This window comes from Mus musculus, chromosome 10, assembly GCF_000001635.26.
Source record: "Mus musculus strain C57BL/6J chromosome 10, GRCm38.p6 C57BL/6J".
NCBI lineage: Eukaryota > Metazoa > Chordata > Mammalia > Rodentia > Muridae > Mus > Mus musculus.
The window spans coordinates 76690504-77267219 of NC_000076.6; the positions used below are offsets into that span (position 1 = coordinate 76690504).

The 576716-nt window shown below is 47.9% G+C and overlaps 5 protein-coding genes, 8 long non-coding RNA genes and 1 pseudogene across 76 annotated transcripts in view; 7 read left to right on the plus strand and 7 right to left on the minus strand.

Annotated features, from left to right (window-relative positions):
* Positions 1-18288: 18288 nt before the first annotated feature.
* Col6a1 (collagen, type VI, alpha 1) lies at positions 18289-35541 on the minus strand. Its single transcript, NM_009933.4, has 35 exons — positions 35317-35541; positions 34436-34565; positions 32873-33073; positions 31313-31472; positions 30900-31028; positions 30760-30780; positions 30585-30605; positions 30458-30502; positions 29120-29173; positions 28622-28666; positions 28476-28502; positions 28014-28040; positions 27870-27914; positions 27556-27609; positions 27292-27354; positions 26897-26959; positions 26759-26812; positions 26626-26661; positions 26216-26278; positions 25758-25820; positions 24768-24830; positions 24492-24554; positions 24155-24205; positions 23911-23946; positions 23611-23673; positions 23370-23435; positions 23123-23158; positions 22682-22718; positions 22362-22370; positions 21765-21898; positions 21072-21181; positions 20780-20963; positions 20459-20636; positions 19843-19872; positions 18289-19678 (listed from the first exon to the last, which is right to left on the minus strand). Exons 1-35 carry the CDS (start codon positions 35408-35410, stop codon positions 19056-19058), a joined length of 3078 nt encoding a protein of 1025 aa, NP_034063.1. The 5' UTR covers positions 35411-35541; the 3' UTR covers positions 18289-19055.
* Positions 35542-71350: 35809 nt separating this feature from the next.
* Pcbp3 (poly(rC) binding protein 3) lies at positions 71351-271614 on the minus strand. Of its 40 annotated transcripts, none has more exons than XM_030245191.1 (19): positions 271245-271448; positions 202054-202153; positions 159719-159845; positions 158874-159107; positions 157233-157309; positions 135357-135489; positions 110257-110411; positions 109026-109049; positions 108124-108156; positions 107292-107408; positions 99235-99366; positions 97888-98016; positions 94568-94711; positions 91329-91370; positions 80458-80533; positions 79757-79816; positions 77361-77413; positions 72719-72888; positions 71351-72023 (listed from the first exon to the last, which is right to left on the minus strand). In XM_030245191.1, the coding sequence occupies exons 6-19, from the start codon at positions 135364-135366 to the stop codon at positions 71987-71989; spliced, it is 1182 nt and encodes a 393-aa protein (XP_030101051.1). In that variant the 5' UTR covers positions 135367-135489; positions 157233-157309; positions 158874-159107; positions 159719-159845; positions 202054-202153; positions 271245-271448; the 3' UTR covers positions 71351-71986. The 40 variants fall into 40 exon arrangements, 26 of the variants coding, with proteins under 26 accessions (XP_030101051.1, XP_011241818.1, XP_030101057.1 ...); XM_011243516.3 differs by having other exon boundaries at positions 80458-80536; XM_030245197.1 differs by lacking the exon at positions 79757-79816 and having other exon boundaries at positions 80458-80536; positions 94637-94711; positions 271245-271447.
* Positions 271615-271637: 23 nt separating this feature from the next.
* On the plus strand, positions 271638-272099 carry Gm35664. The gene is made up of 2 exons (XR_380584.1): positions 271638-271672; positions 271873-272099. It is a non-coding gene; the product is annotated as a predicted gene, 35664 (long non-coding RNA).
* A 2489-nt stretch (positions 272100-274588) lies between these two features.
* Positions 274589-318120, minus strand: Gm35721 (predicted gene, 35721). Of its 2 annotated transcripts, NR_168652.1 has the most exons (5): positions 317693-318120; positions 302330-302537; positions 300774-300841; positions 275857-275947; positions 274589-275478 (listed from the first exon to the last, which is right to left on the minus strand). It is a non-coding gene; the product is annotated as a predicted gene, 35721 (long non-coding RNA). The 2 variants fall into 2 exon arrangements; NR_168651.1 differs by lacking the exons at positions 274589-275478; positions 275857-275947; positions 300774-300841; positions 302330-302537 and adding an exon at positions 314254-315131 and having other exon boundaries at positions 316990-318120.
* A 2326-nt stretch (positions 318121-320446) lies between these two features.
* Positions 320447-339072, minus strand: Gm3137 (predicted gene, 3137). Its single transcript, NR_152191.1, has 4 exons — positions 339034-339072; positions 327595-327741; positions 321574-321679; positions 320447-321151 (listed from the first exon to the last, which is right to left on the minus strand). It is a non-coding gene; the product is annotated as a predicted gene, 3137 (long non-coding RNA).
* Positions 321492-331711, plus strand: Gm10787 (predicted gene 10787). Its single transcript, NR_045882.1, has 3 exons — positions 321492-321885; positions 326148-326321; positions 330732-331711. It is a non-coding gene; the product is annotated as a predicted gene 10787 (long non-coding RNA).
* Positions 339073-341765: 2693 nt separating the features above from the next.
* On the plus strand, positions 341766-359929 carry Slc19a1 (solute carrier family 19 (folate transporter), member 1). Of its 14 annotated transcripts, none has more exons than XM_006513416.3 (6): positions 341766-341787; positions 347847-348076; positions 351313-352066; positions 352279-352471; positions 354258-354399; positions 359037-359923. In XM_006513416.3, exons 2-6 carry the CDS (start codon positions 347894-347896, stop codon positions 359301-359303), a joined length of 1539 nt encoding a protein of 512 aa, XP_006513479.1. In that variant the 5' UTR covers positions 341766-341787; positions 347847-347893; the 3' UTR covers positions 359304-359923. The 14 variants fall into 14 exon arrangements, 8 of the variants coding, with proteins under 8 accessions (XP_006513479.1, XP_006513480.1, XP_030100831.1 ...); XM_006513417.3 differs by having other exon boundaries at positions 341773-341896; XM_030244971.1 differs by lacking the exons at positions 341766-341787; positions 354258-354399 and adding exons at positions 341903-342277; positions 354120-354217 and having other exon boundaries at positions 351313-351947; positions 359037-359924.
* A 1745-nt stretch (positions 359930-361674) lies between these two features.
* Col18a1 (collagen, type XVIII, alpha 1) lies at positions 361675-476027 on the minus strand. Of its 7 annotated transcripts, none has more exons than XM_011243346.3 (42): positions 421990-422442; positions 421715-421935; positions 405488-406032; positions 398367-398453; positions 396873-396926; positions 394764-394893; positions 390646-390722; positions 390176-390361; positions 388758-388784; positions 387954-388016; positions 387773-387850; positions 387496-387549; positions 387181-387339; positions 386656-386718; positions 385645-385671; positions 383847-383978; positions 383237-383299; positions 382439-382465; positions 381524-381559; positions 381101-381172; positions 380808-380843; positions 380458-380547; positions 379447-379476; positions 379317-379343; positions 378933-378995; positions 377887-377961; positions 377129-377155; positions 376876-376929; positions 376447-376521; positions 374732-374800; positions 374034-374076; positions 373476-373538; positions 369866-369909; positions 369392-369520; positions 368755-368899; positions 368602-368675; positions 368196-368327; positions 366866-366898; positions 365076-365324; positions 364281-364478; positions 363652-363767; positions 361675-362904 (listed from the first exon to the last, which is right to left on the minus strand). In XM_011243346.3, exons 1-42 carry the CDS (start codon positions 422352-422354, stop codon positions 362691-362693), a joined length of 4452 nt encoding a protein of 1483 aa, XP_011241648.1. In that variant the 5' UTR covers positions 422355-422442; the 3' UTR covers positions 361675-362690. The 7 variants fall into 7 exon arrangements, with proteins under 7 accessions (XP_011241648.1, XP_006513237.1, XP_006513236.1 ...); NM_009929.3 differs by lacking the exons at positions 421715-421935; positions 421990-422442 and adding exons at positions 475787-475857; positions 475936-476027 and having other exon boundaries at positions 361676-362904; XM_006513174.3 differs by having other exon boundaries at positions 368196-368324; positions 421715-423482.
* Positions 446556-447738, plus strand: Gm7775 (predicted gene 7775; annotated as a pseudogene).
* A 39856-nt stretch (positions 476028-515883) lies between the features above and the next one.
* Gm35837 lies at positions 515884-552538 on the plus strand. Of its 3 annotated transcripts, XR_871846.2 has the most exons (4): positions 535084-535723; positions 536468-536637; positions 544009-544120; positions 552240-552538. It is a non-coding gene; the product is annotated as a predicted gene, 35837 (long non-coding RNA). The 3 variants fall into 3 exon arrangements; XR_871847.2 differs by lacking the exons at positions 535084-535723; positions 552240-552538 and adding an exon at positions 515884-516093 and having other exon boundaries at positions 544009-545057; XR_003949011.1 differs by lacking the exon at positions 552240-552538 and having other exon boundaries at positions 544009-545057.
* Gm40704 lies at positions 520517-521432 on the plus strand. The gene is made up of 2 exons (XR_871848.1): positions 520517-521021; positions 521124-521432. It is a non-coding gene; the product is annotated as a predicted gene, 40704 (long non-coding RNA).
* Positions 552539-560352: 7814 nt separating the features above from the next.
* On the minus strand, positions 560353-562721 carry Gm40703. The gene is made up of 2 exons (XR_871845.2): positions 561285-562721; positions 560353-561110 (listed from the first exon to the last, which is right to left on the minus strand). It is a non-coding gene; the product is annotated as a predicted gene, 40703 (long non-coding RNA).
* A 4540-nt stretch (positions 562722-567261) lies between these two features.
* Positions 567262-568720, minus strand: Gm10941 (predicted gene 10941). Its single transcript, NR_026944.1, has 2 exons — positions 568224-568720; positions 567262-567483 (listed from the first exon to the last, which is right to left on the minus strand). It is a non-coding gene; the product is annotated as a predicted gene 10941 (long non-coding RNA).
* The window catches only part of Pofut2 (protein O-fucosyltransferase 2), a 10506-nt gene continuing 2367 nt past the window's right edge, over positions 568578-576716 (plus strand). Inside the window, exons 1-8 of one of the 3 annotated variants that reach the window (XR_380457.4) lie at positions 568578-568950; positions 570071-570321; positions 571934-572078; positions 572762-572872; positions 574453-574519; positions 575333-575529; positions 576410-576590; positions 576681-576716. The exon at positions 576681-576716 is cut by the window's right edge and continues 88 nt beyond it. Coding sequence is in view for 1 of the 3 variants with exons in the window: in NM_030262.3 (NP_084538.2) it covers positions 568820-568950; positions 570071-570321; positions 571934-572078; positions 572762-572872; positions 574453-574519; positions 575333-575458; positions 576410-576590; positions 576681-576716 (1048 nt within the window). In the remaining 2 variants the exon portion in view is untranslated. Of the gene's footprint in view, positions 568951-570070; positions 570322-571933; positions 572079-572761; positions 572873-574452; positions 574520-575332; positions 575530-576409; positions 576591-576661 lie in introns of all 3 variants that reach the window. The other 2 variants (XR_001779639.2, NM_030262.3) reach the window with 2 other exon arrangements.

Sequence of the window (576716 nt, forward strand, 5' to 3'; positions counted from 1 at the left end):
GAAGAAGCAGAAGAAACAGTTATCATTAATGCTGTGTTTGTACACAAACATGTTTTGCTGTTGGCCATTTGCTTGTTTTTCACATAGGATTAAACAGCTGTGTCTTAATGTTGTTCAGGACTGTATTCTGAACCTCACTGATGTATTTTCAGGATTTTAAACCATAGGGGCAAAGGAAGAAGAAGGGAGACAACAGAAAGGAGGAGGAGGAGGAGGAGGAGGAGGAGGAGGAGGAGGAGGCAGTATCCAGCCATCCCTCCCAAACAGTGGTGTAAAGTCCCACCCTAATTGCATGTGGCTACAGTACATCAGTACATAGGTGGGGAAGTCCTAGCAGAAGAAGTGATGTCTATACAGTCGTGGAGAAGTTATCCATGCTGACCTTCCAGTGTGGCTGTGTTAGCATCATCTATGCTCCTTCCCATAGCCTCTCATCCATTGCTCTGTTAGTAAGCCTAATAAAATCATTGGTTTCCCCAGAGCGAATTCTAGTGGAGTCCTACCTTGGTCTGAGATGATTGGAGGAAGACATGGCCTTCTTTACTTCTTCCCCTGAGAAGGAGGGGTGGAGCTTTGCATCTATAGTCATAGCAGAAGCCCCCAGTCTCCCCTGTAGAGCCATTCTTCTGAGCATGGGCGAGATTCCAGCTGTTTGACATCCCCACTGACGTTTGCTGTTGTGGATCTGTTTAGATTTCTGCGGGTCTGCTGCTGGGTGACAGTTTCCTGGAGTCTGTCTTGTGCCCCCCAGTTCCATGGCTGAGTGGCATTCTCCAGCATGAATGTGCTAGAACTCACCTAGACATTTCTGGGTTGATGGATGGCATTGTACTTGAAAAATATTGTCTTATTTTAGACCACTTGCCCTTCCTGAGTGCCAGCATGCAGGAGATTTCTGGTCATGTCTGGGGGCCATTTGCTCTGCAGAGCAAAGCTCCAGTGGACTGGTTGTCAGAGCTGACACAACCTTTCCAGCTCTCCTGTGGCAGCCACTCTGAGACATCACAGAGATACAGGGCTTCTCTTGTGTGGAGCTCAGGCCCTGTCCTATGCTACTTGTTCACGTTCCTGTCTCTGCAATGTGGAGCCCAGGACCCCACCCCCACACTGCCTGTTCACGCTCCTGGATCCATTGTTCCTTTGATGCCAGCATGGACACAATGTATCTCCTGGTGCTCCTTCTTAGTTGCCTCTTAGACAGTACATCCTAAGGCAGTGGGTCATGATGGTCTCCTAAGACCATTGGAAAGCACAGATATTTACATTATAGTTTATAACAGTAGCAAAATTACAGTTATGAAGTAGCAATTGTTGGGGGTCACAACAACACTAGGAACTGTATCAAAGGGTCACTGCATTAGGCAGGGTGAGAACCTAATTGTGTTTTCCTCTCTTATTACCTCAACAACAGACCAACAGCAGAAGCCCACCCAGGAAACCGCTCAGCGCTTGAGATCTTGGTGACTCCAGGTCTTGCTCTGTTCTCTGCTGTTGAAATGGAGTTGGCAGCTTCTTATTCTCCTTTTCTCGTCTTACTGGGAAGTTGTCCCTCACTGAGGCCTTCTGAAAGCTTCCCTTTTAGAGTCCCTGATGTTGAAGAAGCTGATTGCTTCCATCTAAACCCAGGACTCGAGAGGATGAAGATGAAGGGGAAGCCTAGAACCATCCTGAAATCTCACCCTGGCCAAGGGGATGATGCAGAGGGTGTGAGACACAGTCCACTAGGATTTGCCTAGGCATCCACATGGGACATCTTTCCTGCCATTGAAATGAAAGGACAGGATATCTGGGGGGGGAAGCCCTGGGAAAGGTGATCCTTCCAGACAAAAGAAACAGGGCAGTATAGCATTTCAGAACCCTCAGCCTGAGGCATACAGAGTATGACCCATGTCTTCATGTGGTATGAACAATGACCCTACTAATTCAAGCTTCTTCCATGGGGTATGAGCCTTGTGATTTGAGTGGTGGGGACAATGTCCTTGTGTGGTATCCCCAATCAGTAATGTCATTAAGACTTTGGGCAACATGGCTGAATGAGGGATTAAGCTATGGTGATGGTGGTGTTGGTCTCAGGTCACATTCATCCTGGCCTCTCATTTCTTCGATGTTGAAGGCCCCTCCCATAGGGTGAGTGCCAGTGATTTGGCTGTCACTGCTTTTGCTGCTCATATTTCCAGCAAGTCCTCCAATAGCCATCCAGGAGGCTCGCCATCTCACTGAAGATGCTCCTTGCATGAAGAGGGAGTGGCTCAGTGATGCCTGGACACAGAGCCATATCTGGTGGTTTCTGGGTTTTGGGAACAGATGAGGAATGCAGCTATGCAGATCTGAGGTCCTAGACTTGTCTCCAAGACTGTAGCTGTTGTAGAGATGGCTGGTCCTAAGAGCTCCAAGGGTCAAGGACTGGATTGAGCCTGGCATCAGAATCTTTGTAAGCTCCTTCACACACAAGCACCACCCTCTACAAAGAGCCTCTACTCCACATCCTGACTGGGCTGCCTGAGCCCTCTCTATGTGTGTCCTTGGTCTGAGCAGCCATCTCTGTAGGGCAGGGGACAGCTAGACACATGTCTGGAGCCTCCTGTTTAATTGTCTGCTGGGGCATCTCACCCCAACTGCCCTATCTTTGCCATTCCCACCTCAGAAGACCATCTTCAGTGTGATTGTGACCTCTACCACATTTGGGGGCCATCTTGGGGAAGAGGTCAAAGACAAGCCCGTGGGCAAACCTCATTATCCCCAACTATCAGAAAGATCTGTAGAGCAGGAGACAGAGTCCTTGGTAAAGCACAGAACTGTCATGGTACTATGATGGGCATCTGCCCAAGGGCGGGCGGGCAGGCAGGCAAGATGGGGCACTTCAGGAGCTTGAGGTGAGGGTTGCTCTTGGCTTGCTTCATCTCACAGTTGTGGGCAGACCAACTCTGGGTTGGTTTACTTCCTGTGGTATTTTCTTTTCTGAGGGGTGCCTCCATGCAAAGGTATCTCTATGGGTGTGTCCATCACCTCCACATCAGGGGGACTCAGCCCTGGATTGAAGAGGTGGCCTCAGACGGGTGCTGTCTTCCACAACACCACCCTGCTTCACATGGTGGCCAGGCTGAGCCTGGAAGATGACTCATTTCAGTGATTCAGACATGGAGGGCTATCTCTTAATTCCTAGGACTAAAGCCAATCCTGCCCTGTGTTCCCATGATGGGAATTGAGTATGTCAGGACTCCTCAGAAGTGTCTGTAGAACTACCCAGGGAAGGGAACAGGAAGAACCAGGTATCTCCCCAGACGTTCACTCCCTACCAACTCCATACTTCTCTCTCCTAAGTGGCCTCCTTCCCCTGAAGCTCAGGGGCCTTATGGGTCACAGAGAAGGGAGCAGATGAATCCCTGATTGCAGTCTATCTCAGTCTATCAGGAGTTTCATCAAGCTTTATCCCGCAGCTGAGACTCTCCATTCTGAGTCCCACCCTGGATCTCAGTTAGGACCCTGTCCTACAGAGAAGTTATAACAACAGGGCTGGCTACCATGTGGCAGGTGGCTCATCACTCACAACCTGAGGAGCTGAGGGACTCTGGCATCTCTTCAACAAGCCTGGGAACCTCTGCTGCTGCTTCCCGCCCCTGCCCAGGACAGAATCCCATTCTACTTCATAGCTGCACAACCATCAGTTAACTTAGACACACTTGCAATTTCCTTTTTGGTTAAGCTTGCAAAAACCCACCAAGGCTCCAAAACACACACACACACATACACACACACATACACACACACACACACACACACACACACACACACACACACACACACGCATCCACCCATGTATATAAGCATGCTCACACATATGCAAGCATGCACACACACAGGTCATTTTTGGGTTGGGCTAGGATCAAATGAATTTATAAATCAATGTCTTGAAAATGAAGTTTGTTTCTGCTCCTCAGATCCTGGGTATGGATTAGATAACTAACCTTGGCTTCCAAATACGGATTCTTCTGCAAAGCCTCGGCTGGAAAGACTTAGGGGACCCATCTTAGCCAGCCTCCAGCTCCCAAAGACCAGAGGATTTTATATCCTACTCCAGTTATGACATGATGCTCCTCTCTTGGGAAATAACATTGCAATGGACATGTATTTTGTGGATCTGAGCAATATGGCTGAGGGGTGCCCTTAGCTTATGGTCTATAAGAAGAGGAAAGTTGCAAGTTAAATGTGGATATGACTAGTTAATTTTAGAAACTGTCAAGTCTGTGTCTGGGCTCCCTAGGAAAGCCACATGACTTTAGTTAAAGTGGCCTACCATGTTGTTGTTGGGCTCAGGGCTAAGGCTGCAATACTAGCCAGCCTTGTCCCCCTCCAGTGACCCCACAGTCCTGTCTGCGATTCCACATGACAAGCCCCCTGTTGGAGTCACATAAAGGTGCCCGGGGCGGGAAGGAGATAACATTCCTCTGGGTCTGGGAGGAGCACGTAGTCCCTTGTCCTTGGCAGAGAGTCACAGCTGGATTGTCTCGAGGGCCAATCACGATTTCCAAAGAAGCTGCTGGCTGTAGACAAAGACATCTGCTTTATGTAAGAGGCATCGTTCAGCCTTGGCTAAAAGAACTCTGTTTCTTCAGAGCATGGCTTTTGGATATCATTTGTTTTCAGAAAGTGCTTTTTCAAGATAAAGAAGGGATAATCTGTTTGGGGGTATGATGTCCACTCCCCTGCACCTGAACTCTGAACAGTCCCCCCACTTATCTTCACAGGCCAGCCCATGTTTTATCTGAGTCAAATTCCTTTCTTTTCTTCCTTCTTACAATTATCGACTGCATTTTCATGCATGAATCTTTGAAACTACAAAGACGAGCAAATCGTCCCTGACCATTGGCACGTCTCTCCAGGCCACCACTTGTTCACTGGGCTGCACTTCTGTGATTTTTGTGGCACTGTATGGGGGTGAATCAGAGGTATATCGGCACTTCACAGCTAGTACCTGGCGTTCATCACCACAACATCCACGGTCACTCTGGACCAGGGTAACATCCAACACCCAACCCACCTTAAGCCAGCTCTAGAACTCTCTCTAGCATCCAGGCCGAATCTCAACTGCTGTGCATCTGTTTTTTATAGGATTTTTTTTTCTTCTAAGTTTTATGAAGGCTTTGGATTTCCTCCAGACAGCTCTGTTTCCGTTGCCCTTGGAGAATCCTGAGATTTGGGACTTGTGGGGTTTATGTGAACCACAGATTTCAATTGACGCATTGCAACTTGTTCTTACAGCAGGACATCTCCTCCTATAAATTTCATTTAAATGTTCAAGTACATAAAACTTGACCTGACCCAAAAGATCAGAATTAAAGAGTCCCCCTGCCCACTCCTTGTCTCAAAAGGAACTTATCAGTTTCTGGGAAACTTTTTAAAAAACAGCAACAATATTTTTATTAATTCTTTGGAAATGTCTTCATATATTTTGATCATATACCCCTCCCCCCCACCAATGCTCTACCTAACTCTTTCTTGACCCACACTCAGCCACTCCTAACTTGGCCCTTTAAAAAACAACAAACAAACAAACAAACAAACAAACAAACAAACAAACAAAGTGCAGTCTGCGCTTCTCATATACTTGTGGGTGCAGAGTCATCCATCAGAGCGTAGTTGATCTACTGAGCCGTATACTTAAAGAAAATTGACTCTCTGGTCCTCAGAAGGACCCACAACTATCAATAGCTCCTTAGTAGCAGTAAGGGTTCATGAACCCTTCCTTTGAAATTATTTTTGTGATACTGTGGTAGCTATGTTTATGTTGATTTAATACAAGCTGGAGCCATTTTGAAAGAGGGAACCTCAATTAAGAAAACAACCCCATCAGAGTGGCCTGTGGCCAAGCCTGTGGCCATTCCCTTCATTGATAACTTATTTGGGAGGGCCAAGATCACTGAGGACAGTGCCATGTCTATGCTGGTGATTCTGGCTGCTGTGAGACGGCGGGCTGAGCAAGCCATGAGGAGCAATCCAGTAAGCAGCACCCCTCCAGGTTCCTCTACTGCTTTAGTTCCTGTCCCAGCTTCCTTTGATGGTGGCCTGTGGTGTGGAAATATAAACTGGAATCACTCATTTCTACCTTAGGATGCTTATGGTCCTAGTGTTTTAACACCAGCAATAGAAAACCCTATTGAAGACCAAATATTAGTGCCAGGAGTGAGGTATTGCTGTGTCAGACTTGACCAGGCTGGTTTTGGAAGGATTGTGGGAGGACTTTGGAGCTTTGGTCTGGAAAGGCGAGTAAGCGTTGAGTCCCTGGTGAGTGTGGCGGGAACTTGGGGGCTAAGGAGGCTGACAATGGAGCAAATCATGGAGGCCTGGCTTGTGAATGTGCAGAGGCAAGCAAAGATTGTATCGGAGCCTGTATTCCTGTGATATTTTGGATTAAACATTTGCAGAAATGAAGTCTTTGCTTTACCAAGACAATTGATGCTGGTTAGCTGGAGCTGAAAACGTACCAATGATAAGGAAGACTCCGGCATCCATGGGGACAGTAAATTTGGGAGTATTTGCGCAGAGCTGGCATCCATGCTGGCAACGGAACTTGGTAGTCTAAGTCATCCAGATGGTACTGGTTTTGAAGGCATGTAATGGTCATGGAGAGAAGCTGAGGCTTGGTACCAGGTGGCAGGGTAGAGTCCCTGAAGAGAGGCCAGAAGAGGCCATTGGTGAAGGTATAAATTAAGTTGTAGTAGACAGCCTGTGACTGAAGGCGTCATGGAGAGGAGCTGAGAATGTCCTGCAGATGTGGATATGATATGATACGGTCATCTGCATCACAAAAAGAACTTCAAAGGAAGGGTTCGTGAACCATTACCTCTACCAAGTAGCTATTGATAGTTGTGGGTCCTTCTGAGGATCTGTGCATTTTAGATGTCAGTAGACTACTACCAAGGTCAGCAGCAGATGAGGCATAGAGCCAGTCTGAGTCTATGGAACAAGCTGTATGTGCTATGAACGGTAGAGCCAGAAAAGTACAACTGTCCAAGCCACTGGAGCCCAGAAGATTGTGCACGAATCTCAGACATTGGATGCTGGGTTATTTAACACTGTTGGAGCTTGGCTTTGCTTGGTTCAGATCATGACTGTGCCCTGACTCTTTCCTATTAGAGTAAGAAAGTATATAGTCTAATTTTTTTTAAACAGGAGGCTACAGTTGAGAGATTTGGGAGTTTTAGGGAGATTTTTGAATATTTTTAAAAAGACTTTGGATATTGTAAAGAGATTAAATTCTTAAAGCGTTTGAATTTGTAAAGATGGTGGGACTTTTTAAAAGTTGAAATGTTTCATATTGTGATCTCGGGGATAAGCAAGAAAGAAAAGGTTGTAGCTGAACAATGATGTGTCTGTGTGTCAAGTTGATAAGGAGCCCATTGCGCTGGCTGGTTTTACGTTAACTTGACGCAAGCTAGAGTCAGTTTAGAAGAAGGAACCTCAATTGAGAAAATGTCCCCACCGGATCTGCCTGCATTTTCTTAATTGGTTATTGGTGCTGGAGGGCCACGCTCACTCACTGTGGGCAGTGCCATCCCTGGGCTAGCGGTACTGGGGTACTATGAGAAAACAGGCTGAGCCAGCTCTAAGGAGCAAGCCGGAAAGCAGCACTCACCTGTGGCTTCTACATCAGCTCCGGTAACCAGGTTCCTGCCATGTTTGATTTCCATCTATGATGGACTGTGATGTGGAAGTGTAAGCAAAATTCATCTCCTCCTCGCCAAGTTGCTTGTGTCTAGGGTGTTTTATCACCAGCAACTGCAACCCTAACTAAGGCAAGCTCCTTCTGACACAAGATGAACTCAGTGATATTTTTGGAGACTTTTGTTTTATAATGCTTTATTTGGGCTTTTTTTTCTGCCTTGTCTTTTGATTAACTAGTGTGTTTTCCATTTTTATGTTTTGTGGATTTTGTGTGTGTGTGTTTCCATGTGTGTGTATATGTGTGTGGGCATGCATGTGTTTCCATGTGTGTGTGTATATGTGTGTGTGCATATGTGTGTATATGTGTTTCTGCATGTGTGTATGTTTTCATGTGTGTGTGTATTTGTTCATGCATGTGTTTCTGTGTGTGTGTGTTTGTGTGAGTGGTATGTGTATGTATTCATGTATGTGTGTATATGTGTGTGCATATGTGTGCCTGTGTGTGTGGTGTGTGTTTATGTTTACATGTGTGTGTGTATTTGTGTATATGTGTGTGCATGTATCTGTGTCTGTGTGTGCATGTGCCTGTGTCTGTGTTTCCACATGTGTGTTTCCGTGTGTGTGTGTGTGTGTGTGTTTCTCATTCTGTTTTTTTCTGTTTCCTTTGTTTTATTTGGTTTGTTTTATTGCCTTGTTCATTTTCTAAAGAACGAGAGACAGAAGTGACAGGGTTGGACAGGCAGAGGGAGGTGGGGAGGGTCTGGGAGGAACCAAGGAAGGGGAATTTGCGACTTGAAAGGGGAAACAGTGATCTGAATATATAGTATGGAAAAAATCATTTTCAATTAGAAACAAGAAAGAAATGAATCTGGGGTCATAAGAAAATCACCACCCAATTCAAACTATCTTGTCAAGGCAAAAAGGTTTCCCCTCTGCAGAAGGATATGCAGCTTTAGTAAACTGATGAGGAAGCAGGCACACCCAGCGGGGGCCCTGCTATGATTTTACTCCCACAGAGGAGTCCTGTGCCTCATTCCGCCTGATATTCTTATACTAATGCTAATTTAAAGCACCACACTTGATAAACAGAATACAATTTTGAGTGCCCAGTTGCAACTTTGAACCTACACCCTGATTTCAGGAAACAGAAACCCTGGAGGAATTTGAATTTCTTCAAGGCAGTTTCCTTACAGATTTTTAGGTGGTGTTTTGTCTTATTTAACCTTTCTCATAGAAAAGACAAGGCATTTTATTTATGTTTCCCACAAGGGGAACAGTCTGAGTTTGTGAGGACAAGTGGTGCCCCTTACTGGGGCCTTGTCACTTCTCAGTGGCCAGTGGTATCTAGACAGGGCTCCCCAAATCCTTACAGCAATGTAAACTATTGGGGCTTCATCAACCCGAAGGGTGAGAATGAGTTTGCATCTACCCAAGTCCAAGCAACGGCACTGCATTTGCTTGGGTGCCAAGGGTCCCGGCAGCCATGTTCCTGAAAGGCTTGTTTGTGGCTTGCCCTACTCCATCTTTATTTTTTTCACTCAGTGTTTCTGAAGACTCTTCTTACCAAATGGATTAGTCTCTGTGACAACTCTCAGGGGGTCCTAACTCACTGCCCTGACATTTCCTCTAGTCATATAGAACCTTACAGAGTATCGGGAAGGGTTTCCTGTGCCCTGGTTATGAGGCAACTCTCAAGCCGTTCCATGCTCATATGGCCCATAGTTTATTTCTGGTCTCTGATCCACTTGGAACTTGTCCTACAGTGACCATGGAGAAGCTCGTGTGGCCCTGGCTGGAAGCACTGCCTGCTCTTACATAAACCATCTTCTTGCCGTGGGTATGTGGCTAATCTGGCTCTTTCTGCCTCTGTCTTACTTACACACCAGTGCTTTGGCTGTGGATGGTCTAGAGTATTTATAACATCTGTTGCGGCATCCCCACACCCCCGCCATTGCCTAATTGTTTCCAGGGTTCTCTGGACTCTTCCTGCTTATTTTTCGTATGAGTTTTAGAGTAAACATGTCTGGAGGCTCCTGTTACCTTCATGTTTGTCTGTTGTCTCTTTGAGGACTGTGGACTCCCATCCGTTTTCTGTTTTGTGCCCTTATAATTCTCCTTAGTCATTTGCCTTGTGTTTATAAGAGACACGGTTTACACTGGAGACAGCCTGCTTCTTCCTCTCTCATCCCCACTTGTGTAACCACCTCAGCATGTCTCTCTGAGGGTGTTAAATGTATGGGTACCTGGTCTCATCTCCAGTATTGATGGGAACACCACACTGTGCCCATAGGATGTCATCCTGGCTGTTTACTCTGTGGGTGAATCCCCTCTGTGTAAGGTGGTAATGACATCTATTTTGAAGGTTCCGAAGGGCAGCCGAGTGGAGCTTGGGGTGTGAGGAGGGGCGGTTACAGTTTTACTGAGTAAATCTGCAGAGACTTCCCGTATGACATGGGCTCTTGTCTTTCAGGCAAGTTTTCCCGTGTTTTGTCCTGAGTTGCTGCCATCTCCCACCTACCTCTCCCCCCTCATCACCTAGCCCCTCTTTTCAGATTTGTGTTACATCATAGGTGATAGTTTTATATGTGTCATGGCTTTGCTTTGGATGGGTGCCTGGGAGGGAGGGGATCTGGATTAAACTATTTGGTGACATTTTGTTGTGGCCCGGCTTATGACTAGCTCTCACATCTGCTCTGCATGTCCTGTAAGAACAAACCCTCGTGTCTGTCTCTAGGGCTGGACCTGGGGAGAGCCAGGGCAGTTGGTGTTACACCCCTGTCCAAGCTTATCTAGGGGTCTCTGTTGGCTGCCAGTGTGTGCTGTTTCCTGTCCTCTCATGTCTCTGCTCAGCAGCTGCTGCCATGTCCCTCAGTGTACCACCTGCATGGCCAGAATTCTGTCACCGAGAAGAAAGGCTACAGTCTACCATTTTGCACTTTTGTAGTGCTTCTTGATCCAGTGTTTGTCCTGAGCAATAGAAGTTCATGATCAAGTTTTATTCAAACCAACACTGTCAAGACAAAGCTTACATGTAATGAAGTCACGAGCCCATTTAAGGTATATAATCAGATGCATCTTGACAAGGCAGGAATGCTTGTGTCCTACTGGAAGAAGCTGCCCCCTCCCCAGGGACCCTCAATGCCAGACAGTGAGGACTTTCTATGCTCTGGGTCAGACCAGCCTGTTCTGGGAAGCTGCATTGCATCTTAGAGGGGACAGTGTATGTTTCCCACTTTCTGGTGTCTGCCATTTGATATTAGGATTTCTAGCTGTCTGCTGTCACAGGCGAAAGATCCTGCTCCTCTTATTACTAAGTGGCATGTCCCTGGCATGGTGGCCCATCTTGAACATACAGAAGGCACATGGACTTGCCTCTAGGTCTGGGCTTTTACTGGTGAAGCTGCCACAAGCTTTTCTAAGCAGGGCTTGGCTTAGACTACTGTTTTTATTTCTTTGAAAACAAAACAAAACTGAGAGAAAACTGCTGGTTTGTAGCAGGGAGACAAGCTGCTGCCAAACACATTAAGAAGCCATTTTTCAAAATGTGTATGAGGCAGGAGCTAGCTCACGGTAAGGGAAATGAGCCATTGGTGAGAATTACAAATTGCTCAAAAATGTTACAGCAGAAACTGATTCTGGGTAAAGGAGTACTAGGACCAAACCTGTGAAGTCAGGTTGGGATGAAACACGAGAGCAAGCCAAGCTGACTTGCTAGGAGGGCAGACAGGGCTCTAAGAGGCAAGGCCAGTGTGGACAGGTTGGCTGGCTGGATTCATGGGGACTCCCTGGTGGGGGCAAGGAGCATATATATTGATCACTGTTGTCTTTTTGATGTAGGAGAAACTTGCAGTGGTAAAGTTAAAAGGATTTACTAATAAACCTGCTTAAGAAAATTAAGTGACCCAAGAAGAATTAATTTAGCTAAAGAAGGGTAGCCTCTACCATAATGGGAAGATTGGGAAGAGCCGTAGGGTGCTAACTGGTCTTGTTAGATACAATGAGAAAGACAGGTTTCTGTCATCACTGAAAATAGAGGTTGCTGAGAAAACGTGCCTGCGAGCGTTTATTCGCAAGGTTAGGCTCCTGTTAGGCTCTATTCCCTAACAAGAGGAGGTAACCCTGACTTAGAGCAAGCCATCAGGCCCATCCCTATAGCAGAGAACACCCCCTAATGAGCAGCTCAGCTTGGAAATTCTCAGTGTTCTTGGGAAAGCATCGTTCTGCTAGGTGGGCGAGATGATCCAAGGTAATGACTCTTCCAAAATAAATATATCTCTTAAGCACTGGTGTACTTTAGAAATAGTTCTGGCAATGTCTTTTGCTGTGTAAACCTCCCGTCTGCCCAAGTGGTCAGACTTGTAGTCTCCTGTCTCTGTTGAAACTGTTCAAAGTGTAACCTGGGCCTGGGACCTGAAAGATTTAAGGATGCCATTGTGTGTGGAATGTGTAAGCCTAAAACCTATACAAACGCTGGGCAGTGGCGGCCCACGCCTTTAATCCCAGCACTTGGGAAGCAGAGGTAGGTGGATTTCTGAGTTCGAGGGCAGCCTGGTCTACAGATTGAGTTCCAGGACAGCCAAGGCTATACAGAGAAACCCTGTCTCAAACAAACAAACAAACCCTATAGAAACTGGCAAAATTTTTCTTATAAGCTTAAAGACTATGGTAAAATTTTTCTGTTTAAGGCTGCTTCCTCTTGTGCATTAGCCAGAACCTGTCATCATGTGATATCATTTAAGGAGTTTCTCCCTCATTAATCTTTACACGAAAGGAGTGATTGCTCACTTGGAAAGCATATTAGTTCTGAAACATCTTCACACATGTCTGCTGCTGGTGTAGCTAATCCTCGCAGACAACCTTGTAAGGGCTTCAAAAAAAAATCACCTGCAGTATGGATGCTGGAGGGCATCTGAGGGCTCACCAAGCTTGTTCTATGGAACAGATAAAGAATTGAATGTTTGGAAAAGACAGATCACAATGCAGAGAAAGCCAAGGTAACTCCTTTATGGAAGCAAGGGAGCAGTTTCCTTTGGGATGGAGGAAGCTGAAAGTCTACCAATCAGACTCTGAGATGGGTGTTATACAAGGTCTCTAGGTCATCCCCTTTACCCTGTGGGTCTTGTTGAGATAGTAGCCCCATGTGTTCTTGACATCTCTTCTTGCAAAGTTTTCAGGGACTAAGCAGCTGCCATTTGAGGGGGCACTGTCACTTTCCTGGTCTACCTATGACCCTCTTTCCCTCCCTCACATCTATGCCATGAAAGAGACCCTTAGATTGTTCAATGGAAATCCTGAATATAAGATAATGAAAGAAAATTGAAACTATATCTTGGTAGCTGTGATAGGAAATCTACAAGCTGACCCCATACCAGAGAGAAGAAACAATAGATTGACTAATAGCCAGAGAGATACCCACCAGATTGGCACTGGCCCAGGCTAACACCTAGCACAGGAACCACAGTCAAGAGTTAGCAAAGCAACTCAAATATTGGGGCTTCAAAACATGGCCACCCCTGGAAGGTGTGAACAGCATGTGATTAGTCCCCTGATTGGACCAGGAATACATGCGGGGCCCACTTACTGACCAACCAATGTCAGGTGTTTGATACAAGTCCCATAAAAACTTCTACACAAAAGAAATGTAACGTCTGTTTCCTCCCACCCTCAAGAGTTTCTCTCACAGTCCCTTAATTTCTCCTAATAAAGTTTTCATCCATCTTTCTCGTGCCCATGAGTGTCCGAATCTTTAACCTTCACTGGCATGAGACAACGACTATCTTAGGTTGACTTTGGGGGTATTATTTTGTTTGGAGAGATGGAGTCTCATTACGTGTCTTAGTTACTTTTCTGTTGGTGTGATAAAACATAGTGACCGAGGCAACTTATAATAGTGTATAATTGAGCTTACAGTTTTGTAGGATTAAATTCCACAATGGCAGAGGGAAGGTATGACTGCAGGACTAGCTAAGTGCTCACAGCTCAAAATTCCTCTCAGGAGGCAGAGAGAGAACACTGGGGGCAGCAAGAGACTTTAACGCCTCAAAGCCTGCCCCCAAGGCCACACCCCCTATTTCTTCCCAAACAGTTCCACCAACACATGAGCCTATGGCTGTTATGCTCATTCAAACCACACACTATATAACTATAGCTGGCCTGGATATCTCTATGTAGACCAGGCTGACCTTGAACTCACAAGACCCTCCTGCCTCTGTCTCTCAAGAGCTGGGATTAAAGGAACATTCCACACTTGGTGTTGCAAGTTGATTTTTAACAGCCACCGAGTGTTCAGGATCTAAAGTCTCTAGGTCAAGTAAAACTGGAATGAGAAAAGTTCCTTGGCACTTTCAAAATGATGTCATTACTTGACATCACCACCCTAGGGATGCACAGTAGTTACAGCCAACTCCTCCCCATGGCTTCTTGATGCTAGGCTTGTTCATCACAGCCCATGAGTAGGCCTGCACTTTGGTTTTTATTTGCTTGCACTTGCTGACTTTGTGCCGTCCACTGTGATATGCCTGCAGCTTTCTCTGTTGCATCCTGTGCTCTCTATAGTTCTTCCAAACGTGAACTTACAAATTACTCACTGTCTCCAAACTCCCGAACCATCTCAGGGATCGGGCAGCCCAGAGAACAGCAGCCTCTGCTTGAGAAGAGCTGAAGGCGGGGACAAGACCTCTAATTCCCCCAATCTTGGAGGGTCAAATTATGGGATCAGATAACAGAGATAGATTTCTCAGACCCTGTGTCCCCAGCATTGGTAGATCCCAGTGATCTGAGCCCAGAAACATGGTAAGAGATCTAGTTTGCTAGGACACACAGTTGTAGTAGTTGGTCTGCTGCTGCTATGTATCCAAATCCTAAATACTGTATCACAAACCTGCTTCAAGATAATCAGATCCTCATGTATACCAACCTTGCCCTCCCTCACCATGTTATCCATTATGGGTTGTAGTGGTTATTCTTGGTTGTCAACTTGATTATATTTGGAATGAACTACAATCCAGAATTGGAAGGCTCACCAGTGGCCCTTATCTGGAGGCTTGGAGATAGAATCTGATCTCTTGGTATGGAGATCTTGAGGCATAGTGGCTATGGATTCCAGAAGATTAAATCTCCAAGTTCAAGGTCATCTGGGATTAAAGGTGTGGTGGAACACACCTTTAATCTGGGCTACGCCTTCTGCTGGAGACAATATAAGGACATTGGAAGAAGGGAGTCTCACTCTTGCTCCTTCGCCTGCTTGCTGTGTGAGACTGAGTAACTGCTAGATCCTTGGGCTTCCATTCACAGCTACTACTGAACCATTGTTGGGAATTAGGCTGACGACTGTAAGTCATCAATAAATTCTTTTACTATATAGAGACTATCCATAAGTTCTGTGACTCTAGAGAACCCTGACTAATACATTGGTTAATAAAGATACCTGCAGCTTGGGTTGGGCAGAAGAGAGGGGGCAGAACAAAGGTTCCTGGGTTTGGGGTCTCAGGCAGGGACCATGAGGAAGAGAGAGAGGAGGAAGAAGAAGTCACCATGGGGCAGATAGATTGTGAGCACATGGCCATGAGGGCCAGCCTGTTGGAGTAGGAGCGGCCCAGGTGGACCATGGCAAGTGATATATCTGGGTTATTGACATGGAAGTAGACAAAACAGCATAGATGGTCGATATCTGCCTAGCTCTCTTAAGGCCTTTAAGGCTTATTATGAATATAAAGGTTTTGTGTCTTTTATTTGGGAACTAAATGCCTAAGGTAGGATAGAAACCAAAAAAAAAAAAAAAATACACAACACATGGTCCCTCAGAAACCCTGATGGGCCTCATTCTCTTTGAGGCTACCTCTTATGAATAGGAGGATTCATAGTAGCCACATGCTCCTATAGGGAGAACCAGGTCCAGGTGCTGTCCTCTCAACTCTGGTGAGGGTGGTAAAGCCTTCTGACAATGCCAGCTTTCTCACTAGCCCTGACTTTTCCATGTAAGCCAGAGAAAGGAGGGAACATGGTAGAAAAACCCCTGGGATCCCCGTATCACACACACAGACAGGCAGTGTGGTCTGTGGACAACTCTATGGGTTCCCTGCAAGTATTTCCAGGAGTTAAGGACCCTATCTTCTTAGGGAAAACCCATGTATCTGGTCCCCACTATCTGGGAGAATTTTGGGCTGGTTTGGGTGACGCCACACATAGCAGCAGAGATTTTTGTCCTGGGTCCTGGGGGGCGGGAAGAAATGGGAGATGAGTATGTGGATACAGTAAGAGCCTCCAGATGTTCAAGAGGACAGCTCAAAAGATCTCAACAGAAAAGGGTGTGGGAAGTTAGACTCAGTCATCCACTAACCTGAAGCCTCTATTATAGGCACCTCAGGCTGTCCTAAGTATGCAGAAGAGGTGATTAAAGAGTCATTGTATAAGGCAGGGCATATCCAGGCTTGTGAAAAGCTACTCATTGCTGTCTGGTCACTTGTATAGATGAAACTTCTAAGAAAGAGGTTCATATAGATAAAACACAAGGGATAAGAGATTCAGGCAGACTCAGGCTTGGGCAGAAATGGACAAGAGTCCTGGCTTGAGAACAGTCAGCAGTTGGTGTGGCAGCAACCATGGACTTATTGTGGCTATGGGGAAATCCCTCGCTGTCTCTCAGGTTCTGGAGTTAATTCTAACTATGAGAGTAGAGGTTTCTGCTGGGCTCCAACAAGGATCTGTGATGACTGGGCCCAATAGACCCATTGTCCCTCCTACCTGGGGTCTCTGGTGACCACACTAAGTGGCTGGGACAAGGGAACTTGTGGTAAAGAGCCACAGAATGTGTCAAGACCTGGATGATCAAGTCCCACTTGGATCTGGGATGTGGACCTGGAGTGATTAGGCAGGCGAGGTCCAGTCTGGGCAATAGGGAAAGGGGTCTGCAGAAAATACCTTCTGTGTTTCCTCTCCACTCAGGATGGTTACCATGCCCAAAACTAGCTTTTGGTCCTCCTCCAAGCTCCCAGGCACAGGGATGAAGGATGTGATTGGTTCTTCCAGGTGGCCGGGTGCCAAGTGTTACTAAGCTAGTTTGTGGTACAGAAACTAAGGAAACAGTCAGGCATCTGAATGGAGATATATGGTGGCCAAGGCCAGCAGCCTCTCTGGGTTCCCCACTGTGTGCCCCTCCCTGGCTCCTTCCCCCCTTTTCTCTTTCCAGTTCTGCTTGAATGCCTACCCTCTGTCAGCAGAAAGACTCTAAGTGCACTGGTTCCCAACCATCCTAACACTGCTGCCTCTTAATACAATTTCTCATGTCGTGATGACCCCCCAATCATAAAATTATTTCCATTGCTACTTTGTAACTGTAATTTTGCTACTGTTGTAATGTAAATATCTGTGTTTTCCTATGGTCTTAGGTCACTCCTGTGAACCCACAGGTTTAGAATCATTGATCCAGTGAGTTTGTTGTTGCCGTTGCTTTCTCTGTGCATTTTTTTATTCCCTGAAGTAGGCTTTTATGACTGTGTGTAATGGACTCTACTGTGGATGTCTCCACACCCTAGGTCCACACCATTGCCTCTGGGCCAACCATTCTGCTTCCTCTCCTCACAAGGCAGTGGGGACTCTAATGGATGTATGCCACTTGGCCAGATCTGCATCTGTAGCCCCTACCCTGCAGGAAGGCTTTGCAGAAGCCATTAGCCACCTCCTGGCCAAGACCACAGCCAGCACCATGGTAGACTCCCACCTCATTCTGAATATCTAGGTACCTTCTTCAGCTTCCCTTATGGACTTTTGGGGGAGTGATCTTAGAACCAGATCTAGTAGACCCTTGTCTATTTGGTCTTCATCCAGTTGGATCTGATTTAATCTGGTTGGAGCTGGTTTTATCTATTTGGACATAGATTGGGCTAGTGAAATATGGTTGGATCTAGTTGGTTCTGGATCTGAGTTGGTCTGTTATTAACTAGTATACTCTAATCTGGTTAGATCTGGTTTGGTCTGATTGGGTATGGTTTGAACTTGTGTAATCTGTTTGGACTGGCATATTCTAGTTAGGTTTAGTTTATTCCAGTTTAATCTGGTTAGATCCCATTTGTTCTAAGTTACTCTAGTTGGGTCTGGTGCTGTTTATTTTAATCTGGTTGGATATGGTTTAGTCTGATTTAATCTGGCAGAGTGCAGTTCGGTCTAGTGTATCTAGTTGAATCTGATTTATATCTGGCTTGTATTTGTTTGGGCCTGGTGTCAGATCTCACTGGGATATGGTCTAATCAGGTTATATTTGGTTAGGTCTGGTGTAATCTCATCAGACATCATTTGGTCTGGTTATTCTGGTTGGATCTGGTTTAATTTGGTTGAATTTTGTTGGAACTAGGATAAAACTGATTGGATCTAGTTGGGTCTCGAGTTATCTTTTTGGGCAAGCCATCAACCCTAAGTGTCTCTCCATTGTGTGCTGCAGGGTGCTGTGTTCCTCAGTGCTACAGCTTCCTGATATGGGAAGGCCTGTAGGCCTCTGTGTTCTTCCTCTTAGAAACAGATGGGCAGTGTCTATGGGCCAGGGCAGCTTCTCCTCTGCCCTGTGGTATGTCTGGCATTGACTTCTCTTTCCAAGTGTGTTGGGTAATGTGTTTGTAGATAAAGAGGCACGGAGAAAAATGGAAACCTTTATTAGCAGAGATAGCTGGCTTGGATCAGATTACGGGGAATGTGGGGGAGCCATGAAGAAACTAACTAAAGGGGAGCCTTTGGGGACCAGGGGGAGACAAGTCACTATTTTGAGGGAGAAAGCTCTGGATTGATTCTGACAGGACACTTGAGTGTGAACTGTCCAAGCTAAGCCTCTGGGTGTGTAGAGAGAGCCCTTACAGATAGATAGCACCTTTGCTTTCAGAGTGGAAGGACTAGCCACTAAGGACCAGACCAAGATGCATGTAGGTCACTGACAAGCACCTGATGAAGAGGAGGGGTCTCCTCCAAGTTTGTGTTTGGAACTCCTCCTGTGTTCAATTTCCTAAAAGCCATAATCCAGCAAGCTGAACTCATGAGAAGGTCTGCTTCATGTTGAGCATGGAAGACAGAACACAGACGGAAACTGCAGTGATGGTGTGAAGACACCACGGATAGGTTAGGGGCAGTGAGGAGGAAGACGAGATGGCTGGATCCAGCCCAGATGGGGGAGGGGTCAGCAAGATGGCCACCATGATGTACAAACCAAGGGCGGGATCTAGATAGGAGCTCAGGTGAGCCACAGGGGACATTACACAAAGCAAAGAGTGTGCATCTCAGCGTTCCCTTTAAGACAGTTGAGTTGACCAGTTGGGTCACATTTCCTATTCCTGTTTTGTCAGTGGGAAGGGCGGGAAGGCCTGTTGAAATGTGTCTCCATGCCATGTGTGTCCAGCCACGTGTGTGGCCCTCTAGCCCAGTGCCACCTTCCTGGAGACTGTCTGGTAGAGTACGCCACGTAGCAGGGCCTGGTAGTTTGGTACACGGAATAGGTGGCGCTCGCCAAAGGCCACGTCGTACTCTGCAGTCTTGCCAGTGACAAGCACACGGATGTGGGGCTCGTTCACCTGGGGTCCCACCACCACCACAAAGATCTCAATGCCTGCACGCTGGGCCTCCTGCACAGCCTTCTCAATGGCCTCTGCTGTGGCCCCCTGAGAGTTGCCGTCTGAAAACAACAGCACTCTCTTCTTGGTGGCACCTGACGAGGCTTCCCGGTAGAAACGAGTCACGTAGCTCAGAGCATCGTTGACGTCTGTGGCGTCGTTGATGAAATCCATGCTGTCCACAGAGCTGGCCAGCACTGTGTAATTCTGTAAGAACTGAAGAGCCGCCCGACCTGGCTGTTGCTGCCCCTGGCCACTATACTGTACCACGGCCACCCGCACATCCTGGGAAGGATCCGCCCTGCCTGCTGACAGGAATCGCTCAGCTAGGCGCTTGGCGAAGACCTTGGTGGTTTCGAAGTTGTGGCTGCCGACACTGGCTGAGCTGTCTAGCAGGATGGTGATGTCAGCCGGGGAGGAGAATGTGACTGTGGGGCAGAGAGGGTGGCCTGAGACTAGGCAGACTGCACAGGCCAGAGGGCACCCAGATTTTCAGAGCTGCCAAGCCCCCGAGAAGAGTGCCCAGAGCCCTGAGGGACCCTTAATCAGGTCCTGCCTTCCCTACCCTGTCTCAGCACATCCTTGTACTCACTTGGACAGGTATAATCCGGACACTTCTTATCTGTAAAGAAAAAAATACAAAATAACCTGAATAAGTCCACTATCATGTGAGCCATCTGAGTTCTGCTTTGGTCGGCTGCCTATGACGATGGACAGACAGACAGACAAGCGGTGACCTAGCATCATTTCCTGGTCCTGGCTCCAAAATACTGAAAGGAGGAGTCGGGCCCTTGGCCTTCTCTTAAAAGGGGGAAACTGAGTCTCAGAGGGGAAGAGGTAGTTTGCTGTTCCATGCCACTAATCAACTGCCCGTCATGAATCTGGCACAAAGTACATCCCTTGACCAAGTTGTCCACAGCATGGAGTCAGACCAGTCATAAGGCTGACAAACAGTGTGTCCATGGTGTTGGGGGCAAGGGCTTTTTCCCATGCGTGTAGCATGAGAACAGCTGTCCTCATGTTGCTCTGCTAGGCCAGGGGTCACCCTGGACAGTGCCATACAGCCAGGACACAATCTTTCTCGAGGTAAAAAGTGCCAGGCACATTGTGAGGACTGTTTCTAGCCCTACAGTCCCTGAAAGCAGAGGAGGCATGTCTAAGACAGATGTAGGCACTGCCCATTCAGCCTGTTGACCACCAGCACCCACCTATACAGATCTGGGCTGTTATGTTCTTCAGAAAGCCGTCATCGAGAAGCTCTGCATAGTTCTCCTTCACCAGGGAGATACCTGGCCGACCTTGCGATAAGCCTTGGCAGGAAATGACATTGAGCTGGTCGGAGCCCGCCACAAAGCCAAACACATCCTTGATTCCCACAGAAACTACCTGTAGAGGACAGGGTTGCATGGATCAGCTGATCCTGGACTTCCCCTCCCCTGGAGAGCAGCCCCCACCTCCACCCCGTGCTTGCAGGAGCACCCTGCTACCCTTCCCCGTTCAGCCACCGCTGGGGTTATGCAACTGCCCACCTGAATGTCTGCACCACAGAGCACACTGAGAGGTGTCGTGTCCCGTTGAGTGTCAGAACGTCCATCCGTAATGACCAGGGCAATTCGGTTGTTCTGTGTGGGTGGGAGTAGCCGGTCCCGGGTGTACTGCAGCGCTTCTCCGGTGAATGTGCCACCAGCCATCCATTGTAGCTTCTTGACAGCTCTACACAAGCAGATAGGCAGGCCAGGGTCAGAGCCATGGTCAGGGTCCTGGCTAGGCCAGCCTGCTAGAGGCCTGGGAATGGGGCGGAGATCTTGGGGATGCTCTTACTCTTTGAAGTCCTGGGCGTTGCGGACGTTGGGGCTCCGCATGTCCACGTGCTCTTGCATCTGGTTGTGGCTGTACTGTACCACGCCCGCGTGAGACTGCCCTGGCTCAAACTGTGGGAATGACACCATTGGGTCTGGAGTCCAACACCACTATGTCTTAGAGTCCCAGCCTTCCAAGGACCTCTACCCCGAGGCCCAAGACCCCTGCTCATTCACCCAGAGCCCTCCATAACTACTCCCCAGATCCACAAGCCTCTGTACATGGCCCTCCAAGGTTCTGTCCTTAAAGGATAAGCTCTGGACCCACTATCAGGATTCTCTGTGTGGTGAGAATACATATTGTGTGTGTGTGTGTGTGTGTGTGTGTGTACATACATACATATGTATGTACATATATGTGTGTATATGTAGATATACATATATATACACATATATGCATCTTCCATATATATCTCTACCATACATACATATATATCTTCCATATATATGTGTGTGTGTGTGTGTGTGTGTGTGTGTGTATACACTATATATATTTCCATGGACATTAAGGATGAACTGTTTGACTTTGTTGAAGGGTCCGGCCAGCTCAATGTATACGTCAATCAATGTTTACAGTGGTGAGCCTAGAAGCTTTGGTGGAGGGGACCAGCTCTCTGTTGGCCCTACCTGTGGTCCCAGGTTGGCTTGTACTCACTTTGACCAGCTCATCCTTGCTCAACCGGTCAATGACCTTGATGATGAAGTCCTTGGCAATCTCAAAGTTCTGTAGGCCAATGCTCTCCGAGCTGTCCAGCACGAAGAGGATGTCAATGGGTCCACATGTGCACTCTAGGGAGGGGGATGGGCAGCCCTTAGTGCCCTTCTATGGGCTTCCCTCCGTATTCCACGGTCCCACCCCTGTGTCCTGGGATCTGCATGGTGGATCATGACTCCTCTCCCATGTCTCCTTGGGAGCTAGGCTTGTCAGGCTGGCCTCCTCTTGACCAGACCCGACAGTTGCTACCCTTGCTCCTTCATCCCAGCTCTGAGCCTGTGGATAAGACAGGCCTAGAGGTCTGCTTCCTGCTTCAGCCTGTTGATGGTTACTTGAAACATTAGGGAGAAAGGCCAGGGATCAGCAGCTTCCTAGGAGGCCTGACCCCAGGGCACTGCTCACTGGGAAGGGAAACAGCAGAGCAAGCGTGTGGTTGAGTGCCTTGCAGGGCTGCAGCATGGCTGGCCAACTGCAGAGCCAGGATGAGTCTACTTATCATTGCACAGGGACTCCCAAGATCGAAGAGACATCACTCACCACAGCAGGCTGAGGAGAGAGGAGAAAAGGCACTAAATAGGACAGCTCTGGCATACAAGGTGCCCTGTCCTGCTCTGCCTGGCTTCACCTAGCTCTGGCCAGGTCCTCAGCATATTAGTCTCTGAAATCTCAGAGGGTGTGTAGCCCAGCTCTGGTTCTGGAGTAGGAGACCTGCCAATTTCAGTAGAGCCTAGGCCCTGCCCATCTATATCTCCCAATTTCTGAGACCCTTCTGGAGCAGAAGCCTGGGCCTTGTAGCTGGTAGGAACTTGCTGGCTCTTTAAAAAAAAAAAAAGGCAACCTGTGATCCAAATACTCACAGCACATTTTCATGATGATATCCAGGATCTCACACTCCTAGGGAAAGAGGTGAGATTGTTAACAAGGCTTGGGCTGAGGCCATTCCTGCTGGTCCCTGGGCACCCCTGGGGATTGGATCTATCCAGGGACTCCTCCCAGCCTAGAATGTTCCTGACTTTACCCCCTAAGAACATAAGCTATGGTGCAGTTACCAACACATAGCTGCCATGTGTTCCCCCATGGCCAGATGTCTCCCACAGTTGTTACCTGTGTCCCCTGAAGTCATCACAAGCCTCAACTATAGTTGTGTATGTCTGTAGCCTGGGTACAAGGCTTCAAGCCTCTCTCTCCAGCTGCCCCCCAACTGCCCCCAGCTGGGAACAGTTTTCATTAATGTTCTCATTCAGATCCATGGTCATAACGGTCAGCCCCAAGATCTTATTTACAGACGCTGTACTTACATCTGGCCCAGGTGGTCCCACATGTCCTGGAGGTCCCTGTCAGAGCAACAGCAGATCAAGACTTTAAATGGGGAGCTTGGATCAACGGAGCCCATGGATTCTTAAACTATATGTCCTCTGGGGACCTCAGTGTCCCTAATTGCCCTTGGGGCAAGTCTGGTCCCCTTGGTCTTTTGGTTCCTGCCTCTAGTTACTTTATCTTTTCTTTGCTTCTAAAGAAGCCAAGCCCTCCAGCTATATCACCTACCTGGGGTCCTTCTGGGCCTCGGTATCCCTTTGCCCCTTTGACCCCACGGGGTGAAATGTCGTTGTTCTGGAAGGAAATGGAATGGGATTAGCAGGAACAGCCATGTATATCAGTTGCCCAGACTCCAGCCCAGCTGCTCTGGTCCCTCATCTCCAGCCTGCCCTTTGCCACTGTTCCAGTGAGCAAAGCCTGCAGGGTTGGAATGCTAGAGAGAGTCTTCCCCTCACCCCGCCCCACTTACATCCTCTCCTGGGTCTCCCACTTCACCCTCATCCCCCTTGAGGCCAGGGTAGCCTTTTGTGCCCTGCAGGAGACAACATATATTGGTTAGTGGGATCTTGGGAGTAAAGGAGGCAGAGAAGGTAGATGTGATATGGTGGGGGTGTTTCTGAATTCAGTGGTGCAACCTCAGGGTCACATGTAAGTGAATGTGCATGATGCCTGGTATCATGTGGGAAGGTGCTCACGGAGTGTTGATTGTGCATGTGAGCAGTGTGGGCCTACATACATGGCCTGTCAGAGGCACGGTAGAGATACTCACATTTAGCCCAGGAGGGCCTCTGTTGCCTGGATACCCCTGTGAAGAAGGATAGGATGGTTATACTAAGCTCCACTGGGGAGAGCAGCCAAGTGAAAACAACAGGTGGATGTGCCCAGGGTTGGCAGAATCCCAGGTCCAAATGCCGGGACTAACTGATAGCTCTGGTCTATCCCAACCATCCAGATGTCCAGCTTGGCCCGAGGGATACCAAAGGAGGCTTGATAAACATGTCTCTGATACTCACAGGGAAGCCGGGGAAACCTTCCGTGCCGTTTCCTGGTGGTCCATCCTCACCCTGAAAGAAGGTAGAGTTGCTGTCATCATGCCAGATGGCAGCGAAATGGCTGGGGACAGCTGTGTCCCCAGAGCTGCTCCTGTCATTCAAGGAGCAGCCCCCTCCCCGGGTCTACCCCGAGCTGAACCTTAAAGCAAGAGAGTCTTGAATGAGGCATCCTTACTCTTGAGACCCAGCTGTGGATGCCCCTCAACACCTCTCTCAGGGGCAAGTATGGCAAGTCTCAGCTGCCAGAGTCTCTGATGAACAGCAGTAGCCCAGCAGGGTTGTTCTCCCAAATACTTACTCTCTCACCCATCAGTCCGGGGTCTCCAGGAGGACCAACAGGTCCTGGGGCTCCTCTGAGGCCCTATAGGAGAGGAACAGGTAATTGCTAGGTCATAAAGAATGTAAGTTTGGGCTGCACTATCCTTCTCTGGGACCCTCTTAGGGCAAGAGAGAGAAGACTGGGTGTAAAGAAACGGGGTGGGGGTAGGGAGATACTGCAAGCCTAGGGGACTCCTCAGGGTGACACTCAGGGGTAGCCTAGGTGAATAGCAGAGAAGAGAGGACAAGTTCTTACCTCAGGACCTGGAGGACCCTCATCACCTCGGTATCCTTTAGGTCCAATGGGGCCAGCCTCACCCTAGAAGATTAAGAACTATGAGAGTTCAGCTCACCACCCCTGGGCCACATCTGTTTGTCTTCCCTGAGAACTGAGAGTCCCAGGCCATGGGCTCCGTCGTTGTCATCTAGGGCCCTGGGCACAGGGGCATAGGACCCTTGGGGCCTCAGGACAGGTGTGGCCAGTGGCCAGTGGCTAGTATGGGGTACGGTCAGGCCGGGCTCCCTGCATGTCTTTCTAGTATCCATGTGGGAGCCTTTACTTTAGGTGTCAGGGTGTGTGGATGTCCCTTTTGTTCAGGGGACCTTAATGGCTGTACTTTCCTGGGAAGTACCTCTAGCCCTGTAGAACCTCCATATGAAGTGGGTTCTCTCACCAAGACTTCCACCCCTTCCCTACTAGACACAAGCAAGGTCAACTCCAGACTCAAGCTATGTCTGTCCCTGCCTCGTTCCTTCCAGATGGCTCTGAGGGGTGCTGGTGACCTGAGGACCCCAGTGTCTCCAGAATGAGCCTGACTGCCTTCCAGGGATGCAAAGAGCTCACCTCCATTCATCCTGTAGCCTAGGAACTCATATCAGTCCTCACCAACCTAGTCTCCCTCCCTGTTGTAGCCAGGTCTCTATTACCCATCACTACCCCCCCGCCCCCCCCCACACGCACTACCAGGCCCTGTGAACATAACAGCTCAAGGTCAGAGATCTAAGGTTATGGCATGGAGCCTACAAGTGCCTGCATCGCATGACCTCCACTACATTTCTTGGCCTCATGCTAAGCACTGACACACATTCATGCCCAGCCAAACCAGGCTAGCATGGACACATATCTATGGGAGGACCCCCCTCCCCCACCATGCTGAGCCACTGGGAACATTTCCTTTGAAGACCCGAGTGAAACTCTTGGCGTAGTTCGGCGTCATGGCTCCCTATAATGTATCAGGCTTCCTACCGAGTCTCCAGGGATGCCGACGGGCCCCTCTCTTCCTTGGTCACCCTGTGGTCCAGCTTCACCCTAGGGAGAAATAAGCCAATGAGTGTAGAGGTAGAAGCCATGTGGCCACCAGTAGTTTGCTCTAAGAAGAGCCACTGTCTTGGTGGCGAGTAATTGGGGCACTCTAGTGAGGGTTGCCTGGGTCTGTTGAACTCAAAACTGGAGGCCAAGGCTGGCCCTACCTGCAGCTTCTCCTTCTCCAGATGCGCCCACTAATGAGCAAGCCTCTGACAGGATTTGGATTGATGCCCTACCTTGGATGCCCTGGCAGAGCCCTGGCAGTTCCAGCCCTCCATCGGAAAGCAGGAGAGCTGAGGCATAGACACCTATGAGGTGGCATGGCTGGCCCTGCGGATCTATGCTCAACTCTGTCCAGCCTCAGTGTTCCCCCTAGACAGTCCCAAGGCACGACTCACCGGGTCTCCCCTTGGTCCTCTCACACCAGGGGTCCCCCGAGGTCCTCTTTCACCAGGGCCACCCTGTGTGAAGAGAAACAGATGTGAGGGTGCCTACGTTCCACTGTTAGGAAGGGTGGGTGGAAGAAGCTTGAGAGCTAGGCCTTATGATCTCAGCAGCTGACTCTGTGGTCATGTGAGACCAGCCCATGGGTAGGCCTCTGTGTTCCTCAGGCCACCTATCTCCAGAGATGCCCCAAGTGACCCAAAGGCCAGCACACAAGGTGAAATCTACAATGCCTGGTGTCTGGCTTCCCACCTAGCCAAGGCATGTACTAAGGACCTCCTAAGACCAGGCCCAGGCCAAGCTCACACAAGCCTCTCCTGGCAATGGGGAAGACAGCAGCGACAGTACTATCCAGCCGACTCACCCTCTCTCCAGGGGCACCGTCTGGGCCAGCATTTCCCTGGGACAAGGAGGAATAGCTCACGTTAGTTTGTGCACTAGCCTGCACTCAGTCTGTATGTGGGGATGGAAGCTGGGGAAGAATAGAGACAACTCACTTCATCACCGGCCTCTCCTTTTTCTCCGGGGGGACCAGGCTCTCCAGGATCACCCTGGGGGAGGACAAGTTGAGAATGACCACAATCCCCAGTGTCCATGAGGCTGATCCCATCCCGCCTCATGCCACTCCCTCTCACCTCATCTCCAGGTGACCCTGAGTTCCCTGGTCTCCCAGCCTCACCGTCTGCTCCAGCTTCACCCTGGGGAAGGTCAGGGGTCAGGGGTCATGGGTCCATACAGTGAAAGCCACACCACAGCTTAGTGACTATGCTCTATTACCCTAACCTCGGGCCACCGCAACCAACTCTGGAAGAGTTCTGACCTCCCAGGATCCTCCAAGTCACCCACACAGCTGCAGAGCACAGTCTTGACCATCACAGCCTCAAACCTTCTCAGGTTCAGACCTGAGATGTTGGGTAGTGAACGGCAAACTCCAGGCTGCCATTCAAGGCTTTATGGCTTTGCTGCTCTGAGCCAGGCTTGGTCCTCACACTGTGGGTCTCAGGAGGAATGCTTGACACCTGTCTCTTACCTTTTCTCCCTTCATCCCAAAGGCACCAGCATCACCCTTGGGACCCGGGGGTCCTTGAATGCCCTGGTGGGAAGATGGAGAAGCAAATTGGAGCTAGCCAAGACTCTCATGGGCCCCAGACAAGTGGCCACCCTCAGACTGAGCAAATGAATCAAATGACTCCACGTAGTGCTCTCTCATTGGGAGGAGTCAATACAGCAAGGGCTGGACCAAGTTCCTAAGAACCCACAATTCCGAGACATAGGGGTAGAGGAGGTAACTTACATCAAATCCTGGGGAGCCCTTGCAGCCCGGTAGTCCTGGGTACCCCGTCTCTCCCTGGAAGGAGAAGAAAACGTCAAGATTGGAATGGTTGAGTGGAGGCTAGAGTTCTGTTCATCCAACCCCCCCCCCCCGCACCCGAACATCAGGAGCCCTCTGAGATCAAGTGGCTCGCTTGGGGTTTACTAGGACCTGGGTCTTGGCAGGAAACATCACCCAGCTCACACCTCCAGGTTTCCCAGGAAAGCCTGCTATGGGAACTGCACCCATCCTAGATAGCACACCCCACCCTCCCAGCCCTCCCGCCTCAGCATTACCTTCATGCCGTCGACCCCGTCGATTCCGCGCTTGCCTTTCTCGCCCTGTGAGGCACGGAGACGCAAGAAGGTTAGATGGAGGCCAGATGTCACTAGCACTGGCCCCATGGACAGCATCTATGTCCTTGGTCCGTCCACACTCACCTTGTAACCTTTCGGTCCTCTGGAACCCTGTGGAAACAGGAAGAAGAGGGTCAGAGGGCGGCACCCACTGCACCTCCATTCTCCCATTAGGTGGGAGGGCGACACCACCCCCACCAACCCAAGAAAGCGGGGGGAATTGGAGATCAGGGACACAGGGTAGAATAGGTAGAAAAGACAACAGGGTCTGTGTTCTGAGAGTCTCCAGGAACTGTCCACTGAGGTAACATGACACTCCCCACCCCCATCCTCTCTGACCCAGGTGGCCTGAGGCTGCAGCAGAACTCACCTGGTCTGTCTCTAAAGACCACCCACATTCCCCCAGAGGCATAGAGAAGGCAAGGAGGGTCTTCCATTTCCCATGCTCCCCTCTGACAGGAACACCAGCTGCCTCCCCCTGATGCTGTCACTCAAGATAACGCTCTGTACTCGGAGGGACACACCCGAAAGCTGGCCCTCACTCACCTTCTCTCCACGGCTCCCCTTTTCTCCCTATGAGACAAACAGAAAAGGAAGGGATCTGTTATTGTTGCACACGGCAGCTTGGGCTTTGCTTCCAAAGCCTGATCCACCCCACCCAAGAGAGGCCATTGGACATTAAGGACACGTACCTTCATACCCTGGTACCCGACTGGTCCAAGATCCCCAGGTCGTCCCTGGAACACAACAAGAGATAGTCAGACATCCCTGGATAGCACTGGAAGGTCCTTCTCAGCCCACCTTACCCCTTGCTACAGCTAGACCCACACAGAATCCTTAAGGGAGCTGCTGTGGGGCCCCTGAAGGTCAGGAGGGAGCCCGGCACACCCAGGATGGAGGAGAGGTTATGCACCACACCCCAGAGGAAAGGGAGGGGGAGCCAGGACACCCGGGGGGGGGGGCGCTAGAAGGGAGAGAGATTTGCCAGGAGACTTATCATGGCTGAAAGCAGAGGCCCTCAGACTTGGTCAGCCTGAACCCTGGGGTACCTTTCTTCCCCCAACAAAAGACAGGCTGTGTGGTCTCTGTGCTCAGAATTATGCTTCTGGAAGTTTTTACAGCTCTGATGTCCAGCCTCAGGCTTGTCTGCCTTTGTCCCCACCCTCATGCAGACAGTAACCAATACTTACAGGGTCTCCAGCTTCTCCCTTCTCTCCCGGAAGACCTGGCTTTCCTCGCTCCCCCTGGAAGGCAGAGGAAATCAGCTCAGGGGAGACCAGGTCAGGAGCCACAGCCATCTGCTCTGGAAAGCTGGGCAAGACCCCTTGTGCATGAAAAGTTTCTTCAGAGCGATTCCATCCAGGCTCCAGAGTCGTCCTGGCCTTGGCTTCTGGACCTGCCTGGCATCTGGGAGTCTTACCCACCAGGGTCCTTATGCTGTGTCATCATGGCTGGATTTGGGCTTAGAGTTGTGCCTTTGCATCAAGGCTGAACTGATGATACGTTGCTCCAGGCCCAGAGGAACAGGGAGACCCAGCAGAGAGACTCCCCAAAGGGCCATAGAAGCTCTGTGGATGATGGCCATGTGGTAGGAAAACCATCCTAGACCTGACCTTCTGTAGGAACCAACACCGAGTGTCTCCCTCAGTGTTCAAATTTGTGCCACGTGAGTCACACCCAAGAGTCCCAGTTTCATTCCCAACTCCACCGGGAATGTCAAACAGATGCTGAGCTGACACTTAAGTCTGCAGGCAACCTTCTGGACCACAAGGAGCAGGCTTTTGCAACCCCAGTTCCCATACCCCAAACCCACATGAAGCCTGGACTTTCTCCCTGGATAAGGGCAACTGACAGCCAGTGTTGCATGTACCAGATGCCCAGGTAGGTAGGCACAGAGCTATGGCGTCCACTGTGGCCTGTCCCAATAAGAGTTATTTCAGACACCCAGTGTATGCATAATGATTATGTGTACAGTGTTCAGGTTATCCATCCTTGGCTTATTCCAATGCTGATTTCTCTGTCCCTAAATCTTGTTTCAATGTGGACTCGGCATTATAGCTTAGGTCAAGAATCTCCTATCTCACGTTTGTATAAACAGTTCTTACCATTTCCTCTCTGCCTTGTCAATAAATGCTGAACACCCAATGGCTGGCCAGAAGAGAGAACAGGGCAGGATTTCCACCAGCCAGGGGAAGGAGATGGGGTAAGAGAGTCAGATCAGTCAAGAGGATGATAAGAGGTTAGAACTACGAGGGAGGGGGCCAGAGAGAGGTCATAGAAACACACCTGAAGCTCAAAGAGCCAGACCAATAAGAAGAAGCAAGTATATTGGGATCACGGCTGGGAAATCGCCAGGTCAGCTTAAGAGGTTAATATACATCACTTAACTGCCCAGGTATTGAGACGCAGCTTGAAAGAAATCTTGGTTTCTCTGTGAGGTTATGGGGATTAGTATAAGGTGAAGAAATAAAGCCATGGATGAATTCACTGCTTCCACCTATATTAAAATAATTCCATTGACAATTTACCTCATACCCAGGGTCGCCTCGGGGCCCTGGAGGTCCTCTGGCAGCCTGAGGGAAACAAGAGAGACATTATTAACCCCAGATCCTAGACAGAGGTCCCAGGCCAGCAGAGAGGATGGACCACACTTACCTGGCACTCAAAAGAACAACACTGTGGAAGAGAAAGATAGGAGAGCAGTCAGAGACCAAACATGGAGAGGGAAGAGCCTGGACACCGTCCCCCCCACCAATAGCGGGCTCACAGCTAGAGCTAGGACCTGTGTAAGACCCAGGCCCTGACTCAGGTCTCAGAGGGAAGCACTTACCACTTGTTCCACGTTATTTTTCTGAAATGAAAATGAAAGAAAGAGTTACTCTCTCCAATGGGCATAGCCCTCCTTCCCCCTACTCCTGACCCCTGACCTCTGACCCCCTGACCCCTGACCGGGAAGATGTCCATGCTCACAATCATGTCCACAATGGTGTCAATGGTCTGGCTGATGACCTCTTCTGCATCGCGGCTATGCCCCCAGTCAGCTGCCGTGAAATTGCGCCGGTATGTGTGGTCTGTGGCAATGATACTTAGACGTGGCTCCTGAGAACGCAGGGAAGGAGAGATGAGTGAGTCACCTCCACAAAGCGATGCGCCACTGTGAACTGGGTAGTAGTTGTGGAACCCACACAGGGATACCCACGCTCCTCCCTTTGAAGGGCTAGGACTGTCTACTGGGGAGTCTTCACCCCAAGGGTCACACCAGGGACCCAGCAGACTATATGTACTCAAACAGTGACAGAAGAGAGGATGCCAGTGCTCTGGGGCCCAGGAGGCCAGAGGCCCTCCATCTGTGAGTTTGGTATAAGGGGAGGAGGGACTCTTACCAGGTGGTCAGGTGTGATGGCCACAGAAAAGACCTTGATGCCCAGGTGTTTGGCCTCATTTACTGCATCTTCCAGACCCCCGCATGGTTCCTTGTAGCCCTCTAGAGGATGCCCGTCGGTCACCACGATCAAGTACTTGTTCTCCTTCAGGTGGGAGCCCCTGGAGAGGCGAGCATGGTGAGGAGCTTCTCTAGGCTCAGAGCCTGGGAACCAGAGCTGAGGCCCAGGAGAAGAACCCAAGGCAGCTCTGGGCATGCTGTCTGTCCCCTGTCACCCAGGGACCAGGTTTTACCACTGATCACAATTATAAAGTATCCGGTCTCATGGGGTTACATGTCTGCAAGTATCACTTCAAGATACACACTTTCAGGAAAGACACTGGCCCTCAGCTTGCAACCCCTAAATGGGCATCATCTCAAGATGCCTTGGACCCCAAATCTCTGAGAACAAGAGGCCCGGGGTGACCCTGGGCTACCTGGGTAGTCCTGTGGAAGGTAATTGGTGTCAGATCTAGAGGGACTCAGACAGCCTTTGATTTTGTTTCACCCTAAAAAATGCAGTGGGCTTCCCCAAGGAAGAGGCCAGAGTGAAACAGGGACCCACACAGACAGACATGAGGTCTTTTCCACATGCTGGGAGCCATACCACGTGTATTCTAGAAAACCTGTCTTCACATTTATTCAGTGGGTTGCATGACGTGGCCAGGCTCTGGATTCCTAGGCCCCCAGCCCAGCCTTGCTTTCTTGCCTCATAAAGTTACACGAGATGAGAGCTAGGACCTGCCATCCCAGGCAGCATCACCACACATGGGTGTTGAGGTGGGTGCGCTAAATGAACCTTGGACTGGCGCTTAGCCTGGCAGCCATTTAAAGCTGGAGAATCTCAGCAAAGCCACAGAAGGGAGGTGTCATGAGGAGGCAGGTATGGCTCCCCTGCGCTGGCTGCACTGGGCAGCTGATGCTGAGGTGGGGTTGGGTAGATATGCAGCCTGTGCCTACCGGACTGGTCATGGGCACCCTGTGAGCACAGAGTTATAGCCACCCCTTGCCCATCAGCTCAACACCTGGGCCATTACAGAAAGGCATCTAGCCGGGTGAGGAGAGATCCTCAGACCCACGCAGGATAGCAAGGGAGACAGAAGCCACGCCCCCTGCTGCTAAAGGACTTCGGCTGGGTGGTCCCAGGGCTGGACTGTCATAGCCGTTCTGCAATAACTGGCTTCTCTCTCTGTATCTCCCATGGTCTCTCTCTGCTTCTCTATCCTTTAGTCACGAGAGACACATGGATGTGTGGTGATCGGGGCATGGCCCCGTGGTCCCTGCTGAGATTTGTGGCTGCAGGTGCATCACTCCCTCAGGCAAATTCTCTAGCCGTCGGCCCAGTGCTTGATGGGTAACAGGCAGCCTGCTGGAAGTTTACCTGGCCATGAAAACGGGCCAAGGAGGCCCTGTAGTACACAGGTTGAAAAGGCCTATGGGTAGAGAGCCACCTTAGACTGTCCCGGTTCACAGACACAATGGGTCCAGATTTGGCCATTGTAATTGGCCCTCCTCCACTCACCCTATGAGCAGCTCCTCCAGCCCCTTCTTAATGGCGCAGTCGGTGTAGGTGCCTTTCCCGAAGTACTTGACCGCATCCACGCTGGCCTTGAGCTCATCGCGGCCACTGGGCATGCGCGTGAGCCCTCGGATGATCTCCACCTCGTCACTGTAGTGCAGCGCACCCGCATTCCAAACCAGGTTGCGGTCACACCGGTAGTACCTGCGAGTTGTAGGTGAAATGAGGTGAGGGGAGCCCAGAGAGACCTCCCCACCCCCACCCCCAAGGACATGCTAACCCTTGACCTTCATGAAAGAACTTGCTGTCCCACCACCCAAGGGTACCACTGTGTCCCCATCTCACAGATAGGCAGGTGACTCGGGGTCCCATGACAGAAAGGGGTGGTCCCCATCCTGGGGCTATACAATGGGTATGGCTGTACAAACCAACTGAGTCTCAACTGAGACTTAAAGGTGACCCCCAGCTGGGGGTCCCAGACCACCACCACACACTGCAGAAGACTGGGTGGGACTAGAGTCAGGCACAAGCCAGATTTAACTAGAGCATGGTGGTTTCTGAAGTTGGTCGAGTTCCCTCTACCCTGCTCTGTAGCATCTGGCCCCACAGCTGTCTAGGATCTGAGATGGGGGCCCACATATGTATTTTCAAGAGACAGAGTGACCAAGGCCCCTATAGTGAAGCTAATAGAATTATATGTAGTTTCACCCCATTTCACAGGTGGGATCCTGAGACACCAGAAGCTAAGTAAAGGAATGGAGGAGACCCACTGTTATCTGTACTTAGATCAACTTTTTCCTCCCTACCAGGCTCAGACATTTTCCCTAAATTCAGGTCCCCGAGGTGGACAGCCTTGGGGGTAGCTGGATCACCCCAGTCTGCTGGAGCTCACTTATCTCCATGGGCAGAGAGCCCCGGGCCCTGGATGGGTAGTTAGCATGATTGAGGCCTAAGATAGCATGTATGGGCTAAGTTCCTGTCCTCACAGTGACTGACTGTGGGGACCCTGCTAGGGGAAGAGACTCACGATCTGCATCCTTCCTCAGGGCCTGCCCTCGGCCACACCCTCTGCTCCCAGTGCCCCGTTGAGGAGGGAGGGAGGAAGAGAGTGAATGAAGCATGCTATGTCCCACAGTCCCCTCCTCCCAGGCCCTGTGATGAAGACACTGGGGATGTTCAGCCCAGGACTTAGGTGAAGGCTCTAGTGCCCATGTGGACAGGTGGGAACTCTGGCCACAAGGCATAGCTACACATCTGGCAGACTCCTCAGACCCTGTCTGTGTGTTTGGAGTATGGAGACCTCACAACTCTATACTCAGAACGGTCTTCTCAGCCCTATTGACAAGGTGACTTCCCTCTCTCCCCGCTGTCCCTTCTCCCACCCACTCATCCTCTCTCCTGTCCCTCTGAGCTGCAGAGACATGGGATGGAGCTCTGGACAGCTTCTGGAATGTGGAGTTAAGGCTCAGCTCTACCTGCAGGTCCAGTCCCCCACCCCCACCCCCACCCCTACCCCCACCCCAGGACCACAGAGCTACAGGACAGGCCAAGGCAAGCTCATTCTACCTGTCTCTCAGGTTGTCAATGAAGCGCTTAGTGAAGGACTTCACCTTGTCCACCAAGGCCCCATAAGGTTTCAGCCTCAAGGCCACACTCTCCGAGGTGTCGAGCACGAAGAATAGATCCACAGGGCAGTCTGAGCCAGAGAAGATCCCATGAGCCATGCTCTGAGCCCCACTGGGGGCACAAGGCCCCATTCACATATCCCCATTCTGGCCAGGGGCTTCCTGGCCAGACACCATCCATTCTCACCAGCAGAGCTCCGAGCAGGTGATCAGTGCAGCCCCAGCCCCTCACCTGCCTGGTGGGTAACACCCAGCAGGGTCTGAGTGAGAGCCAAGTCTCAGGGTGTCCTGTCCTTGGACAGAGCCTTGCTCAGTTACAGTGGCCTTGGCCAGTTACAGAGTGCAGGGGCTGCCTGGGAGAACTGGACTATTTCTCCTTATGGTCTCAACCCAAAGCCACCAGATCTATGACCTCCCCCTGAGTTGTGAAGAGGCAGGTTACCTATGCTGGCTATCAAGCAAAGAGAGATTATCAGTCATTCGCTCAGGACAGAAATGGACCAGGCTCCCCTTGCTGCTCAGTCCCTCTGGAGTTTACCAACCTGTCATCTCCCTAGCATGGCAAGATTCGGGGTGACAGGACTCCAGGGCCTTTTGGCTGGGAGCCGGGTATTATATAGCTGCTTCAAGACAGGAACCAAATAGAATGCAGGCTTGGACAAGGGGAAAGTCCCCTTCTTAGTGGCTCTCCACAAGATTAAGACAAAGGGTGGGGGGGAGGTGGGACACCGGACAGTACCTTGTGGGGTATTGAGCCCCATCAACTTTCAGGCCTTCAGGCAGCTAAACACAGCACACAGGGAGCACAGCCAGTTTACTCACCTTGGAAGGCAATCGCTTTGGAGCCCTGGATGTCCTGTGTGGCCACCCAGCAGGCTTGTAGCAGCAGGGGCAGCAGAGCGTGGGCCAGCCTCATGTTTCTGGCTGGCCTGCGAGTCACCGTCAAATGTGGGCCAGGGTCAGGGTGGGCGCTGGGAAAGGCAGAGTGAGAGGTTGTCTCTGCTTGCTGCAGTCAGAGCCCAGAGCTGAGGAGAGAGCCAGGGAGGGTGGAGGGAGGGAGGGAGGGAGGTGCAAAGAGGGGAGGGATCAGGAGAGGAGGGGGAGAGGAAGGGGAGGGCCTCAAAGCTGAGTGAGTCACAGCATCAGCATCGGGTCTCTGGAACCTTGAAGAGAAAAAGGCCCTCTCCTCTCGGGTACTAGGCACCAGGACACTCCTGGGCTGTGGACTTCCTGTTGCTACGGTGTGTGGGATGTTTACCCACTCAGAGTCAACTGTCCAGTGTAACATAGAAGAAAATATATGGTGAACAAACTCTGTGATTCCCAAAAGAAGTTCCAGGAAATATTTCTGGTTGTTTCATTCCAAATACCGCCTTTGGGACTATGCAGCCCAGCTTTCTGGTGTGAGCCACAAACGTGGCTTTCTCCAGTGCTGGTGATTTCTGCGTAGCCGTCACTTTGGCTTAGTTAAATACTTAACTTGCAAAAGATATTTGATCTTTCGATCTTTATTATGGAAATCCAAGTTGTCAACACTAACCACATGGATGTATTTGTATAAGAGTCTCTTTTTATTTCTGTTTCTCTCTGTGTGTCTCTGTGTGTGTGTTGATAACATCTGGGCTCCAGATAAAGCCAGAACCATCCTTACCCAGAGCAAATTCCAGAAGAGTGGTATAGTCATTATAATACAAAAACTTGGTTACAAATTTCAGCATCATTAATAATAAAAGTCTGTAAAGAAAAGTGACAGTGACTCCTAGGACTCAGTGAGACTGTGTCCTTTGTCCTCCTCATGCCAGCCCTACAGTATATGTCACCATGGTGGACACATGTTCTTCCTGGCAGTAATCTCATGCCCACCCACCGCCCCAACCTGAGCATCAGGCCATTGGCTTTGGGCTGTGGCTTCATGCTGTACATGTGGCTTTTTTTCTTGGCCTTTGGAGCCTCCACAAGCTGAGCTATTTCCTTTATAGGGTGGTTGCACAATAAAGACAGCTTAAGCCCTTCAGGGCAGGGCCTGGTGTGTCCCTGGGTATTGATGGATACCCTGACGGACACAGGAATAGACACACTGGCAGCCATGATTCCCATGCTGGGCTTTCTAGGATGTGCTCTTCTGAGCCAAAGAGCAGGGGCCTGTCATGTAGCAGATGCATGGTATCACACAGCGACAGTCATAGAGGTCTCCCGGTTGGGTTCAGAGCCATGCCCTGTCAGCAGGCCTGGCGGATCTTGAGGTGATGAATAAAGGGTGGTCAGGAAAATACACAGCACCAGCACTCCAGTCTGCTAACCCCAGCAGGCTACATAGCATTGGCTGACTCTGGACCTGTGACCCTGATTTACTTAACCTATATTCCCCAGGATGGGTAGATGATACTGCAGATGCAGCCTCAGGATGGGGGAGGGGGGTGTAGCCCAGGTAGAGCAGTCAGCTGTGGCTTACGGGCGTTCTAACCAAGGAACTTGGGCAGACCCTTCACACAGCTGGCTGTATTCGTCCTTTTCTAGCTGGTCCGGTGCCAGTTCATGAGCTTTATACAGAAGGAGCAGGGTCTAGTGCTCTGGAGGTCTCAGCCCAGGGATACATCCCTACCCAGCAGCCCTTCCACCACCTGCGTTTCTGTGTAGACAAAGAGCCGTGATAGGGAGAACACACGCACTTACCAGAGAATCAATCCCCATCTCTGGCATGTGCCACACACAGCCCTCTCACCTCACAGCACCCGCTGTTCCTTCAATCTCCCCCAGCCTCACCCCATCTCTTTCTTTGCCTCTTTGTGTTTCTCTGTCTCTCTCCTCTCACCCCAGAATCACTTCAGGGTCCCAGTTAAGGCTACTCAGGTTATCTCTGGCCAAGCTCCTTGCTCTTCACTCCCGGTTCAAATCTTGGCCAAGCTGCGGGTCACTTTCGTACAAATCCCTCCTGGACAGAGAGTGCTCCTGAGCCAGCCTGGACTTAGTGCTGAGAGAAAGCTGCCCTACGGTGTAGCCACGGGAAGATTAGGGCTGGAAAAGTGTGGCGTCCCAAGGACCCCGAGAATCTTTCCTGTGTGAGTATAGATGCCTAACTTCTCCTGTGGGCGTGTCCAAAAGGGGCAGAGTAGCAGGGAGCCCACATCTCTCCATGACCCGAAGTTCTCTCTTCCCTTGCAGACTAGTGAACAGTCCTTGGGAGACTTGGGGCCAAGTGACCCCTGGACCTGAAGTTCCAAACCAAGCTCCAGAGGTTTTGCCAGGAACCCAGGGTCAGGGAGTCATGTAGGCAGCAGCGGAGAGACCCACAGGCACAAGGCTGCTAGGCAGGAATGTCAAGCCTGAAGGGGGACAGAAGGGCACAGGCTGGATGCCCGAGGGGTTCTTCCCTATTTCCAGCTCCTCTGTAATGGGGTGGAGGCGGGGCGGGTCAGGCTTCTTATACACCCGAAAAAGTGAGCAGACCCTGTGAAAAAGAATGAAAACCCACAAAGGCCTTGCCTGCCTTTGTCAGCCCCTAGGTAGCCCCGGAGGCTCTGGAGTCTTGGGCGTGGTCGGGAAGAAGGGCAGAGCCTCCGTTCTCCATGGAACAACAGCGCCCCCTCTGGCTGCAGATGACCAACCCCTGAAGCTCATAGCCTTCTTTTAAAAGCATCTCTTCTTCCAGCCCTTTGAGGAAGGGAAAAAAAATGTTTTAAAGCCTGCTTTGGGGAGGTAGGGTCTCATTCAAATCTGCTCCGGGTATGCAACCCCAAGTATCATAAGGCGCCACGATAGGAAAGATTTTTGTGTCTTACTTAGAAACATTTTAGAAAACTCAAAGACAAAAAACCCATAGCTGCTTTTGCTCTAAGAACTGGAGAACTATGGTAAGGCTCGAACTATGGGTGGCAAGTCCCTGCCTCTGTGGTGCCTGCCCGCCCATGCAGGCATACATACATACATACATACATACATACACACACACATACACACATATATACATACATGCATGAGTCCTACCAGGAGGGGACAGGCTGTGACCCAAGGGCTTTATAGGGGGTGGGGGTGGTAATGGAGCCTTCATAGAAGAGGACAACAGATAAGAGAAGCCTAGGCAGACCCCCTTGCACTCTGGCCTTGAGCCTGGGTGCCCTGGTGGCCCCCATTGGTGAGGGTCCACTGTCCCTGAGCCCCACAGGTCTCAGAGAAGGCATACCTGTAAAGAAGACCCCTATAATCTGTGGTCCCAGTAAGTGTCCACCAAGCCAGTCAGGGTTTCCTGTATATATCCTGCTGTCTCTCCGTGTCTACCCACAGTGGTAGACAACAAGGACCCCCACAATATGCCCTGTTGTGCCAAGAACTTACAAATCGGGCTGTAACCCATTTCACCCAGCAGCCAACAGTACAGTACCAGGCTGTGTTAGTTCAGAGTTCAGGCCCGTGGATAAGGGCTTTTGCTGTGAGTCTTGAAGGCTGTGTAGTTCAAATCCCTGGTACTCTATGGTTGGGAGGGCACTGTAGCTTGGGAACAGAGTTCCCTTGTGTAGAGCACTGAGTTTCTGGTTTTAATGGCTCATTCTAACAGTGGTACCAAGGTTTTAGCCCATGTCTCACAGTTATCCATTCTGAAGGAGTCTGGGAGGGCTCATTTGTCTAGCTGAGGTGTGTGGCTGATACGTGGCCCAAGAGATAGATCCAGGCTTGGGATTCTGCTAGTGTTTGGCCCTGTGGGTAGCATCTTGGTCACTTCCCTGCCCTCCCATGGCAGCTCAGACATGGATTTGTGCCCTCTATGGGCTCCACCTGACAGAATTCGTTTGAAAAGGGGCCACAAAGGCTGTAAGCTCCCGGGTAGAAAACAAGTGTAGAATAGTGTTCCCTGACCTGTTTATGTCAGTTTATGTCACTGTCAAGAGGGACTGGCTGTGTGCTACACACAGACTCCAAGGGCTGCCTATTCATAGATGAAGAGACAAGGGGTGCTACACACCTGGCACACAAGCGGCGCTACTGCTTGCTGTTTTTACATGGCCCCGGCAGTTCCCGATGCCTCTATAATTGGAGAAGGAGTCTGTTCATCCCCCGGGGAAGGTCGGAAGTAGAGTGATCTGGGATTTTCCAGACACACAAAAAGGCCACATGCCTTCAGAGAGTGCGGTGACAGAGAGCCCAGTGGGACAGGCGCGGAATCCAAAGGATGGGGTGGCCCAGTGTTCGAAGAACCCACTTTGGGGGTTTTGGGGTTTCCGGAATGTCTTCAGCCTTTCCCAGGGTGTAGCCTCTGGAGAGCTTCCTTTATTGCCGACACCAAAGACCCAAACCCTCTTCACTTCTTTTGCAGATTTGCTGAACAAAGACGGGGCTGTTCTCTTTAGTGCCTCAACTGTCTAGTGAACTTTCCTCCCAACTTAGAACATGATTCATCAAAGAAAATAATGTTTTCCATGAGCTGCACTCTGTTTCCATGGCGCCGAGCTGTGGATGTTGGAACCAGCAGGGGTGCCTGGCAGCCATACGGGCCCCACCCACAGGCCCCACACAGGGGACTCCCCTGTTCCCCTGTTCTGTGCCTCAGCATGGATGGCAATTCTCCTCCATTCTAGGGAGCCCACATCCCTGGAGCACTGGTGCACAGGGCCCTATGGTCTAACTGGGGCCAGGCTGGGCTACATGTCTGAGGTACATCATGGACAGAGTAGCTCCTGTCTCTCAGCTCCAGTTTACCGAATGCCAAGTGAGTCACCTGGGCAGGGATCGTTCATGGTGAGACTCACTTCTCGGGCAGGGCAGTGCTGGGTGTCTGCGTTTCCAGAGCCACTGATCCGAGAGATGTAAACGTCCCACCAGGGATGACCATCGTTTGAGCTGTGGGCCCTCAGCGACTGCTTGGTACCAGTTGACAAAGAACCTCTCACTGGTAACCAGACAGGAAGGGCAGTGCTCTTGGTGAGAGCTTCACAATAATATGTGGAGGGGACATCAATTTGCTCATGATGAGAGGATTAAACCAAGCCCTCCGCATGGCAGGTTGGGGACAATATACAAAGCTGTTAGCCCCATCACTGTCACCAAACAACATTGTCCCTCTCAGGGGATGCTTGTGAGCAGGGTAACTTGGTAGCATCTACCTAAGTGACATACGCATTCACAGCCAAGAATGTCCCCTAGAGATGGGGTGTAAAGTTATATCAGCACATTAGTCTGCATGGGTCCAACAACATTATAACATTATCAACCTCCATCTGTAACACATGGAGGTACAGCAACAGAGGCTGGTGGATAAACCACCAACTGACAATAGCCCTAAGGCCATGAGGCTGAGTTGGGCACGCTCTGGAGTATAGCGTGGTACCAGGATCCCAAAGGGGATACAGAATGGAAAGTTTTGGGGTCCCACTATAGAGTGAGCTAGGTGGGTCCTGTTTTGCACAGGGGTGGTCTCTCATTATGGGGCAGACAGGCAGCTCACTATTATAGGCTGTGCCTGTAATGCCCCCGACTAATTGTTTTGTGAAGGCGGATCCCTCCACTGGTCCCCCACCACCCTCCCTACTCAGCGACTCCAGCTGACGATGTGGCTCCCTGGCTGCATATTAACCTAATTTATTTTTTGTTCTCTTGTCTGAAAACTTGAGAATTTTATTTTCTGGTGAGAAGTGGACATGGGAGCTCTGGTCGCGTGCCGTCCTTTGAAAGAGACACTACAAAGCTGAAAAAAATGAGTTGTGTGCACGATACCCAGAGAGACCAGCGAGGCAGAGCCAAGCAGCCAGTGAGTGGGTAACCCCAGGCCTCCCTGCTCTTCGAGGCTTGGCTGGGAGGCTCAAGGACACCATGACACAGACGCTGGCAACTTGGCCTGAGGGGCTCCAAGGCTGTTTGGAGTTGGCCCAACACCCACAAATCTGAGGCTGGATATTCTGAGAACCCTAGCTAGCAGTGGAGCCAGAAAATTCACATAGCTCTAACTCTTTCCTCTTCTCCGGAGGAAGGGGCGATTTCCCCCCAGAAAAGCAGCTGACCCACGCCGCAGGCTGCAACACATGGGTGTCCCCACGGATCCCCGTGGAAATCTTGTCTCGAGTCTCACTGCCAAAGCCTCGTCCTGGGAGCGTGACCCTGACTCCCGAGGACAAGCAGAAGCTTCCCCAGGGGCAGAAGCAGGAAGCAGACAGACACTTTAGCAGGACACTCTACGCCAGCTGGAGCCACGGCTTAAGCACAGACAAAAGCATTTGGAGAACGGGCATCTTTGGAGCTGTAGGCAGAGGTTTCTGCTCTAATCTGCTTCTCTTACATACACCCCTAAACCCCGGTCCTCACCGCCCAATCTATATAGAGCCTCTGCACGCTGGTCCTTTCTATGGAGGTAGAGGGACCCAAGGGATGCACAGATAGCTGGGGCAGCTGCACAGGTCACCAGAGAGTGCCATAATCATTCTGTGCTTGCTGCTGGTGGTCTCTAGACGAGAAGCCAGTGGGCAGAACGAGTCATATCTCCTTTTCCGCCCCAAGATCCCTTGCAACCTTTTGGTTCCATCAGCTAAGTTTCTAACAGCTCCCCCCGCCCCATACACACACAAGTGCACAATGACTCCCTTCTCTCCGGGAGCTGTGAACCTGACCTTGGGGAGGTAAAGGGCTCTGAAAAGTGGGTACCCTTGACCCTGGGGATAGTTGAGAAATGGCTACATGCAAAGCAGGGATTGAGTACCATGAATAGCAGGCCCATGCTGAGCACAGAGTTATCCACTGAGCCTGCTGAGGGCTGCAGCGCCCCAGGAACACTTTACACAAGGGTCCTTGGGCTCTTATCCTTTCTCAAGGGACCCTCTCCATCGAATTGCCAGCTAGCATGGCTGGCTGTGAACACAGTGACTGGGGGCTCTGGTTCTGGACGGGTTAAACTTTCCTATTACCTCATACTGGCCTCCTGCCTGTAGAGAGAGAGAGAGAGCAACATCTGGCAGAGGTATTTCTCCAGCAGAGCTTGGGCCTCTGGAGGAGCAGCCTGGCTCCTTACCAGAGGCCAGCTGCAGGCTTAGGCGGAACTCAAGGGAGGGGGCTTCCCGGGAAAGGATAGCCACAGTGGTGCCGCACCACCTGGGTCCCCGAAGCCCACCCTCAAGGGCCTGGAGATGACAGCCAAGCATTCCTGTGAACAAGAGTCACTTCCTGTCCTGCTAACCCTGGGAAGATGCTGGAGCTGCGGTGTGGAGGGCTGGGCTAAGCATTACCCCAGACGTTTTGAGGGGCTAATAGGGTTTCAAAATGAGATCTACTACGAGCCCAGGACCGTGTTGGAGACCACCAGGTCTGGGGTATGCCCTCCTTGTCTTTATCCCCCAACAGCCACAAAAGCAGATCCTGCCCCTCCCACCCCCAACCAGAGTCTGTAAGTGATATTCTGGGGATCAGACTGCTGATCAACATGCAAAATTGCTGCCTTTCTCAGCCAGAGGTGGCGCTGGGGAGCTGGGGAGCCGCACCAGGCATGCGTCCTGTCTCTGCAGAGCCCCTGGCACTTGGAGTGTGGGTTCCACTGTATAAGCCTCGCGCTGAACTGTGATTGATATTTCCCAGCTGCTGCCAAGACTCTTCGTGGAAAACTGCTATAGCCTGACCGCCTGAGTTCTAGCGAAGACAAGCCTAGTCAGAGAAGACTTCCTCACCCCACCCTGCTGTGCGCAGGAGAGAACAGGACACTCCCTGCTCTCTGCAGGGAGCCAAGCAGGGGACTCCAGGCCCAGTTCACTCTTCACCTCAGGTAGCCAAGGATTGTCACAGCGGAACAGCAATATATGCAAGGGGTTGCTAAGACCCTTGGTCTCTTCTCAGCCACACTGGGGCTTGGAGACTCTCCAGCCTGCTGCTTCAGGGTGGCCTGGCTGGCAGCCTTGTCCTCTCACCCTGCCTGGCCTCATCCCCCAACCATGGAAGCCCCTCATCCTTGGTACTCTCTGAAGATGTCGAGGAGACCGAGGGACCCAAGATCAGCCAGGGCAGCAAGACAGGCTGCATGCAAGAGGTGGTCAGGGGTCTTTTCTAGCCTCTGTGCTCTAGGCTGGGGACATAAGAACCAGGGACATTCAGATCTGGGCTGGTTCCTGCTCTGTCATCTACCAGTTCTGTGACCTAAGGCCAGAGAAACAAGCCAACATTGTGTTGCCACATCTTCAGGAGATACCCCTCTTAGTATTGGTTAGTGAGAGTTTATGATGGGCTATTAATGGCAGTGTCGGAGTAAGACAGTCTCAATTCCTTATCAGGAGGCCACCATCAACAGGTCCCATGTAGACTCTGTCCAGATGTGCTAGAATAGTGATTCTTAGCCTTCCTAATGCTGTGATGATTTAATATAGCTCTCCATGTCGTGCTGACCCCCGACTATAAAATTATTTCATTACTGCTATTGTTAAGAAGCCGGGCAGTGGTGGCACACACCTATAATCCCAGCACTTGGGAGGCAGAGACAGGTGGATTTCTGAGTTCGAGGCCAGCCTGGTATACAGAGTGAGTTCCAGGACAGCCAAGGCTATACAGAGGAACCCTGTCTTGAAAAAAACAAACAAACAAAAAAGAATCGTAATGTAAATATCTGATATGCAGGATATCTGGTATGTGACCCCTGTGAAAGGGTCGTTGAACACCCCACCCCAAAGGGATCTTGATCCACCGGTTGAGAATCACCATTCTAGGAGGTACCCTAGGACCTTCTATCTGGCATCTGATTCCATAGCCCCGGCTTCTCTAAGGAGGCCTCTTGGCAGTCAGATGTGCACCCTGGGTCACATCTGGGGTTCCTAGGAACGGCTACAAGCCTGCATGATTTTTCTGATCTATCAAACTCTGGAGCAAGAGATGTCTCTCGCTGTTCTGTGGAAAAGGGCCTCGTTCTTGCTCAATGATCTCCAGAGATTGAGGGGCCATTCAAGCACTTCCATGCAGGGGTTAACTTTAAAGAGAAAAAGTATTGTTGACAGTCAAAAGCCAATAAAATCAAGACCCACAAGAGTGAGAGGTAATTAAGCCTGTTCAGTGCCTGTCTAGGATCCCTGGGCTTCAGGTGACTGACTCAGATATCTTCTTCCCTTGTTGGCAAAACTCCCCCAAATCAGCACTAGGACTTGGGGTACACATGTGCCCTGGGTTATTTATGCCAGTTTCTTCCCCAGCACACACCGGAAATCTCACGTTCTGGTGGTTAGTGATTAAGGCCCAGAGAGGCTCTCAGGGGCCAATATGCTGGGCTTGAGCGCCCTCTGCTGTCCATCTGGGCACTTTGCTGGATGTTCACAGACAGAGACAGAGCGGCTGTGGAATGGTAGTCATCATTGCCTACCTCAGGCTTGCTTGAATAGATTGAGTCTAGGAAGCATTGAAGTCAATGAAGCCTCTGGGGAGATTCCATTTTCAGCCTTCCTGAGGCACAGTGTGCCCTGTCTCAACAAAGGTACAGGAAACTATCCTACCAGAGGCTGGCCCCTGTCACTTGGTAGGCCCAGTCCCAGATACAGAACAAGTGAGCAGCCTCAACTCTGTGACTAGCCCAGCTGCTTCCCACCTCTGCTTGCCTGTTTCAGAAGTTTCTAACCTTCCTGAAGCCAGAGCTCTCTGTAAAGAGGGGAAGGCTAACCCTAGGATATCTTAGGCCTAGGTATCCCAGAGCCTGGCACCATAACCCTGTGCCGTAAGAGTGTTTTCTAGGATCTTCATGTATATCTAGACATCAGTAGGACTCCCCATGGTAACTCCTAGCCTCAGAATTAGAGTCACAACCAAGGGGAAGGATCTGGGTTAGGGTTGAGATTAGGTTAGGGTCAGTTCCAATGAGCAACTTGTTCCTATCAGAGACCCCACATGACATAAACTACCACTAAGCATACTCCCACGTTCAGTTCCAGGGGCCAAGTCAGTGAAAGGTGTCCAATACTTCTTAGAGGGTCCCCCAAAAGGTGAGGGCAACTCCTTCAATCTTCCTCCTTGAAGGCAAATGTCTAGTGCCTCAATAAGGTGATCAATGCTTCAGGGACACAGGTTAGGACCTGTCCTTGCCCCTTGTCTGCCCACCTGGTTCTGAGATTCCAGAGAGTAGAGGTCAGCAGGTGGAAACGTAGGCAGGTCAGGCCCTGGGCAGCAGTGGCTATGAGTTCTTTGAGGATTTCCTGAGCAGCAGTTGGGATGGGAGACTCAGCACTCAAAGCAGGCTTGGCAACGCTTGGCTTCTGGTTGTACGCTGGTTCCTGGAGGATGAAGGTTAATAGGGCCTGGATCCCGACTGCCATTCTCCCCAATTAGACAGCCAAAGATCACCGGAGTCAGGACGCCTGACGTCATGGCAACCCTCGACACTCGCCACTGCTGTTACCATTTGTGTGTGTGTGTGTGTGTGTGTGTGTGTGTGTGTGTGTGTGTGTGTGAAATCACAGCAGCTGGAGGTAGAGAAAGCTACCCTGGAACCCAGGTCCAGGAGTCATGTGCTCAGGAATAGAGAGAAGCTGAGGTTCTGACAAACGAAATTCCACTGATAGAAGTAGTGGCACTCTGGGAAGAGGCTGGACACCCAACACGTAGACTGTCTCAGATATCAATAACTTCCTGAATTCTACTATATTATCCATGACCTTACAACCTTAACGGGATTGTGTCCACCATTAATACTCTCTGAATTCTGTTCATTGCCAGATGCTTATTCTTGTTAGCAGCAGTGCTGCCATTGTCGTAATTTCTGTATATTTTTATTGGTTCGGGTTTGTAGTATTATAATGGAGTGGTGTTATATACTTTCCAGTTCTAATCCTCTTAATTTCACTTTCCGATCTAATCCCATTGGCTAGAACCTCCAGCAACGCTAGGAATCCAGAATGCTAGGAAAAAACCCAAAGGGAGCCGTGTCCCACTCTTGGAAGCTTGCACCTGCACTCTGGGGGAGTCTGACCTCACGGAGGCCTGGAAGGCAACATCACCCGGGGCAGCCACAGCTGCGACTGATGGGGGCGTGATTGTGGTGACAAGTCCCCTTGAGTCATGAAACTGGATGCACATTGTCATCCATGCTCCAAAGCTCTCTGAAATCAAACTGAGAAATCTTCAAGCTCTCCTAAAAGCAGGGTGTGCTCCTACCCACGTGTACTGCAGTGATCTGAATGGAAGACTAACAGGCTCAGTCTATTACCCAATCTACATAACATAACCATAGGCTGCCAACTGTCTTACCAATGGTTTTTATGGTAAAAGAGAAAACACGTTTAATCTCAGCGCTGGAGAAGTGGAATCTTTACTACTGAGGTGTAGCATTATTCTTGGAGAGAGATGAATGAATGTCTACTCACCCCAGATAGGGGACTGGTGACAGACCACCAGGAAAGATAACACCAAAGTCCAACTTGGACTTTTTAGCTTTTTGGTTTTTGTTTTTAATTTTTTGGTTTTTAAGGCAGGGTTTTTCTGTGTAGCCCTGGTTGTCCTGGAATCTTGCTAGGACCAGGCTAGCATTGAACTCTTAGGAATGACCTGTCTCTGCCTCCTGATTGCTGGATTAAAGGCATGTGCCACCACTATCCAGTGAAGCAATGAGTTTTAATTATCAGGAATATGAGTGAAGGGTTACTTTACTTATAAGATCATGAATTATCTCAAAGACAGCTTTATCATCAAAGCCTACCCAGCAAGGGCAGTGGCTTATGAAAGCTGGGAACCTAATATTCTTTACAACATAGAGGCAGTTCAGCAGGCTGGAGAGTGCCTTTCAGTAGTCTTTTCTCCTTGGCGTGGGAAGATTTAATTTATCTGGTCAGTTTCAGGGACTTCCTGAAGCCTTTGAGTTGTTGGCTCCTGAGCTTTACAGACTTCTGTGTGGGAACATCCAATATCTTTAGCTTCTCACTCAGACAGGCTATATTTTGATGAAACTGCCACACAAAAGGTATATGGGGAGAATCTGTCTCAGGAAGCACACACATATGCATGTACACACACACACACACACACAGAGAGAGAGAGAGAGAGAGAGAGAGAGAGAGAGAGAGAGAGAGAGAGAGAGAAAGAGAGAGAGAGATCTTTTCAGAATGAAAGGTCTATAATATTTGTATGATACATATGTAATTGACTAGTACGATGCCTTACATTTACATTTGTACATATGTTCCATGCCTGGGTGTACATGGGAGTGTCATAGTTTGTGTGAGTTATAGGACACACAGCCTGAGAGTCAGTTCTCTCCCACCATGTGGGTTCCATGTATTGAACACAGGTGTCAGGCTTGACAACAAATGCCTTTCTTTACCAGCTGAGCCATCTCACTGGCCTCATGAGTTTTAAGTTAAAGATGTTCTCTTTGAGGTTTTGTTTTGAGACAGGCCTTGGCTGGTCTAGAAAGAACTTGCCATGTAGATCAGACTGAGCCTTCAACTTACAGAGATTAGTCTCCTCTGGCTCTTAGTATTAGGATTAAAAGCATGCACTCCTAGAGTCGTTTGCTGTCAAAAACAGTAGCTTTGAGTGGTAAAAAAAAATTTTAAAGGAACAAAGGGAATATTGAAAAAAGTCTTTCCACCTTTGTTTCTTTGTGGCTTAAGTCTGTGGTTCCCAACCCCAAGCAACAAATGTTACCAATTAAAACACTTTTTTAAAATTACATATAAAAAAGAGAGATATAAAAAAAACACATAATGTCTATACACACCTCCTCAATCTCCTCCTGTTTCCACAGAGGCTCTATGTTAGATACACCAATTAAAGAGTCAAAGCTAGAGTCCTCATAGAAGAGAGAACACCTGGCATCCATCTTTGGGGGTTGGGTTACCTTATTCATATTTTTTTGAATTCCGTCTGTGTCCCTACATGATTCCATGATTTGGTTTTTCTTTAAAGCCGATGTCTTAGATAGGGTTTTACTGCTGTGAACAGACACCATGACCAAGGCAAGTCTTATAAAAACAACATTTAATTGGGGCTGGCTTACAGGTTCAGTCAGAAGTTCTGTCCATTGTCATCAAGGCATGGTGCAGGAGGAGCTGAGAGTTCTATGTCTTCATCCAAAGGCTGCTAGTGGAAGACTGACTTCCAGGCAACTAAGGTGAGGATTTTATACCCACACCCACAGTGACACACCCATTCCAACCAGGTCACACCTATTCCAACAAGGCCACACCTTCATATGGTGCCACTCCCTGGTCCAAGGATATACAAACCATCACAGCCGAGTAATATTCCATGGTGGGTATGTGCAACATCTTTACCATTCAATCAGTAGGGCACTAGGTTTCTTCCATATCCTGGCTGTTGTGAATAGGATGTCAACAAACAATCTTTATTCCTGCATCTCCTGCAGGCAGGACAAATTTGCTGGTATTTTATTGTGTGTTTGCGGACAGGTGCCTAGCATAACTGTCATCTCGTCTGCAAATACAGCAGAGCATCATTGTGTCAGGGGTAGGCTCGCTCTCATGGCATGGGTCTCAAGCTGGGCCAGTCATTGGTTAGCCTTTCCCTCAATTTCTGTTCCATCTTTATCCCTGCATCTCTTGTAGACAGGGCAAATTTGCTGGTATTTTATTGAGTATTTTTGCATCAGTGTTCATAGGGGATATTGGTCTGAAATTCTCTTCCTTGGTTGAATCTTTGTATGGTTCAGGTATCAAAGTAACTGTGGCCTCATAAAATTAATTTGGCAATGTTCCTTCTGTTTCTATTTTGTGGAATAATTTTAGGAGTATTAGCATTACTCTTCTTTGAGAGTCTGGTAGAATTGTACACAAAAACCATCTGGTCCTGGGCCATTTTTGGTTGGGAGAATTTTACCAACTGCTTCTATTCTCTTAGAAGTTATGGAACTGTTAAGATAGTTTACCTGCAGAGGCAGGCAGATTTCTGAGTTCCAGGCCAGCCTGGTTTACAAAGTGAGTTCCAGGACAGCCAGAGCTACAGAGCAACCCTGTCTCGAAAAACCAAAAAAAAAAAAAATAAATAAATAAATAAAAGTTTACCTGCTATTGATTTAACTTTGGTAAATGATATCTATTAAGGAAATTGTCCATTTTGTTTAGATTTCCCATTTTGTGGAGTACATGTTTTAGAAGTAACACCTAATAAATCTTTGGATTTCCTCAGTGGCTGTTATGTTTTACTTTATCGTTTCTGATTTTGTTTGACTATTCTCTCTCTGTCTTTTAGTTAGTTTGGCTAAGGGTTTATCTATCTTGTTGATTTCCTCAAAGAACCAACTCTTGGTTTTGTTGAGTCTTTATATTGTTCTCTTATTTCTAATTTATTAATTTCAGCCCTGAGTTTTATTATTTTCTCTTGTCTACTACTCTTGAGTATGTTTGCTTCTTTTTGTTCTACAGCTTTCAGGTGTGCTGTTAAAAAGATCTCTCTTCTTTATGAAGATACTTAGCACTATGAATTTTCCTCTTAACACTGATTTCCTTGTGTCCCCATAAATTTGAGTATGTTGTGCCTTCATTTTCATTGAAGTCCAGAAACTCTTTATTTTTATTTTGACCCAGTGGTCATTGAGTAAGGGGGTATTCAGTTTCAATGAGTTTGTAGGATTTCTGTTGTTTCTGATATTAAAGGTCAGCTTTAATCCATGGTGGTCAGATAAGATACATGGGGTTATTTCATTTTTATTATATGTGTTGAGTTTTGCTTCATGACTAAGTATATGATCAATGTTGGAGAAGGTTTTTATGAGGTGATGAGAAGAAGGTATATTCTTTTGTGTTTGGGTGAAATGTTCTGTACATGTCTGTTAGATCCATTTGTTCATAACATCTATTAGTTTCATTATTTCTCTGTTTACTTTCTGCCTGGATGAACTGAGTAGGTGTTGAAATCCGTCACTATTACTATGTGGGGTTCGATGTGTGATTTAAGCTCTAGTCGTGTTTCTTTTATGAATGTGGGTGCTCTTACATTTGAGGTGTAGATACTCAGAATTAAGACTTCATCTTGCTAGGTTTTTCCTTTGAGTATGAAGTGTTCCTCCCCATCTCTTTTAATTAATTTTGATCGAAAGTCTATTTTAATGGATATTAGAATGGCTACACCAGTTTGCTTCTTGGGTCCATTTCCTTGAAAAATAATTTTCCAGCCTTTACACTGAGGTAGTGCCTACCTTTGTTGCTGAGGTGTATTTTTTTATATGCAGCAGAATGATGGATCCTGTTTAACACAACCACTCTGTGTCTTTTTATTAGGGAATCAAATCCATTGATGTTAAGAGATATTAATGACCAATGATGGTTATTTCCTGTTATCTTGATGGTGGTGGTAGTAGTCGTGTGTGTGTGTGTGTGTGTGTGTGTGTGTGTGTGTGTGTACGTACTTCCCTTCCTTTGGTTTGCTGGTGTTTAGTTATTTTTTTCCCTTTGTCTTCTTGAGTGTAGTTACCCTCCTTGTGTTGGAGTTTTCCTTCTAGTACCTTCTGCAGGATTGAGTTTGTGGATACATATTGCTTAAATTTGGTTCTGTCATGGATTATCTTGGTTTCTCCATCTATGGTGATTGACCATTTTGCTGGGTATAATAGTCTGAGCTGTCATCTGTGGTCTCTTAGGGTCTGCAAGACATCTGCCCAGGCCCTTCTGGATTTTAAAGTCTCTGTTGAAAAGTCAGGTGTAATTCTGATAGACCTGCCTTTATATGTTACTTGGCCCTTTCCCCTTATAGCTTTCACCATCCTTTCTTTGTTCTGTGCATTTAGTGTTTTGATTATTGTGTGATGGGAGAATTTTCTTTTCTGGTGCAACTTATTGGTGTTCTGTAAGCTTCTTGTATGTTTATAGGTATCTCTTTCTTTAGGTTAGGGGAATTTTCTTCTGTGATTTTGTTGAGAATAATTTATGGACCATTGAGTTGGGAATCTTCTCTTTCTATTCCCATTATTCTTAGGTTAGGTTTTTTTCATGGCACATATCCCAGATTTCCTGGATGTTTTGTATCAGGAAAGTTTTAGATTTAACATTTTCTTTGACAGATGTATCAATTTCTTCTCTTGTATCTTCTACACATGAGGGTCTCTCTTTTATCTCTTGTATCCTGTTGGTGATGCTTCTATCTGTTGTTCCTGTTCTCTTACCAAGGTTTTTCATCTCCAGGATTCCCTCAATTTGTGTTTCATTTACTGCTTCTATTTCCATTTTTATGTCTTGAACAGTTTTACTCATTTCTTTCACCTGTTTGATTGTATTGTCCTGTATTTCTTTAACGGATTTATTCAATTCTTCTTTAAAGGCCTCTATCATTTTCATAAGTTTTGATATAAGGTCATTTTCCTGTGCTTCAGCTGTGTTAGGGTACTCAGGGCTTGCTGTAGCAAAAGAGCTAGGCTCTGGTGATAACGTGGCTGATGTTGACTTATGTTCCTACTCTGGCCTTTAGCCTTCTGGGTTTTGATGTTATTATAGGTTTAGATGCTGGTTTCTGAGCTTATCTTTGTTGGATTAGTGGTTTGGGGATTTTTTTCCCCTTTGTTTTCTGTCTCTTCTCAGTCTTCTGGCCTGAGTGGCCTGCAGTTCTGGTGACTAGTGAGTCTTTAGTTATATTGAAGTGTCTCCCTTGGGGTTTTTGTGGCCTGCATGGCCTCTGGGATTTTGGGTGCTAACCTTGCCTCTGCAATTCCTAGTACCAGTGTGGCTTGGCATCCCTGGTAATGGAAGGACTTTTGGAAAACAGGCAGAGTTGTGGGGCATGAAATGGAGCACAGGGTGTGGGGTACAGCTTATCTCTGTTGGATGTGGTTTCAGGAGATGTCATTGGAGTTTTAATACAAAGGTTATACTATCTTGATATCTTCCTCTCCTCTCTGTCTCTCCTCCCCCTTCTCTTCTCCCCCCTTCTCTTATCTGTGTTTTAACTTTAGAAATAGATTATGTGGTATGCTTGATTCAAATTGGTTCATCAGCAAATTCCCGTGTAAAGTTATTTAAAATTAAAATAACTTCCAATGCATAATACTGAACTAAGTAATAATTCAATTTGTTGGTAAGAATAAACATCCATGTTTTCAGGACGGTGGACATGTTTTGCTTTTGTTGTTTCTAGATATTCAAAACATGGTGTCCATATTTGCTATGTTTCCTGGAATTTCATTAAATGTTTTATTAGGATTTTTTTCTAATATCGAGAAAAAAAAGGATCCAAAATATATCCATCAGGAGGAAGAGATGTACAAAGCTGTAGGTATACAATGTAGTTTTGATAAAGAAGGTTAGAGAGAAGGTAAATGTGTTAGCTGAAAAGGGGACTCTGTGGTAAAATAAAATGCTGCCCAGCAGGTGTTCTTCTAAAATTAAAAAAGGGAAATAAGGAAAAAATGGAGATGAATGTATGCAATTGGAAATTACATAGAAGATCATATGTGTGTGATTATGTTGACTATAGTTAGAGGTTATTAAAAGTTCCTTCTGAAACCCAACCTGACGATTAGATTTCATGCAGAGACTTCCCACAGAAGGGTGTAAATGGGTTTTCTGTTCAGTTTATATTTACTTGCTGGCTTGAAGTTTTCTTTTGTCAGAAAGCTACTGCCTAGGGGAGGAAACAGTCCGTGAGGATTATTCCTGTTTTAGAAATTGCTGATGAACTGTGTAAATATTGAGAAATTCATCTTACTAGACAAGGTTTTAAATCCATTTGTAAAACTTGGCCTGTTACATAGGATTTTCATGGTGCCCACAACCTCCAGGCCTCTGGATTGGTTGAATGGGTGAATAACACTGAAAAAAAAAACCAGTTGGCGAATTAGCTGATGTTTCCTGTTTCCTTAGCACTGTCCTCAGTTCTCCTAAGCCTAAATTCACTTTTCTTGAAAACATCAATTATCTACTTACAAGATGACCGCCGAGCATCCCGTGAGAATGGACAAAAAACTGAATGGGGCTCTGCTGAATAGAGATAATATACATGATTGTAAAGAGCTTAAGAAACAGTAACTACATATTCAAAATTAGTTATGGAGTCTTTCCACAGTGAGTGCCTGTCATCAGAGGAGCTCCTGGGGGGGAGGTGGGGCTCTGTCTCCACCACACGGTCTCACTGGGAAGAGTTAAATGAACAAGATAAAAAATGAGTGATTTCACCAACTGGGAATCATAGGATATAAGGAAAGGGGGGGCATGGGAAGAAAAAGGAGGCTTTCACCTTCTTGAGAAGGCATAATTTTTCAAATGTTCTATATATTAAAAATTTATAGCAGATAGCAATTTTTAAAAACATCATAGGAAAAATAATTCTAGACGTGGCTGAAAATATCTGGGACTGCACTTAAATTCCGATTTCTTAAGCTGACATCCTGAGGCAGTAGTCTCTGAGGTTGGGTGGGCGTGTTTCCTGAGGCAGTAGTCTCTGAGGTTGGGTGGGCGTGTTCCCTGAGGCAGTAGTCTCTGAGGTTGGGTGGGCGTGTTTCCTGAGGCAGTAGTCTCTGAGGTTGGGTGGGCGTGTTTCCCGAGGCAGTAGTCTCTGAGGTTGGGTGGGCGTGTTTCCTGAGGCAGTAGTCTCTGAGGTTGGGTGGGCGTGTTCCCTGGAAATGGACTCAGCAGCATCTGTTTGGAAAGTTCTGGAAACCAAACAAGTGAAGCGCCTTTTGCTTACACTCCTCTGTCTACCCTCAGCATCTTATTATCCGTTGCTGAGCCAGACGCTTCTGCAACAGCTTCTGGTCTGGACGTCTTTCCTCAGCTCTTTCTGTAGAGCAATGGCAGGGGGTGCAAGAGGCAGGGCTTGAGGTTGCTTGGAGCCCAGGGCCACTGATTCCCACATATGAGCCAGGTACCATCTTGATGTGAGGGGGGAACTCTAGGAGGTGTTGGCTATGCCCTTAGATTGGCCACTACCCTCCCCCTCCCCTAGACTCCTGTGGATTCACCTTCATTTGCTCTAATGAATTTAGGATAGTTTCTCAATGTTATTATAAATGCTCTTTATTATTTTAAATAATTTTTAATTTAAACATATTTTGATTATGTTTTTCCCTCCCCTGAGTCCTTCCCAGTCCTCTCCCCTTCCCTATTCACCCGACTTTATGTACCTCCCCCCAAAAAACAAAACAACAACAACAACAAAAAACTCAATACAATGATAGAGTCCCCCAAACCAAGGAAATGAAATAAAACCATGCTCCAAAACACACACACACACAGACACACACACACACACAGACACAGACACACACACACATACACACACACACACACACACACACACACTTGTGGAATACATTATATGTTGGTCATCTGCTCTTGTACTTGAGGCTTGTCCTAGAGTGGTTGGCATACCCAGTGTCAGTCCATTGGAGAAAAGTGATTTTCTCTCTCCCAGCAGGTATAAATGACAGTTCAGTTGTCGATCTTTACCCTAGTGGCTAGGTTTTTCATTTATTTATTTATTCATTCATTCATTCATTCATTCATTCATTTTTTTAAATGTAGCAAAACAAAATATAATAAGACAAAACAAAACCCATTACTTCTGAGTGCACAAGACCAACCAACAGAAGGAAAGGAGCCAAAGAGAACACACAAGAATCAGAGACCCCCCTCGTTTGTTCAATCAGGAGTCACATAAAAGCGCTAAACTTGAAGCCGTATTATATACAGAGGACCTGGTGCAGACTGATGCAGGCCCTGTGCATGCTGCTTCAGTCTCAGTGAGCTCACATGGACTTTGCCCATGTTAGGGTCTTTTTCCCCTTTGTGTCCTTCTCTGGCTCTTACACCCTTTCTACCTTTTCTTCCATGTGGTTTTCCTGAGCTCTGACAGAAGGAATTTGATGGAGATAGTTAGGGCTGAGTCTTCCAAGGTCACTCTGCACATTATCTGGCTGTGGATCTCTGCATTTGCTCTCATCTGTTACAGAAGGAAGCTTCTCTGATGATGCCTGAATAAAGGCACTGATCTATGAGGACAGCAGAATGTCACTAAGAGTCATTTTACCACACACTTTTTCTTTCTCTCTTTCTCTCTTTCTTTCTTTCTTTCTTTCTTTCTTTCTTTCTTTCTTCCCAGTCCTCTTCCTCCTCCTCCTCCTCCTTCTTCTTCTATTTGGTTTTCTCCTAGGTCCCCAGGTCACCCAAGAGTGCTGGGCATTGGGTTCCATCTTGTGGAACAAGTCTTAGGTCAAATCAGATATTGGTTGGTTACCTCCACAAGCTTTGTGCCACTATTGCCCTAGAATATTTTGCAAGGAGGATGCCATTGGAGATAAATGGTTTGTGACTGCATTGGTGTTTCTTTTTCTCTTTTAAGGGTATACATTCTTGTTCCCAAGATGCCGGAACACAGAGTAAAGGCTCTATAGAGACACTGGCTTGGCATCTCCATGCTCAATATCGGTACTTTCTTCATCAGTGGGGTCTTTCTGTCAGTTTGTGGAGAGCAACTTATAGTCTTTGCAACAGCCTGAGTTGTTTGGGGACTCCTATGTGGCTTTTTTGGCCAACGACTCAATTAGATGTAACCCAATCCCATATAGAAAGTATTTTGGGTGACAAGAGATGACCAGTTGGGATTCTGTTTCCACCCTTATTTGGTGATTTCCTTTAGATCACCTTCACACACACACATACACACACATACACACACACACACACACACACACACACACACACACACACACACACACACACACACATATATTTCTACTGCATTAAGTTTCCAAACTACTCCACAAGTGCCCCAAATTTCAGTCGTCAGTTCCTGTATTCCCTCCCACAAACCCCTCTTCATTCTCCTTTCTCACTTGATCCTCCCATTCCAGCCCCACTCTATTTCATTCATATTTATCTACTTTATTTCCTCTTCCTAACGTGATCTATCTGTTCCTTCTGGTCCCTTACCCTATACCTTCCCTCTATGATTCTGTGAATTGTAGCTTGGTTATCATCGACTTGACAGCTAACATCCACATATCAGCAAATGCATCGCCATATTAGTCTTTCTGGGTCTGTGCTATCTCACCCTGGATGCATTTTTCCAGTTCCATCCATTTGTCTGCAAATTATATGCCAGTTTTTTAATGGCTGAGAAATATTCCACTGTATAAACTTACCACATTTTCTTTATTCATTCTTCTGTTGAAGGGCAACTAAGTTATTTCCAGGTTCTGGCTATTATGAATAGAGCAGCAGTGAATATGGTTGATCAAGTATCTCTGCAGTAGGATGAAGCATCCTTTGGGCATATGCTCAAGAGTGGTATAGCTGGATCTTGAGGTAGACTGATGGCCAGCTTTCTGAAGAACCACCATGCTGACTTCTAAAGTGGCTGTACAAGTTTGCACTCCCACCAACAATGGAGGAGTGCTCTCTTCCACATCCTTGCCGGCATGAACTTTCCTTTGTTCTGTTCTTGGCCATTCTGACAGGTATAAAAATGAAATCTCAAAGTAGTTTTGATTTGTGTTTCCCTGATGGCTAAGGATGGTGAACAATTATTTAAGTATTTCTCAGCCATTTGAGTTTCCTCTAGTGAGAATTCTCTGTTTAGATTTTCACCCCATTTCCCCCCTCCTCTGGCACTCTATTTTAAATTGTGTTATTTGTTTTTGTTTTTTTTTTTTTTTGATACCTATCTAGTTTCTTGAGTTCTTTATATATTTTAATTATCAACCCTCTATCAAATGTGGCAGCGGTAAAAAACATTTCCCATTCTGTAGTCTGGCATTTTGTCCAGTTGATGATGTTGTTTGCTGTGCAGACATCAGTTTCATGAGGTCTCATTTATTAATCTTTTATTTTAGTGTCTGTGCTGAAAGTCTTTTTCCTATACCAATGCACTCAAGGCTATTCCCCACTCTCTCTTCTATCAGGTTTAGTGTATCTGGTTTTTGTTGAGGTCTTTGATCTATTTTGAGTTGAGTTTTATGGAGGATGATAAGTATGTATCTATTTGCATTCTTCTGTATACAGCCATCCAGCTTAATCAGCAACATTGGTTATAGATGCTGTCTTTTCCCCAGTGTTTATTTCTGGCTTCTTTATCAAAACTCAGTGTAGATTTATGTCTAGATCCTCAATTTGATCCCACTGACCAGTGTTAAGTTGCTAGTATTAGATCTCTAGCTCTTATATAGGCACTTAGTGCTATGACCTTTTCTACTAGAACTACCTTCATTTTGTTCAATAAGTTTGGGTATGTTGTATTTTCATTTTCATTGAATTCTACGAAGTCTTTAATTTCCCTCTTAATTTCTGTCTTGACCTGTTTTTCACTCAGCATAAACTGTTTAGTTTCGATGAGTTTGTAAGCTTTCTTCTTCCTGTTGCTATTCAGCTTTAATCTGTGGTGGCTAGATAGGGTGTAGAGAGTTATTTCTATTTTATTGTATGTGTTGAGACTTCTTTTGTGTCTGGGTAGGTGATCAGCTTTGGAGAAGGTCCCTTGATGTACATACAGAGAAGGAGGTATATTCTTTTGTGTTTGGATGAAATGTTCTGTAAATATGTTAGGTCCATTTGGCTTGTAACATGTTAGCATTTCTGTTTACTTTTTGCCTGGATGATCTGTATATTAGGGCAGTAGGGTAGGAAAGTCTCCCACTATCAGTGTATGAGGATCAGTATGTAATTTAAGACATAGTCTTGTTTTGTACAAATGTGGGTGCCTGCATTTGTGTTTGGCACATAGATGTTAAGAATTGAAATGTCCTCTTGCTGGGTTTTTTCTTTGAGTATCTAGTGTCCCTCTCTATATCTTCTGATTAGTTTTAGTTTAAAATCTATTTTGATAGGTATTAAAATCTCTACCCCAGCTTGCTTGGAGCATCTTTTTCTAACCTTTCACCCTGAGGTAATGCGTATCTTTGATGTTGAGGTGTGTTTCTTAGGTGCAACAGAAGGATAGATCCTGTTTTCACATCCATTCTGTTAGTCTGTGTCTTTTTGTTGGGGAATGGAGACCATTGATGTTGAGATGATATAGACCAATGATTGCTGATTCTGTTATTGTTGTTGTTGTTGGTGGTGGTGGTGTGTGTGTTTTCCTTCTGATTTTGCTGGTCTGAGATTTTTATTCATTGTCTTTTCATGGTTGTAATTAGTGTCTTTAAGTTGAACTTTTCTGTCTAGCACCTTCCATGGGATGTGTTTTTAGACAGATGTTGCTTAGATTTGACTTTTTACCATGGAATCTCTTATTTTCTTCATCTGTGGTAAGTGAAAGTTGTGCTGGGTATAGTAGTCTGAGCTGGAACTTGTAGTCCTTTAAGATCTGCAGCAATCTCTTCAGGCCCTTCTGGCTTTTAGAGCCTCTAATGAGACATTAGGTGTAATTCTAATAGGTCTAAAAGATGTGACTTCATCTTTTTCCCCTTGCAGCTTTTAATATTCTTTCTTTGTTCTGTATGGTTTCATTTTTGTTTGTGTTATCATTTTGTTTTACCAAGAGGAATGTCTTTCCTGGTCTAATCTATTTGGTATTCTGTATGCTTCTTGCACTTTTATAGGCATCTCCTTTAGGTTAGGGAAATTTTCTTCTATGGTTGTACTGAATATATTTTCTGGGCCATTGACCTGTGTTTTTTATCCTTTGTCTATTCCTATTATTCTTAGATTTGGGCTTTTTATAATATCCCAGATTTTGTGTATGCTTTGTGCCAGGAGTTTGTTTGTTTGTTTTAACTGGTATTTTCTTTGACCAGTAATATATCTATTTCTTCTGTTCTGTCTTCAACATGTGATATTCTCTCTTCTATCTCTTGCATTCTGTTGGAGCTTGCCTCCGAGGTTCCTGTTCAAACTCCTAAACTTTTTATTTCCAGAGTTCCCTCAGTTTAGGTTTTCTTTGTTGATTCTATTTCCATTTTCAGGTCTTGATTGGTTTTGTTCATTTCCTTCCACTGTTTTCCTGAATTTCTTTAATGATATATTCATGAGGCTGTTGTAAGTTTTTTCTTATATTTTTTTAAATTTTATGTACATTAGTGTTTTGCCTGCATGTGTGAGGGACTCAGATCCCCTGGAACAGACATTACAGCTGTGAGCTGCCATGTGGCTGCTGGGAATTGAACCTGGGTCCTCTGGAAGAGCAGTCAATGCTCTTAACTGCTGAGTCATCTCTCTGTTGTGTTTTTTTGTTTTTGTTTTTCTTGTGCTTCAGCTATGTTGGGATATTCAAAGTCGGCTGTGGTAGGGTTGCTGTGCTCTAGGGGACACATATTGCCCTGGCTGTTGTTTTCTTACTGGTATCCAGGCATCTGAGATTGAGGAGATTATAGTTCTGGGTGCTGATACTTGGTGTTGTCTTTGTGGAGTGGGGGTGTTTCCTCTCTGGTTTTTATAAGAGTTTGGTGGCTTTATGTTGCCCCAGAGGAACTTTTCTATAGCTTTGATAGTTGCAGCCACTGGGGGGTTCCAGGTAAAAGGTGTTTCTCTGTATTGGGGCCTGACAGTTAGGAGTGGGGATAGGCAAGGGGGTCATAGAAGGAAGGAGCAGATCTGAAAGTGGAACAGAGAGTGCCAAGTGCTCAATCCAGGTCTGCTATGGAGCATGGGATGAGAATGGAGGATTGAATCTGGAGGATCAGTGAAGACCTGCAGTCAGCCAACCTGCTTTTCTGCCAGGAGTGGCCTGTGGGTCAGCAGGGAGTGTCTCCTGGAGTTGGGGGATGCAGATCAAGCAATGGGGTAAGGTCTAAGGAGGAGAAGGTCTGTGGGATCCAGAGGAGATGTGGGCAGGGCAGGGGGAGGGGCTGTGGCCTGCATTCTGCTGCTGAGCTTGGAATGAGGGACAGAGGGGAGAGGTGAAGATCTGCAGACAACCTTCCTCTAGAGTTCTTCTGAAATGTCTTCCCATCAGCTTGTTTGACAATTCAGGGTTAACTTTATTTTTCCCTCTCTAGCCACAAGTAAGTCTTTCATCCATCTTCTTTTTCTTTTCCCTTTTTCTTTTTATTGGATATTTTATTTACATTTCAAATGTTTCCCCCTTTCTAGGTCTCTCCTTTGGAAACCCATCCCCCTTCTCCCTGCCTCTATGAGGGTGCTCCCCCACCCACTCACTCCTGTCCTTCTGCCCTCCATCTTCTGTTTCTTATGCCATGTTTTGTTTGTTTTTTGTTTTTTGTTTTTTACTTAAAAACTCAACACTACCAGGACATTTCAAATCCTTTAATGACGTAAATCATTTCCTTATCTAAACAGACCACAGAGAAGACTTCCAGGAGAATGACTTCCATAAACTAAGCAGCGGCAGGAACGCCGGACACAAACAACTTCGAAGGTTTCTTTTGCTCAGGTCCAAAGCTTCTAGTCCTGCAGAGCAGGGAGGGTGAGGTAGAGCAGAGAGGCTCACAGCATGGCTGCCAGCAAGCCAGAGGGTGTCAGAGTGAGCCTGTGTTGGCTTTGTTTTTCTCTTTTGTGCTCTTTGAGCCCCCAGCCTACGGGATGATGACATCTATATTCAGGCTGTGCTCTGTCCTAGCTACCCCTCTCCTGAAACACAGACATGCCCACAGGTGAATGGCATGCAGCTAAGCACTTCTAAACCCCATCAGGCTGAGCATCAAGACTGACCATTGGAACGTGTGTGTCTAACCTTCAGGTCTCAATTTCACAGGCAAATTCTTTCCTGTGCATCAAAAATTTTTGGTTTATAATTTTAAAAAAATCACTACAGAGATTTTTATCACCACTGATGCCTTTTACTTCTGTCGGAAATTGGGTTCAGGCCTCAAGGTGTGTCTAGTCTAGGGCTATGGGACTCTCCTGGGCTACAGAAACATGACAGAGGCGCTGCCTCTCTGTAACAGCGAGGGAATGAGAAATACACTAGAACTGAGCATATAGCAACATGGTCAAGTACTTTCTCATGAGGACCAGGGCAAACCCTAACTGAAATTCTAAAGAACAAAACAGAAAACACCCCATGATGGTTCTACCACAGAGATTTGCTTTGTTTCATTTTTAGAAAATCTGCCAATAGGCTTTACAGTATTAACACATCTAAGGAGAAAAAGAATATAGTTATAGTTACTAAAAAAAAAAAAAAAACCATGTTCAAGAGCTATTATTGATTACCTGTGAAACAGGAATAAGGTAATACTTTCTTTTTTAAACTTTTAATTTTTTTAAATTTTTATTTCATGTACATTGGTGTTTTGCCTGAATGTATATCTGTGTGAAGGGTCAGATCCTCTGGAACTGGAGTCACAGACAGCTGTGAGCTCCCATGTGGGTGCTGGGAATTGAACCCAGGTCCTCTGGAAGAGCAGTCAGTGCTCCTAACCACTTAGCCTCCCTCTCCCTCTCCCTCTCCCTCTCCCTCTCCCTCTCCCTCTCCCTCTCCCTCTCCCTCTCCCTCTCCCTCTCCCTCTCCCTCTCCCTCTCCCTCTCCCTCTTCCTTCCTCTCTCTCTCTCTCTCTCTCTCTCTCTCTCTCTCTCTCTCTGTGTGTGTGTGTGTGTGGTGTGTGTGTGTCCAACCTCAAAGGCTAGGACCAAACTACCTAGGTAAAAAGGGAAACCTTCTCTGCCAAGTGTCAGGTTGCTAGATTCCCCACGACACCACAAAATATGACTGGGTTTACTCAAGGGAATCTACACAGTGAAGTAATTGAAATATGGAGCCCAAACCACACATCAGGCAAACTGAGGCTGTATGCAGGTTATTTTAGCTAGGTATCATCTTCTATACAACCACATACACATTTGCTACACCAGCCTTCATTCTTAGTGAAATTCTTAGTTTCTTATTTGCTTCAGGAAGCTCCCACGAGGTGCATGCTATAAAACAAACAAACAAACAATCACTAACCCACTGATGAGGAAACTGAGGCACAGAGGTAAAGAGCCTCAAAAACCTGCTGGGATCCTGTTCTGAGCCACAGGCTGTAGGACTGCCCCTGAACCATAGGACCCACCCTGGAAACAATTGCAAATGAACCAAGCCAGGTGTGGGGCACACAAGGATGCACGGGATTTTACATAGATAAACTGCAGCTAGGAAGAAATGGTTCACGGTTGTGAAAAACACAGCTAAAAATGCAATCAGGAAGAAGGATGGATAAGGATAAAGAAAGGGGGAAACCAAGGACAGAAAACAAATGTTATCATTTGGTAAACAAAGGCTCCACCTCATAAAAGCAAGTGTGGGGAGGCTAATTTTGATTGACTTGATTGGATCTGGAATCAACTAAGAGACATGCCTTTGGGTGGGTCTGTGAAAGCGGGACCTGGAGAGATTATGGGAAGAGGAAACACATTTTCCTCCAGGACAGGCAGTAATTTCTAGGAGTGGCCTGGATACAGAGGTCTCAGGAAGAAGCAGAGGTGATTTTGCCTTCCTGCCTTCTCTCCCTGCTGATGAGCACATCTACTCCGTTGTTGGTGCTGCTTCTTTTGTCGTCCCTTGTGACCCTGGACCTGAGCTTCTTTAGCTTTCTGGTATCCACTGAAGACCAGCAGGTCTCCAGGAATCCTCTAGGCCATCACTACCGAATTGGGACTTCTGAGACACCAGCCTTCACGGATTGAGCAGCTGTGTTCTCAGCCTCTGTTGTGCACAAATATAAGCCAATCCAGGAGATCCCCTTTGTAATATACACATTCTCTAGATTCTTGAGAACTCTAAATAATGCAAGATGTTTATTAGCACAATTCGGGGGTGGGGGGGGCAAGGACCATTAGGTTTGAAGACAAACCACGGTAACAGAGGCTAATCTTGAGCGGAGGTGCTGGAGTGGGCAACAGGCCATAAAGGGCTATTAGGCTCAGAGTTCTTAGAACCAGACTTTTGTAGACAGCAGACTCACACATGAGAGTTTCTTACACAGAATCAAGGGTCTTGGTGCGAGCAGAGCTGCCATCTCCAGTCATGGATAGATAGACGTAGCCAACAGATCCACTGGGCAGAACCCAGGCTGGACTCTAGGCCTGCTGGGATGCCATGTGAGGTCCATTTGGAACGTCAGACTTACAGCAGAGCTGATACCACTCTCTGGGCTCCTATGTTCCCCACATAGGCCTCCTCTGTGGGCTTCACTGCCTCATAGGCCATTTCCTCCCTTTGAAGCTTCTCTTCTGCTGTTGATTTCCCAGGGCACTCTTCACAATTTCTCCTTCCCTGGTCCTCTTTTTTCATCATGGCATCTCTACCTCTGTGATGGGCTCTCTCCTCCATGGCTCTGTTCTTCATCCTCTCTCTCCCTTCGCAGCTACTCTTTCCTTCCCAGGATCTCTTCACCATGGCTGTTTCACAGGCATTTTCTTTATGAACTCTATACATTTTTTCAAACGTTATCTCTTATATGCGCACCATGTGGGTTAATTTATTTTAACCCAGGGTCCCCATGTAGGGAGGACACTGCTTTCTGAAGGTCCCTAAGCTGAGGTCTTTTTTTTTTTCACCCCTTGGCTCCTAGAGAAAATCCCAAGGATCACAACAAATTCCAAGTCTTCCACTTGCCTTGGGATCTGCCTTCGTGTGTCTGTCTTGTCAAGAGTGATGGGCTGGGGTGGGTATGGTGCAGAACCATGGTAGAAGTCCTCATAGGAAAGGCTATGGCCAAGCTTGGCAGGAACATGACCTAGGGCTCAGGACCTGGAGCTATTATGCTAAAAATGATGCTAAGAAATACCTGTGAGCTTGTGGCAGAGGCTCAAGGCATCCTCCACAAACCTCCCGAGGGACTTGTGTCCAGGGCCTCAGCTGCTATTGACTTCAGCTGGTGGCATCCAGAACCATCGTAGAGCAGGACATGAAGGCCAGAGGTGATCACACACCTCAACCACCACAGGACCAGCCAGGAGCTGACTTTCACAGACTGTCCTCCAGTAGCCCATGACTGTCCGGATACAGAAGGCTTTTGGGGGCATGAATAAAAAAAGATACCCTCCCATAGAGTTTTTTGTTTGTTTGTTTTGTTTTTTGTTTTTTAAAATTTAAGTATTATTGCATTATGATGAGAAAAGATACATAATTTCAATTTATCTGAATTTGTTAACATTTAAAAACATATTTTGAGTAAATAGACTTACATCACATTCTTCTTTCCCTTTTGTACCCCAACTCCTCCAGGAGAGGGCCCCCTTCAAAACCTGCAATAACTTTCATTTTTATCATATTCTTTAAAATTCATAAAATATTGTAACTAAAAATGAGTACTATAAAAGTTATTTGATAGCCGGGTGGTGGTGGCACGCGCCTTTAATTCCGGTACTTGGGAGGCAGAGGCAGGCAGATTTCTGAGTTCGAGGCCAGCCTGGTCTACAAAGTGAATTCCAGGACAGGCAGGGCTACACAGAGAAACTCTGTCTCGAAACAAAACAAAACAAAACAAAAAGTTGTTTGATATAAAACAACAATCAATTAAACAGTCTTATGTAGATGTTTGTCTACAGCAATACTAAAAATACATACATATCTTTCAATATAAATTTTAAATAACTCCAAATATATTAATTGTATGTTATTTTAAAATAATATCACTATTAGTTTTTTAATGAACATAAACAGATAAAATCTTTTTGTTTGTTTGTTTTGTTTTTAGTAGAGCTTAAAATCTTGGCTCTTACTGTGGTACAAACACAAAATAAGAACAGTCTTTGGACATTGGAGTTCATTGTAATAAGGCTGTACTTGAATGTCCCTCACATCACCAAAGGATTTTACCTCCATAGTAGCTAAGCTAAGAGTTGACAGTTCTGCTGAGCCAAGGAATGAATTGTAGGCACAATTTTTGGATACTTCCTGCTACAGTCAAAGCTATTTGACTTGAGTGATTGTCATCATTCTCAGCCTGCAGGGAACAGGTTACAATCATTTAAGACATGGTGTGTGTATTAAGATGGTCTATCCATGAAGTCATTCATCAACTGTTTCAATGAACAATGGTTCTGCTTGGAGGGAGGCACAGACTTTAGGTGAGGGTAAGATTCTGGTTCATTGGCTGTGATGAATTTGAAAGGCATTTATCTCAGAATAAGAGTAACTTATAAAGTCCTCTTCTTCAAAATTGATACAATAATTATAAATATCAAGCAAAGCCTTCAGTCTCACTCTTTGCTGTTCTCTTACAAGCCACCTTCCAAATTGTCTACCTTTCTGGTGTGTTGGGGGTATCCAGGACTTGTTATGGTGGGAGAATTGGGTTCTGATGATGCCAACTAACCTTGGTTTCTGTTGCTTATGTTCTTATGCTTGCCTCTCGCTATCTGGTTATCGCTAGTGCAAACTTCCCTGGCTTTGTCTGATTGGAGCCTGTCCTTCCTGTGATCTTGGTTGTGTCAGGACTCCTCCAAGTCAAGCTGTCTGTGTGATCCTGAGATCCTGGGAGTCAAGCTACTTTTGGGACCTTGAGATCCTGGTGTGACCAAGCTCCTGGGATCCTGAGATCCTCTGATCCTGGGCATGTTAGAGTGCCTGGGAGTGAAGCTGCCTCTGGGTGTTGGGCTGTGGAGTTTGCGCCCAAGGTCTGCTCAGGGCACTGGCCCAGACAGACTGGAAGGAACCCGTGCCACTGATCTGGCAGAGTTCCTGTGTGCCTGGGTCCTGCTGATCCTAGTTACTCCTGGTGTTGGGGACAGATGTTGTGTCCTCCTCACCTCTGATCCTCGGTGCGTTGGAGTGCCTGGGAGTGGAGCTGCCTCTGGGTGTTCTCCCATAGAGTTTTATAGAGTCTTATAAGTTGAGTCCACATGAGCCCAACTGTCATGTGGTTGTATTCTTGAGGCCATAGGAGGTTAATTCTGTTGCTGCTGCCTGGGAATGCTGCCCTGTTGCCTCCCGGCCTGCCTCCTTAATGTTCATAATTCTCATCATGCTTCAGGATAGACTATGTACTATTTACCACGAGAATGCCTACCTTTCCTTCTGCATATGGTCTATTAGCTCTAGTAGCTAAGACTGCATACAGTCTGTAAACTAATGTCATGAGAGCAGCAAGGCAGAAAGTAAGGTTCAGGAAGGGCACACAGGTGACAGGCCACACCACAGGTGTGCCACTATGGGCCTAGGAACCCATGCTCCTAGAGACAGCAGCCTCTGGCAACACCGCCATCTCCAATATGGTTTTTGTTGTGGATTTCTGTACTAGGTCTCAAGCCTAGAGTATGGCACACGCTAGGAAAGCACTCTATCACGGAGCTGTATTCCCAGCCTCCCATAGGTCTTTGCATCCTGCCTGGGCCAGGAACAGGAAAAGGGTGTTTCCCAGCTCAACAGTCCTCTAGAGCCTAGGCCCTCAAGGCCTTAAACTTGTGTCTCATCAGAGGCAGCGCTCCAAGTGAAGTTCTAAGAGCACAAGGACAAGTTTAGTTCATGTTCCTCTTGACAGTACTGTGCTGAAGGCTGGAAGCAGGCCTGCTCTGAGCTCCCATGGTGCTGGGATGGATGACCTGTGAGGGGACCTTGCTTCTGGGTCCAGAGGCCTCAGTGGCAGGAGGGAAAAAAATTCCCAAGAAACCTAGGGTTTTTGATTTCTCAAAAGTATGAAGCAATATAGAACCACCAAGAAAAACAGCCGTAATGTATGGTCATGAAATCGGTAAAAGCCGAAGAGTTGCTGATGGGCCAAGAGTAAGGAGGATTTCGCTCATGGAAAGGTCTGGTCATAGAGAGGAGACTGCAGGAAACTGGGAGGGAAAACAGTTGAGAATCGGACAATCAGATTTTAAACTTCTAGATAGAAAGGAAAAGGTATATTTCTAACAACCCCAAACTAAAACACTGTTCCAAGGAGAGGGGGGTACTAGAGAGGTCAGTGAATTTTACAAATAGCTACGGATACATATAAGAAACCAATAGGTATAAGTATTGTATTTAGAACAATGTGCTTAATGTGTAGCTGGCAGGAGAATTCTATAATTTCAATGAAAATTGAAAAGAGAAAGTGTGACATGGGAAATATAAGACAAAGAGCTGAAGTTCTAATATTATAGCAAATATATTAAACTTTCAATAGAAATACAGAGAATCTTGACCTTAAAACCAAGATTTCATAATCACTTGGAAGAAAATTGTACCCAAGCCTCAAAAAGTTGAAAATAAAACAGGAGGGGAGTAAGATAGCAGGCAAATATCCTGCAGCATCTAATGTGGTTGGAACAGAATTTAGAATTAACAGTCTATGTAGCAGAGATGTCTGAATATTCCATAGGGGAACAGAGGACAGCCTGAGTTTCTACCCCGTGTCCAAGCTGTAGTGAGGTGACCACTAATACCAATCACCAGCATGAGACACACCTGTGACTACAGGGCCTTCTCTATTTCCTCATGTTTGCCACTCTAGCTTTCTAGGCCCTCATGCATCTGGACAAGACAAATTAAAAACCTGTGTGCCTTCTGCCAAGAGCCTGTGCCCTAGGGTAATGGTACTCAACCTTCTTTTTCTTTTCTTTTCTCTTTTAAAGATTTATTTGTTTTATGTATGTGAGTACACTGTTGGGTGTCTTCAGACACACCAGAAGAGGGCATCCAGAGCCCATTACAGATGGTTGTGAGCCACCATGTGGTTGTTGGGAATTGAGCTCAGGACCTCTGGAAGAGCAGTCAGTGCTCTTAACCGCTGAGCCATCTCTCCAGCCCCAGTGTTCAACTTTCTTAATGCTGCAGCTCTCCAATACAGTTCATGTTGTGGTGACCCCCACATAAAATTATTTTCGTTGCTATGTCATAACTGTAATTTTTGCTACTGTTATGAATCATAATGTAAATATCTGACAGACAGGATATCTTGTATGTGACCCCTGTGAAAGGGTCCTTTGACACCCCCCACCCCTGCCTGGGTCTCAATTCACGGGTTGAGAACCACTGTCACAGTGGTCAAACCTCATGCCACCTCTACCTATCTCATACCCAACAGAGGCCACTTTCCCTTGGTTCATTCTACCCAGCTTCAGAGCAGCCCAAGTCCACCCTCCGTTTCCACCCACGGCTGGGTGTGACCTTCTCAGTCAGCCTCCCTGGTCCCTTTTAATAATCTAATGATTGAACTGGGAAATTCACTCACTTGGGAAATTCAGGGTTATCTCCCTAAAGTCAGCTGAGCAGAGACATTCACACCCCTGGCAGTGGGGTGTATTGTGGGAATCACCCCAAACTCAGGCTCCCAGAGACAAAAATAACCAAGGATGTTCAAGACGAGGCCAAACGAGGTTGACTTTCTCAGCAAGTGTGTAGAATGTCTGTTCCAGCAGACGGGTGATCGAGACCCCAGCGCAGAGCTAGCCACAGGAGATGGTCCCAAAGTGTCAGGGTTAGGAGATGATGGATACATCTTGGGGCACACTCAGTCAGGGAGGCTTGTGCATGAGCAGTTGACGTTTTACTCAAGGGTAAGTGGGACTCTTGAGGGAAATGACCAAAGCCCAAACTAAATGATAACTGCCATGTCTGAATTCACGAGACACAAAGTGGTACCCAGAAACCGACAGACAGCCTTAACAAGCCAGGAGAGGACAGAGTCTTGGATGCCGAGTGATGGAGGGAAGGCCAGTGAAACAAAGCAAGTACCAATTAGAGGAAACATTCCAACAAAAAGTAGTGAAGTGCAGAATCAGTACTGTTAACAGCAAAACCCAAAGGTGATCCTTCGAAAAAGATCCACGAGATGTATTGATTTTTAACAGTACAGAGGAGAGAGAAAGGGGGAAGATTTATATAAAGAGGCTGAAAACGAGAAGCAACTATAGACGGGCAGAATTGGCACCCCTGGGAACCAGAAGTGCAGGGAGCTGACAAAGCGCACGCACTCATGAGATGGGATTGATTTGTTTGTTTTTGCCCTAGCAATGCAGACTTTGAGCAACCCAAAGATCATGTCTTTGATGCTTTTGCTTCTGAAACTTATCCCTATCAAAACGGCTTTGGGTAATGTTTTGTGATTTTTATAGCATTGTGCATTTTAGGATCATTCTAGGATGTGGGTCGCCTGTCTTTATGGCAGTGGCAGTCAGGGCAATGGCAGTCAGCTTGTATCTTGGCAAAACCTGTTGATGTGTGGTGATTATTTGCTATGGCTCCTGACCAAGTCGACTGTGTACCTGGTACCGAGTACTGGGCCTGCAATATGGTTCCTCAGTCTCCCTATCCCACTATCAGGAAGACATCTTGCTTGTCCTTCCAGGTTGAGGTAAAGCCAGGGGGTCAGAGCTGGCAGAAGATGGCTTCAGGGCTCCTAGCAGGCTGCCCGGCTTGTGCACATGTCTCTCTAGTGCTGGGGCCAGCCTGAGGAGGAGTCGTCTGAACTTCAAGTCTTGGGGAGTTGCCTGATGTCCAGGTGACATGGACCATTCCTCAACTACCCCCAAGTCCTGTAGCAGAAAAACTGAAAATCAAAATTATACATCCAGCCAATTCCACACCTGCCAGAGCACCGAACTCCTCTGGGGCTTCCTGGCTCCAGTTCCCCTCTTCCCCCCACACAAACTGCCATAGGACAGACTATGCTCAAGCAGGAGGCACACATCCCCTGTCTGCTTATCCTTGAGGATGTCAGGGGGAGTAGAGATCCCCTTACCATGGCCGCATCTCACTTTTAGCATACATCAGATGCAGAACACGTCTTGGTCCAGAAAGCTCTACAGGCCCATATTCCCCTGTGAGCCATGACACAGATGTTGGGATGTCTCCACAAGAAGGAACGAGGCTCCTGCTCCTGCCTCTGAGGCTTCACCATCCTTGGTTCCCCTGGCCCTTGAGGAGTGGATTGGATTTCTGTTCATAGAGAAGACCCAAGTCTACCTCACCAAGCACACCTACAGCCTGGAAGGTACCAGACCTCCTAGAGTTCTAGAGTTCTTAGAGATGTGGGGGCGATGGTGAGAGCCAGCACCCACACACTCCCTGAAGGACATTGCCACCTTCACCATATAATAAACAAGAAGCCAAGCAATTTTAGCCTAGGGCTGGGTGGAGCTCTCTTACTCCATGGCCTGGCCTACACGAATGCACTCTAGGCATGTGGTCCTTCACCTGACCCTCTCTCTCTAGGTGCATGCCCACCTGACTCCTCACTTGCCCAGTGCCCCATCACCTTTGGGGCCTCCCTTGGGCCCCATTTAATCCTGAACTTTTGATGCCCCTATGTTGTTTGCTTCATTTTTTTTTTAAAAACCTTACACAAAAGCTGTTCTTTCTTACGGTATTCCTGGTTGACAGGCCCAGGGAAAGGCTTGTGTCCTGAGTCCTTGTCATCCCTCAGATCCTGTGTCTGGGTGCAAGTGGGCATGGGATTGAATTCTGGCCCTGACTTACTGAGTGTGAAGAGTGGCCATGGAGGCTAAGCTCCCGTTTGCTGCTTCACTGGGCAGCATCCACAAGGGATGGATCCAGGCAACGGCGTCAGAGACTCCTGGCTAAAACACAGGCCATGTGCCTGGGGGTACAACTGCTCTGTCAGCCTGGCAGACGGAGTTCTTCCTGCCAAGATGGATGCTGCATACCCCAGCATCCTGTCTGAGGTTACTGTACCCAGAGGTGAGGACCAGTTCCGGGGCAGATGGCATATGCTGGACAGCTCTATCCTCTCTCCCAGCACGAGCTGCTCCTAGCCTGCCATACCGTTCTTGCCTGAACCTCCCTCCCCCCAATCAGAGGTTGGGGGTAGGTACCAGGGCCCTTGCAGCTGGGCCACGGGCTACAACAAAGTTGTGCCCTGAGCAACTGCACCTCTGCCCCGGCCCTCTGAGTTAACCACTAAGAGAAGGGAGGAATGGAACTTCAGTGCCGAGGGGTGACAGTGAAGAATGGTCCCTTGGGTGGTGTAAGGCTGTATGGATGGTGCCCTGTCAGACACAGGCAGTCTCCATGCTGGGCAGCTTTACAGGTTGGGACCTGGTGCTCTAGGACCTGGGCAAGAACAGAACCCAGATCTTCTTATTCTCAGGCTGGGTACCAGTGCATCTCACAGGGGGGTATGGGCACTGAGGACAGGGTAGCAGAGAGAAGTCAGAGCCATGGGGGAGGAACACGACATTTATTAAACTCTGATGGGTGCAGATGAACTTTCTGGCAAGTCCTTGTTCTTAGCCATCTTGGAAGACACCTGGAGGGCACAAGTGCCCCCTCCCCGAGATATCCCAGTGAAGTCAGGGTCCCACCCCACCCTCTGGCACTCTACCCTGCTCCTTAGATACACCCCCAAGTCCCTCCTCTTCCAGACACTCCCTGCAGGTTGCAATAAAAGTACCTCTGATCCCTGCATACAACCTAGGGCGGAAATGAGTCAGTAGACTGGGTGAGAGAGGAGGGTCTCTGAGAACAAGGGACAGCAGGACATAGGAAGTGCTGTTAAAGCATCAAACCAACTTTTAAACAGACAGTCACATGGATACTGAGGAATAAATCTCTGAAACATCACATTTGGGAATACGTTGAGCAGTAAAGTAAAGAGCTGCATGCCAATGCGTGGAGGGCTACACTAACACGGAGCGCACAGGGCCTGAGTGGGCAGACACGCACTATCATCTGTTTGTAAAGAAAACGCTCTATTCATATCTGCAAGGAAGGACAGGCAGTCTGTACAGTGTGCCAGCTGGTGAGGCTGCGGGCTGGAGCCATCCGATGTGTGCAGTGGAGGACCTTGGGTAGGTTAGAGTGCACCCATCCCGGTGACCTCAGACGTCAGCCTGGAACAGAAAAAGGCATGGGAGACACGTCACAGACTTCTTCTGCGATGAGATGGGTGTGAGGCAGTAGGGGGAGGGCAATTCTCCATGTCCAGGGGATGAGCTATTACTTAGTGGCCATGAGCTGCAGGATCCACCAAGACAACAGGTGGAAAGCCTGCCCGACCAGCTCTGTAGCACTGAACCTGGCCCTGTGCCTGTCACTCAATCTTGCTCACAGAGTTTGGATCCTTCCAGGGTAGAGCATTGGGCCAAGGGCTAAGCACCCAGTTGGCTAAAGTGGGGGCTCCAGATTTTTAAGCAGGGGCTTCAGGACTGTCATAGAAGGAGCTGTGACATGCATAGGAACCCTGTGCTGTTTCAGGGTTGCTTATACTGGATTTGGGGCAGGCGAGGCAGGAGCCAGGCATTTCCCTACATCCCTACCCCCAGACTTACTACAAGCCTGCCAAACCCCTTGCCTAAGGCAGATGGGCATAGCCTGAGTACAGGCTGGGAAGAGGGAAATAGGAAAATGGGCACGGCTCTCACCGTAGCTTCCTAGCTCCTTGTTGGTGAACGGAGTGGCCCATTTCCCTGTGGAGGCTGGTCCCCATCACACCTCTCCCCACATGCCTGAATTTCTACTGTATCAGTCAGGCTGTGGGGCTGCGAGTCATAGCTAGTGAGGGCCCAGCCACCGAGGAATTGCTCACCTAGCGTTGATGAGATACTGGGCAAGGCTGATGTTGGCTGGGGTCCCTGTGATGGTAATCTGGCGCTCTGACGACCCTTCAGTGGCATTGGCGATTTTGATCTGAGCTCCAGACATCTGTCGGATTTCATTGATTTTGGTGCCTTGGCGTCCAATTATGCAGCCTATAAGCTAGAAGAAATGACGGAGGCATCTCTTAGAGAAAAGTCCAGCCCATCCCTTTTGGGGCATCTGTGGAAGCCCTGTGGGGTCACCTCAGGGGATAGGCTAGGCTGGAAACACTGCCTATGAACTCAGCGCTCTGGAAAGAACTCAGGCACTGCAAAGTCCTGAGCTTGGTCCCTCGGACAATGTGAGAGAGGTTCCAGCTCCAATGTTGACAGTCTTACTGCCTCTGCTGAGTGTCCTTCTGGGGAAAGTCCTCAAAAGGGACATGGCCATTCTCATAGTGGCTTCCTCTACCTGGTCAGATGTGATTCAGGCTGAGTGGGGGAACCCTGTACCAGCTCTGGCCTAGCTGGGTCAGGGCCTTCTGGTGGTACCCTCACAGGGAGGACGGATGTGCCGGAGAGTGAGCACCACATACACCTAGGAGCACCTGAGGTTCACTACTGCTGAAATCTATCCTTTGGGGAACTCAGATAAAGTTGAGGAAAAATCCAAGTGTTTGCATGGTGAGCTCTGTTTAGTGGATGCAGAGACCTGGGGCCAGTGAAGCCATCAGGAGCATGGACCACTTCTAAGGCAGCTTAGGGAGGAGAGGACCCTCCATCCTGGAGGTCAAGATCTTTCCTCTGGCAACAGCTATAGGTGGGTATGTGTCTCTCCCGTCTACCCTGTTCCATGGTGGGGGTATCCTGGACCCCAGAGAAGACTGCAGAGGAGCCAGATGACATCCCTCAACTTTCCTCACCAATGAGTGCTCAGAGGTAGGAAAGGAACACTGGCCAGGCACCTGGCTGGCTGGGCAACAGCCTGAGGTCTAGACACAAGCTGCTCTCATGCACTGAGATGCCAGGCAGAAGGCTGGGCTGGACCTGAGGTACAGGAGGAGAATCTGCTTCCAAACCTGCACGATGGACAACAGGGCACCTGGGTGAGCGGAGGCACCAAGAGACCAGCTCTTGTCCTGAGGGGTATGTGCTCTGCGCTCTGCTTCTCATTATGGCCGTCTGCTGGTTATCTTTATTTCTTATTGAGCTCTGACAACGAGGCTATCTGAACACAGTGAACCTCTCCTCCAGAGCTGTTCAGCATCTTGCTTTCTTATATGTCTCTGGGCCTCACCCGTCTTCATTTCTCAAGTCCTGCCCACTATTCTCCGCTCTGGCTGGGTTCTGCCCATGGCCTGCTTCTCATGCCCATGTCAGTCTGACCCTGTGGCAGAGAGGAGGGCTTCCTAACGTGCACACAGCCATGGCTCAACTGACTTGCCTGCCTGTGCTCCATCCTTCTGGCAGAAAAGCTATGGGGCTCTTCTGTGGTCAAGGCTAGGTGAGGAAGGGTGGCCCCTGAGTGGGAGCAAGGCTCCTGTGCTGAGGGACAATGTGTGGTCACATGTCTTTGAAGATACCATCATTCAGGAGGGTGCACCATAGGTGTGGCCTCTTTCGCTCCTCGAACCCCTCCTGGCAGCTCCAGGATCATCTGGATTCACACGCAGGTTTGGATGGCACTTGCCACCCTCCCAGCACAGACCCTGCCTGGCTGCTGCCATTTCCTCGCCAACAGGCCCTGGAGGAAGCTGACCCTCCATCCCTGTTTCTGTCTAGACTCATATTCTCTTCTTTACACCTGAAGTGTGTCTCTTGAGTGGTCCTCCCTCCTGGGCTCATACCTCAAAGATCCTAAGGTGTTCTGTGGCCTGTACCCCAAACCCTTCTCCTTCCTTCACACTTGGAGGGGTTCAGAGCAGGAGAAATGGCTGGCCCTTGAACGTACCAGGATCCCAACACACACACTGCTGGGCCCTGCTCTTAGAGGTGCTCCTGTGATGACTTAGGCCTATGGTGGGTAGCAGCTCAAAGTGCTCGCCCACGTGGCCTCACTAGGACCCCATTGACATCCAGCCCTGGGCTCATGCTATTCCCACCTATTTGGCTTCACACTGCAAATTTCAAAAAGCTGTAGGAACGTGCAGAAACTGGACAGGTTCTGAAACAACGCCCGCCTGCCAAGCCCACAAGCACTGCGGCAAGACTGACTGGTCCCCTCCTCTCAGAACCATGGGAGATGTATTGGTTTCCTTTCGTACTAAGACTCATGACCAGGGAAAGGACTGAGCTTTCAGGCAGGTGCCCACAGCAGAGCATCGGGGCCTTAAGTGCCCCAGACTGAATGTCCTAGGGCAAGCTCTATAGTGTTAGCCATATAGGAATGGTCTCCGGGTCTCCACCTAGGAAGGCCCATGTATCCTGGCTAGAACAGATACATCATCGCAGATGAGGGAGGAGAGTGATTCCACTGTGAGCAGGAGAGAGATCTGGACCAGTCCCTAGAAAGGGTCAGGATGATCATGTTCTGGTTCCTTCCTTGCGTCCAAGAATGGGAGGCTGTAGGTGTGGACCACTGGCCCTTGGAGGCCTTTAGCTTAGTCCCTTCTATAAAGGTCAGGGTGAAAAAGAGGGAAGCTCTGAGCTGTGAAAGACTTCAGGGTGACAGGACAGGCTAGGTTAGCCAGTGCTCAGCCACCGCACAGCAGCAGAGCAAACAGATCTGCTGCTCCCCACCAGGCCAGCCCTGGGTGTCCTTTAGTCCATTTCAGGTTAAACAGAAGCTTGCGTCCCAGTGCTGGTAAGGTAGGGTTCACGTTAGCAGCCTTTCAAGAAGCCCTGGCTCCATCTGATGGAGCGTGTACTGGTGAACCCCTGTGCCGGAGGAACCATCACACAAGGAGTGGGAAGAGGAATGGACAAAGCAGAGATCCTCTACACCTACAAAGCAGGAGTCTCATCCATACAGACAGCCGCCAAGATGGTCCAACCTCCAATGTTCTCAGAGCTAAAGGCTGCACACCAATGCTACCAGGTCACTGGGGCTGATGCCTATGAAGGCTCCTACAGATTAGGGAAACCTGAGGTTGTCAGGTAACAGGACAGATGCCTGGGGCTGGTGGCAGAGCCCCTTCTGGAGGCCATCTGCAGCCAGACGGGTTGGGTAAGAGTAGTGATAGTATTTCCTTGAAGTTCAGGGGCACTATGCAGATGGCTCATGGTTTCTCTCCTGGCCAGTTTACTCTGCTGCCCAACTGTTTGCCATCTACACTCAAGCCTGGGGGGTCCCCTTAGACTCTTAACCTCTGAGTTTCCTGAAGTTGGTTCAGATGGAGGGGCTGGCCTTCTAAGTCCAAGGTCTGAAGAGAGAAATTAGTAGGTCAAGTGCTTGCCACCCAAGATGAGGCTCTCAACTTAATCTCCAGCACCCAGGTGTGGTGGCACATGCTTGTAATATCACAGGAGTCAGGTGGACCCCCAGGGTACCGTGGCCAGCCAATCTAACCTAATTGGTGAGCCCCAGGACCTGGTGAGAGATTGTATCAACACCAAAGGTTAACCTCTGACCTTCATATGGAAACATATAGAAACACACAGACAGACAGACACACACGCGCACGCGCACACGCACACGCACACGCACACGCACACACACACACACACACACACACACAGGCTCCAGGGCTTGCTGTGTGAGCATGGGGACCCGTGTTTAGATCCTTGGCACCCACATTAAAAGCCAGGCTTGATGGCCACTGTCTGTATCCCCAGGGGCAGGGATGGAGACATGAGAATCTCTCAAGCTTTCTAGCCAGCCAACTAGCTGAAAGAGAGCACTCTAGGCTCAGCAAGATCCTATAACATGGAGAAGCAACTGAGACACACACCCCAGCATCAACCTCTGGCGTCCAGATGCCTATATGGGCAAATGTATCTATATACCCATAAAGTCTCTATACACACAAGCAGGCAGGCACAGACAGACAGGCAGAGAGACAGATGGACGGAATCAGACAAAAACAGAGACAGAGTCTGACTAGCTTTAGGGCAGAGAAAGCCTCAATACTCTAAAGGTTGAAAAGAAGGTAACCCCTGCATGGCCCACACAGACTGACCCTTCTGCTATCCCGGCACCCACTCTCAAAGACATGGGCTCTTCTTGGTTCTCCTGGTGTGGAGCCACTGACTCAGAGACTACCACCACCTCTCGAGACCCCTGTTCAGCCTGAGAGGGCTAAGTGTGCTAACAAGCTCTTGAGACCACAGCTGTGGTTGTCCCCAAGGACTGGACAAATTGGGGGACGCTAGAGTAAAGGATTCAGACACCCTGTGACATACAGGCAACTTCTTGTGCCAGAGAATCTCAAACCTCCAGTATGGGTCACATCACTCCAGAACCTTCCCGGACAACCCTACTCGCAAGGCCCCTAAGCCAGGGTACTGCTGCTGTTGCCAGACTCCCGGCCCAGCTCTGATGCTGACTTCTGATTCACCCTGATGTTCCACTTCTTTCTTGTCTGCATCTTTCATGGGAATGGTATCAGTTGAAGGTGGAAAAGAAAGGAGGCAAAAGATGCAACAGTGGGTCCAGCCTTGCGGGTATCACTGGAACTGTGTGTGTAGACAGGCAGGAGCAGGGGGTATACTCACATCATTGGGAATGGTGAGCTCATGAGTGCTGGCCGGTGGGCTGGCATCCAGACCTGGGCACACGAAGGGAACATGATTAGCTTGGAGGAAAAACAGTTTACCGCCACAGCCAGATCGGGTCCATATTTCCTTGGGCCGGATGAGGTGAAGAACAGCACAGTCTAGGGGCCCAGGTGCTGCCCAGGATAACCCAAACTCTAGAGTTCTAAAAACCCACACCTTGCATATACAGCCTCGAAGGCCCTGAGCTAAAAAGAGGGCAGGCATCACACCTCAGGGGGTTACAAGGCAGCTGGGCCATAGGCCACACTGGTCACATTGACAGTGAGTGCTTGGTCTCCTCTGTTCAGGAAGATTTGAGGGTGCTGTGCCCCACTCCATTCCACACTGAGACCTCATGTGAGTTCCGCTGCAAGAAGCCACAAGTGGCCAAGCACCCACTGATAATTCTACTTCTGACACAATTCTGTCCAGAGGCTGCAGCACATGGCTAGGCCCAGCTTCTCATCTTTGCAAGTCTCAACTATGTCACCAGATAACAGGCCACGTGCGACTTCTCCCTACCTCAGAAACAGTGACAATACCCCCAAGGGACCACCACAGTGGAAGGTACACTGGCTGTGCCCCTGGGATGGTGGCTTTGTACACAGCAGCCTCATTTCAGCAACAGACAGACAGCTCAGGTCTGCAAGTCCTGAAGCTGGTCCTGTTGCCTCCAGACTCAGCAAAGGTCCCTGCACAGGGCTGCTGGGTCCGGACTCCAGGCTCTATATTCTCTAGATGGCCAGCTCTGCACACACCGCTTCAGAATGCCCCAGAACCCAGGTTGTCCCCTCACTTGGCACTCTTACTTACTGGCCCTGCCTCTGCACTGACCCCTTCAGTACCACATCCAAACAGCCACAAAACCTAGGCTGCTCCCTATGACAATCTTGGGGAGTCCCTACTTCTTCTATTTTTTGTTTTTGTTTTTGTTTTGTTTTGTTTGTTTTTTGAGACAGGATTTTTCTGTATAACCCTGGTTGTCCTGGAACTCACTCTCTAGACCAGGCTGGCTTTGAACTCAGAAATCTGCTTGCCTCTGTCTCTCCACTGGTAGGATTAAAGGTGTGTACCACCACTGCCCGGCGAGCCCCTACTTCTCACTGTGACCCTCATCTTCCCAGCTCCCCTTCCAGCCTTGTTCCTTCCCACTAGCTCCCTGGATGGGCCACCTCCTCAAAGTCTCATCTCACATGGCTATTGGCTCTTGCCAGAGGGTGACCCCAAGGGCGGATGTCTAGCCGTCGGCCAGGCACAGGTGCTGAATGAACAAGCCCACCCATCTCTGCCATTTACGCTGAAATCTGCAGTTTCCTACCCCTCACCTCCTTTCAATAATAGTTTTAAAATACAATTATTTGGCTATTTAGGGAATCTATAAACATTACAGACACAGGGACATATAAAATGTCACTTGAAAGTACTACTGGAGTGCTGGACAGGAGTTCCTGGGGCAGCAGGGGACATCTGTCAGATGTTACATTTGACTTCGGGAAGAACAAGAATCCTTTTGTAGGGACACCAAAGTTAAGTGGGTAGTTAAGGGCGTGTTTACTCAGGACAAGGCTTCAGAGCCAGCTGCACTGCCCCACGTAGCTAACTGTTGCCTCAGCACACACCCTTCCTGCCATGTTCACCTGCATATGGACTGTACTCTAGGTTTCTACGGCCATGATCAAGTTGTCACACAAAAGCATGGTGTGACACCATTTCTGAGGCTGCATCAATGACCATGTGTACCCACAGTGGCCTGCAGGTCTGAAGTGTATGCTTTTTCCCTCCTAGAACGCAGAAAACACACTTGGTCCCAGTCTATCTCTTTTCCCAAGGCTGTTTGTTCCCTGAGTCACCGCATCACAGACTCCATACACATCACCCGGCTATGTCCTGGGGGATGACATTTAAATGAAAACCAGAAGGTGCAGACACACCCAGCCCAGAGCTAGCGTCTATCTTCTAAGAGTTAGCGTCTATCTCCTTGGAATCCCATCTTTAAGAAGCACATACAATTCCGTGGTCCCCACAGTCATGTTCTTGCTATGCACCCCAACACACTGCACAGCTGGGGAATTAGTGGCAACTCGAGATAGGCCCTCCTCATGTGGGGGCACAATGCCTTAGGCTACCCAACTGTGCACAGGGTGGCTCTGTAGTTGCTCAGACACACCATTCACTAACAATGGAGCACTTGGCTCCTGGGTGGTCCCCACGGCTCAGTCCACAGCTTATGCCCCCAGAAACTTTCTACTGTCAGCCAAGTTGGGAGCTAGACACTCAGCTGTCATAGGTGTGGGTACCCTCGTCCTCTGTACATGCCCCCTGGCCTGCTCCCCCAGTCCTGTGGTCTGTTTTACCTGACGACTGGCCCATCAGATTTTGAGCTTCTTCGGAGGAGTGTAAAGGCAGCTTTTCTCCTGGAGAGCAAAGAAGAGAGAGGTTTAATGTTTTGCCCTCAAGGAGAGAAGCAAGGTCCCTTCAACTAGGAAAGCTCAAAATATGATTGGTGCATGCACAGCCGACATGCATGGCCAGTGTGTTTTCCACGGGCCATAGGGGCGGCTCTGCTTCAGTGAGGGACATCTGAGGCAGATGCCCGGCCAGGCTGTAGCCAGCCCCTCTGTCTGCTTCACCACTGGCCTGAGTGCAGGCTAGCTCTGTCAGTGCTATCCTAGGAGGGGCTGCAGCAGCCAGACCTGGGGGTCATTTCTGCGGTCAGAATGCTTGATGCAGGAAATTATGTGTTCCAAGCCTGGCCAGGAAAAGCCACCTGGGGATGGACTGTGGGTGACACAGAGCGCTGCTCTGCATGGAAGTCCCTCAAAAGGCAAGAACACGGAAGCCGAGGGGCAGTAAAGTAGCCCACCGTGGGAGGCAGACCGACCCGCCCGGCCTCAGCTGTGTGCAGCCCACTGCGTTAACACTGCAAGATTCAGCATCCAGAGCTCTGGCAGCACCTGCGCTACTCACTGAACCGCAGGGAGCTCAGAGAGAAAGAGAGAGAAAGCGAGTCCCCAGGTGAGAAGAGAAGGTCAGAAAAGGGCAGCTGGGTACGTACCGGGGAAAGCGGGGTTGGTCTGTCCGAGGGGAGGAAAGGGGGTTTGCTGCATGGCCAACTGGTGGAGCTTGGTCAACTGCTGGGGGTAGGAGGGACACGAGAGCTAAGAAGGTTATTGTCATCGAGTACAAGTCACACCAAGTTAAAAATGGCAGTCACAGAACTTTTGCACAGAGAGGTTCAGAGGGGCCATGCGGACACATGGCAGACAGTGCAGCAGGACACAAGGACTTGGCCTGGGTGGAACCAATGGGCCTGGCTGCCAGCAGGCAAGAGACTGAGTGAATTGTGCCTTTTCCTTACAGGTCTAGTGAGGAGGGGAGGGGCCAGCCGCCCTGGGGGCGGGGCTCTGAGAGACACAGAACAGGACCAGCAGGGCTCCTGGGAGACCAGCAGATTAAACCTAGCTTCTCTGGTTCTAGCTTCACGCCAGGCTTCCCCCACCTCCTGGACTGCAGGCCCCATTTTAAGACAAGGCAGTTTGGGGGATAGGGTGGGGAGCGGCTGGCTGGTAGGTCTAGAGCCTGCCCTGCAAGCCCCTTCTTGTCTTATATGGGGTGACAGGGCTTAAGTGAGATGTAGAGGACCCCTGAAGCTTTCCATAGAAGTAGCATTGCTGCTGTCCCACCAGCTACACCTCAGCTCCCACCAGCCACTGAGCTTGCAAAGACAGAGCTTGAATATCTGATTCCATAGTTCATTTTCTCTGAATATAAAGATCAGAGAATAAGAGACTAGGCCTAGCCACACTTTTTGAGCAAAAGAGTAGGGTGGGTAGACGCTCTGAACCACACTACCCTTTTGAGAAGCTAGGGCACTGTGCAGAGGATGGTACAAGGGCATTGCAGAACAGGGGCCCATCAGACCGCACACCCACAGGAAAGGTGTTGACACTTCTTTGCACAGGCTCTGGAGTCTGGCCTGGGTTCCTGCTGTCTTCACAGTTAGGTGACATAGCTGTCAGGGACTGAGACATTGTTATCAGAGGGCACTATGACTAGGGAGTGGGGTGCTCTGAATGTAGAGATGTTGCCTTTGCTGCTGGTGAGCGCACCTCAAACAGAGGAAAAGATGGACTCAGGGTCAAGCGGCTTATCTAGATGCCTCCAGCGGGGCTTTCCTGCACTTAGTCTCTTGGTGCAAGGCACCCTCAAAGCTTATATTAAAGCCCTGCAGACTGGAGATAGGTCCGATGCTGGCCTACAGGATGGCTTTTGGGGTACTTGCTGGCTGGTCAGCTCTCTCCTGCTCCTGTAAGTTGAGTGCCATCTCTGAGACAGAACTCACGAACCCAAGGCTTTAGGGTATTAGCAGATCCAAAAAGCCAGCTTCCTTAGCCTGGTACTGGGTTACTCTGCCTTTCTCACGTCTGACCTCCTCCCCAGGAAGATGGCAGAAGGACCTGGCTGCATCCTGAGCAGGTCAAACTAGGGGATGTGTGACTTGGGATCAGACTCTGCTCAAAAGTCCCATGAAGACGTGGTATGTGACAGGCCATAGCAGGAACTGATACAGTACCCCTAATCTCTACTGTGGTGCACCATATCGGTGACTATGCCAGGCCAGACAAAGCCTAGTTTTCATATGGCCTACATCCATGTCTGCTCTGACTCTGCATCAATGGGCATACTAAGCCACTAGAGTGGACACACTCAGCAAAGGCAGAAGAGCCTTGTCATGTCTGTGGATGTAACAAGCTGTCCTCATCTGCCTGAATCCTCAGAGACTACGAATGGGGCAATGGTTGGTTTGAGATGGCAGGAGAATGGAATATGGAACAGGGGATATGGGCTAAGTGCCAAGGGAATAAGCCCGATGGATTTAATGTGGACCAGATATGCGGGGTCTCGAGGCCTCAGCAATTTCCTCTGTGACTGACAGCAGTTTGTGGGGTGCTGCCTATATACCACCTAGGGTGAACAGTCACCGTGAGCTTTGAAGGGCTTCCAGGCAGCCCATATGCTCTATGGTATTGTCTCCTGCTGGTCTCACAGGTGATACTCATCTGCCCATGCTGGGCTTCAGAATCCACTCACTAGCACGGCAGAGGAAAAACAAATGAAACCTATAAAGTTGGCTCCACTCATATCAGACTCTGATGTTCAGAAGCCCAGTAGTTCCAGAACTCTAACCTCTCCTCTATTCCAATAGGTTTTCTTCTATTAAAAAAAAATTGCCACACTAGCAAATAAATGCAGTGATGTCATAGGGGCAGGACTAGGCCAGTGGATGGGCATGTGCTGAGGTAGTACACAGGAGCGATGGAGAGCAGTCAGTATCCCCTTCTCGGAATGGCTCTGTTCTCATCAGGCTACTCTACCTCTTTGGAACTCAGTCTCCCCAACGGTTAGAGGATTAAATGCTGAGAGGTCTTCTACTTTTGCTTTTGGTAGTTCTGCCATGTTAAGATTAGTTTTAGGGGACAAGCCAATGAATAGCAGAGCTGGAGAGATAAGGCTGCCCAAACCTGTAGGAGCCCAGATGATCACTACTGAGTCCCAGATGCCAGACAGAGTTACAGGATTTAGACTTTTCACTGCTAAGTTTGGGCTTCCTTTGATCTGATTGTTTTTCTAGCCCAGTTCTTCCCTTTTGAATTAAGAAGGCAACTTTTTTTTTTTTTAAATAGAAGCCCACATTTTGACTTGAAAACAAAACAAAACCAAAACCCTTGAACATTTAAATTATTGAAAAATGTAAAGTGTGAGACTTGAAAGTTGTACTATATTCTATGTTATGATATTGACATGAGATCTTGGAGACAAGAAAGGAAAGGTTATGGTTTAACAGTGATATTTTTGTACGTCAAGTTGACAAGAACTAGTTAGTGCTAATTAGATCTTATTGTCAACTTGACGTAACTTGCACTCACTTGGGAAGGGGGAGTCTCAGATGAGAAACTGTCCAGGTTAGACTGGCCTGTGGCCACATCTGTAAGAGACTGTCTTGATTGATGACTGATGCGTGAGGGCCCTGCCCATTGGGCAGCACCTCCTCTAGGGGATGGGACTGGGCTGAGAAAGCTACCTGAACATGAGCCTGAAAGCAGCATTCTTCCATGCTTTCTGCTTCAGTCCCTGCCCTGATTTTCCTCAAGATGGATTATGAGCTGGAAACGTAAGCAAATAAACCCTTTCCCCCAGAGTGAGGAGAGGGATAGAGAGAGAGGAGCAAGAGAGGAAGAGTGTCATCACGCAGACAGGAAAGGGACAAGTTGTCACACTGTACGATCTCCTATGACCCTTTCCACTTCAGGGTGCTCGAGAACACAAAACATAGACAAGTGCTGGTATGTTTGTAGCTCAGTGCATCATGAGGAAGTGAAGGCAGTGAACCCATCCCACAGGGGCAGATGCACGTCATTGCACTGGGGAAACAGTTGTAGGATCTTCTGCCCAATTTTCAAACAGAATCAGTTGCTGCTGATTCACCACTGCACAGACCTAATGGTGCTCTTGAGAGACGATGACACTGTATTGAAGCTCTGAACTCTGGTCTGTGCTTGTGTTTTCCTTATAAACTCCTTCCCTGACCAGAGAACAGATAGACCCTTTCCTATGTAGTTTTCTTTCTAAGCCTGCTTGCCACCTTTCTCCTCTTGTGGAGTTCTTGATACATGAGGATGTTTGTTGTCATGAAGAACAGCCATTGGATACCTCACTGTTGGGCACCATTCACAGATGGTCCCTTCTCTTTTGGGAGTATAGTGAATGCTGGTCACGATAGGCTGCATTACCCTAGTAGCTTTAGACTCTGGACTGTCTAGAGGGCAACAGTCTAGTCAGACTCTCTCAGCTTCTTGGACCCAGATTACACTGTGTCCATTATTGCAACCCTAGAATAAATCTTAGTTTTTAAAAGGGAGTCTTTATAACGAAATCCTTCATCCTCCTCCTTGGTGATACCTTGTAGATTTTAGACCCATGTTCATTCATATAACATTTAAAACAACACAGTTTCCCCCAAAGGCCCATTGGGGTCTGGCTGTACTTGTAAACCAGCGTGGAAAGACCTGGCACCTTTGCAATGCTCAGTGTTTCTATCCATGAATGTGATGTCTCTTCACTCAGTGCATCTTTTAGTTGGAACTTTCAAAAAAGCCAGGGATTTTATTCAGTTTGCTTTGGCTTGATTTTTGAGATAGGGTTTCTCTCTGTCTAGCCTTGGCTTTCCCTGAACTCCCTCTATGGACCAGGCTGGCCACAAACTCAGGGATCTCTCTGTCTCTGCCTCCTGAGTTCTGAGCAACAAAGACAGGTTTTGTTTTGTTTGTTTTAGACGTAGTCTCACTTTGTAGCCACAGCTGGCCTGGAACTGTGTGGACCAGCCTGGCCTTGAAGTCACAGGGACCTGCCTGCTTCTGGATCCTAAAAGCAGGTTTTTCAAAGCTACCCTTCCTCATTAATTTCACACTCGGTTCTCTGTGAGAGGAGAATGGCCTATAATTCCAAATTCTGAAGTCTGCTTCACAGTCGGGTATGTGATCAAACTTTGTGAACCTCCCCAGGAATTCTGCAGTTGTGCCAGGTGTAGCTTACAGCATGGCAATCCTAATTAGGCCCACACATGTGATCTGTCGCTTACTGTCAGGGAAATATGCTGAGACTCCTTGGAGCTGTTTGTCAAACTCTCCAGGTTTTTTTTGGTTGGTATTTCCCTAGCATCTCACATTCTACTCTTCAATTGGGGATGCTCATGTTTCAGGCACGACTCTTGAAAGAAAATAAATAAAACTTCCCCAGAAAAGTTTGCATATCCAGTTAGCTTTAGAATACACACACACACACACACACACACACACACAATCTTATATATGCTTTTCTCCTTGAATCCCTGGTACTGGGGATTGAACCTGGGCCTTGCATGAACTAAGCAAGCACTCTACCACTCTCCTACATCCTGAGTGTATGTGCAATGATATACTTCTATACAGGTAGTTCTATTATGCTAATCCTACCAATTGTAAAGCAGTAATAATGCTAATTTTCTAGATTTGTGTGTTGGGAGTTGGTTCTAGTGCTTTGTCTTAATTTGGCTCCCAAAAGTCACCTTTCCAGACCTGAGGGTCCCTGGCCCCAGTCGGGCTTTGACTGGTAATAAAAAACTGCCGTACAGCCAATGGCTGGGCAGGGAGATGGAGGTGGGACTTTTAGATTGTGCAGGCAAGGGATGGAGGGAGAGAAGGAGAAGGTGAAGGAGTCCATGAAGGGGCAGTAAGGAGAACATAAAGGCCCGTCAACGTGCAAGCTTCCAGGAAAATGGCTCTAGGGGCCAATCCCTGGATTGGGTCTGAGGTAGCAGAGATGAAATGTGGATTTAGCAAATACTAATTCAAGAATACCAGAGGGGAGTGTGTGGTAGCCACGGGGAGGTTTAGGAGTGCCCAGCCACTGAACTAGCCAAGGCATTTCAAAATGAGCTGGTGTGTGTGTGTGTGTGTGTATACGTGTATGTCTTTCACTTGTGAATCCAGAGCTCTTGGCCAGGTACAGTGCTTGAGTGACCCACCAGGAGCCAAAGCAGATTAACTAACTCACCACTACATTTATGTTTCTCCAATGCCGACTGTTTCCTTTGTTTGCCTTCCAGCCTTCCTCCTGGGATAACGTTTCTTTTCCTGAATGCCATATAGGAGGCTGTTAGCTATGGTCCTGTTGGGTCTAGCTGCTTTTCTACAAATGGCTATACTGAAGTCCTTTTGAGGCTCTTCTCGAGGCAGACTTTTAGGACACTAGCATTTCTGTCATTATGCCACCATCTTTGATTGTCAGGTTCTGATGAGAAGTCAACTATATCTCTGATCCTGTCATGATCTTATTCTCTGCAGGTCTGACTTGGCCCTCGATGCTACTGTTTTATTTTGGCGTGTCTACAGTGGAATAATTTTTGTTTATCCTTTTGGAACTTGTTGGGATAGCTAACTGTGACGGTTAATTTCTCTTACTAATTTCAAAGACTTTCCAGGCTATCCCTCTTGGTACCCCTCTCCATCCTGGTGTCTCCTGAGCTGTAATGGCTGCCCTCGATCAGATCTGCTCTCCACCTCCTTAATGGTACTTCAGAGGCTTTTTAATGGAAATAAGTCATGGTCATAATAATAGGGGCTTCTGAGGTCGGGGGTATGCCTCAAACTCAGGGTGTGCCTCAACCACTGGCTGGCTCAGCAGTGGAGGAAAAGAGGGAGAGGAAGAAAAGGCTGGGCTTCAGTCAACAGAAGGCCCATCGAGTACCTGGTTCTGGGGTGAGAACAGAGTCAGAAGGTGTGGTGACAGCTGACAGCCACAGAGTGCTATTAGCTCTCTCCCATCTCACTATCAGAGGGAAGTGTATCCTCACCCATTCCCACAGGGTTCTAGAGGCAGATACTGAACAGGTAGGAGGGGAGGCACCTGAGGGAGCCAGCCATGCAACACTCTGCAATGCCTGGCACCACCTGTGTTCACCACGACAGCCTTCTAGCTCAGAAGGTCTGTCACTTCAAACGCCAGGTTAGAGGGCATTGCCAATGTGGCACCCAGGCTATGCTCCTTCTCACGCCTCTACAGTTTTCAAGATGTACTAACTAAAGAACAAACATCCTACCAGGTCCAGAAGTTCCACATCCCCATGGTCCTTAATGGCTGCTGCAGACACACTGGAATGCCAGCTCTCCCACTGACTCTCAGGGATCCTTGTCAAGGGGACCTCTAAGAGTATCCTCCTCTGGGATGTGAGCGATGGCCCTGAGGTCCACGTCACAGGCTAGTGCAAGGTGAGGTTAGGACACAGGTAGAGTGAGAGCACAGGGCTGAGGAGAGGGGAAATCAGGCTGAGAGAACGGAGACATAGTCTGTCAATATCATCAAGCTGCCGACTCACGTTTACTTGCTTGCAGTCATCCTTTAAATAACAGGGATGCTAAGTAAGGGGGCGACTTGGAAGCTGAAGATGATCTAAGAGATTCATACCCGAGGGTGACTTTGAAGTTCACTGCAGACAGTCCTGACTTAGGATGCTCTTGTGCAGCAACACAAACTGTACTGGGAATTTTGACCCTTTTATGGACTAGGCAGAGATGATCCGTAGTCTCTTATGCTGGGTAGCATCAGTGCTTCAGTCCTGAGGGCAAGCCGCTGACATTTGGTGCAGCAGTGCCCACCTGGAATGCTAGTATGTTAGGGGTAGTCATATTTTTCAACTTAGGATACATCAACTTATTATATCTTCATTGGGACCTTGCTCCATGTAAACTGAGACCATCAGTGATGTCCTCCAGAGGAAACCAATTGTGTCTTGGTTCAATTTCACTGGTGCCAGGAAAGTGACAGAGACATAAGATTCGAGGGACCAAGCAGTCCACCCCATTGCTCAGCTGTATGCCCAGGCTCTGCCTTCTGCATCACTTCTGTGAAGCTCTGCCTTCTGCACCACTCCTGTGTCCCAGGACACAGTACTGTTTCCCTTTCTTATTTACTTCTGACACCAGGCCTGACTGATGCTTACGGGATGCAAAGGTGCCTAGACACTTTCTGAGGAAGGCTTCAGAGCTGAGAACTGGATACAAAGGGACTCCCTGATGGACACTTTCCAGAGCTACTGCATGGCCATTCTAGAGAAATGGGCACGAAGGAGTGCAGATACCTAAGGCATTTGAGAGAACTGGATGGAAAGGATTATGGGCGCTTCACAAGGCTTCTGAGTACAGAGAATATACCAGACTGTGCTGGGCATGGCCCCTCATAGTTTCTGCAGTTCAGGAGTGTGTCCTGATGCCTTGAGAGCTCAGAAAGCCCTAAAATGTTCAGTAAATCTATGGCACATGGCATGCAGTCACGACAGGAGACAGATGCTGACTACAGATCGGCAGATGGGTGGTTTCTAAACAAGAGTCAATCTAAAGCACTGCTTAGCATGGGGCCAGGAAAAGGTGAGTGTTCTCATTCAGATAAGGAATATTCAGATCTTAGGGATGGATCTCCTGATAGCTCCCATGCCTGACTCCTGGACCTGCATATTCAGGTAAGTAATTAAGTAGCTAAACAATGGCTGCCACTGCCCTGAGATAAACTTCATAATCAATTCATATTTTCTAATAGCTATATTTGCATTGTAAGAAATTTAAGCTTAAAAAAAAAATCTCTCTCAAGTCTTCAGCTCAGATAAAAGTCACCCTGGCTCTCATTACCCCTGTCACTCAATAGTCATTTTATTCCTCTTTGATGTGGATTATCCAAAGTCTTTAATTTTGTATGTGAAAGAAAGGCCCTTTCAGAAGTTCCACGTTTTGCTCACAAATCACATCATCTTGCTACAGAAAATAGAAAGGCTGCCATAGGAAAAGCCATCTCATGACAAATGGCCCAGGTACTAGTTCATTCTGGCTCTTCTAGCAAAATGGCTTAGAACAGGCAGCTTGTCAGCAGCATCGATTTGCCGCTCCCAAGCATATAAGCTGGATGTCTGCCATTAAGGTGCTAGAAAGCTTTGTCTGCTAAGGAAGGGCCTGGCTCATTTTCCAACACGGCACCTGCAACACTCACCATGTCCTCACACGATGGAAGGCATAGGAAGAGGGAGGTCAGTCCCCGATGCTTTGTAAGTGCATTAATCCACTCATGAGAAAGAACCCAAAGATTCAACCAGCTCATGGAGACCTTGTCTCCTGATACTAACACCTTTGTGATTGGGTTTGAATATATGAATGTCAAAAGGATCTACACATACAAAGAATAGCACATGTCAAACCTCACAGGACATAGGCGGTAATAACTACAGTTGCTTGTTAGTTTAAATTAAGCTGAAATCATCTATAAACTACCCATTAAGCCATCCAGAGAACTACATGAGGAAGGAGACAATATCACACTGACATAGAAATTGGCCAGAAAAACCAACCGTTATCATTCTCTCTCATGCATGCCTCACTGGCCCGTAAATCAGGAGGACTTGGCTCCATCAACTCTAGTGTCTACATTGCCCAAGGGACACTGAAAGCTACAGGAAACCCACAGGACACCCCTCCAGTTAGTCCTTAAACATCTGGCTTTGGTAGCTTAAGTACTGATAAGCCTTAATCTAGTTCCCCAACAGCCTTCTCCCGGGGTTGTCGGATGCTGCGTTTTGAATTCGGTAGCACCACCGAATCTCAGCAGTCTTCTTTCAGGTCTGCGTCAGGACGTGTGCATTCCTACATGGGTGCAAATGCCTGCCTCAGCATCACGAGAAGACTGGGCCATCCTGGGAGTTATTTCCTGGCCCTCCCTGGCCCCCTTCACTCAGTTCTACCCACAATGGCTGCCCTTGCCTGCCATGAGTACACAGGCTCTGCTCCCCTTAGCAATGGCAGCTGGGGACAGGATGAGAGAGCCATTGCTATATATTCTGATCAGGGTGGCCTACAGCCTGGGTGTCTAAGTAGCCAAGGGCACATGTATCTGCTGTGATGACCGGAGGGTGAGATGCTATGGATTCAGACATAGCACTCCCAGCCAATCTATACCCAGGAACACGGCCTTGTGGGTATGGCCATGCCTGGGCACGGATCTTCCCACCTGTGTTTCTCTATTTGTGTGTTGTTTTATCAAGAGGGGGGGAAAAGCAACACGTATTGTTCACTACTGGAATTTCCAAGCCACAACAGTGAATCCATATTTTAGATACTTATTTAGTGTTAGAATTCTTAAGGCCCCTTCGGCCCTGCCTGCCAATCTTATTCTGAAACACATCTGTTTCCTGTCCCACTCAAAAGCCAAGGTCTGCTTTCCCCCGACACTGCCAGCATGTCTCAGGGCACTGAGTAGTGCATACAGGGGACTGTTCTAGCGGGAGCTGCTGAGCCCAGGAAGAGAAAGCACAGTCTGGAAATACCGCAATGCAGCAGAATATGTGGCCAGCATGCTTGAGGTCCTAGGTTCAATTCCCAGCACTATGAACCCAGAGCCCTTCCCCCTCATGTTTCTTTCTCCCCTCACTCGCATCCTCCCCAGCATCTCCTAGAACAGCCCTACCTACTAGCATCTCTAAAGCCCCTAAAGAATGAGCCGTGCTCACGGCTGCTGCCCACGATCTCTTGGCCCTGACAGGCTTAGCATCACCATTGCTCTGAGTGTCTCCTCCTCTTCCTGTGGTACTCAGCTCTCCACTGGAGGTGAGACAAGAGGCAGTCTGAGACTCTGCCCCTGGTCCCCACAGACTCCCTCAGGAGGTTTTTAATTCTCCAATACAGATCATACATTCATACCATCATGCCACCAGGAGATGTCTGAACAGACCTAGACCAAAGAACAGGTGATGGGTCCAGCTAGGTAGGCTTAGGGCTGAGCCCAGAAGTCCACCCCCACGATCAGCATCCTCCTAACTACAGGAGTTGGAAGCTCCCTATCCGCTTTTGGCTTTCACAGTTAGTCCTGTGAACATGGGTAGAATCCATGCTTTGGTTTGGACTCTTCAAGTTTGACTTCACCAGACACATTGAATGCCCTTTGCAGGACATCTTAAGGGAATAGTTCTGATAATGCCACCTGACTTAAATACACAGAAAGTATCTTGCCCATGCTGGCCACAGGTGTTGAGCCACACTCTGTCAGGCCAGCGTACTGTGGGGGTGGGTAGGACAATATGTGGTCACAGATACAAGGCTAGGCCTGTGTGGGGGAGGGAAGTCCTGGATGGCAGCAGTTTGACATCAGGCCAAGTCCTCAACACAAGCAAGAATTAGTGCTAAGAGGTTAAACGTTATCCAAGGTCAGATGGATACAACAGACGTAGGAGACATGGAGAAAACGGATTAATATTATTGTGTAATATTAATATTAGTAGCAATTAACAGCGGCGTGCAGGAAGGTACACAATAATGAAGAGAGGGAGAGAGGTGGGACAGAGTGAAAACTCACATCTGGGTGGGGGATGGCGTACTGTCCCTGGATTGTGTAGGCCTGGAGCAGAGAGAGAGAGAAAGAGACAGTTAGTCAGCTTGGGATGTGGTGGGACCTCTGCTTGTCAGCCACTAGTGACCCAGCCTAGTATGCCCTAGGATGCTAAGAACCTTCTGGGGAAAGTGTTCTCCATCAGTGCGCATCTCCACCCACTTGGTCCTGTTTGGGGAGTGGGGGGGGGTCTCAACTACAACTGCTGAGTCCTAGGAGACTGCCCTGGCCCTGATCTGTGGCCCACTGCTGTTTCTAACCCTGTTTCTAACTGCTGTTTCTCCTCCAACATTCTTAAAATTGGAAACCTATGTACAGATGACCCACTTAACCCCAGGCCCCACCCCCAGTAAGAGGACCACTGGTTATGATTTAGCCCCCAAATGAAAACAGAGATTTTACAAGTGATCAGTACAAGCTTTTGCCAAAGCTGTTAGGGACAAATGGGTATAAACTGGTCATAGGACTGACCTTGTTTGTTTTACAAAATCTATATGGAATCTCTTGGGGGTGGGGGAGTCCTCTCTGAAGGCTAGTATGGTGTCCACAAGGCTCCTTTCACCACTTCCCTTGCTTCAAATCCATATACCCTGCAGGCTTCTCCTACCCAGCCCCACTCTGAAACCCCAGGGACAGAGCCCTCAACGGTCCCTTCAACTATGATGCCCTTCGGCAATTCAGACAACAGACAAACGACACAGTCAAGGGAGAGCAAGACGACAGACAACTGTCTGGCTTCAGGGCAGTGCCATACCATGCTGGTGGAGGCACAGGAGTAAGGACATGACTTCCACCACCTGTGACCCACCCCTGAGGTCTCTGGATCATGTGTCATTGCCATGGACCCAGAACCTCCCACAATTGTTTTCAAGGTGCTAAGAGGTTGTTGGTTTTTTTTTTTTTTTTTTTTTTTTTAATCATAACCAAATGCAGTAGCTCACAGCCAGGTGACCACCTAACAGGGGCCTGGTTATAGGCCAGCAAGCCTGCTGTGGGATGACCAGGCTGCTAGCAGATGAAGAAAAATAATTCCAGCAGATATGGCAGTTCCATGGAAAAAAAGACAGGTTAACTGCTCTGTGGGTGAGTGGGGGTGGGGTGCAGTCTAGGCTTTTGGAAAACTGCTGTCAGGAATGATCTCTCAGGTCTTAGCTACCCCAGGGAGCACCACCTGAAGAAGGAATGCACGTTATCATTCCTGGCTGGACTACTGGGAACTGAGGCCGGCTGCTCCCTCCCAGTCCTATGTGACTGAGCCAAGCGGCAGAGCGCAGACTGGGCTGATGTCTAACATCTCTCACTCCCTTCCCTGGGTTGTCGCATTTCTCAGTAAGTTCTGCCTGGGGAAGTTGTCAGCTTAGGTAGGCATGTAACAATAGCTGCAGAGTCGGTTACTGAGGATTCTAGGCCTCTTCATTTCCTCCTAAAGCATCAGATACCCAGGCAGGCTCTTCTGGGGCCTCCCCATGTCTTAGACACATGGGGGTGGAACCCTAGGGGTGACCTACCCAGAGTTAAGTTACATCTTTATTATTTTGGCTTACCTATAAGCTCCCTTGCAGGATGACTCTCCTAGGAGTCTGTCCCCTAGGTATAGCCAAGGCAATCAAGGCCAGACCACACTGTTCAAAGGGAAGGGTGATGGTCTCTCAAAAGGCTAATACTGTCAGGGGATAAACATAATAGCAGAGTGACTGTCACTGCTGGGACTGGAGGAGGGGGTATTACTGGCTTTTATATAGGTAGTTGGGACTGGGGGATGCTGGCCATGATCCTTCTCCATAGTGGCTCTGCCTTTGGAATTGGCATGGTGACTCAGAGTCATGTAGTTTTACAGAGTGCACATGCATTTGCATAGAGGCCTTCTAATTCTATTGTGACTTTTATTTTATCGTGGATTTTATCCACACGGGCTATTGTAGAACATAGAGACACTGTTCACACTGGTTCCTGACCTGTCAGCTAGCCATGAATCTGAGGAGAACACTAAAGAGCTTTGATGGGCTTGCCTGTGTGGTCCTATCTCTGACATCAGCGTGGTCCAGAGTGCAGCCCCGAGACTCACTCAGGCTGTGAAGCAGGCAAGATCTGCTGTACCCTGGGATGTGTCACACACTTGGTCTGTATCTCTCTGCCAGCAGTGGGGCAGACCTGAGCCAGGAAACCATGTTGTATGTGAATGCACATGCACACATACATGCATGTGTTAGAGTAGGGGAGGGGATGTGGGTAACGAGTCTAACCCAAACATGCTGTACACATCATTGCTGTTCTCTGTATACTGTGAACAAAGACTGAGGGAGGAGTTTTCTATGCTTTTCTTTTCCTTTTTTTGAACAATACAGTAAAAACCCCATGTCTATTCTGTTAGCTGGGTCACCTATGGGGAGTCTCTGACTTAACTCTCCCTTGAACAAAGACACACATCGCGGCCGACAGGACACAGAGCTCTTCTGGGCGGACCCCAGGCTGTCCATGTTCACGTAATCCATGTGGGTGGGGTCTTGTGGACCTAAGGTGTGCATCTGAGTTTCAGTGAGATTGTGAGGAGACCAGATAGGGGCCCTTCCCCAATCCCTCCACTTCCTGGCCAGTGCTGGTCACAGACACAAGCTCTTCTCTGCTCTATCTCCCACCCCTCTTCTCCAGGAGACAGATGCTGGCCACTAAATCCTCAAGGATGGGGCTTATAACATGAGCTCTCTGCCTGTGAGGATGTCTGCTCAGGCAGGCAAAGGGGTAGCAGGGATGGATCCTGGCCATAGCGGAACATGGGGCTAGCCTTGAGGCCATTCATCTCTTCAAAGGAATGTGCCTGCTGCTATCTGAGGGTATGGTAAGATCTGAGATGTGCTTCAGGGAAAAATAGGACCCTGGTTCTCATAGCTCTAGAGGATCCAAACCCAAGCCATAGCCACCCAGAATGTTTCTGCCCATTAACTACCTAAGCTGCCCAGCAACGTCCACAGAGGTCTGGCAGGTGTTGCAGCACCTATATCTGCATGGGTTTGCAGGTCTCTCCTGCCTCGTACAGGGATCTCATTGGAAAATGTGTCCAAGGGATGTAGCTGTGAGCTCCAGTCCTGTTTTTCACCTCACCCCCCCGCCCCACCGCCCCACCGCCTGGTGTGAGCCAGAGAGCTCTGTGTCCATCGCAGGGTGGGAGACGTGCACGTGAGAAGGCGAGAAAACCTGAGTGCACTAACGGGCAGCGGCGGATGCTGCAGTAAAAGGCTGAGGTTGGCAGTGGAGGCCGCGAGCGGGTCGGCTCTTACCTGACCACCTGCAAAAATGACAGGGGTGGAGGCGGGCTTTGGGCGGTAGGGAATGGTGGCACCTTTCGGTGGGGACTAGGAAAAGGGACAGGAGAGGGAGAGAGTGGTTAGAACAGCTTTGCTGTTGGCCTTGGGCTGCCTTCCCACACCCACCCCTCTGTGGGACCCCACCCCCAGCCCTCCGGAAGTGGCCAGCAAAGGTTCTATAGGCCACAACAGTAAGGGGAGGAGCCGTCCAGTGCCATCAAAGGGAGTTGAGTCTGTCCTCACGGAGGCAGGCTAAATTCTACATCTTCACTGCCTTCTTCACTGGGGTGGCCAGCCTTCTTCCAAGCTTGAACAGTTGGGCACCTATCCGCAACAGACCTGGTGGCCAGCCAGGCAGGAACAGGCAGGATGGAGGTTCCACAGGAGTGCCAAGGCAGGTGGACCACCTGCTTGCTAGTAGCTGATCCCCTGGACATTGCACACCACTGCTGCGAACCCTTTCTTCTTGGTTTAGGAGATGCTAGTATGAAGATCCGAAGGAAGACACAGCAGTGATTTTTGCTAAAAAATACTCTTGGGTCCCTGGGAAAAGCCAACGTTAAGCACAACTCACATTGGGAACATTCTGGGTGGCTATGGCTTGGGTTTGGATCCTCTAGAGTAGCCTATATCAGAGGCTGCTAAAATGGCTTAGAATCATTCCGTTTCACCAGGGAAAACTTCGGTAGCTTGCAGATGCCAAATGAGACTCCATGAGGACGAACTCTGCTGTAATCTTCCTTGACTGCTCTTGGGTCCAGAATGTAGGCTTCTCCTCTCAGATGAGTGCCCACAAGATAAACTCAGATGAGTTCTCAGGTGCCCACAAGTCCCACCTTCTCCGCTCTGGGTTAGTCAGAGGTGCTCAACCGCCCCCAGCTCCCGGCAATATCAGTAGCTGATGCTACCAAGGCAGAAGAGAGAGGCTGGAGCTCTTGGCTATGTGACAGACGTAATATTCTCAACTTGACAGAATAACCCGGGAGACAAGCCTCCGGGCATGTCTGTGGCGACTGTCTAGGTTAGGTTAGTGTCTGGGCATGCCTGGGGAAAACCACTCTATGGGCTGGAGTCCTGCACTGAGTATCAAGGGGGAAAGTGACCTGTGCATTATTATTCATTGACCTCAGCTTCCCGACTGCAGATTCAGCAAGCCTGGGTGCCCTCTCACCTTGCCACCATGCCTTTCCTGACCCCATCCCCATGGTAGATGCTAAAATAAACCATCCCATACTTTAGCTGCTTTTATCAGCTGCTCTGTTACAGAAACAAGTAACTATAGCACAGGCCATCTCTGCCTACCAGAGCCCGCTGAGGGTGTGACCTTGGAACAGTCCTTACTCTGGAGCTGACAGTAATGAGCAAAGGACTCTGTGCAGGCCCTTGGGAATGCCCGTATTCCCCATTGCTGGAGCCCTGCACCACAGAGAGCCTCTGTGCAAACCCTGCTTGCTGAGACATCCCAGACAGACCCGAGGTCTGTGGAACAAGATCATAACCAAGAGCTCCAGTGTCCAGCATCTACAGTAGCTGCTACATCGTTCAGACCAAGTACTTCAGATCCTAAGGCCACTGTCACCTGTGCTCCAGGCTGCTTCCCTCCTAACACGAGGATTCCCTGTGCCCATTCAGAAGGCCCAGTTTCATTTTTACCCACCCATAGATAAGTGATCTTTGGGGCTTACATGATCAACCTTCCCAGGGTAAGCAAGGGCGTGTGAGGCACCAGAGTTGTGGGGCAGGAGGTGGATAATGGCAATACCTGTTTTCTTTGCAGGCCTCACCCAAGTACATCTGCTGAGCACAGTGCTTTTCATCACTGTGGAGGTACAAAGGACACACCCCTTAAGTAAACCTGAAAGGCCTTGATTGACAAGCAGGGTCTTTTGCCTCTTCTTGGCTGCCCTTCAGGTAGAAGGGAGGCTCTTTTCACGTCTGCCCTCTTCCTTCCTGGTGAGGGAGGCCGTGCCCTTCTTGCAAAATGCATCATGTAAATAAGAGCTGGGTGACTGTTAGGTCAGCCAGCACCGCTGACATCCACGATGTGCACCGCCATGGTTTCTGTCATACCATCTAGAGACATGAATTCTGACACACAGCCCTCTGACCCTGGCTCCACTACCATCAGTCTGCTTGGGGCTTCTGACAATGATACATAGTCTGTCCTGAGAAGAGGGCTGCTGGCTCCTGATGTCCACTGCACAACTGCTATCACCATTCTTTGCCACTCCAAGGGTGCCACTGAGTGGACCGTGCGCTTCTCATTGTTTGGAGGTAGATGACAGGACAAGGAGCTGTAGTCTTTAGTGATGACGCTCGGCCTTGGGCTCCTGGGATTGGACCGTGCCATCACCCTGACCAGTGCGTGGGAAAACCCATATGAGAATAACATTTTGAAAAACATCTTTAACGTCACAAGATAGGCTTTAGGAAAAGAAAACTATACAAACACTTAGAAAAGAGTTAGCCGTGAGGTTTGGCTGAAATGTCTCAGAGCTGGTGACACAGAAGGTCCTTAGTGGTGTCACTTTTGTGGCGATGTGGCAGTGGCCTCAGCTTGGCCTGTGGGAGGGCAGAGCTCAGCAGTGCTTGGGAAGGGTCACAGAAGTCGCTTGAGGGAAGGGCACAAGTGTGGAAGCTGAGGTGAATTCTCTCCATCCTTGACCAGAACTTGAGGAGGTTGCTCCTGTCTGGTGGCTCCTTCTCTCATCTCTTACCCCTCTGTTCCCACATCTCTCTTTACATGGTCCGTCTGAGTCTTACCCAGTGCTACCCGGGGATAGTAGTTCCCTTGAAGTCTGCAGACCTATAGGCCTGTTGTGCTGGATGGCCTGACAGACAGGAGATGCCTTCTTATCCTTCACCACACCTGCCTCTAGTCAGAGCAGTTACCACTGCCAAGGTTGAAACCTCATGATGCCCACCCCAACCCCCACTCACATCTAGACAAGACGATGGCCACAGGCTAGCATCAGGAGACACAACCAAGTGTGTCCCTTCAGCCTGCCTGGCTAGTGCTGGAGGCTAGGAAGCCCAAGCCTGAAATTTGCTTGTCCTTGATGTCTGATCTGCCCTCCTCCCTCCCCACCCCCCCATCCCAAATGACTACCCACTTTCTCAGGAGCCTTAGCGATAAGGCTAGCGTATCACAGAGAGTGTAGCCGGCTCTGAGCGAGGCGGGCAGGCGACGGTGGGTGTGTTGGCCCACCGTGTTCATACTGTACCTCCAGCATGACCACACAGATCTGTTTCACACACTGGATGATGGCGTCTGGGGTCCCTGAGATAGTCACTGCCCGCTCTGTGGAGTTGGGCAGCATGTCACCTGCCACCTGGACCTGAGCACCTGTGGACTGCAGAGAAGGGCCGTTGGAAGGACCGCAAACTGGAGGCAGTGACAGGTTAAGAGGAGTGGCACCCCCAACTCCTGGGGACACATTCTGGTTGGTCTGTACCTGAAAACTCTTCACTAGAAACGGGGCCTTAACTGGTCACAGTCCCTTCATCCCTCATCTTACTAAATGTCACTGTCCTGTCACTACCCCTCAATCTTGCCTCTGCACGGCCTCTGAGGAAGCTGTGGCTTCCTGGAATGAATGGCACTGTCCCACCTCATCAAGTTTACTGACTTGGTAGAGCAGTGGTTCTCAACCTTCCTATGCTGCGACCCTTTAATACAGTTTCTTACGTTGTGGTGACCCTCAATCATAAAATTATTTTCGTTGTTACTTCGTAACTGTGATTTTTGCTACTATTATGAATTGTAATGTAACTATCAGAGTTTTCCAATAGTCCTAGGTGACCCCTGTGGAGGGGCCGTTTGACCTCCAAAGGGGTGGCCACTCATAAGTTGAGAACCACTGCTGTAGAGGAAAGTCTACAGGAAAATAGGATCACCCTTTCCTACACCAAGAATAGTTCTTCCTCCACGGAAGTAGGTCACATGGTGGCCAGGAAGCCTGAGCCTGGGACCTGCCTGCTCTTGCTGTCTGGCCACCACATACCTCAGGTGACTACGTGAATCCTCAGGACAAGTGGGCCACATAAACTTTAGTGACAACCTTAGGGGTCACGCAGAGTGAACCAGGCATTGGCCAAGGGTCAGGCTTCTTACTTAGCATCTTCTAAGTCACAGAAGAGGACAGGAAGGGATCAAGGAGGAGTGACTGCTCTCCTGGTTAAGGGAAGGACTTAGCCTTCCTGAAAGTAACCTATTTTCAATGTCAAACCCACATCAGGTTCAGACTCCATTAAAATCATCCCAGGAGGAGGCCCTGAAGGACAAAGTGGCATTTCTCAGGCCCAGAGTATGGCTAAAGCCACGGAACTTGGGTGCTAAAATCTGCCTGTCCAAGGACCTCTAGCCCATCCTTGTTCCTGTGCAGGGCCTCTCCTGGCACAGGCCACTGTGTGTACATGCCAATGTGACAAAGTTTCCCACACCCCACTTCTCACTGGCAAAGCAGATCATCCGTTACATTTGGACAGCAGCTTTGAGCCACTGGGGGGCTGCGGCATCAGCTTGTGCACTTACAGACGGTGTGGGAGACATGTGATAGGATGGGCAGTACCTCCCGGATCTCCTTGATCTTGGAGCCACCTTTGCCGATCAGGGACCCACACTGGCTGGCAGGGACCACTAGTCGCAGTGTCACTGGAGGCTTGCTGGTGGCAGGGCTGTTGCTCATGGAATTAATGATGTCCTAGGGAGGAGAAAACAGGTGTGTTGGACTCCTACTAGTGAGCACAGCTGTGGGGCTTAGGAACACTGTAAGGACATGTATGCAGCATCTCTGCCTCGTTCCTGCTTCACTGCACACTGGGAAGAACTCAAGGCGCCCCATCCCACATATGGAAGGACTCAGAGAGCAGAACCGGCAATCATGGAACCTCAGAGCCAAGCCAGGCTTACAAGGAACTGGGACATGGGCCAGATGGCCACATGCACCAACTCTGCGCATGGATCTACAAGGCTGAGTGGTCAGCAAGTCACAGTGGACTCAGGGCAGGGTATAGGTTAAGAAGATACAAGATCATGTCTGACTGCCTCATGAAAACCTATTAGGTATGAGGACAGACAGACAGATGTGTGGGGCCAATTTGCCTGGGCTCAGTGAAGAGCAGGTAGAAGAGCACTCTCCAGGGGCTTTTATAGCTGCTCAGATGGACCTGCCGAGAGTCCAAGGCCCTGTTTCCATGGAAACATGGAGGTGCCTCTGCATCATGAAGCCTGATTATATTATAGAGGAGCTAGCCCAATTTGGGGAAAAGAAGCTGATACCAATATAGACCACCATCCTAGAGAGCTACACTGGAGCCTGTGGAGTGCCAGGCAAAATGGCCAGACCTTGACTTCATGCCTTTCCCAGGTCTAGCTCCATTTCTAATTCCCAACTGTCCAGAAACAAACGAATCCCTACGTTTCCTGGGTGGTCACCAGGGAGCTTTGCTTCTAGTGAGTCACTGCTCCTGCCCAGACACTTCATCTGTGCACCAGGTAAAGTGGCTACTGCCTTGCCCCATCCAGACCCGCACACTCTGCTTTCAGATGCTTCGACTCCATTCAGGCAGCTTGCTTATGGCTCTCCGTTTCCCCTTGCCCTGGACCCTATCTAGGCAGAGGACACAGAGGCCTCTGTGCTCACTCTGCATCTGGACACACCCTCTCGGTCCTGAGCTCTCCTTCTGGCCATCCCCAGCCTGCTTGCCATTTCTGATGGACTTGGGGCAAGACCTTTCACCCGCTATGGTGGCTTTCATGTGGCTGTCATATGCTATCTTGCCATTGACTGGAAAGGACTAGCTAGTATTTTGAAAACATTGAAGAGAGACAGACAGGACATTTTCAGGCCACTTGACACCTTTTTAAGCAAACAAGGTGGTAGAAGGGAGGAGGTAAGCTTGGCTCAGGCCCTGAAACCACTCCCTATGGGTTTTTATTATGGTTTCCTGTCTCCTTGATGAAGGGTGTTTTAGGGACTATATGTGTGTTTTAGGAGGTAACAAAGCATCTCTTCACAGAGAGCTATATTCCTTAAAGCTGCTAAAAATAGCTTGGTTTTATTTCATTTGGGGGCACCTCAACTTTTATACCAAATGTCGGGACACATGCTTTACAGGAGCCTGTACCCATTACTAACACGGCTTAACACACCACAGTGTTCTGGGAAGCAGGAAGGATTGGTAATAATTAAAATTACTAACACTTTCAGGACTTGGGGTTTAGTTCAGCAACAGCACGTACTTAGACTGTCTGAGGCTCTCAGTCTAATCCTTAGCATAAAACATAAAGTTCCCAGGATACCTTGAGATCCTTAGGCTAAAGTAAACCATAGCCATACTACCCACAACCTGCAGATACTTTTTTCTGCAATGGTCTGTCTGATGCTATGCTCTGTCCTGCTATTGGCAAAGATAGATGTTAAATACCTATCTAGGGGACTCAGGCTGCCCTATTTACCACCACAGGCTGAGGCTGTTTCCCAGGCACTGAGCCATAACCTTCCACTAGGAGGCACTGTTTTCTTAAGAAAAGCAGCTCTGGAGATTCAAGGACAGGACACCAACAGCATTAACACAAAATGCAGTTGTGAAACTCTGGGGAGCTGATGCTTAAATCTTGGTTTCAAGTTTCACAGAGCAAATCACAATCTAGTATTCCACATAGCAGATAAGTCATTCCAGTAATCTCAGAGATCCCGCAGAATCAGCAGCAGAGAGCTCATTTCAGACAATCACAGGAAACTACTGTGAAGGATGGACTGTCTCTTCCTGAGATATCATTTCAACATCCTCATCCAATTCACTGTGATAGTTTCCACCTGGAATGTCCTCCAAGGGTGCGTGTGTTAAAGGCTTGGCTTCTAGCCTGTGTTGCTTTGAGGAGATGGGATATTTAATTTTGTCTGTCAACTTGACAGGATCTAGAATCACCTAGGAGACCAATCTTTGGGTGTGTCTGTGAGGAGGTGTCTAGATGGCTCAACTGAGGTGAGAAGACATACTCTTATAAGAACACTCACCACACCATTGCCTTAAGATGAGCATCACCATAGCACAGCCTAGGGTCTCAGACTGAATAAAAAAGAGAACGTGAATACAATAGCAGCACTCATCTCTTCTTGACTACAGATGGAACGCAAGCAGGTGCCTCGTGCTCCTGCTGCCATGCCTCCCCCGCCGTGATGGATGGTACTCGTGACCTGTAATCCAAAATAAGCCCCCCTCCCTTTAGTTGCTCTTCGTCGGGTATTTTACCACAGCAGCAAGAAAAGTAACTCTAATATAGGAGGTGATGGGAGTTTTAAGAGGTGGGGCTTAGAGGGAGGCCTTGATATCACTGGGGCGTGTCCTTGAAGGGGAGTGTCGGAGTTCAGTCTCATCCTTCTTCCTTTTATTTGCTTCTTGGTTATGGGGTAAATGGTTTGGCTATATCACACATTTCTGCCACCATATGACAAAAACCTGAGTCCTAAGAACAAAGAAGCTGCAGCTACAGTTAACTGTGATGCTAACTCTGGAGAACTATGTGATGCTAACTCTGGAGAACTCTGGGCCAAAATAAGCCTTTCCTTTAGAAGCCCATGCGTCTTAGGTCACTGTTAATGGGAAACTCACCAGAGACCATGGTTCTGAGGAGTGGGGACATTGCTAGATATTACCGTCAAGAGTGCTATGAGGCTTTAGAACGGCTTAAGAGAGCAGTTTGGAGAGCCAATCTAGAAATGGCATGGACTATTCAGGTGGAGCTTGGACATGATTCTTATGAAGCAGCAGTGTGGACGAGGGTGGGGAGGGTGAGGGGCACTGATGAGGTTGCAGTGGAAATGAGGACTCCACTGGGAGGAATAGAGAGCATGAGATTTAAAGACAACACAGCACACACACATGCACATGCACATGCAGAAAGGGAGAGGGGGAGGGAGAGAGAAAGACATGGGTAGCATTGGTTGCTCTTAGCCAAATTTCCCATGAGAATCACAAGTGAAGATGAAGAGCAAGCTAAGTTCAATTCAGTTGTAGAGAGCTTGCTAGGCCAGATCAGGACCCTGCTGCAATTTAAGGGAGGAAAACAAAACAAGCACAAAGCTAGAAATTTTGCATTTTTTCCCAGAGAAGGAACATGTTCACAGGTACAGACAGCAAAGGGTGACACAGTGGCCACAGAGATTTAAGCATCACTGAGTTGAAGCCAAGTTCTTTGGACCAGGGCAATGGCGGACGATGCCTGGAATAGATATATCAATTAGTCTGGCCGCTGTCATTTCAGGCTCAGAGATGTGTAAGTGCATCTTTGTCTCAACCATTTTTCAGAGCAGAGGCTTTAAGAAGAGAGCCTTGCCCATCCAGGATGGCCTAGGCCTACCCCAGGAGGATACTTAGACACCATTAAGTTGTATCCACATGAGAAAGAAGAGATGAATCCATAGCCCTGGATACTGGGCAGGTTTTAAAGCTCTTTCTAAACATTTATTTTAAATTACTGATAGTGTTAATGATACATTCTCCAACTTTACTGTAAATATTCTTTTAAAATATCTATCACTAGGGATATGAAATTTTGGTTCCCTAATTAGAAGCTATTGAACATTCTCTTGCTATCTAAGCTGCCTTGGGTATAAAGGACTATCAACCGAACAGCTGGCTGCCCTTAGACCTGCACCAGCCATCTCAACACAAATGAATACCTTGAGACACATGATGCAAGAGACTACAGCTGACTGTCCTGAAGGAGCAGCCCTGGCCAGGGCTGTCTGAGTAGCTGTCCCAGATCTTTTGTGGTCACAGGCCCTGTGAAACTATTTCTAACTTGGTTGGGGGTGTGTGTGCAATATTCTATTATCACTAGTGGATTAATCCCAAATACAAACCTTAGAGACCGTGATTTGTCCAAAAACTCCTTCTCCTGTCCTTAAGCAGGCAGCTCAGGCTTATTCAAGGATTCAATGGAGTCTTCTGGGGTGCCTCCCCCGGTGTTGCAACATCAGGTCCCCAGTAAAGACCAGTTTTACTAGCTCAGGCTAACACAAAGACAGAAGCAGACTGTAGAACATGGTGGCCGTGGCAAGGCTGGCTTTGGGCACAGCTTGCCCACTGAACAAATGCTGGCCTTCAGCTTTGGCTTTGTGGCTGGGAAAGCATTGGCTGTGATCCTGTGGGCACCACAGGAGCCCAGTCTCACTGACACCATTTCTACCACTCAGCAACCTGGTAACTGAAGATCCAGTGAATGACAGGTAAACCTGACCCAGGGTAGTGCGGCCCACAGACAGGCTGAATCCTCCCCAACCCCACACTCAGACACAATACTCTTTAATACTAAGCTCCCCAACAGCCCTATTAGGGACAGGCACCTGGTCTCTGAGACCCGGGCGCTGGTTTCTCAGAGCAAAGTGCCTGCAACTACTTGCTGGCAGTTGAAGCAGCAGCCACTTGCATAGGCCTGGGACTCCCCCACTGGTGGCACCCCTGGGTTGAATCTGCCCAGTGGCACCAGTGTAGCACCTTGCTACCCGAGGATCCCGATTGCTTACTGGGATTCTGCCCCTAGGAGGAAGAGATGCTTATGATTAAGTGATCCCGACTGCAACTAGAGCCCAGTTCCAGAGCAGCAGCAGATACAGCAGCTGCATCCTGGCTCCCGAACGTGGTCCCAGTGTATCCTAAGTCTAGGCAGCAGCCACTGATAACTGAAGAAGCAGCTGAAGTTTAAGAATGACCAGGGAAGGAAGAAGAAAGGAGGAATAAATAAGGAGACAGAGACAGCAACAGAGCCAGAGTGAAGGGAGAGCAAGCACTGGAAGGGGCAAGAGAAGAGAACCTGCAGGCACTGGTTATCAAAAGAGTTTCCAGAGAACTGTCAAGTCTTCAGGGCCATAGGATCTTAGACCCCAGGCTCAGAACTTTAAGCCAACTGCTGCTGTGGATAGCCAAAGGTCACGTGATACCTAACCCTGACATCAGGACTGTAACGCTTGCAGGGTTAAGTGTCCCAATGCCTGTGGTCTATAGGACGGTAATACTAGCAAGAACCACTTGTTTCTGCTTCTGCCTGACTGCTGCCCCTGGGCACTGCTGTCAAGTGGTGAAGAACACCAAAGCTGCAAGAGGCCAGCACTGGAAGTTTCCATCTACCTATGCTCTCTTTCCAGGTGAAGCTAAAGAACCCCAGGACACTGAATGGCAACACAGGGGGCTACGCATAGCTCAAGCTGGCGGTCTTCACTGGCGTTTGTAGGCAGCAAGCAAGTAAGAACTCGAGGGTCGAAGGAAGGTATGGGAGCTCAGGCAGTATTCAGTAACAGAGTTACGTAACTCAGTAGCAGAGTTATGGTCACCTTAGTTACTTTTCTAATGCTAGGATAAAACACTATGATGGCAAGCAACCTGGGGAAGAAAGTTTATTCCAGCTTGCAACTCCCAGGTCACATTCCATCGCCAAGGGAAGTCAGGGCAGAAACTTAAGGTAGGAACCTGGAGGCAGCAGCTGATGCAGAGGCCATGGAGGGGTGCTGATTACTGGCTTGCTCACCATGGCCTTGCTCAGTCTGCTTTCTTATAGAACACAGACCACCAGGCCAGGGATGGCCCCACCCACAATGGGCTGGGCCCTCCCACATCAATCAAATCAAGAGAAAATCCCCACAGACTTGCCTACAGGCCAATCTGACAGAGCCTTTTTCTTAATTGAGGTTCCCACTTCCCAAATGACTTTAGTTTGACAAAAGCAGACAAGCAAACCAAACAACAACAAAAAACACCACCAAGCAGGACCCAAGTCCTTACAGTCTTTAATTACTCATGCCTTCCTTCCACGGTAAGCTTTGGAAACCAGACATATGACTACAGGAGCTTGCCCTGCAAGGTGGTTTGTTTTGGCTCAGTTCCATCCTATTCCCTTCCCCCAACCCCAGTTCCTTCCTTCTGGAATGATTGGAATGGGAATGTCTACATTATATCTTGAGTATATAACCTGTTTTGGATTTTTGTAAGGGTCCACAGAACTTTGCCTTTTTTCTCTCCGAGACTCAGGCTTCTGATAGATGTCACAACAGTTATGACTTTGGGGGCTTTGGAAGTTTGGACTGAATACGTCTTGTATTATAAGATGAATCTAAGCCTTTAGGGCTAAGGGTAAAACTTCATGGGTAATGTCTTCCAAATATTCATCTGTCAAAGGCTCTCAGTTGACACTACTGAGAGGGAGTCGAAACCTAAGACGGGCCTTGAGGACTTTACCTCCTCTGAGATATGCTAGCAAAGGGCACTGGGGGGATCCTGGCCTCTTTCTTATGTTCATGTCCTGGCCATGAGGTGGATGATTCTTCTATACATGTGCTCCTACCATAACGTATGGCTTGCTCCCACCAGAAGCCTCAAAGCAGCAGTCCTGCCTCACCATAGGCTACAAACTCTAGAACTATGAGGCAATATGAAGCACTTCACTTTGTAAGTGGATAGCTCAGGTCTCTTACACTGACAGGAAGTTGAGCGGTTGTGTCTATTGCTCCTCCTCTCATTTAAACAGCCCTCGCTTGTCATCCACTCAAAATATACCTTCCTCCCTCATCGCTCCTTAATTTATGAAAACTGGGATAGGACATATTATTAGCCCTCCATCTCCCAGAGTACCACTGATTCAGAGAGCTTAGGATAACACTGGGGAATCTGGTTCCATCCACTGAGATGTAGAGAGGTTCAGCAGTAGCGTTCCAATCAGTGACAGATACCTGGCCCTTCATGGGCCCCCAATGCCTTGGCTAGCTTCTCTTCCTTCTAGGAAAGCAGTCATTGCAGTTATCAACCAGGCAACTGTAAAGTTCACAACTTTCACGTAGCAGTGGCTGTTCTCATACCCACAGCCACCCTTAGGGCATCCCTAAAACTTCCCTCTGTCCATTATGTGATGTTCTCCTCCCCCAGTAATAAAAGACCAAGGCTGATCTCTTGCTATATAGCGAGCTCTACGTATATACAGCCTTTCCGTTCTCATTTTGCTTATACTCACAGAGCCAACCTCATGATTGGACGACTTAACCACCCTTATTGATGACAGAAAAACTATGCCAGCTTGGTCATCACCATGTATGAATTAAATGGAAATAGTAAAACCATGAAGAGCACATAGAAGTATTACAGATGTATGTGGATAGATTACAACACATGTATGTGGATATATTATATTACACATGTATGTAGATGTGGATATATTATACATGTATGTGGATATACGTATGTAGATGTGAATGTGTCCCAACATAAAAATGTCCTTCTGTCTCTAGCTAAGACACTCTTGGGGTGGGGGGCACTGCAGCTGAAACCAGAGTTGTGCCAGCCAGGCCCTGAAGGTGTGAACACAGCCTAAGAGACACACCCGCAGCTGTGTTGGGAGGCGGGAGGCCTGTGTTCTGAGGTTACCCATGGTGCCTGGGAAACCACGAGGATGAACTTTAGGAGACAGGGAGGACACTGGTCCTCACAAGCTGGACAGAGGCAGGGTATTGAAGGTGACTAGAACTCTTAAGGCCACCTTATCACAAAGCAAGCCAGTGCCTCAACCAGTGAGGCAAAGTGATGGACAGGCTACGGCTGGGACTGGGTCTCACAAACGTGCCAACCTGTGCCTTACCTCCTCAAACTTGTACGCGATCATAGCAAAGGCCTTGAAGATGGCGTCAGTTGGGCCTGTGATTGTAACGATTCTCTCTGGGCAGTTTCCCTCTGAGATGTTGATCCTGGCGCCACTCTAAGGTGAGAGGAGAGAAAAGGTAGCTGGTGGGAGATGAAAGCTATCTCATGTGGGCCTGGTTTTTCCAAGCTTGCACACAACTTTAGGCACAGACACTAGAAATGAAGCATGCTTTAAAAAAATAAAAAATCTCATTCTAAACAGTGAAATCCTTGCCAGGAATCCTCATCAAATTGGAAATCCTAAGGTTTTGTTTTTGTCTTTTAAGACAGGGTCTCATGCAACCAAGCTGGCCTTAAACTCCCTGTGTAATGGAGAACAGCCTCGAACTTCTGTTCTTCGGCCCCTGTCTCTGTTTCCCTGGTGCTGGGGTTACAAGCATGTATCATCATGCATTCCCAGAGTAGGTTTTTGTTGTTATAACACAGGTTTTCTCTGTGTAGCCCTGGCTCTCCCAGAACTCACTCTGTAGACCAGGCTAGCTTCAAACTCAAGAGATCCGCCTGCCTCTGCCTCCCGAGTGCTGCAATTCCTTACCACCACCTGGCTAGAATTTTAATTAGTATGAGGTCCAGTGGTCCCTAGGAGAGCTTATGGCCTCAACAAGCTGGATGCTGTTTGTGTAGCATGTCAGAGAGGATTGCCCCTCGTTGCCTAGCATCCCTGATACAAGGGCAGGTCCATGAGAGCCACAGCAGTACCATTCTCCACCCCCTAGGGCTGGCCAACCTGACCTGGGGAGGGGATAACATTTAGGGCAGAGCACACTCACCTCTTCACGCATCTTCTTTACTGTTTCTCCTTTCTGGAATGGAGACACATAAGGAAGTCTGTCACTGCCAGGGGCACAGAGGGTCCCTGCGCCTGACACAGCCTAGCCCTGGCTGCTAGTGGGGGGTGCGGGGGCTGCCTACCTCTGGTCTGCTCCCTGTCCTTGCCAGCCCCCGTGAGTTAGCTGGTCTCTTTACTCACTGGGGCCCACAATCCAGGGGCACCACAGATGAATAAGCCGAGGCATGGGAAGGGAGGTACAGTCACCCAGAGGTGGAGCTGGTCACGTGGGTGAGCTTTGATCAGACTCAGGCCCGTTGTTATGACAGCGCTACAGATCCAGTAGCAGGTGTGATGCCTGGCAGGAGCTAGGGTTACGAGATAACCAAAATACAGACAGCATCCAGGAGGGCAGTCTCTCCTCTTTCACACGGCAGTGAGCTTTTGATCCCCCTGCACTCCCCTACTCTGGGAAGCAGCTTTCGCTTTCGTTGTATTGAGAGGAGGACAGTAATGCTTCCTATGTCTGAAACCCAGAGGTACCAGGCACCGAAGTGGGAACAGGAAGCTTCAAAGTGCCCAGCGGGGGCCCTGCCAGGGCCGAGGAAGAACACGTACGTGTGTGTGTGTGTGTGTGTGTGTGTGTGTGTGTGTGTGTGTGTGTGTGTGTGTGTGTGAGATGCACCCAGAGCCAACGGCAAGACTCACAGTACAGTAGGTTCAGGAAGGGAGGGGCATAGACAGAGCTGCCAGGGCAGAGCTTCCTGGGACTCTGACTTCCTCTAGGATAGTGCCAGTGAGGGCCTGTGTAACTGCTGGGGCTAGTCAGCACCAGGGGCTACTGCTGTCTCTGTCTGTCAGCTTCTAGAGAACCAAGAAAGACACAAGTCACTCAATAATTACCTTCCCGATGATGCTTCCAACTTCCTGTAGGGAAAAAAATCACAGAGAGATGATGTCACAAGGCACTCTGGGGCTGGCGTGAGGGAGAAGTAAAGCGTTTACAGTGTGGGGTGGTACCAGGGCCTGTGTGCACCAGGGCACCGACCGAGTCGTCCCCTGCCCCAGGGAGAGCTGAGGCTCTCAGCCAGAACATGTGTCTGTTGGGTTGTCCAGCTTCTCTATGCCTAGCTGACCAGGGGGATCAGAAATGGAGCTGAGCTCAATTAGCCAACTGCCTAGGAGCAAGGCAGACAGTCAGATGCTTTCTAGATAAACAAGGAGAGAGAGTCACCCCTGCACTTAAGGCCTCAAGGAGACCCTGCCACAGATGGACAGGAAGTAATGCCCCTGCCTAAGAACACAGCACTGCCACATTGGTTTATGAGGTAGGACACTTGGAGAAGCCCCTGGCATGGCCTCCACCATTCTGCATTTGGATGTCAATGACTGTGGGGTATATGATCACCTGGATCACTGGCCCCAGCCTGTCCCAGCCCACAGGACAGCTCCAGGAAGCTTCCATCACGGTCTGTTGCTTGGGGCAGGGCCACCTGACTTTCTGCCATGGAAAAATAACCTCTTTCAAAGTCTGACCTGCTTTTCTCACTATTTTAACCAAACTCTCGGAATGCTAGAGCTGCTGTTGATCCCTGTGGAGGCAAAGCATGGGCTCAAGAACCAAGAGGAGAGAATGGTCCTGTGTGGCATTGCCATCATAGGAACTGTGGGCTAATCTGTAGAGAATCCCATGTGGGGACGTGCTACGAGTAAGAAGGATTGGACACTGTCCACCATGGAAAGGGATGTCTGGGTGCAAGGGGACATGCTTTCTGGGGGAGCTGGATATTCCAGAACTGTTGTTCTAGTAGTCAAAATAGTGCACAAAAGCTAGGAGCTAGATCTCTCAGGGTAGAAGGAGAGAGGTCAGGGCACCAGGTTAAGAGCTTCTGTCTTGCTGGGCCAGGTGGGGAGGTGTGACTCCTGGCTATCAGGACAGCACCCACCTATAGCAGTCAGGCACTGGGGTATTAAGGTATATGTGTTAGGTCAACCAGTCTTGAGTAGCTCTAAGGAAAGTGTCATTTGGACTGCACATGCAATAGCTTTGTGGGTTTGAGATTGTGTTGCCTACGGGGAAGCACAGAGCAGATCCCTGGTGGCCCGCTTTCTGCCCGACCTCAGCCCATATCACCTTTCCATGCATCAGTAGGCGGATGGTCAGGGTTACGTTCAGGCCACCTTCCGAGACCTTAGATTCCATCTTCCCTCCAAAATGTAGCTCAGGGTGGTGGCTTAAGGTGCCGAGGGTGCTGTGAGGAAGGATGGGTGGGGCCCAGATGGCGTCACCTGGAACAAAAAGGCACGGTTGTGACCACGGGCACTCTTCTTTGGACCTAGAACCATGCTCTGGCCTCCAGGGACTCAGCCTCCAGGCGAGTGGGGATGCCTGTCACCACCATAGGAGGAGAGGTACAGAATTGGGTCCTAACCATGGGACCCTAGGCAGAGCACTTAAGCCTTTTAGACTCAGTTCCCTCCGTCATAAAGGATGCCCCGCTTAGAAGCCAGACATCTCAAGAAGTTCTAGGGGAAGCCAGTGCTAGGCTACCCAGACTGGTGAGCCTCCTTGCTTCTTGTGTTTCTTATGTCCACTTTGCTGTCACAGCAGGGAGCAGCCTCTAGGTTAGCATGACCTGCCCCCCTTGAGGGCCAGTCTTTGCTGTCAGCCATCTAGAAAGGCTCCTATACCCACGCCCCTCTATGCCCAGTTATTGGCAGCCTTCCCTAACATGACTTCAGTCTCTGGCTGCAGTTCTCCCACTAAAACTAAGATGTTCTCCCTGCACCATGCTGATCTGTGCACAACAGCTAGTGGTTCACTTTATGGGGCTAAATTAGGACATCAGTTTATTATCTGCAGGCAGAGATTACAGCTACAGGAGCGTGCTTGTGGAAAGTGACATGACGACTTTGTACCAACGTGGGCGGCCCAGAATCCAGGATCAGGGCTTCCTGGTGAGCAGCTCCCCTTACTGAGTTCTCCACAGGCTCTGGGCCAGTACCCTATGAAGCAGCAAGCAAGCAAGAGGATGGCTCACTCCCACCAGGGAGATACCAACAATATTAGCCAGGGTAGCATATACACTAGGGAGGCCTAGAAGACAGCAGTGGAGGCTGGGGGAGTGGATGGGGGGAGGGGAAGGAGTGGCTTCAGTACAGTTTCTAAAAGCAAGAGACATAGCTGTCCATTCTCAGGAGATACTCTGGAGCTGGCAAGCATGAAAAGAGAAGACAGACAGGGAATGTGGGAGCTCAGCTCTATGGGTTGGGTTTGGGTAGCTCTCTGGAAGTTGCTGTCTTATGTGGCTGGTTGCTCACTGCTCTGGACAAAAAGCACAGGCAGATGGGAAGTTCTGCTGAGCGTGGCATTTGCATAGGCCCCAAGGACTGCTGGACCCCAGCTTGAGCTCATGGAGAAGAATCTCAGCAGGAGACAAGCATCTGGCTCAGGAGACTCAAGCGACACCAAATAACATGCGATAAACCAAGCCAAGTCCTCCTTACAGGAAGCCCTGCTTCTGCTAGGGTTGATTTGCAAGGGACCATAAGCTGGATCACACTGTGGCTAGTCTGGGGCATCTCCTACCCATCATGGGGACAGGAAGGCCCTGTGGCTGTCTGTTACATAAATGTTTCCAGCCCAGGAAGGAGAAAGTAGGTCAGCGCCTGCCCCTGGTGCTTTGGGCTCCAGGCTGTCAGGAGTGATCAGTCACTTGGGCCAGTGCCTTTCTGCATCAGAGGATAAGACAGACACAGACACAGACACATACAAACCCACACAGAGGCACACACAGAGGGGGTGGCACAAACGTTCTCTGTAGATTGGGAATGAGGAGCTGTCCGGTAGAACAGGTGAGATTGTCTGAGTCTCTCAGACTTGGAGCTAGAAAAGCATCAATCTAGAGTTGCTGATGGGAAGAGATGAGTCAGAGGTCTGTTCTCGCAGTCAAAGGATCTGTAGGAGGTAGTAAATGCGGCTACACCCTGAAGCGGCATCTCCTAGTCCAGCCAAACTCTCCTCAACGTAGGGCTAAGCTTTGGGCACCTCCAAACCCAGGGGCAGTGAGTCCTGGCTCATGGTAGCAGTGCAGGCTGCAGTGAACCACAAGGGACCATGTTGTCTTGCAAAGCCAGAGAGGGACCAAGGTCTGGCTCAGCAGTATAGACCTCTACCCTTTTGCTTCCCACTAGCTGAAAAAGGCTTCAACAAGGTCCAGAGCTTTAAGCCTTTAATGTTTAAATGTCCTGATTTCAGCAGAAAATTGCCTGTCATGCCAAGACCTACAGAGATTTCAAAGTGGATGAACGGCAAGGTGTAGATGCCCAATTCCAAGCTAGCGGAGACATTAATATTAGCTGACATCTGCACGGCAGCCATCTTAAAAATGTTCCTTGGAACAACTAGGAATATTCTTTGTGTGGTAGTGTGTAAATGCACTGTGCATAAAGACTCCAGAAGAGGACATTGGCTATTCTTTCTACCACTCTCGACCTTATTTCCTTGAGGCAGGGTCTCAGGAACTTGTGTTCTTTAGTTAGTCAAGTGGCCAGCAAGCCGTGGAGCACCATCTCTCTCCCCTTCCTGGGCTAGGTTTACAGGGAGCAGGGGCCATGTCCAGCTTCTGCTGGCGCTGACATCTAATCTCAGATCTCCATACTTATGCTGCAAGCACTCTTACCCCCAAGCCCAGGGATATGTTCTGCTCAACGAGAAGACACTGGCTTAGTGGAGAAACAAAACCCTTAGCAAATTAGTAACAGATCTAAAGAACAGGCATGGCAGATGTAAACCATCAATGATGGAATAGGGGTCTAGACCATGGGACAGCAGAGATGGGCAGGTCATGGCCTACCCGTCAGGGACTAGAGCCAGGCAGGGCTGAGATGGAGACGCTGAGAGGGAAAAGGCTGCCAGATAAGAACTGCAGGGTCCAGGAAAGTAGGCTTTTGGGGAGTTAAGGAGAAGAGAGAACTCCAGGGTGAAGAGAAACCAAGAAACCTCTGGAGCTGTGCTCCACTCCAGGAGCACATGAGGGTGGGGGAGTGAGTTTCCTCAAAAAAAGTAGTGGTAGGAGGGGCTGACCAACACAACAGGTAAAATATGTCAATATGCACACACATATGGACTCACTACAGGGAATGTCACACTAGTTTGCATAATTAATATGTGCTGATAATCATAATTTTAAAAGAGCACTTTTAAGTGAGGGTAAATACCATAGGCCTCTGTTCTCTCACTTCTAAAATTATTTCTAACGGCTAAAGTAAAAATGACTGAACTGTCTGATATGAGTCATATCTCTTGGGGCAGGGTACAGGAAGGGAAATTTTCTACCTTCCCTTCAAACTGATAAAATGATGTCCTAAATTATTAACAAATCAAAATGGAATTTTTAAAAAAGCTTAACTCCCAGGAAGGCAGGAGGAAATCTTAAAAGTCACATAAATGAGAAAATAATCAGAAAACTAAAAATGAAATGACAGGCTTGAACCCTAACAGCTCAATAATAAAATGCAAATGGTATCATTTTAAAGGTGACAGTAGACTAAAGCATCCACCCCCATGCTGATGACAGGAGACTGAGCACAGGAATGCAATGGTTGCCTTGATGAGTAGGTCTTGAGAAAACTGAGTATCCATAAGCTGAGGAGTAAAACTGGATTCTTATCTTCTACCTCTGTGTGTATACATATATACACATACACATATACACATTTATACACATATATACACATATACACATGCTATGTTATATATGTATATGTGTGTTATATTATGTACATGTTATACACATATGTTATATGTATACATGTTAGATATGTATGTATAATATATAACACACATACACACATATACATATACACATACATACACACATGTACATATATGACATAGCATATTATGTTATATGCATGCTATATACACATTTTATTTTTATATAACACATAATATGTTGCATACATACAAACATACATACATACATTAAAAAAGACAATGGGTGAAAGATCTGAAACTAGAAAACCACTAGGAAAAACTCTGTAACATTGGCTTCAGCAATGATTTAAAAAAAAATTCCCCAAAGCATAGGAAACAAAAGCAAAACCAGATAACAGGATTCAATCAGAGTAAAAAGCTTCTGCACAGTAAGGGAGACGATCAGCAGCTGGACAAGACTATCTATAAAGCAGACCTCTGATGCAGGCTGATGGCTAAAATAGACAGGACATCTCATCACAAGATAGCGAAGGATAGGCGGCAGGAGCTTCAGTAGACATTTCTCAACAGGGAACATGAGAGCCAGGGTCCTGCAAGAGCAAACCACAGAGAGATGCCACCTCGAGCTGTGTCCTGGTGCTGTCATCAAGAGACTAAATCCTATTAATAAGGAAGAAAGGGACACTCTGTACACAATTGGTAGAACTGTAACTAGTTCTACCATCATGAATACGGAAATTCTTGGAAATGCCATTCTTGGACACAGAACTCAAGGAGATGAAATTAATATGCCAGAGACATCTGCACCTCCATATCCACTGCAGAACTATTCACAACACAAGACATGGAATTGATCTGTGTCCAACAACTTATGATTAACAAGAAAAGGATTGTATATATACACAATAGAATGCTAATCTGTCGTTTAAAAATCATGTTATTCAGTCCAACATGGATGACCTTGCATGGGATTGTGTAAAGTGAAATCAACTGCTCAAAGTCACTTACATGTGAATTTGGGGGGGGATTTCCTTTTTTTTAATATACCTATTACTCTTAAGACTGATAATACTGCTTAATATATATGAATATATACATGTGAAATTTTAAAGTTGAACTCAAAGACGCAGAGAATAGAAGAGTGGAGTGGGGGATTGAAAAATTCCGGTTAAAGCATGTAAAGTGTCAGTTAGAGAGGAGAAATGCCTGCTAAGCGTGCATCTTATGGCATGGTCACTACAGTTCACAATTTTATACTCGTGAAAATGTCTGGCTCGTAGTGAATGAGATCACCACAAAAATGGTAAGTCTACAAGGCGAAGGGTATATTAATTTGCTTGGTTGAGTCGTTTTATACACACAGAACACTGATAAACAGGGCTTGGCAACATATGAACCAGTTATGCATAGTAACCAATCTTCCAGTAATGACGCGATATGGAAATCAACCAGCACAACCCACCAGATTAACAGAAGAAACACAGAGTCGCCCCAATGTAAGAAGAGAAGCCTTTGGCACATTCAGAACCCATAGAAGGTGTTTTAAAATGAAAAAGTCCTATGCAGATATAGGAAACACCCTTAAGGACAACTACCAAAGGCCAAACTCGATCCTGCTGTGGTCGGGCACAGATACTCCCACACTCCCACTACTCTTGCCTTGAAACACAAAGTTGGACGTGTAAAGCTTGATATGCCTGGTACCTGAGGAAAGGCCACACCCTCTTCTTCCTGGAACCCTCTTGTCTTCCCACCTCCATACGACTCAACCTAGACCTGTCCACAGGGTCTTATCTACTCCTGCCCCCTACTCTCTGGCCCAGCTGGCTGGCTTCTCTGGGATGACTAGATTTCTCTATGTATGTCTCAGGGATGGCTGCAGAAGGGTACTCTCAACACCCCCATTTTACCTGGGCCTGTTACCATCACCAGAGCCTACTGTGCTAGCCCCATCATGTGCTCCTCCCCTCTGTGTAAGCAGAGCGCTCATGCTCTCTCTTGTGAGTCTGGCCTGTGTTGCTGTAACACAGTACTGTTACCAGGCTCACCTGGCTCCTGATGCTGATGGCTGAAGTGCCAAACAGCGAAAAAGTTGGCATCCTAGTTTGGCAGGCCTCTGGATGCCTCAAAATACAGCAGGAGGAGGAAATGGCCACAGGCAAAGTTGGCTAAGAACATGGGGTGCCCCCTTCTCAACCTGCTCTCACTGAAAGCACACTCAGACCATAGCAGCCACCTTCATTCACCACCAAGTCCTGCTCAGAGCACACCTAAGGAACAGGGAACACACACCATGAACACTGAACCAATTCAATTTCTATACACATCCAAGATTACATATGGCTCCCCATACTCACAACCTTGGATTTAACCAACTGCTATTTGAAACCTCCCATTCTAGGAAGTTCCCAAAGGGTTCTCCAAGAGAAGATTTGAATTTGCCTAGCAGCATACTATGTCCACATCCTGCAGAGCTTTGCTGCTCAGAATATCTTAGACTCTCTAGTAAACAGTTGGAACATTTGCACATATTAGTTTGCCTGTCTTGAACACATACAGATATGTTTTGCCATTCTTTCCAAGTGTTATGGCATAAAAACTATGTAACATTTGCACTATAATTGTATTGTAAGTCACCCGAGGAAAAATATTTAAAAGGATAAGCATATAGTATATGTGATACTGCACTATTTTATAGAAGGGACTTGTCACTCAACTTTGGTACCCCGAGGTAGTGAGCCAATCATCACAGATGTGTCTCCATGGCTTCCCTGGGTATTCACCGCTTCATCTACCCTCCGAGGATCTGCTGGGGTCAGTCAGAGTACAATGAGGAAGCATAGACTTGAAGTGTTGGGGTTCTGTGGGACAGTCTCAACCACAGCAGGATAAATAAAGCCTGTGGAGTCTGAACTGTGATGTCCCAGCCACACTTCCACGAGAGGCCCACGCAAGTCTTGGCAGAGCATCCAGGCATCTGCCCCATGCCTCCAAGTGACCATTCTCTCAACTCAAGCCACCATTTTCAGAAAGAGGAGACAGCATGCTGCAGAAGAGAAGGGGTCTTCCCAAGGCTAGTACACAGGACCAGGAAAACTGTCATGAACCTAACCCCTAAAATAAAACCTTACGGGAATCTGTCAAGCTCTTGAACACAAAGACTGCTTTTTCTCTCTTGCTTGAACTGCTCTAATGGGAACACCTTGGTTTTGTCCCTGACTTCACTGGCCTCTTGCTCTACTTTATCATTTCCTTCCTTCTGCATGATTGCTCTGGTTTTAAATTTCCACAGCTGGAAACTCAGGACTGTCTGACCTTTCTTCTTTCCCAATGAAGCATTCCACACTCATTCTCAAGGCTGGATTTACTGATATATACACATATACACACACACTCTCTCTCTCTGAAAAAAACTTTAATGCATTACTTTTTTATTGTCCAAACTGTCAATTTCCTTTGATACTTCTTTGACCATTACATCATGTAGAGGTACGTGCTTTGATTTTTCAAGTATCTGGATGCTGACAAAAATTTTAATTCCATTCTCTGGCTAGAAAGCAAATTTCATACGATTTTAATCATTTAAAATTAGGAGGCCTTAAAACATTAGCATATTACACAGACTACAAGCTACTAAGTGAATAACCCGCACACACAGCAAGCTATTCATATCCTTTGTATTGTCCCATCGCCTCAGACTCTGGTCAGTTTCTCCTATCTGTTTTCTATCCATCAGTCTGGTTTACTGGCGTTCATTTGTCTTCATGCCATAGACTGGTCCCTGTTACTTCTATTCTGTTACTGAGTCCACACAATACATGACTTTGGTTATTATATTTTTCAGTTCCAAGACATTTATTTTTTATACCTCCTATTCCCTGTGGGTTGTTTTGCCTTTATATTTATTTCAAAAAGGTGAATTCTGGCTCCTAGTACCTGAAGTCTCTGGTCAGTCTGTTATGAGGCCATCCTTGGCCGGCATCTGTCAATCATTTCTCCCTCCATAGGTCAAGATCATTGGGTTTTGGTATTTTAATGTTACCTGTAGACCCTCCACTCACTATCATATGACTGCAAATGTTGCATAAATCTTAGGGGGAAGTTCCAGGTGGCCAGGTCCAGGGCTTCCTGTGTGCTACAGTTCCAATGTCAGGGCAGCCACAAGAGGTTCTGCAATGGCATGAAGTTGTGCAGTGACATGCTGTTGTACCGACACGTGCTGTCAAGTGTGCAGCACACACTGCACAACAGATTATCACAGCAGGAGGAGGGGAAAGGGAAGGGGGAGGGGGAGGGTCACTCCCTGTGTGTGTGTGTGTGGCTTTTTTTTTTTTTTTTTTTTTTTTTTTGTCAAAGGTTTTGCTGTGCTGCGTGCTATCAGATCCACACATACAGAGCCTCATCCTGGGTGTTACACACAGTAAGTAAGAGATCACTTTCTCTAGCTGATCCTCTGTGAGAGCCCAATACCTCCCGGGAAAAAGCCAGGGTCTTAGCTTGCTGGCCACCAAATGTGTCTCCAGGGCTAGGATGAGACTGAGAGAAGAGGTTGAAGTCCTCACACCCTGGGCCTGGGCCTAGTCCTTCCTCCCTCCTTCCTCTATGTTTAGATGTATGAGTCATCACTGCCTTGGACAACCTATGTAGAACTTTTTTTTTAAAGGAAAGGAAAACAAGTGGTGGAGTCTCTCCACTGAGTCCTAATGGGGCTCCCTCATTGCTGCTCAGATCCAAGTGCAGTACGGCCTCTGATCTCTGGGCAGAGCCGCCTCTGTGCCCAGGCTGAAACCCAGAGGCTGAGTTAGACTTCGATTCCCAGTCTGTCCCTGACATCAGCGTTCCACTGGAGCTGTTCTACACGTTCTTCCCAGAAGGCACAGTGGGTCCGTAGGAAGGAAAAAGCAGCTTGTGCTGCATTTTGACTAGAGCCCAAACCTTCCTTTAATTTTTATACTGATTAAAACAGCAAAAATCAGTTTATAACCAGAAATACTATAGTGAAATTCTGAAAAACCAAATTGCCTCATCACTCTTTCAAATAGCACTCAAGCCAACAAATGCTAGTAAAGGAGATGCTGCTGTAGCAAGAAGTGCTCTGCAACTATACAGCTGGACGGCCGGGTGGCTGGGCGGCTGGGCGGCTATACGGCTGGGCAGTTGTACTGCTGGGCGGCTGTACTGCTGGCTGACTGTACTGCTGAGTGACTGTCCTGCTGGGCAGCTGTCCTGCGGGGCAACTGTTCAGTGGCAGCAGCCAAGTGCGATTGGTGCCCATGAGTGTGAGTGTGTGTATACACGTCTGCCCTCTGTGTAGATACACCTCCTGTCCTCTCTCAACGGCTCACCTTTGCTTTACATGGAGCAAGGAGGTGCTAGGAAGATAATCAGCAGGCAGATTCCAGGCCAGGCTCCTCACCACCAGCAGGCTGATTATGCACTATTTCCACACAGCTCAAAAACGAACCTGTGCTTCAGACTAGAGGAACAAGACCTTAACATTGTAAATGTCCTGATGGCAAGATTTCTTGCAGAAGGGAAGCAGACTTCAGGGGAAACACAGAAATAGTTAACAGGCACCCTGGATCTTGCACCAGCAATCACTTCCTCAGTAGGTGCAACTTCCCAGAGTCCCTCATTATAAGAGCTCTCAGCAAGACAGCGATGCAGAGCACCGGCAGCCACACATCTGTGGCCATGCAACCATGGTGAGTGCTGTCAAGGCCAGTGGCTCTGGCCTGCTCTCATTATCTGTGCTCTGTCCAGGCTGCACTCAGGGCCTCAGCTGTCTAGGAGGGATGCGGGATGGGGGCAAAGCAAACAGACTTGATTTATTCTGTTTAACAGCTCACTGCCCACATCAGGGTGCATGAGGCCATGGCAGCAGAAGCCGACAAAGCTGATTAGCTGCTTCATTCTCCTTGAGAGACTCACAATGTATGTAGGTCCTTGAGGCCATCCAGGCTGAGGGAGATTTCTGCAGTTTAATGCTCTTGCCAGTCACAGTTAGCATTAGAAAGATGTTCGGGACTTATACAACCTTGATTTCAGAGAACATCCTAAATAGCCTGTTCAGCTGTCACTCAAGTGTCAGGACAAAAAGTGACAAGGCTAGGAGCAATGAGCTCAGCCCTTCTGCCTTGCTCCAGGGGCTACTCATGGGCCTGGACTGGAACCTGCGGTGCTCTTTCTCTTCTCTTTCAAGCAATGGGCCAGGTTTCAATGAGCGCTGCTGACAGCTCTAAATCCTACAATAAATAATAATAATACCATCCCAATATGCAACCCACATCAGTATACACATCTTTCTCAAATGTCCTCATTTAAAAAATACTGATATCTTTAATGTGGAGGCTAAGCGTAAGAGTTGAGTCCTCTGACATTACAGACACAGAGTTGTATCTCGCATTCAGGGTGTGGAAAAGCCCTGTCCATCACTGTGTCCTGCACCCCAGATAGCAGAATCTCTGCATGCTCTTTGTCTCTCCCAGACACTCTGGTTAAAGCAGGAACTCAATCATATCAGGGCCTTCCATAGGCCCACAACAAAGAGATTCTGGAACATTCCATATCACTATCTTTCTGTAGTTCTCATCAGGGATCAGGCATGAAGAGTGGGTGAATACAGCCAAAACTATAATTGGGGCACCGTTCAGTGGAGAAATCAGACTTGGGGTTAGGACAGCTTAAAACAATCATGGTTCAAAGTCAACACTGGATCCTTGTCATGTCTTGCAAATCTATGTCCTATATGCTTCCTATAGGCCAAAGCTCTAGTAGAAAAAAGGTCAAAGTCTATACTCTATAGAAAGTAGAAAGAATTTCCTGTGACTCCAGAATCCCTGAGAAAATGAAGAAGAAGATGGGGTGAGACATCCCCTAGGCAGGACTGGTCCTAGAAGATCATCCAGGACAAGCATCTTGAATGGCAAAGGAACAGTTGGACCCCTGCTAGAAGATGTCTATGAACAATGAAGCTGGGAGCAGGAGAGGCCATGCTGGGCTAAGCATTGTGGAACAGAAGTAGCTGAAGTCCATGGAGCCCATTCACCATGCAACAGCAAAGACCTCATGTCTTCTAATCTGATCTGAAGGTTACTGTGCAGCTCAGTACTGCAATCTGGAACATACAATGGCCTAAGGACATAGCCGATGATTTCAGAGAGCAATGAAATGGACCAGGGTCTGCAGAGCAGGGAGGCCAGCCAATCAGAGCCCAAGGACAGCTAAGATTAGATGTAGCCTTCAACAAGGGATCCTGAGACATCTCCAAACCAGGTTGGAAGTTCTAGTTAAGTACTGACCTGGCAACTTGCATGCAATGGGCTACTTTGGAGGTGGCAGAGCTCTCTACCTTGGACTTGGGTGGTCTAAGAACTCCCTCTGAGTGTACTTTCAGCCTTTTAGTAACTTCCTGCTTGAGTGCCACATGTCCCGATATGTAGCATGTGAGGACCTCCAGGGTATTTAGTGGATGCATCTTTCCATTATGGGCATGGCGGGAAACTGCAACAGAGGATAGGTAGGCATAGGAAGGCCCAGGGGCAGTCGTAAGGGATTTTATCACAGTGACTAAACTAACATGTTTATACCCCCCCCCAGGTTAAAATGTAAAATTTTACAAAGATACCATTTGGAAGAATTTTTTTTTTAAAGTTCAGAATTGGGGAATAACCCTAGAAAAGTGATGTATGGAATTTCTACATAGAAAAGCAGACCCAAGAAGATCCAAGAGACTTAAATAATTAGAGCCGAGGACATTACTTCTTTCAAACTCATCTATAGAGATAGAGATATAGAGATATAGAGATAGAGAGTTAATTCTATAGGCAAATTCATTTCACATTTGAAAAATTTATGGGGTCAAGAGCAGTGCCAGAGAACATCCCACGGAGAACATCCACCATGCAACATGAGCCTGTGACTTCAGTCCTGGCCTGCAGCTCACTGTCCAGGGCAGCACTGTGATGCTACCATCTGGGATGGATGCTGGGAAAGAGAAGCTGGGAAGACTTCCTGTTTAGGATTCCACACAAAGCCACAGCTGCATATCTGTGTTAGATGTGAGGAGAGAAGAAGAGATGGAGGACGTAAGAGACAGAAACTGGTGCTTAACATCTGGCAAGCAGGGGATGGACTTTCAGGACGTAGCACTCAGCCAACTGGGCAGGCAAGTAGGAACATGAGGCCTGAGCATTCCCTTAAACAGTCTACCCTCAGGCCCACCCCAGTGGTTCCAACAGTAAGCATCAACTGGAAACCTTGGATAGCATATTGTACAAAGTAAGGAAAAGACTCCTTAGACAAGTGGTTCACAACCTATGGGTCAAGACTCTTTTGGGGGTTGAATGATCCATTCACAAGGGTCATGTACGACCATTAGAAAGCACAGATATTTACAATTCATAACCATGACAAAATTACAGTTATGAAATAACAACAAAATACTTTTATGGTTGGGGGTCACCGCAACAGGAGTAACTGTCTTAAAGTGTTGTAACTTTAGGAAGGTTGAGAACCACTACCTTAGACCTAAAAAGCTATTAGTGGCTAAGACAAAGACTGAGATGATGAACCACATTAGAATTAAGATTCTCTGTGTCCACAGACACTGTCAACAGGGAGAAAGGCAGCCCATATGCAGAGGTTTGCTGCATGGGCTTTCACTACTAAGGCTTCCAAAGCAAGGAACATCTTTATGCTGCACATGGAGAAGGGGCAGGAGCCTTTAAGAAGCACATCATGAAGATGTGTCCATATGACACATATATAGTATATATATATAGTATAGTTGGCCTCTGTGTCTGTGGCTTTCATATTCAACCAACAGATTAAAAAATATTTGGAAAAATATTGGACAGAACTTTTTAAAAAAAAAATAGTATTTCTTCAGTAACACAGTATGACAGCTGTGTTCAGATCCTTTATAGTGCATTAGGTATTCTAAGTTACCTAGATATGATTTAAAGCACATAAAAAGGTATGCGAGAAAAAAAAAAAAAAAGGTATGCGAGAGTCCCATCAAATACTGTACCATCTGACGAGCATCTGGGGAATTCTGGGACATGTGTGAGGAGTTGTGGGGTAGATATGGGACCAATACCCCAGGGGATGTGGAGGGATGGCTGTTTCTCAAAAGTCAGTCAGCCTCAACAGTTAAGAGGAAGCACAATTTAAAGTCACCATGTCAGTCAGCATGTGATGACAGGATGACTATACTACAACAAAATCTTATCAGACAGACTAGAAATTGCTTAGCAGGTTTAAGGCCATGCTGCCCTCATCTCCTGGGGACCCACATGATAGAAAGAGAGAACAGGGACTCCACGTGTGCTAGAGCACATGAGCATTGACATGCACACCACCCATAAATAAACTAAAAAACTAAAATTGTAACGGGGAAGACCTGGGGAGCAGCGGCACAATGAGGAGGCTTCCTTGTTGCATTCCATTGTGTGTTCACTTGGGAAAGGCATTGGAAAAACAATGAAATGAACCATGCATTTCAGCTAAGATCCAATCCCAGATTCTGCCTAGCCCAGGGGTTCTCAACCTCCCTAACGCTGTGACCCTTTAATACAGTTCCTCATGTTTCGGTAACCCCCAACCATAAAATTATTTTCATTGCTACTTCATAACTGTCATTTTGCTACTGTTATGAGTCATAAATATCTGCATTTTTCTGATGGCTTTCTGCGATCCCTGTGAAAAGGTCATTCAACTCCAAAGGGGTCTTGACCCACAGGTTGAGAAACACTGGGCTAGCCAGAAATGGTAATAGTTTAAACTAAATGATAATATGTAGGCTCAGCAGTACATAGGTAGACTAATGCTACATAATACCTTTGTAAGTTTATTCTTTGTGTAGACAGATGTGTGCTAGGTACTGTCTCCACCACACCTGGGTGACGAATGCAGCCAGGGCAGGTAAGAAAGACACATAGACAGAAGATAGGATGTGGGTACTAGGACAGGACACTCATCAGGCACAGCATGTAAGCTCCCACACAGATAATGGAAAAGCACTGAATATAATTCACAGTATCACTGATCAGATCAAACCAGAGGAAATAGCTGGAAGCACATCTAAGTGGGTGGGGTGAAGATAATTCACTAAAGCACAAATGGCTGCACCACACACGTGCCTGGTTTCACATCTGTGTCCATGTTATTATTTTTTACTGGTGGTGGGTAGTAAACACCAAGAACTCCAAATTCTGACTACTATCAAAACGAAGGACCACAGGTAGTGAGAGTGCAGGAATCAAGGAAGCTTTTCAAAATGTATCTTTTGAAGGAGAAGATGCTGCCTGCATGATAAGCAGGAAAGAAGAATTTTCAGGAAATTCAAATCCTAAGCAGCCATGGAAGGAAGGGCTATGGGAAGTGGGGTCTCTGAACTGGGCCCCAGAGGATGAGAGACCCCACCTTATCACCGCCTCTCACTGACTCCTTTAAGACCCAAGCAATGTGCTAAGTTGGACAAGGAGCACATCAGGTGTCATGAAGCCGCCAGGCAGTCTCGCTGCTGCTGCCTGATGGGACAAATGTTTATCGTGCCCACTGCTGTGTGTTCGCTTCCTTAATGTGGTGTCACAGAAAAGAAATCTTGGGCCCTGCTCCCAGAGTGTCACAAGGGCTCTGTTCCAAGATGGCCGCTGGGTCCCTCCCATTTCCAATGAAATGCTGTCCCTGTGGCAGGAAGTATGGTTGCCCCTCCTAAGGAAACAGCTACAAGGGAACCCGTGGGAAAATGAGCCTCTTCCCTTTGTTAAACCCTAGGCATGAGGACCGAAGCCTAAAACCTGGGTGAACTGCTTCCCCTATCACTCCTAGAAGTTAGTCGGGAGGAGCCTCTGTGACCATGGCACACTCTGTGCCCAAGTGTCCCAGCAAGAACTGAGGAACACACATTCTGCTCTGTAGTGGCCTGCTGCTGGCTCTAAGAGGGTCTTCCTCTTAGTTGAGGAGCTTTTGTATACAGGAGGCAAGAAGGGACAGGGCAGCCACATATGGCACAGTACCAAGTCCAGAGATGGGATGTTCTGTCATCCTCAGAACTATGCGCCATGCAATGCAGAGCTTCCTGATCCCTGCCTAGAAAGCTTCTTCAGAGAATGCGAAGAGTCCTGTAGATGCCATGAGGCCGATCCCCCTGTCCTAAGACATAGCTCAGTCTCATGGGAGGGCACAGTGGGAAAAGATATGGACGGATCACTGCTTCTTTAATACATGGATGAGGACAAGGGCAAAGGAAGCTTTCCATGGTTGGCAGTGTGGTGACACAGTGGCCTGGCACAGGGCCATCAGCCCCACGAGGAAGGGAATTAACACTGTAGGCATGGCTTTTAGCAGTCTGGTTCTCCTAAGGCTGCAGGCAGAATGGACAGCAGGCACCAAGATCACAAAGATCTCCATAGAGGTCAGAGTGGGGCAAGGGAAGAACAAAGCCAGTTTCCCCAGGAGGGTGTTCATGGCAAAGCCCCAGGCACGCAGCCATCAATGAGTTTAGAACTCTCATTCATCAACAAAGACAAAAATCATTGATTATGATTAACCCTGACAGAGAAAAAAAAAACAAGCTAAATTAGCTTGATAGGTCACCTCTTTGTGTCACAAGGTCTAGGCAGTAATATCGCACTGTTGTCCTGCAAAATGCATATTACTTCAGATAAATCAGAAAACATATAACTGAGATCATTAAGAATCTTTCTAAATGAATTTTTTTTAAAAAAAGGAGAAGGATGAAAGACTGAAGTGAAAATAAGATTACAGATAGAAGCGACACTGACAAGCAGTGTAAGAATGTAAAGGGAATAGAAATGAGTGACGCACAGAAAAGCTAATGCAAAGTGAAAGAAAAATGCAAGAGAAACACATTGGAGAAATAAAACATAAAAGGAAGTTTAGACAAATCTGAAGCAACATAACAAGTACAAAAAAACTCAAGAGCAAACCGAAGCTTGGAGTGTGACTAATTATACAGGATCAAATTAAGGCTCTAAAACCCTGCGAGCCGATGGCTGGCCTCTCGGCAGCGCTGATCTGGAAATGGCCTCGATGAACCCAGGGGAAAGCAGCCTGCGATCCAGGCCCCTGAGGGTCGCTGAAATCCACAGACTCGAGGCTTGGTGACTAGAGCCAGAGGCTACAGTCAGGAAAGTCCCTAAGACCCCTGCCTCCCACTCACAGAGTCCTGCACCCAAGTCTCATGGTTGCCAAGGATCTGCGTGCACGTGCACAGACATCAGTATCCTGGAGGTGTCACCTGTCCATGTGTGCCTCAGGGCATCTGCTGGGCTCTGGCAATGTCCAGGCTGGGCTGACTCAGTAGGGAGCTGTGCAAAGGCAGCTCAAGTATTCAGCCTCCATGCCTCGTGACAGCACTGAGCTGCCCCACTTCCCGCATGCAGCTCAGGATTAGATTTAATCCCCAGGACAGCAGTGCCCCAGAGGTGCTGCTCTGGCTTCAATCCGCTCATGGCCTAATCCCTAAAGCCTCACTCACTGCTGCTGCTTTAATTTATTTCGGATGCATTTGGCTTTTTTATTTTTTTAAATGTCAGTGTATGTGACAGACAAAGAAATGGATGTGGAGATGAAAATTAAACTCTGTATTCACTTGCCAAAATATGAATGTAGACTTCTGAACTTAAAAATTGCATAAGCAAAAAAAAAAAAAAAAAAAAGTTCAAAGCCCCAAGCTAGGTATCTAGGTCCTTAAAGTTGAAGCTATTGGATTCCACCAGAAGGAGCCAGGTTGTGGAGGCTGCCAAGCAAGAGCATTACTGAGCAAGATCTAAAGGAGACGCCATATGGTCCCCACCAGAAGAGGTGAGGCAGGGAGTTCTGGTATCAACTCCAGTTCACTTCCAGGCCCATCCTTTCTTCCTAATGCCATGGGCCCAGGGTCTTTGGACACTAGAAATTGTTCACTGGATACATTCCCAAGGACCAGTCAGAAACAATTCCCAATCAGTGCAGAGATATTGGGACCCTTGGGGTGTTGCAGGTAAACACCTCTGAGTCCATTGTTGGGCTGATATCATTCCTGGGCTCAGCCAACAACAGTGTCTGAAGCCCAAACATATGTCTCTAGTTGTCCAGAGCAGGGGTTTCTCAAGATGTGGCTGTCACAGTAGAATCTTCTTTAAGAGTGACAGAAATGTCAGCAAAATTATTCTGGAAAATACTCCAGCTAGCCACATTCCGCATGTCCCAGTAACTAGGCTTTGCCGAGGCCTGCCTTGCACAAGTACAGCACTTCATACGTGCCCGGGACTTACACTTTAGGTGCAGACACAATCATGGCACAAATAATAAAGAAGGATAGCTCAAATGTCACACAGCACTTACCATACAAAACTAATTTGAAACCTAGAACACTCACATCCAAAGTGAGGCATTGCCAGGCAGCCATTGATGGCTCTCACACAGCACCGCAGTATTCTGCAGCATCCCCTGTCCCCTCCAGGCCAGCCTTTGTGACACTGAGACTCATCCATGCTGCTGTGTAACAGGTGTGTGTCTCAGTCAGTAGCACAGATCTCATCACAGAACTCCACAGCGTGACCACCTGGTCTCCTACTGATGGTGTCAGCAGTCACTAGTTTGGGCCAGAGAAAGAAGCCACTGTGGCCTGGAATCTGGGTGTCCATGGGGTCATGTCAGAACTCACTTCACCCAAGTTTCACATATCCTGATGGTGAGAATTAAAGGTCTTCCTTATGTTTATTTATTATGCACTTTCTTTTCTTTAAAGATTTACTTTATGTATGTGAGTACACTATTGCTGTCCTCAGAGACAACAGAAGAGGGCATCAGATTCCATTACAGATGGCTGTGAGCCACCATGGGGTTGCTGGGAATTGAACTGAGAACCTCTGGAAGAGCAGCCAGTGCTTGTAACCAATGAGCCATTTCTCTAGCCTCTATCTATCTATCTATCTATCTATCTATCTATCTATCTATCTATCTATCTATCTATTAAATAAACCATAATGTGGCAAACATTTCAGACATGGATATCTTTGCACAATATGGATTAATCAGAGAAAAGACTTGGCTTGCAGCAAAAACTGTAGATTCAAAGGGTATTTACACTAACATGTTGGCAGACTTGACCAGCACTTTCTACAAAGCAGTGCAGATCACACCTGAGCAAGCCTGCAGGGTATGTGGGCAGGCTGCCATCCTGACTCCTGCGCATGAGGCTGTGAGTCCATTCCCACTGTGCACTCCCTAAGACCTGCACATTGTCTGTCCGATTATGGTTCTGTGCTTTGCTGTAGCATTACTGCATTTTGAAAGATGCTACCAAAATGACAAGGTGGCAGAGTTCCTGCACACCATCATGTACTCATGCCTTCTGGGGGCAAGGGGTCACCTACAATGCCTCTTCAAAAGGACATACAGTAAACATAAAATTTCTCTGCCTGTAGTTCATTATTCTGTCCCAAAATGTGTGTAGAGTTTGAAATTTAGTACTTTAAAAGGTAGCTTTCTAATTGACCCAATAGCATTTGTTGACTAGTTTATTCATTCTTACTGAGCTAATAGAGCAAAACTAGACATTCTTACCTGTCTCTGCCCTTTATTCCTACTTGACATGTTGATTATTCTCTTGTATGTCTTTCACACACACACACACATGGACATGCATGTACGCATATATGCTCATAGCCATGCATGCCTGTGGAAACCAGAGGACAACTTCAGATGTTCCTACGTGCAACCCTCTTTGCTTTTTGAGATGAGTCACTTACTGGCCAGCGAGTTCCCAGGGATCCACCTGTCTTTGCCCCTTCACTGCAGGGGTATTTATGCCTGGCTTTTTAATGTGGGTTCTGGGGACTGAATTTAGGTCCCATGAGTACTTTACTGAGCACCCACACACACGTATGCATAGCAGTCCTGATAGCATGTTCTTATACAGGTTTCTTTCTTTCTGTCCCCACAGTGTTAGAACGACTATACCCCACATCAGCAGCTTAGAATGGGTGTACCTGTGCAAAGGAAGAGAGGGAGGCAGGCAGCTTTCAAAGTCCAGCACCATGAAGCAGAAAGAGAGTTCACACCCATGCAGTCCTTAGCTTTGCCCTTGAATCCCAGCCCCAGACAGGTCCTTTGTTCAGTAAGACCATCTGGTTAGAGACCTCACGTGACTACTCCAGTCTCCTCACCTCTCTAGGCTATCCCACTGAGTGGCCTTTGTACCCCCATCCCAAGGGAGGTTCCTGAGTCAGCAGGGGTCACAGTTTCTGCCACATCCTTTCCTGCCCCAGCACTGGCCTTGGGCTTATGCTAGAACTCTTCTTCAGTGCTAGCACTGTACAGGTTCCTGATCTCCACAAGCCTCTGAGCCCCGAGCAGGTGCACACGGGGCAACCTGTGTCCTATCCTACAGAAAGCTCTGGTTGTACAACTGAAGCAGTGTGACTTGGTCCCGCAGGCCCGACAGGGTGGTCTGCTTGCACCTGACCATGTCAACACTGGCAGCATCCTCTGCTCTTCCAGAGCTGGTACTCGGGCAGACACTCTGCACCAACTCCAGCTGCCACACCAGGGTTCTCAGACCCCGAGTGGCTATTATATACATACATAATATATATATTTGGTACCTGGGAGGCCTGTCCTGCCTGGCTCCGGAGGCTCTAACTCCACTGATTTAAGGGGCTAAGGGGGGAATCAGCATCTCCAGAATCATTAGGGGATGGTGGGGATGCAGAGGTCACACCTAGACAACCAGAGTAACCATGATGTAATGCAGAAACCATAATTATGGGGTTGGGGGAGTTGCTGAAAGGGAGGCTGGATTCTATGGAAGAAGACCTACAACCTTGTCATGTGTAAGAAGCATTCTCCCGATCCGTCCCTAAGGGGTCTAAAGCAGCAAGCAGAAATCAGTCAGTGCAGACCTTCAGAGACTGGGCCCAGCTCTGCCCATTTCAGGGGACCTAAACACGATCATGAACCCCAATTAATATGATCAGTGGAACCCTTGCCCCAGGCTGCTTCACAAGGCCATGGTGCTTTCAAATGACAGTTGGGCATGTTTACCAGTTTCTAATCACAAAACTGGGTTGGAGCCACTCAGCAGGTGCCAGAAGCATGTATTTTTTGGGACCTCCTGACCCCAACTCTCAATATGGAGACATTAAACCTCTGAGTTCCCTGCCTTCTGAAGCCTTATTCCATCAGAGTAGACATGTCTCATTAGGTGGCTCTGGCTGGGCAGTGCTCCCCACTCCAGACCCTCCCCAGGTTTCTTTGCCCAGTGGAAGAATGCTTTGTTGAGGCTTCTGGCCTATGATCAGGGCCCAGCTGTCTCCTGGAATAGCGCATCCTTCTCATACACAGAATATGGAATGATGACTTGTTTCAGACACTAGTACACCCAACTCCACAGGGGACCCTTCAAGTCCCACATCGACCACAGCTCAACACCATGAATATGATGAGGATAGTGTGGACAGGAAGGGTCATTCTGTGTGTGTGTGTGTGTGTGTGCAGTGGGGGGGGGGTAAGGACAGGCACATAGGCAGACACTCCAGCCTGTATTAGGGCTCTCCTCTGCACAGTACCATAGGGCATGGACCTATTGCTTCCTCATAGTTATATTTGTAATCTCTTCTAAGAGTCCTCAGGCATATCCAGATCCCACAGCCGGGCTCATCTCCAGAGGCAGCAGGCCTCAGCCCTCACCAGAGGAATGATAGTGAACATTGTAAGTTGAGATGTCACATGAACATGTATGGGTGTCACAGCTGTATGCCTTTGTCTTCACATGCTATAGATGAGTGCTCATTAAAAGCCTGGTTTCTGGGATACATGTTACATAAAGGTACAATGAAAGAGAAGATGTTCAAACTGCATCCGGGTATGGGGCTTTCTCCAGGCATCAGATTAACAGCCACAAATATGGAGAATGTTACAAATTTCTACTCTCTCTTAGTCAAACAAACGAAAACCCCAAACAAACAAACAAAACTCTATGCTTCCTCAACATTGAAAAATAGTTAAATATTCTTTAAAACAACAGTTCTTAGCTTTCCTAATGCTGCGACCCTTTAATACAGTTCCTCATGTGGTGACCCCCGAGCCATAAAATTATTTTGTTGCTACTTCACAACTGCATCCTTGCTCCTGTTGTGAATCCTAGTGTAAATATCTAATATGAAGATCTCTGATATGAGATCCCAGAGGGGCCGCAACCCATACCCTGAGAACTACTGCTTTAGAATGTCAACACGAGACTGCAGATTGATCGTACCAGGAGTCCTTGTGAGCTTTGCACAGCTACTGTACCACACATAGAGATAGACAACAGTGTAAATAAAACCCAAAGTGCTTGTGCATATTCTTACAATGCTGGCCATATATCCCTGTCCCCTGGAGAATTACAATAAGCACAAATTTCATCTGAAAGGAAAAAAATTTTTTCCCGGTGGAACATACTCACATTAAATTGTTACAATTCTTATTTTGGTACACTATTTCTGGAAGTATTTCTCTGTGTCTGAATATGGCAGACATAGCCAGATCTGGCAAACACATACATGCTACAACTTGCTTGTCAAACATACACATCGGAACATCCTGAGTGCACTGAAATTATTTACAAGACAGGCAAAAATGTGAAATGTTATTATTTATAAGCTGTAAATGCATATTAATTTTGCCAAGGTTTATAAACTATTACACACTCTCACACATGCTTAACCATGTGTGGATCACGTTCAATGACGTGCCCTGCAATAATAAGATAAGTAGTAAATGCTCAATATAAATATTAAACTCCAAAATGTACAGATTCCATTTATTAATAATGTGTGCGCATCAGTCTTTTGATATTTGGACTTCATAGTGTTCTTACCCATGGAAGCAAATAACTGTCCGAGTAACTTCCGAGGTGGAAGTCTCCAACAGAGACAAGCCCAAAGGAGCTAGTTGAGCCAGAGAGCATTAGGTCCCTGTTCCTAAGGATACTCATATGGCCAAGGGTAAAGATTATATTCCCTTCTACAGTTGGTATTTATGATAGATAAAATATCTGTAAGATTGTATGCTTATTTTTTTTTTTGGTAAATAATGTCATCTCAATAGCAAAGATCACTAGAATGGCATTTACTCTCCCTAAAAACTGACTTATGAAAGCAGAGGACCTTACCGCCGCTAGCACACACAACCCAGTTCCACTCTTCCCACTGCCCAGCAGCTCTCTGTGTGCCATTATGGCAGTTCCTTTGGTACCTTCTCCCAACGCATCACATACGTGACCTCGGCATGCTCCGCCACACCACCTGAAGATCTGAGCTAGGATTTAGTCAGTCTTAGCCACCTGTCCTGCTCCATTGACCGCTCACCCAGGCCCACAGAATCCCCTTACCTCAGAACAAAGCAGCCCTGTGGGGTCAAGAGGATCAAGTTGGATGTGGGAACCAGACAGATGGTTACTCTTCCCGTTTAGAGAAGATGAAATGCTAACAGAGAAAAATTAGAGTGATGTTTTGTTCTCAACCGAAAGAGGCCACCCATCCCATTGGCCTGGGGTGGGAACCGCGTGACATCGCCCAGGCACATGTGACCTACTTTTCGCCCAGCTCCCCTTGTGCCCTTGGAGGGGCACCCAGCACCCGTGGCTGTCATTTCAATGGCTCCTACCCCCAACAGGACTGAACAAGCCAGTGTGCCTGCAGGACATATGCATAGCAGCTCAGCCTGAAATGGGGAGGGGGGATTGGCTAGCATTAATCCCGACATAGCTTTTCATATCAGCCATTGTCATTGTGCTGACCATCCACATACAGCTTGGGCAGAGGTGGGTCCCCAGCCACTGACTATGGGGTTGCCTCAGATTGACTGGAGACATTTGCAAGTGCATAGAAAATTCCTCACCAGAATTAGTTATCCAAAAGGACCCAGACTGGAAATCCCTGCCTTCCCTATTTTTAATTCACTGTAGTCAGCCCTGAAAAGCAAGTCTATGCACACACTCAAAAGGTGTTCCAGATGTGGGCTGTGATATGCTCATGCAGGATGCAGGGACTGTGTGAGGACCTCTAGGCTCAAATACCTGAGACCTAAATGGAGGGGAATCGTGCATATTGGCCACCATCGAACTGAGCAGTTCTCCTATCAAGCAGGAGAGAGTGGCTATCCCATGCTACTTTGATATTGATATGTTAATTTTACCCCCACCACTTATGTAAGATCAGAGGAGGTAATGACCAAAACACAAGAAAGCACATATAAGGACAAAGCCAGGAAGAGCTATGGGTGTACTAGAAGGCAGACTGCTCAGTGAAAGGAGCTGGTCACTGTGAGCACAGAAATTGCTAGTAACTCTGCAATGTCCACCACAGCACAGAAAAGAAAGGAGTCCTGAAGCCTCACTGTACTGGCTGGTTTTATGGTCAACTTGACACAGCTGGAGTTATCACAGAGAAAGGAGCTTCAGTTAGGGAAATGCATCCACGAGATCCAGCTGTGGGGCATTTTCTTGGTTGGTGATCAAGGTGGGAGGGCCCATTGTGGGTGGTGCCATATCTGGGCTGGTAGTCTTGGGTTCTATAAGAAAGCAGGCTGAGCAAGCCAGGGGAAGCAAGCCAGTAAGTAACATCCCTCCGTGGATCTGCATCAGCTCCTGCTTCCTGACCTGCTTGTGTTCCTGTCCTGACTTCCTTTGGTGATGAACAGCAGTGTAGAATTGTAAACTGAATAAACCCTTTACTCCCCAACTTGCTTTGTCTTGTGATCTCCCTGGCATGTATTATTTATAGTATACAATTTCTGGGTCAAAAACTACATAAATTATGTCAGGGATGCATGCCTGCAATGCTAGCACTCTGATTTGCTGGTCTCTGATCGGCCACTCATTCAGGGAATGTGTGCCTGGGAAGGACCATGGACTTTCACATAGGGCTCAGCAAGTCCTAGAGGGATGTTCTGGGCAGTGCAGGGAGATTACTGGAGGAACTAGGTCCTTCATCTTACCTGGGAATTAAGGCAGACAACAGCAGGAACCTAGCCAACCCAGGACACTGACTCAGCAGAGACTGTGCTGTAAGAACTCTGGCCTGCAGGCATACCAGGGCCCTTAACATCTTGAAATCAGAGTTCCGTGATTACCTCTATGGGACCTTTGCAAGAACCACAAAATCGGCCCCTTTAACATTGCCTCCTGGTTCAGAAGGCCCACCACGTCCCTCTCCTCTCCAAGAGTATAGAAGTATTCTACCCCAATAATTGTGGGGGTGGGGCCGGAGGGTTAGGGAGAAAGCCTTCAATGATGTATGGCTAGCTGCCTGCCCATAATCTTCCCACACTAAGTAAGCTCTTGCCTATGCTGCTCTAAGTAATTCCAGGAAGTCATTAGTGCACTGAGACACAGTTGGATAGACTTATCCCTTTGGTCTGTCATTGCCCTCTCTTTCTGGGATGAATAAAAACAGGCTCTTCAGAAAAAGCCACATGGCATCGGATGAGCTGTGTTTGCTCTCTCTTGACGCACACCCATACCCAGGACCCTGATTCTGCAAACCCTCTCCCACCTTGACCAACGAGTCATAACTGTACTGTCCAGCTTAGCCGGCAAGGGCTGACCCATGAAGTTCCCTAAGGACTGGTAAGGTTCTAAAGTGGGGTGCAGGCCTGGCCAGAGGAACAGAGGGGGTGGCTTAGAGATTGCTCCCCAAAACATTTCTCCCACTCGACCAGAGTGATTCCCCAAGAGCTAACCCTCCAGTCAGTTGCTCTGTGGTTCCACTACTACCTGCATAGAGGGCCTAGGTACATGCTTGTCCCCAGTGTCTGTGCACTGAGGCCCCTTACTGCTGCATGGGCCCTTTCTAACAACTTCTGGGAGTTCTCATGGGGCTTCAATATGCAGGTCTGGGCTGCCATGAGCCTATGGGAGGCACTGAAAGAAGAGAGAGAGTAACCTTGTGGCCTTCTCTCTCCCACTGTCTTCTGCTTTCCAGAACTCATGGTGTTCATTCAAAGTTGCAACGGGTGGTAGAAGTCTTTATTCACTGCCACACACCCAACCAGAAAGCACCTGGCCTTCTTATTACCTATACCGTCAGAAAGCATTATGAATGACGATGAGCAACCGGAATTAAATGATTCTCTCTACCATCGTATCAGCAAGCAGAAAATTGGAATAAAACCCCATGGTGACCAGCAGTGTTTGGGCATAGACTTCCGTTCTCCAGACTCTAAACCTGTGTTTGCCTCGTGATTCCTGGTTGCTCAGGCCAACTGCAGGAGAGGGGTCCAGCCCATGTGGGTAGCCTCTGGGGTGGACTGGGCTTGAGGGTATACACGCATAATTTGCTCACAGCTCCGGGAAAGAGTCCAAAGCATATACAGAATCTCAGGGCCCAGAGGAATAGAGCAGGACAAAACACAGAACAGTGCCACTGCCAACACGAGTGTTCCTTAAAGCTGAGCCTGGCCTTGCTGCCGCCATGCCCGGTGAACGAACAAACAAACAGCAGGGCTTTAGGGTAACTCACCTTCCCCCATAGGCAGGCTCTATGGTTCAAAGCAGGCCCATAGATCCAAATGCTGAAGCGCACTGTGGCTCAGAGCACCAGCCACCGAAACTGAAGGTCTCTGGCAGGGCTGGCTTGGCTGGAGCTCACCTACCTGAAAGAGAAACACAGGTGAGTACTGAGCTCTCAACTCCTGGGCCTTGACCTTAGGACCAGCAGCCTTTCTTTCCCCATTCAGCAGAGCCATTCAGACATTCAAAGGTCTCTGAAGTGGCCAAGGCTAAGGTCTATGTGGGGAGGATATGTAACAACAGGGATGACCACGGGATGGTGCCAGAACAGCACAATAGAGGCAAAGGAACACAAAGAAGTGTCTATTTCACAGCAGGTGTCCCAGAGGAGATGCTGAGGAATTGTATGACTGGTCTGCTTATAATATTTAGCATACCTGCCTTCTACTTACAATGTTTAGCATATATGTCTTCTGCTTATAAGCTTTAGCATATGTATCTGCATAGGCACTAGGTTTGTAATGACAGTTATTAGATACACACTAAGTGCATTGCTGGTTTTCTAGTTCTCAGTCCACACATGCAAGACCACCAGGCTCTTCAACGTCACCTTGCAGGGTTGCTGCCGGATACCTGTCCACCCTGCCTTCTCCTCTCCTGCCTCTCCACAGCCTCAGCCTATGCTTCTGGCCTTTCACTTTGGGAATTCAGATTTGGTGCCAACACCATACGTTTGATTTCTGGTTACACGCATCACTTTGTCATTATGCTCCTTGCTGTCTGTTCTACAGGTAATATCTACAGCACTCACACATGATTCTGTTCTACAGGTAATATCTACAGCACGCACACATGATTCTGTTCTACAGGTAATATCTACAGCACGCACGCATGATTCTGTTCTACAGGTACATATCTACAGCACGCACACATGATTCTGTTCTACAGGTAATATCTACAGCACGCACACATGATTCTGTTCTACAGGTAATATCTACAGCACGCACGCATGATTCTGTTCTACAGGTAATATCTACAGCACGCACACATGATTCTGTTCTACAGGTAATATCTACAGCACGCACACATGATTCTGTTCTACAGGTAATATCTATAGCACGCACGCATGATTCTGTTCTACAGGTAATATCTACAGCACGCACACATGATTCTGTTCTACAGGTAATATCTACAGCATGCACGCATGATTCTGTTCTACAGGTACATATCTACAGCACGCACACATGATTCTGTTCTACAGGTAATATCTACAGCACGCACGCATGATTCTGTTCTACAGGTAATATCTACAGCACACATGCATGATTAATAGCGCACTAAACAGGCTTCCATATACAGGATTTTGTGCTTGGACCTGTGAGATCAGTGCGCCAACGGTAATCACAACCTAGGCTGTGTCTGCCCTTGCCAGAGCTGTCCAGCTGAGCAGCTGAGGGAGGCTGCTTCCTGCAGGTGTGGGCGACTCGCCCACAGCATAAAGTTCCAAGGCAAAGAAGGAGAATACACTGGCATGAAGGGATCCTGTAACAGCCAAGGTAGAAAGGAACCCACCCCCACCCTTCTTCGTGGGTCCCAGAGCTGGGAAAGCTGTTGCACAGATGTGGCACTGAACGCTGAGTGCCAGTGTGTGGGGCACTGAATGTGTATATGGTATATGAACTAAGAAAATATTTAAAAAGTTAAACAAAGGGGTAAAGAGGTTCCTCACTGGTAAAGAGCCTGCTTATAAACATGAAGACATGAGTGAGTTCAGCCCCAAGCAGCTGCATATAAAGCAAAATGCAGCGGCATACACTTATAATCCCAGAGCTGAGAAAGCAGAGGCAGGGGGATTCCTGAGAGTTGCTGGTCAGTTAGCCTAGCCAGATTGGTAAGTTTTGATAAAAGACTCTCTCTCAAAAAAAAATATTGAGGGACATATCTAATAGTAATCTGAATTCTACACAAATATACATGTATGTGTACTTGCACATACCATGAAAATGCATGCACATGCAGGCACACACACACACATTAAACAAAGTAAGAGTCAGATATGGCTTTTTCCACCTGTCATTTCCGCACTAAGAGAGCCAATGCAGGAGGATCATAAGTTCAAGGCTATCCTACAATACATAGCAAGACCTTCATTCACAAAACCCTGGGTCTGCTCTCCAATCCTACACAAAGAGATCCTCTATTAACCATTGCAGCATTAGCTTGTATTCGTCTTCATCCCATCCCCACCCTGAATCACACTGGCACGATGTGGCGATTAAAAGCACACAGCCTACTTGTTCCCACACTGAGAACAGGCGCTGTGGGAGGGGACTGGAACCTTTAAGTGAGTGAGTGAAGTACAGAGAAGGAAGCTGAAGCTGAAGCCACAAGCGGTGAACACCACAGGGCCCTGCTCAGGTGTCCTGCCGGAACTATGCAACATCCCAAGAGTCACAGTGAAACCTCTGAGAGAGAATCCAGCCCAGGGAACCCTTGTCCCCGGCATCACAAGTGCCATTCCCCAGAGGAGGCCTCATCTAGAGACCCCCTCAAAAGTGACTCACTAGTGTTCCAGGTTTAGTGACAAGCATTCTGAAGACAGTGATGTGCCAACACTAAAATGGGTGTCTGGAGGAGAAAGCACCCAAACAGCAGCATCTCCCAGGTCCCTGTCCAAGGCCCTCAGAATTCTAGAAGCAAGGGCAGTTTTTCTCAAATCGGCATTGAGAATTCTCCTGTCAATCAACATGGGGCAAGAAAAAGACCATAAAGATTCTGTCCTGATGTTACAGTGAAGTGGTCAGAGCCATTTGCCATGAAGGAACAATAAAACTTGCAGGGGAAAGAAGGGGAGCACTGTGGGGCTCTTGTAGCAATGGTGGTGGTGGCCACAGCGCAGATGGCAGAAGCGTGGGCAGCCCACACACAACTCCAGAAGCAAGGCCAAGAGTGAGGGCAGACGGCTTCAGGACCAACTCCTGGGCCTCCAGTTGGGAAATGATGGACATGAGAACTAACAGTCATGGACGGAGGTGCTTCAGAGGAGCTGGGGCAATGGAGGATGAAGGCGCTCAGAGCATGTTGGAGAGCTAAATCGAGTGCGAGAGAGCAGAACAGAGTTTACTTCAGAAACAAGGGAGCTAAGACAGTGCAAGGCATCAGGTGTTCATCTCCTTTCCAGGTATCCCACTCAGGGTGTTTGCTTTTTGTTTGTTTGCTTATGATTTATTTTATGTGCATGAGTGTTTTGCCTGTATGTGCGTCACATGCATGCAGTACCTGCAGAGGCCAGAAGAGGGTATCCAATCCCCTGGAACTGAAGTTTCAAATGGTTGTGAGCCACAGTGTGGGTACTGGGAATTTATCGATGTCCTCTGCAAGAGCAACAAGTGCTCTTAACTACCAAGCCACCTAGCCCCTTGCAGTTTTGCTTTTGTTTAAAGCTGCATTTTGCTGTCCAGCAGGAAGGGATATTTTCTATAGCACATGTCTCCATCAGACATTTGGCCTTGTTAGTGCGGACACCATAACCCTTTAGGGTAGATAGGAAACAAGGCACAGAGTATCTCTTGGGGTAAATGACCTTCTCGACGTGACGCTCATTACACTTTGGAGAAGAAACAAAGGTTTCACTCATGGCAAAACTCACACCCACCACAAAGCAGGACACTGGGCTGAAAATACTTGAGAGTGAACCTGAGTCTCTAATGAAACTGTGTGTACTTTTCTCTTCATTTCTCCGTAAACAACACAGTACAACTACTTATAGGGTATTGCACATTTCGAGCGATTCAGAGATGATTTAACATATGTGATAGATGTGACCGTGATATGTAGTATGAAGTTACTCTCTGAACTTCCGTGTCCATGTGGGTAGGGTGAAGGGGTGGGTCTTAGAACCAATGTCCTAGACATGTTGATATAAATATGTCAGATATAAAAATAAATCTTGAGAACTAAAGGATTATAAAAGGAAAGGATATAAAAGATATATAGCAGACTATAAAAGGAGAAACTATAGACAACATACCACATATTAAAAAGATATACAACAAAGAGGACTATGCTAAGTACAGGCTCAGTTCTGAGGGATGGGATATCCCTCAGTTATATCAGAAGACACATGCACAGGCTTCCCTGCCTAGTCAAAGTTCCAGGTTAGGTCTGCAGAGCTATGCTCTCTATGGGAGACCCAAAGACTTTACAAAAATAAAAGCTAAGCACAAGGAGCAGGCAAAAGTCCATCATCGTGATACACAGGAGGGAAGGGACAGGGCCATAATGTGGTCTCCAAGCCTGAGTGAGACCCAGCAGGTACCTCCTCCCCCAGAGACTTCACTCCCAATGAAGTTGTTTGGTGATGAACATATAGCAATTAAGTAGCAGAGAGGCAGTTATATGACACAGAAGCTTCAGCTGCAAGAAAAGGCAGCATAAACACAGAAGATCTGAGCAAGGGTCATGGTCAACCCTTCCGCCAGGCAATGAGGGGTCAATAGTGAATAGGCAGGGACATTGACAGGTCAGAGGAGACAGGGAGGATGGAATACCAACTGGGCCGGAGACTGCAAAGGCATCTTAGCACATTTGAAATGTCCACCCAAAACCCAACTTACTGTAGGTCACAGAGATCAACCCTGGTACGATTTATATGAATAGAAAAGGGAGGTATCGTAGCCGGGTGGTGGTAGCGCACACCTTTAATCCCAGCACTTGGGAGGCAGAGGCAGGCGGATTTTTGAGTTTGAGGCCAGCCTGGTCTACAAAGTGAGTTCCAGGACAGCCAGGGCTATACAGAGAAACCCTGTCTCGGGAAAAAAAAAAAAAAGGAGAGAAAGAAAGAGAGAGAGAGAGAGAGAGAGAGAGAGAGAGAGAGAGAGAGAGAGACAGAGAGACAGAGAGACAGAGAGACAGAGAAAAGAAAAAAGAAGGGAAGGGGAGGGGAGGGGAGGGGAGGGGAGGGGAGGGGAGGGGAGGTATCAGAGGGCAGTGCTATTTTGACACAATGTGCTAAAACGGCTGCATTTGAGTTTATAACTCAAAGTTGCTCGGGCATACTTTGGTCAGTTCTGCCTATCTTTTTACTTAGGATCTTAGAGACTTGTGGCCAGCTTGAATCTTCTTTATGAAGAGCTCCCCACCTTAGGAAGCCCTGTGGTGGAAGAGTGCACGTTTCAGCTTTCTGGTGCCATTGGTGTTCTTAACCAGTTCTAGATTAAAACACAGTAGCGAAATAGTAAGATGTAGTGGCTAAAACTTAAGACGTGGAGCTGAATAGCTTTAACCAAAGGACAGTTTGCATCACATGAAGAGCATTCAGGAAAAGATTCATTAAATTAGCCAGCAAGAAGTAGTAGTGTGAGCCACAGAATCATTCCTCCTATGTTACTCAAAGGCCTGGAGACCCAGCGCTTGTACAGCTGAATAGGAGACAATGAAAGTCCAGGAAGCCAGCTTGGCTGTCCCTTCTCTTCACAATGGGAATGCCAATGGGGAGGGGACAGAGGTCAAATGATAAATTAGCTCCCTTGCTTGTCTCCTTGTCTGCTGCTTTGAGGCCTGCTGGGAACAACAGCAGCAACCATTCTGACTGTCTGGCTGATCAGGCTACCATAGGCAATAATATCAGTCTCAGAGGGTGAAGAGACCAAGTATGTCACACTGTCCTTGGGGGCATGGCAGCCACAGTTAACACCCTCAGGTGCTTTGTGAGTATACAGACTGTGCCATGAGGAATAAACCAATCAGGACGTGGTGCGCGCCCAGATGCCTGAGGTCTGGAAGCATCTAGCCAGGCTCAGGGGCAAGCCAAGTATCCAAGGGAAACAGGAGTACTTCCTGTTGGTCAGTCCTTGTTCCCTGCAGCCCATCCAGGCAATCAGCAAAAAGCAGAGCTGAGGAGCTCATCTGAACACACTAAGAAACCAGGAGAAAGGGGTCCGAGCAGAATGGAGCCACATGGACAAAATGGCCACTCACAACTCTTCACTAATGGGTTAGCGGCCATTACGTCGGCCATCAACATGGCCTCTGCTTGGCCATTACACAGGCCATCAGCTCGATCTTTGCTTGCTTCACTGTACAAAGCCCTACTTTCATTCAGCTTTAAAATTAATGTTTGTATCTTTTGCAGAAAAGTACAAAACAGTAACGGACAATAAAGAAAAATGTTACACACTAACAAAGAAAAATTCCTAATCATTTGGTATCCTTCCTCAAGGGGCATAAGTGGTGGGGGTGGCTGCCTTGCTGGCCATGGCTTGGCATTTTGTCTCCACTTGCTGGATAGAGACAGTCTCTTAGTGCACCACACGTTGGGAGGCTAGCATCTGAGGTGGCCTGCAAGACTGCCCACATGAGCACCAAGTGGCTGTTTTAGTGAAGATCAATTTGGTCACATTAGTTTCTTCTCCTGCTGCTGGATGCCCTTGCTCAATGGCCTGTCACTGAAGAGAATCTCAGAACCGTGGCCCACCTTGGAACATAGTATGGTTGCAAAATTTAAGGTTGGCTTCCTCTTAGCATGATGCTTTTAAAAAAGCCTGTATAACAAAGTACTCAGGGTAAAAAAACAAAACAAAACTGTGATAGTCTTTAGAAAATTCTGCTACTTCTATGCCAATTTGAGGAAGGCTTTCAATGACTAATCCTATCATGTACACATGAATGTGTGTGTGTGTGTGGGTGTGCGTGTGCGTGTAATTTCTCTCACGTACACAGAGTCACTTTTATAAATGGGTAATAACTACACAGTGAAACTTGACAGTGTTGACAAATTTGTTAAAATAGAAAATAAAACCTCTCAAAGAGTTTGCAACTTTCCCCTTATCTCTGCAGAGAACTCTGTTCTCTGTAGCCTTGAGGGCCACAGACTTGAGGACAGGAAACACAGATGGGAGGGGGTAACCTGCATCCTTCCTCATCAGGAAAGTGGAGCTTACACCTCACCATAGTTCTTTTAGCTGTGTGACTGGGGTCCATGGTAGGGTTTGCAGGGCCAAACAAACATCAGGCACCAAAAGTATCTAGGAGCTATGACGTGGATACCAATAGGATGAGACCAGAGGGCTGCAGTGAGCACACCCTTGGTACCATCATTCTGTCATAGTGCCTGTGAAGGCCCCCAGGAATGCTGGAATTATTATACTGGGCAAGGACTCATGAGGCTGGGTTTCTAAACAGTCAATTTGGCAAGCCTTGGGACATGGCCACAGCCTTGGTGAGCCAGGGTTAGGTCATTAGACCAGCCTTGCTACAAAGCCTTCAGAAGACCTTTTTTTAAAATGGGGCCAGGAAGGATGGACATCAAGGAGAGCAGGATGGACTCCAGAGGAAAACAGCTGCTGCTGCTGCAGAGGCTGGGTAGGGATGCCTGCACTGGGGTACTATAGAGAGGCTGCTGCTGAGCTGGGGAGCTGCCTGGGCCAGGAGAGGGGAGAAGGTGAGGGCTGCTTATTTGTATATAACAGGAACAAAGCAGAGGCTGAGTCCATTCCTTTGATTCCTCTCCCATTGGGGAAAAAGCCTAATTCTGAATTATGTTCAGCATCATGTTAGCTGATGCCATTATCTTGATTAATTCCCCAACTACTTACTGGTAAGGATTCTCTCTCATTAAGAGTATGTCTTCCATAAATAACAAAAGACAAGTACTTTATTAGAGAAGAGTCCGCTATTTCACGGTTTGGGCAGAGAGGGACAAACTGAGCAAGCCTTTTGGCTGTCCCAGGATGGCCTGCTCCTCTAACTCGGGAAACTGTTCAGAGAATAGCTCCTCAATCATTAAAAGTCCATTTAAAGGATAGGTGGAGAACACATGAACATACATACATTCATGCATGCATATACATGCATATATACAAGTTTTATACATTACACACACGCACACACACACACACCATGGTGCAGCCTTTCCAGCATCATATTCTCTAAGACTCACTTAGGACTCCTGTCTCCCTGTAAATGAGCTTACTGTTCATAAGTTCAGCTTCTGTCTTTATATATAGTATACCAATACGGCTTGGTGCCATCAGAGGCTTCTGTCAAGCTGTGTGTTCAAGAGCTTTCTAGAGAGGGGCTCTAGAGGCAGAGAAGGGAGCCAGAACTCCTCTAAGGAGTCAGCACGCATGATACTTAGGCCTGCAGGGCCCAGATGTGCAGCCCGGGGTGTGCATCTGCTCAGATGCTGCTGTGCTGCGGCTATGGGTGTGACGGAGTGGTCACTGTCTCAGCACAGACCTCATCTAAATCAGGATACAGGTCATAGGACCTCCGTGGGGGCCCTGGAAACATCAGGTGAAGGTAGCCTCCTGTTGCCCAGGGCTCAGGATGGTACCTGCAGCTACTGGCTCACATTCTTTGAGAAAATCTCTTGAAACACTGGGGTCCAAAGATGCGGGCAGGGCACTGGGCTGTGGCTGTAAGGTTGGCAGGCAAGAGCTAAAGCTGTTGCCAGTTACCATAACCTGGTGAAACAGGGTCTGGACCACCACCTTCCAGTTTGCAGAAAGTTAAAGCAGGCTTCCCCTTTGTTATGTGTGGCAAACAGAGCAGCTTCTAGGACAGGCAGGAGGGTGAATTTCACACTGCAAAGGCCTAGGGCATCTGAGCTGGCAGAGAGGGTCATCAGCAGGCACCAAAGCAACAAGAATTTTCTGGAGTTTCTTTTCGTACATGGGTTTTTAGTGAGGAAGCACTGTAAGACGCACATGTAGCTTCAGGTGGCCTGGCTGCTTACTATGAATGTCTAGCAAACTATCTGATGCTTTCAGCATGCCAGGTTTGACTGTATACTGCAAAAAGCCCAGAGATAATCTCAAGTGTGGAGGAAATGTGGACAGGCTGGTGAGAAAGGGGCTCACGGGGCGAGAGCTATGGTAGGAAGGTCATGGCTGGCCAGAAGCTGAGGTGGTAAATTAGGCACAACTCACAAGCTCTGAGCAAAGATATGTGTGGCCTTCTTTCTCCCTAGGAACCCCGAAATGTTTTCCATCTCAGAATAGAATATGAAGATCCACAACCTCATCCCATGTCCCCTTGCCCCAGAGTCTACCCACAGGCTGGAAGAAAAGGTGGGGCCAAATAAGCACAGGCAGCCATATTCCTTGGATCTGCCTACCACGCATGGCACATTTGGAATCAACACAACTTGGCCATACAGTCTAATGATGAAGCCCTTCCCATCCCAGTTCACGGAGGGGCTCTTCCATTATAAGGGAACCAGCAACCAGCTGGCTTTACCCACTACCTCTGGATTTTCCCAGCCATGCCTGGGTGGGAGTCTCAACAGGACGAGATGCTCAGGGAGTAGAAGTGCTTGTGTGGTTATGGGGGTACCTGCTGGCAGTAATGAGTCCTGAGGGGACTCAGAAAAGGGCAGCAAGCACAGGGCTGCAGACCCCAGCATGTGTGAGACCAGGGACCAATGATGAGCCTGGGCCATGTGGCCATGAGGGTCTTTGTGAGCCAGCCTTGGTAGGAGAATTTCAAGAGCTGCGTCCTATGAGCTATGAATAATGACTGGTCCTTTTACAACAGACGATGATTTCCAGCAGAAGCCATCCAAGGAACGAACTTTAACTGAGCAAACTTTCCTCTTGCTTACTCCAGGGACGAGGTCTAGCTTAGAGCGCAGCAAAGAGAGGAGGAAGCCTGTTCAGGGACACAACTAACGAAGCACACACTGAAGAAGCAATTCTACCTCAGAAACATGAAAAACTCAAGCCGGCAGAGATGTAGCTTCAGGCATGCTAGCTCTGACCATGAGCTGATGGATGAAATATACTAAGGGCTCTCTACACAGCTCACAGCCGTAGGCCCGATCTGTGCCCTGCACGTGAGGGTGCTAACCCCAGATGCAGCCCCAGCCTCCCCAAAGAAGGCTGGCTACTGTAGTCTGGGTGCTGTGGTCAGCAGGACTTCCATACTTAACAACTCCAGAAACACATGCTCATAACCCTTGCTGATGAAGCGCAAACTATAAAAATACCAGGAGTCATTGCGTATGTGGAATCAGTGCCACTAGGTGGCAGCAGAGCACCATGGCCTGCTCACGCACAGCAATCTCCCTTTCCTCAAAGTCAAAACTATGCCCTGGGCTTTGGCTACAGCCCAGCACTGAGCCCTCACAGCACCTGCCTCTATAATTCTAATGTGAACAGGAATCACCCACATTCCCATACTTTATCGCCCACAGCTATTTCTAGCTCCCAGGGCAGAAGTGAACCACGCTACAGAACTGAAACTGTTTCCTTCCAGGCTAGTCTAGAAAGTGTGTGCTGGCCTAATTCATCTCAACAAGGTGTCACAGTGTTTGCGTGACTTCAGTCAGTGCCCATGGCCTGTTACCACTTTCCCGGATCAATGACGCCTTTCTGTGACACCATTCACTTTCACTGTAGGCAGCACCAAGGCCCAGTCTTGCTATTTGGGTGGGGGTGGGGTTCCAAAGCATCAAAGACCGAAGTGGCAAAATGGAATGTGGAATAGTGGGTACAGTTTTCTGATAGTCAGCCCTGCCTGGGTCAGCAGGGTATGTTGTCCCTGTGGCCGTGGTACCCTCAAGGCTTAGACATTTATGACAATGACTGCTGGAAATGTATGGTTCAGGCTGTAGGTCCAAGATGCTTGCTGAGCAAAGCCCACAATTGAAAGGGGAACTGAGAGGGATTCTGGGTTCCATGGAAGAAGATCTTACAATGTGTAAGGAACATTCTCTCAGTCCTTGCCTAAAGGGGCCTAAAGCAGAAAGCAGAAAGCAGTCAATGTTGGTCTGCAGCGACTGCTAGACGCCCATTTCAGGGGACCTAAACACGATCATGAACCCCAACTGATGTGACCAGTGGAACTCTTGCCCCAGGCTGCTTCACAAGGCCATGGTGCTGTCATGTAACAGCTGGACATTTCCACCCACAAATAATCATAACACTGGGGTGGAGACACTTGCCAGGCACCAGAACCACGCACTTTGGTTTCTTCCTTGGTCTTGGACAGGAAAGGTCAGGTAGGATCTCTGAGGACCACACCCACTCCAGACAAATAGCCCCTGGAAGAACCGCAGCGTCAGCCTGCCGTTGGGGACTTAAAGTCACAGAGACAAGGGAACTTAACCCCTTGACAAGCCCACGCTATTTCTACTGTAAATGGATGGACAGGTCAATGACACACCCATCCACCCAGCCAACATCCAAGTGCCGGTGCCATTGGAAGCACTGAGCCAGATGCAGTCTCTGCTGTGTCAGTACGGGTGAGAAAGTGCATGCATGGGTCAGCCTCTTGGCCTCACCAGTGAACAACATCCAGAACAGTCTCTCTTCGTGGGAAAACTAACAAAATCATGGCCTCCCTCGGAGATAAGGGAGCCCTCCTTGCTGTCCCAGTACAGTGTTCAGGAAATATGATTGCTTTTGTTAATTTTGTTGTTGTTGTTTGTTTTTTGTTTTTTTTTTTTTTCCGAGACAGGGTTTCTCTGTGTAGCCCAGGCTGTCCTGGAACTCACTTTGTAGACCAGGCTGTCCTTGAACTCAGAAATCTGCCTGCCTCTGCCTCCCAAGTGCTGGGATTAATGGTGTGTACCACCACTGCCCAGCTGCTTTTGTTAATTTCTGATAGACTCCCCCGTCTCTTTTTCTCCTCCCTCCCTCCCTCCCTCCCTCCCTCCCTCCCTCCCTCCCTCCCTCCCTCCCTCCCTCTCTTCCTTTCTGAGACAGATTTTCTCTGTGTAGTTCTGGCTCCCCAGGAACTCGCTCTGTAGAGCAGGCTAGCTTCAAACTCAGAGATCCACCTGCCACTGCCTCCTGAGTGCTGAGATTAAAGTTGTGCGCCACCACCACTCGCTGTCTTTAACAGACTTTCAAAGATTAGTTTTGGCCTCACAAGAGACTGGTACCCATGTATCCTCTTATACACTCACAGCCCCTCCATTATCAACACCTCCCACCAGAGGACCCTTGCTATCACCAACTATGATATATCGTTCCCTTTGGAAATACATTCTCCATCAGGATTTATGCCTGTTGTATATTATTCAACTTCGGGAGAAGGTATAATGATGTGTACCCACGATTGCAGTACCACATAGACTAATTTCACGGCACTAAAAACATCTCCGTAATCTGCGCACGCATCCTTCCCAACCTCAACCTCTTGGCAATCACTCACATTTGTTCTGTGTCTGTAGCTGTGCTTTTTCTAAAACAGCACGCGGTTGGATCATACAGTTCTTGGCATATTCTTTCACTCGGTACTAAGTATGATTTCTTCATGTCTTTGAATGATTGGCAGCTCAGTTCTCTCTAACACTGAAAAACGAACCATATCGTCTGAATGTACCATAGTTCCCTATGGCTTCACTCATTGAATTCACTCTTGTTGCATTTACACTTTTGGCCGTTATGAGTGAGGCTGCTGCACATCCATGTACAGACTTCTGGACGGGCATAGCTTAGCTCATGTGCAGACTTCTGGATGGGCATACCTTAGCTCATGTACAGATTTCTGGACGGGCATAACTTAGCTCATGTACAGACTTCTGGACGGGCATAGCTTAGCTCATGTACAGACTTCTAGACGGGCATAACTTAGCTCATTTGGGTTGATATCCAGGAGCCTAATGGTAGCGTTGTAAAATACAATTGCCATTTGCAAGAAACTCTTCTTCATAAGTGACAAATAATAAAGTCTTCCTTCATAAATGACTATGAAATTTTGTTTCTCACTGTGGAGAACAGAGGAAGGGAGACAGGAAGAAGGATGGGGAAGGAGAGAGAGAGGAAGAGAGAATGAATGAATGAATGAATGAATGAATGAATGAATATGAATTCTCAGTGCTCCATACTTCTGCCAATGTGTGATATTGTCAATGTTATGTACTTTGGCTATTCTGGTAGCTGTGTAGTGATATCTCATTTTAATTTAATTTAATTTCCCTAATGAGATATAATGTGGGAAATCTCTTTCATATATTGGCTACATAAGTATCCTTTCTGGTGCAGTAACTGAATTGAAGAAGTTTTCCCTGTGTTTTCCGTCATAGTCCTGTAACAGCCATTTTTTTATAAATATTTCAGTCCGGGGCTCAGTTTTTCACTCTCCTAACAGAATCATATTCTATAAAGCAGAAAACTTCTACCAAAATTAACCACTTCTTTCCCCCCATAAATTGATACTTTAACATCCTCTCAGGAAAACTAAAAGCCATCTTGATTTTCTCCTATATGTTCCAGTTTAGTTTTGTGTTTTACATTAGGTCCATTTTGAGTTGCTGTCTTTTGGACGGAGGGGCCTGTAGATGCCAGAGTTTCCCAGCTGCTGTCTTGCCTAAGTGCACCAAAGATCAGCTGACTATATCCATGTGACTTACTGCTGAGATCTTCTCAGTTATGAACTTGTCTATTCTTTTACCAACACAATTATTATCATCATTACTGTAGTTTAAAGTCTTTAATTCCATTTATTGATTAGTGTGTGTGCACACACACGAGTGTGGAAATGTGTACACACTCATATCAAGGCACATATGCATAGGTCAGAAAACTTGTGGGAATTACATCTCTCCTCTCTCCATGTGGGTCCTGGTGATTGAACTCTGGTCATCAGGCTTGGTAGCGACCTCTGTTGAGCCTGGGGGTGGGCGATCTCTCCATTGACCCTGGTGGTGATCTCTTTCTGCTGAGCTCTGTCATCACGTTTTAGAGAATGTTTTGAAGTCAGTAACATCATTTTGCTGTGTTCCTCTTTCCTCCACTGGACTGCTCTGGGTCAGTTCTTTCCCTAAATAAACTTCAGAACCACTTTGTCAGTGTCCAAAATAGAACTACTAAACATATTTATTTTATTGGGGTGACTCTACATCAAGTCATGACAAAGTGACATTATCACAATATTGAATCCAATCCTTGAATATGGAATATCTTTCCATGTAGTTAATTTTTCTTTGATTCAGTTATCAGTTTTTTCTAACAGTTGGCCACATATAGATTTTGTGTGTAGTGTATGCATGTGTGTGTGTTTGCTTAAGTATTGGGGGGTCCTGCTAAAGTGGTATTAGATTCTAATTTCAATTCTGCTTGTTTATTACTAGCATATAGTACTTTGACTTATTTTTGCATATTAATCTTATATCTCAAACTCTTTCTATAATGATCTCTTAGCTTTGTGACTTTTGGGTAGTTTTTGTCTGCTTACAATTTTTAATCTTAAATGTCCGCCTGAGGCCTGGATGCCAAAGGCTAGACTGGCAGCCTGTGGTTCTACTGGGAGGTGTCGGAAGCTTTAGGAAGTGCTTGCTACCTAGTAAAAAGATGTTAGCTCACTGCAAGTGTGCCCTTCAAGATAACTGGAACCTGGTCTGCTCTCCTCTCCCCTCTCTGTCAGACAGCCTAATTTTCTTCTCTAAGAAGTCACCTTGTTTTCAATCTTTCCTTATACTTTACTGATTCATATCACTGTGATTTAATTTTCATCTAGTTCAAAACATTTCTGAATTTCACTTTCTCATTCCCTCTCTCTAAAGACCTTCTAACATCACTTAAAAGGCAGGAGGGAGGGTCGTGTGGTTCGGAACAAGAGCCACTCTGACCCAGTGAGCCCTCTTTGCTGCCAGGCCCTTTCCTCCTCCCTTCCGGCCCACGGTCACTTTGTGGAACAATAATGTGGGCGCAGGGAGTGCTTGCTACTGGAAATGCTTAGAGCAAGAGCTGTTTTCTAGCTTGAGTTCTGAACTGGAGGGTCATCAAAATAAATTCTAGACAGAGATAAAAATGAAAAATAATATGTAACTACAAATGTCATTTGCATTGGCGACTTTGCCGGCTGCTATGATAAATTACCCTGATAAAGAAGAGAGGGCTTAAGGGACAAAGAAGTCTACTTTGGCTAATAATTAAAGGCACAGGCCATCATGCTGGGAAAGTACGGGTGGCTGGCTACACTGAATCCTCAGTCCGGAAGCAGAGAGTGACAGCTGCCAGTGTCCAACTAGCTTTTTTCTTGTCCATGCAGTCTAGACCTAAGTGCAGGGAATGGTCCTGCCAATTTCGGGGTGGGACTTCCCACCTCAATTGACCAAGATAATCTCTCACAAGCAAGGCTGGAGGCTAAGCTAATCCAGCCTGTTCCACGCAGACCTGTCCAAAGGCTTGTCTCCTAGGAGATCCTAGATCCTGTTGGGTTGGTAAGCCTTATTAACTTCCGCAATAGTCAATGTTTCTAGAGCACTACAATGAACAAACCCCCTATATATCTTGATCAAAAGTAAGAACTCATAAATGGAAAGCGCTCCCTGGAAATTACCTTCTAACCTGTGACTTTCTCAAAAAGGAACTGGCTGTGCTCACAAATATAAAACTCTCAAAAGATGAGCAGCAAGGAAATTCAGGGATCCTAGAGCAGGCATCATCTGTATGAGAAGGATGCTGGTTACAGTGGCATCTAAGAAGCAGATGGCAATGCCAACACAGATCCTTGGAGGACAGAGCCTGCCTGAAACCCTGGGTCAACAGACAGGAGTAGAACCTGGCACAGATGCACTCTGGGAGGCAGTGACCAGACCTGGGACCATGGCCATTGGAGGCTTGCTCTGCAGAGAACCTCCCACTCCTCCTCCCACTGCCAATCCTGTGACTCAATTCCTCTCAGTTCGGGCTCTTCATTCTAAATGGGGATCATGAAATATCCACCTTTCAGGGCTGCAGGAAGTACTCTATAATTTGCAAAATGGTACACAAATAGATAAATTTTCCTCACACAATCCTAAAGTAAAAATAGGAGACAAGAGAGGCATGGGAGTGCGTTTACTATCTTAATAGCGAATGATTCCAGGATGCCACTGTCTGCTGGCAGAGGGGAAAAGAACGGAAGGTATTTGTGGTGCACTCTCGATAACACGCCTCACAACCTGACCTCTGTTTCTCTTCTTCAGATTGTGGGGTCCCCATGGCAGCCCAAGCTCTCTTCCTTGCCACAGTTCATAACCACTTGAAGAAGCCCAGATATCAGCGATGAGTCCCTCCCTCATCTATGTGAATCTGTCACACCAGCACTGTGACCATATCTTTACCTGGCCTTCCTTCTCCTGCTGGTTATCAGATGGGTCACACTTACTCTGAACAGGGTTGACACCTATTGAAGAAAAATTATCCCAGGGACATTGTCCCTGAAGACATGAAGGAGGTTTTCTTGATGTCTCTTCATGCCATCTTGCCAGCTCTTCTCTAGGCCTCCTAGTTTCTAAATGCACAGGGAAGGCAGAGGGAGCTGCCCATCCTACATGCAGGCAAGATCAGATGCAGGGATGAGGTACACCCTACCTGGCCAAGGTCATGTCAAGAGCATTGGTGTTTGCTTCAACTGCAGACAAAAGGGGAAACAAGTCACATCCTCTTCAAGCACTCCTAGCTCTACATTGACCGACCTTTAGAGCTGAGAGAACTCACTTCTAATCTTGGCCACACCTTCCGCTAGAAGCCTATCAGAGGACACAGAAGAAGGAAGCCTTTGCTCTGCCTGCTTGCTCTTGCCTTGCTAGCAAGTCCATTCCTTCACTGGCATTATCGCCTACTGGCTCAGGGTTCCAGTGTATATTGAAGACCAGCTGAGGCATCTAGCCTCATGGAGTGAACTACTGGATTCTTGAAGCTTGCACTGATAGACAGCCATTGTTGAACTAGCTAGACCACAGCCTGTAAGACATTCTAATAAATCCCCTTTATCTATATCTATACCTATACCTATACCTATACCTATACCTATACCTATACCTATACCTATACTCTATCTACCTACCTACCTATCTATAGATGATAGGTGGAATAAGACTCATTTTGTAAGTTCTGTGACTCCAGTGTCCACTACTGGCTGGTCTGTCTGAAGTTAAGGGTTAAGGATCTAGGGGATTCAGAAGGAAAGACTCGGACCCCACTGTTATCTTCCTATAGTCCAGTTCCAAATTCTTCTTTGATACTACTACCACCCATCCAGAATGCTCAAATTAGTTTCCTTCCATTGATCTACCTTGGATAGAGGGAGCATTTAGCTTCCCATGCATGCAAATAAAAGGTCACAATTATGCCTTTCTTGATGGGAGCCAAACCCCTAGTAGGGGACACCCTTAGGCTGTGCATTCTCAGATGGGCACAGGCCAAAACTGAGGCAGGTGTCCCAAGACTACAGTATGATGATGTCCCATGTGGCCACCACGGTGCCAGGATAAGGATGACCAAGGCACAGATATATAAGGAATACCTTGGCACAGATACCATTGTGGGAGGGGAGATGCAAACTACTTCCCCACAATAGGGCTGTGTATCACCACAGGGTCAAGACATGACAATCTTTGCTGGCGGTATCTGACATCCTTTGTTAACCTTCACTGGCAATTTGATGGAGTTTAGAATTACTTGGGAGATATTTATCTGGGCATGTTTTTCAGGGTGACTTAAGGAGGTTTAACTAAGAAGGAAGGATCTAGCCTGAAAGTGGGTGGTGTCATCCCATAGGCTAGCGTTCCCAGACAGAAGAAAAGACAAGAAAAAGAAGGGGGGGGGAAAGGGAGGGAGGGAGGGAGAGAGGAAGGAAGAAATAAAGGAAGAAAGGAGAGAGAGAGACAGAGAGAGAGGAAGGAAGGAAGGAAGGAAGGGAGGGAGGGAGGGAGGAAGGGAGGAAGGGAGAGAGGAAGGAAAGAGAGAGAGAGACAGAGAGAGACAGAGACAGAGAGAGAGACAGAGAGAGAGAGAGAAGTCATGAGGAGCAAGCCAACAAGCAAGTTCCTCCATGGCTTCTCCCTCCAGGTTTCTGTCTTGAGCTCCTTTCTGCCCTGACTTGCCTCAGCGATGACTTGTAGATGAAATATACCATTCTCTTCTATTGGAATCTTTTTCTCATGTGTTACACTTAGAAACCTGTTCCTTGAACATCCCTCCTATTGTGTATGCACCTCTTTTCCATGCTTTTGGCTTTCTTCAAGCATGTGACTTGAGCTTGGCTGTATTCACACTCCTGCTGAAGCCTCAATCTGCCCGCCCTCTCCTGGAGCCCATACAGCTTGATTCTGTCCTCAGGGAGTGGCCCCAGCTCCTCTTTGGAGTTACAGGTGGCTGAGCACACTTTTTAACGTCAGGGCACAACCCATCGTCTGCTTTCTCAATGTGACTTGGGGGTGCACATCTCAAGCTTGCTCAAGAGCACTTCAGGGTAGAGAGCTCGTCCTTCTCTCCCACTCGCCTGTGCATCGAGGTCTTGTTCTTTATAGCCTCTCTGCAATGCTCACAAATATTGTTTCAGTCCATTAATCCATATTCCTGGTCCTCTAACTGCAGACATCCCTGCCCCTGCTGTAGCTGCTGCTTAAATATATATGTCTTTTATGAAGGTTTTTTGGATTAAGATGACAGTTCCTAACAATCTTCCTGTTGCAATAAACCACTAGAAGACTCCTGGGCACTCTCTTTAGGCTCAAAACTCCCATTTTAAAGTATTGATGACATTTCAATATTGGAGTGCCACATAAGGCCTGAACCTACTTCCCAGCCTCACCTAAGGAGGGTACCACAAAGGCCAAGTGGGGCTGAAGGCTGCTCGCCTTGAGGTCCAGGCACAGAAAGGAAGCAGGAATCCAGTCAAGTGACAAAGCAAGAAGCTGGGGGCCAGAAGCATGGCTTTGGGCTGGTGATGGACCCAAGGGCCCAGCTCCCACAAGTAGCTCAGGCTCAGAAGTGAACTGCACATTGCTCTTGGGATCAGAGGCTAAACCATGTAGCTGCTCTGAATTTATTTAAGACTTAGCCAGCAATTTTTCCGTTGTCTGTAATTACCCCGTGCCACTACATAGCACTTGCTGTGTAGTTAACCAGCAATAACCATGGAAACCAAGTGCTGTTCTTGAACTGGAAAAAGGGGGGGGGCAGGGGGAGTTGCTTTTTTGTTTTTTGCTTTTTTAATTTCTTGGTTGTTTTCTACTTTGAGAGAAGTTAAGCTACGACCGCCAACAACTGGAACAGAAGCCAGGTGTGACATCCTGCCTTCTGCTATATCATCTCCTCGGGTTCTAGCTGTCCTTGCTCAGATGTCAGCTCTCTTACACCCATTTGTCACGTGTTCTTACATGTGACAAATGGCCCCCTGCTAAGATGCCACTCTGTCAGTTCCACCATGACCATGCAACTGTACAAGCATCACTGGAAAACAAAAGCTACCAAGTACATGGCACAGCTATGCAGGCCACATAACCCAGAGGTCACAAAAGTCTCCTTTCTGGCTTGGCCCCAATCCCAGATTTTCAGTCTTATCCCTGACAGCTGAAACAGACTTTCGATGTGTACACTTGAATTTCACATGGAGTCCTGTCTTCATGCCTCTTGGTTCGCATTTTGGGCTGATGGCCAACAGCATCCTTAGAGAAGGACTTCTTTGCTGGACCCCACTGGTACCCACAGTACCCAGTGCTGGCCTCAGCGGGCTGTCTCCTCTCCCTCCTCCTATGGCACCTCAGATAAATGTTGTTGCTTCTCCCATTTCCAAAAGAATCCTAGCTTCCTCCTCCCCTCTTGCTTTTGCCCTGTGTAATAAACTTCTAAATTACCTGTCCCCATGCCTGCACATATTACTTACGTGGACTCTACCTTCGTTCTTCTTTTAAAGAAACATTTTCCTTACTCCTATGTGTTTGTGGGTGTTTGCCTGCGTGTATATCTGTGCACCACACGGATGCAGTCCCCAAGGATGCTGTAGGAGGACATTGGATTCCCTGGAACTAGAGCTATAGGTGCTTGTGCGCTCCCACTGTGGGTGCTTGGAACTGAACTCTTGTGTTGTTGTGTAATAGCAGCAAGAACTCCTGTCCCTAGAGCCACATCTTCAGCTCCCCTGGGCCCCACACTTTCACTCTTGTACCCTCGAATCTCAAAAGCTCAAGGCAGCTTGTGGCTTCCCAGACTCATCCATTGGTCCTCACTCTCCCCTCAGCAGGTTTGTCAGTGGGGATGGAAATATCCCTGGCCTGTGAGGCTGCTAGCTTATGTGCCTTGTGGCTCCTCCTGTCCCTAGTTCCACTCCAGACAGTCCCTGCCTATTCCCCTACTTCCCCGGTTCTGCAGAGGCTGCAACACCCAGGCCTGACTCTCTCCTCTGCCTACCTGTGCTCCCTCAATAATCCATACTGTTTCTAGCTACACATGGGTTTGTCAGCAAAGCACAAGCCCACATTCCCTTCATTTTCTCTGCATGCCAGATGCTTTTCGCCCTCGAAGTCTCATTTCAGCTTTCAGATCAGTTTTGGTGGCCTTCCTGTTGTTCACTGAGCCTAAAGGTTGCTCACAATCTTTCAGACATCGCTTCTCACTCTTTAGAGGACCTGGCCTTACACTTAGAAGCTGATGAAAAGCCTGAAGCTGCTACCCATAGTCAGCATGTCAACCGAAGCCAAACATGGACTTCATGCCAGGCTCTGATGAGGCTTGGGACAAATTCACCAGTGACCACACTGTTGGTTGGTTGGTGGTCTGTCCCCAGAGGTAGCCATCCAGAGTGGACTTCACACCTGAGGAAAAAGAACAAGCAGATACACTAGGCAGATAAAGGAACAGGACTGTCTGGGGTTCTACCCATGACTGCTTCTCAATTAGTCTCTACTCACCCTGGCTCACCTGAGAGTCTATCCTACCCAGAAGCTACAGTGGTTCTGCAACAATCAGCTCTGTTATCTCCTCTGCGTATATCTTGCAATAGCTCTCACTCGGGCTAAAGGAGGCTGTGGGGACCTATCCTTGCCTCTCAGAGCTAAGCTGCCCCATACTCACTCTCCTCTGGCCACACTGGCCCCTGGCATTCCTCCACCATGAACTTTCATGCCAGCCATTTTTCTGCATGACTGTTCTGCTTACTCTCTCACCTTGGCTAAAGCATCGCCTTCTCAAGTGGGGCAAGATGTGTGCACATCTACACGTACACACACACACACACAAACACACACTCATGCATTCACATAGACACAAATGAGCACACACTCGTGTGCATATCAACAGTCAAACAGACAAAATCACACATGTGTAAACTTCCCCCCCCACACACACATTCCTACACATGCATGCACAAACACAAACATGTATAGACATATATACCCACACCCAAGGGTGAATGTGCTCATTCATATCCATGTAAGCCCACATTCACACACACAGGCATACTTAGATGCACACTTACACACATGTATGTACCCATTAACTCTTCTCCCTCTTCCTGTACCCCCCCTTTTCTCCCCTTCATCTCTGAACCTATCACTAGCGTTCTCAGATATAAAGTCCATGTTCTAAGTCTTAGCAGAGCCTGGCATAGAATCCACTTTGGTTAATGTTGATCTACTGACCCTGTAGCCGCTCAATTCCTCCAGCCTCACTTAGAATCACTCCACAGGTCCACACTACTCTGAAATCGCTCATCACCTCCACTGGTTCTAACCTGATGACAGTGACCATGAAGTGTAGACAGGAAGTGACAGTGTGTGCGGAGAAGTCACAGTCATCACGGAATCCAGGCCACATGACTTGGGAATAAACATGTGCTTGCATTTCACTACAAATTACCCTTTGAACAGAAATGAACAGATGCGAAGCAGGGAGCTCTGAACAGTTCCTTCTTGAGAAGTCCCTGTGACGTGACATGGTAGAACGGGGTTATTGGGAAGTGGGTCAAAGTGGTGAAGCAAGGCAGGAACCGGAAGTCAGGACCAGTCCTGAGTCGGGGGTGGGAAAGGGTGGGAGTTCTGGGCTGAGGTCAGGCACAGGCAGGCACAGATGGGCAAAGCAGGTTAAGGCAGGCAGGGTCACAGGTGGCCATTGTCTGGAACAGGACAGGGCTGGGTGGGCAAGTCACCAGCAGGGGTGGACGAGAGTACCTGGGAGCGCCTCCTTCTCCCGGCCTGGGGACGCCTGTCCTGCCAGCCCACCTGCTCCCCGAGGAGAGACTGTCCATCTACCAAAAAGCAAGGGAGAAGCGTCACATTACCTGAGGAACCTGACAAGGCCAATAACATGAAGGCACACAGGCCATATCCCATCTGACCTCTTTCCATCCCTCTCAGTCTGGGAAGCTCACAGAAACTGGGTTTGGTTATCCACCAGCAAATTGTCCCTATGGTTCATACTACGCCTCAGTAAAGAGACACCATGAATCCTAGCGTAGCTGCCTGCCCACTCCTCACACTAAGTCTTTATTGGCTATCCTTACCCAACCCTTTCTTACAGCACACTGCTACCGTCCTCCAAAGCCTACTTTATCTGACCAGATTCATTGACTTTATCTTCAAAATTGTCTGCAGCTTCAGCGAGCACAGAAATGCAGCTTTCGAAATCCAACCGGAAGGCTTTGAAGGGGCTGTAAGTCCCCAGTGTTTGTGGAACAAAGTGATGAAGAGGAAAAGGCAGCCATTAAGGCCTGCAAGGGAGGCTTCGCTGGTCTGTCTACAGTAAGACCAGGCCCATCAGTCATAGCAGGGTGTCTTATTAGTTGGTGTTATGGAAGGCTGTCTTCTAAGCATAACTGCCATTACAGCTTTTTAAAATGTTTTATTAACATTTATTAGCTATACATACTATTAGGTTTCATTCTGACTTTCCATGTACATGTATAATGTACTTCAATCATATTCATGCCCATTTCCCTCTGCCAATAAACTTCTTCCCGATTGGCTCCCCCTTCTACCTCCATGTCCTCTACCTCTTTCTCTCTCCCTCCCTCCTTCTCTTCCTTTCCACCCTCCTTCTGTCTGTCTGTCTCTCTGTCTTTCTCCTTCCCTCTATCTCCCTCCCCACTCTCCTTCTGTCTGTTCCCTCCTGCTCTGTGCATGTGTGTGCGTGTGCGTGCGTGCCCTGCCTTTCCCTCTCTTATCTTGTGAGTTTCTTTAGGGGTCTTTACAGGAGCACAGGCACCTCATGAGTGGCTACTCTACTGAAGAAAACATCCTTCTTTCTTCCCATCAGCCATTAACTGCATATAAACATCAGGCAGAAGTGGCTCCCACGAGATCCTCTCCTTCCCATGGCAGGATGCTGGCAGGCTCAATACTCTTCATTTTTGTGCCCTAACCCTGAGTGTAGAAGCCATATCATACCCAGACATCAAGTGTTCCATAGTGCTACCCCACCCCAACTTCCTCTGGATCTTATATTCTTTCCATTCCTACTTCTGCAGTGTTCTCTGAGCCTTGGAGGGGTGATGCCAATGCCCCCACTTGCTAGGAATCTGATAGTCATTAACTCTCAGGACTCTGACTGGTTATGAGTCTCTACAATCACTGTGATCTGTGTAAAAAGATCAAGGCTGACATTAGCACTAATCTATGGCCATAAACACAGTGGCTTAGAAGGCGATTTGACAAGCACATCGGGTCCATTTAGGAAACAACTACAGTATCTCCCTCACTCAAGCCTGTCACTTCCCAACCATAGGCTTTGGACTAGATTCAGAATATCAGTCCTGAGGAGGAGGCATCAAATTAAAGAACAAAAAGCACGTAATTAGCTTAAAATAGACCCACCACTATTGTACCAGATGATGCATCTTCCTAGGCCAGACAGAATTGTTGCACACAAGGTCCAAGATGAGTACAGCCGTGGATGGCAATTCTTCCTCACCAGCCTGAATAGCAACTCCCAACACTATGAAGGTAGCAAGCAGGGAGGAAGCATCCAGTCCAGTGGTAGCCTCGTTTCTCCATGTCCTCCGACCAAGGCACGTGGCATCTTCAGCAGTAGGGTCTTACGATCTCCTTCTAATGGTCAACCAATAGGATTTGCCTCTATTGTTTCGTGAGCTCCAGGAGCCGCTCTGATCAACCATTAATAGGACAGCAGCCCACTCACATTAGGGATTTTGTTTACTAGCACATACCTTCTAGGAACAGCTTTCAGTCCCTCCATTCCAAGTCCTTTTTTACTTTTTGCTTAGCTTATATTTATGACCTTTCCATACACCATGGGTTACTATGCCCCTCCCACCTCAATCCCCCACATTTCCCATCTCCCCCACTTCAGTGCCCACTTAGACTTTTCCACTCCCAGAATTCCTCTTCCAACTTTATACTACAAATGTTCTATATAACCCTCCATACCACACAGACAACAGAATCTTTTTACCTGTCTCATAGGCCTCCAGTTTTTCCCTCTAGTTTCCTAAGCTCTACAAATACTCACTTCTACATAAAGGCAGATGTATAAGGTAAAAAGCTGGGTTCCACCCAGGAGAGAGAGTTCACCATCCTCCTGAGCCTGAGTTCTAAGACCTACCGCATTCTCCAGGCCTTATCGATTCTTCCTGTAAGATTCCCACCTTCGTGTTTTCTGACTGAATAAAATCCGCTGTGTTTAGGTACCACCCACTCACCATGGTGGACATCCAGGATGATTTCCACTCCTTGCCGTTGTGAAGATACTGGCAACAAGCTTGGATGTACAGCTATCTCTGTGGTAGGATATAAAGTCCTTTTGGTAAATGGCCAGAAGTGGTGTACCTGGGTCGTAAGCAAGGTCAGTCTTTAGTTTTGTGAGAAGCCCCCACACTGATCTCCACATTGCCTGAAGCAGTCTATGTTCTCAGATTCCGCTTTCTCCACTCCTTCCCCAGCACCCATTTTTTTAACATCATTTTTGCTTTATGTACGCAAGTGTTTGTCTGCTTGGATGTCGTTACTGCATGCATTCCTAATGCCTGCAGAGTCCAGAAGAATGTGCCAGATCTCCATGAAACTACCTCTATGTGGGTGCTGGGAACTGAACCCTAAATATCTGCAAGAGCAGGGGATGCTCTCAAGTGGTAAGCCATCTTTTCTTTCTTTCTTTCTTTCTTTCTTTCTTTCTTTCTTTCTTTCTTTCTTTCTTTCTTTTATTATTATGTATTTTCCTAATTACATTTCCAATGCTATCCCAAAAGTCCCCCACACCCTCCCCGCCCCCAACTCCCCTACCCACCCATTTCCATTTTTTGGCCCTGGCGTTCCCCTGTACTGGGGCATATAAAGTTTGCCTGTCCAATGTGCCTCTCTTTCCAGTGATGGCCGACTAGGCCATCTTTTGATACATATGCAGCTAGAGTCAAGAGCTCTGGGGTACTGGTTAGTTCATAATGTTGCACCTACAGGGTTGCAGATCTCTTTAGCTCCTTGGATACTTTATCTAGCTCCTCCATTGGGGGCCCTGTGATCCATCCAATAGTTGACTATGAGCATCCACTTCTGTGTTTGCTAGGCCCCGGCCTAGTCTCACAAGAGACAGCTACATCTGGGTCCTTTCGATAAAATCTTGCTAGTGTATGCAATGGTGTCATCGTTTGGAGGCTAATTATGGGATGGATCCCTGGATATGGCAGTCTCTAGATGGTCCATCCTTTTGTCTCAGCTCCAAACTTTCTCTCTGTAACTCCTTCCATGGGTGATTGTTTCCAATTCTAAGAAGGGGCAAGTGTCCACACTTTGGTCTTCGTTCTTCTTCAGTTTCATGTGTTTTGCAAATTGTACCTTATATCTGGCTATACTAAGTTTCTGGGCTAATATCCACTTATTAGTGAGTACATATCATTTGAGTTCTTTTGTGATTGGGTTACGTCACTCAGGATGATGCCCTCCAGGTCCAACCATTTGCCTAGGATTTCATAAATTCATTCTTTTTAATAGCTGAGTAGTACTCCATTGTGTAAATGTACCACATTTTTTGTATCCATTCCTCTGTTGAGGGGCATCTGGGTTCTTTCCAGCTTCTGGCTATTATAAATAAGGCTGCTATGAACATAGTGGAGCATGTGTCCTTCTTACCAGTTGGGACATCTTCTGGATATATGCCCAGGAGAGTTATTGTGGGATCCTCCGGTAGTACTATGTCCAATTTTCTGAGGAACTGCCAGACTGATTTCCAGAGTGGTTGTACAAGCTTGCAATCCCACCAACAATGGAGGAGTGTTCTTCTTTCTCCACATTCTCGCCAGCATCTGCTGTCACCTGAATTTTTGATCTTAGCCATTCTGACTGGTGTGAGGTGGAATCTCAGGGTTGTTTTGATTTGCATTTCCCTGATGATTAAGGATGTTGAACATTTTTTCAGGTGCTTCTCTGCCATTCAGTATTCCTCAGGTGAGAATTCTTTGTTTAGCTCTGAGCCCCATTTTGTAATGGGGTTATTTGATTTTCTAGAGTCCACCTTCTTGAGTTCCTTATATATATTGGATATTAGTCCCCTATCTGATTTAGGATAGGTAAAGATCCTTTCTCAATCTGTTGGTGGTCTTTTTGTCTTATTGACGGTGTCTTTTGCCTTGCAGAAGCTTTGCAACTTTATGAGGTCCCATTTATCAATTCTCGATCTTACAGCACAATCCATTGCTGTTCTATTCAGGAATTTTTCCCCTGTACTCATATCTTTGAGGTTTTTCCCTACTTTCTCCTCTATAAGTTTCAGTGTCGCTGGTTTTATGTGGAGTTCCTTAATCCACTTAGATTTGACCTTAGTACAAGGAGATAGGAATGAAGGCAGACAATAGATACACCATATCTTTAGATTGGGAAATTAGGACTATTAATATTCAGAATTCCTACAGAAAAATGTGTATTGATTCTGGTCATTTGATTTTGTAGTATTTTGTGGTTTCATAATACTTGTTTGCTTAACTGCTGATCTAGAATATTTCCCTGCCCTCAGAGCCTCTTCAATATGATTATCATTGTCTTCAAGTGAAGACTTTCTTCCAGTATTGTCTGCAGAGCTGGCTTGCCAGTTAAAAAATCCTTTAGACTGCTTTGATCATGAAATATTTTCCCTATAATTTACAACAGTTTTTTTTTGGGTATAGTCATCTGGGTTGTAGTTTGGATCTTATGGAACTTGAAATATTGTTCAATACTCTTCTACCTTTTCAAGTTTCCATAGAGAAGTCAGATGTTACTCTGATGAGTTTGTCTTTATATGTGACTTGGTGTTTCTCTCTTTTGGCTCCCAATACACTTTTTTCCTGTATATTGAGTGGTCTTTAAAATTGTGTCTGTGTGTGTATAAGCACATGTACAAGTACATGCCAGGGGGTTTTGTGGAGGTCAGTGAACAGTCCGCACAGTAAGTTTCCTCTTTCTACCACATGGGCCAGGGATCAAGCTCAGGGTCATAGGCTTCTCAGAACGCTTTTCCATGATGAGCTGCCAGCTGATGCTCCACTATGGCACTACTGCCGTAGGAGGTCTCTAAGATCTGAATCTTGCCTTGCACTTGGCCTACCCCTACATGCTATCTCACATCTTTTGCTTGTATATTATGGTTTCTGATTGTGTTTTTATGGTGTGTGTGTTTCTTGTGCTTTTTTGTTTTATTTTAATTTTGGTTTGTTTGTTTTGTAAAGAGAAAGAAGATATAGAGTTGGGTGGGTGGGGAAGTAGGGAGGATCTGGGAGCAACCTGGGATTGGAAAAGACTGTGATCAGAGTATATTAGATGGAAAAATATTTTCAATTAAAAAAGCATCATCTTTCACATGTTTATTCATTTTTATTTTATTTAGTGTCCCACAGAGCTTAAGTAGGGCCATCTATGTAACCTTGAGTTTGTGGCTAGTATAGGACAGACACCTGACTTTAACAGATTGACCCTGTATCCGCTAGCCCAGCCAATCTTCTTCTTAGGTACAGTCAGCTCGTTCTGGATGTTATATAGTGACAGCTGGCTGAACATAAAGGCAGGGGTGCTTCTTCTTTCCCAATTCCAAGGCCTTTTAGTTCTGTGTTCACCAGCGTGAACTTTCTAGAATCTCCAGAACAGTAATGAACAGAAAAAGTAAGAGCAGGATCCTGATATTAAAAAGCATCCATAAAATCAGGCAAACAAATCACTTGGCCCTTCAGGCTCTAACCCTGATGGACGGTGAGAGTCTTGAGGGCCCTCTCTAGCAGGCCCTGAAAAGCATATGCCATGTGGCAGTTGACATGGGAGGTGCTAGGGTGACACATGACTGAGAATATTGGTCCCAACAGAACACATGTTCACAGGAGCCAGAGGTCTCACAGCCTCTTCATAACACCCTTTTGTTGCTGCTGATCCCCAGGGTGTGGAGAGCAGTTATGGGACACAGCCCAACTGAACAGCCTGCGTGTCTGAAGTCATATAAGAGAGAGAGCTAGACCAAGTTTGGGAGCACACAAACATTAAGACAAAGCTAAGATCCAAATTGACCCCTCCTTTAGGAAGAAACAACAGAGCATGAGCACATCCTACCACAGAGAAGACAAAACAAAACAAAAACAGAAGAAAAAACAGGAAGTAGAAAAATATGCTCAAAACTATTTATGAAATAGAATGGTTTTAGTCAATAGCCTGAATGTGCTTCAGAAAACAAAACCTCAAGAAACAGATTAAAGCCCACGGGATGTCAGTCTAAAGAGAAGGGGTAGGAACACCAAAGAATAACCTTAACAATTATAATGGGTTAAATAGAAAACAGTTACACACCAATGTCAAATCTCAATAAAGTGTAGGAAAAAATCCCACAATGTTAGTCTTTAGGCTTTGATATATACTATAATCTGAATAACCAATGAGGTTCAGTACCTAGTCATGGACTACAAGGTCAAGGAAAAGGGTCTCCCAAGGAAGTGGAAACAAAATATAATTTTACACAGGAATAAAGAGGAACTAGAATAGAAGGGTTAAACGAGGAAAGGAAGGAAGGGCAGAGGAAAGGAGGGAATATGGGATGGAACAGCTAACCCTAAAGGCTTTCTGAAAAAACTATATAGAGGCCGTCTACTGTAGAAGCCTCCTAAAATGCATACATGAATAACAGGAAGCGAAACAGAGTCACCGTGTAACAGGAGAGACAATGTCCCACCCAGACCTCTTAAACCACCATGTGAAACCTCCAGTGTCAGGATAGGCCACACATCGTGCTTTCCACAGGGTTCCATGGACTTCCCCCACCGCAACATATCAAAGATTATTGACAATGGACTGGTTGTTCTCTACGGAGACCACCAGCCAGATACGGTTAGAAGAACCACCATGGGATCTGAAAATACAACGACTGGTACCTGCATGCTGACCCAGAGTACTGAGAGAAGGTACCCTATAGAATGGTAATGCCCTGTTAATGAAGACAATACTTAAGTCACTGAAGACGGAGAAGTTGAATTTCTTTTAGGAAAAGGTGCCCAACTAGAAATTTCACCTATACTGACTATGGTTCATGGAATACTCTGAATGCTACCAGAGGAGAAAGGCAATCTCTATCACCCAGCTACAAACCCTGCAACCTGCACCAATGACCTGCCTGCAAGATGTTCGGGTGCGATAGTGGCACAGACACTATGGGAGTGACCAAACAATTCTTAAAATTGGATTTAAGGTTCACTCCATGAGATGGAACCCACACCTGACACTGCTAAAGCGGTCATGGGCCCAGAGAAAAACCTACTACTATTTTTCTGATGTAGAAACATAGCAATTAAATGATTCCTGATGACATTCTGCTATATCCATAGATCAGTGCTTCATTCATCCTCCATCCAAGAAGCTTCTTCTTTCAATAAATGGGAATTAACACAGACCCACAGCTGGACAATGTGCCGAGTGAGAGACTTTGGAACACTCAGGCCAGAATAGAATGCCTTCAACAGCCTCCCCCCACCCCCACCCCCACCCAACTCAGTGATCTATGCAGAAGATTAGGTAGGCAGATTGTTAAGAGCCAGAGGTGATGGGTGGCTCCAAGGAAGCAGTGCTTTTCAGACACAACAGGACAGATGCACACAGAAACTCACTTACACTGTGGCCACCCATATAAAACTCACACAGATCCAAGAGGGTCCAGTATTGAGAGGGAAAAGTGAACACAGAGTTCCACCCTTAACCAAGAAGATATTTGCAATTGATGGCTTCTGGAAAAAGGAAGATCAGTTCTCTCCAAAGGAGGTCTCACTGGGTATATTAACCATATTCCAGGGTAGACCCCATGCCCTAGAGTGGTTGGGTCAAAACAAAACAGGTTCTACTATTTTTCTGTTTTTTGGGGGGAGTGGGGGTTGTTTCATTTTGTTTGTTTCAGTGTTTGTTGGCTTATTGAATGGTTGTTTGGATTTTCATTTTGTGGGTTTTTTAAAGAGGGAGAAACATAAAAAATATGATCAAAATATATTTTAATGCAATATTGGATAGGTGGGGTGGAGTTCAGAGAGCTGGAAGAGGGGAGAATACCTAACAAAAATAGACTGCATTTAAAAAATGAGGGAAAACACCATATAGTTCTAAACAATCACCAACCGCTTACTTATTCTCACCCATCTCTTCATCTTTGCTCACTAGACCTGTTAGCAGAGAGCAGAGACCCTGTGCATGGTTTTATCTAATGGAGGATGTACAGGAGGGAAGCTATGTGGTGCTCGTCCCTTGGTGACATCCAGCGTCCACCTGGAGGGCCCTCTTTTGTGCTCAAAGGGTACAGAGGAATAAGCAGCACCCCCAAAGCCATAAGGAGCAACTGCAGGCAGAACCTGGTAAGGCTCTTTTCTTTCTTTCTGATCTTCTCACGGAATTCATTACACGATGTGACTTTCTAATGAGAAAGCTGCAGACTTTACTTGGTTGCACTTTAGACTCAGTCACTGGGCTGTGAGCAGCCTTCCCCAAGAGATGTAACGCCTCACTTTTCTCACTTGTGTGACAGGTTCAGTTCTCCCCGCTTCACTATGACACACATCATAAAGCCCTTCATACGGAGACCACCAGCCAGATACGGTAAGAAGAACCACCATGGGATCTGAAAACACAACAGACTGGTACCTGCATGCTGACCCAGAGTACTGAGAGAAGGTACCCTACAGCATCTAGACGTAAACCACCCTAAAGCCATGGTTCTAGGAATCAGACGAAACAATGCACCAGGAGTCACGTGAGAACAGCAACCGTCATCCCCATCACGTCTCAGGACCAGGGCCCATGGCTGTCCACATTGTGGGCTACAGCAGACCTGTGGGAGCATGCAAAAGCAGCATGAGCTCCTGACCATAACATTCTAGGTACAGTCTTAACGGGACCACTTTCCTTCAAAGTCTAAGTCTTACCTACCAATCTTAACCATTGAAGAGTCTATTTAACTGTAGCCACAGAATGAATGAAGAAAACATTGTGAATGCTGACAAGAGACAGCAAATACCCTGCAGCACTCCTGGAACCCTGGAGCTTAGACCTCTGATGACCGGGTGAGTTAAACACAGTTGAGGGCTGATCCCAGTGGCTCAGTGCATGCAGCGAGGGCTGGCGTCAGACAAAACCCCAATGCCAAGCATACGCACCCTGGCAGAGAAGCAGGGGCATCACCTCTCTGGAGCACTCTGCACCAGCATGCCTCCGTGCTGGGTTCTCATAAACACTGGCAGCATCTTTGCACCCATGGAGCAGCTGGTGAGGAGATGCTCAGCTCCCTGCCCACGGAGAGTGACAGTATGCTCTTCATCCATCTCTTCTACCTACATGCCATGTTCTTGAAGAGGGCTGACTCCCATCCTCACCCCCACCCCCACCCTGTTAGGCAGAGCTGACAGGCCAGTGGGCTAGAACTAGTAACCGAATGCTGATCCACCAGCATCCCACATGATGACTATGCGGAATAGGGTGCAGGAGCCTCTTCCATATTTCCTTTGTTAAACAAGTTGGTCTCCACCACTTAATAAAAGTGATGCTCTTGGTTTACATTAAACACACATGGGGCTCCTAGTGACCATCACCCCATGGACGGATGTGATCAAGATCTCTCAAAACTGTGAATACATTTTCTAGGTAGCATCTGTTTGGCACTCATAGGAAACCGGGATTGCACCACGGGTGCAATCCTAGCTGTGAAGGCCCCGCTAATGATTTCACTGTGTAGCTGAAACGCCCGCAGCCGCATAGCATGTGTAAAGGCGGCATCAAGTTCAACACATTTTTTTAGAAGTGAGTCTGCCAGGGGCAGAAGTCTTCATCTCATCAAGTGTTTGTGCTCAGAACATCAGGGAGGCTTCCTGTCTTAACGCAGGCCTTTGACGACAGTTGGATACACATGGTTAACAGCATGGCTGGCCTCTGCCAGTGCCACTGCAGCCTTTATCTGTGGGTGTTGTCTCAAAAAATGGTAGGGAAGGCAATTCCATGTTGGGTATTAGAGGTCAGGGAAGGGTGCAGACAATAAAGGATGGAAGCTGCTGTACCTGGTAGGGAGAATACTGCTGTCCTGGCGTTGGGCCAACTTTAGCCATAGTACCAGTCCCAAGGCTGTATCTACACCCAGGCAAAAACAAGCCAGCCAACCTTGTTTCAGCTACATGAGAGTGGGTGCCCTAACTCATGGCTTCCTTGCCCTCATCCTGGTCCCTGAGAGAGCTGGAACTGGACAGTGACCTTCCAGCTCCAGCCTCCAGTGTTAGCTGATGCTTGATCCATACAACAAGACAGGACTGGGCCACATGGAGCTGACTAATGGCTCCTAAGTCTTTCTATTCCCACACTCTCAGACCTTCATCTATTAAACTGGGGTGACAATTTACAACTTAGAAAGATAAAACAGCACAGTTCCTATGGAGGACAGGTAGTTCCTCAGTAAGTTAAATGTGGAACTGCCACATCTACATTTAATTCCCATGGAACTGAAAGCTTCCAAACAAAATAATAATAACCATCATCGTCATCCAAGAAGCTTTATGGCCAAGAAAGAAAAAACAAATAGGCAAAAACCAATGTTCATCAACAGAAAAACAGAGTGAAATAAATAATATATCTCTACAACTGTTATTCAGATATAAAAAGTAATAGGGGTCAGGGCTGTAGCTCAATGGTAGTTATTTGCACAACATCTACAAGGCCTGGGGATCAACCTCATGAGCTACAAAATAATAATAATAACAATAATAATAATAAATAAATAATAATAAATGATAAATGATAAAGCAATGAAGGTCAGAGACATGCTATAACATGAATGTACCTTGAGAATGAACATATAGTGAAGGGAGCCCATCAATCAGACTGTGGTATATGATTACACATGTCTGAAATGTCCAAGACAGGCAGATACAGAAAAGGAGACCAGTGACGGTGGGAATGGAGAATGAAGATGGCTGCTTCAGAGGATCAGGGTTTTTCTTTAGAGTGTTAAAATACTCTGCAACTGGACAGATGTGGAAGCTGGGCAAACCACAAATACACACTAGATGCACTGAGCAATGGATTGCCTTAAAAATGGTGAATTCTACAGGATATGACTCATTTCTCAATATACGGGTATATTAAAGTAATCACCACGCAGAGCTGTGTTACATTCAAAAGTTACATTTGGGGGATGTGAGAAGCAGAGAGAAACGGAGGAGAGTGCTGTTAGTCCACATCTGGTTTTTGAAGCTGCTGTTAATTATGTGTTGTTCTTCCCACTTGGGTTAAAAAAAAAATTAACTACTTCTAAATAGTCCACAAGTTAATTAGCCATGAGACCCAAAGTGAGTAGCAACCACTCTCTGGCTAAGCAAAGCCCTGGCAACTACAAGAAATTGGCCTCCAAGTAACTGGACAACATCATTTATCTCTGCAGGGACTACGCGAGTTGTGTAAATGTGGGCTGCTCTCGTGAATGTGTAGCCGGAACTCACATAAGGGGCATTTTAATCTGTGCAGCTGCCATGACAAAATTCTTAAGTAGCTCAAACAGCAAGCCTTTCTTCCTGGCACTCCCGGGGGCTGCAGGATAGGATCAGCGTACCAGTACGATCTGGCTCAGGCAAAAGCTCAATCTCCAGCTTGCCCACTCCATGCACTCTGGGTATCACCTTCCTGCCTCTTGCTAAGGGACACCATGGTCCATCAGTGGCTTCACTCAGGGCTTTAACTTAGCACCATGTCATTATGCCTGCTGGTCTCCACTGCATGTGGTCTCTCTGCCATGCTTGGTCACTTTTTGAACCCTCTCTCTGGCTCAGTCCGCACTGTCCACGCTGGACCAGAAACAGCTGCCCTAACTGTCCCACTCCAAACCTCTGGGGGCCACTGTCACAGTCACTAAGGCTTGATGCATTTCCTCTTTCCAGGAGCAAAGAAGCTCTGGCACAGTCCTGCTGGCTCTCGGGAAGACACATCTGTCTCCATGCTTGTAATTATCACTTAGCAAACACACAGAATGATGACACCACTCTTTCCTTGCCAAAATGTGACAAATAGAAAACACTGTAAAGCTATTTTTGACATTCGATGATTCTATTTAAATTAAAAGCACGAAAACACCCTTGAGGTAGTGACATTGTCCCCTCCATGTACTGTCACAACCACAGTTCTGTGCCCGCCCCCTTCTTCTACAGGAGGTCTGTCTCTGCCTGGTGTACGAGAGGGTCAGGAGAGGAGGGCAGAGCCACAGTGCCTCCCACAGAAGGGGTCAGCATACAACCAGCATGTTTGGGCTGCCAGGACCACACCCGTATTCCTGATCCTGTATCACAAAAGCAGTGACCTTAGTGGAGAAGGAAGGGTGTCTAGCAGCCAGCTTCACATTTCTAAATAATACTACTTTTTCTTCATTTATTTCAGAAACAAAACACATGCTGTATGTAAACACCCCATCAAACTAGAAGCTAAAGGAATTGTTTCATGTAGATGGAATCAAGACTAACCTCTATCAAACAACTCTCAAGCAAGACCAGTGAGCAGACTAACCCTCCCTAAGACCACAGCACCAGCCAATAGAGGATCCTAAAGATGCTAGGTGGGGGAATAAGGTAGCAGAGCCAGCTAGGCCTGGGTCTTCCCTGCATATATGGTGCTGACTGCCACAAAACCCACATCCAGTAACCAACCCTGGCCAGGTTGCCAATCAAATGCTACAGCAATACTAACAATGGGACACAAAGCAGAAGAGTAGCAAACCCATGCTCTGCCTCCCCATCAGGGCTCCCCCATGACTCTCCCCACACTCCTCCTCCTCTCCCTCCTCCTTTCCTCCTCCCCCCTCCTTCTTCCCCTCCCCCTCTTCTAAGCAGGTAATTTTGGCTTCTACACATCTGCATTTTGAATGTTTCTCTACACTCAAGTTAAAAGAATTAAAATTAAAAGGATAAATAACAAACCATCTACACTCAGTTTCTCTCACACAGTGTTTTGACACATATTACATTGTAGTGTGATGCTCTTAGTACCTAGCAGCTGGAATGTCTGCTCCACATACCTCCCAAGTTATCAGTCTATATACGACTTAAACTACAAACAGCAGCTTATCATGGCAATAAAAAGAAAGAATAGAAGCAAATGTTTATAGCAAACACTCAGTTCTACAGGACCTGAGGACAATGGTGGGACACTTATGTGTCCAGCAGGCGGCAGCTTGAGACCCTGGTGTAGTAGTCAACAGACCACATGGTGCCTGGTCCGGGAACAACACAGAAGTGTGTGTCAAAGCAATAACAAGCACACAGCTCTAAAGGAAGTAAAACACAGAGTCTTTTCATATCACCAGGGAGTGGGCTTCAGGGGAGGAGCTTCCAGAAAAATCTATGAAAATAACCACAGAAGTTATGGCACAGAACACCAAGGCTCAATGGCCTCTGGAGTCTCATGGCACCCTACTCTTGTCAGACCACAAGAAAATCTGAGAAATTCCTTTATGAGAGTGAGGTGGCTGGAAAATGCTTCCGCAGATGTTTTATAGCATTTCACCCTTAAAATGGTAGAGACTAGGCTGCACTTTAGGGTGAGCTTAAAGGAGAAGCACTGAGTGATGGAGACAGGGAGGTGGTACGATCCCTCCTTGCCCTCTTAGTTCTTCCTTTTAAGAGCATACAATGGCCATGCATGCGATGCCATGCAGAGAGGAAAGGCACTCACTTAGGCCTGCAGTGGAGCCTGAAGGAACAGAGACCTCTGTCCCACAGCCTGTGAGGAAGCTGCCATAAGGGCAGGCCTCCATCCTGAGTTCAGTCAACATGCACAGCATTACAGTAGACCCAGCAAGAAGCACCTCTCCCCACTCTTCAGCTCCTGCCCCACCCCCATAGTGAGATAATACGGAACCATTGCTTTAAGGAACAGTACACAGCAAGAGAAACTAACATAATAGCATTTCAGCCAACGATGGATCACTTGCATGGCTATGGTCCCAGAAGAACATAAAATACAAGTACAGCACATGCAATTACATATAGAAAACATATTTTATGATAATGTACAACAGTGTTACTGTTTATGTGGTTGGTATATATTCATATATTCACCATACTTTTTATTGCTATTTTAGAGTATCCTGCTACATAGAAAAACAGCTTTCTTTAAGCAGTCAGCTGTGTGACCCCTTGATGACCAAGGGGTCATCTCAGGTGACATAACAAATACCATCCAGGGGGCATGAATGTATTGGATGATATTTGGACAAAGGGGGGGGGGACACCTGATGCAACATTTCTCTAACTATGCTCCCATCATTAAATGACACGAGATTGTCTGGAAAGGAAGCACGTGGATGGAATCTACAGAGATACCTGTCAAGAAGTTCAGATTAGAAAGCACAAGCCTATGTCAGGAACAACAACAGGCTTCACCTAAAAGTTAAGTAGAGAAACCAGGTGCAGTCTAAGGGCAGGTGCAAGAAAATCTACTGGACAAACCACCAAGACTGTGTGGAAAGTAGGGAAGCCCTGTGGTACCCCCTACTTGGGCAATGGTATCTGTGCCATACTATAGCTGACAAAATAAATGTCAAAGTGAATGTATCCTACAAACATGCGGGATCATACATCCCCTGGCACTCCATACCTAGCTGCAAGTCTGTGTCATGGCTCAGAGATAGGCCACAGTGGGCAGTCAGCATCCATGGGACATCAGAGACACTACACTAGGACCCAGTGACAGGCCACAGTGAGCACCTAGCACTCTCAAAATGCTAATTTTACTACATGACAGAGAAACACTTCCTGGGAAGTCAGCATTCTGGTTATCAAACACTGAAATATAATACCAGAAGGAACAGTAAGAAAACAGTAATCAGTGGGTTAAATGGCCCAGGCCTGGCCCTGAGACTGGCTGTACACGAGATAACATAGACTTCTAAGGGTGGGAAATACTGTCAAGATCCAGGCCTACCATCCAACCTTTAGAGAGAACAAGACTGAGCTAGAGGGAAGTAAAAGTGACAGGAAGGACCTAAGTGGTTTGGCAGTGTGTAGGCAAAGGAGAGAGGCAGCAGGGAACACGGAGGGCAAAGCCTGACTTCCATGGGACACAGAATGAGACATGATGAGAAATTTCCTCCCTGTGCAGGCTGTTCAAGAAAGCAATTCAGGAAACTTTCCAAAGCACCTTGATAACTGTTGAGGTTTCCAATACATCTGGATTTGCCTACTATTTTATACTGTATTTTCTCTGTGAGGACCTTTTAAGTCTCTTGTGTTGTTTTGCAATTTCCTCCATGTCTTAGTTACAGTTTTACTGCTGTGAACAGACACCATGACCAAGGCAACTCTTATAAAGGACAATGTGTAATTGGGCTGGCTTACAGGTTCAGAGGTTTAGTCCATTATCATCAAGGCAGGAGCATGGCAGCATCCAGGGCAGGCATGGTGCAGGGGAAGAGTTTTACATCTTCATCTGAAGGCTGCTAGTGGAAGACTGACTTTCAGGCAACTAGGATGAGGGTCTTAAAGTCCATGCCCACAGTGACACACCTACTCCAGCAAGGCCACACCTCCAAATGGTGCCACTCCCTGGGCCGAGCATATTCACACTGTCACGCTCCACTATTTTACATACTTTTTTGTCTTATTATTTTTTTACTCTGGAATTAATTCCTTAAGTCTCTAGATCAGTAGCTCTCAACCTTCCTAATGCTGTGACCTCTTAATATAATCCCTCATGTGAGGTGACCCCCAACCATAAAATTTTCTTTGCTATTTCATAGCTGTAATCTCACTACTGTTATAAATAATCATGTAAATGTTTATGGTTTCCAATAGTCTTAGGGGACTCCAGTGAAAGGGTGGTTTGACCCCCAAAGGGGCCATGACTCACAGGTTCAGAACCACTGCTCTCGATGCTCCAAGTCTGCTGTTCTTACACAGTCCCAGGGCCTGTAACCCTCACCGCTCCAGTCTTGACTCACAGGCTCTCACTGATATATCAGTGTGGCTGTTCTGGGGGGACACTTGCCACATTGTTGGAAGTACAGGCACATAATTCTGCTTCTAACTCCTTAACGTCAGAATGTGCATATACGACAATGTGTGTCCCCCTAAAACTGAACACACAGAAATGCTTTTGCTAAAGGCCTACAGCTATCAAGTTATCTCCAGTTTTATCTGTATTAAATGTGTTTGGCTAGCCTATCTATTCCTGAACGATGTATTCATTAAGAATGAAATGCCAAGCAGGTGTCTTCTTTCCATTTTATAAGGTGCTGTCCAGCCGGGTCACCACCTTCCTGGGACAGGCAAGGCTAATGCTACTCATTTCTTGGAAGGTGGTGGCACTTTCCACCTGTGTTTTACCTGGAGTTTTGCCACCATGAGGCAGGAAGGCAGAGTTGTTTCTGTCTCACCTACTTGGTACTTGTCAGAATGTTTCAAATTGTACCCTGGTGGCTTTTGATCCTGGAAAACAGCTGGATATTATTTTTTCTAATATTACTTCTGCTATATTGTCTCTTCTTTCTAGAAAACCAGTTAATCCTGTGTGAAGTTTTAGGGTCCCCACTCCAATCTGATATCCTCTCTTACACATCTTTTGGCCTCTGCTGTATCCTGGACACTCATGGTAAAAGCTACAGAAAAAAGGTGCGCACCAAAGGAAGCCAAGAAGCACAGAACGTTAGGTAGCTGAGTTTGCTAAAGAGGAGCAATTCAATATGGACAAGAGATAAATCATTAGACAGGACATGGAATCCCCATACCTGTAGTCCTAGCACGTAGAGGCTGAGGAAGATAATAAGTTCCAGGCCAGCCTGGGCTACCATGGCAAGTTCTAAGCCAGAGTACACAGGTTATACAGGGCAGCCATATCAAGAAAGAAGGACAGACAGACACATTGACTGACAAAAAAAAAAAAAAAAAGATAGCCTGGGTTGATTTTAATGTTAACAGAGGCTATTCTCAAAACATCCTGACATCAAACAGAATTGTGGATATATACAAAGTTATTTCTGAAAAACATTTAGGAAATTGCATTTATAGAAGAAAATTCTTCACAAACAAAATTATAAGTCCAAGTGCGTATGATACAAAGTCTAAAAGTCATGGAGGACAGACACTAATTCCCCTAAAACACAGACAAGGAGACTTCGTAAGATCAAGACCACCTTGATGGAAAAACTCTGTCTATTTTGAGGAAGAAAATCACAGGTCAAAATTGTGATTGTGGCTGCCAAAAAAAAAAAAAAAAAAACTATCCCTCTTAGGCAACACATTATAACCAAGTAGGCTTGACTCATCAATGTTAATTCAACAAGCAACAAGCAACATGATTTATCATTTTGTAGATTAAAATTTTTTAAAACATACACTTCAATAAGCATTTGACAAAACAAACTTTTGACAAAACTAACAAAATTATAAGTAACCTATCAAAATTCATGGAATACCCATGGTTCTCAGCAAACTCCTTACCCATAGCTGTCGCTGTATGCAACTAAAACCATACTCCTTAAGAAACACTAAGTAACCCACACCTACCCCCACTCCCACCCTGAGATCAGGAATGGTGCAAGACTAGCCAGCCTCATCACATCTAGTCACCGCCACCCTGACATGATGATAATGACGAAATAAAAGAACATGTGGACTGTGGTCTTGCAAGAAAAAACAAACAAGAGCAAATACAGTAGGACTTCGAGATGCAAGTTTGGTAGTGTAAAGTCAGTTGTATTTATTATATAAGCTAGCAAGAAAAATTCAAAATGAAATCAGTTGCACCTGTGATAGTACAGAATAGAGCAAAATACTTAGAATGAAACTGAACACAGCGCAAGCCTTGCCATGTAAAAACTACAAAGCACTCATTGTTGGAAGATTTAAAAAGACCTAGAGAAACATAAGCCACTCTGTCTTCCTGGATTCAAAGACTTCCTGTTGTTAGCATGGGAATGCCCCTAGATCTATCTGCAGACTGGAGGCAATCCTTGGCAAATCTGCCCTTATTTGCAGGTCTGGGCAAGCTGACCCCCAAACTCACAATGAATTATAGGTGATTCAGAATAGCCTGAGCAACCTTGAGCCACAAGAACAAAGGCAGAATGTTCATCCTGGCCTGTTTCAAAGCATTGCTAGGCTAGGCCTGCAGGTGTAGAGAGAGTATGCTCTGGCACAAGAATATACCTGTGAGTCATGGGTTAGAACTGGGAATCCAAAAATAAACCTCATATCTATAACTAGATCTTTTTTTTTAACTAGAATGCTAAGACCTTTCAAAGGGGGAAGAACAGTCTTTTCAACAAATTGTGTTATGACAAATGGGTCTCCTCATGCAAAAGAGTACTTTTGGACCCCTGATTCACACTATATGCTGAAGGTAACAACAAAACCAGACAAAAGGGCTAAGATTAGCAAGCTCTTAGAAGACATATAGGTGTGAATTTGATTTATATATATTTATTGAAGGCCTGGGAATAGGCAACAATTTTTTTTAAACATGACTTGTAGTATAAGTAGCTAATAGGAAGAAAAATGGATAAATTGGGCCTGATCAGAATTAAAAGCTTTTCTGTGTCAAACGACACTACCAAAGTTAAAAGGGCAAGCCATAGAATGGAAGATATTTTATGATGGTCTTATATTTGATAATAGAATTGCATCCAGAAAAGCCAAAGAACCCTTACGATTCAACAATAAGACAAACAGCTAATTAAAAATAGGCAAGGAATTTGAATGCTATTTCTCCAAAGATACACAAGTGACTAATAAGCAACATTCAACACTGCCAGCACTGTGGAAATGGTCAACAATGCCCCAATAAGGTACTTTCCTACCTACTAGCATAGCACCTGTTCAAAAGCAAAGATAACAAGTGTTGACAAGGATGTGGCAAAAATCAGAATGCATACCCATCTTGTCAAAGGGCAGAGCATCTTTGGAAGACAGTAGAGCATTTCCACAAAGTTAAACACAATGTGTTCTGGAGGCTGTGAGGGAAAAATGTTATCAACAGTCTTAGTCACATACAGACACTGGATGCTGTATTATAACAGTGCCAAGCAAGATGTGCTCACGGGACAACAATGGGCTCAGGAATGGGAGTAACCAACCAGTTTCCTATTGGGTGTGAGCCCCAGTCTGATACTGTAAACCCAGCCCTTCTGTCCATAGAACCTAGTGGGGTTGATACTGAATATGTGTGTATGTGAGTGCATGTGGAAATAGTGTAAAAGCAAGGAGGAGAAGCAGATGCTGATTCGCAGGCACAGCAGCTACTGTATTCTTAAAGATGTGATGACTGCATAAGACCTGCATCAAGGCTGGACCCATCCATGTTCCTTCATGGAGGGGGCAGGGGTTCATAGTCCCTCTTCATGCCATGAGGTTCTATAAGGCAGCAAAGGGCTACTGAGAGGCGATTTCTTTCAGTGGTGTAGCCCGTGCTCCCACAAATAATCCCTCATCTAGATTGATGTAAGTAGCCCTATTAAACTCGCTGATTCATTCACTCACACAAACACACACACACACAAACACACACATTTGTTCATATTTAAAGATAAAAATAGAAAGTTGAATTAAGCTTTTAAAAGAAAGCATAATGGTTAACCTATCAAAGAAAACTTTAAGTACAGTTTGAGAGACACACAGATATGGATATCAAGTTTAACTTACTAAACACGTACAAAATGCTCAGGCCCTCAAACTGCAGGGCAACAGAACTTCCAAACACAAAACCATTTATGAGACAGGACCACAATACGCCATCCTACACATGTGTAAAAGTAATATGGAGACCTTCAAGTCTACAGCCAAGCCCTTGGAAATCAAAACACTTTAAATGCTTTAACACGTAGGGCAGAATGGGCACACATTTTAATCCCATCACTCTGTAGCCTAATCTACAAAGCAAGTTCCAGGCTAGCCAAAACTGTATAGGGAGACACCCTCCCCAGGTCAATTTTACACACACACACACACACACAAACACACACAAACACACACAAACACACACACACACACACACACACACACACACACACACACACATATATATATAGCATTCCATGAAGGCATGCTAAGCAATATATATATCTATGCTAAGCAAACCATGGAGAGCAAGCAGTTAGTACCACTCCTTTATATACATATCTGGGTGTGTGTGTGTGTGTGTGTGTGTGTGTGTAAAACCCAGGACTATCTTATCTACCTAGAAAGAGGGCATTTTCTTGATTGCTATGATATTGCAGGACTGAGCCTACTGTGGACAGTACCATCCCTAGGTAGGTGAGCCTGGGCTCTTTAAGAAAGCTAAACAGAGACCAGAGAAAGAAAGAGAGAAAGAGAAAGAGAGGGAGAGGGAGAGAAAGAGAGAGAGAGAGAGGGAGAGAGGGAGGCGGAGAGGAGAGGGAGAGAGACCCAATCAGTGAGTGGCATTCCTTTATGGTTTCTGTTGCAAACTCTTGTCTTGCTTTCCTTCTTGCCTAGATGATGGAAAGATGAAGTACGTCCTACCTCCCAGTGAAGCGATCATATGACTCCATCAGTGAAGTCCATCCATAACTAAATCACGGCCCTCATAAGGCAATTACCAAGCAAGGGTTAGATCCAGCAGCTGGGGACCAAGCCTTTCAACACAGGAGCTTTGGGGGAGGGGACTGTAATCTAAACCACAGCCCAAAAACTACTTTTGTTTTATTGTATTATATTTTGTTTTGCTATACTTTTAAAATCAATGGATGAATGAAAACCTAGATGCTAGGGTAAAGGCTAATAACAACTGTCATTCATACTTGCTGGGGGAGGGAAAAATCTGTTCGCATCAATAGACTGACAATGGATGTATCAACTACCCCCACAGGACTCATGTTCAGGAGAAGCTGGATGTAGAATTAAACTCCACAGCTTTTGCTTTTTGTTTGTTTTTGTTTTTTCATATCTGTGCTTTTTTATTTGGTTATAGTTTCATGGTCTCTTTTTTTTTTAGAGGTGTATCTTTTGGGGGGCAGTATTTTGTTTTCTTGATATGGGGAAGGGTTTCATTTTTGTATTGGGTTTTTGGTTGGTTGGTTGTTTTTTGTTTTTTGGTTTTTTTTTTTAGAAAAAATTAAAGTTAGGTGAATAAGGAGGAGAGAGGATCTGGAAAGATTTTCAGGGAGGGAAGAATATGATCAAAATATAGTTAAAGTTAAAATTTGTTTAAATGATTAAAATTATTATAAAAATAATATAGCATGAATGAGTTCCTCTAATTCGGGTTTAGAAAAGGCATGAGCCAAGGAGAGTGGTGGTACACACCTTCAGTCCCAGGACTGTAGAGGGAGAGGCAGGCGACGTTAATCAGTTCAAGACCATGCTGATCTACAAGGCAAGTTCCAGGCTACCCAGGGACTCATAGTGAAATTATCTCAAAAACTTGAAATTCAGATGGAAGAATGGATATAGTTTAAAATTAAAGTGATTGACACAGAAGGGAAAAAAGGCAAGGTTAAAAAATAAAGGACAGGGGCTGGAAAAATGGCTCAGTGGTTAAGAACACTGGCTACTCTTCCAGAGGACCCAGGTTCAATTCCCAGTACCCACATGGCAGCTCACAACTGTCTGTAACTCCAGTTTCAGGGGACCCACCATCCTCATACAGACATACATGCAGTCAAATCACCAATGCACATAAAATAAAGATAAATAATTTTTAAAAAGTAAAGTACAAATAATAAATTGCAGAGAATATCTTGAACAGGGCTGGAGAGATAGTTAAGTTATTAACACACTTGCCACACAAGAACGGGGTTCCTGGGGCTCACTGGGGAAAAAAGCTTTAGATCTCAGTGAAAATAATCCTGTCTCAAAAACCAAGGTGGCAGCTGCTGAGAACTGACCTCTACACTCATGTACATGAACATACACACACACAATACACCACAACAAAAGAAATGGTATCTTTAATGTATCTACCAACAATCCATCCATAAAATTTTCCTAAACAGACGGAGGCAAAGATCAAGAAAAATGTATAAAAGTCATGAAAAGAAAATATTGAGATAAAACAGATGCCCATTTCACTGAAAGAAATGCAATTTAAAGCATCCATCACTTTGGGAAAAACTCGAGCATTTCAGAACAGACTCTGTAGGTCCAGCACTGGCTGTGAAGCCACTTAGACATGGTGGGACATGGTGACTGCTCTGGGAAGGGGATCTAGGACTGGCATCAGACCCAAGGGCTACCTTTGCAAAACTTTCCAATAACATGAGAATACAGATGCCCAAGGTCTCCCATCAGAGCACTGCTCAAAATTTCAAAATACGATAAACACTCTAACAGATGATGAAGCAGCCTAGAGAGCAGAGAGGAAAAGAGGGTCTGGCCCTGGTTGACTTGAAGAAGACAGAGACATAGAAAAATCTCAGAAACACAGGCCTGGAAGGCTGCATGACACTCTGGACCAAACTAATTCAGTTCTCGGCTCAAAAAGTTAAAGTAGCAAATGTTGTTCTAATTCTGCTCTCTATATTTTATAATGAAATAGAGAAAAGGGAACATATGTGACAACATATGTCATATATATTCTATGTGAGAAAGTTTGGAAACATGGGTGCGTTTGGTTTTTATAAAACGCAATACAGAAAAGATATTTAACAAATATTTAAAATTAACTCACAGTACTGTATGCTGGTGACCATGTTAGCCCTGGGGGCAGGAAGGAAGGTCTGCCTTCTAGCACTGACCAGGGGGGTTTCTTTCTGAGCACATACCCTCCTGACCCAGGAAAACTACCAAGCAGAACCAGGAAGAGATTCACAGGGACTAACAAGTAAAAGATGGTCTCAGAATATCATTGTCACCTGAGGGGTTGGAGTTGTAGGAAGAGAAAGAATATTGTAGCATTGAGTTGTTGTTTTTTTTTAATTTCTGTATCTATGCATGCATGTTTGTATATATACATTTGGATGCTTAACATGTAAGCACATGTGTGTATACGCATAGTGTCTTACATGGGTATATGTACACAGTGTCTTAAATGTGTATATAAACATAGTGACTCGTGTGTGTGTGTGTGTGTGTGTGTGTGTGTATGCATACATAGTGACTTCCTAGTGCTGACTTCTATAGACCTCGAAGCAGAAATGCACTAGTAAATTATAAAAAGTACCCCTATGCCAGAACTCAGTCTTTAAATATTTCCATACTACAAAGAACCAAGGACTTTGAAGGAAATCCTGGTGGGGCCTGGGCAGACTAGGTACAAGAGAAGCTTAAAACATCAAATAAGAAAATAATGAAATGTTCTTGAGTTTTGTTTTTTAAGGTGTGGAAAAGAAAGCCGAGAGAAGTAATAGTCCTTCCACCCTCATCTCTGTCCTGGTCTGGACATTTGAAATCCCAAACCACAGAGGCACATGAACAACATACATCCAGAAAGTAATGAATTAGAAAACGGGAGCCGGGCAGTGGTGGCACATGCCATTAATCCCAGCACTTGGGAGTCAGAGGCAGGCGGATTTCTGAGTTCGAGGCCAGCCTGGTCTACAGAGTGAGTTCCAGGACAGCCAGGGCTACACAGAGAAACCCTGTCTCAAAAAAAAATAAATAAATAAAAAAGGGGGGAGGGATTTCACAAAGCAAACCCGATAATACCAGATAAGCAAACAGGGAAGAAGGGAAGGCATAGTGGTCCGCATAGTGAACCAACAGCACAGACAAGCATTGCAGGAAAGACTGATCTAGATAGACCATATCAGCAGATGCTGAGCCTAGGTCTCTGCTACAGAACAGGATGGGTAGCTTGTGACTCTAAACAGCCAAGGGCTCCTGACATGTAAAGTAACTCCATGTCCCTAGAACAGGGCAGATAGACATTCTGTACCCCAAAGTGAACTCATGACAAGAGCATCATTCACATAGGTGATATCTAAGGATGCATGCACTAGATCATAAGGACACACCCAAATGCATAGGATTGTTGAGTGTTTTGGCATTTGTTTGGGTTGGATTTTGAAACTGTGCCTTACTCTGAAAGCCCAGTCTGGCCTGAAACTGGTTATGCAACCCAATGCCAGCTTTAAACCAATGACAACCCTCCCACCTCTGCTTCCCACAGTCCGGTACTGGCATTAAAGTGCAAGCTAGCATGCCGGTCTAGTAAGGAACTTTTATTTCATAAAAGAGATTGTATTTGTCAAAATGTCAATAGCACCCAAATGACAGAAGCCTTGTGGGAAACACTCCAAATTAAGAGTGAACACAGCCACATCCAATACTGCACAGTTCCAGGCTCTGGGTCCTGACTGAGGGAGACATTTGGCAACTTGAGACGTGCTCAAGTGCGGGGCTGCCAGGACCACTCAACAGGGAAAGACACTTGCAACGCAAGCCTGACAGCGTAAGTTCCATGGAGAGAACTGACTCCACAAGGGTGTCCTCTGACAATATATGACACCTCATGACATGACCCATACATCTACCCCTGCCCCTCCCTCCCTCCCTCCTTCCCTTCCCCTCCCTCCCTCCCCTCCCCCCAATTTCTATTTCTCTCAGTGTGTTTCTCTGTCTCTCTCTGTTTCCATGTCTCTCTCTGTCTCCATGTCTCTGTTTTGTCTTTCTTTCACATGCACCCACTTTTTTATTATTTTTAGTTATAATTTTTTTCAAGTACCATGCTTCAGTATCCTAAGTTTTCAGTCATAAATTTTTCACTATCACGCATCCATCACCATCAGCCTTCTGCCTTTTCAACAGAAGTGACTCAAAGTTGTCTTATGATGGTGATGACAACCCAAGGACGTCTCTCTGGCCCCATCGCACAGGGTTTCTGCACTTCTTGCTGGAGAGAAGGAAACGTGTCCCTGATCAAGGCCGCAGACACGGATGCTAACCCTAGCCCCAGCACAAGCCACAGTGAGTGCATTCCGGACTTCTCTGAGTTAACAGTGATGTTGAGAAGGGACGAAGCCCAGAGTCTGGACTTGTGCCTGTCCAATGCTGACTCATCTCAGATTTCTGCTACCTTGGTAATAAAATAGGAGAATCAAAGACCTTGAAGTCACAGTGAGGAACTTCTGCCTGGAACATTACACTCATTATGGAAACCATCTGGCCATATATTTATTCCTAGAAAGAAGCTGACCCTGGCCCCCGCACTATCTTATAGCAGTTAAAATAGCCTCTAAGTCCTGCCCATGCAGGACTAGGGCACTGAGCAGGTACATCCTAGAGGTGGGAAAGCAGGGGAAAGGACCTAGCCAAGGTCACAGAGTGATTCCAGGAAAAGTCTGTAATTTCTGGATTCCCAGGCTGAAAACTGACTCCTAGTGCAGCTGGGCTCTGAGCAGAGAGCTCTGATCCCATGCTTTCCCAGACTCAAAGTTTGCTCTTGCACTTCTCGAAACAGCTCTCTAACTACAAAGAACCTACTAGGTCTGGCCTAAGACCCAGACCTTTCACAGAGTGGGTAGGCGTAACAGGCAGTCCCCTCACCAGCTTGTGAAAAAACTAGGCCACAAGCAGGGGTTGGGGTGGGAGGAATCTCAACAAAGTGGGCACAGCTGTAGATAAAGTCTCACACAGTAGAAGAGAAATTAACCAGGAAACCAGGAATCTCTCACCACCCCTCACCACCCTCACACCCTCACCACCCCTCATACATACACTGAAAACCTCCTATGCTAAAGTCTAGAGGTTCTGAGGCCTGTTGCTGTCTGCCCTTCATATGCAAAGCCAAGGCAGCATCTAAGACCAATTAATACAGTATGTATGGTTCTTTCCATGGAATAGGAGAGAGCAACGAATATATACTATTGCTTTGTAGGGAAAAAAAGCAAGACCCAAGGTAAGAGGGGTGATAAAATGAGAAAGTTTGACCAGGAAATTAGCATCCTGGGTCCACCCTGAGTGACATTCCTAAGAGCCAGGGGACATCAGCTGCCCTGAGCTGGAACTTAAGAGTATGATACAATCACCTCATAAACAATGTTCCTCACTCTGCTCCTCACCTCACACCCAGCCCTAGGAGCATGGCAGGAAACTGCGGAGCATCTCTACCAAGCATTTGTCTCAACGTGTCTTAGAGGAAACAGTTCTCCACCCTACGCACCTACGATGGGCTACAGCGATTCTCTGGCTCCAATCATTGTCTCCGTCTTGTGGGCTCGCCAGACAGTCTGGCAGCAGGCAGTAAGGGGTACATGAGTCATCTCATCCTGAAGGAAGGAAGGAAAAAAAAAAAAAAAAAAAAAAACAGCCAGCTCCTCAACGGCAGATGGCAGTCCGAGCCGAGTCTCTGGGAGGAAAACACACTCTAGAATCCTATGACAGGAAAGGCAGAGTGAAGAAGGCCCAGAGGACTAATAAGAGAAAGAAGAAATAAACGATTGCCTGACATCTCACCAGCTGGTGGCTAAGCCTCCTTGGAGCTCCAGGAAACTGCAGGATACCTGCTGGCTAAGGAGGCATCAGTATAGGGAGAGGACTACTTCAGTCAGCCATGGCTGGCTAGTGAGACCCAAAGCCTCCAAGCCATGCGTACCTTACCCTGCTCTTTGAAAGGAGTGACTGACCCTCTTGGTATGTAACAACTACCTATCTTCATATCTCCACTGGTCTAACTGGTCTGAGGCCCTTTCTACACAGAAGATCCAGCATTCTACTCACACACACACACACACACACACACACACACACACACAGAGCTTCCCCTAGATAAGTCTGTTTGCTAGGGCAGATGTCAACAATACTGTACTGATGTTGCATCTGCTAACAGGCTTTCCTTTTGTCTCCCCTACCCCTTTGTTTCTCTAAGACAGATTTCATTATGTAGCCCATGTTGGCCTCCAAACTCATAATCCTCCTGCCTCAGAACTCCCACCCCTGCTCCAATGCTGTTACTATAAGCCATGCATCATTATACCCAGCTATAGATCGCTCTTTCAAACAGTAAGAGCTCTGGTTGGCTCTCCCTGCCTGGGCACATGCTTCCATACCCCCCCTCCCTTTTCAGCTGAGCACTCTCATATATCCTAGGCCTCACCTGTGGCAGACAGTCTTCCCCCAAGACCTTCTGCCCTCTTTCATGGCAACACAGATTTGGCAGAGGTCGGGGCAGTCTGCCAGAGCACACTTGGCCCAATCACCTGCCCCACCATGGAGACTCATCGTCATACTACCCAAACAGGATTCCGCCTCTTTTGAAGATTCTGCAGACTAGCTGATTAGAAACTCCATGTCCGTGGGGAAAAAAGAACATAACAGATCACAGATCAAGAGCCAGTGTTATTTGGGGCTATTTTTACTCTTCTTAGTAGCCATTTAATGCCCAATCCTGCATCTGACCTAACATCACATCTCGACTATCCCAGAAAACCTTTGGAGCTAGTTCTTGGCAGATCACATTCCCACCAACACTAAAGCTAAGAATGTGTTCAGGTAAAATGTAAAACCGACAGCAGCCTCCTCCCTCACCTGCATGGCTGCCTGTAGCTTGCCTCCTCAGTGAAATCAGTGAGTGAGTTGATTCATGACCTTTGTTCTGTTTAGCTCGAGACCAGCCTATTTGAGCTCCCAAGCTAGTGAGAAATTCCACCTCAAAAATGGCAGGGGGGCGGGGAGGGAGGGAGAGGAGAGGGAGAGAATGCACATATTCAGTCCTGTAGTCCAGCTCATTCAGAACTATTTGAAACCTTGTTCCTGTACCACGGCCCCTCACGTTTGGCTCAGAATAAACTAGCTCTTACTCACTTTGGGATGGAGCAATGTTTTGTATCAACAGTATACGGCTGGTTCTGGATACTGACACCTGGGAACATACCTTGGACCCCAAGTTCCTAGAATGACTTTCCCCTCAGTCCCACCTTCCTCCTTGCCCATCTAGAGTCCACTCAGCTCTAAGGTTATGGGGACACAGCAAGAGACAGAAACCACAGAGAATGAGCGGCCAGCAGAGCTGGGCCAGCAGGGGAAAGTCAGTGCTTCCCTACCTAGCACTAATACATCAAAGAAGGAAACCATCATGGGCTGGTGGCATGGCTCCGTTGGTAGAGATGCTGGCTACCAGGCCTGAAGCCAAGAGTTTGGCCCACAGAACACATAAGAGAGAAAAGAAGCAAATCTCTGTCTTCTGACCTCCACACCTGCACTGTGGCATGCACACTTACATACCCCCCACACCCATACAATAAAATGAATGTAAAAGCAATGTTTATGGAGAAAAAAGAAAAAAACTTCATCTGGTTGATACCAGTTGGTTTGGGGACCTCCTTCAGCTGTTTCACCTTCCTATTGTGGTCATCAGAGGGGTTCAAAGTCACACACACCCCTTCCCTGCAGCTTCCTCCCCTAGGACTTCTGATCTGTCAAAGACATTCTCCTGCTCCCCACAAACTCTAGACTCCACCTCTGAGCATGATCTCTCCACCTCTCTGAGGGGTCACATCCCCATTCCTCTTGAGGGTGTATGACTTAGGACAAAGTGAATGGCCCCTATTAGTCCCCAAACCCCACGGCCACCTGCACAGAGCACACCTTGAAAGGACTCCTATCCCTGGTACCTTCTTGATGCACAATGGCCATCTTCTTGACATATACTTTAAAAAAGCATAACTTCAAAATTCTTTAAAAATAAGATGCTCCCGCCGGGCAGTGGTGGCGCACACCTGTAATTCCAGCACTTGGGAGGCAGAGGCAGGTGGATTTCTGAATTCGAGGCCAGCCTGATCTACAGAGTGAGTTTCAGGGCAGCCAGGACTTTACAGAGAAACCCTGTCTCGAAAAACCAAAAAAAAAAAAAAAAAAAATGCTTCCTAGAGAAAGAAAGTAACTCAGGGTTAAACTAAAACATTCCAGATAGTGGACAAAAGGGACAAGGCTATTGATAGCTCTTTTGATAAAATGCTGGCCATACAAGCCTAAGTTTAACCCCAAGAATCCTTTTTTTTAATGGATATAGTGGTCCATGCTTGTAATCCCAGTTCTGAAGAGGTAAAGACAGGCAGATTCTGAGGCATCCTTGGATGGCCTACCCAGCCTACTTGAGGGCTAAGCCAGTGAGGGAGTCTGCCTCCAAAACATAAGGGAAAAGGGAGGGAAAGATGGAGCGGAAGAGGGAGAGAGCATGTTAGAGGAATAACATTCAAGATTGTTCTCTGGTTTCTACTCCTGTGCAATATACATGCAGCTATGTACTCTCATATATAAAAATACTCATACATGTATATCCACATACAGACAAAAAATCAGAGGAAAAGAAACTTTAAACATGCAGCGACACTAGCCTTAATCCTAACCCCTACAGGAGCCTTGCACTGACCTTGATCCTGAGTTTTACAATAGTTATAACATTATGGAACAGCAGCCCTAGCATTGACCTAACTGTAGCTCTAACCTTAGACTAGGCCAAATAAAGTATTGGGAGCTTATTGCAAATGAAGAAATAGTTATGAGAATCGGTAAAATCTAATGCATTTTCCCCTTAAAATCAGCATTTGAAATCATCAGTGGAACTCATTACATTAAGAGATGAAAGGAAGGCATCAACTGAGTGCCTGTAGTTTGTAATGTGTATGTACACATGCGTTGGGGTGCCCATGTGTGGTAGTGCACATGTGTCAGGGTGCACATGTAATGATCAGAAGTGAATGTCAACTGTCTTCTACCAACCTTCACCTTCTTTTCCAGACAAGCCTCTCCCTAAATTTGGAGCATGCAGTTGTAGCTAGACAGGGCAGGCAGCAAGGCACCAGGATTCTCCTGTCTACCTCCCAGCATGGGCATTACAGATGTGCACCACCATGCCTGGTAGGGGCTTCTCATCCCATCTGGGGTCCTCAGGCTTGTGCAATAAGCACTTTGCCCACTGAATCATCTTTCCAGCCCCAGCTGAGAAAAACAGCTGCAACTAACATGTTTAGTAAACTGCAATTTGCAATTTGCAATTTTTAAAAACAAATGAGAAGTAGCAATAGAAAGAAACTCTTAAACGTAGTGAAGAATATTTGGCAGCCAGCTACTGCAAGCAGCATTTGGGCCAAGTAAAGAAGACATCAAAACTCAACTAGAAATCTCATCGCAACTAAAACCATCTTAACACACAGTCACATACACATATGCTATTTTCCTCTATACTATTATGAATCGGACAAAGGCAGCATCAAAATCCCAATTACAGTAACCAGGTGACATGAGTGAGTTGGAAAGGGAGCTGAAGGGGGAGAATTTACAGCAAAGACGACAAACGATGGTGAGACAACATGGCCCCTACGACAGAAACTGAAGAGCCTTCCACTGATCACAGTTTAAACTACAGGTTTGAAGACAGACAAATCTGTAATCCAGACACTCAAAAACACTGAGGCAGGAGGATTTCTATTAGTTCGAAGCCAGGCTGGGCTATATAACAAGTACCAGGCCAGCCAGGAATATATAGCAAGTCACTGTTTCAATCAACCAACCAACCAAACAATCAATCAATCAATCAATACGTGATGCATTTCAAATCACATCTCAATGGGAATAAATTTGTTTGTTGTTTACAGCATCTCCTTATGTAGCCAAAGCAACCTGAAACTCAGGATCCTCTAGGAAGTCCCAGACTACAGGTACACAATTACATTGCTGTCTTTATTTCAGTGTGATTCACTTTGTAACCTAAAAAGTCCTTCTAAAGTTCATCTAGACAGCAGGAGGCCAGAAACGCCAGACGACTATTTAAAAGAGCAGAATTCTTGATCAGATGGTTAATATCCTATAAGATTACAATCATTTCAACAGGAGTGAGGTGCTATGTCAAAGAACAGACTGACCACTGAAGGAACACAATGTACCACGCAGAAATAATCACACAATCACTGGGGAAATGAAGCATTTTCCAATGTGTGAGGTTTTAATATTTAAGAAAGATTTAATATTTTAAAAAATTACTTAGGGTCTTTATGTTTCTAAATCTCAAGTGAATTATACAGTAAATGCATAGATAGATCGGTAGATAGATAGATAGATAGATAGATAGATAGATAGATAGATAGGTAGATAGATAGATAGATAGGTAGGTAGACAGATATAGATAGATGGGTGGGTGAGTGAGTAGGCAGACAGATAGCTAAGCAAGTCAGTACATATAGGTGGTTTCCCTTTGCCTCAGGTTGGGAAGAAGAAGATAGCATTATAAGTGGACTATGAAGTGAGTCACCCAACATGCCACAGAGCAGATGCAAAGGGAACAGCACAACTGGAAAACCTGCCTTCCTCAGATGTCTTCTACAGAGGAGAGTGCTTAGACATGAGAGCAGATGCCCTATTGGGTGTTAAAACTGCCTACTGTGACACTGCTTTCTAAGCCAATGTGCGGTTGTGTGCTGGGTCCATGTCCAGGGACAAAGCTCAAGTTTGGCTGGCCCAAGGCTGGTATGAACTAGCAACCTAGACCCGTCCTGGCAGTTCTATATTATGGCCACCCTCTCCAAATTAGGAAACCTAACAACTGCAGAGACGAGCTGTGCACCAGGATACTTACCTCAGCGCTGCTGGCGAGCAACAGTGTGCAGTGGGGTAATGGTCCAAAACACCATGCTCACACCCATACAGAAGAAACAACACAAGCCTCTGAAAAGGCCTTCATCCTGGACTATAGAATATTCCACAGAATGCTAGGCAATAGAAATCACACCATGATGGTGTCGATCCATTTCCTCCCATCAGGCATAAGACCTCATATGTCCCCTGGGTGCTGGGCAAGAAATGTGCCCAACATCTGGATCAGGAGCACACTAATAAGGACCACGAGGGTCAGGTGACCCCACAAACAAAACCCAGGAAAGGGCAGTCTCAGAGCTCGAGAAAGAAAACCCTGAATGAAGGGTGTGGGGGCCAGACCTGCAGAACCCAAGTGGCCTGAACAGACCCATGTCTCCCATATCCTGCATGACAGAAGCCAGGCCACCTGTGGTGGGGACGAGGGACCCTCCCTGCCGCTGTGGTGACTGGGACTGAGTTCTGCCCTGGCAGGAGAAGCAAGGGAAGAAAACGTTAAAGGACTTTTAATTCCAGGTTTTTTTTCCTAAAACATTTTCTATAACATTTGCCTTTTTAATTTTCATTTTTCGTAAAGTGATAAACATAATTTTTTAAATTAAACAATTATGCAAGGTTTCTTGTGAGCAGCAGCAGCACCCAGTCACTTGCCTTGCTCCTGTGTCACAGTTAACCTCTTTCTGGTTTTGATTTTTTTTTCATTGTATTTTGATAAAATAAAAATGGGTCTGTATTGCTATCCTGAACTTTAACAGATAATTCCATACACTGCAACTTCCTTCCCATGAAGTTGAGTGTTAACTCTCCCTAGCCCCCACCCCAACCTCCCTATCCTCAATGGTGACTATGACTCTCCCCGCCTATTGCTAAGCCCTTCTCATACCTCAAAATATAGCTTGCTTCTTATTCTACATACTTTACATCATTTCTCTCCAAACCCAGGGGCCCAGCTGCCTTCAGATTTGCTCAGACACCAGAGAAGCCCTGGCCCCTGGCATCTTCCTGGGCTGCAGCTCCTGGAGGCAGGACACCCTCCTGGTGGCCCCAGTCCCTCCAGCAGCCCTCTCTCCCTATAGCAATCCTACATTCCCAGAATCAAAAACCCACTAGAGAGCACACCTACTGTCACCCTGGGACAGTCCCCTGCTGCACCCACAGGCTCCTAGGTCACTTCTAGGGCAGGATCCTTACTCTTCTGCCAGCCTGGGAGGGAGCTAAGCAGGCAGCTGCCTCTCAAACAGGCTGTGCCTGTACTCATACACATATGGATATGTATGGATATGTGTGTATATCTGTACATACACATATCTATGGAACACACATGAACTATACATGTGTGTACAATGCATACATAATTCACATGTACTGCTTACACACTCCACCCTGTGCACACCTGTATATGCATGTTTCTGTCATGGGGCTGTTGTGTGTGTCTGTCAAAATTTAGGGATGTTTGTTTGTTTTTGTTTTTGTTTCTCGAGACAGGGTTTCTCTGTGTAGTCCTGGCTGTCCTGGAACTCACTTTGTAGACCAGATTGGCCTCAAACTCAGATATCTGCCTGCCTCTGCCTCCCAAGTGCTGGGATTAAAGGCATGCGCCACCACTACCCAGCCTTTGCAGGGGGAAGAGGGGGGTTTTTAAAAAGATTTCTTTTCATTACTCATTTATGTGTGAGTCTCGGTGCCTGTGTGTGCACATGTGCATGGTGCCCATGGAGGGCAGAAGAGAATGCCTGATCCCTGGAGCTGAAATTGCAGGTGCAGTGAATTGCCTGATATTGGTGCTGGGGACCCCTGAAAGAGCAGCAATTCTCTTGACCGCTGAGCAATCTCTGGTTGATTGGTTGGTTGGTTGATTGGCTGGCTGGCTGGCTGGCTGGCTGGCTGACCTATTCTTGTTTGTGGATGCTGGAGTTGACTTTAGGCCATCACACATGCTAGGCAAGAGCTGTACCACCAAGATATATCTTTAGCTCCATTTAGTGCATCAGTTCTTTCAAAGAATAGACAGTGAAGGCAGTGACGGTGGCAGGACTCATTATAAATCCTGTCTGCCATTTGAGTTTGCCAGGTTTTCTGTTTTATTTTTCAATAAAAATAAAGCTTGAAGGGAGCTTCGAGCCTGGCGAAGTGTTGCATACCTGTAATCCCAGCACTTAGATTGAGGAGGAGGGTAATGAGTTTGAAGCCAATGAATGTGGTGTAACAAGACAAAGTCTCCAAAAGGGGGTAAGAGGAGGAGAGAGGTTGAGCCATCTAGGGTGCTAGTGGAGGTGGTCTGCTAGCCACAGGGCACATGAAACAGGTAGCATCAGGAGTCGCATGACCATATCCCTAAGCAAACTGGAGAGGTGACATTACCCAAGGCCAGAGCACATAGGTCTACAGTGTAGAAATAAGAAAGGCTGAGATATGATTTGAGTCCTTGGCGACTGGGGATAGGGTAGAGAAGTGCCTCTGTTCTTCGCTGTAAATACAGGGTAGCCCTTGGCAGAGCTTAACATCTGATATCTGAATTGATGGCAGTGTGAGGAAGGGAAACAGGAGTGACAGAGGCAGGTCACACTCTGCCAGGAATGCTGCAGGAACTGGCCAGGGTCCAGGGCATAGCCGAACCCTGGCCCAAGAGACTACAGGAGGCAAGTATGCATGGCTATACAGCCTCCCCACAGCCCTGTGCTCTGAATGCGCACAGCAAAGTGAAGGGCTTATATGATGCCTGGAAGCTAAGAAGCTGGGGCAAGTCACCACCAGGATCAGAACAAGAAGGGGCCGCTGAGTAAGCTCTGTGGCAAAACAAACAAACACACACCTACATCTGTCAGGGGAATGAGATGCTCTGAAATTTTTTCCATCATTTCAAATGTTTCCAATTCTGTAAGTTCTCAAAGTAATCTGAATAAAATATAAAAAACAAATAAGCAAACTAATATTAAGAGAGAACAAAAGACCAATCTTTTAACCAGGGATTTGTTCTTTTTCTCACTTCTCTAACGTTAGCATAGGTGGAGAAAAAAGGAGCTCTGAGACGGGTCTAGGAGCAGCTAAGGAGCAATGAGCATTTTAGTCTTTGTCAACAAAATACAGCGGGACTGCAGGCTCACAAGCCAGGAAGGGCCCTCCAGGCCTTCTCCAGGGAGGGCAGTGTTCATCTGGCTCTGGGGGGTTAGGGGGATTCTTAGGGAATATCGAAATGGAAGCCGAGTGTTTCCAGGGCTACGGCTTCTCCTAGAAAGCTTCTGCTCCACCCGAGCTCCGTTCTGGTTTGGCACACGGGCCAGGGATCCCACCGGAAGCAACTGTAGTGCCCAATCAGCGTCACCCATGGCAGCAGAGGCATTCGGTTCCTAGCAGCTCAGTACCCCTAACAGCTCCCCCCTGACTGGCAGTAGAGGCCGCAGGTGCCCACTAAAAAGCTCCTGTCTCGACTTGACTCAGGCCTCTGGGAGCTTCCAGAATCTGCCTGCCTGCCGAAGCCCGCCAGAACCCATTTGCTCACAGCCTTGATGGCGCAGGCTGTGCAGCTCACCCCAGGCCTCAGCCTGGCTGCTTTGTCACTAGGTTTGAGCCCACTGTGCAGAGCAGACGGCTGAGGTAACTGATGGATTCTGGCCCAGCATCCCATTTTATTTCCAGCATGGGAGGCCAGATCAAAACTCAAGGCCTCCATCTGCCAGGACGATGAATTGGCATAAAAAATATGAAGGTGTTTATATGCCAGAGACCCAGAGGCCTTCCCTGGAGATTTCTGTGAAAATTGGAGATGATTGGCACATTTATAAAGGTGCTTTTCAGGCAATGGGGACTTGTTTGGATGTCCTCTCAGAAACACATTAGCAGCACCCATTTACAAATCAGACTATCCAGCCCAGAGAGAACACAGGCTCACAGCCCCTTGTTCCACATTCGTTCCCCATGTTCTATTCTCACCCTGTTCTGCACAGACTCAAAGGATGATGCCACTAGACAGCTACCCTGATAGCTCATTTCTGCTGCATGCCCCTGCAGGTACGGCTCCTGCTGTAACATCTCCTTGCAGCTCTGTGAACACACTGGGCATGCCCCAAAGCCCCTGTGTCAATTCCCATGAGCACAGAACCATTCATCTACCAGCACCGCGGGACTCACCCCAGGACCCTCTGCAAGGCCTTCCTCAGATGCCCACCATCCCAGAGTCTAGTTTAACTACCCCACTGGCATGGAACCAACACTACATTCTCCTTGTCTTGTTTCCTTTATGGCCTGGCATACAATATACAGCATTAGCTGATTGCAGCCATGTTTTGTGGCCTCTACAAGGATGTCAATATGCTGGAGGAGTGCCTGGCCTTTCCCAGGAACATCAGGCACATGAATGAAGGAACAAAGGGAGGCATTTGCCTTAGCAACTTGCTAATAAAAGCTCTCTGCATAATAGTCAGTACTCCAGGACTACACATATCCCAAGTCCCCAGCCTTTCCTGTCATCTCTCATGGGAGGCTTGTGAATATGTGACCACTCTTCTGTTGTAACAGTTCAGGGAGGTCAGTGATCTGTGACTGTTGAACTCTCCACAGCCTCACAGGGCTGCTGTCAGGCCCAGTGGGAGGCTTGCCTGGGAGCTCTCATCTCACTACCATGGAGTCAGATCTGGCCTACCACTTACAACCTCAGTAACAGTAAAGTACCTTTCCTCTCTAAGCCTGGGCTGGGGGTGGGTCATGAAATAGCAATACCCATTTGAAGGAGCACTATAGGGATGGAGCTAATAACTAATGGAGATGTTAGAGATAGCCAGCACAAAGCAGGTGCTTCACTAATATTCACAGCTATTATTCTTACATAGGTTTTCTATGAAAGACTGCTTAAAAAACAAGTCTCCTGCTAAAAACTTTGTAAAATGAAACATAAAGATATAAAGAATCTCTCTCCAAAGTTAGAGACACATTTCAAGTAGAGATGCAAAGAGCAGTATAAGACCAAAAAAAAAAAAAAAAAGAAAAAAGAAAAAAAGAAAAAAGAAAATTCCCAAAGCATTTTAAAGATTTGGCTAAAAATTATGAGCAAATACATAAATGCATAGATCCAAAAAGCATAAAGAAAATTTAACCAATGTACATCATAATCAATTACCTAAAAGAAAAATCTTAACATTTTCCAGAGGGCTAGTTGAGCTGACTTTGCAAGTGGGGGTGCTTGTCACCAAGCCTGATGACCTGAGGCCAATCCCTGGAACCCACACAATGAGAGAGAATCAACTCCCACAATCTGTCCTCTGGCCTCCACATCAACACCATCACACATGTGCACTGATACATATGTGCACATATATGTGCATGTATATACATATACACAAATAAATGTGAACAATGTATTTTTTCAAGCTGCCACAAAAATAAAAGGCATTAAAATCTACTTAAATGTTCTAGCCTAAAAACAAACAAAAAGAATAATTATAATTATAGTAGCCTTTATGCCATTTGTATATATCTCATAATACCACTGTATACTTTAAATATACATAAACAATAAATTTTATTTCAAAATAAAAACATTATATAAAAAGTATGAACACAGACATGGTAGATGGGGGATGTTTTAGACAGAAGGTTGCAACCCAGAAGCAAATAAAATGCTATTCCTGACTAGTGAAGAGAAAAGCCATCAATGGCGGATGAAAAAGACTTTCAAATATCAAAGGATAATTCTGAATTTTTCCAACAAACAAAAACTAAACTAATTCCCAATCCAACATGCCTGAACTACAAATAACATTAAAAGAAGTCCAAAATGCAAAAGGAAAGGAAGGAAGGGACTTCAGACTTAGAGGAAGAAAAAATATTGGAAACAGCAAAGACATTAATATAGAAGGTATGTCTTTTTATCTTCAAAGATAACAGACCATTTAAAGCAAAAATAATACTAATGTCTTATAATAATACAGAAGTAGAGATGTATGATAATTATAACCTAGAGAGCAAGAGCAGTGAACTAGAAATAGATTTCAAATATCAAAGGATAATTCTGAATTTTTCCAACAAACAAAAATTAAACTATGGGCTTATACTATGTGTGGACTAATAGTGCATTCAAATGAATTGTGATGAACTGGAGATAATACCATGAGTGCCATGAATAATCAATCCCTAAGTTGTCTCAAAAAAAAAAAAAAAAAAAAAACAATATAGACGTAGCTAAAAGATAGTAAAGGAGATCAAATTGGCCATAAACTAAAATGAATCTAAAACTGGAAGAGGGATCTAATAAAACTTGAGAATAGAAAACCCATAGCAAAATGACCAATTTATGCACAGTCATATTAAACACAAATGGCCTGACCATCCTGATTAAACTACATAGGTTTAAAAACTCAACTAAGGGGGCTGGAGAGATGGCTCAGAGGTTGGGAGCACCGATTGCTCTTCCAGAGGTCCTGAGTTCAATTCCCAGCAACCACATGGTGGCTCACAACCATCTGTAATGAGATCTGACTTCCTCTTCTGGAGTGTCTGAAGACAGCTACAGTGTACTTACATATATACATATATCGATATATAATAAATAGATCTAAAAAAAAAAACTCAACTAAAAAGTGACCATGGGGACAGGAAGTAGCTCTGTGATAGAGCACTTGCCTAGCATGCACAAAACCCTGAGTTCAGTCAATCCCTAGCACATCCCCCACACACATGCGCGTGCACACACACACACACACACACACACACTCACACTCTCACACAAAGAGACCATACTGAGTGAGTGCTTTTTATAAGAAACATCTTTACATATAAGCATGTACACAGGTTGATAAAATGATGGGGAAAGATATGCCGTAGTAACACCAAGCAAAAGGCAGAATGACAACATCCATGTCAGCGGAAGAAAACAGGTTTTAGAGAAGAACACCTTCTCAGATGTATTTATGAAGGGGTCAGAATTCTCCTGATGCTCCTGGAACACAGGGAGAACTTGAGATGCTCATCCAGCCCTCTCACCCAGCCTCCCTGACTGACCCTCCATGTTGTTCAATCCTTTGCACACACTCTGATACTCCATCTATCAGTATCTTCCCTCCCTTATCGCCTAGGAGTCTCTGTAGACTGGTGCAACCTGGGCACTAAATACGCTCCTCCCTTATCTTCTCTGTAGCCAACAGGGAACGCAGACTCATGCATACGCTCATGCATACATGTACTGGGAGCTGACAGCAGACCTTCTCAGCAATCATCCTGTCCCCCTGCTTGCCTGACCATGTCATATGTCTTCTCTGCATGTTGCTATAGCCCCAGCTGTCCTTTCACTCCAGAGAAGTGTACTCTGGGTGCATGTGCTAGCTAGTTAGAATGCCCCAGTAGGCTCCAAAACTGTGTGCCCAAAGTAAGAAAGTTATAGAGAAGAACCCAAGGAAGATACCATGACTGTGCCATCTTCAAGCGTCCTAAAGGTGTAGCACTTTTACTTTTTCTTTTGCCTCATCATTAGTCTCTGTTAGGAAACATCATCCTGATGAAAACCTGTTGTGGGTGAGTGGCTCCTCCTCGGTGCTGGGGTGTACATGTAACCCACGCCAGTGCGAGAGCCTGGCTCAGCCTGTGCCACCTGGATCCCTCCACTCTAACGATCCCCCATCTCACCTTAGGCTACTTCTGCCCCAGGGCCACACATGTCACCTAACTGAGCCATTAGCTCTTCAGAAAAGTCTCCCATGACCATACTTTAAGCAATGTCCCAATCATTCTCGTATAGCTTTAGTCTATCCAGCATAAGCTACTAACTTTTCTAGTAGCTGTTTTCTCTCTCCTCACCCTAAGAAGAGAGCAGCACGGTACCAAAGACCTCAGCTCTGTCACGAGCAACAGGCAATGAACGGCCCAGGACCTGAGAAACAGCTCCCAGCACATGCTGGGGGGAGCACATACAAAGACGACAGGCAGAAGTGGGGACCAACACACAGGCCAGGGCCCTGTCCCTGGAAGACAGCATACTGAAGAGTATTAGCAGGATGTGGGGAGAAGTTTGTAGGGAGTTCCAGGAAGTGCATGCCTCCACATCTGATGGTGTTCTCTTTCCACCATCTCTCTTTTTTGTTTAAAAATAAAAATCACAGAATAAAGTAGACTTTTCAAATGAAAGGAAGAGCCATTGTATCTAGCACCAGGTAATTCAGTTAAATGGAAGAATTTAAAAACATAATCAGAACACGAGGATCTGATCAGATGCTCTCTGTCCAGAATTCAGGTGCTGCACCTGCAGATACCCAGGTGACAGCAGTGCTAAAGGCATCCAGGTGGCACAAGCCAAGCCAGGCATGGGTTTCCATATAAACTACACATACACATACACATACACATACACATACATATACAGTGCATTTACATATACACCACAGCACTGACTGACGTGAAGCCACTCACCCACAACAGAAATGGTTTTCATTAGGATAATATTTCTAAAACAGGAAGCTATAAGGCAAAAGAAAAAACAAAGTGCTTTTAGAGCACTTGAGGATGGCACACACAGTCATGGTATCTCCCTTGAGTTCTTCTCTATAACTTTCCTACTTTGGAGCACAGAGTTTTATAGCACACTGCAGTATTCTACCCAGGGCTCTGGATATAGCTTGTGTCCTCTATGTCCCACCTGCTAGCAAAGGAGATTCCTTCAAGACCCTTTGAAGTTCCAATCCAACGCCAGATTTCCCCTGCTCTGGTCTCTGGTCCCACACTCTACCACACCACACCACCATACGTCTAATATACCTTTGTTATTAGCGCATTTTCAGTGACCCAGCTAACATCTTCCATGGGCTTTATGCTCATGTCATGGCAGGGTAAAGATTGAGGCTCCCTCTAATGCTGTATGGTCTTCTGGAGCCTTTCCCATTAGGAAGGGATGAGCAAGCAGGAGAGGGAGGGAAGGGAGAAGGGGAGAGGGAGAGAGTGAGAGGGGGAGGAGGAGAGAGGAAGAGAGGGAGAGAGGAAGAGAGAGAGAGGCAGTACTTGTGGCCTGTCCTGTGAGTGGTTTTAGCCCAGCACTCCAAAGGCCACCTTGATAATTTGGGACTAGATGAACTGGTCTATGGAAGGATACATCAGGAAATGTGGTGCTTAGGCACTTCTGGGTGCCATTTTGCTAAATATATCCGCAGCCGCTAAGATCTTCATGGCTTGCAATAAAGAACTCCCCAATCCAAGCAGACGCAGGGAGGGCGACCTTGACTCGTGCAGATCTAGGGGCAGAGTATCTCATTACCATGCCTCCGAAAGCAGAACAGAGTTCTGCAGTGCTGACAAGATTCAGGAGGAGGATGAGCTGGGGCTTAAAAGGGTTCCTACTGGGGGAGGACAGGCGATGGTGTTCCGACTCAATTCCCAGCACAGATTCACTGGTACAATTACCATTTCTAAATAATTAGCACTCAAGGTCTCAGAGGGATGGGAAGGAAATAGTTGGGGATGAGCTTGTTTACTCCTCCAACTCAAAAAATAGCATCCTGAGGACAATGTGTGGCCATGACGCATCTGTGGAGGTGGGAGGATGCAGACCTCAAAGGACTATGGCCCATCCCTCCATGCAGATATCCAGGCAGAGAAATCCCTCCACAGAGAAGTTCAGTGCCTTACCCACATCTAGGGAGGAAGGGTTTTTGCTGTTGTTTTATTTTCCTATTAGAACCAATAGATCATACATTAGGTAAGTATAGTCCTAGGTGTTAGGATCTTACTGCTGTGAAGAGACACCATGACCAAGGCAGCTCTTATAAGGACAACATTTAATTGGGGCTGGCTTACAGGTCTGAGGTTTAGTCCGTTATCATCAAAGTAGGAGCATGGCAGCATCTAGACAGGCGTGGTGCAGGAAGAGCTGAGAGTTCTATATCTTCATCTGAAGGCTGCTAGTGGAAGACTAACTTCCAGGCAGCTAGGATGAGGTTCTTAAGTTCACACCCACAGTGATACATCTACTTCAACAAGGCCACACTTTCTAATAGTGCCACTTCCAAGGCCAAGCATATTCAAACCATTACAGGTGTATATACTCACATTTCAATTTTTTAATTAGATGGGTACATTTTATTTATGATAAGCCTCCAATGGTCTGTTAAGACATTTTTGATTTGGTGTCAGTATGTGTGGACTTATGTTAAAATTTTAAACTTCCTTGCTAGTACTTCCCTAGCTTTCTGAGTGGGTCACTTTCATTGCCAGACTGGCTCTATCTGTCCACTCACCAGCACTGCCTAAAAATGCATCTGCTGGACTTTCCAGACAACCTACCACATGGCAATCAGGGTCATAGAAATCAGCTGTGCCCGGTCTACCACAGACCATACAGTCACAGCAGGCCATACAGTCACACCCTGCTCTCCATAAGCACAGACCATTGTAGGATGTGTGCCTGTCCTATGTGTAGCAACCTTGGGAATTACAGGAAAGCACAAGAAATACCCCCCAGTTCCCACACACAAGTGTTAACGGTGGCTTGTGTTCTCCCAAGAAGCTGTCCATGGTTACACCTATCTTGAAACAAAACAATATTTCTATAAGGACTAAAGGATCGAGTTAATAGTTACATAATTATTCTCTAGCAATAAAAATATATGTTCTTTCTCTTGTAAATATAAAAGTGACATGTGCCCATTGAGGGAAACTTAGAAAATTCAGAAATGTGAGTAGCATTGGTCCAACCTCCCAGAGACGACACAAAGCTTCAGCTGTACCTCCTTGGGCTTTAAAAGCCATACCTTCCTGCGCATGCACCATACAAACAGACAAACAGGGAACTCTATGCTGTATTCACCATTCCTTATACATGCTAATCCCATGTGCCAGTGTACAGGTGTCTATCTTCATGTCATGAGTCACTTCTATGAACACTAATTGCTATCTAATATCCCATTGTGCTACAGAAACACAGTAATTCATCTACTTAATCCTCTTATTATTTGGGGCTATTTGATTGCTTCCAAGTGTTAATTATTTAAGTTAATACTATAATGAGTATTTTCTGTACTTAAATTTAATATTTCTCTGACTACATCCTAAAGGTAAATTCAGAAGTGGGGGGAAATTTTCAAGGTCCATAAATTTTCTTTTTTAAGTTTCTCATACACATGAACAATGAGCCCTCTGAAAAGCTGCTTTCTACAGCCATACCGGGACATAAAATGACACTCTCAGGCTCTGTGTTTCATGGCCAAAGTACAAGTCTTACAAATTCAAGTCAATGGTGAGTGAGACAGTAGGTGAGCCATGCCTGGGCACTGTCTCTGTCTCTGAGTGGTAGGGTCAGCCTCACTCTGAGCTGGCTTGTAGTTGTGTCCTATTGTGAAATATGGGCTCAACATCTGACTAGGATATGCATGGTGGAATGGAACTGACCAGGCCTGTGAGGGGTTAAGAAAAGTTACACCAAAGATCCAACAATTTAGGTGAGTACATTGAAGACAAGAAACTCAGAGATTTTCAACTAGAATTATTTTTTAAATGAATCTAATCGCAGTAACATTGGAGCAGGAATCAACATCACCGTGGCCTCAGTATATAACGGTCTGTGCTCAATTCTCACCAAAGGTAGCCTCCAAAAATACAGACATGCCTGAGCACAAGAGTTTAGACTCTAATACTATGGCTACTCTCCACCAGGTTGAAGGAAAGGGTCACCAGTAAACAAGACACCCTCAAATGTCTGAAGCTACCACAAAGCTTCTACGTAAAGGAAGCTCTGGCTGAGTTGGAGTTATCTCAGCATGCAAGAGTATAAGAATCCTGTTTCAACTCTGAAACATAAATCAGACTAAACTTGAGGTATAAATTCTCTCAAAATATACAACTACATAGTCTAGCTCACCAGCTAGCTGGTCTAACTCATGCATCCCACTCTCTAAAGATCTGAGATACAACTTCCGGGCCAGGGAAGTTAACTTTGTTATCAAAAATACAAAAGGCTACTACTATGGTCCTAGCAAGGTAGCTGCAAGGTGATGTATGCCCGCATCTCCAAAGATCTAAATTCAGCCATCAATTTCATGATCTCTACACTTTTTGCATGCCGACACTGCCAATGTATTAACAGAATGATTCACTAACAGTAAGACATATTTCAGACTAGTGTATATTTAACTTATTAAGTCTCAAAGTACAAATAGTGAGTGTACCAGGACTCTCAGATATTAAAAACCTTTGCCACTCCTCACAACTCTCTTGGCAAACTGTGGGTGAGGTGTCTGCTCATCTGACCCTGACAGGTTACCATTTGCTTTTACTGAATGAACTTTGACATGTGCTACATTTTACCTTACAATGTTGGTCCTCTTTTAACTCCCAGATGTGGTGGCATGGTTAGGGACAAAAGATTTGTCCATATTTTCTGCTTCAAGACTACAGATCTTCTTGGGGTTTCTCAATTCCCTACAGTAACTCTAGCTGTTCCCTCCCTCATCGATGGATGGATACCCGGGAGATTTCCCCTGCAGAGACCCCTTTCTTCAGCATCAACTATAGGCCTGGACCCAAGGGACAAACTAACCTTGCTCAGAGCATTGTGAATGCTCAGCTAGAAATGCTGCAGAGTCTCCACACTCTGAATACGGACGGATACCTATCACACCCTCTCTGATAGCCTACCCCCCCTTAGAGGAACTCGGCTGCAGCCTGTCTAGAAGCTCTGAAAGTCATGGGCTCTCCACTACCTCTCCACAGACTTTACTTCCTCAGTTCTTAGAGCATTTGACATTGGAGTCAGCAGGCCGATACTATGTTCTTTTCCAACATGTACGAGCAAACTATGCAACTCACTTCCTTGTGAGCCATATGATTCATTTCCATAAAACAGCTCATACTAATCATATTTTTAATTCTTAATTCTAGGCAAGTCACTAACACCAGTGGGAATGGAAGAGAATAATCACTTTTAGCACCCTCTCTTCCATATAAACAAAGGAAAATTCTCCCCAATTGCCTGTTTAAGAACTCCGGAAAGAAAAGGTTGGAGGAATCCAAGAGTCCATTTTTCAAGACCAACAACTAGATCGTGGTAAGAACAGCACATGGTAAGAAGGTGTTCAACTTACCCTGTTCTCATCCCCTTCCCAGGTTCACCGAGAGCTCAGAGTTGGGAGCCACGAGCCAGCTACCGGAAGGCAGGGCAGGAGTTCACCGCAGGAAAACCACCTACATTTGACAAGGAAGAATGGCAACTCAGTAAGTGAAGCATCTACCTCTGAAAACTAGAAAGGGAGAGAAACTTCAACCCCATTCAATCATAAGCAACAGTCGATTTTAGGATAAAAAACATACGAAGAGACAGAAAAACAAGACCGAAAGCTGGTGCCTTGCAAAGGCCACGGACAAACCTGTCCCAAAACAAAAACAAAAACAAAACAAAAGTAAACAAAAAAAAAGACAAGATTAAAAATCACTAAAATCAAGAAACAAAGGACATTATTACTACTAAATGTACACAGATAAAAAGAATAAGGGAAGCTGGGCGGTGGTGGCACATGCCTTTAATCCCAGCACTCGGGAGGCAGAGGCAGGCGGATTTCTGAGTTTGAGGCCAGCCTGGTCTACACAGTAAGTTCCAGGACAGCCAGGGCTACACAGAGAAACCCTGTCTTGAAAACAAAAAAAACAAAACAAAACAAAACAAAAAAAGAATAAGGAAACAGAATAATTTCTATCAACAAAATAGAAGAAATTAACAAAACCCTATAAACATAAACAAAAATCAAAGGACAAAACAAGACAAAAAAAAAAAAAACCCTAACCCTAGAAAATATAAACAAACTTGAAACAAGTAAAGAGATTGAATTAGGAAAAGAAAAAAAATTTTTTCAGGAGTTGGAGAGATGGCTCAGCAGTTAAGAGCACCGACTGCTCTTCCAGAGGTCCTGAGTTCAGTTCCCAGCAACCACATGGTGGCTCACAGCCATCTGTAATAGGATCTGATGCTCTCTTCTGGTGTGTCTGAAGACAGCCACAGTGTACTCACAAAATAAATCTTTAAAAACAAAAACAAACAAACTAATAAACCGAAAAACAAAAAAAAAGGAAACAAAACTTTCCCCAAGTAGCTTTTTGGTAAATTCTCCAAAGTGTTGGTTTTTTTTTTTGTTTTGTTTTGTTATTTTAAATGAACGCCAATTATTCCCCAACTCTTCCAAAGAACATAACAATATATCATATGTCATCCTCTTTCATTCTATGACATTTTATGAGGCCAGCAATAGTCTAACACAAAAAACATATTTAAAAAATAACTCACAGAAGCCTGAGACAAACATAAAGACTGTGACAAATCACAACAAAGAACTAACAAGTTAGATACAGAAGTACATGTGAAGGGTTATCCAGCATGACAAAGTGACACTTATCCAAAACTCAAGGCTTAACATCCAAGTTGTAACCAGCATCACAGGAGTGGTAGTGTACACGCCCATGCTTATGCCAGTACTTGGGAGGCAGAGGTAGAAGCAAGAGAATTTCAGCTTCAAGGGCAGCCTGGGGCACAGAACTGAAAACTCGTGCCTATAGCCAAGGGAGAGCTCGGTGATAGAACAAAGCAATAATCACTTATGCTCACCCTGTTGGGATGATGATGTGTACTCCCAGGCATGGTTTCTATTCTTAGCCTTCCTTTTTTTTCTATTTTCTCTTAGCTTTTTGACTTGAAAACATGAACTTTCAACTTTTATCTTTTTAAAATGCATAACTTTAAAGACAACAGTTTTGTTCTGAGTACTACGTTTTCTGTCTTGTTTACCCTGGTCATCATTTGGTACTAGATAACTCCATCGCGACTTATGTAATTTGAATGTTTGGGTTTTTTTTCAAATGTCAAACACATTGGCTTTCCTTCTCTGTGGTTTCATTATTAGCTCTTACTTGACTCTTTTGGTCAAAAAACATGGTCTGAATTTGAGATTTACTTGATGAACAAATAAGGAACAGATTTTTTTAATATTGCACATATTTCAAGGAATTACATATTCTCTATAGGCTACAGGTTGTGTGTATGACCATATAACTGAACCTGCCATGTGTCACTAAAATCTTCAATATTATTTTATGTGTGTGCTTGTGATCTACCAATTATTTTAAAAGGAACACAACAGCTCACATGATTGCATATGCATGATTGCATATCAGTTTTTCCTTCTGAGTCAGCCATTCCTCTCCATGAAGTTTAGTTATTACATATGTATGTAAGCATTCTATATATGCTGAGACTTAGTTATTAAATACAGTGATATAGCACCAAACAATGTTTCACTCAGTGACAGACCACAGCAGTCTCATCAGAGAATAATGGAGCTGAGCCAGGAGAGAATTGCTTGAGCCTATGAGTTCAAGGTCAGCCTGAGAAATACAGTAAAAAATAAATTATGAAGGACCTGAGAAAGTCCTGTTTCCCAGTGGGACAGCAGCCACTGAAATGCCACAGCACACTGCCTTACTGGTGTGTTGTGATGCTGGTATAAGCAAACTCACGGTCTGGCCATTCCCATAAAACTACAGCACCAATAACTATGTACAGTATATAATACTGCATAGTGACAATAGACTATGCTTATTGTGTTATAGTTTTATCATGTTCTTAATGTATACTGTTTCTACTTGGAAAAAAATTAGTTTACTGTAAAGCAGCTTCATATTGGGCTTTCAGGGGGTATTCAAGAAGAAGAAACTGTTATCATAGGAGGGGACATCTCCATGCATGTCTTTTGCCTTGAAGACCTTGCAATGGAACAAGATGCAGAACAGTGGTTCACAACCTGTGGGTCACAACCGCTTTGGGGGTCATATATCAGTTAGCCTACATATCAAATTTTACATTATAATTCATAACAGTAGCAAAATTACAGTTATGAAGTAGCAATGAAATAATTTCATAGCCCAGGGATCACCACAACATGAGGTATTATAGGGTCACAGCATTAGGAAGGTTGAGGACCACTGGTCTAGAAGTAGAAGACAGTAACACTGATGGCCATGACTGTTGAAAGCTAGCCTAACGTGAATGTCTGGGTAGTTTGTTTTAACCACTTTCCCCAAAGATCTAAGAGCTTTCTGAGTGGGAGATAAGCGTACATCTTTTCTTTACTGCTAAAGAAAGAGACACTTTGGGAAAGTACATCAGGGAGTGTATGCACCGACCACCACCCTCACACGGACAAGAAACACTCAGCATCCCCCTAGTCACCAAAACAAAAAAGCAAGCAACTTCTGACCAAATGGCTCTCTGTACATGTGACATTCTTGCCATTCAGACTCCCTCCTAAAGCTGACGAGGAAAATACTGAAATCTGACACTATGCAAGGGAGGTCTAGTTCATTCCAGTCATAGCTTGGAAGTAAAATGTTCCCTGTAGTGAGAACTTTGGTTTCTTTAAAAAAATAAAAAAAGTTATGTTATGTGAATATGTTTATGTTTTAATCCCAGATGTGAGATAAGAGGCTCCTTCACAGCAGGTGATTATGATTTGCCTCATGCACTAGCAGGGGCGTGATTTTTGCCAGCTGCAGATAATTTAATTCTGTGGACTCTGGAGAGGTTATAAATGGGAGAGGCCCAAGAGAGCCACTGATGACTGCTGCTTCCCCCTGCTGCTGTGTTTGCTGGTTTGCTATTGCTGAATTTTCTGATGATGAAGATTGGATTTGCCCCAGAAACCATCCCTAATCAGCAGGAAGTAACCTAAGGAGGTCTACGTCCCCCTTTCCCTCTAATCTTCTTTCTCTCCTACCTAGTGTTGAAGGACTGGAAGGGATCAGAGTGTAATAAAGATTGGAAGGGAGGTAGAGGTATAAGAACCCAATAAAATACCTACACACACACATATATATATCACATGCTAACACTTTCGTACAAGCTTACATGTTTGAACATTTGGTCCCCAGCTGGTAGCATTTGAAGGAAAGGTAGAACTTTTACAAGGTGAGATCTAGCTTTGATGAATAGAACTCTAAGAGAGGTGAACCTTACTAATTACATCCTAGCCCCACTTCCTGCCCTCCTATTTCTTTCTTTTTTGTTTTGTTTGATTGTTTTGTTTTTTGTTTTTCGAGACAGGGTTTCTCTGTGTAGCCCTGGCTGTCCTGGAACTCACTCTGTAGACCAGGCTGGTCTCGAACTCAGAAATCCACCTGCCTCTGCTTCCCAAGTGCTGGGATTAAAGGCATGCGCCAGCACACCCACCCTCCTATTTCTTAATCTGCCTAGATATGAGGAGCCCCAGCAGCATGCTCCCACCACCATGAAGCTGCCTGTGCTACACCCTCCTTGTATGATGGACTATGCTCCACTTTGCTGTTATTGTGATAAGACACTGAACAAAAGCAACTTGGGGAAGGAAAGGATTTATTTGGCTTCCACTTCCAGGTTACAGTCCATCACTGAGGGAAGTTCCAGTGGGAGCTCAAGCAGGAACTGAAGCAGAAACCGCAGAGAAGTGTTGCTGACTGGCTTGCTCCTAGGCTCAGCTGCCGCCTTTAACAGCCCAGGCCTGCCAGCCTGCCAGCCTGCCTGCCGGGGGATGACACTACTCACAGTTGGCTGGGTCATTCTACATCATACCCACAGGTATGCCCATAGGCCAATCTGATAGAAGAAATTCTTGAACTGAAGGCCCCTCTTCCCAGGTGTGTGAAATTGACAAGCAAGACATCACAAACTCCATGCCTCAGACAAACTACTATCCAAAACAGCTCTTCCTGCCACTAAGTTACTTTACTGTGGTGGTGGTGGTGGTGGTGGTGGTGGTGGTGGTGGTTTTAATCACAGCAACTGTAATGGTTGGTGGAGTTTGTCAAGTCTACAGACTCTACAGTCACCTAGGAGACAAACCCCCAGTCATATCTATGAGAGATTATCTTGGATAGGTTAGCCTTTGACCATGACTGTTGGGAGCCAACTCTAAGCAGAAAGCAGCTATCATCTCTGCAGCCATCTCGGGCTATTTACTTTTCCACCCTGACGAGAGACTTGTTTTCCTAGCATGATGTTTTTGCAAGAAGCCCACCACAGCTGAACATACTCTGATAGCATCTTGTTTTTCTCCTCTACATCCTGGACTTGTGGTTAAGGGTCTCCAGCTGCACTCTCCAGCATGTGCATATATACCCATAGTTGCCTTCCAATAAACGAGACTTGAGACTTGATCAGACAGACTGTCTTGTCTCCATTCTTAGCGTCTCTTGCCCCTCAGTCCCCACTTGCTCTCTTGCAGGCCCTGTTGACTGACCTGAGGACCGGGTCACATGTCTAGATTATGCTAACTGGGGTGGGCAGACTCACCTTAAAAATGGGCAGCACCATTCCTGGACACCACCAAAGAGAAGGCTGGCTGAGCATAGTGTGCCTCAACCCGGCTTCCTGACTGCAGCTGTAATGCCCAAGCTCCTGCCACCACGACTACCAAGCTCCCCACCACGGCAGACTGTGGTCTTGAACCGTGAGCCAAAATAAACTCTTTCTTCCTTAAGTTGCTTTGCCAAGTACTTTCTTATGAGTATGTTGTCCATGTGTATGTCTGTGTACCACATATGTGCCTTATGCACCTGGAGGTCAGAAAAGGGTAACAGATCCCCTGGGACAGGAGTGATAGGGAGTTGGAGTTGCCATGCGGGTGGCTGCAACTCCAGCTCTTGTTCTCTAGAAGGGCAGCCAGAGCTCTTATTACTACTGAGCTATCTCTCCAGCCCTATTGTCAGAGTTCTTTATCATGGCAACAGGAAAAGTAACTACGACAGCATTACAAAACAGAGCTAACAGAGATCCCATCAGAAAAGTCCTGAGAGGAGCTATTGGAGCAGATTTACAGATAGGATCCCTCCCCAGCACAGGGATCTGCTTGTGACAAAAGGGATCAGGCATGTGTCCTCAGAGAATCCCAGTGAAGGCGACAGTCACATGCTACTGTGCTTTACACCTGCCAGCATGCTTCTTGGTGCTGCTGTTGAAATAAGGCCCCCCGGGGCCATGCAGGCGGGACACTCCTGAAAGGTGGCAGAGCAAGCAAGGAGTCAGGGCTGCAGACACATTTTCAGGGAGTCACACACTGCAAAGAGAGAAGCCAGGCTCATGGATGGCTTTGATAAGTGGTTGAATGGAAGCCTCCACCCTTGTAAGGTGCAAAAGCAAGCATGGCCTCCTCCAAGGTAAAGCAGAGCTATGCAAAAGATAAGGTACTGTTGACATGTGGACAGAACTAGACATATAGTCTTCTGAAGGGCAAACTTGGCAGGAGAAAAACCACATACAAGGTCAGAGGCTCGGCACAGCTTGGATGGAGCACCAACCACACTATAGGGACCCACGGTCAGCAAGCTGTAGAGGCAGGCTGCAAGCCAATGCCAGAGATATGGAAAGAAAGGCCAAGGTACTAGCCAACTGGGATTTGCTGTGAAAGATCAAAGGAGACCAAGTTCAATGTCAGAGCAATAGTAGCATGCTACAAGCTAGGACAACAGAACAATTGGTAGTCTAGACATTCATCCCCCCAAATTCTCCTGACCTATATGGATACTTCATTGCAAAGGCTCAATAGCATGCAAATAAAGTATGCATTAGAAGCAACCCCACTAGAAATGTGTAGTCATAATTATTATAGGTATGTAGACATCAGGAGAAAATCAAGCTAACTAACCACAGCACTGTTTACACTGTCAGTAGGAGACTCAAAAGGCAAGCCATCTGAGGGAAGAGAGGCCCAGAGAATCAGCTTTCAAAACTGGCCAACCAGATAAAAACCCAGCAAAGTCAGGGAGCAACACATTAAAATAATGAACTATAACCTTATACCTACAAGAACTAAAATACAAAGAACCAACAATACCTGACAAACACTGACAGAGAGGTAGGGACTCTCACAGGCATGTGGTAGAGCAGGAAGTGTGAAAGAGTTAGGACCACTCAAAGGCAGCTGGACAGTTCCCTACAAACTACACACACTCTGACCATAGCACCCCACCATTTTGCTACCTGGAATATCCCCCAAATGAGATACATTCACACAAAGGCCTATACACAAATGTTAATGCTGGCTTAATTTAAACCATCAAAAAAGTAAGCAGCCAAGATATCTCTTGATGGATGAATGGATAAGCAGGCGGGGTCCATTCATAGAATCTTATTTACAATAAAAAGACATGAGCTGACTGACTTCAAAGACACAGATGATTCATAAATAAATGGGTGCCACAGTGAAAGAAGCCACTTTGGAAAAGTTATGTTTTGTGTGACTCCCGTAATAAAGTATTCTGGAACAAGCAAAATAAGCCAGAAAATAGCTCAGTAGTTATCAGTGACTGGGAAGGGGAGGTGGACTGGTAGAGCATAAAGAATTTTTAGAGCAGTAAAACTGTATATGATACTGTAATGACAGTTATAAAGATATAAAGCAATTAACCAGAATTTATAAAATTTTACAGCATTAAATGTAAACCTGATGGTGTGAAATGTTTACAGGAATAATTCAGAACCTTGGAGCATTATCCTAAGATAGGCTGTGGAATTTGACAATACAGCCTTCACTACCATAAAAAGAGTAAAACTTCTCACTAAAGAGGTGGGTCAACAGTGCTCATCTAAGCCATTCTGGAGATGACGCGTCTGGTAGGCAAGAGGTGAAACATAGTCCACTCAAGCCTATGTTCTGGCTGAGCAATGCAGGAATGGTGGCCAGTGGGAACCAGCTGCTTCCCTTTAGATAGAGGGTTTACTCACAAGCAAGAGAAGTGACCCACTGACACGGGGCAAGAGTTGGAGGCTGGGAGACAGATATAGCACCATGGATCAGTCAAGTAAGAGGACCCAAAAGCAACCAAACCCAGTAGAGCAATCAGATTCAGCACTCTCACATTGGCTTCTTTTACTATTTGCTGATAAGAAGAAACAAGGATTCCTTAGAGATGTGGATGAACCCGGGACAGGAGCAGTGAGCCTAGACCATAAAACCTAGGAAGGAAAAAGTCCTTAATAACACACACACACATAGACATGCTCACACACACATTCACATACACATACTTTTTCTCTCTCATACACACACACACACACACACACACACACACACACACTGATGAAGGTATAGTAAAAAGATACAGAAGTCAACTGAAAGAACTCCCAAAGTCTAAAGTTGGAATAATTTAGAAAATAAAGTAGTATAAAACAACTATAAACCAAAGTATAAAATAAATGACTTCCTACCAATAAACAGGAAAGAATACCCAAATCTCCAAGGCTATTATTTCCAAAGTGTGCATAAAGAGACTCTGGGCTCACTGAAGTGAAGCACACCTCCCTAGAAGTATTCCCTGAACACAGTGACTTTTTCCCCAAATACTATGGAGCGCTCTCTCTCTCTCTCTCTCTCTCTCTCTCTCTCTCTCTCACACACACACACACACACACACACACACACACACACACACACAGAGTGCAACAGTCACCATGCTGGAGAACCTAGAAGCACATCCCCAGCATGTGTTCAGGTCCACGTGTCAGTGCAAAGTTGGGCTGACTGTGTGCTTCCTTATGTGAGACAAATGATGCTCCCATGTTGCCTTTTCCCCAACCCCCAGGACCCTGAACCACCTGCAATGGACCCCAGCAGAGGTCAGTAAAGAATATTCTGAAAAAAAGTCAAGGGCATCAAAAATAAGAGTGAGGGCTAGAGAGAGAGCTCGCACTTAGGGACACTGCTGCTCTTCCAGAGGACCTAGGTTTAATTCCAAGAAGCCAAATGGTGGCTCACCATAGTCTTAGGGACCCCACTTATGGCCACTGCAGACACTGCACTCATATGGTGCTCAGGCATATATGCTGGCAAAACATCCATACACATAAAGCTGGGGAGGGAGGGTTGTGTGTGTGTGTGTGTGTGGTGTATGTGGTGTGTGTGTGTGTGTGGTGTATGTGGTGTGTGTGTGTGTGTAGTGTGTATGTGTATTTTGTGTATATGTGAATGTATGTGTATGTTATGTGTTTGTGGTGTGTATGTGTATATGTTGTGTGTGTAGTTTGTGTGTATGTATATGTATAGGTGAATGTTGTGTGTATATGTGCATGGTGTGTGTATGTGTGCAAGGTGTGTGTATGTGTGTATGGTATGTGTGAGTGTGTGTGTGTGTGTGTGTGTGTGTGTGTGTGTGTGTGTACCTTTCAAGAACAACAAAAAAGGGGAGTGTGAGAAGCCATTACCTTCAGGAAGGTCTCTAAGCAGATGGGGATGACCTGTAATGTGCCCCCTGAATGGGACCTTGGAAGAAGGAAGAACAAAAGAAGGAAACTGAGGAACCCTCAAGAACAGATCTTAGTAGCAGTGCCTCTGTGGTGGTGGTAACCAGGACAAGTGTGCTTTGCCGATGTCAAATAACAACCTGGATGTGGGGTATGTAGATTTTTCTCTATAATCTTTGCAATGGGTCTAAGAAGCCTACAACTCTAAAATAAAACATTTAAAAAAAAAAACAACAACAAAACAAAACAGGATCAAAGAAAAAGAGGCAGGTCCCTGTCTACTCCTAGAGGGAGAAATGCAACTTTTTCACAGCAGCATCAAATCCTGAAAACCTGTCACAGATGACAGGGCAAAGGTGTGTCCACGGGGGAGGTGTGTCCAAGAGGCAGCACAGCTCAGAGCTGTTATATGGGGCACTGGGTTACTCGTAGTATATTTAAGAAGTTGTATTTTCTCTGCCATAGTATGGGATGTGCTTAGTCCTAAAAGAAGCAAAGAATACAACCACTGACTCAAAAATATTGCTTAATTCCAATGATGAATATTCAGCTTAGGACACTGAACATGAGAGACAGAGAGAGAGACAGAGACAGACAGACAGACACAGAGACAGGTTGATCAATTTTGGACACATGAAAACTCTTGACATTAGTGGGTCACAACCTCATGAAGTGCCTCTTGGTGAGTACCTGCCACATGTGGTGTCTTCCTGTATACTGCTATACCCCTCACACCAATTCACCGGATCTGAGACCACTCTTTCCTCTTCACAGATTCACAAACTAAGGTACAAGACTGCTAAGCAGTTTGCACAAAAGTCTTCTATCTAGCAAGCAAGGGAGCCAGCCCATCTTTGCAACCATACTTCCCAGGTTGAGGCTCCACGGTTCACCCTCAGGGTTCCTCCCTCTGCCTGTAGCTACAGTGCTGAAGATGTGCCCAGCGGATCTGCCACACAGCCACGCCCATCCACAAGCAGAGCTCTCTAGACAATGAACATTTCCTTGAGTGGTGCAAAGGCCCCTACAGGGACAAAGGGTTCTTCCTACCAGAGAAAGATCAGGCAGTGGCGTCTGGAGTCCGTCTTGAAACAGGGCCAGGGCCTAAAAGCTTCCAGAGCCATATGAGTCACACCCATCAATATGCATTAGCTCCCGGATGGTACCCTTCAGGGGTGTTTCTGAGCCAGGCAGGGATTAACCCTTTTCTCTACCAAACTCTCCCTTCCACATGCTGTGCTGACTGGCTTTTCTGGCTCTACTTAAATGAGACTGACCTTTTCACTAGCAATAATAAGTTACATTACAGTTTACAGATGGTCCCTTCACTCTATGTCCTAAACATGTAAGCTTCTGAAAAACAATTCCAAAAGTCGTATAATGTCCAAACCTCAGGTGCTGTCCTCCCTGACTGATTGGCTAAAACTGTGTCACAAATACATCCCACAAGCAATGTAATCTGGGCTAGACTTTGAAAAGCCCTCAGATTTCCCCCACCAGATAGCCACAAGCCTGAGGACACCTTCAGGGTGGCCAGAACATGACTCATCTCCTCAGTGAGGCAGGCTGCTGTTGCAATCCACCCGGATACACACACACACACACACACACACTATAACCCTAAATATGTTCCTTTCCCACAGGGCTAGACTAAAACTCTTTCCAAACACCAGGCCTGTAAATAGTGTTGCTCATGGAGCCATAGGAAGAAGCATGGAGGACGAGCAGGGTTCAGGCTTCCCTGAGCCAGGCTCACCTTCTCAGTCCTGTCATTTCCAGTAAACAGGGACTTTGAAGTCAGAGAAGCCTGTGGAAAAACTTGGCCCAGAGGGACCCACACATCTCGGCCATTCTAAGCCTCGGTGTCCATCTCCCCTGTGAGCAGCCAGCTAACTGCCCAGGGATGCAGAAGCAGTGTTGGGATGATGCTGGGATGAGGATAGGATGAGGATAGGATGAGGATGGGGCTCTGGACCTAAGCAGATAATTAAGCACAGAGGCTCCTGGCACTTCCCTTCCTACACTCTCACAGGAGCCTAATAACAGCAAGCAGACAGTACACAGGAAAGCAGGACCCTCCCCTCCTTCAGAACCTCCACTGCACTCGAATATCATGACCCTAATAACCTAAACTGTACTTGGCAGCCACCCTCTGGAGCAAATCTGATTACATCTGCAGAGCATCATGTGTCTGAGCCAGAGCCTCTCATAGCATGGACATAAAAAGTACAGACTCCCCATCCCCATATCTACTGGATCTAGATCTCGATTTTTAAAATTCAGGAGACAGGCTGGAGTGATGGCTCAGATATTAAAAGCACTGAGTGCTCTACCAGAGGACTTGAGTTCGATTTTCAGCACCAACACAAAGACTGACAACCATCTGTAACTCCAGTTCCAGGGGATCCAACACCTTCTTGTGAACTCCACAGACAATGTGGGCACATGGGCACAGAAACACATGCAGAAAAACACTCACACACAAAACTCAGTAGGGATTTGTACACGTTAGAGTTTGAGACGCTCTGGCCTCTGAAGACAAAGCAACATTCCTTTCTGGGGCTTCTATTGGACTCAGTGCCCTGCTCTTTGGATGGGTGCTCCTTCCTTCTTCCCCTTCCTTCCTTCCTTCCTTCCTTCCTTCCTTCCTTCCTTCCTTCCTTCCTTCCTTCCTTCCCCTTTCTTTACTCCCTCCTCCTTCTCCCTTTCCTTTCCACTTTTTCCTTCCCTTCCTTTCTTTCCCCTTCCCTGTGATAGCTGGGAATGTGCACATTCAGGTACCAAAGTGAGCCAGGGTGAGCCTCAGGGCTAGCACCAAAGCTTCAGAGATCAGATAAGCCACCTGGGCCTCACAGCCATAAGCGCCTCCAACCATCTCTTACCTGCCCCTTCTGCTGATGTACTAAAAGGCTTCCTCATGTCACTGTTCGTGCCCCCTGGACCAGAGTTTGCTCATGAAGTCAAAAGCATCCTCATTCTACAGCACTGACAGGTCCCGGGGGAGGGACAGGAGGAATTATAAGAGGGGTAATTAGTTAGAAAGAGACAGGAACAGAAAGTGTCGGTAAAGAGCTGGGAGCACAGAGAAGCAGGGAAAGGAAAGCCTGCACTGTCAGGGGAGTGACCACGTTTAGGACTCCGCCCTGCAGATCAGTGGCTTGAAGACAGGCAGGTCAGACAGTCACCAACACTTCCAGATGCTAAAGTTATGGGGTCATACCAGTGGGTATGAGCCTCCCACCCCCTAGAAATTCTAACTTTCCAGGCTAGAGGGTATGGCAAAACTCTCCACTCCCAGGAACTTTCCTGTTCCAAGAAAAGGAAAGACTTGCTTAGGCCCACTGAGTCCAGTGTTCTGCAGTCATGGGATGGTGGATCTATAAATATAAATAGACCGTACTGGCAACTCAATGTCTGCATGGTGGTAGTCTATAACACATACAAGTAATGGTCATTTCTGATACCGAAGTCCACAAATGCCCAGCTCACTGGGCATGCTCTGTGCTCTCACTCCAGGGTGGACTCAGTAAATGACACTGTGGCCAGCTCAACATCTTACTTCTGCCTCCTGGGCTAATGGCAACGAAGAAGGTCAGTCAAGGATGGCTGACATGCTGTTTTTGTGTGGCATGTAATTAAGAATGGTTTCTAGGCTTTTAAAAAGCTGAAGGGGAGAGAAATAGATGAGCCTACACATGACCACACAAAAGCATATGCAGATCCCTGGTCCTTGGTAGTCCCAGACAGCTGACATCTCCAGTAAAGGTCCACTTTGGCAGCCACTTCCCCTACAAACCAGTTCTAGAAACCCCTGCAATGCCTCAAAAAGTAAAGTTAAGTGGAAGTGGGATGTCAGTTTTCCCAGGAATCTCCAAACAAAACAAAAATAGCCATTAACTATTGGTCCCTAAGGAACAGCTAGAGTTCATTGTCTCCATGCCCACTGAGGATGGTCCAGCCAAGTGAGGACCCAAAGAAGCTATATAGTCCAGTATCTATGTATCTATGTAGTCCAGTATCTTAACTGGTAAGAAGAGCAATGTCTCACCTTCAAAGCCACCTGCTGGAACCAAGAATCCAGTCTGGGTCCAGCATCGACCTGACTAGGAGACCTCTGCTTCTAAGGATAAAGCCCTGAGCTCCAAGGCATTTCCAGGTTTGGTATAAACAGCAACATTATAGAAACACAGGAAGGAGCCAGGCTTTCAGGAAGCAGCCTAAGAGCATCCGCACCCCAAGCCCACGCTACACAAAACAGCAGCTGAGTGCTCCTAAGGAGGACTGGCCGACCGGAGAGCTTTCCTCACGCCCAGTGGAGTGGCCCTCGGGACTCCAATCAGTGCTCCAAAGCAAACAGACACCCGCCCCGACAGCTTGTGGGAAGTTAGCTAGAGACCAGGTTCCAGAAACCAAAGAAGGCAGCATTTGGTTATCTTCAGCCCCAATTGCTGTAATGTATTCCGCAGACAGCGCTCTCTGTGCCGTACACCTGCACTATATCACACCGCTCTGTAGGTCATTTGGCTCACAAAATTGATTTAGGAGAGATTATTCAATTCCATTTTACATTTCATGTTTTGGAGCCGTGCCAGCAGCAACTTCGGTTCTTGCAGAGGTCAGGAAGCCATGGACGAGGCGATCCCTTACCATCGTAAATGGAACTCCATATTCTCTTATGAATTTCCTGTCAATCTTCAAATTACTTCAAATACAATTGCCCTTCACTTAGACAGTGTTTTATGTCTCCAATCCTGCCTGCATCTGTCCGCTATCCCATTACCTCCTCCATGGCACCCAGCACTCTCTCAGATCTCCTTGAGGCGCCTGTCTTGGGGACAGCGATAGGGATGGGAGGGGCACTTCCGGCAGCCTCTCCTCTGCAGCTAGCTAGATCCTTAATCGCACCAAACAAAGGCTCATATATCTTGCACTTTTAAAAATGTCTGCTTCAAGGGGGCCAGCAAGATGACTCAGCAACAAAAAGCACTTGCGACTCAACTGACGAGCTGAGCTCAGTCCTCTTAGCCGACATGATGAACGGAGAGAAAGCATTTTTCCACAAGTTGTCTTCTAATCACACAGCGAACACTGGGCCAATGAACACAAATTCTGAGTGTCATGAGGAGGCCTCTTAGAACTCAGGTTAAATATCATGTGTGTCATGACATGGACACACACACATGCAGGAGCACACAAATATGGACATGCCCCACACACGTGTACATGTGGCCCACACATATGCCATAAGTAAATGTAAAAAAAGGATTTTCAATTTTATATAAAATTGCTCTTTCAGAGACTCAGATGCAGAGAAGACAGACAGACAAATAAGAAGAGAACTATGTAGAGAAAAATGAGATCTTCATGAAGGGGGATGGAGATGAGAAAAGGCGATGGCAGGTTCAATAATAAACATTAAAAATCACTACAGCAGCCATCGTTATGTATTCTGTATATAAAGAAAATTAATATGAAATTGCCTTAGTGGGGAAAAAACTCCTGCCAGTCCTACTTTCGTCCTGAGCACCACCCACTTCCTTCCTTCCTGTGGTGGATCCATATTGTGTGATGTGCTTCTCAATGTGAATGTGGGTGGCCAGGGGTCAAGGCTGAGATGTCATCCTCAGTTGCTTCTCCACCTCAGATGTGCATGCCGCCACTCATGGCTTTCATGTGGGTGCTGGAGAACCAAACTCAGGTCTCATATTTGCCTACTAATCACTTTACCCAAGCCGGGAGTTGTGGCACATGCCTTTTAATCCCAGCATTTGGGTGGTAGAAGCAGGTGGATCTCTGAGTTCAAGGACCCATAGAATCAGTTCTAGGACAGCCAGGGCTACACAAAGAAACCTGTCTTGAAATTAAAACAAAAAACAAAACAAAACAAAAAAACAAAAAAAAAACATACACAAAACCACTTTCCCCAGTGCGCCACTTCCCCAGCCTTCCTTAACCTTCTCTGCAGCTGCAGGAAAGCTATGAGCTACCTCAACAACCAACACTGTCAGCTGTCAGTCAGTCATCAGCACTGTCACCAGGACCCTCCCTCCAGCCAGACGTTGCTTCCCTTAGGCAAAGCCTGCCTTTACCTCCAGAAACTCCACACTTCCAAGGCCAGTGCCTCCTGACGCCACCTGCAAACTTTGATCTAGCCTTGCCCTGGGCATTGGAGTCTGTATGCCCTGTCCATCCACCAAGTGTTAAGTCAGTCCTAAACTGATTTACCGCATCCTAACCCTCTGCTAAAACCAAACTCAAAACAGCACTCACTGCTGGCTCCCCCCTGACATGTTCAAGCTGCAACCTTGGGCCTCCTGCCTCTCCATCCTATGGCTCTGCATAGCCAAGGGATTTGGGGATTTGTTTTTGGTTTTGTTGTTGTTTAGTTGTTTGGTTGCTTGATTGATTGGTTTGGTTTGGTTTAGTTTAGTTTTGGGTTGTTTAGTTTTGTTTTTGAGAGCTATGGTTTTTTTTATCAACTTTATTTAGTATCTCTACACCACCACTCCACACTTAAAATATTTATTTCTTTTTATTTTTTATTCTTCTCTCACACATTACGTCCTGACCAGTTTCCTCTCCCTCTACTCTTCCCAGTCCCACACATACACACCTCCCCTCCTCCCCAACATCTATTCCTCTTCCATTTCCCTTAATTTAAAAAAAAAAAAAAAGAGTAGGTCTCCCAGGGATATCAAACAAATATGGCCAACAAATTACAGTAAGAGCAGGCACAAAGCCTCATATCAAGGCTAAACAAAGCCACCCAGTAAGAGAATAAGGATCCCAAGTTCAGGCAAGAGAGTCAGGGACACCCTGATTCCTAATGATATTCTCTTATACGCTTGGATTTGTGTCTAGCCCAGTTGTCATTAGAGAGGCACCATCCAGCAACTGATGGGAGCAGATGCAGACCTACAGCCAAACACTAGGCAAAGCCAGGGGAACCCTGTGGAAGAGGGGGAGGAAGGATTGTAAGAGCCAGAGGGGTCAAGGACACCATAAGAACACAGCCCACAGAATCAACTAAGCCAGGCTCACAGAGACTGTATAAGTCTGAGCTAGGCTCTCTGCATACATGTTATGGTTGTGAGTGTTCTTCTTAGAGATATATCCGAGGTTTTAAGCAGGCCCTGAAACCCCTGCTTCAGACCACACCTAGAACCCACCCCCCTCCCATCTCTACCGCTGTTACCCTAGAAATCATCGCCATCACGCCTTCCCTGAGCTAATGGAAAGACCACCTAATAATAGGTTCCACCTTCTCTCCCAGTCCCCTGGAATAGCAGGCAAAGTCATCCAGTGAGGGACGAGTCCATTCATAATCTCTAAATAATCCTGCAATGGTTTCCTAGTATATCCAAAGAAAAGCTGAATTCTCCCATTGGCCTTCTCTTCCTGTCCTCAGACGCCATGGCCTCTCAGTCACGTGACCTGCCTCTACTTTGCATTTCTCTTTTATACCATCAGTATGATGCAGCTCCCATTTTGTAACTATGCTTTGGATTTTGAGGTAGCCATAAATCCACATGCTTTACATACCCTTACCTGAGTTTCCTCCTAAGACAACGTTAATATCAAAGCCACGGTATTAACACTGGCAGTTACAACTCAAAACCATCCTTCAAGGAAATGTCATGATGCTCTCAGAGCTATAACCACATCCCTCCAAAAGCTGTTCCATAGTCCTTCACAACCTCTCATTGGCTCTCTGTGTCCAGAACGTTAATTTCAATGACACTGAAGTAGGACGTTCAGTATAAATCCTTGGAAATCAATTTTTCCCCAGTTTACGTTCCTGGGATTCACTCTATTTGTGTTCAGTCCTTTTCACTGCTGGCTGGGCACAATGTCACAGGTGTGTTTATCTGTTGATTTATTTGTCCCTCCAAGAAACAACACCTACCCAGGCCTTCCCCAGTTTCTGGCTACTTCAATGAACATACTGTCGATAGTGTGTGAATAGGTTTTCAATAAAGAGAGCTTTCATTTCTCTGGGACAAATGCCCAAGAGTTTATATAACTAGCTTATGTGGCGGTAGCTGCTGTTAGGGTTTTAAGCACTAGCTGTCCCATGTCACAAACCAGACAGCAATGTATGAGGGATCTACTTCTATCATGTGCTATCGTTTGCTGTTATCACATTTTTTTTATTTTATCCATTCTGGTGTGTGTGTGTGTGTGTGTGTGTGTGTGTCTGCATTTCCTAAAGAGTGGATTATCTGGAAGATGTTCTCACTTGCCATGTGCCATCTGTAATATCACTTGATAAAATGTCTCAAATCTTATATTCTATTTCTATTAAATCCTTTATTTTGCTGCTGATTTTGAGAGTTCCATACATTATAGAACCTGTTTCCTCTGGTATATGATTTTTAAATATTTTCCCTACATAAAATTATCTTCTCATTCTTTGAACATAATCCTTTTTAATTCTGAAGGGATTCAGTTTATTTTTCTCCTCCAGGTAAAGTTTGAGTCAAATATAGAATTCCCTTATTCTTTTCCTTGAGTTTTAAACGTTGGTATTTTAGATTGAGTCTGACATCTAATTTGAGTTAACTCTGTAATGAAGTGAGAAACAGACTGAGGGACAAATTTTCAACCTGTGAAGGATTGTTCTAACACCATTTGCTGGTATGGTCATCCTGCCTCCATTCACTTGCTTTTGAACTTGAGAAACTTATATGCAGAAAACAGTATCTGCAGGATCTGCTATTCTGCCCCACAGATGTATATATGTCTATCTTTTGAGCAGTACCACAAAATCTTCACCACAGAGCTATAAAGTAAGTCTTGGAGGGGAATGGTGGTGCATGCCTTTAATCCCAGCACTTGGGAAACAGGCAGGTGGATTTCTTGTGTGTCCCAAATCATCTGGTAATAATACATAGTGAGACCATGTCTAGGAAGAAAAAAGTTCATCTTTAGGGTAGACAGAATTGTCTACACTTCCTTTTCAGTTTTACCTCAGCTATCCCTGCTACTCTGCTTTTTATATAATAATTTTTTCATTCCATGAATATTGTATGTCTCTCCATTAATTCAGATCTGCCATAACTGTATCAGCATTTTGAAGTTTTCAGCCTGCAAGTCCTATGCTTTTATGCTAGATCTGTAGCTAGCTATGTCCTCATTTTCCAATGATTGTACACTATTTTAAATTTGGTGTCCAGATGTTGATGATGCACAAGAATAAAATTAATTTTGAGTTTATCTTTTATTGTAAAAATTAATGGATCACTAAGTAGAGTAGGTTGTGTTGTAGATCCTGGGGATTTTCTACATAATCACACATCTGCAGATAACACATCTGTTTCTGCGTGTGCCCTGCCATCCTTGTGATTATTAAGTACATCTTTTAAAGTTTACAAACAGATCCCTCACTTCCACTAACTCAAAAGCAAAAATATCATCATGGTAGCATCCATGACCTATTAACAAGAATCCCCCACTTTGCTGTTTCCCACCTATCTGATATGCCAACCATATTTAAAAAGTGTATTTACAATTTTATTTGTTCTGCTACTATACAGAATTCATGGAATTCTTACCACACTGGGACATGGAATATGAAATAAACTAAGTCTGTGTGACCAAGCAATGATCCTTCATATTTGATTCAGGAATAAACTTTCTCTTGTCCCCTTTGAGGTCAGAGCTGTATCTTTTTACTTTAACAGTAGTCTCAATATAGGAGTCCAGAATCCATTTTTCACTAAAGGAGACACCAGGATGAGAGCCAGGTACCAGCATGGGCCCGTTGGGCCCAACCATCCAGGGTTCCTACCTTGAGTGGATATTGTGAGTGGACCTCTCTTGGCTTAAATGATGATCTATTTGTTTATTCCATGATGATTTTTACATTCTACTTGTTAGGTACCTTTTTTTGGCTGCTTTAAAAGCATTTGGTTTGAAGTATCAGTGTGGTCTGTTTGCTTTGAAAGCATTTTGGGGTCTCACCGTTGACTGTTAATCCGCTAACATTCTGTCCTTTTTCTCTAGCTCCTCATCCAATATCTGGGAAAGGATCTGTGAAGAAAAGCTGGTACTCCTATTCCAGCTAATTTTATGTTTGGTAAGTGTATCTATTCAACTTACAAGTGTTTTGTTTCGTTTTGTTTTTTGAAAGGTAGCTGAACATCTGCTCTGCAGTGGTTTGCATGAGGACATCATTGGTACCACTGTTTAGGGGGCTTACAGAGTGTGTCCTTAATGAAGGAAGTATGTCACCAGAGATCAACGTCAAGACTTTAAAGACCCACACCACTTCTATTTCCCCTCTGCTTCTCTCTTGAGGATGAGATGCAAACTCTTGACTTCCTGCTACCGCCACCATGCCTGCTGCTAGCCTCCATGCCTGCCGCTAGCTGCCACACTTCTCCAGTGTGATGGCCTGGAAGCTCAAATAAGCTCTTCCTCCTCTATGTTGCTTCATGTCATGCTGTTTTCTCATAGTGACAGAAAAGTAACAAATACAGGATCTAACTTAAGAGAACTTGCCTTTATAGCTTGATTCACTCAATAGGGAACATTATTTAATATCTCTAAACTGTTGTTGCTGTTGCTGTTGTTTGTACGCTTTACTGAACATCGTAATAGAATTTTTTAAGACATAATGAGCACCCTCTTTAACTGGGATTTTAAAACATCTAAAGACAACAAACAATAAATTTAGCAACTTACAAATTAAAAAAAAAAACTAGGAACTACATCTAAATTAAAAGTTGTTAAAAATAGGAAATTATTTTTTAAAATTTAGGGTTATATCATAACTAAAGGTAAATTTTGAAAACTCTCTCCTTAATTCTCTAATCTCATTTGGTCTGCTGAGCCCTTGCCCCTTCCATCCTTGCCTCCTAATAGAGCAAAATTCATATAAAAGGAAAAACTGTTATGGTGTTAAGTAGCAACTGGCCTGGAAATGCTCGCCTTACTAGCTGGCCTCTGTAGAGCCGGAAGTTGCTGTGTAGGCAGCCAGAAAGAAACTCTCATCAACATTCCTGATCAGCCATGAATGCTAAATGTCATGGTGGCAAAATACCAGGCAACACACTCCTGCTGGTATAAACTGTGGCAAAACTTTCATACAAGTAAGAAGGGAGATGCCTTGAATTGAGGTAAACAACTCAAGTCTCAAGAAGTTCCTAAAACTAATAAGATATACAAGACCCCCTCTACATGGTTATGGAAGCAGTAAACACCTTCTGAACAAGGAGACTCTCCAACCAAGCTACCCAAAGGATACTCCAACCTCCTGAGCTGCCCGAATGTCATGCAGCACACACCACAGTTGCAGCTTTTGTTGTAACTCAAGCTTGGGTGGGCTTTTTGTTGTAACTCAAGCTGTGGTGACACAGTTGGCTTTGAGTTGTCCATTCTTCTGTTGGAACCCCTCACCTATACTCTGATAAGTAACCTCAATAAATTCACTGGCTTGATGAAGCAGACAAACAGTAAAATCATTACTTTGGTCTGCCACTGGTTCCTTATCTGGTAGCTCCCCAGTAAAAAGCTCACATGATATATGATCTATTTTAAGATAGAAGCTACAGAAGGGAGCTGGAGAGATGGATCTGCAGTTGACATCAACAGCTGCTCTTCCAGGGGAACTGGTTTGATTCCCAGCCCCACATGATGGTGCAACAATCTATAACTCCAGTTCCAGGGGTTCTGACACCTTATTCTGACCTTAGCAGGCACCAGTCACATAGGAAGTGTACATAAATACAGGCAGCCTAAACACCCATAAACACAAAATAAAACCTTAGATCAAACAAAAAAGTTCCATAGCTATAGAAAAAGAGATCCCATGCTATATTTGAAATCCTCATTTGTAAAGACCTTTTCCCTTGGGAAACCCAGACTCATACTCAGAAGTATTTATATCTATTTATAAAATCTGGTTTCTTAAATACATGAATGAAAATTATAGAAAGGGAAAAACACACAAATGATACTAGTAAATTGTAAAATCAACTAAAGCTTTAGTTTTTATATGAAATCTATTCCTTTTGGAAAAGTCCATTCTCTCCCTATAAATTACACACTCAGAATCATATTTTTTATGGAATCATATTTTTTAAAAAGTAAAAACTAGCTCTGCCTTTCCTACTCCCTCAACTCCCTTCCCCATGCCCTAAATAAACTCTATTCTATACTAGAAAAAAAATAAATAAAAATAAAAAGTAAAGACTATAAGATCCATCTTTATTAAAGAAAAGCATACACTATTATAAGGGACTTTTAAACATGAAGACTTAAAAATTCAGAAGCGATTATACAGTGAGCCCCTGGGAAACAAAAGACACCTTGATAGTTTTATCAATTGTGAAGACACACAGCAGCCAAGACTGCCGTCGGCCTGAAGGAAAAGACTCTATTTATCATCAGAACTTGTAACCAGTTCCCATACTGCAAAGTTTAAAAAGAAATAAGAAAAAAAAATCCCAAGAAAACACAAACATCTGTCTGATGGAAATAGCTATGACAATCCAAGACTGGAACAGAATCCAAAGGGGAAATACAAACATTGAAGAAGAGGACTCAAGCTGAAATGAAGAATATTAAAATTTAACAACAGCAACAACAAAATCTACAAGACAGGAACATCCAGGAAATATGCACCAGAAAAACCCCAGACCTTTGAAATTATAGGCATATAAGAGAGAAGATTCCTAAGTCAATGGCATAGACCAGATATTCCACAAGCTCTTGCCCAAACTAAGGGAAGACACACATACAGCTCTAAGAAGCACATAAACAAGCAACTAGACCAGCCCAGAAGAGAAAATCCCCACAGCATATCATAATTAAAACACTAAGTAAGTATACAGAACAAAGAAAGTGTATTTAAAGCTGCGAGAGAGAAAACATAAGTCACATAAAGTCACATACAAAGGAAAACCCATCAGACGAACACCTGATTTCTCAACGGAAACTTTGAAAGCCGGAAGAGCCTGGAGCAATGTGAGCCAAAACCTAAGAGACTGTGATGCCCGCCTAAACGAATATCTCAGCCAAACGATTCATAATTAAAGAAGAAAAGAAGAAAAACTTTCACAACATAAACAGCCTAAAAAGTTTATATCCAATAAACCAAACTTCAAGAAGATACTGGAAGCAATATTTTGGGTTGAAGAGAGAAATGAGCATTGCCAAGAGACTGTGGAAAGGAATACACATCCATTATTATTAAAACACAAAGCACCACTTAGAATGACACATCAAGAGCCCAATGACGGAAATTAGCACACACATTTCAATAACTTTAAATACCAATGGTCTCAATTCTCAATCAAAAGACTCGGGTTCACTGAATAGATTAAAAAACAAAATCTATCTATCAATCTGTTGTCTATAAGAAACACATTTTACCTTTAAAGCTAGGTGTCACCTAAGAATAAAGGGATGGATAAAAGTACTTCAGTCAAATGGGATCAGGAAGCAGGCAGGCACCACTCTCCTAAAATCTGACAAAATAGACTCCGTTTTAAACCAATCAGAAGACATAAAGAGAGGCACTTCATCCTAATCAAGGGAAGAGTTAACCAAGAACTATCCTAAACATAGATCCCCAAAGTCTGATGCGCCCAATTTCATAAAAAATGTACTACTGGATTTGAAAACATCAATCCATTAATAGTAAGTGATTTCAATACCCCACCTTCTCCAATAGACAGGACATCTGGGAAAAAATAAACAAAAAAACCATCATAATTAATTAACATCATACATCAAACAGACCTAACAGATATCTAAGCACTAAAGAATGTACATTCCACTCAGCAACACACAGAAGCACAAACCACATCTCTACAAACTCAAAAGAACTGAAATAACACCTTAGGATCCCCATCTCACCACAAACCAAATATAACTTAAAACTAACAAACCAAATCCAAACCCAGTTGACAGCAAAAAATAAAAATAAAAATCAGACCAGAAGTCAATGAAATAGGAAAGAAAAATATCAGTGGATCTAGAAATGGGTTCTTTGCGAGAATAAAGATTAACAGACCTTCAGCCCATTTAACCAAAAGAAAGAACGAGAGGTCCCAAATTAACAGAATCCAACAAACGAGGAATCATTGCAACAGACACCAAAGAAATCCTGAATATTATTCAGGAATACTTTTAACACTTGTACTTCATTAATCTGGAAAAGAAATGCATTAATTTCTAGATTTGCCCAAATCTCTAAAATTAAACCAAGAAGTCAACAAGCAAAGCAGACCCACAACAAACAAGGAGATTGCAACAGAAACCAGCCCAGCACCAGATGGCATCACTGCAGAATACTACCAGACTTTCAAAGATCTACAGCAACAGAGGGAATGCTCCCAGACTCCTACAAAGCCAATATTACTCTAATACCAAGGCAAGTTAAGACCCAACAACAACAATAACAACAAAGAAAACTGCAGGCCAACAGCCCTAATGAACATGGACTTAGAAATGTTCCACAAAATACTTGCAAACAGAATACAAACATACATTAAAAAGAGTACCCACCAAGACCAAGTTGGCAGGGAAGTAAAAAAATGAACCACTGCTACAGTGAGCAAGGTTAGAGAGCAATAGGGAAGGGACTAGTGAGGTCCAGTGATCTAACCAAGTAAATGGGGACAAGGGGGGGCGCTCTAGTTACAAAGGAGGAGGGAAGCAGAGGAGGAGGGAAGTAAAGTTACACTAGGGATATCTGAAAGTCAGGAATCGTGCATTAACTATCCACAAAAAACACAGACATCTGCATATAAATATGCATACATAGTTTAAATAGAATTTTCTCATCTGAGTTGACAAGGTTCCCTCCAAGAGGCAGAGACCACCCTATAAACCCTAACGCACAGCATGAGAAGTTCTCTTTTGAGCTGATGGTCAGGGTTGTCCAAAAAGATTCCCAGAGCATTACAGACTATTGCTATTGTCCTTGGTTGCTCTCCAGGGGTGGAAGATAAGTCTATATTGCTGAAGACACACCATACACTTCAGACACGGAGCCAAAAGAACCCTGGGAGGAAATTAACAGAAAGTCTTCTCTCTGAGGACTAGCTCTCACAGTACAAAAAGTCGACATGCAAGCTTCCAAAGGCTAGGGAGCCCCCAGCTCTGACACCTATGAACCACAACAGTCAACATGGCATGATAACCCTAAGGGCACAGTAGTGCCACACAAAACTTGGCAGTAACCGACAGCTCTCTAATTGGACTTGAAGGCCAACTCAATAAGTGGGAAAGCATGCCTGGTATTGGAAATCTAGCCACTACCCAGGGCTATTGAAGTCATGCATGGTGGATGTTGGAGGAGAACCTACAACTACCACCTTACCAGCATAATCTCTAACCACCTTCTATATATTTGCACCCACAGAGAAGTGTAGTTAGTCCTCACCCTTCATCAAGGAAAAGTCTCTTTGCAACAGGTGGAGACTATTACAAAAAAAAAAACAACCAATCAAAACACTGAGGGGTGGAGCCTAGTTCCAATGGAAGCATCAACAATACAACTACCACACCTAGGGCTCAGGAAACACTGCACAATAGGGGGTGGGAGGATGGAAGATTTAAGAGCCAGGGTAACATGAAATTTACTGTGTGATTGTGTCTCCTAGGAATGTGGGAAGCTACACAGATAAAGTCTTACCAAGATGACTGCCTAAACATGAGCTGAGCACAGACAACAGACACGTCAAAGCAAATAACCTAAGACCATGAATCCTTAACCCTACACAAAACTACAGACAACTAAGGAATGCTGAGAATAGGAAAAATGGTCATCCCTGAAAAGATACGTACATGTAACACACAAACTGAACAGGTTACAGTTAGGAATATGTATATACATATATGCATGTGTGCTGGCTAGTTTTGGTGTTAACTTGACACACACTAGAGTCATCTGAAAGGAGGGAACCTCAGCTGAGAACACACCTCCATAAGATATAGCTATAGGAAAGCCTATTAGGCATTCTTACTTAGTGATTAATGGGTGATGCAAATCTTGGGCTGGTGGTCCTGGATTCTATAAGAAAGCAGGCTGGTCGGGCATGGTGACACATGCCTTTAATCCCAGCACTTGGGAGGCAGAGGCAAGCGGATTTCTGAGTTCGAGGCTAGCCTGGTCTACAAAATGAGTTCCAGGACAGCCAGGGCTATACAGAGAAACCTGTCTCAAAAAAACCAGAAAGAAAGAAAGAAAGAAAGAGAGAGAGAGAGAGAGAGAGAGAGAGAGAGAGAGAGAGAAGAAAGAGAAGGAGAAGAAGAAGAAGAAGAAGAAGAAGGAGGAGGAGGAGGAGGAGGAGGAGGAGGAGGAGGAGGAAGAAGAAGAAGAAGAAGAAGAAGAAGAAGAAGAAGAAGAAGAAAAAGAAAAAGAAAAAGAAAAAGAAAAAGAAAAAGAAAAAGAAAAAGAAAAAGAAAGAAAGCAAGCAGGCTGACTGAGGCACAAAGAGCAAGCAGCACTCCCCCACGTCTTCTGCATCAGCTCCTGTCTCCTGTTTGTCTCCGGGCTCCTTCCCTGTTTGAGCTCCTGCCCTGACTTCCTTCAGTGGTAGATTACAATGTAGAAGTGTAAGCCAAATAACCCTTCCCCCGAAGCCCAAGTTGCTTTTGGCCATGATGTTTCATCACAGCAATAGTGATACTAACTAGGACAGGGTGTCAAAAACAATTATGAAAATAGGGGTCATGAATGTGAAGAAAAGTAAGGAGGGCTATAAGGGAGAAAGGGAAAATAATGTAATTAAAATCTTGAAAATAAAAGAAATATTTTTTAAAGAATTTCTGTCCCAAACAAGGTGTTTGAACCAACACCCAAAGTTGTACACACAGAGACAGAGAGATAGAGACAGAATCAGAGAGAGACAGAGAGACAGAGACAGACAGAGAGACAGAGAGATTAAACAAAAAGGTTTCTTTCTTAATCCCAGCCCTCACTGGTTCTTAGTCTCCTTTTGTTTCTGTCTTTCTCTGATGATCTTGCCTTGCTTCGTGTCTCCTGATACTATCTGGTACTGATAAAACTCAAATATACTGTGTCTTAGTCACTGTTCTCTTGCTGTGAGGAGACACCATGGCCAAGGCAACTCTTATAAAGCAAAGCATTTAACTGGCGGCCAGCTTAGAGTTTTAGAGAGTTAATCCATGAAGCTCAAGGTGGGGAGCTGACAGGAATGGCATTGGAGCAGTAGCTGAGGTCTTACATCCTGACCCACAGGCAGAAGGCAGAAAGAGACTGGGCATGGGATGGGCTTCTGAAAACTCAAAGCTCAACCCCAGAGACACACTTTCTCCAACAAGGTCACACTTATTCCAACAAAGCCACACCTCCTAATCCTTCCCAAATAATTCCACTCACTAGGAGACCAAGCATTCAAACACATGAGCCTATGAGGCCACCCTCATTCAAACCAACACACTCTGCTAGTCTGGATCCTGAACCCCTCAACTGCAGGCTTAGATCCATGCATATTCCCATATTAAAATAAAACAGCAGCCAGCTTTCGTTTCAAAGGGACGAGAAATAGTTTATTTTGGAGGCAAATATGAATAACTATGGCCTGGGGACACAGATTTAAGATACCTCTAATTCTATGTTCCAATGTATTAGCAATTTCATTAAGTATTTCAGAACATAGAAAGTCACAGACACTTTTACATAAATATGAAAATCTCTGTTATAGGCCTCAGACACCACTGTGGCAATAGACTTAGTGTTTGAGTTGGCAGAAGCTAGGGGCCTGTCTCTACACTTTAAAGGATTAAGCACAAGGTTAGTAGGTCACATACAGTGCAGGCAATGGTTGATTATTAAGGAGACAATGCAAGATGATTTGTAATTAGGCTCTGGATATTTCCCATCCCAAGCTCCCCACAAGCACTGAGGTTTGATCAACTGTCACCCTATGCAGGTGCAGCTTCCTCTTGGGAACTTTGTTCACAGCTCCCCCATGGGCTAGGCAGCCCACTTGGGCCAATCAGGGGCTAACAAATAACTTGCTATTATCCTTTAGATCTGATTTTTTTCTTTTTTTGATACAATACTTATATGCGATATAACATTTATATGTGACATAAGAAGACATTTATATGTCACATATAATAGGAATATTATGTTGAAAATTAAAATAATCAAATATTGTCCACCTTAACAAAGTTAAGGTAGAAAATGAGGGAAACATGTAATTTAACCAAATAAATTATATATAATTTATAATAATCAACTGTGGTTTTCCCTGCATTTATTTGTACCTACAAAATACTTTATATTTGGGGTGTTTAAAATAACTTATTTGTGGGAAGCCGCCCCCACATTCGCCGTTACAAGATGGCGCTGACAGCTGTGTTCTAAGTGGTAAACAAATAATCTGCGCATGTGCCAAAGGTAGTTCTCCACCCCATGTGCTCTGCCTTCCCCGTGACCACAACTCGGCCATGGGCTGCAGCCAATCAGGGAGTGATACGTCCTAGGCGAAGGATAACTCTCCTTAAGAGGGAGGGGGTTTCGCTTTCGTTTTGGGGCTTGGGGCTTTGGTGGCTTGCTCTCTTGCTCCTAAAGATGTAAACAATAGAGCTCTTGCTCTGCGCTCTGGCGCTCTGGCGCTCTGGCGCTCTGGCTCCTAAAGATGTAAGCAATGGGGGGTTTTGCACGCTTGCTCCTGAAGATGTAAGCAATAAAGTTTTGCCGCAGAAGATTCTGGTTTGTTGCGTCTTTCCTGGCCGGTCGCGAACGCGTGTAAGAGTTGGTGCCGAAACCCGGGACGAGAAAATCCGGGAAGAAAAAACCCGGGACAAGAAAACTCGGGACGGGAGTTAACCATTACCGGCGCAAAAAAGATCCCTCATTCCGGAACCAGAACTGCGGGTCACGGTCATAAAGGTTCCCGTAAAACAGACTGTTGAAAAGGATCCAGCGTGGATTCAGAACTCTTCAGCTGGGGAATGGTGGTAATGAAGTGTTCCCGTAAAACAGACTGTTGAGAAAGATTCAACTGCGTAAATTCAGAACTCTTCAGCTGGGGAACAGGGTACCCATAAGTATAGCTTTACAAGGTAAGTCTGGTCTTAAACTTTCTAACGAAATTCAAGACAGTCTATCAGAAGTAAAGTGGGGAATAGCTTTACAAGGTACGCCTGGCCTTGAACTTTCTAACGAAATTCAAGACAGTCTATCAGAAGTAAAGTGGGAAATAGCTTTACAAGGTATGTTTGGCCTTAAACTTTTTCTAGTGTTAGGAGCCCTTTTGTTCCTTTTCACATGTTATCAAGCGGTTAAGGCAGGGCTAAAAATTCTGGATGAAATTCAGGGCAATCTATCAGAAGTAAAGCGGGGAGAGAGAGTAGGAGCAAAGAGGAAATATGGTACACAAAATAAGTATACAGGCCTTTCCACGGGTCTTGAACCCGAGGAAAAGTTTAGGTCAGGTAAGAATACCTGGGGAGAGATTGGAAGGAAGGAGAAGGAAAAAGAAAAGAAAAAAGATCAATCAGCGGAGGCTTCTAGGAGAAGGAGCCTATATTCATCACTAGATGAGCTCAAGGAGCCAGTTCTTAGTAGTTCTGTATCAGATGAAAAGGCTATTAGGGCCTGGAAGGCACTCTCCCGAGCAGGTGAAGCCACTGGACAACTAACAAAGATCGTCCAGGGAACCTCAGGAGTCCTTCTCAGATTTTGTGGCCAGAGAGACAGAGGCAGGCTCTTGCAGCCTACAAGGTCTTATTGTCCACCCTGGAGTTGTAGATCAGGATTGTAAAGGGGAACTTCAGGTTCTCTGTTCTTGTCCTCAAGTTGTCTTTTCTATATCACAAAGGGACAGAATAGCTCAACTAATAACTTTGCCAAGCCTACATGGCTGTTTTCCTTCCTCTGGTATTCCTTGAGCTGCCAGAGGGATTGGTTCTACTGAAAATGATTCTGATTACTTAATAATGCCTTTAGATTGTTGTCAAATTTTATCTACTCATGTAGGGGTAAACCCTCGTGGCGTCAGGCCATTACAGGTCTGGCAAATGGATGTCACGCATATTTCCTCCTTTGGGAAAAATCAATGTTTACATGTGTCCATTGACACATGCTCTGGCATCATGTTTGCTTCTCCGTTAACCGGAAAAAAAGCCTCACATGTGATTCAACATTGTCTTGAGGCATGGAGTGCTTGGGGGAAACCCAAACTCCTTAAGACTGATAATGGACCAGCTTATACATCTCAAAAATTCCAGCAGTTCTGCCGTCAGATGGACGTGACCCACCTGACTGGACTTCCATACAACCCTCAAGGACAGGGTATTGTTGAGTGTGCGCATCGCACCCTCAAAGCCTATCTAATAAAGCAGAAGAGGGGAGTCGAGACTCTACCCCGAGTACCAAGAGTGTCTGTGTCTATGGCACTCTTTACACTCAATTTTTTAATCTTGATGCTCATGGCCATACTGCGGCTAAACGTCATTGTTCAGAGCCAGATAGGCCCAATGAGATGGTTAAATGAAAAAATGTCCTTGATAATAAATGGTATGGCCCAGATCCTATTTTGATAAGATCCAGGGGAGCTATTTGTGTTTTCCCACAGAATGAAGACAACCCACTTTGGATACCAGAAAGACTCACCCGAAAAATCCAGACTGACCAAGGGAATACTGATGTCCCTCGTCTTGGTGATGTCCAGGGCGTCAATAATAAAGAGAGAGCAGCGTTGGGGGATAATGTCGACATTTCCACTCCCAATGCCGGTGATGTATAATGCTCAAGTATTCCCCTGCTTTTTTACCACTAACTAGGAACTGGGTTTGGCCTTGATTCAGACAGCCTTGGCTCTGTCTGGACAGGTCCAGACGACTGACACCATTAACACTTTGTCAGCCTCAGTGACTACAGTCATAGATAAACAGGCCTCAGCTAATGTCAAGATACAGGGTGGTCTCATGCTGGTTAATCAACTCATAGATCTTGTCCAGAAACAACTAGATGTATTATGGCAAATAGCTCAGCTGGGATGTGAACAAAAGTTTCCGGGATTGTGTGTTACTTCCATTCAGTATGAGAAATTTACTAGGGCAGCTAATTTGTCAAAAAGTCTTTCTCAGTATATGTTACAGAATTGGACGGCTGAATTTGAACAGATCCTTCGGGAATTGAGACTTCAGGTCAACTCCACGCGCTTGGACCTGTCCCTGACCAAAGGATTACCCAATTGGATCTCCTCAGCATTTTCCTTCTTTAAAGAATGGGTGGGATTGATATTATTTGGAGATACACTTTGCTGTGGATTAGTGTTGCTTCTTTGGTTGGTCTGTAAGCTTAAGGCCCAAACTAGGAGAGACAAGGTGGTTATTGCCCAGGCGCTTGCAGCTCTAGAACATGGTGCTTCCCCTGATTTATGGTTATCTATGCTTAAGCAATAGGTCGCTGGCCACTCAGCTCTTGCACACCACGAGGCTAGTCTCATTGCACGGGATAGAGTGAGTGTGCTTCAGCAGCCCGAGAGAGTTGCATGGCTAAGCACTGCAGTAAAAGGGCTCTGCGGCATATATGAGCCTATTCTAGGGAGACATGTCATCTTTCAAGAAGGTTGAGTGTTCAAGTGTCCTTCCTCCAGGAAAAACAACACGGGACCAGACCAGGACCCCTCTAGGTGATGAGCCTGGAAGGAGGTTATGTGTACGGCTCCTTTACCTGCACACTGGGGATTTGACCTCTATCTCCACTCTCATTAATATGGGTGGCCTATTGCTTTTATTAATAGAAAAGGGGGAACTGTGGGAAGCCGCCCCCACATTCGCCGTTACAAGATGGCGCTGACAGCTGTGTTCTAAGTGGTAAACAAATAATCTGCGCATGTGCCAAAGGTAGTTCTCCACCCCATGTGCTCTGCCTTCCCCATGACCACAACTCGGCCATGGGCTGCAGCCAATCAGGGAGTGATACGTCCTAGGCGAAGGATAACTCTCCTTAAGAGGGAGGGGGTTTCGCTTTCGTTTTGGGGCTTGGGGCTTTGGTGGCTTGCTCTCTTGCTCCTAAAGATGTAAACAATAGAGCTCTTGCTCTGCGCTCTGGCGCTCTGGCGCTCTGGCGCTCTGGCTCCTAAAGATGTAAGCAATGGGGGGTTTTGCACGCTTGCTCCTGAAGATGTAAGCAATAAAGTTTTGCCGCAGAAGATTCTGGTTTGTTGCGTCTTTCCTGGCCGGTCGCGAACGCGTGTAAGACTTATTTATCTTTTCATTTTAGCAATATTTTAGCCAGTTTGATTTTATAGCTATCAATTCATATGACGTGGCTAGCCCTAGAGAAGACTGGTTTTTAATATCTAAGCTATTATAACCCTTACTTGTAGATGATAAATTGATATCTTCTATTCTCTTCATATTATACCAGAACAGTGTGAGGAAGTAAACAGGCAGTTATATTTATATTATAGAAGGAATCAGATGTCAATCAGTTATATTTATATTATAGAAGGAATCAGATGTCAATATAGTGTTAGTGTGAATTCCTTTTAACCAGAATTTTCTTTTTTCCATGTACCAAATATTGTTAACAATAGCCATAGAAACAAAGGGTCAGACTTGTCAGAAATTATTATTTTTAGAGGCCTGGTAGGCACAACCAAATATTATTATTCTTTAGTCTTAACAGGAAGGGAAATGGGAAGCTAAGAGTCATTGGGAAATGGGAAGCTAAGAGTCATTGTCCATTTCCTTTCTAACACTATAATATGGATATTGTTAAATACTTTTGATCTTGGCTGAATGTTCCACAGGACACCTTAAATAATCAAGAACACTGGCTCTTACAGCAGATAACAGGCATAGAAAAGCAGATAAAGGCTGGCTACTTTGTCCAGACATACATGGGCTCTGGCATCTAAACTCAGATCTTCATGCAAACACTTTATTTACACCTGCTGGGAATCAGACGGTCTTTTCGGACCTCCACATGCATATGGTGCACATATGTACAAGAAGGCCACACACTCAGACACATAAAATAACATAAATCTTTTTTAAAAGTTGTTTTTGCTTTTCAGTTAGGAAGCTATGGCTGGATCCAGATGCTATGGAGAGGCAAATGGATTAACAAGTCAAGCATGTCTTTGGCAAGCCTGGAAGAGTTGTCTGGTGGGATAATACAGCAAATTGCACTTAGCAACTGGTTCAATAATGAACAGGAAATGACAAGGAACAGGAACTCCAGGGGTGAAAAACTAGGTCTATAAATGCCCCCCACCCCCCCCACCCCCGTAATTGAGACTACTTAGGCAATCTTCACTCTGGACCTAAAGTGAGATACTGGGAAGGCAGAGGCCCTAAGGTGAGATAATAAGACTTAAAGAACTGCAGGGGAAATGTAAACAAGGACATTTGAATTACAGTATGGATGGAAAATGAGGACAGAATTCTACAAGTGTTACTACTTTATGCTTTGAAAAGGTAGATCTTAAAACCAACCAAGCTCTTCTTGTATAAGCTTTTCAAAAATAAGGTCCTAAGGCTTCTGGGTAAAATGCTAAAATTAAAAGTGTCACCGGTGAAACTCAGTGAGAGAAACAACAAAGATAATACACAGAAAGCTCTCATCCTGGAAAAAGAAAAGGTCTGTAAACAAGAGGGCGGAGAATCATAGCCCAACTGGAAACCCACCTGCCTGCCACCAGCTCAACAAAGCCTGACTTTGAAGAAGACTGGAAGAGGTGGGAAGAGCCCACAATGGAGTGCAAAAATCCAGAGGATCCACCAGGACAGGACCTACAACCTCCCTCTCCCACTGACCACAACCCGGACTGAAGTTGCTCCTGCATATGAACCATGTGCCTGCTAGAGTCACAGGGATCTGAGAACTTCACCTTTCAACTCAAGCATACGCTATGCCAGCTATTCACTCCATTAAGTATTCTTCTTAATTCACGGGCTTTTGTATGTATATGGGTGTTTGCGCATGTACATCTGTGCAGTCCTTGTGTGCCCAGTGCCAGCAAAGGGTGCTGGATTCCCTAGAACTGTAGTTCAGATGGTTGTAAACTGCCACATGGGTCCTGGGAATTGAACCTGGATCTTCTGAAAGATCAGCAAGCATTCGTAATCACTGAGCCATCTTTGCAGCCCCTCCATAAGCATTTTTTTTATTTATTATTTTCTACTAACTTTCTACTACTCTGCACATATGTCTAGGACTATTTACATTTCTCCACTCAGTTCACCATAAGGAGTTTTTCTTTATTTACTTTTTAAATCTATTTTTGTTTGAATGTCAGGTGTGAGCAGGTGCCCTCAGATGCCAGAAGAGGGCATCAGATCCCCTGGAGCTGGAGTTACAGTTTTGGCTGCTGTGAACCAAACTCAAGTCTCAGAATAACAGAAACAGCTCTTAACCAATGAGCCATCTCTCCAGCTTCTAGAACATTCTTTACTACTCTCCAGAAACATGTATAATATTTCCTATTTTCTACCTGCATCTTCTTTCTATCGCCCTTACTCCCTTTCTAGTTAGGTATTAAAAACCTTCCATGGCTCTAACAATATCTAACAGTGTCCCAACTTGTCCCTGCTAGCTACTTTAATCAGATCAGTTTGTTTTTCAGAATCAATTCAATACTTATTCATTATGCTTACCTACTATAATGTTCAGTCGCTCCTAATCTTATTAACTAAAAAAGTACATTCCGTACTATCCTTGGTTGTTTATCTGCCAATGTTATTGAAGTCAAAGGGCCCACTATTCTTAACTGGCTAGCAAAAGCAGCTGTAGCTGCTCCTGCAGTTAATATCCTGCTCAGGCAATATTATGGAGATTACACCAGGAACCCTGAGCTCCTAGACAGAGGAACTATTTTCTGAGCCATACACTCGACTCTACCACATTCAGTCCCAAGTGAACATTGCAAATGCTCCAACTGAAAGAACATAGGTTATAAACATAGTCGTGACACCAGATATGTAAGCCTCGGTGTGGTAACTAATAAACACACACGCACAGCAACAAGCCAACATGGTTCCTCAAAGTTTTCTAATCCTATAGTAATAGCATCTAGTGAGAGAGGCAAAGAAATTCCAGACAGAGAACTAAAAAGAATGTTTATAGCCAGGCATGGTGGCGCACGCCTTTAATCCCAGCACTCAGGAGGCAGAGGCAGGTGAATTTCTGAGTTCAAGGCCAGCCTGGTCTACAGAGTGAGTTCCAAGACAGCCAGGGTGATACAGAGAAACCCTGTCTCGAAGAAAAACAAAAACAAAAAAACCAACAACAACAAAGAATGCTTGTAAGTACACTCAAGAGATAGAGTGAGGAAGAACAGTGCCCAAGAGCTCTTGCTGCTCTTTCAGAGGACCAGAGTTCGGTTCCCGCCCACTTCAGGCAAGTTTACAATCACCTGCAACTCCAGCTCCACAGGATGAGGGCCTCTTCTGGACTCTGCAGGCATCCCCAAGCACATGCCCGGACAAGTACAGACACACATAAGGAAACAGTAAAGGAGATATTTTTAAGTCCTTTTGGAGGTGTGTTCAAAGAAGAAAATGAAATCCTGATTGCGAACACAGGCAGCTGACCGAAATAAGGCAGGCAATGTAAGTTATGAGACAGGTATGCAGCAAAGACAGAAATACATAAGAAAACACAGCCTGCAATGCTGAAGAGGAGAAATATGTCAACACATTGTGGAAAGTCTGCCCAATAGAATTGATGTGAAGAGAGGACACAACCTCTGAACCTGAAGGCAAGATGGAAAACTAGAACATTCAAACAAGGACAGAAAAGAAGGGACAAATGGGGACATATGGGAGACACTCTGAAAAGACTAAATCTACAGATAAGAGTCAAGACAGACACACCAACTTATATAGGAAGGTAGGCCCAACAAAAAAAAACAAAATAACAGCAAATTTTCAACAGGGAATTTAGAAGCCAGGAGGCTATCGACAGATGTGTTATAAATTCTAAAAAAACAACTGTTGACCCAGACTACGAGAAACAGCAAAAATACATCACATTAGAAGGAGTTATAAAAATTTTTCCACGATAAAAATAGACTAACTGAGCTATGATAACTCATCTCTACAAAAGACACTTGAAGAAATCACACCAAAGAGAAAAACAAGTCTATCTACAGGACCAGGGAAGTGAATAAGCCACCCTAAAATAGTAGTAAAGCAAGAAAGAGAGACACAGAGAGATAGAGAAAGACAGAGAGAACAACAAAAGTGTCAGGAATCAATACAAACCTTTCAAATAATAATAATAATAGTCTCGGTCCCTCAGTCAAGACACAGACTAGTAAGTAGGCTAGATCAAAAAGCAGAAACCATCTATTTGCTGACACCAGACAATACACCTCACTACAAAAGACAGACATGATTTGTTTTAGTTTGATTTCAAATACAGACCAAAGCAACTTGAGAGGAAAGAGCTCCTTGAAGCTCCAAGCCCATCATGACGAGAAGTCAGCTTAGGAAATCAAGGCAAGAACTGAAGCAAAGACTACAGAGGAGTGCTGCTCTCTGGCTTGCTCCCCATAGCTTGCTCAGCCCACTTTAACATGACTTAGGAACACTGGCCCAGGGGTGGCACTACTCCCAATGCACTGGCTCCTCTATAAAAATTGTCCCTCTATAGGCTAATCTTATGGAGGCATTTTTCTCAATTAAGAGCCCTCTTCCCATATAACTCTTGCTCTGTCAAGTTAGGAAAGAAAGGATGTAAAAAGGAAGGACAGATGGACCACATATACAGCACACGATCTTAGGGGGTAAAAGACAGAAAGAGGTGCCCCAAGCAAATGAACCTGGGAAACAAGCAAGGGCCACTTACTGTTCTAGGACAGACATCAAGCCAAACCTACTGAGGAGGCTACCTCATACTGATTAAGGAAGCACCCATCAGGAGGATAATTCTGAACATACATGGCCCAAACACAGGTCTACCCAATGTCATAAAAACAAATTCTACTAGCTGTAAAGTCACTAATTAACCCCTGCACAGTAGTAGTGGGTGACTTCTCCATTCTCGCCAGCTGACAGGTCATTCTGACAGAAAATAGAAATATTTGAATTAAATGACACCATAGAGCCAACGGACTTGATAGGCATGTACAGACCATTCCATCCAAGCACTACAAAATACTTGGTCTTCTGTGCAGCCTATGAGATTTTCTCTAAAATTTGTCATACATGGGACAAAAAGCAAGTCTCAACAAATACAAAAATAATTCCTTGTATCCTTTATGATTACAGTAGAATCTACAAGTCAACAGCAAGAGAAGCCTTACAACACAAACTATCGAACAGAAATGGAAACACAGAATTTAAAGCCTAGGGGACACAAGTCAGTCAATCACAGGGAATTGTTTACGGCTGCGAGTAACCACATTAAGAAATCAGAGAGATCCCAAATAAATAACCTACTGATATACATTAGGAGGCCAGGAAAAGAATAAGCCAAATCTCAACCCACTCAACAGAAGGAAATCAGTAAGCTCACATGAGAAATTAATAGAGTAGGAGGGGAAGGAATCAGTGAAACATGGAGCTGACTCTTTGAAGATAAACAAAATTGACAAAACTTTGGCCAAACCAACCAAAAACCCAATTTAATAGAATTAGAGATGGGGAGGGAGCCATTACAACAGAAGACCAATAAAACTCAGAAAACCATTAGATCTTCATTCTACTAAATTGGAAAAGTCTAAACAGGTGAATGTCTAGATGCCTACAGCTTCCAAAGTTAAGCCAAGATGAGGTAAAACAAACAGAGGGATAACAAACACAGATACTGCAGCAGAGATTTAAAATCTCCAAATAAGAAAGTTATACTCATTTTTTATGAAATTAATATTATCTGGGTACCAAAAACTGCTAAACGCACACAGAGAGAGAGGGAGAGGGAGAGAGAGAATATTAGAGACCAATTGCACTGAAAAACATAGATGAAAAATTTCTCAATGAAATATTTACAAGGCAAATTCAATAACACATCAAAAAGATAATTCACCATAATCAAGTTGAGTTTATACCAGATATGCAAGGATGATTTAATATATGTAAATCAATAAACATAATAAGCTACATAAATGGACTCAGTAACAAAAAACACAGCCATCTCAATAGAGTAAAGGCTCTTATAATTGATAAACGACTTCATCAAGGTGTCAGGGTAAAATCAGTAGACTTCCAACATGTCAAGGACAAAAATACCGAGAAAGAAATCAGGAGGAAAAATCTCATTCACCACAGCATCAAAAACTAAAAGCTTTTGAATAAACCTAAACAGGGAAGTGGAAAAACCTTTATAATGAAAACTTTTAAAACAATGAGGAAAGAAATCGAGAAAAACACGAAATGGAAGTACTTCCCATTCCCAAGAACCAGAAAAACTAATACTGCCAAGATGGCTGTCCTACCAAAAGTAATCTACAGACCCAATGTAATCTTAATCAAAATCCCAGTACCATTCTTCACAGAAATAAACAAAACAACCATAAAATTCACATGGATTTTATGACAAAACAAACCTAAAGGTGGAAAAAGTGCAGCTGGAGCTAGCACCATACCTGGTTTCATGTACAATGGAATTTTTTGGTTCTGTCTGATACAAGGGTCCTCCGTTGAAATGTGTGTTTAACAAGGACTATCTATAGAGATCAGAAAGCTAGAAAGGGCTCATGAGAGCAGGGAGTGGAAGAGACTTAAGGTGGGGAGAGAGCAGGAGAATACATGTAATGGGAAAGGGGGCTCAGATAGTGAGGTGTAAAAAGCTTTAAGAAAGGATGGGGAGATGAGGAAAGAAAACGGTAGTTGCTGGGGGAGGGGTAATCCTTTTCATCAGGGGAGCATCCGCTTGTAAGCTCTCCATAACACGACAATCCCACACCCATACACAATCAACCAGCCCTAACTAAATTCAGGGGAGGTTTTGTTGTTGCTTTAAATTATCAAAGAAAGAGTAGGACATTTGAGGAAAAGAAGGAAAATAAGAAGTCCAGAAGCAGTGGCTGGGATAAGAGAATAAATGACATGAATATGATCAAAACATATATGTTCCATATGTGTGTGTGAGATACATGTGTGTGTATATATATGAATATGTGTTTATGTGTATATATATTCATGTATATATATATTTGTATGTTCATATATACATATTTATATGTTCATATATATACACATATATGAAAATGCTAAATAAAATATTTTTTAAAAGGAAGGAAGGGAGGGAGGGAGGGAAGGAGGGAGGGAGGACAGGCTGAAGAGATGGCTCAGCAATTATTTGCAACTCTTGCAAGAAGATCTGGTTTGGGTTCCCAGCACACATGCACTGACTCAATCTTCTAATTCCAGCCCCAGGATCTAACACCAATTTCTGATATCTTTGGGCACTAGGTATGCTTGGTGGCAAAACATCATACACATAAACATAATATTTGTAAAAATTAAAAACTTTTACAAAGAAAGAAAAGAAAAAACAAAACGAAATCTGAGAGCTTGGGTCTAATGTGGTGACATCACTAATTCCAAAGAAATTCTTGGCTGGGACTGTGGAAGCCATGGGCCGATTAGCTCATTGCTAAAACCCTGGCAATCGTGCTAGCTTCTTGGCCTAGCCCCAAGAGAAAGTGATTTGAACATTATACACCATTAAGCTGACTCAGAGAACAAATGACTAACTTTCCGATAATCAAGATTTCGCCATGGCCATTCTTCATTTTGATTCAACCTGAATTTAATGCATCATGACTAATGATTCCGGTCTACACTAAAGGAAGTTTTTCTACTGTGGCACATCACTCCCAGCCATCCTTCTCAGGGCAGGAACAGGAGCCTCCTAGTACCCTTCAAATGTTATGGCAGCCATTTGGGACCACCTGTGAACACTGCCTCACAAGCAGGCTAGAAAGCAGTGGTTCTGTCCATAGGAGCTGTGCGAGGTAAAGACCATCCAGTTCATTAACATCACCAACCATAGCCCTGAGCCTCAAGTAGTCATTCAAACATGGTCCACAGACAGAAAGAAAAAATCTTCATTCACCAATAAAGAAGACACACACCACCTAATCTACACCACTGAAGGGATCGGAAAATAAGTCACCAGCCAGGAGCAGTTCCAAATCACTGTCTGCAGTTGTCACTCTTCCATACTGTGGATCCTGTCTAGAAAGGTCAATTTCTCTCCCTCCCACTGCACTCAGCAGAGACCTCAACTGCACACTCCTCCTGGTGACAAAAGTCACAGGAGAGTGAAAGCCATGTGGACCTTACCATGGGGCTTCATGTCAGGCCTTCTGACTTCATTTCTACCTTCAAGATGCTCAGAGGCAGGACCCCCTTGATGCCAGCAACTGTTCACTGCAGTCTGGCCGGATGTACAGCCAGAGCAGGAAGAGCTAGCTCTCCATGTATGCTGTTCTCCAACATCCTGTCTTTTAAAAGACCCATTCAAGTGTAATGTGCTGCAAGAAATCAGCTAGAAACTTAACCTTACATGTTAAGGAATATTCTAACGATGGTCTGAAAGCCAATACAAAGGGAAATACAATTAGTCAGAATTCCTTACTCCCAGATCCCCACAAGAGACTCTCTGTAGTTACACAAGGAACACAGAGGCTGCCCTTATGGAAAAGGATGAACACATAGGACTCCTGCACTCAGCCTTGTCCCCATTTTCCGACACACCTCACGGGACAACTTCTATCACAAGTAGTCTACCCAATATCTTCATTACTTTTACTGTTCGAGGCGATAACCAACCACTACAGGGAAGTCACGGGACAAAACTTAAGGCAGAGTCATCTAGCATCCATAATCAAGAAATCAGTGCTGATGGTTGTGCTCATTCCCCTTTTGCCATTTCATTCATTCTAAGATTCCTGCCAAGGGAATGGTACTGCCTATATTAGGTACCATTGATTTGAACCTAACAAAGATCATTCCTAACAATAGGCAATGAAAGGTGACACCTGTCCAGGGGTCTAGCCTGTGAGATTGCTCCAGTCACTGAGCACAGCTGGCCATTCCTTCCTACTCAGAACCCTTGTACAGAGCAGCTGTGGAATCCAGGACCAATCAATACTTCTAGCCTTTCCTCATATTCCTAGGCAGCTTTTCAGTTTAATAAAGCTTGTCCTAGCAACTTGGTTTCCCTCTTAACTCAAGAAAAAAAAAATCTCTTAAATGATCTTAGAAAGACCATCTACAGTATCTATGATCCTCTCCTCCACACCTGGCAGAAACATCTATAGCCTGTGCACTAATAAATGTTGCTGGATATCAGAACCATCTGGGTTGGACCCGTGCTACAAAGTACAATCACTGTAGGAATCATTTGCCTCAAAAATAAACCCTGACGTCAGTTTCTAAAATTATTTATAATATTACAGTTAAAATGAAGCCCTCAGACGACTACCACTCAGCAAAGGTCACTCACCTAAAAAAGCACAAACAGCTCAATCGTCACTTGCACCCAGAATCAGGTCCAGTTGACAGTTTGGTAACAACACTCTTCCTTAGGCTCCATAATATCCTAGGCCCTGGGTTAGTAGTTGTTGGTTCTTTGTGCACTGCTTACTGGCTTGCTCCTCATGGCTTGCTCAGCCTGCTTTCTTGTAGAACCCAAGACCACAGCACAGGGATGGCCCCACCCACAATGGGCTGGGCCCTCGCCCATCCATCACAAATTAAGAAAATGCCCTACAGGCTTGCCTACAGCCTGATCTTATGGAGGCATTTTTTCAATTGAAACTACCTCCTTCCAGATGACTCTAGCCTGTGCCAAGTTGACAAAAATTAAAAAATTAAAATTAAAAAAATAAATAGCCAGCACAGTGAGGGCTGGTGCACACACATGCCACAATGCACACATGGGAGTCACAGGACAATCTGTGGACCTCAGGTTTCTCCTTCCACCACCTGAGTCCTGGGGACTGAACTCACCAGGCTCGTCCAACAACTCTCTTTATCCACTAAACTGTATTACCAGACTTTATCCACTAAACTGTATTACCAGACTTCTAATGGTTTTTTTTAGGAAGGATCTCGCTATTGATACTTACACTACTAAAAATTAACACAGAGATTTTTAAATTATTTATTCAGTAGTTCATTTAAATCAATAGTGAACTCATTATATAATAATAAAATTAACATTAAAAGTAGATTTTTTTAGAAGAAAATTTAAAACCCACGATTAATAGAAAACAGAGTCCTTAACACATCTGCTTCTACATTTGGTCTCACATACTATATAAGTGTGGATTAAAGTATGTGAAGAAAGGGCTGGAGAGATGGCTCAGCAGTTAAGAGCACTGACTGCTCTTCCAGAGGTCCTGAGTTCAGTTCCCAGCAACCACATGGTGGCTCACAACCATCTGTAATGGGATCTGATACCCTCTTCTAGTGTGCCTGAAGACAGCAACAGTGTACTCATAATCATAAAAATAAATAATTCTTTAAATGTATGTGAAGAACATCCAGCCTCACACAGACTTGTGGTGGGACACAAACAGAGCATTCAGACAGCATAGCAAATCATGCTTGTTTGATAGAGCATTAAAACTCAACAAGTAATCTTCTTGCAAGTTAGCTGCAATAGGGGATCTGCAACTCTATCAACTCTGAAGACCACTTGGTACTATCTACTAATATTTGCTCTGTGAAAAAATATTTTCCCTCTGTGTAATCTTTCGATAACAAATATGATTTTCCTGAATGGAAATATCTCCTAAGTTAACACCACACTCCAGCACGCATCCCAAATTCACATATATTAAAGTCATCCTTGAGTTTCCCAGAATTCTAACTTCTGCCTGAAGGCACAAACTTTATCATTTGCAACAAATACAGGCAGCTTTTCCCTTGAAATAGCAGGTCTCCTTATTCAATTTCCAGATTATCAGCCAAAGTCACAAGTTGGAGTAGGCATGCTTTGCTAGGTGTTTTACTCCCCCAACCCCACCCAACCACGAAGAAAACAGTTATGCAAGGAAAGAGGATATGGCTTAATTTCTAACCCAACATAGGCATAAACACTTTTTTCCTCAAAAGAGCCTTTGTGCTTCCACCTACAGAAGGACATTATGCAAATTCCAATCCCATAATATGCCACTGATATTAAAAATATATATAACACTAAGGATATTTGAAGGAGCCATATGGAAGCTGTCTTAGTTAGGGGTTTCTGTTGCTGGGATAAAACACAACGGCCAAAAGCAACTCAGGGAAGAAAGGGTTCCTTACAGTTAGTTCCACATCACGGCCCATCATCAAAGGAAGTCAAGGCAGGAACCCGGAGGCTGGAGCTGATGAGCAGAGGCCATGACGGAACACTGCTTACTGGCTTGCTACACAACTCAGGACCACCTGCTCAAGGGAGGCACATCCACAATGGGCTGGGCACTCCCGCATCAATCACCAATTAAGAAAATGCCCCACAGGCTGGTTTACAGGACAGTCTTAGGGAGGCATCTTCTCAGTTTAGAGTCCCCCTCCCCAAATTTGTCTAGCTTGGCTCAAGTTGACATAAAACTAACCAAACATGGAGCATAATATTTTAAAAGATATCTAGATATATGTGGAATATGTAGTATATATGTATGTGTATATATGTGCATTTAAATATGCATATACTAAATATGCATATGGACACACTCATGCACATACACACATCACACACACACACACACACACACACACACATTATAAAGGAGTCTAATTGGAGTTACTCTGCACAGAAGCCACAAGTTGACAAATAAAAAAAAGCCCCCGGTACCAGACAGGTATTAGATACCTCTCCTCAAGTTGTTAGTCAGGGTATGCCATTGCTCAGCCCACCAGCACTTGAAGGTAAGTCCCTATGGGTAAAGATACCACACAGACACAGATTGGTCACAGGATATAGGGGAATAGAGTTGGTACTAACCAGCAGCTCCCTCCCTGCTGGCTAGCTTTCACGGTACTGGAATGTGCTGTGCGGGTTTCTAGGAAGAAAATATCATGAACAGTCACAAATGCTCACATCTGTGACTCATGTGAACTACAGTAGTGACAGACATGGCAAGGTATTATTCCCATGGTGCAATTGGTGCAAATGTTATGAGTGTAACCAACGACTTCCAGGTTTGGATTTAAGGCCCACTCCACAGGAGAAAACACATGCTTGCTTCTGTAAAACTGGCCAAGAACCCATAGTTGGAGAATTCCCAGAAGTGAACCTACTATCAGTCTGCTAAATGGACATGTTATCAGACTCCCCTATAAATTTCTATCTCTCTACCCACAGATCAGTGAAGCTCCCCTGCGATCTTAGCAAAGACGTTTCCTTGCGCAGTAGATGATCGTTAATGAAAATCGCACAACGGGTCAAAGTTCAAAGAAGTATCCTTGGAGTGCTCAGCCACAAATGAAACATCTATATCACACACACACACACACACACACACACACACACACACACACACACAAAATCAGGGACATAGTGGAAAAGAGGCCGGGAGGATTAGAAGAGCTAGGGGTCTAGAAAGACTACAGCAAGAACCAGAGAAAGGTCACCTAGAAAGGCTAGGACTGATGCATTTATGACTCAAGGAAGCTATACCTGCCTGCACAAGAGCAATCCAGTCAATTCTGTAGTGATGCCCAAGCCTTCATCCCCTAACTAAGGACCTAGTGGCAGTTGATGATGTCTGGGAGAGTCAGTTGTCTTTAACGGTATAGCCCCTGATGGGGTGACCACACTCCAATGGATGGCCCCATGACCAGAAGTATATAGACAACACAAATTGGATTCAATGGTTTGGTTTTGGTTTTTTAAGATTTATTTCTTTATTTTATGTATAAGTACACTGTTGCTGTCTTCAGACACACCAGGAAGAAGGCATCAGATCCCAGTACACATGGTTGTAAGCCACCATGTGGTTGCTGGAAATTAGACTAAGGACTTTTGAAAGAGGAGTCAGTGTTTTTAACCGCTCTCCAGCCCTTAATGGGTTATTTTAAAATTTTTAAAAACATGAAGCTGAGGGAGATGGAAGATAGGAATAGGTCTGGAGAAGAACTACAGGGTAAATATGATAAAAAAAAAAAAAACCCACTGCCTTAGAATGTCAGAGATTTAATATTATTTCATTAGTCTATTTTCTTTATTACAACAAAACACCCCAAGTTGGATAGCTTCATAACAAGAGAGGTCTGCTTGGTTCCCAGTTTTGGACCTTAAAAGTTCAAAATAAGGTGGCCCGTTTGGACCAGTCTGGACTGTAGTGACAGCCTCAAAGCAATGACACATGTGGGAGAAGTCACAGTACCAGATGGAGAGCCAGAAGGCAGCTCATGGGCCAGCCTCGGGCTTTCTAACAACTCACTCCGGCAAGAACAGACTCAGAGTCCAGAGGGCTTATCTTGGGAATCCCTTCCGAGGGCATGTCCTCAGCAACCTAAGAACCTGTCATAGGCTCTACCTCTCAAGAGTCCCACCACTTCTACACCGCCAAATTAAGGGCCAAGTCTTCAATATACGAACCTCTGGGGGAAAAAATACATTCAAACCATAGGCGTGCTCTTATGTTAAATTCAAACAAATTCTTTATTATTAAAATAGAGATTTTTCTGGTGAATATTCACCCCATTGTATATTTTGGACAATGGGACATGGATGTGATATGGGACAATCCTTATTCTTTTGGCCTAGATGGATTTGTTGAGATCCCATCCATGCATATTCCTGTCTTTCTTCCTTTTCTTTTCTTTTCCATTAACTAATTCATTTATTTACTTTACATCCCTATCACAGCTTCCCCCTCCCTCCTCTCCTCCAAGTCTTAATTCTAAATTTATCAAGGGCATTGGTAAGGAGTACAATCCTTTGGGGTACACACTGCTAGTGAAGAACACCTTGACTGCCAGTAGAGACTGGTCCCATGGTCTCCTTGTGTGCTGGAGGCCCTACCACCACTTTTAAATCATCCACACAAATACCAACAAGAAAAGGGTCCCACTGCATAAAGTCTTAACCTGACAGATCCAGGTAAGGACGTGCCCTAATGACCTGGAAGCTTTCCAAGTATCCTGAGGAGGACAGATCACAAGGGATTTTACCGGATGACTGTACATATAACAGACATAAGAAAAAGGTCTAACTTTACAAGCTCTGTCAACATTTCTAGCGTGCCTAGCTCAAGGGCTAGTCTTCAGCAAGCGTTCATAAACCCGAACCATCCTATTGATGCATCTGCCATGACTTTCCTCTCTGAGCTGCATTGAGTTCTCTGTCCAATGGTGACTAGTAAGCTCCTTTCCAGCTCCAAATTCCAATCCAAATCTTGTGCTACTCTAAACAGTTCCAAAACTTTCTCTGTGAGTTCATCTTGGTGGCACCCAACTGTGTTACAGGGCCTTGAGGATGCCTTAGTTAAGATAATAGAGATAGAGAAAAAGGCAGTGCAAGGTGGGCTATAGTCTACTGGGAGAATCAAGGGACAAATCCCATTTTAACATGCACACATTAGGCAAGCTATTACATCTTCCTCAGTGTAAGCCCCCACACTGGTGACAGGAGACAGAGCTACATTGTCTATTTTTGAAAACCCCATTAACTCAAAACTTTAAGCTTCATAGAGAGATTTACAGAAATGTGAGCTTTAAGATGAACAGTTTCTCAGCAGGCAAAGTAGTCGACTTCATTATTATCTGTTTTCACTAATGAGATACGTAACAAGATAGTCCTGTGAAACTGGACTTGGTGGTATACACCTAAAATGGCAGCACTCTGGAAAATGAAGCAAGAGACTCAAGAATTCAATGCCAACCCAGGTTATAAAGACAGACAATAAAAAAAAATTTTTTTTAAAGCAGGCAATTTAGCAATCAAGCAAAAAAGATCACAGAAGACATTAATACGGACTATGGTTGCTTTAGACGTGATGCTGCGTACACTTGTAATCTCACACTGAGGAGACTGAGGCAAGAAGTTTACAGTGAGGTGTAAGTGAGCATCCGCTACATAATGAGACCATGTCCCTTAAAAAACAAAGGAAAAAAGAAAGAAGAGAGGGAAGAAAGAGGAAAGATGAGATGGTCTGTGCCCCTACACTATGCAAGCATTAAAAACTTAGTCCCCAAGACCACAGTACTGAAAGGTGAGAGAACACTTTTAGGTCATCTTCCTTTCTGACCCCAACTTAAGAGGTTTCCTTCACCACAGATTCCTACTATGCTGTGCAGCCATATCATGGGTCTAAAGCTATGAAGCAACCAGATTTGGGGTCGGAATCTCCAAAACCATCATCAGAAAAAAAAAAATCCACTTTCGTCTTACAGCTAAAAGGTCACAGGTGTTTTGGCAATGACGAACACAGTAAACTCCACAGAGGGGCAGGCTCATTAGACTCCGTCCCTCTGCAATACCGCCAGGCCTCAGGACTGACTCGGGCACCAGACAATAGGAACAGTTGGCCTCAGAGGACGAACTTAGTGAGCTAAATAAATTATTAATCCCCTAAAAGTACTTGGAGATAAAATAATAATGGCTTCTCTACCCAGAAAGCTTTTACTATTGAACATGTTTGAGCATCAGTCATCTCGCTTTGCCTCCATAATGGCCCCAGGAGAAGCACAGGCCGGGTAATTCCATCTGCCTTTCGTCAGAGCAGGAAAGAGGGCCCGGGAACGAGCTTCCTCAGACAAAAAGGGATGGCTCCTCCAGAGTGTCTGCATTATTACAGGCTGGCCTCTAAACTGCTTCCCTCATCAAGCCCATTCATCTCATTTACCTGCTACCTTATTCCAAGAGAAGTAGAGCATCTTGGGTTCTTTTTCTTGTACTATCAGAAAAGGCTTGATTTTTTTCCATGTGAATACAGTTAAAAATAATAATAATATAAAAAAAAGACAGAGACTACCATGCCTTTGTAATAGCTGCCCAGAAAACTGCCAAAAATGCACGGCTTCATTTCCAGGCAGTGGAGAAACACAACAGAACAGAAAATGGGTCAGATGATTTCCAAAGAAAGAGCTTGAATCAGAAATTTCCCTCTTTTAAAACTTTTCTATCATTAAATACACATTTCAACAGACACAAATTAAGGCAGAAATGGATTCTTTGAGAAGTGGTACCAGAACAAACCCTGTAAGCTGATAATGACGAATTGCTTTATATACCATGAAGTATTGGTGACAGTGTTACCCCAGAAGCTAGTCTGTATACAAATACAACCACCAGCTCAGGGAGAGAAGACTGGAACGACAGCTATCTGCAAGGCTGTCATCCACACTGTTCAATTGAGCCATCACATAGAGTCAAACTTGCACAAAAAACAAGCCAATCTGAGAAAGACAGCAAGACATTTAGATAATACTGAAACAGGTGCCTCACCAAGCAGGGAAGGCCACCCCATCCCTAAAGTAAGATGTAAGGCTGCAATTATTCTCAAAGGCCGATGACAAGCTGAAGATACAAGACAAGCTTATAAGTGGTTCTCTCCCACCTATAACCAATTCCTATTATGGGTCATGTTCGGAGAAAACACTTCCCATTTTGCTTTGGAACCACAAACTGCTAAGCCCTAAGGCTTCTAGAAAAGCAAGCTGGCCCTCCCAGGCACCACAGCTTTATTCTACTTATCAGCCTAGCCAGAGGATTACATTGAGTTGTCACCATTAAAACTAAAGAACTGGGGTGAAGAGAGATGGTTCAGTGGTTAAGAGAACTGACTGCTCTTCCAAAGGTCCTGGGTTCAATTCCCAGCACCCACATGGCTGTTCACAACTGTCTGTAACTCTAGTTACAGCTGAAGAATCATAGAGGTACGCAATGAAAACAGAATCCCAAATTATTCCTCCAAGCAATCCTGTAATTCAGCAGATGTAATGTCTAGCACAATAAGGAAAGTAAACATAATGAAGGAAAAACAGTAGCCCATACTTAAGAAGAGCCACAGAGATACAGAAGTCAGAACGCTCTAATACATCCTCTACAATAAAAATGCAAACAACCCAATTAAACAATAGGGAAAGATCTGAGTAAACGTTTCAGAAAACATACTAATGGGTAACAAGCACACGAAAAGTTGGTCAACATTACCAATCACTAAGGAAATGCACATCATAATCTCAAAGAGAAACCACCTAAACTCACAATAATAGCTAATAACAGGGGGTGGGAGGGACAGAAAATAACAAGTTGGTAAACTTACAGACAATAACAACTTGTGCTTTGGAGTTTGTGCTCAAATGAAATTTGTATAAGTGAAGATTCAGATTTTCTTAGATGTACACAGATAGCTTTCTTCACTGTAGTCAAGAGACAGATGCAACTTGAGTGTGTCAAAGGGCAAACAGAAAAGGAAATGTAACACACTCAAGTATATGATGGCTAGTTTTATGTCAACTTGATACAAGCTATAGTGTTCAAAGAGGGAACCTCAATTGAGAAAAATGTTCCCAACAGGCCGGCCAATGCGAAAGGTTGTAGTGCACTTTCTTAATCAGTTATTGAAGTGGGAGGAGTCCAGCCATGGTGGGTGGTGCCACTAAGCCGCTGGCAGTCCTAAGCAGCAGGCTGAGCCGGCACTCCCAACAGCTCAGGCTGTCAGGTTCCAGTCCTGTTTGAGTGCCTGCCCTGATTTCCCTCAGCAATGGAGTGTGACCTGAGCTGAAATTAACCTTGCCTAGCCAAGCTGTTTATGATCATGGTGTTTTATCACAGCAATAGGAACCCTAAGTAAGACTAACTAAGAATATTATCCAGCCTTTTTAAAGAAATGAAATTTTGACACATTCTACTATGTGGATCAACTGTAAGCGAAAACAGTCTCAAAAAAAAAAAATACTGCTCATATGAGATACCTAGAATAGTCCAATTCACAGATATAAAGTAGAATAGTGACTTTAGAAGATGAAATAAAGCTATTGTTGAACGGGTTCAGGGTTTCAATGTCTTACAATTAAGGAGCTTCTACATGGCTGCGCAACAATGTGAATGCGATGACTATCACAGAACTGCACATTCAAGTGTATGTTTAAGAAGCTGGAGAGATGGCTCAGCAGTGAAGAGTGCTCACAATCTGAGCTCAAGTCCCAGGACCCACAAGAAGCAGCTCACAACTGCCTGTAACTCCCGCTCCAGGGGATCTTCTGGCTTCTGCAGGCACCTACACTCATTTTCATGTACTCATACACACCACATACACTACTAAAAGTAAAATAAGAGGCTGGAGAAATGGGCTGGGAGTGGTTAGTGTTCACAGAGAGCCTGAGTTTCACTCCTAGCAGCCATCTGGTGGCTCACCACCACCTATAACTCTAGTTCCAGGGGATCCGACACCTGCAGGCTCGTATACACACATAGTGAACATACATAACTTCAGGCACCACACATGTGTGTGTGTGTGTGTGTGTGTGTGTGTGTGTGCATGTGTGTGTGTGCGTGTGTGTGTGTGTGAGAGAGAGAGAGAGAGAGAGAGAGAGAGAGAGAGAGAGATTTAAATAATGAAAATTTAAAATAAAATAAATCTCTAAATATATATGCTATAAATGGTAGGTTTTATGTTATACATGCTTGACAACAATAGGAAACATGTATTTGGACAAGAGACATAGTCTGGCAACTAAGAGTACTTGCTGTTCATAGAGGACCAAAGTTGAGACTCCAGCACTTGTGTAAAAACTCTGATGTGCTATAAACACCTACAACTCTAGACCTCAGCGATCCAATTCCCAATTCTGGCCTCAAAGCATATACGGGTACACACACCCACATATACATGTGCACACACACTCATAAAGATACACATAAGGGGCTGGTGAGCTGGCTCAGTGGTTAAGAGTGTCGACTGCTCTTCCAAAGGTCCTGAGTTCAAATCCCAGCAACCACATGGTGGCTCACAACCATCCATAACGAAATCTGATGCTCTCTTCTGGAGTGTCTGAAGACACCCTACAGTGTACTTACATATAATAAATAAATAAATATTTTTTAAAAGACACACATAAATGAGGCATACAGAAAGACACACCTAAGTAAGGAAAAAATCTTTCTTAAACAAATAACTATATGCGCTACCATTAAAAGCAAAAACTGGTCATTAGAAACTATTAACAAGTAACATAGCTCTAGATTTTTTTAATCTAAAACTGAAACATTTCAAGATCATAGTTAAGTTTCAAAACACTAACAGAAGAATTCAAAATTAAGCCAAAAAAATATTCAAACCAAAGCATGTGAAGTCAAAATCATGGAAATACATGACATGACATCTAATACACATTTAACTGAAGTCCCAGAAGGAAAGGAGAGCGAAGATACTGAAGTAACAGCTGATGATCGTGGCAGCAAACTTTCCAGATTGATGAGAGATGCCATGCCTCGCATATGAGAATAGCGCATCTCAGACAGATGTGTGTTGAACTAAGTGAAATTACAGAAACGTGAGGGTGGTGAGAAAACCCGGTGAGCAGCAATAGAAGACACGCAGGTTACAAGCAGTGGAGTTACACTGGCTACTGATTGCTGACCAAGAACAAGAAACATCAGACACTTTGGATAGGCGTACTTGTCCAAAGTGCTGGAAGAAAACAATGTCCATGTGAAATTCAATGGGGGGAGGGGAGGATTAAGACTGTGAGGGGGTGATATTGGTCAAAACAGCAAAGACACATATCCAAAATTCCTCTCGCAGGAAAGCAATGGAAATTCACACACACACACACACACACACACACACACACACACACAAAATGAAGCAACCAACATTACAGGAGTCTAAAAATTTCACTGAAAGCTTATCATAAACTGGGAAGTGTTTGTTAAAGAAAAATAGCTGAGTGCCAACAAATACCTACAGTGTTTTAACATGCCCCTCTCCTATTATCTCTACCCCCATATCACAGCAGTCTCAAAAAACCAACAGCATCAAACAGAGAGACTCACTGCAAAGACTTATTCCCAGAACACCCGGCACTTATGCGGCTAGTAGAATGTGCTTACAAGGCTAGCTTCATGTGGCCTAACTCAGAACTCAGCCCAAGCACAAAGTACTTTCTTCACAAGTTTATATCAAAGCTACTGGACCCCACTGCTTGGTTTTTGTGACTACCTAAGACACCGGACATCAGATTGAGCAAACAGTAACCTAAAAATAACCCCCAATGCTTACAAGGAAAGTAGGGGAATGAAATTTGAAGGACCCTGGTGTATTAGTAGAAAGCTAGAAGGTCAAATCCATCAGAGATCAAGGTTATACAAATACCCAGAAAAAAGCCAAGACTCCTGGTTGGTCCTAAGCTCTCACACAGAGCTGACTTGGAAAAGATACAAATAGGAAGTTGAGGGCCAGAGCAAAGTTAGGACCTGGCAGGCTGAAGTTTGCCTTAGTTCATGCTTCAACAGAGACATATGTCCAAAACTACAGACCTTACAGCAGCAAAGCCATTAACAAACTGAAACCACTACAATTAAGTAAGTGGCTACAACAACAACACATTTGGGATGGAAAAAGAAGCAAAGTTTCAGGGTTGCTACATTGTATCACTTAAAACAAAGAGGTTTCAGCCAGCCATGATGGCACACCGCCTCCAATCCCATTTGAGAGATGGAAGCAGGGGGATTAGGAATTCAAATTCATCCTCAGCTAAAACTCAAGTCTGAGGCCAGCCTAAACCATGAAATCCTGTGTGTGGGAAGGAAGGGAGGGAGGGAGGGAGGGAGGGAGGGAGGGAGGGAGGGAGGGAGGGAGGAAGGAAGGAAGGAAGGAAGGAAGGAAGGAAGGAAGGAAGGAAGGAAGGAAGGAAGGAGTTTTAACAAATTATGACACTTATAAAGAAAGAAGAAAACAGCTCATGTACCATGTACAATCACAAGAATTGCTTCTAAGGGAGACTCAATATTTGAATCATAAGACAAAAAAAATCTTAATACATTATTTTAAATATATTTAAATAACAAAATAAACCATATTAAGGACAGGAATTCATCAGAAATTTACCAAAAAGTTATTGTACCTGATTCATCTCTGCATGTAATGTTGTCAAGTTGGCAATATTCCATGTTTTAGTCTTTCTGTCTTTCTTTTCCTTTTTTTTTTTTTTTTTTTTTTCCTCCTTTTGAGACAGGGTCTCATTTTATAGCTTTAGTTGGCCTGGAACTCACAGTATAGACCAGGCCAGTCTCAAACTTTCAAAGATTTGCCTGCCTTTGCCTCTGCCTCTTGCCTCTTGCCTCTGTCTCTGTCTCTGTCTCTGTCTCTGTCTCTGTCTCTGTCTCTGTCTCTGTCTCTGTCTCTTGAATACTGGGATTAAAGGCCTGAGGCACACTATACCTGGTTCTTAGTCTCCTTTGTGCTGCTATTTAAAAAAATACCTGAAGTTGAAGAACTTACCAAGAGATTCCTTGACTCGTGATTCTGGGGTGCTGGTATCCTGGCTATAACCCTGTGGCACGGCTATGCCACAGCTCTGTGCTTCTACACTATGGCAAAGAAGCACAAAAGAAGCTGCCTCGTGCATAGAGGGGACATGTGAGAGAAAGAAGCGAGACGGATGCAGAGGTGTCAGCCTCTCTCTCCCACAGTGATGTGCCTTTTTTACAGTTCCTCTGAGTGAGACCATGATCCTAGAATAAAGTATCAACCCTACTTAAGGACCTACGTGCTTGCTGCTTGTCCCTACCGATCCCTCACTGTCCTCTGGGGAATCAACCTTACAGCATACGTAACACTCTGCAAACTACCTTCAGACTCAGTACAACCTTTACAAAACTCCTGTCATGGTCCCCTACAACTCCCCACTTTTTAGAATTTCATAAACTAATCCTAAAAGTCATGGAAGATGTAAAGGAAAGAGAAGCCAAAGCAATCCTGGGTGTGGCTTTTAGTTTTTTGGATTTTTGTTTTGTTTTGTTTTGTTTTGTTTTGTTTTGTTTGTTTGTTTTTGATTCTTGGGATGAAGGTCTCATGTAGCCCAGACTGCTGGCTTCTGACTTGCTATGCAGCCTAGGATGACCTTGAACTCCTGACCCTCTTGCCTTTACTTCCCAAGTAAAGGGATTATAAGTGCACACCACCATCTTGCTTTACATGGTAAGGACCGAACCTACCGCTTCTTGCACTGCAGGCAAGCACTCTACCAACTACCCAGTATCCCCAGACTCCCAAACAATCTTAAGAACAAAGTCAGGAGGCTCACATGTTCCAGTCTTAAAACTCACTAAAAACTACAGCAATCAAGGTTGTGTGAGCCAGGCTCAATAGTACAGACTTTGAACCCCAGCTACTTGTTGAGAAGCTGAAGCATGAGGTCTGTTCAAGTTCAAGACCTGCCCAAGCGACAAAGTGAGTTCTAGGCTAATCTGGGCAACGTAGTGAACAAACCTGTCTCAAAATAAAAACTCAAGAGTAAGGGATGTAGCTCAATGGCAGAACACTTGCTTATTGATTCGCATCTCAAGGCCCTAGGTTTAATCCCTACACTAAATATATAAATACATACATAAATACATAAATATATAAAGTCCTGTTCTTTAACTAATCTTATAGAATATTGCCTGTGTTTTCTGCTGGCAATTTTAGCATTTCAGGTTTTAAACCAGGGTGTCAGATACACTTGTAAGCAGTCATAAAAATAAGATAGATGAGTATATAGATCAGAAGAATAGAAATAAAGGTCCAGAAATGCTTGAGTCAACTGACTCTTTTATTTTAACAAAAGTGCTAAGATTATTCAAAGGGGGAATAGTCTTTTCAACAACTAGTATTATACATTATATTCAATTAGATAGCCACCTATAGGAACATTGAACTTAAACTCTTCTCTACATTGTAAAAACTTAACTGAAAATAGGTAGGCATATAGTACATACATGTAACCCAATTACTCCAGAGTTGAGACAGAAGTAGCATGAGATTAACCTGTGCACATAGTGAAGACTTTAGTGTGGGTGAGGGACTGGGAAAGTCTTAATAATAAATCATTAATACCTGGAATTAAACACTGTTCTCTTCTGGGTTGGCTGGTCGGTTGTTTACATCATTATGACCTGGGATTAAACTATACTCTATTTGTATTTGTTTTCTCACAGTTCTAGAAAGTAAACCTACTAGTCCTGAGGAATGTGAAGAAAGTATTCCACTTCTGAGCTAACTCTCAACCCAACATAGGTGTCTTAAGCTGCAAAGCACATGGAACAAAAAAAAACAAATAAGTAAACTGAATCTCACTAAGATGAAACCATTTTTTGTGGACCAAAAGATCATTCACCCAGTTGGAAGAAAAGTGTGAATGTGAAAACTGAATATCCACACAAGAATGAAGTTAGAACCATATCTATCACCCTGCACAAAAAAATTGATCCAAGTGCATCAAAGACCTCAATTTGAAACTCGTGATGCTAAAACTGCTACAAGAAAATAAAAACCATATCCTACACGATACAGGTATAGGAGAGGATGTTCCAAGTGTAACTCTATCTGCCCAGGAATTAAAGCCAACAGTTGACAAGTGGAACTTCATAAAACTAAAAATTTTTCAGGGCTGGAAAGATGGGTTACCAGTTAAGAGCACTGAGTGCTCTTCCAGAGGTCCTGAGGTCAAGTCCCAGCAACCACATGGTGGCTCACAACCATCTATAATAGAATCTGATTCCCTCTTCTAATATGTCTGAAGGCAGCTCTAGAGTACTCATATACATAAAATAAATAATTCTTTTTAAAAAATTTGCATTTAAAAAAACCCTAAGGGCTGGTGAGATGGCTCAGTGGGTAAGAGCACCCGACTGCTCTTCCGAAGGTCCAGAGTTCAAATCCCAGCAACCACATGGTGGCTCACAACCATCTGTAACATGATCTGACTCCCTTTTCTGGTGTGTCTGAAGACAGCAACAGTGTACTTACATATAATAATAAATAAATCTTTAAAAAAAAATAAAATAAAAAAAAAATAAAAAAACCCTAAAAACTTTCTATACTGTCAACTGAGAGAAAAAGAGACCCACAGAGAGGAGCAGAACCTTTCCCAGCTACACATCTGACAGAGGGTAAATACCCACGATACATATACACAAAAACACCAAGACAAAAATATATGACCCAATTTAAAAATGGACTATGACAAGGTAGAAGATTAGGAAAGCATAATCAGAATATATTGTATAAAATTTTTATTCAAATAAAAAATGGGCTAGGGATCTGAACAGAGTGTTCTCAATAGAAGAAATAAAAAATGCCTATGAAATAACTCAAAAAGTGTTCATCGTCCCTAGCAATCAGGAGAATGCAAAACAACTCAGATTTTTATCTCAGCCCAGTCATACAGCTAAGATCAACAAAACAACTGACAAATGCTGGTAAGGATGTGGGGAGAAGAGAATCCCCATTCACTGTTGGTGGAACTGCAGACTGGTGCAGCTACTGTGGGGATCGGTACACAGACTCCTCAGAAAGTGAGTCTACCATATGATCCAGCAACAGCATCCCCTGATGGACAAGCCCACGGGACTGCACAGCCTGTTTCACTGATACTTACTCAGCAACATTCATTGTTGCCCTAGTCATGACACTGACAGAAACATGTTGTAGACAATGGAATTCTAGTCCGCTGTAAAGGAAAATAAAACCATGATATTTGCAAGTAGACTGGTGAAACTTGAAAAAATTATGAGTGAAGTATCCAGACCCAGTAAGACAAACACTGCGTGCTCTCCCTCATCTGCAGTTCCTAGCTCCATGTCTTCAGATATAAACGGAGTTCTCATCCCTTATTAAAGAAGCTCCTCTTTACAGCCAACAGAGACCATTACAGAAAATCACAACAGAACACATGCAGAGACCATCCAATTGTGGGGAATCCAGCTCAACGGTTACATCTGCAACATAAGCCCTTTACCCAAGTTTAGGGAACATTGCAAATAGGGGGGTGAAGAGATTGTAGGAGCCAGAGGACCAGGAAGTCTGCTGTGAGACTGTGTCTCCTAGAAATGGCTACCTAAACAAACCAAAACAATGCCAACATCATATATGCGCTGACTCAGAAGGGGGGGGGGGGGGGGACACACGACCTTGTGGAGTCTCACCCCAGAACAAAGAACCACAGGCATTAATGATTGCTCTGAGAAGAAGAGTTGGTTATCCAATACAAAATGGTTAGAGAAGTCATATACATGCAAAGAAATAGGCTCATCAGGTTGCATTTATATATTTATACATATGTATACACACACACACATCTACACACACACATATGTAACCATCATAAAAATAAAAATAAAAAGAAGCTACTAATGTAAGAGCCAAACAAGGAGGAATATGGGAAGGGATGGTGGGAGAAAGGTGAAAGGGGAAGATGATGTAAATATATTTAAGTTTTAAATATATTAAATAATAAAAAGAAAGATATTTGTAGCATATACATCTGTTAAGGGACCAGTAGACAAAACCTCTGTAATATAACAGTAAGAAGACAAATATTCCAATTTTAAAAATGGGTACAGCATTGAACAGCCAGTTCTCCAGAGAAAATGTACTAACGGTTGATAAGTACATGAACAGGTATTCACTACCATTAGTCATTAAGAAAATGCTAATTAATGCCATAAGTGAGATACCACTTCCTACCTCTTGGATAGCTATGATTAAAAAAAAAAAAAAAAAAAAAAAAACCCGGGGCCTAGCAAACACAGAAGTGGATGATCACAGTCAGCTATTGGATGGGTCACACGGCCCCTAATGGAGGAGCTAGAGAAATTACCCAAGGAGCTATAGGGAACTGCAACCCTATAGGTGGAACAACAATATGAACTAACCAGTACCCGGGAGCTCTTGTCTTTAGCTGCATATGTATCAAAAGATGGCCTAGTCGGCCATCACTGCAAAGAGAGGCCCATTGGACTTGCAAACTTTATATGCCCCAGTACAGGGGAACGCCAGGGCCAAAAAGGGGGAGTGGGTGGGTAGGGGACTGGGGGGGGTGGGTATGGGGGACCTTTGGGATAGCATTGAAAATGTAAATGAGGAAAATACCTAATTAAAAAAAAAAACCAGAAAATAAAAAAAAATATACAATGGATATGGAAAGATTGTAACCTCATACAATTCTGATGACAATGTAAAACGGCGTGACTTTTTTTAAAAAACACTTTAGCAGCTGAACAAAGAGCTGACCCAGCAACTCTCCTCCTAGGTGTGAACCCAAAAAAACTAAAAAAATAATAATAAAAAATAAAATAAAATTCCAAATGTCCACCTAAAACCCCTTAACTATATAAGACAGTACTATTCAACCATAAAGAAAAGAAATAAAACACTATGGCACACTGCAACATAGAAGACACTTGAAATTACTATACTAAGTAAAAGAAAGCAGGCAAAAGAGGCCATGTATTACAGATTCCATTCAGGAGAAATGTCTATAACAGTCACATCCTTAGAGATACAAAATAAATTAAAAGTTGCCAATGCCAGGAGGAGAAAAGAACGAAGAGTCACTATTAGCATACACATTAAGAAACAGCAACCAGGGATGGACATGCCCTTACTTGCTTTTATTTTCATTTTTTGTTTTTATGTTTGTTTTATTTTTTTCTGTTTGTTGTTGCTGCTTCTACTGGTAGTTGAACACACATCAAAAATTACAGAACTGTGAACTTTAAAAGGATGAATTCTATCTGTTATATCTTAAATATTTTATGAATTGATAAAAGTGGAATAAAAATACTTTTAGGGGAAAAACAAAGTACCTAACAGGAAGTGGCACTATTAGGAGGTGTGGCCTTGCTGGAGTAGGTGTGTCACTGTGGGCATGGACTTTAAGACCCTCATCCTAGTTGCCTGAAAGTCAGTCTTCTGCTAGCAGCCTTCAGATGAAGATGTAGAACTCTCAGCTCCCCCTGCACCATGCCTGCCTGGATGCTGCCATGCTCCTGCCTTGATGATAATGGACTGAATCTCTGAACCAGTAAGCCAGTACCAACTAAATGTTGTCCTTTATAAGAGTTGCCTTGGTCCTGGTGTCTGTTCACAGCAGTAAAACCCTAACTAAGACAGTTAGTTGTATTATATAATCTGAATGGTCTATAATTTACTATCTAATCATGACAACTACAAAAAGCAAGAAAAATAGAACATAGCTTCCAATATGGAAAGGGTCGCAAACCTACATTTTTTTTTTCAAAATCACAAAATTAATTCTAAATGGGAGAAAAATGTAAGGCAGGATAAAATACACAGGACTGTGAATTTAAATTCAAATTATCGGTAGTTACACTTAATGTAAATAAACAATGTTTCAAGAAAAAGACAAAAATTGTCAAAATTAGGTAGGGAAAAAAAAACCCTAATAAGCACCTTGCTTCCAAAAGAGATATTTAAAGTATCAGAGCATAAAAAATTACATTTTGTAGATATGAGACTGAAACAATCAGGTCTGGCTATAGGAACATAATGCATCTCCACCATGAGGGCAAAAGCACAGGACTGGGAGGGAGAAGATGTTTAAAGCACTCAGCTCATCAAGAAGATGAAGCTAAGGGTGCTGACACTCTCAGCACTGGGGAGATGGAGCACAAGAATCCGGATGAGTTACGGCCAGCCTGGACTTCATAATGCTCTATCTCAAAAACGAAAGGACAGAACAATCTTAAATTTGCATGTTCCTAATAACACGGCCCTCAAATATATATGAGTAACAACGGACAGAGCTACATGGAGAAATAAGGCAATCCATAACGAAAATGAAATCATGTTGGTAACAGATACAACAAGCAGACTTAAACTAATAAGAAAACAGCTATGATTAATATGTTTATAACTTAGCTGAAGAGAATGTATGGAGCTTTGAAGTTAATCTTTTCATATACACAGGAATGCCTTCAAAAAGCATTGCAGCAGATTTCAAAGGATTAAACTCATAGAAAGTAAAATCTCTAAACAATGTTAACTACACGGGAGAACCAACATAGGAAATAAACATGTGTCTGGAATGTCTCAATAGTTTTCTGAATTACCTGGAAGTCAAAGGAAAACTCATAGTGAAAGATGTTAAATACAGTGAATAAATTAAAACAAACCCTGTAAGATACGACAGAAGTATCATCTATTAGGAAATACATCATTTTAAGCACATATACTAGAAAAAAAAAAGAAAAAAGGAAAACTACAAATTAATCAGGTATCCATCTCAGATTAGAACGGTGAACAGCTATGAGAAAGAAAAAACAGGATCAAGTTTCACTCACAGCTTGGATGCACAAATCTAGTAAAGAAAATCCCAGCCATCTGAGTCTAACTATACACCTAAGAACAAGCTGGCGTAACACTAAGTGTCTGCTGTGGCAAGTTTATTCAGATTTTTTTTTTATTCTGCATCTAACGCTGTTCTTTATTTTAAATATTTTTCTAAATAAACCATGCTTTAACATAATGAAAATATTTTTAGTAATTAGCCTTCTTCTGACCTCCCTCTTCGTGAGGTCAAGTAGTTAATAAATGGAAGAAGAACTAGCCTATGTCAGAACAGCCATTTTGTCTGAGTAATACAAGCCCACCACACCGTGTGTCTTAGTGTCTCTATTCAAATGCCTGAAACCAATTGACAGATAGGAATATAAAAGATTTACAAAGACAGGAAGTGAAGAGAATGTGTAAACTTTTTCCCAAATATTAAGGGAGTGCCTCATAGAAACATCTATAAATAGAATCTATATTGTACTTTGATGAATAATTTAAAAGCACTTTGCAAACAGGGTTAAGAAAACAGGAACCTAAATGCTCAAAAATCAATGCTTCTGTCCAACCCCAACCTGGTGAGTTATAGAAACAGACATTTAAATTGTACATTATTTTTTGGAAATGCCATTAAGCTAGATAGTAAGGGATCAAAAGGCTTAAAAAGCATTTACAAGCTTTGACAGACTGCCTTCTGAAAGTTATCCTGCAGAAATATTCACCAATACACGATCATTTTGTATAGCCTATTTACCAAAGTTTAATACTACATAAAGTAGAATAAATATTCAGTTATAAGGAAGGACATCCACTGGAATAGGATGCTGCCATCTATAACTGAATTTCCGATTACTCATGACAGGGTGGAAGTTCTCATAATTTAGAAGAAGTAAATTAGTTTGTTTGATTGTTTGGTATGGGAACATGAACACAGAGTCTCCTGAATGCTAAGCATACACTCTACCACTAAGCTGCAATCCCAGGCCTAAAGGGGGAAAGTACTTATGGAATATGTTATGGACTGAATCACAATTTTAAGATATGCCTAGCATATCATACATTATACATACATCATAAGACACACACACAGAGTAGGTGAAAGGTATTGGCTATCTTTTGATAACTGTCTTACTACTTGCTTCAATTTTTCTAAACAAAGCATTTGTATTACTTTATGAGTAGGAAAAATGCTTTTTAAATTAAATATAAACTACCTCAACTAGATTGACTCTTCAGCAATCCAAACATATTTCTACTGAGTCTACTAGGAGGTCAGGAGACATCTGCACATTAGTTTTCTATGGCTCCATATGTTATAATGACAAACTTATAAGCTTAAACAATATGGCCTTATCCCACCATCTTTGTGAGTCAGAAATCCCAGCAGGCTTAGCTGACCCTCTGGCTTAGGGTCTCCCAAGGCCATAATCAAGACGCTGGTCCTGCTGTGCTCTCTCACCTGAGGATGTAATCAGTCTGTGTGTTGGGGAAGGGGGCTGTTTCCCTGCACTGTGAGTCTTCTGACTATTCGTTCTGAGTCCATCCTCAGCAGCAGGATGCTCTCCTGCATCTCTAGCCTTCCTACCTAGTTTTTAACAAATCGAAAAAGGATTCTATACATTAAATCCCCAACAAAGTGGGATTACAACATAATACAACATGGAGTAGCACCTGTCACCTTGGCCATATTCTGTGGTCTAGAAGAAAGTCACAGGTTCCACCTACATTCACCCAAAGAGAATTTTTTTTTTCCTTTTGGAGATGAGTGTTGTGAAGGGGCCACCTTAACTATATCCGGCGTCTCAGAGAGCCCAGGCGATGGAAGGAAGTGTGTGCCAGGATCTGAAGCTCTCTGACCAACTGACCACAATGAACACAACGCTGCTCTGTGCACAGCAAAGGTGGAACAATACTATAAGAACAGGGAAATGTGAGCTCACTAAGGGTCAGAGTGGCACAGTGAATTGCCACCAGAGTCCAGAGGATGCACCTGCCTCAAAGGAAGGCTAAGCATTAGATATCTGGAAAGAGAGAAAAAAAAATAAAGGTACTTTTCTCTACAGAAATACAGTACTCCCAGGACAAGTTTTAGAAGAGTGAGAACTGGGTTCCCTAAAGGTCTCAAATATGAAGGTTTAGTCCCCAAGGTAATGGTACTAGGAGGTGCTGTGGTGGTGTGCCCACAAGTGCACTATGAGACTGGGATCTCTGACTTTCTGCTTGAAGACATAGGCACTGGTTTAATGTGGCAAGCGCTAACACCAGGGGCCCAAATATACGTACCACAGGCCCAAACCCAGGGGCCACCAATTCAATTAACCCACAACAGCAATGAGCTTACTCTCTTTGCTGCACAAGGAGTTTATTATGCTGGGTATATATACTAATGCAAAGCTGACTACTCTACACGGGTTTATCCACAGCAAATGCAAATCCCAGATGGGGCCTAGCTTCCCATCCTAATTGGCCTCTTATAACCAACAAGCCTTAAAAGTCTATAGGCGAGATCTAGAGGACAACACATTAAGGGTTTGGGTGCCCTCTCCATCATCAACATCCATTATTCTTTCAGTACAGTGAATATCACTAATACCTACCAAGGTTCAGGTTCCCTACGCTTGTGAGACATGAGAGATTCCACTCACTGGCCCCATTTGATGTGAGCAGATATACTAGCAAGCCCTTCTTGTTGACTGTCCATCCAACAGTCTCGAGACTCTAAAAGGATCGGACGCTGAGCATCAGGGCAGTTTTGACACAGGCATGCAGCTGCATACCTACCCAGCATCTCGGAGGCTTAGGCAGGGAAGTTTTGAGTTCCAAGCCCAACCTAGATTACACAGAAAGACTTCAAAAAGAAAAAAAAAAAAAGGTAATTTTGTCAACTTCCAGATGACAAAATATGTTCCCTTCCAAAAGCTGTTCCAGAGTGGGTGCAGCAAGCCCTAGACACCAAATCTGATAACAGCAATATAGAAGCTCCTCACAGTGACCAGTGCCCCTTATGAATATGTATGACAATCCTAAATGAAATAAGAGTATAATTCCAATAACAGGGTTCAATGTGGTACATCATGACAAAAAAAAGCATATCCCAGGAAATGAATGATAGCTTAAAATTTACAGATTTAAACTAATTTTTATTTCAGTGGAAATATAAAGAAGAAAAAAATTTTAAATGTTCTAAATAAGTATATTTGAAATATTAATAAAAATCAAAATATATTTTTAGTTTCTCTGACACAGGGTCTCACCATGTAGTCCAGTCTGGCCTTGAGCTCAAAATCCTCCTATCTCAGTCTCCTGAGAGCTAGGATTACAGGCATCTGTCATCATGCCCGATTGACTGTTTAAAAATACTTTCGTCAAACTATTAGTACAAGAGACAATCCATAACCCAAGAAAAGGAATCTACTAAGATATAAAAGCAAAGTTCACTATCAAACTTCTAACAGGATTACTCCTAAAGTGAGACAAAATACAAAGTTAATCTTCTTCAGTTTCCAGGAGCTTTGACTAGTACTCCATCAAAAGTAAATAAATTACTTAAGGGCTGTAAACAAAGAAATTAAATTAGCATTGGGTATAAATAAATCACACACATACACAGAAGAACACCAGGCATTGTGGGACATGCAAGTGGATTTCTGAGTTCAAGGCTAGCATGGTCTAGAGAAAGTTCCAGGACAGCCAGGGCTACACAGAGAATCCCTGTTTTATAAAACAAACGAAACAGAAAATTCATTCACACCATGTGTGAAATTCGGTCTGTTTCAAAAGTAGCATTGCAGATCACTGGGAAAAGGGTGATAATAAATGGTAATTGCACAGTTAGGCATTTTTTAAAAAATTCTAAAAGCAAACCTCTACCTCACAATGCATATAAAAATCAATTCCAAGTAAAATATAAAAGCCAAATATTTCACCTTTTTAAAAAGAAAAGTCTGTCTTATAACTTTCAAATTACACAGATTCCTCAAAAAAGGCCCAATAGCCACAAATCATAAAAAAAAAAATGGATGAATTTGGCTACATTAAAATTAAACATCTATTCATCATAGCAACATTTTTAAACTAATGATAATAATAATTTTAATAATCGTGGGATAAAAGTAGAATCAAAAATATGTAAAGAACTCCAAAAAAGGCACAAGGGCACAAATCAGGCAATAAATAGATAAATGATATAAGATTACAATTTTTAGGGGAAAAAAATCCAAGTAGAGAAAAAAAAAAAGGGAGATGGGGTGGTAAAAATCATCACTCACTAGTAATCAGGGAAATACAAATCAAAACTGTGAGATATTTCAGACCTACCTGATTGGCAGCACTATTATCTAAAGATTAAAGAATGCCCGAGGCTGGGAATCAAGCTTTTGGAAAGTAATTGACACCAACAACAGGGGCTGCGGCCCATGGTCTCAGTGGTGTGCACGAGGACAACTGTCTTCCAGGGGCCCAGCACAGAGCAAAGGTGAGCCGATGGAGCATGGCACTCTGCAAGCAGAGGCTGAGCCAGCTGCAAGGACTCCGGAGACAGAGAGGAATTCAGGTCACACAACACTGCCTCACATACCCACATCCTGTTTGGGAATAAAAGCAGGCATCACAATCATGTTGACTTGGGGCAAACTCCCAAACAGCAGGAATCACCTCGTTTTCTAAGGCCAATCTCACTATGTGACTTTCTCCTGAAACTTGACAGCTAAGAATACACAAAACGGTCCCAGGCTACATCAGTTTCCTGACCCTGCTGCCGCCGCAGCCGATCTCCACAAGCATGTTAGCTTAAAACATCACCCTTGGTTACCCTACAGTTCTGGAGGTCAGCAGACAGAGTCGTGTCCCACTAGACTAAAATCTAGGACTGGGCTCCTTTCTGAGACCCTTCCTCTTCTTTCCTTTTTCAGGGGCTGCTACATTCCTTGGCATATCCTACTTTGCCCTCAAAGCTAGTGATGTAATCTAAAGCCCTCACCTCACATCACTCTAACACTGACTCTTGTGTTTCCCTCTTCCACTTTTAAGGATGCTTGTGACAACCCAGGATCACCTCCCTATTTTAAAACCAACGGATGAGCCACCTTTTTCTGTCTGCTACCCAATTCCCCTGCCAAGCAACACAACACATCACAGGCTTTGGCATGAGGGCATAGTGTCCGGAAGCCATCATTCTCCTTACCACACAGCCCATCCCTAACTCACCAAACATACACACACACACACACACACACACACACACACACACACACACACCCCAGAATCCCAACTCCTTGGGAATACCCATACACATACCCTCCCACTTCCATATCAACGCTGTCTTCCAGTCACACTAACCTCCTCATCTTTTTCTAATCAACTTATTCCATCTGTGCCCAGACATTTACAACTCATCCTTTAAGGCTTAGCCCAAAGGCTGCTTCCCTCTCTGAAACCTTTGGATTTTCCAAGCTTATCGCCCCTCAGCATACCCAGCAGGCTGCTCATCCCAACAGCATCACAGTGTAGCCACGTGCAGCCACCTGTTTACAATTTACATGCTCTTCCTCAGTACCAATGAGGGACCCTCTATGACAAGAACTGTTTCACTCCCACAACAAGCTCCCAAATCACAACACAGGATTTAGCAAGAATATGCGTCCTTGTTTTAAGTTTCTCAGAGTACTCCTGAAACCTGGATGAAAAGGGAATCCCATAAGAAACACAAAAGAAACACCATAAGAAACTTAGGACCAGACAACCAGTTCAGGTAATTATTCCAAAACCCAAAACCATCTTCTCAGCTTGATGCTGATGATGAGCAACCTTTCTTTACCTGGTACCCAACCGCCCTGGCAAGCACCATAACACACGACACTTACCACTGTGTGAAAAACTGTATACAAGTGACACCTATCATTTCTTACTGCTAACCTATGCAACAATTCTAAAAGAAACCAACAAAATTATCCACAAGAGAAATAAAGACTTTATCCGGTATGGTTTACATTCCTCAAAGTTACACACACAACATTAGATGTTGCTCACCATGAAGTGAATGCTTGACAGTCACCAAGACTCACGTTCTCAGCCTCTCTCCAGGGAAGGCTGAGAGAGGTGTGAGGGTGTTACAAGTGGCACTGTTTAGGGACACGCTGCCCTGAGAACAAATACCTGTACATATTGCAATCAAGGGCCCTTTTTTGTTTGATGTTAGTTATTAAGAAGACACACACTTGTTTAATTTTAATGCTCATTACTTGACATCCCTAGCCCAAAACTCCCCACCTGGAGAGAAAAAAAAAATCACTTAAAAATGAGAGACAATTGTTTGTTAAATGGAACCTATTATTCAAGTCCAGCAAAGCTATCCTGCCTAATTTTTCTTTAATAATGTGAATTCTGAAATTATTTTAAATACAATTCCAAAACCCATTCTCATGGAACAGAAAGTTTGAAGGAAACCAGGGATATGGGGGTGGGGGGGGACACACACGACTGGTTCAGTACCATGGACAGCGGACCCACAACTTGTCAGAGTCCTCACTATGGAGGCTAAAGGCTGCCCCAAAATCTACAGCCTTTCAGCAAATACTTAGAGTGAGGCAATTTCAATGTGTGAGCAGGTGTTTTTATTATATTCCAAAGCACTCGTCTCCTTCACCAAGGGTATATACAACATACATCTACCAATTTCCTTCAGACATCTCATTTACAATAAAGCTCTGAGGTTTCTGTGCACACAGAAATGACTTTGCCCCGGACACACTGGTATAGATCCAGAACTCACAGAAACAGATACAAAATCCAACCTCTATTGTCTGAACCGTTCCAAGGACCTGATGGAACTTTTACAATTTACACGCGCAGCAGGCTCTCCGGTATCCACCAAGGCGGAAAGGACAGCCTCTTTAAAACAGCTAACATGGCCTGGTTCAGCGGTACATGCCTACAGTCCCATCATTTGGAAGGCTGAGATAGGAAGAAGATCTCAAGTTTCAAGCATGTCTAACCTGTGTCGCATTGGCCATATGAAGCCAAGAATAGCCATAAATGTGGCTCAACAAACTTTAAAATTACAAACTTTAGAATATTATACAATTTTTTTAGGATTATTTTGTAACTCAATCGTGAAATTATTGAGCGCGAAAAACTTTATAGATGATAATGCTGTCTCACAGTGACGTGCTTGGAACTTAGGCAGATTTCTGAGTTCAAGGCCAGCCTCGTCTACAAAGTGAGTTCCAGGACAGCCAGGGCTATACAGAGAAACCCTGCCTGGAAAAAAAAAAAAAACAAACCTGAAAAACTCATCATAAATCTATGCGAATTTTCTTCTACCTACAAAAGAACATTACTGGGGCAACACCAGCTCTGAATTCCAGACATAGTGTCTGACCCTTTCCATTCTAAAGACCCTGTTTCTAACAAACTTATTTGACTACTGAGTGAGTCTGTCTTCGCACATGTGCACACAGACAAGGCAAAGTACTCCTGTGAGGAGAGAGATGGTGGCCAGAGGACAACTTTCAGGAATCAAGTCACTCTTTCCACCAAGGGCTCCAGGGACTAAACTCAGATCATGAGGCATACAAAGCAAATGCTTTTACATGCCACGCTGTCGCACCAGCCTGGAAACTTCTTTTCCCAAGCTTTACAATACTAAGCTCTGACTGTGTGCATGAAGTTATATAAATTCCAAAGTGTGTGCACTGAACAAGCATCGTGTTAATATTGGTACCTACACACAAGCAAGAGAGGCTTTGGAGAGAAGGGAAGGCCTCAGCTGAACTTGTAGCTAGAAGATGGAGCTTGCTGAAGGACCTCAAGTCTCAAGACCACACGTGGAGATCCTCCAGCCTTTCTTAAGTTCCAGCCATCTCCAGAGAATACTGATGTACACACACCCCTCTCTGGAGCAAAATGGTCGTATCAGATGTTAGATAATGAACTGTCTTTGTTGTGGGGACTGGGGGTCTGTTCTCCGCAGAGACACAGCCTGCAGTTTTTCTGGAACTGAAATCACAATTAAGTCCAAAGAAGAGAAATGGGCCACAAGTTTGCATCAGAACGGGAACTAAATTTCAGGAAGGCTGTATTAGAGAAATGGGCTCAGAGGGAGAGTATGGATGCTAGCTCTGCAGTCTGGCCTCCAAGGGTCTTTCTCCAAAGCCCTGCCACCCAGAATGCCTTTTGGTGAGGCACTAAAAACCCTTCTCGCCGGTCGTGGTAGAGGCAGAGGCAGGCGATTTCTGAGTTCGAGGCCAGCCTGATCTACAAAATGAGTTCCAGGACAGCCAGGGTTATACAGAGAAACCCTGTCTTGAAAAACCAAAAAAAAAAAAAAAAAACCCTTCTCAACCTACAGTGCCATCGGTTCGCATACAAAGCTAATGAGATTTAAAAGTCCGTAGTGCTGCAAAGAAAAGTAAAAAGGAAATAGCCAATCCTGGGGCCCACCTTCCATTAACTTAAAATTCTCCTATACTAACAACATAGTGCAGAATAAGAAGCCAGACAACTTCACACTTCTACTAAACAAAACACTTTGGGGACAATAAGAAACAGTTCTGGAACACACCTCTTTCCCAAAACAGAAAATACGGCCATCAGAGAGAGAGAGAGAGAGAGAGAGAGAGAGAGAGAGAGAGAGAGAGAGAGAGAGAGAGAGATTGAGAACCGGCGCCTGTCTAGTCTACCTGTTCAGGCTCTAATGAATGGTGCGGGGAAAACCTGAGGAGAACTGAGAGGAAAGAAGAAAACAGAAGACCACGGTGGAGGGGAGAGGAGAAAAGGCCGCACCCTGCCCTCGCCCCACATCCATCCTCTGGGCTTCCTTTTTTTTTCCTCCCCAGCTCGTCTCAATCACAAGACATCCGTCTAAGCCTTGCAAGTCCCAGTGAGATCACAGCTATTGTGTGTTGACCCGAAAGCCTGCAGCGTAATGTGCCCACTAACAACTTCTGAATTTAGGGAGGGAGTAAAGAGGCCTGGGTTTTCCTGAGTGGCTCTACCCCGACCCCCGACGTAGGCCAGGGCCAGTTACCGTCAGACTTTCACAAGGACCCTAGGCCGTGCCTGAATCCAAGAACAGGCAAGACCATGCAGAGCTGGAGAGTGAGCCCCTCACTGGAAACTTCTGTCTAGGACCCTGTTCTGGCCCCAGCTCCAAGCCCAAGGGGCTATCAAGAACTACTCTATTCCGGGAGCCCGACCCTCGGCCCCACACTTCCCCACCCACCCACCCACCTCTTTCTCCCTCTCTCTAAGTAATTCCTGCCTCAGCCTAGGACCCCGGTCACAGCCTGGGAAGCTGCTTCCCTTGACCCTTTGCTCAGCCTGATACACATGCCTCTGGGATTCCCATCTTCAGTCCTCCGACCATCGCTTTGGCCTGGGATACCCCCACCCTGCTTTAAGCCTGGGACTCTGCACTAAGCCCTGGAACCTCAGCCTTGAGCCCTCAGAGCTCGGTACTCAGTCCTAGATCCCCGCCCTCAGCCTAGGACCTTGGTCTTGGCCTGGGACCCCTACCTTCAGCCCGGGACCCCCGCCCTCAACCTGGTACCCCCTATTCTCTCCCAGGACCTCCGCCCTCAGCCTGGGACCCTCACCTCAGCCTGGAATCCTCGCCTCAGCTTGGGACCCTCGCCTCAGCCTAGGATCCCGGCCCTAGTACTGAGATCGCCAACCTCAACCCTTCCCCCAGGATCCCCAACACCCCAGCTCGAATGAAGTTTTCTGACTGCGAACTGTCCGGTCCTCTGGCCTTTGGAGGGGTCTCGGCCGGCCTGGGACGCGGCATGCGAGCTACCTCCGCGCTGGACCCCCCCACACACACTTCAACCCGCCGCCACTCACTCACCTGCCCCGCCGCGGACAGGGAGGCCGCGGACCAGGTAGAGCCTATGCTGCCGGTCGGGTGGGGCAGAGGAGGCGTACACGGCGCGACGCGAAGCCCGATGCGACCCAGCGGCGGCCGCGGCGTCTCCTAGCTCAGGCGACGGTAAGCAGCGCCTCGAGCTCTGGCCGAAGCACTGCGCGCGGCGAGGACCCGCCCCCTCCGTGCAACCAGCCACTCCTGCGCAGCCCGCCGCCTCTGGCCCCGCCCCCGCTCAAGGGCAGGGCCTGAGAAAGCGGGCGCCGGGAGCCAATGGAGCTGCGAAACGGTGACCATCACAGCCAATCAGGGCACGGAAAGCTCTCCGGCTAGAAGCCGTTTAGCGTCGAAGGGCGGTTAGGGTTGGGCGGGGCCCCACTCTGGGGCTGGGAGGAGGCGGGGCTTCTGGAAAGGTTAGTCAACTGGCGGGGGCGGGGACAGTACGGGGCGGGGCCAGGGCCGGGCCTGGGGCGGGGCCTCCAGAAGGCTAGAGGGAAGGGAGTGGATGCTTGGTTGTGAGATGGCTGCGGGGCCTGCATCCTCTGCAAGTGTTTGGCACACGCAGCTAGCGGGAGACTGCAGACACCCAGTCTCGCACGCGCTGATATTCTAGGGAGGTCAGTTGGACCCACAGCCTTCGCGACTATGTGGGCCTGATCCGTTGACCGCAGCCCTTCGCGGGTGCCCCTCTCTGCTTGGAAGCCTTTGAAAGCCAACACAGCCCAGACTGTAGAACTTGTGTTTAGGTTCTGGGCCTGCACACCTGTCCACAAGCGATTCAAAGCCGATGGAAGAACTGGCTGTGGTAGTGGCTGTGGGAAAACATGTCATGTTGTTGTTGTTGTTGTTGTTATCTTTTGTGCACCTTTCCTCAGAGGTGTCCTGCTCTATTTTGTGTCAATTAACTATCGTTTTCATCGGACTAAACTTCCTTCATCTGATTGCTCTCTATTAGCTTAGGCTTATTCCTTTCTGCACACCACGAAGGTAAAGGAACCAGGCCAACTTGTAATTCCAGTACTGATAGAAGCTGCGAGTCCTGGGAACTCTGCCTTCCATCAGTACCTAGATACCCAGGAGCCCAGGGTCATCCTTCCTGGCTTCCTGAAGCAACCTGAACCAGCCAGAGAAGGCCTCTTTGGACTTGGAAATCAAGCTTTGCCCTTCATAGGTGGAGAGAGTGATCCACATGTTTACCTCCAGACTTTCGAGAAGCATCTCTGGGAAACAGAGTTGCTTCTTTGTTGTCATATGAACAGACGGGTGAGCAGAGAAGTGGGTTGAGGGTGACATTCTAGCTGAGATGACAAAACTCATCCCGCCCTGAGCCTCAAACCCACCAATGACTCACTTCGGTGCCAATAACGATATATCATACATGCAAAGGGGTGTATACATAGCTCTGTCCCCTCATCCCTCCACCTGTTACAATCACGATCTCTATGGTAGAGTCAGGAAGACTCCGTAGGTCTGAAACCTCACCATAGTAACCAAGTAGCTCTTGGGAATGCCCAGAGTCCTGTGAGTATGATGTCCTGGAATCCACTCTGAAGGGAAAAGTCCTGGTCCCCTGTAGCAGACATATACAGTAGTCACTTGGGATCGATGAGTCAGAAAGGAGTGTGCTCTTATTTGTCTTCAAACATAACCTGTGTGATTCAATGACAACCTCTGAAAAGAAAGGGCCTGGGTCCGGGCAAGCAGGAGCTGTCAAAAGCCTTACCCAGCAGCTAAGTGCAGCTGCAGCAAATCACGAACCTTTACCTGGAGAATCTAGAGAGCATATGGACAGCCTTATCGCACATTACTACACCTTAGCCCTGTGCTATGGTAGAGAGGAGGGCGGAAATTTGGAGGAGGGCATGTCAGGTAGCATGCTAGGAGTCCCTGAGACAAGGACTTCCCCTAGGAGACGAACACAAGGGATTGACATTGAACCCAGCAGCAGTACCCAGACCTAAACCAGGACTTGAACTAAGATCCAAAGTGTCTCCAGGATCAGCTCGGGCCATCGGCCTCCTGGGCTCTGCACAGTGGCTCCGGAGGCTGGAGCTGCATTAGGCTCTGTCGAAGCACCCCCCCCCTCCAGATTACAGGTTGCCAGCCTCCTACTCTACTCTCCAGGAGCCGTGGGGTTTGGGGGGAGGGCTCAGCTGCCTACATCTCCTCCTGGAAGACACACTTAGTCATTAGGAGAGTAATGATAGTGTTTTCAAGGCAGTGTGTTGGACCCTAACAACTTTCAATTATTTCCAGTTCCTGCCAACCCTGGGAAGAGAAAAAGCGGTTCATCTCGGAGCCCCACCCTTGACACGAGAGACAATTGAGTAGGCTCTTCCTTCCATATCCCAGCAGATCTTTGAGAGCTAGGGCAGGCAGCCCCGCCCCTTGGCTGTGTGGCAGCTGCTTGACCCATTACCCTCCCTCCACACGTCCCGCATCCCCTCCGAATGCAGGCTTCCTGCCTTCCATTAGCACTACCAGTAGCTGTCAGCGTGGTCCTTCCCAGGAGAAGTGCACCCGGGGGCTTGCATTTATAAATAACTCCATGGTATCTTGTTGGGGTGTGGAGAGTGGGGAGCAAAGGAACCTTGTAATTATCATCTGCTTACTGTGATGTCAGACCAAGCCCTAGGAAGTCTCTGAGCACTTGGTCCTCCAGATTGCCGCACATGTCCCTGCCACCAGAGAGCTGGGGGACCACAGTTTCCAAAGGCTGGGACATCTGGAGGGGTGGATGTGGAGGCCCCCTTTAGCTCCACATTAGATGGCGCAAAGTGCCGGTAAAATAGTTACACACAGAAAGCAGTCAAGACGGTAATTAATGTCAATTCCTCTGAGACAAGCAGGCCTCCCCCTCCCCCCTCCCCCCTGGTGGAACACAGCCCAAGCCCACACCAGCTCAACAGCTGCAGCCCCTCCTGTTCCTGTTCAGGCTGTCAGAGCTACGGGTGGGCAGAGAGCAGAGGGACAAAGTGTGGGGCAGGACCTGAAGTGGCCTCTGCTGACCTTCAGCTGGACTCCACTTCCTTGCTGAGCCTTCCTGGAGCAAAGGACCCGCCCGACCATCAGAACCACCCTCTGCACTAGGCCAGGAACAGGAGCAGACACCTCACCTAGTGGAAAACCAGAGAAGCTGTACATCTAAGCCCCTCTTGCTGAGGGGCGCATCTCTAGCTGTTTCTACTACTAACTCCTTCCCTTCACCAAGAGAGCTGCTGTGCTCTCTCTCTCAAAAAAAAAACCTGCCTGAGCTAAGCAGGCTGCTCTTAGAGAACTCTGGGAGCCGGGAGGGTGTATAGGGAAAATCAAAAGACAAGAAGCCAGTGCTGTATTGGATAGCCTGTTAAAGAACTACAATCACCAGCAGCATCATAATCACAAGCATCACCACCATCACCATCATCAAGACTGAGTCCTAGACCTACCTTGTTTAACTTAACCTGGTTAGTCCTGAATCTGATTGTTACTGAGTGGGCCAATTAAGGGGCTCTCTTCTCTCATCTTGCCTCACTGCCCAGTGTGAGAGGCAACAGCCACATGCGACAGCCACATGCTGCCCTCACTTGACAGGATCCTGTCCTTGTGACCGGGGATGGAGTGCTACAGAGGCTGCTCTCACTGAGGGGCCCCCAGCAACATGAATTGAAGCCACATTCACCCAGAGACCTCCAGGGGAAAGGCAGAGAGAGCCTCCAGTTCTCACAGACACAATCTTCTCTCACAGCTGGTGTCGTAGCTTGTGTCTCCCTCCTTCCAGGGCATGGTTCTGTGAAAGTTGGTGCTTTCTGCATCCTGAGAAGGCTCTGGTCACCTTTTACCTTCCCGTATTCCTCCGGCCCCAGTCCTAGAGGAATCCACAGTGAGCACAAGGACTGGGGACCAGCACTGCATTACTGCCTGCAAGTGGCTGTGCTTTGCTGGATGTTTCTTCTACAGGCAGGGAAAGAGTATCAGGGTCAGGAACATGGGTCCAGCCAAGCAGGAAACCTTACAGGGTGAGGAAAAAAATGGCTGGCCATCGGTGACTCGCGTGCAGCTTCCAACACCCAATTGTGAGAAGGACCTGGGTAGCACAACTCGCTGTCCCCAGTGGATGACAGCTAGTGCTGTCTTCCGGCTCTCGGCACTCATTCCCAGAGAAAAGTGAATCAGCAGCCTGCCTTGAAGTAGTTCCTCTGAAACAGAGACTTCTTAGGCCTTGGAACCTGCATCACTGCTGGAGAGAGACAGAGACAAAGAGAGGCAGAGGCAAGCAAAGACAGACAGACAGACTTCCTCACTGCAGTCAAGCAGTTCCAGTCTCCTCCTTTTTATAAGCAAGGTTTCTTATGTGTTTGTGTAAATGGGAGAAAAGCCGAGTCTCCGTGCATGCCATGTGGAAGCAGAGCCCCCCCCCGGGGTCAGTGGGGCTTTATTTCGGGAAGACTTTCAGTGCAAAGGCAGCCAAACACCCCTCCCCTTCTCTGTGCCTCAACTGATGCCATTAAGACTAAAATTAGAACCACTCTCTGTTTTAGTCATGAGCCCCGTGGCACCCACCATCCTCCCCCTCCCCTCCCCGCCCCAAACGTCCACTAGGTAATTAGAAAGATACCGGAAGGGAAACGCGATGTTTCAGACTCCAGATCCTGAGGAGAGGCTGAGCGGACCAGAGAGGGCAAGAGCCACGCGTGACCCCGGTTTACCTGCACGCAATTAAGGGTCAGAACAGACTTTCACTCTCGCGTGCTGCTTTTTAAAATTAGAGGCCTCTTAGACTTCAACTGATGTGACTGTCTCTAAGATCCACGGAGGATTTAAACACGTAGGACTATTCAGACGATCCCTATAATAGAAAGAAGCTGGCTGGGAAGAGGTCCAGCCCTACCAAGACTTTACCAATTTTTCTCGGTAAGTGTGGGTACAAGCTACTTCTTCATAATCAATGGTCTCCAGAGGTTTAAGGTGAAAGTTCAACAATATGAATGACGAAAAAAATAAGCCTTGAAAAGGGAAAGTTACACGCAGGGTACACAGGCCGCACAGGGCGAACAGGCCACGCTAGGAAGGAACACATTGGGAGCCTAGGGGGCCTTCCCTTTCTCTCCCAATTACAATTTCCATCACCATGATCCTGGGTCCAGCAAGTCCATGCCTTCAGGATCCTGACCTAGCCAATAGGAACTTGTCTGACCCCCATCGACGAGGCTAGGCAACAAAGCAAACCATTAAGAGATCTACAGGCAGGCTGGAGAGAGAGATGGCTCGGTGGTTAAGATCTTGCACTGACTGCCCTTCCAGAGGTCCTGAGTTCAATTCCCAGCAACCACATGGTGACTCACAAACCATCTGTAATGGGATCCGATGCCTTCTTCTGGTGCGTCTGAAGACAGTGATGGTGTGCTCACATATACAAAATAAATCTACAGGCTTTCACCCTGGTTCCCTTCCTGGACTCACATCTGAAGAAAATGCCATAGGGAAGCTTCCTCCTCCATAGTGACAGTGGCGATCACGTGACATCCACCACGGCCTCCAGCTCCTCAAGGACTTGAGCAGCACCAGAGACCCTAGAACCCTAGACTTATAGCCTCGCGTCCCACTGCTGCTGACCCCTACTCAGTTCCTAAAGAGATAAGCGGCAGAGGAGGCACTTATCTTCAGCTTTCTATTCCCAGGCCTCAATGCCATCTGCTGCAGCTCAGAACCGGGGTCGGAGTCCCTCCAGAGGGCGTGCATGTGCGCACGCATACGCATGCGCACATGCACGTACAGACCGCTAGACAACCACCTGGCCAGTTTGTGTCCTCAGCACCTTCCACTACTCTTCCACTCTTTGATAACTCCAACCCCCTCTATCTCAGGTCCCAGAAAGATCAGTGACACTAGCTCCTCAGGCAGTAAGATAGATAAGGGGCACCTGCCTTTCCCTGGGGCACTAACAAGGTACAAAGCATTGTTAAAACATTGCTAAAAATCTATTAAGATCAGTAGCCATGATGGTACACACTTTTAATCCCAACATTTAAGAGGCAAAGCCAGGTAGATCTCTGCGAGTTCAAGACCAGCCTGGTCTAACTTGCAAGGTCCTGACCAGCCAAGACTACATAGTGAGACCATATCTCAGGGTGAGAAATAAGATCATTTTTAATGCTTAAGCTTATGTCATATGCACTCCTATTGAAATATATTTTCCTGTAAATAAGCAAAGATGATGGAGATAGGCAATTTGACTCCATAGTTAGCAGCTATTGGTCTCTCCCTTATTCCCTTTTGCAAAATAAGGAACAGTCTCGCAGCCAGTCAGATTACCCATATGCCAACACCAGCCATCTTAAACATCCTGCAGAGGCCTTGACACAACTTTACAACAATCACAGCTGATTGCCAAGGCGATGTAACCTCTTCCCAGGCTGTCTGAAACAATGTATGCCCCATCTTTTTGCTACCACAACCCTACATCATTCTGCAAGCATTCCTACCTTTAAAAAAACAAAAACCAAAACCAAGAACTGATCCCTGGTTCTCTATTAGAGGGATCTCTGCAACCTCTACAAGCCAGGCTGTGATTGGCCAAAACCAAACGCATCCAGGACTGTGATTGGTGCCAAACAGCAAGACGTTGATTGGTCCAAACACAAGCTGGCTAGCTCTAAAAAACAAGGTTGTGATTGGTCCACAGCTGTGATAGGTCCACCTCCAGCTTTATAAGCAGGCTTCTCCAGCTCCCTGAATGTGCTGGGAAATACTCCCTTTGCTGTCTCTCACAATATGTTGCATTAAACCCAATAAAAGACTTTATCAAATTCTTCTTCCTGTCTGCTTTCAGAAACGTGGACTGAGCTGGAAGCCTAAAGAAGTGGGAAGAAAAAAAAAAAAAATGGTGGAGACGGCGGTGATCAAGCCAAAGAGCGAAGCTACAGAAGGAGCAAGGCACCTGATAGTTTGACAGTTGAGAAGGTAGCCGCCCCTGCCACACGCCCAGCTAAACCACCATTCAAATACAAAGACCAAGAATGTGTTACAGACCGCTCTGAAGTGACCCTGAAAGTGGCAACCCAAGGAAAAGGAGCTGAGGCCCAAAGGATGATGTGGTTTCAGAAGCCGCAGGGTGAGCTTTCCAACCGTGACTTAGTGTGTGTCCACGTTCGTGTGTTTGTGTGCATGTGTAGTGCCCTGTGTAGATGCATGTGGACAGTAGAGGTCTTTTTCAATCCCTTTATGTCTTATTGGTTTTTTTTTTTTTTTTTTTAATTAACTTACTGCGTGTATCTGGGCGGTGTATGGGCACAGGGGCCATGGACCTGTGGGGATCTGAGGACAGTTTGTGTGGAGCCAGTTCTTTCTTCCCTTCTACCTTTATGCTGGTTCCGAGGATCATGTGGCGGCTCGCCCCTTAGCCATATCACCTTATATCTCGGGTATACCAGTATACCCGAGATATAAGATACAATTTGCAAAACACATGAAACTGAAGAAGAATGAAGACCAAAGTGTGGACACTTTGCCCCTTCTTAGAATTGGAAACAATCACCCATGGAAGGAGTTACAGAGACAAAGTTTGGAGCTGAGACAAAAGGATGGACCATCTAGAGACTGCCATATCCAGGGATCCATCCCATAATTAGCCTCCAAACGATGACATCATTGCATACACTAGCAAGCGTTGGCTGAAAGGACCCTGATATAGTTGTCTCTTGTGAGACTAGGCCGGGGCCTAGCAAACACATAAGTGGATGCTCACAGTCAGCTATTGGATGGAGCACAGGGCCCCCAATGGAGGAGCTAGAGAAAGTATCCAAGGAGCTAAAGAGATCTGCAACCCTGTAGGTGCAACAACATTATGAACTAACCAGTACCCCGGAGCTCTTGACTCTAGCTGCATATGTATCAAAAGATGGCCTAGACGGCCATCACTGGAAAGAGAAACACATTGGACACGCAAACTTTATATGCCCCAGTACAGGGTAATGCCAGAGCCAAAACCTGGGAATGGGTGGGTAGGGAAGTGGGGGGGAGGGTATGGGGGACTTTTGGGATAGCATTCTAAATGTAATTGAGGAAAATACATAATAATAAAAAATATTTTAAAAAAAAGAACCATATCACCAACTTTCCGCCTTATTTCTTTTCTATTATTTATTTTCATTTTATTTTATTCTATGTATTTGCCTACACCATGTGCATTCCTGGTACCCACAGAGGCCAGAAGAGGGAAGTCAGACTCCCTGGGAACTGGAGCCAGCCTCCGTGTGGATGCTGCAACCGGATCACCGGTCTTTTGGAAGAGCTGACTCCAGCCACCCTCTGCCTTATTTTTGAGACAGGTCTCTTCACTGAACCTGGGAGGTTACCAATCCAGATAGGCTTCCTGGTCACAGAGTCAAGGGACGCTCCTGTCCTCATTTCCCAAACAATGGGATCATGGACATACAGTTTCACACCAAATTTTTTTGCATAGGTACCAGGGATTTGAACTCCAGTCCTCCGGCTCATAGGCAAGCACTCTACCGACTTAGCCATCGCCCTAACACCAGCTTTGCTCCTTCGAAACTGATTACATCTTGTGTCTGGTCAGAGCAGTGCAAAGCTGACACAACATGCAAGTCATTTACAGGGTTCCCTGCATAAATCCCTTCAGACTGTATGAGTGTGAACAGCCGCCGGCAGCTAAGCAAGCAGTGACTGGTATGGAGAATTTGAAAGGAAGCATGACGGTTGAGGCTGGGCTGCAGGATGAATCCACAGAACTTCTCTTCAACCTCTGCTTGGGAGAGCCCAACAGTGCTAACTGACTAGAGCTCCTCACTGTCTGGAGGTGGGCCTGTGTCTACTCCTTAGGGCCACAGACTGTCCCTCCCTGCAGATGATCTAGATCTCTCCACTTCCCATGCCAGCCCTATCCTTTCCAAAGGGCTGACCTGCCTAGCCAAGCCTCTCCACCACTCCTCAGAAACAGCCCACCTCCAGCCAGCCACAGGCCAGGGGAGGGGCTACTCAGTCTTTGGATAGTGTGCTTGCTCAGTTGCCAGGACTTGGTCTAGGGACTCAGGCTAGGATCTATCAAGGAACATATGAATCTAGGTGGAGACAGTGGTTCGGCCTCAGTGTCTTGAGCTGCAAGGGACAGAGTTGGGACAGAGGAGGAGATCTGAGAGGACTTCCATAGGCCTGGGGACAGATGCTCTAGGTATGGATGCTGGAGACTGGGGTTTACAGATTCCTTATCAGTAGCTAACGGTCCCTCACAAAGTAGACAGTCTGCTTTAGAAGACACATACAACACGCACTTGAACATGGGCGTTGTCTCAGTTTGGGTTTTGTTGCTGTGAAGAGACATCATGACTAGGCTATTGCTACCCCTCACCTTCTGCATCAAAAGGCAGAGCAGGAACAAAGCCCCAGCATTCCCAGCTTCCTGAGCGGGCAGTGCTAGCAGAACTTTGGAGATCTTGTATATACAATCTGCTCCTTCTATGTAAACATGAAGCTATCTACAATCAATGGAAAATGGAACTACCCTGCGGAGAATGGAGAGTCGCAACTGGCATCGTGATAACAGACATTCAGAACTGTGCTTGACATCATGTGACATTGTTTATAAATCTGTTAAATCTGTGCCCTGTATCAAATGACTATCATACGTGTTCATTTTAAGATGTGGGACCAATTAGGAAAAAACTCTTCCATAGGAAGGATTTCGGTGCTTTCTGGTTAGCGTGTTAGGACTGTGATGGGGGTGAGGGGAGCGGGGGAGATGGAAATTTACCAGCCGAACTTCACCAAAAAAGCCTTTGCATAATTGATAGATGGTCTGAGCAAAGAATACTGTGAGTTTTTGGAAGTACAGCCAGCAACACACTTTTTACATTTTCGATTTGCATATTCTTCCGAGATGTTCTTTTTAGCTCTTGACAGCCAGCTATTGAAGCAAAACGTCTTAGATGGGACCCTTGGAATCACAGTTTCCACGAGGCACTAAACCAAGGTGTTTGAAATAATAGAGCATATTCATTCACACCAGCCTCCTAAAATAGGACCATAATTACTAATTTTAAATTGGTAACTTTAAATTAGTAATTGTGTTAAATTGCATGCGCCATGGTTTTTTATTTTTTATTTTTTGTTAAATAGGTAGAAGTTTTTGAACTGCTTCATTTTCATCTCAACCTTGCTTCAGTTGGTTATGCTTGACACTGTACTTAGTATCTTCCATTAAATAAATCACATATGTTTGAAGAGACCAAGTCATGTGATAGGCTGGCTGAGTATAAATAAATAAATAAATAAATAAATAAATAAATAAATACCATCAGACTAAAGAATTTAATTTACATGCAATTAAGTTAGGGGTGTGTGTGTGTGTGTGTGTGTGTGTGTGTGTGTGTGTGCATGTACGTTTTACTGGGGATTGAACTTAGAGTCTTGAGCGTGCCAGGTATGAAGTCTAGTACCTACCTTACACCTAGCCCCCAAAAGGTTTTAAGAGTGAAAAAAAGTATCTGTCTTGGGGTTTTACTGTTGTGAACAGACACCATGACTAAGGCATCTCTTATAATGACAATATTTAATTGGGGCTGGCTTACAGGTTCAGAGGTTCAGTCCATTATCATCAAGGTGGGAGCATGGCAGCATCCAGGCAGACGTGGTGCAGGAGGGGCTGAGAATTCTGCATTTTCATCCGAAAGCTGCTAGGAGAACACTGGCTTCCAGGCAGCTAGGATGAAAGTCTTAAAGCCCATGCCCACAGTGACACACCTACTCCAGGAGGCCACGCCCACTCTAACAAGGCCACACCTACTACAACAGAGCCACACCTTCTAATAGTGCCACTCCCTAGGCCAAGCATATTCACACTATTACACTATCAAAAGGAAAATTAGAGACGTACGAAACAAGTGCAGTTGGCTGCAGTCATAGATGGCAATTCTCATTTATTTTCTTGAGAAGTCTGCGAGGAGGAAACCTCCTTCCCCCTCCTTGAGCCCCCAACTATAAAACAGGAAAGAGAGAAGTCTGGTTTGGGGGCTGGCAGGAGAGTCAAATGAAGAGACCTGCATTACCAATACTTGGCATATAGCAGCTCCCATCTGAAGGCTCTCCTCTACCCAGGCAGAACTGCTTGAGTCCCCAACAGTGAGCTGCCTCCCCCTGCAGATGGACCCATCACCCTAATCATGGTGAAGGTGAGTGAAAGGAATCACAGAACAGCTGATGTAACATCTCATGTTATACAAATGCAAGTGCAATATTTCTGCCTTATATTTTTCCAGAACTTGCTCTCGAAGACACAGACTGAAGCCATTCCCCTGGGCTCTACTGCCCCTATTCAAAGAATGTGACCCACCAGACCCTGAGCCAGGCTAGAACGGACAGCATTTGCCTCTCCAGTTCCTCTCAGCTCTCTGGGGTCTGAACCACTGTGTGAAACTGTTAGTCTGCACTGCCATCCTGACAATAACTTGTGGAAGTACAGCAAGCCAGTAGGCAGCATTCTTCCATGGCTCCTGCCTCCGTGTTCCTACCTTGAGGAACTGCCTGACTTCCCTCAAAGGTGGAGTGGGACCCGAAGGCATAAGGTGAAATAAACCCTTTCCTTTCCCAAGTCAGCTTTGGTCAGTTTCTTCTTCTCCTCCTCCTCCTCCTCCTTCTTCTCCTCCTCCTCCTCCTCCTTCTCCTTCTTCTCCTCCTCCTCCTTCTCCTCCTCCTTCTCCTCCTCCTTCTTCTTCTTCTCCTCCTTCTTTTCTTCTTCTCCTTTTCTTCTTCTCCTCTTCCTCCTCCTTTTCCTCTTCTTCCTCCTCTTCCTCCTCCTTTTTCTTCTCCTCCTGCTCTTCCTCCTCCTCCTCCTTCTTCTTTTTAATCACAGCAACAAAGAAATGAATGCGGAAGAGCAACTTTCATTTTTAAGAGGAGGTTGCTAGGCTACTACATCCCCTCCCTGCCCCTCCACAAGGACCTTTGTTCAATTCAAGGCAGCCTGGTCATTGCCAAGAGTGCTGTCCAGAGCATAGTCTACTTAAAGGCAAAAGAATCAACAATAATAATAATAAGTGACACCATGTCCCTGTTCCTTTAACTTATGGTAAAAATGGAGTCTTAATCAGTTTAAAGCTGGGACAGTTCCCCCATAAGCTTGGGATTAGACGCTCAGAACCACAGCAGCATGCATCCTGTGACGTCCGTGACCTCGATGCAGGATGGGTCCTCAAAGTGCCTCAGTCATGAGAACCCTGCAAAGCCCGCCACTCTGTGTGTTGCTCGAGATAACAAGTGACACTCATCCCAGGACAAAACTGGAATTAAAATGTTCGGGGGTGGGGGGCGGGATCTGCGGCTGAGTTTGATCAGAATGACGTGACTGATCCTCCCTGTGAGTTTATGTCTCAGCACGCGTAGTGCTTTAGATTAAAGCCCTCAATCCTGGAAACATAAAACAGTGCCCTTCTTGCTGCCTGTCACTTGAAACCCTAGTATTTGGCTTAAGCTTCCCCTCCCCCACCCCACTCCCACCCCTCGCCTGCCCACCCCTGCCTTTAAGCTGCCTGGCATCTACTTTGCCCAAGAGTGATTTTTACAAAGCAAAGATATTTAAGTCATGGAAAATCAGTACCCCCTCCAAGTGACCTGTATACGTGAGAAGTTAAAAGATTGAAGTGCTTGCTTGTCTGGGCCATAGAGCCTCAGAGCATCGGAGCCTCAGGGGCCCAGACACCACCCGGCTGAGACCAATGCCTGACTCCCTAAGAGACCCAGCCTGTGCAGCAATACCCACCTTACAAACATAACTGTATCTTTTTTTTTTTTTTTTTTTTTTTTTGCTTCGGGTCTGCCTTAGTCATTTTTCTGTCACTGTGACAAAACACCCTGACAAAAGCCCCTGGTGGGGGGTGGGGGTGGGGTTTATTCTGCCTCACAGTCCAAAGTTTACAGTCAGTCCATCATGGGGCAGTGGGGACGGGGCGGAGACAAGGTTTGCAGGGGCTTGAAGCCTAATCACATCTGCTGAATTAATGAATGCACATGGCTGCCCGGCTCCCTTTCTCCACTTGCACAGTCTAGGATCCCAGCCAGGGAATGGCCCACCTACAGTTGGGTGGGTTTTCCCACCTCAAATACGTCAGATAAGATAACCCACTACAGGTGTGCCCAGAAGCCTGTCTCAGGGGTGACGCTAGAGTCCGTCACTTGCCGGTTAACACTGACCATCCCAAGGTCATACACAGTACCCCTGGGTCAAGTCTAATGACTAAGAAGAGAAGAATCTCAACCATAGGGTCCCCATTCTGCTCCTCCTGGGGAGGTAAGGGTGTGCCTTGCTCTCTACCTCTCGCTCCTTTCTGTTAGTTGCATCTTCCTTCCACATACTATACTTCTCTTGGCTGTCTGAAGGTGCTTGTCCATCATGTGAATACCGTGTAGTTTAAAAAAAAAAAAAACTGAAAGTGAATGTCCCACCAATGCTCTGATAGCACCCCAGATAGATTGCTGCTATTGAAATTAACGTGCACCTAGATGTTGATATTGTGGGGTCTCGATTGCCTCTGCGTGGACGGGGATGCTTTGTGGTTTGTGACCCTGCTGCCCTCCAGTCTGCATGGGCGGACTACTTCCTCTGGTAGAAGGGTAAATATAAGAATCAACGCGATCTGCTACCTATATTTTCTGGAGGCCCCGCTGTCACAAGCATGCTCAAGGTGGACCTCTAGTCTCCCACACCTTCAGTGATGATGTCACACTAGCAGCAAACGGTACCCAGAGGAAGGAAGGCAGAATCTCACTGCTCCTCCTCAGAATACTTTGGGAAACCCACGGGTATCTGAGCAACTCTTAGCCTACTCTGGAAGTGCTATTATGTATCCAGGTCCTAGAAGTATGGTGTTTCAGCTGAGCATGGTAGCTCCCACCTTTAGCTCAGGCACTCAGGAGGCAGAAGCAGGTAGATATCTGTGAGTTTAAGGCCAGGCCTGATTTGAATCATGAATTTCAAGACAGCCAAGACTGCATAGAGAAACCCTATCTAAAACAGGGGACGGGAGAGGAGGGGGGGAATATTGGTGTTTTAAAGACTCATGATATAAGCTTCCTGCTTCACTCTGGGACATTTTAGGAAGCAGGATCTGTCCAGCTAAGTGGAAGTTGCCACTGGTGTATTTACAGTTTGATGCTGTCTGTGTGACTGTGGTGGTTTGCATAAGTTTGGCTCCCATAGATGCGTATGTTTGAATGGTTGACCCAGGAGAGTGGCCTTGAAGCCTTATTGGAGTAGGTGTGACCTTGTTAGAGTTGGTGTGGCCTTGTTGGGGTGGGTGTGTCACTGGTAGGGTTGGCTTTGAGGTCTCCTTCTGCTGCCTTCAGTAGAACTCTTGGCTCTCCCAACATCATATCTATCTGCACTCTGCCATGCTTCCTGCCATGATGATAATGGACTAAACCTCTGAAACTGTAAGTCAGCCCCAATTTCATATTTTTCTTTATAAGAGTTGCCTTTGGTCAAGGTGTTTCTTCACAGCAATGGAAACCCTAACTAAGACAGAAACATATCCATGGCTCATAACTGTCTGAGGAGAGCTGTGGTGCCACCTACTCCACAAAGACAACAGATTTTTGCCACTGTGGATCCAGAATGAGCCTACTTCTGACATGGATGAGGTACCTGTCAAAGAAGCAGTGATGCACTTGTGAGTCCATCCAGAGGTCTCTTTCTCCCCTGGCATCTTCTCCCCCCAAATTGCCACGAAAGTGTCGACAGCAGGAAAGAAGGATAAAGAGAACTGGGAGTTATCTCAATGGTCCAAACAGGCAGAGCAGTCAACTGAGAAGGAACAGAGAGGAGCAATGGGGTTGGAGACCCCAAAATCCAAACTGGGTTCTCCTAAACAATTGATGAAATCAGCAGAGAAACAGACAAGGAAAGGAAATGATAAGTTGTTTCGCCACTAGTGAAATGAGTCAACTCAAACTGGATTAGATTATATTAAATGCAGGTTTATTGGGAGGCCAGGGAAATAACTATGGGGAGAAGGGGGGATGTGGAGAAAGAAAAACTGCACATACAGAGAGAGGGAGAGAGGGGAGGAGGGAGAAAGAGAGAGAATGAACAAAAACATCTGGTTTATATAGGAAAGAGCCTCTGGGGAAAGGGGAGCCTGGCCCCTGAGCCGGAATGTTCAGGATTGGGGGCGGGGTATTCCAGGTCAGGACTGAAGGATGCTGGGAGAACCTGGAGGTCAGGTCTGCTTTGGTATGTAAAATATGTACCTCAGCCCCTCGTCCTGGGGTCTGAAATCAAACATCAAGTTACTACAGTCGTCTGTCCTGAGAAATGCACATCCTCCAATGGTTCTTTGGCTACTGTTTGCATACAAGAAGATTCAGGAAGTTGGGTGATAGATGAAATGGACACATTTACTGAGACCACCCAAAGGGGCAGATTCCAGAACATGAAGGGAGAGCATGTGCCTTCCATGTGTATGTGTGCTTAGTCAGAAAACAAGGACAATTAATACCTAACATGGCCAGGGCTCCTCACAGAACCGGAATGGAATCCCCCTCCCCCTCCCCCACCCCCAGGGCAGTGCACAGTACAGAAGATGTAACATCACCAAATAAAGATCAAGTACCATCACCAAGTCATCAAACTAAGAAAAAAGCCATATGGCCTACTCAATAGATAGGGGAAGAAAACGTTTAAAAATATCCATTATGTTTGTGATTTAAAAAAAAAAAAAAAAAGCAGCAACCTGTCATGAACAGAATTTCCCAGGAAGAAGCTGTTGGTCCCATTGAACGTTCTGCAAGGTTGACTAACTGATTAGCACCTCAATGATTATACAGAGGTTGGAATGTTGCTGGTCCCGGAACCTAATTAAAATTTCTCTTGAGCTATCATTAGCTTCCTTAATAGCCATCCCTTATCCACCTCTGCGAGTGACCTAACATCCTGTGACTAACAGATGAGCCTTTTGGAAAATATCAACAAAGCTCTGCTTTCCAGCAACCAAAATGCTAAGATTGTCATCAGGCAGTATCTGAGGTCTAATACCTAAGATGTCCCAGCTTTCCTGACATTTCCACCACTTAAAGTACTTAGAAACTGCCTTGATTCATGACTTTGCCTGCCAGCCTGCCTCCCTCCCTCCCTCCCTCCCTCCCTCCCTCCCTTCCTTCCTTCCTTCCTTCTTTCTTTCTTTCTTTTGCTTCAGATAGGGTCTCACTATGTATCCCTAACTGGCCTGGAACTCACAAAGATCTTCCTGTCTCTGCCTCCCAAGTGCTGGAACTAAAGGTGTGCACCACCACACCTACCTTGATCTATGAAATTTTTTGTTCTGTTTTTGCTTCAGAATAAACTATCTCTTTAGCCTCTTTGAGGTGAGAGCTGTGGTTTTATAGCCACACTGAAAAAAATAAGTGCTACACCCTTCATCCTGCCTACGAAGAAGCTCATAGCTTCTCAGTGAGACCCACAAAGGAACAGAAGTGGTCTCTGTCCATGGTGCTGCAACATTTGCTGTCAGGAGGAAGGACAAACCACAGCCCTTATTGCACACCACACAAAGATAGATTTGAAGTGGACCATAAATGGGAAGAGCAAGAGGAGGGATAGACATTACAGAGTCTCGAGAGGGAGCACAGAGAATGTTTTTTTGACCTTGGTATTTTATCCTCAGGCAAGATAAAAATGATACTAATAGCAAAATTAGAATCACCAGATAGGATTGCATCAAGATGGAAAACTCCGCTTAGCAGAAGACACCACGTAGAAAATGCAACCACAAGTCCTGGGCTGCTGCCTACAGCACTGGCAGCATAGTTCCAACCAGATAAGAAAAGATAATCCAATAAAGCCAGTAGACTTCACCGGAACAAACCCACATGGGCAATGTAAGTGGTAGTGCAGAGATCACTCCATGGGTAGAAAGAAAGATTTATTGGGGATCAGACTGCCAAGTCCATCTCTCAGGGGTGGGGGACAATAGAGAAGGGCAAACTGGCAGAAAAGCAAGCAGGTTTTATATGGCGGTCAGCAGGGCGGGGATTTGAACTGATAGAGATGGTCTAGATCGAACAGGAACTGCCTTAGGAGAACTGCTTTCCTAGTAAACATACAAGGTCACCAGCACTGCCATGTGGGGTGTGTGTGTGTGTGTGTGTGTGTGCGTGTGTGTGTGTGTGTGTGTGTGTGTGTGTGTGCGAGCATTGACCCAACAGTCAATAATCCTATAAAAAGTAACACAAAAACCACTATTACTTATCTGAGAAAATTCTGCTCACCACCCTGGATAACTAAAGCTACAAACTGATAAGACTAAGTACAGGTAATATATATATCAATGGGAACTCTCATACCTTGGTGATGGCAGTGTAAGGGCAGAGACACTATATAAGACATTTTGAGGGTTTCCAGCAAAGCTTGACATAATTTCTACCCCATAGCTTAGCAATTCTACCCCAAGGCAATCACTGCCCCAAAGAAGCAGGTGCTTCTGCCCACAAAAAGCCTTGGCAATGTGTCCACAGCAGTCTTACTCAAGTATTAGGAACCTGGGTAGTGCCCGAATTCAGCAACAGGAGTATGGACACTTGAATAGAGTTTATCCACAGTGCAAAAGACTACTCAATCATCTCAGGTATATGTAGGCCACAATATGATACTCAGAGACCAGAGCAAATGAAAGAGGTCAAACCCCAAAGAACACACACTCTGTGTGACATAAAGAAAGCTTGAAGTAAGCCAGGTAGTGGTGCATGACTTTAATCCCAGCACACAAGAGGTAGAGGCAGGTGGATCTCTGTGAGTTTGAGACCAGCCTGCTCTATAGAGTGAGTTCCAGGAGAGACAGGAACATCCAGAGAAAAACCCTATCTCGGGGGAGAGGGGAAAAGGAAGGAAGGAAGGAAGGAAGGAAGGAAGGAAGGAAGGAAGGACAGATGAATGGATGAACAAATAAAATAAAGAAAGAGAGAGAGAGAGAGAGAGAGAGAAAGAAAGAAAGAAAGAAAGAAAGAAAGAAAGAAAGAAAGAAAGAAAGGAAGGAAGGAAGGAAAGAAGGAAGAAAAGAAGGAAGGAAGAAGGAAGACAATCAACAAGAAAGCTTGAAGCTAGAAATTGGAAACTGGAATGGGAAGAGGCTACTGCCCAGTGGGTGGGGAAAGGACATCCAAGGAGCAAGGATGCTATTTGCAAGAGTAGAGCATGGTGCAGACTACTGGGATCCTCATGCTACATAACTTGATTTTTAAAGAAACCAAAGTTCTCATTGCACAGGTCTTTCTTAGGAACACGTGGTGTTATTTCTCTCAGGACGTTATGGTGACTGAAATAGTTGGGCTCTAGGACAGATATGATGCAGCTGGCCTAGGAGACTCCTCTGGTACCTCACCCCACCCCCATCTACCAGGTCTTCACCACAGAACAAAACTGCAGATTTTTGTTTATAAGACTTATTTTTCACTTAAAAAAAAAGATGTATTTTTCTGTTTTGAGACAATGTCTCACTATATATCCTTGACTGTCCTGGAACCAACTCTGTAGACTAGGATGGCCTCAAACTCACAAAACTCCACCTACCTGCATCTGTCTCCTGAGTTCTGGGATTAAAGGTGTTTAATGCCAGCTTATTTTATTATTTTTAGTTATGTGTATGTGAGAGTCTGTGTGTGGGTATGTGCATGTAAATATGAGTCCCCAGAGAAGCCAGAGATGTTAGCTACCCATAGAGCTAGAACTGTAGGCTGTTGTGAGATATTAGACTTGAGTACTGGGAGTCAAATTCAGGTCTTCTGCAAGAACAGCGCATGCTTTTAACCACTGAACCATCTCTTTAGCCCCCAACCTGTAAATCTTGATGGTTCCCAAGGGAAAGTCAGACCACCTTTAGAGTCCAAAAGAGATGTGAGCTAGGGCTCATGAGTTTGGGGGGGGGAAAAAAAGCCTATATCCTCTTCAGCTAGTCCTGCCTCTGGGAAAGTATCGAGGTCCTTAAGACTAGCAACCAAGCCTCTCTTGCCCTAGCAATGACTTGGGCACCATTTTAGGTCCTTCCTAAGGCAGTTACACATGTAATATGACAAAGATGGCTACATTTGTATCAAGGCAGTTACACTTGTAACTGGACAAAGATGGCCAGGTTTGTATTTTTGTGAGGTCAAAGGGAGGATAAAGGGTGGTTCAGCTATTTCCTCCCATCCAGGGTTTATTATCCAGCTCTCGCCATACAAATTGGGAGTGTTATTTCCCAAAATGCACTTGTCTTCCCCTCATTGATTCCCTACCCCTACCCCCCTCTAATGTTCTGCTGTAAATGATGGAGGTAGCTCTGAGGGGACTAGGACTATTTCTGGGAATAATAGAAACGACAGGCAGGCTTTCCATGCTAAAGCTGCCAACCCTCTGCCCTGGTGACGTAGCCAGCCATGCACTGGCAGGCAATAGCCGACCTGTTTTTATCTCATGGAGGCTCTGACTCAGAACTCTACAATCTCTCCACCCAGCTCACTAGGTTCCCATTGGTGGGTCATTACTATGTCAACCCCATACTTCAAACCCCCTACAGCCTTTGTGGTGCACATCTGGCAAACCCACGCTTTGCCACCGTACCTTTCTCTCTTGAACCCAGACGAACCACCACATGAAGGAAAACCCAACACAAACTTAGTTCAGAAACAACGGTAACTCAATCTCTAGGCACAACAACTAAAACCTAATCTTGTTTATTTATTTTGGTTTTTTCGAGACAGGGTTTCTCTGTGTAGCCCTGGCTGTCCTGGAACTCACTTTGTAGACTAGGCTGGCCTCGAACTCAGAAATCTGCCTGCCTCTGCCTCCCGAGTGCTGGGATTAAAGGTGTGCGCCACCACGCCTGGCTAAACCTAATCTTGTAAACCTTATTAAAACGGATTCTTCCGGTGGCAAATCCTTCTGTGATACCAGGAAACTCCAGCAGCTACATCTTACCCATATGCTGTTCCCATTTCAAAAGGCCCTTTCTCTTGCTTCCTCTCTTCCTCCATCCAACCTGGAAGTCCCGCCTACTCACTCAGTGATTGGCTCCTTTATTCATTAGGGTATTGGTTCACAAGAAGCCACCTGAGTATGTGACTTATTCCTCATTCCAGACAGCCTCTCCCAAGAGAGCAGAATTAACATAAAATACAAGCAGCACAGAGTCATCCACAACAGAGGACACAGCTGGGGCTAGAGCAAAATCAGTGAACGGTGAAGACCTAGAAGTGGAGAATGTCAGGGATTTCGAGCAAAGTCACATTCTTCAGTTACCAGTCTCGTCCTCCAAGCAAGAAGCTCTAGAATTGGTCCTGCATCTGATGTTGACCAAGAGATGCTCTCGGGATACAGGTAAATGTGGCACATGCTCCAGATTGGTATGACAGGCTGGGGCTTTGTGACATAGCTACAAGATGATCTGAAGAAAAGAAGAAATGCCATGGAGGGAGAAGTGTAGGCTTAGAGTTTTTTTTTTCTTAAACCTATTTTAATTATTATTCTTTAACACTTTAACCTTCCTTCTAGCCCACCACCCACCAGAGGTAGGGAAAAAGAAAGGTTAATAGGAAAAGGGAGTTTGTGGACTTGTTTAGAAATAGTTCTTTGGGGCAATTTCAATCTTCATGGTCAGAAGTCCAATCTTCTAGCAAAACACCAAACACAAGCAGTACCATCTGGATCCAGAAGAAACCACGAGGCTTTGCCAATCAGCACAAGTCCACGGAAGTGGCAAGAAGCAGCCAGAAAACCACCAGAAGTTCTTTGGTGTGTTTTTCTCCAGGGAGTCATGACAAGGGAAGATCAGCAAAGAAAGCAAGGTGAACCAGTGCAAGAGCATCGTCAGCGAAGACCAGCCTCAGTGAAGCCTTGCGGAGGCCAGCAAAGCGTTGCAAGGTGGACCAATGCCAGAGCATTGTCCACTGTCTGTTGGGTTATCCTTACACTTTTCTCAAACATCAAGTCCCTCTCAAATGTCTGCTCCAGTAAAACATAACATTCCCTTTCATGAGGCAACTTCCAGGAAAACATCACATGACACAACTAAGTCTTCAAAATAAACCAAAGGTTTCCATTTCAGAGATGTCTGAATCTAGACAGGACATGACCTCTTGGGATGGGGGTGGGGGGCAAAACTGGCACCCTACTCATATAGATGCCCTGAGTTCCTAGGTCTTGCCCCATAGAGCAGGTAGATGACAGCTAGAATCCCCATATAGCTCCCTGGACTTTGCATGTTCATATAAAAGGCTGCCCATGAATATATATCTATTGGTAAGATGGGCACCTCATGTTGTATGCCAGGCTTTCTTGTGGGTTTGTGTACTCATTAGCAAAGGTGACATGCCTTAAAGAAACAGGAAACCATGCCACACTATTTTCCAAAATATGCTTGTCTTCTTGTTTTTCCCTCTATGTGGTGCTACAAATGATGGTGGTAACTCTGGGGACAACAGAGTTGTTTGAGGTCTGCCTGGAAGATGCAGAGATACACACTCTTTAGGGAAGGACGATTCTCTAGACTCTGAACTGCCTCAGCTTTAGCTCCCCTGGGTGTCAGCCCCACCCATGGGCTGATGATAGATGACTACATAGAGCATCTGTACCTAGATCTGCCATGACATGGGGACACAGTGAGAGGGTCTGAAACTATGTGCTGTGGTCCTGGCAGGCATGGATGGGGTTGGCCCCTGCTCCATCAGCAAGACTGCAACCTATCAGGATGTATCTGTTGCAGTTAGCTCCTAGTTCCCCCTGCCCATACACGTTCCAGGTAGGAATGGAGAGCTTGGTCACCCCCTTCCAGCACATTCTCTGCCTAAGAAGCTTCAAGGGACCTAGAGCTTGCCCTTGCACACACCTAGGTCTCATATGTTTTATTCACTTATGTTCTGAATATTTCATGGGTCCTTCTCCCCCAGAGGCCTGAGAGCACTCTCAGAATGGGGTACAAATGCACAGCATGTCCTTGTCAGCTGCTACTCCTTCAGAGAGCGGGATGAGCAGCTTCCACTCAAATTAGAATGATCTGTCTTGCCAGGCAGAAGCCTGCTTCTAGGCTTTTGTGTTTTGAAGGCATTGCCTTAAAAAGCTTCAAATTAAATAAATGTTTGTGCAGTTGGCAAGGACAGTGCAGCAGGTCTGCTGACGAGCTTATCCTTGCCTACAGGGTTCTGCTGCAACATTGTAAAGATGCAAGACATGTTTCTTCATTGCAGAACATACCAGGCTTAGCAGACAGCTGTGAAGCCTCACAAACTGAAGCTATATCCCTTGCTACATCTGGCTCCAGGGGAGCCAACAGAGCCAGCTATCACTGTGAGATTCGATCCCCTGGAGAAGAAAATAGGACTGTCACCCACAGTCATCACAGCCCACTCCTTTCTATCTACACTGTCCTTGAGTCTCTAGAGCACATCTAGGGGCTGAGACAATGTCCCGTGGTATCTTGGATGCTCAGCCAGAGAAAGCAGGATTCACCGGTAGCACAGTAGATCACGCGGGCAAACACAGTATATCCACACACTGGTCATTTAAGTGTGAACACACACATAGTCACACAGGTATGCGCATGCACACGTACACAGGGGTCAAACTGAATTCACTACACACTACTAACTAACCCAAGTTTATAGGTGTGGGTCTGTCTACAGAGGCTCGATCAGCTCATCTGTCAGAACTAGAAGAGCTGGGGAAACTACTTTAAAGTGTCCACTCGAAAACAAGAGACTTCCTAAAGCCATGGAAATGCTTAGGACTGAGGCCTGAAGGATAAGGAAGACAAGGGTAATGAGCTGATTGGAGGACCTTGTGCTCTGAGACAGACCACAGCCCTGACAACAAAACTTGAGACTGAACTATACAGGGAAGATCGAAGTCTAAGCACCAGGGAGTGGAGGACGTGGAGGACCAAGAGGACCAGGAGGACCAGGACAGGGGAAGTAGAGTCCAGGACAAGGGCCAGTGATGCTCCAGGTAGGAACTGAGGGGGATAGCGAAATCCAATCCTAACAGAGCCCTTGGCGATTTGCTAGCCAAGAATTTCCTTCCCTAAGTGTAAATGCCATCATTCCTTGTGGATTACGTGGGTGAGCCTAAGATTTCACACCCATCACAAGAACACTTTTAACAGAGAAGATCAAGAACCCAGATCTGGTGATGCCTGGTTCAAATGCCTGGTGGTGCAGGCCTCTCATTCCAGGTATTTGAAAGGCCAAAGAGAGAAGATCAGACTCTCAAGACCAACTTGTGTGTGCTACAGAGTGAGTTCAAAGCCAGCCTTGGAAAAGGTCCTGAGAGCTTGTCATGAATTTTTGTATTATTAATTTTTATTTATTTATCTTGGATGTGTATCTGTATATCCCTCCCTGTATATGTGCACATGCACACATACCATGGCACGCATGCAAAGGTCAGAGGACTACTTACAGGAGTCCATTCTCTGCTTCTACTCTGTGAGTCCTAGGGATCTAATTCAGGTCTTGATAGCTTAAAAGGTTTTGCTTTGTTTTCTTAATAAAAAAAGAGAAGGCTGGGGATATAGCACAGTCATAGTGTATCGTCTAGCATTTTCTGAAACCCTATGTTTAATCCTCAGTATCACAGGAGGGAGAGAGGGAGGAAGGGAGGAGGCAAAAGCAGAAGAAATAAAGGGAGGGAGGGAGGGAGGGAAGGAAGGGGGAAGGAAGAGGGAGGGAGGGAAGGAAGGGAGGAAAGAAAGAAAGGAAGGGAAGGGAAGAAAGGAGGGAGGTAGGGAAGAAGGGAAGAAAGGAGGGAGGGAAGGAGGGAGGGAGGGAGAGGAAGGGAGAGAGAGGGAGGGAGAAGGAATGCCAAGGACCACAAAATGAAAATCAACAAGGAAGGTGTACTGGCTGGTTTTGTGTGTCAACCTGACACAAGCTTGAGTTATCACAGAGAAAGGACCCTCCCTTGAGGAAATGCCTCCATAAGATCCAGCTGTAAGGCATTTTTTCAATTAGTGATCAAGGGTGGAAGGACCATTGTGGTGCCATCCCTGGGCTGTAGTCCTGAGTTCTATAAGAATAAGCTAAGCAAGCCAGGAGAAGCAAGCCAGTAAGAAACATCCTTCCATAGCCTCTGCATCAGCTCCTGCCTCCAAGTTCCTACCCTGTGTGAGTTCCAGTCCTGACTTCCTTTGGTGATGAACAGCAGTGTGGAAGTATAAGCTGAATAAACCCTTTCCTCCCCAACTTGTTTCTTGATTATGATGTTTCATGCAGGAATACAAACCCTGACTAAGGCAAAAGGTAAGAGAGAAACAGCTGTAAAGAGACCACTGTGCCATCACTGATAGCCTGCTCTGAAGGAGGAAGTGGGTCCCAGAACTAGGCTTGAGGGTGAGGAAGGGAGGCAAGCAAGGGAAGGTGGAGAGGCAAGCAGAAGCAAACCCCAGAGGGGGCAAAGAAATTAAAACACTTGAGAACGCTAGTGCCCGAGGTAGGCTTGGAAAGTGCGGCTGAAGAGTCCACAGTCCTTGGGGGAATCTGGCCTAAGATGATGGAGTAATTTACACCAATCTAAAGTGTTCCTACCTAATCCCAAGGGTAACCGCTGAAAGAATCGTGACTTGTAACTGGACAGAACCAAGAGGATACACACAGAATAAGAGTAATCACCTCAAAAGACAGAGGAACAGAGAACATGGGGGAAAAGAAACGGAAGTGCTATGAGCTTAAACCATGCTGTTAATTAAAATGCAAAGAACCACGTTTCCACTAAAAGGTGAGGATTGTGAGACTGTGTAAGGCAGGACACATGTCCTGGCAAAAAGATGTGAGGAAGAGGTGTGAACAAGAGGAGGGCAGGACAGAGCAGGCATGCACCACACAGGAGGGGCCAGAGCAAGCAGGCATGCACCACACAGGAGGGGCCAGAGCAAGCAGACATCATCACACAAGTGGGGACAGAGCACAAATTATCACTCAGGTAAGGAGTAAAGAGGGCATGCACCACACAAGTGGGGACAGAGCAGGCATGCACCACACAAGTGGGGACAAAGCAGGCATGCATCACACAAGTGGGAGCAGAGCACAAATCATCACTCAGGTAGGGAGTAAAGAGGGCATGCACCACACAAGTAGGGGGCAGAGTGGGCATGCATCATCACACAGGTGGGGACAGAGTGTGCGTGAATCACACTGGTGGGTGGGGGCAGAGCAGGCATGCATCATCACACAGGTAGGGGGCAGGGCCAGGACCCCTGGGAAGTAGTGGGCTTGATGCAATGTTCTACAGGAAAATGTTACTGAGTTTGCAAGTAGTAGTCTACAAATAGAAAATAAAGTTGCAAATGGGAAGGGGATAGACACATTTATAGTTTCAGAGAAAACTTCAGAGCCCTGCTTAGTAACTAGCAGAACACTTAGAAGCTAAGGAGAGACTGTGTGAATCAGACCCAGTTGGCGAAGATCATCGTGTTGAACAACCTCACAGTGGTGAGAGCAGTCAGAGCCACTAGCCCCATCAGCTGCTGCCTCCGAGTCTCCCTTCCATTTGGTGAGGCCTGTAACAAACATCTCTACACAGGGTCATATAGCCCAGCTCGCAGCAAAGCTTCACAGTTAATGGGAACAGAGTAGGACTCTGAGCATGTGAGTTTGCAGCTTCTGTAGCTGGAAGGGAGACAACTAGGAGGAGACACAACCTTCCTAATGCTCTGACCCTCTAATACAGTTCCTCAGTTTGTGGTGACCCCCCCCCCCAACCATAAAATTACTTTTGTTGCTACTTCATAACTATAGTTTTGCTACTGTTGTAAATCATAATGTAAATATCTGATATTCAGGATATTTAATATGTGACCCCGTGAAAGGGTCTTTTGAGCCCCAAAAGGGGTCCTGGCCCACAGGTTGAGAACCACTGGTCTAGCAGACGGTATGGTTGGATCTGTTCCCCTTCCTCACTGCTTCTGGTCAGGAAGCAGGCAGAACTCATGGCCTTTTGCTGGTGCTGGGCTCTAACCCTAATACTTACCCTGCCTCTTAAGTTCTACTATCCAGCATGTACAAGGGGTGAGGGCAGTAATGTTACAGGTCCAGGACTTCCTAGATACCTTCTCAAGACAGAACACATCTTTTCCTCATTATCCCTTGTGATGGCTATTCCTGGTTGTCAGCTTGACCACATCTGGAATGAACTACAATCCAGAAGTGGAGGGCTCACCTGTGATCCAGATCTTAAGGCTGGAAGACACCACAAGCTTCTGACCTGGATCTTGACATGCAGATCTAGAGGCATAGTAGCCATGAAAAGCTTAGGCCCATGCAAGGTAGTACAGGCCTTTAGCCCCAGGAGACTGAGGCAAGCAGATCTCAGAGTTCAAGGTCAGCCTGGGACAAAAAAAATTCCAGATCCAGGCATGGTGGTACACATCTTTTTTTTTTTTTTTTTTTTTTTTTTTTTTTTTTTTTTTTTTTTTTTTTTTTGGTTTTTCGAGACAGGGTTTCTCTATGTAGCCCCAGCTGTCCTGGAACTCTGTAGACCAGTCTGCCCTCGAACTCAGAAATCCACCTGCCTCTGCCTCCCAAGTGCTGGGATTAAAGGTGTGCACCACTACGCCCGGCAGTGGTATACATCTTTAATCTGGGCCACACCTTCTGCTGGAGGCCTCCATAAGAAGGAAGAAGGAAGATTGGAAGAAGGAAGGCTCACTCTCTTCATCTGCTTGCACTTACTTCTTCAGGCTTCCAGCTTATTCAGAAGACCAGCATACACAACTAGCCTTGTGGGACTGAGCAGCTACTAGGTTCTTGGACTCCCCATTCACAGCTGTCCGTTGTTGGGTTAGTTGGACTGTAGGCTGTCATTCCAATAAATCCCCTTAATATATAAAGACATTCCATAAGTTCTGTGACTCTAGAGAACCCTAATACATCCCTACAGAGGGGAAATTGGAGGCAAGGACATTTTTTCAGAAAAGATCTCTGTTTTTCCACTGGCAAGTTGACTCTCAGGCACACCATTCCAACCGAGAATCCCTGACTCACCGTGGCCGACAAGCTGTTCACAGTTTCTAAAGCTGGACCGAGGAGCTTCAAGGAAAGAAAAGGTGAGTTCCCGAAGCCCCTACAGCATCTGAGTTCAGAGGTTCAAGGACTCTTGGGAACAAGCATCCTTGTTTTAAAGGATAACAGTGAGTCTGGAACCCACAGGGACCTTGAATAGAGACATCTGAACTTGAAAGACCCAAACCCTCAGAGGAAACCTGTACTTCAGACCCAGCTAACTGATCGGGAGAAGTTAAAAACAGAAAGGAGGAACCTGATCTGGCAGCCAGCATGAAGCTTGAGTCACCTCCCAGAACTCCAAGATAGAACATGGCTTAGTGTGGCCCTAAGCTGACAATGTCCTCTGGAAAAGATGCTTAATAAACAATAAAAGGTATTGGGCTGGGGATGTAGCTCAGCTGGTGGAGCACCTGCTTAGCATGGGGGAAACGCAGGGTTAGAACCTCAGTACCCCAGGGACTGAGTACGGCAGCTTATGCCAGGTCATAGCAGGTTCAAGGCCAGCCTGGGATGCATGAAACCCTGTTTAAAAAAAAATGAGAAGAGAAGAGAAGGTACTTAAAGTAGATAGGAAAGCATCAAAACCAAGAAGCAGGGGGCTGGAGAGATGGCTCAGTGGCTAAGAGCACTGACTGCTCTTCCAACGGTCCTGAGATCAAATCCTAGCAACCACATGGTGGCTCACAACCACCCATAATGAAATCTGACACCTTCTTCTGGGGCATCTGAAGACAGCTACAGTGTACTTAGATATACTTATAAATAAATCTTTAAAAAAAACACAACAAAAAGCAGACACAGACACAAGATTAGTACTAAGAAAAGGATAGGTGGGGACTGGAAAGATGGCTCAGCTGTTAGGAACACTGCTTTCAGAGGTCCTGAGTTCAATTCCCAGCAACCACATGATGGCTCATAACCATCTGCAATGGGATCAGATGCTCTCTTTTGTGTCTGAAGACAGCAGTAGTGAACTTACACATATAAAATAAATCTTTAAAGGAAACAGAAAATGAAAATAAAATGATGAGCAGACTTGAAATCAGTGGGAAAGTTAGCCACAAATTCTACATAGATGTGCATGAAATCTGACTACACTGGATATCAGTCGATTTCTCTATCCTATGGCAGAATGCCTTACCGAAACAGGTTAAGGGAGAAAGGAGTTATTTAATCTTGTTGACAGCCTACAGCACACTGGTATCCAGTTACGACAAAGTCAGACTAGTCAGACTAGGGCTGGGCTATATCCCCCAGGACCTCCCATTGATCCAGGCTACACACCTCCTGAAGATTCCACAGTCTCCCAAAAACAGTTCCACCAGCTGAGGAAACTCATTAATGTGTAAGGGACATTTCATACTCAAATGATTTCAACAGTTGAAAAAGCCATCAGTCCATAGCACAGAGGGATGGAGATGAGAAATACCTCGTGTCAGAGATAGCACCTTGTGGATGGAGGATCTGTGAAGTTGGCTGAGATTAATTAGAACAGGAGAGCAGATGGAATGAGCTGAGGTGATGGGGAAGAAAGAGCCAGAGGGAGAGAAAAACCCCAGGTGCCAGTCAGACCCTAAAGCTTCAATGAATCAAAAAAGAAACAATAAGCCACACCTGGATGTATCCAAGCAAGACTGGAAGGTTTTCAAAGACAAACAGAATCTAAAAGCTGCTAGAGAGAAAAACCAAAGGTAATCTAATTAAATAGTAATTAAGTGTCCGTTAAACAGCAACACAGAAAGTCGTGAAATAGTATCCCCCACCCCAAAGGTCTCAGAGAAAATAACTTTTAACTGAAAATCTTTTATCCTGTAGCAGAAAAAAAAATGTCTGTAGTCAAACTAAACTGTGACTTTCACTAATAGCCATAATGGAATAATTGGGTCCAAATTTCCTCTCTTTTTCAACCAGTAGAAATCTGAACAAAGTATGTCAACCATCTCTTAGACAGAGGACAATGGGCAGCTTTGAACAGGGATTGACTGGTAGTCAGAGAATCTGCAGGATAGAACTCAAGAGAAGAATAGGCTGGAGAAGGAGACAGAGACAGAGAGGGAGAGAGAGAGAGGGAGAGAGAGAGAGAGAGAGAGAGAGACAGGGACAGACAGACAGACAGACAGAGGGACAGGGAGGGAGGGACAGAGATAGAGAGGAAGAGGGACAGGGAGAGACAGAACATGTTTGCTCTTTTCCACCATCTGACAAAAACTCTGAAAAGTTCGCTTCCAGAAGGAAATATTTAATTTGACCCATGTTCAGCCCATCCGCAGCTGGCTTCGGACCCAGGAGAAGCAGAGCATCGTAACAGAGAACATGTGAGCAAAAGCTCTTCGGCTCACAGTGACCCAGAAGTAGAGAGCAGGAAAGGAGGTGGAGACAAGACAGGTCCTTCAAAGACACACACTCAGTGACCTTCTTCCTCCAATGAGGGCCCTCCTCCTAAAGTTCCCACCCACTCCCACGAATTCATCAAATTATAAATCCACAAGTATGTTTACTCACTGAGGAAGTGCCACCTTGCTAGAGACAGCTGCAGCACTGGGAGTCAGGCCTCCAGGGCAGACTCAGATCTGAAGAGAGGGAAAGGGAGGTGGGAGGTTAAGGGACAGGGAGGGAGAGAAGGAGGAAGGGAGGAAGGGAGGAAGGGAGGAAGGGAGGAAGGGAGGAAGGGAGGAAGGGAGGAAGGGAGGAAGGGAGCAAGGGAAGAAGGGAAGAAGGGAAGAAGGGAGGAAGGGAGGAAGGGAGGAAGGGAGGAAGGGAGGAAGGGAGGGAGAGACAGAGGGAGGTGTAAAAGGAAGGATAGAGGGAGTGAGAAAGGGAGAGAGGGAGAGAGGGAAGGAGAGACAGAAGGAGGGAGGGAGAAAGAAGGAGGGAGGGGAGAGGGAAAGAGAGGAAGAGAGACAGAGAGAGATGGAGGGAGAGAAGGAAAGAGGGAAGGAGGGAGAAAGGGAGAAAGGAATGGTGGAAGAGAGAGGGAGAGACAAGGAGTGAAGGAGGGATGGAAGAAGAGAGGGAGGTAGGAGGGGGCAGAGAGGGAAACACAGAGAGGGAGGGAGAGAGAGAACAGACAGCAAAAAAGTCCCTGTGAGACTGTATACTGGTCTGTATAAATGAAATAATAAAGGTCTTTTAAAAATATTTATCTTTATTTAATGTATACGTGTGAGCACCTGCATGTATCTGTGCACATGTGTGTGCTTGGTACCCATGGAAACAAGAAAAGGACATCGGATTACCTAGAACTAGAGTTCCAGGCATTTTGAGTTTTACTATTGAGAAAACCTCTCCAGCCCCATTAAGGAATTTTTAAGCCTTTAAGTAAAACTTTAAACAAACAAGTCAACATGTGGTTGAGTTTGGAACAATCATCTAAATTTTCCCAATACCAGAATGTTCTTAAAGCAAGAAAAAAACCTCATAGCAAATATTTCAAGACAACTGAAGCCTTTGCTCAATGTTCTTGACTTGGATGTGAGTTCTATACCTTCTGTGGAGACTTCAGAAATATTTAAGAAGTGCCTCATTGCCATTTCCATGAGATTACAGGATTCATAACACTATTTACTGTTTGAGTGAGCTCCTATAAGGTTTACAGGAAATCCAAAGTTTTGACAAAGATTATAGAAGCATAAGCATTGTTAGTGTGGAATAGAAGGCACAATTCAAAATGGAAAGAGGTCTATGAGTCATCAACTTCCAGAGCCCACCCAGGTAGCAGAGCAGGTGACAGTATGCCTTACTTCTGGACAGAAAGACAGCACTGATGGAGTCAACAACACATGGGGAGGAGTCAAGGACATGGGGGAGGAGTCAATGACGCAGGGGAGGAGTCAATGACGCAGGGGAGGGGTCAAGAAAACAGGGGGAGGAGTCAAGGACAGAGAAGGAGGAGTCAAGGACACAGGGGGAGGAATCAAGGACAGAGAGGAGGAGTCAAGGACACAGGGGGAGGAGTCAAGAACACAGGGAAGAGTGGGAGAGATAGCTTAGTAGTTAAGAGCACTTGTTGATCTTGCTGAGGACCTGACTTTAGTTCCTAGCACACACTTAGCCCCTACCTGCCCGTGACTCCAGCTCCAAAGAATCTGTATGTCCTCTTCTGGCTTCGTCAGGCATTCGGCCCACACTGGGCGTCTCACAACCGTCTGGAATGTGGAGTGATGATATCCTCTCTGGCCCACCACCTTCTTAAACAGTCAAGTCAGGAAAAGCAGGAAGTTGGGCATGTGCTTGCCCAAGATGTGTGCAGAGGGAGAGACAGTGAATCTGCAATGAGTTCCAAGCCAAAGAGTAGAAAGGATGTGTTAATAGAACACACAATGTAGAAACCCGCATGCACCAATGACTGCAGAGACCAAAATGAGCCACCTTTCTGCCTGAGATTCTACTTGCTCAGGACGAACCGACAACACATGTCTGCCTCTTCCTCTGTTTCGAAGCATTCCCCTACCAGGTTTGTGACACTCTCAGACCAGCTAGGAGCTTCCTGTCCACTGGCTATAATGTTGCGATTGTTGTGGTCCCCCATCTCCCATACACACCCAGTGGTCACAGGAACCCAGATTGCTGAAGTCCTCAGCTATGACAGCAGCTGTCCCTCATTAACCTTACCACTTTGTATTGAACTAAATTTATGGGAGGGTTTCTGCTCCCCTCTTTCCTGTTTAGCTCCCACATAAACAACACAGAGATATCAAAATTTATTAACAAGCTACAAACCTAAGCTGGGCAGGTTCTGAGACTATTGTAACCCGGCTAGGCTATTAATAACCAGATAAATACCCCACTGCTTGCCAGGTGAGACTTGCTCTGTTTCATGTGTGTCCACAATGTGAACTCCTATAGGCCACGTGCTTGTGGTTCATCCACGTGATTCATCCTGACTCATGGTGACCTCCTTCTGTCTCTCCTCTCTCCTTCTCATGCTCCCTACCTGAAACCCCTTACTTGATTTCAAGTCCCGCCTTCCTCACTCTCCTGCCCAGTCACAAGCTTTAGCCTTTTATCCTCCAATCAGAGATTACTGGGGCGCATTCTCTACAGCACATTGGGCAATGCAGTGCCTATGTCCAGACTGCACCCTGATCTTGGGGCACAGAACTCACCATCTGAATATAAAACACACAAGACCAACCTCATGTCAGGCACAGACCCCACCTCACTGTGAAAGCAGGAGTCAGGGGAGATCTGTGACCATGTACTAAAGGAACCAGGTCTTGACAAGGCCGAAGAGATTCCAAGAAAAGGCAGGAAACCCTTGGGCAGTGGTCGGGCTTAGGGGAAACATGGCTGCCTGCTAGAGTAGGCATGCCTTCTACTGCTCAGGGTGGACTTCAGGCCTGGGCAAGCATACATTTCTGTTGCTTTGTCACCTGGTCTGTGGTGATTTGTTAGGGCAGCATGCAGGGTGTATGTGTGAGGGAGGAGGCCTGGAGACAAAGTGTGTGTGAATATAAACACATGTAAATGGGGGGTTGTGGGTATGAGTAGTGTAGCAAGCAGTGTGTGTGTGTGTGTGTGTGTGTGTGTGTGTGTGTGAGTGTGTGTGAGATGTCACATGTTGAGTGTGAAGTCTGCATCTGTGTGGGTGCCATTCACACCCACAAAGGTCTGAGGGAACACAGATGGGTTAGCCCCTCTAAACACCCTTACCTTCCCATCTGGTACCCAGGGCCCGTCTCTGTCTCAGGGTCTCCCAACCTGGCCCACGTCTCACACATAACAGTAAATAGCTTCTAGAAAATAAAGCGAAACAAAACCTGCGGGTTGAAAGAGTATATTCAGGAACAACAACAACTACTACTAGTAAACAAAATACAGATGACATGTACCGGAAGTAGCTCACACCAGCCTTGGGAGCTGTGTTGAGTTTCCAAGGGCATGTGAGCCACTTGTGAATCCCAGTCACCTCTGTGCACTAAGTTAATATGGATACACAATTAGATCAAGTATATTTTTTAAAAGGCAGTCTTTGCTTATACCACTGCTTCCTAATTATTTCCCATGGGACCAGCACCCTGAGGCTACTGACACAATTGTCTTTAGGGAATCAAGAGGTGACTGTCCCATTGTGTAGCTTCATTTCCTCCCAATTCTCATCTCAACCACAGCACTTGGCTTAAAATTTGCCAGCCTGAGAGGGACTGGAGAGATGCTTCAGAGGCTAAAGCACTCATTAGGCAAACATGATGCCCTGAGTTCAGATTCCCAAGAACCCATGTAAAATGTCAGGTGGACGGAGTGGCCCACCTGCAATTCCAGCCTCAGAAGTCGATAATAGGAATCCTCGGAGCAAGATGCTCAGGGAGATAAGTCATGCTGGCAAAATCAGGGGATGATGATACAAGCCATACCATGAGTTCTTGGGGTTGCCTCAACAAATGAGGGGAAAGAACAATCACAGATGATATATAACATCAAACTTGGGCCTCAACACACAATTGCATACCTGCACATATATTGTCCACACACATATAAACATGCATACTAATTCATGAATGTAACACACACACACAAAGAAGTCCACCAAGTCACCAGCATGGGAGTTTTGTCAGAAATTTCCTGAGCCTACAAATCAGTTCCCACTCTGAGAGCCGAGTCCCTGACCTCTGAGAGATACTGGTAACAGAAAGCAACGCTCTAGGGACTATCTTAGGTAAGGTTTCTATTGCTGTGGTCAAATAGCATGACCAAAGACAACTTGGAGGGAAAGGGTTTACTTCAGCTTATAGCTTGTCCATCATCTAGGGAAGTCAAGGCAGGAACTCACTCAAGGCAGGAAGTGACACAGAGGTCATGAAGAAATGCCTCTTACTGGCTTGATTCTCATGACTTGTTCAGCCTGCATCCTTATACCATCCAGGACCCACCCACCCAACAGTGGCACTGGGCTCACCCACATCAATCATTAATCAAGTAATTGCCTCCTAGGCTTGCCCACTGGTCAATCTGCAGGAGGCATTTTCTTAATTAAGGTTCCCTCTTTCCAAATGGCTCTACCCTGTGTCAAGTTGACATAAGACTACCCAACACAGGGACTGGATAGAAAGCAAGACACATATGGCTGGAAAAGAGGAACAAAAGAATTGAGGCAAAATGAGCTCCAGGAGTTTTATACCATCCAAATTCCCAGTCACACCCAGTCACCAAAGGCTGAAGAGAAGCCCCCAGCACAGTTGAAGAAGTTGAGGATTCAATTGGTGAGACTTTTAAAAACGTGTGGGTTGTCTTCTGTAGTATCTGTACTACTAGCTCTGTAGTAGACTCTCTTTGCTACTTTGTTTAATCTGAAAAACAAACTCAGGCAAGCCTGCACATGATTCTACCCACAGATCCTTCTCACCAGGCAATAGCAGGTCCGTGTAAAGGCATTTTGGGAGCCTTCCAGGTACCTAAAATCACATCAAGTGCTGCAAGGATCTATGAAAAACACCTACCACTTACTTCCTGGGGTTGGGAGAAGGGGCTCCTTTCTCATTTCTTGCCTGGGCTGTTTGCATTATGTACAGTGTATATATATCACCCACACTCTTGCTATTGCATAAACATGCTCTTTAGAAAAGACAGGCTACATGGGACATGGAAATGTTGGGGAAAAAGAAAAGGTGACGATTTATTAAGCCAACACTACCCAGTGGAGAGCTAGCTGCTAAAGCGTCAATCCTCCAAAGTTGACAATCCTCCAAAGTCAACAAAGATGACGCTGTGAAGGTTGAAGAAGGGAAGAGTAGTCCCCCAGGTCAGATCAGTGTCGAGCTCATATGCACCTAAGAACACAGCTCCAAACACAGAAAGAAAACCCTGACAGAGCCACAGTGTCTGCCATAAGTGTCATACATCTCCCTCAATGACAGACAACAAAAAAATAGGAGAGTTCAAAAGAAGAAACTAGGTTTAGTCCAAACTATGTACGGCTATTTATTGTTATTTAGTCAATGTCAAGACATAGAGCCATATTGTATAGTGTGATCTCATTGATATTTTTAATGTATTTGGGGCAGGGGGCCCATACATTCTCTCACACATACTCTTTGGTTTTACAAATCATTTTCTGAAAGACTACGTGTGTAAGACAGGGCAGAGAAAGATCGTCTCCAGTTTTATCACCCTTACCGTGTTTAAAATTTATCATGCACATATATTAATTAGTTTTGAACCCATTTTCAAAAAAGTAGGGGAAGGAAAAAAATACTTTAAAATTTGATTAATTAACTTGCCTTATGAACAGCATCCAGCTGGTTTCCCAATTACTGTGTCAACTCAGATTAGTGACAGAAATAATTACACAAAGTCAATCTTTAGAGGAGAAGAATGTAGTGTCTGGGCTTCCGTCTATTTATTAGGAAACTGAAATATGTACCAAAACATGACAGAGCTTCCAGGGGAAAGTGCTCCTGTGAACCTCTACCTCCCCTTAGAGCAGCCTTATCACTAAACTCTGCCAACCTTCTCCAGAGGACACAGAGAGGATGAGCAAGATAGAGAGGGGTTAGGGCACTCCCTACATTGGACATCCATTAGGCATGGACCCATCTTGGACGACTACTAATGTGCTTGAGTCATTTGTATTTCAGATGCGTTTATCTCAATACAGGGCAACCCCAAGAATGCATTATGAGAGAATGAAAAAATTGGAGTGAATGAATGATAGAATACATGAATGAATGAATACATTAATGAATGACTGAATACATGAACAAATGATTGAATACATGAATGATTGAATAAGTGAATCAGTGATTGAATAAGTGAATCAATGATTGAATAAGTGAATGAGTAAATGTGTGAATGAATGAATGAGTGGACAAGAGACTGAAAGAGTACTGGCTCACATGAGGATCTTGACAAAGATTTGATAAGGCCAAGGACGAGTTTCTCACTGTTGACAGTTACTGGCGTCCATGTTTGCACACTAGTTCCAGAAGGATCTCTGAAGAAGGTTCTGGAACAGGAGTGATAACTTCTCAGGCATTCTTACCCACTGTTCATTCTCCCTCCTCCTTCCACTCAATCCCCACACCTTGAGGCAGAACTCTGAGCTGTGTACCGGGGCCTCCATACATGCTCACTCAAGGTCGCTCCACCTCAGAAACAGCTCCCATAGTTGCCCTTGAGAGGGAGGCTGCAGAAGTCCAGAGAGTCCGCAGAGTGGCCCAGAGCCAAGTGGTGACGTCATTCAGCTGGGCCAGAGGCCAGAAGCAGGCATGGTGTCCCCTGAGATCTGCCTGGGAATGTGACCCTCTCTCCTCTCCTTCCTCCCACAGGACGCAGTGGTGGGTAGACATGATCATATCTGATTGAGTGGGTCTCAGGCGCCACTGAAATACTGCAGCGGGGGTGGACTCAGGCAGACATTCAGGGAGCACCTGAGATGCAGCAATGGGGCGGATGGAAAAAAAATAAACACAGGCCCAGCACAAACATCCAGACGGCCACGGGCTAAGGAAAGCCGTCTCTCAAGTGATAACTCACCATGGAACTAGCCGTGGGTCTGCCTCGGGTCAAGGACGGACCTGGAGGCACTGATTTCCAACAGTGCGTGCATCCATGTGCATCCATGAGGCTGCCACTGCTCATTTGATAACAGGTCCAAACATTTATAGATCTCTCGGCTCCTAGGTGGATCTGGATTTGCACCCGTGAACAAGGGTTGACTCCCTGCATGGGTCACACACTCAGCTGGAAAGTCTTCCCTACATACTTATATGCCTGCTTTCCACATGATTCCTATGCCCCATACCATACTCCTCCCTATATTGTCTCCAGGATCCCACCAGTACCTATGCATCCCCTGTTGGGCCCACACTTTCATGTGTTGCTATTACTATTAACATTTTAAGAACAACAACAACAACAAAAAGAGATCATTTAGGTCAAAGAGAATATTTCACATATAATAGTAAGATGTTGTTCTTTATCAACATATTTGGAAAACAGAGTTTTGGTTTTGTTTTGTTTTGTTTTTAATCTTTTCTAGAAGAAGGGGGCCCATGGAGTCAGAAACGCCTCATCTCACGGAGCTCCTGAAGTCCTGGATCTACACTGCAACGTCATTGTCTGGCAGCGAGAGTCACGTGGTTCTCAGAGCATTGGCTGTGTGTCTTCAGGACAGAGCAGGACCCTTGCCCTTATCTCCAAGACATCATGGCAGCGGGTCAAAGCTCATGTGTCTCAAAAAATATCTCCCATTCCTATGAAAAAGACTTCAGGAGGATATCACACTAGGAATCTCTCCAGTATCCCCTTCTTCTCAGAGAAAGAAAGAAAGAAAGAAAGAAAGAAAGAAAGAAAGAAAGGAAGGAAGGAAGGAAGGAAGGAAGGAAGAAAGAAAGAAAGAAAGAAAGAAAGAAAGAAAGAAAGAAAGAAAGAAAGAAAGAAAGGAAGGAAGAAAGAAAGGAAGAAAGAAAGAAAGAAAAAGAAAAGACAGATACAAATGACTCCCTAGCCCAGGGGACACCCAAACAAGCCAGGTGGCCACATGAGCAAAACCTAGTTGACTCATCCTGGCTCCTCAGCCATTGGAGAGACTTTGGACACAAGGACAGCTGGTGGAAGAAGCCCAGAAAGAGGTTTGCTTCTATGCTGACCCTTGCGGCCCTTGAGAAGCATCCCCAGGACAGTGTATGTCACATGGTGGGGACTTAGGGCCACTGGGGTCATAAGTACAGGGCCACCACTGTCCCGCTGGAGATAAGTATCCTAGCAGCACAGGCCTATGTTAACTGGGTGTGGGACCCGCCTGCTATACCTCGGCCATCTGGAAGTTTCCTTCACTGGTCTCCTGAGTCTGTCCTTCCACTAACCCTATCTGAGACACAAGAGGACAGAACCTTCTCCTAGCTCACTACCTGCCTTCCTGGTTCCTTAGGAAAACAGTCATCCCACAGGAAGCAGCTAAGCCCAGGGCTGCAGAGCCTAAGGATGCAAATGTGTGGTAAGGGTGTCATGCTAGGCACTGTAGGAAGTCCATAGCTAGGAGGATGAGGTCACGAACATCCCAGGGCAGCAAGGACAATGAACTTGGCTCTGCAGGAAGGCCAGGGCCAGCAAGTAGGGTCACACACACACTGTTCTACACTGTTTCAGCCACTGCTTCCTGACAGGTCCTCCTCTAGGCAAGGAAGGAATGCACCAGGAAGGATGCAGACCTTCAAAAGGAATTTGCTGGGGTAGAGACTGCCTTCCTGTGTTTGATCAAGATGCATGCAAGTCCACCCAGAAACTAGAATGGACCCGGGCCTATAAGAGTGTTCCCTGAACATGCTCATCAGATGTCACATGATGAGTAGGCCTAGAATTCCCTGGCTCAGCCTCTATGGTACTCAAGGACATCTTACCCTGAGAAAGATGATCAAACATCACAGGAACAGAGGGCGTTCCTGGTACCTACACCTTGATCCTACCAAAGCCACCTTGCAGGTCAATGGCTCACGAAAGCCAGGAGCCTAAACCAGGAAGCTTCTGCCTCATCTTACATCATGATGAACAAGCCCAAAGACTCTAGTGGTTACCTGAGGATCCTAGGATCTGATTTGCTTCTTGTCCCTCATCTCAGGTCTGGAGCTTAGCTTGACTCTAAGTGAGGTATGATGGTTTATCTTTGGAATCACCTAGGAGATTGGTAAGGTGCATGTCTGGGAGTGTCCATAAGAATGTTTCTAGAAGGGATTAACTGAGATCTACCCTGTATATCCTATCTTCATAGGCTAGGGGCATGCATGGGCCAAAAGAGAAAGAGGGGAAGAAACTCCCATAATACCGACATTCTTTCTACTTCCTTAACACCATGATGTAAGCTGCCCTACCACACCCTCCCCATCATAATGGGGTGAACCCTCTGAAACTGTGAGCCAAAATAAATCCTTCCTTCCTTCCTTCCTTCCTTCAGTTTTTGTTAGCCATTTTTTCCCCATGAAGATTACAGCATTAGTGCACAAGTCAAGGGCAATCTTGTCTTTCTCAGGCAAGGGCAAACCAGGGTGGGGCCAAGAAGACTAGGGAAAGATCTGCTGTCAACGGTGAAGACAAGCAAGGGACAAGAGAGTCACCATGACTAGGGAGAGCTTAGAGAATCCAGCCAAGATCTATCTACAAATGAAAGATGATAAGAAGAGTAATTAGCTAATGGAACCAGGGCAGGCCACGTAATGCGGTGTGCAGGGCTGGGAGCCACGGTGCTTCTGTGTCTAAAATACAAATCAGCTCTGAACGCTGCTTTGCAGAGGAACCAGGCAGATGACACTGAGCTGGACACAGGGCCCGGCCACACAGCCCAGATAAGCCACTAGGACCAGCAGCTCAGGCAAGCAGTGTGCACCAAAGCTGAGGCAGTGGGCTAGCTATGTTGACAGTTCTTTACATAGAAATAAATAAGTACGTTGTCTCAGCATGTGGATATTCTTTCTTCTTTAATAAATGGTTAAATGATATGTACACTAAAAGTTATTTTTGAAAGAAGATTATTTATGATTTGTAATTAATAAATGCCTGGCCTGTTTTTGTTTTGAGACAGGGTCTTACTATGTAGCCCTGGCTTGACCTAGAACTTCCTACGTAGACCAGGCTTGCTTCGAACTCATAGACATCCACCTGCCTCTGCCTTTGGAATGCTGTAATTAAAGGTGTATGCCACTACACCCAGGTACATATTTGACTTGTCTGTCTATTGAATATACCTATATACCCAGGGTGAGGTGACAGGGTAGGAACTTACACAGAGTCCTGCTATGTCTCTCTTGAGAACAGTTATTAACAGTCACGTGTGTGTGTGTGTGTGTGTGTGTGTGTGTGTGTGTGTGTGTGTGAGAGAGAGAGAGAGAGAGAGAGACAGATAGACAGACAGACAGACAGAGATAGAGAGACAGAGACCTGCTCCAGATGTCCCTAACGCCATTTCTAGGCAGGCCATAGCAGAGAGCGCTTTTCTTCTTGTCCCAGTAGAAAACCCGTGAAAAACAAGCAAAGGGTAATAGGCAAGCTATCTGGATCACTTTTGGAGCCAGCTGGGAGGCCCCCATCTTGTGCTGTTTCCTGCTGCTGCATCATTAGGTCCTTGAAAGGCTTTTCGGGAATGATCTGCTTGCCTACTTTTGATCTGTATCATTAACTCGGAGAAGACACAGGAAGTAATGGCAGCAGTAGTGGCGGTGGCAGCAGCAAAGAGAGAGCAACCGGTGTTTCAGAGACCAGCCAGAGCAGAAATGATGGGGAGCAGCCGTGAGGAAGATGAAGGATGTGAGGAGCAGAAATCTCGGGACCTTGAACCTTAGTTCCTGGGAACGTTCTAGGGAGTGGCCAAGGATTTCAGCTACTCTGGTCCTGAACAGGTAGGTTGTTGATGCCAAACAGAGGCATCGGACACTGTACACCAGCACCGCCACTCATCGATGCATGGCACTCTTCAATGCTGCTTTTCAGAGCTGCCCACGCTGCGGACGACAACACCTGCTGAGGCCAGCGTAATACTTCTCCAAATCCTAAATAATAAGTTCTCAGGGCTCAGAGCTCTGTGCCTCTGCCTCTGCCATCCCAGTTCATAGGCCTTGGACATCTGAGGGTCCGAAGTTACTAGTCTACTCGTGATTCCTATCCAAGTAGAACAGTAGAATAAACCCGGGCAGCTGATTTGTAACACATCGGCGCAGGCGCAGAGAGGTGGGCAGGATGTAAGCCTGCAAAATAGCCTAGGACGTTGGGATAGGTGGGACGTGAGCCTCAACAGGGCAAAGCGCATAGGCAGACTGCAGCTTCGTTAGACCAAAGCTGCAGACTACCCGGCACCTCCTCTCTAAAATGGACACAGACCGTGAGGAGTTGAAAGTTTAACCCTGAGCCATGAGACGCTGATCCTGGTGTCAGAGGACAGGGCACGTGGCATGTGAGTGGGCTAGAAAGGGCCATCACCTGAGCTAGCGCCTCAGCTCTTAGGAGACATCCTTAAGATTGTGCCTTTCAAGATGAATCGATTAGCTCTATCAATAAATACTGCTTAAAGTCCCATGAACCAAATCTCCACTTACTGTCTCTTGAAGCTCCTCAGGCTCCTCTTGGCGCCCCCCACCCCCACCCCCCAGGCAGGCTCCCTGGCATCTTGGTGAACCTGTATGTTCCAGGAAAATCCTGTATTAAGGACCATCTGGAGCAATGAAGGTGCATGGTTGCTTCTCCAAAGCTTCCCTCACCTTTCCTACATATCTGCAAGATGCCCACAGGAGAAAGGGTTCCTTGTCACCTCCTGGGGTCTGGCACAGACAGGTGCTTCTTTCTGGAGTAAGTCCCACCTCGAGAGCTTTCTTTCTATGTGCGCTTTGCTTCTCTGAGAGCAGATGGTTTATGCCCAGCTGGCTAGTCACTTTAGATAGTCACTAACCTACATAAACTCGTGTGTGTGTGTGTGTGTGTGTGTGTGTGTGTGTGTGTGTGTGAATATATTACAATTTTCTGAGGAGGGGTCTCATGTTACCTAGAAACTAGTTTCCAGTTTGTTGTTATAGAGCTGAGGAAACCTTTGAACCTCTGATCCCCCTGCCTCCACTTCCCAAGGCACATCATGCCTAGTGTCTTAAAGTTTCTAGTGTTGCAATAAAATACCATGACCAAAAAGAAAGTTGGGGGGAAAAGGGGTTATGTGGCTTAGACTTACTGCACTGTAGTCCATCCCTGAAGGACTCCAGGAGCAGAGTTCAACAGGGCAGGAACCTAGAGGCAGGAGCTGAGGGAGAGGTCACGGAGGGATGCTGCTTACTGGCTTGCTCATCATGGCTTGCTCAGCCTGCTTTCTTATAGAACTCAGGACCACTAGCCCAGAAGAAGCACCACCCTCAATGGCCTGGGCCCTCTCATACCAATCACTAATTAAGAAAATGCCTTACAGACTTGTGTACGGCCTTATTTTACAGAGGCATTTTTTTGCAAGCAAGGCTCCCTCTCTCTGATGTCAATACCTTGTGTCAAGTTGACCTAAAACTAGCCAGCACACCTGGTTTATGAAGTGCTGAGGATCTTACCCTGGGCCTTGTACATGTTAAGTAAGCACCCTACCAACTGGGGTGCCATCTCCAGCCTCTGAAGCATAACTGTAAAGAAATGTATTATACTTATTTGTGTGCACATGTGTCTATACATATGTTCATTTGTGTGGACACATGTTCCACAGAACATGTGTGGAGGCCACAAGCCAGCCTACATGTAGGAGTTCCCTCTTTTCACCTGTGGGTCTCATTGAATTCAGGTTGTCAGACTCGGCAGCAAGAATATTTACATACTGAGCTATCTCACCAACCCTAAAGCATAATTTTAAAAGAGGAACAAAAGAAAATCAAGCCAAACCACAATTAGAAGATGCCCTGTGACCCATGTCCTGTGACAGATATTCTGGCTTTGAGCTAGGGCATCTTTCTGGGCCTGTAGTAGGGGGCAGCCATCCTGTCATGGAGCCTCACCTCCTGTCTTGTGAGGGGAACAGCAAGAGGGCTCTATGACCAGGTGTGAGGTGGGGGCCCTGGGTATAGGACATAGAGCCTGTCCCCAGGCTGAGTGTCCCTCAAGGCAGTTCTTTCCACCCTTCCTGGGCAGGGCTGGGTTGCCCTCTGCATTGGTTTGACTATGGGCAACACAGCCTTCAGTGGCTGGGTAAGTACCTAGGAGTCCATTTGCTTCCACTCAGCTCTGCTGCCCTCTACTGAACAGGGAGGCCAGCAAAGGCTGCCCCTGCACTTGGGGCCCCTACCATGTGGCTGTTCCACAACCCTGACAGACATCAGAGTCACACCTGCCTCAGGTGCCAGCAGGTGAAACAAACAAGCACCAGGTGTTTTGTGATTATTTCCCTGCCTCAGAAAAAAGAACGGAGTCAGAGGATGGACACACATACAGACAGACATAACACACACACACACACAGACTTATGCACACATATACACAGAGACACACACATATACACGCTCAGCAAAGTTTTCAAGAAAGTCACAGCAAGACCCTGTTATAAGTTCCCACCAAGATAAATTTAATACCGAGAAACAAACACACAGGCCTCACTCACAGATTCTATCTGGAAACAAGGAGCCTGGGGAGAGATCAGGCTGCCTGCCCAGGGCCTCCAGTGGGCTATAGTGACTCTCAGAGACCAATCACCCTGTTGGAGCTACAACACCTGGGGAGCCCATCCCCACCAAGGACGGCCTGAATTATGAACAAGGGAAGGGTCAGCATGAAGATGGAGAAGGGCAGCAAGGAACGCCTGCCTACTGACAGCCCTGGGCAGGCATTGGGGGAGGGGCGATGGGACGGGAGGGGGCAGGAGGAGGCTTTGATGTAGACGGGAACCTGAGACATCCTGGATAAATCCTGGAACTCTTAGCTCATTTCTCTCCTTGTAAAGCCATCACACAGGACAGGCTCACCCAACCCCCACCCCCAGCCATATGGGTAAAGCCCCAGACTCCTGAGTCAGGCAGAAGTAGCCAAAGGATGAGGAGACTCAGCCAGCCAGTGCAGTGAACTGGACAGTGCCAGGATGCTAGACACAGGATACGGCAACTGCTGGAGTTTGCCTGACTCGGAAAGAGCAGGGTAGGAGGCACAGAGGCTGAGCTAAAGCTTTGCACAGCCACAGGCCTGGTTGAACAGGGAGTGTGATTCACCAAGAAGAGCTCAGCGGCAGGAACTAGAACAATGGGAGAGCTGAGGCTCTGCCCAGTGTAAACCTAGCAGGAAGTGACAAAATGGATGAGTTGGGCAGAAGGTGGGTGCCCAGGAGGGTTCCAGAAACCTGAGTGAAGGTTTCTCCCAAGTCCCGTCCTCTCAGAGTAAAGCGCAGATTAGATACGGTCATAGGTCTGATCGGTAAACTGGAGACTGAGTCTGCACACAAAAGAAAGACAGAGGTGGCAAAATTATTAGAGGAGGCACAAATCAGGATAGTCCTTTTTTTGAAAACTTAAAAACAGTTTTTAAAAAACAATTAAAATAGAAAAGGCCTGGCTGACTGTGTGTCAGGTTCTTCCCCTGGACCAAAGTGGAATCTGTGGATGCAGGATGGCGTGTTTATGATGATGCTCTAAAAAGTCAAAGGGAGAAACAGATGCATGCTGGGAATATAGATTTTTTTTTAAAGATTTATTTATTATTATATGTAAGTACACTGTAGCTGTCTTCAGACACACCAGAAGAGGGAGTCAGATCTTGTTACGGATGGTTGTGAGCCACCATGTGGTTGCTGGGATTTGAACTCTGGACCTTCGGAAGAGCAGTCGGGTGCTCTTACCCACTGAGCCATCTCACCAGCCCCGGGAATATAGATTTTGAAACTATGCTATGTGACCTATGGCAGCTTTGCCCACTCTCCTCTTACTTCAGTGCACCTGCTGAGGAGGAAGGGTAGCAGGGGGGAGGGGGAGGCAAGAGGGAGGGGGTGAGCCCAGAAAGTTGGCTGGGCATAGTGTTTCAGAGCTACCACCTTGCCCTCCCCACTGAGGGCATCAGTAACAGCTCAGCTTCCTCCTCAAGGCAGCCTCCATGTCTGCAGGATGGAGACAGAGGCAGAGTTCCAATTCACAATGCTACTGCCACACAAGAGTCACACAGTGCTGAGCACAAAGCAGTGCTCCCAGGTGACCTGGCCCTGTATCATTACACAGTTATGATGTCATGGGGAATGTTAAGAAGATAACTCCAGGGGGCTGGAGAGATGATGGCTCAGGAAGTTAAGAGGAGGCTGTTCTTCTAAAGGACCCGGGTTCAAGTCCCAGCATCCATACGGCAGCTTACAACTGTCTGTAATTTCAGCTCCAGGGGATCTGACACCCTCACACAGACATGCATATAAGCAGAACAGCAATGCACATAAAATAAAAATAAATCATTTTTAAAGGATTTATTTATTTATCATATGTAGGGACACTGTAGCTGTCTTCAGACACTCCAGAAGGAGTCAGATCTCATTACGGATGGTTGTGAGCCACCATGTGGCTGCTGGGATTTGAACTCTGGACCTTCGGAAGAGCAGTCAGGTGCTCTTACCCACTGAGCCATCTTACCAGCCAAAAATAAATCATTTTTAAAAGAATAAAAATGAAAGGAAGGAAGGAAGGAAGGAAGGAAGGAAGGAAGGAAGGAAACTCCAGCAGTCAAGGGCTCTGTGGGCTTCACCGTTTGAGAGGAGCCATCAGCTCTGTTCAGAAGCACGCTCCAATCTCCAGGCTGCCTAGAGCAAATAGCCTTAGATGGGTATTTCTTTTATTTTCTTTCTTCCTTTTTGAAACCAACTCACTCAATTGTTTCTTTAAAGGTAAACAATATGGGGCTGGAAAAATGACTCAGAGATTAAGAGCACTGACTGCTCTTCCAGAAGTCCGGAGTTCAATTCCCAGCAACCACATGGTGGCTCACAACCATCTTTAAAAAAAGAAAACAAACCATGGACCCCAAGCCCTAAGAATGCAAGAGCTATGGGTCTAAAATACCACGTGGTCTGAACTTAAACCCTTAAGTCTAGACTGTCTGGAGAGTCATTTCTCTACTAGGCAGTATTTCATAGATCTCAGAGTATCAATATAAGTATTGATAGCTATCAGTGTTGCTAGTATCACAGGAATAAGTATCAATATAGTATCTTAGAGTATCAAAGTAGCTTTAGTATTTTTAGACTTCACATGCATACTCCAGGACCATCCAAGAAAGAGAAAGAACTTCCTTCCATCCAGGACCTCCAAACACATACCACAAAACAGCCTTGATGGTGTAAATGGCTTGCCTAATCCAGAATAGGACCTGGGTGGAGGCTGGGCCAGGTGGTTTCATATCACCAGGGCAGACTCTTCAGTTGTGGAGGGAAAATCTGCCTGGGGGAAGATAGACAGCCAGGCAAAGTGTGTGTGTTCCCACATGCGTGTGTGCATGTGTGATACAAACCAGGGTAGGCAGTAGCTCTATCAAGCCACCAAATTAGAAAGCAGTAACTATAGGCTCTCAGTCACTGGGCAACCAGGTATAATGCTACCCCGGCTCGCTCACCTCAGCTCTGCCCTTCCCTAAAATCCAGAGCTGCTGCCAAACCCTCACCCAGAACTCTTTCCAAGGCCCCTGCCTCCCTTATAATCCCCCACCCCCACCCCAGCACTCTGTTCTGCATGTGCCAAATGGCTGACTTTGACCTTTGACCCAGCCGCACAGCACGCTCTGGGGGAAGCTTGACCTGTTCTCTCCCTGGAAGCAAAACAACGGGGCCATGAAAGACGCCACTTTCCGTGGGAGGAATGTGATGTCCAGCTGTTTACAACTTTATAAAAATACCCAAATAGGGCCCAGAGGGCCCAAGCATGATAGCTGAGGAGAGATTTCGTTACTGGCTACAGGGTACAGGATGCTGGACCCAGAGAGAATGCATTACTTTCTCAAGGTCACAGACAGGAGCCGGCTCTTACCCCAAGCAAACTGCATTAACGCAGACCTCTGAGCAATTCTGAGATGCCAGACTCACCTCCACTCCTCTCCAATTGAGATGGGAGGAGAGAGGGTGCCGTCTGAGCAGGCTTAGACTGGAGTCTGAAGGCTCCCCTGGCAGGACCCGGCTGCAGCACAATCTGATTAGTGCACAACACGGGAGCCGTGATCCGATTAGGCCTTCAGTCCCATCCTGCTTTCCCTGGATGGAGGTGGCTGGAGACAGGCAGATGGCGGATGGAAGAGGGGTCTGGTTTGATGCTGGAGATTAAAATGCTTCCCTGGGGAGCTGCCAGCATTCTCCTGGCTTTGGCAGCAGAGTCAGCCTGGCAACTGGAGAGAGGTCCATTTGAAAAATTAAAGATGTGAGGGAGGTAGAAATATCTCTGGAAATTTCCATCAGTGTGCTGGTGGTGGGAGGGGCTCAGCCTGGTCTCTCTCTCTCTCTCTCTCTCTCTCTCTCTCTCTCTCTCTCTCACACACACACACACACACACACACACACACACGCACACACCACACACACCACACACACCACACACACCACACACACTACACACACCACACACACCACACACCCAGGTTTTTTTACAGGCTACCATCCTCCTGCCAAGCCATCTATTGGGTGCCTACCCTGAGTCTGCCAAGGGAATGAGCAACACAGAGTTTGTTTTCAAATCCAAGAAACATTCAGAGGCAGACATTGGCGAAAGCATGCAACTTCCGGCTTCTTTCTCACTCTACCCAGGCTGTGTGCAGTATAAGGAGAGTGGACATTGGGGAGCTGGAGTTAGTTAGCACTTTAAAAATCCAGAAAGAGGGGCTGGAGAAGTTAGCACAGCAATTAAGAGCACTATACTCATTGCTCTTCCAGAACACCTGATCCAATTCCGAGAACCCACATGCTGGCTCCCAACTGCTTATAGCTCCAGTTACAGAAAATCTAACCTGCAGGGACACCAAGAATACCCATAGTACACAGACATGCATACATATATAATACATACATATATGATAAAATGATAAAAATAAATAAAATGCAAAAGCAAAAGTGAACATATTGGTAGATACAGAGAACAGGCAAGTACTGTAGCCCTCCTGATGTCACTACATCATGATCTGCCCCCAAACTCACATGTCCAGTGTCTTTCATCCTCTTGCCTTCACCATGAATGCAAAATGTCACTTTAAAAATACAGTCTGGTATCAGGAAATGATGGTGCACACCTTTAATCCCAGCACTTAGGAGGCAGAGGCAGGTAGATCTCTGAGTTTGAGGCCAGCCTGGTCTACAAAGTGAGTTCCAGGACAGCCAGGGCCACACAGAGAAACCCTGTCATGAAAACAAACAAAACACCAGTCTGACGTATCAGCACTTATAAACATGTTATTAAACATCATGGGCCGGGAGATGGCTCAGGGCAGATACTTACTGCATAAGCTTGAGGGTTCATGTGGAGGGACGGGGAAAGGGGTGGTGTGGACTTGTAATCCCAGGGCTGTAGAGGTGGAGAGAGGCGGATTCCTGGGGCTTGCTGGCCAGCTGGGCTAGCCTAATTATCAAGTTGTAGGCTGGTGGAGACCCTGCCTCAGAAATACAAGGCTCCAGAGGGACGCACACACCCCCACTGATCTGTGGACTTGACATGCATTTACGCCTTCCATACATGAATATGCTCATGTGTGTACATGTCTCTGTCTCTCTGTCTGCCTCTCTTACACACACACACACACACACACACACACACACACAGAGAGAGAGAGAGAGAGAGAGAGAGAGAGAGAGAGAGAGAGAGAGAGAGAGAGAGAGAGAGATCATAAACATATTCTACCCAGAATTTCACTGTGGCCTTGGGATCTTCTTTTTTTGTTGTTGTTGTTGTTTTTTTTTGTTTGTTTTTTGTTTTTTGTTTTTTGAGACAGGGTTTCTCTGTATAGCCCTGGCTGTCCTGGAACTCACTCTGTAGATCAGGCTGGCCTCAAACTCAGAAATCTGCCTGCCTCTGCCTCTGGAGTGCTGGGATTAAAGGCGTGCGACACCAACGCCCGGCTTGGGATCTTCTTTTCTGTTCCTTCCTGGCTGGCAGCTGTCACCCTGCTCTGGGCATTGTAGATGAACCTGTGCTTCCCTTCGATTGTGGAGGTCAAAGGACAGAGGGACTGTTTGGATCCTTTACTGTGTCTAATTACTCTTAGCACTGCCCGCATTGTGTGGGTCAGTACATCATCTCTGTTCATAGTTGTATAGCATTTCAGTGTCTGAGTGAGCCCAGCCTACGTGTTTATTTACTTGGGGAGAGTTGGGGGTCTAGACTTTCACATCATAACGCCAATCAGATCTTAACTCTTGCTTCTGTCGAGAAAACAGGAAAGCAATGGCTGGCCCACAGAAGAGGTTCATCTTTATTTTATTTTCTGTATATGGGTGTTTTGTCTGCACATATATCTGTGTGCCACATGTGTGAAGAGCCCAAAGAGACTAGAGAGGAGCACCAGACCCCCTGGAATTGGAGTTACAGATGCTTGTACCCAGCCATGTGGATGCTGGGATTTGAACCCTGGTCATCCGCAATAGCCAGTGCTCTTAACCGCTGAGTCATCTCTCTGGCTCCTTCCCCACCCTGATCTTTAACTTGTAAAGTAACTGAACCTGTTATTTTCCCACTCCAGGGCAAGTGGTCAGTTACTCCTTTTCCTTGCTCCAGACAGCATGTTCTGTTTATTTTTATTTTTTTGTCCTTGACTACATATTTTTTTATTTTTTTTAGGCAGAGCTGGGCTTGAACCCAGGTTTTCTGTATGTTGGGCAGGCTGTACCAGCACAGTACATCCCCAGCCCTGTCAGTGTTGTTTTGTTTTTGTTTTTGTTTTGTTTTGTTTGACCAGTGGTGCACTGGGCTAGCTATCATCACATTTGAATTTATATTTTTTTTCCCTAATGAATGACGACAACTTTTCATAGGCTTCTTCGCCACCGGCAAAATCTTTTCTCACGTTTTCCTAATATGATTTTCTTCTTTGACAATAAACTTTATCTCCCTAACAGCTTTAGATGTTGCAGGGAAATTATGAAGCTGTCTCTGCGTTCCCCTAGTCCCACACCAGTGTCACCATAAGCACCACCCACCATAAGGCACCGCCCACCATAAGGCACCGCCCACCATAAGGCACCGCCTACCATAAGGCACACTTTATCCTCATGGCCAACTAGGACCCGGGTACTGCTTCCAAAGACTGTTCTTCCGGTTTCCTCAGTTTCCCTCTACTATCTTTTTCTGCTCCAAGGTCCCACTCAGGGAACACGTGGCAGGCAATCGACACGTCCTCAGGCCCTCCCTGGAGGCGATGGCTTCTCATTGATGACCTTGACTGTACTGTTCCAGAATGTTCTGCACTGACACATGCTGGCGTCCACTGTGTCCTTCCGAGTCCTCTGGTGTCTTGGTTGTTGGGTAGAAAGACCACACATGAGCACAATTTCATTGCATGTAAGAAAGCACATAGCCAGCCCAGCTCAGCACTGGGCTATAGACCTGGCTCTGCTGCTGAAGGTGTTTCTAGGTGCCTCAGCCTCCCTACTCATGCTATTCTTAGCATCTTCTTTAGAAGAAAATGTCTCAGCACGAGCACACTCCAAGTAGGGCTTGGCACTCACCCCTAGAGGACACAGGCTCGTGAACCCTGCCTGTTTTCTCTCTTACACTTTAACTCACCTATTACCTTGGCACGGACTCTGCTCTTGCATGGATTATATAATCTGGAAACGGTCTGTATGGCTCATCATCACCCCAGTGTTGGCCTCTGGTGTCTCCTTAACAGTTTCCATGCCTCCCTCAGTATTGCCCATCAGAGTAATGCTCACTGTCTGTTCCAGGATGCCATACTCCGCTCGCACGGACACTCCAGGCTCATCATCTGCACTGTTTGCTTGGGTTTGAGGATCAGTCATTTCTGTGGAAGCCTCGATCCTGCCACAGAAAGTGGTATTAAAAACCAAGATCTGGATTCTCCTTTTGCCTCTCCCGCAACCTTCATCATACCTGAGGCTCCTGAACTAGACAGACAGCAGCATGTTGTCTTCTGGGAGGCTCCACCCAGTGGCTGGCTTGGATGGATGCAGATACCCACAGCAAACAGTGGATGGGGCTTGGACACTCTTATAGAAGAATAAGAGGTAGGATTGGGACCCGGAGGGGATGGGAGCTCCACAAGAAGACCAACAGAGCCAGCTAGCTTGGACCCTTGGTGTTCTTGGAGTCTGAACCATCAACCAGGGCGGGAGACATGCATGGGCTGGACCTAGGCCTCCCTGTACATTATGTAGCAGATATGAAGTTTGGTCTTCATATGGGTCCCAAGCAGCTGGAACAGTGTCTATCCCAAGAGCTGTTGCCTGTGAGTAGGGTATGTTCTTCTAGCTGGGCTGCCTTGTCTGGCCTCAGTGGGAGGAGGGCATGTGGCCTCACAGAGACTTGAAGTACGGGGGGGGGGGGGGAGAGAAGGGAGTGGGGAGAGGGACTGTGGGAGGGGTGGCTCAGAGATTAAACAGGTAAAATAAAATTTAAAAAAGAAAAAAAGAAAACACAGGAGAGAGAGAGACAGAGAGAGAGAGAGAAACCAAGATCTACGGGGGCTAAAGATGTAGCTCATTTGATAGAGTCCATCCCCAGCACCTTGTAGACTTGGAATTGCTGGGATACACACATAATTCCAGCACCAAGAAGTAAAGGCAGGAAGAGAGGTGAAGGCAAGAGAGGGGAGATGAAGCTATAACAGAGATACCAGAGGCCAACACCAGGGTAATATGAGCAACACAAATGTTGCCAGACTATGGAACCCATGTAAAAATTCAAGGCCATCTCTGTATGCATAGGGATTTTATTGACAGTATGGGCTACAAGAGACTCTGTCTTAAATTTAATAAAAAAAAAAAAAAGATTAACTACATCTAAGCTCTGAATAGCTCACTACACTAATGCTCTTTTTTATTCCATTTTTTATTAGGTATTTAGCTCATTTACATTTCCAATGCTATACCAAAAGTCCCCCATACCCACCCACCCCCACTCCCCTACCTACCCACTCCCCCTTTTTGGCCCTGGCATTCCCCTGTACTGGGGCATATAAAGTTTGCGTGTCCAATGGGCCTCTCTTTCCAGTGATGGCTGACTAGGCCATCTTTTGATACATATGCAGCTAGAGTCAAGAGCTTCGGGGTACTGGTTAGTTCATAATGTTGTTCCACCTATAGGGTTGCAGATCCCTTTAGCTCCTTGGCTATTTTCTCTAGCTCCTCCATTGGGAGCTCTGTGATCCATCCATTAGCTGACTGTGAGCATCCACTTCTGTGTTTGCTAGGCCCCGGCATAGTCTCACAAGAGACAGCTACATCTGGGTCCTTTCAATAAAATCTTGCTAGTGTATGCAATGGTGTCAGCGTTTGGATGCTGATTATGGGGTGGATCCCTGGATATGGCAGTCTCTACATGGTCCATCCTTTCATCTCAGCTCCAAACTTTGTCTCTGTAACTCCTTCCATGGGTGTTTTGTTCCCAATTCTAAGGAGGGGCATAGTGTCCACACTTCAGTCTTCATTCTTCTTGAGTTTCATGTGTTTAGCAAATTGTATCTTATATCTTGGGTATCCTAGGTTTGGGGCTAATATCCACTTATCAGTGAGTACATATTGTGTGAGTTCCTTTGTGAATGTGTTACCTCACTCAGGGTGATGAGTGAGGTAACACTAATGCTCTTGAACCCCTCGGTGGACTAAAGGGACGAATACACAAATGTGTCTGTGTGTACATACATGCACATGTAAATACTTCAGCACGATCATGGAGCGTATTAATGAAGCACGATTCCATTCTAATGTCCCCAGCTTCAACCTGCAGAAAGGACTGCAGGGACCCTCTGGCTTCTTTTTGCCCATGTGGTCTTTCAGGACCCCTGTGAGACGCCACCAGCTGCTTACCCAGTTGTTCAAACTTTGTACTTCATTGTGGGAATTGCTGGACACACCCCTGGGGGATGACTTTACCATCAAGAACCCAGGACCCTTCTTCTCCTGACCCTGCCCAAGTTAGATATCCCTTCGAGGTTGACCCCCCGCCCCTCCCATCTCAGCACATTGTGAAAGGGAAACACAGGCAAAGGAGATGAGACAGCTGTTCTGCCCTGGGTTCCTCCTTTCTGGGGATGCTGACTGATGCTGACAAGGGGGCCAGGACCTCATGGATCCATGCAAGGATTTTTTTTCAAGGTCATAGCAACATTGAGCCAAGAGCAAGTTTTTGTCCTAACTGGGAAACCCCAGTGAGTACTCAGCTCTGTAAATGACTTTATCGGGGCTTGGATGACTGCCCTCTATAACTTTAATTTTTTCAAATCCTATTTTTTATGATGGTTTTTAAATGCTTTAAACCTTCCTTGTAACCCACCACCCACCAGAGGTAGTGAGAAAGGAAGGATATAGGGGAGGGGAGGAAGTGGCCCTGTTTAGGAAGGTTCTTTGGAGCAACTCCTCTCTGTGTTGCCTGGAAATCGGCAGTTCAGTTCAAAGGTCAGCAGCGGCAGCTCATTCCACTTGCAAACACCTCACAGATACACCCGCAGTCCAGTTCGGGAGAGTCCGGATAGCAACAGCGGTGACACAACCTAGCAGAGACAGCCAGGCCTCAGCCTCAGCTTGAGTCAGCTGGAAAGACCAATGGGAACACCAGAAGTTCTAGGCTGTGTCTTTCTCAGGGAAGCGAAGATCAGCGATGAGATACTCACAAGCATTGCACAGCTAGCTGTTCCAGCAAGCCAAGCTCTGTCTGTGTCACTCTGGGGAGACCTATTTGTACCCTCCAAACATCACCTGTCCTCCACGGGCCTTACCTCAGCACAGCTCTTGTCTTAGCACTTGCATCCAATCAGCCCGAGTCCTTGGAAGCAGCAAGAAACTGCAGCACATTCCCAGAAGTTTTTGATGTGTTTCTTTCTAGGGAGTCCTGACAAATGCAGCTCAACTATGCAGTGTAAAGTAGACCAATACATGCGTGTCCTTAGCAAAGAATCCTTCATCATCATGTCCTTTCACGTGTTTGCTTTAGCAGAACACCCTCCTTCCTGTGTCTGCTTCGGTGAAACGTTCCTTCACGAGTCTGCCTGAGCCTTTCACACCTGTGTCCACTTTAATGAAATGTTCCTTCATGTGTTCGCCCCAGCAAAAATCCAACCGGCTTTCCAAAGAACCTTTAAGTTTGCATTTCAGTCCTCTCTTCCTCTCTGTGGTTTCTTTGGCCTTGGGTCTTCTCTCGAACACATCCACCTAGATTCTAGGGTGTGGAGCAGTGTTCAGAGCTTGGTGGGTCTGTTTTTAACTCTGACATCTAACCTATGACCTCAGCCATCTTTACCTCTCAGGCTTCCCGGTCTATGTCCCCAGCTATAGGATACCAGTCCCTCAGAGAGCTCAGACCTTCCTGTCCTGGTTTGTTCTGGTCTATTTCTATTTCCTGCTACCTCTACCAGAAAGGCCAATCCCACATCCCTGATATCCAGGTCCCCAGCATCACGGTTCCAAGGGCCCCACCAGACTTCAGTTATTTGAGGTTGGCTGAATTTGGGTTCAGGTTCCATAGCTAATCTTCAGCTGGGATAGAGAATCTTCTAAAACCCTCCCAAAGGTCAGCCCCTAGGGGTTTGGAGGATTTCCCTTGGAGGCATGTATGATCTGTGTAGTGAGTGTTATGTGTGGTCTAGGTACAGGCTTGCTTTATGTCCTGAAACATTCCTCGTAGAACTGAGGAAGTCTTGCTGGATTCAGGATCTGTGTTTGAGGGTACATCTTCCGCTGCCAGGCCTCAGCTCTGATGTTGTGACCCAGTCCTTCTGAAGATGCAAGCCTGAGAAAGGGTACTGTGATGTCATTTTCACACACAAGAACAGCCCCACAGGCCTGCTGTAACTTGAGTCTCGTTTCTTCATGCATAATGCCACTGTAAAAGGGCTAAGGACATGATCTGCTCCTCGTTATTTTAGTCTTAGCTGTCAGAGGCCATTCGCCCATAGCTGTGAGTCATTCAGGTCTTGAGCTTACATCATTGCACAAGACTAGAGAGTGTCCTCTTCTATCATGGCCGCCAAGGGGCAAGCACGGCAAGAGCGAGGTTGGGAGGGGATTGGCGTTCAACCATTTCCTGTCTTGTCTTCTTCCTTCTCTTGATTCCAAGGGTGGCTGAGAATCAGAGACATCCCAGAGCAGAGGAGCTCTCAGAATGGGAAAAAGAGCAGGGATCTCTGTCCATGCAGCCACCATATAGCAGGGCTGTGGTCACTCGGCAGTCTGAGAAGCTGGGCCTCAGAGCAGTTGACCCAATGCCTTTGTGGCCCCATTTACATCTGAGCAAGCCTGAATCCTTGACTCCTCCCTTGTTTTTGTTATTCTAGCACCTTGCTCATTCCCGTATTGGTGAGCTCTGGCTGTGGACCGCTGGCTGGGTGCCTCCCCCAAGGCTGGAAAGCAGGAGCTGTCGAATAATGGGGTTAACTGTATTTCTGCCTCACCCTGGGCCGTGGTGGCAGTGAACTCTGCGTCTAGCGATTTACCTTATAAATATCCTGGTGTGTGAGTAAAACCATGAATATTCAGGTGACTCGTTCCTCACTGCTGCTAAACAAGGGCATGAAAGTGCTTTGTGTGCTAGCGTGTAAAACAATCTCTAAGACATTGTTAAGCAGAAATGCACGGCAATGCTGGCTGGCTGGCTGACCATGATGTGTGAGGAGGAGGAGAATATTTACTGGCCAGACTGTGCCTGGTAGCCTCTACTTGGGCTCCTCTAGCTGGGGGCTCTGCCTAGAAGCTCTGCCTGGGAACCCCTCCCTCCACACAGACCTCGTGCTCCTTTGAATGGGAGCTACAGATGGGAAAGTGGCTCCAGACTAGGTACAGTGTATGAGCAGGAGAAGACTTCTTTTGAGTTATGCAAACAAACTATGCATTTAATAGAACAAAGACCTTAGAATTGACCTGGAAAAAAATCTAACCATGATGACTCACACCTATAATTCTGGCACTTAGAAGGGGGAGGCAGGAAGATGATCATGAGTTCATGGCCAGCCTGGGCTATATAATAAGATCACGTCCAAACAACATATCTTTTAAACTCTGGAAGCTACCCTTGTTTCCAGTGTATGTGTGTGTGTGTGTGTGTGTGTGCACATGCATGTATGAGTGCATGTATGTGTGTGTGCATACATATGTGCATGTGTGTGTACATGTGTGTACATGTGTGTGTATCTGTGTGCACATGCATGTGTGTGTCTGTGTGCACACACATGTGTGTGTATGTGTGTGCATGCATATGTGTTTCTGTGTCCCCTCTTATTATTCACTGACCTGAGGACACACGAACACACACACACAGCACACTCCCATTGCTAGTCGCCTACTCCTACTATTCACCTACTTCTAGAGGTGCACTGGAGGGTCGTTCTTTACTCTGACCAATTGGAAGTCTGCTCACCTCCTTCTGCAGCAGCCTTGTGGGCTGTCTCTACCCATCCTTGGGATATGAATATTGACTGCAGAGGGCGCTTCCGAGGCCTGCACGTATCCTCTGTTTATTTCAGCAGCTTCCTCATACCTGATCTGTTTCTATGTTTCATCTCTCAGTACTTTAACCTTTGCCTTTCTACGTGTGTGTTCTGGGCCTCTGCCAGCTGTTGCATTTACACGTGCTGTTCCATTAGTTCCCTCTCTCGTCCAGCAATGCTCTGCTTCACTCTGGGGGTACCACGATCTGCAGCCCTGCAGACATCCAGGCTAAGAAACCGGCCTCCACCCTCACCTCAAGTCCAGTGCGCCCCATCCCCACCCCAGTATGACACTCACCAGAGCATGGCTCCTCCACCTGGTAGCCTTTGCTGAATGAGTCCTAGTGGGCTTTCCTACCCATCTCTTCTGGAGATCCTTTCAACTCCCCAGGGATCTCAGGAGTCCCCAACACTGTGACAATGGAAGCAAGTACTTCCTTCTCCCCTGGGGAAAAATCAGAAGCACTCAGCAACTGGAGGTGACTAAGTCAAGATTCCAAACCCAGTCACAAAGCAAGCTCGAGGCTTGTATTCCCATCTGGGTGTGCCCATGTGGTATCAGGATTGGCAGATAGCCCAGCAAGGACAACCCACCCCCATAGCCACCCTCACCCAAGTCATCACCACTGTCCCTGAGGTCCCCACTGCTACATCCTCCAAACTCCTGTACTTCCAACAGCAGGAGGCTGGGCACTGCTTGGTTTAGTCTTAGTGCAGCATTTCGAGAATTCAATTAGTTTTAATTAGTACAAATTTAATCCATTTTAATTAGTTTTAACTAATTGTAAACTCTTAATTAGTAAAAACTCGGGCTTTACACCCAAGAATTTCAGACGGAAGACTCCCCTTTACCAGTTGGAAATAACACGGACATGGAAGATGCTGGGAGGTGGCAGTCAGGGCCTGATTCCTTCACAAGGCCTATGCCCCTTGCTGGCTGCCTGCAATATGGCTGTCAGCTTCCATTCCCACCTGAGGATGCTCGTGTGATGCTTTGATCACGTGGACTGGGTCCTAAAGGCTTCTGCCTATATGACATAATATGTCTATCACTCCCTACTCTTTCCACAGGATCCTTGGAGTCTGAAGGGCACTTCTCCTGGCTCCCCAAGTCCCTGGTCCTTCTTCCCAGCTCTGTAAAACTCCTCCCACCTTTATGCTTTGGGGCTTTTACCATGACCTTTGAAAGGTTGATCCTGGATGCCTGCCCACCGAAGAGATGAAATTCAGAGAGATTCCCCAATACCTTTGTCACTCCCTCATCTCCTCTACTCTCCCCCCCCCCAAAATATTGGGGAGCCAGGATGCTGAGGCAAAGTGCAAGGACTGGCCCTGCCCTGCCTCCTCATTACCATCCCCTCCTGTTCCCCGCCCTTCCCCAGATGTCTTAGACCTGGGGGCTCAGAGGACAAAGAATGGTGAGAAAAACCTCTAGGTCTGGAGTCAGTGCCCTGGACTGATGTCACTTCACTTCTGTGACAATAGATTTCCAGCTCTGTCTACTAGAGATGTGACCCTGCCAGCTGGGGGTGTGCCTCAAGCTGGCATTGCGGGACCGCCAAAAGCAGGGACACCTAGAGACACTTATTATACATGGGCAAAGCAGAAAGGAGAGCCTACCCCATCCACCAGGAGGGGGTATTCTTGGTCATACATCCTCCACCTCAGATCTCAGTCCAGCCAAAACAGGAAGCAGGGGACCAGGTATCTCAGGGAAGTGTGGTTTCTGCAGCTGTTCTGCCTTTTGTAGCCTTGGAGCCCGTCTAACCCCAGCTCCTCTGCCCCATAGAAAGAGGCTGAGCCCGGGACACAGCACCAGACTTTGACAGGGCTCTATATCGACCTTGAATTTCAGGAAAAACAACTAGAGAAAACTCAAGTTCCCGAGGTGCAGCGTGAGGAAGCGTTGCTTAGAAATACTAGCAAAATAAAAGGAGACAGTATTTTGGAAATAGGAAACTGGATCTGTAAACATTGTCAGCTAACAGGTAACCCCCAGGGAGAGGAGGAGGCAGAGGAATTGTTGCCGATTCTCAGTTTTCACTAGGAAAAAAAAGAATAGGATCAACATACAGTGTTAGAGTTGGCCAAATTGAGACAGAACTCAGAAAGCAAACTCACGCTAGGGCAATTCTTATCAATTCATCAAAGGCAATAGGAGAAAAATCATACTTAGTGCTATTAGCAATAGCCAGAAGCAGGTGGCACTCAAGCATCCATCATGGGTGATAGGCAAAGGGAAAGAGACCCATGCACACAATGGAGTCTTACTCATCCTTTCAAAGGAAAAGCATTCTGGTGTATGCTATACAGCATGCCAGGATCTTGAAGGCATTGTGCTAAGTGAAACAAGCCAGTCGCAGGAAAGGCACCATCGATTTTGTTCGTCAGGTTCCTGCTGTCATCAAACCACTGACACAGAAAGCAGAGAGGTGTCTGTAGGGGCTGGAAAGTGGAGAGATTGTCAGTGTTTTAATAGGGGCAGAGCTTCAGTGCAAGGTGATGGGGGTAGTCTAGAAATGGCGGCTATGACTGTATAGCCATGTGAAGGACTCTGCTGTTTGTCCGGTTACCTGAAAATGATTCAAATGGCAAATTTCATGTTATATATGTTTTACCATTCATTAAGAATAAATGTAACAACAGACTGGCCTGGGTTAGGGTGGGATGGGGGCCAGCTGTGAGGCCAAGGACCACCCTGCTCTTAGTCCACTGGGACTTGACACCTGGGAATTCTCTCAGGTTGGCCAAGGATGCAGCCTTAAATGTATTCACTGTGCACTCTTGATGCCTGGAGATGTGTACCAACTGGTCTCCTTAGAACAGCGATCCTCAACCTTCTTAATGCTGTGACCCTTTAATACAGCTCCTCCCATTGTGAAGACACCCCCTCCCATAACCATAAAGTTACTTTTGTTGCTGCTTCATAACTGTAATTTTGCTACTGTTATGAATCGTAATGTAAATATTTTTGGAGACAGAGGTTGGCCAGAGGGGTCGTGACCCACAGATTGAGAACCACTGTCTTAGCCCTCACCCCTGAGCAGCCACATCAGGAAGGACCTGATAGAGCTCATTGTGTAGGACACACTAGCTTCCCAGGCCCTTCTGGGGAAGAGACACCCTCTAGGGAAGGCCTCCACAGCCTGCTAGCCACCAGATCCAGCAGGGCCATGTTAAGGGACAGAAGCTGCACTGATCTCAAGCTAAGGGCCAACCAAGGCTTCCTCTCACCCTCAGATCCATCTTTGGATAGGGCAAGGCAGGTTTAGGAGGTTGGTGGTGGGGGGCTATGTTAGAGTGTTCTGCACACACACATTTTGAATTTGAGGAATCTATACCTTGGGTTTGCTGGGAGGTAAGGAGCTGTATGTATCCCAGGCCAATGTAAAAGAGACTCAACGCCCTTTGTCTCCTGAAATGTCTTCCTGCTAGCAACAACAAGGATGAACCGCTGGTTCCTTCTGTCTAAGGGCCCCATGGACCATTCCGAGTGAAGGACAGTCTCAGGCCAAGACCTTGGTTCTACCTCTTAATTTTGAGCCAAGTACTTCCTGTATGCCACTGTGGATGGTAGTGATGATGTCCCTCCTCCCAGGAGTCTCAGGACAGCGGCATCCTGGGATTGGAAGCCAGAGGTAGGTCTCTTGGGACTATCCTCACCTGAACTGGGGGAGGTGTTATCTCTCTGCTCCATTGTGCCTAATCTGACCCAGTAAGACCGACCCCTCTTGTGCCCTGAAGTCACTGTGTGACTACACTGCCCCCTAGTGGCAGAATGGTACACCTCCCTGCACCGGCAGCCATCCAGTTCCATTGGGTTTTATTATCTCAACAATACATGCAGCCTATCAGTGAACGGTGTGCTTCCTGCCATCCTGGAGAGACATAAAAACTGAGATCAGAGAGTTCTTTGTACAGCGATGCCCAGTACGCGACCCCTCTCTGCCTTCCAAAGACTGCATGCATTCCGGGAATCCAGAGAGCTGTGAAACAGACCCTCGGGTTCCAGGAACGAAATACTCGTGGCACTGGAACTCAACGGGAGGGGAAGGAAGAGTGTGCAGGACCCAGTACAGCCCCGAGCAGCAGACAAGCTCCCTCATCCTATCCTCGGCTCCATGGGGCTCAGGAAGAGCTCACTTGGTCGGTTGTCAGCCTCTGAGCTGGGCCATGCACAGCAGCAACGATGGCTGCTATGAAGTGGGTCAAGATGTCTGGCACTCAACTGGACACCGGTGGCATGAGAGACTAGAGGATGTCACCAACCCCTGCCTGATCGCAACATTCCCCCCAACCACAGCCATATGTAACAGGTTTGGGACATTGTAGACTTCTACTTTTCTCTTTGAGTATCTGGTTCTTTCTAGGTAAACTGGCCCATATTCTGACTATTTTAACTGATCTTGTCCTGCAGACTCTGCCTCTGTGATTTTTTTTTTAAGGTGGAGAGAGGTATAGAAAAATAACCAGTGTCAACATCTGGAACACCTGCACATACATTTGTCCAGGCATGTGCACTCGGGGAGAGAGAGAGAAAAAAAAAATCACAGCCCTGAAAATATTCTAATCAGTCTTCTGATTGAGTCATGGAAATGAACCCAAAACAGCAACCTATCCATAGACCAATGAATGGGTGCGAGTTCATAACACACGCACCGACGCATCTCACCCAAGAACACGCCGAGGAAAGTTAATCATTAATCATTCTTGAGCTGTATTATTTATAGAGGAATAAGTGTGATTGAAACATGCTACACGTGAACACTACCTCTTAGCTCTAGGACATTGCGTACCGCCTGTATCCAAAGGCCAATGTCCTACTACCCAGCTGGCCATGTTTCCTCCCACCCGGGCCTCCTGGGGCCCAGCTTCCCGCTGCTGTCTCCCTCCTAGCTGCATTGGCCTGACTCCCAGTAGGGCAGTTAGGAGCTTGCAATCTCTCCCACCCCAGGCCTCTCACCCATGCATGGCAGAACAGAAAAACCATCTTTATTGAGGTGCAATTCACAAGTAAGAAACACTCAGTCATGTGATTAAGGTGGCTGTACCTAATGACCACATTCTGCCTGTCAAGAGAGTTCACACGTAACCCAAGAGCCCAGCCCTACCCAGTATCCTCTGCTAGCCACAGGCTTCCTGGCAGAAGAGAGCCTTGCCATTGGACAGGGCACACAGCAGGGACTCTTGCCCTGGGCAACACTATATCAACAACACTATAATTTTGAAGAGTCACCCAAAGCCTGTGTCACCACAGAGGCCATGGGATTGTCCCTTAGGTCCTGCTGCATGTCTGGGTTGCTGTTAGTTGTGAGCAGTTTTGAATAAAAGTGCATGAGCCTTGTAGGAACATGCTTTGCTCCTCCTGAGAAGGGGGACAGAGAGTTGGACACACTTGACTTTTCCAGAACAGACGTGCCCCTTGCCACCCGTGATTGCTGCGTGTTGTCGCCAGCACTTAGCACTGTCTGGTTTTAAGTATTCTTGAGGGCACATGTTGATTGGTGAGGAACAATATTAGACACACTTTCACACGCTTAGGACTCAACTGTTCAGACCTTACATATTTTACTTTTATTACATTTGTCTAGTGTGTGTGCATGCTTGCAATCACACACACACACACACACAAGTCAGCAGACAATTTGCAGGAGTCAGCACCTCTGTGTGGGTCCCAGGAATCTGGCTCAATTTGCCAAGCGAGGTAACAAGTGTCTTTAACCCCTTTGATGGCCCAGTTGTTTCGTATTTTAAAAATTGAGCATCCAGCCAGGCGTGGTGGTGCACGCCTTTAATCCCAGCACTTGGGAGGCAGAGGCAGGTGGATTTCTGAGTTCGAGGCAAGCCTGGTCTACAAAGTGAGTTCCAGGACAACCAGGGCTACACAGAGAAACCCTGTCTTGAAAAACCAAAAATAAAAAAATTAAAAATTGGGCATCCCATTTTCTTAGTCTTAAGCTATGACGGTTGTTTAGGTATTCTGAATACATGCCCATGCCCTGGATGAATATTTTCCACCAGGCATGGCTTGCTTTGCGGTTCATTTAATGGTACATTTTGGTGCCCAGACTGATAATTCTCTCTTTTGGAGACTTTGCTTCCTGGATCCTTAATGCCTGCCTAAAGGAAGGACTCTTGCCTTTGGCATCCTATTTGGGAAGATGAGGACTCTTTTTAAAATCCCAGAACTTAGTACAAAAGTTTGGATGTTGAATGTCCCCTGAAGGCCCATGTTCTGAAGGCTTTGTTCCCAGTGTGGTATTACAAAGAGTGGTGGCACTTTTTTTTCCCTTGAGACAGGGTTTTTCTGTGTAGCCCTGGCTGTCCTGGAACTCACTTTGTAGACCAGGATGGCCTCAAACTCACAGACATCCAACTGCCTTTGCCTCCCAAGTGCTGGTGTGTACCACTATTCATAGCTGTTGATGGTATTTATAAAGGGTGGGACCTAGTGGGAAATCTTTAGGTTACCAAGTGCACACCTTGACCTTGAAGGGAGCTGTTCTATCCAGCATTTTCCTGGTTCCTTTTGCTTCCTGACTGTAGCCTGAGCAGCTGTGTTGTTCTACCAGCTCCTGCCGTGGCCCTCTGCCTCACTACAGACCCAAAGCAATAAGGCCAAGTCACTATCGCCCAAGATAAACCTCTCCTTTTGATCAGCTAATTGTCGCAGGACTTCTGTTCAGCGATAAGGAGGCATGTGGACTGCCATAGGACTCCTGAAGATGATGGAAATGGGCCACACCCAAGTTTTCCAGTCCACAGCCAAGAGCTTTGGGCAGCAGGCAAGCAGGAGATGTTCACTAGGCAACTGGAGTTTACCGAAGCAAATGTAAATGGTGTTATCTTCTAATTTAGGTACGTGACCCATTTGAAGTTGTATTCATGAGTACAGATAGATTGGTTTTGTCCACCGCCCCCCCACACACACACACGGAGCTGGGAATGGCATCCTGGGTCTTATGCAAGTTGGGCAAGCTCCTGTCCCAGAGCTCCCTCATTCCTGGTGTCTGCTCCAGTCCCATGGAGACCTTGAACTCCTTCAGTTCTCAAGACTGTCTTTCCTCAGTGAGACACTTTTTCAGAGAAATTTTTGGTTGAGACAGGGTCTCTTTACTCATTCCTGGCTGTCCTGGAACTCATTACATAGACCAGAGTGGTCTCTGACTCACAGAAAACTGCCTGCCTCTGCCTCCTGACTACTGGGATTAAAGGTATGAACTACCATGCACAGCATTTAGCCTCCCCCCCCCCCCATGAGCTTTTGGTCCTCTTGCCTCTACTTCTTGTGTAGAGTCCTGGGATTTCCAATAGATTTATTAGGATTTTTTTTCCTGAGAACTGAAGTTTTCAGCAAAGCAAACAAACCACACATGCTGGTGTCGAAGATTTCACAAGAGCGATCCACTGGTTATAACCTTAACGTTGTGACATGCTGGAATGTTGCAGATCCACAGCTGATTTCTCTTGGGGTAGGTTTAGTTCCCTGAATAGCAGTCATTGCCCACTGCTGTGTCTGACCCAACACCCTTTGGATTAAATAAAACCTTTAGAATGTATTAACGGCTTCTGCCAACCCTGAAGCTAAGAATATCCTCAGATAGCATCCAAAGCCCATAGCAGAGGCTCCCTTGCTGGTCTGTAACCTGCCTACCTAGTGTTTCCACCAATGGACTTGGGAAATACCTTGGTATCCTTTTGTTCTGTGGGCATAAAAGTGTGTGCAACTGCTTCTATGTCAGAACATGTTATCCCGAGCAACCAGAATCTGCATTCCTTGGCTTGGAATAAACCATCCCATTCTCAAAGGGGATGATGGGAGGGATGGGGGCTCCTTCATAGTCTGTATTATGAAGACATGCTTGAACTCCACGTTGTAAAAAGGAGTTGGGGATCCATGTTATGAACTGCCCAGCATAGACATGCTGCTAATGACTTGTTTGTTCTGAATTAACCCTTCCCGGCCCAGGTGGCTCTGAGGTGTACAAGGCTGGCACCAGGAGAAACCAACTTGACTCAGCATTTTAAGAAGTGCCTGAGCCCACCCATCCACAGAAGGAGGGAAGAGAGAGAGCAAGGCATGGTTAACAGGAGAAACATAAACATTACAAGTTCAAATGTGTGCCTGACCACCAGACCAGAGGGACAGGACTGAGCTCTGAGAAGACCTGAATCTCTAGTTCCCTCTCACATTCTCCCTGTGTAGCTGCCGGCCAGAAATGAGATGCAAGATTGATGTCTAGGAAAAGAATGGAGGAGGAAGAAAGTAATGTCTAGGCCAGCCAGGCTGCTGAAATCTGAAGGGCCACCAACGACCCTGACTGAAGGTTCAGGGGCAAGAAGGGCCCCACTCATCATCTTTTAGGACCTCAGGGGTGTGTGTGTGTGTGTGTGTGTGTGTGTGTGTGTGTGTGTGTCTGTGTGTGTGAGTGTTTATCTGTGTGTATCTGTGAGTATCTCTGTGTGTGTCTGTATGTGTCAGTGAGTGTATGTGTGTATGTTTGTGTGTGTGTGTTTGTGTCTGTGTGTGTCAGTGTGTGTCTATCTCTATATGTGTCTGTATCTGTGTGTGTGTGTGTCTGAGTGTCTGGATGTGCATGTGTGTATCTGTCTGTCTCTGTGTGTGTATGTGACGGCAGGCCCCTCACTAGGCCGCCTGTTATACCTTATTTCCTTGCTGACAGGGTATAGCAGACATTTTTCCCTCTCACTGATAGCATCCAGACCTGTGCTAGAGCAGAGGCTAAGGGGACCTGTGGATTGGGAGGGGGCAGCAGATCTCCTGAGGTGCCCACTCAGAACCATCCAGAATCCTGGGCAGAAGAGACACCATCTACCATGACAGATTTGAGGTGCCCTGCCCAAGATAGCCTCCTAAGCTGAGCTTGAGAGCCTCTGTTCCACCATGGCCTCCCAAATGCTGGTCCTGAGGCTCTCAAGACCCAGAAGTGACAGTAGGGCTCCCAAGCAGAGGAAACCAGCTGCCTAGTCTCCTGTCCCCACCGATGCTGATGTCAGAGCTGATAAAAGAACCACACTAGGCCTACTGATTTGTCCAAGTAGCTGTCTCAGTCTTGCTTCAGCAGCCACATGTCACTGATGCAGGGGCTATAGAAAAGGGATAGTTGCTGCCTTTAAGACATCCAGGATTCACCTTGGCCACTGGGATGGTATGGTGTGTTCCTCTAGCACATAGCACCAGGCCCCTATGCTATGGATGCCTTCCAGAGCCCTCCCTCCTCTGTTCTTTCTCTCCCCTTTCCATACTCCCTCCCTGGACTTCCCACCTTAGGCCCAGAGTTCACTCTGCCAAGGCTGAATGGTCACCTTGGCTCCTCCCCCTTCGCTGGATATGTTGCAAACTGACCATTGCCCCTCATAATGCCTAGCAGCAGGACTCAACTCTTAATATTCCTTTTCTCCACCGGCTGAAGGCCATCTGGCTGCCCTTTGATACTAAGTCCTCCTGTCCTGGGAACCCCGCTCTTGAGGGGAACAGATGGTCCTCCCTGCTTCAAAGTGTGTCCTTCTGAACCTGAGGGGTCTGGCCAGGAGCTAGACGGGGCCACTCCTAATGTCATGGAACCTATAGGATCCTTATGGGAGGCCAGCAAGTAAGTGGCCTCTGAGTAAATTTCCTCCCCAGAGACATAGTGTCTTCCAGGCTGGGTCAGAAACAGATGCATCTCTTAGGTCAGGTCATGTACTTGGTGTGTGGGCTAAGCTTTGTTTCTTAGTATTACTACTGCTATGATAAAACACCATGAAAACATTTATTCAGCTTTCAGTTCCACATCATTGGTCATATTCAAAGGAAGTCAGGACAGGAACCTGAAGGCAGGAGCTGATGCAAAAGCCATGGAGGGATGCTGCTTCCTGGCTTGCTCCTCATAGCTCGATCAGCCTGCTTTCTTATAGGACCACCAGCCCAGGGATGGCCCCACCCACAATGGTGTCCTCCCCCATCAAACATTAATTGAGAGACTGCCTTACAGCTGGATCTTATGGAGGCATTTTCTCAATGGAGGGTTCCTCCCTTCAGATAATTCTAGCTTGTGTCAAGTCGACATAGAACCAACCAGCACAACTGACCATTTGTCAGCTTGATACACAAACACACCACTGTGAAGCTATACCCTTTCCTTTCTTGTTCTTCCCCAAGATCACAAGTAATGTCAACTCTAAAAGTCCCACAGTCTTTGAAAATCCAAACACTTTAAAAAAATTCAGTCTTTTCAGAATAGCCAGTCTCGCTTAAAATTCAAAGTTTTCAAATTAAAAGTCTCTCAGGGCCGGAGAGATGACTCAGTGGTTAAGAGCACTGGCTGCTCTTCCAGAGGTCCTGAGTTCAGTTCCCAGCAACCACATGGCGGGTCACAACCATCTGTAATGAGATCTGATGCCCTCTTCTGGTGTGTGTCTGAAGACAGCGACAGTATACTTACATAAATAAATAAATAAATAAATAAATAAATCTTTTTAAAAAGATAAAAAAAAAACCTTGTAAAAAACAAATTTAGGCTGGGCAGTGGTAGTGCACACCTTTAATCCCAGCACTCGGGAGGCAGAGGCAGGAGAATTTCTGAGTTCGAGGCCAGCCTGGTCTACAAAGTGAGTTCCAGGACAGCCAGGGCTATACAGAGAAACCCTGTCTCGAAAAAAAAAAAACAAAAACAAAAACAAACAAACAAAACAAAACAAAAAAAAACCAACCAAACCAAAATACCTTGTAAAAAAAGATTAAAAGTCTCTCAACTGTGGGTTTCTGTAAAATCAAAAATAAATTAAATACCTTCCCACTTCAAGAGGGAAGAATCAGGGCACAATAACAATCAACTCAAAATAAAACTAAACTCTAACAGTATAGATTACTCAATGCCCAGTGTCTGGGATTCACTCACCATCTTCTGGGCTCCTCCAAAGGGCATGTCTCTGACTCTGCCCTCTTCAGCACACATAGCTTGTCTTCTTAGGTTCTGATTGGCTGTACTTCTCTGCTGTTTGGCATCCCCCAGTACTGGAGTCTTCTGCTGTAACTGGGCTCCACTTTCACCAGGAGCCTCTCCTGAGCTCCCTTTACCCTGCTATGCAGTGCCAAGCCTCAGCTGCTCTCCACTTTCACACCTTTGAAACCAACACCAACACCTAAGTGATTCTCAACACGACCCAGCTCAGCTGCCAACAGGAGGTACAACCTCGGCCACCTCTGAAACACAGCCTCTGTGTGCTGACCCTGAGGAAACATTTCCTAGATTTCACCTCAGTGATGCTGGTCTCGTCTTAATCACAGCTGATTCATTAGTGCCAGGTGACCAGCATCCATTGTCCCAGCCAATCAAAGGTTTTACTTTAGCGGTTCTGGTTTCTTGTTAATCCCGCTAACTCTTTCGCTCCAGTTGACCAGGCACCACAGATCCCTCACACAAATGGCCCTGTAGAGTCTTTGCTTCTCCCTGAAACTTCACAAGCCAGGCCTCTGTTGTCTGCAAGGATCTCAGCATTCTTCCCTTCCAAACTCCTAAGAACAGTTCACCAAACTCTCAACACTCAATGGCTTTTCTAGCCCAAGGCTCCTAGTTAGAATTACTATTGCTGTGACGAGATACCATGAAAGCTTTGATTGGCTTACACTTCCATATCCCTGTTCATCACCAAAGGAAGCCAGGACAGGAACCTAAACAGAGCAGGAACCTGGAGGCAGGAGCTGATGCAGACGCCATGAATCAGCCTCGCTTACCGGTTTGCTCCTTGTGGCTTGCTCAGCTTGCTTCCTTATAGAACCCAGGATCCTCAGCCCAGGGATGGCACCACCCACACTGGGCTGTGCCCTCTCCCATCAATCACTAATTAAGAGACTGCCCTACAGCTGGATGTTATGGAGGCATTTTCTCAACTGAGGCTCCCTTTTCCCCGGTTGCTCTAGCATGTGTCAAGCTGACATAAAACTCGCCAGCACATCTTGTTGAGGGAAGGCCATGGTCCTGTCTGAGAGGGATGTCTTCCCCTAGTCTAGTATACGCTTAGATTTCCACTGTGTGTTGGGACACCTTGTGCTGCTGGTAGAGAGAGGTGGACTCTTGGAAGCAGTCACCCCAGTAGATTCTGACCTGGCCCTTTATGGTGAGGCGATGTGAGGCCTGGCTTTTCTGGAGCTGGGCAAAGGCTAAGCAGGCTACCTCAGTCAGGTCCTTGATCCGGAACAATATGGACTTTGGGACCATTAGCAATGAACACAGTTGCTGGGCTCCCTGGCTGGAATGAGCATGGCAGGGAAGTCCCGTGCTGTTCTTTCTCTTCCTGGATCTGACTGTGGCAGCTCAAGTGTTCTCAAGTGAGCCTTGACAGTGGGATGAAATGGCAGCTGGGCTGCTTTCCCTCATGAGCCCTGCCAGCCCGAGACTAGGATGGTGACAAGTGCCCATCTTATTCTTCAAACTCCTCTGCATAGCAGACATGCCAGTCTATCTTGCTGGTAGGAGGTGCGGAGCTAGAGGACTCCCCAGAGGCACCCCTGAGCTGGGGTGGGCTGCTTGTTCCTAACCTCAGAGCCCAGCCCCCACTAGGCAGCCTTGCCTCTTGCTGGGAAATGGTCTGGAGAGGTAGGGTGTTAGCAGACTAGCCCAGGTCCGTGGGTTCACAACCTGTGGGGGAATCAAATGACCTTTTCACAGGGGTCACCTAAGACCATTAGAAAACACAGATAGATGCCATTATGACTCATAACAGTAACATAATTACAGCTATGAAGTTGCACCAAAAATAAATGTATAATGGGGGGGGGTGTCACCACAATGTGAGGAACTTTATTAAAGGATAGCAACATTGGGAAGGTTGAAAACCTCTGCTCTGGATGATATTGGATGGGCAGAACCCATGTGTCCTCTAGGGGTAGTCATGCTGTTATCAGGCAGTGAGTTAGGACGGTCTTCCAGAGCTTAGTACCTTATGGGATTGAGCTGCAGAACTCACACATGCTCCTCCAGATGTCTGTGGCTCTGCAAACTTCAGGCCTTGCTGTGGCAACTGTGACTAGAACTTATAGGTTGCTTGGGGTTTAGCTCGTGACTCATCCTGACCCCTCCCACCTATGGCTCCTTCCTGGGTAACAGCTCTCACTCCCATGGGCCAGACTGAAGGCAACTGCCATGCTAACACTAGCACTTAAACAAACAGTAGGTCACTTTATATCCAAGAAACCATTCCTCAAAGCACTTATTACATTCCCAAAAATTGACCATGCCGGCCATACGGCGGAGCCTTCTCAGCGCCAGCATCTGGTATTTTAGGCAGCAGACATCCCGGAAACTTCCTCATTCTTCCCCAAGTCTTCTCCAAATGACCCAGGGTGGGTGGGGTGGGGGAGGCTGGAGAGATGGCTCAGGGGTTAAGAGCACTGGCTGCTCTTTCAGAGGACCCTGGTTCAATTCCCAGCACCCACATGGCAGCTCACAATTGGTACAGGGACCATTCTACCTCTGGTCCACCTACAAGGTGCAGGTCCTTCAGGAATCCTAACACAGGGATAAACAGGACTGCAGGAAGCCCAGTGCCCTGGGATAGATGCGCTTATCAGTATCTTCTTCTCTGTGACATATAGGCCATGCAGACTGGATACCACTACCTGTTCCTGTGGGTAGGGTGTCCTCACTGAACCCCAAAGAGGCACAGACCTGTCTGGCACAGAGATAATCACAATCTTCCTCCACACCCCCTCTACCTCCTTTACCTTGCCCTTCAGGCTGTAAGTAGTAAGTGGCCCGAGGGTGTAGATAACCAACACAGCCAGATATGGGAGCCTTCCAGCTCACCCTAAAATTCCTCCAGCTACCTGACCATCATTTCCAAAGAATGTGACATTTGTTCCTGTCCCTTTCAACTCACAAGGACTTGCATTGCTGGACCAAGTCTGGCGTGGTTAATGGCAAGGGTCCTGCAGATTTCCCAGGCAGGAGGTGGGGGTAGCAGCCAGCCCCAAGAGCGCATGCATGCCTGCTGCCAACTTGTAGAGAGGAGCCAGTGCGTTTTCCAAACGTGCCATGAGGCCCGCCATTGCTTTCCACATCTCTGGCCAGAGAAGCACTCTAGCTTCCTGATTCCCTTGTATAGCAACTAGGTGGCCAGCACCTTTGCATGTACCAAGAAGGCCCAAGTCCAGAGGGGTGTGGCCCCCATGGGCTGGGGAGGAGCCGTGCTGGTGTGGAGACTGGGTTCTCACACCTGGGACCCCATTCGTATAGATGACCATACCTATAGTCTAACCTCCCGGCACCCCACCACCTTGGGAATCTATTAAACCAGAGTTGCTGGTCGGCCATTCCTCTTTGGACCCATGCCCCTCTCCATTCGTTCTACTTTGCTGCCCTCGCAAGTACTCCGCCAAAACCCATCAGGAGGAAAGAGGCTGGTTTCAGGGAGCCCCGCCCTCTCCCAACCCACCTCAGGCTGCTAGCAGCCTCCACCTGCTGAGCATCAGCTGAACATCCCTGCTGGGGTGAGAGTTTGAAAGATTGGGGGATTGGTGGTGAAGGAGGGTGGGGTGGGGCCTAAAACGCTTAGGCCAGACTTCTGTCCCTGTTAACAGTCAAGTAGGTTGATACAAGGTGAGTAAGGTTTTGTGTGTGTGTGTGTGTGTGTGTGTGTGTGTGTGTGTGTGTGTAGGGGGTCTCCATGCATAGCTCAGCGCAATCCGTCGGTGCCCTTGGAACCTAAAGACGCTGATACCCAAACGAAGGGCGTGCACAGCTGGTGCAGTCTATATCTAGCGGTCAATGCCTTGGTGCCTGGAATGCTTTAGCAGGTGGTCGCGGGGCGCTCGTCTCAAGAGGAGCCGGACAGAGCCAGCGCAGACTTCTGCAGGCCAGCAGGGGTCAGGGGCGGACCCGGGGAGGGGCCTTGCTTGGTCTTAGGCCGGGCGGTCACCTCTGTGCTCGATCAGATCAAGCAATCTGCTGTGAGCTGAGACCCGGTCAAGCGCTGGACGGGTAGGGGGCTCGTAAAGGGGCTCAGGCGGGCTGCGGGGCCCAGGGGTTGGGTGAAGAGGAGACGGGATGGAAGGGGGCGGGGAAGAAGGGACTTATTGGAGAGGCGGACAGAGAGGGTCGGCTTGAGGAGGAAGCACAGGAGCCCGAACACTGGGCGAGCGTACTGAAGGGGGCCTGGAGTCTAGAGATGTAGGTTCTTAGGGCACAGGCTAGCAGACGCGCCACCGGTCGTCCGCTCCTCAGGGAACCACAAGACCCACCCGGTAGTAAATCTCCAAGTGTAGAGGGCGCGTGCATGAACCCCCTGTGGAAGTAGCTGCGGGTGTAGCCAGGTGTTTGCCCCGCCTCCTGGAAGTTCTGCGGCTGCGCCTCCTGTCTACCACGCTGGCCACTCCTTCGGGGCGTGGTCAGTCAGGTAACCACGCCTCTCCATGCGGCCCTTGAGCCTACGCGCGGGTTTTTGGGTGTTGTAGTCTGCGTGTGCGCGTTGAATCAGCCACAGGCCTGTGGGACGCAGAGCTAGGAATCCATTCTATGCGTGCCTGGGGAGCCACGGGGTAGTGCAAGGTACGGTTCTGTTCCTTCCGGTGTCCTGAAGACGAAAGCGGGCTGAATTCTCCACTACAGAGGACCGCGGAGTCCTTGGCGCGACTACAAAGCTCCAGGCAGGGTTTGTAGCGTGCGGAAGGCGCATGCGGGGTCTGCTGGGTGGAAGACAAGCAGAAGTCTTTGGGATGCATAGGGGCAGTAGGATAGGTGTGGGACACGGGCTAGTATCTGTGGGGTGTCAGGGTCCTTCTGTGAATACAGAGTATAGGTGAGGACCTCAGCGTTACGAGCCTCGGGGCAAGAGTCTGAGTGCTGGCCCGCATCCTGGGCTCATGGTTGCAGAACCGTCGGGAGGATAAATCCCCAGGCTGCCTAGTGGGACCTTTGAGCGCCATTTCTCTCCTTGTCATTCCTCTGGAACGGAGTTCTTTTGCTTTCAAAGTATCTTCCTCAGGTCAGGAATCACCACGTGCGCCTGCCCCAGCGACTTTAGAGCACGTGTTGCCTGCAAGGAAACCCCACTGCCCACGCCCTGGACGTGGCGCGCCTCCAAGGCTCATTGTTTAGCTCAGAGGTTGTAGGCACCCTGACAACTGTTAACAACTTCCCTTTGGAACAGGTGGAATCTGCAGCTTGTACAGGCTGCCTGTAGTAGCCAGTCTTTTCTGTACTTCCAGCATCTCTGTGACAGGGATACTAGACTTGGCTAATAGCCTAGGAATAAACCATATTGACGTGACTCCTCACCCGGTGAGTGTTCCCATCCTAACTTCCCTGTCTTCACGATGTTGGTCGGAACCTCAGGGGGCTAGAAGATGTTTGTGGGCCTTCTCTCAGTGGAGAGGATAGACTAAATCCTTAGACTTGCTTGCCTGACTGTTAAGAAGTAGCCTCCTCCCAGTGAGACTCAAGGACTCCGGGAGCTGCTCAGATGGACTCAGCAGGGCACAGAGCCTCTGACTTTGCAGAGCCTGACACATTCTCCGGGCTAGGGAGCCGGATGTGTGCCTTCCAACAAGGCACTGGGGCTGAGGAAAGAGATTGATTCTGGGCATTTGAGCCAGTGGCAAAGATACAGTCAACACTCAGCCACCACAATGGGAGAAGGGCATTGGCGTTTGTTTTCCCCCCTTCCTTAATTAAAAGGAACCTTCCTGTTTCAAGATAAAAAGAAAGTGGGCCTTGGAAAGAAGTTTGTGAACAGTTGTATTCCACACTTCTTACCCACCTCCACCCCTACCCCCATCTCTCACACGGGTGCTAGGCTGGTCAGAAAGGACTGTGTAGTGCCCCTCCCCGACACTACAACCCACCCGGGCTGCCAAGAATTTCTTTCAGTTGCCTGGAAGAGGTTGCAAGTTAAGAAGCCACAGGATGCTCAGGGCATATGGAGTCCTGGTCCACTGTGAGGCCCGCAAGCCATGAGCTTCCTTCCATACTCAGTTCCAATATGTAGAGAACAGGATTCCCCCTCATCTTTCCTTTGGCTGAATAGAGCTGAACCTAGCTTTGTTAGGAAGAGCAGCCTGGGCTCTGAGCTAGAGAAAGAGGGTATTGTGTCAGAGCTGGACACTAACTATGTGGCAGTGATGTTACCTCCAGTAGAGTGTCATAAACTGCCCCAGGCAGTCTCTGCCTAGGTAACAGCCTGGAGAATCCAGGCTGAGACCACCTGCCCCGTGCAAACAAGAGTTTGGGCCCCTGTTTTTTTGACTCGGACCTTGGACTCCCTGGCCACTATTCTGAATAGCAGCTTTTCCTCTGTCTGGCCTGTGGCCTGCCCAGTAGTCACTACTCCAGACCTAGAAGCTCTGGGAAGTTTGCGATTCTAAGCTTTCAACCCCTAGTCCATCCCATGCTATTAGCAAGTCCTGTGGGAAGGTAGCAGAGCCGAGCCTGCGGCTCTGGAACTGGGGGAGGCAGTTCCGGAAACGTTTCAAGTTTGAGCAGAGCAGCAGCTGGAGAAGGCCAGAGGGCCTGACTGTTCCTGTTTCTACCTCCTAGGCATGAGGGCCCTGGGCTTACTTCAGACCCAGGCAGTACCTCCTAGCTTAGATGAGGGAAGAGCCAGAGGCAGGTCCCAGGCGCTTGTGGCTTTACCAAGAGCCAGTCCCTAATTCCTAGTCTCTAGGCATCTAGGTTTTTCTGTTGAACGGGTGTTTATGGTGGAAAGCGTGAGCTGGGCAGGGGAGATGACTTGGTACGTGGTTCCCCAGAGACTAGGAGGTGCCCATGTGTCCCCTGTGAGCACATGCCAGGATCCTCATCAGTAACGTGGTCTGAGCAGAGAAGCCCAGGGACTCAGTCTAGGCTCCTGGCTCTTGTCACTGAGATTGCAAAACATCTTGTGATGTAGGACAGCTCCCTTGAACAGACCTGAGTGTGGGACGGGTGTGTGGGTGGATGGAGTTTTCAGAACCTCAGAGTCTATTTCCTGGGCCTTGAGCATTTAGCCCAGCCACTTACCGTTTTTTGTTTTTTTTGTTTTTTTTTTTTTTTTTGCACTAGTTAGGGTAGAACAGCCTGATAATCCTAGCGGGCTCCAGGAGTTCTTCAGATGGTCTCTCTAGCCATGGTACAGTACCTGTTGAAGGACCGGAGCCAGATCATTTTACAGACCCCCGAGCAGGAGGGCCCTGATGGACTCTCTCCATGGTATAAACCTATAGTGCCCTGGGTGTAGCAGCCTTGGGAGTCGGTGAGCTATACATATGGAGTAATACAGAGTTTATTCTGTACTGGTGTCTGATAACGTCTACTATCCCTGGATTCTAAGAGACACCAAGTAAAGGTGCTCCTGTTATCTCTGGGGATGACCTCTCCGATGAGGGCCACCTAAGCCTATAGTAGGCTCAGAATTCTAGATTTAGCTATATTCCTGGACACCACCTAGCCAGGGAGCTGCTTTAGTTTGGGCAATTGCCCAACCTGGCCAGTCTTAGCAATATGTGTTGAGGTCTGCCTTCACCTGCCTCATCCCCTCTGGAGATGTCAATGCCACAGGGTGAACCTCCTGAGTGCTGTGCCCTTATTGGCTGTTTGTGCTGCTCTGGGGACATTTGAGATGAGGCTAAGCAGGGCTCAGAGTTTGTTCAGCTGAGGTGACGTAGCCTGTGTTTGTGTTTTCTCCAGCCAGGCCCCCTGCCTGGATGCCTGTTTCCATTCTTACATGAGAAAGAATGTGGGTCCCAGTCCCAGGCCCTGCTGCTTCCAGGGAGGTGGGGAACCACCCGCCACCCGAGCATCTTCCCAGACATTCCTTCCTTCTGGACCTCTAGATGCCCCCTGGCTCACCCTTCCTCGAAGCTCCCAACAAGCCCACAAACCCCTACTTCTTCAAGGTCCCAACTGTCACCCTGCTTCTTGTCGCAAAGGCAGGAGTTAAAGGAAGGGCTCCTGGGCAGTCCTTACAAGGAGCTCACACTCCGAAGGCCCACAGGTCACCTTTCTTTCTTGAACCTCTGTGATTAGTGGGAACTCTGAGAACACCCTTGGTCTCAATGTGGGGTCCATGGGTAGAGAATCTGGACCCCCCTACTTCTTATATCTGGGGAGTTTTCTTTGCCTCTTGCTCAGGGCTTGAAGGGGACTCTAACTTAGCCCAGACACTTCCTGGATCAGGCTGCAGTGAGGAGCAGAGGGGACATTGGGGAGCCTGTTGTGGAAGGGGTATGCCCTTAGCCCCACTAGCTCCTGTAAACGATGCCCAGCCTCAGCTCCAGGAGTTGGCACACAGCTCCCTTTTGGCCTACACCAATGCTTTATACACAAGCCCGAAGCACATGAACCTATGACGTAGAGAGATGTGGCTTTGCCCATGAGCCCGGATAACTTGGGGTCCTGCTGAGGGGGGTGCAGCTCCTGCCTTTCTCTTATCGAGGACTGCTGGCAGTACTCACCTGGACCAGAGCAGCCCGTGTCCAGGACAGAATCGTGAGACAGAACCACTCTGAGAAGCTTGGTTCTCACATGCACCACAAATACTCAAGACTTCCCTGGGCCTACATGCTGTGAGGTCAGGGTCAGCAGCTGCATGGGCTGGCTATCTGGGGCTGGACCTGGCCTACCTTGGGAGGAGGTCCGTAGCCATTTGAACATCAGATCCACCTCTTCCTCTAGGAGTCCTTGAAGGGACTGTGGGGTCCCTCAGGTCAGCTCCTGCTCTGTTCCTTAACCCTTCTCAGAGCTTGCGTTGCCTTGTCCTTGGTGGCTCTCGGTTTCTTCAGCTCATCTGTCTGTCCCTCTGACTGCTCTTCCCATGACTAGTGTCCCTTAGAGCTACGTTCCACTACTGTGGGGAGGCTATGAGTCAGATATGTTGTACTCGAAGCCACCCTGACTGACCTCCATGTTGTGTCCTGGTGCACAGCCCCTTTCTCTTGTCACCTCTACACCTAGGATTCCACTAGAACAGTAGCTCTCAACACCACCTGAGGTGAGCTGTTCCTAAGTCCTGAGCACCCACAGGCTGCCAAGCCCATGAAATGAATCTGAGATGCTCCCAAACGGAATTTTATTTTATATTATTTCATTTTGTTTGTTTGTTTGTTTATTTATTTATTTTTGAGACAGGGTTTTTCTATGTAGCCCTAGCTGACCTGGAACTCACTCTGTAGGCCAAACTGGCCTAGAACTGAGAAATCAGCCTGCCTCTGCTTCCTGAGTGCTGGGATTAAAGGCACGCACCTCCATGGCCTGGCTCCTGAACTAAAATTTTAAGTGTTATTAACTTATTTAATAAAGTAAGCTAATTAGTTAATGTGACTTTTATTAGTACTTGATTAATCGGCCTGTGTGGCTGAGACTGGTTTGCTTGACATTCTCCTAGAGGCTGTGCTGGCCTAGTCTGAGGGATTGGGCTCCTGGTAGTTCTCAGGTTGGCAGAGTAGGTTGAAGATTTGGGTCTGGGGCCTGCAGCCTCCCAAGGCTAACACTGGGTCTCAGCTGAAAGATTGGGAAGGAGTGGTTACCTATGGGCTGCTTTGCTGACACCAGACTCTCTGCTTTTCCTTCCTTCCAGGTGGAGTGTCATCTTGGCCCGCCAGTTCCCATGAGGACCTGGGCAACATGGTGCCCACTGGCCAGGTGGCAGAAAAGCAGGCATACGAAGAGCCCAGGCAGGACCACGAACTGAAATCCTGGCGATGCCTGGTGTTCTATCTCTGCTTCTTCGGCTTCATGGCCCAGTTGCGTCCTGGGGAAAGCTTCATCACACCCTTCCTCCTGGAACGTAAATTCACCAAGGAGCAGGCATGTTGCTGAGCTATGAGGGGGTTGGGGAAGCAGCAGCATGGGGTGGGAGTGGGGTTCCCTGAGTTTGATATATGGGCAGCTGAGGCTGTGGGAGACTGGGTCGGATGTGTGTTTGGCTCTACCCAAACCCTCCACCTGCTGTGCTGAGCCCACAGAGAGCGTTGACTCTGATTCATGAACCCAGCCAGATAGTGAGACACTGGGTACACCTGTCCCTGCTTTGGGCCTGAGGAAGAATGTAACCCAAGGAGTGCCAGCTTCTACTACCAAACGGCTTGTTCATGCCCAGCCACGCCCCACCTTGCTTGGCACCTGCCTCCAGCAGGGACTTAGCTGTTTATGTAAAGAGATTATTGAAGGCATTTTCTTCTTACTCAGCCATGGGGACAGAGGGTCCTATTGAAAGTCTGCTAATGAGCTTAAGTCCAGGCAGACGTGGAGACGGTTTATTTTGTTGAACTTGCACCTCACACCATATAAGACAGGGCTGGACAAAGAAGGCAGAAGGGTGTGACTCCTTCTCACTCTGATTTGTAGCTTTTCTGCTTTTGGCGAACGGGTGCTGCTCACCATTACTGCTACAGGAACAAGCTTGCATATAGAACTTCTATTATAATATAATAATAAAAAAAAGTCCTTTCTGATTCGCAGCCGGTAATGTCATAGCCACACATGAAGACCCAAGTTCAAGCCCCAGCACTTACATAAAAAACTAGCTGGGGGGCGGGGGGGAGGTGAAGGCTAGCAGATCCCTGGGGCTCACTTGCCAGGCAGCCTAGCCACTGAGCCCCAGGTCCCAGTGACAAACCCTGCCTTGAGAAACAAGTAGATAAGCACCTGAAGAATACTCCAGCTTCCACATGTGTGCCTACGCCTGTACACCCTTGCACACACAAACTCACACACATACACAGATCCCAGAGGTTAAGACGTCTGCCAGGCCTTACCTGTCACTAGGAGACGATGGTCACAGGTACTGTTCACAAGCTGGACACTGAGTCCCCTCCATTTCTCTCCTGGATGGGGGGCTCCTGGCAGCCCCAGTGCATTGCTGCTATCCCTGAGAATGCATGCCTTTCTCGTTGCTCTGCAAGCCAGGCACTGGCCAGGTTAGCCATCTTCTGAGACTTTCCCTGTTCTGAGTCGGTGAAGGTCCTCGTGGTCTAGGTCTGCCTGGTTCTTTCCATTTTAGCTGTGGCTCTTGGGAACCATGCTGTTTCCTGATGCTCGTGCCTTGCCCCACTCAGGTCTAGCCATCCTTCCCGGCTCTCTTGACACAAGCCTGCTGTGTCAGAGCAGGCCTCCTGTTCTGTTATGAGCAACCGATCCTGTACTCATAGTGTGACCTTTGCCCTGTGCCCTCCTGCATCTGGATCAGGGCTCAGCTCTGTACTGAACAACCAACTGGGATGCTCTGATGCCTGTGGATTATTGGGCAGTGCTGGGCTTAGGTGGCAGGAAGAGAGCTTATACCAACTGGTTGGCTACCTGACACATCCTCCACTTTCCAGAGACCTTTTTATAGATGTCTCTTCCCCAGTAACCTTCTAAGTAGGACCCAGGTTACAGCCCAGCACAGAGACACCCCTACCCCTCACCCCTTCACACACACACACACACACACACACACACACACACAGCCCCTCAATCCCTTAACTGAGCTAGAATCAAGTCAAGCAGGCCAGGAACTTCAGGTTGTTTACAGCCTGAGTCCTCCCTGGTGCGGAAGATCTTTGGAATGTCCTGGCAAGGCTGGATCATTGTGGAAGGGACCTTGAGTGCTTAGGGTTGTTAGGATTATTTGGGGTGAAACTTGATCTCTGTGGTGCACAGGATCAGGAGGAGTCACTAGGTAGGAAAGAAGGAATCTCTTGATTCTCTGATTCTCTGGAGCTTCTATGTGTATTGGCCCTCCTACTTCCCTCCTGAGCCTCAGTCTCTGAGGTCTGATTCATCAGCTGCCCAAGCCCAAGGTAGCCTGTGGGTGGCCTGGGGCAGCCTGCACTTGGCCTAGGGGTGCCAGCAGTCCATTTGGGCTTGGCATGTCCCTTCTATACTGACCCACGCTCTGTTCGGGCTCTTTAATTTTCCATACCACTGGGCTGGCCGTGGTATCTGCTGGTTTCTGGGGCCAGTGGGTCCTTTCCAGTCAGGTTGATGGTTGCTAGTGGTTGGGCAGAGTTAGCACTAGGGTGTGAATGGTTGGTCACACTAGGTTGTGAGTCAGTATGACCTGAAGTCCCAGTCTCTGGGAGCCCAGGAGGTCCCATCTGGCTCCCCTGTGTGCACATTAGCTGGATCTAAAATGAGGTCTAAAGGAGCCTCTGCTGAAACTGATTTTGGCCTAAGAGGAGATTCCAAGCATGTCCACTACCCAGGGAGAGAGGTCAGGAGGACATAATGGCTTCACAGGGATGGAGGCTCTCCCTACAGAGCATCCCTGGGGCCTGAGGCACCTGGCTTGGCCTGCCCACACTGCTAGTGGGCCTTGGCTTCCTTAGCAAGAGCCAGGTGAGGGTGGCTACCAGAAGCTGGCCTTAATAAAGGCCACGAAGGTTGGATTCCACAGGCAGCATGCCCGGTTCTACCTAGTGAGGTGGGCTGGAGGAATGGCCTCGTCCTCTTGCTGGCCTTCCCTCCCTCCTGTGCGTCCTCCCTAGCTGTCTGTTGTGCTCCCCCCATACCCACTTCTGTTTCCATCCTCCTGTAATAGGGATTGAGGAAACCGGGGTTGGTGTCTACTGCTCTTTGTACTCTTCTCTACCTAGGTTTAAGATGAGTGCAGGGGCCGGTGAGATGGCTCAGCAGATAAGAGCACTGACTGCTTTTCTGAAGGTCCTGAGTTCAAATCCCAGCAACCACATGGTGGCTCACAACCATCCATAATAAAATCTGATGCCCTCTTCTGGTGTGTCTGAAGACAGCTACAGTGTACTTACATATATAGTAAATAAATAAATCTTTTTTTAAAGAAAATGAGTGTAAGTCAGAAAGCCTAGGATAAGGTAGTCCGCATGTAAATGAACGGTGGCTCCCCCCACAGTTTGACAGCTTCCTGTGAGTCACATGCCTGGGGTCTGCAGTTTCTCGGGCTGGAAACACTATCTCGGTTTCAAGGTTCATGTTGTGGTCGATCAGGGAGACGGGGGCAAGGTAGACTCTTGCATGCTCACTCTGAAGTACTCAGGGGAGCAGCCAAGTGTCATTAGTAACCAGCACCCGCCCGTCCACAGGTGACTAACGAGATCATTCCGATGCTGCCCTACTCCCACCTGGCTGTGCTGGTCCCGGTCTTCCTGCTCACCGACTACCTGCGATACAAGCCAGTCTTGGTCCTGCAGTGCCTGAGCTTCGTGTGCGTGTGGCTGTTGCTGCTGCTGGGCACATCTGTCGTGCACATGCAACTCATGGAAGTCTTCTACAGCGTCACCATGGCGGCCCGCATCGCCTACTCCTCCTACATATTCTCCCTGGTGCACCCCTCCCGCTACCAGCGCATGGCCAGCTACTCACGGGCGGCAGTACTGCTGGGAGTCTTCATCAGCTCTGTGTTGGGCCAGGCGCTGGTCACCGTAGGACATATAAGCACCTATACACTCAACTGTGTCTCCCTGGGCTTCATCCTCTTCAGCCTGGTCCTCTCCCTCTTTCTAAAGCGCCCTAAGCGGAGCCTCTTTTTCAACCGCAGTACGCTTGCGCGTGGAGCCTTGCCCTGTGAGCTGGATCAGATGCACCCGGGGCCTGACCGGCCAGAAACCAGGAAACTAGATCGCATGCTGGGCACTTGCAGGGACTCCTTCCTGGTGCGCATGCTAAGTGAACTGGTGGAAAATGCTCGGCAACCACAGCTGCGTCTCTGGTGCCTCTGGTGGGTCTTCAACTCTTCAGGCTACTACCTGATCACCTACTATGTGCATGTCCTGTGGAGAAGCACTGACAGCAGCCTCAGCTACAATGGCGCCGTAGATGCCGCCTCCACACTGCTGAGTATGCACCGGAGGGCCCTTGCTGGTCCCAGCTGGACCCCAGTGGGCCTGTAGTCCAGCCCTACCCCTTGCCCTGGGATAGACCACTAATGTAGACCGCCCTATCCCTTGCCCTACCCTGCCCGTGCTCCAGAGCCACCCTAACGCAGTCCATCTCTCCCATGAGTGCGCTTGCCCGAGCTCAGCCATGACTGAATGCCTCCTACCTCCCAGGCGCCATCACGTCCTTCTCCGCCGGCTTCCTGAGCATCCGCTGGACTCTGTGGTCCAAGCTGGTCATCGCAGGTGTGATCGCCATCCAGGCCAGCCTGGTTTTCTGTATGTTCCAGATCCGGGACATCTGGGTGTGCTACGTGACCTTTGTGCTTTTCCGTGGGGCCTACCAGTTCCTTGTGCCCATTGCCACGTGAGTGAAATGGTGTGGGAGGGGCTTCTGGAAGGTTCTGTTGGGGAGCATAAGGCAATGCAGGCAGATACGTGGGAGGCCTGACTGTCTAGACACTTTTGGCTGTGTCCACTACACTGCTTTCTCTAGGCCTCACAACCCCTATAAGGACAGAGCACACCCTGCAGTCTTAGTTCTCGCCCAACTCCGCCAGTCCTTTCTGAACCCCTATAGTGTTGCTGTCCCATAGACCACCTAAAGTTGACCAGCACCCCACCTTCTCCTCCCCTTGGAGGGCATCAGATCTCATTACAGATGGTTGTGAGCCACCATGTGGTTGCTGGGAATTGAACTCAGGACCTTTGGAAGAACAGTCAGTGCTCTTAGCCGCTGAGCCATCTCCCCAGCCCCTTTCCTTCCATTTTCTAACCTGCACCCCCTCTTGCTGCCTTTGACCTGCCCCACTTCCTTTTCTGGACTTGACCTACTTGCTCTCCCAGCTCCTCTGAGCACTGCTTCAAAGCTGCCCGGAACGGACAGCAGGTGACCTCTTCCAGATCATACTAGCATACTTTACTTGAGACCCCACCCAGGCTGGTATGGAGGGCACACACACTATCATATGTGAGGACACACTCAGCTCATGCCAGGTAGGCCTCAAATATCCTCGCAGAGCTGGGCGTGATGGTACACAACCTTTAATCCTAGAACTCAGGAGGCAGAAGCAGGCAGATCTCTGTGAGTTCCAGACCAGCCAGAGATTCATGGTGAGACCTTGTCTAAAAGAAATGAAAAATAGGCTCACAGACACATGCTCACATCACCAGACAGACAACACACAAACACACACCATCCACTACATGTGCACTACACAGTCCATGTTTATACCATACATGTACATGGATCAGCATGCTGCCATATATAATACATGTGTGTGTTTTATATATGTGTGTGTGTATGTATATATATATATATATGTATATATATATATATGTGTGTGTGTGTGTGTGTATGTGTATATATGTGTGTATATATGTATGTGTGTATGTATGTATATGTATGCATGTGTGTTTGTATATATACACACACAAATATATACACGTACATTTTTATATATCATAGGTTTCATATACCATATGTACTTAGCATTTGCACTGTGCATAGCATACATACATGTGCCCACACCACATACAGACACTTGCCTTCTGGTACGTGCCACCTTTTGCCTGCCCACTGTCTACCTCTTCTGGGAAGAGCTTGGCTCCTTCCTCCCTCCCAGGGCTTCCTAACCTGCCTTTCTTCCTTCTTGGACTCCCTTCTCACATCCCCTGGTGACATATCCCTGCCCTGTGAGTTGAGAGCGCATTCCTGTTCCCAGTCTTCTGGAGTCAGTCTCTATAGGCATGTCCTCCTGCCCTGGGTCAGCTCTGATTGGCTGGTGGGTGCATGTGGGAGGGGAGGGCAGTGCTATGCACAGGTGTGCTGGTTGGGGACCTTAGAGTTGTGTCTGTGGCTTAGCTCAATCTGGTGGTAGGGTTGTATGACTTGATACTTTGCTGTATTCCTGGGTAGATACAGGAGTCTCCCTGGCTTGGGTTTTGTTTTTTTGCTTTTTGGGTTTGTTGTTGTTGTTGATGATGATGATGATGATGATAATGTGTCTAATTAGATGAGATCTCACTATATAGACCAAGCTGACCTGGCATCTTTTGCCTCCTGTGCTGTGATTAATGATGTCTGGCTGTCTTCTTACCCCTGCCCTACACGGTGAGTTTGATCACAGTATTTTTTTTTAAAAATCTCCCAGTTTTCAGATTGCGTCTTCCCTGTCTAAAGAGCTCTGTGCATTGGTCTTTGGGATCAACACTTTCCTAGCTACTGCGCTTAAGACCTGTATCACACTTGTGGTCTCTGACAAGCGGGGTCTGGGTCTCCAAGTCCGTGATCAGGTAAGCCCCCACTTGAGTGCCATGTCTTTGGGGGAGGGAAGCCCATCATGTGGTCATGGTGAGGGCCTCCTGGTGTGCTTCACTGTCAGGGGACAGAGACTGCAGGTCCATTGTCCCTGGAGTATGCAGAGTGTGGCCCACATTTGGAGCAGGAATTAAGACGATTGGACAGGCTCACGTTTCCAGGGGCACTGGATGTGGTGAAGTAAGCCATTTTAAAATATATATATATTTCTTTATATAGTATTACATCTGCAGGTATACTTACACACCAGAAGAGGGCACCAGATCTCATTATAAATGATTTCATAACCACCATGTGGTTGTCGGGAATTGAACTCAGTACCTCTGGAAGAATAGCCAGTGCTCTTAGCCTCTGAACCATCTCTCCAACCCCGAAGTTAGCCACTTTTATCTATCCATGTGCCCCTACCCGCTCCTGTCCAGGTCCAGGTTGGACCTTTGGGACTTGGAGCCCTGGCTGGGCCTCCAAGGCTGGCTGAGTTGTTGGCCATTTCTGAGGAGCCTTCATCAGACCTTGTATGTCCTCACCTGGGCCTGGACCAATGACTTCGCATGGTTACAGCTCCTTAACTTTCATGTCACATCCCTATTGGTGATCGTCAAGACCTGATGGCCTTGAGCCCAGATTGGATGATGTCTGAAGTGTTCAAGTCCAGGAGGGAGCTAGGCAGAACCCCTTGGTTGGAGCTGGTATCAGATAGCATTGGCCTACCGGCCCCCCTTGGGATGCCCTCAGTTTTCTCACAACAGCCAGAGTTTTTCTTGTGTGTATCTGAGAAACCCCTCTGATGGGGGCAGCATGATGCAGGTACTAGCCACACAAGTATGGACTTGATAGTCAGCCCATGAGGAGGGATGATAACCAGGCTGGGTTACCACCTAGGCAACCTGTGAAAGCCTTTGGTTTCCCTGGGCCATAGGCCTGCAGGTTGGTGTGTGCCATGGAGGAGTGCTGACATGCCAAGGGTTCCTAGATGGCACAGCCCTGTCATTGAAACTTGGTGTTAAGTCTGGTGGGCCAGTGAGGAGGCAGGTGGAGAAGGTGTTTCCGCATGCAGGAGCAGACCAGCATCTCACTAGGAACCGGCTGGGAGCATCTGAGGAGACACGTGAAGTGAGGGCGCAGTCCTGCCATGTAAAGCTTGAACTTGCCTCCAGCTTGCCAAAATCTCTCAGTGCAGACTTCCTGCAGACTGAACCCAGGACAGTCAAGTCTGTCTGTCCTCAAAGAGTAGGGGCTCCTAAAGAGGAGGGGGCTGTCCAAAGAAACCTCCGGGGGAACCCAATTGCCCCCAGCTATAGTGTACTAAACATGTGATTTGTCTTTTAGTCACTGACTTCTAAGGACACTGTGTTCTCTTCTGTCCCCTTCTTCCTCCATAGCTGCCTCTTGTTCAGCCTTTGGCTGCCTAGTGGGTGGGGCCTGGGAGACTCTTTGGAGACTGGTGCTGCCCTGTGTTGCCCCTGTTCCGTTCCAGCTGCCCCGCATAGACCCCCTTGCTAGTGTGCTTTAGTGGAGTGGGGTAAGAGGCTCAGTAGGAAGGGGTCTGGGTCAGCTCTTTCCCAAAGGGCTGGCCACAAGAGAACTTCTCTTCTTGAGGGTGCCTGGTCAGTCCTAGTCATTGGCACAGACTATATCCAGGGGTCCCCTGAGGATCAGGAGTATTCTGACCCTTATCTCCTGCTTTGCACAGTCAAATTTCGAGATGTATACTGACGTTTCTCTGGCTGGTTTTCTTTCCAGCATTGTGTCTTGTTCATAGTCAAAAGAGATGCAGTCTCCTGCTCTGTCCTCTCATGCCTCATCCTGAGTTGGGAGACAGGCTAGGGCAGGAGTCCGGGCAATGGGAGCAGAACCAAAGACCACTGAGAAGCAGGGTGGAACCTGGGGACTGTGGGTAAGAGCCAGCCTGGATTTGCTGAGGTTTTTTTTTTAAAGTTTGGTTTTATTTGCATCCAGTTTAAGAAACCATGCAGAGAGATTCAGGGTCACATTTCTTTAGCACAGTGTCATAATCCGGATATTGATTTTTTTTTTTCAGTCAAAATCCAGAACATTTCATCCCTTCGGGGACCCTTGGAATCTGTCTTAGGGTTTCATTGCTATGAAGAGACACCATGACTGAGGACATTTAATTGGAGCTGGCTTACAGGCTCAGAGGTTCAGTCCATTATCATTATGGCAGGAAGCATGGCAGCATCCAGGCAGGCATGGTGCTGGAGTTGCTGAGAGTTCTCCATCTTCATCCAAAGGCAGCCAGGAGGAGGGTCTTGAAGCCCACACCCACAGTGACTCCCTCCAACAAGGCCATACCCACTTCAAGGCCATGCCTACTCCAAGGCCACATCCACTCCATAAGGCCACACCTCATAATAGTGACCCTCCTTGGGCCAAGAATATTCAAATCACCACAAGATCCTTTCTTGGCCACAGCCACTCCCTTCACCTGTGGCCTGGGAATAGGTGTTCTCCCTGGGTGTGGCTCCATTCTCCTGTGCACCTACATGCCCTTGAGCTTCTCCTCAGATGGGGCAGGTGGTGCCATCGCTATTATAGGCTGTCAGTGTGCCTGGGATAGCTGCTGAACTTCCAAAGTGCAGTGGGCTGTGTTCAGTCCTCGGATCTTACAAGTTCTTCCCTTGAGTTTGTGTGAATGTAGGTTTTATTTCTCCTGGATGGGAGCCCAGAAGTGGAGCTGTGAATTCCCAGTGGGGGCCACTGCTATCCCACCAGCAGGGTATAAGAATCCTTTTCCCTAAATCTTCACCAGTGCGTGACGCACCTCTTTCCTATTAGCCATTCACACGGGTGGTTGCATGCTTTTCTCTTGGATTCATTTGTGAAACCAGAATTTAGTCTCTTCTACCCATCTCTTTAGAAGGCAGTAATGGTCTGATGTTTGGGACTGCAAGGGCATCCCAAGTTATGTGTAGTGTGAAGACGTTATCACTGGGCCCTCTTATTGTTGACAGGCCTGTTGCCCTGACATTTTGCCTGGATACCTTCAGAATCACATAAGACAGTGTTAATCAAATCAGTTTTTACCATGAAACGTAGCCAGGCATGCTGTTAATGCCAGCACTCAGGGAGCTAAAACAGGAGAATTGTGAGTTCAAGGCCACCTGAGCTGCATAGTGAGCATGTCTCAAAAAACAGAAGAACAGAGAAATCAAGGGAGGAGAGGGAGGTCTTGTTTGCTGTGGTCTCTCATGATCAGTTAGTTCCCCTTGTTCCACAAGCCCTCTTTGGTCTAAATGTCTCTTACCTTTCATCCCTTATTTCTTGCTGTCTCCTCTTTGTATTTCTGGATTATTGTTGCTGCATGCTAACCCATTTCATGGTGGATGATCTAAAAATTTTCCCACGTGATTTCAGTACCTACTGACTGCCTTTGGTGTCCACAGGCCTTGGTGTGAGGTCATCGGTTTTGATGAAGTGAAGCAGTAGCAGAGGTCAAAGGTCTCCTGGTGCCTTGCCCTCACAGCTCTGGTTGTGTAGGTTGGCGTGCCTTCTGGGTAGAGTAGGAGTTCTAAGTCCAGTGGTGCTCCCCTCCAGTGCAGTGGGCAGTGAATGCCTCATCTCTGTGTGTGTGTGTGTGTGTGTGTGTGTGTGTGTGTGTTGTGTATGTGTGTGTGTGGTGGGTCCAGTCGCCCTGGGTGGTTGTTACTGACATCATGAAGTTAGAGGTGAGAAGCAAGGTCATTGCCTGGCCCCACCCAAAATGTCCTTCTTTGTGTCTGGTGTGACTGAAGTAGTCAGGCAGTGCCTTCCCTCTAGCTGCGTTCTACCTGTGCCGGACTCCAGGCTTCTTCCATTCCAAGATCCATGGAGCAAAAGAAATACCCTAGTACTTGCCGTACCTTTAGTGGGTCCTGAGGTCTGGCTGGCTGACACTTCTCTCCACCCTTCCCCAGTGGGTGTGGCTAACAGCATCCAGGAGTTTGATTGACACAGGGGAATGGGGAAAGGATGTCAACCCTGTCTTCTTCATAACAGAAGTCCCAGTGGCTGTTTCTGAATTTGCTTGAAATGTGATCATTTCTGAAAGGGTCCCAAGGGGCTTCAGGAAGCTCACTTGCCTCCATTGGGGCTACTCCACTTTCTAGGACCTTCTGGCAATAACCAGATTCCTCTCTGGAAGGGAATGTACTTGGTCCTTCAAGAAGGGGTGTGGCCTATGATTGCCAGGCCTCTGTTGGTCACTTCTGTGCACTGCAGGCAAGGCTATGCCCAGTCTTGACTGTGGCCAGGGCCTAGGAGAAACCCTAGGGCATTGTCCTGGAACCCTCCTGGTGGCCATGGGAGTCAATTCCATGAAATTAGAGCCCAAAGACCAGCCATTGAGGACCACACAGATGCCAGACATAGGCTTGGGTACTCTGGGGGATCTTTGGGGAATTGATAAGTAGCCCTTTTATGTTGACCATGCTGTGAGAGAAGAGAACCAGCCATCTTGAGATCTACCCCAGGGCAAAGCCTGTGACTCCTCAGTGTCCTCTGGCCACCTGGAGGCTGGGTGATGGAGAACCTCAGTGGAATTCCCTAAGTAGGGCAGGGGTTGGGACAAGGGTGGGCACAAAGCCTGCAGTTACCCAGACTCTCTTTCTTTCAGTTCCGTATCTACTTCATATACTTCCTGATGCTGTCTATCACCTGCTTTGCCTGGGCGGGGCTGGATGGCTTAAGGTACTGCCAGCGTGGTCGCCACCAGCCCCTGGCCCAGGCCCAGGAGCTGAGGAGTCCCTTGGAGACTTCTGTGCAAGCGATAAGCCTACAGGATGGAGACCTAAGGGGACCGCAGCCCTCAGCGCCACAGCTGCTCTCAGAGGATGGCATGGAGGACGACAGGGGAGACTTAAGAGTCGAAGCCAAGGCTTGACCTTCCTAGCTTCATCCCAGTTCAGCGGCGGGATTCCTGACTCAGAGGCAGCCCCTCCTGTTTGCACTCCACCTGAACCAGCCTGGGCCTGATGCTACACACAGTGCTCCCAGTCGATGTTGCCTTGAGTCCAAGACATACAGGGGGCCCCCGCTGTTGCCTTTTAGGAGCCTTTAGGTTAGGCCACAGAACCCTCCTTAAGGGGCCACCTGTTAGCTTATCCTTCTGAGGACCCTAAACCCAGCCTACTTCATGCTTTAGCAATGGCTGTAGCCTGCTACCGACACTCAAGGGCAGCTCCCTGGCTTTGTGAACCACGTGCCAGGCCACTGCGAGTCTGGGTTGTCTATTGCTTGCCAAGAAGAACCTGTGTCGGGCTCAACTATGCCCACCAGGCCATTCTGCCTTTTTTGCTCTGGGAAGCTCTGGGCAAATCATGTCTGCCCCTTAGGGCTAGTGAGGTAGCCCAGATGCCAGCCAAGGTCCGCTGAGCCTGCAGGGTGCCAGTTGCCTGCCCTAGGCTCCTGGCTATGCTGCCATACATCCTTCCACTATCGGAGGTGCTTGTTTAAATGGTTTTCTGATTTCTTTTTTAACTTGACATTAAAATGGAGAACTACCTTGGGCTTTTCTGTTGTGAGACACTAGAGTCAGAGGAGCACTAGGCATATTCCCATCTGATGAGGTAGCGGCAGACTTCAGCCCAGCGTCCTCCCTTGTCCCTCCTGTCATCCCTAAATGACTTGTCACACAGCCCAGAGGACTGCAGGTGTGCCAGCCTTGATCAGAACCAAAGTCTTCCTAGAGGGGAGTGCCTGTAGGGGCTTGCACTGCGGAAGTGGGTTTCCTGGCTTAGCTCTTGAAAGCCATAGCTGTGAGGTTAGACTCTGTGGCAAGCACACTTTTCCCGATACTTTAAACGGACTCCAGGATGCTGCGGCTTCTCATTCCGTGCTGGCCTAGCCTAGCACATATGGGTATGATCGCTGTCACCTGGCTAAAGCGAGGACACACACCAGAGACTAGGCCTTTGCTGTCCTTGAGTTAACTCCCAACTCCAGAGCAAGAACTCACTCCCATAGGGCACACAAGCAGTATCCAGCTTGCAGTAATGAGTAATCAGCTCAGCAGAAAGCAAGGTGGGGCTGCTGAGCCAATTGTGCCTTAGGACCTACCTGCAGGTCCACTTCTCCAAAGGTCATCTTGGAGACCCTGGGCCAAGAAAGAGGCTGCAAGCAAAGCTGGCCTGTCACCTGCTGGTGATTACAGAGGACACAGGGCCTGCTACATCCAGAGTCTGCCACAGCACTCTAAAGCCTTGCTGAGGAGGGCTAGCTCCATCCCTCCTAGGCTTGGTGATCTTCTAGGATACCTCTGATGGGCCTTTACCAAGGACAGAGATGGTGTGCGGCCACCCCCGCTATACCAGCCCCTACCCTGAAGCCTTCAGTGGCTCCTGATGTAGTAAGACGGGGCTTGCTGGTACTCAAGGCTCTCCCAGCAAATGCTCTCCCCAGCAGCACCTGCCCACCCACCCTTCCTTGCAGCTCTGCAGCCTACGCCTGGCAACCTATACTGGCTGGAGGCTTTGGACATGGTCTCCTCTGCTAGGCAAGCACAGTCCCTTAGGGTAGCCACAGCCAGGATATGGTAGCCAATACAAGTGGTGGGTGTGAGGCTGAGTAAACATACTGTGTAAAAATTGGGAAATTTGTTTTATCCACTTGTGTGCTTGCTCACATGTATGTATACGCATCACATGTGTGCCCGGTAACTCTGGGAGCCAGAAAAGGGTATCAGAGCCCATGAAACTGGAGTTAGGGATGGTTGTAAGTTGCCAAGCTGATGCTGAGAACTGAGCGCTGGTCCCCTGCAAGATCACCGAGTAGTCTTAATTGATGAGCCATTTCTCCTAGCCCCCTCTACATGATTCTGAAGTCACCACATGTGCACTGCTGGATACCAGGTGGAGGGTACTGTTAGCATCTGTGCATGTGTGTACAGTACATTGTGTGCATTCATATGCCTGCTTACCTTTGTATACAAACATACCTGCCTATATATGCATGCTTCTGTATACCACACATTCATGCATGCCACTGTACACCTGTGCACACACACATGAATGGTCCCATGTGCAGTCTGTATCCATCCAAAACAGTGGATATACCCACCTGACCATGTACATCAGTGTACTCATACACGTGTATCTGCCTGTTCATGTGTGTGCACACAGGCCGGTATCCATGTACACACGACTATATCCATGCTCATCTGAGCTCCCTTAGCAAGTACAGGAACGGAGGCTCCCAGGTCTCATCACAGGTGATTCGTCCTTTTTGTAACAGGGAAGGCAGCTTATAAACCAAGCGTTGGTATAAAATGTCATTTTTATTTGGTGCCTCTTTGAAATGGCATCATAGCACACATTGTCACAGAACCAGACCCACTGGATTGTCCCAATCCTTGGACAGCAGAGCCTGAGGCAGGCACAGTGGCTTTGATTGGCCACTTGTGACCCTGGGCACACAAGTCCCTTCATAGGACAAGTGCTTCATGTGGCTGCTGTGAGATTTCTGGACTTCAAGCTGATGTCCAGCTTGGGCTTGGTTGGGGTTGGGTTCTCTGAACAGGATCTCAGGGGTCGCCAGAGAGGCCAGTCTGAGAGACAAACCTGAGGATGGGCCCCATGTCACGTCTGGCCCTCGGAAAAATGAGCACGCAGGCTAAGTCTGGCCACATTCCTGGCCTATGCCCATGGTGACGGGAGGGGGGGTCAGATCTGGGGTCACAGTGAGTTACTGAGCTTGGGAACCTCCCCTGGCAGGGAGTGTGGCTGCAGGAGAGTGGGGCAGTCAGGAGAGCTGGTTCCCACTGCTCAAGGATGAGTAGACCCAGTTACCACCTGGATGAGCAGGTGCCCGCCTATATGCCTGGCACAGCCACTGGGCGGTGAGAAGGGAGCCTTGGACTGCCTGCCCTGTGCTGTCCCCAGCACATGGCATGTGACTGTTGTATGAACGATCTGCACAGAAAGATCCCAGGCTAGATAGAGTCTGCAGGTCTGAGGCAGCAACTGTAGGGCATCGCCTCCGGTGGAGACCTAGCTGTGGTCCGACTTCGCCAGGAAGCTCTACCAAGCACGGAGGAAGAAGGGACTGTGACACAGACTGGCCAGTTCAAGTGGGAGAGGAAGGGCAGGAAGTCTGTTGTAAATGTTTTAGAAAAATATACTCTTTGGCTTCCTTTTATTTCTTGAGGATTACATAAAAATGGGAACTATACAGGATTGTATCCCAGCCAGAGCCCTGGGTGCTGACTGAATGCTCCCTGCGCTGTGTCAAAGTTCTGCATGGCCTCTGTCTGCCACCCTAGCTGGCAGAGGCCCTATTTGGAGAAAGAGGTCATGAAGCTATTCTCAATGCACAGGACGATGTAGCTGTTGTGGCAGCTCGCAGCTTTCTGTTCCAGGAGCCTGCCTGACAGCAGGGAGGAGGCCTGACCTGTAGCCCCAGTAGTTTCAGTTCGCCATGTCTCACAGTAACTCTCCATCAGCCTCCGCCCACTGGGGTCCGAGCCGTGCCATACGCTCTTCTGCGGCCTGCAAGGTATACAGACTGTCAGCTACCTGGACACCACTAAGGCCGAGAAGACGGAGGCCAGCCGCTGTCTTTGGAAACAGCAGGGCAATGAGACAGGAAAAGGCCCCTGTGACCTACAGGACTTAGGTCCACCTCTCAGATGTGTAGCCTTGCAGAGGAAGAGGGTGTTAGGGGTGCAGCCTGGGCCAAAGGACCTCAGGGCTGGCTTTCCGGAAGCCTTCCTTGATACATGCTAAGAGTGAGCTCTGCTACTGGGACTTAGCCATTCAGCTCGTGTAGGGGCCAGGAGGGCCCTCGCGGGTGCCTCCTGGGAAAAGCAGATGGACAGGACTCAAATACTGCACTAGACACATGTGTCTAGCTCCCCAAGTCACCCTTCAGAGAGCAGGGTCATTGAAGCAGGTGTCTTGGCTGCCAGGTGCAGAGACGTGGGTACAACACCATTCTGATGACAGTCCAGCTGTTGGTCAACAGTTCAGGTGCCTTCTGTGACCAAGGGCTATGCTGGAGAGCTGCCTTCCAGGATCAGTACTTTTCGGTGGCATTTACATGGCTGAGCAGTATAGCTGAGTAGTCACAGGTGATGACATAATCTGCTATGGCTTTGAGGGTACCCACAACCTCATTGCTTAGACATACCATGATCATGTATTTCCATGTTCTAGGTTCTATGATTTTATGTGCAGACTGTGTCAGTCTAGAGATTGAGGTCTTGATCACATCTCCTAATGCTGGGGGGAACCTACCAGGCTGGGTGTCTCAGGACATCTCTGCCGTCAAAAGAAAAGATGCGGGCCCCGGGTTGCAGTTGACCCTGGGAGCCAGAAAACAGGGAGTCCCAGCTGGGAGATAGCACCTCGTCCTACAAGAAACACAGCAGGGGCATCAGTCACTCATCACATCAGGTCAGAGGAATGACCGTCAGGGAGATTACAAGACACCAAGGAACACATGGGGCTGAAGCATAGAGAGTCCCTTCTCCAAGGTAGGGCCTATCACAGTGAGTGAAACCCACAGGTACCCTTACAAGCCTGAGACTGTGGGGTCTGTAAGCCCTGAGAATCCCAGCTCTCTTTATAGGAAAGATCCAAGAATAGAGTCACGTGATGGGTCCCATGGCGGAAGGGCCAGGCTAGGTGGCACAAATAAATGACTCCATGCCACTTTGGGCTATATGGTCAGTAGCACAGGAACCATTAGAAAGGCCCATGGAGAGGAGCCAGGGCCCTGGGAGGGGCAGGGATCCGAGGGGCTTTGTAAGGAATATTAGGGGAATGGTTAGCCCTGCTGTGAATTCACATTGGAGACCAAGGCCTGGGTACAAATGGAGACAGACTTTTGGCCTTCCAGAACCTTCAGGACAGGTTTCACCTACCTTCAGGTTGACGATGGGCACAGACCCCCGGTCAGCACGGCGCACGATGCTATAGAGATCCTGCAGCCTAGAGGACAGGAAAGCCCGGAAGGTGCCCGACAGCCCCACGGCTCGGGCTTGCTGGAAGCACTGGAAATCTGCTCCACGGATACCACGCATGCCTCCAGACAGGGGGGTGTTCAGTGCCACCAGGTGGAGCTGCCGGAAAGGTCATGAATGGTCACATCATAAGCAGCGTCGCAAGAAAACCTCTAGTCTGTGGCCTACACACCCACAGCAAAGCGCACATAGGCAGAGTCCACGGAGGGATGAGACCAGTCACTTTAGTGACAACCTTCAAGCAACCCTGTCCTGGGCTCTCTTAGCCTAGAGCATCAAAGAAGAGTCTCAGGCACGGTGATCCCAGCAGACCCCCAAGATAGCCCCTGATATCCCTTTTCCTGTGAGCAGAGACAGGGGCCAGCTCAGGCTGTTCCACCCTGGCTGTAGAGTAGGTACTCTCCATCCCTGGCTGCCCCACCCTCCGTAGGACAGAGGCACAGCAGGTACACAGCCCACTGCCCACTTATCTGCTGTATTACAGACTAGCAGAGACTGGCTCCTGCGTGCTTAATTTCATTGATAACCACTAAGTCACCAGAGATAAGGCCTAAATGATGAGCAACCTTTATCAGTCAGAAACTTACCTATAGATCCCTATCCAAAATACTCCCCCGCTGGCAGCTCTGGGGTGCTTCCCTCTGTCCTGCCAGGACCAGAGTTGGATGGAAACAGCCCTAAACCCTGGACACTTACCACTGGCTGAAAGTCCTGATGAGTATGAGCAAGTGAGAGGGTGGGGCGGGCTGGCGGCAGGTGCACATAGGAACTGTGGTGATGTGGAACTCCGGGGTAAGGCTGGCGGTCTGGCAGGCGCGGTGGGTTGGCCAGGATGTCATCTGCTCGCCAGGGTCGTGCCGTGGAATAGGAGTACTCCCTCCGGGTGTATGGACTGCCCTCATGAAGCTGGACCAATGGGGGCTGCAAAGCAGCCACCTCATTGCCCTAAGAATGGACACACACAATGCCTGGAGTAGCTCCTTACTTGAGATATCCCCTTCCTCACTTTATTCTGTGCTCTTAGGCAGGACCAGGCTGGGCCTGAGGTAGTAAGAAGAAAGCTGTACCCTGAGTTCTGGGGTACAGGCTTGAGCCAGGTAGGAGCCTGGAAGACAGTTTTGTCTCACCCACAGCCTCCTCAGGGCTCCTGGGTGCTGGTCAAGCTAAGTCCCTACCTTGTATTAGTCAGCTGTCACAAGTCATTTGAGCTCACTGAGAGGTTGGCTCTGGGGCTGCCCCCTGCCTCCTATTTCACACCCAAGCATATTTATCCCAGAGTAACCTCCAAGGTCTGTGATGGTTTTTCTTATTTTAAAAGAAATATTTATTTAATGTATATGAGTACACTGTAGCTGTCTTCTAACACACCAGAAGAGGGCATCAGATCCCATTACAGATGGTTGTGAGCCACCATGTGGTTGCTGGGAATTGAACTCAGGACCTCTGGAAGAGCACTCAGTGCTCTCTATGCTTGACCCAGGGAATGGCATTATTGGAGTAGGTGTGGCCTTGTTAGAGTAGGTGTCTCACTATGGCCATGGGCATTAAGAACCTCGTCCTAGCTGCCTGGAAGCCAGTCTTCTCCTAGCTGCCTTTGGAATAAGATGTAGAACTCTCAGCTCCTCCAGCCCCATGCCTGCCTGGACATTGCCATGCTCTCATCTTAATGATAATGGACTGAATCTCTGAACCTGTAAGCCAGCCCAATTAAATGCTGCCCTTTATAAGAACTAGCTTGGTCATGATGTCTGTTCACAGCAAGTAAAACCCTAACGAAGACAAAGGTCCCTTGTCTGGAGATGGCCCCACTCACTGTGGAGTGGAGGAAAGAGAATACCAAAACAGGCCAAAAGTGAAACGCAGTGCCCTTGAGCACAGCTAGAGGTCAACATTTCCAGGAATAAATGCACCCACGGTGGGAGAGAGAAGCTGGAGGGTCGGCCGTGGGAAGCTCGGCCACGGGGAGAAAGCTCAATCGGGAACTCCAGCCGGTGCCCCGACTTCCCCAGTCAGTTTCTGCTGGAAGCTCTGAGTGCCTAGTTTAGTGATGGCATTTCTATTGGTTGCTGTTTTCTGTTTTACTTGGAGGCCTCACCCAAGGGCCTCTCTCTGCCCACAACTCTCTTGGGAACTCCATCTGGCTGCCTTAAAGGGTCCCTGCCTCCCAGCCATCAGTTTCTGCTGAGTGTTTTGAGTACTCAGTTTGATGATGCTTTGTTTTTTAATCTATCGGCTGGCAATTATTCTTTGACTTTGGCTTGCTGTGTACTTCGTAAATCCACTCATTAAATAAAGGTATAGTAGCTGATTCTTTGCACTGCCGGGACCTAACATCAACTGCCAGCGACACACAGTTGCTTCCTGGAGTGACTGCCAAGTAACGATGCGAATCCAGAGGCACAGACTCAAGGCCTGGCCTTCCTGTGCTCCGTGGCCCGTGCTACCTTCTAACAGCTGAACGGAGGGAAAAAAAAAATCCTCCTTACCGTGCCTCTCGGGAGGGCTGTCCGGGCCTCCAGCTGAAAGGCAACAGCAAGGGTTACTCCAGCATGCTTCGAGGCCAGGGCCTCTCCTCTGTCACCCTCTTCCCACAGCCCCTCCCCCTGGAAGAGGCCTGTCCAAACAGGGATGTGACTGTGCCCCACTGTTTGGTTCCAAGTGAACAGTGGGTACTGGTTAGACCGAGAGTTGATACCATAGACTCTTCTCAGCCAGATGGGAAGGAACTGCAGGATAGGCCTGCCAGGCCCATAGGCCCAGAACCCAAAAGCTGGCACCTAGAAGCTCATTCATCTTCAGGCATCCTAGATTACTCATCATCGTGGTATTTATTTATTGTTATTGTGTGTGTATATATATATAATATGTACATATTATATACATACACATGCATGCATAATATATATGTACACATGCTATGGTGTACATGTGGAGGTTGGAAGACAACTTGGCAGAACTGGTTCTCTCCTTCCACCTTTTGTGAGTTCTGGAAATCAAACTCACGTTGGCAAGTTTGTGTGGCGCATGTCTCTACCCACTGACCCATGTGGCCATCCCCACCGTGGTGTTTATATAGCGTAGCACTAGGATACGAAGCATAGGTAACCTACATGCATCCAGAGGCCATCAGGCACCAAGATGAGGCCTAATACTTCATCACATTAAATCCCCTTACAGGATAGCTCAAGGACATCACCATGAGTCACCTGGGGGCTTGGGTTAGGATCCTACCTCATGCTATGTTGCTGTAAGTGGAATCTGACCTCTTCCCCCAGGGCTAAAGGTTTGAATCTTGGGGCCATTCATCTTCCTGACAGCAGAGATGATGTCACCAGTTGCCTGACATCTCTGCCACTATACCTTCTTCACCACAATGGGCTGTACCTCAAACCATGAGCCCAAGGAAACCAGTCCTCCCTTAAGGTGCCTCAGGCCCCTCATGCTGGGTCTTTGGTCTCAGCAATCAAATAAGTAATAGAATGTTCATTTATTGCTAACTCTAACAGTAAGCAGAGGAACACGCTTACTATTCTTTTTTTGTTTGTTTGTTTTGTTTTTGTTTTTTTTTTTTGGTTTTTCGAGACAGGGTTTCTCTGTGTAGCCCTGGCTGTCCTGGAACTCACTCTGTAGATCAGGCTGGCCTCGAACTCAGAAATCCTCCTACCTCTGCCTCCCGAGTGCTGGGATTAAAGGCACACGCCACCATGCCTGGCTCCCGCTTACTATTCTTGAAAGTTTTTATTCTTTAGAAGATTTAAAGAAATCCTTCCATCCCGTTATAAATATCAGAGGGGAGAGGGTCTCCTGAGAACTCACCAGCACCTTCCGGAAGCCATTTCTAACGCGTACATAGAGCTCTTCCCTCTCGGCCACAAAGATGAGCCAGCCCTCCGGCACCTCCCGGATCTTGTCCAGCATGGTCTGGTATGTGGCCCAGATCCTCACCTGCTGGAAGCCCCAACCCAAAGTCCAATATGAGACCCACTGTCCAGAGCATCCAGAGCTCCCAAGATTTCAGAGGCCAGAAAGTGACTCTGGGTAGGTATCCTTTGTCAGGCTGTCCCCAAGAGGAGTGAAGGTTCTAGAAGTACCTTGGGGAGCCCATGGTTCCACAGACACCAATCGCTGCACCCAGCGGACTGATGGCGACAACTTCCTGACATGTCACCTGCCTCCCCACCCCTACTCCAGATTGTCAGACCTTAGCTAACTGGACACTTACCCCAGCAGAGGCACCCATGGCTCCTGGGGGACCTGGAGGACCAGGTGGGCCCGGAGGACCAGGAACACTGACAGCTACAAGAGAAATCAAGTTGAGAACTCCCGACCACATGAGTAGCCCTCAGGGACCCAGACCCACGCTCCACATTCTTACTCTGTCTGTGAGGGCCAGGGAAGGAGGGAGGTCCTGGAGGTCCCGGAGGTCCTGGGGGACCCTGGCGACCCTCATAGCCAATGCCAGGAGGTCCCTGCGGGCCAGGAGGGCCAGGTGGCCCCCGGATGCTCTCTCCCTTTGGACCCTAGGAACAACAGAGAAGCCATTCATTGTACTGGGACTATCTGCTCATATCCCCAGAGCTGGAAGTAGCCTTTGAGGCCTATATAAGCCCTGCCTACCATAGGGCCCCTTTTTGCTGGAGATATGGTCCCAGGACAAAGGAACAGCCCCAAAGCTTCCCAGTGTACCAGTCAGAAGCTAGGTCCATGGTTCCTTTTGAGTTCTCATGACAGATATGATGCCCTACCCCCGGGGTCTGCTCAATGCTGCTCAAAGCTAGGGACGGCAGCAAAAGAACAACCATGAGGCACAACCGAGGCTAGCCTGCCCGTGTGCTCACCCAGACTCATGCCCACGGAGAAACTAATAACATCCCCATGTTATTAGCAGCCGAGCTTGCAGGGTTTGGTCTGAGCCTTTCAAGGTATACAACCAATGTCCCTTGTCTGTGCCCAAGTTCACAGGGTGTGGACACCTACAGGAAGCCTGTGGGGGGGAGGGGGTTCAGGCTTACCGGAATTCCAGGGTATCCAGGTGGGCCGGGGGGGCCAGGTACACTTGAGCTGAAGAATCCACCACCAGGAGCCCCAGGTTCTCCCCTCTCTCCTTTCTGTCCAGCATCCCCTCGGTCTCCCTTGTCCCCCTAAAATGGTTATCGGAGCCAGATGAGGATTATAGGTTGGCTCTGACCCCATGAGTCATGGGCACCTCCTTGGTCCTTAATGCTTTCCCTGCCCCCGCCCAGATCCAGCTCCGCTCCCACCTCCTACTGCATCAGCTTCACCCAGACTGGCAAGGGAGGGCAGGGAGTGTCCAGATGGCAGGACACTACCAAAAGGCCAGTGTTCCTCATGGGAGAAGGAAGAAAGTGGTTTCTTGGCTCAGCGTCATTAGACACTTGTCAGCGGGGACAAAGGCACCTGGCTGGACACCAGCCACCCAATGAAGACATCTGCGTTCCCCCAACTTGATCAACAACCTCACCTACCTTCATTTCCGCTTCCAGGTGGAAGAGGTCAATGGGGAATTGCCCTGCAGAGGGTTGGGGTGGGGTGGGGGTGGGGGTGGGGGAGGTAGGTTAGGATCGTACTGAGACAGCAGCAGACTGTACTAACTACACAGCTTGTACTCCCCTCTCCACCCCGCCTGCCTTCCTTGATTTGTGTAAGGACCACACATTTTCTTAAATTTACTCCTGGTTAATGGATTTTTGTTGTTGTTTCAGTGTTTTTGGTCATGGTGTTTTGTTTTGTTTTGTTTCAGAATTGCATTTGTAAATGTTCATGACTGACCAATGGCTTTTCTGATCGCTCTCCATCCAGGGGCCTGGAGAGATGCGCTCCATCATTCTGACAGTCACCCACAGATCCTCATGGGGGGTGTGCATTAGAGACCTGCTGTGTAAACTGCCTTCCTGCCTTAGGCTCCTTGCTTCAAGAAGCCTGGTCCTGGGCCCTCAGGCGTAAGGCCTCAGCAGGACCCAGGACTCCTCCTCTGAGCCATTTCCTGTTTGTTGATGCTTTGTTTACAGAGAGGAGGAGATGTTTTGGACACTTGAGAGAAGTAACTTGAACTTTTTTGATCTTTGTTACTTCATACATAAATAAAACATAACTCCATTTATTTCTGTCTCCAGAACACCTTCTTGTTCTCATCAAATGTGATGTGTGGTTTCTAGTACCTTGGGCGGAAGGCACAGAAACATTCCATTTAAGGCCTGTAGTTCTGTGAACAAAGGGTTAACTCATTCTTTCAGGAATAGCAACCTTGGGTCACTTTTGCCTGTTGCTGCCCTCTTCAGAGTCCTTGCTTTGTGGAATTACTGTCTGGTGGCCTCTTGCCACTATGTAAGATGGTCCTGAGCAGTGATTCATAACCCCCATTGCCCAGGCATCTTACAGGAGTGTTACCCGGGATCGGAGGTGACAGCTGTCACTAGCAGGACCTATCCTAGGACCTCTGTAGAGCTAGGTCATGGCCTAATGGACCCTATGACCTCTGAGCGAGGTATCACACTGACCCAGCCCATTGGGAGCTTGGAGGACACAGCTATTCAGGCTTCATCAGCATCATCATCCCAGGATGCCTTAGGGGTCTTTTGTTTCTCCTCTGACTTGCAAGCTGCCTGGACCAGGCCCCCAAGGCAGATGCTCACTCCCCACGGGTTCCTCCTCTACATTCATAAGACTGCCTCCCACTAAGCCTGCAGAACTTGCTTCCGCCTGCAGGGACTGGTCCCTGTGGTTGGCTCGTGGCCAGAGGTAATGTGGACAAGCATTGGTGGCTGCTGAACTCTTCTGTCTCCAGGTTCCATTTCTCAAATAACAGCTGTGATGGTTTATATATGCTTGGCCCAGGGAGTGGCACTATTAGGTGTGGCCTTGTTGGAGTAGGTGTGGCCTTGCTAGAGTAGGTGTGTCACTGTGGGTGTGGGCTATAAGACCCTCATTCTAGCTGCCTGGAAGCTAGTCTTCCACTAGCAGCCTTCAGATGAAGATGTAGAACCCTCAGGTCCTCCTGTACCATGCCTGCCTAGATGATGCCATGTTGCTGCCTTGATGATAATGGACTGAACCTCTGAACTTGTAAGCCAGCCCCAATTAAATGTTGTCCTTATAAGAGTTGTGTCATGGTGCCTGTTCATAGCAGTAAAACCCTAACTAAGACAACAGCCTTTTTTTCTGTCCATTTTTCTCTGTATCCTGAGGCTCTGCTATTGTAGACAAGTGAGTTCAGGTCCTGGATTGTCCTTCCAGACAGAGTTTGATCAAGATGAGCGCTTTTCTATTCCCAGTCATATTTCCCAAGATGCCCTTGGTCACAGACACATTTGTCTGTGGCACACCTTGCTGGCCATCACTAGCTCCCTTCTCCCAGGACAATTCCCTCCATCTCCACCCTCTAGCTTGCCTGACCTAAGGGTGTGGTCTCCCTTTGTCTCTCTGGGCAGCCAGCCCCCTCCCATCCCGGCTGTCAACAGAAGTGCACCTATGCTCAGCCACTGAAAACCTGGGTTTAAATCTATTCTGTCTTCTATTTATTCTGTTGCCCCTGCTCTGAGTTTCTTCCCCCTCATCCTGATTTGCATCCAGCTTTCTTCTGTATTCTTGTTATTTATCTTTTATCAGGCATCCAGCTGCACATTCTCGGTCTTGCCAAGTTCAGCTGCACCCTTGACCCTAGCTAAACATCAGAGAGATGCTCCAGAAAGTCTGGGCCTGTGGCTGTGCAGCCTGGATTCTTCCTGCTGGGTCGGTCAGCTGTTTCCCACCTCCCAGCCTTTTCTGGAACTGCTTGTCTCTCCCTGGAGGCTTGCACCGGGCACCGAGCCGCCTGATGCTCAGGCTACCCCATCTTTGGGCAGAGTCATCCTGAGAATCCTGCATGAATTCTAATGTGGAACATCAGAGTCCCCCCTCCCTCTGATGCCCTGAAACAGCCAGGGACTTCTGATTTTACTCACTTCTTTCTGCACCTTTTGACTGTGGGAAGCACGGCAAATCTTTTCTTAGCTTTGGAAACAGAGCGATTTTGCCCTCGACTGCCGTTTTCTCTTTGACTCTCCAGTGACAAGCGTGCCGGGTGACTGTCCTATCCTTCCCTAGGGAGCTTCTCTCTTTCTGGCTTTCCACTGGCTAGGTGCTGAGCTGGCCCCTCACAGCTTACCCTTGCCATCTCACCAGGTCATGTTCCCTAGTACTCTGAACTCTCATCCCGAGATTCACCCAGACAACCCTCTTCTCTGAGATGACTCTTTCCTTTTTAGGTCTGGGACATGGTAACTCTCTAAGTCTTGATCCCAGCCTGGTAACTACTTCCCAGGAGGCCTGGGTACCTGATCTTCTCCTCTCTCTCTGTCTCTGTCTCTCTTTCTCTCTCTGGCTGGTTCTTTGTTCAAGTGTCTATGTCTTCCTTATAATGCCACACAGAGCGAGTGCTGTTAGCTCCAGCTTAGTTCTACTTTGCTTTGGCAGGAAGGATCCCACTAGCACAGGCATGCTAACACTTTTGAGGGCCACGGGGAGTGGCGCCAGCTTTGTGTGTTTGGTTGGTTGGTTTGATTTTTCAAGACACAGTATCTCTGTGTAGCCCTGGCTGTCCTGGAACTCCCTCTGTAGACCAGGCTGGCCTCGAACTCGGATCCTCCTGCCTCTGCCTCCCGAGTGCTGGGATTAAAGGTGTGCACGCCACCGACACCCAGCTGAGACTTCTCAACTCTTATCCTGCTTTCCTAGATCGTCTTGTTAGAGGTTGGTCAGACCAACATGGGAGCTGGCAGGGAATGCCCTCTGCTCACTGGGAAGAGCAGCCCTGCTTGTACCTACCAGAGTGACAGGAACATTCCACTGAGCCACTCCTCCCTGCAGTCCCCACTCCACCCCGCCCCAGGCCCTAGCCCCAAGCTGAAAGGCTGACTGGTATCCCTAAATCCAGCTCTAATCAAGACTTGGTAAGCTGAGAAAGTGCTTTGTCCTTCCAGAGGCTTGGATAGCAACCATAGTATAGTGGCTGTCTAGCACCCCAAGGGCTCTGGTGCCCAACTCTGGAGCTGGCTATACCCAACAACTCTCAGCCTTGACAGTGTAGAACATGCTCACCTGGTGGCCCAGGTGGGCCCACCTCTCCTTTGTCACCCTTTGGTCCTGAAGGCCCCTGCACACCTGGAGGGAGAAACCCCAAAGCGATCAGGGAAAGCCCCTCCCACCAATGTCCCCAGCCCTAGCTGTTGTGTGCACATGGTGGGCCTGGACCAGAAAGGCTGCGGGTGGATAGGGGTGGGAGAGCAATGGTGTGTGTGAGGTGGAGGAGATCAAAGCTGTATGTTGGGGGAGGGGATGCCACTGCGCTATACCCTTACTGATGGGTAGGACTGTTCCTGCATCCATTCTGAGAAATCTTGGGTGGTCACCCCCAGCATCAGTGCCCCTAGTTAGACTCCCTGGACAGCCGTCATGCCAGATGTGTGCACTACTAGAAGTAGGGTATGGTTGCAGGCACGGCTTAGCTAAGAGGTACTCAGGAACAAGATACTCAGAGCTAGCAGAGTCAAGTTCCACAACTTCCTTTTTCCTAACCAGTCTGACATTACTATCCTGATACCATCTCCTGCCAGAGCCCCAAACCCCCAAAGATACTGTGAGCCCCAAAGCCCTCACCCTGCTGTCCTGGTAGTCCAGGTCGGCCAGACTCCACAAATGCCTACAAAGAACAAGTGGGTTAGGGGGGAGGGGGAAGTGTGGGCTGAGGGTCAGTGCTCTTGAAAAGAAGACTACCAAAGTCCCCAAGGCAAAGAACTCCCAGGGCTCCTCCCCAAGGCCAAGGAGCTCTGAAGTAAGGACAAGGTGTATATATCAAAAATCCTAGGCACTAGAGAGATGCCTCAATGGTTAAGAGCACTGACTGCTCTTCCAGAGGTCCTGAGTTTAATTCCCAGTGACCACATGGTGGCTCACAACTACCTATAATGAGATCTGGTGCCCTCTTCTGGCATGCAGGCATACATGCAGGTAGAATGCTACAGACATAATGGGGAGAGACAGAGAGAGAGAGGGACAGAGACAGAGACAGAGAGACAGAGAGAAAAATCCTAGTCATGGTGACCTGTTCCCACAAGTCACCTCTTCCCTTGCCAAGTTTAGTAAAACTGGGGCATCCCCCAGGACCAGGATCTGGAACCTCAGTCCTTCTAGCTTGAGACTGCCTCCAAGCCCCAGAGTTAAGATCCCCTCCTGTGTGGGATCACTACTCATCCACTGGCCCCAGGTGCAGGCTACCCAACAGACCCATCCTAGAGACAATTCCAAGGCCAGCAGCTGTCAAGAAGCCAGTCTAGAATGAATCTCTGGCCACTTACATTGCTGTCATAGATGGGCATCCCAGGAGGACCTGGGGGTCCTGGAGGCCCAGGGGGGCCAGGCAATCCCTGTGGAGGGACAGAAAGCTCTGGTTAGTCAAGGTCATAGCTGAGCCATCAGTGTAGTCCAGGGGAGCAGACACGGGCTGAAAAGCAGTTGAATCAGAAAGCTGAATACGTTTGATGATGTAAAAACCAAGAACGCATTTCTGACTCTGGTCCATGTGCCTGACTGAGGGAAGCCTAGGATGCTCTCGAGCCAAAGAGGGTCACATGAGCTGTGGATAACCAAAGTACAAGTAGTCCTGCTTCTCCTGAGATCGTTAGCTACAAACTCGGAGCTAGGTCGCTCAAGAAGGCTTTGGCATAAATAAATGATTCAAAGTATAGAACAACCTAGCCCAAACTCCAGCAGTCACATGCTGTCTCTTCAAAGAGCCTCCATGTAAGCCCTGGGAGGCCAGGTAAGGAACAGGCATGAGCGGGCTTCTTCATCCCAGGAGGGCACCCTGCATTGCCCGCCTTCCCCAGGACAGCTGTGAACATCTGTGTACTGGCTGGCACTTCAGGCTGAGGGGTACACTGCTCGCAAGGAGCAGTATTCAACCTGATTTTTTAAATCCTAACTGATGGGCTGGAAATGGCTCAGTGGTTAAGCGCACCGACTGCTCGCTCTTCCAGAGGTCCTGAGTTCAATTTCCAGTAACCACATGGTGGCTCACAACCACCTGATGCCCTCTTCTGATGTGTCTGAAGACAGCGGCAGTGTACACACATACATAAAATAAATAAGTCTTTTTTTTTTTTTTTTAAAATCATGACTGAGGATAAAATCCAAGAGGTAGTCTTTTGCATTCGGATGGGCGTGACTGGTCTGCGACAGAGCCGGTCCTGCAGCTCTGCAAACTCTGCAGTCTGTTCTCCATTTTTGCATGGTGTTGTAGGCATTAGTCTACAGAGAAGGCAGCTGACAAGAAACCCAGAGCAGCAACAACCAATCAGGAGTGCAAACTCTCTGAAATAGTTATATCTGGGTTTCCACGACCATCTCTGCTCTGGGCAAAGCAGGCAGGAGGCAGGAGCTGCAGGCTGGATGCAATCACACTGGGGGAAGTCCCTGAGTCTCTGGGTGGCTGCAACCAGTAGAAAGGCAAGAAATGCCATGAAACAAAACAAAACAAAAACAAAAAACAACAACAACAAAATCCTGAAATTCCTAAAGCAGCAGATGTTTTAAAAGCTATAAAGCTATGTTGATGGATCCAGAGAAGGGATGTCGTAAGGTCCCATCCCATGGTTCTCCTCCTCCTCCTCCATCTCCTCCTCCTCTTTTTTTTTGTTTTGTTTTTGTTTTTGTTTTTTCGAGACAGGGTTTCTCTGTGTAGCCCTGGCTTGTCCTGGAACTCACTCTGTAGACCAGGCTGGCCTCGAACTCAGAAATCTGCCTGCCTCTGCCTTCCAAGTGCTGGGATTAAAGGTGTGTACCACCACTACCCAGCATCTCTCTTCTGGTATAGCAGATATGTTTGTGCATGTGTAGTTGTGAATGTATCCACATAGTATTTATGCAAAGGGTGCCTGTCAGGACCAACATGTCTGGTTATATCACCAGATACCTGAAACAGCTCAGTAGATGAGCTGTGGGGAGCTTTGGTAGCCAGACTTGGTCCCTGGTGTTCCAAGCCGCCACCCATTCACCATTACAGGACACTTACCCTCATGCTGAACCCAAGGCTGGCATCTCCAGGCTCTCCTTTCTCTCCCTTTAAGCCATTCGTTCCAGGTCGACCCTGGGCAGGATAGAGTAGCAGAGCTTCTTGGACACTGGACACAGCCTGTGCACATCCCCATCCTTCCCATGGTCATGAAGTCACAGTCCAGCCCCTGTCTAGCTCCTGCCCAGAAGCTAGGAGAGGCCGGATACTGACTACAAGGACCCAAGTCAGAGCCCCTTCTTTGCCCTGGGCCTCCTACCGGATGTCAGATGAGGTGTTCTCTTAGCCAAGTCCATCTCTGACACATATTAAGACATTGGATACATAGGTATGATAGCTGTATCAGGGGGATAGGCAAGCCCAGCCCTCTGTAGCCCCTGATGTCCTCCCCCCCACTAGGTCCCACTTGTAAGGCCACCAAATCCTCACCGGCCGTCCAGGGAAGCCAATTTCACCCTTGTGCCCAGGTCGTCCATAAGGACCCTACAGAGAAAGAGCAATGAGTCAAGAGATGGGCGGAGCTACCTAGTGAGGAGGGAGGGGCAACCCCAGGAAAGAACCAGGACTACCATCATTGAGGAACTGTCTGTTGCCATCTGGTGCAACCCACCCCATGGTTTTCAATGCTGCAGCTGATACAAACCCTGGGCTGTGAACTCATTGTAACGAAAGCACTACTCACCGGGGGTCCTCGAAAGCCTGGCTCTCCCTGCACAGAGAATCAGAGGTACGTTAGGCAGCTATAGCTCACCTTACCGACTGCCAGAGTCCTTGCTGCACCCACGTGGATGTGCTAGGCTGACAACCAAGGCGGATAACCATGCCAGCAGGACAGGTGGACACTAGCATTAGGGACTAGGTCTAACTTAAGGCACATGAATGGTCCTTAAGTCCCTGAGAGTGGGTTCAATATCCAAAGCATATAGCTAAAGCCACTCAGGTGTTATTCAGCTCTAGAGCCTTGGAGAGCAGAAGGTTCTCTGGGCCTGGGGAATCTAGTGTTATTAGATCACCTTCTAACAACACTGTAAACCAGGAAGAATCTATTCCTCAGAGGCACCAAAGCTTTCCAAGGCCCTTCCCCCAGTGCCTTCTTGGAAGGCCTGCAGGGGTGGGAACCCCAAAGACAGTATGAGGAGCAAGTCCTAGCGAGCCAACCACGGTCTTGTGCTCAGCTTCCTACAGATTCAGGTCCACAGGAAGGGGGAGGTCTAGATATCTGTTACCCAGGGTAGTTGGATGCCTGCCCATGGCGGGCAGGCCACAGGCCTTGGTCCCCTCTAACTTCCATAGAAAAAGGCCCAGCAGAAGACGGAGCACACTGGGCCATGGTCAGTATCACTAACCTTCCTATAGGTGATATCAGCTAACAGTAACAAGGGATAATGCAATTACTCATGCTGTCTTCATAGTATTAGGGAACCCCAAACTCATTCTCACCTTGGCTCCCTTCTGGGGATGGCCCAGAGCTCTGCCATCAGGACTAAAGATAGTGCCTGGCTCTCCCTTCTCACCCTGGAATGGCAAGGCAGGAAGGACAGGTCAGGGCTCAGCCACTGGTCTTCAGATACCCACACAAAAGAAGCAGCAAGGGGGTCTTGGTCTACTATGGGGAGTTTGACCAGAGTGCTCTGCGATAGAGTAATAGAAATGGCATATCCCAGTACCCTCAGGGCCCAGCCTGCCCCCAGGGCCGTCATCTGGGTAGATAAGATAGAATATCTTGCCTATAGCAGGTCTGTGCAGTGTTTCGGGAAATATTAAAAAAAAATGGACCTGCCAACTCTCTGAGGCTAGCCCCCGCAGCATCTGGCTCGCTTGTCCCGAGAGCCACTAGTTCCCTCTCCACTGTAATCCCCTATAACCGGCAGTCCCACATTCCAGTAACCAAGTAAATCAAAACTCTTAAAGCTTAATTAACCAATCAGATGTATGTATCCATTTGGGCTGGAGAGACGGCTCAATGATTAAGAGGTTGAGAGCACTGACTGCTCTTCCAGAGGTCCTGAGTTCAATTCCCAGCAACCACATGGTGGCTCACAACCATCTGTAATGGGATCTGATGCCCTCTTCTGGTGTGTCTGAAGACAGCAACAGTATACTCATATATATTAAATGAATAAAAAAAACTTTAAAAACAAAAGAAAAAAAATCACAATTTACAAGATGCCAGTACAATAATTTCAGAGCCAACTGATACTGATAAAAGCTTGATTCCAATTATTTCTAACCTTGTGAAATCATAGCTACTTGTGGCTGGTAAATGCCACACAGATACATGTCCAAAGCCATCTTGGTTCTTCTCCCTACCCTCTGGGACACTCCCTCTCTCTGCAACTCCTAGCCCCGCCCCCTTTTCCCCATCCAATCACAGACCTCCTCTGCACTAATGTAATTGGACATGGAAAATCCTGTGACAGGACAGTTCAACAATAAGGCTGCACCCTGGGCCTGAGAAATGAGCAGAAGGCACCCCAGCCCCTTACCTTGGGCCCCGGAAGACCCTGCTCGCCTTTGGAACCCAGGTCACCCTTCGGTCCAGCAGGTCCCTGTAGTAACGACCAGATTGCAATGAGGATCCATGACCCAGTGTTCCTTAGTTCCTGTAACGCCCATATCCCTTGCCCTGTGTTTGCTCCCTGGTCACGTGCCAACCCTTCAGAGTCCTGAACAATTACAGGTGACAAGGACACCAAGCTACATCTTCCAGACCTTATTATCTTCCCGATAGCATCATGTCCTCAAGGATAGAGACTGTCCCCACCCAAGCTTACACTGCTGTCCTGTGTACAACAATAACATAGCCCACCCTCAGCCCCAGTGTCAGGGTGTCCTGGACAAGCATGGACCTCAGAAACAAAGCTACTTACAGGAAAGCCTGCGTACCCTGGCTTGCCCTGTGGAAAGAAGGTCACCATGAATTTTGGGGACACACTGTTCTCCCTGGTGTTCTCACCCAGCCACGACCCTCTGTGCACTTACAAGTAAGATGCCACTCACCTCAGGTCCTGGCGTGCTCACTATTGCTTTCTGTCCCCACGTCACCAGGAAATACAAATTAGAGAGGAAGAAAAGAAAGGTGCCTTTGAGTTGAAAGTCACCTGGTGCCACATTAGCCCCAAGCTCAGCAAAGTTAGCCCAAAGTGTAAGTTAGAGGAAAACTGTTATTTTTAGCGATATGCCTGGGTTCTCTCTGCAGGTGCCCAGCTAACAGCTGACCCATTTTGTGGGGAGTCCCCCTTCCCAGCTTGGGGTTGCTCTCCAGTCCTGTTACATACAGATCCTGCTGCATATGGTCATCCTGGGAAGGCAGCGCCATCTACTGGAGGCCTTCCCCTGTGTCTGTCATGCCAATGTCCCCAGAATAAAGAGCTGCAGCTTTTGATCTCAGAGCCCTTGACCTTGCCCCGCCCCCCTCACTGCAGCGCCACCTTCTGTGGTGTCTGGCTCACTCCTGGAGGCATGAGGGCCTGGCCCAGGCTCTCTTGTGACCACTCACAGCCTTGCTCTCAGGACTATATTGTGCCCATGTCAGAAATGAGGGAACAGAGACTCCAGAAGGTGAAGTAACCAGCGGGGATCATAGGTGACATCTACAGCTGGGACTTGGGCCTAGTTACAAGCCCAACCGTGCTCTGGCTCTGTCCCTGAGAAGCTTCTCCCCTACCTTCTCAGCTCCCCTGGGCCCTGCATCTCCTACCCAGGCTTCTCCCTGCAGAGGAGTGAGCCTGGGCAGCAGCTTGGCTTCTGGGTTCTGTGGTGGGGCTGTGAGGGACCCATTTTCTCTGGGGCGAGGCCCTTTGAATATGTTGCTACAGCCACCACAAAGGGGCAATGGTAGCCTTTACAGCCAAGAAGGCCTAGACGCTTTGGCAAGGAGAGGACCTGTAGCCAACACAGCTTTTTCCCGGGAAGCCAGAGCCTCTCATGTCCTTTTGATGAGGCAGTTGGACCATCTTTAGGCAGTCCCTAGACCGAGGGATGAGCCCTGCAGCACTCCAGTATACTTACATCCTCACTTGACACATAGATCACAGGCCCTGGAGGTCCTGGAGGCCCAGGGAGGCCCGGCCGGCCCACTCCATCTTTTCCTGGGTTTCCCTGGAAGAGAACGGCAGCAAGGTGAACATTTCAGTTACTCGCCAGGACCCCAGAGCCCACCCATAGTCCAGGTACTAGGTTTGTAGAGAGAAGCTGAGAGCTATCCCCTGCTGACTTAAGGGTCTCTGCTTAGCTCTGATATTATACGGGCAGCTGGGTGGTTTGGGCCTGGGCCTGGGGCATGATGGGATTTCCCCACCCTGAGGTCTGGACAGCTCAACTCTTTGTCCACTGTGTAGCTATGGCTAACAGATACTTACCTTTTCTCCCGGCATCCCTTTCTCTCCTTTTGGCCCCTGAAGAGATAGGAAATGAGTCATTATAGGCAGAACCTTCAAGGACCAGGCTACCTGAGTCTGGCTTCCAATGCAGACAGGGACTCTGTGTTTCCTAGAGCCTTGGAGACTAGAGATAGGCATTCAAATCCCTGACTAGACTTGGCTCTGCAAGGCACAGTGTAGCAGGTGGGGGACACAGACCCAGGATACTCCAAGGGCCACCTTGGATGCCAGTTCTCTTCCTGGGGGCTTCTTTTCTATGCCCCCTTACTCACCGGAGATCCAGCTGCACCTTCTCTTCCTGGGGGACCAGGGATGCCCTGGGCTCCATCTGCTCCAACTTCTCCCTGGGACAGACAAACAGAAGTCCCAAAGTCAGCCCTACAGCCAGGCAGCAGAGACTCCTACAGAGGAGGCTACAGCACCCATGGGCATGACCATCACCTAGGTTTCTTCTGGTTCAAGCCCTGGTTAGAGGGTAACACAGCTTTCCCTTGAGCGATGAGGAAGATGGGGTGAAGGAAGGATGGTAACATGGAATGGGGAGGGATTTCCCCCTAATGGGTGCAGGGGTCTGTTGGTGTGCCCTATGTCAAGGACTTAATGAGGGTATGGTCTATGGGTCTTGATGTCTGGTCTCTTCAGGCCCCTCCCTACCCCCAGCGGACAGTGTCCCCAACCCTAGGTGAAGTACCTACCTTGGCTCCAGGTAGGCCTGCCACTCCAGGATCCCCCTAAGTGGACAAAGGGTTCCATAAACTTGGGGTATCAGCTGGCCCACCCTCAAACCAAGATACATTCTCCTCTGTTAATCGTTTAGGACTCTCAGCCCCAGCACTCCTCCTGAGGGTCTAGAATCCTGGGTGATTAAGCTGGGATCTTGAGGCCCTTATTGGTGAAAGGTACAAAATATATACCAGCATCATGCTGGTTGGATAGTTCTGGGTCTCGTAAAAGCAGGAGGCAGGTCTTCTCATCTCCACTATTAGAAACAAGGCCTCTGAAGTAACTTCTTAATATAAAAAAAAAAAAAAAACAGTCCAGTGCAGGCCCATCTGAAATTCCAGCCTTTGGAAATGCCCATCCCATGTTTTGTAAATCACTCACACAGACACAGACACAGACATACACTTCTAGAAGGAGTTCAAGCAACAGCAGAGGCCAATTGGGAGCCCCTGGTGAGGACTATTCTGGTGTTCTCCACCCTTACCCCTGCCCTGGGGAGCCTGACTCAAACTTAAGGGAAAGAAAGGGCTATGGGGACAAGTCTATGGGTTGCTGCCCCTCCCAAAAGGATGACATGGGAAGCTGAGAATCAAATTCTCAGATTCTGCAGGACACACCACCCTACTGTCCCTGAAGCTGAGAACATGGCAGGGGTGGGGATGTCCCTGGGCTCTTCAAAATCCTAGCATGCTTCAGATGTATGAAGCCAGGAATCTCAATTTATGGGCTTTTTGGAAAGATAGGGTATGACCCCACTAATGCTCAATGCACGGGAAAGGTTAGTTTTCTATGAAGCCATCGGCTATATTTATAAATAAACTCCCATGTTGAAGTCCCAAAGTAGTCATTGGCTAGGCAGATATCCAGGAGAGGCCTCCCCAACTCACCTTGAGTCCCGGCGACCCGGGAGGTCCCTGTCAGAGTACAGGAAACAAATGTTAGTGACAAGGTGCGCTTTTTCAATCCTCGGCTGATTAGCCCTTTCCAAACCTCCAGTACACAAAAGCTCTCAGCCCGGCTTTCTATTGTAAAAGTTATCTCCAGGGGCAACTGAACTTTGGTAGCAGAGTATCCAGCTGAAAGATACATGGGGATTCTTTCTGTTGTTCTTAAGACCCCATCCACATATGAATTTGAATTACAATAAAAGTATATATATAGAAGTTACAAAGAATAGCAACGGCAACAATAGTTACTTTTAACTATGATCACAACAGTAGTAGCCCTGGAGACGGGAAGTCAGCCTGGTGTCCTCCAAGGCCAAGGCATACTGTGGCTTCTCGGGAAAGGGCAGCAGCCTCAGGGAGGAGTGGTGTCCTGGATGGGGCCATTGAATGTGTGTGAGCCTGCACTCAAGTGCCTTGATGTCCCCACCACTTGGGGACTTGAGCTCTTCTTTGCTATACGTAGGTCAACAGTGAACTAGGAGCCCCCTACCCCATGACCCATTAACTCCAGTTACTCTGGCCAAATAGCTGCCATTTTCTCAAACGGACGGCATGGAGGGTATCAGACAGGGAAAGGCTTATCTATCTGACACCCTCTCTCCCTTACTGGGGACAGTTTGGAATCGGGTCTTTCTGGGGGTGGAGGGTACTGTGGCTCATATCCTGGAGCTGCTGGGGACTCCTTGCCCTACATGAGGCTACACCAAGAACACCCCTGACCTGACTCATGGGTAATACCTGCAGCCCATCAGAGCTTCGGGCTGTTGTCCAGAGGGGTATTCCAGAGCCTTCCATATCATCCTGAAGGGAACATAAAAGGGATGTTTAGTCTCTGACCCTTATGAAGAAGGAGCCGTCCCTGACGCCAGCAAGATGGCAGGGGGTTGGGGTGGGGGACCATGGATAGTTGTAAGAGCTTGGGTTATGTGGGAAGACAGGGAGGGACATGGATGGTTGACAGAGCTTGGGATGTGTGTGTGTGGTAATCAAACCCTGGTGGGTAGGTATCCTGCTCAATCACAGCTCCCTGGTTTGTGTGTGTGTGTGTGTGTGTGTGTGTGTGTGTATGCAAGAGAACAGTGTACCTGGGTACATAAGCAGGTTTTCAGCAGCTAAATATGGAAGTATGGAGGGGCTAGGAACAGCAGCCACAGACATTGGGCATAATGTCTGTGCCCAATCTGAGTACACTGAGGCCAAGCCAGCACTGGGCCAACCCAACCAGGCATTCAGGGTTCAGAAGTGGGGGCCCAAAGACAGTGACAGAAGAACCCCACATGGTGACAAGAGCTGGGCCCTGCCTAAAGAGCTGTGAGCTTCCTGGGAGCCAACAGTAACCCAGACTCACGAATCCAGCAGCAAATCCTGGTCCTGGTGGCCCTGGAGGCCCTGGAGGTCCTGGGGGTCCAACTGGCCCAGGGGATCCAGCCAAGCCAGACTTGCCAGGCATACCGATGGGCCCAAGGTCTCCTTTGCTCCCCTGCACACACAGAAGGACAAGGTCACCCATCTTGGCTCTGGGCTTGAGCAGAAAACTACAAGCAACCCCAATGAACATGTACTTACTTACAACACTTGTCAAAAATCTCAAGACGCAGATTAAAAAATAAATAAATAAATAATAAAAATAAAAATCACATACCACAAGGGCATACCGACAAACCCTTGGTTTAAAACAACAGGGCCAAGTGACATTTACAGGCACACAAGCTTGACAGTGTAGCTTTGGCCATAACCCAAGATTCACAAAAGCAGCCATACACCACACACAGCCTGTTACCTTGGATCCTGGCTGCCTGACAGTGGGGCCAGGGACAGGGATGGCAAGAAGCAGGAAAGGAAGACAGACAGGCCATTGGAAGGGAGAGGGAGAGAAAGCCTCAGGGTGGGTCTGCATGGGACCCTGTAGCCACAAAGTGATTTGGGGAACATAGTCACAGGTATGATTATGACTTTGTGAGTCTGAAGACTGTGAGGAGCAGAAGCAGGCAGGCATGTATAGGGCTTGTTAAGGAGTTCGAAGCACCAGATCAAGAAAGCAGACGGAGGCAGGAACACTTGGAGGCCAGGCAGTGAGGCCCTACTCCAGAAGGCTCTGCTCTAAGCAAGTTAGCCCTGAAGTTGGACCTGGTGGGCCAGCATGCCCCAGGGACCCTTCTGGTGCCAATTCACCTCGGAGAACTAAACAGTAGGAGAGATGCCCTGAGCCAAGCTAGACACCAACTTTCCTATAAAAGGTCTACTGGGTTCAAAGCTAGCCTGGGCTACATGAGCTGCTACCTCTACTAACAAGTTCCTTTGTGTGTAACGAGGATGTAAGTGGGTGTGGGATCTCCAGCTGCAGAGGTAGCTATTCAGTTCCAGGGGTGTACCTAGTATAGCTGTCAGCTCTTTAACTACCCTCTTTAACCTCAGTAAAATGCTTGTTTTATTTATCCTTCAAGACCCTCTGTGTATGTAGACACAAGTGCATGTATCTACACACGGACAGACCAGAACACCAGAGGGCAGACACCAGTGTCAGGGCAGATAAACTCATATGGTATAAAGAAGTGTGTGTGTGCCCATTTGCACACTCGGCCCAATCAGCCCATCTCTCTTTCATCTTCTTCTGACATGTTTGTCTATCCTCTGATACCCACAATCTCTTCTCCCCACTGGGTTTTCCTATCACCCCAACTCTCTAAGTGCAAGCCAGGATGCCTATCAGAACACAAGAGAAGCAGCATGGCATTCCCTGTACAGCCATGGCTAAGGACGCTGGGAGGACCACAGGGGCACTATGCTGAATCGGTCAGCTCTGATCCTGAGGTGCCTGACTGAGGTACCCTAGGAGTTCCTAGGGAGCCTTCCCTTATACCTGCCCACTGGGAGCTCATCTTCAAACCTGACACCCCTGGTTCCACTGCCTTAGTAGAATAGAACCGAGTAGAATCTCTCTCTCACATAGACACAGACACAGACACAGACACACACACACAGACACACACACACACACACACAGACACACACACACATACACGTAGGGTTGGTGTCACAGTCAACATGGAAAACTACTTCTGCTGACTGGGATACCCCCCTGCTGGAATCCGTTCACCAAGCAGGTAGCCCCAGCCCTACCAGAAAGAAAATTGCCTTGTCCATACCTTGGGTCCTGGGATGCCCACATCACCCTATGAGGAAAAAGAATATGATTACGATAAAATCAGACACGTGTGTAGCAATTAGAGAAAGTCAGACCTATTACTCATAGTATACAATGTATCAGACTAATAGTATACATAATATGCTATTATGCTGATTCTAGGGGTTTCTGCGCCTGTTCCTGCCCTCCTCCCTTTTCAGGGATGGAACCCCTGGGGAGCTCAGCAGGGAGAGGAGCCACCAGAGCACAAGGCCACAAAGTACCTAAGCACACCATCCCCAGGGATGCCTCTCAGAACCTCCTGACCATTGAGCCCTTTAGGATTAGCTGAAAACAGACAATCTCTGTACATAGTTCATTGTAAACCGCAGCCGGCTCTCAATCTGTGGGCTCAAATGACCCTTTTATAGGGATCACCGAAGACCATTGGGAAAACATAGATGCTTATATTATGATTCATAATAGCAGCAAAATTACAGTTATGAAGTAACAACAATAACTTTATGTCTGGGGTTACCACAACCTATGGAACTGTGATAAAGGGTCGCAGCATTTGGAAGGTCTAGATTAAGTGACTTAAAAGGACCTTCAACCACACAGCACCGGTAGGGGTGGGGAGTGGGGGGGTCTTCTCATCAAATCCCTGGAAGTGCTGAGAGCCGTCCTCCATCTCTGCATGACTGGCCTCCCTCCCTCAGCAGTATGAGACCACTGTAGATCACGGTTAGCAGAGGCTGGCCTGCCTCTGAAGTAACCCTTCCTAATCCAATGAAGCGCTGACTCCTAAGCCACTAGTCCTTCTATGGTGGTAAGAAACACATCTGGAGACCCTGACTGTAAGCTGAGCCCTGCTGGCCCCAGTACCAAGAATCTTCCAAAATTGAGGATGCAGGCTATATCCATGGCCTCACCCTACAGCAGGCACCCTCCAGAAACCCCCAAGCATGCAGTAGCCACCACCCTGTGACTACAGGTGTGTGCTGAGTGACATCCACCGTGGGAGCCGACTTACAACACTGCCTTTCTGGCCGGCCACTCCTGGTGGGCCCTCTTTGCCTGGAGGACCTGGAGGTCCCTGGAGGAACAGAGAAACAATGAGATAGGCTGGGTGGGATCCATAAGGAGCAGGTGACAGCTGGCAACCAGACTTCCTAAGAGTCAGGGTATAAACTGGTCCCCACAAGGTGCATGCAGGGCTCAGAAGACACTGCCACAGGGCGGGGACCCTTTGTGTGGGTTCTTTCTTCTGAGCTGCTGACTGGCTGGAGAAACTAAGGTAGAAGGTGGAAGGTTCGAATCTACCCAGTCCTGAGGTAGTTAAATGTGTGGCTCAAGAGTCAGCTAGTGGGTCAGCATCCCCAGAATCACCCCAGGGTAGCCTGCCATCTTCAGAATAACCCAAAATGTGATCCGCCTCCACCTCGCGAAGGAGCATGGGAGTCCTGAGGTAGATCCTGCAAGAAACCTCACATGACCACCCCACCCCATATTCCTAGTCAAGAGAGTGCTCTGGGGCAGGGAAGGCAGCAGAACTTACCGGGGGACCTGGAAAACCGGGGGGTCCTTCCTTCCCAGGTACACCAGGAAGGCCTGCAGGTCCTGGTGCATAGGAACCATTGATCCCAAAGCGTCCTGGCTCACCAGGAAGTCCTGGGACACCAGGGGGCCCCGGGGGGCCAGGGAAGCCTCGTGGGCCCTGAACATGAGAGAGACAGTACATCATAGAATCCATGGCCCTGCTGGGCAATGATCACATGCCCAGCTAGTCTTGTCCCACCCCCAAGGGTCCCCAGTGATGTCTCAGACATCACACTCTACACATGCCCAGTGACAATGGGGTGTAGCCACTTACTCTAAGGCTCTCTATGTCTCCGCTGAAACCGGATCCCTCCATGTCAATGAAGGTCTGAGGGGAGGACAAGAGAAGGCATCTCAGACACAGTCCTGAGAACCGGGGAGCACCACCCAGCTGTCCCCTAACCAACCAAAGATGCCTGAGATGGGAGGTGGGATGTCACCATCCCAAGCACATGGCCGGAGCCCATTCTCTTGGACCAACACTATCAGGAACCGGTTCCTAAAGTTGAGTACTGGGGCCTGGCATGGAGGAGGCCAAAGGTGGAACTTACCAGCTTGTCTTGTCTGAAGGAGGGTCCTGGTGGCCCTGGAGGCCCTGGAGGTCCTCGGGGCCCAATACCAGGATCTCCCTGGAACATAAGACAGATCTGTCACACTGAGAACACATGGTCCTCACTTTCAGGCAGGAGCTGAGCCAGGAAAGCGGCCACGCCCTTGACTACATGTACTTACCTTCTCGCCCTTAGGGCCCACATCTCCTGGGGTCCCTGGAAAGCCTTGAGGTCCAGTGTCACCCTACAAGACAAGGGTAGGGGCTAGGCAGAGAGAAGCATCTCTTTCCCTTAGAGCAATGATTCTTGAGCCCCAAATGCTCCCCATTCCAGAGCAGGTGGCTAATGGGAGTCAAGACATTCAGGAGTCCATGGAGGTTGGATAAAAGCCAGAAGGAGCCATGCCACTCCAGGAACACCAGAGGGAAAAAAAACAAAAAACAAAAACAGGATTTAAAAGGGACACCACTGGCTATAGAGAGTCTTATCACAGTGCAATGGCATGTGCTGTCTTCAAAGACATCCACTTAGTTGATAAGTCCACTCTGTGTGCATGTGCGTGCGCATGCGTGTTGCACATGCTTATGTGCAAACTCAATGGACACTCTGGGCTCAGGGAAACCTCCACTTATGACTGAGCTTGGGCCGTGTGCTTTCTCAGCACGACTTTCTGTCAGGTACAAAGAGCTCCCTGTGGCCACTGTGGCAGCATGAAGAACCCCATTTGCTCAGCATGCTGCCTTCCTGGCTCTCTATGGTGCTTCCTCCCCTCTGAGGATCTGCAAACACCACCTCACGGTTTCGGAAGTCTCCTGAGCATGGAAGTGCCCTTTGGCCTCCTGTAGTTAGACATAAAGTCCAGCCCAAGTGAAGCCTCCTTTCTGTGGCCTCTCTGGGAAACCATCGCCCTGTGCTGTATGCAGACGGCCCGTGGAGCCTGGGTAAACGCCATACAATGTCTGGAGCAGAGAAAAAGCAGACATACCGGTCTCCCATCTTCACCAGGGTCACCCTGTAACATGCAAGAAAAGCCCTTATTAATGGAAATGGTCCTGCTGCAACTCACGAAGACTAGACACAGAAACAACCCGTTCTCTGAGCCCCTGTTGTGTAAAGCTGAGAACCTGGACAGCGGTTTGCTCCTGACAGCGTAATGACTAACACTCCATTTAAAGTTTAAACTCACAGTGCTTGAGAGTCCAGAAAGCAAAAATGCCTCTAATGCATAAGCCCCTAACAACTCGCTTCCTGCCCCAGATGTTGAAGAGTATTCTTTTTGGTTTTGTCTTTTTGAAGCAGGGTTTCTTTATGTAGCCCTGGCTATTTTGGAACTAGCTGTGTAGACCAGGTTAGCCTGGAACTCACACAGATATGTCTGCCTCTGCCTCCTGAGTGCTGGGATTAAAGGTATATTGCCAGCACCAGTGGACTAAAGGCTATTCTTTTTTTTTAATCCATTTATTCATTTTATGTATATGAGTACACTATAGCTGTCTTCAGAAGAAGAAGGCATCAGATCCCACTACAGATGGTTGGGAGCCACCATGTGGTTGCTGGGACTTGAACTCAGGACCTTTGGAAGAGCAGTCAGTGCTCTCAACCACTGAGCCATCTCTCCAGCCCAAGAATATTTTTAAAATGACCGATTCTTATAAAATTTGCTGTTCTAGTAAGATAATAGATCATTAAAAGGCTTACTGCTATTTCTGCCTTTGTAATCCAACTTGCTTACCCTAATCAATGACTAGGACACCTACAGATATATATGTTAAAAATTAGATTCAGCAGGAAGTGGTGGCACACGCCTTTAATCCCAGCACTCAGGAGGCAGAGGCAGGCGGATTTCTGAGTTCAAGGTCACCCTGGTCTACAAAGTGAGTTCCAGGACAGCCAGGGCTATACAGAGAAACCCTGTCTCGAAAACAAACAAACAAACAAACAAACAAAACAAAAAATAAAACAAAACAAAAAAAATCAGACTCTGACTTCAAGTGCACAGAATCCATGTAATCCTGTGGTTTCTTACTTTATAAGCCTCGGACTGCTATAACTATATGACACCTCTAGGGAGGGCCCTCCTCTACAGTCCCAGTGTCATGGGTATCTGGCACCAGTATTTAATGAAGCCGCTTCTTATTGAAATTCATTCATGGTCACGGTGAATCTCTGACAGACCAAGACCCACAACAGACAGCATTTCTGCAACAGAGATTAGGTCCAGGGCTGCCTTGGGCATGCCTGGCCTCCATGCTCTAATCCCCTTCTAGTTCCATGCACATCAGGAGGGATGATGGAGCCCCACGATCCAAAGATGCTATTCCTCTGATTCCAATCAACTCTTCCACCAGCCCCAGTCAGGGACTTCAGCTCCTGCCCAGATCTCAAGGAGAGACCAGTACTTACCGGTTCACCATCCCTTCCTGGAGTGCCATCCTTCCCTGGTGGCCCCTGAGGTCCCGGGGGTCCTTGTGCTCCAGGGACAGGTTGTGAGTTGGGGCTCTGGACCACTGGACCGGCAGGACCCTGGGGCCCAGCTGGGCCAGGTGGGCCCTGGGCACCTGGTTCTCCCTTTTGTCCTTTCATACCTCCCTAGGGACAAGAGAGGACATTGGCTGCTGCAAGCTACATACCAACCCACCTCGCACCACTGCTACATTCTCTGGGCACTAAATCTAAGAAAGCAGTTCAGCAGGGTATGGAGGGAGGGTTCAAGGAGAGAGATTTGCAAGGGCAGAGTGTGCAGAACACAGAGCAGAGGGCTGGAAGAGGGAGTATGGGTCTGAGGGCTTTGGTAAACTCAGTGAGACACATGGAAGATTCCGAGGATCCTAAGGTGCTCTGTGACAAGGTCATACATAGGGAGGTGGCCTCACCTTTATCAAGCCCCTTCCGGGGTTCTGGATAGCCTCATCCCATGCACCGCTTGAACCTGTGCCAGGAAGGGTCTCAGCTAGGAAGAGGGAGAGAAGGTCCGGTCAAGCTTCCCACAGCCCCAGGCTCTCAGTCTCACTCTTAAGCTCTGTTTTCCCACTCATCCATAGCCCAGGGGACCCAGGCTATGGGAATGGCCACCTGTCTTTCCACCCACCAAAAGCCCCGAGGGCAGGGGCCCCGGGAATGGTGAAAGGGAATGGCCACCTAGCACTGGCAACAGGAGAGGAAAATGAGTCAACACAGACTCACAGCCATTTAGAGCAAGTTCAGAGACAACTGAAATGCCCAAGAAGAGTCCTGGGTTGGTTTGAACACTCCACCATCAAAACCCTCTTCCACCAACCATGCAAGAGCAGAAAACCAGCAGAAATTCTGAGGAATGAGCCCCAGAGGCTCGCTGAGACCCCATCATCCACACTTGCCTCTGACACATAAAGGCATGTGTACACACACACACACACACACACACACACAGGCATACACTCACATCATTTCCCCTGCTGCAGAACTGTCTGGACATTTGTGGAACTTGTCCAGATCTCTGTCTTGAATACTGACCCTCACAAGACAGCCATATCCAGGGAGCCCAGGCTTGACAAAGGAGTTTGACCTGATAAGTGGCCCACACCAAGTTCTCCCCTGGCTTCTTCTCTGGGAACAGGAACCAGGAAGACTCCAACCCAGGATCTCTTTTGTGTTGGCTTCATGTCATTCACATGTGTTCAACTCACAAGCGCTCCTGGAGCCAAAGTTTGGCCCAGTGGGCCTGCTGCCTGGTTTCAGGCAGCCTTTGAGGTGAGAATGGTTTTTACAGATATATACATACAAGAAACACTTCCAATTCTTCCCTCTGCCTCCCCCAAATCTTGGGTATCAGCTATGGCTCAGGAGCACATCTGGAACCACATGATAGGTCCTTCCTGCGTGTTTGGGGTGCCATCCCCTTGTGATCAATAAGAGGTTTGTGAGGTGACACCTGGAGGTGGCTACTGACAGCTTCTCACCAGTGGCAGACAGTGAAAATATACCTTGCCGACAAGGTATATTTTCTTTTGGGGACCAAGAGAAAGCTCTAATTCTTGAGCACTATTTAGAAGCATCTAGTGGACCTTGGCTAGGTCACAGAGCCCCCATCTTGGGTTAGAACTGATGCTCACAGAGCTATTCCTGGCTGAGCTCACTGCCTGGCAGGATTGAGAGTCTGCAGTGGCAAATGAGAGTGGCCAAACCTATGAGTCACACAAACAGAGTGCTGGGGGGGGGGGGGGGCAGCCCTTACTCATTCTTGGGGTCCTGGGGGAGGGGCATGCTGATGGTCTTGCCCACACCCTGTCATTGGCACATTTCTTTAGTGAGGAGTAAGCCAGACACCTGATCAAGATGACTGACCACACACACACACACAAAAAAAAAACCCGCACACACACGTGCACGCCACACCTGCAACCTCCATTCACCATAGTCAAACTGCCCCAACTGCAGGAGACAGTTACCAAGTCTGACCACAAGAGGGCAGCATGGGCTCTCCCTGCTGAGGCTGCAAGGCTTTCCTAGAATGTCAGGTTCAGCAAACCAGAAAGCAGTGAGTGCCTCTAGGGTATTTAAAACTATACAAACATTGCTAAGAGAGATCAAACAAGACCCAAACAAAAGGCAATAATGGGTCTCAAGAGTCACTACCAAGACGACAAGACTGCCAAACCTATCCCCATCAAAACTCTGGCAGGTTTTCTTTTTCTTTTTCTTCGCTGTGGATGCATGAAAGGGAACAAGCACAGTCCACAATTTAGGTGACCATGCAAGAACCCCCTGTAACTGCAAGGCGAAGAGCAGACTGGAGGGCTGAGCCACCTGATGAGGACAGGATCAAGACAGGCAGAGAGAAGAGCCAAGAGTCACAGTTGAGAGACAGATGGGGATGGCACAGAAGGACCTGCATGGAGTCCCAAAGCACAGAATAGAGCCCGAAATAGACTCGAGTCGGGGAGGATGACTTTCCACATCTCAGAGTCAGCTCAGCAGGGAAAACAGTGACAGAGCCAAGTGGGGAAACAGTTTTTTAAAGAATTAAAAATAGGATTGAGGTCTTTGATTTTCAAGCAAAAAATCTGAATGTTTTTCTTTTCTAAAGATGCTGTTAAGAAAATGAAGCTGGCTGAGACAGGAGGGTCACAGGTTCAAGACCAGCTTGACACACACACACTCACACATACACATATGCAAAGAGATAACTCTATATAAATGTAGATATTATATCTATATTTAGATTATATATATATATACATACATATATATACATATATATATGTATATATACATATATATATATATACACACACATATATATATATATATATATATATATACACACACATAACACACTCACATCCCCAGACAGTAGGATAGGAAGGGATTAATAAGGGGGGGAGAGGGAAGGAGCACAAGGCAAGCCACCTCCCATCAATGGCAGACACAGTGATATCTAAAGACCATCAAAGATGAGGTGCAGAGACACACACACACACACACTGGGGTGGGTGGCAAAGAGACAAACCTCCTGATGAGACAGAAACCCCAGAATAACTTTCTCTGCAATCTCCTCAAACTGGACAAAGTGCATATGCCCATCACTAACTAGGTAAATGGGCAAATACATGTAGTCTGTCCATACTTTGGATGGTAGGTCAACAACCAACTGGCTATCAAGCAGAAGCTTTTTATAAAAGGGACGCAGTGCCAAGCAAGCCCAGATACTATTTACTGTGTCCCCATAGCCCCCCATACAACAAACACATGTGCAGTTCTGGGAAAAGCCAACTGTCTGTGGTGACAGAAGCCAGAGGAGTGGGTGTCCAGGGAAACCTGGCAGAGTAGGGGTCATGTTCTCTTGTCTTCTCTGGGATCCCAGGACACAGGAAGATGGGAGTGAAGGCAGAGCTCACCTCCAGTCCCATGGGCCCACACAGCACAGGTAGGATGTAAGACTCCACCCATGAGCCAGGAAAACCAGTACTTCTCAGCCTTGCTTGCCTTGTGGAGTAACAAAGGAAGGTAGCCAGAGCTGGTGACCCATGGAAATCTAGACCCTGTAACTCAGATCTTGGAGTCCTTGAGCCCTGATAGCATCAGGAGGAGCCATAGCGTGTTCTCTCCAGAGTATTGGAAGCCCTGGGGACTCCCAGAGGCCCATTCATGGGCTCCACTGTACTTCAATCCCATAGAGCTGTGACGTTACGCTGTTACCCAGCACTTGCTGTTATGCGGCAATACAGAGACTATCCCAGCACACACACAATTCACATTTGGCATGCCTCAGGCATCCATCTCTGTCTCCTGCAGGCCAGGGGCCCTGTGCACTTCTCCCAGACAGTGGCTTCTACAGGAGACATGTCCAACCCTATATGCTGACCCATGGCACAGTCTGGGCTAAGAACATATTTTCCCTTACATCATCCCTCCCTTGGATTAGTTCACACTCGACTAGCAAACTGATGGTCCTGAACCAGGAGATAGCATCTCTGGGAAGGTTCTTAGACATGACAGACAAAGGCAATACAGGCCAAGATCTCTGACAAAGGATGTGTCACAGCTGCCTGATTCAGAACTCTCCTGGGACCCAGCCAGGATCCTGCCTGAACAGGACCTTCTTAGAAGGCAGAAAAGCTTCAGATGAGGACACTTCTGGCTCTGAAATAACTCTCATCCAACACACAGGCACACACACATGCATATACATGCACATGAATACATGTGCACACACACTAGACACACAAACATGCATGCACACTTATGCACACATGCATACATGTGCACACACACACACACACACATGCATGCACACTTATGCACACATGCATACATGTGCACATGTCCACACACACTACAAGACGAACGCATATACACAGACATGCATACACACACACTACACACTGTGTGTGCGTGCACACACATGCAAGCATGCATACACTGCACACACACACACACACACACACATGCATACATACACACGCACATATGGACACACTACACACACACAGCATATCCAGAAAATTTTTACCTCCTATAGAATCTACCGCGGCGTCTTCCTCCGTTTCTTCTGTTCTAGGATCTTCTGTGGTGCTGCCTCCAGCCAGGGGTGGGGAAGTGACAGGAGGTGGCTGAGGGAGCCCAGGTAGTAGAGATGTATCCTGCAAGAGGCAAACAGGACACCTGGCTCTGTTGTTCGGCAGTACAGCTGTCCCGTGCATGTATGAGCTGGCCATCCTGGCTGGCTTTGGGGTTTACAGCTTATGAAAGACTTTGCGGACTTCTTGGGAAGATAAGAACAACCATCAGTCATTAGAATCCATTTCTTCAGACGTATGTGCTACAGGTTTTCAGTAGCCTGGAGGCTGGTGTCATATACCTCAACTGCCAGAGTCCTCAACTGCCAGAGGACCAAGGACAAAGACTTGTTTAGTCCAGAGACTTCCTGTGGCTGGATAGCACCCGGGATGGCTCAGGTGAGGTCCTCTGGTGTCACCGAAGGCTGTACGGAGCAGGCGTGTTCTCTCTGAGACTTCCCCATCAGCCCGAGTCTAAGCACTGGCCTAGTACTGACTTCTTACAGTTCACACAGAGGAGGCTGGTCTACCCTGCAGACCCTCTGCCACATGCCCAGTTTCAAAGAACACTCGGCCAGGGGGACCTGGTACTCCACATCAACATGGCCTCTATCCCTGAGGACTTTCTATCAGTGACTGTGTAGTCCGGGTAGATGGGCCCTGGGGAGTACCCTGGCTAAAGTAGTGCTGTGGGGCCTGAACAAGGCCTCCCACAGACACTCTTGTGGTAATGACAAGTCACTCCACAAGCATCACAGACTTGGGTGGGAATGGGACACCAGAGGCCCACAGCTTTAATTCCCGCAAGGGGAAGCGTCCACATGGACTCTCAGATTGGCCAAGCCCCTCACAGTTGCCTGTGACAACTTGTGGCCATCAAGGGATGCAGAGGCTACTGGGCCTTGAATGGGAACATAACCAGTCCATCAGCCCACTGGGTCATGTCCTGGAACTCTGTTGGGCTACAGAATGCAGTCCAAGATGGCTGTGTCCACTGCCCCTAGGGCCTGCCTGTCCCTACCCGTGTGTACACATATCAAGCAGTCCTCAACACCTCTTCCGGGTGTGGTGGTAGGGACCACTCCCCACCCTTGAGCCACTCAGCATCTTGTAGTCTCCCTGATGCTGATACCCCAGGTCCACCTTAAAGACAGACTCTGAATCGTAGATGCTGGGGACACAGAGGGGCTCAGAAGGTTCACTCAAACATTCTTTTCTTTTCTCTTCTTTTCTTTTCTCTTCTTTTCTTTTCTTTTCAGATTTATTTATATTTATATATGTGAGTACACTGTAGCTGTCTTCAGACACACCAGAAGAGGGCATCAGATTCCTATTATAGAGGGTTGTGAGCCACCATGTGGTTGCTGGGAATTGAACTCAGGACCTCTGAAAGAGTAGTCAGTGCTCTTAACCCACTGAGCCATTTTTCCAGTCCCCAAAGACTGATTGATTGACTGACTGACTGACTGACTGACTGATGATGATTGATTGATTGATTGATTGATTGATTATGTACACAGTATTCTGCCTGCATGTATGCATGCCTACAAGGCAGAAGAGAGTATAGATGGTTGTGAGCTACCAAGTGGTTGCTGGGAATTGAACTCAGGACCTCTGGAAGAACAGCCAGTGCTCTTAACCTCTGAGCCATCTCTCCAGCCCAAACATCCTTTTCATATCTGGAGTCCCTCTGGGTTCTCTAGACTCTAGACTAGAATGAGCATACAGTGTAGCTACCTAGAAACTTCCCGACAAGGCCACTTGTCTTGTTCTCATGTTAGACACAAACCAGTTATGTATGATCTCATAGCAGCCAACAGCAGCATCAGAAATGCTGGGTCATCTCTGCTGAGAAAGTTCTCTTTAGAGCTCGCTCAGGGCAAACGGCATCAGAGCCAGAAGAGAGTACAAGGTCAACCTCAGACTGTCCCTGCTGGGCATGTACCTGAATGACAGAAGGACGGCTGGGGTATCATATATACACCTGTGCACACTATGCACAGACCGTACCCTCTCCTGTCTGAACCAGCGGATGGATGCCCTAGCCACATACAGCAACTCACCTCCTTGTGTGACTTGCTGCTTTCTTCAAAGCCACTTCCAAAATCTCCAGATGCCTGAAGGATGGGAGGGAAGTGAAGAAGAAGTTAGGACCAGAGACACAAAGACAGGGTATCAATTGGACTTTAAACAAGACCCCTGCTGGGTCAAAAGAGCCACACTTGCTGCTCAGGCCAGCCAGAGGGTTGTAGATCAGGCTTGTGCATGCCTGTCAAGTGACATGATTGTTCTGTCCTCGGATGCCATGCTCAGGGGACAGGCAAGGTGGGTGGGCAGGCAGCCCAAGCAGCCACAGTCAGGCCTGACTCTGAAGAAGCATACATGGAGTGTGGCTGTTCCCAATCAGGTCCCCACCCATCACCTACCTGATGCTTTCCCTTCCCAGCAGCCTCCAGGAGCTCTGGGGAGGCCATGGCTAGCCTGTCCTCCTACCAAGGTAAGTAACTTAATATAAACCCAGAGACCAAATACCTCCTGGGCCCATAGACCCTGCAGTGACATCTCAATATCAAGGTGGCCCAGGTGGGATAGACAGGCAGCTAGCCAGCATGGGCAGCATGTGAGCATGCTCAGTGGGCGGTACACTCAGGTGTGAGCGTTACCCATCCACTAGAGATTAGTATTTGGTATCAGAGAGAAGCCAATTACGTTTCCAATTTCTCTCCTGGAAAAAGTAACATGAGGAAAGACAGACATACTCATCTGCTCACAGCCGAACCCAGCCAGGCTCTGCTCACAAGAGCTAGTAATTGGGGATGTTGTGGTGTGCTATCTCCACTGGGACATCCCCCTCCTCCCCAAAAAAATATCCCATCCTCTGGCAACAGATGGGTGGTTTCCTTGAATGTCACCATATTATGTGCATGCACACACAGAAAACAGAGGCACCCAGAGACACAGTACATCCAGACCACAGTGTGCATGCACCCCACACGTACAAGAGACACACAGCATACAGAAAACGAACACACCAGCATCACACAAGAGAGAGAGACACACACACACACAGCACACTTAACAAAAGATACTCTGCACACGGAGATAACACACAGCAATATAAATAACAGCAGACACACACAAAAAAGACATATATACATAGCACACAACCAACAGACAAAACCACATAGACAAAGAGAGAGCATGGACACCATACAACAGACACACATAGAACATCAAGAGACACACACAACGCACAACAGGCAGACATAATTCCCCCTCCCATAAACACACATCAGACAAAACCAAGTGCACACATGCACTTTCTACGGGGAGATCCCCCATCATACTGTGTCACTGGGTGAGGGGGTGTCGGTCTCTGACATTTACAATTCCCAGGTTTCTGAGATGGGAAAGTTAAGGCAGGGGAAGGTCTCTGGAGACGTGGGTTCCTGACACCCCACTGGCATCTTCTGGCTTTCCCCAGTATTATTGCTTGAGAAGCCTTGCTCACAGTGGGGAGACCCACCACCACCACCACCACCACCACAGACACTCACCCGGTCTTCATCATCATCTTCTTCATCCAGACAGTGCACAGGGCTCACCCGGGGGGTTTTGCGTACCTTCAGCTCTGAGATCATCCCCTAGACAGAGGCAGAAGATCACTAATTTGAAACTGAAATGTCCCTCAAGGGATTGGGTGTTTGGCCCCTGGACTGCCAGTTGGTAGCCCTGTTTTGGAAGGTTGTGGAGCCTTTAAGAGGTGGAGCCTCACTGAAGGAACTGGGTTCCTGACAAACTGTTTTGATATCCCCATTCTCTCTCCACCCCCCACCCCCCACCCCAACAGGGTTTCTCTCTGTAGCCCTGGCTGTCCTGGAACTCACTCTGTAGACCAGGCTGGCCTCAAACTCAGAAATCCGCCTGCTTTTGCCTCCCAAGTGCTGGGATTAAAGGTGTGCGCCACCAATGCCCGCCCTGTCTTGACATTTTAAAGTCTTCCCCTACTTCCTGTCCCCTCTGCTTCAGGACTGCAAAGTGACCAGCTGCCTCATGTCTCCACCAAGCTTTCCCTCTTCAGCCCTGGCTATCTCCTCTCAAACTGCAAGGCAAAATAAACGCTGGTCTCCCTCTCAGAAGAGATTTCTGGTCAGATATCTGGTCACAAAAACAGGGAGAGAAGCTAAGACCCTGCGGCTCCGGAGGCGGAGCTCACATAGAGCCTCTGACTCATGCTGGCCCCTAGCCTAGCCTGACTTTACCAGGGAATCTCCCTTTTGTCAGCAAGACTAAGGAGCAGGGTCTCAACTGGCTTTCAAGTTGTGGCAGCTTCTGAGCCATGCTGAGGGAGGTCACGAGGATCAGGGACACTGCGAGACAAACACGGCCCCTCACCTCGCCCTTGGTGTCTGGATTGCTGGCTGTTGGGCAAGCTCTGTGGCGTCGGTCTGACGGCACCTTGAATGCTGGAGTTTAGGCACACTTTCTGTGTTTGCATTTTTGCATTAATTGTATTCTGCTACGCTCACTAATTTCAGTTTACTAAGGAGAGACGGCGCTTCCTCAATTCCAAAATGACTTGATCAAAGAGAGGCCCCAGTGGAGGTGCCTCTGGGTTTCCAGTCTGCTTGTGTGAACAATACCTTACGGACAGTAAGGGAGGACGTGGCAGTCCTAATGAAACTGAAATCTGAATCTCATACCAATTTTTCACACATTGCAAAATAACTTTTGGATTATTCCAGCCATTTGAAAAATGTAGCCATCATTCTAGCTCGGAAGCCTTTGCTATAGGCGGCAGGTGATGGCTAGCCCATGCTTGCTGACAGGTCTGGTGTCCCAAATTCAAATGCTTTCTGATCCTCAGTCATACCTCCCCGTTCCCAAGGACCATGTGACAACTAACAGTCCCACCTCCGTACCCCAGCTGGGTCCTGGCCTATGCCTCCCCTATCTCTCCTTATCTCACTGTTCAGCTCTGTCTGGCTTTTCTGGGAAATTTTCCCCAACACCACACACGGGATGAAAGCTACTCTGGGCTAGGTCTGTCCCATACTCCCTGTTCCACAACTCTTCCCAGTATTGAGGACAGCAAAGTCTCTTGTGTGTGTGCACATGTGTGCCTTCATAACAATCACACATGTAAAACTTATGTATACATACCACAGTGAACACACCCATGTATATACACAGTCTGGCTTACTTATGGTAGGTTAAGGAGCTAGATGACTATGCACCCAGGTAAGGGAGAGGGAGGTGGGCTTCAGGAGAACCAAGCATCTCACAAACCCTCTGACTTGGTCATTTCCAGCCAGAGCAAGGCCTTCTTCACGGGCCATGAGCAAGCATATACACAAGGGATCTGGCCTACTGGGCAATCCCCAGAATGTGGGAGGGTGGTGGCACCACAGTTCAGTGTCCTCAGCACCTGAGAAGGTGCAGAAGAATCTCTACAAACCCCTCAGGCCAACAGAACCCATGTCAGGAAACCCAGGCCCTGGGTCATGGGAGAGGAGTCTCTGGGGCGGAGCAGCAGAAAGAAAGCCCTGGCCTGTGTCAACCCCATGGGCCTCAGTGGGACACAGAAACAAGGCTTGACCCTTCAGGACCAACCCTGTGATAGTGGGGACTCTGTGATGCTATCCCATATCTGAGGTGCAGGAGGCCTCTAGGTCGGGAAAAACAGAAAAGGTATTTGTACTCCTGAAAAGATTAGAGGGACAGTATTGGACCAGCAGATGAAGAATAAACCGGCTGTATCTAGTACAAGGGGATTCTGGGATATCTAACCAGCCAGTACCAGGAAAGCATGTAAGTCCCTACTATTGTATGAGAAGGAGCATCTGAGTGTGTGTGCGTGTGCCTGCATGCGTGTATGCGTGCATGCGTGCGTGCGTGTGTGAGCATGAGTAGCACCCATGCCCAGGGAGCCCAGCACTGCTCCGGTCAGGCACAGGTCCAGTATTCAGAGAGCAAGGATTTGCAGGTATGGAGATCATATTTCCTGCCAGGCAGCATCCCAAGTCAACAGAGCATCTGGGAAGAGAATGGATATCCCAAGAAGTCCACTCAGAGCTGTCACAGCAGATACCATGGTAACCGTTAGAGCAGCCAGGATCAGGAGGAACTGGGTTTAAATACTAGAAAACTGCTTCCTGGGGGCAATTCTGGCACCAGGAGCATCTCAAATGGTCTTAGCCAACAGACACATGGCATTCCGCACAGACAGGTTCAGTGCTGTGGACAGTGCCACACTCTGCCAAGGCTTTTGGGTGCCTACATCTGGAAAAGGCCCAAAGAGGGCAGAAAAGACTTGTGTCTGCAGTGAGTTCTGCTCTGAGTCCTGCCCTTGTGACTCTTCCACCCTCTCCCAGAGTCCTCCCAACCTCAATGGGGGAGACGATGGTTGTACAAAAGGCCTAAGACCCACTGCAAATATTTAACGGACTTGGACCCAAGAGTTATGCAATCTGGACCTTGGAAATTGGGGGGACTGTCAACATTTACAGATGAGTGCCACGTGAAACTCTTCCTACCACCCTGACCAATGATGCTTTGGTGTAGTGGGGAAGTGACTAAAACTGTCCAGCATCAGGAAGAGGCACACACACTGTCTGGGCTCACCTGAACCTGCTATACCAGCCAGCAGAGGTCAGGGGCTGAAGCCATGATGTGGGGCTATCCACTGGTTTTGTCTCATATACTATATCTGGGTTTCCCCATGGCCCTCAGGGTGGCCCCTCAGCCCCACCCCTCTTCCCTCAGTCTCAAAGTCGGCAGACCTTTTCCTCCCTCCTTTTTCTACCTCACTTGGCCAGCCTATTTCCTACTGCCCTGTGACCCAACCATGCCTCACAGCTCTGGTGGCTCCGGCTGGCCACTGCTTTATATCCATTTCCCCACACTACTTTGTGAGCCTCTGACTTCATTCAGGTCTTTCCCTCCTGTGATCAGGTCCTAACAGGCCACTTCAGCACAGCCCTTGGTCTCTTAACTCACCAAGGAAAGAAACTGCATACCATGATGTAGCAATGAACCTGCCACTTCAGATGAATGGAAGAGATGTTGGCAGAACTTTATAAGAGGAAACACTGTGAGGACCCAATGGGAAAGACTGCTGAAAAGCACCCTGATTGATGGACTGAATGGAGACCTAGGAGTTATCCATTGTCCCTTGATCAGGAATAGAAATGTTAAAGTCAGATTTTGATCTCTGCTGCCTGCTCCTCCTCTCACATGGACAGGCCTGATATCATGAACTTGGTAGCTGGGGCAACCTCATGGCCCCAGTACACACATCATTTACTTTTCGAGGGGGGGTGTGTTTCAAGACAGGGTCTCTTTTCATAGACTTGGCTCTCCTGGAACAAGGCTGGCCTTGAACTCAGAGATCTGCCTGTCTATGTGGTGGTTTGAAGATGCTTGGCCCAAGGAGTGGCACTATTAGGAGGTGTGTCCTTGTTGGAGAAGGTGTGGCCATGTGGAGTGGGTGTGGTCTTGTTGGAGGAAGTGTGTCACTGTGGGCATGGGCTTTAAGACCCTCCTCCAAGCTGCCTGGAAGCCCGTCTCCTTCTGGCTGCCTCTGGATCAAGATATAGAACACTCAGCTCTTTCTAGATCACCATGCCTGCCTGGATACTGCTATGCTTCCCTCCATGATGATACCATTCTGAACCTCTGAAACAGTAAGCCAGCCCCAATTAAATGTCCTTTATAAGAGTTGCCTTAGTTATGGTGTCTCTTCACAGCAATGGAAACCCTAACTAAGACAGCCTGCCTCTATCTCCTGAGTGCTGGGATTAAAGGTATGCTCTGTCACTGCCACCCTGTTCATTTACTTTCGTAATAGAGTCACAGCTGCACCCTGAGGAAAATTCATAGCCCCAAGAGCTTTTAACACTGAGCTGTATTCTAGATGAAGGAAATGAAAGCTAACCACGATATGCTTACAGCTGAATGAGCAACCCAGGAAAGCTGTGCTCAGCAGGGTGTCTGGAGTCACAGATACCATGGATCAAGGGGTGCTGGAGTTGAAAGAGAACCACAAAAGAAATCTTTTTTTTGTTTTGTTTTGTTTTGTTTTTTGGTTTTTTTTTTTTTGTTTGTTTTTTTTCGAGATAGGGTTTCTCTGTGCGTAGCCCTGGCTATCCTGGAACTCACTTTGTAGACCAGGCTGGCCTTGAACTCAGAAATCTGCCTGCCTCTGCCTCCCGAGTGCTGGGATTAAAAGCGCGTGCGCCACCACGCCCGGCCACAAAAGAAATCTTAAACCAAGAAGATTAGGGGAGCTCATAAGACAAAGCAGGGCAGTGCTGGAGCTCAATGGGGAGTACTGGCCCAGCATGTGGGAGGCACTGGGTTTAACCCACCCTAGCACCCCACATAGAAGTAAGGGCACCTCTGGCAAGAGAAATAAAACCAAGAGGAATTTTAACTACAGGACACATAAAATAACAAACATTACTGTATTAAAACGCAGTCCAGTTGAAAGTCCTGCTTTAAATAAACTGATAGCATAGACTGATGTTCATAACCAAACTCAAAGGGACAAAGCAACACTTTGTGAGGACTATCACCCAGCAAGGACCAGTCCTGGGAGGCTGGAGGCATAGCCAGGCTCTCCCTGGCAGTGTGTGGATGCAGGTGGGACAGAGCATCCTCAGTTGAGATGACTCAGAGGAAGCCTAGCTCTCCATCCATCTGGCTCCCACTGGCTCCCTGGCTCCCTAGTTCCCTGACTCCCAAAAGCTCTGGGCTAGCTTCTGTCAAGTCATGAATCACACACACAGCTAGGTGACTCTTCCCCAAAGAGCTCAGCACCAAGTCTGCAAACATCTTGTGCTAGATCCAACTGTCTTCTATTTCTCCTTCAGCACATTTTCCTCTCTCAAGCCAGCATCTGATTTGAATCTGTGCAAAAGATCCTGAGACCTAGCCCGCAGGAGCAGGCAGGGTCAGACTGCTGAGGTCGGATGGGGAGAAAGCCTATGATCTTCATAGAATGTGCTCAGCGGCCTCCCTCCTTCTAAAGGATTTTCACATCAAAGATTGTGGGTGTTTTCTCTAGACCCAAATTAGCCAAAGAAACACGTTAAATGCCCCAGTGCTACTGTTGTTTATAAGTAAAAATGAAAATGGTAGGCTAGGAAATAAAATGTGTGCATACACTACCAGGGATAAGTGTCTTTCAAATATAAAGAGTCTGTATAAACCAGTAAGAAATGGCTGAACTCCCCCAACAAAAAACCAAAGCAACAACAACAACCCACTAAGGAGATTTAAAAAAAAAGTGGGGGGTGCATTCACAAACACACCAAAAAATGAAAATGCCCATACGTTTGGTCTACATATCCAGCATGTAAGCCTAGCAGGACCCAGTTTGAGATGAGGCGGCCTCACGCAGCGGGGCTGTGTCTCTCCATCAGCACCAGTGGGTGTGAGGCTCTGCCCTCTGCAGCCTCAGGCTCACTGTTCCTCACCCAGCTCTGCTGCTGAAGCAGGAGACGCACAGAGCCTGTGGGATCTGCCATCCCCTTAGGAAACGATGGAAACGACAGTACGGCACAAATGTCCCACTCTGGAAATGATGACGCTCATTTCTGGTAATCGTGTTTGAAGATCAGAAGGGAAACACAAAGAGGCCCAGTTTGATGCCAAAGTCCTGGTAGCTTTTCTTTTGAACCCCGTGGGTTAAAAGTTCCTACCAGAGGGCAGAAGGTCATCTTTGAGAGCTATGGACATGGGACTTAGCACAACTTACAACAGGAGGTCCTTGTCTGGGTCACAATGGAGCATCTGTCCCCCAGGGACACGTCCTTCCTTACACACACAGGGACTCCTGTCTGGGTTGGGCAGGGGCGCCCCAGCTGCTGACTGCTGGTGTATTGAATTCAGGAGTCATGAGACAGTGCCAGCTTAGGGTCCCCAAGCACTTGTTCCCAGGAGGCTGGGATCCCAGCTGGGATGGCAAGGAGGAGTAGGAGGTCCCCGAAGTGAGGGACTTTCCTGCAGCACCTGGGAGAGCACCACAGGCCTGTCACAAAGTCTTCATTAAAATAACAGACCTAAGCAGAGCTGCTGTGCGACATCCCTGTCCCCATGGCCAGCAGGGTGCTCCTTTAACTGTGTGTGCAGTCCAAGAAAGACCCTACTCTGGCTAGCTTTAAATGAGTAAATTTTCCTTGTTGTTTTGAAACAGGATAGTCCAAATGGACCTGGAACTCTAGGTCTTTCTCCCTGCCCAGATGTATATCTCCATGCCTGTCTTGCTAACTTTTTCATACGATGTCTGAGTGGCCATTTTCCAGAAGGAATAACTGAGCCCTCCTGACTAAACCCCACATTCTCCTCATCTTACGTTTGGTGCCTCCAGCTTTCCAAAGAAAGCTTCATGCCTGAGAAGGTGGTCTGGATCAACTCAGAATGGGAGCCTGGGTAGAAACAGCCTCTAGCAGCTCTCTTATACAACCTGGGGTCTCAGAGAATTCACACAAGCCCACTGTGATGTTTCAAGTCATCAAACAACAGAAGTTGGGGAGCAGATGCCACTCCACCCACAAACTGGGAAGTCTGGGCTGTTGCCCACAGGCTTCAGCATCAACTGGGGGAACCTGTTTTCTCTAGTCCCCACTGCCCCCTCCTCCCCTGGATCAGCATGCAGTAGGGCAGCACAGGTTACCTGGAACTTGTCAGGGTCTGCTGTTCCAGCCTGACCCACAAAGAGGCCAGCGCCACGCTCTAGCTCCAGTCCCTGCGAGGCCCGAGCAAATGGCACCCTCTGGAATTCTTCACAGTCTACGTAGAGAGCCACAGAGCCTCCGTCGACGCTGAGCGCGAAGTGTGTCCACTGCCCAACAAATGCAGGTAGGCGGAAGCTGGCTCCCGTCTGGGTCTGGCTGGCCCCAGGCTCCGTGTAGAGCAATGAGATGTTTTGCTGTCCATCTCGGACCTCTGAGAGCTTCACGCCCAGTGAGACTACCACCTGGGCAGCATCTGTGATGGCAAATAGCACCCCTGCTGCCTCTGTGGCTGGCCGGACATGAAACAGCAGCGAAAAGTCCCGGAAGAAGAGTTTTGGGAAATGATACTGGGCCACCTGGCCACTGTTGGAGTCTGGTCCAAAGATGTAGGCCGGCCCGACGTGAGGGTCATCGATTTGTGAGATCTTCTCAGGTAGGGGGTCTCCAAGGAGCTGCAGCAGCCCCACCTCCTCAGCAACATTCTCTGCAAAGAGAAAGACATCCAGTGAGGTGGCTACACAGGATCAGACCAGAACACAGTGGCATTCTGGGAGACACAGACCATGAAACCACCCCCATGGGCTCACAGGCCAAAGCAATCTCAAGATGGGCGATGGGTGTGAGGAAGCAGGGTGTGGAGTCTCCCACTCTCCAGACCTAGACTCTGTAGGAAAAGCACAGATGTGGAGTAAGACCTCTCTCTACTACAAAGAGAGAGGAGGCAGCACACGCTACTCCCACTCTGGGAGCCAGCTAGGTGATACATCAAACTCAGGAGACTCAAATAGCCAGGCTCCCAAGTTAGCTTTTTCTGGTTTCATTCGATCGTTATGGTTTCAATGCTGATATCAAACCCTCGCTCTGGTTCTCCACAGTTGATGTGTCAGGTGGGATATGTTACAGGGCAGAGAGACAGGACAGTTCTTCCTTGGCCATTTCTGCTCCCCGAAGTTTGCCACCACGCTATGGCACAGAATAGTCACATGAAGGCTTGAGGCAACAGCCCTATACAGACTCTCCCAGATTTCTCACTCTTCTGATGTGCTCCAACGACCCAATTCAATACTCGTCAGTCCTTGCACCATGTTGAGTTAGACACAGCTGTGCAAGGCCGTCCTATCCTTAGGCAAGGGCCATCAGACTCATGGAATACACTCATGTGCCATTAGCATTACAAAGCCTGGGGGGTGTTGCTTTGGGCAGGGGGTAATATTCACAACAAGAGCTCTTTAAGGAAGGGGCTGCTGGAGGAAGGTATACTGGAGTGTGCGCATGCATGCAAAAAAACGCAAAAACACCAGTATCTCAGGCCAGGCTCCCACTGTGGGGCTTGGCTGACCAGGCTCTACAGATTAGGAGGTGGGAAACCCTGAAGCCACAACTTCACAGGATAAGCTGAGTCAACAAGCCCCTTGAAACCAGAAGACAAGAGCAGCCAACTAGGGCATCCATCCCTCAGGGGACAAAGAACAGCTTTGTGTGCCACAGAATCAGCCCAACCTGTTGTGAGGATCTCCTGAAAGCCTCACCCTGCCACGTGCTCCCTAAGCCCTGAATGCTGACCTGACCTGGTGTTTGCTGGGTGTAGAATGGACCCAGATCAGTCCGGGGCATGGCTTGCAAGGACTGAGTGTCTGCAGCCTTTCAGCAGAGAACAGAAAAAACTAAGCAGGCCATCCCTCGGCAATCGTGATCTAACACAATCAGAGCTGTTACAATGTTCCCTTCTGACCAGACACAGCTGTTACAATGTTCCCTAGGACACAGCAGATACTAAAGTTTAGAAAAGTCAACTCCCCGCATGCTGCCTGCCATGCTGGAGACTCGGTTCCTCCTTCTGGACAACAAAAATCCCTGGTGCTCCATTAGCACAGCACACAGGACTCTACAGTTGCTGGCTTCCTGGGCTGGAATGTACCAGTGTGTTACGTGATGACGCCTGAGTCCAAGTCCTTCCATTTCTTCTCCATGGAATTCTTTTTTGGCTCTGTTGAGAGGAGCTGCCAAATGCCAGGACCATAAGATCACCAGCTCTCTTCTCTGGTTACAGCAATGGCGAGCGGGGAAGGGCCTGGGTGCCTATGCCAGGAAACCCATTCCCCTGTAAGAAGCAAAGCCTGTGCCATGCTCTGAGAGGGCTGATGCAGGAGGCTGGCCCCTCTGCATGCTAAGGCCTGTTGAGTCACTCACATGAGCTGAGATCCAAGATGAGCTGAGTCCTACATGGTTAACGCCCACCTTCCCAAAAGTGAGCAGGCATAGTTCTTTCTGAAAGCCTATATTTTAATGCACATGCTTCATATAGAACCAACTGCAGTCAGCATCCCCCCCCCCCCCGAAAAGCACAGCCAAGGCTTGGCTCTGGAGGGACCAGCAGCAAGAACGTCTGGTGCTCCCCAACTGACTGCACCAGGCTCCCGGTGGTACGGGAACCCCTGACAGCCTCCCTCCCTGGACTACAGCCAATCTATTCCCTTCACAGGCAACCTCACCAAGCAGGACCTGGTTTGAGAACATTGAGGGCAAACGGTGCAGCCGTTTGGCAAGGGGTAGCCATCAGCAAGGGCTCAGTAATGGCAAATGTCATGAGAAAAATGACCCTTACCAGGGACTCTGGCAGCCCCAGAGCAAGAAGGCACACTCTCTTACTGAATACCTCTAAGCAGGAGACAACCCTGTCCCTCAGAAGGCTCCTGGCCAATCCTGATATCTGCCTACCCTGGAGAAAGGCTTCCAACTAGGCCAGTATCTATTGGCTTGCTCAGGGACTTCTCTAATGGAATAGAACAAACCTCTCACCCTGTATGACTAGTACTTCTGACATGCAGAGCCCCACAGCTTGCCAACTGGTTCTCCCAGGGATGTAGCCTGGGGACTGTGCATCCATCCCTAGGCCGGCCACTGAGCTTTCCCCCACACACTCCTAGGGCTGCTGTGTGCAGGGCTCAGGCTGGGGCAACCCGTCCTTGCTCTCTCCAGCCTACAATTCCTGTAGAACTCAGGCTGTGGCAGCCCTGCCCCCACAGAGCCTAGGCCTGAGTTCCGCCAGATGTGCATCTAGTGCTCCCAGACCCCAGGTAGATCTCAACTATCAGTGATCTCCTCGTCCAGCCCTAGAGAAGAGCATTTCTGAGATACCCAACTACCAAGCAAGCAACTCCCATGGAACCTTCTAGAGAAACTGGTGTTTAAACCAAACATTTCCCTTGGATCAGAGGGAAATATGGCAGCCCCTCCCTGCTTCTAACTTCTGGGGTCTATTCAGATACAAACACATGCAGCACCTGTGTGGGGTACTCAGTGGTCATCTAGTACATAGCGGCAGAATCCGGGGGACAAGTCCAAGCACCATTGAGGTGGTCTAAACCCCTATGGAAAAGGCTCAAGAACTATTTGAACTAAGCAGTCAGTGTGGAGAGTTTTATTACATCCGCCTAGGCCTGGCTGCGCTGAGCTGTGGGAGATGAGCCACCCCGGACTCGTGGTAGAATGAGGCCTTGGAGGGTAGTTTTGTGAAGCCTTGAATGGAGCCATTTTAAGAGATATTCAGAGTCAGAATCCTCACAGAACTAAGAAACTATGACCAGTCCAGAACAGAGAAAAGGCTAAAAAACAAACAAACAAACAAACAACAAAAACAAAAACATCATCAATAAAAACCATAAAATAAGAGGACAGTTTGAGTTCCGATAGACCTGCACTCTGAATATACTACAAAGTCTCTGGTGGAAGACAGACTTGAGTTGGGCCAGAAGCAAAGAGCAGAGGGAAACACAACAGCCCAACAAAGAAAAGAATCTGGCAAAAACTACCCAGAAAGGCGGAGGGGGTGGTCAGCAGGCAACAGTTTCAAGATGAGCATTGCAGCCATACGAGGATGAACCCTACCAAGTAGAACAAAGTTCAAGTTGAAGCCATCATCCTTTGATCTTTGTCTGAGAGCTGCCCAGCTGGGTACATATGTATCTAGTTATGATGCCCGAGGCACACACAGCAAGGCAGGTGTTTCTTAAGGACCCTCCCTAAGCACTTTTTCTGTTCAACTTGAAAGAGACAAACTCAGAGTGATGAAGGAGCCTTCCAGTGCCTCACAGGTGTTGTGTTCCCTAACGCTACTTTGTAACCCAGTAGCAATTAGAGCATGAACAAGCCCAGGGTAGGAAGACACCTCATCTCCACATTAGAAGAAAAATACTGGGAACAAAATATTCCCAGGAACAGCATTGTACCCTGCCTGAAAGACTAGAACTGATTTGAGCAAGTGAAGACTCGGGTTGACATGCTACCCCACCCCCAATGAAATCCCAAACCCTTACGCGGTCAACGTTATCCAAAGTGGCCTGGGGGGTATTGTCTGACCAAGAGGAGGTGTTCAGATGTGATCCTATTTTGAAGAGGAAGGCCTTGGGTCTCGAGAATGGGACAGCGCCTGGGCAGGGTTATCTCAGGAATCCAGATCAGGACCAACTTAAGGTGCTGGACCAGCGTTTAGTATGCACAGGCAGAAGACCAATGCACCAGAGGGTAAGCAGACTATTTAAAACAATAATCGGGAAACACCTAAAGGTGTAGTGGGCAGAGTGATCCCAGGGTGTTAAAGAAAATGCCAGAAGCATGCAGCCACAGAAAAGAAAGGCAGGGTGGCTCTCTGGGAGACGGGAAATATGTCAAAGGAGTTTTCCTATACAGGCTGAGCCCATTCATGTAAAGTGAGAATCATTTTTTGCTGATCCTGAATGTACACATGTACACAGACCTCAGTGATGAGAATAATGTCTCCAAAGATGTCTATTACAAAGAATGCTATTTTACCCTACATAGGACCACTACAGTGGGTTGTGTATCTTGAGATAAGGATGAGCCAGATGTATTCACACATTCATGAATGCTGTTATTCCAGGCTAGAGGTTTATGCTCCGGTAGGGAGGCTGGGTTGAGGTCCAGAGATGACGACTACAGGAGCTCTTTGCATTCTGGCATCCAGGCAAGCCACTGATATCCACTCTGTGCTAATGGTGTCTTAAGATTTGTCGTTTTGGAAAAACCGATGCTTCAAAGTGAGTTCCTGGAGGACTCTGAAAAGATGGCAGGGCAGAGAGAACCAGGAATGGCCTCTTTGGAACAGACAAGCATGCTACAATGGCCATCAACTATGTAATGCTGGGAATTGGGCATCTATGTAGGACCTGCTCCCTGCTGCCTTCCCTGATACCTGTAAAGGAATCTGAGAGCCTCGCTACTGTGAAACCTCCTTCCTCAGAGAGCTACAAAAAGGGAAACACCCCCCCACCCCCCCCACTCCTGCCTGGAGGGCCTGATTCCCTTTCCAGAGTATTGGTGTTTTTATGCATGTCTGTCCATGGTATCAATAACTCTTCTAACAGACTCCTTAGCCCTAATAATTGGTGTCAATGACCCCCTTCTCTGCACCCCAGAACAAGTCCTCCACTGTGAAACCAAAGGAAGGGCAAGGATTGGAAGTCACGTGACCACTTGACGAGTCAAGAGCCCTCATAAAGGAATAAGCACAGCCAATCATTAAAGCCGTGCCACGGTAAGAACACCTGACCACACCACATGTTGTTTGCTACATAATTTAAATGTAGTCAAAGGATTGTTACATTGTTGTTGTTTTTGGATTCACGTATATAAACATGTAATGAAGGAGGCTGGGCTTGGTGGAGTGTGCACTGGGAGGCAAAGGCAGGTGGATCTCTGTGAGTTTGTGGCTAGCCTGGTCTACAAAGTGAGTTCCAGGGCAGACAGGGCTGTTACAAAGAGAAACCCTGTTTCAAAAAACAAAACAAAACAACAACAAAGGGTTGCCAAGGGATCTCAACAAGGGGCAGACACAGAGCTGCAAGGGAGTAGCTCATCTGAAATACCACTGAAGTTAAGCTGGTGTCTATCCAAACTAGACGGTAAAGCTTGAGGATGGCAAGTCTAGCTATACATGGTAACCACGCACGCACGCACACACACACACACACACACACACACACACACACGCACACACGCACACACATACACACGAGAATAACAAAATATGCATAAAGATATAAATAAAAAGATAATTAAAAAGGAATTTGAACATTTGATTACAAAATCAATTAAAGGAGTGAGGGAGAGATGGCTTAGTGGTTAAGAGCACTGGTTGCTCTTTGCAGAGGACCTGGGTTTGGTACCCAGTACCCACAAGGCAGCTCCCAACTGTCCATAACTCTGATTCCAGAGCACCCAGAGCCCTCTTCTGGCCTATGCAGGCTCCAGGCATGCATGCAGCACGCACACACACACACACACACACACACACACACACACACACACACATACACACACAAAACAAAACAAATAATCTCAACAGAGAGTAAAGCCTGAAGTGGGGAACGGGGGTCTTAGATGCAAACTGTATCAACCGCAGGGACAGAGGTCCTCAGAGCAGCAATTACAATAAATATAAATGGATTAAATGTTAATCTAAAGTCAAGAGATTGGGACTCAGCAAGTAACAGTGTCTGCTTGTGATCCCAGGAAAGAACTGATACCTCTAAGTTGTTCTCCAATTTCTACATGTGAGCCAGGGTATAGGCACACATGCACACACACACACATACACACACACACACACACACAGAGAGAGAGAGAGAGAGAGAGAGAGAGAGAAAGACAAAGAGAGACAGAAAGACAGACAGACAGAGACACACACAAATATTTAAAAACTTGAGAGACTGGTGAATTAATTTAAGAAACTATAATCCTATGTTCTCTATGTGAAACATTGTCTATCCAAACAGGCTGACATGGGAAAGACAGCCTATGCAGAGAGGATGCTGGATAGGTATAATATTAGAACAGATTTTAAAAGATTTATTTATTTATTTTATGTATATGAGTACACTGTTGCTGTCTTCAGACACACCAGAAGAGAGCATCAGATCCCATTACAGATGGTTGTAAGCCACAAAGTGATTGCTGAGAATTGAACTCAGAACCTTTGGAAGAACAGTCATTGCTCTTAGCCCCAGACTTTAAACCCATGTGTTACACGAAGCACAGGGACAGAAAAGAATCAGTACAGGAGGGAACTGTGACAGAAAGAGACCAGCAACATACAGGAAGCAAACTGACGGAACAAGGGAGAGATAGAAAGTTCTGTAACAGCAGCCAGAGACTCCAACACCCTCTCACTGAATGGCAGAACATCCAGACTGAAGATGAGGAAGGACTTCCTGGAGCTGCACCCATGCACAGAGCACTGCCAGCCACAGTGGTGTCCAAGTTCCTCTCTGATGTAGATGCAACGTTTCCAAGATAGACAGACACATGTCAGGCCACTGAAGAACCCCAACAGACATGACATATACTCTCCGGCCACTTTGGGGTCAAGTTAGACATTGAAAAACAAATAAAACTGGAATATTTACAGATTTGTGGAAATGACACTTCACAGTCCTAAACAACCAGTAAATGTAAAATTCAGGGCAGAACTGAGAAAATAAACATTTAGAAACAATTTTAAAAAATCAAGTGTGTTGCCATAAAAACTGGTAGGGCAGCTAAAAAAAAATCTTTGAGAAGGGATTTCTATAGCTATAAGTACTTCATTAACAGACAAGTGGTCTGAAATAAACAACCCATATTACATGCAGAATTAGGAAAAAGGTGGGGGGAGGGAGGGTCCAGAGCAAATAGAAGGAGAAAAATAAGGAAAAATGAAACAAAAATCAATAAAGCAAAGAACGGGAAAACACATGGGGAAAATCAATGAAAGCAAAGTCAACTCTTTGGAAAGATAAACATAACTGATGAACCCTGTAAAGCAGACCAAGACAAAAACATGGGGAGACTCATGACCGAGGTCAGGAGAGCAGGGTCGCCACTGACTACAGGAACGGTACGGGCTGTGACAGAGCCCGAGGAAACCAAAGGAAGAGGCCAATTTCTAGACATAAAGCTACAGAGGAAACCGAACGTTTGGATAGACCCACAGTTAGAGAGGAGACAAGATGAGCTGTAAAAAACAAAACAAAACAAAACAAAACAAACAAAAAAGCCCTGCTTTTGAGAACTATAAAAACATTTAAAGAAATTACATTGATTCTTCTCAAATGTATCCCAAAATACTGAGGAGAGAAGATGCTCTATCTCATTCTATAAGGCCAGTATTATCAAAAGCCACATAAAGATGCTATATAAAAAGAAGTTGAAGGAAGAAGAAAAGGGGGTGGGGGAGAAGGAGGAGAGGAAGGAGGAGGAGGAAGAGGAAGAGGTGGAGGAGGAGGTAGAGGAGGAGGAGGAGGAGGAGGAGGAGGAGGAGGAGGAGGAGGAGGGGGGAGACAGGCAGGTTGGAAAGGAAGTTGTCAGTATAAACACCCAAAGATTCTGCAACAAGCTTCTTAGAACTGTAAGCAGTCTGGGTAGAAATGAAACTACTCTAAAGAAACCTTTGTGTCTCTCACTCTGACTATCAGATAGTTGAAACAATGTGCCCCAAAGAAATGGGAATTCCCCACCCCACCCCCCACTCCCACCCCCAGAATCCCATGCTGGGAGAAGAAAAAGGTGTGTGTGTGGGGGGGGGGGATTTCACACTGTCCTAACATCTTTGAGACCACCTTGCAAGATGAGGCTATAAAACCCAGTGGATCTTGGACCAGTGATTGGCAGGCCCACATCCTGACCAGGGCTGCTTAGATGTGCACGGCCCTGGCCCTCCAGTGAAACTCTCCTCTCACATCAGGACCTGAAGACAGACTTGCAGGATCTCTTTCACCCTCTTCCCAATGTGACCACTGAATACATCTTTTCATGCTCTCCACTTCTAATTTGGCTTTTGTAAAAATTGACTCATCGAGGATGGGTGGCCAGAGTGTAACTGGCACAGATTATGACCCCCCAAATTCAATAACAGAACAAGCAAATGAACTCAGCAAACCAACAGGATAACACATTCAACAACAAAAACACAGTCTGAAAAGGAAAGTTCAATATAATTTCCACATGCAGTAACACTGAAAAGAATAAAATGCATAGGACCTAACTCAGCCAAGAACGGGAAAGTCTTATACAGTGAACGCCACAAAATACTATGGAAAAAATTTAAACACATCAATGACAGGCCGCCCACGCTCACCATGCCTCCGAAGCCATCCAAGGCAGAACAACTTATAAATGACAGATAGGAATTTCTCACAACACTGAGTGCTGAATCCAAAACCAAGGTATTTTGAGACCTAGACCCCATTCTAAGATGGTACCATCTCACTGTGTCCTCAAAAGGGAACTGTATCCTTACACAGCAGAAGCGAAAGGGCAGAGGATAGCACACACACCCTGCGCCTTCATGAGGGTGTGAAGCTCATTCGGGAGACCAGAGCTGGAGGTCACCTCTAAAAGGCCACCCCCGTCAGCACCATTAGATCTAGAGAGGACACATTCAAGTGACAACCATTACAAAAGCCATCCAAAGTGACCTACAGGTTATAAGCAATCCCTGTCAAAACCACAATGAGAATTTTGCTTTAGTTTGGCTTTTGGCAGCATGGGGGGATTGAACCCAGAATGCCGCCCACATGAAAAAAATGTTCTGCCAGGCGGTGGTGGCACACGCCTTGAATTCCAGCACTTGGGAGGCAGAGGCAGGAGGATTTCTGAGTTTGAGGCCAGCCTAGTCTACAGAGTGAGTTCCAGGACAGCCAGGGCTACACAGAGAAACCCTGTCTTGAAAAACCAAAAATACCAAAAAAAAAAAAAAAAAAAAAAAAAAAAAAGAAAGAAAGAAATGTTCTAGCACAGAGCCACCACTTCAGTCTTCCCAATAATAGTTTTTGTAAAACATAAAAAAGCCATCCAGAAGTTCATGCCAAAGAAGCCAAAGGAATTGTGACAAAGCTTAAAGCTGATGGACTCACAATTTCTGGTTTTAAAATTTCCTCCAAAGCTACAGTCACCAACTGTGGTGGTTTGAATATGCTTGGCCCAGGAGTAGCACTATTAGGAGGTGTGGCCTTGTTAGAGAGGGTGTGGTCTTGTTGGAGAGGGTGTGGCCTTGTTAGAGAAAGTGTGTCACTGTCGGGGTAGGCTTTGAGACCCATCCTAGCTGCCTTGAAGACAGTCTTCTGGCTGCCTTCAGATCAAGACATAAAACTCTCAGCATCTCCAGCACCATGCCTGCCTGGATGCTGTCATGCTCCCACTGTGATGATAATGGACTGAACCTCTGAGTCTGAAAATCACACAAATTAAATGTTGTCCTTTATAAGAGTTGCCTTGGTCATGGTGTCTCTTTACAGCAATGGAAACCCTAACTAAGACACCAATACTGTCTCTGGCATAAGGACAGATATATGGACCCAGTGTGGTGTTGCATTATCTATAATATCTTGTAACCAGTGCTGAAAAGGCCCAATCAGGAGTTCTTAAGCCACGCAAGACCCTGTCTCCAAAACAAAACAAAACAAAGCAAAAGCAAAAATAGAAAAACGACAGAAAGACAGACCAATACGATAGAATACAGCACCCAGAAATAAACTATCACATATGATTATTTCCTCCAAAGCCATAGGCTTTAATGTTGTCAGGTCCTCACACTCTGTGTGTGTGTGTGTGTGTGTGTGTGTGTGTGTGTGTGTGCGTGTGTGTACATACATATATAATATATGTGTATATATACACATACACTATATATATACTGTGTAAATATATACCATGTATATATGTTATATACACTGCATAAATATACGTTGTATTATAAATATATATATATTATATATACAATATAGCCATGCCTCCTCTACCATCAGAGCTGTGCTCACCTTGTCATCCTCACAGCATCCTGCCTGCATAGCTCACACACACTGCAACTTATGGCCACCATCCTGGAGCCTCCAAACTGAACCAAAAAGAATAGGCAGCCTCAGCTCTCTGACCATGGGTGCGATGCCTGCTGCCTTGTCTCTGCCACCACTGTGGACTGCATCTTCAGACTGAGCCTGAACACACCCTTCCTCCCTCGAGTTACTTCCATCAGGTTGTCACAGCAACATGAGAGGCAGCATCACACTTGGTTCCCAGAACACAGGAGAAAACATCAGACTCAACAACGGAACAACCTGACGCAAAACTGAGCTGAGAACATGACAGAAAGGGAGGGAGGGACTGGGGAGTTGATAGCTGTAACAGAAATGGAGGATCAGCTTGGGGACATGGGAGCTCTGGGGTGGATGGCGGGTGGTAGCCGACAGCACTGACCTCCGGGTCACGGGACAGTGGTCACGGGGCATGCTTTATGTTGAGTATACTGTATCATCTTAAAAAATAGGCAAAAAACAGTGGCTTCCCCAAGGCAGAAGGATAGACAGGTCATCTGCCAAAGAGAAGGATGCTGTCAAGGAGCCAGTCTTTGGACTCACTTGGAGACTCTGCTGGCCCCTGAGATGTCAAGTATCCTCTCAAAGCCTTGACAAGGACAGAACCACAGCACATACTATCCCTGCCTGCCTGAGCTGCCATAGTGGGACCAGGTCCATTCTGCTGGATCCCACCTCTCCACTGCCCCATAAGGAAGTGACATTGTGGTTTGAATGTACTGTGTCCCCCACAGGCTCCTGGATGGAAGGCATGGTTGCTACATGGTGGTGCTCCAGAGAGGTGACAAATCATGACTTCTTTGCTGGGTTAATCCAGAAATGGGTGGGAAGAAGGTTTGCTGAAGGCCCGTCTCTGAAGGCTGCCCTGTCCCCAGACCCTTGCTCTCACTCCTGTGGGATGAGCAGTTTTTCTCGGCCATGCCCTTGACTGTGCCTCATCACAGGCCATAAGCAGTGGAATAGACACATGGGCTGTGAGTCAGAACGATGCTTTCCTCCCCTAAGCTGTTTTAACAGGCGCTGGGCCACAGTGACAAAAAGCTACCACCATAGATAAGCCCTGCAGACAAAGACACTGATGTCTCAGTGCTGACAAGACAGTCAAGACGGTGCCTACATCCTCCATGAGAGAGGAAGAAGAGATGGCCCACAGACGAGGAGGGAAGGCTAAATCCCCTGAGCTGATGCAGAATTCACACAGCTCAGTGACAGAGCAAGCAACCAGATTTTTAAATGGGCACAAGACCCGAGCAGACATTTCTGGGAAGACCCATACAGTCTGCAGCACAAACCTGGTCCAGATCCCAGGTCACCAGAGATGTAAGCGAAATCCACAACAGGACACACCGTGTCACATCTGTTAGGCATGAAGCAACAGGTGGCAGAGAAAAAGGAGGAACCCTTTACACTGCTAGGGGGATGGAATCTAGGTCAGTCACCAGGGGAAACATGGTGAAGCTGGGGGCGGGGGTAGGGCAGGGAGGGAGAGACAGACAGACAGGCAGGCAGGCAGGGAGGGAGGAAGAGAGGGAGGAAGGGAAAGAGGAAGAGGAAGAGGAAGAGGAAGAGGAAGAGGAAGAGAAAGAGAAAGAGAAAGAGAAAGAGAAAGAGAAAGAGAAAGAGAAAGAGAAAGAGAAAGAGAAAGAAAGTCAAAATAAAACCGCTATGATCAACAGCAGCCAAAGGAACTAAGGTTAGGCTGTGGAAGACACACTCACACCCCAGCTTTACTGCAGTCAAGACCCAGAGGCCCACATGGGTGTTCACAGACATGAGAAAGAGAAGACGCTGTACACACAAAGCAACACTGACCACAAAGGAACCAACACAGAGTGACCTGGTGGACACTGTGCTAAGAAAAACAAACTTAGATGTGCATAGAGTAGACAGCCCATGACCTCACTCACAGGTCACTTCTGACAACCTGTAGATGCAGATGCAAAGCACAAGGGAGGGTGGGGGGGCTTTGGCTGGTGGAGAAGTAGGGAGATGTTAATCCAAGACCAAGAGCTCCAAGCTGGCTGCCATCTTGGTGTGTAGCGGGTGACCACAGATAGCAATCTATACTACCTGCAGACTGCTCAGAGAGGGTTGGTAGGTGTGGTTCAGTGGTAGAGAATCTGCCTAGCATGTGTGCCTAGGTTCTATCTCCAGTATCACACAAACACACACACACACACACACACACACACACACACACACAAACGCACTGCTCAGAGAGTAGCTTTTAAATGTAACCCTGACAAGCAATGGATAACTTGGTGGTCAGTGTTACACAGAGTATCTGCCTATGAAACTATTGCATCGCACACATACTCTAAATCCTTGAATATTCATAAGTTCCTGCAGACTCTCTCCAGGCTCCTACAGCTCACCTGAGCCCTAAGCCTGGATGCCCCAGAGAGTTGGCTGGGTGTCTGCTCTGGTGTGTCTGGGAGGAAGGGAATGTCTGTGGGCAGCTCAGCTAGCTCCGTGCACATAATATTTATCCCCGGGGTTGCCAGGAGTGAGAGATAAGCATTCGGGTATTTTTCCACGGAGGGGTCTTGTCTCCTGGGATCAAAGTTAAACAGAAACTCGAGTTAACTGAAGCGTCCTAAGGAACAGCCACAGTTTGGAGTCTCTCATTTGATCAAGGAGCCAGATACAAGCCCAGGCGAGAATGGCTGGGGGCTCATGAGGTCCTCAACAGAAGAAGCATCTATGGCCCATGTGGACAGAGCAAGACCACAGCAGAGGCCCCCCAGAGTGTCCCCCATCCTGGACAGCTCTTTCAACGCTCCATGACCTATCCCCATGGTCCACAAGGTTCAAAAGTTCAATTACCCTCTGTGGCTCTTGGTTGCAGCAAGTAGGCAGGATTTGGGGCGCCACAGACCTTGCTTTTTCCCAAGAGCCTTCAGGCTCCCTGGAAAACTGTACCTGTCTCTGTTGTTATTCACAGGGTAGGCAAGGCTCTGAGACACGGACATGCGAGAGTAAGGCCAAATGCCCAGGTCTATGAAGCTCTGCCATTCTCAGGTCCCACTGAGATACCTAAAGGGCTTGATGCAGGCCGTAGCAGGCCCAATGGTATTAGTGAGGGCAGAGCATCAAGGATCGTGGGTGCGGTACCCCTGAACCCCTGCACAATACTCTGCCCCCATATACCTAAGGTCCAGCTGCATGCTGACCTAGCATACTTGTCAGGGACATAGCCATGTCAGGGAGTTCCCCCGGTGTGACCCTCTACCTCCCAACTATCACCTCACATGCCGACTGAATGCTGTAATGCTTCCCCTGACACCTTGGCACCAGGCCACTCACCGCATGGTCTCCCTCAGGGGTCAGAAGAAAAGACATGGGTGAGGAGCTACAAGCTCTGCTAGACAGATGAACGCAGAGGCCTCAGGGTGCCAGGCAGGGCCAGGTGTGCACCGTGAAGTGTGTGGATGTCTAGGGCGCAGGCCCTCGGCACTAGGTATATATAGGTATTCAGTTATTTTTCCATAGAAGTGTCTTGTCTCTTCGGAGCGACGTTACACAGAAACTCGAGTTAACTAAAGCCAGATATGTAAGTCCAGGTGTGCAAGGCTAGGGGGTTTAGGGTGACTGCAGAACTCAGTCAGACCACACCCCACTGGCCTGGGGGATGAGAGAATTGGGCAGGACCCACATTATAGTGGGAAGCACATACGGTGGTTCTGGTCAGACCCTGAGGAGGAAGTGTGTGCTCTCTGATAGGAACTCACTGTTCCCAATCCCCAAGCTGCCTGATGTGGTCCAGGACCCTCCATGTCCCCTGATCATCATGGGGCTAAGAACTGACCCCAACATCTCCCACTCTAAAACCTCACAGCTGTGACACTGTGGGGAAGGGGTCCCACCAGGAACTCTATACCATACTGAGCTAGGAGTCATCAAGCAACCACAGAGGCCCAGCAGGAGTGAGGCTCACCCCGAGTGGATGAACCTAGGAAGGGAAGATGAGAGGCCTCCTGCTCCTACCAGAGCTTCCACGAACCCTCCCCCACCAACCTTGCCTGGAAAGGGGCCTTAGTTTAATGAGGTTTGACACCCACAGCTGGAGCCTCCACGGTCATGGGCCACGAGTGCTGATGGACCAGTCCCCCAGGACTTTGCTGGGGATACAGCCCAAAGTATCCAGACGTTCGGCCACCAGCTGGCAAGGCAGACAGTTAATGACATTAGTGTCCCACAAAGCTCCACTCTATGGCCCATATGTGGCAGTCCTGGCCTTGCATGCCATGTGGCTAAGCCTTCACTCAAAGGGGCCTCGACCTTCCTCCTCCCAACACCTAATGCCTTCACAGCATCTGGCTGCCCCTGAAACAGACTGGGCGCTCCTAACCCTAGATAGCAGCCCTCTTGATTACCCTTCATCCTGCATGGTCTAAACAGAGGCTGTGGGAGGTTGGTTGTCTTCCTGTCAAGACGCATCCCTGCGGAGCTGACCCTGCAAGGCAGGCTCTGCCAGCTGTGGCCAGGTGTGGGCCTCCACAGGGAGGGAGCCTGAACCACATTCCACTATTCCAAGGATGGAATGTGTGGAGGACTCTGTGTGACACCAGCTGCATCAAATCTGAGCCTATAGCCCTGGGGTAGCCACACTCTCTCAGGCCCAGCTGGGACCCCTAATGCAGCCATGAGTGATCCCTGGGCTTCTGCCCAGCCCAGACCCTTCCTGGAGCAGGCCCACACATCCAACCATCACCTAGCCAGAGGCTATGTACTCCAGAGCTCTCAGGGCTTGGATGGGCAGAAGCATGTGGGTTATATAGGAGGCTTGGGGCCTATGACCCTGTGTGCCTGGCACCTTTCAGACCTTTGGCCAGGCTGGCTAGGGCCACAGGGAGAACATCAAACAAGGTGTGTGCCTCAGAGGCCAGGAACAAGGAGGAAGCAGCTGGTATTTGATAGGAATAATGCTCCCTCAGACGTGTCAATTATCGTTGTGTCTCTCAATTTCCAGTCCATGACTGAGGAAGCACCTGGCTGACTCAGAACCAGGACACCTCAACACTCAGAGAGCACCTGGGGCAGGTGATGACCTGTCATGCCTGCTACAGAAATAGAATGTGTGGTCATAGCCACGCCCAGCCTCCAGTCTCCTCCCTACACAGAACACCATACCCCAGTACCTCTCCAGTGCCATTGCCAGGACCAGTGAGGCAAGGGTGGAGATCCTGTGCTGGGTTCTCATCAGCTCTTGCTAAGGTCTCTTGACAAAAAGCAAAAAAAAAAAAAAAAAAAAAAAAAAGAGAGAGAGAAAGGGGAGGATGGTAGCCACTTGGTTACCTGCAGCTGGCCCAATGAACACACAGTACCCGTCCTCCTGAGAAGGGAGAGAGGCACAGACGACGGGCAGCCTGTCCCCAGCTAGGTAGTTCCAACATTCGTCCTCCAAGGCCTCACAGAACTGCCGGCAGGGTGGCAAGGGGGGTGGTGGGCCTGGGCCACAGGAAGGAGCCAGCAGCAGACAGAAGAACCAGGCAAGGAAGGGGTGGCAGTTTGTATGGAGGAAGCGCCCCCAAGCCTGCACGGTGGCCTCTACCTCCACACTGTCTGTATGGTGAAGATGATTAGGCAGCCAAAAGTGTCCTATACCTAAACGGCTGCAGAGAGTCAGAGTGGGTGGCAGGGGCAGGCAGCGGCTGGTAGAGGTCAGAGAGCCGTTTCCCGCCAGTGCAGAGTCATTAGAAAGCCCAGTCCCTGAAGAAGGAGCCACGTGCGAAACCCAAGTACCAGGGAACCCAGGTAAAGCTGCTACCTGAGAGAGCTGGCCGGAAGGGTCAGAGGAAGGAACAGAGAGTAAACCGTGCACACTCAGAGAAGCCGTCACCAGAGGACCCGTCACCAAGGGAAGAAGAGGTACGTGCCCGTGGATGTCAGAGTGGACATCAGAGTGTCTGTGCTGCTGGCTGGACCTGGCTGTCATAGGCAAGAATCCTTTCCCCTCCAGATGCTGGGGCTGCCTGGGAGGCTCTTGGTTCCCCCAGGGAGGAGCCCTGATCCGTGGAGAAGAGAGAAATGCTCTACCTGGGAAGTCTGGTGGGGCTGAGGGTCTTCCCAGTGGTGCCTGGAGGTTGCTCTGGAAGGGAGGCAGCTGGGTGGGCACAGCCAGCGTGCCAGCCTCAGTTGTCTGAGCATCTGGAGAACTTGGAATGGCACTGCTTAGCCAGAGAGTGGTCTTACTCCCCTGGGGAGCACTGGAGAGCTCGGCAGGAGAGGGGAGGACTGTAGGGATTGAAGAATCTGGAACCTCAGTCCCAGCAGAGTGCCCAATAGTCGAGTCCTCATCCCACAGCTGGACGAAGCTCCGAATGCCCTGAGCCACATTCAGAATCTTGGCTCCAACGCCCGCAACATTCTCCTCCTTCATGTCTGGGCTCGCAGCAGGGGCCACCAGGGGAATGGGGACAGCAGGGGTTGCAGGGCTGCCACCCTGGCCAGCTTTCTGATCCTCCTCCTCCTCTTCCTCCGGGGGCAGCTCGGAGCTGGCAGGAGTCGTCTGTTGTTCTGTGAGGCCATCCTGGGGGACCACGTGCGTGGTGGGGTTCTCTGTGGACTGCACAGGTGAACTGTTCTGGGGTTTCGAGACCGGGCCTTCCAAAGAATCAGAGGTCTTGGGCGGCCAGAGCCACACCAGGGGATTCAGGGGACTCAGGGAATTCCCATCAGCGCTGGCAGGCACAAGGCGGCAGGAGAGCAGCAACAGCAGCAGCAGGCAGAGGCGTCTGCTGGGGTCGGGAGCCATCAGGGCAGTGAGAGCCTCTGCGCTGGGCCGGCTCCTGTGGTCCTGGAGGTGGGGCCTGCCAGGTCCCCACCCTCCCTCATTCCTGGTTCCCAGTCTCCTTCCCTCCACCGCTTCCCTCTGGCAGAAGGGAATGAACCCAGCCTGAGAATCAAGGTGATCCACCAAACGGTACCTTCAGATTCCATTTAACTCCTTCCTGGCTGCACCTCCAGGAGCAGCCAGAGCAGAAAGATGGGGTAACAGACACCCAGCGGAACTCCAGCTTGTGTAACTTAGAGCTGCTGAGTCTCTGCTGAGAGTGGGTGTGGGCGTGGGGGCCTGGCCAGGGTCCTCGGGGACATGGAAACCGCGCCCCAGATCCTAGGGCCTCCATTGGAGAACACCCGGAAGTCCTGGCTGCTGGCCACCATTCTATGATGAAACCCAGTTTGAAGAACGCTCAGCTTGCTGCAGTCCCAATTCTTGTGTTACAGTTGTTGATTTAGAGAAAGGCTGGGTGTCCGTTCCTTTCCCCTGCCACAGCCCTCCTACCTGCCCAAAGCCTAAAAGCCATCAACTTGATCTGTCCCTTAGACCCTCCAAGAGTCCACTAGTTTTCTCTGTGGGCCACAGTGGCCACATTACTTCTTTCTCTGGTTTGTTCTTAAATCCTCTCATATAATCTGCCTATGGTGCTCTCTCTGCAGTGACCTGCTCTGAGGTCCAGCAAGTGTTTGGAAAGGAATTCCTGGAGGTTGCTTCAAAGTAACACAGACTGTAGCAGTTAGCCAGGCCTCAAGAGGAAGGTAAAGGAAAAAAGGTGTGGGATGTATCCAAGGGATATGCCATCAACAGCAGGCTTCCGCCTCATGTCTATGGATTCCAGCTGCGTGCAGAGCGCACGGCATGGCTTAGCAGCCTGGGTCCCAGGAAAAGACAGTCAGGGCACTGCCGTTACTCTTGCATTTGCTTTGCTAGGTCTGTCTGCAGCTGGATGTTCCCCGTGCTGTTTCTTTCCTTCACACAGCTTCAGGTAAAAATCTCACTCTATCTATAATAAACCAGGGGCTATAAGTGGCTTGTCCATCCTGCAGCCTACTCTGGGTTACAGCACATGGGTACCTGCCAACCTCCCTCCACATAGCCGCCCTGACCCCATTAGATCAGGTAGGTTCTTCTCCAACATTCCCTTCACAGATATAGCTGGATGCTCACCAGGGATGTCCTCCTGTGCTGACTCTGTATGAACTCCCACGGGGGCGGGGGGGGGGGGGGGGAAGGGAAGGGAGTCTCCTCCTGCCTCAGTGTCTGACTGTGAGCCCTAGGCAACAGCAAGATGTAGATGGGAAAGGGAGGGACACACTTGCCTGGCCACCTGACCACATGCCTTCCCAGCCCCTCCAACATCAAGACCTTCTGGATAGTTAGACTTGGGGATTAGGAGACACACATGTCCTAGGGCTTTGGACAGAGATGTCCATGGTGTAGCTGGGTTTTCGAATTTCAGAGACGTTCTGTATCTAATCAAAGTCAACATCCACGGAAATGAAGCCAAGGAGATGGAACACCCTGTAACCCCCCACGTTCTGTGGTCCTACATCTAAGACCCTACAAGGCATAGCTCTCTGCCTCACCTCCATCACTATTGAAATTCATAAGATGGTCCCCAAGGGTGCCCAATGGGGTATAAATACTTTGGGGTGTGGAGCACTGGAATTGTAAGTTGCCCTGGTTCCCCTTTTTTACAAGGTCTAGTGGGAAGAGCTCAGCCTCTATAGGCTGTTACAGGTGCCCCCAGATAGATCTGAACACTTCCACCCAGAACAGCACCAGGGACCCCACCCCACACCACCCCCGGACCCAGGAAAGGTTGGCATTTATTCAAAAACTCTGCTCCTGGGCTGGTGAGATGGCTCAGTGGTTAAGAGCACCCGACTGCTCTTCTGAAGGTCCAGAGTTCAAATCCCAGCAACCACATGGTGGCTCACAACCATCCGTAATGAGATCTGACTGACGCCCTCTTCTGGAGTGTCTGAAGATAGCTACAGTGTACTTACATATAATAAATAAATAAATCTAAAAAAAAAAAAAAAAAAAAAAACTCTGCTCCTCCCCAGCTCTGTATGAAGTCTAAGGCAGTGCAGATCTGGGCCAGCAGAAACAGGTTAGCTACATAGGAGGAGGGACAGGGACTGAGTTCAGGCAGAGACCGGAGAATGAGAGGCCAAAACATCTCAATGAAAACAAGTGTCCAGGGTGGCTCAGTGGTTAAGGTTACCGACTGGTCTTCCAGAGGTCCTGAGTTCAATTCCCAGCAACCACACGGTGGCTCACAACCATCTGTAACTCCAGGACCCAACGCCCTCATACGAAACATCAATGCACATAGGAAGAGAGGAAGGGAGGGAGGGAGAGAGGGAGGGGAGGGAGGGAGAGAGGGAGAGAGGGAGGGAGAGAGGGAGGGGAGGGAGGGAGAGAGGGAGAGAGGGAGGGAAAAGACAAGACAATAAAAGAAGTGTCCAATGGCCACCAGGCAGGAAGGTGGAAACACTGAGATCAACTATGGGGAAGCTGCTGCCAAGGCTGGCTACCCTCAGTTCCATTCATAACTCAGAGCAGGACTGGGCTCCACTCCAGCAGCCCTCTGTGGCTTCCTCCCTCAGTTTCCCCAGTGACAAAAGAACCAGGATAGACAGGAACACACAGCCCAAAGCCATGAAGCCCAGCAGAGTCCCCAACACCAGCCAGGCAGGCACATGCTAGGTGAGGCCCTGTGAGCGCCCATTCCACAGACAAAGAGGCAGAAGAAACAGAAGCTAGCAGCCTGCGCATGCACAAAAACCATACTCACTCATACACACACACTCATGTAACCAGCTTGTACACATGGATGTAGCATGTACCAGGCTACAGCCTCAGCCAGCTGTCCCTCCTGGCTCCACTTTCTCCAAGCTGTGGTGTGGACAGAGTTACTGCCACCCTCCCCCAAGGCTGCAGTGGCAATGCTTCTGTGTGATGAAACAGCCACAAAGGCATGTCCCCAACTGTCCCACATCAACATCAATCAATGCCTGTCTAAAGGGCAGGGCTGTGCCGTTTGGCTCAGAGTCCAGCTGCAAACAGCTGGATACCAAGTCCCTCTCTAAGAGTGAGGCAGCCATAGGCCCACATCTGTGCCTGTGAGCTCTACATCTCCAAGTTAGTCCCCACAATGATTGCGTCTGCTTGAGAAATGCCCAGTGAACAGTGTGCTTGAAGATTTCCTAATGTGATTTCATGCCTCAGAGTATCTCTGGAAAATCCCAGGGCCGAAGTCCAGAACCCTGCCCCCTACTCCTGCATGTTTGAGTAGTGGGGGCTCAGCTCCATGGCAGGGAGGAGGGGGGGTCGAGGAAAGACCCTAAAGTGATGTCATATCCTGGTCCCTGCCCCATCCAGATGCTTATTTCTAGGGTCCCTGGACTGGCAGGCTGGCTCTATACCCATGAAATTCCTGGGCAAAAACAAAAGCCAGGGCTGGAGGCACTGGAGTGGCCATAGCTCCTATTTCAAGGGCCCTATCTATGTAGGAACACACAGTCCCTCCCACACTGAGTACCCACACCAGCACTCACTCTTGCTTAGTTCCCCCCACACCCTGCTGCTCACTTTGGAGTGTTGAATACACAGTATTCACTGGGTGGATGGATTCACAGCTCAGAGTCTAAGCTTTGGACCCCATCTGGAGTCTTGTACTACATATACATATGCACATGCATACACATTCATGGACACACACATGTCTACTCCATACTCAAACACACACACACACACACACACACACACACACACGCACACACGCACGCACGCACGCACGCACGCACGCACGCACACACGCGGTCACAGAAACACTTGCACTATCAGGGAACACTAAGGTCCTGGTCTACTAAAGGCCACCATCTCTGTCTCTCCCAGCCCTGTGTAAGGGGTCCCATCAGCTCTTCAGTCTGGCATCACTCTGTGTGCCCACAAGCAGCAACAGTCAGGATTTCAGATAAGAGGGAAAATAGAAGCCGGGGAGCCAGGAACAGCACCAACCCATTTCCCTGCCACTGCCTGATCAAGGATAACCTCAGACCCTTTGGAGACAGAGAGTATGTTGTCACACAGGATCTGTAGAGGAAGCATGGAGATTGCTTGGTCCAGAAGATGTCAGCCGCCAAGCTGGGGAGAGAACCCAAGGTAAAGAGAAAGAGATCCCTGCACCCACAGGAAGGTGGAGAGGGGACACTGTCTACACCTTAGATTCTAAGAGCTAAGGACTAGGTGAGATGGAAGAGAGTCCCAGGATACAGTTCCTACCCATCTGACTCAGGTTCAGTACCTGGTAGGTGCCCGCTGAGTGCTGAACAGGAGGGTTGGGGTGGGAGGATTGTGGCCCTGGAGCAAACATCTAAGTTTTCAAGGAACTCATAATCACAAGCTGGGCTCAGTCACACTGTCACACAGGCAGCTACTGAAAGACTACACCTCCCATGGTCTAGACCACCCCCACCCCCCAGCTCCTAGAGAACAGGAGCGATTCAGAGACAGGTCAGAGACAGGGACCAGCACAGGGCATCCCCCAGGAAGCAGGCATCCGCCATGATCCTGACTCCCAGCCCCCACCTGCAGCTTCCCTTCTCTTTGGCAGTTGTGAGAACAGCTTTCCTAGAAGTCAGTGTCCACTGGCAACCTGTGATTTGAGGACATTCATGCCTGAGGCTTTCTTCAACTGCACCTGAGTCTGACCTTGGGCTGGCTCTCCTGCTCTGTTGTCCTTATGACCTTGTGAGGAAGCAAGTCACCAGTGCCTGCCTTGTTCAGAGTGGCCCTTGTAATCTGGCAGATCTAACCCTCTGGAAGCCAAAGCTCCTGTTGGCAGGGTTCCCATAGTGCAGAACCTGGAAGGCAAGCCATTCCACAGGGACTTTGGTAACACACCTATACTGACCTCTACAGAGCTGTGCACTGCCCAGCTTACCCATGAGTTGCCTGAGTAGCCAGTATAACCCAGAGGGCCCCTGAGGTCCCTTGAGAACAAGGACTCAAGGACTGGCACAAGCCATACCTACAACGGCCAACAATCAATAACATCCTCTCTTAGCCCTCAGTGACTAGAGTCACATATGGCTCTCCTGCTGACGCCAGCCAGCAGGGATAGAGACTTGGTCAGGACAGGCATCAGCAGAACACCGGGGAGCAGGGGCCCAGAAGCCCCTGAGAGGACAAATGAGTTTATCTCAGTTTCAGAATCAAAGTACCAAGACAGGAGCCACGCCGTCCCTCACCCTCGTCTGCCAAGGTCCTTGGGTGTGCCACAGCAAGTTCTTGCCATGCAAGAAACTACTCCCTCCGCACCATCAATCCCAGTCCAGCAATGACAGGGACACAAAGATTCTCAGGACTCAGAGAGTTAGCAAATCAGGACCCTTTATAAAGGCAGCATTTCAGCTATGTTTCAATCTGGCAAACTCCTTCTAGGCACCAGACTATCCCGGCTACCTGGTTACTTCCACCCTCCTCGGGTGCCCTAGGGCATCCCCGTGGCTCAGCCAAGCACAGGCCTCTAAACTCCCGAAGACACCAATCTTCTGCAGACCAGGGTCACTTTGGCTTGGGCACTATAACCTCCTCCCATCACCATGGGGACAAGGGGCAAGCACTCATCTGAAAGGAGTCTTTAGCTCCTCATGTACCGTTCCTCCCAGCACTGGTTCCTTCCAAAAGTCCCACCCTCTCACATCAGTGGCAAGACGCACCCCTGCCCCAAGCTAGGGTTTGTTCTGTCTTGTTGGCCCGTCTGGTCTGGTTTAGATTCCTGAATAATGCAGTCTTCTATTTTCATTAAAAACTCCAAGACACCCACATGCGAGCAGGAACGGGCTCTTAGCAGTGTGAGTTGTTGAGACAGATGAGGCTCAGTGAGCCGCGGGATGGCTCTGGTAGACGGCTGGACGCTCAAGGGTCAAAAGTACTTCCACCGGGGCTGGAGAGATGGCTCAGTGGTTAAGAGCACCGGCTGCTCTTCCAGAAGTCCTAAGTTCAATTCCTAGCAACCACACACATGGTGGCTCACAATCATCTCTAATGGGCTTCCGATGCCGTCTTCTGCTGTGTCTGAAGACAGTGACAGCATACCCACATATATGAAATAAATATGCCCCAAGCAAATGGGGCCGGAGCAAGCGAGTGATGTGGTCGTGGTAGGGAGTACGCCACCAATTCCAGGTGTCACATTTTGTTCCGAAGCTACCCTTGAGACGTGGTATCTCTGGCTTTCCTACATCCCCATTTGCCTCTCAGAGCTCACCACTGCCTGTCCCAAAGCTGAGTAGGAAGGAACTGTAATGGCAGAGCTAGGAGGTCACCACAGCATATCATCTATATTCCATGTGGTTCTCCTCCATGTCCGCTGGCTGAGGCCAGTGTGCTTTAGATCACTCTGGTAAGACTCATGTCTACTGTAGACTCCTTCCTTTTGAGAACAGAGACCACGTGGGGAACTGAGAGGGGCCAATCAGCAGTGGAACAGTGTCCCGATCTCACTCCTTGACCCAGTCAGACCCTGACAAGTGTCCCCGAGCCACTGAGGGGCAGAGAGAGGTTGGACATCTGTCATCCCATCTGGAGAAGGTTTACCCAGGAAGTATTCAAACACTGCTTCTCCACTGTTCAGAGTAATCAGGATCACTGACAGAAGCAAAAGGGGCTGGCCAGTCAGGGGAAACCACCAGGCTTCCAGGGATGCCTAACCTTTTAGGCACTCCTCCTTGCTGGGCAGCCAACACAAGGACACATGGCCATCTGTCCGGAGATCTTAGCAGAAACTTGAGTAAGGTCAAACAGAAGCAATCAGTTGGCTGTGTTGAGAGCTTCATACTCTCCCGCCCCACTCCCCAAGATACATAGGTATCCAAAGATGCCTAAGTCTACCAGGTCAAGGGGAGGAAAGAGGCTCCCAGTCACTGTCACCACCATAGCAACCACACCAGGCAGTTCAGGATTGCCTGTATCTTCTGGTCCAGTGGGTCTGGCGCCCTCTTCAGGCCTCCGCAGGGACTGCACTTACACACACATGCACAAATACATACACACAATTTATAAAATAATGAATATTTTAAAAGAAACACATTTAAAGTATCTATAGGACATATTGTGATTATGGGGGGGGGGCATCTTGAATATGTCCTGTTTGTTACAGGCTTCTCGGGTGTGATAAGAAATTGGGACCTGCAGGAGGCTGTTCAGAGGACACAGACAGGAGTACTACCAAAGTGCAACTTTTCACACACAGGAAAAGACATACATGTGGATGCCCGTGGCTGTGTGGAGACATAGACCCAGGCATGTAATCCATTTACAGATACATTGGATTACATATAAATGACAGTGTACACATATGTACAGACTGGTAAATGACCGTATCTGGAGAGGTACATATGGCTCTGCATGTAACAGATTCCATGTAAATGGCCATGTACAGAGAGGTTCCATGTGTACAGATTGCATGTATATGTGTATGTGAGGGTGAGCGTGTGTTCATGAATATGGGTATGGTACATTTACATGCTATGCACAGGTATACATTACTGTGTACAGATTTTTCACATACATGGATGCGTGTACATGCGTGTACAGGAAATTGGGAGCCTATAAGAAACAAGGCCAAGTTTCCCATAGATCCAAAAGAGTTCGGGAAATGTTTATTGGGGAAATAAGAGGTTTCTTTCTGATCCTCCTGGGCCACTCCTCCTATCTCCTCACTTCACCCCAGGGATTCAAGATGACTCAGCAGAGGTGGGAAGAGATGCATCATTCCCCTGGGGGACTGGGGAGGTTGTTCCTACAGAGCCTTCAGAACCACCAGGCAAGGCTCCAGGAGAAGCTGAGTGAAGCAGGGCGGGGGGGGGGGGGGAGCGCATGTCTAGAGGGCAGGAAAGCCAGCTATGGAGGGCACCGCCCCCCCACCTTACCTCTCAGAGTTGAAATTTAATATTCACTTACACAAAATTGATCTGAATGTACTCTTGTGACTATAGACTGCACAACCATCCACACATGCTCCAAACAGAGTACATTTTTTACTTTTACAGCCTTCAAGAACCAAGCCTGTTTGGCTATTCTGGGTCCCGGGAGGCTCTACTCTACACAGCTGGAGTTCTGGTGAGAGCTGCTCTGGTCAGTAAGCAGCTGGGCTGGACCACTGGCCACTTATCAGAACTTCTTTAAATTCCTCCAGTGTCCTTTAAGGGTTTGAAAATAGACTTTACACTTCTTTTGTTAACTTCATTCCTGGATGTTTTACGGATTTTGGGTACTATTATAAGCAGGCTTTTCCTCTTAACATTTGTGTGTGTGGATCACCTGTTGCCTGTGTACAGACCACACTGGCTCTTGAATGTTGATCTTGTCTCCCGCAATCTTACAGAACTCAGTGGCTCTGACAGATTTCTAGGGGATTCCTTGAGACTTTTTATGACTCAAGGCCTGGCATCTACAAACAAAGAGTTTCACTTCTTGCTTCCCAATATGGGTGGTCTTTCATGTTCTTTTCTTGCCTAACTGCCTGGCTGCTCTTCCAGGACCTTGGTGAATGGAAGTGTCAAGAGGGGACACGCTTGCCCTGTCCCTGACCTCATGGGGAGTAGCCAGCCACTCACAAAGATTAGCTCTCTGGTTTCCAAAAATGCCATTTTCTAAGTTGATGAAGTTCTTTCTGGGGGAGTATGGGTTTTGTCAAATGCATTTTCTGGACCTGTTGAAAAGTCTACGTGATATCTTTATTCTATTGATATAATGCGTTGTATTGTTTTTTGGATGGTAAGTCAACCTTGCTTCTCTGGAGTAACTCTCACTTGGTCATGAGATATATAATCTCTCTGACATGTTGCTAGATTTTGGTTGCTGTTTTTGTTGTTGTTGTTGTTGTTGTTGTTTTGGTTTACTGCCAGTCAGGGTCTCTCTTTCTAGCACTGGCTGACCTAGAACTTGCTATGTGGACCAGGTTGACTTGGATCTCACAGAGATCCACCTGCCTCTGTCACCCAAATGCTACAATTAAAGGCATGTGCCATCCCTGCATAGCCTGATATGCTATGATTTTGCTAAAAATCTCTGTGCCAAGGTTCTTGTCTGTAGTTTTCTGATGTCTTTGTCTAACTTTGGATATTCTTGTCTTATTTCGAGTGAGGTTGGGGTGGGCCAGCTGGAGCTACATAGTGAAGCTCTCTCTGTCTCAGAGAGCTTGAGGGGGGAGAAATCCCATTCTTGTGTCTTTTGAGAGTTTCAAAGAGCTGTTTAAGGGACTGAGCCAAATGGGAGATGCTCTGCTTTTTCTTTTTCTTAAAGGGAATTTTTTTTTTAAAGATTTATTTATTGTTATGTGTAGGTACACTGTAGCTGTCTTCAGACACACCAGAAGAGGGTGTCCGGTCTCATTACAGATGATTGTGAGCCACCATGTGGTTGCTTTGATTGATTTGAACTCAGGACCTTAGGAAGAACAGTCAGTGCTCTTGCCCGTTAAGCCATCTCTCCAGCCCCTTTCTGGTTCTTCTTAATAGGCTGATTTTTTGCATTACTGATTCTACCTTTCTGCTTTTGGTAGGTTGTCTCACTTTCTTTTCTCGCTGTTGTGATTAAATAAATACTTGGGCAAATAATATATAATTTCAGAGAGAAAACAAATTTTCTTTCACTCACAAGTGCAGGTTCCAGTCCAGCACAGTGGGAAAGTCAAGGCATCAGGAGTTTGACATTGATCCAAGTCAGAAGCAGAAGACAAAGACTGCTGATACTCAGCTTGCCTTCGAGTTACACAGTCCAGGGTCCCCTGCCTAGGGAACGGCCCCACCCACCATTAAGATGCAGCTACCCACACCAATTAATGCAATCACGGTAACTCCCCACAGGCATGTCCAAGGACTCATCTCCCAGGAGATTCTAGATTCTGTCAATTGACAGTTAGCACTCACATATGTCTATTAAGAGTCTGTATTTCAGCCGGGCGTGGTGGCGCACACCTTTAATCCTAGCACTCAGGAGGCAGAGGCAGGCGGATTTCTGAGTTCGAGGCCAGCCTGGTCTACAAAGTGAGCTCCAGGACAGCCAGGGCTACACAGAGAAACCCTGTCTCGAAAAACAAAAAACAAAAAAACAAAACAAAAAAAAAGAGTAATAAGCAACTTTATTACTAGCAATTGAAGAATCGTGGAGATAAACTCCCAGCAGAGACGAAGATGCTGAACCCTCAGCTACCACGGCTGCCAGCATCAAACAAAAGGCAACGAACCAAGAGCTGAGAAGACGGCTCAGTGCAAGAAGCAAAGCAAGACTCATCCACTACTGACTGGTGGCGTAGACCTGGTCAGTCAGACAATAGAATACTATTCAGCCACAAAAGATGAACAGAGCGCTGGCATGTGCCAGGCTGAGGATGAAAGATAGTTTAGACTCCCCTGAGACATCTTGCTGAGAGACAGGACCCGGGCACCGCATGATTCATTCACACAGAATAAAGAGTTGGCAATCCTCCTGCAGAAAGCCAAACACTGTCTGCGGGGCAGGGGAGGGGGTTGGGGAGAAGGGGCTGAAAGCCAAACGGTTTAAGGAAATGTTCTAAAGTTGGTATTATTATCTTGGAATGCACCAAAAGCAACAAGTTGTATCCTTAAATGAGTGGGTCGCCGTGACGGATGTCAATAGAGCTGCACAGAGAAAGGAAGAAAACACCCACACAGCACTTCCAACCCCCAAGATCCTTAAAAGGCATGCGTTTGATCTTTAATAAGGATTTCTCTTGTAACTGCACAGTCTTGATTTTTCTAAGGGGGGGTTTATATTCACAATTTCCTTAAATTATGAATGTCCTTAGTGTCACAGTTAATATGCTTCCCAAGCTCATCAGGGGCCTTTTTGGGAGCCAGACTGCTACTATAGGCGCCGCAGTTCCCCTCCCCCCACCCCCATCCTGAAAGAACAGCTTGGGACCCCAGCACTCAGCTTCAGACATAACTGCTGCGATTGGACCCACCCGCCCACTATCAGGTAGACATGACAACAGTGGGGACAGCTCTGCCCTCTTAACTCCTCCCGCCTCAAAGACGGTCTCCTTCCTCCTTTCGCAAACACACCTCTCCTGGCTCTTTGGGTCTACAGCACAGTGGATGGTCTCGATCTCATGGCCTTGGGGTTCCTGCTCCGGAAAAAGCTCACTGCAAAATTCAGAACGGCGGCTGAAAGATGAGTAAGTATCAGGGCCCAGTACATGGTGGTGGCTGAGGGACAGCACACGGTGTAGTTCCCTGATGTAGGGGCCAGGCACCTGCTGGACATTGGTATCCAACCGGCTTGGGAGGGGAGTCCATCTTCATAGGCAGGAACAGCATTACCTTCGTAGGAACCTTGGGTCTATGGGATGCCAGGGTTATATCCGCACTAAGTGTGCTGTCCCTGCTGCTCGCAACTAACTGTCCCCCTCGCGATGGCTGCACACAGCGAGCCTGAATTTTCCTTCAAGCCCAGACTCTTGACCCAGGAAATTAATATTTGACTGGACACAGTCGTCTCAGCCTTCACACGGGAGAGCAACTGCTCTCACAGGCCACGACTCATACACATGTGTAAGCACAGCTCCTTCCTTGCTTCCAAGACCTGTGAGCACCTAGGAGAACACACAGGATAGAGCAGAGGCCGAGGCCTAAGGCCTCCTGCCCAGGGTGGGGATCCTCAGTGGTTGTGGTTCGCAGACGGTAAATGGCGCCTTTGCCTCTGAGGCGCTTCTGGTGGAGCTAGGTAGCCTCGGTTAGCAAACGCCTCATTTGGCCTGTAAGGATTTAACAGTTGTTTATTAACTGGATCCATTCACGGAAGGCTGGGCAGAACGTTTACAGCGCTAGGTTCCCAAGGGTGGAGAGGTGGGGAGGGATTGCCATAATTGGGTTAGTGGGGCCCCAGTGGGGCTATGGGGTCAGACATAACCTGGGGTCAAGACACACATTCTCTTGTAAATTTATTCAAGTCTTTATGACCCCACAAGGGCCTGGGCCTACATAGGCCACTCAGCTATCTGGAGGGTTAACTGAATAAAAATCACCACTCTTGGTGATTTTTAATCCCAGCATTTGGGAGGCAGAGGCAGGTGAATTTCTGAGGCCAGCCTGGTCTACAAAGTGAGTTCCAGGACAGCCAGGGCTACACAGAGAAACCTTGTCTCAGAAAAAAAAAAAAAAATCACCACTCTCTGAGGCCTGGGGACCTGCAAGATTATGCTAAGCATATATGCTGTTGCTTCTAAAATTAAACTGGATCTGACCTGGAACTATGAGTATCTCTTGACATAGGACAAGTGTCTCTTCCAACGTATGCACACAATGGGAGTAGGAACCCACAGCCTGTGGCTACATGTCAAGGCCATTATCAGCAAGTCTACCCAGACGCCTGGCTTGCTCCTGGTCAAGGCAGAGTGAGGCCCCTATGAATCAGGACAGTGATATTGGTGGCAGGCACAGTCAGCAACAGGAGCCACAGTCCCTCACATACCCACACCCATCTTGGGCCCTTTCTAGTTCAAGATTACCGCCCCCCCACCCCCGTACCTGGGATATACCCAAGTATATCTATTGGGGGAACACACCAGCACAGTGTGGGAACCCCACCACCACAGAGGAATAGGCTGAGTAAAGAGCTCAGGTGAGGATATACTGGGGGCCAGAGGGGCAACTGAGGTCTGTGACAACTGACTCAGCCAGAAAATACACAGCCTCATGACTTCTTTGTAATGGCAAGAATGTATCTCACAAGCAGACTTTAAGATCAGGGAGAAGCCAGGTAGAGAAAGGGGGAGGGGGACCTTTTTCATATATATCTCGTTCGGGTCTCCAGATGGACGTGGTCAATCATGCCTGGCAGTATCCATACCCAGGCTGCTCCTCCAGGTAGCCAGAAACAAACCCTGACCATGCAAAGCTGCACTGATTGAGCAACTGGTCACAGTCCTCTGGGGACAATGCTGGGCTTTCCTGGGGACAGTGGTGGGTAGCATCCTACAAGGCCTGGCCTCTACCCTGGGTGGCTCCTGTTCTCTCATCTGTCCCCTCTGAATCCAGATCTCACCCAGGGAGTGGCACTATTTAGGAGGTGTGTCCTTGTTGGGGTGGGTGTGGCCTTGTTGAAGTGGGCGTGTTGCTGTGGGTGTAGGCTTTAATACCCTATTCTGCCTGAAAGTCAGTCTTCTGCTAGCAGCCTTCAGATGAAGATGTAGAACTCCCAGCTCCTGCTGTACCATGCCTGCCTGGATGGTGCCATGTTCCCGCCTTGATGATAATGGACTGAACCTCTGAACCTGTAAGCCAGCTCCAATTAAATGTTCTTATAAATGCCGGGCGTGGTGGCACATGCCTTTAATCCCAGCACTTGGGAGGCAGAGGCAGGTAGATTTCTGAGTTCAAGGCCAGCCTGGTCTACAGAGTGAGTTCCAGGACAGCCAGGGCTACACAGAGAAACTCTGTCTCAAAAAACAAAAAAACAAAACAACAAAAAAAGTTCTTGTAAGAGTTGCCTTGGTCATGGTGTCTGTTCATAGCAGTAAAACCCTAACTAAGACACCGTAGGAGATCCAAAAGTGGATAAGGAATATGGGAACCAGTCAGGTGCTGCAAGGGAGCCCCTAAGGCTCTGATGTTTCCAGCCCCTCTCTATCGCACCAACTCTCTTGGGAGGACACATGAGGGACTCTTCCTCCACTACATCTGTGGTAGGAGCCTCCTATGCTCACCGAAACCTCCCCTTGAAGTCTTCCATGACTAGGACCTCCAGGCTCATGGTAAATAGAAAAGCAAACCTGTCACCTTTGGGTGTGTTGACTTATATGCCAGGCTTCGAAGAACAAAGACAAATTTGGGGCTGGAGCTGATCACCCTTGAGGGATCTAGGTCTCATTGGAGAGACGAAAGTGTTAAGGATGTTGTAGAAGCCAAGTACCCTTGTCTTACCCAGGACCTGTGGACAGCCCTGTAGGGAAAACGGAAATTTTACAAATGTAATCAGTCAACGATCCCATGACAAGGGCCTCTGGACAATCAGGTTGAACCTGGATTTCTCAATCATTACTTTAAGGGACAGAAGAGAGAGAGATACAGGCCCACCCAAGAGGACACCACTGGAGAACAGAAACATAAGTTATGGTGATGTAATCACATCCAAGAGACCCTGGGGCAGCCAGGATGAGGCCTGAGGTCTTGTTTGTAGCTACCTAGGATGTGGGATTTTCTATTAGGCCCCAGAAACTCCCAGAGCCACCCAGGAACAGTGGGGGCAGGAAGAAAGGGCTGAACTCCCAGGGTTACAGTGGCCTCTGCTGGAGGCAGCCCAGGCTGGCATGTGGTCATTGCTAATTCATGTGACTGCGACCTGTGACCTCAACTCACAAGGGACCCTGGGCAAGGAGGAGCCAGGTGTCAGGCTGTGCCTAGCTGTGCAGTCCACAAGCCTTTCCGCTCCATGAAGTGCAGGCCCTTGGACTCCCTGGGCTTTGGCCACCATCCCAGGAATCCCAGGAGGGCTGCTCATTAAGCAACAGGGAGCCCAGCCTTAGTACCTCACCTAGGTCAGAGGCCCCACAGCCTAGAGCCATAAACAGAGGCTACCACATGTTTTATTTCTCAGAATGTTCTGTTAGAAAACTACCAAAGTAAGCGGGGCAAGTGGTGTCGTACACCTTTAATCCCAGCTCTCAGGAAGCAGGAACAGACGGATCTTGGTGAGTTTGAGGCCAGCCTGGTCTACAGTGTGAGTTTCAGGAAAGCCAGGGCTACAACGAAAAACCTTGTCTTAAGAATAAAAAGAAGGAAGAAGGAGGAAGAGGAGGAGAAGGAGAAAGAAGGAGGAAGAAGAAGAGGAAGGAGGAGGAGAAGGAAGAAGAAGAGGAAGGAGGAAGAGAAGGAGAAAGAAAGAAACCAAACCAAGCTACTGAAGCAGCATGAGCAGAAATGGGAAACCAACAGAAGAATATACAGGAAGTCCACACTGGAACCTCAGCGAGCTTTCCCTGTCTTCCTTCAGTTGTAGGGAAAGAGAGAACACACTGCCAAGAACGGAGCCAGGAAGAGTAGGGAAGGACTATAGAGGACTTCGCTGTCACCGAATCATTAAAGGACACTTCTGTGGCTGTTTGAGACTATCTGCACACTGCCAATCGTTCAGGAGACCCATGCCAGAGCATCAGGTCTGAGGCATTTCTCATTCTCCAGCCTTCTCTCTTTAGTCTCTTGCCTTTCCCCAGCAATCCCTTACAGCTCTGGTATTACAGTGTGTCAGTATATCCCAGGATTCTGTCTCTGGTCCCCTCTGTCTTCTGAGATTGCCAAACTGGCCCCAGGGAGTCTCAAGACCTCTCCCCACAAGCCTGAGAGCTACTCGGACCTTAAGAGCCCACAGCATCTCCTCTAGAAGAAACCTGTACCCTCCCAGGGCTGCTGCCAAGGGCTGCCCATGTGGGATAGAAAAGAAACACTGGCTGGGCATGGTGGTGCACACCTTTAATCCCAGTACTCGGGAGGCATAGGCAGGCAGATTTCTGAGTTCAAGGCCAGCCTGCTCTACAGAGTGAGTTCCAGGACAGCCAGGGCTACACAGAGAAACCCTGTCTCAGAAAACAAAAACAAACAAAAGAAGGAAAGAAGGAAAGAAGGAAAGAAGGAAGGAAGGAAGGAAGGAAGGAAGGAAGGAAGGAAGGAAAGAAAGAAAGGGAGAAAGAGAGAAAGAAAGAAAGAAAGAAAGAAAGAAAGAAAGAAAGACACTACTCACTCAACAGAGGCTAGTGATGAAGAAGGAAAGAAAGAAAGAAAGAAAGAAAGAAAGAAAGAAAGAAAGAAAGAAAGAAAGAAAGAAAGAAAGAAAGAAAGAAAGACACTACTCACTCAACAGAGGCTAGTGATGCTCAGCCTGGATCTACATATCACCCTCCTCAGAGTTCCCTAGAGAAAGCCTGCTTAAAGATCAGGTGGAGAGACATGGAGAGAGGGAGAGAGAGAGAGAAAGAGGGGGGAGGGAGAGAGAGAGAGAATATGATGGCACTAACTCTTTGCTAGAAAGTGACCAACCACAGGAGGTCTGGGATCTGTGGTGAAGAATTCTGCCTTCATCAGGCAACAGCTGGTGGTGGAAATTCCCATGGCCAGAATGCGGGTGAAGGTCCTTGAGAATCTGCGCCCTGGGGGCCCATTTCTGTTTTTGCACAGCTGGAAGAAAGGCTAGCCTTCCCCCCAGAGTGAGGTGCCACGCTGTGCCCGGGCCCATGGCCAACAATCTATTCTCATTTCCTACCCTGCCATCAGATTCTTTGAAAAATTTGAGATGACTCCCAAGTCCAGTTGAGTATGTCACTGAGGTCACAGCAGCAGGGGATTGGGAGAGACAAAGGTCCCTAGCTTCTGTCAGCTCTGGACCCCAGCCTGATCCACTTCCTCCCAATGGCAGCTCAGAAACCCACCTGTGGCCCGCCAAGCCACACCTGGCAGCTGGCTTCCTGGCTCTTCCCCAGCTGTCTCACCAGGTGGCATGTGGTCAAGTAACACAATAAATTCTACCCAGAATCCATGGAATGCAATTAGGGAAGAGCAGAGATGCCAAAAAACCAAGCTGTGCGGCAGGACTGGACTACCCCCACCCCCACCCCCCATCTCCTGCAGCCTGGAAGCCAGGTGGCACCCCAGATCAGCTTCCCACCAACTCTGGGCTACTGATGACATGGGGAAAGAAACAGGTGAGTGGCCCAGGTTCTCACTCAAACGTTTCCCAGAGCCTTTCTCTGACTTTCACCCACACTGCAGAGGATACAGATTCATGCGGGCCATGATTCACTCGACAGGATTTAAAGCTGAGCTGCCAAGGTGAGTAACTGCTGAGATCCCTTCAAAGTCGGGCTCTGGCATCCTGGAGTGTGCCAGCCTCCGTGTGTCCACCAAGGCAGGCACTCCAGGGAAACACTCTGATTCTGCTAAAGCCTGGACTTGTCTGGCAGCCAAGACTGTCAGGACATGGTCTCAGACGAGGTGCTGGCCACCAGAGGGAGCCATAGATCCAGCTTCCTTAGCCACTAGAGGGAGCCATAGACCCAGTTTCCTTAGCCACTTGCAAGCAAGCTCTTCTAAGGAGCTCTTTGTGGTATGATACTGTATCAGGAAAGAAATTTATATACAGTAACTCTGAGCGAGAGAATAACTTCTCAGCCCACAATCGGCACATGGCACCTCTGTCCACACCTTTGCTCTTACTTACATTCGTGTGCACATGAGCGCACGCCCGCGCACACACAAACACACAAGAGGAGCCAATAGGCATAAATGGAGCCTGTCCCCTACGGTGCCCTGTTTTACAGAGGTGTCAGGCCACCCTTATGTGGGCAGCTCCAGTCCCACCAGCAGCCTCTAAGCCTCTTCTCTGTCTGCATCACTAGGTGCTTGCCTGGTCCTGCACCATACAGCTACAAACAGATGATAACGTATTATATACTGTCTCCTGGTGGGTAGCAAACACTTCCCTTTCGTGTAATGCAAACCCCATGAGTGGGGGTCCTGGGGTGAAGGGTGGGGAGCCCAGAAACTGGACAGCAAGGCACAGAACAGCGTGACTCTGCCCTATGTTCCACACTGGGAGTGGATTTTCCCTCTACACCAATGCTGGAGAAGAACCCAGGCCTCCCACCCACCCAACCAGGTAAATTTGCTCTGTCCGAGCCATAGCTATGTCATATGGGTCAGAAATGTCTTTTCCTCCGTGAGAACAATACCCAAGAGGCCTGCCATCCTCAGAAGCTATGGTTGCTGAGCCTTACAGCAGCAATTAATCTACAGGTGGATGTAAAAGACACTGCCGACCTCTTCACCCTGGAAGCCAGGGATACGAGGTAGCCTAACCCCTGGGGCTCTCTTAGGGAGAAGAGGAGTTCAACCTGAGGGACTCCCCGCCATGCTAGTCTTCAGAGCGGAGCCAAGGAATTACAGGGGTGAGTGAGCGGCTTCCAGAGTCTAGGAAAGCCAGAATGGTTTTCCCAGCAGGAACCTGCCTGTTACATTTCCTGACTACTGTAGCCAGTCGGACACATTTCCTGCTTCCAGCTGGGTACTTGTCTTAAGCCAAGGATTCTTGCTGGCTTATTAGAGCAGCTTCAGGAAGCCCAGTCTTACCTGTGGAGGTTCACAGCAACTTTGTAGCTTTGACCTATCTCTGGAATCCAGAGTTTCTGTGCATGCCTCAACCCCTCACTGCCCCCACCACCCCACCCCTGCCTGTCCCTGTGATCCTGCTGTCTTCTGAGGCCTCATCTGTAAGGTCTTCCTTGTGTGAGGCCCTCATAGATCTTAAATGAGATTTCAGTGTTTCTTGGCTTTCCTGTTTGTATCTGGACTCTAGACCCTAGCTTCTCTCTGATCTTGGCAAGGACTGGTCCTACCCCTCAAGTTATTGACAAATAATCCTGCAAAATACAATAAAACTGTCTTGGCCATGCCATGTAGCCATAAAGGTTTCCAGCACGCCACTCTTTATACTTTGAACAAGCACTTTGTGGGCTGCCCCAGCCCCAGACCCCACCCTGAGGAGCCTTGGGTTTCCATCTGGAAATCATTGCAGGTCAGCGTGGAGCATCTCCCAGCTGCAGGCAAATCTGCTAATGCCATTCGGCAAACAAGCTGTTCTCTGAAAGAACTGGACGGCGACAGGCAGCTTCATCCCACGTGAATCGCGAGAGCTGTGGGCTGGCCCCACACAGAGACCTCCGAAGCATGCAGAGATCAGCGCCCATCAAAGGGCCTTGGTTGGGGTTCCACCCCAGGAACCCGCCTTCCCTTTGCCGAAGGAAAAGCTGCCTACACATAATACCAAAGCCCAAGGGGCATATTTTCGAAAATGTGCGTTCCTTAGCCTGTAAGATGCAAAATACACACCCTTCCAGTACCCTGGTGATTTGGCCCACCATGCTTCAGGGTAGACATGACTGTAAGCTGTAAGAAACAGAGGTGGAATACAGACATTTTCCTCTGCTTGCCTGGCTGCTGGCCACAGGTCCACCCAGCTCCACAGCCTTCCTGGCCTGCAGCCCCCACAGTGAAGACAGTGAGCTGCCCGTGCCTTCCTAGGCCCAGCCTGCAGGCCCCAACAAAGCCTATTTAGCCAAATTAAAAAGCTGTTTCACTCTATAAGGGGGCTGGGAATGTATTCCATACTCGGCTCCAAAATCACAAGGATTGTGGTCTCAGGGAGTTACAGATGACACAGAAAATGGGGGTGTCACAGTCCATCACATGTACCCTATAATGGAGCCAAGGCAGGGATGACTACCTCTAGAACATGTTCCCCAAAAAGATTAAAGATGAGGCCATTGTCTACTGTGTCCCACCTATTCCTAGGGCCTTCCTGACACCACATACACACACACACACACACACACACACACACACTTTACAAAGAGGTAACCCTTACAGCTTAAAGACGTGAACTGCCAAGGCCACTGTCACTCATATTGATAGTTGCATAAAAGATGTTAGAAGACATGTGAGAACTTTGGTAGGTGGGATTTTGAAATACCCTTAAAAACATTGTGTACAAGGGTTACAAACCATTTGGCCTTAGAGAGGTCCCCTGTGAGGGTTTGTCTACGCTCATCCCAGGGAGTGGCACTATTAGAAGATGTGACCTTGTTAGAGTAGGTGTGTCACTGTGGGCATGGGCTTGAATACCATCATTCTAGCTGTCTGGAAGTCAGTATTCTGCTAGCAGCCTTCAGATGAAGATCCTCCTGCACCATGTCTGCCTGGATGCTGCCATGCTCCTGCCTTGATGGTAATGGATTGAACCTCTGAACCTGTAAGCCAGTACCAACTAAATGGTCTATTCACAGCAGTAAAACCCTAACTAAGACATCCCCCAAGAAGACTCACAGACCCCCATGCAAAGGCTCCTCCCCTCCAACCAGATCCAGATGGGCAGGGCTAAGCACTGCCCTGTCTAACCCAGGCCTTGCTATTTTGGTGTGAAGGACAAACAGACAAGGATGAGACAGAGGGACTCATAAGAGGAGAAGAGGGACCTGGGAGGCAGCATTTTCATGACTGCCTCCGGTAGTCCACAAACTACCCTGACAGTAATGTCACCCCTGTTTGCAGAACCCACCAAGCCTCTCCAACTCCTGCGCCTCACTTGACAAGTACGAGCTGAGCTGGGTCTCACTCTCCTAAATTGGCAACCCTAGCCCCGCAAGGCTCACCCATGATGGTTGCCTAGTCTCTGCTCAAGGGAGAGGCCAGGACGCTGTGACATAGCTGAGCAATAGACTCTGAATGGGCATCAAATGGCTGGTCCTCCAAACCCACGCCTGCAAACCGACCACCCATAGAAGAGTGTATGCAAGAGAGGCTGGAAGAGGCCCGCCTACAAAGGGCAGCTACCTCTGCAAAGGTGCCTGACTCAGCACATTTGCAAAAGAGAAACACTGAGACTTAAAGGCCGCATGAGACCAAGTGGGGTGGGGTCCCCGGATTTAAGAAGGGGTGCTGGTGGCCGGTGTAAAGAGAACATGGTCAGAGTTCACACTGGGCTGCAGACTGGAGTCCCACGTGCTCTGCTGAACTCTCTGCCCCCTCTCTCTGAGCAGTGGTCCTAGAAGGGAACGCCCCCGGGAAGGCAAACCCAGGTCCTCTGGACTTGGAGTTTTTACATCTTCTAAGAATACTAACTATAAAAATAAAAGAGTTCTACTATTCCTTTAAAAAAAAAAGAATAAAATGTCCCTTTATCTCCATCTGAACAAACAGTGCCCCCCACCCCTTGTCCTTCTCAATACTGACAAGGTCAAACAAAGTTAGACATTAAAGGGATCCCAGACCCTTTTCGGAAGGGAAGGGTTGTTGTTATTTTCTTTGGCTGGGCTGGTTTCAGAGTTTCAAAGAAGACTGTCATCTGTGGGAACAGCTGGCTTTCAGAGCTTATCAGCGGCTGTCACAGTCAGTGTGGGGAAGGGGGCAGAGGCCTCTCTGATCACAATAGACATTTCCAGATAGAGTCAAAAGGGGGGACAGGGGACTACAGGGGACTAGTGTTCTCTGTTTTTGGTTTCTGTCCCGGGGAATATAAACAGATCTCAACAGAAGGTGTGGGTCTTTCCCGCTTCTCGGGCGCCTTGAGGTCCTCTGAGCTCAGCCTACAGAAGTCTGGAGGAAAGGAGTTTAGGCTTCTCAGCTTGCACGGATCTTGTAGTAACTACCTGAAAGATAAGCTGCAGGCCGGGTAGGGTAGGGTAGGGTAGGGTAGGGTAGGATAGGGTAGGGTAGGATAGGGTAGGGTAGGATAGGGTAGGGTAGGATAGGGTAGGGTACGGTAGGATAGGATAGGGTAGGGTAGGGTAGGGTAGGGTAGGGTAGGGTAGGGTAGGGTAAGATAGGATAGGGTAGGGTAGGGTAGGGTAGGGTAGGGTAGGGTAGAAGGTGGCTCTGCCAATAAACCAAACAGAAACTGGCTCTTTTCCTGCAGGGTCTTGACCACTCCCTGAGCTATGTGGCCCAGACAGGCCCTCTAGGGTCCAAGAACAGAGAAGAGGCAAACCGAAGGACCTTGCATTTGGAACACAAGGGTCACTCACATTGAAATAAGTGTAGATGTGGAAGAGGAAGGACATGATGGCTCTCTCCAAAGCCTGTGTGGCCAGAGGCAGCAGCAGAATGTGTGTGCATAGGGAGCAAAGTGGGGAATGCCCCATCTGCAAATGATTCACCAACCCCCAGACTATCACTCACCCCATTGGTATTTATTCGCTTTAAACCCAACAGCAACTTATTTGGACCAAGTAGCCTTAAGACATGAAAGTTGGACTGGAGAGATGGCTCAGTGGTTAGGAGTGGTTAGAGGTCCTGCATTCAATTCCCAGCAACCACAGAGTGGTTCACAACCATCTGTAATGGGATCTGGCGCCCTCTTCTGGTGCGTCTAAAGATGGCTATAATATATGTATATACATAAAATAAATAAGTAATTCTTTTATTCAATTTATGTAGATGAGTACATTGGCGTTCTCTTCAGACACAGAAGAGCAGGTCAGTGCTCTTGACCATTGAGCCATCTCTCCAGCCCCAAATAAGTAATTTTAAAACAAAAACAAAAACAGAAACAGAGACAAGCGGTGGTGGCGCACGCCTTTAATCCCAGCACTTGGGAGGCAGAAGCAGGCAGATTTCTGAGTTCAAGGACAGCCTGGTCTACAAAAGTGAGTTCCAGGACAACCAGGGCTACACAGAGAAACCCTGTCTCAAAACAAACAAACAAACAAACAAAAACAGAAACAGACGAGATGAAGGCTGGGATCAGCCAACCTGAAATGTTACTTTCTCCTGAAGTTCCACCTCCTCGGCCAGTCCCACCTCAGCAAGACCCTGTGAAGAGAACTATCACCTGGCTCTGGCACCACCCTGCTGGGATCCTCCAAAACTCTCAGCCAAGTGATCCTAGAGGTGGTGCCAGGAAGAGGCCTGGGGCTTTTTGTTCCTGGGCTCTACTTCCTGCCTTTCAACCTGGGTCTGCTCTAAAGCTCTGTGAAGGAAGCCAGCAGGCACGGTGGGGTGCCTGTGCAGGCAGATGCCCACAGAGATGTCCCTGTGGCTCTGAATTCATGGGTAGAGTACTGACACCCTGGGCTGGCCAGCACCTGCTGGCCACACCAGCCCTCTCCATTCCCATGAGCTCGAGGGCACCCAAAGTAGAACCAGCTGGTGTCTGTCTCTGCCATGGCCCTAGAGACTGAAAGCAGCAGCTCTGTCCCCACGGACACTCATGGCTCAAGTCCTCTAGAGCAGCAGGCTTAAACCGTACCAAAGGCACACCCAAAGCCTCCATGAGCACACGTTTCTCCCCAAGTCCCAGGCCTTGAGGAGAACCACGTGGGGTTTGAGGGGCCTTGAGAACATCACCGTCTTCCAGAGCTCTCAAGAGTGATCCTCCTGAGCCAGACCTGGTCTGGCTTCTCCCTGGTTCTCACTGCTACCACCTGGTATCTGCTGCCTACCTAGTCCCTGTTCTAATAGGTGACTCAGCAAGAGTCACGACTCCTCCCCTGTTGTCCTCATAACACAGTGAAAGCATCCATCCATCCATCAGTCCATAGTGGAAGGGGCAAGGAGCCCACCCTGCTCTGTGTCAGGCTCTTCTCAGACCAACCTACAGAGCAGAGAAGCCGCTGTGAATAGAATATGTCCCTCCCCTGCCGGCCATTCTCCAGATGGACAGACACACCTGGAAGTTAAATGACCCACGCTGTGGACAGGTACTGAAGGCTGACCATGAGCCAGATGTGGAAGGATCCCTTGGGTTTAGCTCTCTACAAGAGATTTGTTTCTGGAGCCCACGAAGCGCTCCGCCCACCTGCCCACCCGCCCGCCATGGAGCCTGGCCTCAACGGCCCAGCCGCGCCCGGCCCCGCCGCCATCTGTGAGGGCTGGTTCTGAGAGACCTGCAGCCTGTGGCCCGGCCAGGCCCTGTCGCTGCAAGTGGATCAGCTGCTGCACCACCAGCGATCGTGGTACTAAGACATCCTTGTCTTCCACAGTAAAACCTACGGCAGCGTGGTGGTTCTGGGTGGTGTCATCCAGATCATCCAACCAGGAGATGATCGCCAACCTGCCGCTCCGCAGCCACCCCAACCCGCGGAAGGTGCTGATCATCAAGGAAGTGGTGAAGTACCCCTCTGTGGAGTCGGTGGTCCAGTGTGAAATCGATGAGGATGTCATTGAAGTTCCTACCTGGCATGGCCGTTGGCTTCTCCAGCTTAAAGCTGACTCTCCACGTGGGCGATGGTTTTGAGTTCATGAAACAGAACCAAGATGCCTTCGACGTCATTATCACCGACTCCTCAGACACCATGGGCCCTGCTGAGAGCCTCTTCAAGGAGTCCTATTATCAGCTCATGAAGGCAGCGCTCAAGGAAGATGGCATCTTGTGCTGCCAGGGTGAGTGCCAGTGGCTGCACCTGAACCTCAGAGATGAGGCACTTCTGCAAATCGTTCTCCCCTGTAGTGGGCTACGCCTACTGTACCAATTCCCACCTATCTCAGAGGCCAGATCGGCTTCATGCTGTGTAGCAAAAACCCGAGCACCAACTTCTAGGAGCCAGTGCAGCAGTTGACACAGGCCCAGGTGAAGCAGATGCAGCTGAAATACTGTAACTCGGACATGCACAGCGCCCCCTTCATACTGCCTGAGTTCACCTGGAAGGCCCTGAATGACATAAGCTGAATCCAGGTGCCACTGTAGCACCACCAGAGACCTCAATCAGATTGGACCAAGGATCTTCCAAGTTGTCTGGGGACCACCAGTCCTGGACCAGACTCCCAGATGACTTTTGCCCACCAACCAACTGTTACAGGCCCCACAATGCTGCCTGGTCTGGCCTGCCCTGCTGGGTGGACTCAGTCTCTGTCTGTCTATCTCTGTGGCGTTCAGCCCCCACACCTGTACCAGCTCTGTACAGTACCGCCTATGCCCTGTGACCTAACAAAATACATGTGTATTTATAACAAGTTCAAAAAAAAGAGATTGTTTCTATCCTTTGCAATGAATTTGACAGGCTTGCCCACCTGACCAAAGCCTGCCTGTCTGGACATGTGCTTGACTGATGGAGGCCAGGGTGTGGGGTTGCAGCCAGTATCTAAGAGCTGACCTCAAAGTCCTCACTTTGTGCTCTTTGCTAAGAATAAAAGTAAACACTTGCTACCCACCCTGGGACCCCAGGCAGAGAAGAGTCTGACCCACATTCCTGGGCTTCCAGAGACTTAGCTAGCCACCCACACTCTCTGTCTGCCTTTGTAACTAGACCCAAGGTCACCATGAATGACCCCTAGCCTGCCCTGGGTGGGCCAGAATCCACCTCCCTCCTTAACAGCTTGTCTAGGCTCAGGTGGAGAAGCCCAGAATATTCATTTTGAATGAGCCCCTCAAAACACACAGATGGCTGAGGTTCAAGGAAGAAAGGCCCTCTTCCTGCCTATGAATCTCCTCAAAACGGTCATCAGCTACAAAGGTGCTGCTAAGCCATGGACTAGGGGCCTCAGCTGGCTAGTAACTATAGCCCTGACCCAGGGGAGAGCCCAGCAAACAAAATGAAAATAGGAGGGAACTAGAGGGTGCCCCTAGCCATGAACCATGGCTCCACACCCTGAGAGACATAGACACAACTCTTATCCCCACATGAATACCCAAGAGCATGCTGGGAAACCAAGGAATGAAGTGTCAGGAATGGCCCAAGCACTGAGGCAGGAGCCTCAAAAGCAGAAAAGTCTAGTATCAGGGTAGTCACTGGTGCCAAGGTGGCCATTCTATACCATACCAAGGAGCTAAGACCATGGGTCCAAGGGACATTAACAGTGAGAACGATGACCAGACAAGAAAGCAACATCCTGACCATGGGACAAAGAAACACCTAGGACTGTCCATCCCTGAGGGGTGTGTCCTGCAGACTGAGAGGGTCACATGACCTGTCAGGTGTGGGAGGTGTGAGCTTGGAACTAGAGGGGGAGCCTGCATCTGTTTGGTGAACCTTGGGGCTGGGCAGAATGGACAGATGGATGGATGAGTGCACAAACACGCCAGTGAATGAATACACCTAAGACCTGGTCTTTGTGTGACAGACAATCGTCCTGATTTCTCCTTCCTCGTCCACTAGGAACAGTTTCTCTCTCACAGGGACATGGCAGGAGGCACCAGCCCAGGGAACAGAGACCTGCCCTCCATTTCTTTGGCACCTACAGCCTTTGTGCCTTGGGACCTTCACCGTGATCTCCAAAGACTGCTGCTTAGGAGCCATGAGGAGAAGGAACCTAGGAGAGACCAGGGCTGCAAAGAGGCCAAGGTCTCCAATCAGATACACGGAGTCCAGAAAACACATTTGTAAAGAGAGCAGTACAACAGATCGCCAGCCAGCCAGCTTAGCCTGATGCTCACTACACAGGCAGGCTGAGAGACGCTATGTTCATGAAAAGCCCTGTCTAAAAGGGTACATGCAGTCTCCACCCATACAAGAGTTCAGAACACACATGGAGTAGTCTACCCAAGTAGTCATCTACAACAGACAGATCCAAGGGTGGCACAGATTAGTGGCTTCCTGGGACCATCAATGATGCAGGCTTTTCTTTTGGGGATAACGGAATGCTCTAAAACTAGACTGCATGACTGCTGAACAACACAACAGCTGTACCAAATACCCCTGCATCATTCACTGTGAGATGCCCGGTTTTATGCTAAGAGAACTTGGCCTCAAGGAAACATAGGAGGGTCCCATTGTCCCCAAACAGAGAAGACACAGCACAGGACACTAAAGGAAGCTGCCACTATGAGTCATGGTTATTCCTGGTCTCCTAACCTGCAGACCCTCTCCACACACACCCTGCGTGCCAGTCAGCCTGAGTGCTCCTCAATCACCTTCCCCTGGAATCTGCTCAGTTAAGATTCCCAGCAAACACAGCACTACTTGAAGTCACAGATGCCTTGACCTCCTGCCCCTCGGCCCATCTAGGTTAAGTTACTTTTGCCTCACCGTGAGAAACACAGGCTCACTTGGATGTTGGGTTTTGAGGCCGATGCAACCCATCATGAAGGAGAAAGCACGGTCATGGCTGTCAGAGCGTGAGGCTTGTTCACAAGCTGAAATGCGGAAGCAGAAAAATAAGGGACAGAACCAGGGACCAAAACCTTCATGGGTCCACCCCTAGAACCCAACTCCTGTCAGGCAGGCCCTGCCTCCTCAAAGCTCTCCAGCCTCCTATGAGCATCCCAATTTAGGGACCAAGCGCTCAAAACATGAGCCTGCAGGAGACATCTCAGTTTTAAACCATACATTTCTTCCACCAGCCCCACGAAGGCCATCCCATAGTGCAAAATGCTTTAACAGCCCCCAACGCTGTTCAAAGGTCTAACGTCTCTTGAAGCACAAGAGGCAAACCCTTATAAAATCAAAAAGAAACAGCATGGTTACAATATACAATGCACAAAAATCGACATTCTTACCTCCAGAAGGAGGAAAATGGGGAGAGCAAGGAAAGATCTGGCCAAAGCAAGCAAACACCAAACCCGGCAGTTCCACGTCCACTAGCCCTGGCACTGTGGGATGTGAACTCCAACTGGCTTAGCTATAGCCCTGCCTTTGATGTCCTGACACTGACAGTACACACAGTCTCTCTCTTTCTGTCTCTCTTGTCTCTCTAAGATGTATTTATGATGGAGTGTTCTGCCTGCACATATACCTGCAAGCCAGAAGAAGGCACCAGATCCCATTACAGATGGCTGTGAGCCATCATGTGGTTGCTGGGAATTGAACTCAGGACCTCCTGAAGAACAGCCGGTGCTCTCCACCTCTGAGCCACCTCTCCAGCCCCCACCTCACAGCTCTTAAATGCTCCTCATGAGTATAAAATCAACACTGTACAGACAATACCAAGTTCTGCTGCCAACTTAGGAAATAGCCAGGCACCACTGCAAAGGCCCCTAAGCATCCGACTGGCTAACCTTGGACAAACCTTTCCCCTGGTGGCTCCTTGCTGGATACCCTTCAGCTCTCTCTTTTTAAAATGAAGTTCTAATGCATTTGCCTTTTGATACCCCATGGCCTTTAGTTCATTACTTTTTTTAATGTATGAGTGCTCTATCTGCCTGCATGCCAGAAGAGGGCATGAGATCCCATTCCAGATGGTTGTGAGTCACCACGTGGTAGCTGGGAACCGATCTCTCTGGAAGAACAGCCCGTGTTCTTAACTGCTGAGCCATCTCTCCAGCCCACCCAACCCCACCCCTCCCCATCCATTACTTTTTAATTAAGCTTTATTCCAGTCTTCAGGATACAGGAAGAATGCAATCATTTTCTTTTCCAGAATATAGCTTGACTGTCCTCTAACCCGGCTCCCAACAGAGTCCTCGTTCCCACCTGAAACCTCATGAACACAGCGTTCCGCCCACATCTGTCTCCTGCTCTTCCACATTCCCCAGAATCGTCCGCTAAGGGCGGCTTACTGAATTCTGTCTTCTCCCAGTCCCATCCTGTTCACACACCAGTTCCAACGGCCCATAAACCACAGCAATGGTGGCTCCAACTCTCAGGCACTGATTTCTGTTCTTAGTTAATTTGGCTTTGACTAAAGACCTGACAGAAGCGATTTTAAGAAAGAAAAGGTTTGTTCTGACTCCGTGTGAGGGAAGGAGGGCCCGATGGAGTTCATGCTGTGGAGATATGAGGAGGCGGTGGCTACCACGAGACGCAAGCAGACTGTAGAGATGGGACAGAAGCAGAATCTTCAATGTTCTACTGACACACACACACACACACACACACACACACACACACACACACCAGGCTCTACTCCTAACAGCTAGGCCTCACCTCCTTAAGGAGCACTTCCTTAAGGAGCACCTCCAAGCCCTCCATAGCCTTCCAAGGAGCACCTAGATCTGGGAACCTAGCATTCAAAATATGAGTCTGTGGGGGGATAGTTCATACTCAAACTCGAACACCTTCCCACCTAAGCTGGACCCCATCCAGCCCACAGAAGGTGCAAGCCACCACCCTAAATACAACGCAGTGCACAGGTGTTAATACAGTGACCAAGGGTGGCCACGCAGTAGGAGGTGGCACCTTGACTACTCATTCCAAGGAAGTTCATGGCAGGTGGGTGGGGAGGTCCCCTACCCAGGGGGCCTCATGTCCACCCAGCTCTTTGAGGTAAGGGATGGAGCTACCAGGGAGGCTTCCCCAGGCTTTTGGGCTGCTCAGGTGAGTCACCTCATTAGTCAGGCCTGAGCTCAGAGCCCAGGAGTGGCCAGGTGCCAGCACATTCCTGAGCCTGCCCACTTCCCAGCACGCTCAGCCTGCAGAGGCAGCACAGACCGGGCACCTGCCCCAGCACACTGAGTACTGACAAGAGGAAAGGGAACTGGGAGAAGAGAGCTCAGGGGTGTGGACTGCCAGAGCTGGGGTCTCAGACTCCCCTGGGAACTCTCTCTGTATAGAAGAGAGACTGAGGCAAACAACCCGAGGTCCAGCTACTGAAAGCCAAGCCCCGGCAGCGGTCCACAACCGAGTCAGAGGTCGCTGCAGATGTGCAAAGCCTCAGAAAGCTCCCCCCACCTCTACCTGGAGTTTGTTCTTGCTTGTCCACACCAACACAGCTGTGGGGGGCGGGGGGACGACTTCGAAGTCAGGGGTCAGCATGGAGGGAGAGGCCTCTTTGTGGGGAGAAGGGGGGAGCTGGAGAGGGCAGTGTTAAGGGCCCTGTAGATGCGGGTCACCTAGGTAAAAAAGGGGGTGGGATACCCCTTTGCAGAATGTGAACTATGGGTGGTCTCACTCAGCCTCTCAGGTCCATAGCAACCTTGAACAAAAGACAAAAGTGGATAACGCATGAAACATACACACAAAGCATAAATGGGCAATACAGCTCTTATGCCTGGTGTGCAGCCCATTCATCACCTTGTGTGGACTTTGCATAGTTACCTTAACCAGGAACCTCATGAACATACCTGAGAGCCTGACTTAGTAAGTGGCAAACACCCATGCATAATTTAAAGAGGCTAAAAGGGGCATGGGGGAGGGGGAGCATTTGGTGCTGTTAGGAGCCATCCTGGGTAGGCCCTCAGCCCACAGGACTGGGTTTGAGAGCAGCATCTGGCCTGATGCAGTATCTCCCACCCTCACTCAGTCCCCATTCAAGGGCATGCATGAGTGTCATGGAAAGAAGACAGACAGACAGGCAGTCAGACAGGCACACCACACACACAACACACACGCATGCACGCAAGCAGCCTTGGTCTCTCTTGGTTCCTATAGCCCTTAAATAAACTACAGATTCCTGAGAAGGGACAGAGGTGGCCCCAAACAGAAGCATGCCAGATCAGAGGCAGGTGACAAGTCTTCCAAGGAGCACAGCCATTGGGAGATGAGTCCATGGAAAAGCCTAAAGGACACCCAAGCTATCACCCAAATGACATTTCAGCTAGCAAGCCATGTCCCGTGGCTTAAAGACATCATCCTAGCAGGACAGGAGGAGTGCAGTCTGCACACAGCCACTACAAGCTCAGCCCATACTGTCATAGGCGCACATCCCAGCTCCAGCTTAGCCTAGCTTCCAATGTGCTCTGACATCCAGCCAAGAGAAGCTTGCAGGGTGAGCAGAGGGTTGGGGAGGGGATGGGGAGGGGGGGCAGTGATAGAGTATAGACTACCACAATTTCTCAGGGCCCCAAGGGAGTCTCTGCAGATACAGGTATGGCTGTGGTACTACCACAGTCTCTGTCCAAGAAGGTAGAGTAGGTTGTAACTCACCAAGACAACTGTTCACCAAGACAGCTCTCATGCCTACCTCCTCACATCCATTAAGGAAACACATGGTCTCAAACACTGGGCCCTGAGCATGGCAGTCAAGGACCAGAGCCCTGAGAGGCAAGCTCACACCAGGCCATGCCTGAGGTAGGACTATTTTATAGCCTACAGTGGAGAGAGCTAGGCAAGAGCCCAAACTTGCTGTACAGATGGTCAGCCAACCTAGACATCTAGAAGAAAGTGGCAGCCCAGCTCCCCAGCAGATGCTGCGGTTCTACAGGCCACATCTCCTCTGGGTAGTTGGCACTCCAAGGAACAGGCTGGGCAGCTCAACCGGTGCCCAGGTCCGTGCCCTCTGGCTCATCACAGTGGAAGCAGTGCCTGGGAGTGTCCCAGCTGACCTACTCCTACACAGAACCTCACCTGCCACCTCTCCGCCTCCTGTGGATGATGCCCACCCTTGAGGACCACAAAGAGAAACCACCTCTGCCTCTGTGGAACTCCTGCCCTAAGGCACTCTTGGGTACCTGATGGCTTAGAGCCAAAGTGTCCACTTGCTCCCCTGCTGGCCACTTGGAGAACCAGAGGCTGGCTGTGTTGTGGAGACAGACATGGGGCATATTTCTCAACATTGGAAAAAAAAAGTTCCAGGAACTCCCCCCAAGGAAGGATCTGCTGGCCTATCGGGGTATGGCTACCACTCACAACATTTCCAGGCCCTTTAAGGCTCCTCTGTCATCTAGGTACAATACCAAAGCTGCAACTGACCCTAGGCTAAGCCTTTTACACCAGGTATGGTCCTACTAAGAGACCCTGAAGCCACCTTCTTGCTTCACCTCTGCCACATAGGCCATCCCTCTGCCATTTGTGGACCATGGGCCTCCCTGGAGCACTGACTGGCCCAGGGCAAAAAGAGATCTTTTTTTTGTGGTCGCAGGGCACAGCAACTCCTCACTTGAAAGTGGGCGCTGGGGTCCAGCTCTTCCCCCAACAAAGTCAGCTCAGGCTCATCTGTGTTGACTGATGCCTTGTCATGAAGCCCTTAGCCATGAGGCCCTGCATGCACACTGCTGCAATCACACGAAACATCAGACCTTGGATCTACAACAAAAGGAGCCGCACAGGGAAACCTGCTTCACGGTAAAGAAATTCCAGTCTTCACAAAGCACCCATCAAAACAAGCGGCTGAAGAACCTATGCTGATTTACACTCAGGCCAGAAGCTAGCAACAGCAAACACCAGGAAGGAGGCCCGACGAGGCACACTCAACCCTTTCCCACACTCCCCCCATGTCTGAGGAAAGACAGGGAACCAGCCACAGAAAAGACAGGGGGTGGAGGCCCTGGCAGCAGGTCCACCATTAGTGTGTGTCTTAGTCAGGGTTTCTATTCCTGCACAAAACATCCTGACCAAGAAGCAAACTGGGAAGGAAAGGGTTAACTCAGCTTCCACATTGCTGTTAATCAGGACTAGAACTCACTGGCAGAAACCTGGAGGCAGGAGCTGATGCAGAGGCCATGGAGGGGTGCTGCTTACTGGCTTGCTTCCCCTGACTTGCTCAGCTTGCTTTCTTATAGAACCCAGGACTACCAGGCCAGGGATGGCACCACCCACCATGGACTGGCTGGGCCCTCCCACCCTCAATCACTAATTGAGAAAATGCCTTACAGCTGGATCTCATGGAGGCCTTTCCTCAAGGGAGGCTCCTTTCTCTGTGATAACTCCAGCTTGTGTCCAGTTGACACACAGAACCAGCCAGTACAGGGTGAGACCTTGAGTCTTCACACAAGGTGGCAGGCACTAACGGACGGCTCTGTGATCTCAAAGGAAGACAGGTCATGACACTGATAAGATCTTCACCATCGATCCTTTCTCTGGCATCTCCCTCCATCTCCCCCCTACCCCAATTCCTCTGACATGGATAGGGTTTAAAACTGGAACTCAAGACTAAATCAAGGCTCAGTCATTTGTTTGGGGGCCCTGAGAAGAGCCCTCAGCTTTGAGTCTGGTCTAGTCAACATGGGGTAATTTGGAGTGGCATGGACCCTAGGCATGTAACAGGCACTTCTAGAAGCTTCCTTCTGTTTGGTTTCCGGACTTGGGACAAGAGGCTGAGGTGCATATTTACATATCAAAGCAGACCTGGCCTCCAGAGTCTCCCATCCCAGCAACCCTTAGTTCCTACTTGGCATACCTACCCCCACCCCTGAGATTTCCAGCTCAGGGGTTGGGCTGCCCTTCCTCCAGAGGCTCTTCCCTATATAATCCAGACATTTTGGGGTTTCTCTCTCCCTCCTCCTTTCTCCCTCTCCCTCCCACCTCCTCTCCCCCCACCCTGCTCTCTGGTCTTGCTCTCCCTCCCTTTCCACCTCTCTCTTCTCTCTTTGCATGAATATCCTTTCTCTCCCTCCCCTTTGTTCTCACCATGGGGACTTCCCTGGCCTCCGTTCCCCCCACCCCCCGCAAGTTCACTAGCTTCCCAATAAACCCACACTTAATATAATCTAATCTGGCTTGAATTGGCTCATTTCACCGGTGATGGTGAAATAACCTGTCAGCTTCCTGACACCTTAAGCCTAGAGCCTGCAGCCCCCTGTCCTCTCTCAGCAGGAGACAGACCTAGAAAGGCAGGGTGGAGAACCTGGGGATGTCAGATGATGGTGCCCGAAAGACCCCCCCACTCTAGTTAGACCCCCTCCCTCCCAGGGCACCTTAGGCTGCTGCACAGTGATACACCCAGGACAGCGGTGGGAAGACAGCAGGGTTCCATATAGGGAACAGGGAGGTTAACAAAATGAGAACTCACACAACAGGCTACAGACACCTAAGCTACTTCTTTTGCTCTCTCACCAGAGACAGGAGCAAGCTGGAACTGTGCAGCCCTGCCAGCCAAGGCCAAGGCCAGTTAGAGAGCATGAGTTTATTCAGATGCCAGAGGTCAGGTGTGACCTGGAGATGCTCCACCTCCCACAAGCCAGTGCCTAACTCCACAGGGCTGTTCTGCCAGTCCCAGCTGCCAGCTCCGCAGGCCCGGCTGTCTGCTGGACAGCAGCAATGACCTGGCACAATGCCTCTGCTCTGCCCGCCTGAACCAATGGGGAGCAACTGCACCTACCACCTACCACATACAGACACCAAACAGAAGTGTTCTGACCAGGGGAACTGGGTGTGCCCAGTCACTGCCTGTAAGGACCATGCAGACTACTGGTCAGAGCAGACCCAAGCTAGCCAGCTTGAGGGCACAGTGGGCCATGCCTTTTGGGACATCATAGCCTGGAGGGTAAACGGGTTATTCTTCAACAGGGGCCTGCCTCACCTGTTAATGTTTGACCAGAACTCAAGTCAGGAACTCAGCAGTAATGGTGACTCAGTGGCCTAGAGCCCACAGCTTTGTGCCACATCTAGGGAGAAGAGGGTTGGGGGTGGGGTATACTAGGTAGACACAGCCTCGAAGGAATGAGGTACATTCCACACAAGTCAAAGCTCAGCTTAAGTGTGACTAGCTGGCTCCCACACCATTCTTTCTCCCTTCTGAGCCCTGGTAGCTCTAGAAGGCACCCATTTCAGCAAAAGATGGTGGCCCAGCTGACATTAAGTGGTGATATCAGACAGGTACACAACGCAGTCATTCTCAGTTCTGCTAAGCTCAGAAGCCGCTGGCTAATTCAAGTCTGGTGGATAAGGAAAAGGGAGACAGACGCCGGAACAACACAACTCAGCACCTGTTGAGGGGATCTCTATGCCCAGACATCTGTTGCAGTCCAGATGATGGAGTATTGGGTTTCAGTGTTCTGTAAAAATTGTTTTCCATCACCACTGATTGGTTAATAAAGAGCTGAGCGGCGGGGCAGTGGTGGCGCACGCCTTTAATCCCAGCACTTGGGAGGCAGAGGCAGGCGTAGTTCTGAGTTCGAGGCTAGCCTGGAATACAAAGTGAGTTCCAGGACAGCCAGGGCTATACAGAGAAACCCTGTCTCGAAAAATCAAAAACAAATAAATAAATAAATAAATAAATAAAAAATAAAGAGCTGAGCAGCCAATTAGCTGGGCAGAAGAGAAAAGGGCAGGACATCCAATATCAGTGGTGGTATAGCCCCCCTAGATTCATGAGTTTGAATGATTGCCCCACAAGGAGTGGCACTATTAGGAGATGTGGCCTTGTTGGAGGAAGTGTGTCACTATGGGGGCAGGCTTTGGGGTCTCAGATGCACAAGCTAGGTCTAGTGTGGCTCACAATTTCCTTCTGCTGCCTGCCAATCAAGACTTAGAACCCTCATCTCCTTCTCTAGCACTGTTTCTGCCTGCATGTCGCCATGTTTCCCTCCATGACAATAATGAACTGTAAGCCAGCCCCAATTAAGTGTTTTCCTTTATAAAAGTTGCCATGGTCATGGTGTCTCTTCACAGCGATGAAACCCTAAGACATGATCCCAAAGACAGGAGACTGACAGGAGGCAGCTGGGTCGGTAAAGTCCTTGTCATACAAATATGAGCAACTGAGTTTGATCCCCAAAACCCCACTGAAAATTTGGGTATGGTGGTACACCCTCATAATTCCAGTGCTGGAGAAGCAGAGACAGGATGGCTGGGGTCACCATCCAATAAGAAACTCATATCAAAAACAGAAACAGGGGGGCTGGTGAGATGGCTCAGTGGGTAAGAGCACCCGACTGCTCTTCCGAAGGTCCGAAGTTCAAATCCCAGCAACCACATGGTGGCTCACAACCATCCGTAATGAGATCTGACTCCCTCTTCTGGAGTGTCTGAAGACAGCTCAGTGTACTTATATACAATAAAAATAAATAAATCTTTAAAAAAAAAAAAAAAAAAAAAAAACAGAAACAGGCCAGGCAGTGGTGGCCCATGCCTTAAATCCCAGCACTAGGAAGGCAGAGACAGGTAAATTTCTGAGTTCAAGGCCAGCCTGGTCTACAGAGCGAGTTCCAGGACAGAAACCCTGTCTCAAAAACAAAACAAAACAAAACAACAACAACAACAACAACAAAAACAAAAACAGTAAAACGAAACAAATGGGATGGAGAGATGGCTCAGGTCCTGAGTTCAATTCCCAGAAACCACATGGTGGCTCACAACCATCTGTAATGGAATCTGATGCCCTCTTCTGGTGTGTTTGAAGAGAGCAGTGGTGTACTCATACTAAATAAATAAATAAATAAATAAATCTTTAAAAAAAACCACAGAAACAAACAGAAAAATCAGAAATGAAAAAGAAGGTGGGAGGCACCTGAAGAAATGACCCCTGAGGTGGACTTCTGGTCTGACAGGCACATTCATGAGCATCTGCACACGTATGCACCCATGCACCTACACGCTTAACAAAGAAACCCCACCGGAGCAGCAGGTACTGAAGACAAGCATCTTGGGACAGCAGTTCCTGGAACCTTAGGGCCTGAGGGTTTTGTTTCACCCTAGTTCGGTTGCTTCTTTGAGAAACACACTCACTAGATAGCCTGGGCTGGCTTGGAATTCAAAGAAATCCTCCTGCCTCAGCCTCCCAAATGCTGGGATGACAGGTGAGCACCTTCACACATGGAGGATCTAGGAGTTTTAAAGTTACCCTCAATTCACTTGTCTAGCTGGCTGCTTGATTCTTGGGAGGGGAGGGAAGGGGAAGGGAAGGGGAAGGGGGAGGGGGAGGGAAGGGGGAGGGGAGGGGAGGGGGGAGGGGGAGGGGAAGGGGAAGGGGAAGGGAAGGGAAGGGAAGGGGGAGGGGGAGGGAAGGGGGAGGGGAGGTGAGAGGGGGAGGGGGAGGGGGAGGGGAAGGGGAAGGGAAGGGGAGGGGGAGGGGGAGGGAAGGGAAGGGAAGGGAAGGGAAGGGAAGGAAAGGAAAGGAAAGGAAAGGAAAGGAAAGGAAAGGAAAGGAAAGGAAAGGAAAGGAAAGGAAAGGGGGAGGGAGGAAGGAAGAAAGGAGGGAAAGAAAGAAAGAAAGAAAGAAAGAAAGAAAGAAAGAAAGAAAGAAAGAGGGAGGGAGGGAGGGAGGAAGAGGAAGAGACTCTATAAATAAATGGAAGGCAATGCATACAGTTATCTCACCCCAACAATCATGAGCTTCCTTCTGGCCAGCAGCTGACCACCATTCCTGCTGCTCCACTGGCGAAGCATCTGGTCTTCTTGTTGCTACAGCTTCATCCCCACCCCCACTCCTGGCTGTCCATCCGCAAAGCTGCCTCCTCCCTTCCTGCCTTCCTAAGGATCCTGACCCACACAAGTTTGTGAGCCGTCCTCCTTGGCCCATGTGTGTCCCCGTGGCTCCGCCTCTCCTCTCCAACTGATATTGACCCCCACCCAGAACCGCCGTTAGGACAACCTAACTGCTTACAGAAGTTCTTCGGCCATGAACACAGCAGTAAGTTCCTATGTGAGGGGCAAGGATGCCCGACACATGATTTGAACGGTAGCCTTGCAGTGGCCACCTGAAGAGATGTCCAGTCCTGAGGTAAAAGTCCAGTCCCACATAGAGCCTGCTTTCTGTCTGCCATCCTTCCTCAAGGAGCCTGCAAAGTGAGTGTGACGTAGAACAGACAGACACCAATCTCCTAGCCTAATCAGGAGCCAAAGCGGTCACAGTGGAAGCCAATCAGAAGGGGCAGAGTGGGTTAGGGGTGCATGGCTGGAGTCTCCAAGCCTGGAGCCAAGCACACGGGCAGAAGCAGAGGCTGCCCTCTGGCCCCTGGAAAGATAGCAGTCTGCAGTTAGGACACTTGAGTAGCCTGAGACAGAGCAGGTTGGGTACCTGCCCTTGACTACAGGTAGACAGAACCAAACCTGAGGTCTTGGCAGCTGATGGCTTCTCAGATTACTGCTCAGCCTCCCCTACTTTACTGCAGACTCTGGGGGACAGACAGTGCCCCAACTTCACTTCACACCTGCTAGATAGAGCCTTGCCAGCCTCTTGATTGCTAGCCTTCTCCGCAGGGCTCCCCCTGCTGCCCTTCCCCTACTTCCCATAGGACAGTGTTGTAGGGAACAGAAGGAGCTGGTGGGGTCCCCTGGCCCAGCCCCAGAGACTTCACCCCCACCTCCCACCAACTGTAATCCGGTTGCTGGGATACAGTAGAAACTCAATCTCAGGATTAGCGTCTAGACAGCACAACCTTTCCCCTGGTTCTCCACCTATAATTGGGACCCACATCGGCAGGCACCGGGAGCAGATAGCAGGAATAAAGGAGGAAGTTGTTTCTGGAGCCTCGTGGGGACATTCCTCAGCCAGGGCCATGCACTACCTGCTCTGGAGCTGCGGTGCACAGCCGACCTAGGGCTATGAGCCCAGCTGCCCGCTGGCTACACACAAAGAAGCTTTCATCCTCCGGAATGTCACGTCTTCAATTAGTGCAGAAAGAGCTGGAGAAGAAAGAACTGAAGATCGCGGCCTCCCAGCACTGGGCTCGCCTGCCAGGAGTCCTGTCTGTTAACTCTATGCTGCCCACACTCCTGCCAGGCAACTGGCACAGGAGCTAATGACCAAGTATTCCCCCCACACTACGAACATGTCCAACAGGCAACCAGGGCTGGTCAGGAAGGAAGCATCCATCTCAGCTGGCACTGTCAGGAGGACTCTGGAGGCAAGGTGAGCCCTTGGCCTTTCTACAGCTGCTCAAGGACAGGAGGATTCATCCCTAGGTCTGGGTGGAGGACAGCGCCACCTGCGCCTAAGTTCAGTGTCCTCCAGATTCTTGGTTCTGTGTGCCCATACATGGATCTAAACAGCTCATTTGAGTCAGACCCACCTGGGACCAGCTGCCAGGCCCATAACAAGAATGTGGCTACGGATGTGATTAACCAGCCTGGAGCTGGAAACTGGAGTTCAGCCAGGCATGGCAGTGCGTGCCTGCCACCCCAGCATAGGGCAGAGATGGGAAAAGGGTGAATTCAAGGCCATATTAAGCTACATTGTCTCAAGTAAACTAGGGGCATGGCAGTGCACACACTCATGGCACTCTGAGGCTGAGACCAGAGGATCAAGACTTTGAGGCCGGGAGGATGGGCAGCACTGTCTCAGCAAAACTCATCAAAGTTTCAGGATTTAGTCCTCCGTCAAACACATGCTCACTGAGGCTCTGAGGGGGGTCTAGCATGGTTTTTCTGTATGGATAGTTTTCTCTGTGTTGCAGGCCTTCGTTTGAAATGCCCAGTAAACCTGCTAAAAAACACTGAGGAGGTGCCATACACAGTGGCTGCGGAAGGGAGGGGTTACACTGAAAGGATGCAGAGGGGAGGGGCTATGCAGAGGGGAGGGGGTACACTGAGAGGCTGCACAGGGGAGGGGCTATGCAGAGGGGAGGGGTTACACTGAAAGGATGCAGAGGGGAGGGGGTACACTGAGAGGATGCACAGGGGCGGGGTTACACTGAGAGGCTGCACATGGGAGGGGCTATACTGAGGGGTTACACTGAGAGGCTATGCAGAAGGGCAATGGGAGGCAGGCAGAGGGACTAAGGGAAGGAGCCACTGCTAATAATGAACCAGTCTTAGAGATACACTGGCTCCCCTGGGAGGTGATATGACCCTGAGCCCTAGATGGCCATGAGCCAAGGAAAACAGAGTCATGGATGGAAGGAGGCACAAGGCAGAGGAGGACATGGATGGGAGAGAGGAATGAGTAGGAGTCACAGGTAAGTGATGCCCTCAGCAGGAGGTACCTCTGTGTGGGGACTAAATAACTGGGTAGCTGCTGGTCCAGGGCCCTCTGGGGAGTTCATGTATGTACAAATGTGCCTTCTGCAGTTTGACTCCTTGGCAAAGCAGGCAGTTCTGCAGGGAACCAGGAAGATGGCAGGACAACAGCAGACCCACTAAAATCTGCTCTGACATACAGCGTACGCATGGGTGAGACATGAGGTTCTGTTAAGTACTTTGATCAAAAGTACATCTTTGGACTGCTGTGGACATCTGGGCCACATCTGGAATCCTGGCAAAAGTACAACTTTTAAAATATTAACTATTGGTGGGGGTGCACATCTTTAATTCCAACATTCTGGAGGCAGAGGCAGGCAGATCTCTGAGTTCGAGGCCAGACTTGCTCTACAGAGTGAGCTCCAGAACAGCCAGGGCTACACAGAGAAACCCTGTCTTGAAAAACCAAGACAAATAAATAAATAAGTAAATAAAACTATTTAATATCAACTGTGCATACAAATGTCTCAGGAACCGAATCCTCTAGCTTGGACTCTGGGTAGCACATGGTGGCTCCACCTTCCAGAGGGGCCCCGTTAAAGACTTAGGGGTCCCTGTGATTGTAGAGAAGGGGAATTATTCAAGCAAGCATTTGCCATCCTAAAGTTCACATTCGCTTGCAGAAGACAAAACCCTGAGGGGAATGCATGGTCACTAATTCTTGTGGTCATAGCCAATGCCAGGAAAGACTGAGACAAGAGGTCTCCAAATGGCCAGACACACAAGTCCCATAACTGCACGCGCGCGCGCGCACACACACACACACACACACACACGTCATATAACTACAGATAGTCCTGGGTCATTTATTTCCTTTTTCATAAGAAAGATGACATGCAGAAATGTCCCTGGCAAGTCTGGGGCGAGTGGGCAGTCTCCCATCCCTGGTACATGTGTTTCTTCCACGGGTTTATTATGTAGCTGCAGGCTTTGTTTGATAGTGATACAAGTATTCAAGTGGAAGTCCAAGTCATTTGAGGTTCTTGGCCTGTGTGGGCAAGTGCAGGCAATGACACAACTGGATGTCACTGGTTCTGGAACAGGACTCACCAACCACATGGAGGTCACCAAGACTTACAGGAAAAAGGCTTGGGGGGGGGGTGCTACTAAGAAAAAGTGAGCAGGTTTGGGAGAGAGCTCTGGGGCAGGTAGGTACCTCAGGGAAGTGGCCTGGTTCTGCCTAACAGAAAAATCAGGCCAAACCACAGCCTCGCAGGCTGAGATCAGATTAATATTCAGCCCGTGTGATCACTAGTAACAGGTTCAGCTCGAGGCATCGGCTATGTTTAAAGGTCCCCTTAGGTGTGGGAGGAAGCAGAAGTGGGCACAGGCCGTGTTACACAAAGACTGAGAGCCCTTAAAGACAGCTGGAGCACAAACTGCAAAGCCACAGGCAGGCAGGCAGGCAGGCAGGCAGACAGACAGACAGACAGGAGGCCTGTGGAATTGTTGCTGGAGGTCAGCTCCAAAGAGGAAAATCAAGGATGCCTGATGAACCAGGTATAGGGGGTCACACACCTTTAATTCCAGCACTTGGGAGGCAAAGGCAGGCAGATCTCTGAGTTCAAGGCCAGCCTGGTCTAGAGATCAAGTTCCAAGACAGCCAGAGGAACCCTATCTCAAAAAAAAAAAAAAAAAAAAAAAAAAAGCAAAATAAGCAAGAAGCCCAAATGAGTGCAGACATGGGAATGGCATGGGGAGTCCAGACTGCAACATCTCACCAAAGGAGAGAATAAGGTGGACCAGATGATGCCCGTTGATGACAGGCTGGTCTGACCTGAATGAATGGGGACACAGCCCAAGTGGGACAGAGATAAGCTGTGTCCAAGGTAGGAAGATAGCCAACTCCCTCCCTTCAGGCTAAGTAACGCTGATTTGGAGAGCAATGGTCCACAGAACCACTCCAAGGCAGCAGTATCCTTCCTGCACAAAGCAACTCCCCCAAGGTATGTGTTACCTAAACAGTGACCAGCCAGGGGGACAGGAAAGGAAACTTTTAAAACCCTTCATTAAAACCAGAGGGCAAAGGTCAGATAGGACTGCTGAGAACTTAAGAGATAAAGCCCAAGAAAGCACAGTATCTCAGAAAGAAGGCTGGCTAGGACAATGAAATGCAAAAGAAGGAAATGGAGCGAGCCTTCCTTCCCAAGGGGCTGGGGACAAATAGATCACAATGTGGGGAGGGACTGGCTGTAGCTATAGTTCAACTATTAACTGTTGCTAAATAGTTGAAAGGCAGGAACTAATTTAGCTTGAATTTAACACCTGCTGAGATACAGGCTGACAGAGGGACAGAGGATACTGGAAGGTTTGTAAAGATGAGAGGAAGCTGCTAGGGGCACCCACTGGAGAAGAGAGATGGGGGAATTGGGGTGGGAGTGGGGGCTTGAGAAGAAGGGATGCTAATGATAGAGGGGTAGGGAAAGGAGTGAATGAGGGATGCTGGGAACGATAGAGAGGAGGAATCCTGGGAAGCGGGTAGGGAAAGGATGAGGTACATTTGAAGGCAAAGAAGGAAGGGATGGGGATGCTGGAGGCGAGTGGGTAAGATGCTGGAGCTCAGAATCACTGCCTCGACTGAGCACACACACTGCTCTGCATCCTCACACACCACACCGACTCCTGAATCTGAGGAGAGAAATTAAATGGCACTAGGCCCTACTCTCCTTGGGCCATAGCCTCAAGCCTTTTGCCATTTCCCTGGACACAGTGGCATCCCTATTCCATAGGGACTTGGTCAGTCCTCCGGCCAGCTAGTGGGCTTCAGGAGAGTGGCCAGGGCTGGCTGATTTGCCAGTCAAGGCTGACATGGCCAACTCATCACTGCAGACCCCAAGAGATAACGGGGGAGGAGGAGGGACTTATCAGCTTTCATGACAGATGAAGCCCAGAGGTGCAAGCACTGTACCCTGAGAAGCCCTCGGTGGACCCTGCACAGCTCCCCTCCTCAGGATACAAGCAAGCCCCTCTGCTTCTTCCCTGAACGTGGACAGGCCCAGAACCTGGGCTGAGCACCTGGCCAAAGGTTCCCTCAGAGGCTTTCCCTACCTGTGTGCTCTCAGGAAAGGTCCCAATCCCCAGGTACAAGCAAAGAAAGAGCCCAACATGGCTGGTTTGGTCCATTATGAATCAAAGATGCCATTTAAAAATTCTAGAAGGCCACTTGCTGAGTGGTGGGTGTGGTCTGGTCGTTTTCTTAAGGAATAAGGTCCAGTTCCTAGATCCACATCTGCCACTATGTCTCTGAAACGGTCAGACTAAAGACTTGTCCGCTCCATTCTGGATAACCAAGGACATAGGAATCACTAGAGACAGCGGAGGCCTGGGCAGTGTTTAGAACAACCAGAGACTGGCAGCCGCTGATCCACAGACAAGCCCAATGTGGTACTGATGAGAGCCTGCTGGACACAGAGCCACTTGCTTTACTTTAGAAAAATATGTCCAGCCCCACTGACCTATCCCCTGGGGCTGGCATGAGCGGTTCTCCTAGGATTGAAGATGCTGGGCTGATAGGCAGAGAGGGATGGAGCTAGCTTTTATACTATGTATCTATGTATACTATGTAGCACTGTCCTGGGCAGTGATCGGTCTGATCTGGGATAGACTGACCACACTCTGCAAAGCCCCTAGGCTGTGAGTCCTGCTTAGCAGAACTCCTACTGTGTATCATTCCTCCGGCAGCTCTCACCAGCCTGGCAGCCAATTCCTGAATAGTAGTTGCTGCTTGCTAACAGTTAGTTGCCCGCCACTCTCCTGCTTTGGACAATTGCCCTACGCAGGACCCTGGTGTAGAGAGGTTCCAGGAGCTGCTGTACAGGCTGTGTTGGGGGAGGGGGACCTGCCAGTGGAGAAGTCCATTGAAAATCAGGGAATGTTCTCGGGGTGGGGGCTCATCTTTAGCTTGTTGGTGGAGAACCTTTGAGTGCTCCCAGCTGTGCTGAAAGGATGAGACAGCATTCTGGCCGGTGGGCCTTAGAGACACTATGGCATCCTACTTGGGAAAAGATCGGACCTGAAATCAATTCAGAGGTTCTCACACCACAGCAGGCACTTTATTCCTCTGAAGTGCTACTTCCTCCCCTTCAGGGAGCCAAGGAGCGGCCACATCTGTTTCCAAAGGTTATAGGAAGAGATAACCCAGTCAGCTGTGCAAAACCCAAGTTTCTTCTCTTAGAGTTCTGCGGGTCACAAGAAAATCAAGGCATGGCAGAGTTGGGTCCTTCCAGGCTCTAGGGCAGACCACCCCAACTTTCCCAGAAGGTGTCTAGAGGTACGTGTGTCACCTAACGGCTGCCTCTGTATTCAAGGCCAACAGCATAGCATCCTCTAAATTCTACTCTATCCTCAAATATCCACCTTCAGATGCGCACGCTCAAAATCATACCTCCATCCTCAGATCTGACAGACTCTCCTGCCCATGGCCCCTGGTAAGCACCCTGGGGTCATGCCAGCCACCCAGAGGTCTGACCATCTCCCTGCCTCGAAATCCTCAATCTAACCCCAAGTGTAATAATGTGCTTTTGAACCTTCACAGTCTGCAGATGAAGATGCAGGCATCTCTCTGAGACACTCACTATTCAGTCTCATAAACATGCCAGACGAGGGCATGTGTCTCCCATCCTTAGAATCTGCTGTCTGTACTCACTGGTAGACTCGCTGTGTTTCCCAATCTGGCACAGAACCACAGCCAGCTCGCTGACCTTGGTCCCTAGGGATAGCCACTAAGAGGAGCTGTCCACAAGGGGCCCGGGGTTCAAGCCTGGCCTGTCTAAAGAATCAGCACTTCCTCTCTCTCACAAACAACAATGATGGGAAAGAGGGGAGGAGGATGGGTGGTCTCCCTGGTTACAAACCTCCCACGGCACTCTGCTGGGCTGCTTTCCTTGGGGGTAAAGAGTCAGGTTATCAAGAAAAAGAGTCAGGTCAGATCCTGGTTGCCCTGTGGGAGGGGGCTCTCCAGGAGATTATCTAAGGACCCGAATGAACCAGAGGCCTTACTAATTGATGACTGCCAAGAACAGGTGCCCTATGAGAGACAAAATATGTGTCTACTGCATAGTGGTTAAAGTAGACAACAAAAAGGGGAAGGGGTGTTATGAGCCAGAATGAGAAACAGAGATAAGGCACCTGGGCTCATAGAACATCAGGCTCAACATATGTCGTCTCCTCCTCCTCCTCGTCCTCCTCGTCCTCCTCCTCCTCGTCCTCCTCCTCCTCGTCCTCCTCCTCCTCCTTCCTCCCTCCTCCTCCCTCCTCCTCCTCCTTCTCCTCTTTCTACTCTTTCTCCTCTTCTTTCTCCTCCTTCTCCTCCTTCTTACCTCCCCATCCCCTCCTCCAAGGGCTAGTGGCTCAGAAAACAGTAATAGCTCTTGAAGACATATAGGAGGTAGAGTTATGAGCTCTCAGCTCTAAATTCTCCCAGTGTAGAGGACCTCACTGTTCACAGGACCCTGTCCTGGGCCCCCCTGTCACCTCTAGAACCCTTTGCTCACTGGGAATGTCCCAGTAACCTGCACTCTCAGCCATCGACAGGGAGGTTTTTATAAAGCAGAAAGTGACCAGGAGGGACCCAGGACCATGTCACTGTGAGAAAGGAATGGTGTGAACAACAGGGGCCTTACCCAGCCCCACAGGCAGGGTTAGTGAGGAATCCCGGCTTGCAGCGGACAGGGATTAATTGAAAGTGGCTCTCAGTTTTCTAGGTGAAAGGCTGAGGTGACAATGAAAAGGGAATTGAGTGTTTTCTTGTTCACTCCCCAAACAGGGCCTAAGTCCAGGCAGGGCTCAAGCCCTGCCTAGAAAACCTCCTCCAGGAAGAGATACCAGCCCTTAGGAATCTTCTGAAGACCCTATTAGTTCTTAAATTCTGTCAGCCCTATAAGATACCTGTTAACTAGAAGCGGCCAGGTGGCCCTGAAATCTCTCTGGGAGCACATGATAAATTAATGTCACCAGGCTGCCCTCAAGTAGTCTAGGAAGAACTCTGAGAGGCGGAAGTGGCTGTGTGCCCTAACATAATATGTCACAGTAGCAGGTCCAACTCAGGGCTGGTTAATTAAGAGTTCCAGAAACACACCTCCAACTCCAGTTAATGACAATCTTTCCAGGGTACTGCCTGGCAGCTGGGACCACGCCCCCATAGGGCATTATGTATGGGTTCTCTGAACCCAGCCCAGGACTGTCAGGACTCAGGGAGAAACTGAACCACAACTATGTTTTCTTTAGGCTAGGCAAGATTTTAGATTGCCTCCTGGCAAGCAAACCATCATGGGCACCATTCAAAGGGTCAGGAAGCCACCTAACACCACACACACAGCACTGGGGATGGAGCCAGCTTCGAACCTAAATTGTGGGCTCTCAGCCACCACATCAGCCTCCCCACTCTGAAGGCAAAGCTGACAGCAAGGCTGCCTGCCAGATACAATCCCCAGGATCTGGTGATTCCACAGCTGCTTGCTACAAGAACTGGACTCTGACAGAAAGCAATCAATACGCACCACATATCTCTCTTACACAAGTGCCCAGCCCCACAGAGTCCTCCCCTGTGCGGACATCTGGCCTCACCCAGTGCTTCTCAGAGAAGGCACCTAGCCTCACATAGTCCTTTGCCTGCAGATAATGAGCTAACTGACCCAAGAGGAACTCCCTGAACTAAGCCCATCCTTAAACTGTGTTTGCCGCAAGGGGATGGATTTGAAGTCATACAAATGGAGAAAAATGTTATGCACTACAGACTGAGCAGGCCAACACACCAATGTGGCATGCAAAGCTGCCCCCACGAAAAGACAGAGCCACAGGGAAAGAAATACCCCGAGAAAGGAAGACAGAGGTATGATGGGTAATATAGTGACCCTCTGCAGGGCAACGCTGAAATGTTTGATCAGATTAGTAAGATTTTTTTTGAAGTAACAGTAGTTAGCTCTAGCATAACCTGATGAGAATTAGCCCTGCCCCATATGGAGGGGCCCTACCTCTCCTGAAGGCCCAACCACAGCCCCCGCACCCAGCCCCAACTCTGACTGGAAGCACCCAAGATAAGAACCGTGAGAACACGGAGCTGGATGGAACCCAGGCCCCGGGCACTCTGCCTCCAGAGATAAGAGAAGGCTCTGTTCCCCACCGACACTCACTCTCCCCTCAGCCCCCAGACTACTGGCATCTGGAAATACTCGCTGTCTCCCTTCCTTCTTCCTCTCAGAGCAGGCACCCGAGGTGTTCAGAAACATACACAAGAAGAGAGAAAATAGGTGACCAAGTGGAACTGTGGAGGAGCGACATTCGCCCCAAGGTAACTAGTATGGCATCGCTGTACACACCTCCAGGTGTGGACCAGCCAGAGGAGAAAGGGTGCCTGTGAAGGGCACCCACTAATGCTGGGTACCACTCTGCTAACTGGCCTCAGTAGCTACTGTGGAAGTCCCAGGCGCTGCTCCCATGATTTAGCTACTGTGGAAGTCCCACCAGACTTACCCACGATGAGGAACCTTGGGAGAAGGCAGGTCTACTTCAGCTCACCACTTGCTCCTATGGCTCCAACCTGCATAGGGTCAATTGAGGCTGGAGCTTTGTCTACCAAAGGCCCTGGGAGACTGTGTCCTCCCTCCCGCTCCGTCCCCAAGGTCAGCCATGCTCTCATAAGAGGGCAAACACCATCCACCTATCCTCACCCGGACCAGGTACACAGCACAGCCATCTAAGAGCTGGGGATGGGCGACTGCCCCAGATCAACATCTACCTGAGCAACATCTTGCTACACCACTGCCGGAGCACTAAAACTCCACTTCAGGAACGACTTCCTAGAAGATGGTTTGCAAGTGATACATAGGATCTTTGTCTTAGAAGCATGGAGCATCTAGATTCAGGTCTGCAGGGGTTCACTCAGCGTGTTGTCTGACATCTCTTGCAGCTAAACCCACTGCTCTTCCCAGCCCTCCACGCTCCCGGGAAAGGCTGGGTGAAAGGTTAACTACTATTACACTAAGGAAGCTCTTGCTCTGAGCTCTCCAGTTCAGCATTTGTTCAGCATCAGTTCAAATCGCTGCTCCTGTTCAGTGAATGGCTTGTGCTGGCAGGCTCTTTGAAGATGCAGAACCCTGCTACAGAAACTTGATACTATTTCAAAGACACCTAAGCTCAGCTTTGAAACAGGAGGCCTGGTTGCTGCTAATTTTGAAGATACTCAAAAACAGAGCAAATCAAAAACAAAAAAATATCGGTGAGTGAATCTAAACAAAAATGAATAAGTGGATGGGTGGATGAATGGACAGATGAATAGGAAGGATAAATGGATGGAATGATGGATGGACAGATTAAAGGATGGAATGATGGATGGATGGATGGACAGACGGACGGATGAGGATGGATGGAGATGGACAGATAGGCAGGGTAGACAAACGATGTGATGCTGTCTGCAGAATTTAAACCTTAACTAGGTGTAATGGCACATGTCTTTAATCGCAGCACTTGGGAGACAGAGGCAGCCTGATCTCTATGAGTTCAAGACCAGCCTGGGCTACAAAGCAAACTCCAGGACAGCCCAGACTATAAGACAGAAATTCCGGGGCTGGTGAGATGGCTCAGTGGGTAAGAGCACCCGACTGCTCTTCCGAAGGTCCAGAGTTCAAATCCCAGCAACCACATGGTGGCTCACAACCATCTGTAACAAGATCTGACGTCCTCTTCTGGAGTGTCTGAAGACAACTACAGTGTACTTACATATAATAAATAAATCTTTAAAAAAAAAAAGACAGAAATTCTGTCTTGAAAAACAAACTACCAATAGTAGTAGTAGTAGCTATTATTAATTTTAATTTATTTCAATACTAATTATTATTACCATTTAAACCCATCACTGATCCCTCTCTGCAGTAAGCCCCATCTCATCTTCCTGCAGCATCTCTGAGGTTTTTGTCTGTCTAGCATCTTTTCTGTGGGACACCCTAGAGTCAACCCTCACTCATGGCCAGTGCTGGTAACTAGCTAAACCCAGCACTTCTTACCTGCAGAACAGCCTGATCTTCTGGAAACTGGGGTAACTGAGGACCTGCCATGTCCCTGCCCTGCCTCATGACAACACCTCCGCCATGCATGCAAATTGTCCATAGGGATCAACCTAACAGTGACCCCATTTGCCATCCTAGAATTCCAGAAAGATGTACAGGCTTGTGGGCAGCCTCTCCAGGCTATGGCTCTGTCTGCAGCAGCCAGATGGCTGTGCTTAGGCTTGCCCATATGAAGGAGCCAGGAAGAAGATATGCTCCCACAGGCAAGGACCAGGCATGCGCCTGCAGCCCAAAGCTGACCTGACTCAGCGCATCTGTGATCAGAAATTCCGACAGCCAACTGACATGAGCAAAAAGACCCACTAACCTGAGCTGCATCTCTCAGCCAGCAACCTGGCTCCCACATCCCCAACCAGCATGGCTAGAGCTGCAGACCAAACTACTGGGGGTCCCTGCCTGAAGGGGCTGCCTACTCCAGGAGGAACACAGTGTGAGTTGAGCAGATACATTGTATGTCATAAAAACACCCCTGAATCAGAGAAAAAGACACAGCAGTATAAACAGCTTTACCAAGAGTTCTCAGATGCCCACAACAGCCACTCCATTAGGGCTGGGAAATCCATGCTTCAAAGCCAGGTGATAGCAGCTATAACATCTGGGCACACAGGACTGTGCACAAAACTTGCCCTGCCCCATTCTCTGCTGCCTCGGGAAAACATAGGCCTGCATGATCTCACTACAGAGTTGGGAACTTGATCTAGAGAAGCAGATGACCTGGCCAGAGGAACAGAGCTATTCCACTCCTGGGATGTATGTTAGATGCTCCCAGACTGTTCTATGATTTCATCATGACACTTGCAATTCAAAATGGAGCAAATTTTCAAACCTCATAAACATACCAAATATATTTCAACTGTTTCTTTTCTAACAGAGAGCATCTGATGAAGTTCTAAGTCCTGAGTCTACATCTGTGGTCCAAGAAATGTTCATGGAGTAGTTAGTGGTCCAGGACTCCTTGGGCCTCCCAGTGAACCCAACTTTTCTAACACTACAGATGGAGACAGAACTCAGAAGTCGCCGGGCAGTGGTGGCGCATGCCTTTAATCCCAGCACTTGGGAGTCAGAGGCAGGTGAATTTCTGAATTTGAGGACAGCCTGGTCTACAGAGTGAGTTCCAGGACAGCCAGGGCTACACAGAGAAACCCTGTCTCAAAAAAACCAAAAAAAAAAAAAAAAAAAAAAAAAAAATCAACAACAACAACAAAATAAAAGAACTCAGAAGTTTACATAGACAAAGAACATGTGTGTATATGTGTGCGTGCACACACATGCGCACACTCAAGTGTGTATTCATGTGCAACTGTTCTGGCCTGTTTACTTCTACGTGTGAGTATATGTTGTGGTTTTTGTGGATGGTGCTGCATGTGTGCGTGTGCATGCATGTATGTATTCATGTGCAACTGTTCTGGCATGCCCCATGTACTTCCATATTTGTATGTATGAATGTATGTATGTATGTTGGGTTTTCCTTTGTGGTTGATGCTGCATTGCATGGGGCTTGTGTGTGTGCTTGCACATACATGTGCGTGCATGCATGGTATGCATTTGTGACTGTGAGAATGTTCACCTGTTTGTGTGCACATTTATGTATGAACACACATGGGCATTTGGGGGGCACAAATGTGAATGAGTTTGTGTGCATGAGTGCATATGTGGTTTGCATTGTGTGAACATGTATGCATATCTGTATGTCCATTTATGTATGAACATCGCATTCATGGTCACTTGTGCCCTGAGCACATATATACACGAATATGCATGTCTGTACAGTACATTTTCAAAGTGGAACAGCAGTGAGCAGAGGCAGCGCTCTGGCCTGATTAGCCACAGCATCTACCTGCACCCTGGGGAGGTCAGCTCACTCCTTCTAGGTTTCCTCAGGAAGAGGGCTTCCCCTCTCTCAGCCCCCCTCCCTTCCTTTGAAGGAAAAACAGGAGTACCCTGAAAAACAAGTTTTGCTGAAATTCAAAACTATCTTCAAGGTCTTTGCATCTGAATCCTGAAGACTCCCCAGTGGGTGAGGCAAGGAATGGGAGCCCTTTCCCACTAACTTAAAGTCTAATGTTACCAAGTGCCTGTGTGCCCCATCCCTGCAGACCTACTGAGGGAATGCAGCTCAGGGGCACTGCTGTGTGCTAAAGCAGCTGTAGTCAGTAGCGATGCTAAGAGTCAGGCATAGAGCACAGGCAATCTGTAGGAAAGTCAAGCACGAGAAGAGCTGGGGACAAGAGGATATGAAGTCAGCACCAGGGTGGTTATGAGCACCCATAGATGCCTCCTTGGCGTGTCCTCTTTCCTCACAGACCCCTCTTTAAAGTCCATAACCACACGGCGAATAGGAGTGCACAAGAGAAGAAACTGCAGACAAATGGGGGACCTTGCATATCCTAGGAGTCCTAGGTGGTGTGACAGCTCCCCCGAGGCAGGTTAAGAGTAGAGATACAACCCACTATTTCAGAGCATCCAAAGGAATCTCAGAATGGGCAGCACCTCAGGACCAGTCCAAAAACAGAGAGGGGCTTTGCTCAGCATAGACACATTTATTTGGAGATGTAGCTAGGCCTCCAGGCAGCTAAGGGCGGTTTCTACATGACCCAAGCAAATCACAACCTGCCAGTCAGGATTTCAGGCATATTAGTTCTCCCCCACCCCACCCCCATACCTCCTCCCCCTCCATACCCATCCCCCACCCCCAATAACTTAAAAGCTCAACAGTTATCCTGGTCCAGAGGACTCAGCCCTACCGGGATGAGGAGCCCTGGCCATGTTGGGGGAGGAGCTGGTGTAAGCAACACAAGCCGCGGCCCCCGCCCCCCCCCCCCCCACTGAGCAGCTTTTGACTCAACCTCCAGGAGGCAAAAGAATCACATTCCTTGGACATCTCTAGAGGGACCTCCCTGTCCCTGAGGGTGCACCACTAAAACCCCCAACAGTAGCTACAGCAAGCAGAGAGACATCACCTTCCCAAGGTTATCCTTAGATCGCCAAGTTTACAGACACAGAGGTTTGTTCCACCCAAAGGCTAAAATTACGATCTATCACCTTTCTACACTTGAAACCAGTCTAGCTGGGGGGCTGGTGTGTGTGTGTGTGTGTGTGCTGCTCTCTCCAGCATCTTTCCTTTGTCATCAGTGGTTACAGAAGAGGCCCCAGGCTTACAAATCCCTGTCTGCAGCCCCTGCCAGGCCCTCATTTGATTAATAGCCCCAAGTGCCACGCGGTTGGTCAGTAAGAACAGCCTGGCCAAGACCCATCTCCTGCAGTTGAAAGGCGTTACCCTACCCCCACCCCACCCCACCCCACCCCACCCCCTGTAGTTAACACAAATAAATGAAGAACTATCTGCTACCCAAGCAACAGGTGCTTTTCAGATCTGCTGTTTAAAAGGGCCTGTACTGATGTTTAGCCTGAAGTGACTAACGCACTAAAGCAATGTACCAAGTTACTTTTCCTTCCCAGAGTGACTCCCCTCCTCTCTTTATCTTTTATCCTTCATGATGCTGTGGCAAGAGGCCTGGGACCACAGCAGGTGATACTGCAGAGTTCGGATTTGGTTCTTTCGGGAGGTCACCAGCAGGCGCCTTTGTGATAAAGCGCGGGGTTTCTACCCCGGCAGTCTGGCATTGCACCAACCCCCAACTCAGGAGCCTCTTGGATATGTTGAGCAGGAGGAGAGCAGCCAGTTGCTGGTTAGCTGCAGAATCTCTGAGCTGGTGGCAAAGCAGTTCTCAGTGCGCCCATGCTGCTGCGGTCCTCACAGGGCAGCAAAGAAGGCGACGATTCCGTGGGCTTAGGAGCATTGTGGCCGGCCTGACTGCGCTTGGCGCTCATCAGCATCAAAGGGGACCGCGCGCAACCCGACACCACTGCAGGCGCGGGGGACAGGGGCCTGGAGCTGCAGTGGTACACAAAGACTAGCCGGCCACCGGAGTCCGGCCCCGGGCAAACGCGCGCAGTTTTGCCTCAACAGGTTGGAAACGCAAAGATGACGCCATGCACTTAACGATCTTTCTCGGTTCTTTCTCAGCCGTGACAAACCCCGCCCACGGTCCCTCCCGAGGACCTGGAGGGACCGGCGGCGGCCACTCACTCAAGCGTTGACCAGAATGAGGCCAGGAAGGGCAACATTGGTGAGGTGGGACACGGGTGTATGCCTCTGCTTGCCTAGCCAGCGGAACGCACAAACTTCCCCGCAGAGCCGCTTAAGTCTGGCCACCCCACAAGGGACTCCAAACACGGACAGCTCGCACCCCGGAACCCCAGACGCTCAAACCCTAGAGAATGAATGGCCAACATAAGCAACACAGCACTGAAAACGCCACCATCGCGCTACCCTTGAGCGCTCCAGCCACCGGCCGCCACCTGCGCGTGGGCAGGGCCCGGACGCCACTGCCTCCCGGCAGACCGTACAGGATAAGAGGTGGCTGTTTCGGGGACAAGCCACAGAACTGCACAAAAGGCACGTAAGTAGAGCGAACCCTGGGGCACCAAGTTATGTTTCCATCCAGGCTTACCTGGCTCTGCCCAGGAGACGCGTGCCACCAGCAGCAAGACCAAACTGGTGAGCACATCCAGGAGGTGCCACCTGCGGAGGACAGTCACAGGTCAGTGGAGCCCAAGAGACCCGCAACCCCTCTCACCCTTTAGCCCTGAGCCTGCAAACCTGGGCGCCATCTCCCCAGGCCAGGCCGTCTGCGCCCGGATGCTGCACCCAGCTCCTCGGTGAGCCGCTAGCCCACAGTGCTCCCGACCGCTGCTGCGGGCTAGGGCAGGGGTGGGCAGGGGCGGGACGGGGCGGAGACAGCTCGATGGGCGGGGCTCTGGGCTCAAGAAGCAGAGCTGGGCCAGAGAGGACCCGGTGAGCAATCTGGTAGGATCGGAACCTGGGAGCAAGCAGGGTGAACAAGGGCTGGCATCTATCGCAGCTTCTAAAACTCTGAGTGGCAGTCTCGTCCTCTCTCCAATGTCTCCAACGCGGGTGTTGTCCCTTCATACCATGTTGCCTCCTGAAGCTACCAGAGGCAATATGTGAGATCCAGATTCAAAGCCAGAGCAAGGTGCAAGGATGTCCCGCATTCATTAATTCATGCCCACTGCAGGGCATGTGTTCAGTCTGTGAGGTGGACAACGGGAAGGTCAGAGATTTGAAGAAAGAAGACATCTACCATCAGTGGAAACTTCGGAGCGACCACGACCACTTCTTATGTCCCTTGCACTCTTGGATCCCTGGGTGTGTCATGAGGGTCCTGCCAGCCTCAATATCTCCACTGTCTTCTAGTCCAGGGCAGGCTCTCTAAACCGTGCACGTTGCCATGGTGCACCCCCACGGGTATCTCCTCCAAGAGCTGCCTGCAGGTGTACATGTGTTATGAAGCCAGCCACACCCAGGGGTGACCCCTGTCCCCACATCCACCCCCCCCACACACAATTGGAATACCCAGAGACAAAAAGGTACCTTCAAGTAAGCACACACACACACACACACATTTTTCTCTCTTTTGGGCTCCTTCCTCCAACAACAGGGCAGCATGGCCTTCCTGGCCTGGCCTTTAACAAAATCAGAGACATTGACCCCTATCAAACAGCAAATCCAGATTCCAGAAAGCCATTCGCGCTGGCCTAGTGACAATTTCCCAAATTCCCCAGCCCTCATCCTTGCCCATCTCCACTGTCCTTCTTAGCCTGGCTCATTTCCCAGACCACAAAGAACTATCCAGGTTCAGCCAGGGTCCCCAGACCTTCTCACACCTCCACCCTGAGTCTGTACCATCTCAAGTGACTCACACTTTTTCTGCAGACCAGAGACCAAGTCCTTCAGTAACACCCCATAGCTTTTCCTAAACCCCAGAGTTCTTCCTAATCCTCCCAGGCCCCTCTCCAGTCTCCCTTCCTCTTAGTCTCCATATAGCCTCCTGACCTGGGCTGGTTCTGCCCTCCCTCTGCCCACTGCTCCGCAGCTGCAGCCCGAGGCCTGCTTGGGATTCTCATCTGCTCACATCATCTGAATCCTCTCCAGGCTTCAAAGGCCGGATCCTGCCCCAGACCCAGGGGCCTGCCCAGTCTCGCCCATCCACCTGGCCCACATCCCCACTTCATCCGCCTTCAAACCTGGAGTCCCTGTCCAGGTGAAAAGGGCACAGGGAGGAAGAAAGCAATCTAGAGGACTGTAGTCCACATTTTTTTAAAAGAATACAAATGATTGATTGCCCTGCACTCTTTTTCAAAACTATTTCAGAGGCGAGGATAGGTCCATGTGCTGTCTGTGCCTGGCAGGTCTTTGTGTGCAACTCCACGTGTGTTTTTCCATAGTTATACTTAGCATGTGCACGTGTGTGTCCGATGACATGTATTCGTGCACACATACATGTAGGGGCATGTCCTGGATCTCAGTAATCCTGTCTCTCTTTGTATTCATGTCTGTCTACCTGGAAGCCATGCCCATGTGGGGAGTCTGAGGTAGACTTGGGGGAAGGAGAAGGAGTTTGGGGGGAGGGGGAGGAGGGGGTTCTTGTTTCTTCTGCCTGCCTTCCAGGTCTGCTCCCACTGCAGTAGGGCCTAATTCCTCAATCTTCAATTAGCCGATTGGAGCTCAACTATGTGTCCAAAACTGCAGGCCTCTGCAGGTGGCGGGATGTAGCCCCCAGGGCTGTCTGTCATTCCTGGGAGAAATCCTGAAATGGAGGGGGGCACACCAGGCATCCGGGGGCTTCAGAGTCCGCTGCCTGCCTTCTTCAAGGTTTGACACCTCAGGCTGAGGGGAGTCCACTTCAGAAGAGTTTGGGGATGGTGAAGGAGGAGCAGCAGGAGACAAGCAAGCCTCCTGGTCTTTCCCAGACACAGGGAAGATTATTCAAAGGTGTCAAAGCTACTGACAATGGAAATCACCCACAGGAGCTCTCTGCTATGAATGCAGTGTCAGGAAGCAACAGTGGCTGTTAAAAAAAATCCCGGCATGTTCTATACGTCTTTCCTATAGTCTCTGTCCTGCTCTTGGGCCCTTACAACATCTCCATTCCCCCCATAATATTCACAGCTTTTTCCTAGAAGGGTTTTGATCCCTTCGTATATACAATTAACACATGATCACTCTAGAAGGGGGGGGGGGGGCTGAAAATACAGAAATGCACTTAGGAAGATCTCAGTTAGTGCTAGACTCTATGCCCTTCCTCTTCTTCCGCATCAATATGCTCAGCTCTAGCCCTAGTCTCTGCAACTGAGGGGCACAGAAGAGGAAACACATACACACAGAGAGAGGGGGAGGGAGAGAGAGAGAGAGAGAGAGAGAGAGAGAGAGAGATCGGTCCTCAGCATGGTGCCTGGCTCCCCTAGCATCTTGGGTTCAACTCCAGACTCTGTTTCTACTCTTATGCCCAGAGCGACACCATGGAGTTGGGCATGAGCTACGTGTGAGTCAGCTTCCTGTTGCTGTGACAAAATTAAAAAAAACACAATCAACTTAGAAGGAAGAATGTCTCCTTTAGGATCCTCACTTCTTAGGGTTCAGACTACCAACTTTATAACTTTTAATACCAACTTCTGTATTAGTCAGGGTTCTCTAGAGTCACAGAACTTATGGACAGTCTCTAGATAGTAAAGGGATTTATTGATGACTTACAGTCGGCAGCCCAATTCCCAACAATGGTTCAGTCGCAGCTGTGAATGGAAGTCCAAGGATCTAGCAGTTACTCAGTCTCACGCAGCAAGCAGGCGAAGGAGCAAGAGCAAGAGCCCAGTCATATTGGAACCTTAAGCCTGCCAGAACATCACAACAGGAAGCCTATCTCAGAGGAGGCTGCCCACTGATCGACTGGAAGAGAGAGGGACCAACAGTCCCTCAAAGGACATGCTTCATGACTTTATTTTCCACCACGAGGCGCTCAGTTTTCCTTCACCTCCCAGTGACACCAAAGACAGGGGACCAAACCTTTAATACGTGGAGATCCAAATCACAATGGCCACCAAGTAACATTTCACCAGGAAGGGGGAAACTACAGAAAGGGCCAGGTAGCTATGAAAAGCACGGTGTCTATCAGAAGTCTAGTCTCAACCAGGTTCCATACTGTGGGGTCATCCTGACACTTTGTATCTATACCCAATCTCTGCCCCAGGCTTGGTCCTAGTAGATACTTCCATAGAACCAAGATATGCCGGTTGCTACACAGTGGGGGACAGCTTTCCAGCTTGCCTCATCTATGACCAATGCTCAGCACTAAGGCTGTCTTTGACAAGAATCCCTGTGATGAACAGCTAAGCCTTGAAGGCAGACTGCGTGGAAAGATGTATCCTGACAGAAGGACGAATCCTGGCAGAATTTTTCTTGTTTGTTTTTCTTTCTTTTTTTTTTTTTTTTTTTTTTTTTTTTTTGGCTTTTCGAGACAGGGTTTCTCTGTGTAGCCTTGGCTGTCCTGGAACTCACTCTGTAGACCAGGCCTTCCTCGAACTCAGAAATCCACCTGCTTCTGCCTCCCAAGTGCTGGGATTAAAGGCCTACGCCACCACTGCCCAGCCCTGGCAGAATTTTGTAACTACGAGTTACAAGATTGTGGGATACCTATAAAGCAAAGCACTATGTCCCTGTGAAGAGACCTTAATGAAAGATGCCACCGTGGAAAAGTCCTGTCCAACAGCACAAATACAGTATGGGGCTGGAACACTCACAGCTCAAGAGGCTGGCCCGCCGTTGAGAAGTGGTTGTCTCAGAGCAGGGCAGTTGCTCAGCTTTTATGTAGTCCGCAGTTTCTGAGGTTTGACGTAGCCACCCTGTACTTGATTTGCTGGGCCTCTTGTTTGTCTACTTTCCAGAAGTGAGGAGGAACCAAAGTGCTAGCTTCCTATCACTCACGGGCAAAGGGCATCACACAAAGACCTAAAGCCTCTGTTTGCATAGGACTGAGGCTCCAAGAAGGAAACTCCATCTCAAAAGTCACACTGTTACTGATGCTCCAGGGACAAAGAGCTCCAAGTGGCTTCTTACTCCCTGCCATGCACCACATGGTTAGCAGTGAAGCCTGCACGTGACTTTCTCCTTCCGGTATTCACCTCGTGGCGCCAACATAGCTGACGGCAAAAGTTCTCAACCTGTGGGTCTCGACCCCCATTGAGGGTAACATGTCAGATAGCCTGCATGTCAGATAGTTACAGTATGATTCATAAAAGGGGCAAAATTACAGTTATGAAGTAGCAACAAAAATAGTTGTATAGTGGGGGGGGGGGGTCAGCACAACATGAGAAATTGTATTACAGTCACAGCATTAGGAAAGTTGAGAACTACCAGTTAATGGCATGGTGGACCTAACTCCAGTGTACATGGTGTCTCCCTAGAGCTGGAAGGACCACTCAACTCAAACCTAGCCCAAGCAGGGGCTGGGGAAAGGGCTCAGCAGTAAAGAGCAGTTGCTGCTCTTCCAGAGGATCTGAGCTGGGTTCTCAGCACCCATGGATGGCAGCTCATGACTGCCTGTAACTCTGCCTGGCTTTTGAGGGCACCCATACTCAGGTGACATATATATATATATATATATATATATATATATATATATATATATACACACACAAATAAAAATAAGTCTTTAAAAAACTATACAGGTACACACAGAGACAGAACAAACACATACAACCAGATACATCATAACATGTGTGCATGCACACACACACACACACACACACACACACACACACACACACGCACTCACACACACTCACACAAAATCTGCATTTGTTGACTCTCAAAGCAGTATTAAAACATTCCCAGCTAGCTAGGCTGTGGTGGCACACGCCTTTAGACCCAGCACTTGGGAGGCAGAGGCAGGCAGATTTCTGAGTTCAAGGCCAGCCTCATCTACAGAGTGAGTTCTAGGACAGCCTGGGCTATACAGAGAAACCCTGTCTCGAAAAACTAAAAAACAAACAAACAAACAACTTCCCCAGCTACATGCACTTTTCTATGGATTTTACAGCACCTTCATCTTTCCACAATGCCTCTGTTGCACCTCTCTTTCCATGTCCCACCACCAACCTGCGTAAACCTAGAACTTACCAAGCAGCCGGTTAGAACCTGAGACCTATGTCTCCCTCGTCTCTTCTGTCCCATGCTTTCTGTCCCTCCTCCCTGGGTCCTGCTGACTCAGTGCCCACCGCCATGTTTGGTGTGAGGTGTCCAGGAAGGACAGGAAAGCCAAGTCCTAGCTGAAGCAGGAATCCCAGGGTACCCTCTCACTGAGGCCATTTATAGACCCTAATGGGCAGGGCTAGCCAGTGCCTCCCTGGTTTCTTCCCCTCCCTGGCAACCCTGAATCTTAGTCATGTGTGCTCCTGCTTTGTACCAGACCTCCACCCCAGTCCAGCCTGGGACTATCTGAAGACATACACTGACCATAGTTAGAGTTCCTTTTTAAAACCCAAATGTCACTGATGGAGTTAATGCCCCTTCGGCCCGCCCCTCCTCTCTGTTCTTCTTCTCCTACCCAATATGGTCCTTAGTATCTTCTTTTGTTTTTCCTTCAACTATATGGCATTCTAGAAATATACAGATGCCTTGGGATGTCTGAGAAAGAGTAAACATCAATGGTCCAAAAACGACGTCTTTTAAAAATTTACAATGTTTTAAACCACAGCTCTTTCCCGAGGTTTTTTGTTTTTTTTTTTCTTTTTCTTTCTTTCTTTCTTTCTTTCTTTCTTTCTTTCTTTCCTTCTTTCTTTCTTTCTTTTTTTTTTTTTTTGCATACACATGCATTGATAGGATTGGCATGAAACCAGTGTGCCTGACTTACAATCCCATCACTAATGAGTAAGAAGGTGTTTCTGAATTCTTGCTTAACACTAATATACTTCCTCAAAAGGATAGAAAGACAGCACCCAGAGCAGAGGCCAGCATGCAAAGACTGAGGTGTGGCTCTAGCGAACTGAGCAGCAAACTCTCCCTGCGAGTGGAAGAGACGGTGAACTGAACATAAAGCCAGCTCTGCAGGAGCTATCCACCTTCATGCACGCATGCACGTACACATGTGCAAAACCATGGAGACTGGAAACCATGGCGTTCTCTCCCAAGATAGAGGACTGTTCCCAACAAGCCCACATGCAGCGGGAGGGGAAGAGATATTTGAAAAAATAGTGCTTGAGAAATTTTTAAATTAATGACAGACACAAAACCATAAATTGAAGAAGCTCAGAAAATATTTACTAGGACCAGTGCCAAAATAGTAAAACAAACAGAGGAAAACAAAAAAAGATGCTCGCATGCATTCAAACTAGAGAAAAGAAAAAAGAACAGGGAAAGTCTATCTGATTTCTGGAGGGGGGCAGAGGGAGAGAGGGACAGGAAGAGGGACAGGGAGAGGGAGAGAGGGACAGGGAGAGGGACAGGGAGAGGGAGAGAGGGACAGGGAGAGGGAGAGAGGGACAGGGAGAGGGACAGGGAGAGGGACAGGGAGAGGGAGAGGGAGAGGACATACTCATTTATAAAATTTTAATCGGGAATCATTAGGTTTGCTTACACGTTGAAGAGCCAAAGACCCCAGGAGCTACTCACTGTGAGAATCTGGGATGAAGCGTACAGCCTCATGCAAGGATGACAGCCTAGAACCATCCCTGGACTCCGCTGGCATGAGTACACGTGTTGCTCTTGCAGAATACCCAGGTTCAATTCCCAACACCCATATTGCAGCTTACAACCATCTATAACTCCAGTTCCTAGGGATTTTGACCTCCTAGGGCACCAAGTACATTCATGGGTACACATACATACATACATACATATATATAGGCAAAATGTTCATACTAATAATATTAGATTAATTAAATAAATCTAAATTTAAAAATATTTTTGTCGAAAATCAAAAAAAAAATTTTTTTTTTTGGCCAGGCGTGGTGGCACATGCCTTTAATCCCAGCACTCGGGAGGCAGAGGCAGGCAGATTTCTGAGTTTGAGGCCAGCCTGGTCTACAGAGTGAGTTCCAGGACAGCCAGGGCTATACAGAGAAACCCTGTCTCAAAAAAAACAAAAACAAAAAAAAATTTTTTTTGTTATGCATCTTAAGGCAGCCCTTGAGGTTTAAAAAAAAAAAGTAAAGGGGGCTAGGAATGTGTCTGACTTGATAGAGTGCTTACCTCAAACACACAAAAACTTGGGTTCAGGGCTGGTGAGATGGCTCAGTGGGTAAGAGCACCCGACTGCTCTTCTGAAGGTCCGAAGTTCAAATCCCAGCAACCACATGGTGGCTAACAACCATCCGTAATGAGATCTGACTCCCTCTTCTGGAGTGTCTGAAGACAGCTACAGTGTACTTACATATAATAAAAATAAATAAATCTTTAAAAAAAAAAAAACTTGGGTTCAGTCCCCAACCCCATTCCTGTAATCTCAGCATTCAGAAAGTAGATGCAGAAAGAGCAGAAATTCAAAGTCAGCCTTGGCTACATAGGAGTTCAAGGCTAGCTTGGGATGCGTGAAACCCTGTCTCTAAAAAAAGAGGATCTAGGGAGGCTCTAGCGAGACAGCTCTGTTGGTAACATGAGAACCTGAGTCCATTTCCAGAACCCATAAAAAGAAAAAAGAAGATCCAAATCTGAGCACAGTAGCACACATTTGTGATCCTAGAGAGGGAGACAGAGGCAGGTCAGCTCCCCAGGGCTCACTAGCCAGCCAGCTTAGCCTAATTCAAAAGTTTCAGGCCAGTGAGAGAGCCTAAGAAAAAGGGGGACAACACCTGGGGACAGTACTAAGAATGTCCTGTAGCCTCCACATGCCTGCACACACTTCTGAGAATGTGTCCTCAGCCTGGTCAACAGAGTAAGTTCCAGGAAGCCAGGTCTACAAAGAGAAACATTGTTTCAAATAACCAAAAAGGAAAAGAAAATAGAAAGAAAGAGAGGGAAGGAAAGAGGGAGGGGAGGGGGAGAGAGAGAGAGAGAGAGAGAGAGAGAGAGAGAGAGAGAGAGAGAGAGAGAAGAAGAAGAAGAAGAAGAAGAAGGAGGAGGAGGAGGAGGAGGAGGAGGAGGAAGGAAGAAGGAAGAAAGAAGAAGGAAGAAGAAAGAAGAGGAAGAAGAAGAAAGAAGAAGAGGAAGGCCGGGCGGTGGTGGCTTATGCCTTTAATCCCAGCACTTGGGAGGCAGAGACAGGCAGATTTCTGAGTTCAAGTCCAACCTGGTCTACAAAGTGAGTTCCAGAACAGCCAGGGCTACACAGAGAAACCCTGTCTCGGAAAAAAAAAAGAAAGAAAGAAAGAAAGAAAGAAAGAAAGAAAGAAAGAAAGAAAGAAAGAAAGAAAGAAAGAAAGAAGAGGGAGAAGAAGACTACGATGAAGACAAAAGACAACAAAGCCTGGGAAAGTACTCATATGTACAACACTATTCCTGACGAAGGAAATCCCATCATTTCCTACCCATCCTGTCTTAGACTGAAGAAGGTGTTTTAGGTTCTTTTGTTTTGCTTTAGAATCCACACAGCCCCAGAAGGGCAAGGCTAGGCATTCCAGGTCTCAGGAAGAGTCTCCAAATGGATTTTTAAAAAATCAAGAAATCCCTATGAAAATAGGGCCAGAGTTTCTCTCCAGTCCAGACCAGTCCTCTTAAGCCTGTCCCCATTTATAAGCAATGAAGAAAGTCCTCATGTGAGGGAAAATTTTACACAAAGTCCCCAAACCTGACATTCAGGAGTGCAGAAGAATCTTCAGGCATCTCTGTTACTTCGTAGCTCACCAGAGAAGACAGGGGAATGAGGAGAATCTCTGTCTGTTTGCATGGCCACAAAAGCTTCTACCAGCATCAGACCTGAAAACAAGGCCATCAAACCACGAGAAACCTGTCTGGTGCCACACATGGGGAAGAATCCCTCAGCCACCGAACCAAGTTATAGACTCCTAAGTGGATTCACACAGACAGGAAAACGGACTCCAGCTCCCTTCCCCAGGAAGGCTTCAGCCAAGCATCACATGCCCCTTTCCTGAGGGGCCACCAAACAGACTCAAAGTTGTTGTTGTTTGTAGGTTAGAGGAGGTTAAAGGCTTCCACAACTGCTGCCTTAGTATAGTGCATGGAGAGAGAGAGAGAGAGAGAGAGAGAGAGAGAGAGAGAGAGAGACTGATACTTAGCCTCTCAAAACTGTCAAGTGACGTCCTGATTGAGCTTTCTGTCTACACTCCCAACTACACTAAAGAGAATGCAAATTTTGTCAGTTTTGTTCAAAGTACTCCAAATGCCTCAAAAGCGCTTGATATTTTGGGTCCAATAAATCTGCAGAACAAACCAATCTTTGTGATTTATTAGGAAAATAACAGAGCCGGGCATGGTGGTACATGCCTTTAATCCCAGCACTCGGGAGGCAGAGGCAAGTGGATTTCTAAATTCGAGGCCAGCCTGGTCTACAAAGTGAGTTCCAGGAGAGCCAGGGCTACACAGAGAAACCCTGTCTCGAAAAAACAAAAAAAAAAACAAAAACAAACAAACAAACAAAAAACCAGAAACTTTTCCAATATTTAGATAAAGAACATGACAAAGTCAAACACTTGGACTTTCTTCCTTAGCCCCATTATAATTTTTTGTTTGTTGGTTGGTTTTGTTTTTTCGAGACAGGGTTTCTCTGTGTAGCCCTGGCTGTCCTGGAGCTCACTCTGTAGATCAGGCTGGCCTCGAACTTGCAGAGATAACATCTGCCTGCCTCTGCCTTCTGAATGTTGGGGTTAAAGGTGGGCGCTGCCACTACCTGGCCCCTTGAACTTTGAACAGCACTAAAATTTCCAACAAGCTGTGAACGGAGGGGCTGGTCTTCAGCCTAAGAGGGATCTCCATGGGAAACTCTCATTCTCGTGCTTAATGCTGAAGAGCAGAGCCAAGAGCCTTCTCCTTAACTTAAAGAGCAAGACAGGGGTCTCAGAAGCACGGCATTTGTATATGGCACTGTCCTAAAGGCTTGGGGTTAAAGGTGTGTACTACACCTCCTGGCACTTTTTTTTTTTAAAGGAAGATGCTAAAACTACATAATAGGAAAAGGATGGTCCCTTCAATAAATGGTACAGGGGAAATTGTGTGTCTATATGCAGAAGGATGATGTTAGATGCACCATCTGTAAAAATCTGCTCAGGATGAATTAGAGATTAAATTTAGGTCCTTAAAATATTAAACTACCAGAACAGGCAGGAACAAAGACCCACCCACCAGTCTGCATTCAGACGATGATTTTTTTCTGGACAAGTGAGTTCTGTCAAGTTAAAGGGCTTCTGCTGATCCAAGGAACCAACAAAACAGACAGCTGATGAGCAGTGACAATCCAAGATAGAGAAAAAAAAATCCAGCGACTCAGGAGCAATGAAACAAATAATCCAGAAACAGGCACTAGACCTTGAAGCCATTTCTCAACAGAAGACATACAAATAACCAACAAGCACGTCTTTAATCCCAGCACTTGGGAGGCAGAGGCAGGGGGATTTCTGAGTTCGAGGCCAGCCTGGTCTACAGGGTGAGTTCCAGGACAGCCAGGGCTACACAGAGAAACCCTTCTTGAAAACAAAACAAAAACAAAAAGTGACCAACAAGCCTAAGAGGACATGTCCAGAAACACTAAACACCAGGGACATGCAATCAGATGTCACTTCATGCCTGTACCTCGTGATGGCCACTTCCAGAAACACAACAGTACAGGGATGTTGGGGGAAGGGAGCCCTTGCACACCGCTGGTGGGAATGTGATTGGCACAGCCACTGTAGGACAGTGTGGCAGTGTCTTAGAAAACTAAAAATGGAACCCTCATGTAACTCGGCAACCTGACTTCTCGGTTACACATGCAAAGGAAATAGATTTGGTATGTCAAGGAGACATCTGAATTCCTGTGCTCATTGCAGCGTCATTTATAACCAAAGGAAATCAACCCACACGGGTAAAGAAGGTGCATTTGGTACAACTCAATATACCAGTAAAAATGGAGAAAGGTCGGGCAATGGTGACAGCCGGGAGGGGTGTGGAAGACACTGAAGACACTGTGCTCAGTGAAATAAGCCAGGCATGGATGACAGACACTGCATTATCTCCCTTATCCATGGAATCTAGAATAGATGAACCCAGAGAAGTAGAGTGTAGAATTAAATATTTAATAAATAAATCCCACTGGCGGGCTCGCTACCCACCCCAATGGTCTAGGTTCTGGAACAAAAGACACACACACAGGCTTATTTTTTGTTTGTTTTTTGTTTTTCGAGGCAGGGTTTCTCTGTATAGCGCTGGCTGTCTTGGAACTCACTTTGTAGACCAGGCTGGCCTCGAACTCAGAAATCCACCTGCCTCTGCCTCCAGAGTGCTGGGATCAAAGGAGTGCGCCACCATGCCCAGCAGACTTATATCTTAATATGTCTTAGCACAATAGCTAGGCCACTGCCTAATCACCACTGGGTTAATCCCTGTTGTGGATTGGTTCTAATGCTATTTGTGTTAGATTGGCTCCCAAAATTACACGGGAACCTGCACGTCTGCCTGTAAGAAGCAGAGGGTCCCTGATCCTAGTTGGTTTTAAAAAATGGCTGTCAGAAAATGGCTGGGCAGGGAGACAGAGGCGGGACTTTAGATTTCTCAGGCTAGAGACCATTAGAAGAAGTTTTTAGTATCGCCATGCCAGGCCCCTGGGGCCACTCCCCATTGGGTCTCGGGTAGCAGAGATGAAATATAGATTTCAGTAAGTAATAATTCAGAAATAATGGAGGGGAGGCGTTAGCAACGTGGAAGTTTGGGAGTGGCCCAGTCATTGAGCTGCTTAGAGCATATTAAATATAAGGATGCACGTGTCTTTTATTCTTGAATCCAAAACATTTGGGTGGGTAGCGAGGAGCACCTGCGCACCTGCTGGGGAGTTTAGCGTGGATTCACTTGTTACCGCTTCAAATCCTGACTTATTACTTACTAATTCTGTTCTATCCTGGCTGCTCTGGACTCAGAGGGCTACCCAACCGGGCCACGCTGTCCCAGCTCCTTCACATGGTGGCCGTGCCACTCTGTCCTGCACTCTTCTCAGACGTTCCCTCTCTTCCACATTCTCCCGGCATCACAGATCTCCTCCTTCCTCTTCTACTCTATCTGCATCCCAAACCCAGGAATCCTAAAGTCCCACCTCTGTTTGCCTTGCCCAACCATTGGCTGCCGACATCTTTATTTACCAATCAGAACGAACTCAGGGCAGCTTCCCAGAAGCTACTAGCAGACATCCCAAGCAAATAGTTGTTTGTTTGTTTGTTTTTAGAGACCCTAATTAACATTAGAATACAAGCAGCATTAGGCCAAACCCAGTACAGCAGAGGGTAGAAGAATGGTGGTTGCTAAGAGATTAAAGAAGGCAAAAAGAAAAAGTGTTTTGATTTGTTTTTAAAGCTATGCATACACAAAAGCATAAAAACACTGACTTAGTTTTCTCTTTTGTTCGCCATAACATAGACAATGGGGGAACACCACTTATCAGCTTGCTCCCAGGCTAATGTGTAGTTAACTTTTTGATACAGGCCAGGACCACCCACTTAGGGATGGCACTACCTACAGTGGGCTTGGCCCTCTTTCATTAATGAGCCATTAAGAAAATGCTTCACGCTTGAGACCATGGGCCCCTCTGATTGAGTCAATCCTACAATTAAGGTTCCCTTCTCCCAGATGACTCTAGGTTTCTTGACAGCTGACGTTAACTACAACACAAACCACCCAGAAATGAACTTAATGTGTCTAAGATCCACGTCCCCCAAATCTATAAAACTTTACTGAGATTTGAAGGAGTTGCAAATGAAAAGGTGATCGCAGCATGTGTTTAACTGGACAAACTGAAATTTTGTTTCAAGCTTTTGAATTTGTTTCAATCCATTGAAAGTTTGTTTTCTCTTAAATTGATGTAAAAATTAAGATAAACCCATATTAGGCCCAAGTAAGTTTGTTTTCTAACTATCAGCATGCTGCTTATAAACTATGTATAAAATACAATGGACTAGGGTAGCCCACCCTATTGGAGGAAAAAAAATGTTGGGGAATGTGTTCAATTTATTTTCCGTATTTCACTATGAATTTACATTTTGTTGTTGACTGTGATAGCGGCATACAATATTAGAAGAGTAGTAGAAACACCAGTGAGCAAAAGAGAATAGACTTGAAATCCAGAGATGGATCCCCAAGTGTATCATCAACTTAGCTTCACGAAGATGCCCAGGTTTTCCTGTTCTAACAGTATCAGCTCCTATGTGAGAGGCAAGCCCTGCATGGATTCATGGCATCACCTACCTAGAACCCTACAACCTAAGCCCAGCTCTGAGGCCACAGTGATTTCCAGGAAGGCCCATTGTGGATGTGGGCCATGTATGTGAGTACCCATACACATCGCATCACCTCAGTGTGTTTCCAGAGCATGCTGAGACCTGTGATTCCAGGTGCAGTGAGCCACACAGGAATTATTCTTGCCATGAGCACCAACCCCATCTAGAGTTCGGTTCTAGATTTCCATGGCAACAGAATGAGAAAGTTATTCCCAAACCAAAACAACCCCACAGTGATGAGAAGTGGATACATCTCTTTCTGACTCATCAGAAGGACTGTCAAAAAGAACAGGGAAGATGATGCCAAGTCTCAGAACGGACATGAGCATCTGGGATGTTCACTTCCTGCTGCTAGGAGCAGAGATTAGCAGAACTTTGGAAAGCTGGCCATATTGAGCAAAATGAAGCATGCATTCCAATCCCCAAATCCTTCTCTTGGGAATACATCCAACAGCTATAACTATGCGTATCCCCTAAAGACATGGACAGGGATATTCATAGCAGAATGCAAAAGCTGTGTGAAATTCACAAAAGGGCTTCAGCATAAGGACTAGCACACACAGCCAGGTGGATGAAGTTCACAAATACCACTGTAGGACAGACACTGTACACAAGAGAGTTCGTATTCAGTGCTTCCACGGACACAGTTTTTCACTATATACTAGTCAGAAATATTGAAACACAGTGTTGTGGATCACAATAAACTGGAAACTTCTCCCACTTAAGTATACAAGATAGTTATATCCTCCAGAACTATACCAAACATGCAAACCACATGCATGTGTGCACACACATACACAGATAAGATCTCTCACTTACACACTGAGATACAGTGTCCTTTCCAATGGAATCCACCTATACATTTACTAAACATCAATAAAGAGGAAGGGGGAGAAGGAAGGGAAGGGTGAAGAAATCAAATTCAATTCAAGACAAAATTTCCCACAACTTCTGAGGTAGCCCTAAAATTACTTCTGCCATTTTGTTCTACATACATCTATAAAGTAGCCTCAGCACTGACAATTATAAAAATTGTCTGAAAAATGTTAAATATGCTATGTGCCAGAATACTAAATATTTAGTCAAAACTTAATTCTTTATGTAAAAATAAGCAAGCACACCTATCTCATTGATATCCAAATTTGATTTCATGTTAATACATTGTGAAAGTATATGTGCAGCAAATAATTGTAAATATTTTATGATTTATTATCAGCAAGTGTTTGATTTATATACCTGCTATAACCTGCTATATATACATAGATGCATATATACATCTATATATACTACATATATACATCTATATTTACTATCTATCTATCTATATAGATATACTATATATACATCTATATATACATGTATATATGCATCTATGTATATATAGCAGGTTATAGCGGGTATATAAATCAAACACTTATTGATATATATAATATATATATGTATATATACATACACACATATATGTGTATATATATACACACACACACATACATACATACATACATATAAGGTTGCATGAAAATATATCAGATGAATAGAGATTGTAAGTGGAAAAAAGTGTAAAGGCCCTGGTTTACCAGGTTCTCTAGTGAGGTCTACCAGATATCTCCAGCCTTGGTATACTTTGATGGCACCAATGAGGTCTACTAGATGGCTCTGGAGTAGTCCATCAAACGGCTTCACTATGCTTTACCAGATGTTTCCAGAGTTGTTTACTATAGTTCTCCAGCGTGATCTATCAGATGGCTACAGAATTGTCTACAAGATGTGTCTAGAGTAGTCTCTCAGATGTTTCCAGAATGGTCTACCAGATGGCTCCAGCCTTAGTATACTTAAATTGCACCAATGAGGTCTACCAGGTGCCTCCAGAGTGGTTTATTATAGCTCTCCAACATGATCTACCAGGTATCTCCAGAGTGGTTTGCTATAGCTCTCTAGCATGATCTATCAGATGGCTCCAGAGTTGTCTACCAGATGTGTCTACAGTAGTCTCTCAGATGTTTCCAGAATGGTCTACCAGATGGCTCCAGCCTGGTCTACCAGATGTTTCCAGAATGGTGTATTAAATGTTTTCAGTCTACTCTACATATGTTCTTAGAATGGTTTACCAGGTCTACAGATGCTCCCAGCTTGGCTCTCCAGCATGGCCTATGATGTATCTGAATCTAAGTCTAGGTTAAGCTGCAGAGGCCAGGTGGCAGCAGGATATACAACACGCTCCTTGGTGGTTCTTCTCTGCCTCACCTCACCACTCTGCCTGGGTCTTCAAGGAGGCCAGGGAGCCTCGTCCACAGTGAACATCTGGAACTGCTCGTATTGAGGCTGCAGTGTGTTTGAGGGCAATTTTTATGTTGCTATTCTTTACACCACACACGTGCACAGTAACAACACTTCCAGATATATGAAGTACATTACAATAAGCAAAGGAGAAAAAAAATGCTTTTTTTTTTTTTTTAGGAAGGCAAATGTGAATGAATTTTCCTGTAAAACTGAACTCTTGGGGCTGGAGAGATGGTTCTGTGGTTAAGAGCACCGGTTGCTTTTCCAAAGGACCACATTCAATTCCCAGCACCCACATGGCAGCCCACAACTGTCTGTAACCCCAGTTCCAGGGGATATGACACCCTCACACCAATTTATATAAAATAAAGTTAAAAAAAATCAAAACTGAACTCTCTTGTACAAAGTTCTGAGTGGAAGATAGGCCACGAAGAGAAAAGCTACTCTGTCTCGAGGGTACCCTGGGGACACTGGAATGCTCTGTTTCTGCCCCAACTTAAGAGGAGATCCAGAGTTACTGGGAGGAGCTATAGGGTGAGAAAAACAGGGGCTGTGAAGTCCAGGGCTCAGTGAGCTGAGCCTAGGGGGCTGCCCTGGGTGCCCTGCCCAGCCCAACCCAGGGGCAGCATTGTTATACAGTGCATTGTTCTCTGAAGCTGTGCTCTGCCCTGTCTGCATCTCATCCTCCCCTTCCTCCTCTTCTTCCTCCTCCTCCGCCTCCTCCCCTTCCTCTTCTTCCTCCCCTCCCCTCTCACATTGTTCCCTCTTTCCTCCAGCTCAGTCCTGGCCTCCCCATCTGCTTCCCCCTTTCCTGTTTTCTGTTCAGCCCTCACCCCTGCCACCCTCTAGGGGTTTCTATGAATGGACGAGGAGGAAAACACAAACTCAGGACCTGAGGCCCAAGGAGAGCACAGGCCTGGTCACATGACCTTGGCCAAGCCTGACCTAACTGGACACATCCTTTCAGTGGATGTGGCCTTGTCATTCACTCCGGCCTTGTATATTTCATGACATGGCTAGAATAAGTCTGTCCAGAGTCTGAAGCTGATGTTCCCTCCTCTGCCTCAGAGCTAAGTACCAGCCACTGTATCTACCAGTAAAGTGTATAGAGCAGAGCAGAACCTCCCCTGAAGCTGGCCAGCTCAGCCACAGGTGGTGGACTACAGAGCTTGTTTTGTGGTAAATATTTGAGGGCGTCTACCCCATCTTAGATCATTTAGTTCCCAAATAAAAGACACAAAACCTTTATATTTATAATAAGCCTTAAAGTACTTGAGCTGGGCAGATATCAACCCTCTATGCTATCTTGTTTATGTCCCTGCCAATAACCCCGAGAAATCTCTTGCCATGTTCACCCTGGGCTGCTTCTACTCCCAGGCTAACCCTCATGGCCATGGCTCATGAGTCACCAACCCAATGGGACTTTCTTCCTTCCTCCTCCTCCTCTCTCTCCCATGGTCTCTGCCTCAGACCCCAAGCCTGGGGAACGAACCTCTACCTGCCTACCTCTCTTCTGCCCAGCTATAGGCATTAGGCATCTTTATTCAACCAAAAGCTTTTTGTTTTTTTGGGTTTGTTTTGTTTTGTTTTTTTGTTTTCCGAGACATGGTTTCTCTGTATAGCTCTGGCTGTCCTGGAACTTACTGTGTTAGACCAGGCTGGCCTCAAACTCAGAAATCTGCCTGCCTCTGCCTCCCAAGTGCTGGGCTTAAAGGTGTGTGCCACCACTGCCGGGCCATAATTACCATAATTAGCATTTTCTTGCTCCATCCTTGGGTTTGTTTACTTGTTTGTTTGTATATTTTACTGTGCTGGGGATGGAACCTAGGGTCTTGTGTATGCTAAGTAAATGCTCCACCACTGAGCTCCAACACTGGTTCTCTTGTTCTAGTCACAGTAACCAGCAGAATAAAAGATTTTATAGGAGCTGTCTCTTCTGCCCTCCCAGGGCTTGCCCATGGGCCTGCAGACTGGCAGTCTGAAGTGTGCTTAGGGTTTGTGTTCTGTTTGAGCCACAGGCTGAGTATGGATGGAGCCCTCCCCATTCCTGAAACCTTCAAGATTTTAGTTTACTGTATCCCATATTAATCTGGCCTCATCCTGGGGTGTCTCCTTACACTGACCCCACTATGGTGTTAGCCTATGTCTGAAGTTCAATTGGCAGCCAGGAGTTTTAGACTCACAGATGAACTACAGCCTCCAGGCATGTTTCTCCCTTGCATAAAGAGCCTGCACAGGGTTATGCAAGTAAGTCAGTGTTGTGTGACAAACATTCCCAGAGATATGAAACACATATGTCTATTCACCCCAGATAGGGAACCTACAACAGACCAAAATATAGAAACAACCAAAGTCTAATTTGGTGAACCATGCATTTTATTGGGATTACTTACAGGTATATGAGTGAGGGGTTACTCACAGAAGCAGAAATGACACAAAGCCAGCTGCATCACCAAAGTCCACCCCAGCATGGGTGACAGCTCACAAAGATGGGAAACCTGGAGCATACTCCACAGCCTATAGGCAGCTCACCAGGAAGGAGAGCATCCTTTCCAGGTGCTCAGTTGGTCTAAACCTCTCCCAGGGAGCGCTGCTATTTTCTGCTTCTTCTGAGCATCTAGTCTGGCCCCAGAGTCTTCTTTGCAGCTCAGCTTCCCTTTGAGAGGGACTTTTAGCTCTTTATGTTTACTTGGCAGGGAGGAGCCTAGTGAACCTGATCAGCTTTAGGGACTTCCTCCTGAAGCTAATTTGACTTGTTTACCTTCCTTTACAGGGAACTTTCTTGCAGGACAGAATGTTTCAACCTTGAAGGAAACTGTTCAGCTGGGTTTCGCCTTCCTGAAACTGACTTTGTATTCCTCCTTAAGCCTGCCAGGACCCTCAGCCTCACACTGAAGCATAGAAATTGTACCCCACAATCCACCAGCACCGTCAAGATAGCTTGTGATTGACAGAATTGGGGAAGAGGGACTGTTGATTCTGAAGATCAGCATCATCCATTGGTGTGGCTTTCGGACACACATGTCTCCAGAGAGCATCTGTAATAGGACCCAGTTGTGTGTGGTTCCAATGGTGGGTCAGCTTGTGAGCTGCTAGCATTGAAGCTTGGGAGGTGGGGGGCAGGGAGGGGCAAGAACAATGCACACCTTTGGGTAAAGATACCCTGAGCTAGTCTCCAGGCAGCTTCTGAGCATTCCACTCCACTTTGAGCAGACAGGGAACCTAGAATCTGACAGTAAGTAAGACAGTTTGTCCAGCTTTTAGACACTGGACTCTAGAAGCACTTCTGAGACTTTCAAGAGTAGGGAATAAACCAGAATCTTAAAACATCATGTGTGGTTGGAAGGCATTTTAACACCACCTAGACCTCCTTCTCGTGTGCAATGGGCTTCTTCCTGCTGCCCAGCTTGTATGTACTCTCACCGTTCTGTAAACACCATTGATGGCAGCACTCCCTTGTGCTTGCCAGAAAAGTCTTTCTTGACTGAACTTGAACCTGTCACCACGTGGCTGCTATCCTAGAACCTAAATCTGACAAATAATCCATTAGGAATTGAAGAAGAGAAGGTAGAGCTGTCATTATTTTTAGGCATAATGATTGTTTACATTAAAACCCAAAAGACTATTATTATAGAACTTAATGAAATCACAAAAAATATTTATGTTCAAAACCCAGAAATATATTAGTGGCAGACATTCTCCTGAAAACAACAAATAGGGGACACAATAATATCAGTATTTCAGAATATCAAATATTGAATAAATCTTTTTTAAAGATATATATGGTCTCTGTGGTGACAATTACAGACTTCACTAAGACATACTATGAGGCATACTATCTTCAGGATAAAAGTCCTGGAGAATCTAAGAATATAGGAGGCAAGCCTCAATATAATAAAGCAGTATGCATAAATAAAGCCACCATTATGCTAAATAGAGAAAAAAAGCAAAGTATTTCCAAAAACATCAGGAACAAGATGAGGGTGCACACTCTCTACAGTCCTGTGTAATACAGTTCATGAAGTCTTTTTTTTTTCCGAGTCAGGGTTTCTCTGTGTAGCCCTGGCTGCCCTGGAACTCACTTTGTAGACCAGGCTGGCCTCTAACTCAGAAATCTGCCTGCCTCTGCCTCCCAAGTGCTGGGATTAAAGGTGTGCGCTACCACGCCCGTCTCTCTCTCTCTCTTTTAATTTTTTTATGAAGTCTTAGAGAAGAAAATCAAGATATAAATAGGAAATGAAGAAGTCAAGACACCCTTAGTTGTAGATGACATAATTCCATCCATAAAAGGTCCTAAAGACTCTATCAGAAAAGCCCTACAGCTGATGAATACAATTAGCAAAGAAACAAGATACAAATTTAACACAAAAATCAATAGCCTTCCTGTATACCAGTGATTATCAACTTTCCTAATACTGTGACCCTTCAATACAATAGTGGTGACCCCCAACCATAAAATTAATTTCATTGCTACTTCATAACTATATTTTTGCTACTGTTATGAATTGCAATGTAAATATATGATATGGAGGATATCGGATATGAAACCCCTGTGAAAGTATTGCTCGATATCCCTACCAAAAACCCCCAACACTCTCCTTGCTAAAGGAGTCTAGACCCACAAGTTGAGAACCATTGCTGTATGCTAACAACAAACATACCAAGAAAGAAATTGGAGAAGCAATCCCATCTGCCACAGCCTCAAGGCTGGAGAGATGGCTCAGTGGTTACAAGCACTGACTGCTCTTATAGAGGATGCAGGTTCAAATCCTATCACCCAATGGCAGCTCACCACAGCCTCAACAGCAGCAACAAATCCTCAAATAAATGTTATCAAATAGGGGACTGGAGAGATGGCTCAGCAGTTAAGAGCACTAACTGCTCTTCCAGAGGTCCTGAGTTCAATTCCCAGCAACCACATGGTGGCTCACAACCATCTGTAATGCCCTCTTCTGGTGTGTCTGAAGATAGCAACAGTGTACATGAATAGGGTAGCTGTGATAAAATGCAATAATTCTTTCCAAAAAAACTGCATAGATCCTGTGCATTTCCAGCCTAAATTTCCAGAACTTAATGGAATTTTTCAAAACTGTGCACACATAGAAAAGGACCAAGGGCAGTGAATGCTTCTGAAGAAGGAGGGGAAAACTTTCCATTCATTACGCTGTAGTGGCTGATACTGAGTGGCATCTTTACAAGGTCCTGTGAAGGAGCTTCTAGACTGGGTTTATCGAGGTAGAAAGACCTGTGCTATGCATGGCTGGCACCGTTCCACGGGCTGGGATTCCAGGCTGGGGTCCCAGACTGAACGAAAAGGAGAACAAGAGCTGAGCGCCAGCCAACATCTATCTCTTTCTGTTTCCTGACTGTTTTATCTCTTTCTGTTTTCCTGTGACTAGCTGCCTCATGGTCCTGCCTTCCATAGTGGACTCTACCCTTAAACGGGACAAAGAAAGCCTCCCTTCTAGAGTTGCCTTTGTCATAGCAAGGAGAGGAGAGAATGGACAGGTATGATGAGACCATCACAAAAATCACCCAATCAGGATGGTGGAAGATTGACAGGTTAGACAAATGGGTGCCTGGACTGGCGAGAGAACGGGAGCGGGTTTGTACATGGGTGGAGCAGATGGTATGGGGTCAATGGGAAAAACGGAAGTGGTATGATGGCGCCAGAAAAAGGATGGTTATTAACGGAAAAGCGACAGCAACTCCCAAGGGATTAAAGTTCAGTGTCAGAGATGAAAGATACATTTTAAGTGGAAAATACATGCGAACTCTCCTTTAGCGGTTGGGAGGGGCAAACCGTTTGTAAACACAGCATGCGAAGTTTAGATCAGGGTCCCGGCAAGGAGCGAAGGACACAGGAGGGATGTTTATGGGGGTGTTGAAGGGGACATTATGTTGAAGGCTGGTGCAGGGTTTAAAGAGTCTTACACCCTCATGAGCCGGGTCGGGATGCTTTCTGCTCAGGAGCCCTTCAAGAACTGCTATTTTCAAGGAAGCATACCAACTGCATCCCACCTTGCCCTGCTTTAGGATCTGCTGTGGGGAACCCCCTCCAGAGGCAAAAAGCAAGGAGCCCAGTCCAGGGTATCCTAGCCCTGGGCCTCGGGGGAGGGGCTCAGCACAGAGGAGAAGGGGCAGCCGTGAAAGAGTGGGAAAGAAAGTTACAAGTGGAGGATGTTTGTCCTTCGAGGGCAAATGGTCAACAGGGAGAAATGTTTAATCTCAAAGGCAGGTCACAAGGCTGTATAGAGGATATCTACAAATGGCCAGCAAGCTGGTGGGTGTCTCGGAAAAGGGGAAAAACAGAACAGGAAAGTCACATGGCTGCAGATGGGGGCAGGGGAGGGGAGATCAGCCACAGGAGTGATTGGAGACCACACAGCAGAAGGGAGCCATGCTCGACTTCAGACCCAGTGGTGAAAGGAGAACTGGTACGATGGGGACAGCTTTGAGATTGCCCCATAAATCTGAACCCTATGAGCTTCAGATTGGCATCTTGGCATATAAGCATTGGTTTACAGCAGCACTTACTGTTCACATGCATGAGACTCAGAGAAGAATCCGCAGAGCTCCTTTGGACCTAGGTACACCATGGGACGGTATAGAGCCATCAACAAACACAAAGAAGCAAATATGAGGGATGCCTCACAGTTCCAAGTGAAGGGGAGAAAAAGAGAGCCCGACAGTCAAAGGCAGCTTGAGCCAGTGACCCCTTCCGTCCAGCGGAAGACATCAAAATGGAAACCCACGAAAGCTGTGTAGTCACCTAGAAAGAAGGCTGGTGTGATGAGAATAGCCCAGGGTATCCTCTGTGGGGAGGCAGAAAACTTGGTTGGACCCAAAGTCAAGGGCAAGCTACAACTAGCATCTCACTTGTGCTGCATCATTTAAGAGAACAGAAAATAAAGTTTAAAAACACACAGTTTCCCTCTGTAGACAGGTAAAGAGAGAAAACATCTCAGGGCTTGTGTCTATTTTTTGGAGGGGTTTCAAGACAAGGTTTCTCTGTATAGCCCTGGCTGTCCTGGAACTCACTTTGTAGGCCAGGCTGACCTCGAACTCAGAAATCCGCCTGCCTCTACCTCCCGAGTGCTGGGATTAAAGGCATGTGCCACCATGCCCGGCTCAAGGCTTGTATTTTACCAGCCTCACAGGCTGAGCCCTAAGGTAGGAAGGACGTTTTGTGCTGAGGGAATCCTTGAGTCTATTCCCTTCAGGACAGCATAGATCCCACCTCCTTCCACCCCAGCATTCCCACTGGTCTAACTGGGCCTTTCTGGAAAAGCCAGAGTCCAAAATAGCTTTTAAATTCCTCAGAGCTGGAGAGCTGTGATCTCAGGCTACAAGATCTTTGGGCACTGGACAGATGTTCTGCCTCTGATGTCTAGCCTGGAGATCCCTAGACAAGGGTTTTGGGGGAACACTCCTTTTAGGGTATTATGCCTGGGACTGGGAGCTGTTCTCAGAGCGACACACTTCTGAGGTTCTGGTGGAAGCAGCCAGCGTTCCCTGAGCAGGGTTGCAGATCTGGCCTTCCCTCTTTCTGCGATTTCAGACCATGTCCACTATTGGAGTCAGGAGAAGGGCCGTGGCAACAATGTTCTAATACCCATCACCTGTCACCTGAAAGATACTATCTCCAAACAGGCAAGGGAAGGAGGCTGGGGTTTGGCCAGGTACCAGCTGGCTTCTCTCTTGCTCAGCGGTGGTACATGAATCAGGGATCCCTAGTTTACCATCTCTGTTTCCTTTCATATTCAGTTGGAGTTTAATAAATGAGTAAGATCTTTACTGTGGAAGCCTCTGGTTGGGCAAGAGCCCCAAATTGCCTCTAGCCGCATTTACACACTTTCAGTCACACACATACACACATACAGGCACAAGCAAATACTTACACACACACACACATACACACACACAGTCACACACATTTGCACACCACAAACTCTCACACACACGGGAGGCAGAGAATTGTTTGCGGCCCTCGCTAAGAGCATGGGGTCACATTTTTCATTGCTAAGTGACCTTTATAAATAACCATGACAGTACTACAGGGATTGATTGTGGAATTGCCACGTGACCTTTATCTATGAATAGCCATGATAGCACTACAGGGATTGATTCTGGGATTGCCAGTAAGTTTTATCCAGAATGTGAATTTGCAAGTATGAAAGATGGTGATCAGGTGGTCATTGAGACTCGGCTCTATTTTATTTAAAAGGAACTATAGAGACCATAGCATTGTAGGAAAACAACATTACCAGACTCTTTTACTACCACAGGGTCCCTAGGCCTGTAAGGCAAAACCAGACCCTTTTGATCATTCCAGGGATACCACTGAGCTGGGTAGTGCACTAGAAATGAATGTTTGCCTGGAATCAGTTTCTAGGAAATGGACCTAATGCTGACCCCTAGCACAGAAGTGTGGGGAAAGGAGGGAAGAGCCTTCCACTTCTAGGGAGGTCACAGTGTCTTCTAGACAGCTTTTATCTGCAAGTAACAGGTAAGTTGTTCCTATCTCACGAGTCCTGAGCCAGTGGCGCTGGATTCAAGCGCCCCCTCAATGTCCCATGCTAAATGCTATCTTTAAAAGAAAAGCAAAGATGAGATTTGTCCCCAGATGAATCATCTGCTCTCCCTGGGATAGCTCCTTTCTAAGTAGTCAGGATTTCTTCAAGGTCACTGTGACTTCTGTGGGCTCATAGTGCTAAGTTACATGCGTGGGACCTCACAGAACAGAGCCCCTGATAGTCTGGCTTTCTTGCAGGTTAAGTTGGTGTGGTGGTTACAGTATTCACAATAGGCTTGCGGCTCCAAAATTAAGTTTCCAACTGTGCAAGCTAAAGCTCTTTCCTGCAGGCTCTTGTGAGCACCGATCAGGTAGGGGGGAAAGCCCTGTAGCCAAGGACCACCCAGCTTCTTGGACACTTAAGCAGCCCTGTCCAGCCCTGGCTTGCTGGCTGGGGAATTCACAAGGAAGGGATGCGCCTGACCCTGCATGCCCGTTGCCATGGCAGCCACCCCATGCTGGTGGGCTGCACAAGAGCTGGATTCCTTACATAGCTGGGAGCCCAGGTGGGGGTGGGGGTGAGGGGTGGGGGTGGGGTGGGGGTGGCTGGAGCCTGGACACTTAAGAATCTTGCTTTCCCAGAAGCCAGTTCGAGCTGCACATTTCTATCCATCTGTCTCTGCCCCTCCCTACCTGAGGCTCAGCTCAGCTCTGGTGGACTCAGGAATGGGTCAAATCAGGGGTGCAATGGGGGAAATCTGAGTGTGGGAGCAATCAACCTGTAGAAAGTGATGTTTCTCTTCATCTGAGACTGCGTGGATGGGCTGCAAGGTCCCTTAGTTACAGACAGACATTGCTATCCATCAGAGCAGAACCCAGCTGTCTGTGAGGAGGCATACGGCCCTCCTGGCTACTGGGATGAGCCTGTTCTACTGTGGGTAGCTTCTGATCCTAGCGTTTCCAGGAGCATGGGCCTTAAAGCAGCCCCAGGGAGATGGCAGAGCGGCCATGCCTGTTTTCCTCCTTCTGTGAGTTGGCATCAGGGTCACCTTTCTGGAACTGGAAGGGCATGAAGTGCAGGAAACAAGACCTTGTGTCTTCAGCTTTCTTCCCACCTTACAGGGACAGCTCCGCTAGAGAGTTCTGTCCCTTACAGTTCCATGAGACCTCACACAGGGCAGGACCTGGGAGGCAGGAGCTGATGCAGAGGCCATGGATGGGTGCTGCTTACTGGCTTGTTCTCGTGGCTTGCTCAACCTGCTTTCTTGCAGCACCCAGGACCAGCAGCCCACAGTGAGCTGGACCCTCCCATTCCACCACCAAGTCAATGAATGAACCACACACAGTCTTGCCCACAGTCACTCAGGTGGGGTTATTTTTTCAATTGAAGTTTCCTCTTCCTAAAGGACCTTAGCTTACATCAAGGTGAACTAAAACGAGCCAGCACATACCCCAAGGCTCTACTCAACCTCACTGCCCCTCCTGTCTCTGGCTCCCCTCATCCCAGCACCTCACAGCTAAGGTACAACAGTGTCTCTGTATGCCCAATGGCACCCCATCTCTACCCCTACCTACCCGGAGCTACATTTTCATCCTTCTCTTTTCCAGACACAAAGAAGATGATCCTAAGCCCTTAAAACAGTGGTTCTCAGCCTGTGGGGGTGGGGTCAAATGACCTTTTCACAGGGGTCACCTAAATCCATCGGAAATATCAGATATTTATGTTACCATTCATAACAGTAGCAAAATTACAGTTATGAAGTAGCAACAAAATAATTCTCTAGCCGGGGGTCATCACATTAGGAAAGTTAAAAACCACTGCGGTCTCACCCCGCGGCAGGGAACTTGGAAGTCAGAGGCAGAGCCTTTCCCTCTCTGGGGGTACTGATCTCCCAAAATCTACGTCGATTTTTCTCATTGCTAAGAAAGCACTTTAGCTAGGAAAAAATAAAAAGAGAATTAAATCAACTGAGGGCTGTGGGTAAAATAAACAAGCAAAAACATATGGCCCCTTCGAGGAGGCTCACGGGAGCTTCACGTCACGTTGTACGCATCTGGCAGCATCCGCTCATTCAAACACCTGCCAAGCATCTAAGTGGGCGGCACAGCTTCCGGCCTCTCAAGAACATCACGGGCTCCACTTTGCACCGTTAAAGCCGGTTCCCGATACCCACGTCAGCACTGAGCTATTGGCCTGGCTCCCATGGGGCCAGAGAAGTCATTTCGCGACGAAGCTATCACCATGATCAGGCTTTTGCTTCGTTAAGCTATTTTGCCTCTTGGACATGAAGATGGCCCTCAGAATTTCCAGTGTGCTCTATGCCGTTCCCTCACCTTGTCGGGATGGCAGGGATGAGAGCCAAGCCTACTGAGAAGTTTTTGTTTGTTTGTTTGTCTTATTGTTGTTTTTGTTTTGTTTTTAAACAGAGACTAACATAAAACTGTAACTTTCGGCGTCAACACAGAAAAGAATTTCAGTATGAAGCACACTTAAAGAGAGATTTCTAAAAGTACTTTTTACTTATGTATATGTATGCGTGCACGTGCATGTGCGAGATCGACATCGAGTGTTGTCACAGGTTGCTCTCCACCTTTGTTGTGGTGGTTGTTGTTGTGGTTGTTGTTCAACAGGGTCTCTCATTGAACCTAGAGCTCAACAATTGGCTACACTGCCTGGCCATGGAGCCCCAGGCATCCTCCTGCCTCCACCTTCCCCAGTGTTGGAGTCACTGGTTAAGTGGCCCTGCCCAGTTTTATTTTACACTGTTTCTGGGGGCTCAAGCTGAGAACCCTATGCTTGCATGACACACACAAATCTGACTGAGTCATCTCCCCAGCCCTCCATTGTGGCCAAACAGAGGATTTTGGTGAGTTTTAAAGTCATTATCTTCAAAGGGTTTCTAAGGAATTTAAATGAGCCTGTTACTGGATCTTTCCTGAGGGCACCTGACAAGATGACAATTGATAGGTTAAAACTCTAGATCTCAGGAATGCAGGAAGCCAGGAGAGCTCCAATGTAAACAAGGTTAACAGGCTTGTTTGTGAGGTTCCCACAAAGTGTCTGTGGCTGAAGGGGGTCCTTCCCAAGGACATTAGGGACTTAGTCCTAGATCGCTATTCTAACATGCTGCCATTTTAACATGAAAGCTCATTCTACATAAGGAACATTATCCCTAGTTATCAGCCTTCCCGGAGAATGATGCTAATTATTCTAGAATTCTCATTTGGTAAGAGGCTTCAGACAGACTCCACAGTGACGGTTCCTTCCCCTATCCCATGCCCCCTAATATTCCTGACTTTTCATCCTATATCAACCTGACCTCCCTGAGCTCCAAGGGAGATGTGTATTTCATCAGGACAGGAGAGCTGAACACCCCTGGGATGGATGGCTGTCGGAGGTTCTTGCCTCTCCCACATCGTGTGGGATCTTGGCCATCTGGCTGCACACAGCCTGCCTCGCTGTTTAATGGGCCACCATGGTCATCTTAGCTTATAGTGCCCAGGGGCTGAATCCCATCACAGCCAGGATCCTCCCATGGATTGTCTCTGGTGACAACCCCTGCAGGAGTCCTTATCTAGCAAGGGCAGGACAGGGGTCACAGGGAAAATCCTAAACAACATAACTAAGTGCTCCACTAGCCCCTGAGGGCCTCCTGAATGTGACACTGTCTCAAAGTTGCCGGAACCTTGGGGACAAAGCTCAAGGCTCAGAGAGTCTAGAGTGTCTCAGATTTCACCAGGTAGCTAGCTGTCATCCTGAGCTACCCTGTTCCTACTTCAGGGGATTCACAGTATCCCCTGTGCATGGCTAACTTGGCCTCCCAGAATTCAGTGATAGAAGACCTAGGGTTTTGGGTTTTTTGGGTTTTTTTTTTTTTTTTGCCATCTGAGGGATGGCCCCTTCTAGGGATTGACAGGCCATCCCCTACAAGGAATAATAAATGGATCGGTGAGGACTGTGGCCTTCCAGCACTCAACCTTGTGGGTGGATATTGTTGCCCCGACTCTGCAGAGATTCACTAAAGGCTTGGTACAGTCAGGATGGGGTTCTACTAGAGAGCTAGAAGAGCTACAAGTGATGGTCTTCCTTCCCAGAGGAGGACAGACCACACAGTTGTGTTTGTAGAATTCATGATGTTTTTAAGTTTACAGTTTCATGTTGGGCCACATTCATAGCCATCCTGGAATCCATGTGGCCCATGGGCTAGGGTCAGACTTGCTTGGGGTAGCATCCATCTCACATGGTAGTACAGCAGCTATAGAAAAGGAACATGTAGACTGGAGAGATGGCTCAGTGGATAAAAATACCGACTGCTCTTCTGAAGGTCCTGAGTTCAAATCCCAGCAACCACATGGTGGCTCACAACCATCAGTAATGAGATCTGATGCCCTCTTCTGGAGTGTCTGAAGACACCTATAGTGTACTTACATATAATAATAAATAAATCTTTAAAAAAGAAGAAAGAAAGAAACAAAGAAAGAAAGAAAAGGAACTTGCTTGTGCCCAAGTATCAGTGTGTGTGGAAGGGAAAGAGAGCAATCAATGGGTGGATAGACAGACCGACAGACAGAAGGAGAAGCTGAGATAGTTGGAATCTGTCTTAGTCACTGTTCTATGGCTATGAAGAGACACCATGACCAAGGTGATTTATATAATAGTAAGCACTTAACTGCGGGTGTGCTTACAGTTTCAGAGGCTCAGTCTGCTAGCATCCTCACAGAGCGTGGCTGCAGGCAGGCAGGTGCTAGAGAAGTAGTTGAGAGCTACCTCCCGATCCACAAGCAAAGGTAGAGCCCGGGCCTGGTTTAGGATTTTGAAACCCTAAGCCTACCCCCACGCCCCCATTGACACACTTTCTCCAACAAGGCCATCCCTCCCAATCCTTCTAATCTGTTTAAACAATCTGGCACGCTGGTGACTAAGAATTCAAATATATGAGCCTGAGTCGGCCATGTTATTCAAACCATCCCAGAGTCTAAACTCTCTAGGACAGCAGTGTCATTCCTGTCCCCAACACAAGGAGTGGCACCAAAGTGAACTGGCAGACAAGACTAAACTACGGAAGCCCCAGCAGCTCAAATGTCGGGGCATTTTCCTGGGATCAGGATGAGCCTCCTCCCTGGTTAGGTGCTCTAGAGCAGTTGCTCTAATACGAGTTCACCTGGCTCACACCCCAGCTCTGAACCGCAGCTGGGTTCTTGTCCCTGAGCCTCATGTCCCTCGTCCTCTCCCTTTGTAAGACCCATGAATGTGGGTTCCGGAGGCGGCCCCATAGACCAATGCCTAACCTTGGAGTGAGGGGAGGTATAGTTTAGCTCTGTTGAGTTCTAGGACTTGGAAGACCTGGCTGGAGAAACCGGTCAGCAGCTGTTGCGGGGGCTCAGGGAAGTTACAGAGCTACAGGTACAGAGGAGAGCTGAGGTTTGGGTATTAGCATTCTGTCTAAACTCCACCCACAGTTACCTGGCAACAGGCAGGTATGCTCCTCCCCACAGTTACCTGGCAACGGCCAGGTAGGCCTGGCCCACAATAAAAGGGGCTGCTTGCCCCCTCCTCTCTCTTGTTCTCTCACCTCTTGCTTTTTTCCTCTTGCTTTTCTCTTGCCCTCTTGAGCTCTTCCCTTCCCTCCTCCCTTCCCACCTCCTTTCCCTCTCTCTCCACTTGGCCATGGCTGGTCTCTATTTCTCTTCTCTCTCTCTCTCTCTCTCTCTCTCTCTCTCTCTCTCTCTCTCTCTCTCTCTCTCTCTCTCTCTCTGCCTTTCTCTGCCTCTACTACCCTCTTAACTCCCCTCCCCAGGCCCTGAATAAACAATACCTTTGTGTGGCTGGTCCCTCAGGGGGAAGGGATGCCTCAGCTTGGGCCCACTGAAACATTCCCTTCCCCCCCATACCTCACCACACCCCCATAGAGCACACCCCCTTTCTCTTTATCTTTTTATAAACACATCATTGGATATGGGTAACACCTTGGTTAGGGAGGACCTGGAAGCCACCCAGTCAAACTATTGACAGTGACACTCACCATGAGGAAGTTTGAATGAGAAAGGGGCGGGAGGGGAGGCAGAATGAGCCTTGGGTCTGGAGGTAAGCGGCATCAGGCATCAGGCTACCCGTTGGGTGAGGCCTTTGAGCCTACAGAGGTTCAGTAAGGAAGCCATTCCTTTGCTGACGATGTGTCTTAGTCAGTTTTGTTTTTGTTTTGTTTTGTTTTGTTTTGTTTTGTTTTTTTATGTTTTTTCGAGACAGGGTTTCTCTGTGTAGCCCTGGCTGTCCTGGAACTCACTCTGTAGACCAGGCTGGCCTCTAACTCAGAAATCTGCCTGCCTCTGCCTCCCGAGTGCTGGGATTAAAGGCATGAATTAAAGGTGTGTGCCACCAAGCCCAGCTTAGTCAGGGTTTCTATGCTATGAAAAGACACCGTGACCAAGGCAACTCCTATAAAGGACAACATTAAATTGGGGCTGGATTACAGGTTCAGAGGTTCAGTTCGGTATCATCACGGTGAGAAGCATGGGCAGCCATTTTCATTCAAACCATTGCTGGATATAAAGGGACCCAGGTTGTTTCCCTTTTGTGTTTGCCCCTGAGAAAAGGAGAGCCATCCTGGCTACCGGGAGGGAGGGGTCACCTCTCTAGGCCCTACCTGGGATGGGGGTGGGGGTGGGGGGATGGTGCCTGGTAGCAGGCTTTAAATGCCATGGGTCTAAGACTCCAGCCCAGCTGTTCTGTAAGGAAGGCTTAGAGAGGTCAGACAGGCAGCTGCTGTGTATAGCAGAGCCTGTGAGCCTATACATTAAAGCTGATTTCCCAGCCTAGACAAACGACTGGGCGTGGGTTTGGGAGTCTCTGTGTGGCTCCGTTTAGAAGTTCAGCAGGAGGTTAGCTTTAGAATTTGCTTGAATTACCAAACTGAGGGAAGAATAATAACTTGGAGGCTTCCTCTAGAGCTCTAGGTCCTCGAGGGGAGGGGGTGTGTGTGGGGTGGGGTGGGGGCTGCTTCATCGCTTCAGCTCTGCACAGACACTGGGGGGCCTCCTTGAAATGTGGCTTTTATTTTGTAACAAAGCAAATGTTTTAACATTTTCTTTCCTTCAACAAATAAATACCGGCTCCAACACATGTCTGAGGAGACTACAATAATAAACCCAAATAGCAGTGACAGACAGGAGGAAGTGGCCTTTACTCTCCCCAGAGGAAGGTCCCACGGTAGAGCTAACAACTACCTAAGAAGTCACAGAACTCTGGCTCACTGTGGATCCCTGGAAAACCAAAACATCCCCGTGAGTTTGAGTTTTTTTTCTCTGAGCCAGGAGACTTAGTGATGTGGGGTCCGGGGTCTGATTCTCCACTCTTAGTTCCAAGGCAGGGCTCTGGACAAAGCAAGTACCATATGTTTTATCCATGCTTAAACAAACAAACAAACAAAGCAAAACAAGCCAGGCAGTGTGGCGCACGCCTTTAATCCCAGCATTTGAGAGGCAGAGGCAGACAGAGCTCTGTGAGTTCAAGACCAGCCTGGTCTACAAAGTGAGTTCCGGGATAGTCAGGGCTACACAGGGAAACCAGGTCTCAACAAAACAAAACAAAACAACCCAAGACTGTCATACTGACTTCTCCCAATGTATCTGGGGCATCGGCCAATCCAGGGACACAGCACAGGGAGGGGTAAGGTGGGCTTTCCTCCCCACCACAGCTCTCTAGGATCCTTGTGTGCAGAAGACTGTTGTTGCCCCTTCACTTTTATGTTTTATTTTTGTTGGTGTTGTTGTTGTTTTTCAGGACAGGGTTTCTCTGTGTAGCCCTGGCTGTCCTGGAACTCACTCTGTAGACCAGGCTGGCCCTCGAACTCAGAGATTCGCCTGCCTCTGCCTCTCAAGTGCTGGAATTAAAGGCATGTGCCACCACTGCCCTGCCCGGCTCCACTACACTTTTATAGTCTATTACCAAGGTCCAAAAATTAAACTCACAAAAGGCAGATTGACGGGAAGAAGGGCATACAAATTTCATTTGAATTCTATGTACTTGGATGCTTTCCAGACAGAAAGTGGAAAAACCCAAAGAAATCCAGATCCTGGGACCTACAGGCCATCTTAATACAAAGGGATGAATGGCATGGAAGCTCTAAGCAAAGGACAGGGAAGTTGGGCTCCTCGGAGCAGTGGACTGTGGGAGTGTGACTGGGGAACGGGAACGTGTGGTGGAGGAGGTCCTTCAGTAAGCTCCTTCCTATAGCAGGGATCATTGCTTTCCCAGTAGTGGGAACAGTCACACAAGGATGCTGTGCCCTGGTGTTCACAGAATGGTAGACCTGCCTCCTCCTGTGCCCACGAGGCTCAGTTTCCTCTCAGCAACCTGGAATCCTGTAGCTTGTTATCTTACATGGTTGGGAGGCCTCAGGACAAAAGCCTGCATGTACTCAGGGCGTTTTCAATTAATGGGGTGCTCATCCTGTCTGACAACCAAGTGTCCTGTACTCCTAGCCTGTCAGTCAACAATGAGTTCTCCCTTCCTCCCAGTCAATCAACCCAGCACCTTCCACTCCCTTCCTGTCTGTCAACTGGGTACATCTGCTTAACAATCAGTCAGCAGGCTAGCCCACTTCCTACCCAGTCAATACAGTTTGTCCAGTCTGCATTGACTCAGCCACCACCCCTGCCCCCATCCTCCCACGCAGTCACCAGGGTGCCCTCCCCTTCAGTCCAGTCAGTGAATGGCACCACTGTCTCCATCCCCACTCAGAGCCCTCCATGCTGTCTAGTCTGGCACTTCCTGGACAGCTCTAACCAGCCTCATGGCTCCAAAGAGTACACCTTTGCCCAGCCCTGTGACCTTGAATGTCATACTTAGTACGCCTGGTCTCAAAGTGACTGTCTCAAAACAAGCTCCCAAGCATAGCCCTGGTCAGACACTAGGACCCCTGTACCAACGTTGTGTGTGAGAAGTAGCCATGAGTGCTGAGCTCATCAAATCCGCCGTGGGCCCCCAGGGTGGCCTTCCTAGCAGCAGACAGCACAGCACAAGGATGCGCCTGTTCCTTCTGCAGGTGACAGATGTGCACAGGGACACCTGTGTCCCACACAACCTCATTTTACACACCAACCTCATACATACGTAACACACACACACACCTACCTCATACACACACCTTGAATTCATAACCACTTCACAATACACCTAACACACATACCCACTTCACATACATATCTCACACATGCCTACTTCACATACACCACATATGTCACACACCTACTTCATATACACCTCTCTCAGATACATACTTACCTCTTATACACATGTCTCACACCTGCCTACCTCACACCTCACACATATATCACATACACTTCAAATATACACCTTTCTCGGCCCTCACATCACACACTCGCGTGCACACACACATACAGACCTCATACATACCTACCCATGTCCCTTCTACGAATACCTCATACCTACCCACACCACATACGCTTAACCTCACACATACACACACAATGCACACTTACCTACCTCGCATGCACACCCATGCTTGACAGACGTGTGGCATCCCCAGCCACTTCTTTGTCTTGAAGGAAGCATACAGTGACCACACCAGCATCTGCCCTGTCAGGGCTGAGTGCTCCCGAGCCTCATGTGATCCCCAGACCTTCTCAGGCCAACAGCCGGCACTTCTTGGCCTTCTGCTGTTACCCAGTGATTCAAAAGCATCGAAACTGCTTTTTGTAAAAGTCAAGTTTGCCTCTAGGGAAGGGAACAGAAGCCAAGAGACTCACTAATGGTACCAGGTCCTCGAAGATCATGAGAGTTGCTGATGTTTAAGGCTGAGCCAGGGCTCAGAGCCACGCCTGCCGTTGGGAAGTCTGCTAAAGTGATTTCCTTTCTCTCTTTCTTTCTTTCCTTCCAGTTTGCAGCTTGAGGATGGAAAAACAATGGGAAAGAAAAAAAGCTGCTGTTGAGATCGTCCAGTGTGGACTCTGCAAGCAGGCGAGACAACATGGCGGGAGGAGGGCATACAGACAGGAGGTGAAGGAGGGAGTGGAGGAGTAGAGAGTAAATCAGTCCCTGATGGGGAAAGAGATGGACCCACAGGCATCATTCTGTCTGCTCTTTGTAGCAGAGTGCCTGCCTGGAGCTGTGTGGGCACTCATGGGTAACACCTACCTCTTTCTACTCTGGGAAGACCCAAGGATTCATGGCAGTCTGTAGGGTGAGAAGAGGCCTTTAAATTTCCCCACAGCAGCCCTCTGAGTCCCCTTTCTACTTCAAGTGGCTGGACCTAATCCACTAGTGGTGGGGCAGCCAGAAAGGGAACCCAACTGAGAGGAGAGTCCCAGCAGGAGACCCTCAGCAAGAGGGCAGGGAGCTAGCCTTGGCTTCTCAGCAGGAGGATGGATGCTTTACCAAGGACTGCCTGCTGAAGGGGGTGGAGCCTGATGAGGGAGCCTCACCAGGAGGATAATGGCTTAATCCAGGGGACCTTCTGGGGAAGAGGGGCAGCAATACCCTTGCCTGGGGCGAACCTGGGCCCTTCCCTGGTTACCTACTGAATCAAAAGGCTTCTCTGACTTCGACATGAGCATCTTGTTACTCTGGAATGGCTTCTCCCCCTTAGCCCTTCATCCTTTAAAGAGATGCCCGTGGGGAATGTCCACAGCAAAACCATCCCCGTGGACCAGTCTAGGTTCTGTGGGACAAGGAATATGGACCTGGAGGGGTTTGTAGGCAGCCATCACTCTCAAACCTTGGATTCTGACCATCAGGTGAAATTCTCAGCAGCCCAAACCCTCACAAACAGCCAGGGGGCGGTTCCTTCATAAGGGGAACCCCCAGAGCTTCTGCTGTCAATGTCTGTGAGAAAGGATAAGACTGGACCCTAGCCTCCCTGTTAAGTGGAATGCTTATTAAACCTCACTTTGAAAGGAGGTTCTCTGGTGCTAAAGAACCAAAGTAATCCTATTCCCATGAGAGCAGCAAGCCTCTGCTATGTGATTTCTGATGCCTGACCTGCAGTAGGTGGTAACACACAGGCCAGTCAGTCCTCAATAGCAAGCTGAGTGTGTAGTCGGAGGCTCACTACCCCAATCTAATCTCAGCGGGAGACTCAATTCCTCTCATTCACGCCAGCCAAGCCTTGCAACTCTCTTTGTTGAAATGATGTCAGGTAGAACCTCCAGGATTTGAGAAAGACCAGCAGCTAAGTTGTTCCCTCCCAGACCTCTGCCATCAGACCATGCCCAGGCTAGTCTGAGGGAGGAGGAGAAGCCTGTGTGTGCAGCCCTGTGAGTCACCAGCTAACCCGCTCTGAATGTGAACAAGCCCAGACAAGACCCCCAACAAACATAAGGATGTGTCACACATCCCGAGCTGGCTACCACAGACGGAGCCTCCAGCAGGAATGGACAGCTGCTTCCAAAGGAGGTGGGACTCATAGCTAGCTTTCACAAGATGGCAAAACCAGATCTGGAGAAAGTACAGAAAGTTCCACATAGATTTTCGTAAGATTTTAAATAGTTTAACTCAACTGTTTATGTTACATGTTTACTCAGGAGTTACCATGTAGTCTTCACTAGGTTCCCTCTGTGGCATCCCCAAACGGAAAAGTTACATTTGGTACAAACTAATGATCAAATGACACGGTTGGAACCCCCCAGTCCTTTACCAGTATCCTCCACTCCAAGGTACCTGGTTGTATTTCTCAAGAGTCCCTCAATTCCTCAAGCCTGGGACAGTTTCTTGGTCTCTGCAAGGTCTATGACCTTGATATTCTTGAAGAGCTCTCTCTGGGCAGACTCCTGAAAGCCCAAGTAGGCTGTCAGTGCCTCTCAGGGTTAGACTCGGGTATGAACTTGAAGAGGTAAGTGTCTTTCCCATCACACTGGACATGGTGCAGAGGTCACCGTGAATTATTATTGGAACACTGGTCTTGGCCCTCTTGGGTGAGGTGGCATCCTCCCAGTTTCTCCTGCACAAGTCACTGTTTCTCTTCTCATTCTGCTGATGGGAAGTGGGTCATTAGGTCACATCCACATTAAGGGGAAGAATGCTAAAAATTTGGTAGGAAATACTATTAATACTGAAGCCAGGCAAATATCCTGCCTTTCTTGGAAAGTTCTACCCACTAACCTAAGCACTCACCCATGGGTCTTCACTACAATAGTGATCGAACAGAGTAGACTTAAAAAAAACTTATTTACTTTGAGTATGTGAATACACCGTCATTCTCTTCAGACACACCAGAAGAGGGCATCAGATCCCATTACAGATGGTTGTGAGCCACCTTGTGGTTGCTGGGAATTGAACTCAGGACCTCTGGAAGAGCAGTCATAGCTCTTAACCACTGAGCCATCTCTCCAGCTCTAGAATAGACTAGGGCTTTACCCCTTTTAATGTAGTAATTCAAATTTTATTGTCATTAAGATTCTCTTTCTCAGTTTCTGTTGCTGTGATGAAACACTGTGACCTAAAAGCAAGTAGGGGAGGAAAGGGCTTATACGGCTTACACTTCCAGATCATAGTTCATTATTGAAGAAGTCAGGGCAGGAACTCAAGCAGGGCAGGAACCTGGAGGCAGGAGCTGATGCAGAGGCCATGGAGGGGTGCTGCTTACTGACTTACTTCCCCTGGCTTGCTCAGCTTGCTTTCTTATAGAACCCAGGACTACCAGCCCAGGATGGTACCACCCACAATGGGCTGGGCCCTCCACCATCAATCACTAATTAAGAAAATGCCTTACAGATGGATCTTATGGGGCATTTTCTTAACTGAGGTCCCCTCCTATCAGATGACTCAAGTAGACATAAAACTAGCCAGCATGTTGCCTTCAAAGCTCATGGGTTTGGGTGGGTCCTGGGTAAACTTTGTAGGCATCGAGGATCAGAATGAGGGCATAGGGCATCTATCGTTCTACCCACAACAGGAACAGATTAGAATGCAAAGTTCCTGGCATTGTCAGACAAGAAAGTAGTAATTCTTAAAAGTTAGCCTCTTAAAAGTCAAGGGAAGCCTGTCATGTCTAAGCAACTGTTAATAGAACAATGAGAGGCAGTTAGCAAGCAAACTGTGTGGGAATGTGGAATAATGACAAAGTTGGAAAAAAAAAACTTTAAAGAGGATCATACAAGAAAGGAAGGAGAACTGGGAGACAAGAAACCAGCAGTTGCCAATGCTGGGAATTACATCAGACAAATGATAACAGTATACATCAAAGATTGACGGCTGGAGTTTCAAACAGGAAACAAAAGTGAACGCCAACATTCAGAAAGGAGGAAATGGCAGGGATGTAAAGGTGTGCCTGATGCTCTGTGTGTATATGTGTGTGTGTGTGTGTGTGTGTGTGTGTGTGTGTTGCGGTTGCTAGGCAACGTGTAAGCCATCACAGTGGCCAGTTGGCTGAAGGGGTGGTAAGAATATTGAACATCTGTAGGGAGACTATGAACCTGAACATTACCTGCTTTTCCAGCTGGACCACTCTGAAGGCAAAGGGTGAAACAAAAAGTTTACAATGTATGTATCAAAAGATGGCCTAGTCAGCCATCACTGCAAAGAGAGGCCCAATGGACTTGCAAACTTTATATGCCCCAGTACAGGGGAACCCCAGGGCCAAAAAGGGGGAGTGGGTGGGTAGGGGATTGGGGGGGTGGGTATGGGGGACTTTTGGGATAGCATTGAAAATGTAAACGAGGAAAATACCTAATAAAAAAAGTTTACAATGTAACAGAGGAACTAGCCTGATGTTCAGTGGACAGAGGAACCTGTGCAATCCGCAGACCCACACAGCAGAGAGAACAGACTCCTGAACTTATCAGACCTCCACGTGTGTGTCATGGCATGTGCACATGTGCATGTACACACCTACATACACAATACATGAACGTAAACAATTTTCCCCCTTCCCTTCTCCCGCTTGCTCCTGTCCTCCCACCCCCCACCCCCCTGCTCCATCCGGGTTCTGCTTCCCACCCTGCAAATGTAAACAATTTTTTAATGAGACAAACGAGAGGTATAAGCACGACCTCCTCATCAGACCTGGAGCAGTGCACATCAGACCATGTGAAATACAAGGACCTGGGGAGAGGCGGCTCAGTGTGTGGGACTAGTGTGCGTGACCCCTTGGGTTCCATCCCAGAATCCCAGGGGGAAAGATAATAGCTTTTGTCACTAGAGGTCTCTAACAAGAAGATGAAAACCCGGAGAGATGGGGTGCAGGCCATTCCCAGAACAGACAGATGCTTTGTGTAAAATGCACGGAGATTGTTCCATCAGTAACGTACAGACCCAAGATGCAGGCTTAGCTTGTCAGGACCCTAGAAAGGCTCAAGCTTACTGATCCCTCCATCCTCAGCAACCCCCAAAATACAAATTAAACCACAAGGTATCTGCTGGCAGCAAGGCTAAAGGGAAAATCCTGATTCCAAGTGTTAAAAAGACGTAAGGACCTGGGGCCCTTGCACGCTGCTGACCGACAGCAGGATCATTCACGGCCGCGTCAGTCACGCTGACTGTAAACACCTTGACACAGAACAAGAGGGTGGGCCCTGAATGTCTCAAAGTGGCCTGGGCTTAGCAGCCAAGCAGAAAAATGCCTGTGTAGCAGTATGGTAACATCTCCACATGCTATTGGACACAAACAAGTGACCCAAGGTGTCTGAGGAGGTTCTAATTCTCTTTTGTCCTCTCTCTCTCTCTCTCTCTCTCTCTCTCTCTCTCTCTCTCTCTCTCTCCCTCTCTCTCTCTCTCTCTCTTTGTGTGTGTATGTTCCTTTCCACCTCTCTGTCTCTTTCTGTGGTCTCTCCCCACCCTTTGTCTTTGTCTGTGTCTGTGTCTGTCTGTTTGTTTCTCTCCATCTCTCTCTGACTTTCTGTCTCTCTCTGCCTCTCTCTCTCTTTCTCTTCCTCTCCCTCTCTCTCTCTTTCTCTCCTCTCTCTGCCTCTTTCTCTTTTTCTCCTTCCCTCCCTCAATGTCTTTTGTAAAAATTATTTTAATATGCATATGTGTGTGCATTATGGGGTATGTACATTTGAGTGCAGGGACCTACCGAGGCCAGAGGCATTGGAATCCCCCGGGAGGTGGACTTACAGATAGCTGAGAGCAGCTTCCTGTGGGTGCTGGGAGATGAACTCTGGTCCTCTGAAGAAACAGCAAGTGCTCTTAACCACTGAGCCATTTCTTCAACCCTACTTTCTGTTATTGTCTTTCTGTTTCTGTTTGTCTTTTTCTGATTCTCTCCATGTTTCTGTGTCTCTGCCTCTATTTCTCTTCTCTCTCTGTCTCTCTCTCATTCTCTGTGTCTCTCTATCACTGTCTCTACCTCTGCCTTCATGTGTCTATGTTTCTGTCTCTTTGTCTCTGATGCAAGTGTGACAGGTCTTGGGTTACTTGTCTTACACTACAACTCAATACTGGACACAAACTACTTAAAGGGAGATTACTTAGCTCCTGGTCTCAGAGGTTTCATCTATGGTCACTCAGTCCCCTTGTGCTTGGGCAAAGCGTTATGGGAGTGAGAGTGTGTGGTGGCCATTGCTCACCTTATGGTAGGCAGGTAACAGGGGCAGCAGGGGCCAGGGACTTACATCCTAAAGCTAGGTACCACCTCCTAATGTTTCCATTCCAAATAGCATCACCACCTGGAATAAGCCTGAGCCTGGGGGTGTAGAGGGAGGACATTTGAGATTCAAACTACGACCAGAAAGAAAGCTGATTTCTTTTTCTTACCCTAGGCCCTACCACTTGGTCTGGCCCTGCTCCAGCTTGACAATAGCAAGGTAGGTATATACCATGTCACCTCCACAAGCCAGTCCACACAAAGCTTGTCACACAGCAGGAGCTGGGTCAGCATTTACAGAGTGAATTAAGGAAGGGGGGTGGAGCCAGAGCTCGGGCCACTTTTGCTGCTGGCTGCTGAGAGACTCTCTGGGACCCTGCTGAGTCATAGCTTCCTCTGGCTTGGATTTATTTTTAATTGTGTGTTCCGAACAGATGGAAATTTCTTGGCTGTTGCAAGTGAAACTCTGGATATTTGGGAAATAGATCCAGAAGGAAGTGGCTGGGGTATGAGTCACACAGCCATCTGAACCCTGATGGGGTAAACCTCCTGCTCAGCTGCAGAGAAGCCTCAGGGCTAAAGCCTAGCAGTGCTGAGGGCTGGGGCAGGAGGGGCAGGGTGTACAGAGTCAATGGCCGCACCTGGCTTTGTCTCTCCCATGTAGAACCTGTGGCATTGGCAGTCACCACAATGGGCACCATGTGTGCTTTAATCAATTAGATGAACCACAGGCACCCATTCCAGGGAGAAACCAGCCAACTGTCATACAGAGGCAGGTCAGGGAAGTCTGAAGGGACAAAGAGGTGACCAGCTGTGCTCTAACCAGGAGATATGTGCAAAAGCTGGGGTTCGAAGTTGGGAGTAGAATTGCCTGAGAGCAAAGAGGGCTGCTTAAGGAGGAAGTCGGTGCCAGGTGTGGAGGTGCATACTTGTAACCCTAGCACTGTGAAGGCTGAGGCAGAGGCAGGAGGATCACTCTAACCTTGGCAAGAGAGTGAGTCTTGTCTGAGACAATAAAGGAAATCGGGGATTTCCAGGCTATGATAATCTTCTAGAGGTGCAAGTGGGTTACAACTTGCTCTGGCCTCAGAGCAGTGTCCTTAACAACAGTGACCGTAAAAGCTGGGACACAGGGGACCCCACAACTGATGGCAACTCCTTACTGTGAGACAGGAGAGGGAGGGCCAATGTGCCACACACCTATGGATAACTAGGTTTCCTTTTCCTCTGGTGCAGGGAAAGGCAGCACGTTTGCACGCACACACACACACACATACATATATCCACACAAACACACACACATACACACAAACACACACATATCCACATAAACACACACACACACACAAATACACACACACACACACACACACATACACATATCCACACAAACACACACACAAGTACTCACATGGGAGGGGCAAGACCACCTTTGGTGGGGTGAAGTAACAACGGAGAAGAAAAAAAACTTCTGTATTCAGCATCCTGACAAGCTTTGGGGGCTGGAGCAAAGGCCATTTTTCCCAACACTTGGATACAATCTCGAGATAGATTCCTAGAGTTTAGAGCCTACCGGGACCTAGGAGCAGGCCTTTCCTCCTCCCTGTACTAGCTTGTCTTTCTTTCTTTCTTTCTTTCTTTCTTTCTTTCTTTCTTTCTTTCTTTCTTTCTTTCTTTCTTTCTTTGTTTCTTTCTTTTTTTCTTTCGACAGGGTTTCTCTGTGTAGCCCTGGCTGTCCTGGAACTCACTCTGTAGATCAGGCTGGCCTCAAACTCAGAAATCCGCCTGCCTCTGCCTCCCAAGTGCTGGGATTAAAGTCGAGCGCCACCACTGCCCAGCAGCTTATATCTTTTTATCCCACGGGGTTTCACCTGCATGCAAACACCAGAGTTCTATGCCTGTGGTCTTCTCTGGGTGTTTTTTGATCATCTGAACTTGGCTGCTATTCTATAGGGTGCAGAGAAGGATCTATGACAGTTGTATCTTCAGTTTTGGAGGAATGAGTTTATGTAAGCAAGGTAAAGTCAAAGAATAGAGAGAAAGGGAGAGAGAATATACAAAAATCATCAAACTTGACACTCAAAACATCAAAAAATAAATAAAACAGCAAAAACTGGAAGACTGGATCCCCATGAAGACAGTCAGTTGGGGTGTCCCATTCCCCATTCCCCCAGCCCCACCCCATGGTCCAAGCAGAACAGAGTCCTCTCAGTGGAGTCTCCAAGTAAAATAACAAATAGCAACTGACAGAGATGACATCACTGGATTGGATATTCACAGCATCCTGCAGAAACTGACTGGGGAAGTCGGAGCACCGGCTGGAGTTCCCGATTGAGCTTTCTCCTCCCCGTGGCCAAGCTTCCCATGGCCGAGCTTCCCACGGCCGACCCTCCAGCTTCTCTTTTCCACTGTGGGCGCATTTATTGCCCTGGGATAAACAATGGGTCACCTTGGTTGGAAACGGTTGACTTCTAGCTGTGCTCCAGGGCACCGCGTTTTGCTCTTGGCCTGTTTCACTGTTCTCACTACACCACATCGAGTGGAGCCATCTCCAGACATGGGACCTTGGAGGTTACTTTGGGACAAACGTGCTTAGGTGTAAAAGGGGGATGAGGGGGCATCTTCAGAGCCAGCAAGCAGCACGTGGCAATTTACTAATATAATGTAGATCACATCTTTAAGCTGGGTGTCCGTGACAGAGGGCTACCCTGCACCCACTTTTGTTTCTCTCCTTCACTCTTTGGGCCTCCTGGGTCAAGACTCAGCCAGAGAGATCTACTGCGATCAGATCAGCTTTCACACAGGAGACTCAGGCATACACTCGGTGCTCTTTGGGAAGACTGCTTGGTCTTGAACGCTCCTTCCTGCTTCCTGAGGTTGCTCCCTCCAGCTGAGGGCCATTACAGCCCCCACAGGCCCTCCAGTGGGCTTTCAACTGGGGAGGAAAGTTCATGCAGAGCAGAGAGCAGGAGAAAGGCCAGGCCCACTCTGCCCTGATCCCCTGCGTACCTCACAGCCTCTGTTGGGCCAGCAGGGGATCATGTGGGTGGGGAAGGTCAAAGGTGCTAGCTTGGGGATCAGGAGGCTGGAAGCAAGGTTCGAGGCGGCTGGCGGCACTCCAGGCTCAGAGGAGGGTCAGTGGGGCCTGGGAACAGAGTGGCCCTTGTGGGGGTGACTCAGACCCAGCTTGTGGGGGAAGGACACAGCTAGGCCCTTCTGCAACTGGCTTGTAGGGATGGGCAAGAAGGTCTAGGAGCCTAACAACCAGCCCGACTCCCTGCCCACACCCCAGGTCTGTGGAACCCCTTGACTATCCCAGACATCTGCAAAATGCTCTGAAGGCTTCGCTATTGTAACACTTCCAGCTGAGCACAGCCAAGGTGCTTTCTCCACAGCCGGAACACCCTCTGCACTTTCAAGGCCAAGCCAAGTGTACCATATCCCAGCTACTCCTCCCAGACATACATGCTTTGTGTGTGCATATATGAGTGTACATGTCCTCATGTGTGCACACATTATGTGACAACATATGTGCGTGTGTGAGGTATGTGACCATGTGTGTGTTGTGAATGATGTGCTTATAAAAAGATAAAGAGGTATAAGATATGTTTTATGGGGATGTGGTGAGGTATGGGGGAAGGGGATGTCTCAGTGGGTCAATGCCAAGGTATCCCTTCCCATTGAGGGACCAGCCACATGATGCTATAATATAGAATAGAGTTTATTCAGGGCATGGGGAGGGGAGTTAAGAGGGAAGTAGAGGCAGAGAAAGGAAGAGAGAGAGAGGGGGGGAGAGAGAGAGAGAGAAGAAGAGAAGAGAAGAGAAGAGAAGAGAAGAGAAGAGAAGAGAAGAGAAGAGAAGAGAAGAGAAGAGAAGAGAAGAGAAGAGAAGAGAAGAGAAGAGAAGAGAAGAGAAGAGAAGAGAAGAGAAGAGAAGAGGAGAAGAGAAAGTAGAGGCCAGCCATGGCCATGAGAACATGGAGAGAGGGAGAAGGAAAGGGGGAAGGGAAGAGTCCAAGAGGGCAAGAGAGAAGCAAGAAGGAAGCAAGAGTAAGAGAGAGAGGAGGGGGCAAGCAGCCTTTTTATAGTGGGCCAGGCCTACCTGGCTGTTGCCAGGTAACTGTGTGGTGGAGTTAAGACAGAATGCTAACAGTGAATATATGCATGTGTGGAGACTTGCCCCTCAGTTGGTTCCCAGGTCAGGTTGTGAGTAGCTATTCTGTTCTGGAGACTTCCTTGTCTACCCCGTAGGACACTTTCTAGGACTGTTATCTGTGATCTTGGCTGAGGCCACAGGAAGGAAGGTGACCTGAAAGAAGGGCATGGCTGAGGCTGTGTGGCTGTGTCACTTGTGTGGCTTGACTAGGGAACAAATGTCCCCGGGGATCTGGTTTACAGTAGAAGACAGCTAGTCTAAACTGTTCAGCTGCCCTATGGCTGTCAGGAAAGTACAACCTTGTGCTCTCAGAGATGAGAGAACCCAGGGCGGAGTCATTCCCTTGGCTCCCATGATCTGCCCTGGACAAGTATGTACGTGTGTGCCAAGGTGTGTATGTGAGGAGTATGCCAGAAGGCAGGGATAGAGCCACACAGTCTAGTCCTTCAGAGCAAGTGGAGGAGGGAGAAGGTGTCACTGTCCCCACATCCTACCCTAACCCTCACTATGGCCTTGCCCATCAGGGACATACAACCAATACAATGCCTGTCTTTGCCAAGGTTGGTGCCCCTTCCTAGAAAGGAATAGGCATCTGGCTGAGGGATGTGCTGATCTGGATATGAAGCAAGATCAGCACAAGACTTCTCACAAGTTTCCAGACAACAGCCCAGGCAGGAACCACACCCAGTGCCCAGGCTGGGAGAAGAAACTACCACACCCCCGAGGGGAACCTTGACCCCACCTTCTTCAGCTACTGTCTCTCCGTGGCTCATAAAGAATATCTGATCTAAAATAGAGTCTGCTCTCAACCCAGAAAGCTTCGGCAGGAAGATGAGGGAGAAGCGTCATCTCAGAAGGCCCCTGAAGGCCTCACAGGAACATGACTCAGGCCGTGACTGCACGCCAGCACTTCGGGAGGCCCACAGCTTGCTGACTCAGGCTCTCTCCACCCAGGCTCTAATTTCCAGGGCCTCGAGGAAGAGTTCCCGAGGGTAAGATCGGCAGGGCTCACCAGCCTTGGCAATGTGCCTGCGTCTGGAGAGAACAGAGAGATGCTGAGAGAAAAATCAGGGAGTTTCTCAAATCTTTCTTAGGAGACAATGCTCCTCACAGGAAGTCGGACAAGCAAGGAAGCAGAGCCTTCGCCCCTCCAGCTGACTGAGAAGGCTGAGCATGGCTTGGCCTGCGTTCCCATTAGCAAACAAGGACACAGGGGCTTCCCTGAAACACATCATCATCCCAGAGCAGAGACAAAGGACTGCCCCGGATAGAGAGGAGACCTTCTAGGTCCATAGACAAATGGCTGTTTATAAAGGTAAAAGGGGAAACCCTGTGTTAGGATGAGGTGTTTAATTTTAATTGGACATGTTACTTAGGTAAATTAAAGAGGACTTTTGATCGCTGGACTTCAGTACTTTGATAGCTGGACCTTGGTAGTCAGCCTCAGGAGGAGGAAGTGGCCAAATGAGGGAACAGACCTTGGTGGCTAGCTTTAGGAATGTTATTTAATGGTTTTTAGCAAGGCAGAGGGGCATGGGGGAAGGAACAAAGGCTGCCCGAGCCCTGCTTGCCATACTTTGGCTTTGAGACAGAACTGGGGTTAGGTGGCACCCTCTTCACTGGCCCTTGGTTCTGAGCCCAATACCTAGGACTTCCTATGTACGCTCAGGCTTTTGAAGGGAGACCAGATGGCCATGACCCACCAGGATCTTCTATAAGGCATTGCCATTGAGTGGGGCTGCAAGCAGAAGTCCTAAGTATTGGGAGCAGCTATGAAGAAGACACACGGAGGGCCAGGCATCTTGGGGTGTGGAACCAAGGACCAGTGAGGAGGTTGCCACCTAACCCTGGTTCCATCTTCAAAGCTAAAGGAGTCAATACCTTTTCACTGTCCCCTTAGTCTCAAGAAGCCAAAAGAGCCTGGCTGGGTTCTGGGGCCAGGAACATTCAGGGGTCTCCCACTCTGACCAACAGAGATGTTAGGAATGCATCCATCCCTCAGCGGGGCAGTGGCTTGGGGTTTCCATGGCAACCAGTCTCAACACACACACACACACTCCCACACACTACTAAAGGAGTAAGACTCAGCTCTGCTTGGGCCCCAGTAAGGGGCCAAGGGGAGATTCTAAGGTGAGGGACAGTTGGTGGTGATGATTATAGATGCCAGTGCTGTGCTTTCTGTCAAATCACATATGCAGGGAAGCTCTTAGAGAGGCACCTGTGATCCACAACCTGAATTCTGTAGGGCTGCGGTCTCATGGAGAGGCCAAGGCAGAGAAAAGACTCCCAAGCCTCGTTCACCTCTTTCCCGGACCTTCTAAGTCTCACCAAGGGTGTCCTTGCAGTCAGAGTGCTGGCAACAAGAACTTCTCAGTATGACCTGGGTGACTATCATGTGACCTGCACTGAGCCTTCTTGGTCAAATTCCTCTAGGGTAACCAGGACACTAAAAGTCAGTGAGGTGCAGGGAGGCAGGACCAGACCCGACCCCCCCCGCCAACACACACACAAAAGCTGCACATGGTATTGTCCTAACACTTGGTCTCATGAACACTGGCTGTAGCTCCTTGGAGTCCTCTGTGGCAGAAGGCTCAGAATAAATATTCTGACTTGGCCTTTGCTGGGGACAGGTAGGGACAAACTTGCCTGAGCACACAGATGCCCCGTCTCTTCACAAGAGGAATTCTGTCTACCAGGAAGATAGGGACCATGGGCAGATCTTGAACTGTGGGGTCCCAGTTGGTGATGTTGGTCTCCTCTTCTCTTTGTAAATGATTGCTTTTTCTTTTATGTGCACTGGTGTTTGGCCTGCATGTCTGCCTGTTCTGTGTGAGGGTGTCCGATCCCCTGGAACTGCTGTTACAGAGAGTAGTGAGCTGCCAGATGCTAGGAACTGAACATGGGTTCAACTCCATTCCCACACTGGTCTCTTAATTACCGCTAATTTTTTATTTGTTTGTTTGTTTTTGTTCCAGCAGACCAGCATGGACTATTCCAGTAAAACAAAGGTTTTATTGGTTCTGGTCTCATTAATCAGCAGATTTTTCAGCCCCCAACTAACCAGAACCAAAGATTCTCAACTCAAAATAGCACATGTCCTCAAGAGAGTCATTAAGTGGCTCTCAAACTGTCCTTCAGAACTTCTCAAGCCAGGCAGGCCTCCGTCGCCTGCCCTGCTCTCCACATTCTTATCTCCCAAGCTCCACAGAAGAGCTCAGCATACTTTGAACCCTCAGTGACTTTTCTGGACCAAAGTTCACCAAACCCCTTCCATGATCATCCCCAAAACAACACAGTCAGGTCTGTGACCGCAATACCCCAGGATCCCGGTACCTTAGGGTTACTACGGCTGTGTTGAAAAACCAATCCCCAAAGTAACTTGGGGAAGAAAGGATTATTTCACTCAGGGTTCCATATAACAGTTCATCACTGATGGAAGTCTGGACAGGAACTCACGGAGGGCAGGAACCTGGAGGCAGCAACTCATGCAGAGGCTGTGGAAGAGTGCTGCTTACTGGCTTGCTCCCCGTGGTTTGCTCAGCCTACTTCTTATAGAACCCAGGACCACCAGCCCAGGGATGGCTCCTTCCACAATGGGCTGAGCCCTCTCCCATCAAGCACTAACTAAGAAAATGTCCTACAGGCTTGCCTACAGCTGGATCTTATGGGGGCATTTTCTTAACTAAGGCTTCTTCTTCTGTGATGACTCTAGCTTGTGTCAGGTTAACGTAAATGTAACCAGTACAACAGGAATCTCAGGTTCCATAGGTCTCTATGAGAGTCCTGGGATCTAAAGAAAGGATGTCCTTGGCTATCTTCTCTGTCTATCTGAAACAGGTCTCTTTTCACACTTCCCTACCCAGGTGTGTTGACACCCCAGGTTGAAGGCTCAGACACCATAGTACCCTGTTATACCCAGCATGCCTTCTGTTTGTGACAGGCTTCTGTCTGCTGGCTTGTGAATCAGACCTCTAGTGCCCAGACAAAGCTTATTGTGGGGGCTCTAGGTCTCCTGAGTAATATGTGACAAGTGTCAGTGACAGTCACCATAAGAAGAAAGAGAAATGGTGTGCGCTGAGGCACCCGAGTGGTCATCCAGAAAGCATCATTAACAGAAAGACCAAAAGCCAAAAGCCAAAAATTCTGCGTCATAAAGAACATCTGATTAGGAAGAGAGCCCTGGCCCCCCTTCTTCACGAGAGGGAGCTAAGGTCAGCTTTGAAAATATGCAGCCTCAGCACACTGCCGGCAAACAGCTCCCTCCATGAACTTGGTCTCAGGGCCTCTTTGCTGTGATTGTGAACATGTGGCTACTTCCCTTAGAAGGAAATGGTTGTTTCTTATTCAACCTACCACACCCGGCCCCCGCTACTGCTTTGTTTTAAAATAACTTAAAACGAAAAGGAAAATTAAAGTTACAGAAACAAAAAGGGGCCATTCTGAACCTCACTGTTCCTTGACAATGCTTTGCACTTGGGTCCATTGTCTTTATCCCTCTCCCTAGGGCAGTGGTCCGCAACCTTCCTAATGCTGTGACTCTTTAACAGAGTTCCTCATGTTGTGGTGATCCCCCCAAGCCATAAATTATATATATTCTAGATAAGCACAGGTATATAGTCATATATACAAGCACATCTATATATAATCATATAATATGTGTATAATTTTGCCACCATTGTGAATTATATTCTTTTTCAGTAGTTAATGAAGCTGGCATTCTTGAGCTGAGCGACTCCTGGGGTCTTTCCTATGTTCCTGTTCTCTTACACTTTATGAAGCATTTTGTGTTCGTGTTCAGGTGCTGGGTTGCCTCTTGTTTTCTCCTCTGTTAACACCTAATTCAGGCATCAGGGTCGTGTCAGCCCCCTAGTGAAGTGGAGGCTCTGAGTATCCTAAGACTGTGATGGCAAAGACTCAGGCAGGGACTTCAGTAACCGACCAATACATATTGCCACATCCTCCGAAAGAGGACCAGTTGTCCCATCTGCAGCTGGGCTGAGAGAAGTCCTTCCTCTGTGAAGCCCCTTGAGGCACAGACCTCTGGCTTTTCATCTCTCAAGCACCCTCCACACAGCCTGCTTTGATCAGGCCCTGACATCCCAGCATCTCAGCCCGCAGGCCTGTAGCTCCCCAGCAGCTGGAGCTGAGTTGGAGAAAGGGCTCCGGGCTGTGGCACAGTCTGAGCACAAATGGCTGCTCTTGGGGCTAGCCCATGGACTCCAGCCAGCCTGGGGCAGGAAGTAGGTCCCAGGTGCCAGCACTCAGCAGGGTGTGCAGCCTCCTAATGTATGGAAAGAGGTCAGGTTGAGGCTGCGCTGTCAGACTTTCCAGGAACAGGCTCCATGCATTATCTGTGTGGGAGGAAGGAAGTGGTCCTGGGAGGGGCAGATAAGCCCTCTGCCCCACAGGAAGGGTGAATATTCCAATCACCCAGGCCTCTCTTTGCCCAGAATCTGTGGGCGTAGGTTAAGGCTCTGGGAGACCCACCTATTAGGGCCACACATAGACAGATACACTTCTTGAACAAGGGCCTCTCACTTAGAACTTGCAGGGAAGCAGATAGAGGTATCCACCTTAGACCTGCCTGCGAGGCATGGACAGCTCGGTAGGTACTCACAGGCTGGCACACACTGATGCACTCTGACACACTCTGGCCACTTAGCATCCAGCACTTTCATGGATCTCTATGGTGCTCCCATCCCTGCTGGACCTCAGGGGTCCTGAGGCTCCTTGCTGGCCTCTCCTGGGTCTTCTCTTTGCAGAGTCCTGGCTTTTGTGTCTATTGCCTGTCCTGAACAAGTGCTTCTTCTCATGTTGGGCTCTGAACGTGAAGTGCCACCACCCCAGAGCCACCAAGTCAGAACTTGGGAGGAGTGGGTCTCCTCTCTTTCTAGGCCCTGGTTCATTTCCTGGTCTACTGTGATCCTAGGCTCCAAGGGCTTCGGCTTCCCAGCCTGCTTCTTGGTGTCTCCACATCAGATAAGAGCCTTCCCTTAAATTCCATGTCATTTTGGAGCAGTTATCTACTAATTCATCACCAGGCAAATTATCCTAGCCTGATATCTCTACAGATTAGACAGGACTGAGGAATAAAAGCCTGTCCAGGCTTCTCTAGGACCTGAGAAGAGGCTTGGGCAGCCTCCTTGTCCCCAGGATCTGGGTCAGGGGAACTCTAGCCTAGCGTCTCCTTGGGGAGCTCAGGAGGTGTGATGGAAGCCTCAGGCCAGACTGGGGTTAGCAGGGGTCCCCGTTTGCCATTGCTAAAAACAGTGAGTTCTGGAGCAAGCTGGGCCCAACACTTGAGGAGTCTAGATAGATGCACACACTTGTGTGTGTGTGTGTGTATGTAAAGACATATGCCACGGACAGACATAGCATGCACGTAAACATGCATATGTGTATACACGTGCAAGCTCATATATGTTCATGCTACAATTAATGCGCATGTTGTATGTGTGTATGTGACGAGACTCTGTGTGTGTGTGTGTGTGTGTGTGTGTGTGTGTGTGTGCATGTATGTGTCCGTTTGGCCTGAGTATGTAGTATGTACATGTGGATATGTGTATGTACGTACACACGTATTTTCAAGTTCAGGAGCCACACCCTTGAGTAGTGTAGAAATGAACAGAAGTGATCTCCAGAGCTTTGCCTACAGCTGGTTATCTGAAACATTGGAAGAACAAAGCTGACCATGTCTCTTTCCCTGGGCTCTCGAGTTCCCAAGAGGCTCATTAGGGAAGATGGAGGAATCTTGGCAGCTGGACGGCCTCTGGGATCATATGTATGTGAGTGCACACACACACACCCACACACACCACCACCCCCCCACACACACACGCATGGATGCATGGAGGGGGAAGCACGGCCTGTGGAGTTCATTCCTGACAGCTTCATGAAGCTTGCTTCCTGGGAATGACTGGGAATAACAAGATAACAAGGCAGGAGTGTGAACTGTGGACAGACGTCCTTGTAGAGATCCACTGGGCCCTCGGCTGAGGGCAGAGTCCAGTGCTCCTCCTAGCACAGGGCTGAGGCTCTGGCCCAGAGGCTTTTGGATTCCTACCCTGGCCTCACAAGCTGGTCACAGGGTTCTGGGCTTAAGGCTCAGGGGACTTGAAGAGCTGTGGGGACACACACCCATGGAAGCAGTAGAGGAATGTAGGGGACTGTAAGTCTCCATCACTCTGCCCTGACCCCTGCTGTGGACATGGGGGGAGGCGTGGTCAGGGCCCGGAGGCTGATGGGTGGATCATGAGGTGCTTCTATCCAAGCGTCAACCCTAAAGCAGAATTGCAGCACGCACACAGCAGGGTTTTGAACTGGTCTGGTTTGGAGCATGAATGGAGCCCATGAATCCAGGAACTAATACTACCTTTCTCACTGTGGCACTGTGTGAGTCTCCAGCACACCCAACATCTGCCCAGGAGCACCTACACCACGCCTTGTACCGATCCCAGGGACCTTCATCATAACTGTGGTACAGTATCCCATTGTCTAGATAAGCTGACATTCATTTACCTATTTGGGGGATGCCACTAATCTTTGCTCTATCAGTTGAGGTCCCAGCTAACTTCCTGGTATATACAAGCCACTCACTCCCCTGACAGTGAGGTCTCTGGAGCACCCGTTTCCGAGCCTCAGTTTTATGTGGACAGGACACTGTCCTGTTTACTAACTGTGATGGTTTGGATATGCTCGGCCCAGGAAGTGGCACTATTTGGAGGTATGGCCTTGTTGAAGTAGGTGTGGCTTTGTTAGAGGAAATGTGTCACTGTGTGGGCTTTAAGACCATCATCCTAGCTGCCTGGAAGGCCTGCAGCCTTCAGATGAAGATGTAGAACTCTCAGCTCATGCCTGCTTGAATGTTGCCATGTACCCGCTTTGATGATACTGGACTGAACCTCTGAACCTGTAGGCCAGCCCCAATTAAATGCTGCCATTTATAAGTGTTGCCTCGGTCATGGTGACTGTTCATAGCAGTAAAACCCTAACTAAGAGACCAGGAGACCCCCAGCTCTTGATACTCGATGTCCTTGTGCTCCCTGCTGAATATGTCATGGTCTCTCCCTTCACATCAGTTCATCCATCACAATGGGACCTGGTTCTGTGCCACATGCGGTGTGGCTCTTTCTGTCTTCTCCTTCCCTCTTCTCATGAGCGTCACAGGGGTTCTCTGAATCACTTGGACTGTGGTGTCTATTGGTCAACACACCTCTGCTGAGTGCTGTCACCTGCCTGGTATCTGTAGCTGTGCACTGTCTTAGCATCTGGTGGTGAGTCTCCCCTTACTCCTGTGACATCGCTGGCCCCTCCTCCCATGCTGTACACACTCAAATGCATCCTGGGAATGTTCGTTGACCTACAGATCTTTTTTTTTAATTATGATTTTTGTAATTTGCCCCTTAGTGCCTGAAAATGCACATCTCTTCATTTATTTAAGTCTTCCTTCACCAACCTTAATAAATATTTTATAGTCTTCAAAATCTTTTGTGAGGAGAGGTAAGTCAATAGGGAAGGGTGCTTGCTTGGCAGACACAAGAAGCAGGGTTCAAATTCCTGGTCCCCACATAGAAAGCCAGGCATGGTTGCATTTGTCTGTACACCCAGTACTGGGGGACCAAGCCAGATGGATCCTAAAAGCTCACTTGCTGGCCAGCCTTGATGAATGGCGAACCTCTTGTTAGGTGAGAGACCATCTCAAAGGCAATATGGCAGAGACAGAGGAAGACATTCTCATCCTACTATGGGACTCCATATATTATGCAGATAGGCTTTCACGTACACGTACACACACACACACACATACACACACACACACACACACACACACACACACACACACACACACACACACCTTTTGTGATTCGTTAGCTATTTGGTGGTTTTCAATGCTATTGAAATCAGGGCATTTTGCTTCAGGTCTAACTCTTGGTTGACATCTGTTCACTTACCTCATTCAAGGTCTTTGCCAAACTCACTTTTAAAAAAAGCAACTGCTTTGTGGAGATATACTTCACCTACTGTAAATAAACCTCACCTCTGTAGATAAAAATCGAGTGTTTGCCAAGCATACCCACAGACCAGCGACAGAAGAGTCGCCTCATCCGCTCTCCCTGCACGAGAAAAAGCCAAGACCCTGCAAAGGGAAAGCAACCAGGATCTGCACCCACACTAAACTCACCTTTAATCTACAGGACTTATCTATAAATTCTTTGGATTTTCTACACACACAGACAAATTCCTGGGCTTGCTGTTACGGGGCCTGCAAGAACCGATGGAGAAGACCGATAAAAACCGGACCAGCTGGAAGTGGAGTTGGGCATTCAAAGGCCAGGTTACAAGTTTGCTGATATAAGCCAGATGCAGTTGGCCACAGCGTGTGGACAGTCTGAGTTTTAACCAAAGTTGCCCTCTTGTCCCAGGCGTGAGAGATTTATTTTATTTTATTTTTATGTGTATAGGCATCTTGCCTGCATGCATATATATGCGCATCACGCACATGCCTGGTGCCATGGATTATTTGGAACCAGAGCTACAGACAGTTGTGAGCCACCAATTGGGTGCTGGGAATTGAACCTGGATCCTCTAGAAGAGCAGCCAGTGAGGCTTCCAACCGCTGACCCTTTTCTTCAGTCCATCTTAAAGGGTAGTTCTGGAGATTTTTCTCCCCTCTCCAGAGAGTGTCTACAGGGAAGGCTGGTGCTGATGCAGCCAGTGAGGCTGTGCCACAGGCAGGCCACCGTCCCTTGGCAATGCCCAGAATCCCACTAGATCCCCTAGGTCCCCTTGATCAAGCTTCTTCCCCAGCCTGGGGAGACACCAGAGAGCCCTCGGTGGAGGGCAGTGAATCACAAGTTAGCCCTTCCCTAGGTGCGCAGAGCAAAGCACCTGCCCTCTGCAGAGACGCCTGGCAGGATGAAGAACATTCATTCTCCGTGAACTATGTTCTCCTGTGCTGATACGATTCGATCAGAAAGAGAATCTATGTAGAAGGCTATGCCCAGGATACCACAGAGGAAGACATCTCAATAGTATAGACACTTTCACTTAGGAAAGTTGGCACACTTGTAAAATGTGGCATATCCAACAGAATAAGAATTTTTTTTTTAATTGTTTCAGCCACGAGTGGTGGCACACACATTTAATCCCAGCACTCGGGAGGCAGATGCTGGCGGATTTCTGAGTTCGGGGCCAGCCTGGTCTACAGAATGAGTTCCAGGACAGCCAGGGCTACACATACAGAGAAACCCTGTCTTGAAAAACAACAAAAAACAACAACAATAAAAAATTGTTTCTTTGAAGACAGGGTCTCATGTAGCCCAGGCTAGCCTCAAACTCCCTGAGTAGCTAAGGATGGCCTTGGATTTCTTAGCCTCCTTCCTCCACCTCTCAAGGGATGGGACTAAAAATCTTCAAGGATAACTAGGCAAGGCTTTCTTCCTTACAAGGAGAGCAGAAACATTCCCCTTCCTCTCTCTTTCTCTCCCCACACCCCCTCCCCATCCTGTGACCGGAACAGGTATGGAGGGTAGGACAGAGGGCCACCTGGTCCCACCTGTCAAGCCTCCGCACAACTCCAGTTCCTTCCCACGAAGCTTGTCTTACTTCTCAAAGGGAGCAGGCAAGGCTGTCTGACACCTCTGTTTGAAAGATGCCTGGCAGAAATGAGCGAGTGAGTGTGCAAACTCGAATGTACAGGAAAAGCACAGACAACCTCCCTCACCTCCCTCACGTTCCCCGTGAACTCCAGTCCATAGCGCCAGCGAATGGTGTTCTGAGTCAAAGGTTCCATTAGGGTGTCAGCTTCCACCCAGAGGAGGAAGTTCTGGACGACGTGTCTGTAAACTCAGATAAGATAGGGTTGGACAGGCTGCTCTGTGGACGAATGCCTGGAGATTGAACAGTGGCTGCTTGTGAAAACGCTTCCTTCCAAGGCTAATATTTTCAGAAAGGAAAAAATATATATAACAAAGGTTATGACTGTTACATTTTAAATCTTGACGAGGCCCTGTTTGATCATTAACCTGCTAAACAGGACCACACTACTGGTCACAAGTCATTAGACATTTGTCCAGCCCCACAGAGTGTGGGACAGGGGGCAAATCTGAAGGTATTCCACGGGGAATAACAGATCCATTAAGAAGAATAGATCCGTATCCGCTTGGTGCTGTGCCTTCTATGGATGGGTGGGATGATGAAATGGGTAATCATTGGCATGGAATGAGTTTCTATAAACCTGAAACTGCCCTTTAAAAGAAAACCTACTAACTTAAAAAAAAAAAAAAGGCAGAGAACTCCATCCACAGTCGCCTTCTTCAATAAACCTTACAGGTTTCTCCTTAAACAACGTCAGTCACCTTGAAGATTCCCATGCACAGTTTTGGGAGGGCTGGTGCTTCCGGTGTTCTCTGGGTGGCTGCTGTGTTTCTGGGTGCTACTGAGCATCACATAAGAAAGCATACAGGAGGCTTTCTTCTGAACAACCTGCTTCTCTTCGGTTGGCCATGGCAGTTGCTGTAAAGACCCCTTCTACAGCTCTTTACTTGAAAATTGCTTGCTTTGGGGCTGGAGAGATGGCTCAGTGGGTAAGAGCACTGACTGCTCTTCCAGAGGTCCTGAGTTCAAATCCCAGCAGCCACATGGTGGCTCACAACCATCTGTAATGGGATCTGATGCCCTCTTCTGGTGTGTCTGAAGATAGCTACAGTGTACTCACATAAATGAAATAAAAGAAGTCTTAAAAAGAAAAGAAAATTGCTTGCTTTAACCTGCACTTTTAAAAGAGGATATCCCTAATGATATTAACTTGAAAAAAATCCCATTATATTCTTATTGGATCTCATAGCAGCACAGATGTTCTCTAAGTCCTTTGTAGTTGTAACCAAAACAGTAGCCCGGCAGTGGTGGCACACACCTTTAATCCCAGCACTTGGGAGGCAGAGGCAGGCAGATTTCTGAGTTCGAGGCCAGCCTGGTCTACAGAATGAGTTCCAGGACAGCCAGGGCTACACAGAAAAAAACCTGTCTCAAAACAAAAACAAAAACAAACAAACAAAAAAGACCATAACAGTAAGGAAGAAAAGCCTGTCCAGTTTAAAGTCTGAAGTTCAAAACCACCCTCCTCACTGCTGCAGGTCACGGTGCTGATAAAAGCAACTTAAGGGGTGAAGAATTGATTTTGACTTATAGTCTGAGTTGATCTTGGAGAGAAAGTCACAGCAACAGGAGGCAGGTCAGCTGGTCTCATAACATCCATAGTTTAAAAGAAATGTAGTGAATGTACGTGTTCAACCTGCTTTCTCCATTTTATAGTCTAGAATCCCTGCCCAGTCGATTGTGCTGCTCACAGTGAATGGGTCTTCCTGATAGAATTAACCTAATCAAGACAATCCCCAACAGGCATACCCAGAAACCCTCTCTCCGGCGATTCTGTATGTCACCAAGTTGTCTTGTTAAGGGTAACCACCACGCCAGGTACCTCAGACACTCCTGAGAAATCATTGTCTTTGGACACAGAGCTTCTCAGGGGCTCACCCTGCCAGACACAGCGAGGAGTCTCGGTCCCCCCAACAGATGGCAAACGGATGCCCAAGTGCCCACAGGAAAGCAACTGTGGCTCGGACATCTCACCAGATTCCTTGGACAGCTGGGAGGCGGCCTGTGGCTTCCACCTCACTGCCTAGCAAAGGGAATCGACAATGAGAAGAAAAATTGAGATCAGGAACCAAGGGAGAACATGGGGTCTGGAGAGAGGCAGAAATGGGCAGCCCAAGCTGCTGGCAGAGTTGCCTGGAGACGGTTAGTGCTAGTGGGGGTTGGGGGAGATGAGCGATTATGATAGTCAGGGACTCAGGTAACGCCTCCAAAAGCCCAGAGAGATTCTGGGAGATGAAGAAGAATCCCAGTGGCTTTCTCCCAGTGACCTCTGCCGTACTTAAGGGGTACCCAGATCTCACCATGGCCCCTTGGGATAATGAGGCAGGGTGGGCACAAGCACCATCCAGTGCATACCTGAAGGGGGTATGAGCCCCCAGTCAGACTGCATCTGAGGCCAGGTTCCCAACAGAGGAGGTCCCCCTAGGTCAAGCTGCAGATCCTTGCCTGTGTCAGGGGAATAGCCAGGCATGGACTTGTCTAGGGACGGCTGGGAGCTTTGAAGGGGCACTGAAGATAGCAGCCATACACAGCAACCAGACAGCAAGCTCAGCTGAATCCAAGTGGCACAAAGTCCTATAGTGAAGATGAACCTGCGCAGAGGGAACAGCATTGTGATAAGCTGAGCGTTTTCTCCTAAAAGCCCAGCCAGACTCTAAGCCCTAACCCTCGGGATCCCTGGGATGACAGTGCATTCATTGATGGGGTGCTGAAGAGATAATTAAAGCAGAACGAGGGGACCATCATGGGCATGTTGTGGGATAGTCACCAGAGAGGACTGCTCAGATGTGGGTTGAAGCCAATAGAAAGCCTCTGTCAGGTGGTCAGTGACTCTACTGGGTATTCGGGATCCCAATGTAGCACTGAGCCTTTCTTACGGTGAACTTCTAAGCACACACATAAACACAAACACAAACACACACACACACACACACACACACACACACACACACACACACACACACATGTTCTAGGTTGACATATTTCAATTAACAAAAATAGTTAGCCAGAAGTAGAACTACAGAATCCAAAAAGCAAGGTTAGTACGTTTTGAGACTTTCCTAAGACTCTATGGACTTTGATGAATCGATTAGGTCTTTGTTTCAGTTTTGGGAGCTGGTGCTGTCTACGCACTGAGTTTTACAGCCTGCATGGTATTTCTGTCATGGAGTCAGTTGTGCTACGGTCTGGGGACCTGTTACAGACCCTAATCCAACACAACTCAGTCCTTACATAAAGAGATCAGGACACAGATGAGAAGGGGGACAGCCACTTGAGGACACAAGAAGAGGCCATCTACAAGCCAAAGAGAAAAGCGCCCAGAAGGACCCACACTGTGACACCATAGTCTTAGACTCCAGACTCTAAAGTGAGAGATCACGTGACCACAGAGTAAGCCACAACCTGGGGATCTGTGATACCAGCTCCCAGAAATCTAGGCGGGTGGTCTGTTGCAAGGACAGGGACTCTTTCCTTCTGAAAGTGATCTCTGCTGGGTCACCAGCAACAGATAAAGACATGTGTGTCTCCCATGTGTCTCACAATTCGTAGAATGTTTACCCCTAAGAGATGTAGACATCAGTGAGATTTTGCCCATATCCATCCCCAGATCCTTCATGGATCACCCCGCAGGTATCTTTGTCACAGTGAAGAATGAAAACATCAGTCTTTGGGTATCAAACTACACTGCGTACTGGTTTTGTCAACCCTGTACATTTGGAAGAATGACTCTCAAGTGTACAAATGCAAATCTGTGGGGCATTTCCTTGATTTTGATTCCTGTGGGATGGCCCAATTCACTGCATGTGGTACCACCCACTCGCTGGGCACTCGGGAGTCAGAATGCAGGGAGATCTCTGTGAGTTCGAGGCCAGCGGGTCTACGTGGTGAGTTCTAGGACAATCAGAGCTACAGAGTGAGATTCTGTCTTGAAAGACAAAATAAAGAAAGCTGGCTGATGGGCTGGAGAGATGGCTCAGCAGTTAAGAGCACTGACTGCTCTTCCAGAGGTGCTGAGTTCAATTCCCAGCAACCATATGGTGGCTCACAACCATCTGTAATGGGATCTGATGCACTCTTCTGGTGTGTGTCTGAAGACAGCTACAGTGTACTCACATAAATAAAAATAAATAAATCAGAAAAAAAAAAGAAAGAGAGCTGTCTGAGCAAGACAGTAATGAGCATTCCCCCACGGCCTCTACTTTGGTTCCTGCCTCAGTTTCCCCTGATGATGGGTAGACTGTTACCTGTAAGACAAAAACCACTTCCTCCCCAAGTCACTTTGGTTACGGTGTTTATCATAGCAGTAGACAGTACACTAGGACAAACTGTCAGGCAAGCTGTGGCCCATCTGTCGGCAGACGTGACTCAGCATCAGGAAAGGACCGGCAGCCTGTCGGCTCAGAAACAATTAGCTGAGAGGAAGGGACCTCAGAAAAGAGTCACGATGATAACAGACTAGCGGATGCTAGAGGCCAGTGGGGGAGGGGACAGGGAGGAAGAAAAGGTGGCCTGGGCATGGTGGCACAAATCTATCATGTATACGAACCTGTTCCACAAGAGAAAGGACTGTGCTACTCAAAGTGCCTCCAGGATCGTCCTCATTACACCATGGATTCTGGGTGTTACAAGGTCTTTGTCTTTTGGCCAGATACGGAGTCTGCATTTCTGTTTCTCAGAAACTCATTGGCTTTCCAAATGTGGCTCTGACCAACTAACGGGCAAGTGCTCCAAGAGGAAAGTAGACACCCGTGAATACCTTCCAACGAGACGATCTTGAGATGTGTGCTGAGACTGGAGCATCAAGGACCTCTTCCTCATCAGAAGGACTTGGGACTCACCAGCAAGAATCAGCATCACAGAGCGGCCTCCAAATAGCTCTCCAACGTACGCCTGGTTCTCCTGCAGTTCTGAGACCCTTCAGATGAAGCTCACAGTGTTCCTGAGTCATGGGACTCTGCCTCACTCTGGATGGGCAGAACAAAGGAAAGCAATGACCGACAAAGTGATCTGGGTAGCTCGATGATGCTCCCAGCATGAGGTAACCGAGACACCTTGTTCCCTTTTTCACTTTCTCCTTTGAGCATCTCAAGGGTACCAGTGAGAAGCCATCAGCCAACTCTACATTGAGGGGTTTGGCCACAGCATCCTGTCAAAGGTGAAGACATCCTGAAGTCTTGCCAAGGATTCAAGACTTACAGAAAATGATACCCATGGAAGGAGCAGAGGAGCCCCATCCTGAAATGCCAGGGGTGCTGCGCATCTCAGAGTCTGTGGTTTGCTAAGTGCAGACTGCTCAGCTGTAATTTCTGTTTTTGACAGATGTCCTGTGGTTACCACTCAGGACACCCACCATCAAGGCTGAATGGGCATGCGGCAGTCTTTTTTATTTTTTTCCCCCTAAAATCAAAAGTTATCTCTTAAAAAGCATCTGTTTAGGGAGACTGTCTCTGATCTCATGGAGTTAGCTGGCCCATGAAATCAGGGCCAAGACAATAAGGGGAGGTCTGTGTACCCACAGAGGCAATTGAAAAAAACGAATCCAAAAGGATTTTGTAACACTTAGAGCTGCAAGCCACAATTACCAGCGGTACCTGAAAGTCCTTCCTTCCTACCCGCTGCAGTTTCATAACAATGAAGCAATTATCCCTCAACCACAGACTCCTGAAGCAGCGCCCACCCCAGTATCAGGAATGTCCTTCCTTCCAGACAGGAGTACCACTCCTGGATCCTTCACATCACACTGTGGGTTCTGGGCACTAAAAGGCCTTTGTCTTCTTCCAAGGTACAGACTCTGCGTTTCCGTTTCTTGAAGACCACAAAGTGACTCTCCTCAAATTAACCACTCTTAGGCTGTCTGTGTTATGTGCATGTCCCAGAGGCCACCTGCCATGAGTGTCCATTGGCTGATTGCCCAGCAGGACAGCTGCAGCTTCAAGGCCTCCAGGATACCAGGTAGGGTGTGCCCAGCGTGGGCATGGATTCCCCCACTTCCATGCCCAATAAATCCAGCACTACTGTCTGATTTCATAGCTGGCAAGAAGGCTTCCTAAAAGGCTAGGAGAAAAAGGAGCCTCGCCATACACACCCTAGGACCATGGTCCACTGACTTCCAGGCTGAGGGATCTGGCTGGTGGGAATGTGTGTCTTCCCTAGGCCCTTCTTCATAATGGTCTAGACCCTCACGGTCCCTGCAATGTATACTGGGACTCCACACATGCTAAACACTTCCCTTCTTCCTAGTGCCCGCTTCCAGCTCTGAAGCTCAGTATCCTGTGAGCATGTTTACCACCCCCTGGCTCAGTCCCACACACTGGCCCCTGGCTCCACCTGCCTCTGGTCACGGTCAGCCAAATGCCTCTAGGCACCTCCTGACCCTGACTCCACCCTTCTAAAGACGGGTATTCCAGGGGTATCCCTGTCTCCCCTGTACTCTATTTACCTCAGTTGCTCCTCTTTGCCACTGCTCCGCCTTTCTGCGAAGGACACTTGAATTTTCTTTTTTTTTTTTTCCATTTTTTTATTAGGTATTTAGCTCATTTACATTTCCAATGCTATACCAAAAGTCCCCCATACCCACCCACCCCCACTCCCCTACCCACCCACTCCCCCTTTTTGGCCCTGGCGTTCCCCTGTACTGGGGCATATAAAGTTTGCGTGTCCAATGGGCCGCTCTTTCCAGTGATGGCCGACTAGGCCATCTTTTGATACATATGCAGCTAGAGTCAAGAGCTCCGGGGTACTGTTTAGTTCATAATGTTGTTCCACCTATAGGGTTGCAGATCCCTTTAGCTCCTTGAGTTCTTTCTCTAGCTCCTCCATTGGGAGCCCTGTGATCCATCCATTAGCTGACTGTGAGCATCCACTTCTGTGTTTGCTAGGCCCCGGCATAGTCTCACAAGAGACAGCTACATCTGGGTCCTTTCGATAAAATCTTGCTAGTGTATGCAATGGTGTCAGCGTTTGGATGCTGATTATGGGGTGGATCCCTGGATATGGCAGACACTTGAATTTTCTGTCTCTGCCCCTGTGCTCAGGCCTGAGCCTTTCCCCAGCCCATCCATCCCATCATGCACTTCTGCTGCAGACAAGTACTGTCAGAGCTCTCACCGTCAGACGCCCTTAGTTGGGGAACACATGACAGCACCCCCCCCCCACCTGTATGTGCCTTGGGGTCAGTTCTGGCCTGTGTCCCATCTATTCTCTGCAGCAAATCAAGCTCCATGCACATAGTGGACACTTCAGACCCTTTCAGAGCAGGGTGACATGTAACTCATGATCTCATTGTCGTCCCACTGTATGAATGCACAAAGGACTGCGATCCCTAGCAGGGAAGTGGCTTTGAAGGCTGGTCTAAGGGGTGGGGGGACAAAAGCCCAGAGGCAGTGGAGCAGCCAATAAAGGCTTGTCTGCGTAGTCACCTATGAACAGGAAATAAGGGGGGGGGGGATCCAGATGCATCACAAAGAGCCAGCAGTGCCCAGGATGGGTGTGGGAGCCTCCAGAAATGCTGAGAGGCACCCCATTTGTGGGAAGTGTCTGAGGAACACGTGTGGGGTGGGGATTGAGCAGACAGTCAGGAATCAGAGGGTCCTGGCCTACAATGGAACACACCCCGTCTTGTATCTAAGACTGACCAGAGGGATCAGAGGGACTGAGCAGTAAACACTAGGTTTCAGGTCCAGGCTGGGATCCAATGAGGGAGAGGGGATGAGAAGACCGTGAGTGTTAATGTTAAGTACAGCATTATTACAAAACACAGCAAGTAACCTGAAGCAACTTAGTGGGTACTGATGATGGATATAAAAGCCAGCCAAAACCCAGGGAAGGTTGAGTAGAGGCCAGGATGCTTCTAAAGTAGAAACTTCTGGGTGGTTCTACTGTTCTGTGCGCCTCATCCTGACTAGCACACGCTAGCTCTGAAAGTGGGGGATGTCAGGCAAGTCTGCTGGGCAGGTCCAGGTCAGTGGCCAGGTAGAGGAGTATCTTAGTGTGCTTTCTATTGCTGTGATCAATACCATGGCCAAAAGAAACCTGGGGAGAAACAGGTTTATTCGACATTACAGCTTAGAGTCCATCACTGGAAGAGGTCAGAGCAGACCCTCAAATCAGGAACTTGGAGGCAGGAACTGAAACACAGAGCCCAGGGAAGAATGCTAATTCCTGGCTTGCTCAGCTCACTTAAAAAAAAAAATATATATATATGTATATATATGTATATATATATATATAATCTAGGACCACCTGCCCAGAGGCGATACCACCCACAGTCAACTGGGCACCCCACACCAATCATTAATTAATAAAACGCCCTACAGATGTCCCTTACGGGCAATCTGATGGAGGCATTTCTTAACTGAGAGGCCTGCTTCCCAGGTGTCCATAGCATGTGTTTGGATATGGCTGGATACAGCATTGCCAGCAAGTTCTGTGGCTGGAGAGACAAGTCCTGGAAAGAGAGAAAGCCAGACATGACTGAGAGCCACAGCTGCGGATGGCCTTCTGGGACTCTGGGAGGGAACAAAGGCCCTGTGTATCTGTCCAGGGTGAAGCCCTTGTGGAGGACAGAGCCCCTTTCAACACTAGCCAGCTCCCACCGAGTCAAGGCTGCCTTGGCCTTGGGGTACAGGGGCAACCCTGATGCGGCTGACGCAAGTGGGTGATTAAAAGCGACCGGCAAGGTGACCATGGTTGCTGGGAATCCCAGGGGGCAAGTTTAGCTGGCTTTACTTAATCAACTCTGACTCCAGAGAATAGGTCTGGAGCCCGGGGAATGAGCTGGTCAGAGCCCCAGGAGTGGAGATAACGGTTGTGATAGCCCAAAATATACTAGACACAGCCAGCTGCGGGTGGTGAGCAGGCGAGCTGAGCCAAGTGATGATGAACTCACAGCCAGTGCCTTAGGAAGGCAGATGATTGGCCACAGCATAATTAGAGAGATGGCAACCCACACAACCACAGGCCACAGAGACCACAATGAGTGGGGACCACAGCCCATGGGCTCATAACCCACAGTCCATGAGGACATCACCCGTGGAGACAAAACCTTACAAGGATCATAGTCCAAGAGACATAGCCCATAGGAACCACAGCCCATGGAAAATGCAGTGTGCTGCAGCTATGTGGAGTTAGCTGAGAACTCAAGGTACATCCGCCCTCTACCCCCCTCCCCCTTGTCCTGGTCCTGGATATGGCAGACAGGCACTCAGCCAATCATTTGCTTCTGGTTCCTGTCAGGTGGGCATCTCATAGCTAACACTTTAAGAGCAGAAGTTGGCACAGAGCCAGATGTCCACCAAGATGTGTCCTCTGTTTAAGTTGTGGGGGGGGGGGACCTAAGAATGTGCCCTCTGCGTGGGTAGACCAGAGCAGGGGCCTGTCTCCCATTCCTCAGTTCCTCAGCCAGCAGCGTTATAGCTGAGCTGGCAGACGGACTGTTGCTGAAGAATGGGGGCAGCGTGGCACAGCGGAGGCCAAGGTGGTTCTGGGAAAGAATTATGCTCAGTAGCAAAGCTCAGGGAAGGCAACCTTGGGGAACACTGGAGCAGAGAAGAGGTGCTGACCAGGGCAGAGGGCAGCTTCCGAGGCACACTGGACTCTCTAGAGAGAGACCAAGTTTAGGGTCACATCCAACTGCCTGTTTCTCAGATATGGCTCCTAGAAGACGAGGCCCACAGTGCCTGTCGTGTCCCTAACCTTGGAGCAAATATCCAGGGACTAAAGAATGGGGTAAGGCAGTGCAGGTTTTAGCGGGCTATTTGGTGTCCCTAACCTTGGAGCAAATGTCCAGGGACTAAAGAATGGGGTAAGGCAGTGCAGGTTTTAGCGGGCTATTTGGTGTTCCTAACCTTGGAGCAAATATCCAGGGACTAAAGAATGGGGTAAGGCAGTGCAGGTTTTAGCGGGCTATTTGGGACGAGCCATTAGGTGATTCTGGGAAGGATGGTATAGATGCCAAATTCCTATCTCCCAGAAGAAAAGCAGGACCAGCATGCCCCACTCCTTCAGCTGATGCCTACCCAGTTCCTGGGAAAGAAGGTATGGAATTGAATTTTCTGGCAGAGAGTGCATGAAGGAGATCTGGAAACCCCATTTACATGCAGGACAACAAGCCTCCAGGGAATAGGACTGGGGCAACCAGGAGAGACCAGAGGTGTGAGCTCAGCAAGCAGGTAACTGTGCTCCTGAGAGCCCTGCAGGGACCCTTTGGGAAACAGGGAGTGTTCTGCAAACTTTCTACAGCTGGCCTCCCCACTGCCTCCTTCCTAGTTACCCCAGGAGATGTGTTTGTCCTGGGTCTTCAGTATGGCTAGCCTTTATCTAGTTCAACCCCCGCTGTGTCTAGACATACAGATCTTTACTGCCTGGTGGGTAATATCCCAGGCTCCCCAAGGCTATGGGGCTGCATGGTATTACACCACAGAAATACATTGTGTCACACCATAGAGATATATAGTGTTACACCATACAGATACATAGTGTCACACCATAGAGATACATTGCAACAATAAGTCGGAGACATTTGGGAACATTCTCTTTTTTTCTTTTTCTTTTTTTCTTTTGTTTTTTGGAGACAGGGTTTCTCTGTAAAGCCCCAGCTGTCCTGGAACTCACTCTGTAGACCAGGCTAGCCTCGAACTCAGAAATCTGCCTGCCTCTGCCTCCCAAGTGCTGGGATTAAAGGCGTGCGCCACCACTGCCCGGCTCAAGAACATTCTTAATCTAAGATGACTTGGACGGCAAGGTTGAGTCGTCAGTGCCATTATTTCCGTGCTCAGCAGGGTCAGCAGGGACGGGGCCAGCTGTGTTCAGTACTCAGCTTGTTTACTGATGCCTGTGGCCCTCAAGGTGAAGCAGCACTGTGTTGGCCTGGAGTCAGGGTGAGCCAGAGTCTGAATCCATCCCTGCTGCTGCAGTTGGAGGCAGGCTTGAGGCACTCACTGTGGGCATCTGCACCTCACACACTGCAGGAAGACTTACTGTGTGCCTACTGCATGCCTACTGTGTGCCTACTGAGTGCCAGGTGCAGCTGTGGTACTCAGGCTCTATTGGTGAATGAAGCCCATGGAGACTGAAACCTGACCCTTTCTGGAGATCCACGTTCCCACAGAGGACCAGTGTAGCTGTCAAGATAAAGAGGCAAAGCTCACTGTAGGTGCTGACAGTTTTAACTGGACACAAGCTAGAACCATCAGGGAAGAGGGGACTCAATTGAGAAAATGCCTGCATACGACCAGCTAGAGAACATTTTCTTAATTAGTGATGGATGAGGGAGAGCCCCGCCCACTGTCAGTGGGGCCACCCCCAGGCTGGTAGTCGGGGTTCAGTAAGATATCAGGCTGAGAAAGCCATGTAAAGCGAGCTGATAAGCAGCTCTCCTCGTGGCCTCTTCATCAGCTCTTGCCTCCAGAGTCCTGTCCTACTTGAGCTCCTGTCCTGACTTCCTTCAGTGATGAACAGTGATAAGCAGAGGCCGAATAAACCCTTTCCTCCCCAAGTTGCCTTTGGTCATAGTGTTTCATCACAGCGATAGAAACGCTAACTAGGACATCATGTGTATAAGATTCATGCTAAAGAAGAAAGACAAACTGGGGCCAAGTCATTGGGGTCAGAAGTGGCTTGCTGAGCAGGAAGCTGGAGGTTGTGCGATGACAGAGGGCAGCGGTGCTGAGCAGGCAGAGCAGTCCGAGTGGGTGGGCCTCTGAATGGAGAGAGACCCCTGTGAGTACTGTGGACAGAGACATCCTCAGGAACACTAAGGAAGCAATGTGAGGGAATGACTTTATGCCTAGACTTCCAGGGAGCACTATGCACCAAGGAGGGGAACACCATGCACCGAGGATGGGGAGCAGGGAGAACTCAGATGATGACTGAAGCTAGAGGGACAAGGGGTCAGACCGTGACAGTGTGAAGAAGAGGGGGAGGTAACAGGTGAACCAGCTGGAAGGGTATTTTGAATATAGAGCTGATGCTAGGTAGCCAACCCAAGGCACTTGAGAGGAGGTGCCAGGAGGTGCAGATTTTAGTGGGAAAGGAAAAAATAAACTCAAAGGAAGCAGTTGGCTTAAGGACAGACAGTAAATTCAAACTAAGCCAGGTGGGAAAGGGGGTGCAATCAGAATAGCCATCCAGGAGACTCTCATCCTGGGACAGCCATAGATCTCAGGCCACCAGTACAGTGTGCTCAGAAGTCCAGCAGTGCACACTGAAAGGAGGCATGTCTGAGAAGGCATGATAAAGGAGGAGGAGGTCCTTTATTTGCTCCCTCTACACCCAGTGGTTCTCAACCTGTGGGTCGGGACCCCTTTTAGAGTCCCATAACAGATATCCTGACTATCAGATATTTATATAGTCTGTTACAAGAAGGGTAACAGTGGCAAAATTACAGTCATGAAGCAGCAATGAAATGTTATGGTTGGGGGTCACCACAATGTGAGGAACTGTATTAAAGGGTGGCAGTGTTAGGAAGGTTGAGAACTGCAGCTTTCAGGTCCTCACACAATGTAGAGAGGCCCTGGCCATACCCAAAGCATGTGTAACTCATCCTCCTGTGAGCCTCTCATCTGGGTGCATAAGATCAAGGACAGCTGGTGGGGGCTCAGGGATGCCATGGTGACCAATAGGGAACCAGCCGTTTTCTTCTTCTTCTTTTTCTTCTTCTTCTTCTTCTTCTTCTTCTTCTTCTTCTTCTTCTTCTTCTTCTTCTTCTTCTTCTTCTTCTTCTTCTTCTTCTTCTTCTTCCTCCTCCTCCTCCTCCTCCTCCTCCTCCTCCTCCTCCTCCTCCTCCTCCTCCTCCTTCTCCTCCTCCTGAGATTTATTTATTTTATCTAGATGAGTACACTGTAGCTGTCTTCAGACACACCAAAAGAGGGCACTGGATCCTATTACGGATGGTTGTGAGCCGCCATGTGGTTGATGGTTTGTGAGTCACTATGTAGGTGCTGGTAATCGAACTCAGGACCTCTGGAAGAGCAGTCAGTGCTCTTAACCACTGAGCCATCTCTCCAGCCCAGAACCAGTCATTCTTATCATTACTGTGTTCTAGGGTTCTCCCGGATAAGGTCTTTCACTTAGACCTTGGGAGCTGTGGAGGTGGGGCTGGGGCTGGATGCTTTCTTCACAACTCCGCAGACATCTCTTCGGAGGAGAAGACCCTGAAATATAGAAGCCTAATGTGGCTGAGCCCAGCTGGCCTCTCCATCTTCACATCACCAGAGAACTGCTCACGGTGCTGTCCAGCAGCCAGTAGTGCTTGGGGGAGCCCCAGGCAGCTCCTGTTCTGTCTTCTGTACCTCTTGTTTAACATTGTGCTGTGTGTTTCTGTAGGTCAGCAATGTTGCAGAGAGAGGCCAGCAAGCCAGGCTCATGGCTCCTGTTGCTAGCATGTGCTCATGACCCTGCGGAAGAGAACAAAAATGACCAGAGGCTACAAATCTGGGTGAGTTGGGTGCACCTGCCCCTTACAGGAACAGGAGGAAAAGTTCCTATCAATCTTGGGCAGTACAAGCTGACGAACACCTACGGTTCTTTCCACTGAGTGGATCACCTAAAAGTTTTATTTTTATTTTTTATTTTTTGGCACTACCAAAACTAGTGTATTATTTGAGCACACTCCAGATATTGGGTTAAGAACATCTAAAAATAAGTCCTCACCACTGGCTCCCAGTATGGCCAAAACTTGTGTCTCTACAGTGAGGTCATGAGGCTCTAAGCTCAGTCCCTCCTCCCTGCACACCCCAGGCCAAAGTGTCCTCAACTTTATAGAAATCCAAGGGACATTCCTAGGAAGAAGGAAGGGGCGTGACCTTGGTTGAAGTAGATGCCCATGTTCTCAGCTGGCAGAGGGCAAGCCCTGGTGCTCTGAGGGCACCTCAAAGCTGCACACAGCCTTTTAAGGAGCCCCTGGTCAGGGCATCAGCACCAAGAATAGCTTCATTTGGCCTTTGGACGGACCGGCGCCAGGGTCCCAAATAGGGCGCCAGGACAGCCAGACTGGCTGGTCAAGCCCTTGATGCCTGGTTTCCTTCCTGCTGACTGCCCGGCATGACTCCCTGAGGCCGGGGGCTGGGCACACGGCGGGACAACTCCTGGCCACAGATGCCATGATGACCAGCTTCAACACACACAATCAACCTTGCTCCCCCTCTGAAGTTCTCACGTTCTCCAGCTCTGCTCCTGCCACAGGTAGCCCCTCCCATTCCCATCCTGCCACAGGAAGCCCCTCCCACTCACAGCCAGCTCCTTCTTGTCTCTCATGTGCCCAGCCGGTTTAAGTGTCTGACTGTGCCCTTTGACCTTGACCTGACTCATAAATGAGTCATTAACCCCCGTTGCCCCCCACCCCCGCCCCTGTCTGGAATCTGTGGGACTTCTGGCCACCTCCCATCAGAATGACCCTGAGAAGCAGGGGGCAGCCATCTCTAAATGGGATCCTGTTGTTCCACATGGAAGAAAACCAGGGCATAAGTGTGGCCTGCTGGGTCCCAGAGCAGGAGGCAGAGGAGTAGGTAGGCAAGATTTGGAAGACTTGAAAGCCAGAGGTCGTTTTGTGGGGGGTGGGGGGTGGTTAGGAGTGGGGAGAGGGGAGGGGTCCTGCAGGGCCCATGCTCTCTTCCTCACACCAGGGCTGTTATTCCAACGCAAGTCTTCTGTTGGCTATCCTCAGAGGGCTCGAGTCCCAGGTGAGAAGACAGGGGTACTCACGTTGGTCCCTGGGGTTTGGGCCTTGGAGTCAGTCCCAGTCCAGCCACTGAGGGAAGATTTATCCCCATGCTTGGTGTGAGCTGGACATGGGGAGATAGCTTAGGGGATAGTGCGGGCAATGCAGAGAACCCCAATGCTGGAATACTGATCAGAGACCGTTGTTTTCCTTATTGAGAAAGATGAATCGGGGTAGGGGGCTTTCATGCAGGCCTGGTGACTTAGGGACCCGGATGTGGGGTTGGAGTTTTATGAAGGAAAAATCGCTGGGCCCAAAGGCTGCTGTTCTCGTGTGTTCTTCAAGTCCCTTGACCCCAGGTATGTGCCTCTAGCCTCTAGTGGGGTGGATCCGCTGTTACCTGTGTTCTGGTCTACTCGCCCCCGACCTTACCTGCCCTTGGGGGTTGGAGGTGAGGTAGTTACAGAGTCAATGACACAGACTCCGGGAGCAGGTGAGAAATGCTGCAGCAAGCTCACCTGAGCACTGCTGCAAGCTCCTTTAACACCCTCCACCGGCACCCCATTGGTCCCAAGAAAGCATCTCTTCTAAACAGCCGTTCCTGATTGGCTGGCATTGTCTGCAACCAGCAATTCTTGGTCTCTTAGGCAGTCCTCAATTAGGTCCTCCTGCAGGAGATGCTTTTGTGGTTGTCCCCACCCCCCAAACCCCCTGCGTCTACATAAAGGTGTCCCCACCATTCCTGCTACAGATCCACTTGAAGGTTGTGAAGACCAATGTCTCCTCCCTATGGCCAGCGAGCCCCAGAGAGTGGTCAAATCAGGGAAGACCTGGATGTGATTTAGGGAGCTGTCTGCTCTCCCCCATAGACACCCAATTTGGCTCAGCTCAGCTCCTTCTCCCTAAGGAGGTGTCTGTAATGGTTTGGAGGGCCAATAAGAAGGCAGCCCCATGGCTGCCCTTAGCAGGATGAGAACAGAGAAGCAGGGGCTCTCTCTACTGACCTTAAGGGAGGTAGAGGGTAATTTAGCCTGGAGCCTGTGATCCTGACCTGAGCAGGCTGGGGGTGGCTGTCTCAGCCTCACTGGGACTGGGATAGTCACCTTCTGCACACTTCTTCCATTTCTCCTGAACGATGTCATGGGTGAGTGACCTGACTTGGCGACACAGAAGACCACAGAGTGTAGAGGACTCTAAACTGAGTTAGCGTGTAGGGAGAATGCCCTCAGGCTCATAGAAGTCCACACGGCTGAGGTTAAGTCCACACCCTGAGATGTTTTCTCCCTTCCTCTTGTCTTGCGCACGCTGGACTAGACCAGCAAGAATGACGCTGCAACAGGATCCTTCTGCACACGTTTATTGGGAGAGCTTGATTGCAGAGGCGAAAAGACCCCGAGCCCAGAACTAGTGCTGCTTATATAGGCCTAGGAGAGGCGTGTCTCACACCCGGATTGGTTATGCACTACGCCTCATTTGCATGTTCCTCATCTGATTGGCTACTCTCTCTCTCTGTACCTCACAGAGCCTCATTATCATACCTCATTTGCATGTCTCACATCTGATTGGTTATACTCTCAAAGCCTCATTATCATGCCCGGGCCAGGCAGTGTCTTTGCAAAAAAACTTTACTGCATATGTACACATTGGTTGTTTGTCCAAACTTATGCGTGGTGGCCAGCAGTAGTCAGTGCCACTCTGCAACGGCACATGTGGCTTCCCACACTCTTGAACATCGCATCCTTAGTACTGGGTGACACACAGGCAAAGTGGGTGCAGGTCTGGCTCTACTGCTCCCAAAGGCATGCTGGGTGCCTCTGTACAGCCTCACTTTGGGGCAGCGCTAAGATGCTTAACAGCCATGAGGGGGGAGTCACAGAAGGGGCTCTAGGTAGGAACGAGATATTGGGCCCCAGTCTGGACCTGGAGATCAGGGGCTGCATTTTAACAGAGGCTAACCTGAGGACTGTGGAAGTTCTATCAGATACACCCAGGAACGGGGTCAGGATCCCGTGCATATCAGACTGATGCTTCACACAGCACACAGCCTTTGCCAGGGGATCTGAGACCTGTGTGGGCAGGTGCTTTATACTCTGAAAACACCCAGAGGTGGGTGGGGCCCGACTTAGCTCTCCAGGGCCAGGGAGACAAGCCCAGCAGCCGGGAGAGGCTGTGGCTGGCAACCAGCAAGATGTGGTGTAAGCACAGAGTCCCACCCACGCTGCATCTGAGAGAGCCTGCCAGCATTGTCACCGGAGGGCAGCAGGTTTGCTCTTGCTGGCACTCTGCACAAATGCTTAATGACATCTATCAGTCATTACTGTGTCATATAACAGCTCCCTGGCCCTCGAAGCCCCTGTGTGCAAACCCATACCGTCCCACTGCACCCCCAGAACCTCAGCAGCCCCAGAACTTCTACCGCTCCCACGGTCTTGCATTTACAGAGCATCACACTGTGGGGGTCCTACAGCCTGAAGCCTTTCCGACAGGTTCACTTAACACCGCGCCTTTAAGGCTTCCTTGTCTTCTTGAGGCCTGGTGGCACATTCCTTTCCAGCTCAAATCGTTCTGTTACGTGGGTGAGTCTACTTATTCAGTCATTCACCAGCTACCGGACTGCTCTGTGGCTTCCTTGCTTGGTTAGGAATGTGGCTGCTGCACCACCTCCCTCCCTCCCTCCCTCCCTCCCTCCCTCCCTCCCTCCCTCCCTCCCTCCCTTCCTCCCTCCCTTTTAAAGATTTATTTATTTATTATATGTAAGTACACTGTAGCTGTCTTCAGACACCCCAGAAGAGGGAGTCAGATCTCCTTACGGATGGTTGTGGGCCACCATGTGGTTGCTGGGAATTGAACTCAGGATCCTTCAAAAGAGCAGTCAGTGCTCTTAACCACTGAGCCATCTTTCCAGCCCCATGGTGCCTCCTTTCATGTACCCATTTGAAACCTCTGCGTTACTGAGAAGTGTTCAGGCCTTTTTGGTTATTATTGGTTTTGTTGTTGCTGCTTTGTTTTTTGAGACAGGGTTCCCCTTGGATGTCCTAGAACTCACTCTGTAGACCAGGCTGGCCTCAAACTCAGACACACCTGCCTCAGCCTCCCAAGAGCTTGGATAAAAGTTATGTGTGCACCACTACCACCCATCTTTTGGTACCTTTTAAAAATTACGTTATTCATTTTTCTTATTGTTGGGTCTTAACAATCCTTGGCATCCTTGAGGTATCATGTGTCATTTTTTTCTCCTAGCCTGGCTTGGCTACACACTCTTTCACCAACATCTTTTATGGAACAGAAGTGTGTTAGTTTTAGATTTTTAGTTTTTATTTATGCATGTGTGTCTGTGTCTGTGGGTGTGGATACATATGTGTCTGTAGGAGGCCCGGAGAGGAGGCTGGGTCCCTGGGAGCTGGAGTTACAAATGGCTGTGAACCACTCTTCTGATTTTGCTTTCTTTTGCTATCATAGACTACTAGCCAGAAGCAACCTGGAGACGAAAGATTTTATGTCATCGTACATTCCCGGGTGACAGTTTACAATTAGGGAAGTCAAGGCAGGAGCTCCAGGCAGGAACCTGGAGGTGAGAACTGAAGCAGAGGCCACGAAGGAGTGTTGCTTACTGGCTTGATCTTTGTGGCTTGCTCAGTTTGTTTTCGTATACACCCCAGGACTACCTTCTGGGGCCCACAGTGATCTGGGCCCTCCCACATCAATCATAATCAAGAAAAGGCCCCCACTGGCTTTCCTACAGGTCAGTCTGTTGGAGGCATTCTCTTCATTGAGGCTTCCTCCCTTCAGATGACTCCAGCTTGTGTCAGGATGACAAAAAATCTAACCAGCATATCCATCATGTGGATGCTGGGAACCAGACTCGGGTCTCCTGCAGTAGCCATATCTCCATCCCCAGAACGGAAGTTGCTAATGTTAACAAGGCCTGGCTGGCCTTTGGTAGAGAATGCCTTCCATGTTGTGTCTTAAATGCTGTCATTGCTCCAAGGCCACTTGCGACTTCTCCTGTGTGACAGTTTGGGTGGGTGTTAGTTTTCCATTTTACATTTAGATCTGGAACCCAAATAGAGTTCATTGTCAGCTAAGAGTGAGGGCTTTTTGTTTGTTTATTTTGTTTTGTTTTTTAACGGGTGGAGCACCTCGGTTCCAATGTCACTGACTGTAGTCCCGCCCCAGCCTTCTGGATTAGATGAGGTTCACAGTATTGGTGAGGAAAATGGCCCCTGAAACATTCACCCTACCAAACTCAAGTGTCGTCCAAACACTGCACATATAGCTCAAAGTCATGTCCAATCAGAGACCCAGGGACCTGTCAAGTGGACACTCAAAGCCAGCCCCCTGGACCCTGCTTCTGGCTTGTCACCCTCACCTACCTGCCCACTCTCTATCGACAGGACACATCTTCCTCTTTCCCTGTGGCTCTGGCCTCCTCAGCCATCTTCCTCACACTAGCTCTTCCTTCTGTGAGTAACTACACATCTCTAAGGACTTGATGAGGGCCATCAGCATGTGTGAATCAGCCCGGGGGAACTGGCATCCCCATAGTTTTGAGTATGGTTCACCTCTACACTCTTGTTACAAGTCCTGTGTTCTTCCTGGCCCTACTCCAATGACCCAAGAAAGGGACGGGCCTCACACAGCAACGCCATCACTCGGGGCAGAAGTAGGGGTGGGGCTCAGAATAAAGCAGAATTCACAGTTGTAGGTTGGTCGGGAGCAGAGCCCCTTAGGCAGAGACCTATATAACTGCTCCCATACACTTCAGGATTGGGTACAGCTTCTGATTGGCTCTGGACACCAAGGACTAATGTCTAGGATCTCAACTCCAGCCTACTAGCTCACCTATTTTGTTAAGGTTACTGCTGACATCAATACTAAGCCTTGGAATGAAGGTTGTGATGGACTGCTGTGCACAGGGCCTTGCGTAGCTTCTGGGCTTCTGTAGGGTTCAAGTCTCATGGGAAGAATGTCTTTAGAGTGACTAGGCTCTTACTGCCTGCTGAGCTCAGGAGAAAACCATCCCAGCTGTATGGGTTTCTCAGGGGCCTTAGCAATTTAGCCTCTCCGAAGTCTCAGCTGACTTGCTCCACCCTCTAGAAACTGGAGCCTTCCTGCCCCGAGCAGACCCCGTGTCCACAGCCGACCGGCAGCTGATGGACATCTATTTATTTTGGCCAGAAGGGTTTTTCGGGAAATGAGAAGTGGACTTGGTTGTTTAGTCTCCCATCTCTCTGCTGACTCTGGGAAAGGCCAGGGTGCCCAACGATGAATTGGGGTCAGTGGGCTGTGAGAAGGGAAACCTCTGACCCTGGAGCCACCCACTGAGCTCTGAAGACAGGCCTTCTGCCTTTCTTTTGGGGAGGACCCGGAACCCAGATATCCAGATGATTTTTGTCATCCCGAGGCTGAGCCAGACATGGCCTTCCCTTACCTGCCCATCTCTAACATGTTGACTATCCCCCAACACACGTATGATCATATTGTCACTTGGCCCATGGCTTAGTTTGCCACCACTCCCTCTCCATTGTGGTGATAAAATTACATGGCAAAAGCAACTGAAGGGAGAAAGACTATTCTGCCTTTTGTTCAAGGGGTACAAACCATTATGGTGGAGAGGTCAGGGCAGCAGGAGCCTGAAGCAGCTAGTCACATGGCATCCACAGTCAAGGAGCAGAGAAGGATATACATTCTGGTATTCAGTTCCTTTTATTTGTTTATGTAGGCCATAGGGAGTGGTGCCACCCACAGTGGACAGGCCTTCCCAGTTGAATTAGCATAATTTCCCTACCAGCATGCCCAGAGGCCCATTTCTAGGTGGCTCTAGATTCTGTCAAGTTGACAGTGAACATAAGCCATTACAGCCAGACAGTGGTGGCGCACACCTTTAATCCCAGCACTTGGGAGGCAGAGGCAGGTGGATTTCTGAGTTTGAAGCCAGCCTGGTCTACAAAAGAGAAGAAGAAGAAGAAGAAGAAGAAGAAGAAGAAGAAGAAGAAGAAGAAGAGGAAGAGGAAGAGGAAGAGGAAGAGGAAGAGGAAGAGGAAGAGGAAGAGGAAGAAAGAGGAAGAAGAAGAAGAAGAAGAAGAAGAAGAAGAAGAAGAAGAAGAAGAAGAAGAAGAAGAAGAAGAAGAAGAAAGAAGAAGTCATTACAGCCTATGATGTCTTCCTCTCCCCTTCACCTGTAGGCCTGCAGAGTGTGCCTGACAGTGTGCACACATGGGAAGCAGTGTGTGCGTATGCACATGTCCATGTCTGCATAGCGGTAGGTATGTATGTACATGGGTGTTGACTATGCGTGTGCATGGATGTATGCGTGTGCATATACATGTTCTTAGAGAACTGCCATCACCTGGGGCCAGTGGCTCACAGGGCATCCGGTCCTATCCCCATCCAGGGCCAACCTCTTCCCTCACTGTAACTTCTGATAGGCCCAGCACCCTGGGAGCATCTTTCCCGACCATTCAGAGTTGCCCCTGTTATTTCTGGGGTCCCAGGGCTGCCTTGAAAAAGTGCCACACTGTGGAGAGAGGCCACCAAGATTCTTCCATTTGGTCAACGTGAGCCCCACTGTCACAGTCAATGACACTGTCATTGTCTTTCAGAGGCCAATAAATCCTGGGGCCCAATATTGGGAGTCATACACTCTAAGCTCTGATTTTGATATCACATGACTTCTGGGTCTGATTTCTTCCTATATCCTTTGTAAAAACACAGTGATGTCATGTAGGTACTGCCTGGACATTGCTAAGGATTTCATCACCACAGAGCCTCCCTGACCACATTTACAAAGGCCCCTCTATAAGGAGGGCCCCATAGTGGATCTTTGAGAATACACAGATATTAATGGACTGTGTCTTTTAACACATCTGAGTACAGAAGCACTCTCCTCTGCTCACAGGCATGCAAAGAGAGCGCTGGACAGGGCTGCTAAGGTCGATGAAGAACACAGACTAGAGCCAATACCCACAGACATCAGAGAACTTGGAATAGAGACTGGCAACCCATCGCTCACCATGAACCCAGATTTCTTCAAACCTCCTGGCCATCATCGTGAGCCGTGGTCCAGCAGGTACCACACGCAGAAGCTCTGCCTTCTGAGAGCTTGTGTCCACTGGGTCTACTGTTTGCTGCTGCTGAGAACACAGGTCTACTCTGCGTGGCAGACATTCAGAAACGTGATTTCGCAATTCTCCAGTGTTTACAGTGGTCTCTTTCCATTGCTTCAGCATTCTGTAAACACACAGGACCCGGCTCTCAGCTGCGTAATTGTGGTTTTAGGGGACAGTTCCAACAACGCACTCCCCAAGCCGCGATGTCTGTGATGCCGATGAACCGAGTACAGCCCCTGCTTCTCTGTTCTTATCCTGCTAGGGGCGGCCATGGGATTGCCCTCTTATAGGGCCCCCAAACCATTACAGACACCTCCTTAGGGAGAAGGCTCTGAGCTGGCCAGAGGGTGTCTACAGGGAAGAGCAGGCAGCTCCCCAGGTCACATCCAGGTCCTCCCTGATCTGACAGCTCCTGACCACTGGGGCTGGCTGGCCGGCATGAGTGTGTGTGCAAATGTTTTCAGGGCTGGATTGTGTTCTCAGATCTCAGAATTCTACACGGTACTTCTGTGAGTCTGTAAGTGTTCGTGTGTGCCTGGAATTTTTGTGCGTGTACTTGTGTGTGTTCCTAGAGGGTATGTGCTTGCACACTCACATATGTTTATAGGAAAACATACATAAGTGTGCTCATGAACTATGCCCATCCTTTTGTCTCCTTCACCCACCAACTTCCAAAGGCCAGCCCTGCCTGGTCCCGGCGGAAGTCAGTGAAGGCCAAAGCTGTATGCTGGCACAAGGGCCAGTCCTAGGCTACTGGCATGTGAGGGCTGCCCGTTTCTAAAACCAACTCAGTGGTTAGTCTGGAGAGCCGTCTCCAGTCCAGACGCTCCCCCTTGCAGTGAATGTCAAATGTCAGATGCAGCCCGAGGGACATGTTCCCCACATTTCCTCATTTCCAAGAGCAGCCAAGACTGGGCTTGAAGGCACGTGATGGGCAAGCACAATGGCCCTCTGTATACACGGGCATCTGTAGCTGCAGCCTGAGGCTCATGGATGGGTTGTTTGGTCGCCTGGCTGCCCCTGAGGACAGGGCTTTACCACTTGCTCCCTCAGTACCCTGCCAATGTCCTGGATTGTTGGGGGCGGGGCAGGGGACACTGGCTGCCGGGGAGGCCATTCTTCTAATAGAACATTTTTTCAGGCCAACATATTCATAAATAGAATAATTTGCAAGGACTGCTCAGAGCCTCTGGAACAAGCAGAAGTGGGTCGGTCACAGAAGCCAGCGCGGGCTGAGTGGAGCCCTGTGTCTTAGCTGGAGAGAAGCAAAAGCAACTACGGGATAGCAGAGCCCCGAGCCATTGTGACCTCTGAGGATGGCATGGGCTCTATCCACTTCTTCCAGACAAACCTTTCCCTGCTGGTGTTCTGAGACCCCTGAGAAGTAGAAGGTCTCTTCAGTCTGCTCTATGAACCAGCCAATACTCCCCCTTGCCCTTCCTTCCAGAGAGAACTTGCTTTGGTTTCAAAGAAAGCCTCCCCCTTTCTTCCCACGTAGCCAGGAAGGGAGTCCAGTGGGCAGGGCTACCTGGAGTATATACTTGTGTATGTTCACTGGAGTGGCCTGCAGGGATGCTGTCTGTGTCCAGGATGACCCTGAGATGGTTGCATTTGAGCTGTGGGCAGGTGTATCAGTTATGTTGTCCCCACTGTGATAAAATGCCCCGCAGGTAACTTAAGGGAAGAAAGGTTTCTTCTCGGCATGGCAGAAGAAGCATGGCGGCGGGCAACTCTGTGGTGGTGGGAACTTGTAATACGGCTTGTTCCTCACATCTCAGCAGATTTAGAAGCAGAAGGCTAAACCCAAAAGGAGGTAAGGCTAGACCCCTCAAGACCTACTTCAGTGACCTGTTTCCTCCAGCTAGGCCCCACCTCCTAAAGGTTCCACGATCCCAAGTAACACCAGAGTAACAAAAATTCAGACTACGAGCTGGGGGTGGGGGGCATTTCACATGGAAACATGATGGCAGCCAAGCAAGCCTGTGGGAGCTGCAGAGGGAGGTACAGCTACCAGAGAAGGGCAGCTGCAGTGAGTCATGGAGTCTTGGATGGGATTTGGAGGAAACCACTGGTCCAATAAGAAAACAGACATGGCTGCAATCTGCAGATAGAAGTACATTTATATGTTCTCAAGGAGAGAAGTGTGTGTCCACGAGGTATGGATACATGTGTGCGTTCTCAAAGAGGGAGGCGTGTACCTTACGTGTGCATGCATGTGTGTGTGTGTGTGTTCTCAAAAGGAGAAATTTATGGACATGTGCTCTGTTATATATGTGTGTTCTCAAAGCCTGTCTATCATAGTTCCATGCACACTTCTATTCAGAACTCAGTCTCTCTTGCCAACTACCACTGGACCAGGGCTAGGGAAGCCAGTGATTTGTGAGCAGGAGCTGTCAGAGATGAGCCCGGAATGCCTTGCAGCAAGGACATGGTAGATAAAAAAAAAAAAAGCTATGTTGAAAGACAGAAACCAGGGGCTAGAGAGATGGCTCAGCGATTAAGAGCACTGGCTCCTTCTCCCAGAGGACCAGGGTTCCATTCACAGCACCCACATGGCGGTTCCCAACCATGTAACTCCAGGTCTGGGAGATCTGATGACCTGTTCTGGCCTCTATGGGCACTGCATAGATGTGGTGCACAACACCATATACTTAAGGTGAAAATAAAAGTTGAAAAGACAGAGAAACCAGCCTACAGCATCTCTCCTGGAGCCAAAGTTGAGCATTTGGAGGAAGGAAATAAACACAGAAGGAGTCACATTCAGAGGTGGTCACAGACTGTTACGTGACACTCTTGTGTGACACAAGACAGGCCCAGAGAGGGATGCATGACTACTCTGCACGGTCCAGGTCCTGGCAGACTAGGGAAGTCTGTGAAGGTGCCCCCAGTGAGCAAGATGAGAAGACAGATAAATGCATCGTGGTGAGGGCTTCTGGGCTTCTGGGCTTCTTGGGAACACTGGCTAACTTGAATAGCATCTTCATCTCAGGAGCCCCGTGTCAGCTTTAAAGTCAGCCAGGTCGGCTGGGCGGTAGTGGTGTACACCTTTATTTTAACCCCAGTACTCAGGAAGAAGAGGCAGGTGGGATCTATGGGTCCGAGGCCAGCCTGGTCTGGAGTGTGATTTCCAGGACATCCAGGAACCCTGTCTCAAACAACCATAAATAAATAAATAAATAAATAAATAAATAAATAAATAAATAAAGGACAGTCAGGTCTCATGCAAGGAAACATGTGACCAGAAATGGATGAGACTCAAGGTACATTTCCCCTAAGGCAGACTCCTCTAGTTGTGACATCAGAGATGCTATCCTTGTCTGATAAATTGTGTGAGACACACAGACAGATGGACAATCCCATCCCCAAAGGAAGGAACAGGTAACAAGGAGCTGCAGGTCCTAAGCAAGCCAGAGCCCAGCATCCAACACCATGGGATCTGAAGGCTGACGAATGCTCAAGACTCCTTGCCCATGTGGGCTCCCAAGGCTGACCCAGGCAGCCTCTTATAAGCTAGCGTCTCATGTCTGAGGCATTCCCAGGCTGGCCTTGCATACTGATGGAACTGTAGGTCTGGAGGATCTGAGTCAGGTGAGGTCTACTCATAGTTTCCCTAAGCATTACCCCATCGGGGGCTTATGCAGGACCCGCCCAGAGGCCCCAGGGCTTCGTGATCTCCAAGTGGAAGCAGCCCCACCTACATGGCCCTGGATGCCTGCAAACCTAAGTTGGACATTGCTGACACTCCATACTACAGCCCCCATGAGGACCCTGCAGTGATCCTGTGTGGACACATCAAGGGGCTGTGGCCATCAGAGCTGTCTCCTACACAGTAAGTGTGGTAGGTCTGGGTGCTGCCTTTAACACACCTGGAGCTGTTTGGACGTCCTTATCTGCAGAGAGCCTGGCTCCCTCAGCCCCCCCTGCAGGTACCAGCTGCTTAAACTTCCCTGACGCTGAACCACCATAGACTTCTCCAAGAGTTTGGGGACCCCAGGATTAGTGAAAACTAAGTTGACTCAGGTCTGGACCCTGTTCCATAGACTCTAAACCCAAGCTTCCAGCTTCCAGGGTGGAAGTATCAGGGTCATCTGAAGTGGGAAGAAACACAAGGTGCCGTAGAGATAAAACTATCCAGCGCAACACTGGCTAAGGGATCATCCCATAGCCAGTCATCTCCATGCCTTCCCCTCTGTCCCAACCCTGGGACACCCAACCTTGGCCCTGTACCTCCTGAAGCAGGATGCTGGAGGCTGAACTGTGCCAGGTACTGAGTGGACAGCAGCTGATTTACCTTGGCCAGGCCCCAGGATGAGAGATATCTGGGGAATGGTCCAGGCATACATGAACAAGGAAAAGCCATCGGCCTCAGGAGTCCCAGGCTCCACACACCTGCCTCCTCTGATTAAAGCCATAGCTTATTCCCATCCCGACTGGCCAGGGGGCACCATATAGTCCTGGGGCATTAGGCTAGCACCTAGCGCCCATCCCCAGGGCTGAGGAGAAGGTGACGGTTCTCTGTAAAGTGCTGGAATGTTTTTTCCGAGGGAGGAGTGGCTTAAAGGTCTGACTCTGACTCAGTGCTGGTGGAGAAGGCTCAGGGGTTTGTATGGGGGGCACAGACACCCAAATAAGGCAGAGGAGTAAAATTCAAAGGAAGCAGATGCATAGTGTATGACACTATGGGAGCTAGCCCTCAGATGGCTGGGATCCCGTAAGTAATGGGATGTTGGGTTACTGTCCTGACTGCAGGGTACCAGGTGCTCATGAGATATTGGGGGTGGAGTGGTGGTGGTGGAGGAGTGGGAGCAGAGCGGCTCCAGGCACTGGCCAACTCCAGCCAGCCACCTGGTGTTTGCTCAGTTCAGAGCCCCTTTCCTGCCCTGGGCTTCTGGCTTCTGGAGTCTGAGATGGAACGCTACACTCTGCGAAGCCCGTCCGGTAGATGATGAATTGACATTCCATCCCTGGGAACTGTGTGTGGCTCCCAGAATCCCAGCTGTGGAAAATCTCTCTCAGACCTGGTGCTGTAGCCCAGAGAGAGGTTGGGGACCACAGTGCCTCATGGCCCGAACTCCCAACAGGTGCTGCTGGGAACCTGGGCACCTGGGCACAGACCTCTAACCCTACACAGTGGCACGAAGTCTGGGTTCCAGCTCCAGTTCGGCTAACAGGGCCTGGTTGCTTCAGACATGTATGTATCTTCAGTCCAAGTGTTGGAGGGTGCAGCCTGGCATCCTCTGGCTCCTGCACTCCACGCAGTTCATCTGCTTTCTCACTAGAAGTGTATGCTGCCAAGTTCTCAGGAGGCTACTTTCCTGAGCCGGGTGTGCACACATGCTGAGGGAGCGAGGGAGACAGGGACTGGGAAATGGAGAAAGAAGCACGGAGGGGAAGAGAAGCATCAGGCCCTCCCACCTCCCCCCACCCCCAACCCCTCATCCCCCACCCCCACCCCCCACCAATTTCATTTCTCTCCTGTGCTAGCTGTTGCCCACAGCCTTGAGTCCACAGCTTACTGTTGCAACAGGAAGCCTGGGAAGGCACACAGACATGGCCACACAGAGCAGGTAGTGCCTGCTTTGCCTGGACCCTTGGCATACTGCTGCTCTAAGCTTGGTGTTTTAGTATTTCACATTTAACATGCACATGTTAGGAACTCCTGGTACTCTCTCTTGGAATTTTGGTTCTAAACCCTTAGGAAATATTGCCCGTATGAGACAATCTTGCGCTAAGGTCCCCTTGATGATGTCTATCTCTCTGTGTGTATGTATGTATGTATGTGTGTGTGTATATATATATATATATATAAAACTTTACTGTTTATTTTAAAATTATTTTTATTGTATATGAGATGGGTGATCTCATACAGATGTCTATATGTGCAGGTGTGTGCATATGTATGTGTGAAGGCCAGAGGTTCAAATACACACAGACATAGACACATATGTATATACATATATTTTATCCACTCTGTTCCTCTCAAGAACCCTGTCTAATATACTAGATATAGATGGGGACCTATGAGGATGGCCAAAGCCCAGGGTTTTCTCAGTTCAACTATGATGCCTGGCTGAGCACTAAAAACACTACAGCTAACCACCAACAGAAGCAAAGGCTGCTTTCTTCCCATGAGCCTCAGGGGGAGGTTGGACCCAAACTATGTATCCATCTCCTGCTCATGGGTGAGGTGTTCTTTGCAGAGGCCACTGTGGGGCTGCATCACTAGCTCAGCTCTGTAGGAAGAGCATCCTCCCGAACACCAGGGACCAGAGCTGCTGGCTCAGTCTGGCACTCGGGGGGAAGATTGAACTTGTTTTGTAGGTTCACGTATCAGGAAAAGCTGAGAGAAGATGCTAACAAGGGCAAAACAGAATTAGGAAAGCTGGCTGGCTGAGGTCAGAGTTTTGTTAGGCCATGGTGTTAGGCCATGAAGTTTTACATGGGCTGTACCCAACTCTTGGAAATAATGTTATGGGGACAAAATGGCCAACAGATTCAACAGTAAGGGGCAAGATGAAGCTACTTCTCAAGACCCAGTAGCATCTCAAAGCCAACATCCCACTTGTCCCCAAATGTCAACCAAGTAGTAATAGAACCCTTGTTAAGACTCCACAACTGAATCTAGACTTTGCATAGGAGGGAAAAGTTGGGAGATTTGCAGAGAAGTCTTAAAGGGCAGCGGGAGGGATTCGCTGTAATGGCTGCTCTGCATCACTATGCAGGAGACTGCAGGGGCTTGTGGGTGAGGTCTGAGGCCAGACATAGAGCCAAGTGCACAGGGGGCTCAACTGTGCTCTGAAGGGAGCATGTGGAGTCAAGAGGGACATGGGCAGACTAGGAAGGTGGAAGTGGCTTCCTGAGATGGCCCCTTCTTGTTCCTAGAAGAAAAAAAATTAGAAGAAAACCATTAGGAAGGCATAGGGGTGGGTATCTAAACCGGACCAACAGGGCTCCACGTGGGGGCCCAAGCCAGGGTCTGTTGAATGGATGTCCAGCCTAAGGCTTTTCCCATCCCTAATTGTGAATTGGCTACTTTCTGTTTCTCTGCAGCTGGGTCTTGTCTTTTCCATTTGTTCAAGAGAGGAACCAAACCCTAGACAATTATTAGCTCCACTGTTACACTTCAGTGGTGCTTTAGGGGATGGGTAGAGATAAGGCTCAGTTGGTAGGGTACTCGCCTAGCATGCATAAGGCCCTGGGTTCGATCCCCTGTACCATGGAAACTGGGCATGGTGGCGTGCCCCTGTTATCCCAGTATTTCAGAGGCGAGAGGATCAGAAATTCAGGGTCACCCTCAGCTACACTAGTTGCTGAAGGCCAGCTTGGGGTACATGAGACACTGTCTGAAACAAACAAAAAGAACAAGTTTTCCAATAAATGTGGCACTGGCTGTTCTTGAAAGAAGAATATAAAACTCGCCTCACACAGCTCTAAGGGTAAATGAAGGGCATCTTCTGGACCATGGGCGCTTCTTGTTTGTAATCTCTAACACACACACACACACACACACACACACAGAGAGAGAGAGAGAGAGAGAGAGAGAGAGAGAGAGAGAGAGAGAGAGATTGATTCTGGGTGGGATGCATCTGCTACCCAGGCCAGCAACTGTTTATGAGATCCCAGGACAGTAGGGGTGTGACCATCCTTTTTCCTTGGCTGAGACATGCACTGCTCCAGCATCAGCAGACAACATCAAGACAGATCATGTGGAGCAGAGCGGTGTCTGAGCCAACCCCTGTTGGGTTCGAGACCACAGACAAGCTTAAAACCAGGTAGACAACTCACATCTGTGACTGGTGCCCCCAGAGCCCCACCTGACCACTGCCAACACTTGCTGTGTCAGTCCTGTGGCTCCTACAGAAGACTCCACCACATATGCCCATCGACTACAGACCACAGCTCTCCATCCACAGTCTTATTTCATGGTCAGCTCTATGAAATTGGGAAGTTGTCACTTAGATGACCCTGAGACCCAAGCTGGACAGATGCAGAGCCCAGTCCTTCTGAGTCCCCAGCCAGGCCTGCATTCTGAGTTGGCTACAGTCTGCGTAGGTTTGAGCATTGACTCCGGAACTCTGGGGACAGGGGGACATGCACGGCTCCCTATGTTTGTGTTCCCCTGTTTGCCAATGTTTGGATTTCAGATAGGAGGCTTCAGGTTTTAAAGTCTGTCCCCTCCCCGACTCCTGGATCTTTCAGAAAGAGAGAGAGGAGCTTAGCAATGCTGCTTAAGGCTCTGCCGCCTTTGTAGCACCTGCAGCCTCCAGCTACAGAGCGTCCAGGTTGCGTACAACTGTGATTCTGCAATAAAACTAGAGGTTTCTTATGAATCAGAAAAGGTCCACTGGGCCTCATTCCAAGGAAGCCCGGCCTCCACCCGCTCTGCCTGCATCTCCCTGCATCGCCACCGAGGGGAAGAAGACTGTCCTTGAGCCCAGTCCTGCAAACACAGCGAGCAGCTTGTTTAAATAAGGCAAATTGCGCACGTTGTGACATTTGCCCGTGTTTGGATCCCAGATCCGGTGGGGTGGATTCTCACGGCCCTGAGCAACTCCAATCTTCCCCAGGAAAGTGGGCTCCACGCATCAGCTCCTGGAGAGTACACCACGGGAAGGCTAGATTTCCTCCGTGGGAAACGCTGTCCCCATGGCTTGCTCCAGCTGTGCTGAGGGAGAGACCCCCAGGATAAGAGGTAACCCCAAGTGCAGGGGAACCCCTGGATCTACGGGCATAGCTATTCACATTAGTCCAGTCCTCCAGGGTCTACCCTGCAGCACAAATCCACATTCCATGCTGCACCTTGGCCAGTCCCCTCCCCCCACTCCCAACGGAACCTCATGCCTGGTCACATTTGATGGCTTAGTTCCACGGGCACTCCTCGGCTGTAGAGCAGGCTGCGCCATCTCTGAGGGCTCCCTTTGCAGACAGTCCCAAGCTCCTTTGAGAAACCCATCGGAGAATGGCCTTTAGCCATAGATACAAAAACCGGAACTCCCTGCCCGGCTGGTGACTCACACACGAGTCACCTCCCTGCACATTTCCAGGGACAAAGCCAGGATTTTATTACCACGGAATGATGGTGAGCGAGAGGGTGGAATTCCACACAAAAGCCCCAAACTTCAACATGTGAATCCTGGTAACTGACTCAGTAAATAGAAAAGTCGGGCTGGGATGTGCATGTCTGTGCCCCAAGACACCAGTTCCCAGTGTCTGGACTCCTGGTCTGTGGCCAGCCTATTGCTCCCACCATCTGGCTCCCTTTGGTGGCCTCTATGGGCAGCGGTTCAACTCTTGACCTACTTCATAACTGTGGTGTGGTCTCAAGGGCTATCATGCAGTTCCTAAGATACTTTCCCACCCTCTGCCCTGGCCCATGGTGGCTACCAGTTTGCCCCTACTGTATACCTCTCCGCCCATTCTATAGTCCCCGCTGGGTGTCTATGCATGTGGCTTCTACTTCGTCACATGACTGCATAGCTGTCCCCAAGCAGGGCAGGGAGCCAGCTCCTTTCGCGGTGCCTCTCCCGACTTGTTCCCACATCCCTATCCCTGCACTACGGGGCCCCAACTTCCACAGGGGTCTGTCTGTTTCAAAGGAGAACCTCCTTGCTCCTGAGGGCAGCAGGCCCAGGACCTTTCCCACCTCAAGACACTGTTCTCTCAAGGGAATGGGACATTTTTCTGATACCTGATGGGGACAGATAAAGCCTTGAGTGCGCGTGTGTGTGTATGTGTGTCTGTCTGTCTGTGTATAAAACTTTGGACATTTCTAAGTGTGGCCCTGTGAACTACAAGATATACCTAGGCTGAGATCAAATAGGGCTTTTTCTCTCCTCTAGTGAGGATCTTAGCCTTATCTTTGTAGGTGACTTCAGTTGTCAGGCACCAGCTGCATGGAGGACCAAAGCCTGATCTTGGAGGAGTTCTCTAGGAACAAGACCGGGTGGTCTGTACCCCTTTTGTCTACTTCTGGGCTCAGCCCTGGTCTGACCACCCACTCTTCCCATTGTGTCTGCTAGGTCTGCTAGTATTTCCCACCTCCGGCAGGAACTTCTAGAGAAAGGCTCTCTCTCGCCCTCTTGTGGTTGCATGAGGTACAGCAGAATTCCAGTGCACTCTCGGCTCCCCAGACAACCATAAGTTACCTTCTCTGTAGACAGGGATAGAAGCAGGCAGCTTCCAGCTGCTCCTTCCTGGGGCTTTTCCTGGTTTTTGTGGTTAAGTGGGTTTTGTTTGTTTTGTTTTGCTTTGCTTTGCTTTGCTTTGCTTTGCTTTGCTTTGCTTTGCTTTGCTTTGCTTTGCTTTGCTTTGCTTTGCTTTGCTTTGAGACAGGGTCTCACACATCCCCAGGCTGGCCTGTAACTCATTATATAGCCAAGGGTGACCTTGAACTTCTGATCCTCCTGCTTCAGGCTCCAATGTGTTAGGGTTACAAGCGTGCTCCATCACACCCTGTCTTCTGCAGCCCCAGGGACGGAACCCAGACCTCAAGAATGCTTAGGTGGAGAACATACATCTAGTTTTCCCACTGTGTACGTGAGGGTGAGGATTAGATAATAAGCCATCAAGGTTCACATATGAAAATACTAGCTTGCAGAGTTCCGGTGGATGCCCTTCTTCACCTGGCCTACATCTAAGCCACTGAGCATGTGTGAGAAAGACAAATCCAGAGAAGGGAGAGATGCAGACGAATGGACAGATTGACAGGCGCTATGTAAAGAGCCTACAAAGAATCATGGGCCTGTCTTCTGGCTACTGTTGCTATGATAAAACACCGTGAACAAAAGCAATTTGGGAAGGAAAGGGTTTACTGGCTTACTCTCCCCATCTCTGCTCATCATTGAAGGCAGGCATGGCAGGAACTCAAGCAGGGCAGGAGCCTGGAGGCAGGACTTGATGCGACACCAGTGAAGTGCTGCTTAATGGCTTGTTCCTTGTTACTTGCTCAGCCTGCTTTCTTATAGAACCCAGGACCACCAGCCCAGGGAGAGAAGCATCCACAATGGGCTGGGCTCACCCCCACCCCCATCAATCACTAAATAATAAAATGCTCTATTAGTGAGCACAGGCTTTTCCAGGTCTTTCCTCAGCTCCCTAGCCTGCTTCCTGTATTGGGAGTACTTTTTCCTTTCTTTCTCTTCCTTCCTTTCTTTCTTTCTTTCTTTCTTTCTTTCTTTCTTTCTTTCTTTCTTTCTTTCTTTCTTTCCTTCCTTCCTTCCTTCCTTCTTTCTTTCTTTCTTCTTCTTTCTCTTTCTTTCTTTCTCTTTCTTTCTTTCTTTCTCTTTCTTTCTTTCTTTCTTTCTTTCTTTCTTTCTTTCTTTCTTTCTTTCTTTCTTTCCTTCCTTCCTTTCCTTCCTTCTTTCTTTTCTTCCTTCCTTTCTTTCAAGAATTATTTATTCATTGTGTCTATGAATACATTGTTCTATCTTCAGACATACCAGATCCCATTACAGATGGTTGTGAGCCACCATGTGGTTGCTGACGATTGAACTCAGGACCTCTGGAAGAGCAGTCTTAACCGCTGAGCCACCTTTCTAGCCCCTAGGACACAAGAGTCTGAAATGGGGGTCTGACCTCTGAACTCAGATTCATGTACTAAGCATGTGTTTTCTTTCCCTTATCTCTTTTCCAAATTCCAGTCAAAAGCCTAAGCCTGCTTTCGCTAACACCCTGGCCTTTCTTCCTCTCTTTGAAGCCCCCACCCTCTTTTCCAGCATGTAGGCGCTTGCCAAACCTCCAGTGCAGAAGACACGGCTTTCTCTCTCTCTTCTTCATCTCCCTCCTCTGGGAAGCTGCCAAGACTTTAAGCTTACCTGCCCTGTTATTTTTCTCCAACCCCAATAAAAATCAGTCTCAGGCTTCTTTTAAAACTTGTGTTAGCACGACGAAGAACTCAAAAGGGGACCTCCGTTTCCCCTACAACACCTGGGCTTTCTGCCTCAATGAATACTCGAGATTTCTCAAGGGCATAGTCCAGGAAGCTCAATAAACAAGTCCCAGGGCAGGGGAGGCCGGGGATCATAAAGAAAGGGGGGAAATGGAGGCACATACCAACATGGGGAGTCTCTACATGCTCCCCCTGTTCTGGGAAGAAACAGGGGCAGGAGCACAGAGGCTCCCTGGCTGGGCAAGGCAGGGCCAGGCTAGCTGCCCCAGAATCATAGGACTTTGGAGTGGACTCTGTCGGTGGTGAGGTAGGGCCCATGGCCTCCAGGCTCTCAGCACATACATGGCTATCTCTCAGAAGAGGGTCTCATGAGCCACCCACAATAATGATGAAGGACTCCACTAGGCATGGGAATGGGTCCTTGGGTGGAACCAGTTAGCCAGGATTCCCAAGTATTAGAGGCAGAGGCATTCCCAGTCTGCCTTGCTTGCCAATTGTGGTCAGCCAGGTTCCAAGTTTTGATCTGGGGCACTTCTGTGGCTCTCCTTAAGAGAGATTGGCTTCCATGGGGGTCATTTCCAACCCACCAGTGCCAGGCAGCAGGAAAGTGCACCCCTCAGCCCTAACTCAGCTCTGAGGGCAGTGTCTGTTCTCAGGATCAGTTGCTCCCCTGCAGTGAGTAGGCCCCGATTGAAGAACCTTGAAGTGATCTGTTACCCATGACTGGGTTTCGGTAATTCCAGGTTCTTGGCCTCTTAGTCTGAGAATCAAAATAAAAGCTCACATCGGTTTGTAAAAATAATAATTATTTAAAGCAAAATTTTGCCCATGCGTTCAAATCTAGTTCAGGCCAAATCGGTACTCTTGACTGCCTCATAGGATATGCATTGGAATACATCCAAATAGTGTCTTCATTATTTTTCTTTTGCTGAGATCCGTAACCAAGGCAACTTATAAAAGAAAGAGTCTGTTTGGGGCTTTTGGTCTCACAGGGTTAGACTCCATGACTATCAAGGCAGGGGGGTATGGCAGCAGGCAGGAAGGCATGCGGAGAAAGTAGCTGAGAGCTTACATTTCATCCACAAAGACAAGGCAGAGAGAGGGGCAACTTGAATGGTGTAGGCTTTTGAAACCTCAAAGCCTGTCCCAGCAACACACCTACTTCAACAAGACCACACCTCCCAGTCCTTCACAGTTCTACCAACTGTGGACCAAGTATTACACTGTATGAGCCTATGGGGCCCATTCTCACTCAAACCACCACAAAAAGAAACTGTTGGGGGTGGGGTTGAAAGATGCGTGATTGTCATTGAAAAAAAAAATGTATCCCACTGTTCGGAGTGGGTTGTGTGTATATATAGCCAGATGCTTACGGAGTCTGGGGCTGCTAGGTGCGTCGTTCAGAGAACTGTGTATAAGGACAGTCAGTATATTTGGGAAAAGATGGTAGACTGCCAAGATCATCATTATAAGAGATGAGGTGGGCATGACCCAAACAAAGCACCAAGTCCTTACTGTCCCACAGGTGTGCTTAAGTATCCTGCTCCCCAAACCCCTGCCTGGGACAGAAATGATAGTTCTTAAAGGGTTGAACAAGAGGCACCCCATCCACACAGGAGGTGATGTGTTTATAAAAAGACAAAGAGAAGGAGAATATGTTCTATGGGGTGTAGTCAGGTATGGGGGGAGGGGGTGTCTCAGTGGGTCCATGCAGAGGCATCCCTTCCCCCTGAGGGACCAGCCACACGACCATTTAGTATAGAATAGTTTATTCAGGGCATGGGGAGGGGAGTTAAGGGGGTAGTAGAGGCAGAGAAAGGGAGGGAGGGAGGGAGGGAGGGGGAGAGAGAGAGAGAGAGAGAAAAGAGTGGCTATGAGCATGGGGAGAGAAGGGGGAAGGGAATGGGGAAAGGGGGAGAGCAAGAGAACAAGAGAGGGAGGAGGGGGCAAACAGCCCCTTTTATAGAGGGTCAGGCCTACCTGGCTGTTGCCAGGTAACTGTGGGGAGGAATATACCTGGTTGTTGCCAGGTAACTGTAGGGTGTTTAGACAGTATGCTAACAGGAGGTACAGCCTGCAGTCCTAGAGCTAGCCTCCAGCAGCCCAGCAGTGTTAAGGGCCATGCTGGAAAGTGCCAGGTATCTAGTGCCAGACATCTAGTGAAGCGAGCATAAGCCACATCTACCACTGCTTTTCAACACATTCTGAGCCAGGAGCTCCCGGTAGCTGGGGAGGCTGCTCATGTCCTTTCACACCGGTCTATGTTTCCTAGGTAAACGCAAGGATGGGATAGCTGACTAGACTGATGGTGTAGTCTCAGTTGCACGAGAAGCTGTAAGGCTCCGGGCACCTCCTTCTCCCTGTGTCCTGACTCAGACGATTTGACCAATCTGGGCAGGAGAGCTGCAGCTTTCTCTGCCAGCTTGGATTCAAGTCACAGTCCAAAACACTGAAAGAAACTTGTCCCACATAAAGTCAACAGCACCCCACGCCCCACCCTGGACCACAGGATACACCAGGAAGACCATCCTATACTTCTTGCTCTCTGCCTCAGGAGCACACTGCAGCTCTGCCCTCACTACTTGCTTGCTTGGCGCTTAGCATCACTGACATCCCAGCTGGCTCCTTCTTAGGATGATTTGGAGAATTCTCCAGGGCTACCTACCTCTCCTGCTGTGGCTCTTGGGGCAACTCCAGCCAGGATAAGCCAGAACAGACCAGGAACTGTCCATCAACAGAAACACTTGTCACTCCTACCAGCAGGATGTGGGGATCCTAGTTGTCCCACATCTTTACCAAGGGGCATCTCCCAAGCTCATCATGTTGCCACCCTAGCCTTTCCCGTGCCCATCATGTGTTCATTTGTTCTCCCCGCCCCACACACACACACATTGGGTCATCTACATCTTGAGGTACTCCTGAACTTTTTTTTTTAATTATTTATTTTATGTATGTGAGTACACTATCACTTTCTCCAGACACATCAGAAGAGGGTATGGGATGGTTATGAGCCACCATGTGGTTGCTGAGAATTGAACTCAAGACCTCTGGAAGAGCAGTCAGTGCTCTTAACCGCTGAGCCCTCTCTCCAGCTCCCAAGGTACTCCCGGACTTTAAAGATCTCTCCACGATTGGACACAAGTCCTCTGTTAGGGTAATTAAAAAAATTTATTAATTAAATGTAAGTATACTGTAGCTGTCTTCAGACACCCCCAGAAGAGGGCATCAGATCTCATTACAGATGGTTTTGAGCCACCATGTGGTTGCTGGGATTTGAACTTGGGACCTCCGGAAGAATAGTCAGTGCTCTTAACTGCTGAGCTATCTCTCCAGCCCCTGTTAGGGTAATTATTATAATCTGGGTGCTTTCTCCCAGGCTCTGTCTTTTCTTTTTCCTACCCCTGCCTTTCAAAGACTAGGTTTTGGGGCTGGAGACGTGGCTCAGTAGCTAAGAGCAATGACTGCTCTTCCAGAGGTCCTGAATTCAATTCCCAGCAACCATATGGAGTCTCACAACCATCTGTAATGGGATCTGATGCCCTCTTCTGGTGTGTCTGAGGACAGCCACAATGTACTCATATACATAAAATAAATCTTAAAAAAAAAAGACAAAGACTAGGTTTTACTTTTTGATGAAGCTCAACTATCTCTTTAATGCTATGCTTTCTGGCCACCTGTGACTCTCTTGTTTTTATCAGATATCCGACTGTTACAGCATACAGTAGTAGCGTGCAGAGTATGTGGCTGTCTGCTTCGGAATCTGTATGTAATACTAACTCCATCAGTTAACACCACTTCAATGGGGTCTGTACAAACACTTGGTTCTAGACACTTCCACTGCGATGCAACTTTTAAAAAAGAAAAAAAAAAAGCCACAGTCACTCACAAGTATTTTCAGGAAAGCTCAGAGCTCCGTGGGGCACCTGGTCCTCTGACTCCTAAGCTGCTCGCTGCTCCAGCGCTAGAGCCCTACACGGAACGGAGAGCACCTTCAGGTCCTGCATCCATCCCCACTCCTGGAGGCCAGTGCTCTGTCCTCTGGCTCTGTCCTGCAGGACCAGACCTGCGGCCAGCTCCGCCCACATCCCGGGACCGTACAACACCCGGCAACAGGAATGCCTGGCGTCGTGATGCTCAGCAAGTCCCGGATGAGACCAAGCGAATTCTCTCTGCCCTCGGGACAAATAGCGCACCTCGCAAAGCCGACGACTCTAAGACTCAACCGAGCCAGGCCACCGCAGCGCCCTCAGCTGAAAGTACAACCAGGAGAGCTTGGGAAGGGCGTGACTGCGCTGAGGACACGCCCATTCCCCAGGACCCACCCCTGGTCACGCCCACATACTCCTACTCAGACGAAGAGAGGCGCGTGCGCACCGTGGGTCTGGCCGCGTTGCCGTAGCTACTGGAGACGCGCTCCGTGGGGCGGACAGGCGCACTTCCGGACCGGGGCGCGGCAGCCGGAAGTGCGTGGCCGCCGGGGCCATGGCGGCGCTCAGCGTCGTCTGCCTGCTGCTGGCAGCGGCATCCTGGCGGCCGGTCTCGGCTTCAGGAGAAGAATTCTGGCCTGGCCAGTCGGCGGCGGACATCCTGTCGGGGGCGGCATCCCGCAGACGGTAAGCGCGTCCACGCCGGCCGGGCGGAGCGAGGCATCTGGGACAGGGTCAGCAGCGGGCTGGGGGCAGCGGGACCGGGGCTGCGCACGCAGGCTGCAGGAGCGAAGGCTGCGTGGCGAAGGTCGCCCTGGCCTTGGGCTGAGCTGGCCGTCTACTCCCGAGAGATCGCTACCAGAAGGTCCGGGAGCGTAGGTGGAGCCCGGCTCTGGCCACCTCAGGCACGCTGTCCCGAGGCCGATCTTAAGTTCCAGCGAGACAGAAGTTCGTGTGGGCTGTCGTGGAGATGGCGCTTCTTCCGCGGCCGCTCTTCCCCAAACTGGAGGGAGGGTAAACCAGGGGTCTGGTGCCGACAAACCCAGTGATGACGGGACTGAAGCCTGCCCGCGATTCCGTAGAAAGGAATCTTGCTTTGGCGAAGCCTTAAATAAAGTTTTAGAACCGTTTTCACGGAGGGAGATTCTTCGTCACTTTGACTTTCTCAGATGTCATTAGTGTACTGTGGAGTTTTTCCACCGGCCAGCCAACCGGACCTGTAATATCACAGTGAGGCTTAATCAGAATATTATCATCCTATCCTTTTCACTGTTTTTATTTTGAAAATGCATATTTTTCATTTAAAATAATCTTTGTTAATATAACGAGACTGTTGTTATTTTTCAGTGAATGGATGAATACTTCTAGCTTTAGCTTCCAACACAGGAACTGTCAGTAGATTTAATTTATAAACCAGATTTGTCCAACCTGTGCCCATTGACCACATACATCTCAGAATAGCGATGAATTATTGATGACAGACAGCGTCATGCCTCATTGTCAAAGGTTTGGCCCCCCCTGAGTAAACAACTGGCCTTTGGGCATCTCATTAATTTTGTTCAGACTGTGAAGGAGTCAAGGAGTCTTTGGATGAGACACTGTGGGAATGGCTGTGAAACCGATTCTCAGGCTCAGCCGCTGAGGTTCCGTTTACATTCTGATTTGTCAGAGAGTGTGAATCTGCTGTTGGCACTTATGAGCTCTGCTGGTCATTGTATAGTCACTGCCCTCTCTGTAAGCCGGGTGTGGGTGCCCCATGAAGATTCCCCACAGTTCACACACGGCCTATGTCTTGCTCCCTTCTCAGGTACCTCCTGTATGATGTCAACCCCCCAGAAGGCTTCAATCTCCGCAGGGATGTCTATATCCGGGTGGCATCCTTGCTGAAGACGCTGTTGAAGACTGAAGAGTGGGTGCTAGTCCTGCCCCCGTGGGGCCGCCTCTACCACTGGCAAAGCCCTGACATCCACCAGGTCCGGATTCCCTGGTCCGAGTTTTTTGACCTCCCGAGTCTCAATAAAAACATCCCCGTTATAGAGTATGAGCAGTTCATTGCAGGTGAGGCGGGCATCAGTCTGGGAGGCTTTTCTGATGTGGACAGCTGGCTGCCCGGTCCAGCCTGCCCTGGCACGTTCCACTCGGTCCTTCTGGTAGTGCTTGCTTTGCTTCCGTGCTTTCTCTAGGGAAGGGGGTCTGAGCAGCTGTGGCAGGTGTGGTCAGTGCTGACGAGAAAGCAGCTGAAACCATCTTAACCAAGAGATGCACACCAGTGTGTGCATCTTGTGGGGTCACACCAGGGTGCTGAGTGGTCTGTGAAGAGGCCTTTGGCCTGACCTCGCCCTGCTTCCACTTTTTGAGAGGACCCATGTTTTCCTGAGCACAGAGGTGTTTAGAGTTGAGCGTAGCTTTGGTTGGAAGACAGATCCTTTTTTCTCTGCTGCACTGGAGGCCCCGGGGAAGGAAGTGGTTCATTTAGAGCCTGGCTGGTACCCATGATGTACATGAGATTCTTATTCCACCACGACCTCCGCCCCTGCCCGGGACTGCTGCCCCAGGAGGATCTGCTTCCAGAATGTTCTCTACCCCGATGATCACATCACTGTCGAAAGTTCTGTATTATAGTCGGTCCTAGGAACACAAGAAGCATTTTTTTCTTACTTTTCATTCAGGCTAAAGATGTAAAAGTAAGAGCATTGTAAGTGCCTGCTTAGAACACAGCCTTTCCTGGCCCAGCTCATAGACTTGCTTGGGGGTCCTGGGAAACGAGTGGGGGTTGGGTTTTTAGGGTGCATAGCCTGACCTTTGCCTGAGCTTCAGTCTCAGGTGCCTGGAGATGCTTTTGGGGCCTCTCTGTGGAGCAAGGTTAGGGGATTTCTCACTGCGGGGCAGGCGTAGATGAGGCCCCCACCATTTGGTATGGCATCAGGAGGCATAAGGCTGAATCTCCCTATTGCCACCGAACCTCCCTCCAGCTGAAGCTGGAGTAGGTCTGGGGAAGCCCACAGAGAAAGATGGTGCCTGTGCCATGGGCCTCCTGGGAGAACAGAGTGGCTTTACCCACTTGCCGAGCAGAACGCTAGGGTAAAGCTGTGCTGGGGCCAGCCCAGCACTTCATGAGTGATCAGTGTGAGGGGAGCCGCTTTAGCTTGGGCCACGGGCCCATCAGCCATGCGCAGACCTCACGCAGTGTGGATCTAAAGACACATCAATTGACTTTGCTGCTCAACATGACTGGGGTCATTCTCTGCACAAAGCCTCATTGGTACTTTGGGTACAGTTGGGGGTTAAGGGTGAAGCAGACTTGCTGATAGGACATGCTGGGGTCTTGAGGGGTGGAAACAAGCTCTGGAGGGGATATACCAGTCCAGTGAACGTATGCTGGCAGACAGCACAAAGCAGCATACAGGAGGAGGGGCAAGGGTAGTCCTGTCTCAGTGTGTTAGGGTACAGCGAGGAAAAGCAGATGACAGGGAAAGGCCAAAGAGACCTCAGAGTCCCCTTGTGGGTCCCAGGTCCGCACGCTCATAGCAGTGATTCTACTCTGGAAGAGTTTCCGAGCCTCTGTGGGCTAAGGAGGCCTCAAAGAAATGCCATGCTGGTGTGCGGTGCGCAGCCACACTCGCAGCTGTGGTCGCTGTCGTGTGGCACGTTGTCCGGGGGTCTCTTTCAGAGTCCGGCGGGCCCTTTATCGACCAGGTGTACGTCCTACAAGGTTACGCCGAGGGCTGGAAGGAGGGCACCTGGGAGGAGAAGGTGGACGCACGGCCCTGTATTGACCCTCTGCTGTACTCGCAGGACAAGCATGAGTATTACAGGTAGCACTGTGGGCACAGACCTCCTCCCCCCACGGTTCACAGAGACCAGCTACCCCTGAGCCCCAGTACATTAGATCACCTCACATTGTTAGACAGGCTCGGCCAGTTTTAAAAACGCATCCCTAGGATACCCCTCTCCTTTTTACACTTAGCTTTTGTGGTACTGGGGGTTGCACCTGGGGTCCTGTGCAGGCCGAGCAGGCCCTCTCCCACTTGAGCTACGCCTCCCTGGTTTCTTCCTGTTCTAACACAGGTCTCACTACTTACCCCAGTGCAGTCTTTGGCTTTCAGTCTTCCTGCCTTAGCCTCCGAAGGACTGAGCTTACAGCCATGCACCGCCTTGCCCGGCTCCTCTCACCTGTTATGTATACCTGAGCGTGGGCATGCAGGTCTTAGCCGAAAGTTGTCTGAGGTCCTGGCTGTCACTTAGCATCCTCCGTGCGTGAGGAGCTTTTGGAGAGGGGGGCTGTTTAGCCGAGGCGTGGCTTCTGTCAGCTCCCCCTCCACTGCCCATCTCCTGTTAGTGACCTGGGAAGTGTTAAGTTGTATGGGTTTTTCTCAAGAGTTCTTACAAGAACCTGGCCGTCCACAGTGCTGGCCTGTGAGCTGCAGAGCGATGGGGCGGTGTCAGCAGGGCTGTATCCTGGTTGAGAGCTGACAGATGGCCGGGCTCTGTTTTCCAGAGGCTGGTTTTGGGGCTACGAAGAAACACGGGGTCTGAATGTCTCCTGCCTGTCCGTCCAGGGGTCGGCTTCCATCGTCGCGCCTGTCCTCTTAAAAAACACATCTGCTCGGTAAGTGCCCAGGCCTTCCACTGGGATTGCAATGTTCATCACCTTCCAGATACCCCCACCAGGCCCCTCCCTGCACTCCAGAGGTCTGTGGGATGCCCACGTCCACATCGGCGGCTCTAGGCTAAGGAAGCTGTGTGTCTGAGAAGAACCCCAGAGAGACTCCAGGCTGGGGTTGTCTCCTGTGCTCTGGCATGGTGGGTGTGGTCTGCCCTCTCCTGAACTCCCTGCTCAGTAAAGTAATTACTGCTGTTCACCTCCTGTGCCCTGAGTGGCCGCTGCAGAGATGGGAGATAGGACATACTTGTGGCTTCTTCCTTCTGCATTCCTTTTTGGGGTGCTGTGAGGATCCTAGCCCGCTGTGAATGTGTGTGTGTAGGGGGGGGCTGTGAAGAGGTGACTGTGTGTCCAGTGGAGTGGAGGCATGAACAGTTGTGGGGCTCGGGGGCTTGGCCAGAAGGTGGAATCTGTTGGGCTTGAGCCCCGGAGCTTTTAAAGTATTGCCTCGTGATGTTAGGGTCCTTTCTTTGCTGAGGGCTGGGGATCGTAGAGCACACCCTGTTTCTGGAATCAGGCAGCTGCAGTAGGTAGGAGTAGCTTTTCCTACTCTCACTTGGAAATAGGCATAAGGAAGGAGTCCACCCAGAAATGCAGGTGGGGCAGGCGTAAGAGTCTGTGAGTTTTGTGTCGTCACATCTGGGACAAGTGCCGGGGTGCCATGTCCCAGGAATGTTCTGGCATCCCTGTCTGTCCCTTCAGTTCCCTCAGTGTCTTCAGCAGCTAGCTGTGAGCATCATGCTAGCCCAGGCACTGCAGGCCACACTCCTGCCTTCAGGCTCCATGTCACCTCTAAGGCCTCCCTGGCCGTGATTGTGACTGCAGAACGCCCAGCCTTGGCCTGCTCTCAGCAGCCGGTTGCAGCAGGCCTGGAAACTGCAGCTTCCCTGTCAGTGTTAAACATGCGGTGACAGGTTCCGAGAAAATGTATATTCCGTACACAGATGTATCAGCCTGTTTTGGAAATATTTCCTACCATCCCACCCCGTGTCACCTCAGTGTCAAGTCCTCCACATTCCGCTGTGGGGTTTCATTTTCTGTGGCCCCACCCCCACACGGGAAATCTGTGGTGAGAGGACAGGCTTTGCTCACATCCTCCGTTCTCAGTCCTGTCAGGACAAGATGGTACTATAAGCTTGACACTTGGAGACCCAAAGGGGTGGCCCTCTTCCCTTGAGTGAGGTAGTTGCCTTTGTAACAGACGTACACATGTTCTTGTGCCTCCGTGGGACCCACAGCCGTGTGCCTTGCTCTGCTGTCTGCTAGGTGACAGAGCCTTGGCACACTGGCAGACTGCCCTAGCCCTGTGTTCTGCTAGCGCACTGCTGGGCTTTGTCCTCATGACCCTGGTTTGTCCCTGTTCTGCTCCTCGGAGCTCTGCAGCCACGTGCTGGGTCCCCGACACCCTTGAACTGTCTGTCGGGGTCCAAGGCTTTTCTCGCATTTTGTGTCCTTGGAAAGTACAGATGTCACCGTTTTGATTCTTAGAATCGTTGACGTCTTTTTCTTCCCTTACGTAAATGCAGGTCTGTGATGCTGGACCGAGCTGAGAATCTGCTTCATGACCACTATGGAGGCCGGGAGTACTGGGATGTGAGTACCTCACAGCGGGCCCTCTGCATGTGCTCATGGTTTGGAAACTTAACAGTCAGCAACAGCTTTCAGCTTCCATGACTGAAACCATGGGCAGTGCCCACTGGTTTGCCCTGCCCCGCAGTGAGCTGTCCGCTCTCGCCTCAGGACCCACTGCTGTCTTATGATTCTGTGTTCCAGAAACATAGTGGTCTCCCTTTGCCTCGCCACATCTGTAGGTGGCTGGGACACTTCTCCTTTGGGTTGGGGAAGGGGACATTTTGTGCAGTGAGTCCTAACGCCATGAACCATTTCTGCCTGGAGGGGAGCGGGTAGCCTGCGTGATTCTGCAGACACTGGCTAACCTGGCAGGCGTCGGGTCAGGAGCAATAGCTCCGCTTACAAAGCATTTGGTTTGCAACAGAGACACGGTCATCCAGTTCAGTTTAGTTTAGGAAAAATGAAGCCCAAATCGAGCAGAGCAGAGCATGAAGCTAGGAGCTGGGCAGACACTGAGGTGATGAGGTCACATGATGTTGTTGGCCAAGGGCAGATGGTGCGGGCCAGCCTTGCAGCCTAGACAGTCTTGGCTCTGGGGCTAGCTGGGGTGGCCCTACATGGGCCTTTCCCGATCTCTGGGTGACACCACTGCTGGCTGAGTGGCAAGGAATTAACTAGAGGTCCCCGTAGCCAACCGTGGTGTGGGCAGCAGGAGTTACCTAGGACCTGGTCGGTGGCGCCTGCAGAAAGGAAGGGCAGGTGGTAGACAGTGAAGCTGTGACGGCTCAACCGTCCCAAGGCCCGGTGACACTCAGCTCAGCCCTGTCCGTGCAGACCCGGCGCAGCATGGTGTTTGCAAAGCACTTGCGGGCTGTGGGAGACGAGTTTAGGAGCCAGCACCTCAACTCGACGGATGCCGCTGATAAGATGGCCCCGGAGGAAGACTGGACGAAGATGAAGGTAGCCGCGCTGCTCTTGCCCGAGAAGGAGCTAGGGACGGGGCTCCTCCCTTAAGCTAGCATGTCTGACCTGTGAGTGACACTCATTATCTGACCTGCAAGAGGGCTGGTGGGGGGCTGGGGTGGGGAGGTGGAGGCAAGCTTTGCCAAGTCCTTGTCTTGATGCTGAGTTAGGGTTGTGATTTTTTTTTTTGTAAGTTTTCAGATTTTGCCCAGCATGGTGGCACATGCCTAGGACCGCAGTCTTTAGAGGTGGAAGCAGGAAGGTTGTGGGATCCAGGCTAGCCTGGGCTATGTAGGGAAATCCTGTCTCAGAAAATACAGGCATGAGAGAAAGGAAGGAAAAGAAGGAGCGGGGAACCCCAAAGCAGAAGTGGGCAATGAATGGTGAATCCGTCAGCACTTCCTGCGGCCTCTGCCCGGCAGAGAGGAAGCAGGCCAGCCCATCTGCCTCAGAGCTCCTTCAGGCCTTTGGTCATGCATTGTCCTCTCCTGACCGTGTGTGTACTTCCTCCTCAAAGCTGGGTTTCCTTCATTGTCTTCCCCATGGGCTGGCTGAGCACCGTGGGCCCCTCCCCTGTGACACTGTGACACTGGATGTTAGGACTCCATTGTATCTGCTCTGTGGGCGGTCCCGGCTGGTTCCAGGTGCTGTTGCTTAAGTTGCTTAGATGCTCCTTCCTGGAAAGTATTAAATAGCTTTTCCTTTTCTTTTTCCTAGTGATCAAATTCTGATTCTTATTTTGCCCCGATAAAAGTATTTGTGATAATCATGGTCCTCATGGTCTTCTTGACAAGACATCTGTTTCCCCCAGGAAGTTCTGTGTGAGACTCAGTCAGGCCTCAGCATCAGGAGGGATGCTTTAGAGAGCACGTTCATCCCGCTCTGCGTTTCAGGATACCCAGGTGAACCCTGTTCAGCAATTTTCCAACAGTTGCATGTCTTTTGTAGGTCAAACTGGGCTCAGCACTAGGCGGCCCCTACCTCGGAGTCCACCTGAGAAGGAAGGACTTCATCTGGGGCCACAGGGAGGATGTGCCCAGCCTGGAGGGCGCCGTGAAGAAGATCCGCAGCCTCATGAAGACTCATCAGCTGGACAAGGTGTTCGTGGCCACAGACGCCATCAGGAAGGGTAGGCAGCCCTAAGGCCAGGCCTTCCTCATGCCCCTCCACAGTGTGACCTTCATTCTGGAAGGTCAGTAGCCTCTCCTTTGCCTCGCAGAGCAGGAAGAATTGAGGAAGCTGCTGCCGGAAATGG

What these genes read in the sequence shown, in the direction of transcription:
- Pcbp3 (XM_006513916.4), bottom strand. An exon ending in AGATCAAGGAGATCCGGGAG is followed by an intron (nt 98,017 to 99,234) that starts GTACTGCCCATC and finishes CCTTCTCTGCAG; the next exon opens with TCCACAGGTGCTCAGGTCCA. An exon ending in TCTGTGTGGTCATGCTGGAG is followed by an intron (nt 94,712 to 97,887) that starts GTACAGTATGAA and finishes CCCTTTTCCTAG; the next exon opens with TCCCCACCGAAAGGTGCCAC.
- Col18a1 (XM_006513173.4), bottom strand. Translation starts at nt 423,173, where the DNA reads ATGGCTCCCGACCCCAGCAGACGCCTCTGCCTGCTGCTGCTGTTGCTG. An exon ending in GAAGCTCTGATGGGCTGCAG is followed by an intron (nt 382,466 to 383,236) that starts GTATTACCCATG and finishes GTACTCTGACAG; the next exon opens with GGACCTCCCGGGTCGCCGGG. An exon ending in ATGGCTTCCGGAAGGTGCTG is followed by an intron (nt 366,899 to 368,195) that starts GTGAGTTCTCAG and finishes GTTGCCTTTCAG; the next exon opens with CTGGAGGCCCGGACAGCCCT.
- Col6a1 (NM_009933.4), bottom strand. Translation starts at nt 35,410, where the DNA reads ATGAGGCTGGCCCACGCTCTGCTGCCCCTGCTGCTACAAGCCTGCTGG. An exon ending in AGGGTCCTCCAGGTCCTGAG is followed by an intron (nt 24,555 to 24,767) that starts GTAAGAACTTGT and finishes CCTCTCCTATAG; the next exon opens with GGCCTCAGAGGAGCCCCAGG. An exon ending in TCCGGATTATACCTGTCCAA is followed by an intron (nt 19,679 to 19,842) that starts GTGAGTACAAGG and finishes TCTGCCCCACAG; the next exon opens with TCACATTCTCCTCCCCGGCT.
- Slc19a1 (XM_006513416.3), top strand. Translation starts at nt 347,894, where the DNA reads ATGGTGCCCACTGGCCAGGTGGCAGAAAAGCAGGCATACGAAGAGCCC. An exon ending in GTAAATTCACCAAGGAGCAG is followed by an intron (nt 348,077 to 351,312) that starts GCATGTTGCTGA and finishes GCCCGTCCACAG; the next exon opens with GTGACTAACGAGATCATTCC. An exon ending in GTCTCCAAGTCCGTGATCAG is followed by an intron (nt 354,400 to 359,036) that starts GTAAGCCCCCAC and finishes TCTTTCTTTCAG; the next exon opens with TTCCGTATCTACTTCATATA.